Below are 431,380 nucleotides of genomic sequence, written 5' to 3'. Positions count from 1 at the left end.
AAAGCTTACATTCTAAATAAAAATTGGTTGGTCTTAAAGGTGCCACTTGACTCCTGCTTTGTTCAACTGCTTCAGACCAACACGGCTGCCCGCTTGAGTATGGTTATACATCCACAGTATTCCAATGTATTTCTCTTTTAGAATAGTGTATCAGAATAATTTTTGGAATTGACATATGGCAGTCTTTGTAAAAAAAGCCCAGCAGGAACTTATTTGCATATTAGGCCACACCCCCTGGCATCACCATTGTTTCACATAGGGTTTTTTGTAGAAAAAGCTCCGCAGGACCTCATTTGCATATTAGCCCACACCCCCTGACACCAAGGCAGCCGGGACTGCGTTCCCGTGCGTTCCTGCTCAAGAAAAAGCCCAGGACATGCGCAAAATAAGGATATTGGCTGTTTATATTGGCATGTTAAATAGTAAATTAGCTGGACAAGAACATCACTATAAAATGTATTTCTCTTTTAGCTGTATTGACATACTCAAATAGGGATATTGGCTGTTTATCTCATTACGTATACTAAACCCGTCTTCCACTATAATTGAATGTATTTTTCTTCTAATGGCAAACTACATGTATGTTACATGTTAAAAGGTATATAAGTTAGATGGGAAAAACTTCTGAGAAAGAAATGCCCTCATTTTGGCCCAGGCTTATAACAATAGAGTAATTAGCAGACATTCTCACATTTTGACATGTTACTATTTTATTGGTTTCTCATACTCATGCTACCCAGATCAAAGGTTTGCTCAATTTGTTAATTTTACTATTCTGTCATTGGATCTTTAAGCGGCCCCGTGGTGCGGAGTGGTAAAGCAGCAGTACTGCAATACTGTGATCTGAACTCTCTGCTCACAACCTGAGTTCTATCCCAGTGAAAGCTGGTTCAGGTAGCCGGCCCAAGGTTGACTCAGCCTTCCATCCTTCCAAGGTCTGTAAAATGAGTCCCCAGCTTGCTGGGGGGAAAGCGTAGAGGGCTGGGGAAGGCAAGGGCAAACCACCCTGTAAAAAGTCTGCCGTGAAAATGTTGTGAAAGCAATGTCACCCCAGAGCGGGAAACGACTGGTGCTTGCACAGGGGACCTTTCCTTTCCTTTCATTGGATCTTCAATGTGTCCCATTTTGCATTCTAAAACACTGCCTACCAGCTCTATGTAGCTCTGCTCGCTGGACCTGATTCATCGTTGAATGAAGTGTGCTTGGAGCGCACGAAAGCTTACATTCTGAATAAAACTTAAACGTGGTCTTAAAGGTGCACTTGACTCCTACTTTGTTTAAAACCATAGAGTTTGCCAAAATACCAGAGTGTCCCCACATGACATCCCTGACTTGATGACATCATGCACTGTCCCTGTTCAGGGAAGGGGTTTCCCTGCTGGCTGGGTAGCCCGCAGTGGAGAGTAGTCCTCGAAACTGTGGAATCACCAGCTGGGACCAGGAGGCTAGCCACCCTACACGAAAAGCAAACCAGGGAGTTCAGGCCAGAATTGTAAGTGTACTAGGGTTGCCAAGTCCAATTCAAAAAAATATCTGGGGACTTTGGGGGTGGAGCCAGGAGACTTTGGAGGTGGAGCCAGGAGAAAGGTTGCAACAGTCAGGCATAATTGAACTCCAAAGTGAGTTCTGGACATCACATTGAAAGGGACCACACACCTTTTAGATACTTTCCCTCCATTGGAAATAATGAAGGATAGGGGCACATTCTTTTGGGGCTCATAGAATTGGACCCAGTCCAATCTTTTTGAAACTTGGAGGGTATTTTGGGGGGGAGGCACTGGATGCTGTGCTGAAAATGTGGTGCCTCTCTCAAATAACAGCTCCCCCAGAGCCCCAGATACCTGCAAATAAATTCTCCATTATTTCCAATGGGAATTGGTCTCTATCGGGAATAATGGAGTGCCCAGCAGACATTTCCCTCCCCTCCTCTGTTTTCTGATGATCCTGAAGCGGGGGGAGGGCCTCCAAACCGGGGGATCCCCTGCCCCCACCTGGAGATTGGCAACCCTAAAGTGTATGGAGGACTGCAGCTGAAAAAAAAAAAAGCATTTGCAGGGATAAACAATTTCTGTCGGTGCAGCTGTTCTAGCTTTCTGTTCCGCCTAAGCTTTGCATTACATAAACCCCTGGTTGCTATGATGGAATCATCCACACTCACGAAAAATGAGCTCACGGAGGATATCCCCTTACACATTTTGTCTCTCGACAGCTGAATCATTAGTGCTCACAGCAATAATGGAAGAGGCTAGAAGGATCATGAGAACTTCAAAAGAGCCCTGCTGGATCAGACCGGTGAGGGTCAATCTAGTCCAGCCTCCTGTCTCCCACAGTGGCCAACCCGTTCCTCTGTAGGGCCAACAACAGGGCAGAGAGGCCGAGGCCTTCCCCTGAGAAGAACATCAGAAGAGCCCTGCTGGATCAGACAAGTGAGGGTCCATCTAGTCCAGCATCCTGTCTCACACAGAGGCCAACCAGTTCCTCTGGAGGGCCAACAACAGGGCACAAAGGCCGGGGCCTTCTCCTGAGAAGAACCTCAGAAGAGCCCTGCTGGATCAGACCAGGGAGGGTCCATCTAGTCCAGCCTCCTGTCTCACACAGTGACCAACCAGTTCCTCTGGAACTCCAACAATAGGGCAGAGAGGCTGAGGCCTTCCCCTGAGAAGAACATCAGAAGAGCCCTGCTGGATCAGACCAATGAGAGTCCATCTAGTCCAGCCTCCTGTCTCACACAGTGGTCAAGTAGTTTCTGTGGACAGCCAACAACTGGGCAGAGAGATTGAGGCCTTGCCTTCCCCTGATGTTGCCTCCTCCCTCCCTTCCTTCCTCCCTTCCTGGGAGAGCCAGTTTGGTGTAGTGGTTAAATGTGCCAACTCTTATCTGGGAGAACCGGGTTTGATTTCCCACTCCTCCACTTGCATCTTCTGGAATGGCCTTGGGTCAGCCATAGCTCTGGCAGAGGTTGTCCTTGAAAGGGCAGCTGCTGGGAGAGCCCTCTTCAGCCCCACCCACCTCACAGGGTGTCTGTTGTGGGGGAGGAAGGTAAAGGAGATTGTTAACTGCTCGGCTTCTTCTTCCTTCCTTCCTTGCAGCTCTCAAACATTTGATGTTCATGTCTCACGGCTCTTTAACATCTGAATTTTAGTCTGTATGGCTTTTACATTAAAGAAGTTTGGCCACCCCTGCTTCAATGCCTGCCATTGGCTGGAAGCTTTTAGCAGAGGGGAGAATTGATCCCAAAAGACTCTACAAACCCTAAAGAGGGGAGAATTAATTTTGGTGTCATTTTACTTATTCCCGCTAGATGGCAGGAGAGAGCAGCCAGCATCCCGCGGGGACATTTCCTGGTTCCACTAGGCAAAATCTCTTGGGTTTTTTTTTTACCTTGCATACAAGTCAGGTGGCCAATTCTTGGTTAAGAAAATCCTGGCGATTCGGGGGGTGGGCAGCTTGAAGTGGAGGATGCTTGACCTGGTCTACTGAATCCTGGTGGCAAGCAGCAGTTCTCTTCCCTCACCTCTACTCTAAGCCTTGTGTTTAATTGGAAGGGCAGCCTACCTGTGTAGGTGATTTTGAATTCTGTGGGCCACTTCTCCTAGAAAGGGACGGCTGGAGGTAAGGCTGTGTAGGTAGCGTTGCCAATCCTCAGGTGGGGGCAGAGGATCCCCCAGTTTGGAGGCCCTCCCCCCACTTCAGGGTCATCAAAAAGCGGTCAAGGAGAAGGGAAATGTCTGCTAGGCACTCCATTATTCCCTATGGAGACCAATTCCCATAGGGTATAATGGAAAATTGATCCGTGGGTATCGGGGTGTGTGTGTTGTTTTTTGAGGCAAAAGCAGCGTAGTTTCAGCATAGCATCTGGTGACTCCTCCTCAAAATACCCCCCAAGTTTCAAAGAGATTGGGCCAGGGGGTCCAATTCTATGAGCCCCCAAAAAGAAGGTGCCCCTAACCTTCATTATTTCCAATGGAGGGAAGGCATTGAAAAGGTGTGCGGTCCCTTTAAATGTGATGGCCAGAACTCCCTTTGGAGTTCAATTGTGCTTGTCAGAACCTTGCTCCTGGCTCCACCCCCAGTGTCTCCTGGCTCCACCCCCAAAGACTCTTGACTCCACCCCCAAAGTTCCCAGATATTTCTTGAATTGGACTTGACAACCCTATGTGGAGGAGGAGGAAGAGGAGGAAGAAAAGAAGAAGAGGAGGAAGAACTACTGCTGCTGCTGCTGCTGCTGCTATGAACATATGAAGCTGCCTTCTTCTGCATCAGACCTTCTTGGGTCCATCAAAGTCAGTCTTGTCTACTCAGACTGGCAGTGGCTCTCCAGGGTCTCAAGCGTAGGTTTTTCACACCTACTTGCCTGGACCCTTTTTAGTGGAGATGCCGGGGATTGAACCTGGGACCTTCTGCTTCCCAAGCAGATGCTCTACCACTCAGCCACCATCCCTCCCCAAGCTACTACTACTACCACTACCACTACTGCAACTACTAGTACTACTTCTAGTAGTGGTAGTGATGGTAGTAGTAGTAGCGGCCCATGGCCTGACCTTCTGCAGCAACAGAAAACAACTCTGTTCCATCCTCTACCAGTTCTGCTAGAAAACCACCAAGCACTGCACGCTCTTTTGAATTAACAGAGGGCACTGTCTACTGAAAAGAAATGGCAGGCAGAACGGGAATGTTATGTTGGAGTGGGGAGGGGGGAGGGGGGATGGGATTCCAACAGTCAATCTTGTCGTGAAAATAGATGAGCTCCAGCCCCCTTCCCTGTGCTCATTTCTGAAATGTCAGAGGGCAGCAGGAAAGAGCCAAAGTCCTTCTCGCCTGGAAGACTGATGAAATGAGTGGCAGGGAAGGAGTTTTCAAGGGTCACCGGTTCCCTTCTTCCGAGGGCGTGATAATCGTAAGCTAGAAGCCTGACCTTCTATGGCAAAGAAAGAAGGAGTTCCTGGGGTCAGAGGTGCAGCCCGTGAACCCTGAAAAGCCGGCTAAGAAATGCTGACTCTGCTTCCAGCTACAGTATTTGGGCTCCACCAACTGTACAGAATGTCTCTTCCAGAGAATTTAGCTTCATCAATTACCAGTGAGGTTGGAGGCAGTGAAGGGCGTTCTGTTCCACTTAAGAAACGCCGGACATCTCTTGGCAGTTTGTTCTGGCTCCGGCCCTACAGAACCCGATAACAGGGCCAGATCTAGGGGGGGGGGTGCAGAGGGGGTTGCTTGCCCCAGGCGCCAACAGAGGGGGCGCCAAATTGGGTATGGAGCCCATTGTGTTCTATGGGATCATAAGATAGAATGGCCCATAATGGCTGGTGCTGGGGTTAGGCAGAAAGGGAATAAAATGTGGCTGTGGAAGGGTATAAAGAGTCTAAAACTGAGGTGTTTTGAACAGTGTTCCCTCTAAGCTGAGTTAGTGTGAGTTCGCTCACAGTTGTTTTGCCTCCGGCTTACACATCTTTGTCTTCGCTCAGAAAAAAATGGCCCTAGAGCAAACTCATTGATGCAGTAGCTCACAACTGTAATGCCAGTAGCTCACAAAGTAGATTTTTTTTTTTTGCTCATGTGACTCTAGCGTAGAAGGAGCATTGGTTGTAATACAGAGTTGCCAAGCCTCCAGGTGCTGGCTGGAGATTTCCCAGGATTACAAAAGATCTCCGAACAGCAGAGATCAGTTCCCTCGTAGAAAATTGGTACTTTGGAAGGTAGACTGGATGGCATCGATTCCCTCTGAAGCCCAGCCCCTCCCCTCCCCAAACCCCACCCCCTTAGGTTCCACCCACAAAATCTTCACATATTCCCCGACCCAGAGTTGGTGACCATAATTGTATGCAAAAATGCTGCAATAATTCTAACCACAATGGAAGTGGTTGAGCCCCCCAGTGCAAAAAATTAGTGGATTTGTGTGTATAAAACATTTTTGTTTTACAGAACTATAGTTTTAAGAATATAGAGCCATATAGTTTATTTATGTAGACAATTATACCCTTCTTTTCTTCCCAATGGAAAGCCAGTTTGGTGTAGTATTTAAGCGCGCAGACTCTTATCTGGGAGAACCGGGTTTGATTCTCCACTCCTCCACTTGCACCTGCTGGAATGGCTTTGGGTCAGCCATAGCTCTGGCAGAGGTGGTCCTTGAAAGGGCAGCTTCTGGCAGAGCCCTCTCAGTCCCACACACCTCACAGGGTGTCTGTTGTGGGGGAGGAAGGGAAAGGCGATTGTAGGCCGCTCTGAGACTCTGTCCTTGAAAGGGCAGCTTCTGTCAGAGCTCTCTCAGCCCCACCCACCTCACAGGGTGTCTGTTGTGGGGGAGGAAGGGAAAGGAGATTGTAAGCCACTTTGAGACTCTGATTCAGAGAGAAGGGCAGGGTATAAATCTACAGTCTTCTCCTCCTCCTCCTCCTCTTATAAATTCATTCTCCTTTCTTCTGTTTGATCTTCACACCAAAACACCAATACAATATCATGTATGAAGGACAGCAACATTTATATCTAAGGAGGAGGGGAGGGGCAGTAGTGAAATGATAGCTAATTTGGTACACCTGTTGCTTGTGTAGCGTTCACAGAATATGCCGTCTTCTGTGCAAAGTCGGGATTATATCAAATCCCCACATTTGTAAGTGCCCTGAGATTCTTCCCTGCCGGCAGTCGTGCTGGAAACAGTAGTACAGATAGAGCTTAAATCAATAGCAGTATGCAAAGCTGGGTCAAAGTTACTTCTAAGTTACAATTAGAAGCACCATGGTGCAGAGTGGTAAAGCTGCAGTACTGCAGTCCGAGCTCTGGACACGACCCGAATTCGATCTTGGTGGAAGCTGGGTGCAGGTAGCCGGCTCAAGGTTGACTCAGCCTTCCATCCTTCCGAGGTCAGTCAAATGACTCCCCAGCTTGCTGGAGGGAAAGTGTAGATGACTGGGGAAGGCAATGGCAAACTACCTCATAAAAAGTCTGCCGTGAAAACGTAATGTAATGCCACCGCATGCTTGCACAGGGGACTGCCTTTTTCAGGTGTTGTAAGGAAGAGAGCAACTTCCACTCAAAATAGCACCTCTGACAAACCAAAAGAAGATCACTGATTTATAAGTCTTTGCAGGAATGGTTCACGGAGCATTCCGCTAGAGCTGCAGAGTTACCTTAGTTAACAGCTGGACTGGAGGACGGTAGGCGGCCAGGGAGTCCTCTCAAGGTAAAGCCAAATCGAAAAAAGTTTGTTTTAACTGTCTGGCCCGGCTGGAAACCCCCCCGCCCTTGAAGTTTGGATTTGTTTTTAATTGTTATTGTTTGTGGACCATTCCAGATTCCAGATTTTCTTTGCCTGGGCGTTTGAGGTCTCTTTTGGATTTCTCTGCGTTAATAAAGTGCCTTTTGCCTTACCTGTTGGAGTGGAGTGTGGACAGTCGAATGAGTCTCCTTGCGAGTGACCCACACCTGAAGTCATACAGGTGTCCATCCTCTTTTGGGGGCTTTTTTAAAAGTCCTCTTTTGGGCTTGGAAGGTTAGGAACATTCCCTAGTCAGTAGCAATTACCACAGCTTAAATAGGAGGGGACTCGGGGGTATTTAAAATGAGATCTCCCCATATGTAGTTAATCCATACCATAGACCTTTATTGGCATTAATACAAGAATACAGTATACTTTAAAACCAACAGTGACACTATAGAATATAATAAAACCTTTAAAAAACCAGCAAAAGTTAAATGACATAAAATAGCAGTAGGCTATGCATGAGTAAAAGCCTCTCTGATTTGGATCGCAACCTGTAAAAAGCAAGCGACGTGAGTAGTGACAAAGTTGTGTTTCCCGTGGAGTAAAAAACGAACCTTGGCATTGTCAGAAAGGTCTTGATGGTCAGAAAGCAGTGCATCTAGATATCTTGCAGATGGACTGCTATAAAAAGGGGAGTCCATAAGAACATGAGGGACCGTTTCGATGACTCCTTGACTACAAGGGCATTGTCTAAGATTGCGGGGGATTCTGTGGTGTCTTCCAAAAAGGATGGCCGATGGTAATGCATTAAATCTAGCCAGCATGAATGAGATCTGTCATCGTGATCACTTGTTTGAAGTAGTAAGTTGGGAAAGATGTCCTCTTTTTTTTTTTTTTAAGTTAACCCTAACATGGGTCACCTGAAATGTTTCGAAGGTGCTTTCAAAATTTGCATTTAGCAACAAGGTTTGGCAAAGCAGCCTCGTCTTGAAAAGGTGCGCTATTCGTTTTGCATTAAACGCTGTCAGATCAAACCAGGTTCCTCGTCTGGCTCCCACCGACAAGATAGAATGGATCTCTGCTTCTCCTCCTCCCCAGATCTTCAGAGAAACTGCCATCTGGATGAAAGCAAGGCTGCCAATAATAATATGCCGCATTCAAGTTGCAGGAGTAGCTTTTTTGTCTGTCTGTTTCAAGTGTGGCTCCGCCATCCACTGAAGAATCTGATCAAAGCGCTGTGTGCTAAGAATAGCAATAGGGGTATCTCATGCAAAAGCAAGGCATTTTTGTAGGAAAAGCCCAGCAGGAACTAATTTGCCTATTAGGCCACACCACCTGACATCACCACTGTTTCATGCAGGGCTTTTTTGTAGGAAAAGCCCAGCATGAACTCATTTGCTTATTAGGCCACATCCCCTGACATCACCATTGTTTCCCACAGGGCTTTTTTTTTGAGGAAGTGCCCAGTAGGAACTCATTTGCATGTTGGGCCACACCCCCTGATGCCAAGCCAGCCGGAACTGTGCTCCTAGAATCATAGAGTTGGAAGGGACCTCCAGGGTCATCTAGTCCAACCCCCTGCACAATGCAGGAAACTCACAAACCCTGCCCCCTAAATTCACAGGATCCTCATTGCTGGCCACCTAGCCTCTGTTTAACAGCCTCCAAGGAAGGAGAGCCCACCACCTCCCGAGGAAGCCTGTTCCACTGAGGAACCACTCTAAACTCACAAACCCCTCTCCCTAAATTCACAGGATCCTCATCGCTGTCAAATGGCCACCTAACCTCTGTTTAAAAACCTCCAATGAAGGAGAGACCACCACCTCCTGAGGAAGCCTGTTCCACTGAGGAACCACTCTAAACTCACAGACCCCTCCCCCTAAATTCACAGGATCTTCATCGCTGTCAGATGGACATCTAGACTCTGTTTAACAACCTCCAAGGAAGGAGAGCCCACCATCTCCCGAGGAAGCCTGTTCCACTGAGGAACCGGTCTATGGTCAGGAAGTTCTTCCTAATGTTGAGCCAGAAACTCTTTGGATTTAATTTCAACCTATTTCAATCCTGTGCGTTCCTGCTCAACAAAAGCTCTGTGCAAGAGATGTTCACCAATGTCTTTTATGACTGGGATATCTTCTCTTCTCCCCCCACCCCCCAATTCCAATGGAACTTGATTCCTGGTAAAGATAATACAACAGCTCCTGTATTTAGATTCCTCTTGCAAAAGGCAGAGAGAGAAGAGAGAGGGAGAGAAATTTGTCAGGTGTCAGGTTGTGAATGGCTATTTGCTAGGAATAGCATCTTTTTTTGTGGCAGACTGAAGCCAAAGAATCTATTCCAAGTGTGTGAAGTACCGTTCCAAAATACTGCCACAGGAAGTTAATGTGGGCAATATATCTGCTGCTACCAGTGCCTTTTGGAGCCATTGTAGGTTGGAACAGAGAAGAGAAGGTACCTCTTTACAAGCTGGTTTTCTACGACTTGAGTTCTACCCCAGTGAAAGCTGGTTCAGGTAGCCGGCCCAAAGTTGACTTAGCCTTCCATCAGCTAAGGTTGGTAAAATTAGTACCCAGCTTGCTGGGGGGAAAGTGTAAAAGACTGGGGAAGGCAATGGCAAACCACCCCATAAAAAGTCTGCTGTGAAAACATTGCGAAAGCAATGTCACTCCAGAGTCGGAAACGACTGGTGCTTGCACAGGGGACTTTTCCTTTTCCTTTCTTTCCCTTCTCCAGGGAAGTAGAACTACGTAATCCCAATAGATTCCTGTGATCGGGTTTATTACACAGCTGAAAATGAGAGGGGAGCCAATTCATGTGCTCTGCTTCTATATTGTGTTATAATTTTATGCCCATTTTCTAGGGATCGCGTTTGTAAAATCCGTGGGGATTAGCTTCTCACTTTTTTGCAACATCATACTAACATTTCTTCGAAGCCCTCGTCTGTAAACAGAACGGATAAATGAAAACGAATGTTTTCAGGGCGGAAGGTTTACTCTTGGCATTGCATATCCGTTTTTCAGCGCAAATCAGTTTTAGCCTTGTGAGTAGAAAGGCCTTCAAATCCCTGTTAGAAGTTGGTCACGCAACAAATAGCCCGCAGCCAGACGGGAGTCCTAGGGCCAAACGAGATGTGACGGCTTCCTTGTGATTGCCATGAGCAGGGCTTTTTTGGTAACAGGAACCCTTTGCATAAAGGAATGCCAAGTTCCCGGGTGGGGCGGGAGTTCTGCTTTGGAGGTCTTCAATCCACCAGTCCACAGTGGGCTAGTGGAGGGATCCCCATGCAACGTTGCCAGTGCAATGACATCACCCAGACGTGACATCATCACGGCAGCAACTTCGCATGCCGACCACTCTGGGCATTTCTGGGAAAACTCTAAGGTATCATAGAGTTTTTCTCCCAAATTGCTAGAACGTCCGGGAAAACCATAGAACTTTCCTGGAAATGCCCAGAGTGGCCAAAAAAAGTTTCCCGCCAGAGGCTGCAGGGGACTTGGCAATGCTATTTGCAGGGGTCTTTTTGTAGCGGGAATGCCTTTGCATATTAGGCCACACACCCCTGATGTAGCCAATCCTCCTAGAGGGCTGTTAGTACAGGTTTTACTGTAAGTTCCAATAAGATTGGCTACATCACGGGGGCATGGCCTAATATGCAGAAGAGCTCCTGCTAGAAAAAGAGCCCTGCCTATTTGCATATCAGGCCACGCCCCCCTGATTAGCCAATCCTCCTAGAGCTTAGAGGGCTCTTAGTACAGGTTCTACTGTAAGTTCCAATAGGATTGGCTACATCAGGGGGGCATGGCCTAATATGCAGAGGAGCTCCTGCTAGAAAAAGAGCCCTGCCTATTTGCATATCAGGCCACGCCCCCCTGATGTAGCCAATCCTCCTAGAGCTTAGAGGGCTCTTAGTACAGGTTCTACTGTAATTTCCAATAGGATTGGCTACATCAGGGGGGCATGGCCTAATATGCAGAGGAGCTCCTGTTAGAAAAAGAGCCCTGCCTATTTGCATATCAGGCCACGCCCCCCTGATGTAGCCAATCCTCCTAGAGCTTAGAGGGCTCTTAGTACAGGTTCTACTGTAAGTTCCAATAGGATTGGCTACATCAAGGGGGCATGGCCTAATATGCAGAGGAGGTCCTGCTAGAAAAAGAGCCCTGCCTATTTGCATATCAGGCCACGCCCCTCTGATTAGCCAATCCTGCTGGAGCTTACAGGAGGCCCTCTACTAAGAGCCCTGTAAGCTCTTGGAGGATTGGCTACAGCAAGGGCGTGTGGCCTAATATGCAAAGGAGTTCCTACTACAAAGAAAAAGCCCTGGCCATGAGGAGATCACTGCCATTTTTAAGTTATTTAAAAACGTTGCGAGGGGCCAATCCCAATCAGGTTCAGAGCATGATGCCTTTGTTTTGGCACTTGAAAAGTTTTTTTTTTGTGTGTGGGGGGGAGAGGTCTGCCAAGTCCTCGGTCCAGGCAGGGGCTCCCCCACCCAGGAGGTTCCCAACCCACCACCCCACATTCGGCCGCTGGTGGGAACCTCCCCCGACATTGCTGGCGCAATGTCGTCGCCCAGAAGCGACGTCATCACACCAGCAACATTGCATGGCGGCCACTTTAGGCATTTCCGGGAAAACTCTATGGTTTCCTCAGATGCTCTAGCCATTTAGGAGGGAAAACTCTAGGGTTCAGTAGACTTGGCAAAAAGGGGGGGGGAGTAGGAGGTGAGCACCTCTGCCATAAGGCTGTGGGAACCCCAGTGCCCTTATGACGGCCACGAGGATGCCGTCATGTCTAGTCGAGAGCCAGTATGGTGTTGTGGTTAAGAGTGGCAGACTCTAATCTGGAGAACCGGGTTTGATTCCCCACTCCACCTCCCCATGAAGCCAGCTGGGCGACCTTGGTTTTAGTTACAGTCCTCTCAGAGCTCTCTCAGTCTCACCTACCTTACAGGTTGTCCATTGTGGGGAGAGGAAGAGAAGGTGATTGCAAGCCATTCTGTGTAGGGTTATCAGGTCTGTATTGGGAAATACCTGGAGACTTTGGGGGTGGAGCTGGGAGAGGGCGGGGTTTGGGGAGGGGAGAGGCCTCAGCAGGGCACAGTGCCGTTGACTTCACCCTTCAAGGCAGCCTTTTCTCCAGGGGAGCTGATCTCTGCCAGCTGGAGATCAGCTGTAAAAGTGGGAGATTTCCAGATGCCACCTGGAGGCTGGCAACCCTATCTGCAAGACTCCATCAGGTAGTGACGGTTGGGGTATAACATCAACTCCTCTTCCTTCCCCTCCTCTCCTTATTTCTCAGGTATTTGTTGTTCCTCAATCAGGTCAATCAGACAGCCAGTTTGGTGTAGTGCTTAAGTGCGCAGACTCTTATCTGGGAGAACCGGGTTTGATTCCCCACTCCTCCACATGCAGCTGCTGGAATGGCCTTGGGACAGCCATAGATCTCGCAGGAGTTGTCCTTGAAAGGGCAGCTTCTGTGAGAGCCCTCTCAGCCCCACCCACCTCACAGGGTGTCTGTTGTGGGGGAGGAAGGGAAAGAAGATTGTAGGCTGCTCTGAGACTCTGTCCTTGAAAGAGCAGCTTCTGTGAGAGCCCTCTCAGCCCCACCCACCTCACAGGGTGTCTGTTGTGGAGAGAGAAGATATAGGAGATTGTAAGCCACTCTTGAGGCTCTGATTCAGAGAGAAGGGCGGGGTATAAATCTGCAGTCTTCTTCTTCTTCTACTGTCTCATAATTTCAGGATTCCAGGAACTATACAAAAAACATTATTAACGGAAATCAATACCTCACTCAAAACATTGTTTTATCGGACGTCGTCCAGAGGTGACTAAACAAACCAGCGCATGAAAGAAGAGCTCTAATTAATTTCCTTTTTGCCTTTTCGAAGGTACCCTTTTGCAGCCAGGCGCAATTGTGCTTTGTCCTCCAGGAAATCGCTCGATCCAAACATTTTATAGATCAAGAATATTGATCCTGGAGCTGTTTTATTGTGGTCCATATGTAATTGTGTCTTAATTTGTGCTGAGAGTCTGTGTTCTCAACCTGTCTGGTGGGCCCTGCTGTAACACACTATAAAGCAGGGGTGTCAAACTCATTTATTATGAGGGCCGGATCTGACATAGACGAGACCTTGTTGGGCCAGGCCATGTTGGGTTAGTCTAAGACATGCCAGGCTGGGCCATATGTGTACCTATTTAAGATTAGATAGCAGAGATATAAACTACTGTAAGTTCCAATAGGATTGGCTACATCAGGGGGGCATGGCCTAATATGCAGAGGAGGTCCTGCTAGAAAAAGAGCCCTGCCTATTTGCATATCAGGCCACTTTAAAAACTTTAAAGATGCTTAAAACGTTAGCACTCATTGGTCTTAAAGGTGCTTTCTTTGTATCTCTCCCATGGGACCCAGGGAACTGGGCAAAGGAAGCTCTGACTCTTTCCTTCCTTCCCCAGAGGACTGGGGGGAGCCTCAGCCAATAGAAGGAAAAGAGGCCTGGCTCAGTAGCTCTGCTGTGCGATTGAAAGAGCCTGGCAAAGCAAACTCTGCCTCCTTCCCTTCCTCCCCAAGGGAGGAGCCTCAGCCAATGGAGAAAACAGAGGCTTTGCTCTGTAGCTCCTGTGCGATTGAGCAAGTCTTGCAAAGCAAAATGTTATGCAGGAGAAAGCAAGAGAGAGGGAGAAGGGAGCAGATGACAGCCAGTTGCTTGGGGGCCTGATTCGGCCCCTGAATTGCACATTTTACGCCCCTGCTCTAAGCTGCTGAGTGAGCAAAAATTCTACTTCAGAAGCTACTGGCATTAAAGTGGTGAGCTGCTGCATAAACACGTTTGCTCCGGGGCCCTTTTTCCTGAGCTGAGACAAAAGTGTGTGAGCCGGAGGCTAAAAAACTGTGAGCTGGCTCACACTAACTTAGCTTAGAGGGAACGCTAATGATGTCATACCTCATCGAAGCTCTTTCCTCCCAAAAATCTCCCAGAATTTTCCCAACCAATTTTATTGTATGTTGACTAACGGGGGAGGAGGTGATGCACCAGAAAAGTTGCCGCCCCCCCTCTTAATTTAAAGCCAGGGCTTTTTTTTGTAGCAGGAACTCCTTTGCATATTAGGTCACACCCCCATGATGTAGCCAATCCTCCTGGAGCTTACAGTAGGCCCTGTACGAAGAACTGTAAGCTCTTGAAAGATTGGCTACATCGAGGAGGTGTGGCTTAATATGCAAAGGAGTTCCTGCTACAACAACAACAACAAAAAAGCCCTGTTTAAAGCTAATTCCCTTAAGCTTCTCGCAAATGCAACAAAGGGGATCAAACCATCTCCTGCGGTGCTGAAATCCAAATTAAGGTGACTTTACTGTACCTTATGCCAGTTATACGCCACTAATTTAGGCCGCTCATCTCTTTTGCTGCTGCGCTGCGGGCTTTGAAAGGGGATTCATGAGATTTATGGTAACTACGCGTAATCATAGCTGGAACAGAGAACGTTGCAGTCGGGTTATTTAGGGCAGCCTCTTCGCTGAAAACCAATCCGCCGCCAGGTGATGAATTTTGTGTTGTGTTGAGCTGAGCCAGGAGACTGGAAGCCAGGCGAGTAAAATATGCTTTCTTCGTTGGTTGCAGCCTGCTAGGGGGTCGATCCCCGGGAAGGGGCAGGAGATCCCCTGGTTTGGAAGCCCTCTGCCCCACTTCAGGGTCATCAGAATGCAAAGGCGGAGAATGTCTGCTGTACACTCCATTATTCCCTATGGAGACTTATTCCCATAGGGTATAATGGAAAATTGATCCACGGGTATCTAGGACTCTAGGGGGGCTGCATTTTGAGATAGAGGCACCACATTTTCAGCACAGCATCCAATGCCTCTCCTCAAAATGCTCTCCAAGTTTCAAAAGGATCGGACCAGGGGGGTCCTATTCCATGAGCCCCAAAAGAAGGTGCCCCTATCCTTCAACATTTCTAATAGAAGGAAGGCATTTGAAAGGTGTGCGGTCCCTTTAAATGTGATGGCCAGAACTCCCATTGGAGTTCAATTGTGCTTGTCACACCTTTGCTCCTGGCTCCACCCCCAAAGTCTCCTGGCTCTGCCCCCCAAAGTCTCCAGATATTTATTGAATTGGACCTGGCAACCGTACAGTCTGCAGCAAGAGGGTGAGGAAAAGTCAACTATGGGGCAAGGATTGGGGGATGAGCTGTGTACCCTTTAAATGGTTTTAAAGGGCTTTAAGAAAAGCAAAGCCAATTCAGATGAGTGGCTCAAGCAGAAGGTCGCCCCATTCATTCTTCTTTATAGACAGCCCCATAAAAACACTCATTCAAATTAATTTTTAAAAAGTAGATTGAAACCCAGTCAAATCACATCACACTTTCAGTTGGGTCTGGCGAAGAAAGATCTATGCAGCAAAGATGGAAGTGAAACACACATAATATTCTCCTACTGGAGGGCAGTCACCTTTGGGATGGGAAATATCTGGAAATTTTGGAGGTGGAGCCTAGAAAGGGCGGGTCATGGGGAGGGGAGGGGCTTCAGCAGGGTCCAATGCCATGGAGCTCACCCTCCAAAGCAACCATTTCCTCCAGGAGAACTGATCTCTGTAGTCTGGAGATCAGCTGTAAAGGCAGGAGATCTCCAGGACCTCACTCCCTTTTTTCCTCCCTCCCTTCCCCCCTCTTTCCCTCCCTTCTTTCCTCCCTCCCTCCTTTCCTTCCTCCCCTCCCTCTTCCTTCCTCCTTCCCTCCCTTTCTTCCTTCTTCCCTTCCCTTCCTCTTCCTCCCTTCCTTCTTCCCTCCCTTTCTTCCTTCCTCCCCTCCCTTCCTTCCTCCTTCCTTCCCTCCCTCCCTTCTTTCTTTCCTCCCTCCTGCCCTTTCTTCTTCCCTTCCCTCCCTCCCTTTTCCCCTTCCCTCCCTCCCTCCTTCCCTCCCCTCCTTTCCTCTTTCCCTCTCTTCTCCCCTCATTCCCTTCCTTCTCTCCTCCCTCCCTCCCTTTCTTCCTTCCTCCCTTCCCTCTTCCTCCCTCTTTCCCTCCCTTTCTTCCTCCCTCCCTCCCTCCCTTCCTTCCTCCCCTTCCCTCCCTTCCTTCCCTTCTTTTCTTCCTCCCTTCTCCCCTCCCCTCCCTCCTTTCCTCCCTCCCCTCCCTTCTCCCCTTCCCTCCCTCTCTTCTTTCCTTCCTCCCTTCTTCCCTTCCCTCCCTCCCCTCCCCCTCCTCCCCTCCCTCCCTTTCTTCCTTCCTCCTTTCCTTTCCTTCCCTTCCTCCCTGCTTTCCTCCCTCCCCTCCCTTCCTTCCCTCCCTCTCTTCTTCCCTTCCTCCCTTCTCCCCTCTCTCCCTCCTTTCCTCCCTCCCTCCCTTTCCCTTCCTCCTTCCCTCCATCCCCCTCCCTTCCTTCTGTCTTGCAGCTCTCAAACATCTGACATTTATTCTATGTGGCTCTTACATTAAGGAAGTTTAGCCTCCCCTGGTCTACATGTTTTCTCCAGCCAGTCCAGCCTTCCCATCTCTGTATTTTCTTTCTCTTACACAATCTTCATAGGGTAATAGGGGAACAAAAAGCTAAGCAGGAGTATTACATTACATTTTTATAATGAATACCGCTAAGAATTCCACATGCTTCCTTTTGGGAGAAAGTCAACTTTTTGTCCCCCTTCTGGTCTTACGGAGCTTTCCATCACCTGTCATGAATTCCCCTGCACGTGCTCGTCTTAAGCTGAAAAGTAACAGGTGTGTGAGGCCCCACAGTAAAGAATGGTGGAAAACCGTGGATGAGACTAAAACTGCTTATTCAGGCAAGATAGAGCAAGTCTTCCAAATGCAACTAATTAAATGTTTTCTTATCCTCCCCTCTGGAACCTCAATAAATTTTCCTATTGATAATTGATAATCCACAACATTGGAGCACTGGTTAAACTGAAAGGTGGGTCAAGGTCACAACAATTAATAATTGTGGAAGAGTGGGATTCGAACTTGGAACATTGTTTCCATGCTCCTAGCCTAGAGATGTGATTAGGGCTGCTATCCTCTGCGTGGGGAATGGAGATCTCCCAGAATTACAACTGAGCTTCAGGCTACACAGATCGACCAATCATTCATTCATTCATTCATTCATTCATTCATTCATTCATTCATTCAAAACATGAAATGAGAGGATCCCCTGATTTGGAGGCCATCCCCCTGCTTCAGGGTCATCAGAAAGTGGGGGGAGGGGAGGGAAATGTCTGCTGGGGACTCTATTCCCTATGGAGACTTATTCCCATAGAAAATAATGGAGAATTGATCCGCGGGTATCTGGGGCTCGGGGGTGTGTGTGTGTGTTTATTGAGGTAGAGGCACCAAAGTTTCAGCATAGTATCCAATCCCTCTCCTCAAAATACCCTCCAAGTTTCAAAAGGATTGGAGCAGGGGGTCCAATTCTATGAGCCCCCAAAGAAGGTGCCACTATTCTCCATTATTTCCTATGGAAGGAAGGCATTTAAAAGGTGTGCAGTCCCTTTATACATGATGGCCAGAACTCCCTTTGGAGTTCAGTTGTGCTTGTCACACCCTTGCTCCTGGCTACACCCCCAATGTCTCCTGGCTCCACCCTTAAAGTCTTCTGGTCCCACCCCCAAAGTCCCCAGATATTTCTTGAATTGGACTTGGCAACCCTAAGCACCTTAGAACCCAAGTGCTCTGGACTCAAATCCAGCTGTTTCTTATGTGTATTTCTTGCGGTGCAGATTACTCCAGTGGGTAGTGTGGTATATCCCAGCAAAAACATCATAGCGCAGATGTAGCTTTGTTCTTATCTAGATGCTGGCACGTTGGCTTGTTGGGGTAGGGTTGCCAAGTCCAATTCAATAAATATCTGGGGACTTTGGGGGTGGAGCCAGGAGCAAGGGTGGGACAAGCATATTTGAACTTCAAAGGGAGTTCTGGCCATCACATTTAAAGGGACCACACACCGTTTAAATGCCTTCCCTCCTTTGGAAATAATGGATAGGGGCACCTTTGTTTGGCGCCCCCTGGTCCAATCTTTTTGAAACTTGGGAGGGTGTTTTGAGGAGAGACACTGGATGCTATGCTGAATATTTGGTGCCTCTATCTCAAAAAACAGCCCCCCCCCCCAGAGCTCCAGATACCCACAGATCAATTCTCCATTATACCCTATGGAAATTGGTCTCCATAGGGAATAGTGGAGTGCCCAGCAGACATTCCCCCTTCCAATTTCTGATGACCCTGAAGCAGGGGGAGGGTCTCCTAACAGGGGGATCCCCTGCCCCCACCTGGGGATTTACAAAATTCTATATTATATTGTGCAAAAGCAACCGAAATTCATTCCAAAAGTATAAATCACATAGAGAGCATAAAGTCCCAAACAAAAACACAGTTCCCAAGGATGACTCTGGAAAATTCCAAAAAAGTCTATAAGGAGTACTGCTACTCAGAAGTAAATTCCAAACAGAGTCCTTCCACTGATGTCGGCTTCCGAAGGAGAAAGTCTTGCCTTCACGCAATCCCCAGCTTAAATCGTGTTCTGCTGGAGAGCCAGTTTGGTGTAGTGGTGAAGTGTGCGGACTCTTATCTGGGAGAACCGGGTTTGATTCCCCACTCCTCCACTTGCAGCTGCTGGCATGGCCTTGGGTCAGCCATAGCTCTGGCAGAGGTTGTCCTTGAAAGGGCAGCTGCTGTGAAATCCCTCTCAGCCCCACACACCTTGCAGGGTGTCTGCTGTGGGGGAGGAAGGTAAAGGAGATTGTGAGCTGCTCTGAGAGTCTTTGGAGTGGAGGGCAGGACAGAAATCCAATATCATCTTCTTCTTCTTTGCAGCTTCTTCACAAACCAACTGACAAGGTCCTCAGACCAGCTTCTCTCAAACGCCCATATTGTATATTTCAATTGACAGCGTCATTCTTGGGAACTGTGTTTTTGTTTGGGACTTTATGCTCTCTATGTGATTTATACTTTTGGAATGAATTTCGGATGCTTTTGCACAATATAATATAGAATTTTGTAAATTTGTTATAACTGTAACGTATTTTTGACACAGCTGTTTTTTAGATTTCTGTTTGTACTGCGTTGCTATTGTTTACTCTGTTTGTCCTGGGGATTAGCAACCCTATGGTGGGAAAAGGCCTATTTCTAAACTATAACTCAGACTCTTTCAGCTCTCTTATGGAACAGATGGGGGCACCGTATTTGAATGTAGCTGAATCATTGTATTTGGTTCGGGGGGGGGCACATCCAAGGGAAATGGCTTTAAAAGCCTTAATCTGAAAAAGCTTAACTTCTGGGCATCGGCCCTTTTCGCGTGGCGACAGATCCCATGGAAGGGGGTCAGGGAATCGCCCGTCCAGCATAGAAAGATTAATACCCTGCCGTCACTTTCATTAGTGAAAACTATTACACTCCCTCTTCATTTTCGCGGCACTGTTGTTGTTTTTTAATTTGTAGGGGCTATGTTGCGTTACGCTCTTATCCCTGTGCTAGACCTCCAAGCTCGATTTGGGGATAGGGTTGCCAAGTCCAATTCAAGAAATCTCTGGGGACTTTGGGGGTGGAGCCAGGAGACTTTGGGGGTGGTACCAGGAGACATTAAGGGTGGAGCCAAGATCAAGGCTGTGACAAGCATAACTGAACTCCAAAGGGAGTTCTGGCCATCACATTTAAAGGGACGGCACACCTTTTCAATTCCTTCCTTCCATAGGAAATAATGAAGGATAGGGGCATCTTCTTTTGGGGCTCATAGAATTGGACCCTCTGGTCCAAACTTTTTGAAACTTGGAGGGTATTTTGGGGAGAGGCGCTAGATGCTTTACTGAAAATGTGGTGCCTCTACCCCCCAAAACAGCCCCCCCCAGAGCCCCAGATACCCGCGGATCAATTCTCCATGATTTTCTATGGGAATAAATCTCCATAGGGAATAATAGAGTTCCCAGCAGACATTTCCCTCCCCGTCCCCCGCTTTCTGATGACCCTGAAGCGGGGGGAGGGCCTCCAAACCGGGGGATCCCCTGCCCCCACCTGGGGATTGGCAACCCTATTTGGGGATCAGGCATTGTCAGCGCTGGATTAAACCCTGCGGAGGCCGCTAGGCAGTCAAAATCTCAGGGCCACTTTGCAGATTATCTCCGAGTCGGAGCGCCCGCCCTACCGTCCACGCCCCCCGCTGCAGCCTGCAGGCACCTTCTTAAAAGCCCCTTTTACTAAACTGCAGGGGGGGAAATAGAGAGAGGCAAACTTGGTGCCGCTGCCAGCATCAGTTGGACCTAGGATTGCCAGGTCCAATTCAAGAAACATCTGGGAACTTTGGGGGTGGAGCCAGGAGACACTGGAGGTGGAGCCAGGAACAAGGGTGTGACAAGCACCATTGAGCTCCAAAGGGAGTTTTGGCCATCCCATTTAAAGGGACTGCACACCTTTTAAATGCTTCCCCCCCCCATTGGGAATAATGAAGGATAAGGGCACCTTCTTTGGGGACTCATAGAATTAACCCCCCTGGTTCAATCTCTTTGAAACTTTGGGGGGTGTTTTGAGGAGATGCACCAGATGCTATGCGGCAGATTTGGTGCCTCTACCTCAAAGGACAGCCCCACCAGAGCCCCAGATACCCGTGGATAAATTCTCCATTATACCCTAAGGGAATCGGTCTCCTTAGGGAATAACGGAGTGCCCAGTGGACATTTCCTCCCCCCCCCCCGCCCGCTTTCTGATGACCCTGAAGCAGGAGGGAGGGCTGAAAGCAGGGGGGAAGCTAGGAAGGGAGGGAGACTAGCCTGAGGCCCCTAAAGACACGGGGGCCATAGGCCAGTGCCTACTTGGCCTAATTGTTAATCCGGCCCTGGGCATTGTCGTGCCTAATATGACCTCCCTGCGCTCAAATAAATGCTGAGCAGTCTCAGACCTCTCTAGTGTTTGTCGGAGGAAGCAAAGGGCATCTGTTTCTGTCTATCCCCGTTTTTATCCCGCCTTTCTTCCCAAATGCTCTGAGTGGCAGAGGAGATGTGATCCTCCCATCTTACTTTGTATTCTCACAACTGCCGGGTAAGGTAGAAAAGGCCTGGAGTCCCGCAGTGGGTCTCATGGAAGGAGTCTTGCAAGAAGCCCAGGATACAGCAGGGGTGTCAAACACGCAGCCCAGGGGCTGAATGAGACCCTCGGAGGGTTCCTATCAGGCCCCCGAGCAATTGGCTGCCATCTGCTTCCTTCTCCCTCCCTCTTGCTTCCTGCTGCGTTACAGCTGGCTTTGCCAGGCTTGCTCAGTTGCACAGGAGCTACAGAGCTAAGCCTCTATTTTCTCCATTGGCTGAGGCTCCTCCCTTGGGGAGGAAGAGGGGGGAGGGAGAGCTTGCTTTGCCAGGCTCTCTCAATCACACAGCAGAGCTACTGGGCCAAGCCTCTCTTCCTTCTATTGGCTGAGGCTCCTCCCTTAGGGAGGAAGAGGGGGGAGGCTGCTTTGCCAGACTCTCTCAATCACGCGGCAGAGCTACTGGGCCAGCCTTCCTTCTATTGGCTGAGGCTCCTCAGAGAGGAAAGGGGGTGGGGGAGGCTGCTTTGCCAGGCTCTCTCAATCACACAGCAGAGCTACTGAGCCAAGCCTCTCTTCCTTCTATTGGCTGAGGCTCCTCCCCCTCCTGGCCCCCTGGGGAAGGAAGGAAAGAGCCAGAGCTTCCTTTGCCCAGTTCTCTGGATCCCATGGGAGAGATGAAAAGAAAGCACCTTTAAGACCAACGAGTGTTAATATTTTCAGCATGTTTTATTTTAAGGTTTTTTTTTAAAGTCTTTCTGTTTGTCTGTGTCCTTTATAAAGTTTATATCTCTGCTACCTAATCTTAAATAGGTACACATGCGGCCCAGGGCCAACATGTCCCGGCCCAACATGGTCTCACTTATGTCAGATCCGGCCCTCATAACAAATGAGTTCGACACCCCTGGATACAGTATTGGTTCCTGTGGGTAGCTGCCAATGCCCTCTCTAAGCTGCAGTCTTGCGAGCAAAAATTCTACTTTGTGAGCTACTGGCATGAAAGTCGTGAGCTGCTGCATAAATTATTGTGCTCTGGGGCTATTTTTCCAGAGCTAAGACAAAAATATGTGAGCTGGAGGCTAAAAATCTGCGAGCTAGCTCATGCTAACTCAGCTTAGAGGGAACACCGGTTGCTGTGTTGGTCTGAAACAGGGATGGCCAAACTGTGGCTCGTTCACACAAGCTGTGTGGCTCTCGAAGCCCCCCCGCCTCCGTCCCACCGGCTGGTTGGAGAAGGCATTTGTCTCTTTAAATCACTTCTCCAAGCCAAGTCAATTGGTGGCTTGGAGAACACATTTAACATTGAAGTTGCTTTCTTTCCACCTATCTCCCCCCCAAAAAATCTATTTCCTTCCTTCCTACCTACTTTCATGTTTTACAGCTTTCAAAAATCTGATGTTTATTCTACTGCAGGGAAAGGGCTCTTTGGAAATGAGTGATCATTCCGGGTGGGAGCCAGGGGAAGAAAAGGAATCCCCAACTCCCCCCCCCCCCTTCCAGGAAGCTAGCCTCCCCCAGAGCAGGCGGTGCTGGACATGGTGGCTGCTGAGGGTGATGTGGGCCCCTAGAGCTGCCAATCCCCACAGTGAGGACATCTGCAAACAACAAAAAAACAATCTTCGCGATATGAATAAATTACCAAACTTTTAAATACATTTTAAATATGTTTATATACTTTTTTAATTATAAAAATGCTTCATACTTAATATGTTTGACACAAAAGTTCACATTGACAACCATAAAAACTATCAAATCCTTATAAACAGAGCCCATAATGATTAACTGATACAGCTTACCAATAACCTTACAAACAACTCATACAGCTTACAAATAAGTCCCCAGATATTCCTTGAATTGGACTTGGCCAACCTAACAGTCCCTTTAAATGTGATGGCCAGAACTCCCTTTGGAGTTCAATGGTGCTAGCCACACCCTTGCTCCTGGCTCCACCCCCAAAGCCCCCCGGCTCCACCCCCAAAGCCCCCAGCTATTTATTGAATTGGGCTTGGCAGTCCTACTCCTGGCTCCACCCCCAAAGTCTCCTGACTCCACCCCCAAAGCCCCCAGCTATTCCTTGAATTGGACTTGCCAACCCTACTCCTGGCTCCACCCCCAAAGTCTCCTGGCTCCACCTCCAAAGTCCGCAGATATTCCTTGAATTGGACTTGGCAGTCCTACTTGTGGCTCCACCCCCAAAGCCCCCAGCTATTTATTGAATTGGGCTTGGCAGTCCTACTCCTGGCTCCACCCCCAAAGTCTCCTGACTCCACCCCCAAAGCCCTCAGCTATTCCTTGAACGGGACTTGGCAGCCCTACTCCTGGCTCCACCCCCAAAGTCTCCTGGCTCCACCCCAAAGCCCCCAGCTATTCCTTGAATTGGACTTGGCAGTCCTACTCCTGGCTCCACCCCCAAAGTCTCCCGGCTCCACCCCCAAAGCCCCCAGCTGTTCTTTGAACGGGACTTGGCAGCCCTACTCCTGACTCCACCTCCAAAGTCCCCAGATATTCCTTGAATTGGACTTGGCAGCCCTACTCCTGGCTCCACCCCCAATGTCTCCTGACTCCACCCCCAAAGTCCCCAGCTATTCCTTGAACGGGACTTGGCAGCCCTACTCCTGGCTCCACCCCCAATGTCTCCTGACTCCACCCCCAAAGCCCCCAGCTATTCCTTGAACGGGACTTGGCAGCCCTACTCCTGGCTCCACCCCCAATGTCTCCTGACTCCACCCCCAAAGCCCCCAGCTATTCCTTGAACGGGACTTGGCAGCCCTACTCCTGGCTGCACCCCCCAAAGTCTCTCGGCTCCACCCCCAAAGCCCGCAGCTATTCCTTGAAGTGGCAAGCGTGGCCCCCCCTCCCTCCCTCCCCGGTGGGCTGGGCCGGGCCGTGCCGGCCTCTTAATGGGCGCAGGCGGCTCCCGCCCCTCGTTCCCTCCCCGCAGCGGCGCGCCAGGCGGCCAGAGGGAGGCCGAGGAGCCCAGCCGAGGGGCGGCGCCCCTTCTCCTCAGAGGAGCAGGTGAGGAGGGAGGGAGGGGCGGCTGTTCTGCCTCCCCCCTCCGCGGGTGTGGCGGGGCCTGGAGGCGGGGCGGGGCGTGGGCTGAGGGAGGGCGGGGCGAGGAGGGGCACGAGCGAGCGATGCCCGGCGGCGGCTGAGGCGAAGGAGGCGGCGGGGCGGGGGCGCCTGGCCGGAGCATCCCTCTCGCTGCTGCGGGGCTTGAGGCGGCCTCTGCTGCCCCCCAGGGGCGGCGCCGCGTGTGGCGGGAGAGGCGGGGCAGCAGCAGCAGCAGCATCGGGCGCCTCCCTCCGCCTCCTGGGCCGCCGGGGCTGCTGCAGCGCGGGAGGAGCCCGACGAGACCCGGCGCGGGGGGGACGGCGAGGCCTCCCCTCAGGTAGGGCTTTGTGTGGCGCCGCCGCCGCCCTGCCCGGCCGCGGGGCTCTGGCTGCGGCCAGCACGGGAGGCGACGCTGCTATGCGGCATCTCGCGGGGGGAGGGAGGGCCTGAGCGCGGCTGCACGCCCCCCCCCCCCCGACCAGGGCCGGCCCTGGACTTCTGGCACCCCCCTGGGATAACGGCGCCCAGTCACATGCGGATGGCGCCCTAGGCAGTCGCCTAGGTGGACCCCAGAAGGCTGGCGCCCCAGGCAGTCACCTAGCTGCTGCCCCAGAAGGCTGGCGCCCCAGGCAGTCACCTAGGTGGACCCCAGAAGGCTGGCGCCCCAGGCAGTCACCTAGGTGACCCCCCAAAAAGACTGGAGCCCCAGGAAGTCACCTAGGTGCCGCCTCAGAAGGCTGGCGCCCCAGGCAGTCACCTAGGTGGTGCCCCAGAAGGCTGGCGCCCCAGGCAGTCACCTAGGTGGACCCAAGTAGGCTGGCGCCCCAGGCAGTCACCTAGGTGACCCCCCCCAAAAGACTGGAGCCCCAGGAAGTCACCTAGGTGCCGCCCCAGAAGGCTGGCGCCCCAGGCAGTCGCATAGGTGGCCCCCCCAGAAGGCTGGCGCCCCAGGCAGTCGCCTAGGTGACCCTCCCTGAAGGCTGGCACTCTAGGTAGTCGCCTATGTGACCCTCCAGAAGGCTGGCGCCCTAGGCAGTCGCCTAGGCTGCCTAGTGGCAGGGCCAGTCCTGTCCTCCCCACCCCCAAGGATGCCTGCCTTCTCTTCCTAGGTGGGCCTAGCCCACATCGTAGTTCAGCTCCAGGCGACAGAGAGCGGTTTCCTCCAGGGGAAATGAGCGCTTTGTGTGGGGGGAAGGGGCTCTGGTGGCATCGCACCCGGCCTGCAGGGGGCCTTGTTTCTCTCCCCCCACCTCCATCCCCAAACCTCCAGGACTTTCCTAGCCTGCACCTGGTAACCCCCCCCCTCCATCGGTGGCTGGGGGAGGGGCAGCTGGCAATGCTATCAGTTCCCCTGGAGAAAATGGATGCTTTAAAGAGTGGAGACTCTTGTGCCGTTGCACCCCAAGTCTCCAGGATTCTCCCTACCTGGATCTGGCAACCCTATTCCCCTCTAATGGCAGGAGAGGGGTGGTGGTGACCCCTGGAGAAAAGGAAGGGGGCACCCCACTGTCCTTGTTCCCCACTGAGGTCCCTGCTCTCCATTCCCAAATCTCCAGGATTCTCCCTACCTGGATCTGGCAACCCTAACCCCCTACATCCTCTATTGGCAGGTGGCAACCTTCTCAGTTCTCCTGGAGAAAAGGGCTGCTTTGGCGGGGGGGGGGGACTCTGGCCTTGTACCCCTCCTGTCCTCCCCAGGGTCCTCCCCCAGATCTCCAGGTGTTTCCCTACCTGGGTCTGGCAACCCTGCTCTCCCATCTGCTGCTGGGGTCTCTGGGTGGTTCCCCCACCCCTTTACTACCCTGGTTGATGCTCAGATGGTAGAACAGGGATTTGTTTTTCTCCTTCGGAGATGTCTGGCAGGGCCAGCTGCCGCTTGATAAAGGAATACAGCAGCAAACCTGTAAAAGTGGACCTCTGCTTAGGATCACACTGAGAGGGGCTGCTTTTTGTGGAGGGGGAGCGCGATCTGCCAGGCTCATGCCATTTTGGCACATGCCTACTGAACCCAAGGAAGGCTTGGGTTTGTTTGCCAGGGTCCCTGAAGCAGGAAATCAAACTCCAAAGGAATTAGTTGGCAGAGAGGGCAGCAATTTGTCGGTACCTGATGCCCCCCGTTTACCATGCTAGTGGTGGAGAATAGGTTTGCCATACCCATTTTGGGACCCTCTTGGAGCCTGGCAGAGACCTCAATGGGGCACAATGCCCCAGAGTCCCTCCTCCAAAGCATCCCTTTTCTCCAGGGGGACTGATCTCTGTAGCCTGTAATTCCAGGGGATCCCCAGGTCCCACCTGGAGGCTGGCATCCCTGTCATGTTGCATATTGCATGTGTTTTAAGTATTTGAGCATGTTGTCCTGCGTGGCATCTTTCAGGTTTTATTTCTTCCTAGGTCTTCCTTTCTGGGATTGCTTTTGAAATGGCTGATTTCTTGTGTTATAATTTTGGTACTAAAGCTACAGTTTGTGATATAGCTGCTTATGTTTGTGATGTAGCTCCTGATGTCGTCTAGAGACTTGTCTCTATGGTTGACTTTAGTGGTCTGGGGAGAACAGTAGGAACTGGTTAATCAGTGGTCATTATTTATTTATTTTGATGTTGGATGTTTTTGTTGCCTGGTCTGTAGGTTTTTTTTTCTTGCGTAGTGTGAATGATTTCTCAGGTCTTTTCAATGTTGCTTCCAGCCAGAAGGTAATCCAAAAGAGAACCAAAATGTTTGAGGGAGGGATAACGATGTTGTTAACGTATCATTTTAAACACAAAGGCAGAAATTACATAATGGTGTGTATGGGACCACCAATAAGTGTATGGGTTACCTCATTACAAACAAGTAAACTTCGTTATTTGTAGGCAATATATAAGGTTACTATGTTTTTGTAGCACCCTGACATGCGTTCATGTGAAATAGCCAATGCCTGTTAACGTACCGGGAATGAAAAAAAGGGTTTATCTATTTTGGCTTTATTTAAAAACCTATGCCCACATTTTATCTGTGTGGTTTTTCTTCTTCTCATGCTCTGTTAATTGGAGAGATGAATGTTGTTCTGGTTTCACTAGATCTTTCCCATCGTTCTGAAATGCTTCACAAAGAATTGCAAATGGGGGTGGGGATTCTCACAACATGATACATAAATGAAGTATTTTTTCACTTGATGCTAAACTGCATGCAGTGGTTCCTTAAAAAACAACAGCACGTAATCTGGCTCAAATTTTTGAAGCAAAATGTTGATGTAGTTGAACCTGAGGAGAGCTTTCATGTTGACCTCTTAGCTGATTTGCTATTTCATCCAATATCCTTAACAAATTGCTTCTCTCGAAGCTAAGAGAGACCAACCTCTCTAATTTACAGAGGAATTTAAATATTTTATATTCTGGTAAACCTTCCATCCTTCCGAGGTCGGTAAAAGGAGTCCCCAGCTTGCTGGTTGGGGGGGGGGGGGAAGTGTAGATGACTGGGGAAGGCAATGGCAAACCACCCCATACAAAGTCTGCTGTGAAAACGTTGTGAAAGCAATGTCACCCCAGAGTCGGAAATGACTGGTACATGCACAGGGGGACTACCTTTACCTTTTTAAAGCACTGGTAAAAATTGTGATGCAGAAATTACCATTTTGTTTCTGTAGGTGGATTAAATAATATGAGCTCTTTTTCTGTGGACAGATGTTTTTATAGTTAATTTCTATAGTAACTGCTTCGCTTTAATTTATTTTAGGTGCACTTTTCATGTAATTCATCCTTAGCACTTTGCATTGAGCACTGGAATTTTTAAAACAGTAGTTTTCCTTGTACTCATATGCAGTATTTGCTCAGAAGGAAGGTGACACTGAATATAAGATTACTACCCTAAAAATGTTGTGCATCTCCTTGCTTTTTATGGGCACAACTGTAACTCATGAGCAAGCATAAGATGATCCCCTCACTTTTTGACAGCACAGTGTGTTTGTGTGTGGGAACCCCTAGTTTTGCACTGGAGTGAATACTGCAGTTGTGGAGAGTTGTTGTTAGAGGGGGCTACAAGAGGTTGAACTAGATAACCCTGGAGGTCCCTTCCAAGTCTTTGTTTATATGGCATCCCTTACAACACAGTCCTAAGCAGCATAACATCTTCATAAGCTTGTTTACTTCAGTGGATTTAAAAAGGGTACAACGCTGGTAGCATTGTGCTGTGTACATTAGAAATTCCAGTAGATGACTTCCCTCATCTGCAATGGCCATAATAACGAAACTCCAGGTGAATGTGGATTAAATAATTTGCTAGAACTCCATACTTAGTACTCTGTATGAGTCAGTTCCTGCCTGCTCAGTAGTGGAGGGCTGTGGTTTAGTCGTAGAGCGTCCACTTGGCATGCAGAAGGTAGCAGGTTCAATCCTCGGCATCTCCAGTTGAAAGCACCAAGGTAGTAGATGATGTGAAAAATCTCGGCCTAAGTTCCTGGAGAGCCACTGCCAAATCTGAGTAGACAATAATACAGAGTTTGATGGTCTGATTTTGTATGAAACAGCTTTGTGTGTTCATGAACCATCACTCCCACTCAATATATATCAGATCTCATGAAAATTCTGCACCAGTACGCCAAGAATGGCAATTAAATAGGGATCTCTTAAGATGATTGTAATATAGAATGTAATATAGCAAAGAGCCCCGTGGCGCAGAGTGGTAAAGCTGCAGTACTGCAGTCCAAGCTCTGCTCACAACTTAAGTTTGATCCCAACAGAAGCTGGGTTCAGGTAGCCGGCTCAAGGTTGCCTCAGCCTTCCATCCTTCCGAGGTCGGTCAAATGAGTACCCAGCTTGCTGGGGGTAAAGTGTAAATGACTGGGGAAAGCAATGGCAAACCACCCTGAAAAAAGTCTGCCATGAAAACGTGAAAGCAACGTCACCCCAGAGTCGGAAACGACTGGTGCTTGCACAGGGGACTGCCTTTACCTTTACCTTTAATATAGAATGTAACATATATGAGAGCAAATAATACAGTGTAACCATTTCTCCCCTACAGCAATAGTTGAACAGCCAGATAATGCTGATCATTCAATCAATTGAGAAATGAAGTCCTTTATTGTTGTTCAATTGCACAGTTAAGCCTACCTCTTTGTGACCCCATGGGCCACATCACCCACCGTCCTCTTAAGTTCGCTCAAATTCAATAACACTGTCAAACCATCTTTTCCTTTGCCACCCCCTTCTGCTTTTACCTTCAATCTTTCCCAGCATCTGGGTCTTCTCCAGGGAGTGCTCCCTTCTCATTTGGTGGCCAAAGGATTTGAGCTTCGGCTTCAGCATCTGACCTTCCAGGGAACAGTCTGGGTTGACTTCCCTTAGGACTGATTGATTGGATCTTCTTGCAGTCCAAGGGACTCTCAAGAGTCTTCTCCAGCACCACAGCTCAAAAGTATCTATTCTTCTGGGCTTGGCCTTCCTTATGGTTTAGCTCTCACAGCCATACATTACTACTGGGAATACCATCGCTTTGACTATACGGACTTTTGTCCTTTAGTACAATGTTATAGAAAAATTCCAAGATGGGCAGTGATGAATTAAACATACTGCAGACAACAGCTTTACACTTCAGGCTTTAAAACCCACAGTCCCCTCTGTTCCAGATTGTTATTTTTGATAATAAGTGGGGGTGGGGGAAGTGTCTACTACTGCAGTATATATATGGTCAGATTCAGGTAGCTGTAGCAGAGACATTGTTAGACCATTCTTTGTGGTTTGTATAATGTGTCGTTGCTTTGCTGAGCCGTTTCAGTTCCCTTTGAGTTTAAGTTTAATAAATCTCTTAAGAAAAACAACCTATGTGGCCAAAGCGCATCATAACAGACATTTTTCTGAGGAGAGTTTTGAACAACACTTTTCCTTCATAAAACTGTACAGTCAATATTTTCCCCCAGTTTAATCATCTTCCATTGTAATGAAACTGCATTTTTCATAAGTACAATATTCTGGTTTATAATGTCAAACAGCTTGAAAAACAATTCTATAAACTAGCTCAAAGACCCAGACCTGACGTTAACAAAACCTTTTTACTTTTCATAGTGCAGAGGTTTGCACTTTGGTGATGTCATGAACACAGAGAAAGAGCCGGTTTGGTGTAGTGGTTAAGTGCACGGACTCTTATCTGGGAGACCCGGCTTTGATTCCCCACTCCTCTACTTGTAGCTGCTAGAATGGCCTTGGGTCAGCCACAGCTCTCGCAAAGAAAGAGCAGCTTCTGTCAGAGCTCTCTCAGCCCCACCTACCTCATAGGGTGTCTGTTGTGGGGGAGGAAGGGAAAGGAAATTGTAAACCGTTCTGAGACTCCTTTGGCTAGTGAAAGGCGGGATATAAATCCAGTCTCTATCTTCATCATACCCTTGATCTATCAAGGTCACTATTGCCTACTCAGACTGTTATGTTAGCATAACCAGTGACTGGTCTCTGTATTTCTCAGGTTTGGATTTATGTGATTCCTTTTCATTCTTCTTGCATTTTGTGACCCTTTGACCCTGAGGATGGGCAAGAATTGGTGGTAGAGCATCTGCTTGGCATACAGAAGGTCCCAGGTTCAATCCCCAGCATCTCCAGTAAAAGGAGCCTGCAGGAGGTGATGTGAAAGATGTGTGTTGTGATTGAGGTGATGTGTGACAGAAATTTACAAGATTATGCGTAGGATAGAGAAGGTGGAGAAAGAAGTACTTTTCTCCCTTTCTCACAATACAAGAACTCGTGGACACTCAATGAAATTGCCAAGCAGTCAGGTTAGAACGGATTAAAGGAAGTACTTCTTCACCCAAAGGATGATTAACATGTGGAATTCACTGCCACAGGAGGTGGCGGCAGCTAGAAGCATAGATGGCGTCAAGTGGGGATTGGTTAAATGTATGGAGCAGAGGTCCAGCAGTGGCTGTTAGCCACAAGATATGGATGGAACTCTCTGTCTGGGGCAGGGATGCTCTGTATTCTTGGTGCTTGGGGGGCACAGTGGGGGGGCTTCTAGTGTCCTGGCCCCATTGGTGGACCTCTTGATGGTGCCTGGTTTTTTTGGCCACTGTGTGACACTGAGGGCGTTTTTGCACTGACCTTATTCCGGAGCGAAGTCCCTCTTCACCGCGTAGTGTCTGCACGGATTTCGCACACGTTGCTCCGCAGAACCCGGAAGAGCCGCAAAGTCCCGCGGCTTTTGCGTCGCAAATGTAAACCGCCAAAAACCAGTTTACATTTGCGATGCAAAAGCCGCGGGACTTTGCGGCTCTTCCAGGTTCTGTGGAGCAATGTGTGCGAAATCCACGCAGATTCTGCGCGGTGAAGAGGGACGTCGCTCCGGAGTAAGGTCAGTGCGAAAACGCCCAGAGTGTTGGCCTGGATGGGCCATTGGCCTGATCCAATTTGGCTTTTCTTATGTTCTTATATATTAATAACAGCTTAAAACCATTAAAATCTGAATATGTAAAATTGCACTGAAATACTCTTTAAATGACTTAAATATAATAAATTCTGCAGGAAAATGCCCTTGAGTGAAATTTACCAAAACTTGGGCCAAGAATTCCTATGATGGTCTTGTAAAAACTCCCACTTCCAACAATGAAGATTGAATGGATTGCGGGTGGGCAGGGGTTACTGCTTTAAAAATGTCTGCACGCTTACCAACATTTTCCCAAGTGCCAGTATTTTAAACTTACATAAATCATACAAAGGAATTGTATGCCAGAGCAGTATCATTTTGTACTAGTTCCTCTAATTAACATTTATAACAGCACTGAGATTACTTGTACAGAACTTAGAGAGTGACCCTTCCAGAAAAGGTTAAACTTAAAGTTAGAACAAAGTGTGCACACACACGAAATAGCCAGAATGGATCTGAAGATGTGTGCATGCACAATTAATTTTATATCCAGAATAAAGCTTTGTTGGTCTTGAAGGTGCCACTGGACTCAAACTTTGTTCTATTTCTTCAGACCAACATGAATCTGTAAAAATTTTAGGACCTTTTGTGGTATCTTTTGCCTGATGCTCTATTGAGAATCCTCAGAACTAGTTTGCCTTCAGAGTGAGGTGAGGTAGGTAGGATACTTTTAGTGGTGGCACCCCACTTTTGGAACACCTTCCCTCTTGAGGCTTGCCTGGCCTTTACTTTCTTTTAGGCACCAGGCTAGAACACATCATCTTAGCCAGGCTTTTAATTATGGGTTCATCTTAACAGTTTTTTTAATGGACTGCTCTGTGTTCCAGATAGATTTTACGGTGCATGTCTGTGCTTAATGACTTGTGTTTTAGACTGTGGTTTTTTAACTGTATGAAGAGTGGCACAGAGTGGTAAAGCTACAGTTCTGCAGTCGGAGCCCTCTGCTCATGACCTGAGTTAAATCCCAGCGGAAGTTGGTTCAGGTAGCTGGCTCCAGGTTGACTCAGCCTTCCATCCTTCCGAGGTCGGTCAATTGAGGACCCAGCTTACTGGGGGGAAAGTGTAGACGACTGGGGAAGGCAATGGCAAACCACCCCGTAAAAAGTCTGCCGTGAAAATGTTGTGAAAGCAACGTCACCCCAGAGTCGGAAACGACTGGTGCTTGCACAGGGGACTACCTTTACTTTTTTTTTCAACTGTAAGTTGTCTGGGGACTTTGAGAAATATTATAAATGAAATAAATAATAATAATTAAAAGATCTCCAGTATAAAAAGGAAGACTTTTTTCCTGCCTGGAACAAGACTAGCAATCAGAATAGACAGTACTTGACTAATCTTCATTACGCGTCTTCCTAATTCTGTGATGGGTTCCGTCTCCACCTGTATATTGACATGAAAAGGGATAATCTGTATTTTTTTATGATCTAACAATGTCATTTTTGCTCTTGATCTCATCTATGCATGAAATCTCAATTACTGGCTAAAATATTAATCATTATTGTTTACTAGCTGAACTTCAAGCCCGTTAATCCCTCTTTTAAAAATATAGGTTTAATAATTAAAATGCAACAGTAAATCTGTTGGTCCTGGTGCCACTCAACATTATCTGCAGAAACAAACAGACATAAAAAAAACCTTCCACAGACCGGCCTCTACTGCTGACAGTTTAAGGACTAGAGAAAAGCAAGTTTAAACTATTCAGAAATTTATTTAGTGCAAATAATTGTAAAAATAAAAGCGCTATTTTAACAACTGTTTCACTGAAGACTGGTTTAGATTTATTTTTCTCTGGTCCTTTTCAACTCCCCCGCCCCCAGAACTGGATTCAAAGTGGGTTATTATGATGATCCAAACTATACAATTAAAAATACATAAGTAACAGGTGAATCCAGCTATCATCGAAAATGGCTGTGTCATAGAGATGAAAATCTTCTTGAATCTTGCCTTATGCAATTTATGGAATCTCTGTGATATTGAAGACATCTTCACAATGTTAGGAAGTTTATTCCAGTGCGGTATAGTAGCTAGATCAGGGGTGGCCAAATTATGGCTCTTTCACACATATTGTGTAGCTCTTGAAGCTCCCACCACCCCATTGGCTGACTTGGAAAAGCATTTCTCTCTATAAATCACTTCCTCAAGACAAACCAGCCAGCGGCTTGCAGAATGCATTTAGAGTTGCTTTCTTTCTACCTCTCCTTCCTCCCATCTATTTGCTTTCCTTCCTTTGCTTTCAAACATCCGATGTTCATATCTTGTGGTTCTCAAACCAGTTTGGTGTAGTGAGTTAAGTGTGCATAGTGAGTTAAGAGAGCCAGTTTGGTGTAGTGGTTAAGAGAGCCAGTTTGGTGTAGTGGTTAAGTGTGTGGACTCTTATCTGGGAGAACCAAGTTTGATTCCCCACTCCTCCACTTGCACCTGCTGGAATTGCCTTGGGTTAGCCATAGCTCTGGCAGAGGTTGTCCTTGAAAGGACAGCTGCTGTGAGAGCCCTCTCAGCCCCACCCACCTCAAAGGGTGTCTGTTGTGGGGGGAGAAGCTATAGGAGATTGTAAGCCGCTCTGAGTCTCTGATTCAGGGAGAAGGGTGGGATATAAATCTACAATTCTTCTTCTTCTTCAAATGCCTGGTGTTTATTTTATGTGGCTCTTATATTAAGCTAGTTTGACCATCCCTGAGCTAGATTGTCGGAATATGCTCTGGGAAGACTCCAAGTTCAAATCCCCACTCTACTATGGAAGCTTGTTGAGTGACCTTGGGGCAGTCACTAGGGTTGCTAATCTCCAGGTGGCGGCTGGAGATCTCCTGCTATTACATCTGATCTCCAGGCAAGAGAAATCAGTTGTCCTGGAGAAAATGGCTACTTTGAAAGATGGACTCTAGGGCATGGTTCCCCATTGAAGTCCCTCCCAAACCCCACCTTCTTTAGACTCCACCCCATCTCTAAGTATTTCCTGACCTGGCAGCTCTACCAATCACACACTCTCAGTCTAACCTACCACAAAGGGTTGTTGTTAGTATAAAATGGGAGAATTGTCTGCTGTCTTGGGTTGAGGAGCAAGTGGAGCATGAGTGAAAGAAATAAACAAGGAATTCACATGGGAATTTTGGTTCAAATGAGCAGTATCCATCCATCCATCCATCCATCCATCCATCCATCCATCCATCCATCCATCCATCCATCCATCATCTATCTATCTCTTTCTGTATATTTATATTCCGCCCTTTCCCATTGCTGGCTCAGGGCGGATTCCAACATAATAAAACCATTAAAATCAACAATAAAGCATCAGTGCAATTAAACAGTTAAAACAATAGATCAGAGGAAAGCAATAGAACGCCTGCCTGCCTCAACCAGGGGAGGGACGGTGGCTCAGTGGTAGAGCATCTGCTTGGGAAGCAGAAGGTCCCAGGTTCAATCCCTGGCATCTTCAAAAAAGGGTCCAGGCAAATAGGTGTGGAAAAACCTCAGTTTGAGACCCCGGAGAGCCGCTGCCAGTCTGAGAAGACAATACTGACTTTGATGGACTAAAGGTCTGATTCAGTATAAGGCAGCTTCATATGTTCATATGTTCAACCATAGGCTTGGCGGAACAGCTCCATTTTACAGGCCCTCTGGAATGATAACAGATCCGGGAGGTATATGCCGGTTTGGCATTTGCTTGTGATTACTGTTTGTAATCTGGGTTTCTTTAGTTGTTTTTTGGTGACTGGGTAGGTTTGATTTTGTTTGTTTGTACATTTATGTATAATTCTGTGTGTGATTCGGTGTGTATTTCTGTATTTTGAAATAAACTTGTTTGAAATCTTTTTAAAAAGTAAATAAACAAGGAGCAGCCTCTGAAAAAAGCTTTATTCTTGTCGCCCCAGAAGAAGGGATAGCCAAAAGGCATTGATCAGAGAATTGTTAGATTCTCTACACCAGGTGTAATGGTTAAGTGTGTGGACTCTTATCTGGGAGAACCGGGTTTGATTACCACTCCTCCACTTGCACCTGCTAGCATGGCCTTGGGTCAGCCATAGCCGTGGCAGAGGTTGTCCTTGAAAGGGCAGCTGCTGTGAGAGCCCTCTCCAGCCCCACCCACCTCACAGGGTGTCTGTTGTGGGGGAGGAAGGTAAAGGAGATTGTAAGCTCCTCTGAGACTCTTCAGAGTGGAGGGCGGGATATAAATCCAATATCTTCATCTACCTCACAGGGTGTCTGTTGTGGGGGAGGAAGGTAAAGGAGACTGTGAGCCGCTCTGAGACTCTTCGGAGTGGAGGGTGGGATATAAATCTAATATCTTCTTTATGTCGTCCATGGCTCCAGGTACCTGATAGTTGACGGGTGGCGTATAATAATTTGAATCATTAAAAAATTAATGTGTAACCAGGAAAATAATTTGTAGATGAAGTGTGCCTTTTAAGAAGCCTGTTGTCAGATGTTGGAGCTCAAAGTAAACGGACCATCATTTGTTGCAAAAGTAGTAACGTTTATTTGATATCTCAAAGTTCTGGACAGGCAGTCATTGGAACTGATAGCAAGCATTGAAACATACAAGGGTTTTAAGGCCTTACATCAAAGCATTCATAAACAATCCTACATTCTCACACTCTAACGTCAGAAGTAACACTTTCCCTACTCCTTATCGCTTGCGGCTCCCTTTCTCACGGAGGAGCCCTGCTGGCTCTCCTTGAGACTTGCTATCTTCAAAGGGCTATTGCTTTGTTAGTGTTATGCAGAGGAGTTCACAGCATGGGTTAGTAACATTTCTAAGACCGTTTGATACGCAAGGTCTTCTGCTTCACAGTTAGTATTAGGAATTCAAAATGGCGTTAGTCATGTCAAGGAACAAGTTACAGAATACATTTAGCATAATAACACAGTGATACTCTCCAATGTCTGACACCTGTTGACTTTGACCTGTGGCTGTCCGCCAGACTGTAACTACTCCTGTTAATTCTGTTGGAGAAGAACAAATTAAGATAAATTCTGATCGTACTTTTCTTTTTTAAAGTAAACTAGCTTTCTTGCGCAAAGAGCTTTCTTTTGTAGAAGCTGCATGTGAAATAGCTCTAGTTCGGTTTTTAAAAGGTTATTTTATTTACATTCATTTGTGCCCTGTCTGCCATTTTGTTCTCACAACAATCCTTCGAGGTAGGTTACGCTGAGAGAGTGTGGCTGTTCACCCAGTGTGCTTCCATGGCCACTCAGTTAGCTTCCATGGCACAAGTGGAGATTCGAACAAGGTCTCCCAGATACAAGTCTGACACTCACACTACATGTATGACAAAACATGTTTTAAAAAAAATGTAGGACAGCCAGTGTGGTATAGTGGTTAGAGTCAGACTAGAATCTGTGAGATTTGGGTTCAAATCCCCAGTCTGCTATGGAACACTTGTTGAGGTTGCATTGTCCAGTAACACAGTCTCAGCTTAATCTACCTCACAGGTTTGTGGTGAGAATAAACTGGAAGAGCATTGGGGAGAAAAGGGTGCAAACAAAATAAATAGCTAGCAAAATGAGGTACAAAATCTCTTTTCCAAATTATTTTGGGTGTGGGAAATGCTGAATCATGGCTTTTAAAAGTCAGGGTTTGGGGTTTTTTTGAGCAGGAACGCAGTTCTGGCTGACTTGGTGTCAGGGGATGTGGTCTAATAGGCAAATGAGTTCCTGTGCAAAACAACGGTGACATTGGGGTGTGGCCTAATATGCAAATGAGTTTCTGCTGAACTTTTCCCTACCAAACAAGCCCTGATCTTTGGCAATGGAACAGAAATCCGAAAGGTGGTTTTTCCTTAGCAAACTAGATGTTACAGCATGCATGAGTTTGACCAGTGGATGTTGACTCCATTTTAAAGAAGAATTCAGTTGTTTAAAAGTCCCATGGGGGGCTATTCTGGCACTTGAAAAGTTGTACTGAGGGGAACAAGATTGTTTGGTCCTGTTGTAGGCCCTGGCCTCATTTTAAAACGGCTGGATTCTTCTCTAAAATGATGTCACTCTCTATGTGGGTCAGACCCATGGATATGTGGGTCAGACCCATAATTTGGCCCTCAGGCCTTTTGGTCTGTTGAAGTCTCCTCTGACTGGCAACATCTTGTAATCGCTTCAAGTCAAGGTCTTTCATATTATGGATTACCTGATCCTTTTAACAGAAGATATGGTGGATTTGAACCTGGGACCTTCGGCATGAAAAGCAGGTGTTCTACCACTGAAGTCCCTGGCAAAGTCTATAAATGCTTATGCCACAATAAATTTGTTAGCTTTTATGGTTCCCAAACTAATGAATCGTCTTGCTTTATATATCTCATTAAAAATTCCATAGTGTGGCATTTTCAAGTTCAGCTGTTACAGTCTCAGGTTTCATATGCTGTGTGCCATAATATTTACAAGTAAATTTTACTTATATATTAATAGACTCACATTCTAATAGAAAAAGAGGTTAGATAATGTCAGTTCCTGATGAGGGTACACTGCATGGATCAACCAGAACGCAGCTTGTCTTGGCAGTTGTCAAGATACGTTGCTTTTGACAACTTGGAGCATTCTGTGTGGCCAACTTGGATAGAAGAAAGACAGAGAAAAAGAGCGTGATCTGGGGAAAGGAGGGGGGAAAATATTGGTTTATATTGTGCCTGAACAACCTACCATTACTTGGTCAAGTTTTCCATTCACCACGGTTAAGCAGCTCTTGACATTTGAGGGTTGGAAAGCCCAGAGTCTAGTCAGTTTCCTCTGCCAGATCAATATACTTGCCCTGCTCTTAGAACAACATTCATATGATGCGCTATTCCTGAAAAAGGATACCTTACTTTTGTGTCTGTGGGATTTCTTTGGGGACAAGATGCTCTGAGGCCTGCTCTCCCTAGCCTGGGGTGTGGCACACGTGCCAAATCTTCCGTCCTGTCTTTGCGACAGCTTTTCAAGGCAAGGACTGCGTGTCTAGCTGGAGAGAGCAGAGAAGTGATACCAGGTGTGGCCAAATAGAAGGGAGAACTTGGCTCATCAAAGGAGCTTCGTGCCAGTTGGACCTAGAACAGGGATACCCATTGTGATGCCCCTAGGCAGCATGCCAGAAGGACCTAGAACAGGGATACCCATTGTGATGCCCCTAGGCAGCATGCCAGAAGGACCTAGAACAGCGATACCCATTGTGATGCCCCTAGGCAGCGTGCCAGAAGGACCTAGAACAGGGATACCCATTGTGATGCCCCTAGGCAGCGTGCCAGTTGGACCTAGAACAGGGATACCCATTGTGATGCCCCTAGGCAGCGTGCCAGTTGGACGTAGAACAGGGATACCCATTGTGATGCCCCTAGGCAGCGTGCCAGAAGGACCTAGAACAGCGATACCCATTGTGATGCCCCTAGGCAGCGTGCCAGAAGGACCTAGAACAGCGATACCCATTGTGATGCCCCTAGGCAGCGTGCCAGAAGGACCTAGAACAGGGATACCCATTGTGATGCCCCTAGGCAGCGTGCCAGAAGGACCTAGAACAGGGATACCCATTGTGATGCCCCTAGGCAGCGTGCCAGAAGGACCTAGAACAGGGATACCCATTGTGATGCCCCTAGGCAGCGTGCCAGAAGGACCTAGAACAGGGATACCCATTGTGATGCCCCTAGGCAGCGTGCCAGAAGGACCTAGAACAGGGATACCCATTGTGATGCCCCTAGGCAGCGTGCCAGAAGGACCTAGAACAGGGATACCCATTGTGATGCCCCTAAGCAGCGTGCCAGAAGGACCTAGAACAGCGATACCCATTGTGATGCCCCTAGGCAGCGTGCCAGTTGGACCTAGAACAGGGATACCCATTGTGATGCCCCTAGGCAGCGTGCCAGAAGGACCTAGAACAGGGATACCCATTGTGATGCCCCTAGGCAGCGTGCCAGTTGGACCTAGAACAGGGATACCCATTGTGATGCCCCTAGGCAGCGTGCCAGTTGGACCTAGAACAGGGATACCCATTGTGATGCCCCTAGGCAGCGTGCCAGAAGGACCTAGAACAGGGATACCCATTGTGATGCCCCTAGGCAGCGTGCCAGAAGGACCTAGAACAGGGATACCCATTGTGATGCCCCTAGGCAGCGTGCCAGAAGGACCTAGAACAGCGATACCCATTGTGATGCCCCTAGGCAGCGTGCCAGAAGGACCTAGAACAGCGATACCCATTGTGATGCCCCTAGGCAGCGTGCCAGTTGGACCTAGAACAGGGATACCCATTGTGATGCCCCTAGGCAGCGTGCCAGAAGGACCTAGAACAGGGATACCCATTGTGATGCCCCTAGGCAGCATGCCAGAAAGATGTAGAACAGCGATACCCATTGTGATGCCCCTAGGCAGCGTGCCAGAAGGACCTAGAACAGGGATACCCATTGTGATGCCCCTAGGCAGCGTGCCAGAAGGACCTAGAACAGGGATACCCATTGTGATGCCCCTAGGCAGCGTGCCAGAAGGACCTAGAACAGCGATACCCATTGTGATGCCCCTAGGCAGCGTGCCAGTTGGACCTAGAACAGGGATACCCATTGTGATGCCCCTAGGCAGCGTGCCAGAAGGACCTAGAACAGGGATACCCATTGTGATGCCCCTAGGCAGCGTGCCAGTTGGACCTAGAACAGGGATACCCATTGCGATGCCCCTAGGCAGCGTGCCAGAAGGACCTAGAACAGGGATACCCATTGTGATGCCCCTAGGCAGCGTGCCAGAAGGACCTAGAACAGGGATACCCATTGTGATGCCCCTAGGCAGCGTGGCAGAAGGACCTAGAACAGCGATACCCATTGTGATGCCCCTAGGCAGCGTGCCAGTTGGACCTAGAACAGGGATACCCATTGTGATGCCCCTAGGCAGCGTGCCAGAAGGACCTAGAACAGCGATACCCATTGTGATGCCCCTAGGCAGCGTGCCAGAAGGACCTAGAACAGCGATACCCATTGTGATGCCCCTAGGCAGCGTGCCAGTTGGACCTAGAACAGGGATACCCATTGTGATGCCCCTAGGCAGCGTGCCAGAAGGACCTAGAACAGGGATACCCATTGTGATGCCCCTAGGCAGCGTGTCAGTTGGACCTAGAACAGGGATACCCATTGTGATGCCCCTAGGCAGCGTGCCAGAAGGACCTAGAACAGGGATACCCATTGTGATGCCCCTAGGCAGCGTGCCAGAAGGACCTAGAACAGCGATACCCATTGTGATGCCCCGAGGCGGCCTGCCAGAAGGACCTAGAACAGCGATACCCATTGTGATGCCCCTAGGCAGCGTGCCAGTTGGACGTAGAACAGGGATACCCATTGTGATGCCCCTAGGCAGCGTGCCAGAAGGACCTAGAACAGGGATACCCATTGTGATGCCCCTAGGCAGCGTGCCAGTTGGACCTAGAACAGGGATACCCATTGTGATGCCCCTAGGCAGCGTGCCAGAAGGACCTAGAACAGGGATACCCATTGTGATGCCCCTAGACAGCGTGCCAGAAGGACCTAGAACAGGGATACCCATTGTGATGCCCCTAGGCAGTGTGGCAGAAGGATCTAGAACAGGGATACCCATTGTGATGCCCCTAGGCAGCGTGCCAGTTGGACCTAGAACAGGGATACCCATTGTGATGCCCCTAGGCAGCGTGCCAGAAGGACCTAGAACAGGGATACCCATTGTGATGCCCCTAGGCAGCGTGGCAGAAGGACCTAGAACAGCGATACCCATTGTGATGCCCCTAGGCAGCGTGCCAGAAGGACCTAGAACAGCGATACCCATTGTGATGCCCCTAGGCAGCGTGCCAGAAGGACCTAGAACAGGGATACCCATTGTGATGCCCCTAGGCAGCGTGCCAGAAGGACCTAGAACAGCGATACCCATCGTGATGCCCCTAGGCAGCATGCCAGAAAGACGTAGAACAGCGATACCCATTGTGATGCCCCTAGGCAGCGTGCCAGAAGGACCTAGAACAGGGATACCCATTGTGATGCCCCTAGGCAGCGTGCCAGAAGGACCTAGAACAGGGATACCCATTGTGATGCCCCTAGGCAGCGTGCCAGAAGGACCTAGAACAGCGATACCCATTGTGATGCCCCTAGGCAGCGTGCCAGAAGGACCTAGAACAGCGATACCCATTGTGATGCCCCTAGGCAGCGTGCCAGAAGGACCTAGAACAGCGATACCCATTGTGATGCCCCTAGGTAGCGTGCCAGAAGGACCTAGAACAGGGATATCCATTGTGATGCCCCTAGGCAGCGTGCCAGAAGGACCTAGAACAGGGATACCCATTGTGATGCCCCTAGGCAGCGTGCCAGTTGGACCTAGAACAGGGATACCCATTGTGATGCCCCTAGGCAGCGTGCCAGAAGGACCTAGAACAGCGATACCCATTGTGATGCCCCTAGGCAGCGTGTCAGTTGGACCTAGAACAGGGATACCCATTGTGATGCCCCTAGGCAGCGTGCCAGAAGTACCTAGAACATGGATACCCATTGTGATGCCCCTAGGCAGCATGCCAGAAAGACGTAGAACAGCGATACCCATTGTGATGCCCCTAGGCAGCGTGCCAGAAGGACCTAGAACAGGGATACCCATTGTGATGCCCCTAGGCAGCGTGCCAGTTGGACCTAGAACAGGGATACCCATTGTGATGCCCCTAGGCAGCGTGCCAGAAGGACCTAGAACAGGGATACCCATTGTGATGCCCCTAGGCAGCGTGCCAGAAGGACCTAGAACAGGGATACCCATTGTGATGCCCCTAGGCAGCGTGCCAGTTGGACCTAGAACAGGGATACCCATTGTGATGCCCCTAGGCAGCGTGCCAGAAGGACCTAGAACAGGGATACCCATTGTGATGCCCCTAGGCAGCGTGCCAGAAGGACCTAGAACAGGGATACCCATTGTGATGCCCCTAGGCAGCGTGGCAGAAGGACCTAGAACAGCGATACCCATTGTGATGCCCCTAGGCAGCGTGCCAGTTGGACCTAGAACAGGGATACCCATTGTGATGCCCCTAGGCAGCGTGCCAGTTGGACCTAGAACAGGGATACCCATTGTGATGCCCCTAGGCAGCGTGCCAGTTGGACCTAGAACAGGGATACCCATTGTGATGCCCCTAGGCAGCGTGCCAGAAGGACCTATAACAGGGATACCCATTGTGATGCCCCTAGGCAGCGTGGCAGAAGGACCTAGAACAGGGATACCCATTGTGATGCCCCTAGGCAGCGTGCCAGAAGGACCTAGAACAGGGATACCCATTGTGATGCCCCTAGGCAGCGTGCCAGAAGGACCTAGAACAGGGATACCCATTGTGATGCCCCTAGGCAGCGTGCCAGAAGGACCTAGAACAGCGATACCCATTGTGATGCCCCTAGGCAGCGTGCCAGTTGGACCTAGAACAGGGATACCCATTGTGATGCCCCTAGGCAGCGTGCCAGAAGGACCTAGAACAGGGATACCCATTGTGATGCCCCTAGGCTGCGTGCCAGTTGGACCTAGAACAGGGATACCCATTGTGATGCCCCTAGGCAGTGTGCCAGAAGGACCTAGAACAGGGATACCCATTGTGATGCCCCTAGGCAGCATGCCAGAAAGACGTAGAACAGCGATACCCATTGTGATGCCCCTAGGCAGCATGCCAGAAAGACGTAGAACAGCGATACCCATTGTGATGCCCCTAGGCAGCATGCCAGAAAGACGTAGAACAGGGATACCCATTGTGATGCCCCTAGGCAGCGTGCCAGAAGGACCTAGAACAGGGATACCCATTGTGATGCCCCTGGGCAGCGTGCCAGTTGGACCTAGAACAGGGATACCCATTGTGATGCCCCTAGGCAGCGTGCCAGTTGGACCTAGAATAGGGATACCCATTGTGATGCCCCTAGGCAGCGTGCCAGAAGGACGTAGAACAGGGATACCCATTGTGATGCCCCTAGGCAGCGTGCCAGAAGGACCTAGAACAGGGATACCCATTGTGATGCCCCTAGGCAGCGTGCCAGAAGGACCTAGAACAGCGATACCCATTGTGATGCCCCTAGGCAGCGTGCCAGAAGGACCTAGAACAGCGATACCCATTGTGATGCCCCTAGGCAGCGTGCCAGTTGGACCTAGAACAGGGATACCCATTGTGATGCCCCTAGGCAGCGTGCCAGAAAGACCTAGAACAGGGATACCCATTGTGATGCCCCTAGGCAGCGTGCCAGTTGGACCTAGAACAGGGATACCCATTGTGATGCCCCTAGGCAGTGTTCCAGTTGGACCTAGAACAGCGATACCCATTGTGATGCCGCTAGGCAGCGTGCCAGAAGGACCTAGAACAGGGATACCCATTGTGATGCCCCTAGGCAGCGTGCCAGTTGGACCTAGAACAGGGATACCCATTGTGATGCCCCTAGGCAGCGTGCCAGAAGGACCTAGAACAGGGATACCCATTGTGATGCCCCTAGGCAGCGTGCCAGAAGGACCTAGAACAGGGATACCCATTGTGATGCCCCTAGGCAGCGTGCCAGTTGGACCTAGAACAGGGATACCCATTGTGATGCCCCTAGGCAGCGTGCCAGTTGGACCTAGAACAGGGATACCCATTGTGATGCCCCTAGGCAGCGTGCCAGAAGGACCTAGAACAGGGATACCCATTGTGATGCCCCTAGGCAGCGTGCCAGAAGGACCTAGAACAGGGATACCCATTGTGATGCCCCTAGGCAGCGTGCCAGAAGGACCTAGAACAGCGATACCCATTGTGATGCCCCTAGGCAGCGTGCCAGAAGGACCTAGAACAGCGATACCCATTGTGATGCCCCTAGGCAGCGTGCCAGTTGGACCTAGAACAGGGATACCCATTGTGATGCCCCTAGGCAGCATGCCAGAAAGATGTAGAACAGCGATACCCATTGTGATGCCCCTAGGCAGCGTGCCAGAAGGACCTAGAACAGGGATACCCATTGTGATGCCCCTAGGCAGCGTGCCAGAAGGACCTAGAACAGGGATACCCATTGTGATGCCCCTAGGCAGCGTGCCAGAAGGACCTAGAACAGCGATACCCATTGTGATGCCCCTAGGCAGCATGCCAGAAAGACGTAGAACAGCGATACCCATTGTGATGCCCCTAGGCAGCGTGCCAGAAGGACCTAGAACAGGGATACCCATTGTGATGCCCCTAGGCAGCGTGCCAGAAGGACCTAGAACAGGGATACCCATTGTGATGCCCCTAGGCAGCGTGCCAGTTGGACCTAGAACAGGGATACCCATTGTGATGCCCCTAGGCAGCGTGCCAGAAGGACCTAGAACAGGGATACCCATTGTGATGCCCCTAGGCAGCGTGCCAGAAGGACCTAGAACAGGGATACCCATTGTGATGCCCCTAGGCAGCGTGCCAGTTGGATCTAGAACAGGGATACCCATTGCGATGCCCCTAGGCGGCGTGCCAGAAGGACCTAGAACAGGGATACCCATTGTGATGCCCCTAGGCAGCGTGCCAGAAGGACCTAGAACAGGGATACCCATTGTGATGCCCCTAGGCAGCGTGGCAGAAGGACCTAGAACAGCGATACCCATTGTGATGCCCCTAGGCAGCGTGCCAGTTGGACCTAGAACAGGGATACCCATTGTGATGCCCCTAGGCAGCGTGCCAGAAGGACCTAGAACAGCGATACCCATTGTGATGCCCCTAGGCAGCGTGCCAGAAGGACCTAGAACAGCGATACCCATTGTGATGCCCCTAGGCAGCGTGCCAGTTGGACCTAGAACAGGGATACCCATTGTGATGCCCCTAGGCAGCGTGCCAGAAGGACCTAGAACAGGGATACCCATTGTGATGCCCCTAGGCAGCGTGTCAGTTGGACCTAGAACAGGGATACCCATTGTGATGCCCCTAGGCAGCGTGCCAGAAGGACCTAGAACAGGGATACCCATTGTGATGCCCCTAGGCAGCGTGCCAGAAGGACCTAGAACAGCGATACCCATTGTGATGCCCCTAGGCAGCGTGCCAGAAGGACCTAGAACAGCGATACCCATTGTGATGCCCCTAGGCAGCGTGTCAGAAGGACCTAGAACAGCGATACCCATTGTGATGCCCCTAGGCAGCGTGCCAGAAGGACATAGAACAGGGATACCCATTGTGATGCCCCTAGGCAGCGTGCCAGAAGGACCTAGAACAGGGATATCCATTGTGATGCCCCGAGGCGGCGTGCCAGAAGGACCTAGAACAGCGATACCCATTGTGATGCCCCTAGGCAGCGTGCCAGTTGGACGTAGAACAGGGATACCCATTGTGATGCCCCTAGGCAGCGTGCCAGAAGGACCTAGAACAGGGATACCCATTGTGATGCCCCTAGGCAGCGTGCCAGAAGGACCTAGAACAGGGATACCCATTGTGATGCCCCTAGGCAGCGTGTCAGAAGGACCTAGAACAGGGATACCCATTGTGATGCCCCTAGGCAGCGTGGCAGAAGGACCTAGAACAGCGATACCCATTGTGATGCCCCTAGGCAGCGTGCCAGAAGGACCTAGAACAGCGATACCCATTGTGATGCCCCTAGGCAGCGTGCCAGAAGGACCTAGAACAGGGATACCCATTGTGATGCCCCTAGGCAGCGTGCCAGAAGGACCTAGAACAGCGATACCCATCGTGATGCCCCTAGGCAGCATGCCAGAAAGACGTAGAACAGCGATACCCATTGTGATGCCCCTAGGCAGCGTGCCAGAAGGACCTAGAACAGGGATACCCATTGTGATGCCCCTAGGCAGCGTGCCAGAAGGACCTAGAACAGGGATACCCATTGTGATGCCCCTAGGCAGCGTGCCAGAAGGACCTAGAACAGCGATACCCATTGTGATGCCCCTAGGCAGCGTGCCAGAAGGATCTAGAACAGCGATACCCATTGTGATGCCCCTAGGCAGCGTGCCAGAAGGACCTAGAACAGCGATACCCATTGTGATGCCCCTAGGTAGCGTGCCAGAAGGACCTAGAACAGGGATATCCATTGTGATGCCCCTAGGCAGCGTGCCAGAAGGACCTAGAACAGGGATACCCATTGTGATGCCCCTAGGCAGCGTGCCAGTTGGACCTAGAACAGGGATACCCATTGTGATGCCCCTAGGCAGCGTGCCAGAAGGACCTAGAACAGCGATACCCATTGTGATGCCCCTAGGCAGCGTGCCAGTTGGACCTAGAACAGGGATACCCATTGTGATGCCCCTAGGCAGCGTGCCAGAAGGACCTAGAACATGGATACCCATTGTGATGCCCCTAGGCAGCATGCCAGAAAGACGTAGAACAGCGATACCCATTGTGATGCCCCTAGGCAGCGTGCCAGAAGGACCTAGAACAGGGATACCCATTGTGATGCCCCTAGGCAGCGTGCCAGTTGGACCTAGAACAGGGATACCCATTGTGATGCCCCTAGGCAGCGTGCCAGAAGGACCTAGAACAGGGATACCCATTGTGATGCCCCTAGGCAGCGTGCCAGAAGGACCTAGAACAGGGATACCCATTGTGATGCCCCTAGGCAGCGTGCCAGTTGGACCTAGAACAGGGATACCCATTGTGATGCCCCTAGGCAGCGTGCCAGAAGGACCTAGAACAGGGATACCCATTGTGATGCCCCTAGACAGCGTGCCAGAAGGACCTAGAACAGGGATACCCATTGTGATGCCCCTAGGCAGCGTGGCAGAAGGACCTAGAACAGCGATACCCATTGTGATGCCCCTAGGCAGCGTGCCAGTTGGACCTAGAACAGGGATACCCATTGTGATGCCCCTAGGCAGCGTGCCAGTTGGACCTAGAACAGGGATACCCATTGTGATGCCCCTAGGCAGCGTGCCAGTTGGACCTAGAACAGGGATACCCATTGTGATGCCCCTAGGCAGCGTGCCAGAAGGACCTATAACAGGGATACCCATTGTGATGCCCCTAGGCAGCGTGGCAGAAGGACCTAGAACAGCGATACCCATTGTGATGCCCCTAGGCAGCGTGCCAGAAGGACCTAGAACAGGGATACCCATTGTGATGCCCCTAGGCAGCGTGCCAGAAGGACCTAGAACAGGGATACCCATTGTGATGCCCCTAGGCAGCGTGCCAGAAGGACCTAGAACAGGGATACCCATTGTGATGCCCCTAGGCAGCGTGCCAGAAGGACCTAGAACAGCGATACCCATTGTGATGCCCCTAGGCAGCGTGCCAGTTGGACCTAGAACAGGGATACCCATTGTGATGCCCCTAGGCAGCGTGCCAGAAGGACCTAGAACAGGGATACCCATTGTGATGCCCCTAGGCTGCGTGCCAGTTGGACCTAAAACAGGGATACCCATTGTGATGCCCCTAGGCAGTGTGCCAGAAGGACCTAGAACAGGGATACCCATTGTGATGCCCCTAGGCAGCGTGCCAGAAAGACGTAGAACAGCGATACCCATTGTGATGCCCCTAGGCAGCATGCCAGAAAGACGTAGAACAGCGATACCCATTGTGATGCCCCTAGGCAGCATGCCAGAAAGACGTAGAACAGGGATACCCATTGTGATGCCCCTAGGCAGCGTGCCAGAAGGACCTAGAACAGGGATACCCATTGTGATGCCCCTGGGCAGCGTGCCAGTTGGACCTAGAACAGGGATACCCATTGTGATGCCCCTAGGCAGCGTGCCAGTTGGACCTAGAATAGGGATACCCATTGTGATGCCCCTAGGCAGCGTGCCAGAAGGACCTAGAACAGGGATACCCATTGTGATGCCCCTAGGCAGCGTGCCAGAAGGACCTAGAACAGGGATACCCATTGTGATGCCCCTAGGCAGCGTGCCAGAAGGACCTAGAACAGCGATACCCATTGTGATGCCCCTAGGCAGCGTGCCAGAAGGACCTAGAACAGCGATACCCATTGTGATGCCCCTAGGCAGCGTGCCAGTTGGACCTAGAACAGGGATACCCATTGTGATGCCCCTAGGCAGCGTGTCAGTTGGACCTAGAACAGGGATACCCATTGTGATGCCCCTAGGCAGCGTGCCAGTTGGACCTAGAACAGGGATACCCATTGTGATGCCCCTAGGCAGTGTTCCAGTTGGACCTAGAACAGCGATACCCATTGTGATGCCGCTAGGCAGCGTGCCAGAAGGACCTAGAACAGCGATACCCATTGTGATGCCCCTAGGCAGCGTGCCAGTTGGACCTAGAACAGGGATACCCATTGTGATGCCCCTAGGCAGCGTGCCAGAAGGACCTAGAACAGGGATACCCATTGTGATGCCCCTAGGCAGCGTGCCAGAAGGACCTAGAACGCGATACCCATTGTGATGCCCCTAGGCAGCGTGCCAGAAGGACCTAGAACAGGGATACCCATTGTGATGCCCCTAGGCAGCGTGCCAGTTGGACCTAGAACAGGGATACCCATTGTGATGCCCCTAGGCAGCGTGCCAGAAGGACCTAGAACAGGGATACCCATTGTGATGCCCCTAGGCAGCGTGGCAGAAGGACCTAGAACAGCGATACCCATTGTGATGCCCCTAGGCAGCGTGCCAGAAGGACCTAGAACAGCGATACCCATTGTGATGCCCCTAGGCAGCGTGCCAGTTGGACCTAGAACAGGGATACCCATTGTGATGCCCCTAGGCAGCGTGCCAGAAGGACCTAGAACAGGGATACCCATTGTGATGCCCCTAGGCAGCGTGGCAGAAGGACCTAGAACAGCGATACCCATTGTGATGCCCCTAGGCAGCGTGCCAGAAGGACCTAGAACAGGGATACCCATTGTGATGCCCCTAGGCAGCGTGCCAGAAGGACCTAGAACAGCGATACCCATTGTGATGCCCCTAGGCAGCGTGCCAGTTGGACCTAGAACAGGGATACCCATTGTGATGCCCCTAGGCAGCGTGCCAGAAGGACCTAGAACAGCGATACCCATTGTGATGCCCCTAGGCAGCGTGCCAGAAGGACCTAGAACAGGGATACCCATTGTGATGCCCCTAGGCAGCGTGCCAGAAGGACCTAGAACAGCGATACCCATTGTGATGCCCCTAGGCAGCGTGCCAGTTGGACCTAGAACAGGGATACCCATTGTGATGCCCCTAGGCAGCGTGCCAGAAAGACGTAGAACAGCGATACCCATTGTGATGCCCCTAGGCAGCGTGGCAGAAGGACCTAGAACAGGGATACCCATTGTGATGCCCCTAGGCAGCGTGCCAGAAGGACCTAGAACAGGGATACCCATTGTGATGCCCCTAGGCAGCGTGCCAGTTGGACCTAGAACAGGGATACCCATTGTGATGCCCCTAGGCAGCGTGCCAGAAAGACGTAGAACAGGGATACCCATTGTGATGCCCCTAGGCAGCGTGCCAGAAGGACCTAGAACAGGGATACCCATTGTGATGCCCCTAGGCAGCATGCCAGAAAGACGTAGAACAGCGATACCCATTGTGATGCCCCTAGGCAGCGTGCCAGAAGGACCTAGAACAGGGATACCCATTGTGATGCCCCTAGGCAGCGTGGCAGAAGGACCTAGAACAGCGATACCCATTGTGATGCCCCTAGGCAGCGTGCCAGTTGGACCTAGAGCAGCGATACCCATTGTGATGCCCCTAGGCAGCATGGTGCCGAGTGCCTGCCAATAATTTTTAGAAAGTGGGAACTTCCAAGTGGTTCTTGTGCCCAGCACGGCTTCTACTGGAGATTTGATTAACTGCAGTTAGGTTTTTTGTTTTTTTAATATTGCTTCAGCAGCAGCTGCTACCACAGCAGAAAGATTTTCACTATATAAATGAAGTTCAGCTGCAGCAGCCATGGTATGAGTGGCTCTGTCTTCTGTTGTTGTTCAGTCACACAGTCAAGTCCGACTCTTTGCGACCCCATGGGCAAAGTCATGCCAGGCCCTCCTGTCTTCCACCATCCTCCGAAGTCTGCTCAAATTCGCGTTTGTTACATCAGTAACGGTGCCCAGCCGTCTCCTCTTTTGCCATCCCCTTCTTTTGCCTTCTGTCTTCCCCAGCATCAGGGTCTTCTCCAGGGAGTGCTCCCTTCTCATTGGGTGGCCAAAGTATTCTTCTGGGTCAGTGATTTTGCGACTCCAGCCCACCATGGTGTGTCAGGATTCCAAAGGTGCCCACAGGCTTAAAGATGTAGGGAATCGCTGACCTAGAAAAACGGTGCTGGGGATTATTAGGGAATTGAAAACAAATCAGGCAGTATTATAATGCCCGTGTATAAATCAGTGGTTTGGCCTCATTTGGAGTAGTGTGTACAATTCTGGTCACCGCACCTCAAAAAAGATATCTGTCAAGCATGCATATTTCTGTAACACAATGGTTCCTTGGACAAGGAACAGGTCACCCATCCTCTACTGCTCCTGCCTCGTTTTCAACCTTTGGGCAAGTAATAAATCCATCTGACCCAAGGATGTTTATGCTACAGCCTGGTTGGTACCACTTTCATGCCGCCTCTCCCCCAGGTTCACACAGACAATTCTTATCTGAGCTGAGAGAAGTGTGAGAAAGGGAGATGTTTTTAATAGCCTAAATTCCTTAGTAATAAAAGAGATAGTATGTAGTAACCTTTGAACCCGTGACTCAAGCTGCATCTGTATGGTACCCTTTGAAGCTATACTATATAGCAACTGTGTAACACTGTGTACATCCTTACTTCCAAGGCTTGTGTCCTTAGTAAAGCTTCTGAGTTTCTTAAAGCAACTTTCGATTCAACAACAAAAGACTAGTTATTGAGAAATATCGATGCTTGACAATATTGTATTGGAAAAAGTGTAGAAAAGGGCAACTAGGGTTGGAACACTTTCCCTATGAAGAAAAGTTAAAGCACTTGGGGCTCTTTAGCTCGGGGAAATGCAGACTGAGGGGTGACATGATAGAGGTTTACAAGATTATGCATGGGATACAGAAGATAGAGAAGTACTTTTTCCCTTTCTTACAATACAAGAACATGTGGGCACTCAATGAAATTGCTGAGCAGTTGGGTTAGAACAGATAAAAGGAAGTACTTCTTCACCCATAGGGTGATTAGCACATGGAATTCACTGCCACAGGAGGTGGTGGCAGCTACAAGCATAGACAGCTTCAAAAGGGGATTGGATAAACATCTGGAGCAGAGGTCCATCAGTGGCTATTAGCCACAGCGTATTGTTGGAACTCTCTATCTGGGGCAGTGATGCTCTGTATTCTTGGTGCTTGTGGGGGGACAACAGTGGGAGGGCTTCTAGTGTCCCGGCCCCACTGATGGACCTCCTGATGGCACCTGGGTTTTTTTGGCTACTGTGTGACACAGAGTGTTGGACTGGAAGGGCCATTGGCCAGATCCAACATAGCTTCTCTTCTGTTCTTATGTGACACAGAGTGTTGGACTGGATGGGCCATTGGCCAGATCCAACATAGCTTCTCTTCTGTTCTTATGTGACACAGAGTGTTGGACTGGAGGGGCCATTGGCCTGATCCAACATGGCTTCTCTTATGTCTTGTAACAATTTAAGGTTTTGAACTTTTCTCGCACCAGAAAGTTAGGTGGGCATGTAACTGCTAACTTCTTCTATATATATTCAATCATGTGTGGACCGCCTTAATTTCGCCACTGGCCTTGCCAGTGGTACTATCCTGTCTTAAAAAAAACACTAATCCTGATGAAATTGAGAGTTGTTATTATTGAAGATAGTCATAGACCTGATACTCCCCTGCCACAAATTTTATTAGTCTTTCAGGGTGTTACTGGACTCTTGTTCTTCTACTGCTATAGACAAATGTTGCTACCCGTTTTGAAAAAAAAAACTTTGGGCCACCCTTGGGTGGATGAGTCTGGTTGTGGAGGGGGCAAGATACAAATATAAAGTAAATAAAATTTAAAAAACAAATCACCATACTAAACAAATTTGGACTTCTGTGTCACTAGACTGAAAACGTTGGGGACCCGTGCTCTATGGGAAGCAGCAAAAGGCCCAGAAGAGAAAGTGCTGTGAGAATTCTCTGATTTGTAGTGACTAAGCATTTACTTTTATGGTGCTTGGTGTGGATTAGAAGGCTGCTTATTTAAAGGGCTAGGCCTGGAAGAATAGACAAATGTCCAAACTGGAAATTTGTGTTTTGCATTGGACGTGATTGGAAAGTTCTGTCTTTGGTGTTTGCTTACTGTCATAAGAGCACGTGGAATGACTCCTGCTGGGGCTGTTAATTTGTGGAACACATTCCTGAATCTAGTGCAAAAGATCATAGATCCTGAGTGGAATGCCACAGCGTCCTTAAGCGAAATCTAAACATAATGTTGGTTTCCTGTGAGAAAACGGCTTCACAAAAAGAGTAGCTTTTGCTGTGCTGTGAAAAAGACTCTCAACTCTTTATCCCAGTGTTGCCTGCTCTCAGTTGGGGAAATACCTGGAGATTTTGGGAGTGGAGCCCGGAGATGATGGGGTATGGAAGGGAAGGGACCTCAGCATGGTACGAGGTCATAGAATTGCTTTCCAAAGCATCCATTTCTGTTATCTGGAGATGGGTTTGTGAGAGCAGGAAACCTCCAGGCCCCACCTGGAGGTTGGCAAGCCTACTTTATCCTCTAAACAGTCAGTTTCAAGCTGTCTGCTCTATCCTGTTGATGCTGGAGGTTGCCTGAAAAGTGTTAAAGTGCTAAATTGTCAGTGGAGAAAGTGCTCAGCCTCAAAGTATTGAGCATCTGTTGCCATGGAACAATAAAGTTATTTATATGGAGTGACTAACCATCTTTTTCATGTCTTTGGCTGTTGGAAAATGGTTTGGTACTTGCTAAAGCTGAAAGTGTTGAAAGACATATAAGGTGAACTGAGTACAGGATATAAATTCCTTGCAAACTGAGGATATAAAATTTCTTGCCAACTGTCACACTAACGCCAATTGATTTGCAGTAATAAATTAGCAAGAGCAGTAGGCAGAGCTATGTGGCTTTAGACCAGGCCTGAATGTTAGAGCCTGGCAGATTAGTGTGGGGGTCATGATTAGAGCAGGTGCTCGTGGGTGCAATGATGCCCACTGCTGGTCCTTGTGCGAGTGGCGTGATGGTGTCACCTGGCAGTGATGTCACTGATCAGGGGGCACTCTAGCATGTGGGTAAAAAACCTCTTTGGTTCCATAGAGGTTTTTACTCACATGATAGAGCGTCCCTCGCATGACATGCCCGGCATGTTGACATCACTTCAGGGTGATGTCGTTGCACCAGGTGGATCAGGCGCTGATGGAACTCTTTCTGTTTCAGATTGCAGAGGCAAAATGATTCTGTGGAGAGCCAATTTGGTGTAGTGGTGAAGTGTGCGGACTCTTATCTGGGAGAACCGGGTTTGATTTCCCACTCCTCCACTTGCACCTGCTGGAATGGCCTTGGGTCAGCCATAGCTCTGGCAGAGGTTGTCCTTGAAAGGGCAGCTGCTGTGAGAGCCTTCTCCAGCCCCACCCACCTCACAGGGTGTCTGTTGTGGGGGAGGAAGATAAAGGAGATTGTGAGCCGCTCTGAGACTCTTCAGAGTGGAGGGCGGGAGGGAGGTTGTCCTTGAAGGGGCAGCTGCTGTGAGAGCCTTCTCCAGCCCCACCCACCTCACAGGGTGTCTGTTGTGGGGGAGGAAGATAAAGGAGATTGTGAGCCGCTCTGAGACTCTTCAGAGTGGAGGGCGGGATATAAATCCAGTATCTTCTTCTTCTTCTTCTGTATAAACTCCCAGGCTTAGTGTCGGTTTTGGAGAGCTTCCGTTCAATGCAGTGAGCCACCAACATTTCCTAATGAGGCTCTTGGGTTTGGGTTGTTCGGCCTCGATCCTGTGTATATTTCTAAACAGGTTTTCCTGTTGTACAAGAGAGAACAGATTGTCTGGTTTTAGCCTTCAGAAATGGTTAAGGCAAGTGAGGGATTTCTGGTTTCCTGTGCGCTCTTATCAAAATTCTGAGAATTCTACTGGCTCGTAATCTTGTTTGTAAGAGGAGCGCGGCAGATAGTATGATGTTCCTCTCTAATTTCTATACTGCAGCTCTAAGACAGGGGTGGGGAACCTCCGTCCCGAGGACCGTATATGGCCCTCGACGTCACTTGGTGTGGCCCTCGGGGATTGCTGGACCGAACCAGGCCTGTGGCAGCCTCCCTGGGATCTGGCTGGCTAGCGAGGATTGTGGGGCCCAGCTGCGTTGTGCAGCAGCCTCCCCAGGGCCAGGCAGGGATCACAGGACCCAGATGTACTGTGAGGCAGCCTCCCCGGGGCCTGGCTGGCTGGCCAGAATTGCTGCAGGGCCAGGAAAAGTTACTGTCACAGTTCAGTTTGCACTTGATTATCCCAGCCTAATATGCTAATGAGTGTGTGACCTAATATGCTAATATTAGGAAAGGAAAAGGAAAGGTCCCCTGTGCAAGCACCAGTCTTTTCCAACTCTGGGGTGACGTTGCTTTCACAACGTTTTTACAGCAGACTTTTCACGAGGTGGTTTGCCATTGCCTTCCCCAGTCATCTACACTTTCCCCCCAGCTAGCTGAGTACTCATTTTATAATATTTGGGAATGTAGTCTAATATGCTACTGAGTTCCTGCTGTGCTTTTTCTACAAAAAAGCCCTGGACCTATGCATTTGCTTAGGTTGGCGGGCCGTGTGTGTGTGCCAGATTAGGCTCTCCCCACATGACTTCAAATAGAAAAACAATTATTTGCATTAATTTTTCTGGCCTGAATCATTCTCTCTTGGCAGAGCACTGTTTTTTAAGTTGATAATTTTTTATGACCTGCGAATGATGTTATAAATATCCATATAGGCCTTGGCAGAAAAAAAGGTTCCCCACCCCTGCTCTAAGAACTTGTATTTTCCCCATATTGATATTTGTGTGCTCCAGGGTTGGCAACCTCTAAGTGTGACTTGGGGATCTCCTGGAATTAGCAATGATCTCCAGCAGCCTCCAGGCGGGACCTGGGGATCCCCCAGACTTACAGCTCATCTCCAGACTACAGAGATCAGTCCCCCTGGAGAAAATGGCAGTTTTGGAGGCTGGGCTCTGTGGCCTTGGACTCCACTGAGGTTCCTTCCTCCCAAGGCCTCCACTCCAAGTCTCCAGGAGTTTCCCAACCTGGAGCTGGCAAATCTACCCTGAAATAAAGTGAGTTCAGCCAGCTCTGAATCAACCAAGAGCACTTTATTGGAAGAAGAAGCAGTCACAGACAGCACAGGCAGGTCACTCATTATATACACTCTGGCTATGGTTAACCACGCCCCCCTATCAGGCAACAATCTCCTATTGGCTCACTCCAGAATCTTTCATTTGCATCTCTTTGTTACAAGTTGTTACATGCATAGCATCCTGATTGGCCAGTTCTTGCAGGTTTCAGGATCCTGATTTGCAAGGAGTGCCTGTCTGAAGCTCAGGCAATAATAACCCAATGAGATGCAATACATAACACAGCAGATACATAACATACCCCTCAGTCCCCTGCTAGTGGCCAAGGGAGACCTGCCAACCTTGTCTCCAAATGACAAAGATCAACTCCCCCGGAGAAAATGGAAACCTTTGGAGGGTGCACTGTATGCTGTTATAGAACAAAATAGGAGTCGATTGCACCTTTAAGACCAACTTAGTTTTATTCAGAACGTAAGCTTTCGTGTGCTCTTAAGCACACTTCATCAGCTTAAGAGCACACGAAAGCTTACGTTCTGAATAAAACTAAGTTGGTCTTAAAGGTGCAATCGACTCCTATTTTGTTCTACTACTTCAGACCAACACGGCTGCCTACTTGGATGTATGCTGTTACGTATGTGAACTAATATAGATATCAATGGTGTTCCTGCCTGGCTCATTGGAGCCTGAAGGACTGAGCTGGGGGACTTGGAAACAATGGGCAATAGGATCCGAATCCCTGCTGCCCTGCTCCAATCACGGGCCCCCTGCTGGTTGGAATGGTCCAATAACGTGCTTGCGTGGGAACCCCATAGGCCCTGTTCTCCAGTCTTTACTGGGCAGCCATCTACCATGCTGTACCAAATAAAGAGCTGTTATTCATTACCACCTCGCCACTTCATTGAGTAGAACCCACTATATTATATATGCCATCGTGCCCTTCTGAGGTCTCTCCCCTCTCTAAAACCTGCCCTCCCCAGCCTGCACCCTCAAATCTCTGGGAATTTCTAAACCCACAAGTTAACCCTAGCGAGTTTACACATAAAACGTAAATTGCATTAAAGTGGTTTGAATGATAGATTCCGTTGTTGAGGCTTGATTTGCTCATGAGGGTTGCCTTTTTTTTTTTTTTAAGTAAGAAATGAGGGCTGCGCCTTCCTTCCCACACATTTGTATTTTCCGTCCTTTGTCTTTCTTGCGCGCACCCAATAAGGGTTATGGGATTGCCCTTTTGTCTCTTGTGGAGAACAGGAGAGCTTTTTGTGAAATGGCCTGTCTCACTTTGTGTACCAAAAATGGTTAAGTGTGGGCTTATCAGCTACATCTGCTGAGGTAAGGAACTGCATAGTTGAAGGATCTCTTTAAAAAGAAGGTAAACATTTACACACACGCAAAGAAACCATTTAAGATTTGTGTCTAGAATGTCTCTTGTGTCAAATGAAGTAGCATTATACACTTTCTATTTTGTATGGATGTGAAGGACTATTTATTTATTTATATTTACGTATATCCCACCCTCCCAATTACGGGCTCAGGGTGGATAACAACCAATAAAAACAACAAAACGTAAAACACTAAAACAGTAATATACTATAGAATCAGAAGACCCTTTCAAATGGCCTTTGTAATCCATTTTGTTGATATAGCACATCAACCTTTTTTGCTGCTGTATCACACTGATTGCTCATTTTTAGTCCACAGGGTCTTCACTGCTTATAACATTCTTGTATTGTAGTGTCAGAACTTGTAACTTTACTATTGCTAGCTTAATGTAGAACCAGTATAATTGATGGTTGGCAAGTATGCATAGAGTGGACCTGAACGTTGAACCAGACCGACCCCATATTGTAACCTTTCTTAACCTGAAGTGCCTGAGTAGTAGTTAACCCTGCCCCGATGGTATCCAAAGTATTTGGGGGCTGTGGACTGAATAATGTTGTATCTCTGTACTTTCTCACACTGACACCCTTTGAAGCCGAATCGTGTGGCCTTCAGAGTAAGGAGGCAATGTCTTTGCTGATAGCACTGGTGGGAAGACAGATGTGCCTGTAACGGTGTGAATTAAAGCTTTGTGGGTTGTTTGTTTTACTATATAAAACTGGGCCAGTGCTGGCTCTCGCCATCACTGTTATCTTGTACCTTGTATCTAACAGTTCTTAGTTCTCTCTAATAAAATCCTAGCTTGGAAACTAAGTATGGGATCTGCCTGGAGTTCTTAAGTTCTGACATTATAACAGTGATCCTATTGTTTTGGAGCTTATCTGAACTGGAAACCCAGCCCGATGGCTGCAAAGGTTCCAGACAACGGAGAGCCCACCACTCCAACGGAGGACCCGCCGCTCGACCCGAAGGTGACGGGGGTGAGGCGCAAGATTAAGGTGCCCGCACCTTTCTCGGTGGACGCGTTCGCCGCACCCCGATCCTGGAGCCCGCGGAAGTCCACAGCGGCGATCGACGCGGCGGAGCAGCGGTACAGAAGTATGCTGGGCGACGGGGCAAGCGGAGACGGAGACGACGACCAGGGCGAAGGTCCAGAACCGCGAGGCGGGGACGACCCGGTCCGGAGCCTCCGCAACGACCTGTTCGACTATGTACGGGAAATTCACAACGACGTACACGCCTCCCGAGTTATGATGGCCGAGGAGATGCAACAGAACCTTGGCGCGATCTACGACCAGCTCCGCACCTTGCAAACGGCGGTCCTGGGGATCCCCGTGGGAGGGCTGCCGCTGGGGCAACCGCCCGTGGCTCCACCGGCCCCGCTGGCTCCCGCGCCGCCGGTGGTGCCCGCTCCAGCCCCACCGGCCCCACAACCAGTGGCGCCTCCGGCCCCGGGGGCCCCCGCGCCGCCGGTCCCAGCGCCCCCGGCGCCGCCAGTTCCGGCGCCCCCGGCGGTCCCCGTGCCCGCACCGCCGGCGCCGCCGGCCCCAGCTGCACCAGCCCTACCGGCCCTGCCGGCCCCGGTGCCCCAACCCGCGGCACCCCCGGCCGCAGGGGGGGGGAGAGAGCTGAAAATTACATTCGACGGGAGCCCAGAAGACGTAGAGTACTTCACCATACAGTGCGACACGTTCTTTACCCACTGGGGTGCGGACTACCCGACCGAAGCCAGCCGGGTGTACCACATTGCGTCCCGACTGAGAGGTCCAGCCCGCAAATGGTACGTCGGGCTGTTCACCGCGAGGAAGCCCGAGCTAGCAACCGTAGCGGGGTTCCTGCACGCAATGCTCCGTCAGTACGGCGACCCGCTCCGCGAGGAGAAAGCCATCGCAGCCCTCCAGCGCATCGAACAAGGCAACCGATCCATTCGCGAGTATGCCACGGAATTCCTGGGCTACTGCGCGGCAGTGAGAGGGTGGAACGAGATTATGAAGTATACTGCTTTTTGTAACGGGCTGAACCCGAACGTCCTCGACCGCTGCTACAGCCACGGGCGACCCGACACCTTGGTCGGGTGGATCCAGCTAGCCGGAGAGGTCGAGACCAACATCCAGCACGTGGGGCTTCGCCGACAGCAACTGGCGAAGAAGGGGTTGAAATCCACACCCACCAAGGCGGAGGGGCGACGGGTCCCGACAACATCGACCCCCACCACTGCCCGAAAGTGTTACCGGTGCGGCGACCCGGACCACCTCGCCTCCAACTGCCCAGCCAAAGCGGGGTCCACCCCGCCGACAGCCAGGCCAACCGCATCGGGGCCCAAGAAGAAAAAGAGTAATCGGCCGAAAGAGCCCGGACGGGGCTCCGTCGCCACCACCTTGGCGACTGACGAGGATTTTACCGCCGAACCAGAAACCGTGGAGGAATCGACCGGGGAGTCGGACGACACCGAGTCGGCGGGAAACGACAACGACCTGCTTTAATGGGTGCCGCGAAGCAGGTCCAGCAACAGCCGGCACTCCTCACGGTGAGAGCCACTGGGGGTTTATTGTTTATGGCCGTAACCCTTCTCAACCCGAACCTAAAACGGTTCATGCATGCCCGAGCACTAATCGACTCGGGGTGCAACCGGGACTTAATCACCCCCCGCCTAGTAGAGGCGCTAGGATTAGCCACGTCCCCCCTCCCGCTACCCATGCTTTTCCAGCAGATGGACGGGGGGCCCATGAGGGGAGAGCCGTGTAAGCTAGAAACGCAGGCGGTCCCCGTTGGGACCGAAGAGCATTGGGGGATCGAAACTTTTGTAATTGCCCCCTCTTGCTCGTTTGATGTGGTGATGGGCTCGGGTTGGCTCGCCCGCCACCAGCCAGACATAAAGTGGGAGGAGCAGATCGTCCGATTCCCGGACTGGAGGTGCGAACACCACCATTGGCGCCCCGAATGGGGGCCGCATCCGCCTCCCCGGAATGAGCGAGCCTGCCTCACCCTCGAGGAGGTCGCCTCGATCCCCAAGGAATACCGGGACTTAAAACTGGCCTTTAGTGAGAAGGAGGCGGATGAGTTACCACCTCACCGCCCCACGGACTGTGCAATCGAACTGATCCCGGGGCAGCAACTGCCAAAAGCGAAACTGTACTCCATGGGTTGGGCGGAGAAAGCGGAACTCCGCAAATTTTTGGACAAAAACCTGAAGCGTGGGTTCATACGACCGGCAACAGCCCCCCATGCCGCCCCCGTCCTCTTCAGAAAGAAAAAGGATGGGTCGCTTAGACTTTGCACAGATTTTCGCTCGATAAACGGGATTTCGATGTCTAATGCCTACCCGATCCCATTGATTAAGGACCTATTGAACACTGTGGCCACAGGGAAAATATTCACAAAACTCGACCTCCGAGACGCGTACTTCCGAGTCCGCATCAGGGAGGGGGACGAGTGGAAGACCGCGTTCAATACCCCGCTAGGACAATTTGAGTACTTGGTTATGCCTTTCGGGCTACAGGGGGCCCCTGGGGTATTCATGAACTTTATCAACGAGGTTCTGCGAGAGTTCCTGTTTAAGGGGGTGGTGGTGTACCTTGATGACATCATTATCTATTCGCCAGATCTCAAGTCACATGTACCCCTAGTCAGAAAAGTGTTGAGCACCCTGTGCAAGCACAAGTTGTATGCCAAACTATCAAAATGTGAATTTCACAAGACTGAACTTGACTATCTAGGCTTCCGAGTATCGGGGGAAGGGTTGTCAATGGACCCAGCAAAGGTTCAAGCGGTGCTAGACTGGGAGCCCCCACGAACCCGCAAACAGCTCCAAAGTTTTCTCGGGTTCGCAAATTTTTACCGCGACTTCATAAAGGGGTTCGCCACCATCATGTTACCCCTTACGGAGCTCCTTAAAACAAAGGGGAAGGGGGCAGAGGCAAAAAAGCCGGGCGCGCGCCTAACGTGGACGCCCGAGTGTCAAAAAGCCTTTACAGAATTGAAACGCCTCTTCACCTCGGAGCCCGTGTTAGCCCACCCTGACGAGTTAAAACCGTTCGTGGTTCAATGTGATGCTTCCGACGCCGCCGTCGGAGCCATATTAATGCAAAGGGGGGACAACGGGGTTCTGCGCCCCTGCGCCTACATTTCACGAAAGTTCTCGAACGAGCAGAAAAATTGGTCAGTGTGGGACAAGGAGGCTTTTGCAGTCATGTTTGCCTTGAAAACCTGGCGCTCCTGGCTTGAGGGGGCCCGAGTCCCGTTTGAAATCTGGACTGACCACAAAAATCTCGAGGCATTGACCGGGCGCCGCAAAATGACTGCAAAACAAATCCGGTGGGCTGGGTTTTTCGCCAAATTCGACTTTGTACTGAAACACATCCCAGGTACCAAGAATTTCTTGGCGGACGCCCTCTCCCGCCTGCCACAGCACGAGAGCCTCCGCGAGGAGGTGGTGGACTCCCTTATCCCCCCTTCGGCCATCGCGGGGGGGGTCACCACCCGCTCCGGGAAGAGGATCGGCCCCCCGGAGCCGGACCTCTTGTCTCAGTTAGTTGCGGAGACTGCTCGGGAGGCAGACCAACCACCGAACCTCCGTAAAAGCGAGGACGGCCTCCTGTTGCACAACGAAAAGATCTATGTGCCCTCCTCCCTCCGCAAGCAGATTTTAGAGCATTGTCATTCCAGCCGCCTGGCGGGCCATTTCGGCTATGTCAAAACCCTCAACCTCATTACCCGACAGTTTTGGTGGCCTAGGCTCAAAAGAGATGTCTCCGAATTCGTCCTCTCATGTCCCACCTGTCTTATGGCTAAACGAAGAGGGGGTAAGCCTCCCGGCCACCTAGTGCCCCTCCCAACAGCCACCCGGCCTTGGTCGGTAGTGTCTATGGATTTCATTGTGGAGCTCCCGCCGTCGCAGGGCAAAACTGTTGTTTTGGTAGTGGTCGATACGTTCTCCAAACAAGCCCACTTCATCCCCTGCAAGCAGCTCCCCACGGCTAAAAAACTTGCCCAACTTTTCTTTACACACATTGTACGCCTACACTCGTTCCCAGACAAGGTCATTAGCGACCGCGGGACGCAGTTCGTTGCCAACTTCTGGCGGGAGTTTTGCAAGCTTGCGGGTATTGAGCAGGGCCTCAGCTCAGCCTACCACCCCCAGTCGGACGGACAGACGGAGAGGGTTAATAGCCTTCTAGAACAGTACCTCCGCTGTTTCATTAACTTCCAACAGTCCAACTGGGTGGACCTACTCCCATTCGCTGAATACGGCTACAACAACAGCCTTCACAGCTCTACTAAAACCTCTCCTTTCCAAATCATAAATGGCTATGAGGGCAAGCCTTTCCCAACGCTTCCCCTCCCTGCCACCTCCTCAGAACCCACATCGTGCCAACAATGGTGGGAGGGCCTTCGGGAGAGCTGGAAGGGAATTCAGGAGAACCTGGAGGAAGCGAAAAAGGCTTACAAAAAACAATTTGATAAAAAACACTCTCCTGAATGGGAATTGAGAGTGGGAGACACTGTCTTTTTGTCCACAAAAAACCTCCCCCTTCCTCAGCCCTGCCGCAAACTTGCATTGAAGTTTCTTGGGCCTTTTAGGATCAAACGAGTAATCAATAAAGTGACTGCAGAACTCGAGCTGCCCAAGTCTCTAAGCAAAATCCATCCTGTTTTTCATTGCAGCTTACTCCGGAAAGACCCTGGTGCCACGTCCTTCCATCCCAGGGCTCCGCCGCCCCCTCCGACGACAGTGAGGGGTCAGAGTCACCATGAAGTCCACGAAATCCTGGACTCCAAAGTCAAACGGGGGAAGCTGTATTACTTAATCAGGTGGAAGCACTTCCCCCCGAGCTGTGATGAATGGGTCGAATCTCAGAACGTAGCTGCGCCGCAATTGTTAAAAAAGTTTCACCTGCTGTACCCGCACAAGCCCAAGCCGCCACCCCCCGGGGGAGGGCGCTTAGGGGGGGCAGTATGTCAGAACTTGTAACTTTACTATTGCTAGCTTAATGTAGAACCAGTATAATTGATGGTTGGCAAGTATGCATAGAGTGGACCTGAACGTTGAACCAGACCGACCCCATATTGTAACCTTTCTTAACCTGAAGTGCCTGAGTAGTAGTTAACCCTGCCCCGATGGTATCCAAAGTATTTGGGGGCTGTGGACTGAATAATGTTGTATCTCTGTACTTTCTCACACTGACACCCTTTGAAGCCGAATCGTGTGGCCTTCAGAGTAAGGAGGCAATGTCTTTGCTGATAGCACTGGTGGGAAGACAGATGTGCCTGTAACGGTGTGAATTAAAGCTTTGTGGGTTGTTTGTTTTACTATATAAAACTGGGCCAGTGCTGGCTCTCGCCATCACTGTTATCTTGTACCTTGTATCTAACAGTTCTTAGTTCTCTCTAATAAAATCCTAGCTTGGAAACTAAGTATGGGATCTGCCTGGAGTTCTTAAGTTAAGGTCTATGAATGTAGATATGTCATTTATAATATCCCTGATAGAGTCAAATCATCCCTGACAGGCACTGTGCTAGCGGTTCTGCTGCCCCAGGCTGAACCCTGCCCCCCATGGGCTCTATGATTATGTCACCATCACCGAGGTGGCGCCCCAGGCGGCCACCTACCTCGCTGACTGCCATGCGCTGGCCCTGATTTCCTCCTCCTTTTCTCTAACAGGAGAAGCATGTGGAGGATTAGACCTTTCAGAATCACAAACATGACCAAATTCCGAATTTAAGATAAAAGCTTTACAATATATAGACTATGCCTAACCATTGCTCAACTAAACCTTATTAAAACTTGGAAAATAAGATCTGGAGGCTGACAATGTAAATGTTATCCTTTGCTCTATAAAGTAGAGAACTTTGATTTATAGCTGATTTTCTCTGGAAAGGGTGTTATTCATTTAAGTGTCAAGTAAGTGCAGAAGTCCTTTCTGCTAAGATGGTATGCACATTTCAGGTAAAACTTGAGACAGTTTCTTCTGTACATAGAGCTATCTTTCCGAATGTTCCATATGATTCATTTTTCAAACAAACAAATACAAAAAATACATAAAAAAAATCAAATACAAAAAATAAATGATGCATCTAAACTATAAACTGTTTTATCAACATTGGGCTTCTACTGTTTACAGTGCTGCAACAGTTTCCATAAGTTTTGTGTTTCTGCTTCCTTGCACAATAGTCAGCCTTTTGCCTTTTTCCTGGCTTTGCAAAAGGAGTCTGAGGATAGCAATGTGATCTTTGGAGATGCAAGATTTTCTCCATGCTGAGAAAACGTATCCAGCTTCCAAGATCACTCACTGCTGCCTTTATTTTGTGAGAGCCAGTTAGTGGTTAAGTGCGTGGACTCTTTATCTGGAAGAACTGGGTTTGATTTCCCACTCCTCCACTTGCAGTTGCTGGAATGGCCTTGGGTCAGCCATAACTCTTGCAAAGCTGTCCATGAAAGAGCAGTTTCTGAGAGAGCTCTCTCAGCCCCATCCACCTCACAGGGTGTCTGGTGTGGGGGAGGAAGGTAAAGGAGATTGTGAGCCACTCTGAGACCCTGTCCTTGAAACGGCAGCTTCTGGGAGAGCTCTCTCAGGCTCACCTACCTCACAGGGTGTCTTTTGTGGGGGAGAAGTTAAAGAAGATTGTGACTGCTCTGAGACTCTAAGATTCAGAGTATAGGGTGGGATATAAATCCAATATCATCTTCTTGATTCGCTCATGAGGGTTGCTCCTTTCTTCCCACACATTTGTATATTTCATCCTTTGTCTTCCTTGTGCACACCAATAAGGGTTGTTATGGAGTTGCACTTTTGTCTCTTGTTGAGCACAGGAGAGCTTTCATTTTGCGTGCCGAAAATCATTAAGTGTGGGCTTATCAGCTAAATCTGCTGATGTAAGAAACTACATAGTTGAAGGGTCTCTTTAAAAGGAAGACAAACATTTACACACACACATACAGAAAGCGTGTAGCATTTGTGTCTGGAATGTCTCTTGTGTCAAATGAAGGAGCATTATACACTCTGGGGCTCTTTTCGCACTAGACCATTAATCGGGTGGAATTCTAGCAGAAGCCTCTTTGCATATTAGGCCACACACCCCCTGATGTAGCCAATCCTCGGAGGGCTTACAAGGCTCTTTTTTGTAAGATCTCGGAGGATTGGCTACATCACGGGGTGTGTATCCTAATATGCAAAGAGGCTGCTGCTAGAATTCCTCTCCTACCTTTAATCCTGGTCCAGCCCTGTCCCCAAACTGATTTTCTACGCTAGAATAATAGAATCAGAAACTCATAGACAGGGCCGGCTCACCCACTAGGCAAACTAGGCGGTTGCCTAGGGCGCCGAGAGGCAGGGGGTGACAAAATGGGCTCTGGCCCCCCCTGGTGCCGCAGGCAAGCACTTAGCTTGCCATCCTCCCCCCCGCTGCCGCGTCCGCTGCTAGCCCCCTCCTGGCTGCCACCCCCCCCCCCCCGGTGCGGCGTCCTGCCTGGCCATGCCCCCCGGTGCTCCGCTTGCCTGCCCGCCGCCGCTAAAAATGGCAGCGCTCTGCTCGCGCTCGCTCCCTTTCCCCTGCTCGCCGGCTAAAAGTAAACTTTGCTGGCTTTGCAGCTTGCGCCTGTGTGTTTTGTCTCTTTGAGCTGGTTCCGGCATTGCAACTGACACATGAAGAAGGGAAGGAGGGGGCGCGGCGGGGAGGGGAGGGGGCGCGAAGCCACAAGGGGGGGGGGCGCCAGGCAGCAAGTCTGCCTAGGGCACCCCAGGGCGTTGGGTCGGCCCTGCTTATAGAGTTGCGTTTCTGTGATTCCATGCTTCAAGTGTAGAACATCGGTTTGGGACTGAACCAGAATGAAAGGTCTAGTGTGGAATTGACCTGGTGGTATACCCTTCTGAGGCCCCTCCCCTCCCCAAACTCTGCCCTCCCAAGACTCCACCCCCCAAATATCCAGGTATTTCCCAATCCAGAGCTTGCAATCCAAGGTGGACCAAAATAGTTACTTCCCACACTGCTCATGCTCATGTTTGTCCCATTTATGATGATCTTGTATGCCCAAGAATAATGATTGAATACATGTATGTAATATCCATTATGTGTATGTAATATCCATTGTGGGAGGGACTGGGAAACATGGTCATTGCGCCATTTATTTATTTATTTCGATTTGTATCCCGCCCTCTCTGCAAGCGGACTCAGGGCGGCTAACAATCAGCTCAGTTCAAACATCTGTGATTGCAATTGAAGCAATAAAATACAATTTAAAACATTTTAAAACATTTATGTTCAAGAAGCTTTCCATGCAGTTTGGACTAGTGCACCCTGGATTTTACATGCATGCATAGTTTTCAGATTTTTACACTGCAGGTGATAGCACAGATTGCCAGAGGCAATTCTGGTAATTGATGTAAGAATCATAGAATAAGAGTTGGAAGGGAACCCCAGGGTCATCTAATCCAACCCCCTGCACAGTGCAGGGAATGCACAGATACCTCCCCCTACATTCACAGGATCAGCATTGCTGTCAGATGGCCATCTAGCCTCTGTTTGAAGACCTCCAAAGACAGAGAGCTCACCACCTCCCAAGGAAGCCTGTTCCACTGAGGAACTGCTCTAACTGTCAGGAAGTTCCTAATGTTGAATGCTTCCTAGTGTTGGGAAGGCATGATTTTGTGGAGGGGTAGGATCAGGGGGACATACTGGGTTGAATCCTACCAGTTTTTCTACCAGGGAGAAGATGAGATCCCCTTTAGCTGCTAAAAAGGCCGTGATGGAGATAGAATTGCTAGCTCAGGATTGGGAAATTTACCTGGAGATTACCTGGAGGGGTACTTCATTGGAGTATAATGCCATAGTGTCTACCTTCCAGAACAGTCATTTTTCTCCAGGTGGAACCGACCTTTGTCGTCCAGGGATCACTTGTAACCCCAGGAGACCTCCAGCCACCTCCTGGAGGGTGGTAAGTAACTCCAGGTCTCATTCTGGGCAGGAGCTCCATAACCTCTAAATTTTATCCTGCTCTTTCTTTCTTGCCTCCCTCCCAAATATACTTGCTTCCAGTCTCCATTGTTCATCTCCCCTTTGAGAATTTGTCTGAACTCTAAGATTTGACAGACTTTCTAATATTTTCCTCTACAAAAAAGGGGGAAATAACCAAAACATATAAAGCAGACAGATGGAAATCTGCATCATGCCATTGTGGCCGCATAGGAGAAAGTAGTTTTGAAAGTATGATGGAAGAAAGGTTTTATTATGACAGTTATAATTCAAGAAGCAATTTAATGGAGAACCAGTTTGGTGTAGTGGTTAAGTGCACGGACTCTTATCTGGAAGAACCGGGTTTGATTCCCCACTCCTCCACTTGCACCTGCTAGCATGGCCTTGGGTCAGCCATAGCTCTGGCAGAGGTTGTCCTTGAAAGGGCAGCTGCTGTGAGAGTCCTCTCAGCCCCACCCACCTCACAGGGAGGAAGGTAAAGGAGATTGTGAGCCACTCTGAGAATCTTCGGAGTGGAGGGCGAGATATAAATCCAGTATCATCATCATCTTCTTGTTCTAAGGTAAATGCTGAGCTGATATAGTTTAGTACATCTTCTACTTATTAAACAATTTTATTAGTAACATATGGTAGGAAAACTATATCTACAACTTATAAAAACTTAAAGAAAAAGAAAAAACTTTCTTGTTTAGTACATCTTCTGATGATGTTGGTGCGTGTGTGGAATTTGCAAATGAGTTGTGCTAATGAACTCCAGCACCTCTTTTTCTATGAAATGACCCCTGGATAACTCTAGATGGAAATCAGGTGACTTGCATGAACAAAACTCTGTGGGGATGGGGGACTGAAACCAGTAGGAGAACAGGGCAAGCTGGAGTGAGAAAATAGATAGGATCCAACTCATTGATTGAACTGTGTCTACTATGCTTTGGAATCACTGGTACTGTCTTAAAAGTTAATGATTGGTTTCTTATCAAATTTTGCTATACTACTTTTTTTCTAGTAATAGAAGAACTGCAGACCAAGCTCTGCTCATGACCTGATCTTGATCCGGGCAGAACCTGGGTTCAGGTATCCAGCTCAAGGTTGACTCAGCCTTCCATCCTTCTGAGGTCGGTCAAATGAGTACCCAGCTCGCTGGGGGTGAAGTGTAGATGACTGGGGAAGGCAATGGCAAACCACCGTGTAAAAAAGTCTGCTGTAAAAATGTGAAAGCAACATCACCCCAGAGTCGGAAACGACTGGTGCTTGCACAGGGGATTCCCTTTGCCTTTACTAGCCAGTTTGGTGTAGTGGTTAAGTGTGCGACTCTTATCTGGGAGAACTGGGTTTTATTCCCCACTCCTCCACTTGCACCTGCTAGCATGGCCTTGGGTCAGCCATAGCTCTGGCAGAGGTTGTCCTTGAAAGGGCAGCTGCTGTGAGAGTCCTCTCAGCCCCACCCACCTCACAGGGTGACTGTTGTGGGGGAGGAAGGGAAAGGAGATTGTGACCACTCCGAGTCTCTGAGATTCGGAATGGAGGGTGGGATATAAATCCAATATCTTCTATATTTTATTATATATATATTTATATATATTTAAAAGTATTATCTAAATTTATCTGGACATATTTATAAATTTCTGCAGGAGATAAAAAAAAATCAAAATTAAATCATAACGCAGTCTCATTTGTATGTGAAAAGGAAAACTTGCTTTCACCAGTTTGAGTTATCTCTCTGCAGTGGCAAGAAATACAAATGGGTTAACTGTCTAACTTGCTTTGTGAAATCAAACAAACGTGAATGAGATGCCATGCTGCTTTGCCCGTTGGAAACCCCCCCACCGTATAGGTTTCCCATAATTATTGACTCCACGCCATAACTTGGCATGCTGTAGCCCATCTGCTCAAATCTCTTAGGCACAAGTTGATGAGAAAGAAAGAACTGTGGCGTGGTATTTCCCGTGTACTGAAAAAGAAGCCAGACTGAATTGGGAGAAGGGTTTTTTTGAGAGACTTAGGCAATAACTAATTTTGGCTGTCACGCTTTGCTGCCTCAAAGCTGGATAATGTTAAAAGACCACGTTGTCATGTTGAACTTTCCCTTTTAACCTATATCTGTTCTGCTAACCCCGCTTTTCCAAGTTTGCAACAAATATGCCCAGTTTCTTAACTTATTGGTTGTGTGTGTAATGCTTACATTGCCACCTCATCGCTAAAAAAAGCCTGGGTGTATCTCTCTTTAGGCTGTCTCGGTTGAAATGCATATTGTGGTTTTTTAGAGACAGCATGATTCTCTGGTGCCAGATCAAAAACACTCACTCCATATAGTGAGAGTGACTAAGATAAGAACAGTTGGCTCCGTTTTTCTGGTTGACCTTGAAAGCCCTTTGTTTGAGTAGGAAGCGGAAAATTTAACCCTTGGATTTTTTCCAGGAACCGAGTCTTTAAAACTGGGCAGATACTTTGTTTTACTTGTTTATAGTTTGCGCGGCATATAGTCGACAGTAATTTTCCTTGCTCGTTTAATCTAACGTGTCACTTTGCAGTCATGTTTTGCTTTCAGTAACCTTTTGGCTTGATATTTTTAAAATAGCCACTTCTCATAATAGTGCCAAATGTAATGTCTGAAAGACGTTTGAGTCTGGTGGAGCCTTTAAGACCAACAGAGTTTTATTCTGGGTATAACCTTCGTCCTGCCAACAAAAGTCCATATAGTCAAAGCGATGGTATTCCCAGTAGTAATGTATGGCTGTGAGAGCTGGACCATAAGGAAGGCCGAGCGCAGATGAATAGATGCTTTCGAGCTGTGGTGCTGGAGAAGACCCTTGAGAGTCCCTTGGACTGCTAGAAGATCACATCAGTCAGTCCTAAGGGAAGTCAACCCAGACTGTTCCCTGTAAGGTCAGATGCTGAAGCTGAAGCTCAAATCCTTTGACCACCTAATGAGAAGGGAGCACTCAATGGAGAAGATCCTGATGCTGGGAGACAGAAGGCAAAAGAAGAAGGGGATGGCAAAAGAGGAGATGGCTGGGCAGCATTACTGATGTAACAAACACGAATTTGAGCAGACTTCGGAGGATGGTGGAAGTCAGGAGGGCCTGGCGTGTCTTTGTCCAGGGGGTCGCAAAGAGTCGGACTTGACTGTGCGACTGAGCAACAAAAATAACCTTTCATGTGTCTGAAGAAGTATGCATGCACAGAAAAGCTTATACCCTGAGTAAAACTCTGTTGGTCTTAAAGGTGCCACTGAACTCAATCTTTGTTCTCTTGCTTCAGACCAACATGTCTTACCGCCTGAATCGTTCTCTCTCTTTCTCTATGACTGTTTAATTCTGGGTGGATGGGGGGGTGTCTCAAAACATCTTAGCAGTTTAGTAGCACTGAATGTTTTTATAGTCCCCTGACCCTGCTGATCTTCTCTAGATAGATTTAGATATCTGAAGAGATCACTTGGAGTGAAGAGCAGGAGTTTATTCAGGGGCATATTTTGTAGAAAAAGCCTAGCAGGAACTCATTTGCATATTAGTCCACACCCCCTGATGCCAAGCCAGCTGGAACTGCATTCCTGTGTGTTCCTGCTCAACCCCCCCCCCCTGAGTTTATTATATAAAGTGAACTTTTTGAGTCCACCTTCCTTCAAATCAGATATGTACCATGTACATATGTATGTCCTTTCAAGTTTCAATCAGTGTACGGCAACCGCAGCCAGGGCTTTTTTTGTAGCAGGAACTCCTTTGCATATTAGGCCACACCCCCTGATGTAGCCAATCCTCCCCGAGCTTACAGGGCTCTCAATACAGGGCCTACTGTAAACTTCAAGAGGATTGACTACATCAGAGGACGTGTGGCCTAATATGCAAAGGAACTCCTGCTACAAAAAAAGCCCTTACCCCAGCAAAGGGGCTTTCAAGGCAAGTGGTGAAGTGCAGGTGGCTTTTCATTTCCTTCCTCTGCGGAGTCTTCCTTGGTGGTCTCCCATCCAGGTATCCTGCTTAGCTCTCACGATATGACAAGATTGGGCTATACCATAGCACCCTCCCTCTCATGTACCATCTAGACGGAAATAATTCAATGTGCTATAGAGAGAGGAAAACCTCCTCCGTTGTTGCGTACAATTAACTTTTTAAAGGCAGTGTCGGTCATTTTCCAAACGAGGTCCTCTCCAGGTCTTTGCACATTAAATGTAATTAGTAGATATTTAACGTTATAGCCGTTAGGTAGAATATAGTAAAAATTAAAAGCAGTACAGGATGCATCTTTGTGCCAAGGTATAAGCGAGGATGGGTGTGTGGTGAAAATTTCACAGTGCTATATTTTTCCCCACCCCGATATGGAAGTATGGACATTAGGGTTGTTCAGCTATAAATCCATCTTGTTTGGTGAGCCAGATTTGGAATATGAAATACAGACAAACTCCAGTGCATTGTTCATAAGGTTGCCAGGAAATGCCCAACTGGTGAGAGGGTTTGGTGGGGCCACATCCCAGGAGAAAATTTTAAAAAGAGAAACAAGGTTTTGGCTATGTACAGAAAGTTCTTACCGTATAGTTGCTGATGATTTCTAGAGTTCCATGTAAATAGAAAGGTTGGTTCTGGGAAGTCAGTGGAAACTTTATGGTAAAACCGAAAATTCTTACCATAGAGCTCCCAGTAATTCCTTGGGCTACCCTTTTGACTTCTGGGAAGCTCTAGGAATTGCCCAAAACTCTATGGTAAGAACTTCTTGTAAGTAGATGAGGTCTTATTTTAATTTTTCTCCTGCTCCCTTCTCTGATCAGCCTCAAGATCTGTTGGCCGAAATTTGCCACCCACATCTGGAACTTAATGGCTGTATATGTAGATGATTCAGGTGCATTTGTCTTTTTCTGTGAACATTATTTAAACTTTGCAAACATCATTTTGATTATTTTTTAAAAAATCACAATATTTTCCTGGAAAAACCGTATCCTTGTGCTCCACGCACAACAACGTTGTTGTTTTTGGATGGAAGCAGCTTGTTGGAAAGCAAGCACCTATACTTAAGGTTGTGAGGTCCAATTCAAGAAATATCTGGGGACTTTGAGGGTGAAGCCAGAAGCAAGGTTGTGGCAAGCATAACTGAACTCAAAGGGGAGTTCTGGCCATCACATTTAAACGGACCCACCTTTTAAATGCCTTCCCTCCACTGGAAATAATGGCTAGAGGCGCCTTATTTGGGAGCTCATAGAATTGGACCCCTGGTCCAATTCTTTTGAAAGTTGGAGGGTGTTTTGAGGAGAGGCATCAGATGCTATGCTGCAAATCTGGTGCCTCTCCCTCAAAAAACAGCCCCCCCAAGAGCCCCAGATACCCACAGATCAATTCTCCATTTGAATTGGTCTCCATAGGGAGTGCCCAGCAGACATTTCCCTCCCCCCGCTTTCTGATGACCCTGAATCGGGGGGAGGGCCTCCAAACGGGGAGGGGGGAAATCCCCTGCCCCCACCTGGGGATTGGCAACCCTACCTATACTCCAAACCCTTGACAAAAGTATTTGCAAACCATCCGAGGAATGAATACGGTCTCTGAGCCAAGAGATTTGCTCTGCTGTTTCTTTACTGACATTCTGGGAAAGAGTTTGGGGGCTTTCAGAAAGTATGGTTAGGGAAATGGGATACATTTGAGAGTCAGCGTAGAGCAGTGGCCAGGTTTGTCCTTCAAAAGAGGACACAACAGTTCTAAAGGGCGCATGAGGTTTTTAAGGCCGGGCTATTGCCTGCCTTTGTGTAGTGACCCTAGACTCCCTTAATGGTTTTCTATCTGAGTGCTAAACCAGGGGCTGAGCCTGCTGAGTTTCTGAGAATTTATGAGATTGGGTTAGCCTGGGCCAACCGGGTCAGGGTGATGCGTGATCTTAAGTCAAGACATTTCTCTCCGCACGGCAGCCCTCATATGTGGCGTTGTGCTAGCTATGGCTAACCCATTCCAACAGATGCATGTGGAGGAATGGGGAATTAAACTTGGTTCTCCCAGATAAGAGTCTGCATACTTAACCACTACACCACACTGACTCTCTGTGGTCAAGGAATTTTGGAAAAGCAAGGTGTTTTGGACGCTCCTTTTAATCTCGACAGGCGCATCTCCTGCCCCGCCCGGTCACACTGCTGATAATGTCAAGGCAATTTTATTCTCTCAGTATGAAAAGATTTGGGGACCGGTTGTTTAAGGATTAGTGAAAACTCTGACTAATCCTTTAGTTTCTTCCATTTTTTAAAACAGAGAGACATGCTTTTGAAACCAATCGTATATGAATTAGAGTCTTGACGTAGCAGCTTAGTTCTGATTCTTTCCAAATTACACTCTTACAAAATATTGATATTCGGTGTGTGGTGTTTAAACAAGCACACCAGCTCTTAAATATGTGTCCTTATTTTGTGCTGGTAATTCAGACTAAACTATCTCATAAGTAAATAAGGGGCTGGCTGGCTTTACATAGCCTTTTGGAATGGAATGTTTTATTTTGATTACCGTGAATGGAAAAATAAATATTGTAATGATGTAGGATGGCACTTGCTAACTGTGGAGGGGTGGATTTTTGTGACAATTGATCAAATGTCTAATTTACAAGGTTACTGGCAGACTCTTCTTAAGTGTGCCATCTTTTTGAAGGGTGTTCTGTTAAACCTTCTGCACCTTGGAATTGTAATTAATACTAATGAAAATGCATTTGGTGCTTAACAATGAGCAAAGTGGTTCCTCAGTTTGACCTTGTATGCTGCTGGAATGAATAAAATGGTGTAGCTTGAAACCTTGGAACGTATTCATGAAACACTGAAACTGCAATCCTCTGCAAGCTCACTTGGAAATAAATCCCAGCAACCTTTTGGATAAACGTGTATCGTACTGGGCTGTTAGTATAGTAGAAACGTAGGCCTTTGGGGAGAATTATCAGGGCTTTTTATTTTATTTTCACATCATAAACGTAACAAAATAAAATAATATAGTACAGTACTATAGTTATAAATTAATAGACAGTAATAAAAAATATAGCATTTTAACTAAGATATATCTGTTTTAAGCATATACTGGAAATTTTCAATATTTCATTGTTTCAAACACTCCCTCAATAAAGAGAATATAGTCGTAAGGAATTTAAAATCTGGTACGTTTACCAGAAACAGAGTGTATCAAGCAAATCAGGCATATCACCATATTTTGATAAATATTCCATAATGAGGAACCAGATTGCCTCAAAATCGGATGAAAATTTTTGAGAAATAAAAAATGATAAATTGTCAAGAGAGTTTGGCCATAATATACGTGTCCCATAACTCGTTTGCGCCGTAGTGATAAATCTGGGGGAGCTTTGACTTTCCAGCGTGAAGCTATAGTTGATTTTGCTATGAACAAAAGAACTGAGATAGCTTCAGATCTAAATAGGGGGCAAGAATCATCAGGGCTTTTTTTGAGCAGGAATGCGCAGGAACGCAGTTCCAGCTGGCTTGGTGTCGGGGTGTATGGCCTAATATGCAAATGAATTCCTGCTGGGCTTTTTCTACAAAAAAAAATCCCTGAGAGTTATGATTCAGAACTGGAGACCTGATTTGTAGGGTTGCCAGCCTCCAGGGGGGTCTAATGCCTGAGTCCACCTTCGATACGGCAGTTTTCTCCAGAAGAATTAATCCATGCTGTCTGGAGGTCAGTTGTAATTCTAGGCAACCTTCAGGCACCACCAGTTCTGTTTCTTTCTGGTTTGTCTGCAACCTTTCCCCCTCATTCAGTGAACGAGAAGAGGAGGCTAGGAATGATTTTTGTGTGGAATAAAGGTAGCGGTACACTAAGGGTTGCCAGATGGGACCCTGGAGTTCTTTCAGAATTACAACTGATCTCCCAACTACGAAGATTAGTTCCCCTGGAGAAAATGGCTGCAGATATAGTCTTATGCAAAATTGGTCCTGTTGATGCAGAATGGGCTCCAATTACTGGAGTAACTGTGTAAGGTTGCAGGAGGTCAGTCTCCTCCCTAAAACTGTTTCATAATAAGTTTCCTGCTTCTCTTGGATAGAGCTCCTGAAATATGAACAGCCATGGGCAAGTTGCAACCCTGGATGGAGTTTCTTCCCTTGTGGTACCTCCCAGATTGTTCAGTTATGCTCCATTCTCTCAAATGTTTTATGAAATCTATGCTGCTCTAGTTCTCTTCTTAGTCTAAACCTTGGCTCCCAAAGTATCTTGTAAGCATGAAATTACAGTTTTGCATAATAGCAACAGTTTTCTGGATGTGTACCCCAAAGAGGGAATGGCTTGTTCACCACCCCCTCCCTCTGCTGAGGTCTCCCCTTAAAGCCTTCCTTCCTAGCCTCTACCGCTATGTCTTCAGGAATATCCTAACCTGGAACAGGCAACTCTAGGTACAGTAAAGCTTGCAATGTGACCTCATTGAGGTCTAGCAGCTTGAAACCTGGGCCCGCTGAGTAAATTCATCTACCTTGAGCCATAGTGAGAAAGGCAGACTATAATGTAAATAATAAACATTCCTCATGGTAGAATTCAGGACCTGTGCAACCTGTTTCTTTTGACCTCTTTCACTATGGTGGCCAGCCTGGAGAGCCATCCCACTGGTCTCTTGGCTAAATTTATTCCATATTTTATTTTACATATTTTTATTTTCTGGGGACCCAGATTCAAATTGCTGCTTATGCCATGGAAGCCCTCTGGGTGACCTTGGACCAATCCCATTCTCATAAGAACATAACGAGAAGCCATGTTGGATCAGGCCAGTGGCCCATCCAGTCTGACACACAGTGGCCAAAAATCAGGTGCCATCAGAAGGTCCATCACTGGGACCAGGACACTAGAAGCCCTCCCACTGTTGCCCCCCCCCAACACAAAGACTACAGAGCATCAGTGCCCCAGACATAAGAACATACGAGAAGCCATGTTGGATCAGGCCAATGGCCCATCAAGTCCAACACTCTGACACACAGTGGCCAAAACCCAGGTGCCATCAGGAGGTCCACCAGTGTAGCCAGAACTCCAGAAGCCCTCCCACTCTTGCTCCCCAAGTACCAAGGATATGGAGCATCACTGCCCCAGATATAAGAACATAAGAGAAGCCATTTTGGATCAGATTGGTGGTCCGTCCAATGCAACACTCTGTGTCATACAGTGGCCAAAACCCAGGGGCCATTAAGAGGTCCATCAGTGGGGTCAGAACTCCAGATGTCCTACCACTTTTGCCCCCCCCCCAAGCGCCAAGAATACAGATCATCACTGTCCCAGACATAAGTACGTAAGAGAAGCCCTGTAGGATCAGGCCAATGGCCCATCCAGTCCACCACTCTGTGTCACACAGTGACCAAAAAAAACAGGTGCCATGAGGAGGTCCACCAGTGGGGCCAGGAGACCAGACACCCTCCCACTGTTGCCCCCTCAGCCTAACTTACCTCACAGGGTTGTTGTGAGGATAAAATGAAGACGAGGAGGATGGTCTAAACCATTTTGGATCCCCATTGGGGAGAAAGGCAGGGTATAAATTAATTAAGTAATTAATATTTCCAAACCACTAATCTGTAATCTTCTGCAGCGGTATCATGTATCACATTCTGAGCTGCCTTCGTGTGAGAGCCAAAATTTATATGTATGCTCATTAGCTTGAAGAGCCCCGTGGCGCAGAGTGTTAAAGCTGTAGTACTGCAGTCCTAAGCTCTGCTCATGACCTAAGTTCAATCCTCGGTGGAAGCTGTGTTTTCAGGGAGCCGGTTCCAGGTTGACTCAGCCTTCCATCCTTCCGAGGTGGGTCAGATGAGTCCCCAGCTTGCTGGGGGGAAAGTGTAGATGACTGGGGAAGGCAATGGCAAACCACCCCGTAAAAAGTCTGCCGTGAAAACGTTGTGAAAGCAACGTCACCCTAGAGTCTGAAACGACTGGTGCTTGCACAGGGGACCTTTCCTTTCCTTCATTGGCTTAGTTATGTATGTTCTAGTTCCATCATTAATGCAGAAATCATAACCTGGAAGTATAAATGAGGATGTGCTTTCTTGACACAAATTCCGTTTGTTTATCCCAGACAAACCTGAGCTATATGCCTGCCCCTCCCTATTTATACATTATTTAAACAGAAACAATATATATGGCCATGCTAGCGTTCTGCAGAACATTTCATACCTACTGCACAGCGGCCTCTGAACACGCTGTTACCAATAATTTATTTCTTGCTCACTAATGCAGACTTATGAATGATTTACTCTCCTCAGCAGGAGAAAGCTGCATAATTTAAGAATAGTGCCAAGCGAGGATTTCATCCCACAATGGGTGGTAGACACCATCAACACAAAACAACTCCGTTGCTGGGATGACAATTTTACGTGGTCTGGAAATACAACTGAAAATGTAGTAATTTTGACAGCAAACAGAGAGGGATGGATGTTAAAGATCAGGCACACTTACTTATGACCTCAGTATCTTCACCTGCTCACTCCTTCTTCTGTAGGTGAAGATACTGAAGTCCTAAATAAGCTACTGAAGTCAGAAACTGACATGCTTACATGAGACTGAATGAAGTGAGACTTTGGTTGTTATAACTTATGTTTGATTGTTAAAGTTTATTGTGATAATTATGAAATATATATAATATTGGGATATGTATTCTAACTTTGGACCATTTCACTTTTAAGAGAGTTTTGGAATTAGGTTCAATAGTAGTAATTTTTAGTGCATGACACTTCGTTAATTTTCCACAGTATTTTTGGGTTGTCTTAGCACCCAGAGCTTAGCGAATCTGAATAGACTTTTAGGAATAGTACAGCCTGCAGATTTTACTATTGTGGGAATACCTAGTCATCATTTTGGACATCAGTGGAACAACCACTGGTGGAAGTTCATTTGCCGGCACCCCTCCACATGTCCTGTGTTGTAATCAGCACTCCTTGCAAAGGTATTTGTAATGGTGATTATATGCTTTTCTGAAGTCACTCTCTCCAACATTTCACAGAAGAAGACCAGGGACCCTCTTGTGACATAACAACCCACAACCGGGAACATTTCGCAAGCCCTCCCCTGTGATATTACACATTGTCGAAGGCTCTTCAACACCCGCCAGAGGGCCTATTTCCTTTACTGTGTGCAACGGCTTGCCTGGCACTGATTTAAAAGGCGAGAAAACAAGTTAGATATACCAGAAACAGGACCGACTCTTCCACTAGGCAAACTAAGCGGTTGCCTAGGGCGCCGGCCCTGGAGGCGCGCCGAATTAGGTGCCCCCACCTTTTTGTTAAAAAAAATCTCTTCCCCTCCTTCCCTGAATTCCTTCTTCCCCCTCTCTGCCGCTTCTGCCGGCCTCCTTCTCTTCCCACCCCAGGAGAGTGGGGGGGGGGGCAGCGGCACTGCAGGTCCTAGGGCCAGCCCTGACCAGAAAAAATGGAATTGGCTTTTATTGTGCTTTCAGATATTCATAACATACCTGAGCAGCTGTGTTGTATAAAATGGCAGGTGAGAGCTATACATTGTCTTTCTGTTCATGCTCACAGACTGACGTGGATCCCAATCCACCCATTCAGAGACTTCCAGAGGCCTTGTGGTCAGTGCTCCCTCTAAGCTGTGGAGTTTTGTGAGCAAAAATTCTACTTTGTGAGCTGCTGGCATTAAAGTTGTGAACTGCTGCATACATTCGTTTTTCCTGAGCTAAGACAAAAATGCGTGAGCCAGAGACTGAAAAACTGTGACCTAGCTCACACTAACTCAGCTTAGTGGAAACGCTGCTTATGGTAGAAGTGAAACCCTGAAAAATAACCTACAATGGGCAATATTTTAACACAGCATCCTGAAAAGGCAGAAACTTTGAAACAAACTGTGACTACAGGCCGGCTTTTTGCATGGTATGTATGCAGTATTCCACTTGCCTTCGTCGTGTCGGCTTGTACTTGTTTGTACAGTTTTAGTATTCTTGTGCCATCTTATTTTAAATTGTTTTACTTGTTTGATTGCTGGGTTTTACTGATTTTGTTGTGATTTGACCTCGTTGTGAGCTGCCCTGAGCCCAGTTGTGGGATTGGGCGGGATAGAAGTTAAAATAAAATAAATAGTTACAAGGTCTGGCAAGCGGGAACTTGGAGTACATGACACATTGGGAGATAACACTAAGGGAACTGTGCTATTTACTGTGAATCTTGAATACTGCAATTTGCCTCAGATGTCTTGAGGAGATAGTTTCAGAGTATAGCCATGATGTCGGTCTGCAATAGATAGGCTCAGTTTGAATCCAGGAGTGCTTAGAGTATGAATTTTGAATCCTCAGATATGATGAGAGTGTTGACTCTTAAAAGTTCATATCCTGAAAAATCTTCTTAGAGTCTGAGGACTTGAATCTTGCTGTTATGACACAGGAGGTACTGATAACTGTGAAGCAAGTTAAATAGCTACTACAGATGAGGTGGTTTTGTTTGCTGTATAAGTGGAAAGAAGAAGGCAAATAGGAACATGAACCTGTTTTAGAGAGCCAGTTTAGTGTAGTAGTTAAGTGCACGGACTCTAATCTGGGAGAACCGGGTTTAATCCCCCACTCCTCCACATGTAGCTGCTGGGTAACCTTGGATCAGTCTCAGTTCTTGAAAGAGCAGTTCTCTCAAGAGCTCTCTCAGGGTGTCTGTTGTGGGGAGAGGAAGGGAAGGAGATTGTAAGCTGCTCTGAGATTCCAAGTGAAGGGAGGGGTATAAATCCAATATCATCTTCTTTTTATTAGTATCACCGTTTTATGCCAACTTCACTGTGTGGGTCGAGTGCTGCTTCTTGGTTCTTTTTTCTTTCTTTTTGGAATTAATTGTTAGAGCTGACTTTTTATAAAAATAACCTTTTTCCTGGGGGGAAATTTTTAGTCTGAAATTCATACATCTGAGTCACTTGATCTTACTGAAACTGATGTCACTTTGGTTCTGTCATAAAAGTGTTCTAGCGTGGAGCAATGTAGAAAAGGGGAGAAAATGAAAATGGGTAGTTTCAACTACACAATGCCGGAAAGAGATGTTTTAAGGCTAAAAACTGCATCACTTGCTTAGCTCGTTGATAAGGTCAGTTTCCCGGAGCAAATGGCAACTTCAGAGGGTGAACTCTATGGTATACTGCAGATTCTAGGTCAGGGGTGGCCACATGTGGCTCTTTCACACATATTGTGTGGCTCTCAAAGCCCCAACACCCCATCAGCCAGCTTGGAGAAGGCATTTGTCTCTATAAATCACATTTTGATGGATGGGAAAAGTTTTTTGAGGGGGGACAAAATTAAAAAATGACGCCCCCTTATGAGCCCATTCTGTCTTATGAGCCCATAGAATAGGGTGGACCCGATTTGGTACCATACCTGATTTGACATATATATATATATATATATATATATATATATATATATATATATATATATATATATATATATATATATATATATATATATATATATATATATATATATGTGTGTGTGTGTGTGTGTGTGTGTATGTGTGTATGTGTGTGTGTGTGTATATATATACATACACACACACACATATATTGGCCACTGTGTGACACAGAGTGTTGGACTGGATGGGCCATTGGCTTGATCCAACATGGCTTCTCTTATGTTCTTATGTTCAATTGGCAGCTTGGAGAATGCATTTAAAGTTCGTTCCTTCCTTCCTTCCTTCCTTCCTTCCTTCCTTCCTTCCTTCCTTCCTTCCTTCCTTCCTTCCTTCCTTCCTTCCTTCCTTCCTTCCTTCCTTCCTTCCTTCCTTCCTTCCTCTCAAAAACATTTGACATTCATGTCTTGTGGCTCTCAAACATATGGTGTTTATTCTATGAAGCTCTTACATTAAGCAAGTTCGGCCATCCCTGTTCTAGATGAAATCCCTCCCCAAATCCCCACCCACAATAGGCATGACCCCCACATTTCCAGGGATTTCCCAGGCTGGAGTTGGCAACTGTATTCTAAATACACCTAGTGTAAATTCAGGTGGATAGCTGTGTTGATACGAAGCATCATGGCTGAATGGTCAATGTACTTTGCATTGATAAATACACACATTATGTCTACAGAAGAACAATTCTGCCATAACCGTTTTTGAATTCTTGTGGCTGCAGGGAAGAAAAGGCTGACTGGTAGATGTGTGAACACCCCCTGAACTATCATTTGCGAGACTCTTATACTCACGCTTTCTGTGCTTTCAGTGTAGCAATTATCAGGGGGAAGCTAATTATAGCCATTCTTGTTAAGAGATTTTTTTTTTTGATGGATGGGAAAACCTCATTGGTAAATGTGGTCTTAGTGCAGACCAGGAAATCTGTTGGGAAAATTTGTTACCACAAATTAAAAACACAACTACCACCAGATGTTGAACAAAATGGCATTGATCGAAGACCCACTCAGCCCCACCCCCACCCCCACACTTTTCACCTTGTCAGAGCTACGCATATCAGTCCCAACTGCACTTACCAGATCAGCATTTGGGGCAGGAACTCATGGTCCGCCCTCCCCCCACCCCACCCCATACTTGCTTCTGGGCTCCATTATTCAACCCCCCCTGTGAGAATTTTGCTAAACTCTTGAGCAGGGGGTGCTTTGTAGAAAAATAGGTGGTGGAGCTCATCCAGGGATTGTTATGCAGCTGCACCTTCTATTCAGTAGACAAGGTGGGGAGGAGGAAGGGGAACCCTCAGAAAGGTTCAGGAGCGGCGCTCTGGTGAGCTCCTGCTGAATCCGAGGCCTGCTTTTAAGGTTTGACAAACTTTCTAATATTTCAAAAACCCCCCCCCACACACACACACATACAAATGGGAAAATAACCAAAACATAAAAAGCAGGTGGAAATCTTCATCATTCCAAGGAGGCCACATAGGCAGAAGTAATTTAAAAAGTATGATGGAAGTAAGGTTTTATGACGATGGTTATAATTCAAAAAGCATTTTAAAGTAGATGCTGAGCTGATCTAATTATCACGCCTTCCGGTGATGTCAGGGGTGTGTGGCTTATGCAAATGAGTTGTACCAATGAGCTCCGGCACCTCTTTTTCGACAAAATGACCCCTGCTTCAGCCTGTGGGTCAGAGCCCCACCAGCTGGGTCACGATCCTCTGGAGAGCTGCCCTTGTGAACTGCAAGTTCAGTGGTTTATCGGAGAACTGAGGTCTGGACTCGTTCTGCTGTCCCTGCCTGCTGGGGTTTTATCCGCAGTGTGTAAAACGAAGTAAGTCAATCCTTGCATCCTATAGAGAAGTTTAGCTGACAGTAGCAGTGAAGGCCTATACTGAGAATTAAGCTTTGTTGGTCTTACAGGGGCCACTGGGCTCAAACTTTGTTCTTCTACTATTGTTACCACCATGGCTTTTTTTGTAGCAGGAGCTCCTTTGCATATTAGGCCACACACCCCTGTTGTAGCCAATCCTCCTAGTGCTTACAGTAGGCCTTGTAATGAGCCCTCTAAGCTCTTGGAGGATTGGCTACATCAGGGGTGTGTGGCCTAATATGCAAAGGAGTTCCTGATACAAAAAAAGCCCTTACCACAATATGAATACAGAATTACCAGTAAGCATAGACATGATAGTGGATAGGCCTGTGGTGTGTGTGTGTGTAATTTATATGTACATATACCTGGAAGTCACGGCAACCTCTGGCTATCAACCCCTACTGGGGGCGTGGAGAATATTCAGAGCGGTGGCTGAATAAAGCCTTCCCTTGTCCTCCTGACTGCTGGTATTTCAAGGAGGTCTCCCATCCAAGGGCTTGCCAGAGTTGGCCCTGCTTATCTTCCAAGATCTGGCGAGATCAGGCTTGCCTGGGCTGTGCAGGTGAGGGTGGCCTGCAGTATATTTGATGTACTGCAGCGTGAAAGAGATCGCTGGAATAATTGGGGGATCTCTTTTCCCTGCAGTAGTGATTGTAAAGGTAAAGGTAGTCCCCTGTGCAAGCACCAGTCGTTTCCAACTTTGGGGTGACATTGCATCGCGATTCTTTCATGGCAGACTTTTTACAGGGTGAACAAAGCAGGAGTCAAATGGCACCTTTAAGACCAACCAGTTTTTATTTAGAATGTAAGCTTTCGTGTGCTCTTAAGCACACTTCATCAGACATGATAGAGGTTTACAAGATAATGCATGGAATGGAGAAAGTAGAGAAAGAAGTACTTTTCTCCCTTTCTCACAATACAAGGACTCTTGGGCATTCGATGAAATTGCTGAGCAGACAGGTTAAAACGGATAAAAGGAAGTACTTCTTCACCCAAAGGGTGATTAACATGTGGAATTCACTGCCACAGGAGGTGGTGGCGGCCACAAGTATAGCCACCTTCAAGAGGGGTTTAGATAAAAATATGGAGCACAGGTCCATCAGTGGCTATTAGCCACAGTGTGTGTGTATATATAATTTTTTTTTGCCACTGTGTGACACAGAGTGTTGGACTGGATGGGCCGTTGGCCTGATCCAACATGGCTTCTCTTATGTTCTTATGTTCAATTATCTCGGTTTGGCTTCGCGAACGAAGATTTAAGAAGGGTGCAATAGTCCACGTTTGCTGCAGGCTCGCTGGTGGCTGACAAGACCAATGTGGGACAGGCAGGTCCGGCCACAGCGGCTGCAGGGAAAAGTCTGATTTAGGGTTGGTCCTGTAGCAGTGCGATTCTTCCTCAATCTCCTTTTGTCCTCAAGACCAGCTATGCGTGTGTTCTCAAAGGAAGAGACAGCCTGGTGGATGGTGTGCCTCCATGCTTTGCGATCTGAGGCTAGGTCAGACCACTGGTGATGGTTGATGTGACAGGTGCTAAGGGATTTCTTCAAGGAGTCCTTGTACCTCTTCTTTGGTGCCCCTCTATTTCGATGGCCGGTGGAGAGTTCGCCATACAGGGCAATCTTGGGAAGGCGGTGGTTTTCCATCCTAGAAATATGCCCTGCCCAGCGCAGCTGCGTCTTCAACAGCAGTGCCTCGATGCTGGTAACCTCTGCCCGCTTGAGGACTTCAGTGTTGGTCACAAAGTCACTCCAGTGGATGTTGAGGATGGTGCGAAGGCAGCGCTGATGAAAGCGCTCAAGGAGTCGCAGGTGATGACGGTATAAAACCCACGATTCGGAGCCATAGATGAGGGTTGTCATCACAACCGCTTTGTAAACATTGATCTTTGTGCCTTTTTTCAGATGCTTGTTGCTCCACACTCTTTTGTGCAGTCGGCCAAATGCACGGTTTGCCTTTGCCAGCCTGTTGTCAATCTCCTTGTCGATCTTGGCATCTGAGGAGATGATGCACCCCAGGTAGCTGAACTGCTGGACTGTCTTCAGAACTGATTCACCGACAGTGATGCAGGGAGGGTGATAATCTTCTTGGGGTGCAGGCTGGTGGAGAACTTCTGTCTTCTTCAGACTAACTTCTAGGCCGAATAGCTTGGCAGCCTCTGCAAAGCAGGACGTCATATGCTGCAGAGCTGATACCGAGTGGGAGACGAGTGCAGCATCATCAGCAAACAGTAGCTCTCGGATGAGTTTTTCCATTGTCTTGGAGTGTGCCTTTAGTCGCCTCAGGTTGAACAGGCTGCCATCGGTGCGATAGCGGATGTAGACACCATCGTCCTCATCTAGATCTACTGCGGCTCTTTGAAGCATCATGCTAAAGAAGATCGTAAAGAGAGTTGGCGCGAGAACGCAGCCTTGCTTTACACCTGTGCCTATTGGGAAGGGCTCCGAGAGGTCGTTGCAGTGTCTGACTTGGCCTCGCTGGTCTTCGTGTAGCTGGATGATCATGCTGAGGAACCTTGGGGGACATCCTAAACGTTCCAAGATTTGCCACAGGCCTTTCCTGCTAACGGTATCGAAAGCTTTGGTAAGGTCGACAAAAGTCACATACAGACCCTTGTTCTGTTCCCTGCATTTCTCTTGGAGCTGCCTGAGAACAAATACCATGTCGGTGGTGCTCCTGTTAGCTCTGAAGCCGCACTGGCTCTCTGGGAGGAGTTCTTCTGCAATGGTAGGCACCAGTCTGTTCAGGAGTATTCTGGCAAGGATTTTGCCTGCGATGGAGAGCAGGGTTATCCCCCGGTAGTTGGAGCAGTCTGACTTTTCCCCTTTGTTCTTGTTTAGGGTGATGATGATTGCATCGCGAAAGTCCTGTGGTAATTTGCCTTGTTCCCAGCAGGTGACAAGTACTTTGTGAAGTGAGCTATGTAGTACTGTGCCCCCATGCTTCCAGATCTCTGGTGGAATTCCATCAACTCCTGCTGCCTTGCCACTTTTCAGTTGCTTGATGGCTTTAACAGTCTCTTCTAGGGTGGGGATCTCATCCAACTCTGTTTTCACCGGTTGAAGTGGGGTGAGGTGGATTGCTGAATCTTGAACTACGCGGTTGGCACTGAAGAGAACCTGAAAATACTCCGACCACCGGTTCAGTATGGATGCCTTGTCTGTGAGGAGCACTTGGCCGTCTGCACTATGCAAGGGACTCTGAGCCTGATATGATGGACCATATACTGCCTTCAGGGCTTCGTAGAACCCTCTTAAATCACCAGTGTCTGCACACAGCTGGGTTCTCTCTGCAAGCTTGGTCCACCACTCGTTCTGAATGTCTCGAAGCTTGCGCTGGAGGTTGCTACATGCAGCGCGAAAGGTTGCTTTTTTCCCAGGACAGGAGGGCTGAGCAAGATGTGCTTGGTAGGCAGATCTCTTTTTTGCCAGTAATTCTTGGATCTCTTGATTGTTCTCATCAAACCAGTCCTTGTTCTTCCTTGTGGAGAACCCGAGGACTTCTTCAGAGATCTGCAGGACGGTAGTTTTTAGGTGTTCCCAGAGTGCTTCTGGAGAAGGGTCTGTGGGGCAACTGAGGTCCTCAATTCTTGACTGGAGTTTTGCCTGGAAGGCAGCTTTAACTTCGGCTGACTGGAGGCTGCCAACCTGAAACTTCCTCCGAGGGATACCTCCTCTCCTGGGTGTGGGTTTAAAGTGAAGACGGAGATTGCAGCGTACAAGACGATGATCCGTATGACATTTTGCGCTGGGCATTACTCGGGTGTGTAAGACATCTCGAAGGTCTCTCTGGCGCACCAGAATGTAGTCGATAAGGTGCCAATGCTTGGACCGTGGGTGCATCCAGGTTGTCTTCAGACTGTTCTTCTGCTGGAAGATAGTGTTGGTGATGGTGAGCTGGTGCTCCATGCAGAATTCTAGCAGGAGGCGCCCGTTGTCATTGCAGTTGCCAATGCCAACATACAATTAAAAACAGTTTCTAATTTAAAATAATCCAGATGGTGAAAGTAAAGTATCACCACTCCCCAACTTCTGAAGTAGATAAGGGGGCTGGGCAGGGCTTTTTTTTGTAGCAGGAACGCCTTTGCATATTAGACCACACCCCCCCTGATGTAGCCAATCCTCCAAGAGCTTACAGGGCTCTTCTTACGGTGCCTACTGGAAGCTCCAGGAGGATTGGCTACATCAGCCAGATCTCTCTCGGGACAAGGACCACCAGGAGATATTTTTGTACCTGAGCATAACGCTCTGCTGGGGGCATATTGAGAGAGGCAGTTCTGAACCTTGCTCTAACATAGACCAGACTGATTAGAGCAGGGGTTCCCAATCCCCAGGCCATGGACTGGTACCAGTCTGTGGCCTGTTAGCAACTGGGCCATGAGTTGTATAATTATTTCATTATATATTACAATGTAGTAATATTAATAATAAGAAGACGACATTGGATTTATATCCTGGCCTCCACTCTGAATCTCAGAGTCTCAGAGCAGCTCATAATCTCTTTTACCTTCCTTCCCCACAGCAGACACCCTGAGTGGTGGTTGGGGCTGTGAGAGCTCTCCTAGAAGCTGCCCTTTCAAGGACAGCTCTGCAAGAGCTATGGCTGACACCAGGCCATTCCAGCAGCTGCAAGTGGAGGAGCGGGAAATCAAACCTGGTTCTCCCAGATAAGAATCCGTGCACTTAACCACTGCACCAAACTAATATAAATAAAGTGCAGAATTATATCATCCAGAAACCATCCCCCCGGTCCATGGGAAAATCGTCTTCTACAAAACCGGGACCCTGGTGCCAAAAAGGTTGGGGACCGCTGGATTAGAGGAATGTGAGGTAAGATGTCCATTCTGTCTTTTCATTGATGTGGGAATGCTAACGTTCTATAATTTGTTCCCATCATTGGGTGCACACGAGATCCCACCACAAAGGACAGGTTGGGTATTATGAAAACCGGCATGTTTTCTGTTCCGTTGTTTACGGTCTAAGAAACATGGCGTGAGATATTCAGTTGTTTACCTTCTACATGGGGAGCTGTTCTGACACAGCACTGGACTTCCTCCTCATTGAGGCTGAAATGTGCAGACAGACATCAGGACAGATTCGTCTGAGGTATCAAATAAATTTTTCTTGGCTTCCTTCGGAGCATTTCATCTGGAAATGACGTAAAAGAATGCCATCTTTATAGACCTTATACAACCCATGATATTACAGAATCACACAAGCCAGTTATTCAGATTACACAATGCTTTTCTCTGTGAATCTTTAAAATGTGTACCAAGTGCCTTTTGAAGTACCCTCTTTGCGACCCACAGAACACCTGAACAAAGTTTGAGTCCAGTGGCACCTTTAAGACTAACAAAGTTTAATTCTGGGTATGATCTGAAATTATGGTCTAGCCCAGGGGTTCTCCAACGTGGTACCTGGGGGAGCACCGGTGTCCACCAAGTGTTTTTAGAAAGCAGGTTGGACCAGGTGAGGTTTTTGCCAAGCAGGGCTTTTGATGGAGATTCGATTGGCTGTGAGGATTTTTAAAAATCTTAATTTGGCAGCAGCGGCTCCCACTGCACAAGGATGTTTGCTGTATGACTGAAGGTAAGCTGTGGCAGCCATTTTGTGGTTTAGCCCACCACTCTGGGCGTTTTCGCACTCACCTTCAGCCGGAGCAACCCCTCTCTTCACCGCGCAGGATCTGCGCGGATTTCGCACTAAACGCCGCAGAGCAGCCGGAAGAGCCGGAAACTCCCGGCGCTTTTGCGGCGCAAACGCCAAACTGCTTTTTGGCGGTTTCGGTTTGCGCCGCAAAAGCACCGGGAGTTTCCGGCTCTTCTGGCTGCTCCGCGGCGTTTAGTGCGAAATCCGCGCAGATCCTGCGCGGTGAAGAGGGGGGTCGCGCCGGCTGAAGGTGAGTGCGAAAACGCCCTCTGTGTCAGAATTCCAAAGGGACCCACCGCCTCAAAAAGGTTGGGGTCCCCCATTCTAATTTGTCCTCCCTTCCTAGGTAGATTTCCATCCCCATGTGACATTTCAGTCATGTGAACAACCGTTTGCCATCTGAAACGGCAAAGCCCAGCTGTCTTAGTGAGAGCTGGACCAAAGAGACGAAGAATCCGTCTTCCGAAGGGGATTGGTTTATATCTTCGTTGCATATCATTTGTTCGATGACCTAGAATGGCATCTGTAATCCCGAGAGCCACCAGGAGATTAATCTGGAAGTTATTTATTGTGTGTGCTTTGGTGATTCAGACAGATTTTGGGGATCTAAATAACAGGATTGCTGATGAGCACTAACCCTTTACGGTGACAGTTGTAGGGTTGTTGCATGAAAAAATTACTTTGAAACGTCTTCGGCGGTGAGGGTAATGGATGAACAAAGACTGGAAAAATGAAGTGGACCGTTCATTAAATAGAGAATTGTTTATAAATTGTCTGACATAAACTGAGGCCAACAAATTCTTGATGCAGAAATACGAAATTGAGAAATATCAATGTAGGATTAATAACCTCTGCTATATCACTGAACAACTTGCATGTATCAAAGTCTGTAAATGCAGATTGTAAAATACATTTAAAGCTAGTTTCCAAAATGCTATCTATATTTGGATCCATATACATTTCTATAATACCTGTGCGGTTGGATCCTACACAAGGTTACAGCCGAGGCTGTTTCAATCAGTTCTGGGAAATCCTTTCACTTCTCTTCAGGTTAATATTTAATGCATTTTAAAGCTCAGCTGTTATGGAGTTCAGGATATCTGTGTTTAACACCTGTGCTGAATCAGATATACAGAACGGAGAGCTCCTTCATTGCTTCCTGCACTCGAATTCTCTGTTGAATATCATCATTAATACATCTTGGACTGTTTTGGTATTGCCTTTCTGCTTTCTGCGGTTCTTGTCATTGGTGACATGGCTTCTCTCTTGAGGCTAACCAAGGAAAGAGACCAATATTTTTTCTGTCCATACTTGTCCTGTGGCTGTCTGGCAGCATCATTGCTGACAAGGACCCTGGAGGCAGATATCCCAGAGAGACTGCCTTCCCCGCCTAGTGGTCACAGACAGCTGAACTCCCCCCCCCCCATTACATGCACTGATCTGAAACAGCTTGTTTGAGGGGGTAGTTTAGGCTCAAGTATACCCTTAAACTTTTAAACTCTCTACACCAGGGGTGTCAAACATGCAACACAGGGGGCCAGATCAGGCCCCCGGAGGGGTCTTAACAGGCCCACAAGCAAATCAAAAGTAGATTTGCAGCTTACAGATACACACCTGAACAGCATACTCAAGATTGCTACAGCACAGACATTGTCTCCAGTTTTTGATGCAGTAAATCAGAACAAGAGATGTCAGTTAGTGGAGGCTGTTAAATAAACGAAATATTGGAAGAGTGCTAATGTTTTAAGCATGTTTTATTTTAAGTTTTTTTTTTTTTAAAAAAATAAAATCTTTAATTGTGTTTGTCTGTGTCCACTACCTGGCATTGCATTTTATGATGCACTCCGTCCTGCCCAACAAGGTCTCATTTATGTCAGATCCAGCCCTCATAACGAATGAGTTGGACACCCCTGCTCTACACAGTTCTAGAGGCTTTAAAGGAGCCAGATATTGTAATGTAAGGTGGTATAATTAGGCGCTTACTGGCAGTGTGACTTAGGTTGCTCATTGCTAAATGTTGCTTAAAATTCATGGGGCAGGTTGGACGTGTTTTGCAGCTGTCGAATAGCCGAATGTTTTCAGAGGCTGTATTGGGGTTAGGCCGTATTAAGGCATGTCTACGGTGATGTTGTAGCTTGTAGCAGAATGACCACATACAGATGGATTGCCAGTGCACTGCAACCCTGTGAGATCCATTTCATGTTGTGAATGTGAGTATAGAGGATCCGCCGTACAGCTTATTCTGATCTCCTGTTCAGAATGTAAGTTTTCGTATGCATGCACACTTCAACAGACAAATGGGGGTACAGTGAGCAGAGCTACATAGAGCTGGTGGGCAGCGGTTAAGAATGCAAAGTGGTACAAAGTTAGAATCCAATGGCAAAATATTGAAATTAACAAAATGAAGGAACATTTGGTCTGGATAGCATTTGTGTGGGAAACCAATAAAACAGTAAAATGTCAGAATGGGAGAATGATCGTGAGAATGTTATAAGGCAATAAATGCAGTTTGTTAATGGCTCTATTGCTTGCAAGTAACATACATTATAAAATGTAAATTAGGTGGAGAGCAATACTCCCTCTAAGCTGTGGTATCTTGTGAGCAAAAATTCTGCTTTGTGAGCTACGGGCATTAAAGCTGTGAGCTACTGCATAAATTAGTTTGCTCTGGGGCCATTTTTCCTGAGCTAAGACAAAATATGTGAGCTGGAGGCTAAAAAACGGTGTGCTAGCTCACACTAACTCAGCTTAGCGGGAACTCTGGTGGAGAGGAACACCTCTGGGAAAGACATGCTCTCTGTTTAACCCAGAGCAATCCTTGGATTCAACCCTGTGTTAAAATTACTAGATGGAGGCTTTACTAAGAAAGTCCTGTTGCCATTGAGACTGCTTCCTCACTGGAAACAGCAGTGGAACGATTTTGCATTTCCATGCTGTAAATTAATTGGCTTGCCATTTCCTCTGAACAGCGTCTTGCCACTGAGAATGTGTGGTGGACAGAATTAATTGTTCATTAATTTGCCTTCTGACTTGCCCTCCCTCTGTTTTTGTTTGCTGGTATCGACCTCTACTGGATTGGCAGGAGTTTGTGTTGTAAGGGGTTCTGGTTTTCTCGCACAGTTCTTGGCACTGCTGCGGTGTGTGAGCTTTTGCCCTTCTTTCCCCCTTTCGGTATGCAGAGTTTGCATTGCTGTTAATGAGTCAGCAGCAGAGACTTCAGTGGATACAGCATTCGGCTTGCCTTGGGGAGTAATACCTGGTCTCTTGGCGGTACACCTTTGGGTGACCTTGGCTCTGTGTTGTTCTGTCTCAGTTCCTCCTTTGTCAACACAACCTTGTTGCAACATTGTTGGACACAGCATTTGGGATAGGTTGTAAAACTGCTGAAAAGTGGGTAATTTACACTCTGAAATTATCACAAAATCAAAGCATGCTGCCTAGTGTTGATCAAGGGGAGTAAATTAAATTAAATTTGATTGATTGATTCAATCTATAAACCACCCTGCTCCGAAGGGCTCTGGGAACAGTTATGGATTTCCATGCTGTAAATTAATTGGCTTGCCATTTCCTCTGCATAGTACCTTGCCACTTAAATTGTATTGGAAAGGGGTTGCAGCTCTAGAATATATTTACTGCAGGGATTCCTAGCATGATGTCCATGGGTGTGATGGAGCCCACTGGCACCCTTTCTTAGCACTTGCCAAGTGTTTTTAGGAAGTGGGCGGGGCCAAGGCGAGCTTTGACCCAGCAGGGCTTCTGATTGGCCACTGGGTCTTTGCTTGGCTATGCAGGTATTTTGAAATGTTGCTTTGGCTGCAGCTGCCACCACAGCACAAAGGATCTGCACCATGTTATTGAGGATAAGTTCTGACAAACTTTTATGGCTGGCTCCGCCTCCTGTGGTGGCCATTTTGTTGCCGCACTCACCATGCCATGTCAGAATTCAAAATGTGGCTGCAGGCTCAAAAAGACTGGGGACCAGTGTTCCCTCTAAGCTGAGCTAGTGTGAGCAGCTCACAGTGTTTTAGTCTCCAGCTCACACATTTTTGTCTTCGTTCAGGAAGGATGGCCCCAGAGCACACTAATTTATGCAGTAGCTCACAACTTTAATGCCAGTAGCTCACAAATTAGAATTCTTGTTCACAAGACTCTACAGCTTAGAAGGAGTATCGCTGGGGACTCTGATTTACCTTATATTCTTTGCATACAGGTAAATGATGGTTTGTTAAAGTTAGGTCTTTTCTTTTCATAAGCATGAGCCTAGCTAGAACCATATTCATCCAATCTGGAGAGCTGCTTTCCTGATTCTGCCTAAATTGGAATTTGACAGATCCAAGTGGGCAGCCGTGTTGGTCTGAAGCAGTAGAACAAAGTAGGAGTCAGGTGACACCTTTAAGACCAACCAAGTTTTATTCAGAATGGAAGCTTTCGTATGCATGCACACTTCTTCAGGCGAGGGGATAGGGTACGGTGGGCTGAAATACATGCAGTTGGTGGGTTATGAGTGTAAACTGATACAAGGTTAGGATCAAATGGCAAAATATTGTAATAATTTGGAAGACCATTTGGTCTTGAAAGCAATAAAAGGTAATAAAAGTTTCCTGTTAATTGCTGTAGCTGCAAGACTAGGTAAAACAAATTTTTATTTTATTTTATTGAACATATGAAGCTGCCTTACACTGAATCAGACCTTTGGTCCATCAAAGTCAGTCTTGTCTACTCAGACTGGCAGCGGCTCTCCAGGGTCTCAAGCTGAGGTTTTTCATGCCTCCTTGCCTGGACCCTTTTTAGTTGGAGATGCCGGGGATTGAACCTGGGACCTTCTGCTTACCAAGCAGATGCTCTACCACTGAGCCACAGTCCCTTCCCATAATAATAATAATAATAATAATAATAATAAAAAATTATTATTATTTATTTCATTTTATTATTTCATTTATTATTATTTATTATTATTATTTTGTTGTTCTGCTGCTTCAGACCGACACGGCTGCCCACTTGGATCTAGGTAAAACAAAAGGACATGTATTTTTTAGTGAATTTGACAAAAATATCAGCTGTTAGGAGAGAAGATGCATCATTACTGCAAGGCTGCTTAGATGGCCCAGCCTGGAGAGATCTGTAGATGGCTTATGCCTGGAATTGGCGCCATACATTAGCAATCAATGACAGGAAACTGGGAAAAAGTTACTGGGGTAACCACAGTACAGTGCTAAGCTAATTGTAGCTGTTTTATCTTGATCATGTAACAGCTCACTGTAATATTGTGGTAATTTCATGGGTGAAATTTATCACAATATCAAGCAGGGTTAGATGTTAAATAATTTCTTACACCAGGTGGATCACTTAGGAAGCAGTAGAAAAAAGCAGGAGTCCAGTTGCATTTTAAAGACCAACACAATTTGCAACAGGATAGGAACTTTCATATGTCACTGCTCACTTCCGATACAAATTGAATGTGGGTTCTTCTGTCCTTATTATTGGAGAGTTGAGTGATTTCAGATGCCAAATGACAATAGCAGGTGAATGAATGACAGTAGTAGGTATGATTGGTTTAGGTGCGATATTCAGAGGGGAAGTTGATGTGGAGAAATCAGCGTTGGTAATTAGATAGGAAACCTGAGTCTCAATTTGGTCCAGGAGGATGCATTGTCTTGAGTATCATTATTAGTTGCAAACAGCACTCTCTCTCTATAATCTTTGGAACCCATTTAATGTGAATAAGTTTGCATGTATAGCCTATCCAAACTGAGCACAGGTAGTTCCCTCCCTCCATTTCTAATGCCTGTTCTAATAAAACTGTGTGCTTCTTTTTTGCCTTTTGGGGATAACTTTTTCACAGTCTTGCAGGGGTGGAATTCTAGCAGGTGGTCCTTTGCATATTAGGCCACACGCCCCTGATGTAGCCAATCCTCCCAAGAGCTTACAAAAAAGAGCCTTGTAAGCTTTTTTGGAGAATTGGCTACATCAGGAGGGTGTGGCCTAATATGCAAAGGAGCTTCTGCTAAAATTCCACCCCTTGTTAGTATGAAATGATGGGAGTTTCCCCAATGACTCTAGAAGCGAACTCTGTGGAAGGAGTGCATGTGGATTCATCCGTCTCTAGAATCAATTGTTAAAGCAAGTATGTGAACGGGAAGAATATGTGTCATAATTGCATGTTGATTTGCACATTATTTGTTCCATTGTTTGCCGGTTGCTCTACTTCTTCGGAGAATGGGCGTTAGAAGGAGGAAATGGGAGAAAGAATTGTGTTGGGATCTTCAGGTTTACCTCTGGCACTACAAATTCAGGATCAATATGGAAAATCACTGGAGGCCATTGGAGTCTCCCCCCCATCCCCGGGCTTCAATTGGTTAAATTCTAGAAAGCAGGAAATCCATTGCGCAGAAGATAGCACACATTTTTATATCCTCCCCAAAGAGCCATAACAACTCTTATTCACTGTATTCCAACATATTTATTGGTTTTAGCTGCTTGATATATATTCTAAATAACATTGTAAGTTGCTGAGTCCATGAGGAGAAAGGCAGCTATTAAAAATAATAATAAATCTGTGTCTATCTCTTCTTCTTGTTCAGTGTATGTGAGACAGAAACAAAGCTGGAGGTTGCTGCGTCCCTTGTTGGTCAAGTTGTACCTGCAGCTTCCTTCACTGTCTCTAGAGTCATAAAAGGCAAGAATGGTCTTGTTTCTCATTACGTGATTTTAGCCTCAGGCAGGCCTCAGTTTGAGCAAGAGCTCACAGGAGCAGAGCTCCGGAACCTCTAAATTTTATGGTGCTGTTTCTTTCTTACACCCTACTCCCCCCCCTCCCCCCCCCCCAAAAAAAACTTTGCTTCTTGGCTCCATTGTTCAAACCCCCTGTGAGAATTTTGCTGAACTCTAAGATTTGACAAACTTTCTAATATTTCCCCTCACAAAAAACGGGAAATAACCCAAACATATAAAGCAGACAAATGGAAATCTTCATCATGCCACTGTTGAAATTAAATCAAAAGAGTTTCCTGCTCAACATAAAGAAGAACTTCCTGACCGTTAGGGTGGTTCTCCAGTGGAACAGGCTTCCTCGGAAGGTGGTGGGCTCTCCTTCCTTGGAGGTTTTTCAACAGAGGCTGGATGGCCATCTGACAGCAGTATGAGGATCCTGTGAATTTAGGGGAAGGTGTTTGTGAGTTTCCTGCATTGTGCAGGGGGTTGGACTAGATGACCCTGGAGGACCCTTCCAACTCTAGGATTCTAGGATTCTATGAAGCATGTCATATAGAGGATGGGGTGGAATTGTTTTCTGTGGCCTCAGAAGGTCGGGCCAGAACCAATGGGTTGAAATTAAATCAAAGGAGTTTCTGGCTCAACATTAGGAAGAACTTCCTGACCGTTAGAGCGGTTCCTCAGTGGAACAGGCTTCCTCGGGAGGTGGTGGGCTCTCCTTCCTTGGAGGTTTTTAAACAGAGGCCAGATGGCCATCTGACAGAATGAAGATCCTGTGAATTTAGAGGGAGGTGTTTTGAGTTTCCTGCATTGTGCAGGGGGTTAGACTAGATGACCATGGAGCTCCCTTCCAACTCTATGATTCTATGAACTCCACATGTGAAAATTCGGCCAGTAAAGTCACAAAACATGGGCTTGGATCTTGACCTTTCCCTCCCATTTCCGCAGGGTGTCCTCTGTTACGGGGGCAGTGGTTTGTTGTGCCACACTGGTCCTAAGCACTTTCTCTGACCAGAGTTGCACAACTCTGACCAGAAATTTATTTCCTTACTTCATTTATGGTTCACCTTTCTTGCTGAGTCTTGAGGCGGCTTACGCGCTCTTAAAAATACAGTAGATCTAGTAAGATATACGTGGCAAACAATGCAATAAAACCTGCCTAATTCTTTTCCTCAGATGTTAAAACTTCCACCCAGTTTCCATAGTAAAAATTGCCCTTCTGAACAATTCAGTGCAAATTTGCCACCAAGTTACAGCTGATTTAGAGAGCGGCCCCTGCTGGGCCTTTCAGGGCACAACAGGAACAGAAGTGGTTTGCCATTGCCTGCCTCTGCGTTAGTCCATTCAAGCACTAACCAGGGCTGACCTTGCTTAGCTTCGTAGATCGGACAACAGTGGGGCTAGCCTGGCCCATCCAGATCAGGTCAAATGAACAGAAATGTTTTGCCATAGCCTCTCTGGACTTCCCTGGTGGTTTTCATCCAAGTACTGACCAGGGGCAACCCTGCTTAGTTTCCAAAGATCTGGTGGGATTGGACTAACCTGGGCTGTCCAGATTAAGAGAAACCCTGTTGGATCAGGCCAATGGCCCATCCAGTCCAACACTCTGTGTCAGATAAGAACATAAGAGAAGCCATGTTGGATCAGGCCAATGGCCCATCCAGTCCAACACTCTGTGTCATAAGAACATAAGAGAAGCCCTGTTGGATCAGGCCAGTGGCCCATCCAGTCCAACACTCTGTGTCAGATAAGAACATAAGAGAAGCCATGTTGGATCAGGCCAATGGCCCATCCAGTCCAACACTCTGTGTCACATAAGAACATAAGAGAAGCCATGTTGGATCAGCCCAATGGTCCATCCAATCCAACACTCTGTGTCACATAAGAACATAAGAGAAGCCATGTTGGATCAGGCCAATGGCCCATCCAGTCCAACACTCTGTGTCACATAAGAACATAAGAGAAGCCATGTTGGATCAGGCCAATGGCCCATCCAGTCCAACACTCTGTGTCACATAAGAACATAAGAGAAGCCATGTTGGATCAGGCCAATGGCCCATCCAGTCCAACACTCTGTGTCACATAAGAACATAAGAGAAGCCATGTTGGATCAGGCCAGTGGCCCCTCCAGTCCAACACTCTGTGTCACATAAGAACATAAGAGAAGCCATGTTGGATCAGGCCAATGGCCTATCCAGTCCAACACTCTGTGTCACATAAGAACATAAGAGAAGCCATGTTGGATCAGGCCAATGGCCCATCCAGTCCAACACTCTGTGTCACATAAGAACATAAGAGAAGCCATGTTGGATCAGGCCAATGGCCCATCCAGTCCAACACTCTGTGTCACATAAGAACATAAGAGAAGCCATGTTGGATCAGGCCAATGGCCCATCCAGTCCAACACTCTGTGTCACATAAGAACATAAGAGAAGCCATGTTGGATCAGGCCAATGGCCCATCCAGTCCAACACTCTGTGTCATAAGAACATAAGAGAAACCCTGTTGGATCAGGCTAATGGCCCATCCAGTCCAACACTCTGTGTCAGATAAGAACATAAGAGAAGCCATGTTGGATCAGGCCAATGGCCCATCCAGTCCAACACTCTGTGTCACATAAGAACATAAGAGAAGCCCTGTTGGATCAGCCCAATGGTCCATCCAATCCAACACTCTGTGTCACATAAGAACATAAGAGAAGCCATGTTGGATCAGGCCAATGGCCCATCCAGTCCAACACTCTGTGTCACATAAGAACATAAGAGAAGCCATGTTGGATCAGGCCAATGGCCCATCCAGTCCAACACTCTGTGTCACATAAGAACATAAGAGAAGCCATGTTGGATCAGGCCAATGGCCCATCCAGTCCAACACTCTGTGTCACATAAGAACATAAGAGAAACCCTGTTGGATCAGGCCAATGGCCCATCCAGTCCAACACTCTGTGTCATAAGAACATAAGAGAAGCCCTGTTGGATAAGGCCAATGGCCCATCCAGTCCAACACTCTGTGTCACATAAGAACATAAGAGAAGCCCTGTTGGATAAGGCCAATGGCCCATCCAGTCCAACACTCTGTGTCACATAATTTATTTATTTTATTTATTTATTTATTTGGTGACTTCTATCCCGCCCTTCCCGCAAGTGGCTCAGGGCGGCTTACAACAACAATAAAACAGTAAAATCAGAGCAAGTTATTACCTCTAAAATCAGACAATTAAAACTTAAAAACCTTAAAATTAAACAGTAAACTATACAGTATAAACACAAAAATCTGGTAGCTACATTATCTCATCAGGCATAGGCTAACCGGAAGAGGGCTGTCTTACAGGCCCTGCGGAACTGAGCAAGAACATAAGAGAAGCCATGTTGGATCAGGCCAATGGCCCATCCAGTCCAACACTCTGTGTCACATAAGAGAAGCCATGTTGGATCAGGCCAATGGCCCATCCAGTCCAACACTCTGTGTCACATAAGAACAGAAGAGAAGCCATGTTGGATCAGGCCAATGGCCCATCCAGTCCAACACTGTGTCACATAAGAGAAGCCATGTTGGATCAGGCCAATGGCCCATCCAGTCCAACACTCTGTGTCACATAAGAGAAGCCATGTTAGATCAGGCCAATGGCCCATCCAGTCCAACACTCTGTGTCACATAAGAACATAAGAGAAGCCATGTTGGATCAGGCCAATGGCCCATCCAGTCCAACACTCTGTGTCACATAAGAGAAGTCATGTTGGATCAGGCCAATGGCCCATCCAGTCCAACACTGTGTGTCACATAAGAACATAAGAGAAGCCATGTTGGATCAGGCCAGTGGACTTGGACTTCCTGTTTGGCTGGAAGACAGAGCTGCTGCCCTCTAGTAAGGGGGATTTTTTTTTCTCTGTTCAGGGTATGAAAGACCCTTCTTGGGGGGGGGTCTATGCCTATTAATCTTAGTTAAAGATTAATCCAAGATGACATCAATTACCTCAAGTCGTTGATCTCAGTTTTAGAAAGGTGGGTAGCTGCCTTTTTAAAACCTTGAGATCCGAGAGGGAACGTCCAGACAGCATCTACAGAGAACATAAGAACATAAGAGAAGCCATGTTGGATCAGGCCAACGGCCCATCAAGTCCAACACTCTGTGTCACACAGTGGCAAAAAATGTTATATACACACATACACTGTGGCTAATAGCCACTGATGGACCTGTGCTCCATACACTGTGGCTAATAGCCACTGATGGACCTGTGCTCCATACACTGTGGCTAATAGCCACTGATGGACCTGTGCTCCATATTTTTATCTAAACCCCTCTTGAAGGTGGCTATACTTGTGGCCGCCACCACCTCCTGTGGCAGTGAATTCCACATGTTAATCACCCTTTGGGTGAAGAAGTACTTCCTTTTATCCGTCTTAACCTGTCTGCTCAGCAATTTCATCGAATGCCCACGAGTTCTTGTATTGTGAGAAAGGGAGAAAAGTACTTCTTTCTCTACTTTCTCCATTCCATGCATTATCTTGTAAACCTCTATCATGTCACCCCGCAGTCGACGTTTCTCCAAGCTAAAGAGTCCCAAGCGTTTCAACCTTTCTTCATAGGGAAAGTGCTCCAGCCCTTTAATCATTCTAGTTGCCCTTGTCTGCACCTTCTCTAAAGCTATAATATCCTTTTTGAGGTGCGGCGACCAGAACTGCACACAGTACTCCAAATGAGACCGCACCATCGATTTATACAGGGGCATTATGATACTGGCTGATTTGTTTTCAATTCCCTTCCTAATAATTCCCAGCATGGCATTGGCCTTTTTTATTGCAAACGCACACTGTCTTGACACTTTCAGTGAGTTATCTATCATGACCCCAAGATCTCTCTCTTGATCAGTCTCTGCCAGTTCACACCCCATCAACTTGTATTTGTAGCTGGGATTCTTAGCCCCAATGTGCATTACTTTGCACTTGGCCACATTGAACCGCATCTGCCACGTTGACGCCCACTCACCCAGCCTCAACAGATCCCTTTGGAGTTCCTCACAATCCTCTCTGGTTCTCACCACCCTGAACAATTTAGTGTCATCCGCAAACTTGGCCACTTCACTGCTCACTCCGAACTCTAAATCATTTATGAACAAGTTAAAAAGCATGGGACCCAGTACCGAGCCCTGCGGCACCCCACTGCTTACCGTCCTCCACTGCGAAGACTGCCCATTTATACTCACTCTCTGCTTCCTATTACTCAGCCAGTTTTTGATCCACAAGAGGACCTGTCCTTTTACTCCATGATTCTCAAGCTTTCTAAGGAGCCTTTGATGAGGAACTTTATCAAAAGCTTTCTGGAAGTCAAGGTAAACAACATCTATCGGGTCTCCTTTGTCCACATGTTTGTTCACCCCCTCAAAGAAATGCAACAGGTTAGTGAGGCAAGATCTTCCCTTGCAGAACCCATGCTGAGTCTTCCTCAATAACCCGTGTTCATCAATGTGCCTACTCATTCTGTCCTTGATAATGGTTTCTACCAACTTTCCCGGTATTGAAGTCAGACTGACTGGCCTGTAGTTTCCCGGATCTCCTCTGGAACCTTTTTTAAAGATGGGGGTGACATTTGCTACCTTCCAGTCCTCAGGAATGGAGGCAGATTTCAATGAAAGATTACAGATTTTTGTTAGAAGATCCACAAGTTCAAGGATACACACACACACATATATATATGCTGCGGCTAATAGCCACTGATGGACCTCTGCTCCACATTTCTATCCAATCCCCTCTTGAAGCTGTCTATGCTTGCAGCTTGCAGCTTGCAGCTGCCACCACCTCCTGTGTCAGTGAATTCTACATGTTAATCACCCTTTGGGTGAAGAAGGACTTCCTTTTATCCGTTCTAACCTGACTGCTCAGCAATTTCATGGAGTGCCCAGGAGTTCTCGTATTGTGAGAAGGGAGAAAAGTACCTCTTTCTCTACTTTCTCCATCCCATGCATAATCTTGTAAACCTCTATCATGTCACTCCGCAGTCAATGTTTCTCCAAGCTAAAGAGCCCCAAGCGTTTTAACCTTTCTTCATAGGGAACCTTTCTTCATAGATTAGAGCATTCAGTGCCGAGCACTAGAGAAGGGGTGGCTGAACTCTGGCTTGGGAGCCTCATGTGGCTCTTTCACATATATTGTGTTGCTCTCAAGGTGACCACCACCCTGTAGGCTGGCTTGGGGAATGTATTTCTCTCTTTACATCACTTCTCCAAGCCAAGCCAAGTAGTGGCTTGGAGAATGCATTTAAAGTTAAAGTTGCTTCCCCCTCCCTCTCCCCTTCCTTCCTTCCTTCCTTCCTTCCTTCCTTCCTTCCTTCCTTCCTTCCTTCCTTCCTTCCTTCCTTCCTTCCTTCCTTCCTTCCTTCCTTCCTTCCTTCCTTCCTTCCTTCCTTCCTTCCTTCCTTCCTTCCTTCCTTCCTCCCTCCCCCCTTGCAATTCTCAAACATCTGATGTTCATGTCTTGCAGCTCTCAAACATCTGATGTTCAGTCTGTGGCTCTTACGTTAAGCAAGATTGGCCACCCCTGCACTGTAGATACTTGGTCTGCCATATCTACAGTGCAGGACGCAACGCAGAAACAGAAGAGAAACTTAGAATCCAAGCAGTGTATTCTTTTCCCTGAAAAATGCACAGGCAAATCCGTCTTTGATCACTGATGCGCAAGCCCTGTACTTTCTCTCCCCTACCTGCTCTCACAGCGGGTGTGTGCACAGAAACAGGGGAAAAACCGTACATAGCCCCTGCCCTATTTCTGCTGCTGCTGTTGGCATAGCGGCATTGTAACACCATGCACAGTGGTATGAATCCTTTAGTCTTAAATTGAACTTTCATTTAAACCAGGCCAGTTTTATTAAGAGGTTGCTTCTGTTTTCCAGGGCTGCTAAGGGAATAGTCTTCGTATGTTTTTCAGACGTCTGCCCACTTCTGTTGAACTGTGGTCGGGGGTGGGGGAGCAAAGTACAGAGTTTTAAAAAATAAACAGATTCCACATGTTAGCACCCATATCCCATAAAAATGTGGAAAGGTATAATATAGCATGATTTCATCCGATCTTGGAAGCTTAGGAGGGTTGGTACCTGGATGGGACTCTACCAAGGAAGGCTTTGAGAGCCAGTTTGGTGTAGCGGTTAAGTGTGCGGACTCTTATTTGGGAGAACCGGGTTTGATTCCTCACTCTTCCACTTGCACCTGCTGGAATGGCCTTGGGTCAGCCACAGCTCTGGCAGAGGTTGTCCTTGAAAGGGCAGCTGCTGTGAGAGCCCTCTCCAGCCCCACCCACCTCACAGGGTGTCTGTTGTGGGGGAAGAAGGTAAAAGAGATTGTGAGCCGCTCTGTCCTTGAAAGGGCAGCTTCTGGAAGAGCTCTCTCAGCCCCACCCACCTCACAGGGTGTCTGTTGTTGGGGGAGGAAGATAAAGGAGATTGTAAGTCACTCTGAGTCTCTGATTCAGAGGGAAGGGCGGGGTATAAATCTGCAATTCTTCTTCTTTGCAGAGGCAGAAAATGGCAAACCACCTCAGCTCAGTCACTTACTTTGAAAACCCTGTGGGGTTGCCGTAAGTCAGTTGCAACATAATGGCATGTTACACAGATGCATTCTGGATTTCCCTCTGCAAGGGCTGAGACCCTGTATTCTGCTAAAAAGGTAAAGGTAGTCCCCTGTGTAAGACCCAGTCGTTTCTGACTCTGGGGTGATGTCGCATCACAATGTTTTCACGGTAGACTTTTTAATGGGGTGGTTTGCCATTGCCTTCCCCAGTCATCTACAGTGCTAAACAGGGCTTTTTTTGTAGCAGGAACTCCTTTGCATGTTTGGCCACACACCCCTGATGTAGCCAATCCTCCCAAGAGCTTACAGGGCTCTTTTTACAGGGCCTACTGTAAGCTCCAGGAGGATTGGCTACATCAGGGGTGTGTTGCCTAATATGCGAAGGAGTTCCTACTGCAAAAAAAGCCCTGCCGCTAAGTTATTCAGTGTTGCCAACTGGGTTAATAGAAATGGATTTTTCCAATTTATCCAATTTATCGCAGTCGGTTGACCAGCAATAACAATATACAAAATCTTGACTACATAATATACAATCGACTACAATATACAATTTCTGACTACATAAAAGCATTCTCATATTCAAATTTTACCAATGCCGAATCTTAAGAATAGCACTGTTAACCATCTCTGCTTTGTTAAAACCTTCCACTTATTTATTACAAAAACCCAGTATTTTGCTACTGCCTGAGTTACCGACTTTTTAGTATCTTCCAAGCTGGAGCTTACAGTAGGCCTTGTACGAAGAGCCCTGCAAGCTCTTGGAAGATTGGCTACATCAGGGGTGTGTGGCCTAATATGCAAAGGAGTTCCTGCCACAGAAAAAGCCCTGCTTCCAGTAATATTTCAGTAGCACGACGTCTGCAGATTTCAAATAATTATCCAAAGGTTTAGAGAGCAATGGAAATATTAACCGATCTCTCTCTCTGGAATAAAGCTTACAGTGCAAAAGATTGTGAATGATAGTTTCAGCTTCCTTTTCTGAGCGAAATGGATTTTTAAAAAATTGGGTCCCAGGAGGGTGAAGTCATATGGAACTAGAGAAGAACTGGGTAGGTCAGGAGCAGAGCCAAAAAGAATGACCACATCTGAGGTGGGGCCATCAATTAATTTAATATGTTGGGGCGGAACCACTGAGTCTGGGGTGCAGAGCATTGTGGGTGGGATCTGGAGCATTATATGGCTTTTCAGACCATGATTGCATGCTTACAGAACATATGCACAGTCGGCACTGACTCTGCTGCAGTTTCTATCAGGATGTGAAATGGCCCCGTGCTTGCTTGCATATGCATTTCAGCTCTGCCACAATTTGGAGCCCCGTGGCACAGAGTGGTAAAGCTGCAGTACTGCAGTCTGGGCTCTCTGCTCGATCCCAGCTCGATCCCAGCTCGATCTCAGCTCGATCCCAGCAAAAGCTCGTTCAGGTAGCCGGCTCGAGGTTGACTCAGCCTTCCATCCTGGTGAGGTCAGTAAAATGAGTACCCAGCTTGCTGGGGGGGAAGCGTAGATGACTGGGGAAGGCAATGGCAAACCAACCTGTAAAAAGTCTGCCGTGAAAACGTGAAAGCAACGTCACCCCAGAGTCGGAAACAACTGGTGCTTGCACAGGGGACCTTTCCAATATGCTTAGTAGCTTTTTTTAGGAAGAGGAGCATGTCCAAATTGCTTAAGTTATAGCCTTTTGTGTGCTTCTAAGAGTCCCGTGGCGCAGAGTAGTAAAGCTGCAGTACTGCAGTCGGAGCCCTCTGCTCACAACCTGAGTTTGATCCCAGTGAAAGCTGGTTCAGGTAGCCAGCTCCTGGTTGACTCCGCCTTCCATCCTTCTGAGGTGGGTCAAATGAGTCCCTAGCTTGCTGGGGGGAAAGCGTAGATGTCTGGAGAAGGCAATGGCAAACCACCCCGTAAAAAGTCTGCCATGAAAACATTGTGAAAGCAACGTCACCTCAGAGTCGAAAATGACTGGTGCTTGCACAGGGGACTACCTTTACTATTTTACCACACACAGAAGAAAGAATCCCCTTCCTGGAAGACATATGAGCACTGTAAACGTCCCTTTCCCTTCTGTTGCCTCTTTTCTCTTTTTTTCTGTTTCCATTGCTAATAGTTCCTTTCATTCTATTATTTCCCTTGAATCGTGTGTATTTACATGCTGCTCACGACTAAACAAAAGACTTGGAGAGGGACAATGGCTCACTAGTAAGCACCTGCCTGTCTACTTATGGGAAGTCCTGGTCCATTTACAGGAAATTCTTACCATAAGGTTCCTGGCTATTCCTACAGTCACAAAGAAGTGAAAAGGGTGGCTCTAGGAATTGCCAGTAACTCTGTGGTAAGAGTTACCTTTGTCACTTCTGCGTTGGATAAACATATGGAGCTATTTGCCACAAGGTATAGAATGAACACTCTGTGTGGGGCAGTGATGCTCTGTATTCTTGGTGCTTGGGGGGCAACAGTGGGAGGGCTTCTAGTGTCCTGGCCCCACAGGTGGACCTCCTGATGGCATCTGGGTTTTTTTTGGCCACTGAGACACAGAGCGTTGCACTGGATGGGCCACTGGCCTGATCCAACATGGTTTCTTTTAGGTTCTTATGCTCTTATGACCTCCTGATGGCACCTGGGGTTTTTGGCCACTGTGTGACACAGAGTGTTGGACTGAATGGGCCATTGGCCTGATCCAACATGGCTTCTCTTAGGTTCTTATGCTCTTATGACCTCCTGATGGCACTTGGTTTTTTTGGCCACTGTGTGACACAGAGTGTTGGACTGAATGGGCTATTGGCTTGATCCAACAGGGCTTCTCTTATGTTTGTATGTTCTTAAATGATTATTTCCCTCTTTCTTATTCCTCTTCTCCAATCTTCTGTAGCTTCCTGTGAAGGAAGTCCTGAATTCTGGTCCTGCTGGTAGACCACCTGATGGCCCCTGGATTTTGCCACTGTGTGACACAGAATGTTGGACTGGATGGGCCATTGGCCTGATCCAACATGGCTTATCTTTATGTCTGAGACAGTGATGCTCTGTATTCTTAGTGCTTGGGGGGCCACAGTGGGAGAGCTTCTGGAGTTCTGGCCCTGCTGGTGGACCTCCTGATGGCCCTGGGTTTCAGCCACCATGTGACACGGAATGTTAGATTGGATGGGCCACTGGTCTGATCCCACATGGCTTCTCTTAGCTCTAGGAATAACCAGGAGCTCTATGGTAAGACATTCCTGTAAGGAGATGATGCCTTATTTTTCTTTTTAATTTTTCTCCTGGCATGCTGTCCTTGGCTCTCACTCATTGCTCTGTCTCAACCTAACTTACCTCACAGATAAACTGCGGGAAGGGAGAACTATGCACGTTGTCTTACAACATTTACGCCCCGACCTCCTATAAGACTTTCCCCTACCCTTTCCTCAACTACAATTGCAGAAGACTAGAAACACGCTTGTGTCACTCTCTGGGCACCTCTGTTCAGAATCAGAAGGCTGGGGGCTTACCTTCAAAGCTGTCCGGTTCATGCAGAATTTCCCCCACCTTGTGACTACAGGCTCAGCCCGTATCTTAACCGCCCGTTCAGCCATCTATTTTTAGAAATGTCTGTGGGAAGAGCCGGTAGTGTTGGCAACTGACAGCCTTCAGCTCTGAAAAGAGATCTCTGCGTAAACAAGAAAATGATTCAGCGGCCCCAGTGAGAATAAAACAACCAGGGCCGCTTGTGAACTCGTGGTTCTTTGTTCTTTCTTATGAGGCGTTCTTTTTTCTCTTCGTTATAACACTTGTCCTTAAAAGCAAAGTGAAGCAACGTTTCATACACTGGGGGCTTAATAGCGGGAACGCCATAGTTAATACATTTCTTGTCAGCAAAGCCTGCTTTGCTGACAAGGAATGTATTAACTATGGCGTTCCTGTTATTAAAAGAGTCCTGTGGCACCGAGTGTTAAAGCTGCAGTACTGCAGTCCTAAGCTCTGCTCACGACCTGAGTTCGATCCCCGGCGGAAGCTGGGTTTTCAGGTAGCCGGCTCGAGGTTGACTCAGCCTTCCATCCTTCCGAGGTCGGTAAAATGAGTCCCCAGCTTGGTGGGGGGAAAGTGGAGATGACTGGGGAAGGCAATGGCAAACTACCCCGTAAAAAGTCTGCCGTGAAAGTGATGTCACCCCAGAGTCAGAAACATCTGGTGCTTCTACGGGGGACCTTTCCTTTCCTCCTGCTATTAATCGTGAAAAGTAGAAAAAGCTAGGAACTTTGGACTGACATGGCTGATGACTGAATAATTTTTGGCACTACTGGACCTAGAGAATTGCACACAATATACAAGATTGGTCCCAGGTAGAAGGATTTGAAATCCAAAATGGCTTGCAAAGCAGAGCGGTTCTCCGTTGGACCTTTTTTTCAAACATTGCACTGAATGTAATATAGTGGTTTTGAGCCACATAAGGACAGCGGGAGCATTGTGGAACTTATGAGGTTTTAACTTTGTGCATGACTGAGATGCTGTGTACAGTTGATACTCTTTCTGCATTTTGACATTTATGATTCACAACAAGTCAGAATTGTGTTTTTACACGGAGAGCTTTTTCTTTGTTGTGGCTTAGTTTCTCCTCTGTGGTCCCGTCTATACTGTGACAATAATTTCTAGAGCACTTTCAGCATGTAAAATAGCTCATAATCATTTTTTTTAAAAAGGGTCTTTATAACAATCTAATGTGTTAATATCAACTTGCTTGTTGGTGATTTGAGAAACTGGAGGGGAGGTGTGCTTTCCTATGGGAATTCAGTGGGCTCCCTGGCTTTTTGGATTTTGTCAGATTTTGGAAGCTAAGGAGGGCTGGTCCTGCTTAATTCTTGGATGGGAGACCACCATGGACTTCTGGTAAGAGGCAGGCAGTGGTAAAACCACCTCTGAATGTCTTTGTTTTGAAAACCTTGTGGAGTTGCTGTAAGTCAGGGGTGTCAAATTCATTTGTTATGAGGGTCTGATCTGGCTTAAATGAGACCTTGTTGGGCCGGGCCATGTCAGGCCTGCTGTGTGTGTTCCCATTTAAGAGTAGGTCGCAGAGATATAAACTATTTATCAAGGACCCAGACAAAAATGATAAAAGATTTTTTTTTAAAAAACCATTAGCACTCATTGATCTTAAAGGTGCTTTCTTTGTATCTCTCCCATGGGATCCAGGGAACTGGGCAAAGGAAGTTCTAGCTCTTTCCTGCCTTCCCCAGGGGACCAGGAGGGGGAGGCACCTTAGCCAATAGAAGGAAGAGAGGCTTGGCTCAGTAGCTCTGCTGTGCGATTGAGAGAGCCTGACAAAGCAAGCTGTGATGCAGAAGGAAGCAAGAGAGAGGGAGAAGAAAGCAAATGACAGCCAGTTGCTTGGGGGCCTGATAGGAGCCCTCCAGGGGCTTGATTTGGCCCCCAAACTGTGTGTTCAACACTCCTGCTCTAAGTGATGATACTCTCTGCCACCACCATAATACCTCTTCCCTGTGAACTTTCCGCTGTCTATACTGACTCTTCTAAATCTCAGTAAATGTGATAGCGGCAGCAACACAGCCAGTGTACCAAAGTAAAGGTCTTCTGTGAGCCACTGGAGCTTTTCCGCAAGCAGAACAATCTGTCTTCATACCCTCAGTAGTCACGTTGTGATCTGGTGGATGAAATGGATAATCAGAAAGAGGAAATCAGCCAATGGCATGCTGGGAATTATTAGGAAGGGAATTGAAAACAAATCAGCCAGTATCATAATGCCCCTGTATAAATCGATAGTGTGGTTTCATTGGGAATACTTTGTACAATTCTGGTCACTGCACCTCAAAAAGGATATTATAGCATTGGAAAAAGTCCAGAAAAGGGCAACTAGAATGATTAAAGGTTTGGAACACTTTCCCTATGAAGAAAGGTTAAAACGCTTGAGGCTCTTTAGCTTGGAGAAACGTCGACTGCGGGGTGACATGATAGAGGTTTACAAGATTATGCATGGGATGGAGAAAGCAGAGAAAGAAGTACTTTTCTCCCTTTCTCACAATATGAGAACTCATGGGCATTCCATAAAATTGCTGAGCAGTCGGGTTAGAACGGATAAAAGGAAGTACTTCTTCACCCAAAGGGTGATTAACATGTGGGATTCACTGCCACAGGAGGTGGTGGCGACTACAAGCATAGCCAAGAGGGGTTTGGATAAAAATATGGAGCAGAGGTCCATCAGTGGCTATTAGCTGCAGCATATTATTGGAACTGTCTGGGGCAGTGATGCTCTGTATTCTTGGTGCTTGGAGGGGGGCAAAGTGGAAGTGCTTCTAGCCCCATTTGTGAACCTCCTTTTTTTTTTGGCCACTGTGTGACAGAGTGTTGGACTGGATGGGCCATTGGCCTGATCCAACATGGCTTCTCTTATGTTCTTATGTGACACAGAGTGCTGGACTGGAGGGGCCATTGGCCTGATTCAACAGGGCTTCTCTTATGTTCTTATGTGACACAGAGTGTTGGACTGGATGGGCCATTGGCCTGATCCAACATGGCTTCTCTTATGTTCTTATGTGACACAGAGTGTTGGACTGGATGGGCCATTGGCCTGATCCATCATGGCTTCTCTTATGTTCTTTTGTGACACAGAGTGCTGGACTGGATGGGCCATTGGCCTGATCCAACATGGCTTCTCTTATGTTCTTATGTGACACAGAGTGTTGGACTGGATGGGCCATTGGCCTGATCCAACATGGCTTCTCTTATGTTCTTATGTGACACAGAGTGTTGGACTGGATGGGCCATTGGCCTGATCCAACATGGCCTCTCTTATGTTCTTATGTGACACAGAGTGTTGGACTGGATGGGCCATTGGCCTGATCCACCATGGCTTCTCTTATGTTCTTATGTGACACAGAGTGCTGGACTGGAGGGGCCATTGGCCTGATCCAACATGGCTTCTCTTATGTTCTTATGTGACACAGAGTGTTGGACTGGATGGGCCATTGGCCTGATCCAACATGGCCTCTCTTATGTTCTTATGTGACACAGAGTGTTGGACTGGATGGGCCATTGGCCTGATCCAACATGGCTTCTCTTATGTTCTTATGTGACACAGAGTGTTGGACTGGATGGGCCATTGGCCTGATCCAACATGGCTTCTCTTATGTTCTTATGTGACACAGAGTGTTGGACTGGATGGGCCATTGGCCTGATCCACCATGGCTTCTCTTATGTTCTTATGTGACACAGAGTGCTGGACTGGAGGGGCCATTGGCCTGATTCAACAGGGCTTCTCTTATGTTCTTATGTGACACAGAGTGTTGGACTGGATGGGCCATTGGCCTGATCCAACATGGCTTCTCTTATGTTCTTTTGTGACACAGAGTGCTGGACTGGATGGGCCATTGGCCTGATCCAACATGGCTTCTCTTATGTCTTATGTGACACAGAGTGTTGGACTGGATGGGCCATTGGCCTGATCCAACATGGCCTCTCTTATGTTCTTATGTGACACAGAGTGTTGGACTGGATGGGCCATTGGCCTGATCCAACATGGCTTCTCTTATGTTCCTTTAATTGTGTCGGTGACAAGAGGAGGCATGGAGAAATCCCCCAGATCGCTCAAGAATACCGCGAAAAAATTGAGCAGAGAAAGGATCTGAAATCAAACAGTGCAGTCAAGTCACAGCTGAAGTAATGACTCTAGCAAGGAGCTTTGAAGGCAAATGAGAACCAGGGGAGGTACACCATTGTGGTCTTCTGCAGGGGCTGCCCTCCAGATATTAACCCTGCTTAACTTCTGAACTCTGATGAGGTTGGGCTATACCAGGGGTGACCAAACTTGCTTAGCTTAAGAGCGGCATAGAATAAATGTTTGAGAGCCACAAGGAAGGAAGGAAGGAAGGAAGGAGAGAAAATAGATGGGGAAGAGAGAAGTGGAAAGAAAGCAATTTTAACTATAAATGCATTCTCCCAGCCCCCAGCTGGTTTGGCTTGGAGAAGTGATTTAAAGAGAGAAATGCCTATATCCAAGCTGGCCAACGGCAGTGGGGGCTTTGAGAGCTACACAACATGTGTGAAAGAGCCACATGTGGCTCCTGAGCCTCAGTTTGGCCACCGCTGGGCTGTACTTTGCTGCTTTCCCTATAATCTGTTAATACACTCTTGACAATTTTCTATCAATTTTTTAAAATCTGGCTGTGTATTTCAGTGTTACAGATTAAATTGCAGTTACCGTTTTAATCTTTTGGGCTTTCCAGACAGTTTAAAATAGAGCCAGTAAATCTCATCAATAGGTTTTGCTGGGAAATCTAAGATACGTTTCTAATAAATGTACTTTAAAGAGGACAGTTTCAGTTTACACGTAACAATCTTGTATATTAGATTCTCGAATACTGCATAATGTCTTCGGAACTAAATTACTGCTCCTTGTTTTTCTTTTAAAAAGGGTGCCCATGATTTCCAAAAAAGCCCAATTCCGCCAATTTTGCTGCCGTGGCATGTGAAATTTAATTGCTGCACGGTGTTCTCATTATCTAACTATTTGGCCCTGCACTTAGGTTGTGAGGTGCTGCAAGTGGAGGAAGCGAATTCTAACAAGCTGCCTCAGCCATAGAATTATGTTAAAATGGATCCTCAAAACCCCTTTGTTTATCTTGCAGATCGAATTAAAATAACGTTAACTGTAATGTGCACTTGGCTTAATAATAGCACATTGAAAGGCATCAGGAAACAGGAACCGTTTAATCTGTTCTCTGCAGTCTGAACATCGTGTGTTGCGTCTGCTTGGATTCACTGAGCTGGGGAAGGGTACTTATTCGCAGTAATCACACGTGCCCTTTTCACAGTCTTACTGATGCATCTGAGTTGAGGTTGTAGCTTCCTGCCTCTTTTTTCTTTTTTGTAATGCCATCAGCTAATCAAAACCGAAACCCAAATCTTTGGTTGAAAGTTGCGGTCCTCAATGGATTCTCGGAAGAACGTTATGCATGGAAATATGGAGCACTTGCTTCCACATACATTTGTTTAGAACTGAACCTAGGTTCCCTCTAATACCCTGAATGTCTTGTTGGTTTCTGAGATGCTACGGGCTCTCCTAATGCAGATCAGCATGGCTACCCACCTGAAAACAAATGTTTCCTGCTCCTAGACCAGTGACTGTTTAAATCTGGTGAGTCAGACGACCACTGGGCATTTTTGAGAACTGTTTATATCAGCAATTTGTGTGATGTGTTTTCTCACAAAGTACTTAAATTGGTTTGTGCTTAAATCCAGGGCTTTTTTTAATAGCAAGAACTCCTTTGCATATTTGACCTTTTAAACCCTATATGGCTTGGGACCTTTCTACCTTCGGGGCCACCATTTCCCATATGAGCCCCAGAAAGCACTGCGTTCGAGTTCCCAAAATCTCCTTATGATCCCTGGGCCAAAAGAAGCTTGGCTGTCTACCACTAGGAAGGAAAGCTCCCCTGTGCAAGCACCAGTCGTTTCCGACTCTGGGGTGACGTTGCTTTCACAACGTTTTCACGGCAGACTTTTTACAGGGTGGTTTACCATTGCCTTCCCCAGTCATCTACACTTTCCCTCCCAGCAAGCTGGGGACTCATTTGACCGACCTCGGAAGGATGGAAGGCTGAGTCAACCTCGAGCCGGCTACCTGAAAACCCAGCTTCCACTGGGGATCGAACTCAGGTTGAGAGCAGAGCTTAGGACTGCAGTACTGCAGCTTTAATACTCTGCGCCACAGGGCTCTTTTACCACTAGAGCAAGAGCCTTTTTGGTAGCAGCCCCTGCCTTCTGGAATGTCCTCTCTGAAAACATCAGGGCCCTGCGGAACCTGCCACAATTCTGCAGGGCCTGCAAGACTGAACTGTTTAAACTAGCTTTCAACGTCGGACGGGGGGCCACCACCACTCCACAGCAACAACAACTTTAACTGATTCTAATATAAGTGTAGCGCACTACATAACTTCTAGCAATATCAATACCCATCTTGGAGTTTTATGGACTGTAAACCGTATAAAATGACTTTTATTGTATATCTGTTTTTAATTTTTATGTTGTTTCAACTGTTGTTAGTCTCCGTGAACCTGTTCGGGGAGGGCGGGATATAAATATGATAATAAATAAATGAAGGAATTGCTATTAGGCTACACCCCCCTGATGTAGCCAATCCTCCTGGAGCTTACAGGGCTCTTAGTAAAAGAAGAAGACTGCAGATTTATACCCCGCCCTTCTCTCTGAATCAGGGACTCAGAGTGGCTTACAAACTCCTATATCTTCTCCCCCCCCCCCACAACAGACACCCTGTGAGGTGGGTGGGGCAGGACAACCTCCGCAAGAGCCATGGCTGACCCAAGGTCATTCCAGCAGGTGCAAGTGGAGGAGTGGGGAATCAAACCCGGTTCTCCCAGATAAGAGTCCGTGCACTTAACCACTACACCAAACTGGCTCTCTATTAGATCTATGGCTGACCCAAGGCCATTCCAGCAGGTGCAAGTGGAGGAGTGGAGAATCAATCCCGGTTCTCCCAGATAAGAGTCCGCACATTTAATCACTACACCAAACTGGCTACTGTAAGCTCTTGGAGGGTCTACTGTAAGCTCTTGGAGGATTGGCTACATCAGGGGGGTGTAGCCTAATAGGCAAAGGAGTTCCTGCTACAGCTCAAAGCAACCCAAGAGATGGGAAATAAGGTGGAATACGTTCAGATCCTAGCCAAGTTTTTCAAATTACTTTAGCTTGAGATAAAAATATTTTTCCATTTTGTTTAAGAGCTTTTATTCCCCAACATGGTCGCAGAGTTCAGATCCTTACTCATGAACTCAACGGTTGGCCTTGGGAACTCTTCTATAAATAAGCCATCCTCCACATGCATAAAACAGGAGTAATAATAATAGTAATTATTTACATCACGCTGCCAATATTAACGGCTACAAATGACCTTCAGGGTTTCGCTGGGTCCATTTCTTACAAGTTCTGAATGTGTCTGTATTTCAAAATACCAGTTTGTTTCTTATGAGTCATAAATCAAGCCAATTAAAGAGTTTCAAATGCTTTACTCGTTATGAATACTATTTCGATGGTGGAAAGTGTGAATGATCGGTTGCAATGAAATATGTAGATATGGAATACTTTAAAAAAAAACCTTAGGTATAACTCTTAAAGTAAGAGTTAAAATGAAAAGAAATAGGAGAAGTCAGAATAAGCAATGTTAATTTTGTTATTAGTGGACAGTGTTAACCTAATAATACTAATAGGGTTGCCAAGTCGAACTCAGAAAATACCTGGGGACTTTCGGAATGGAGCCAGGAGACTTTGGGTGTGGAGCCCAGGAGACTTTCCCATTCCCTAAAATAAAAAAAATACAACAGTGCAATCCCCGAATAGTTTTCATTTCCTTGTCCCCAGCACCAGTAAATGAAAATGAACCCACACTAACAAAGCAGCCAACATAAGCAGAATTTGCATTCACACACTTTTGTGATCTCACTGGGGCTTTACGCACAGGAGCTGCTGTATTTCCAACCAATTTCTTCAGACTAACACAGGCAAAGGAAAAGAGAGAGAGATGGCGTTTTCCTCCCTCCCATAAACAAGTTGCTATACAAAGACATCTGAAACGAATGCAAAACAAACACAGAGACTGTGCTCTCTCTCTCTCTCTCTTTCTCTGACACACTCACACACGGTTCTGCTGCTGGCCCCTCTCAGTGCAGCTTTCACTTCCTGCTTAAATTTAAAGGTGCACACACACATTTTAAAATGCAAGGTGTTTGCAGGCTTCTAAACCTGCGGAGATCTAAAGGTAGTTGGTGGCTGCAGGGGCAGGGCTTCCCCTGTTGGCCAGCTGGCTGGGGGCAGGGTGGAGCCTGGAAAACCAGGGGATTGGGAAGCCTAAATACTAACAATTTCCTAATAATTCCCAGCATGGCGTTGGCCTTTTTTATTGCAAACGCACACTGTCCTGACATTTTCAGTGAATTATCTACCACGACCCCAAGATCTCTCTCATGGTCAGTCTCTGCCAGTTCACACCCCATCAACTTGTATTTGTAGCTGGGATTCTTGGCCCCAATGTGCATTACTTTGCACTTGGCCACATTGAACCGCATCTGCCACGTTGACGCTCACTCACCCAGCCTCAACAGATCCCTTTGGAGTTCCTCACAATCCTCTCTGGTTCTCACCACCCTGAACAATTTAGTGTCATCCGCAAATTTGGCCACTTCACTGCTCACTCCCAACTCTAAATCATTTATGAACACGTTAAAGAGCATGGGACCCAGTACCGAGCCCTGCGGCACCCCACTGCTTACCGTCCTCCACTGCGAAGACTGCCCATTTATACTCACTCTCTGCTTCCTATTACTCAGCCAGTTTTTGATCCACAAGAGGACCTGTCCTTTTACTCCATGACTCTCAAGCTTTCTAAGGAGCCTTTGATGAGGAACTTTATCAAAAGCTTTCTGGAAGTCAAGGTAAACAACATCTATCGGGTCTCCTTTGTCCACATGTTTGTTCACCCCCTCAAAGAAATGTAACAGGTTAGTGAGGCAAGATCTTCCCCTACAGAACCCATGCTGAGTCTTCCTCAGTAACCTGTGTTCATCAATGTGCCTACTCATTCTGTCCTTGATAATGATTTCTACCAACTTTCCCGGTATTGAAGTCAGACTGACTGGCCTGTAATTTTCTGGATCTCCTCTGAAACCCTTTTTAAAGTTGGGGGTGACATTTGCTACCTTCCAGTCCTCAGGAACGGAGGCAGATTTCAATGAAAGATTACAGATTTTTGTTAGAAGATCCACAAGTTCAACTTTGAGTTCTTTCAAAACTCTCGGATGTATGCCATCCGGACCCGGTGACTTATTAGTTTTTAATTTGTCTATTAGTTGTAGGACCTCCTCTTTTGTCACTTCAATCTGACTCAGGTCTTTCAACACCCCTTCCAATATTAGTGGTTCTGGGGCGAGCAAACACTTCTCATCTTCCACGGTGAAGACAGAGGCAAAAAATGCATTCAGCTTCTCAGCCATTTCCCCATCCTCCTTCAGTAATCCTTTTACCCCATGGTCATCTGGATGCAACCATAGGATTCCCCCACTTGGGTAACAAGCAATGTTAATTTTTGTAGATCCCAGTTTTGGCATTACTGACAAAAATTTTATAACTCTGTTCAGATAGGATGTTAACTTGAGCACTAGCATCCAGTTTAAAGGAGATAATTGTTTCATTTACCAGTATTGACCAAATGCAGTCCCTGCCTCTTGTCTTTCTTGCTTCTACTATATTGATGTCAAACGCCTGGTTTATGCTCTTCATAGTTAAAACAAAGTTCTCCAGATGCCTTGCTCTACTTTGGAATATTTCTTAGTCCACAGTGTTTGCATATTTGCCTCTTTCCCATGTTTTCCTCCTGGCAGTTGCTCGTGAGGAAGGTTTTCCTGTTTTTGAAGATAAACCATTCTGCATTTTCCTCCTATAAGTTAATGGACTAGACAACATCTTCAACTGAGTTAATGTCTTTGGCCTTTGCTCTTAGTGTCTCTGAGGTTCTGCAGATCTGAAAAGCTACTGTATGTCTGAGGGCAAATTTCCCTCACTTAGCAGCTGTTCTCTGAGGACCTTGTCTCTGATGTTGTAAATAACTCCAAGCCTTATCAAAGAGTCTTTCAAGCCACCAAAGTTGCAATTTTTACTGAATTGTCTTCATTCCGTAACATACAGATCCGTGGTTTAATTTGATTTTTATTTGCATGTAAAATACTTGATTCTTTCTAAGGTTAAATACTTTTCTTGCTTTGGCTTGCTGTATACCTCAGATTTGTCCATTACTGGTGAACTTCCATAATCTCTCTTTCTGCAAAGCCAGTATTATCACAATGTCCTCCCTAGCAACAAGCTTGAAAAAATGCAGGGTTTGATTTTTATCTCTTTTCTCTTCTACTTCTCCAGCTGCTAGAGTTCATACCTTCGTCTAAAAATGTTCCAGTTATCTGCAAAATCCCCTGATAATTACAGGCTCAATAGTTGAACTCCTTTGCATATTAGGCCACACATCCCTGATGTAGCTATAGGGTTGTCAATCCCCAGGTGGGGGCAGGAGATTCCCCCGGTTTGGAGGCCCTCCCCCGCTTCAGGGTCATCAGAAAGTGGGGGGGAGAGGGAAATGTCTACTGGGCACTCCATTATTCACTATGGAGACTGGTTCCCTTAGGGGTATAATGGAGAATTGATCCACGGGTATCTGGGGCTCTGGGGGAGGCTGCTTTTTGATGTAGAAGCACCAAAATTTCAGCATGTCATCCAATGCCTTTCCTGAAAACACCCTCTCGCGTTTCAAAAGGATTGAACCAGGGGGTCCAATTCTATGAGCCCCCAAAGAAGGTGCCCCTATCCTTCATTATTTCCAGTGGAGAGAAGGCATTTAAAAGGCGTGTGGTCCCTTTATACATGATGGCCAGAACTCCCTTTGGAGTTCAGTTGTGCTTGTCACACCCTTGCTCCTGGCTCCACCCCCAATGTCTCCTGGCTCCACCCTTAAAGTCTTCTGGTCCCACCCCCAGAGTCCCCAGATATTTATTGAATTGGACTTGGCAACCCTATGTAGCCAATTCTCCTGGAGCTTACAGTGGGCCCTGTACTAAGAGCCCTGTAAGCTCTTGGAGGATTGGCTACATCAGGGGTGTGTGGCCTAATATGCAAAGGAGTTCCTGCTACAAAAAAAGCCCTGACATCCATATTTATTAAGGTCCCATCTATTTAGCAGTACTTACACAAACTTTTGTTTTTTTTTGGGGGGGGGGGTTCCTGCTCTCACAGCTTCCCTGTGCTCTACCGGTGCAGCCTTATCTTCTTCCTGTCTATAGTAGGCTTGCCAGATTGAGACTTCCTAGTAGAGATCTTCTTCTCCTGTCTTCCAGAAGAATTTCCTGCCAACTGTAGTCTGTGACTGTCCAGCTAAAAGCCAAAAGCTGTGAGCTCCTTGGTTCTTGCTTTTCAGCTCTCTGCTGTCTACCCCCAGACCGTAAGTGTCTGCATAGGACAGAGACAAACATGCAACGTGAATGTTAGAAGCTGGCAACCGTTCCCCCACAATTCCCATCTTAAAGGACAATTCCCTGTCCTCTGGTATGCACAAAAGAGCTCCAAGAATTATATAAAGCACAACAGCACACTAACGGAGGAAGCTCATGGGAAGAAGAAGAAGACTGCAGATTTATACCCTGCCCTTTTCTCTGAATCAGAGACTCAGAGCGGCTTACAATCTCCTATATCATCTTCCCCCACAGCAGACACCCTGTGAGGTGGGTGGGGCTGGAGAGGGCTCTCACAGCAGCTGCCCTTTCAAGGACAACCTCTGCCAGAGCTATGGTTAACCCAAGGCCATTCCAGCAGCTCTAAGTGGAGGAGGGGGGAATCAAACCCGGTTCTCCCAGATAAGAGTCCACACACTTCACCACTACACCAAACTGGTGCTTCATATGTTTCATATGTTTCCCTTTGGCAAGGCTGTTTCAGAGATCAAGTGCTGCTACCAAGGAGGCCATCTGTTTTACTGAGACCAGATGCCTCTTGGAAGGTGCCTCTTGAAAGTCTAAAAAGAGGCTGTGGGCAGACTTAAGTTGGTGAGCAGTCCCATGGGAGGTTACAATTTCCCCACAAACTGTTGAGAGCCAGCTTGATGTGGTGGTCATGTGCACGGACTCTTATCTGGGAGAACCGGGTTTGATTCCCCACTCCTCCACTTGCGCCTGCTGGAATGGCCTTGGGTCAGCCATAGCTCTTGCAGAGCTGTCCTTGAAAGGGCAGCTTCTATGGGAGCTCCCTCAGCCCCACCTACCTCACAGGGTGACTGATTTCCCATTAGCTTTATGCTGCTCTCACGCTCCTCTTCTCTGTGGGGCTTCCGTCGGATTTCACACTACCTGCCCCGGGGCTGCAACTAGCTTCACCTTTTTCGCTCGGCAAACAGAAACTAGTTTTTAGAGGATCTTGTTGCTGCGCGAAAGAGGCAGAGCAAGTTGCAGCCTTGAGGCAGCTTGTGCGAAATCTGACGGAAGCCCTGCTGAGAAGAGGAGCGTGAGAGTGGGGTAAGGTTAGTGGGAAGTTGGTCGGTGTCTATTGAGGGGAGGAAGGTAAAGGAGATTGTGAGCCACTCTGAGATTCAGAGTGTAGAGCGGGATATAAATCTTAATTATTTCTTCTCCGTCTTCTCCTTTTCCTTCTTCCTCTTCTTCTTCCTCTTCCTCCTCTTCCTCTTCCTATGTTGTAATATATAATGAAATAATTTTACAATTCATGGCCCGGTTGCTAACAGGCCACGGACTGGTACTGGTCCGTGGACCAGGGCTTAGGGACCCCTGATCTAAGCACTCTTGTAGTGGTACTGTCTGTGTGAGGTGGTGGTATTTCTGCCACTCTTAAATTTATGCTGTGAGGGAGAGGATGGCAGATCTCCTTCTTTGTTGACTCCAGGCTTCTTAATGCCAAAGCACATGACCTCTTCATTCACAAATTGCCTGTTGACCGTTTACTTGCATAGAGAGCTTGCTACGCACAAGTGATTGTTTCCTTTCATCATAAGTATCAGGTCCTGAACTGAGCCGAGTTAGTTTTTTAAACGGCACTGTTGGATAAATGTCCTTTCTGCAAATCTTCTTTCTGAGGTCACTCCTTTTTGTAGTCAACTTAAAATCTTCTCATTTCCACTTTTTAAAAAGGGCTTTGCGATCTTTGGGTTAAACAGACTCTATTCCACTATAAAGATGTTTTTGTTGAACAAAATTGTGCGGTTCTTCATGTAACTATAATGAGTAGAACAACAGGGTAGAACTTGAATCTCAGGGGTGTCAAACTCATTTGTTATGAGGGCCAGATCCGACATAAATGAGACCTTGTTGGGCTGGGTCACGTATGTCATAAAATGTAGGGTCAGGTAGCACACACACATACACAAAGATTATTTTAAAAACTTAAAAAATACTTAAAACATTGTCATTCTTGCAATATTTTGTTTATTTAACAGTCTCTGATAACCGACCCTTCTTGCTCTGAATTACTGCATCAAAAACTGGAGACAATGTCTGTGCTATAGTAATCTTGAGTGTGCTGTTCAGGTGTGTGGGCCTGATAGAACCCCTCTGGGGGCCTGATTCAGCCCCTGGGCCGCATGTTTGACACCCCTGGTAAGGTTAAAAAAAAAAGACTGTGACCGTTTTGCATATTCCAAGACCAGCACAGTTGGAAACCTGGTGATGGCATTTCTGTTCAGCTTAATATCTTGATGTAAAAGGTAGTGTCACAGAGAAACATTGTGGGTCAAACTGGCCCTGGGTCAGATTAGAATCTTAAAATTTGCTAGGTGTTCAGACTGCAGTGCTAGTTAACCTTGACAGCACATCCCCCCCCCCCCCCCCACATACTAATAAAATACTAGCTGGTTGACAGCCCTACTAGAAATGGTATCTCCTTGTTCACTGGTACCATAATCACTCCAGCAAGACATCTGGAATGCCATTTTTGTTGCTACAGTGGTTCATGTGTTGTACATCAGGATCCAGCAGAATTATGTTCCGTGAGGGCAAGTTGACAGATCTGTCGTTTTGTCTGCCAAATATTAGAGCTCTGTATCTGCATCTGAATTTATAAGCCTATTTCCTAGGTGACGCTTGACCTAGATTCCCACTTGAAGCGTCCAATCTGTTTTCCAAGCAGGAAGAGGATTTTTGTAGATTTTAGGATGCCTGGCTTGTGTATTCCTGGCTGCACATTGGTCTCCAAATGCAGTTCTGATCAATGTTCCCTCTAAGCTGCAGAGTCTTGTGAGCAAAAATTCTACTTTGTGAGCTACTGGTATTAAACTTGTGAGCTCCTGGCAATAAAGTTGTGAGCTGCTGCATAAATTATTGTGCTCTCGTCATCCTTCCTGAGCTAAAACAAAAATGTGTGATCTGGAAGCTAAAAGTCTATGAGCTAGCTCACACTAATGTCAAATGAATGTGCCATGAAGAGTTAAATCATTGCTTGCTCTGAAAACTGAAAGTTGAATGTCAGTCTCACACATTCCTCATATTCTTGTCTTTCCTGTGTCCTCCTTTCCCTGTTAGAGTCTCACCCGTTAGATCCCATGGTTCCCACCTGTTGTTTACTAGTATACCCTATAATATTGGAGGAAGTTCTGGGACTCTCCACATCTGACTCGGACAAGATGTCTGTACCTATTCCCCTGGATCTTACAATAAAAGGAACTTTATAAAGAATAAAGACTTTATTTTGGGGAAGCAAAGGGGGGGATTTGACAGCATACTCAGCTTAGAGCAGGGGTGGGAAACCTCTTGTCCCGAGGGCCGTATATGGCGCTTGATGATATGTACCAAGGAGAACATGCCGAAGGGTGATGGTTGACTTATTTGGGGAAGGGCCAGGGCTTTTTTTGTAGTAGGAACTCCTTTGCATATTATGCTACACCCCCCCCCCCCGATGTAGCCAATCCTCCAAGAGCTTACAGGGCTCTTCTTACATGGCCCACTGTAAGCTCTAATAGGATTGGATACACCAGGGGGTGTGGCCTAATATGCAGAGGAGTTCCCGCTCCCCAAAAAGCCCTAGGAAGGGCTCTGGTTCAGTGGAAGAGGCCCTGATTTGCATGCAGAAGGTTATAGTATTGTGGCTGCAGTGGGAGGGTGTCTGGAGTTCTGGTGCTGCTAGTGGTCTTCCAAATAGTTTTGGACACTGTGTGACCCAGAGTGTTGGACTGGAAGGAGAGCTTCTAGCCCAGAGGAAGAATGTGCCAGTGTGTCATGAATGTTACAGAGGCTGTAAGACTCCAGAGATAAGAAGCATTAAATTACATATTTTGAATTTGATGCATAGTTTTGAGATGCATAGTTTTGAGAACCTCAGTGTAAAGGCTTAAGTTGTTTACAGGTTAGGGTTAGGGTTAGGGTTAGTCTCTGTTGGTAAAGATATTTATCAAAATGGGAAGTATCGAAATTCCGCTGAGAACCTACTTTATGCACATTTGGAGAATTTATATTCATACTATTATTCTTTTTTATAACACATTTTATTTAATTTTCTACACTTATTATTTTTTTATGAAACAAGAAATATATATATATATACACACAACATAGTCCAGCTTAGATTTTACACCTAATAACAGTAAAATAATAAACAAATACATATATTCCTATTACTATGTAAGTTGTGAACTGCGGCATAAATTAGTGTGCTCTGAGTTAAGACAAAAATGTGTGAGCTGGACACTAACAATCTGTGAGCTAGCTCACACTAACTCAGTTTAGAGGGAACACTGCTCTTAAGAGTTGAATATTCTTTACATATTCCTTGTGTACTGGAATTGTACTGGAACTTGGTGGTTTGGTTTATTCTGACCATTGTATTTATTGGCAACAGTGTGAGTGTTACAACAGTTTGATGTTTTTGCTGTATGTATCATTAGCGTTTTGTGTATTTTTTCCTGTGTTTGTGTAATTAAGTACATCATTTTCATTGAACAAGGGAGATATCTGGCGTTTTCTGGTTGCTTATTCTTTCTCATCACACTGACCTGGAATGGCACATGGTAGCCCAGTCTTATCAGATCTCGGAAGCTAAGCAGAATGGACAGAAGTTAGTACTTGAATGGGAGACCTCCAAGGAACTCCAGGGTTGCTACGCAGAGACAGGAAATGGCCAGGCACCTTTGTTCATCTGCTGTCTTGAAAACCCTATAGGATCACCGTCACCATGAGCTGGCAATATTCCCTCTAAGCTGTGGAGTCTTGTGAGCAAAAATTCTACTTTGTGAACTACTGGCATTAAAGTTGTGAAAGGAAAGGTCCCCTGTGCAAGCACCAGTCGTTTCCGACTCTGGGGTGACGTTGCTTTCACAACGTTTTCACGGCAGACTTTTTACGGGGTGGTTTGCCATAGCCTTCCGCAGTCATCTACACTTTCCCCCTAGCAAGCTGGGGACTCATTTTACTGTCCTCAGAAGGATGGAAGGCTGAGTCAACCTTGAGCCAGCTCCCTGAACCGTGTTGTGAGCTACTGCCTAAATTAGTTTGCTGTTGGGCCATTTTTCATGAGCTAAAACAAAAAATGTGTGAGCTGGAGGCAAAAAGCCCTGTGAGCTAGCTCACACTAACTCAGCTTAGAGGGAACACTGGCTGCGAATTGATGGTACTTTCTGTCACCTTTTGTTTGTTCCTTAAGAGGAAATCCTCTGGGGTCCTTTGTGAGAAATAATTTTGCTCTCTTAATCAGGCTTCTGTACTTGACACAGGTGGGCTCGTATTTAATGCTTGCGTTCTGTTTGTTACAGATCTCATAACCGAAACCTCTTCTGCGTGGAGACCAAGATGTCCAGTTCGGCCCGGGACCACCTCCTTTTTGTGCGACGGCGCAACCCCCAGCTACGGTACACTCTGAGTCCGGAGAACCTGCAGAGCTTGTCGTCTCAGGGCACCATGCCGGAGAATGTGAACTTGCAGCGTGCCAACAGCGATACTGACCTTGTTACTTCTGACAGCCGTTCTAGCTTGACAGCAAGCATGTACGAATACACTCTAGGACAGCCACAGAACCTCATCATTTTCTGGGATATAAAAGAAGAAGTGGATCCTACAGACTGGATAGGACTGTATCATATCGGTAAGTGAGGGCTTTGGTTCTCTTCTTTGGCACGCTTGGGTTGGGGCCACTCTTCCCCTAGGGCAGGGGTTGCCAAACTTGCTTTAACATAAGAGCAGCGTAGAATAAATGTCAGTAGTTCGGGAGCTGCAAGACAGGACGGAAGGAAATAGTTGGGGAGAGGGAGAAGTGGAAAGAAAGCAACTTTAAATGCACTCTATTTAGTATATTTTATTTAGTATGTTTCTATTTCGCCCATTCCCCGTAGGGCTCAGTGCAGAGTACAACATATAATGAAGAGAGCCAGTTTGGTGTAGTGGTTAAGTGTGTGGATTCTTATCTGGGAGAACCACGTTTGATTCCCCACTCCTCCACTTGCACCTGCTGGAATGGCCTTAGGTTAGCCATAACTGTCGCAGGAGTTGTCCTTGAAAGGGCAGCTGCTGTGAAAGCCCTCTCAGCCCCACCCACCTCACAGGTCTCTGTGGTGGGGGAGGAAGGTAAAAGAGATTGTGAGCCGCTCTGAGACTCTGAGATTCGGAGTGGAGGACAGGATATAAATCCAATGTCGTCGTCGTCTTTAAAGAGACAGACACTTTCTCCAAGCTGGCCGATGGGGTGGTGGGGACTGGGGACTTAGAGACCCACATAATGCATGTGAAGGAGGCATGAGTGGCTCTTGAACCACAGTTTGGCCACCCCTGCTCTAGGGTTTGGACTGCTGCCAATACATAGAAATCTTCAAGCGAAAATGGTATCTGAGAGGATAGTGGTGCGAGATAGTAATTCTCTGCTGGGCATAGTGGCAATAAAGCATGAAAGAAAGTGTTGCTAATTAACACGAGCTGAGTTTTGTTCTGACCTGATGTCAGTAGGATAAGAGTCTTCAGATTCTGTACTCTTACACATTGTTAAATGCTGTAGGGGTTCGGTCGTTCTGTGGGGGTGACTCTTTCATATAATCTGATTCTTCTTTCAGTAAGTGGTGTAGACTATGTGCACTCTGCCTTAGAGAGCCAGTTTGGTGTCGTGTGGACTCTTATCTGGGAGAACCGGGTTTAATTCCCCACTCCTCCTCTTGCAGCCTCTGGAATGGCGTTGGGTTAGCCATAGCTCTCGCAAGAGTTGTCGTTGAAAGAGCCAGTTTGGTGTAGTGGTTAAGTGCACGGACTCTTATCTGGGAGAACCGGGTTTGATTCCTCACTCCTCCACTTGCATCTGCTGGAATGGCCTTGGGTCAGCCATAGCTCTGGCAGGAGTTGTCCTTGAAAGAGCCAGTTTGGTGTAGTGGTTAAGTGCATGGACTCTTATCTGGGAGAACCGGGTTTGATTCCCCACTCCTCCACTTGCATCTGCTGGAATGGCCTTGGGTCAGCCATAGCTCTGGCAGAGGTTGTCCTTGAAAGGGCAGCTGCTGGGAGAGCCCTCTCAGCCCCACTCACCTCACAGGGTGTCTGTTGTGGGGGGAGAAGATCTAGTAGATTGTAAACCGCTCTGAGTCTCTGATTCAGAGAGAAGGGCGGAGTATAAAGCTGCAATTCTTCTTCTTCTTCTTTCTTCTCTGCTTTATGCATACAAAAGTGCAATTGCTTACGACATCATATGGGAGTTCACCAAAATGAAAAACTTATGACTCAAGGACAGGAGCATCTACCATAGGTGAATTTCTTACAGCCCCTGGGGACATATCTCTTCCAGTCTTTTTTTTTTTAAATCTTGCTTCAGGCATCTAGCTTAGTTGATAGGGTTTGATGTTGAGTGTAACATATTTCTGACTCTTCAGTCTCTCGAAGAGAAATGTTCTTGGAGGTGACCAAAATGACAAAAAAGCCAGTATCTTTTCTGTTATAAGAACATAAGAGAAGCCATGTTGGATCAGGCCAATGGCCCATCCAGTCCAACACTCTGTGACAAACAGTGGCTAAAAAACCCAGGTGCCATCAGGAGGTCCATAAATGGAGCCAGGACGCTAGAAGCCCTCCCACTGTGCCCCCACCCAAGCACCAAGAAGACAGAGCATCACTTCCCCAGTCATAAGAACATAAGAGAAGCCATGTTGGATCAGGCCAATGGCCCATCCAGTCCAACACTTTGTGTCACACAGTGGCCAAAAAACCCAGGTGCCATCCAGAGGTCCATCAGTGGGGCCAGGATACTAGAAGCCCTCCCACTGTGCGCCCTCATGCTCCAAGAATACCGAGCATCACTTGCCCCAGACAGAGTTCCAACAATACATTGTGGCTAATAGCCATTGATGGCCCTCTGCTCCATATGCTGATCCAATCCCCTCTTGAAGCTTATATGGAAGTTTTATGGAAGCTTTAACTTTCCAGGGAATAATAGGAAATGCTGAGCAAGTGACAACAGAGAGTGATGAAAATGTGGAATTATCTGCCAGAGAATGTAGTGATAACCACAGAAAAAAACAGCTTTAAAAGGGATTAGATAGATTCATGCAGGGTAAGTCTATCATTAGCTACTGGCCATGGTGGCTGAGGGGAACCTCCACAAGGCACTAAGCCTCTGAATCCCAGAGGCAACATCAGGGGGAAGGCCTCAGCCTCTCTGCCTTGTTGGCCAACCAGAGGAACTGGTTGGCCTTTGTGTGAGACAGGATGCTGAATTAGGTGGGTCTGATCCAACAGGGCTCTTCTTATGTTCTTAAGAAGGCTTTGGCATCTCTGCTCTGTTGTTGGCCCTCCAGAGCAACTGCTTGGCTGCTGTATGAAACAGGATGCTGGACTAGATGGACCACTGGTCTGATCCAGTTTTTAGGAAGGTCTTGGCCTTTCTGCGCTGTTGCTGGCCCTCCAGAGGAACTGGTTGGCCTCTCTGTGAGACAGGATGCTGGAATCGATGGACTACTGGTCTGATCCAGTGGGGCTCTTCTGATGTTCTTAGGAGGGCCTCAGCCTCTCTGCCCTGTTGTCGGCTCTCCAGAGGAACTGGCTGGCCACTGAGTGAGACAGGAGGCTGGACTAGATGGACCACTGGTCTGATCCAGTTTTTAGGAAGGTCTTGGCCTTTCTGCACTGTTGCTGGCCCTCCAGAGGAACTGGTTGGCCTCTCTGTGAGACAGGATGCTGGAATTGATGGACTACTGGTCTGATCCAGCAGAGCTCTTCTTACGTTCTTAAGAAGACCTTAGCCTCTCTGCTCTGTTGCCAGCCCTCCAGAAGAACTGTGTGAGACAGGATGCTGAACTAGATGGACCACTGGTCTGATCCAGTTTTTAGGAAGGTCTTGACCTTTCTGCGCTGTTGCTGGCCCTCCAGAGGAACTGGTTGGCCTCGGTGTGAGACAGGATGCTGGAATCGATGGACTACTGGTCTGATCCAGTGGGGCTCTTCTGATGTTCTTAACTGTGTTGCCTTTCTTAACATTAGCACAGTTATCTGAGATTGGTTTTTCATGTCCAGTTGTGAGATGATTTTTTCCCCCCAGCAGTTGTTGTTCACAGCATGACTAAGTTACAATGCCATTTTGGGAATGTGGCTGAGCTGGTCTTGTTTCCCTTTAATTGGCCATCTGCTTTGAATGAAGACTTTTGTTACGCTTTTATCTTCGAATCAGCTTGTTTAATTAAAAACCACAAGTTACTTAGCTTTGCATGATATTAGTGCAGAAAGTTCAATTTGCACTTGAGTACTGAAAAGTCTTGGTTTGGATCCTGCGCAAACTTCCCCCTAGCAGAAGGGGCGGGTAACGTTTCACTGGCCACTGCGTGAGACAGGATGCTAGGTGGACTATTGGTCTGATCCAGCCGGTCTCTCCTTATGTTCTTAAATTCCAAGTTAAGATCAGAAGAAGCTTAAACAGGAGCATTAGTGAGATAAGCAGGAGGAGCTGTGCGCATCTTTTAAAATTTAATTTTTTTCTGTGCGACTATCTGTTAAAGTAGATGAGAAATCTCATGGGAGTGAGGGTTTGGAACAGGTTAGCAGGAACAATCTTTGCTGTCTTGCGCAAACTGATATTGAGTGGAAGTCATTGAACCCGGCAGATGGGAGCCAGGGTTGCCAACTACCAGGATGGCAGAGAAATCCAAAGCACAAGGCTTTCCGTGAAAACCAGCCTCTGTACAACCAGCAAACTCACCAAACAATTCAACAATTACAAAATCATATATTAATTCATGAAAGACCATACAATTAGTCCTTAGCAAAATAGGGAACGTGTTCACCAAGAATCAATCCAGTCTTTACAGCAATCATTGCTCAGTTCATTCCAAGGAATCCTGGTGAAATAGTTGTGCAATTGATCAGTGTCTCTCAATAGATGCAGCCAGCAATCCAAAAGGTTGAAAAGAACAAGGTCGTACTGGAACCCTTGTTTCGCACAGGCTTCTTCGAGCTGCAAAAATCCTAAGGTGTGACTTAGAAAACATCGGGGGATTTTGGGGGTGCAGCCTGGAGACTTTGAGGGTGGAACCAGGAGGAAGATTGTGACGAGCACAATTGAACTCCGTAGGGAACTCTGGCCATCACGTTTAAAGGGACTGCATTTTTTAAAAATGTCTTCCATTGGGCATAATGGAGGATGGAGGTACTTTCTTTTGGGGCTCATAGAATTGGACCCCCCCCCCCGGTCCAATCTTTTTGAAACTTGGGGAGGTTTTTGAGGTGAGATACCAGATGCTATGCTGAAAATGTGGTACCTTTAACTCAAAAAAACCCCAGCTTCCCCAGAGCCCCAGTTACTCACAGATCGATTCTCCATTATAGCCTATGGAGATTGGTCTTCATAGGGTATAATGGAGTGCCTAGTGGACCCCCCCTCCCCTTTTCTGATAGCCCTAAAGTGGGGGGAGGGCCTCCAAAGCATAGGATCCTGTGCCCCCAACTGAAGATTGGCAGCCCTATTTGACTCTGGCATTATATGCCCCTGAGTCCCATCCCCAGGTTTTACCACAAAATCTCCAGGAATTTTCCAACCTAGAGTTGGTAACCCTATCCAGGGCCTGGCTGGCAGCACTGAGGTATATTACTAAAATTATTTTGAACTTGTCTTGATGTCTGTGTTGCCTACACCGACTCACAAACCAAGCTGTGTGTGTGTGTCCAGTGCCATCCAGTCACTTTCAACTTGTGGTGACTTTGTCGAATTAATAACCTCTCAAATATCTTCTCGTTGACCTTTAAAAGCGTATGGAAGGATCGCTGTCATCATTGAAACGGCTGCTTTTTGATCAGTTGTGGGAGTTTGTCACAGCTATTAGTGCCGGATTAAATCCTGCGGAGGCCCCTAGACAGTCAAAATCTCAGGGCCCCCCCTCGCAAATTGTCTCAGAGTTGGACTGCCCACCTCACTGCCTGAGGCCCTCCACTGCAGCCTGCAGGTACCTTCTAGAAAGCCCCTTTGACGAAGCTGTGGGGGAGAGGCAGAGAGAGGCAAACTTGGCGACACCGCCAGCAGCAGCCACACCAGGCAAGTTCGGCAAAGAGCAGCTCAGTTGCTGGCTGCATGTGCAGTCTGGGAGGGCTTCTAGCGGGGGGAGGGGAAACCGGGGGGGGGGGAGCCAGCCCAGGGTCCCTAAAGGCATGGGGGCCCATAGGCAGTGCCTACTTGGCCTAATTGTTAATCCGGCCCTGACAGCTATACCGCATCAAAGGTGACGAGTGTGACCCAGTGTATTCCTTGAAATAGTTTTAGGGCCGACCCTTGTAGAAAAAACAGGAGTGTGATACCTTGCGCCAGTTGAGATGAGTTGAGACTTTGGGAGCTCTACTGAAGAGAACTGGAAATTCAGGATCAGCTTTTTGCTAATAGGCTAGAAGGTCAATCTCGCAATGAAGAAATTCTGCTTTCATTATGAACCCCCTTTTCATTTTATGTATTCTTTTTTCTAAAGGCGAACTAGAATGATGTTTATAATGTATAGAATGGTGTTCAAAAGTAAATTAGGTGGACAAGAAGTAGGAAATTAGGTGGACAAGGACTAGAAAACTTTGTTTTCTGATTATGTGGGGCTTCCTGCAGTCAGCAGGATGGAGAGCAGCGTTTGAAAAATTGTTCTTTTTAACTATTTGAAGGGCTGTCGGATGAGGGCAGGGAGCTGTTCCTGTTGACAGCAGAGGAGAGGAGTCACTGTGTTGTTGTTGTTGTTGTATTGCCTATCCCTGGGCGATGTGCAATCTCCTTAAAACAGCAAAAAGATAAAACCAGTTAAAACATTAACAGAACCTTTTAACAATCAGGTGGCAAACAATAAATAGTCCCAATTCCAGCTGCCAGCTTCCATTCACAGACAAGAAGACTGTAGCAGAAACAGATCGGTGAAAAATCACTAACACAAAAATTTACTAACGCAATACTCGGTATAGAGTATCCAACACAATGTCTCATCAGTGGAGAAATCGCCGTTGATGAGACATTGCGCAGGATACTCTGTAGAGAAAAATAATTGAAAGCCTGTGGTCTGTTCGACTTACCCCTCCTCGATGAAGATGGGGACTCATTGAAACGTGCAGAAATACGCTGACTTTCCAAGTTTGAGGGTCTCTTGGAACGTCTACTCATATTCTGAACACATTTAAAGAACTTCTCAAATTTTGCACTCACGCTTTGTCATTGTTAAAAACGATGTAAAGCTTTCAGCGAGTTAAAACTTTGCATGCATGAGCTTACTTGACCTTGATGAATTGTTGTGATTGAACTATACGTATGAACGGCGTGGTTAATAGTATTGAAATTTAACAGTATTGAGTACTGACAGATTTAACAGTATTGAGGGGAGGGATGGTGGCTCAGTGGCAGAGCATTTGCTTTGTAAGCAGAAGGTCCCAGGTTCAGCAGAAGGTCCAGGTAAGCAGAAGGTCCCCGGCATCTCCAACTAAAAAGGGTCCAGGCATGTAGGCGTGAAAAACAGCTGGAGAGCCACTGCCAGTCTGAGTAGACAATACTGACTTGGATGGACCCAGGAGGGTCTGATTCTGTAGAAGGCAGCTTTATATGTTCATATATATGAGAATTGAAACCCATTCTAAAGTGGGGCGGTGGCTTAGTGGTAGAGCATCTGCTTGGTAAGCAGAAGGTCCCAGGCTCAATCTCCAGCATCTCCAACTAAAAAGGGTCCAGGCAAGGAGGTGTGAAAAACCTTAGCTTGAGACCCTGGAGAGCCGCTGTCAGTCTGAGCAGACAAGACTGACGTTGATGGACCCAAGGAGGTCTGATGCAGTAGAAGGCAGCTTCATATGTTCATGGGGAGGGATGGTGGCTCAGTGATGGAGCATCTGCCTGGTAAGCAGAAGGTCCCAGGTTCAATCCCCGGCATCTCCAACTAAAAAAGGTCCAGGCAAGTTGGCATGAAAAACCTCAGCTTGAGACATTGGAGAGCCGCTGCCTGTCTGAGTAGACAATACTGACTTTGATGGACCGAGGGTCTGATTCAGTAGAAGGCAGCATCATATATGTTCATATATACTGCGTAGCAATTTTTCACGGATTTGCTTCTGCTATGCTATGAGCTTAGATTCACAGGCGGTGGGGAGGGGAGTGGGTGGGAAGAGGGCAGGTAGATGTAAGTAGCAGAGTGGGAGGGTGCAAGCCAGCCAGTTGGAACCTGCCACCGTCCTCATCCAAAGGCCTGGCAGAACATCTCTGGCTTAAATGAAGGGTGGGAAGGTACCGGCTGGATATTAGGAAAAACTTTTTGACAGTATGAGTTGTTCAACAGTAGAATTGGCTACTTAGGAAGGTGGTGAACAGTGGGACAAACACATGTTGGGGATGCTCTAAGCCAGGGTTATCAAACTCGTTTGTTATGAGGGCTGGAGACCCTGCCGGGCCATGTGTGTTCCTATTTAAGATTAGGTAGCAGAGATATAAACTTTATAAAGAGCACAGACAAATGCAATTATTAGTATTATTTTTTTAAAAAAACTTAAAACATGCTTAAAACATTAGCACTTGTTGGTTTTAAAGGTGCTTTCTTTGTATTTTTCCCATGGATCCAGGAAACTGGGCAAAGGAGGCTCTGGCTCTTTTCTTCCTTCCCCAGGGACTGGTGAGGGAGGAGCCTCAGCCAATAGATGGAAGAGAGGCTTGGCCCAGTAGCTCTGCTGTGTGATTGAGAGAGCCTGGAAAAACAAGCGCTGCCTCCCTCCCTTTCTCCCCAAGAGAGGAGCCTCAGCCAATGGAGAAAACAAAGATTTTGCTCTGTAGCTCCTGTGCAATTGAGCAAGCCTGGCAAAGCAAGCTGTGATGCAGAAGGAAGCAAGGGAGAGGGAGAAGGAAGCAGATGACAGCCAGTTGCTTGGGGGCCTGATAGGAGCCCTCCGGGGGCCTGATTGGGCCCCCAGGCCGCATGTTTGACACCCCTGCCCTAGACTAATGCTACATTGAGCGGGGGGTTGGACTAGATGGCATATCTCTTCCCTTCCAATTCTGGAATTCTGGGATTCTAAGAAGCTTCATTTATCTGAGCACCAGTTGCGTTGATAGGAGAAGATTTCCGAATGCTCTTCTAGATACAGTTGACGTTCTGGCCCTGCCTAGAGCTCATAAAATGAAAAGAGAAAGGGAAGCAATAGGCAATAAATGTGCGTGCTTTTCAGCATCTTGAGGCGTCAACAAAGACAGAATCTGCTGCAGGCTATGTGCATTCCACAGTGACCTAGAACTCCTTTTTACCTTTGAGATTCCAACTAACCCCATAATAGAGAGTAGCACAGAGTCCCTGAAGTGCACTGCCTCTTGGCGGTTTGGGTGGGGGAATTCTACATACTACAGCAAGGTCAAAGGTGAAACTAGATAATCCAGGGGGGCAGGACTTAGTCAGACACTGAATTCTAGCCATAGAAAAGAGTAAAAATCCAGCAGCACCTTAAAGACTAACAAAAAATTGTGGTGGAATAGAAGCTTTCACGAGTCACTGCTCACATCTTCAGTTACCTCAAGAGCAATTAATTGGGCCTTTTTGGGGGGGAAGGGGGGGAGGGCTAGCCTGTGTCATGAACATATGTTTTTATATTTGGTGGTTGTGATATTATTATCTAAGTTCAGTGAACAAGAAGATGATGATATTGGATTTATATCCCACCCTCCACTCTGAAGAGTCTCAGAGCGGCTCACAATCTCCTTTACCTTCCTCCCCCACAACAGACACCCTGTGAGGTGGGTGGGGCTGGAGAGGGCTCTCACAGCAGCTGCCCTTTCAAGGACAACCTCTGCCAGAGCTGTGGCCGACCCAAGGCCATGCTAGCAGCTACAAGTGAAGGAGTGGGGAATCAAACCCGGCTCTCCCAGATAAGAGAGCTATTGCTGACCCAAGGCCATTCCAGCAGTTGCAAGTGGAGGAGTGGGGAACCAAACCCGATTCTCCTAGATAAGAGTCCACGCACTTAACCACTATACCAAACTGTCTCTTTCAAGGACAACTCCTACAAGAGCTATGGCTGACCCAAGGCCATGCTAGCAGGTGCAAGTGGAGGAGTGGGGAATCAAACCCGGTTCTCCCAGATAAGAGTCCGCACACTTAACCACTACACCAAACTGGCTCTCCTATGTCCAGTATTCTCCCCCCGCCCCCCGCAGTGTATTTTATTTTGTAATCTTGGCTAAAGTACTATCTGTGTTAAGGAGTAAAAAAAATATCAAATAGTAATCAAATTCAATTCCGCCCCCCCTTCTGAATGAAAAGCTGCTGCAGATGGAAAGAAAAATAGGTCAGGAGATGGATGAAATGCTGTTTAAGTGCCCTTCGATGCTGTTCGCAGAATATCAAATTCCGTTATGGATCAGTCAGTTCTGTCTGTCTGGATGGAATATAATCAGGAAGGGGAAGTTAGGTTCCGCAGCCAGTGTAACTTATCAGCCGTTGGCCCCAGCTCTCAGAATATAGACCCGGCATTCAGACTTCCGAACCCTGGTAAAAGGACTGTATTAAAAATGTAAAATTCCTGGGAAGCAGCCAAATGTCCTTTACCGGTGGGACCATGTGGCGGGTAGTGAGACGCCTTTCTAAAACAATTTGCTTGTCTTTTGTTAAATCAGTGTTAATTCTGTTTATAATCTGACATTGTTAGGTGTGGAATAGAAACTGGGAAAGTTGGGATTTCACCTGTGGTTGTTGGGTGATAGATGGTGGTGGCAGGCTTCCCAACTCTGAGTTGGGAAATTCAGGACTTTATTTTTGTAGCAGGAACTCCTTTGCATATTAGGCCACACACCCCTGATGTAGCCAACCCTCCAAGAGCTTACAGTAGGCCTGTAAGAGCCCTGTAAGCTCTAGGAGGATTGGCTACATCAGGGGGTGTGGCCTAATATTAGGGCTGCCAAGCCCCCGGTTTGGGCAGGGGTTCCCCCTCCCGGGAGGTTCCCAACCCTTCGGCCCACAGTGGGCTGGCAGGGGGAACCTCCTCCAACGTCGCCAGTGGGTTGATGTGACCTGTGAGTGATGCCATTGCGCAGTGAGCAGCAGGAGGCTAAGGGCAGAAGGTTGTCCCCGAAGTGGATAACCCAGCCGCCCTCATCCACGTGGGTGGTGTCATTGGGCAGCTTTGATTGTGTTCAGGGCATTTTTTGTAGCAGGAACTCCTTTGCATATTAGGCCGCACACCCCTCATGTAGCCAGTCCTCCAGGAGCTTACAGTAGGCCCTGTAAGAAGTAGAAGAATAGCAGATTTATACCCCGCCCTTCTCTCTGAATCAGAGACTCAGAGCGGCTTACAATCTACTTTATCTTCCCCCCCACAACAGACACCCTGTGAGGTGGGTGGGGCTGAGAGGGCTCTCACAGCAGCTGCCCTTTCAAGGACAACCTCTACCAGAGCTATGGCTGACCTGAGGCCATTCCAGCAGCTGCAAGTGGAGGAAGAAGAATAAGACTGTAGATTTATACCTCACCTTTCTCTCTGAATCAGAGTCTCAGAGCAGCTCACAATCTCCTTCAGCTTCTTCCCCCACAACAGACACCCTGTGAGATGGGTGGGGCTGAGAGGGCTCTCACAGCAGCTGCCCTTTCAAGGACAACCTCTGCCAGAGCTATGGCTGACCCAAGGCCATTCCAGCAGCTGCAAGTGGAGGAGTGGGGAATCAAACCCAGTTCTCCCAGATAAAAGTTCGTGCACTTACCCACTGCACTAAACTGGCTCTCTTCTGTAAGAAGACCATGTAAGCTTTTGGAGGATTGGCTACATCAGGGCCTAATATGCAAAGGAGTTCCTGCCTCAAATTGAGCCCTGATTGTGTTTATACTTGAGAAAGAGTACGGTTGTGGTTTTGCACTTGATTGTTTATTTTTCCTGCTTAGAACCTGAATTAAGCAAACGGATTGCGTTTGTACTTCATTTGCACAGTAACGCCACATCATCCTATTAGGGAATCTTTGCTTATTAGCTGCTTTTAGGGGACAGGGATTTCATTTGCTGTTTTGACTGCTTCCTAGAACGGCTTTACATATCACTGTTTTAGCAAGCGGATAGCTGCAGACGTGCTTTGTGTTCAGCCCTGAAACATTTGCAATTTGTACAATGCAGTCATAGTTGAAGTAACACCCTTCTACTTCCTTTGGCTTCATTGGATTTGTAAGGCTGTAATGTAACTCTGTAATGTAACTGTAATGTAAAGAGCTCCGTGGCACAGAGTGGTAAAGCTGCAGTACTGCAGTCCTAAGCTCTGCCCATGGCCTGAGTTCGATCCCGGCGGAAGCTGGGTTCAGGTAGCTGGCTCAAGGTTGACTCAGCCTTCCATCCTTCTGAGGTTGGTGAAAGGAGCACCCAGCTTGCTGGGGGGCAAGTGTAGATGACTGGGGAAGGCAATGGCAAACCACCCCGTAAAAAGCCTGCCGTGAAAACGTTGTGAAAGCAACGTCACCTTGACTGGAAACGACTGGTGCTTGTACAGCGGACAACCTTTACCTTTTTAATGTAACTCTATTTAAAATTGCATTAATAGTTTCTCTGTTCCTCCTCAAAATCCCCATGAAATCATTTGTTAATAGGCAAAGGGACTTTAAAGTCATAATAAAGAAGAATAACAAATTTGCTGTTCTCATTTTTGCAGCTACTGATTTTTCTTTTTGGATTTGTTGTTCCCTCATTTCCTCGCTCAGAATATTTCGCCTTAAATGCATTCAAAAAGACTTTCCTCCCACGCCGTCACACCGTGCTCCCATCTCTGGAAGGAGGTGAAGTGGAGGGAGTATTTTCATCCCCTCTTCTCTGGAATCTCTTCTCCCCTGAAGGCTCACCTGGTTCCTTCTTTTACCATCTTTTAAGCCCCCAGGCTTTTTAAATTAAGGGGGTTTATCTCTATTTTTTAGATGTCTTTATCATCTGCTTCTAGCCTAGGGGCTGTTCTGTGAGGATTTTTTAAACTGCTCAGAAGCTGTTCCATTCCAGTGGCGTCTTTTCAGTAGTCTTTTCATTTATTCATATTGATGGTATTGTTCATACTCCTGAGCGACCTTGAGTTAGGTCTGTAGAGAGAAGGCATATAAATTCTCCAGGTAAAATAAATACTCCCCTGCTGTTGTGTTACAAGTCTAATCAAATTATAAGCTTATGTGTGGTGTACAGTAATTGCAGAACATTTCTGCTTGTTGTTGACTATCATGCTCACATTAGTTGTTGCATTTTTGTATAGATCCGTGCCCGTGGTGTGCAGATACGTAATATAAAGATGCGGGGACTACCCTTGTAAGCTGTGCTGGCTGCAGAAACCACCATTTACCCAACAGAACACAAAGCCATGAGAGACTGTGATTCTGTCTTCCTTTTACTGATTAACTGTATGCGGGCATGGTGCCTGGCCTACTTTTCTCTTGGAGCAATGTGGCGCGATGTGGATTATGACTCAGAAAAGCCCAGTGTCTTTTTCATTCTCTTGGGGAAAAATCTTATTATGATTCAGCACTCAAATGGGCTGGGGACTGTAAGTATAGCAAGAGAGGGGGAGATGAAAGCATCAATATATCCAGAGGTCATTCTGTAGAAAAATAGGTAGTGGAGCTCATTCAGGGATTGTTACGCAGCTGCACATACTATTCAATGGACAAGGTGGGGGGGAGGAGGAGGGGGAACTGTCAGAAAGGTTCAGGAGCTGCGCTCCTGTGAGCTCCTGCTGAATCCGAGGCCTGCTTTAATTCTCAATGTAGCCAGATATCTGGAGGTACTGAAATTTGGGCCATGGGCAGATGAGGCAGATATTCCTACAAACCTGAGAAAAGCCCCAGGTTTGCAGAAAATTCTGGAATTGAAAACAGACAGACATGTGGAGAGATTAACTCCCCAAATGATACAAGGAACAATTGTAGCTTTCAGAAATTAATGCTTTCAATGGCTGTTGCTAAGCAATCACAACAATACCCACCAGCCTTCAAGCCTTGGTTTCTGCGAGTTAAAGGCAAGGGGAGAGGGCAGGGTTCTTTCCAGGGCTGTTTTGGCTTTTGAGGGAGAACCCATAGGCCTTTCAGCAACTAAGAAGAAGATATTGGATTTATATCCCGCCCTCCACTCCGAAGAGTCTCAGAGCGGCTCACAATCTCCTTTACCTTCCTCCCCCACAACAGATACCCTGTGAGGTGGGTGGGGCTGGAGAGGGCTCTCCCGGCAGCTGACCTTTCAAGGACAGCCTCTGCCAGAGTTGTGGCTGACCCAAGGCCATGCTAGCAGGTGCAAGTGGAGGAGTGGGGAATCAAACCCGGTTCTCCCAGATAAGAATCCGCACACTTAACCACTACACCAAACTGACTCTCCACTGACTCACTGTTACAGGACTTGAACACCTGACTCAGGACCCGTTGTTTGCTATTGTTCAATAGCAACTACCCCACAGGGAGCTAGTTTTGCACAGTGGTTAGATCTTCAGACTAGGATCTTGGAGACACAGGTTTGAACCCCCACTTTGCCATGGTGCTCACAAGTGTTCCCTCTAAGCTCAGTTAATTGTTAGCTAGCTCACATTTTTTTAGCCTCCGGCTCACAAAAAAATGGCCCCTGAGCAAACTAATATATGCAGTGGCTCAGGGCTGTAATGCCAGTAGCTCCCAAAGCAGACTTTTTGCTCCCAAGTCTCCACAGCTTAGTGGGAGTATTGGTGCTCACTGAGACCCAATTCGCCACTGGCCCTATGCTGCTCTCGCTGTCCTCTTCTCCGTGGGGCTCCCGTCAGATTTCACACCATCTGCCCGGGTCCGCAACTTGCCCTGCCTCTTTCACGCAGCAAACAAGATCCTCTAAAAACCAGTTTCTGTTTGCCACGTGAAAAAAGGCAAAGCTAGTTGCAGCCCCGGGGCAGACAGTGTGAAATCCAACGGAAGCCCCACAGAGAGGAGGAGCTAATGGGATATTGGGTCTGAGCTGCGCATTCTCGGCCTCGCCTACTTCAGAGTTTTTGTGATGATAAATTGGAGAACAGGAGAATCGACGTAAGCCACGTCGGGTTCCCACTGCAGAGAAAATTGTGGTATAAATGAAGTAAATAAATAATACATACAGTTGAAGATGGGGGCAGATAAAAAGTGGCTTGGCTGGTGTCTGGGAAGCAAAAAAGAAAGCCGGGAAGGGCACGGATGTGAGGTCTGCCAGGAGATGGGAAAGAGAAAGCTTTTCAATACTTTATTATTATAAGGACTATATATGACAATTTAGTTAGGAGGACTGGAGCTTATATTAAAACCTGCTTAAGGTTCGGGAAATACAGAGGCTTTCCATTTCAGGGCAGACGGGATTAAAGAAAGGGGGGAAAAGAGAAACATTTCCACATAAGCTGCCTTTAATGCACTTATGCTTGCTGCACTGATTGAGCAGAGGGGCTGGAAAAATTAGATGCCTTATGCTGTGTTTCAAAGAACGTGCCCAGCTTCTGTAGTGATATTTGAGCAGAAGGAAAGTAAAGGTCCCCTGTGCAAGCACCAGTTGTTTCCGACTCTGAGGTGACGTTGCTTTCATGTTTTCACGGCAGACTTTTGACGGGGTGGTTTGCCATTGCCTTCCCCAGTCATCTACACTTTCCCCCCAGCAAGCTGGGGGCTCCTTGGACCGACCTCGGAAGGATGGAAGGTTGAGTCAACCTCGAGCCGGCTACCTGAAAAACCCAGCTTTTGCCGGGATCGAACTCAGGTCTTGAGCAGAGCTTCGGACTGCACTACTGCAGCTTTAACACTCTGCACCACGGGGCTCTGTTTGAACAGAAAAGTTCCTCATAAATTAGGACTGCCTCTGTGCAGGGCTTTTGCATGTCCCCCCCCCCCCACCCGTCAGTTCTGACCCCATACTGCTTTGGCTTATCCCCTGATTTCTACGTCCATTTTTGTGCTTATAGTGTTTGCTTTCGTCTCCCCCTCTGATCCCCCCCTCCCTGGTTCTTTGGAGACCACTTTTACCTACGGTTGCCAATCCCCAGGTGGGCAACGAACAGAGACTTGCGAAAAAAATGGAGCAGGGAACAAGGTATACGCCTCCGCGAAAAACCATACTAAAAAAATATAACAAACGATACAAATGTTTATAAATATAGCAACCAAACATATAAAGTGAAATTAATCATGAAACAGACAAAGACCACGTTCACACTCAAGTCCCTTTCTAGGTGAATTAACGCCAAGAAGAGGAGAAGAGTAGTCCCAGTCGTGGCAAAGGTAGGTTCTTCTAGGGAGTCCAACGCTCCAGGACGTCTTCACGAATTTTAAAGATGAAATAATTCAGTGCAGCAGGGCACAAGAAACGCAGCAGGGCCGTACTTGATCCCCTGTTTCACTGACAAGCTTCTACGAGCTTTGGAAAACCATTATACATTTTGCAATAGAGCAGAGCTTCAAAGGTTTTTGTTAAGATCTTTGAAGCTCTGCTCTATTGTAAAATGTATGATGGTTTTCCAAAGCTCGTAGAAGCTTGTCAGTGAAACAGGGGATCAAGTATGGCCACATAAAATAAACATCAGATGTTTGAGAGCTGCAAGACATGAAGGAAGGAAAGAGAATAGATGGGGAAGGTGAGAGAGGTGGAAAGACTGTAACTTTAACATTAAATGCATTCTCCAGTGGCTATTAGCCACAGCATATTGATGGAACTCTTTGTCTGGGGCAGTGATGCTCTGTATTCTTGGTGCTTGGGGAGGGGCACAGTGGGAGGACTTCTAGTGTCCTGGCCCCACTGGTGGACCTCTTGATGGCGCCTGCTATTTTTATCCACTGTGTGACACAGAGTGTTGAACTGGATGGGCCGTTGGCCTGATCCAACATGGCTTCTCTTATGTTCTTATGCCTGGGGCAGTGATGCTCTGTATTCTTGGTGCTTGGGGGGGGCACAGTGGGAGGGCTTCTAGTGTCCTGGCCCCACTGATGGACCTCCTGATGGCATCTGGGTTTTTTGGCCACTGTGTGACACAGAGTGTTGGACTAGATGGGCCAGTGGCCTGATCCAACATGGCTTCTCTTATGTACTCCAAGCCACCTTGGAGAAGTTGTTATCTTGGTTTGGAGAAGAGATTTAAAGAGAGAAATGCCTTCTGCAAGGTGGGGCAATGGGAGCTTTGAGAGCCACACAATATGTGTGAAAGAGCCACATGTGGCTCCCAAGCCACAGTTCGGCCACACCTGACTTAGATGGGTCTGATCCAGCAGGGCTCTTCTCACGTTCTTTTCCCCTTTTTTTGGCTATCAAATCAAGCTGACTTCTGGCGACCTCGGTGAGCTTTGAAAGCAAAGGGAGATTCAAAGGTGGCTTGCTATTACCTGCCTCTGTGTCACAACCCTGGTATTCCTTGGAGGTCTCCCATCCAAATACTTGCCAGAGCCAGTAGTGCTTAGCTTCTGAGATCTGACAAGATTGAGCTTGCCTGGGCTACCCAGGACAGCTGTTGTTACATTTGTATATTCATGGAGGGTAGGTCTATCAGTGGCTACCAGTCATAGTGGCAGAGGTGAGGGGAACCTCCATGTTCAGAGGAAGTCACCCTCTGAATCCCAGAGCCAGTAGGCAACATCAGGGGAAAGCCTCAGCCTCTGTGCCCTGATATAGGCCTTCCAGAGAACTGGCTGGCCACTGTGTGAGAAGAAGAAGATGACTACAGATTCATACCTCGCCCTTCTCCCTGAATCAGAGACTCAGAGCGGCTTACAGTCTCCTCTATCTTCTCCCCCACAACAGACACCCTGTGAGGTTGGTGGGGCTGAGTGAGCTCTCCCAGCAGCTGCCCTTTCAAGGTCAACTCCTGCCAGAGCTATGGCTGACTCAAGGCCATTCCAGCTGCTGTAAGCGGAGGAGTGGGGAATCAAACCCAGTTTTCCCAGATAAGAGTCCACACACTTAACCACCACACCAGACTGGCTCTTTCAAGGACGTGCTCGCTTCGGCAGCACATATACGAAAATTGGAACGATACAGAGAAGATTAGCATGGCCCCTGCGCAAGGATGTCAAGGACAACTCCTGTGAAAACTATGGCTGACCCAAGGCCATTCGAGCAGGTGCAAGTGGAGGAGTGGGGAATCAAACCCGGTTCTCCCAGATAAGAGTCCGTGCACTTAACCCCTACATCAAACTGGCTCCCACAATCAAAGGAAGAAAAAGAAAAAGAATTGCAGATTTATACCCCGCCCTTCTCTCTGAATCAGAGACTCAGAGTGGCTTACAATCTCCTTTATCTTCTCCCCCCACAACAGACACCCTGTGAGGCGGGTGGGGCTGAGAGGGCTCCCACAGTAGCTGCCCTTTCAAGGACAACCTCTGTGAGAGCTATGGCTAACCCAAGGCCATTCCAGCAGGCGCAAGTGGAGGAGTGAGGAATCAAACCCGATTCTCCCAGAGAAGAGTCCACGCACTTAACCACTACACCAAACTGGCTCTCAGGACTCTCTAGTTTGTCTAGTGAGTGAGCTGGCCCTGATTGGCCATTGTGTGAGGCAGGAGACTGGACTGGATCGACCACAAGCAGAGGGCAGTTTGTATATCTGTTCGTTAAGAGAAGGCCGAAAAGAACGGTAATGGAAAGAAACAGGCCGTAGTGGAAGAGTTCAGTAGGCTGCCTGGGGTTTGGTCAGAATTCTATTTAAATCTCTGATCAGGCCAATTAATGAATTCTTGAGGCTATTTCCTATGAGAATAAAATATTTTCACAGCCACTGGTCCACCTTGAGGTTTTCTCAACATACCTTTTTACTGCTGAAAAAAGTTAACTTCCAAATGGCAGGAGGCCTTTTCAGGACACACTGGCTAATACTTAAGCCCCACCCCCTCTGGTTTTCTCCCTTAGCTCTGCTTTCCCAAACCTGACAAGGAACCATAGAGTCCCACTTAATTTTGAACGGTTCAGCGTCTCAGGATGTATTTCCACTGCAAAGACACATCAGTTGGATTTATGATCTTTACGACAAAATCCAGCATTCTGTTCCTTCCTGGCTTTGGATGTCAACAGCTGCTTCTCCAGACGGAGAGATCAGGGAAAAGAAATGTTTGTTGAACATAAAGCAGATCGAGAGATGACTGTTAATCCGTAGACCTCTTTTGAAAGAGCATTTTCACTTTATTAGCCTTATGCTGCAATTGAACTGGTTTTTGAGGGTTTTTTTTTTAAATTAAATGAGGCCCTGACCTATATAGCCCAGGCAAACCCTGTCTCATCAAATGTCAAAAGTTAAGCAAGGCTTACCCTGACACGTACTTGGATGAGAGACCTCCCAGGAATACCGCACCTGGGACGCAGAGGTGGGTAATACAAGCCACCTCTCTGAGATTTCCTAGCCCCGCCCCCCCCCAACTAGGGGTCTACAAACAATAGCTTCCGTTGTTCCACAGGTTTCTGTCTCTTAAAGGGCCAACAGTCCTTCTTTAAATTCCAAGCCACAGCTTCCGTAGATAAGAAACACCTTTAAGACCAATAAAGTTTTATTCAGAATGTAAGCTTCCGTGTGCTCTAATTACACTTCAGCAGAGAAGGAATCAGGTACAGATTCCTTGTCTGATGAAGTGTGCTTAGAGCACACGGAAGCTTATGTTCTGAATAAAACTTTGTTGGTCTTAAAGGTGCACCTTGAGTCCTGCTTTGTTCTACTGCTGCAGACCAACACGGCTGCCCATCTGGATAGAGATAAGAAAGTTCGTCTTGTTCTGAGTCATAAAGACTTCAATAACGTTGAAGAGACAGAACACTCACGGCAGGATAAATCCAAAAGAGAAGGAGAGAACGCACCACATTTAGAACTTGCTGGCGGTTTTGAAGCCTTCCTCTACTCTCTCTCTTATAAGTATGCAATATTTCCATGGAGCCCCAGTGTACACATCAGTTGAACTAACAAAATGTATCTTTTCTTCACTACAACAGGCTTCACTGCAACAGTTGCAAAAACAACTGTACGAATTCCAAATAAAACTTCAATTACAAGTAATCAGTCATTTCTATTCATGTCCAAACACAACTACAGAACACGGATTGCTCCAAAAATATACAATACAGTATCCACAAAAACGAGCAAGTTCAAAGTAAAGGGCAGAACCAAGATTCCACAGAAGCCGAAATCCAAATTTTAATGATGGATGGAACTTCAAAGTCCAAATTCCCTTTCAAACATCCAGTGCTTCCATTTCTGTTGGACCTAGTTCTCATCCAAAAAAGGTTGGTTCAGAGATGTAGATGTTCTCTCAACATGTTGCTAGCCAATATTGGCTGCATTTTGCAATAAGTTGCATTTTCACGAGCCAGCAATTCAAAGGCTTGCTATAAATGAAATGCAGTACGCACCTGTCAATAAACAAATTCTCATTTACATTTTAAAACCTTTGTTAGTATAATGCATATTACCTTTGATATCCAAAGACCTCCACAAACTCCCTTAGATCAAGGGTTCCTTGGAAAATACCCTGGTAACTAGCCATGATAACTCTGTACCTCCTGAGGGCGTTTTGACTGACCTCAGGGGTGGAATTCTAGCAGGAGCCCCTTTGCATATTAGGCCACACACCCCAGATGTAGCCAATCCTCTGAGAGCTTTCAAAAAAGAGCCTTGTAAGCTCTTGGAGGATTGGCTACATCAGGGGTGTGTGGCCTAATATGCAAAGGAGCTCCTGCTAGAATTCCACCCATGACTTACCTGCTGAGGAGGTAGTCTTCTAGTGCAGTGCAATAACAAAATTACAAAATTATAATTGACCTGGTAACACCTGTTTAGTCTAGCACATGGGGAAGAGATTAAGAGAAATGGCCCAGAGACATAGACTATATTAAGCGAAGTCATTATAAAAAGAGTTATTGTAAAAGAAAAAAAAGGAATGGGTGGTTGAATTCAAAAAGAGAACTGTTCCATATCTCCATGACAATTCAATAAAAACGGCGACCAGCATTTTTTTGGAACTGAATCAGTATCTTTTCTCCTTTGCCAGATTTGGGAGCAAACTTCTGCACTTATTTCATCGCACCCTTATCAAAAGCAAAGGAACAGGTTAATGTCCTAAACTGGTAAACAGGAAACTAGAAACATGTGTAGGAGATCTCGCTGCCTTGGCCCTGTTTTTGAGATACAAAGCACAGCAATCCCATGTTTTCCCCCCACATTTCTTTTTTGCTCTTGATAACAGGATTCTGTAATTTACAACTTAACTATTTCCTTCCGAATTCTTCTGTTGTACAGAACATTACACACAATGCTTGGCTTTCTTGATTGCTTTGATTTTGTTTTCTTATGAAGAAGTAGCTAAGGATACACACACACACACAAATATTGTACTGGTGATTTTAAAAGGAAGGCTACAAGAGTTTAGCAACTTTAAATTGAATCAGAGAGACGCTCATGTAATCGAAAATTACTTTCAAGGAGTGGGAATCGTCCCTAGGAAGCAATTTTGAGAATTATCTATCTTCTATCAGGGTTTTTTCTTAGCAGGCTCAGGACCTGTGAACGCAGTTGTCTTTACTGCAACTATTTCCTAATTAATTGCACCAGTGTGATATGTAGGGTTGCCAATCCCCTGATAATTACAGGCTCAATAGTTGTAACACAGGGCTTTTTTGTTAGCAGGAACTCCTTTGCATATTAGGCCACACGCCCCTGATGTAGCTATAGGGTTGCCAATCCCCAGGTGGGGGCAGGGGATCCCCTGGTTTGGAGGCCCTCTCCCTGCTTCAGGGCCATCAGAAGTTGTGTGGGGGGGGAGGGAAATGTCTGCTGAGCACTCCATGGCTCCCTATATGAAGATCCATTCCCATGGGGTATAAAGAAGTCCTTTTCTCCCTTTCTCACAATACAAGAACTCGTGGGCATTCGATGAAATTGCTGAGCAGCGGGGTTAGAACAGATAAAAGGAAGTCCTTCTTCACCCAAAGGGTGATTAACATTTGGAATTCACTGCCACAGGAGGTGGCGGCGGCTACAAGCATAGGTTCAAGAGGGGCGTTGAATAAACATCAGAAGCAGAGGCCCATCAGTGGCTATTAGCCCCTGTATTCTTGGTGCTTGGTGGGGGGGGAGGGGAACAGTGGGAGGGCTTCTATTAGTCCTGGCCCCTCTTTTGGATCTCCTGTTGGCACTTGGGATTTTTTTGCCACTGTGTGACACAGAGTGTTGGACTGGATGGGCCATTGGCCTGATCCAACATGGCTTCTCTTATGTTCTTATGTGACACAGAGTGTTGGACTGGATGGGCCACTGGCCTGATCCAACATGGCTTCTCTTATGTTCTTATGTGACACAGAGTGTTGGACTGGATGGGCCATTGGCCTGATCCAACATGGCTTCTCTTATGTTCTTATGTGACACAGAGTGTTGGACTGGATGGGCCACTGGCCTGATCCAACATGGCTTCTCTTATGTTCTTATGTGACACAGAGTGTTGGACTGGATGGGCCACTGGCCTGATCCAACAGGGCTTCTCTTATGTTCTTATGTGACACAGAGTGTTGGACTGGATGGGCCACTGGCCTGATCCAACATGGCTTCTCTTATGTTCTTATGTGACACATAGTATTGGACTGGAGGGGCCACTGGCCTGATCCAACATGGCTTCTCTTATGTTCTTATGTGACACAGAGTGTTGGACTGGAGGGGCCACTGGCCTGATCCAACATGGCTTCTCTTATGTTCTTATGTGACACAGAGTGTTGGACTGGAGGGGCCACTGGCCTGATCCAACAGGGCTTCTCTTAGGTTCTTATTTATTTTATTACACTTATATCCTGCCCTCCCCTGATGGCTCAGGGCAGCTAACAGCAATTAAAACAACATAGAATTAAATCTTAACAATAAAATTACAGTAAAATCCATAAAACATCTCAAATGTATACGGTTTTAATGCCTAGATGGCATTATTATTTCCTGATTAGCACTCTTTACTGTGCTGTTATTACATGTTGTTTAGCACATTGCATTTCTGTTTGGGTTGGGGTAAGGTACCAGTGCTGTGGGGCAGTGAGGTACTAGAGGTAAAGGAAGTCCCCTGTGCAAGCACCAGTCGTTTCCGACTCTGGGGTGATGTTGCTTTCACAACTTTTTCACGGCAGACCTTTTTACGGGGTGGTTTGCCATTGCCTTCCCCAGTCATCTATACTTTCTACCCAGCAAGCTGGGTACTCATTTTACCGACCTTGGAAGGATGGAAGGCTGAGTCAACCTGAGCCGGCTACCTGAAAAACCAGCTTCCACCAGGATTGAACTCAGGTCGTGAGCAGAGAGGTCAGACTGCAGTACTACAGTCGGAGCCCTCTGCTCACAACCTGAGTTCCAGTGGAAGCTGGTTCAGGTAGCCGGCTCAAGCTTGACTCAGCCTTCCATCCTTCTGAGTAAATGAGTGCCCAGCTTGCTGGGGAGAAAGTGGAGATGAGTGGGGAAGCGAATGGCAAACCATCCCGTAAAAAGTCTGCCGTGAAAATGTCGTGAAAGAAACGTCACCCCAGAGTCGGAAACGACTGATGCTTGCACAGGGGACCTTTCCTTTTCCTTTGTCTACCTGAAGGAGCCTCAAAGCGACTTACAGTCGCCTTCCCTTCCTCCCCACAACAGGCACCTTATGAGGCAGGTGGGGCTGAGAGAGTCCTGAGAGAACTGTGATTGGCCCAAGTTCACCCTGGGGGAGGGGCTGTGGCTCAGGGGAAGTGTCTCTGCTTTGCAAGTGGAAGGTCCCAGGTTCAATCCCCAGCATCTCCAGTTGACAAGACCAGGCAGTTGGTGATTTAAAAGAAGAAGAATTGTTGTTGTTTTCAATTCTCAAACAAGTTTATTTCAAAATACAGAGATACACACAGAATCACATACAGAATTATACATAAAAGTATAAAAAAATAACCCTTGAAAAAGCAATAGATGTTTGGTTATTCCTCTTAAGTTTGCTCTTTAGGTTCTGTACGTTTCCTATAGCAGCCCCGTGGTGCAGAATGGTAGAGCTGCAGTACTGCAGTCCGAGCTCTCTGCTCACGACTGAGTTCGATCCCTGGCAGAAGCTGGGTTCAGGTAGCCGGCTCAAGGTTGACTCTGCCTTCCATTCTTGTGAGGTCAGTAAAATGAGTCCCCAGCTTGCTGGGGGGAAAGTGTAGATGACTGGGGAAGGCAAGGGCAAACTACCCCGTAAAAAGTCTGCTGTGAAAATGTCACGATGTGACGTCACCCTGGAGTCCGAAACGACTGACTGGTGCTTGCACAGGGGACTGCCTCTCTCTCTACCTTTAAATTTCCTGTGATTCTCCCCCCACCCCCCAAAAAAATTATTCTGTTATGAGCAATGAAGAAAAGGTACTAGGAGCCAAGAATCTGAAAAGGTTTAAAACTGACAGCTTAGTGAAGCCTGTATACTCCCATTATAAATCAGGGAGTTTAATACAATAACAATCTCTTTCTTTCTTTCTTTCTTTCTTTCTTTCTTTCTTTCTTTCTTTCTTTCTTTCTTTCTTTCTTTCTTTCTTTCTTTCTTTCTTTCTTTCTTTCTTTCTTTCTTTCTTTCTTTCTTTCTTTCTTTCTTTCTTTCTTTCTTTCTTTCTTTCTTTCTTTCTTTCTTTCTTTCTTTCTTTCTTTCTTTCTTTCTTTCTCTGCGTTAAATGTTCATTTCAGGAGCTTCTGTGCGTGAAATAGACCTTGACTGAAAGCATTCACAAGTGCCATAATCTCTCTTAGTCTGTGTTCAGTGTGCGATTTGTTTCTTCATAGACTGCTGCCTTTCTAAGACTCAAAGGATTACCGAACATAACGAATAATGCATTCGAAAGGCACAAAAACATCCAAGGAGCCATAGACTCAAGGCAGAGGATGGTATTCAAGTTGCGTTGAGATCACTGAGAGTTCGTTTGGCTCAGGTTGTGGCCGCTGTTGGAACCTCCCGGTTTAAAAGCTGAATTATATGTGTGTACCATTATCTTTTAATGGTGCTATAAGGCTTAATGCTGGTGAAATCTATGCCACGAAAGACGGGTCTTCTGAGTTAGATGTGCATATCTGAGCTTCAGTGAGAATTATAGATGAAGAAGTGCTTGGGATATCGAACCGTCAAGCAGCTGACCGTCATAATCATTAATGTATAAGACGTTATCAAGTTGTGAAATATTTATGGGGAACTACTTTGTGGAAAGCAGAACAGAAATGGAGAACGAGGAAGGTAACTACTTCAGTGGCGAAGTTCTTGAAACTCTGTGGATTATAAAACTCAGCAGTGCTTTCTTTGTAGCAGGAACTCCTTTACATACCCCTGATGTATCCAATCCTCTTTGAGTTTACAGTAGGCCCTGTACTAAGAGCCCTGTAAGCTCCAGGAGGATTGGCTACATCAGGGGTGTGTGGACTAATATGCAAAGGAGTTCCTGCTACAAAAAAAAGCGCTGGAACTCAGGGTCTCGGGTGCAATCCCCAGGAAGAAAAGCATGCTTAAAAATCTCATTTCAGCACGCATAGAAGTGATTAAAAAACTACTCCAATGTATGGTGAAGAGCCCTTGCGATGAGCCGCCTTCGAGATGCGTTGGAAGACTGCTTTTTTGAAAACACTTCTACCTGTGGGAAGATAGCATATTCAGGGAGGAATCTTCTTCCCTAGACTTCTTCCTGGTGCATCACAATCTACTCAGAGCCATTGATTGTTTGAAGTCCTCTCTGAATTTAAGTGCCGAACAGTCCAAGCCTAAAACTAGGGTTGCCAGCCTCCAAGTGGTGCCTGGAAATCCCCTGCTTTTACAGCTGATCTCCAGCTGGCAGAGATCAGCTCCCCTGGAGAAAATGTTCTGTTTTCACATGCGCCTTTTCACAAGTTCTGTTTTCACATGCGGTTTGCGTGCGCGGCCCGATGACATCACCGAAAGTGACCCTCGTGCTCGGCCCTCTCCCGCTTCAAAGGGAGCTGGAAAGACCTCTTCCCAGCTCCCTCTGAAGCAGAAGCAGGGCTGGATCGGGGGGGCAGAGGGGGGCGCTGACAGAGGGGAGGCACCAAATTGGTTATGGAGGCTCGAAAAGCCTCGGTGAGGTCGAAAAGACAGCGGGAGCGCTCACAGCCGCTGGCTCTGAGCATGCTCGCTGCCACGCCTCTCGACTTCGCCGAGGCGGGGTGGGGGGGTGCGTGGCAGCAAGCGAGCACGCTCACAGCCAGCTCTGAGCACTCCCGCTTTCTTTCTAAGCCTCGGCAAGGTCGGGAGGCGGATGCAATGGGAGAGGGGGCAGCCTAGGCAGCTGCCTACTTGGCCTACTCCCACACGCCGGCCCAGCCTCTGCCGGATCCAGCTCCCAAGTCTCTAGGTGTTTTCCAACACAGATCTGGCAAGCCTAGCGTTGAGAGAGGACATGAGTGGAAACCAGTGTCACGCTCTTCCGCAAACAGGAATGCCATTCTGTTGGAGGAAACGCATGATTGGATCCCAACGGAGATGTGTCGCTCTAAAAGTGGTTTGGCAATAATCAATCCTTTTTGGAATCATTTATGAGACTAATGTGTGGAGGGGCTGGGAGACACAGCGGCATGTTTAACCCTGAAGCCGTATTTTCAGAAGTGGATAAGCAGGAAGGAAGGAAGTACTTCTTCACCCAAAGGGTGATTAACATGTGGAATTTACTGCCACAGGAGGTGGTGGCAGCCACAAGCATAGCCAGCTTTAAGAGGGGATTGAATAAAAATATGAAGCAGAGGTCCATCAGTGGCTATTAGCCACAGTGTGTGTGTATATATAAAATTTTTTTGCCACTGTATGACACAGAGTGTTGGACTGGATGGGCCATTGGCCTGATCTAACATGGCTTCTCTTATGTTCTTATGTATATTCGTTTTTTATTTTTTTTAAAAAAACAGGTCCTGTTTCAGAGGTAAAGCAAGACATCGTTATACAATGTGGACTTGAACCCCAAATATAATTATAGCGGCAAGAACATTTTGCCTCTTTCTTTGACCTTCTGATGAAATCTTAAAATTTATCTTTTCAGGAAGGCCTTCCTGTTCAATTGGGATTCTGGCAAAGTTCAGATCTTGAGGCCTTTTAAATTGAATTGTATGGATTTTATGCTCCTAATTGTTTTATGTTCCATAAACAAATGTAATGAGAGTTGACTGTACCTTGGAAAATATGGTTATGGATCACCAGACCTTCTTCTTTCCTGGAAAATTTCGGCACCCACGTCCTACCTACTTTAGCTTCCAATAATTTTTCTTTGAATTCAATATAACTTCTTTCCAGTTAAGCCTGTTCAGGAAAATATACCCTAAACATGTTTCCTTGGAACCCCTCCTGATTTATTTATTAATACGCTGTCTTTCTCCACAGTGGGCTCCCAAAATAGCTTAGGTTGTTATCCTCTCCTTTTTATCCTCACAACAGTCATGTAAGATAGGCTGAGACTGTGTGATTGGCCCAAGGCCACCCAGCAAGCTTCCAAGGCAGAGTGAAACTGGATTTGAACCTGGGTCTCCTAGTCCAACCCTCCAACCATTACACCACACTGGCTGGCTCAGTAAGTGTGATTACAAAGGATTGCAATCTTCTGTGTACCTAAATGATATTTCCCATAAGAACCTGGGGCATCTAATAGTTATGTGCTGTTCCCAATAATTTCAGAAAGGGGGAAATGTCTTGGTTCTCACAGTACATGGCCAGCTTGTTTAGGGTTGCCAGACCCCCTGAGGGAGGTGGGGGTCCCCCACTGTCAGACCTTGTACCCCAACCACCAATAAGCTGGCCAGCAAGGGCTTACTAGCCGAAAGGCCCAGGCCATGTTGCTGGCATTGCACAGGAAGTGACATCATCACACCAGCAACTTCCAGGTGATGCTCTGCTATTTGATCAAACCAATAATGGTAGAAGCCAGTTTTACTACAGAGTTTTTTGCCCAAATACCTGACTATTTCCTGGAAGTCTCTAGTGTGATGATGTCACTTCCTGTGGGATACCAGCAATGTGGCCTGGGACTTTCTCTTTCTCCTAGTCAGTCCCCTCCCACCTCTTGCTAGTGACTAGGAGGGACCCAGCAACCCTATCCTGTTTCGTAAGGAGGCCATGACAAGGATGCTTCCCAAAGGAAGGAGAAGCTCCTTTCTAACTGCACCCCTAGTCTGTGATGGCAAACCACGATACGTACAGAAGGAAGTCTGAGTCTAATGGCTATTCTGGGTACAAGCTTCCGTGTGCATGCACACTTCTTTGGATATATACAATTACTCCCCAGATGGAAGCAGGGGATCCCCTGGTTTGGAGGCCCTTCCCCCACTTCAGGGTCATCAAAAAGCGGGGGAGGGGAATGTCTGCTGGGCACTCCGTTATTCCCTATGGAGACTGATTCCCATAAGGTATAATGGAGAATTGATCCACGGGTATCTGGGGCTCCGAGGGGCTGTTTTTTGAGGTAGAGGCACCAAATTTGCTGCATAGCATCCAATGCCTCTCCTCAAAATATCCTCCCAAGTTTCTAAAGAATTGGACAAGGGGGTCCAGTTCTATGAGCCCCAAAAGACAGTGCCTTAAACGGAAAGGACTTCTGCTGCTGATCGACACAATAACATAAGAGAAGCCATGTTGGATCAGGCCAGTGGCCCATCCAGTCCAACACTCTTGTGTCACACAGTGGCCAAAACCCAGGTGCCATCAGGAGGTCCATCAGTGGGGCCACGACGCTAGAAGCCCTCCCACTGTGCCCCCCCCAGCACCAAGAATACAGAGCATCACTGCCCCAGACAGAGAGTTCCATCAATACGCTGTGGCTAATAGCCACTGTTGGACCTCTGCTCCAGATGTTTATCCAATCCCCTCTTGAAGCTGTCTATGCTTGCAGCCGCCACCACCTCCTGTGGCAGTGAATTCCATGTGTTAATCACTCTTTGGGTGAAGAAGTACTTCCTTTTATCCGTCCTAACCCGAGTGCTCAGCAATTTCATTGAGTGTTCAGAAGTTCTTGTATTATGAGAAACTCATTTTGTAATTCTTAATGAACTTTCAAGGAATTTCAGCAGCTTGTAAACCATTGCTATAAGCCGGTTTTTTCTTGGCAGGTGTCAAGGAGAATAGTATAGTGTGGCTTTAGTTCTAGCCGGTTTCTTTTTCATCTGAGTTAAGATAACATTAAGGTTTATGCTTGTCCCAGGGATTATTTGTCTGGGGGTTTCCTATTTGTTTAAAACTTTCCGTTCGAATTGTAGAAAACATTCCAGAGGTTTTTAGGAAGTGTAGCTTTCCCACTATGCTGAAACACCTACTGTCTCACTGCATGGTGTGTATAATATAAACATGAGGTTTTGCTTATTTATGTCTGGGCTCAATCCTAGAAAATCCCAGACACCTGCTGATCATGGAATTTCTTGACAGCATTTGAGGCAGTGCTGTAATGTTAAAAAAAGAAAACAGGCGAGAGACAGCAGTTACCACGCATAGTGTCCATCATGGCTTCCATCGTAGTCCCAGCAAACTCTGGTTAGCAAATACTTTTTAAAACCTTAGGATACACCAGGCATTTGGAGGTTCATTCATATAACTGAATAGTTGGTGGGTACCATGGTGCTATATGATTTTAAGAGCACTGGTTGAAAACTAGGTCCCATCTCTAGCTGTGTAGAAGTTGCAAAATTATTCTTTTCTGTTTTAGGCTGAGCTAGGACAGAATTTAAATATCCCTGTACTTCTAGGATGGATTTTGATCTTGCGCACTAGTGCCTTAACTTGGTACAGCTGTCTGGATCTGTCTTGTCTCACAACAGTTTCTTTGGGAGGTCAAATCAGTCTATGGTTTGATTTTAAAAAAACCCAAATGCATAAGCAAAAACCTTTCACTTTTTCCACCTTGCTAGTTAATTGCTGGCTTTTGAGATGATATATCCTTTTGAGATGATATATCCTCTTCATTCCCATTCAGTAGGCACAAGAAATATTGATATTCTTGTCTGCTAACCACGTTTACGTAATACATTTTAAATCTAGAAAAATAGCATTTATTAAAATAGAAACATGAGTTCATGGCTCTTTGTAGTAATCCAACTTAATCTAATGTAAAACAGAATTTAAATATTTCTGATTAAGAATTTAAGAGATTAAACACAGCAGCCTTCTGAAGGAGATCAGATCAGGGTTCTTTTAAGGTTTTAATATAAAGTTAGTAGTAATATTAGCAGCAATAATGGCAGCAGGAACTGGAGCTGGCTCACCCCAGGTTAGAGCTGCTGGTTCCAAATAGATTCTGTTATCGTGCAATACATGTAGACCAGGTATTTATGAAGCCAATGAGAAAACAAGTAATTTTCTTAAGAGTACAATTAAGGGCAGATTTGCATTAGGCGGCTGCTGCAATGATGGAGAGCTGAATGTCGTCATGTAGGCAAATGCCTCTCCGAGGCAGAATTTTCACGCTAGTGGGTTTATGCCTGAGGAAATGTAATTTGGGGTGGGGGTGGGCGGGAAGAGTTTTATGATTTTGTTGTGTTTATGATTTGCTTTTAAGTTTTGCTGGATGTAAGCCTCCATAAATTTCGAGTCTTGAGTGTTTTGTAAGTTTACATAAGGAATTGTTTGCAAGAAACGAATGAGGCAATCCACTGAATGAGACAGAATTTCCATTTTGGTGTTGTGGTTAAGTGTGCGGACTCTTATCTGGGATAAGATCTTATCTAACCCTGATTCGGCCCCTGGGCTGCATGTTTGACACCACTGTCTTAACATAATTTGTGGCAGGGGAGGAGCTTTTGTGAGTCACTGTTCGCTTCTTCAGATGCAGCTCGAATGTGAGTCTGTCTGTCCTATATACTGAAAAGTGGAGTGATTTCAGAGCCGAATATGCAATACCAGCCGAATGACCATAGCCTGCTACCCCTCTGCATATCATACCTAATCCATTCACACCTGCTATTGTCATTCACCTGCTGTTGTCATTCGGCATCTGAAACCACCCCACTTTCTGATACTTGGGACAGGTGGACTCCCATTCAAGCTAAACTAGTTTTATTCAGAACGTAAGCTTTCGGGTGCTCTAAGCACACTGTGCCAGATTCCTCGTCTGATGAAGTGTGCCTAGAATAAAACTAAGTTGGTCTTAAAGGTGCAGTCGACTCCTGTTTTGTTCTGCTACTTCAGACCAACCCGGCTGCCTACTTGCATCTATCCCATTCAAGCTGTCTCTAAACAATTTGAGCAGTGATTCACGAAAGCTCACCTACTGCCACAAATTTTGTTCAGACTTTAAGGTACATCTTGTTCTGAGACGTGCAGTTTTCAAATTAACATGTTGGGAATTGTGGAATTTCTTAGAAATGGTTCAAATATTGTTCTGTTTGTGTGTCTGTGTGCAAGGGGGGGGGTGAAGGGGAGGAAGTAGAGTTGGCAGGGGTTTTTTGTAGCAAGAACTCCTTTGCATATTTGGCCACACACCCCTGATGTAGCCAGTCCTCTTGGAGCTTACAGTAGGCCCTGTACTAAGATTTGACAAACTTTCTAGTATTTTTCCCCACAAAAATGGGAAAATAACCAAAACATGGAAAGCAGACAGATGGAAATCTTCCTTATGCCACTGTGGCCACATAGGAGAAAGTAATTTAAAAAGTATGATGGGAGTAAGGTTTTATTACGACAATTATAATCAAAGAAGCATTTTAAGGTAGATGGCAGAGTGTTAAAGCTGCAGTACTGCAGCCCTAAGCTCTGCTCACGACCTGAGTTCGATCCCTGGCGGAAGCTGGGTTTTCAGGTAGCTGGCTCCAGGTTGACTCAGCCTTCCATCCTTCCAAGGTCGGTCAAATGAGTCCCCAGCTTGCTGAGGGGAAAGCGTAGATGACTGGGGAAGGCAATGACAAACCACCCTGTAAAAAGTCTGCCGTGAAAATGTTGTGAAAGCAACATCACCCCAGAGTCGGAAATGACTGGTGCTTGCACAGGGGACCTTTCCTTTCCTTTCCTGAGCTGATCCAATTTAGTATACCTTCTGGTGACATCAGGGGTGTGTGGCATATGCAAACGAGTTGTGCTAATGAGCTCCGGCACCTCTTTTTCTACAAAATGACCCTTGCATAGAAAGAAATGTCTGCACATGCTTCTTCTGCTCAGAATTTCATCTCCCATTTGGGTTTTCTTGTTAAAAAAAAATATGTTCTGGAACTTCCCAATACATTTTTTTTTTTGCTTTATGTACACAGTGCTGTTAAATATGTGTATAGGCAGGTGAAGTCCAGCCAATCATAAGCACATTATGTCCACTTTAGTTCAATAGGAAAGTTAAACGCATGCATTAGCATCTCGCTTTGAAATCCATGGGCTGAAGAACACTTAGTTTTGGCTGGCTCACACAGAGTGATTAATCAGTTAGCTAGTCTGGCGTTCTTCCATGTTTGCATTTTTTTTTGTTTTGTTACAGTCTATTACACATACTGAAATTTGCTTTTATATTTGACGGCTCCGAGGTTGAAGGCTTGTGACTCACAGAAATATTATAAACAGAACAGGGTTCTAGCAAAGAGTGTCAGCGAAAATTATTAATGCCGTCTGTTTTGAGCATTTAAATAGCAGGAGAATGAAGGTTCCACTTTGTTAAAACGACAATAGAGAATCTACATCTCTTCCCACAGGTCAAATAGCTTAAAACAGGGGCTCTCTGTGGGCACCTTTGTAATTCTGACCCAGCAGGGTAGGTGCTGTCAAGCTATGGCTGTCTCAAAATGGATGCCACAGGAGGCGGAGCCAGCCGCGGAAGGACTTCTGAAGCTTACCTTCAGCCACATGGCAAAGGTGCTTGTGCTGTGTTGACAGCTGTTGGCAAATCAAATGTTTTTTTTAAATCTGTACAGCCAATCAGAAGCCTTGCTGAGGAAAAGCCCCACCTTCCACTTTCTAAGCCAGAAAAGATGTCTGTAGGCATCCATTCTGGTTTAAGATATAACTGAAGGCAGGGAGAACGGTCATGACAGCAAGCATGGAATTCTAGCAGGAATTCCTTTGCATATTAGGCCGCCTCCTGATGTAGCCAATCCTTCAAGAGCTTATGAAAAAGCTTGTAAGCTCTTGGCGGATTGGCTGCATCAGGGGTGTGTGGCCTAATATGCAAAGGAGCTCCTGCTAGAATCCCACCCCTGCATGACGGCATCTTTGAATGTGGACAGTTGTTCGGCTGTGGAGGTTTCATTCCTTTCCCCTCTTATTCTGATTATTACATAGAATGATCAAGGGGACTTTTTGTGTGTGTGTGAAATGAGTTCTTCTTTCGTACTTCTGGTTTTTATACCTTGATTGGCCCAAGGAGCAAAGAAAATAAACAGAAAGGTGAAATTGTAAACCATCATTTAATACCAAATACAGACCTGTCCCTTGTTTTTCATCGGTTCTGAGGATCAGTTATTTCTCTTTCTCATACCTCAAAAAGTGCATTTACCAGCCGTTTCCAGAATGGGTCCAGTCACCCCTTATCACATGATTTTTACTCTGGTTGCCTTCCATATTTCTTTCTCAATTTCAGTCTCACCCTTAGAGGTTTTGTAGGGCTTCAGCCCGTGTTCCCTCTAAGCTGAGTTAGCATGAGCTAGCTCACAGATTTTTAGCCTCCAGCTCACACATTTTTGTCTTAGCTCAGGAAGGATGGCCCCAGAGCACACTAATTGATGTAGGAACTCACAACTTTCATTCCAGTAGCTCACAAAGTGGAATTTTTGTTCACAAAACTCTGCAGCTCAGTGGGAACGTTGGCCCCAACATAAAGTCATTTTTTGGACTTGGCAGTGCCATCTCTAGAGATTCTGTGGAGGAGTCTCTGTATCAGAGATATTCACAATGATTCGACTTGTTTTTTTACTTGCATTAGTCCTCTCTCCTTTGTGTGTAATGTAACACTGAGAAAAAGTTTTTGCTCTAATTTTTCCCCACCAGGTTTCTGAAATTCTGGTACATTTCTTGTTTGATGCCAGCCGCTCTAGTTGCCCTATCCTAGCTCAGAGGTTTGTAAAGCTGCAGTGCTGCAGTCTGAGCTCTCTGCTCATGACCTGAGTTCGATCCTGGCAGAAGCTGGGTTTAGGTAGCTGGCTCAAGGTTGACTCAGCCTTCCATCCTTCTGAGGTCGGTCAAATGAGTACCCAGCTTGCTGGGGGGAAAGTGTAGATGACTGGGGAAGGCAAAGGCAAACCACCCGGTAAAAAGTGTGCTGTTAAAACGTCATGATGCAATGTTACCCCAGAGTCGGAAACAACTGGTGCTTGCACAGGGGACTACCTTTACCTTCTTTCCCCCCCTTTCCCAAAAGCTCTTGCTGTGGACATTTCCCTTGCAGCCCTTAAACAGTGTTAATTTCCAGTCATAATCTTTCACTCTAGCTTGTCTCCATCTAGGCTATCTGGAACTTTTAACCTGCCATCCCTTCAGAATGAGTCACCCTGAACCAGACGTTCTCCTGATGTTCTCTTCAGCTCCCCCAGGAATCAGTTTAAAAGCTGTTGTGCAACTTTTTGTTGTAATATTAGGCACCATCAATCTGGTTCCATTTTGGCCCATTCTTTTGCACAGGGTCAGCTTGTCCCCAAACATTTCCCTTGTGCCTCATAAATTGAAACTGTTCCTTTTAACCGCACTCTTATTCAAGCAACTCTGCCTATTGCTTCCATGTGCGTAGTGTAGCCAGGAGATCCGACAATTGTCTTTCTGCCAGAAGTTCTAGCTCTTTAGCAATATCCAGGGTGCATATTAGGCCACACCCCCTGTCATCACCATTGTTTTGCAGAGGGCTTTTCTTGTAGAGAAAACCCAGCAGGAACTCGTTTGCATATTATGCCATGCCCCTTGACACCAAGCCAGCCGGCACTGTGTTCCTCTGCGTTCCTGCTCAAAAAAGAAGCCCTGCATATAAACCTTTAAATCAGGGGTGTCAAACATGCAGCCCAGGGACCGAATCAGGCCCTTGGAGGGTTCCTATCAGGCCCCCACGCAATTGGCTGTCATCTGCTTCCTTCTTCCTCTCTCTTGCTTCCTTCTGGATCACAGCTTGCTTTGCCAGGCTTGCTCAATCGCACAGGAGATACAGAGCTAAGCCTCTGTTTTCTGCATTGGCTGAGGCTCCTCCCTTAGGGAGGAAGAGGAGGGAGAGGGAGGATGCTTTGCCAGACTCTTTCAATCACACAGCAGAACCTCTCTTCCTTCTATTGGCTGAGGCTCCTCCCTTTCCTGGCCCCCTGGGAAAGGAAGGAAAGAGCCAGAGCTTCCTTTGCCCATTTCTCTGGATCCCATGTGAGAGATATAACGAAAGCACCTTTAAGACCAACGAATGTTAATGTTTTAAGCATGTTTTATTTTAAAGGTTTTTTTTAAATCTTTGTGTTTGTCTATGTCCTTTATAAAGTTTATCTCAAATGATTAAATGGGCAATTAATGTAAATAAAGAAATACAGATGGAAACTTGGGAATACTTGTGGAATACTTATGGAAGAATTCTATGAAGCTCTCGATGTGTCATAGTATTAAAGAGAACTGTTTTAAAATGATGTATAGGAGGTATATGACTCCTAAAAAAATGGCAAAGATGAACAATAAGATGCCAGACAGATGTTGGAAATGTAAAAAACATGAAGGTTCTTTTTATCATATATGGTGAACTTGTGAAAGAGCAAAAAAGTATTGGCAGATGATTCAGCAAGAAATTTCTAAGATCTTGGGATATGAATTCAAGAAAGTTGCAGAGACTTTTCTATTGGGATTACAAATGGAAAAATTTCCAAAAGAACATAAGAACATAAGAGAAGCCATGTTGGATCAGGCCAACAGCCCATCAAGTCCAACACTCTGTGTCACACAGTGGCAAAAAAATTTATATACACACATACACTGTGGCTAATAGCCACTGATGGACCTGTGCTCCATATATTTATCTAAACCCTTCTTGAAGGTGGCTATACTTGTGGCCGCCACCACCTCCTGTGGCAGTGAATTCCACATGTTAATCACCCTTTGGGTGAAGAAGTACTTCCTTTTATCCATTTTAACCTGTCTGCTCAGCAATTTCATCCAGTGCCCACGAGTTCTTGTATTGTGAGAAATGGAGAAAAGTACTTCTTTCTCTACTTTCTCTATCCCATGCATTATCTTGTAAACCTCTATCATGTCACCCCGCAGTCGACGTTTCTCCAAGCTAAAGAGTCCCAAGCGTTTCAACCTTTCTTCATAGGGAAAGTGCTCCAGCCCTTTAATCATTCTAGTTGCCCTTCTCTGGACTTTCTCCAAAGAAGATAGAACTGTAATTTGGTACTTGCTTTCAGCTGCTTGGACGTTATATGCACAGTTGTGGAAGCAAGAAAAAATACCAGAGAAATGGGATTGGATTATAAAAGTTATGACATGGAGTAAAATGGACAAATTAACAAGAATATTAAGAGACTATGATTTAGAAGTTTTTAAGACGGAGTGGAAAAAGTTTAGAAGATATGTAGAAAAAGAGTGGAAAATAAAAGGACATTGGACAATTTTTGATAATAATTAAGTTTTAAAAAGAAGAAGAATATAAATTTTTGTTTAATAGTTAAGGGTACCTTTAAATATTTGCATTTTAAGTAAATAACACCGGCGGGGGTCAAGTAATGGGGGGAGGAGTGGGTAGAAAGTAATATATGGGGTAGATAAAAGAAGTTTTTAAAGATGTAAGAAATAGATTTATTACCATATGTTACCAATAAAATTGTTTTAAGCATAAAGTTTATCTCTCTGCTACCTAATCTTAAATAGGTCCGCATGCGGTCCTGCTCAACATGGCTTGGCCCAACAAGGTCTCATTTATGTCAGATCCGTCCCTCATAACAAATAAGTTTGACACCCCTGCTTTAAATAATTATTTGTTGTTGTTCAGCCGCACAGTCGAGTCCGACTCTTTGTGACTCCATGAGCAAAGTCACGCCAGGCCGTCCTGTCTTCCACCATCCTCCGAAGTCTGCTCAAATTCGTGTTTGTTACATCAGTAACACTGTCCAGCCATCTCATCTTTTGCCGTCCCCTTCTTTTGCTTTCTGTCTTCCGCAGCAACAGGGTCTTCTCCAGGGAGTGCTCTCTTCTCATTGGGTGGTCATAGTATTTGAGCTTCAGGTTCAGCATCTGACCTTCCAGGGAACAGTCTGGGTTGATTTCCCTTAGGACTGACTGGACCTTCTTGCAGTCCAAGAGATTCTCAAGATTCTTCTCCAGCACCACATCTCAAAAGCATCTATTCATCTGCGCTCGGCCTTCCTTATGGTCCAGCTCTCACAGCCATACATTACTACTGGGAATACCATCGCTTTGACTATACGGACTTTTGTTGGCAGGGGGAGCTAACAATTAGTTGAACAGTGGCTATTTCAATTTGTTATGTTTTCAGTTTATGAAGAAAGAAATATGTTGATAATATTTTCCACTAGAGCCGTCTCCGCCGTGTGTCCTTGCCCAGTGTTCCTTGAATGACAGCATTTATCAGTGAATCATGCAAAAGAAAGCAGGAGAAGACAGACGCAGGAGGAAGGAAGGAGGCGAGAGGGGAGTTTTTCTGCCAAGGCTCAGGCCGATAACTGGAAGGAGGCAGGAAGCAGAAGTGGACGCCGAGATCTTGTTCTTGCTAGATAGGCAGCTAGGAATGTTGTGGAATACAAACCCTCGGAGAGCTGAGCAAGCCAGCTCCTTAATTACATGAAGGCATCAGATCGCAGCATTTCGGGGCGTCTGTGTGTGGAAGACGGCCAAGGAATCCTGCTTCCACGAGCACAATTAAAAATGTAGCATACTGCAGAGATAAAATTTGGAGGAACCGGAGAGTTTCAGTCACGCCGACCTGAAGAAGAGGTGGAGTACTGTGTCCTTGAAAAGATCCACCACTTAGCTATTTTTGTGCACTGCTTAAAACTATAAATGAAACAGCAGCTACCTGTTTAGAACACTTACTAGGGAATTCTGTTGAAGGCCAGGAGTGTAAGGGTAACCTCCTACTGATTCCAGCCTCTTTTCAGAGCTATCTGGGGTTGCCAATCCCCAGGTGGGGGCAGGAGATTCCCTGGTTTGGAGGCCCTTCCCCCGCTTCAGGGTCATCAGAAGCGGGCAGGGGGGAGGAGAAGGGAGGGAAATGTCTGCTGGGCACTCCAGTATTCTCTGTGCCAGGGGTAGCCAATGGTAGCTCTTCAGATGTTTTTTTTTGCCTACAGCTCCCATCAGCCCCAGCCAGCATGGCCAACGGCTGGGGCTGATGGGAGTTGTAGGCAAAAAACATCTGGAGACCTACCGTTGGCCACCCCTAGCACAGAGAATACTGGAGTGCCCAGCAGACATTTCCCTCCCTTCTCCTTGTCACTGATTGTAAGCTGCTCTGTGACTCCTTCCGGTAGTGAAGGGCGGGGTATAAATCCAATCTTCTCCTCTTTCTCCTCCTCCTCCTTCTGGGAGAACTGGGTTTGATTCCCCACTCCTCCACTTGCAACAGCTGGAATGGTCTTGGGTCAGCCATAGCTCTGCAGAGTTGTCCTTGAAAGGGCCCTACCTGCCTCACAGGGTGTCTGTTAGGGGAGAAAAAGATAAAGGAGATTGTAAGCTGTTCTGCAACTCTGATTCAGAGAGAAGAGCGGGGTATAAATCTATGATCTCCTCCTCCACCTTCTCCGTCTCCTTCTGGATAAGCCTATGGAGCAGAGGTCCATCAGTGGCTATTAATCACAGCGTATTGTTGGAACTCTCTGTCTGGAGCAGTGATGCTCTGTATTCTTGGTGCTTGGGTGTGGGGGGCACAGTGGGAAGTCTTCTAGCTCCACTGGTGGACCTCCTGATGGCACCTGGGTTTTTTGGTCACTGTGTGACGCAGTATTGGTCTGGATGGGCCATTGGCCTGATCCAACATGGCTTCTCTTATGTTCTTCTTCTTCTTTGTCTTCTTCGTCTTTGTCTTCTTCCACTGGTTTTGAGTCTAAGATCCTAGCATTTCATGTCTGAAAAGAAGAAGATGATATTGGATTTATATCCCACCCTTCACTCTGAAGAGTCTCAGAACGGCTCACAATTTCCTTTCCCTTCCTCCCCCACAACAGGCACCCTGTGAGGCAGATGAAGATATTGGATTTATATCCCGCCCTCCACTCCGAAGAGTCTCAGAGCGGCTCACAATCTCCTTTACCTTCCTCCCCCACAACAGACACTCTGTGAGGTGGGTGGGGCTGGAGAGGGCTCTCACAGCAGCTGTCCTTTCAGGACAACCTCTGCCAGAGCTATGGCTGACCCAACGCCATTCCAGCAGCTGCAAGTGGAGGAGTGGGGAATCAAACTCGGTTCTCCCAGATAAGAGTCCGCACACTTAACCATGACACCAAACTGGCTACACCAAAACAGATAGTTGCCTGAACCGCAGTTCCACTTTGCCATTACTACTGAAGGCTGCTGTAGTCAGGTCATCTCCAGCCATCTGCTCACAATTGGTTCAAAAGCCAAGATTGTTGTTGTTATTGTTCTTTTAATTAAGATATGCTAGACAAATACCGTTTCAGTGGGCAGCTGTGTTTGCCTGCAGTAGTTTCGAGTTCAATAGCACCTTTGAGGCCAAGAAGACTTTTGATCAAAGTTTCCTTTGTTGGGGATGAGTGGAATGGAGCTCTCCAAATCCTTTTATCTTTGTCAGAAGGTGGGAGGGATGTTGAAAAGAATGCTTGTAAAGGATGCAGAGGCACAATAAGCATTGCAATCTGCCTGATTGAGCCGAAGGGAAACGCTCGGGGCCAGAAAATTAGCATCTGTAGTGAGATAAAATTCCTGTGACCCTCTTGAGCCAGGAGGGTGGGTCCATTGTTTTGAAGATGTGAAATAATTCCAGTTCAACCATCTTTTTGTTGTAATCAGGGCTGGCGCGCCTGCTAGGCAAGCTTAGGCAACAGCTTAGGTGCGCCCCACCACATGACTTGGCATGGCCGGCAGCAGCGGCGGAAAAGGGCTGAGCGGGGGTGGTGGGTGTGCTCCGGGTGCTTGGAGCCTGTTCCCCCTTGCTGTGCTGTCTTCTGCTAATCACAAGCTCTGCCCTTCCCAAGAACCAGGGGTGGAATTGTAGCAGGAGCTCCTTTGCATACTAGGCCGCACCCTTCTGATGTAGTCAATCCTCCAAGAGCTCACAAGGCTCTTTTTTGGTCGTGGAGGATTGGCTACATCAAGCTCTTGGAGGATTGGCTACATCAGGGGTGTGTGGCCTAATATGCAAAGGAGCTCCTGCTAGAATTTTACCCTTGCCAAGAACCCATGCATGCTGGCAAGGTGGGCAGGTGCCACCCACGGACTAGCACCGCTGCGAGTGGGCGAGTTGCCATTGAGGCCAGGGACACTTCCTCGCATACAGTTCCAATGAAGATAATTGTGCCCGAAGACAAGCACAGGGATTGGCGGCTCTCCCTCTCTAGGTTGCAGAGGGATGCCACTGGGAGTTGCCCTTCATATCCTACCGGAAAGTTTGGGAACAACAAGTTGTTCTGGGTGCACCCACAGGAGGGAGCTACAAGGGCTGGTAGGTGGGTGCCCAGCTGGCCAGTCATCCCCCACCACCTACCCATCAGGAGCCTTGCCCCGTCCTGGCTGCGGCCCCTCACCTGCTTCCCCAAATGCACACTTTCTGGAGAGCTGCTTAGCTTCACCTATAAACCCAAGACCTGCCCTGTGAAGATGAAGACGGCTGCAGATTTATATCCCGCCCTTCTCTTTGAATCAGACTCAGTGTGGCTTAAATCTCCTATATCTTCTCCCCCGCACAACAGACACCCTGTGAGGTGGTTGGGGCTGAGAGGGCTCTCCCAGAAGCTGCCCTTTCAAGGACAGAGGGGCTTACAATCTTCTATATCTTCTCCTTTCCACAACAGACACCCTGTGAGGTGGGTGGGGCTGAGAGGACTCACACAGAAGCTGCCCTTTCAAGGACAACTCCTACGAGAGCTATGGCTGACCCGAGACCATTTCTGCAGGTGCAAGTGGAGGAGTGGGGAATCAAACCCAGTTCTCCCTGATAAGAGTCCTTGCACTTCACCACTACACCAATTTGGCTCTGGGCTTGGCTTGGCTCAGGGTTCAGTTCCACCAGGACGGAACTGCAGCTGAGACAGGGAAGTTGTGGAGGGGGGAGGCTGGAGGGAATGAGGGAAGGGCCGGAGCAGACCAGGCGACCAAATCAGGGCTAGTGCCAGCTGCCCTGCTCAGGTGCTATTAGGCTAGCGGCGCTCTCTTTTGGATCGTGCTCTCACGAATGCTGTGGTCGAGATTTCCCCATTTTCTTTCCATGTTGTTGTCTTGGAAATAAATCTCACCGTTTTCCATGTAAATGTGCTTAGTTGACTTTAGAGTTTGTCACGTGGGCATTTTGTTTTAAAAAGCGCAGATGGGGGGGGGGGTCGGCAGTGGTGGGGCCCTGGCCTGGCTTTGTCCACGGGTGAGGGGGAGAAAGGGCAGGGGCAACAGGGCAGGAAGCTGGGGGTGGGGGGCCTTGCCTGGGGTGCCAAAAAACCCTGGTGCTGGTCCTGGTTATGATCTCCCCTTGAAATGTCTTTATTTGAGATTTGCCACTCTTAGGTCAGCCATGGAATGACTCGAAAGATTAAAATGTTCTCCCACTGTTTGTTGAATGTTGCAGTTTTTAATGTCAGATTTACATCCAACAATAGTGCCTTAAAGTAGTGACTGAAGTCGTGAGCAGTGACTCACGAAAGTTCGTATGTCACCACAAATTTGGGCGTTTTCCCACAGAGCTTACCGCGGAGCGACGTCCCTCTTCACCGCTCAGCGTCTGCGCAGATTTCCCACCAACTGCTCGGCAGAACCAGGAAGTGCCAGACCTTTTGCGTTGCAGATGTAAACCGCTAAAAACCAGTTTACGTTAGCGACGCAAAAGCCGCGGCTCTTCCTGGTTATGCGGAGCAGTTGGTGGGAAATCCGCGCAGACGCTGCGCGGTGAAGAGGGACGTCGCTCCGCGGTAAGCTCTGTGGGAAAACGCCCTTATTAGTCTTTCAGGTGCTACTGGACTTAACACAGTTTACACAATCAGTATGAAACAGCAAAGCTGAGACCATATCAGAAAATAAACACTAACCCTAACAAAATCCAAATTGTTTTGATAACAATTGTGGAAAAAATTAATTAGAATGGTGCTTTGGGAAATAAAAGATGTGCTGTACTCAGTATTAAGATTCCAGAATTCCTATGCTTCTTGACCTTATTTTTACCTTTGTACCTACGCAACCTGTCTCCCAGCAGGGAGTAATCACATAAACAATCAATGGAATGTGTATGTAGATATATCCCTTTGAAATCAAGACCTCAGACCCTAAAGATAACATTTTACGACTTAGAGCCCCTGCACTAAAATGGAACATAGGGAACACTTTCCCTATGAAGAAAGGTTAAAACGCTTGGGGCTCTTTAGCTTGGAGAAACGTCGGCTGCGGGGTGACACGATAGAGATTTACAAGATTATTCATGGGATGCAGAAAGTAGAGAAAGAAGTCCTTTTCTCCCTTTCTCACAATACAAGAACTCGTGGGCATTCGATGAAATTGCTGAGCAGTAGGGTTAGAACGGATAAAGGAGGTACTTCTTCACCCAAAGAGTGATTAACATGTGGAATTCACTGCCACAGGAGGTGGTGGCGGCTACAAGCATAGCCAGCTTCAAGAGGGGGTTAGATAAAAATATGGAGCACAGGTCCATCAGCGGCTATTAGCCACAGTGTGCATATATGTGTGTGACACAGAGTGTTGGACTGGATGGGCCATTGGCCTGATCCAACATGGCTTCTCTTATGTTCTTATGAACATCTCCTTCGCAAAGAATTTATTGTGAGAGGTGCCAAACGTAATTAAGTCATAGTCAAATGGTGTGACTTGTTTGAGCTTTGCCTATAAAAACCGTACAAAATTTCTGTTAGACGTCCCACTCTGAGCAGCCAGCAGAGAGTTCATTGCTCGCTGACAGCAACTTGTGGCTCCTCAAGAAATTCTTGGTCTTACGTTTGCATGTCTTTGCTCATTTCAGTATTTGTTCCTTTTCTGTGTTATTGGGGAACTTAGATAAAGTATGAAGTGAAGTAATTATAGCACTAGTATATTTTATTAATTTTATTAATTTTAGAATTTTAATCAGATTTTTAATTAAACTGTCAATGTAGTTTTATTTAATATTGTATGACCAATGTATGAAATAATGCTGTTAGCCGCCCTGAGCCTGCTCCGGCGGGGAGGGCCGGATACAAATAAAAATTGTTGTTGTTGTTGTTTTTCTTAGGACCAGTGCCAGTCCTGGCTGTTGGTCCAAAGTGTATTAGCTGATATTATGTAAGGTTGTATTTAGGAGTAAAACTGTTACTGTGTTAAGATAGCCTTAAATAGTTTAAGTTCCGCCAGCACCGTCTTTGAAATAGCCTTTGGTGAGTAGGGCTAAAACTGTATGAACCCTTTATATCAGGGGTCCTCAAACTACGGCCCGCGGGCCAGATGCGGCCCGCTGAGGATGTTTATGTGGGCGGCCGGGTTATGGCAAAATCAGACCGGAAGTGACGTTCGACCTAAACTCGCGTTAGCGACGCACACTTCCGGCACTGGGCTGAGGCGGCGGAGACAGAGTGTGAGGTGATACCGAGGTGAGGTGAGTTCCCAGGCCGGGGTGTGTGGTGTGGGGAAGGGAGAGAGATTCAGAAGACGGAGAACTTGACGGCCCATGGCCTTGTACAGAAACGGCAGTCCGGCCCTCCAACAGTCTGAGGGACAGTGAACTGGTCCCCTATTTAAAAAGTTTGAGCACCCCTGCTTTATATACTACACCATCTCCTTTCCTGGTTGCGAAGCACCTACCAGAGCGATAAAGTTTCGTCCCACAGCTATTACATCCTAATACAATATCATTTTTTTTAAATACAGAAGTGTGTTCGAATTATATCTTTATCCACTCTGTGCTGGATTTTTAATGCCGGGTTTTAATTAATATATTTTAATATTTTGTTTTATCATTTTATTTTGTAAGCTACCTCGGGCAGGTTCTGGGAGAGGTGGCATAAAAATTTTCTAGATAAATAATACCCCCAAAGGTCAAAATAGGGGGGAATTTATTTGTTTGTTTATGTAAGACAGGGATGGCCAAACTTGCTTAACGCAAGAGCTGCATAGGATAAACGTTGGATGTTTGAGAACCACAAGACCTGAATGTTATATGTAGTGTAGTGGTTAAGTATATGTAGTTTGGTGTAGTGGTTAAGTGTGCGGACTCTTATCTGGGAGAACCGGGTTTGATTCCCCACTCCTCCACTTGCACCTGCTGGAATGGCCTTGGGTCAGCCATAGCTCTGGCAGAGGTTGTCCTTGAAAGGGCAGCTGTTGTGAGAGCCCTCTCCAGCCCCACCCACCTCACAGGGTGTCTGTTGTGGGGGAGGAAGGAAAGGAGATTGTGAGCCGCTCTGAGACTCTTCGGAGTGGAGGGCGGGATATAAATCCAATACCTTCTTCTTCTTCTATATGTTTGAGAGCCAGGAAGGGAGGGAGGGAGATGGGAAGGGAGAGTTGGAAAGAAAGCAAATTTAACTTTAAATGCATTCTCCAAGCTGCTGGCTGACTTGGCTTGGGGAAGTGATTAAAAGAGAGAAATGCCTTCTTCAAGCTGGCCAGTGAGGACTTTGAGAGCCACGCAGTGTGTGTGAAAGAGCCGTAGCTTTTATTTATTTATTTACGTTATATTTATATCCCGCCCATTCTACGCAGACTCAAGGCCGCTAACAACATAAGCCACAGTTTGGCCACCCCTGATGTAGGATATTTCTGTGCCACCTCTTCCATGTCCTGCTTGAGGAGACTTACGATTAAAAGAAGCCAGTGGACATAACTAGCCTAAAAACTATCCATAAAACAGAAACAGACCTTTTAAAAAGTTGCTAAGAGAAAACCACTAGGTAAAAAGGTGTGTTTTGACCAGGCATCTAAAGGGAAGGAAAGTAGAAGCCCAACAACCCTCAAAGGGGATGGCTACAAAGAACCAGGACAGTCCTGGAACGAGGGTTATATTCTCATACGTCTTACATGGATTTTTCTGTAATATTTAGCATTATGGGCTCTGCCTTTACAGCTCTGTACACCTGCATTTCAAGGGCATTCTATCCTTCATCAGTTCTTTCTCCAGTATCGAGATAGAAGAGAACACAGTTTGTTATCTGACCCCTAGTATGAAATCTCTCTTACTTCGGAGACTTTAATCTATCGCTCTTGTAAAATATATTACAATCCCCCCAAAATATATATTTAAAATTGAATATTATATTTGCAATAAACATTAGGCTTTTGGAAATATAAAATTAAACAGTAGGCAGAAAGAACCACCATGCCGATGTCATCATGAATAACCAGGGGTGGAATTCTAGCAGGAGCTCCTTTGCATATTAGGCCACACACCCCTGATGTAGCCAATCCTCCAAGAGCTTACAAAAAAGAGTCTTGTAAGCTCTTGGAGGAATGGCTACATCAGGGGTGTGTGGCCTAATATGCAAAGGAGCTCCTGCTAGAATTCCACCCCTGTGAATAATTGCTCACAGAAAATGCTCTCAGACTTGTTCATGGTTGTCTTCCAATCTATTATTTTACAAAATGATTCTGTATGTTATTAAAAGCATCCATTTAATTGTATATATATTCTTTCCAGGGAATCCCTGATTTCCATTTAAGATCTATGCTTCTTGAAGAATAACTTCAATCAATTTTTATCCAACTTTGGCATGTTAACTGTAATTTCCCCAGTTAATATTAAAACAGAATTATGTAAATTATACAGTTATATCCAAAATAGAATTATGAGTGCAGTTTGGTCTTCGATTTTCTTAATTATAACTTTTCAACAGATATTTTTAGGACTTTCCTCCAGAAATTGATGGAAGCAGCACAATTACTGCTACACCCCCAAAATATTTGCATCTGTTATATTACAGTGCAGATTTCAGTATAAGGAGCTTCATATGTGTCTTCCTTTGAGAGCCAGTTTGGTGTAGTGGTTAAGTGTGTGGACTCTTGTCCGAGAGAACTGGGTTTGATTCCCCACTCCTCCACTTGCACCTGCTGGAATGGCCTTGGGTCAGCCATAGCAATCTCAGGAGTTGTCCTTGAAAGGGCAGCTGCTGTGAGAGCCCTCTCAGCCCCACCCACCTCACAGGGTGTCTGTTGTGGGGGGAGAAGATATAGGAGATTGTAAGCCGCTCTGAGTCTCTGATTCAGAGAGAAGGGCGGGGTATAAATCTGCAATTCTTCTTCTTCTTCTTCCTTTGTGGGGAGGGGACATGGCTCAGAGCCTTCTTGGCATGCAGAAGGTCCCAAGTTCCATCTCCAGCATCTCCAGGTAAAAGGCCCAGGCAGTAGGTGATAGGTAAGACCTCTGCCTGGGACCCTGGAGGGCAGCTGCCAGTCTGAGTAGACAATGCCAACCTTGATTGACTCAGGGTCCGATTCAGTATAAGGCAGCTCAGTAAGAACATGAGAGAAGCCATGCTGGATCAGGCCAATGGCCCATCCAGTCCAACACTCTGTGTCACACAGGGGCCAAAAAACCCAGGTGCCATCCAGAGGTCCATCAGTGGGGCCAGGACAATAGAAGCCCTCCCACTGTCCCCCCTCCCCCAAGTACCAAGAATACAGAGCATCCCTGCCCCAGACAGAGTTCCAACAATACCCTGTGGCTAATAGCCACTGATGGACCTCTGCTCCAGATGCTTATCCAATCCCCTCTTGAAGCTGCCTATGCTTGCATGTGTTCCATGTGTTCATTAAGTGTGATAGGGAGATACTGTGTAACTGTAGGGTTCTAACTATGAAATTTTAACATTTTGTTCTCTTAAAGAATATGGCAAACGCAGACAGACAAACAACAGCGATTGCAAATGAGTGTGGATAGGAGAAAATTCATGAGGGGGCAGTTTGTGATCAGACATGCAAAATAGTCCTTTTTTGCATGAGCAAACCTATGTCAACTATCCAGACACAGCTGAATGCTTTGAATGTTCCAGGGCACTGGTTTCATTTGGTGACCAGATGGTGAAGCTGAATCAGCAGGCGATTGGACACTGTATGTAGGGTTATAACCAAGGCATGTGGGTATAGCACTTATTAGACCAGTAATGTATTCAAATAATGAGCAAATTGTTAGAATATTATTTCTATTTTTGGCACGTCATACTTTGATTTAATTTATAAATGCTTCAACTCACAGACTTATATGAAAAAAATTAGATCTTCTTGTATTGGATTTTGATGTCTGATTCATGGTACTTTATTTTACCAGAGGCCTAAAACTTGTTTATTTAAATAGACTGACACACGTAGCTGTCCAGAAACATGTGAAAACGGGACAGTTGTCCACCTTTCTTTCAAAATAGAGGATTCAAAGTAATCTTCTAACACCCCGTGACACACAGTGGGCAAAAAACCCAGGTGCCATCCAGAGGTCCATCAGTTACAGTAGTTACTGTAATTTGCTGGTCATCCAGAAAGCTGAAATTTGGCACACAGTTATTTCTATTCTGGATACACCATTTACTGCAGCAATCTGGAAATTGGACATTTTTGCACCTAATAGTCAAAATGTGTTGGCATGATAATGGCCAGGGGTGGAATTCTAGCAGGAGCTCCTTTGCATATTAGGCTACACACCCCTGATGTAGCCTGATGTTACAATCCTCCTTGTAAGCTCTCGGAGGATTGGCTACATCAAGGGGAGTGGCCAAATATGCAAAGGAGCTCCTGCTAGAATTCCACCCCTGCTAATGGCCACCATTCTAGCACAAAGCAAGCCAAAGCTACAAGTGGGATAAAAGGTTGAGGAGTTGAGATTCTCTTCTGACTTCATGATTTTGGGAGATAATTTCCACGGTGGCCCAAAAGAGAGCTCTCATTCTATCCAGGACTTTCTTTGATCAGGAACTCACAGGAATGCAGTTCCAGCTGGCTTGGAGTCAGGGGGTGTGGCCTAATTTGTAAATGAGTTCCTGCTGGTCCTTTTATACAAAAAAAAAGGTCTTGCTTCTATCTGTATGTAACTGCTTGCAATCAGGGTATTTACCTCAAAGCTGTTTACCAGGAACTCACTGGCTATATTCTGTTGCTGCTGCTAAAAAAAGACGCCTCATTTCCTATTGTTGTTCTCCAGAAATGCACAATGCTTTTCACGTTCGTTTATGAGTCATTAAATGTTGAGTAGGGAAATCTGTTCTCTTCAGCCCTTTTCTTGTGTGCTGGAATCATGGGAACTGTTGTGTCATGTCCCTTTCCTGTGTTATGGTTTCCTGTTTGGTGGTGAAGTGCATGGCTCTTATCTGGGAGGACTGGGTTTAATTCCCCACTCCTCCACTTGCAGCTGCTGGAGTGGCGTGGGTCAGTCATAACTCTGTCAGAGTTGTTCTGTTCAAGAGCAGTTCTCTCAGAGCTCTCTCAGCTCCACCTCCCTCACACGGGGGTCTGATGATGGGAGGGGAGGGGAAAGGAGATTGTAACCCCCCCCCTGAGACTCTTTTGGGTAGTTAAGGGTGGGGTATAAATCCCATCTCCTTCTCCTTTTCTTCTACAGTTGCCTAGCATGTCCTGGTAACCATTGGGTGATGTCAGCAATGGCGTGACATCACTTCTGGGAAATGTCATGCCTTTCTAGGAGTTGTAACAAACTCTGTGATAAACTATAGAGTTCTGGGTGATTCCTCGAAAGGACTGGTGTCACTTCCGGGTATTCCCCAGAAGTGACATCACACTGTTCAACCAACAGCAATTTTTTAAAAGATTCTTTTTCTCCATCCTTTTGAAGCAGTGGTGGTGGGAAACAGGAGCTGGGACAGGGAATCCCCTACTTGTTGAGGGCTTGGCAGCCTTATCTTTATCCAATGGCAACCCTATCCTTAATTTTATCCACATGTACATTGCAGAGCCACAACTGCTGAGTTTTCAGCCTCTGGAGAGCTGCCTTTTTGCTGCGTTTGGAAGCTTCCTTCCTTCCTTCCTTCCTTCCTTCCTCCCTTCCTCCCTTCCTCCCTTCCTCCCTTCCTCCCTTCCTTCCCTTCCTTCCTTCCTTCCTTCCTTCCTTCCTCCCTCCCTCCCCACCAAATACTTGCTTCTGAGCTCCATTGTTCAAACTCCCTGTGAGAATTTTGCCGAACTCTAAGATTTGATGAACTTTCTAACTCCCCCCCCTCAAAAAAAATGGGGAAATAACCAAAACATATAAAGCAGACAGATGGAAATCTTCATCCTACCATTGTGGCCACATAGGAAAAAGTCATCTTAAAAGTATGATGGGAGTAAGGTTTGATTATGACAATCATAATTCAAGAAGCATTTGAAGGTAGATGCTGAGCTGATACAATTTAGTCCACCTTCCGGTGATGTCAGGGGTGTGTGGCAGATGTGAACGAGTTGTGCTAATGAGCTCTTTTTTTTTACAAAATGACCCCTTAGGAGAAGATTCCTCTGTGAATTTGTTCTTTGCTATGGTACACCTCCTGGTGTTCGGCTTGTGTTTTCTGTCCCCCGTTGTCTTGATCCGCCCGTTGACTAGGACTTGACACTTCTGCTTAGTTCTGGCTCCTCCTCTTCCTGTCATATGACTGTTGATGTCAGATGCTTGGCAGTGTTGTCCATTCTGTGCTGCCTCCTAGGGGTTAAAGGTGTGTCCTGCATCTGGAAGGGTAGTAGAGCACTGATCTTAAATGAATTAATTTTGTAATGCCCCAGGGGATAAGAAAGCCAGGTCCAGATGAATTCCTTCAACTTTACCTCTCCAGAGCTGATTTCTGTTTTAACCTACCTCCGTGCTCATATCTGATTTGTTTCCTCTTCACTTTAAATTTAAAAAATGATATTTTCATCTGCACTTAGAAGATAAACAGGGAAATCCCCAGTGACCGAAGCTGCCGGCCTGCTTATGGGTCAGTGAAGCGGTTGGCTGCGCTTCAAATATTGATAACTCATGATTTGATTTAACAGGATGACATCTTTTAAACCAGGAAGAATTTATAAGCTATCCTCAGGATGTGCTATTTAGTGTTTTGTGGAAACCATGAATGTTCTCATGTTCTTATTTCCCCCCCATGGGCCAAATAAGGCATCCCTGGGATCCCTGAAGATCAAGAAAAGAGAATATATGTGTGTGGGAGCTGAATTCCCTTTGCCACATGTGCTATATAGTCATAAGAACATAAGAGAAGCCATGTTGGATCAGGCCAATGGCCCATCCAGTCCAACACTCTGTGTCACATAAGAACAGAAGAGAAGCCATGTTGGATCAGGCCAGTGGCCCATCCAGTCCAACGCTCTGTGTCACATAAGAACATAAGAGAAGCCATGTTGGATCAGGCCAGTGGCCCATCCAGTCCAACACTCTGTGTCACATAAGAACATAAGAGAAGCCATGTTGGATCAGGCCAATGGCCCATCCAGTCCAACACTCTGTGTCACATAAGAACAGAAGAGAAGCCATGTTGGATCAGGCCAACGGCCCATCCAGTCCAACTCTGTGTCACATAAGAACATAAGAGAAGCCTTGTTGGATCAGGCCAGTGGCCCATCCAGTCCAACACTCTGTGTCACATAAGAACATAAGAGAAGCCATGTTGGATCAGGCCAATGGCCCATCCAGTCCAGCACTCTGTGTCACATAAGAACATAAGAGAAGCCATGTTGGATCAGGCCAGTGGCCCATCCAGTCCAACACTCTGTGTCACATAAGAACATAAGAGAAGCCCTGTTGGATCAGGACAATGGCCCATCCAGTCCAACACGCTGTGTCACATAAGAACATAAGAGAAGTCATGTTGGATCAGGCCAGTGGCCCATCCAGTCCAACACTCTGTGTTATAAAAACATCAGAGAAGCCATGTTGGATCAGGCCAACGGCCCATCCAGTCCAACACTCTGTGTCACACAGTGGCCAAAAAATTCCCCAAGTGCCATCAGGTAGTTCACAAGTGGGGCTAGAAGCCCTTCCACTTTGCCCCCTTCAAAGCACCAAGAATACAGAGCATCACTGCCCCCAGACAGTTCCAACAATATGCTGTGGCTAATAGCCATTGATGGATCTCTGCTCCATATTTTCATCCAATCCCCTCTTGAAGCTGGCTATGCTTGTAGCCGCCATCACCTGTCATGATCTGAATTAGACATTGCATGCATGAGAATTGAGAAGAGCCTGATAGTGATTTGAGATTGTTACACATGACTCAGGGTAGGCTGGAGACCTTCAGCTTCATGGGTTCTGTCAGTTGTGAAGGTAGGTGTTATGTATTGCATCTTAATGGGTTCTTGTTACCTGAGCTTGAGACAGGCACTCCTTGCAAACCAGGATCCTGAAGCCTGGAAGAACTGGCCAGCCAGGATGCTCGACATGTAACAACAAGAGATGCAAATGAAGGATTCTGGAGCGAGCCAATAGGAGTAACTGTTGGCGACTAAAAGGGGCGTGTTTAACTCAGCCACAGTGTATATATTGAGTGAGTTGCTTGGGATGCTTGTGACTGTTTCTTCTTGCAATGAAGTGTTCTTGGTTGATTCAGAGCTGGCTGAACTCTCTTTATTTCAGCAGACATAGTTTGGTGTTGCTGAGTTGTCCAGATGTGTTTTCTCTGTTGGTTGGAGTGAAATCCGGAGCCTTGTATTGTGGAAATGCTTGCAAGGCACTGATTTGGAGTTCCTTTCTTTTGGGGCTCTAAACTTTGTCTATGGAAGGGTGAGTTTGGGGGTGTTGATGGCCTTCAGGCACGTGGGAAACAAGATCGACACCTTGCAGTCTCCTCTGGTAGCAGAAGGTTAATTTGGTTTATGATGCTTCCACAAAATTTTGTGGCCATCAGTCAGGTCATGAGATTTTCAGTCGTGACCCCCATGAAAGAGGGTTATTATAAATTAAAACACTAGACTTTGTATAGCTTAAGGCTATCTTAAGCTGGTCTAGTCAAAGGCAACACATTTTTTTTGTTTTTGTATTTAGATCTGTAGGGAAGCTTGATATACAATGGAGACTGGACATCAGGCCTTGAGAGAACATAAGAGAAGCCACGTTGGATGAGGCCAGTGGCCCATCCAGCACAAACCTCTGTGTCATACAGTGGCCAAAACCCAGGTGCCATCCGGAAGTCCTCCAGTGGGGCCAGAACTCCAGAAGCCCTCTCACTGTTGCCCCCCAAGCACCAAGAATACAGAGCATCACTGCCCCAGATATCAGAACATAAGAGAAGCCATGTTGGATCAGGGCAGTGAGCCATGCAGTGCAAAACTCTGTATCACACAGTAGCCAGAACTCAGGTGCCATCAGGAGGTCCAACAGTGGGGCCAGAACTCCAGAAGACCTCTCAGTGTTGCCCCCCCAAGCACCACGAAGACAGAGCATCACTGCTCCAGACCACTACTTCTTCTAAGCTATGGAGCTAGTGAGCAAAAATTCAAGTTGGAAGCTACTGGCATTAAAGTTGGGAGTTACTGTGTAAATGCATTTGCTCTGGAGCCGTCCTTCCTGAGCTAAGACAAAAGTGTGTGAGCTGGAGGCTAAAAAACTGTGAGTTAGCTCACACTCAGCTTAGAGGGAACACTGCTGCAGACATAGGCCTTGTTATAGTACCTCATTTAAAGTAGAGGCAACCGATAAAAGGAGCAGACCATCCTTGTAACTGCTTTTATGACTAATGTGCTTGTCATTTCTGGCTTTTTTACTTTAAAAAAAAGAAAATCTCCCTGTTTATCTCAAATCTGTATGATACTGCCCTGGGCTCTGACCAGTTCTTCAGAATTCTCCCATGGAAAACTGTAAAGGAAGGAAACTGAGGAGGATGAAGAGTTTGCGTCCACTGCCCTTCAAAGGGGAGCGTGGCTACAAATAACTTGGAGACGCTGTCAGGTGATGGTACACGGAGATAAGGCCTTGGAAGATCCTAAGAGTCTGTCAAAGCTCTTTTAAAAATAATCCTGGGTGCACAGAGCACATTCTTAAACCGAGAGGAAGATGAGCGGTAGAGAAGAACCTTTCCAAGTGAATTTGTGATGACGCCGCTGAAAGGGTGGCCCCGTGTCTGGAGACTGCCTTTCCCCAGGAGAATGCTTTACTTAAAATGGGGAGCAGAGTTGTCGTACGGATAGCATAAGCCTTATTTTTGGAAAAAGAGGCCTCTGTTGTAGAGTATCATCAGATTGCTAAACTGATCTGGAATGGACCCCAGCTGCTAGTTTACTATAACCCCTGCGGGACAAAGGAGGTAAGACTGCAAGGCGATGCGACAAAAGCAATCCTAAATGGGTTTGCTCAGAATTCTGCTTAGGAATGTTCGGGCAGGAGAGGCTTACTTCCAGGAAAGGGTTCTTGTTTGAAAGTGTCCTTTCTTTAAAATGACTTAATTCCTTTGGAAAAAGTAACCTCAATCGATTCTCCCCACCACCTGCGTGGACATTTTTCCTTAATAGGTTCTCCTAGCAGTCAACCTGATCCAACCTGGTTTCTCTTATGTCTGGGGCAGTGATGCTCTGTATCCTTGGTGTTTGCGGGGCAACAGTGGGAGGGCTTCTGGAGTTCTGGCTGTGCTGGTGGACCTCCTGATGGCTCCTGGGTATTGGTCACTGTGTGACATAGAATTTAAAGTTAAATTTAAGTTAATTTAGAATTTTAAGTTAAATTTAAAGATAAAGTTAACATTTAAAGTTAAAGCTGTGGACTCGTTATTCTGTTTTGTATAGTGTTGTGTTTGAAAAGAATCCTTTTGTTACTTTGACCTTCTACCATGATATTGAGAAAAAAAAGCGGAGACAGGAAGTTCTGGGTTCTGATAGATCATTTGGATGGCATTTAGGTATTTCAGATTGATCTAAACTCAGAGTGCTCTTGAAGTGTAACCTAAGACTATGCTGAACAGATTTCTAAAACATGTATTTTCTCCTAAAACACATAAAATTCACTGTTCCAAGAAGTGGTGGTTACAAGCATAGACAGCTTCAATTGGGGACTGGATAAACATATGAAACAGAGAGAGGTCCATCAGTGGCTATTAGCAGCAATGTTGCTCTTAATGTTTTAAATGTTTTAAATATTTTAACTGTATTAAATACCTAAACTTAATTTATGTGGGATGTTATGCTGTAAGCCGCCCTGAGCCACTTGGTGGGAAGGGCGGGATATAAATCATAAAACAAACAAACAAACAAACAAATAAATAAATGTATGTCCAAATGGAGCACTGTGTCTGGGGCAGGAATGCTCTGTATCCTTGGTGTTTGCGGGGCGGGGGGGGGGGGCAACTGTGGGAGGACTTCTGGAGTTCTGGCTGTGCTGGTGGACCTCCTGATGGCTCCTGGGTTTTGGTCACTGTGTGACATAGAGTGGCCTGATCCAACCTGGTTTCTCTTATGTCTGGGGCAGTGATGCTCTGTATCCTTGGTGTTTGACGGGAGCAAAATTGGGAGGTCTCCTGGAGTTCTGACCCTCTGGTGGACTCCTGATATCTCATAGGTTCTGGCCATGTGTGACACACTGTTGGGCAAGATGAGCCATTGACTTGATCCAACATGGCTTCTCTTATGTTCTTATGTCTGGGGCAGTGATGCTCTGTATCCTTGGTGCTTTGGGAGAGGCAACAGTGGGAGGGCTTCTAGTGTCCTGGCCCCACTAGTGGACCTCCTGATGACACCTGGGTTTTTTTGGCCACTGTGTGTCAGAGTGTTGGACTGGATGGGCCATTGGCCTGATCCAACATGGCTTCTCTTATGTTCTTATGTCTGGGGTAGTGATGCTCTGTATTCTTTGTGCTTGGGGGGAGGCACAGTGGGAGGGCTTCCGGTGTCCTGGCCCCACTGGTGGACCTCCTGATGGCACCTGGGGTTTTTTTGGCCACTGTGTGACACAGAGTGTTGGACTGGATGGCCCATTGGCCTGATCCAACATGGCTTCTCTTACTTACCTTATGAAATCACCAGGCCTCATTGTGGGCAGGAGCTCACAGGAGTAGAGCTCCAGAACCTCTACATTTTATTGTGCTCTTTCCTTTCTAACCCCCCCCCCCCCCAAAAAAAACCCTTTGCTTCTGGGCTCCATTGTTCAAACCCCCTATGAGAATTTTGCTGAACTCTAAGATTTCATAAACTTTCTAACATTTCCCCCCTTACAAAAAAATGGTAAAATAACCAAAACATATCAAGCAGACAGATGGAAATCTTCATCGTGCCACCGTGGCCACATAGGAGAAAATGATTTTAAAAGTATGGCAGTTTTTTTAATGACAATTTTAATTCAAGAAAAATTTCAAGGTAGATGCTGAGCTGGTATAATTTAGTACACCTTCTGGTGATGTCAGGAGTGTGGCATATATAAATGAATTGTGCTTATGAACTCCGGCACCTCTTTTTCTACAAAATGACCTCTGTGTACATGTAGATAGATGCAGCTGGGCAGCTTTGTTGGTCCGAAGCAATAGAACAAAGTAGGAGTCCAGTAGCACCTTTAAGACCAACAAAGTTTTATTCAGGAAGTAAACTTTCGTATGCATGCATATTTATGTATTATGTATTTCTAAATTCCTTTTTTGAGTTTTGGAACCCAGTTTGGAGATTTGCATGCAAGTTGTAATGTGACTCACATACAGCACTAATATGAAGTCCCCAGGTTGCATAATGAGGCCAAATAAATCCCGAATGGGTACTGCAGAATAAATAGACCGGGGCTGTAAACAATTGCTCTCATCCTCAGTTATTTCCACAGCTCTGGCTGTTTTCAGTTGGGAGACCATATCCAGCCTGCCTTTGGCTATAACTGTCTCATTAAAGACAACCTGAAAGGAAGTTATCAAGCTCTTATTCAGTATAATACTTAAGTGTACATTCTGGTTGGTGTATGTGTGCAAAGTGCCGTCTGGGACAGAGACTTAGGAGACCAAGTCCTATGAAGAAAGGCTGAAGGAGCTGGGTATGTTTAGCATGGAGAGGAGACAACTGAGAGGTGGTATGATCACCATCTTCGAGTTCTTGAAGGGCTGTCCTATAGAGGATGTTGTAGAGTTGCTTCCTGTTTCCCAGAAGGTTGGACCAGAACCAACGGGTTAAAATTAAATCAGAAGAGTGTTCATCTAAATATTAGGAAAAACTTCCTGACAGAGTGGTTTCTCAGTGGAACAGGCTTCCTCGGAAGGTGGTGGGCTCTCCTTCTTTAGATGTTTTCAAACAGAAGGTAGCCTCCTTACACCAATGCAGATTCTGTGAATTTAGGTATATAATGAGAGGGAGGGCAGGAAGTGTTGCATCAGTGCCGAGTTCTCGTGGCCCTTTCTTACATGCCCAGGGATATGGTCAGGAAGCAATTCTATGGAGAGCCAGTTTGGTGTAGTGGTTAAGTGTGCAGATTCTTGTCTGGGAGAACCAGGTTTGATTCCCCACTTGCACCTGCTGGGATGGCCTTGGGTCAACCATAGCTTTGGCAGAGCTTGTCCTTGAAAGAGCCAGTTTGGTGTAGTGGTGAAGTGTGTGGACTCTTATCTGGGAGAACTGGATTTGATTCCCCCCTCCTCCACTTAGAGCTGCTGGAATGGCCTTGGGTTAACCATAGCTCTGGCAGAGGCTGTCCTTGAAAGAACAACTGCTGTGAGAGCCCTCTCCAGCCCCACCCACCTCACAGGGTGTGTTGTGGGGGAGAAAGGTAAAGGAGATTGTGAGCTGCTCTGAGACTCTTTGGAGTGGAGGACGGGGTATAAATCCAATATCTTCTTCTTCATCTTCTTCTCCAGGCCAGTTGGGCTAGGAATCCTGGAGGTTTATGCCATTTTTTGGGATGAAAATGGGATCACTGAGTGTTTGTGGGAGGAGGTGTTTGTGAGTTTCCTGCATTGTGCAGTGGGTTGGATTAAATGACCCTGGAAGTCCCTTCCAACTCAATGATTCTGTCTGATGAAATGGATTATATCATACCACCTCTAAGCCATGTTCCCTCCTAGCTATGGAGTCTTGTGAGCAAAAATTCTACTTTGTGAGCTACTGACATTCAAGTTGTGAGCTGCTGCATAAATTATTTTACTCTGGGGCTGTTTTTCCTGAGGTGAGACAAAAATGTGTGAGCCGGAGGCCAAAAATCTGTGAGCTAGCTCACACTAACTCAGCTTAGAGGGAACGCTGCGTACCACCTTCCCTCTCTGTCCTGCTGAGTAATTTTTGCACAAATATATTGACAGAACCTAAACCCGCGGCGCAGAGTGGTTAAGCTGCAGTACTGCACTTTGAACTCTCTGCTCACGACCCGGCTTTGATCCCAGTGGAAGCTGGATTGAGGTAGCCGGCTCGAGGTTGACTCAGCCTTCCATCCTTCTGAGGTTGGTAAAATGAGTACCCAGCTTGCTGGGGAGGAAAGTGTAGATGACTGGGGAAGGCAGTGGCAAACCACCCCGTAAAAAGTTTGCTGTGAAAAAGTTGTGAAGGCAACGTCACCCCAGAGTCGGAAACGACTGGTGCTTACACAAGGGACTACATTTTTTTAAAAAAAGCATTATCAGTGGTTATTTCTTTGGATATTTCAGGATTATGACATTGGCTGACTCACTCGAGCCTTAGATCTATTATCTGTATACCACTTTGTTCTCTCCACTCCCCCCCCCCTTTCCTGAATGGTGGGAAGTTTCAGTTTTGGGCCCTCCTTCCCAGGATCAGTTTCCTTTGGACTGCAGCCGCAGTGGAGGCTTAAGGGTTTTTTTTTATAGGATAGGAAACTATTTATGGCTGGTAATTAGCAAGGAAACATGTAGGCAGGTAGTGCTGAGCTCAGAGTAGCAGAAGCATGCCTGAATGTTTTTTGGGGTTTTTGCATACCAATTTATGGAAACTTAGCAAAAAATACACTTTTTCTCAGGCCAGATGCAAAATTGCCACCTTTCTAAGATCTCTGTCAAAATTCCACATAGTCAGGCCAAAATTACATTTGACAGCATCAGTGCCCAGTTCCACACGGCAGGACAGCTAAAAATTCCATTTTCTGTTTCTCATAGTCCATTTTTTCCTCATAACAGCCTCTTTTTTTAATTCACAGTTTTATTGAAGAACAGCATACAACTGATTAAATTATTGTGTACAACCAAAAGAAACAGCCTAAATTATATCTATTATAAGCTTCAAATAATATTTAAAGTAAGTTATTAGAACACCTCTAAAAATAATTATATAACTTATTTCTCTTTACTTTTATAAAAAGTACTAAATGTTAATTATTCAGTTCTTCAAAAGTAACATATTATAAATGTCTTATATTTAAACTATGTTTCCTCCCCCTTACTTTTCAAAACGATCATTAATTATGTTTTAAAACAAACAACAATACTTAGTTTCCCAAGTTCTTGAAATCTTCAAGTCTTCTGTCTTCTTCTTTTAATATGTTAATACAGTTTCAGGGCTTTTTTGTAGCAGGAACTCCTTTGCATATTAGGCCACGTCCCTCTGATGTAGCCAATCCTTCTGGAGCTTACAGTAGGCCCCGTACGAAGAGCCCTGTAAGCTCTTGGAGGATTGGCTACATCAGGGGGTGTGGCCTAATATGCAAAGGAGTTCCTGCTATAAAAAAGCCCTGCAGTTGATTAACAGATAAGATATATACATTATAAACTTGGAAACTGTAGGTCTAGGGAAGCCCACAAGTGTGGGCTGGGGAAGAATCTTCTGCCCCACTCATGGAACTACAATATGGGATCACACATACCTGTCTGCAACCCGCCTCACAGCTCTTTAAGCTATACATATTTCCAAACTAATGTATGCAACTTACAATTTACAATAAACCATCTTCAAAAATTACACTACATCTAATTCTATTTCGCCTTCCTCTGCTTCTTCAGAAACATGAAGCTTATTGCTTTTGACTGGAGCCAGTGATGGTTGATTCTTTCTTTTTACAATTCTCGTTTCCACTTACCCTTGAGAAGCAACAGCCTCTGCTAATTGAACATATGAACATATGAAACTGCCTTCTACTGAATCAGACCCTCCTTGGTCCATCATTGTCTACACAGTGGCTCTCCAGGGTCTGAAGCTGAGGTTTTTCACGCTTATTTGCCTGGACTCTTTTTAGTTGGAGATGCCGGGGATTGAACCTGGGACCTCCTGCTTACCAAGCAGATGCTCTACCACTGAGCCACCATCCCTCCCTAAAGTTAGTATTTTCTACTCAGACTGGTAGCGGTTCTCCAGGGTCTCAAGCTGAGGTTTTTCATGCTTATTTGCCTGGACTCTTTTTAGTTGGAGATGCCGGGGATTGAACCTGGGACCTCCTGCTTACCAAGCAGATGCTCTACCACTGAGCCACCATCCCTCCCTAAAGTTAGTATTTTCTACTCAGACTGGTAGCGGTTCTCCAGGGTCTCAAGCTGAGGTTTTTCATGCTTATTTGCCTGGACTCTTTTTAGTTGGAGATGCCGGGGATTGAACCTGGGACCTCCTGCTTACCAAGCAGATGCTCTACCACTGAGCCACCATCCCTCCCTAAAGTTAGTATTTTCTACTCAGACTGGTAGCGGTTCTCCAGGGTCTCAAGCTGAGGTTTTTCACGCTTATTTGCCTGGACTCTTTTTAGTTGGAGATGCCGGGGATTGAACCTGGGACCTCCTGCTTACCAAGCAGATGCTCTACCACTGAGCCACCATCCCTCCCCAAAAAGCTCATCTGTATTTGAAGTGACAGTGTAATGAAGCTGCCTTACTCTGAATTAGACCCTCAGTCCATCAAGGTCAACATTGTCTACTCAGACTGGCAGTGGCTCTAGAAGGTTTCAGGTAGAGGTCTTTTCCATCACCTGTCTGATCCTTTAACGGGAGACGCTGGGGATTGAACCTGGGACCTTCTGCATGCCAAGCAGAGGCTCTTCCACTGAGTTATGGACCCCTCAATTGCTTTATTCCCTGCTTGGGCTTGCTTCCATTGCCAGATACTAGCTGGGAGAAACGGGGTTTCTGGTAATAAAGACTTTGTGGAGAAGATCAGTTGAATTGGAAGATTGGGAATACAAAGCCAGCTGTACCAATTCAATACATTGGTTCATGCTGCTGTAATCTGGAGATAGGGTAGCCAACTTCTAGGTGCTGGCTGGGAATCTCCTGGAATTGATCTCCAGGCAACAGAGATCAGGTCCTCTGATTTCTGTGGCCCCAGAAAGTAGGACCAGAACCAGTGAGTTGAAATTAAATCAAAAGAGTTTCCGGCTCAACATTAGGAAGAACTTCCTGACCATTAGAGCGGTTCCTCAGTGGAACAGGCTTCCTCGGGTGGTGGTGGGCTCTCCTTCCTTGGAGGTTTTGAAACAGAGGCTAGATGGCCATCTGACAGCAATGAAGATCCTGTGAATTTAGGAGGGGGTATTTGTGCATTTCCTGCATTGTGCAGGGGGTTGGACTAGATGACCCTGGAGGTCCCTTCTGACTCTATGATTCTAGGAAACATCAGCTTTGGAGGTTAGACTCTATGGTCTCATATCCCTGGAGGTTCCTTTCCTGCTCAAATTCCACCTTCTTGAGTCTCCACCCCACCCTCCCCCCACAAATTTCCAGGAATTTCCCAACCAAGAGCTAACAACTCTTGTCTGGAGAGCAAACAAAGCTGTGGCTATCAGGCATTTATTATTGACCTTCAGGGCAACAACTGACAGATAAGAGCTCCATTCCTACCTGGCCCTTCAGCATTCTTAAATTGCACCGCACGGCCAGTTTAGATGTGTTTGCGACAAGGTTGTGTTTGGCAACACACAGCTCTGCTTCTTTCCTAGTGACCTGCAGTTCAGTCCTTGTGCTTGGATTGCACGCCCGGTAGTAATACAAGCTGAACATCCAAATAGCACAACTTGGACAGTAATAAAGGACAGCAGTTAATGAGTATTCAGAACTGAGAGTTGCGGTCAGTAATGCTCAAGAGAGGCTTTCAGTAACTGGACCGCAGGGATAATAGGGAACACTTGGAAATAACGAGGGCCTTTTGTTTTTTAGCAGGAGAGCACAGGAACGCGGTTCTGGCTGGCTTGGTGCCAGGGGTGTGTAGCCTGATACGCAAATGAGTTCCTGCTGGGCTTTTTCTACTCAAAAACCCACTGGAAATAACAATAAAGTTCTTGGGATGTATCTGCCGAAGACAACTTGGACTCTTGTCAACCCAGACCCTGAAAGTTGTTTTCAAAATTTTTTTCAAAAAAGTTTATTTCAAAATACAGAGATACACACAGAATCATATACAGAATTGTACGTAAATGTATAGACAGGATCAAACCCACCCAGTCACCAAGGAAGGAAGGAAGGAAGGAAGGAAGGAAGGAAGGAAGGAAGGAAGGAAGGAAGGAAGGAAGGAAGGAAGGAAGGAGACTCAAATCACAAACAGTACTCAGGTAAATAGATCCAGGTGGGCCGCCTTTTTGGTCTGAAGCAATAGAACGAAGTAGGAGTCCAGTTGCACCTTTAAGACCAACAATAAATAATAAAACTTTGTTGGTCTTAAAGGTGCTGCTGGACTCCTACTTTGTTCTAGTAACCAAGTAACACAGACTAATGCCAAACCAGCATACATTGACTCTGCTTAGCTTCTGAAATCTGACAAGACCATTCTAGCCTTGCCTAGCCAGGCCTGGGACCTCTGTATCTTAGGTGATATTAAATACATAATAATTGTGTTATTGGATACAGCTTTTGTGTTTCCTATTTTTAAAGTTTTTTGTTTCCTACCTTTCAGGCAGCGAAAACTAAGATAAAGGTGCCAAGCCAGGGCAGTAGTGCCGTCTCGCTAATAGTCGGCATATTCATTATTTTGTTTCTAAAAAACAAAGGCATTTGTGCTTTTACATTGCATAAGTATGCTAAATAGTTTAATTTTATTTACTAATGGGTTTTATGATGTTAAAGCGGTGCACTGTGGCTACATTTGATAAGAGAGTAATCATTGAGTGTATTCTGATTTCTACCACATTTTACATTTTTATTCACAAAAATCCTGTGAAGAAACCATTGCTTCAAAATGCCTGGAAATTTTACATCTTGATTCCTGACTCGTCACTGACATGGCTGCTAGCCTCTCCTGGTGGAACCTGGAGATCTCCCAGAATTACAACTGATCTCCAGATGACAGAGATCGGTCCCTTTGAGACAATGGCTGCTTTGGGGGCGGGGGGATGGAGTCTGTGGTGTTATATCCTGCTGACTTTCCTCTCCTCCCCTACTCTCCGCCTTCCCTAGGCCCCACCCCCAAAGCTCCGGGAATTTCCCATCCCAGAATTGGCAACCGGCTGTTCCTTCCATCATAGCCTTTCTTCCCCCTTTGCCTTTCAGATGAGAATTCGCCAGCAAACTTCTGGGATTCCAAGAATCGAGGCGTGACTGGGACGCAGAAAGGGCAAATAGTTTGGCGAATTGAACCCGGCCCCTATTTTATGGAACGTAAGTACTGGCGTGGTGGTTATGTCAGCGGCCTCAACCTTTTTGAACCAATGGATAGATTGGGAAATCTGACATAGGGCAGTGCACTACAAAATAACTGACACAGGAGGCGGAACCAACTACAAAATGTCCGGGAATTATGTGTTATGCACCATTTTGAAAGTAGCTCTTCAGCACTTCAAGCACAAACTGTTTAATAGGATGCTTTTTTAAAAAATGGAAACATATAGTTTAAAAATAATTTCTTGCATACACACAAGTATAAATAGACCTAGCTAACAGACAATCATCTGGCAGTATCTTTTAGGTTTCTAACGGCCAACTAGAAGCTCTCTTGGCTCTGCTCGCTTTCTAACAACACTTGAGACAGGTGCCAGGAAAGGTGAAAGCAGCCACCCTGGTGCCCATGGGCACACTTTTAGGGGTATCTGTGTTACACTTCGGATGGTCTTTTTTCTAGGTGGGGGAATGGAGATCTCCCGCTTTCAGGGTCATAGCCAGGATTTTACAAGTTGGGGGGCTTCTTCCATCCACTGTGGGGCTTGCTGCTTCTCAGAAGCTTCCTGGGGTAGGGGCAAAAGGTGGAGGCTCTGAAAGTGGCCAAATTGAGGCAGCCAACCCTAAAACTTTGGCGTGAAGTAGGGTGGCCATAATGTCTGAAGGCCAGCCAGGGACACCTTTGGGGGGCTGTCGCTGGAGGCCCTCCAGAGTCTCTGGAGGGCCTCCAGCGACCAGCACCGGGCCAGCGGAGGCCGCGGAGAGGCCGGCGCTGGTCCCTGGAGGCCCTCCAGAGTCTCTGGAGGGCCTCCAGCGACCAGCGCCGGCCTCTCCACCGCCTCCCCGGCCTCCTCCTGAAGTGTAGGGCCCGCACACGGGGCCCTGCGGCGGCCCTCCAGCGACCAGCGCTGGCCTCTCCGCCCTCCGCCACCGGGCCCCGCGCGCGGGCGGGGAAGGCGGCGAGTAAGGGAGGGAGCATCCCTGCGCGTGCGCAGGGGCCCTGCGCATGCGCAGGGACGCTCCCTCCCTCACTCGCCGCCTTCCCCGCCGGCGCGCGCGGCCCACCGCCTCCGGGGCTGGCTAAACCGGGACCTCTAATGGTCCCGGTATAGCCAGCCCGGGAGGCGGGAATAGGGGGCCAAAACCGGGACATTCCCGGGTGCCCGGGACGGTCTGGCCACCCTAGAAGAAGGGACTGCACTTTCCACCTCCCTCTCTCCCACCCTGGCACTTTGCAACCAGGAGCGCCATCTGTTCCCCCTCTCCCCAGCCCATTCCACAGGGCTTCCTCTGCCTCCCTCCTCTCCACCTGTTGCTTTTGCTGCTCCACTGCCCTGCACTGTGCCCTGCTCAGCTCTCCTGGCTCTGGCTGCCACTAATGACACTTCGCTGGCTCAGCCATAGCAAAAAGAAAATGAAAGAAGAAGACCACATGCCGGAGGCCCCCTGGGAGTCAGGGGGCAGTTCCTCCACAGCCCCCCTGTAGCTACAGGCCTGCCCGCTTTGACAACTGATTTCCAGCTGGCAGAGATCAGCTCCCCTGGAGAAAACGGCTGCTTTGAAGGGTGGAGTCTAGGGCAGGGGAGTCAAACATACGTTTGGGGGCCAAATTAAGCCCCCAGAGGACTCCTATCAGGCCCCCGAGCAACTGGCTGTTGTCTGCTTCCATGTCCCTCTCTTGCTTCCTTCTGCATCACAGCTTGCTTTGCCAGGCTTGCTCAATCGCTCAGGAACTACAGAGCAAAACCTCTGTTTTCTCCATTGGCTGAGGCTCCTCCCTTTGGGAGGAAGGGGGAAGAGGTATAGCTTTCCTTGCCAGGCTCTTTCAGTTATTCAGCAGAGCTACTGAGCCAAGCTTCTCTTCCTTCTATCGGCTGAGGTTTCTCCTCCTTGTACCCTGGGGAAGAAAGGAAAGAGCCAGAGCATTAAAAAAACAAAACACCTTTGGCTTTCTGCAGAAAATGCATCTACCTTGAAAATACACACCTGTTGTGGAAATAAAACTCCTTCATCCCAGAAGCCTCAGTACAGATTGAATACAAAGATGGGAACATGCTACACGCATAAATATATTGTGAAGGACATGGGGGGCATAGTGAAAGAAAGGGTGATGCGTTTGTGACATGTAATGCTCTGATCGCCGTTGTGATGAACTGGCGCCCCCCGCTGTCGCCTGCTAAAATGCAACAGAATTTCTGCTTCAGCATTGATGCCCGTGTAGATCTCGCAGAGCTGTCCTTGAAAGGGCAGCTTCTGGGAGAGCTCTCTCAGCCCCACCCACCTCACAGGGTGTCTGTTGTGGGGGAAGAAGATTGATAGGGGACTTCCACAAACTGCACCGTAGCTGTTGTTTAATGCTGGGTGATCTCTCAACATGTTTTTACCCATAGTCTGCATCAGGGATGGCTAAACTTGCTTAATGTAAGGGCCACATAGAATAAACATCAGATGTTTGAGAGCTATAAGACATCAACATCAGATATATGCATGCTGGGAGGGAGGGAAGAGAAGGAGAAGAAGAAGACGACAACATTGGATTTATATTCCGCCCTCCACCCTGAGTCTCAGAGCGGCTCACAATCTCCGTTATCTTCCATTCCCACAACAGACACCCTGCAAGGTGGGTGTGACTGAGAGGGCTCGTCCAGATGCCCTTTCAAGGACAACCTCTGCCAGAGCTATGGCTGACCCAAGGCCATTCCAGCAGGTGCAAGTGGAGGAGCGGGGAATCAAAACCAGTTTTCCCAGATAAGAGTTCGTACACTTAACCACGACACCAAACTGGCTCTCCAGGAAGGGAGGGAGGGAAGAGAGAGAGAGGAGTGGAAAGAAAGCAACTTTAAATGCCTTCTCCCAGTCAGCTGATGATGGAGGATTCGAGATCCACATAATACATGTGAAAGAGCCACATATGGCTCCCAAGCTGCGGTTTGGCCATCTACCTGTAGAGCTCTACCTGTAGACCCCACATCCAGAAGACTTCAGGTGTTGTGCCGCCTCACTAGCACTTTGGGGGCTCTTCTGACCCATAATTGGCAGGGGGGGCAGGAATGCCACGTTCTCTGCCCTCTGTAGCGATACCCGCTCGTCTCTTTTTCTGTGAGTTGATCCGGCCTGCTCATGCGTGGCTACAGCTCCTGCTAGGGTTGCCAGCCTCCAGGTTGGTTCCCTGGAGAAAACGGCTGCTTCGGAGGGTGGAGTCATTGGCGTTACACCCCATGAGGTCATTTCCTCCCTGCAACTCTGTGCTTCTCACACTCCCCATCTCCCCCCAAATCTCCAGGAATTTTCCTACCCAGAAATGGCAACCTTATGACTCCTACCCTTCTAGCTAATTCCATCAGTACACTGTTGTTGGTCCTCCAGAGGAACTGGTTGGCTTCCGCAGCACATGTGACCCAAACTGGGAGGAGGAGGAGGAGGTGGTGGTATTGGATTTATATCCCACCCTATACTCAGAGTTTCAGAGCGATCACAATCTCTTTTACCGCCTCCCCCCACAGCAGACACCCTGTGAGGTGGGTGGGGCTGGGAGAGCTTTTTACAGCAGCTGCCCTTTCAAGGACAACTCCTGCGATGGTTATGACTGACCCAAGGCCATTCCAGCAGGTGCAAGTGGAGGAGTGGGGAATCAAACCCGGTTCTCCCAGATAAGAGTCCACACACTTAACCACTACACCAAACTGGCTCTTTCAAGGAAAACTCCTGCGAGAGCTATGGCTGACCCAAGGCCATTCCAGCAGGTGCAAGGGGAATCAAACCCGGTTCTCCCAGATGAGAGTCCGCGCACTTCACCACTACACCAAACTGGCTCTCAAGATTAGCAGTGCCCACTGTGTGAGACAGGATAGGATGCTGGACTTGATGGACAGCTGGTCTGATCCAGTAAGGCTCTTCCGATGTTCTGATGTGGCTTCAGTAGCTAGAAAAGCAGCTGTTCCGTTGACTATATTTGTTGAAATGTGAACCTTCCATAACCCCCTGTTTCTCTCCTGCCCCCCCCCCCCCATTCTTCCCAGCTGAAATAAAGATCTGCTTTAAATACTACCATGGGATAAGCGGGGCCCTGCGAGCAACGACTCCGTGCATCACGGTGAAGAACTCGGCTGTGATGGTAAGCATGTTCCATTTGCGGCTGTCCCCAGGCCAGACTGTTTTATGTTAGTGTGCTAAAAAGGACTGTGAGCCAGTAAAGACCGATTCCCCACTAGCCTTATGCCGCTCTCACTCTCCTCTTCTCCGTGGGGCTTCTGTCAGCATGGCCAGTGCGTGGGAGTGGGCCAAGTAGGCAACCACCTAGGGCGCCACCTGGCCTAGGGTGCACCACCAAGCGCACCATCTCCCCACGAGCAACGTGTGTGCTCCTTGGAGTCTGCCTTCTCCAATGGAAAGCAGGCTTCATGGAGCGCAGATGCTGCCCAGCAGGTTTCGTGAAAGTGGACAGCGCCTGCACAGGAGACAAGCAGGGATAAAGGAACCAATTGCAAAAGCTGAAGAAGAGCCGATTACCGTTTCTAAAAATTGGCTCCTGAAGAAGTTGTCTGCTGCCACTCATCCTTTCTATGCTTTAACAGAGCCAGGGGGTGGGAGCCATAGCTCAGGGGTAGAACATCTGGGGCTACGTCTGGCTGAATATGGTTTGGTTTTGGTTTTTAAATCTCTAAAAACTCCATGAAGAAATTGCCAGAAAATGTTCTCCCTCTTTTCAGGTGGGGGCTGAAGGGTCTGCTGGAGGTCAGCACAGCCGGAAACTGGTTAGCTTTACGCTATCAGGTAATTTTTTGTTTAAAAAAAATTCTACTTTTATCTCCATTAGTTGATCTCCTTTAGTTTACTTTAAATCAAGGTAAATAAACTCAACTTTAAGGGTATTTATTGAGAAAGCATTAACACATTTGAATGAGTTTTTAGTACATTTTGCAGCTGAAATTTCCGTTGGATATATTTTGTGTGTGTGTAAGTAATGAATACATGATTGCCTTTCTTGGTTTTGTTTTGGAAGAGGCAAGTCCCAAGTACATGCATAAGAACAGAAGAGAAGCCATGTTGGATCAGGCCAATGGCCCATCCAGTCCAACCCTCTGTGTCACATAAGAGAAGCCCTGTTGGATCAGGCCAATGGCCCATCCAGTCCAACACTCTGTGTCACATAAGAACAGAAGAGAAGCCATGTTGGATCAGGCCAATGGCCCATCCAGTCCAACACTCTGTGTCACATAAGAACATAAGAGAAGCCTTGTTGGATCAGGCCAATGGCCCATCCAGTCCAACACTCTGTGTCACATAAGAACATAAGAGAAGCTATGTTGGATCAGGCTAGTGGCCCATCCAGTCCAACACTCTGTGTCACATAAGAACATAAGAGAAGCCATGTTGGATCAGGCCAGTGGCCCATCCAGTCCAACACTCTGTGTCTCATAAGAACATAAGAGAAGCCATGTTGGATCAGGCCAGTGGCCTATCCAGTCCAACACTCTGTGTCACACAGTGGCCAAAAAAACCCCAAGTGCATCAGGAGGGGGGCTAGAAGGGGAAAGGGGATAGAAGCCTTTCCACTTTGCCCCCCCCCCCCCAAGCACCAAGAATACAGAGCATCACTGCCCCTGACAGTTTCAATAATATGCTATGGCTAATAGCCACTGATGGACCTCTGCTCCATATTTATCCAATCCCCTCTTGAAGCTGGCTATGTGTGTAGCTGCCACCGCCTCCTGTGGCAGTGAAGAAATCCTGAGTACATGCAAGTCCCAAATACATGCAATCCCAAGTCCCAAGTGCATGCAATCCTGCCTCTAACTGGGGTTGTACTGGGAAGAAGGGATTTAATTTTTCCATCCCTGCTCACCCCACCACGTGGTGATATTACCCCTTTAAAGAGAAAATGGTGGGCACTTGTGTTTTTTCCTTTCTTTGTGTTAATAAGGCTAACAATAGTACATGCGTGCGTTAACTTTCTCTCTTTTCCCTACCTAGAGTCCAGCAAGCTGGGTCTATGTCTGGCTGAATATGGTTTTGTTTTGTTTTTTAAATCTCTAAAGACCTCGTGTGGTTTCCCCAGCATCTCACCTGTTTTGACTTTGAGACCAGAAATAATTTCTTCCAAGAATAAAAAGGATGGGAGAAAAGCAGTTGTGGGGAGGGACTTGTCTCCCTTGTGTTTCTTAGTAGGTAAATGAATGAATGAATAAACTTTATTACGGTCATAGACCAATATCAAAGCTATAACACATCATGTGAAAACCCTCCTAAAATACATAAACACAATAAAATACATAAAACTTTCCCCCAGCTATACAGATCCAGGATAACTAAAATACATTTTTACTAATTATAAAATCCAAAGTTGGTTCAAATTTATATAAAATCCTTTAAATCATAATATGTAAAATCATATATAACCTAAAATTCAACAGTTCATACAAGACTGCAATTTTCTTGTTTCTTAGTATGGAACTTCACAAGGTAATGGCAGAATTTAGCTATCTGTCTAGAGATATATGGACTTGCATCCACCAAGAGTTTCTCCAAATACGCCCTGTCCGCGTCTGCCATTGGATTAACTACAAACGGGGAGACAAACCTATCCCTATGTAATTGGTGGAATGGGCATCGAAAAAACATATGAGTCATTGACTCCACCTCTCCCATAGCACAAGGGCAGTGTCGGTCTTCCTACGGGACTTTTCTATATGTCCCTTCTAACACCTTTGAGGGCATGTCTGCGCATTGAGCCAACGTAAAGGCTCTTCTGTGAGCTAATACCTCCAGTAGGTAAATGATCCATCCTAGTTTATTTCAAGCACTAGTTTATTTCAAGCACTTTGAGCAGATACATATTCTGCTTCAGCAGCAGATTGAGCAGCAATACTTGGATCTTCATCGTGGTCTCTGTGCAGTCCCACACATGGGTTATCCGGCAGGATCGATCCCGACCTCGGAGAATTCAAAGCAATCTTGGAGCGTTAATTTTGGCGCGCACTTCCTCTCGTCCCGGGGAGGAGGCATCCACTGTGCATGCCTAGAAGAGAGGGAGACGCTTCACCCACCCAGTTTCTTCTTTACCGCCGCGGGATACACCTACCTCGCTGAGTCTCCTCTATTCACTGTGATCTTCATCTGTTTTCCTGCACTTTCTCCTCACTGTTTGTCTTCGTCGCCTTCTTCAACTTCACCGGTATCGTTATAAAAAAAAATTGTTATTATCTTTCTACCCTCTTTCTACCTTCGTTCCTTTCCTTCCCCCTTCCCCCCTCCCCCAGGTGGATGGAAGGGAAAGACAAAATCACTTTCAAGAAGTGTGTTCGGTGCGCCTCAAAAATCCCATCCACAGACGGACATTCTTTATGCCTTTTTTGTCTGGGCGAGGCCCTTCGTACTGACACTTGCCTGCATTGTAGTCAGTTTGGAAAGCAAGCAAGAAAAAAATGCGCGGCTAGACTCAGAAGTCATTTGTTAGAGTCGTCACTGCGACCCTACTACCTTCGACCCCCTGCTTCGGTGGGGAGGGCGGGATATAAATAAAAAATTATTATTATTATTATTATTATTATTACTATGTCCCATACTTCGGGATCCCAAACCCCGCCATCTTCCCTATCTACTCAAAAGGGAGTGGCTCGACCGGCAGCTTCCATGGCTTCGGTTCCCAGCAACCTTAAGTCCGGGAAGCACTCAAAAAAGTCTGACGATTCTAGAAAGAAACATCGCACAGAATTGACTTCTAAAGATCTTTCGATTTCGACATCACCGAAAACCAAATCTAAGACGGGCCATAGGTCCTCGGATTCGAAGTCTCCCACCATGACTTCTACATCGCACCCGACTGTCGACACCACGGCCTCGATACAGACAGCACCGATTTCATTGGAGGTCTCGGCGCCCATCGATACCGTACCTCTTGAGGTCGTACATATCCATTCTCGGTCGCCATCACTTTATGGGTCTTTGCCAGAAAATATCCTCGACACCGAATCTCCAGATTCACACAGAAGTCAGTGTGCTAACTTTCTCGGCGCACACTCCTTCTGGGAAGTTTCGATACCTAGTGGACAGACGCCTAGCAAACAACAGATAGCGACACCCGCATCTCCACTCATAAGAGAACCCTCGACACCAAGAGAGCCGTGAAGATCCTCGGTACCGTGAGGACTCTCGATTCCGTGAGGTGCTTTATCATCCACATTGGGAGCACATATACCGTGAGGATCGTCTTCGGTACCGTGAGGACGTGTCTTATTGACCTCGTGAGAGTCCCTATCGACGCCCTAAGCATTACACTATGGTATCAAAACCATTGTCTCCAGCTAGATTGACTTCAGTGTGCTCGGTCTCCCCTAAACAACAGACGGAACAGCCTCCCCTGCTGAGCAAACAAATATCGATGCCTACCAAGCCCATTGATACACCCAATGAAACTCAGTAAGAATCTGAAGCGGAACAATCGGATCCCTCCCATTCTACAGCCTCAGCTTCTTCACCAACATCTGACATCATCAAACCTGCTGACCTATCACCCTCAGAGGGTTCTAAATCTTACCTAGATTTGCTGTCCAACATGGCAAATTCACTTAATATTAAACTGACTACTGACGCACCTAGAGTTTCAGATGTAGTCCACGTTTTAGTACACGCAGACCTACCGGCAGGCTCTTTTATCCTGATGCTTCCAGTTCACTTGGAAGCCTTGAAAGAGGCATGGGACAAACCCACTTCAGTGCCACCGACATCTAAACGAGTTGAATCCCTCTACAAAATTCATGCTCCTGAATCAAAATTTCTCTTCAATCATCTGGCACAAATTGAGCAAACCTTTGATCTGAGTAGCTTGAGCATGCGAAAGCAACAAAACAGCAGTATGCAGTAAAATTAACAAATTGAGCAAACCTTTAGCAAAGCTCATGCTACTCAGATCAAAGGTTTGCTCAATTTGTTAATTTGACTACTTTGTCATTGTACCATTTTACATTCTAAACCACTGCCTACCAGCTCTGTATGGCTCTGCTCAGCTCTGTATGGCTTTGCTCACTGTGCTGGATTCCTCGTCGGATGAAGTGTGCTTAAGAGTGCATGAAAGCTGACGTTCGAAATAAAAATGGGTTGGTCTTAAAGGTGCAACTTGTCTCCTGCTTTGTTCAACTGCTTCAGACCAACACGGCTGCCCGCTTGGATCTCTCTACATTGAGTAAGGTGGTCGCTGGACAGCCAATGCCGTGATTTGCCAGCAGTGCAGATGAAGAACCTCTTATGACTGGAAAGGAAGGACCGTAGGAGCACTTGAGCACCCCTTCATGTCTCCAGCCTGAGCATCCTTGAAAGCTTGTTGGGGTGCGACGAGTCCATGAAAATTTCTTTCTCTAGGTATAATATAGTGGGTTCAAGGCAAGGAGGAGATGTGGTTGCAGTGATCATAGCTCTTTATTGAGTTACAGCATGGCTGAACTAAGAAGACTGCTCGATTGAGCCAGTGGGGTCAACTATATACAGTTCAGGGTTCCCGCAATAGGACGCCATTGGATCATTCAAACCAGCAGGGGGGCTGTGATTGGAGCAGGGCAGCAAAGATTTGGATCCTACTGCGCATTGTTCCTGAGTCCCCAATCTCAGTCCTTAAGTCTCAAATGAGCCAGGCAGAAACACTAGTAAACACAACATTAGTCCATGTGCACAACATTAGGACTCTCCCCCCCACCCCGACATGGAGCCTACATGTGTGTGTATCAGTTATCTTCAAGTCCTGGTAAATATTCTCTGGGCTTTAACTGGCAGATGGTTAATTGGACTCCTTATCTCAACTGCCTTTGCGTTTTCTGCAGTTGTTTTCCTTTCAGCAAGGATTAGGTTCTCTGCAGTCAGGAGTTGTGCACTGGGGCTGTTTGATATTACACCTTAAGGTGACAGATGAAACGACTCTATCTGCAGCGGGCTTCTGAAGCCGTTGAACCAGAATGCTCAGCGACGTTGATCACACTTATTTGCAACCTGACAGCTTGTCTGCTTGTTCTCCAAGTACCCTCCCTCCACAATAGCTCAGTTTGCTTTAAATGCAAAAGGCTAAATCATGAGGAAGGGATAGCTCAAGATAGTGGGTTGCAGGGCTTTTTTTTGTATCATAGAATCATAGAGTTGGAAGGGACCTCAAGGGTCATCTAGTCCAACCCCCTGCACAATGCAGGAAACTCACAAACCCCTCCCCCTAAATTCACAGGATCTTCATTGTTGTCCGATGGCCATCTAGCCTCTGCTTAAAAACCTCCAAGGAACGAGCCCACCACCTCCCGAGGAGGAAGCCTGTTCCACTGAGGAACCACTCTAAACTCACAAACACCTCCCCCTAAATTCACAGGATCTTCATTGCTGTCAGATGGCCATCTAGCCTCTGTTTAAAAACCTCCAAGGAAGGAGAACCCACCACCTCCCAATGAGGAAGCCTGTTCCACTGAGGAACCGCTCTTAACAATCATAGAATCACAGAGCTGGAAGGGACCTCCAGGGTCATCTAGTCCAACCCCCTGCACAATGCAGGAAACTCACAAATACCTCCCCTTAATTCACAGGATCTTCATTGCTGTCAGATGGCCATCTAGCCTCTGTTTAAAAACCTCCAAGGAAGGAGAGCCCACCACCTCCCGAGGAAGCCTGTTCCACTGAGGAATCGCTCTTACGGTCAGGAAGTTCTTCTTAATGTTGAGCTGGAAACTCTTTGGATTTAATTTCAACCCATTGTAGCATTTAATTTCAACCCATTGTAGCATTTTGTAGCAGGAACTGCTTTGCCTATTAGACCATACACCCCTGATGTAGCCAATCCTCCTGGAGCTTACAGTAGGCCCTGTAAGAAGAGCTCTGTAAGCTCTTGGAGGATTGGCTACATCATGAGGGTGTGACCTAATATGTAAAGGAGTTCGTGCTACAAAAAAAGCCCTGGCAGGTTGGATCCTTGAAAGCATAAGGGAAATGTGCACAGAGAGATAGACTTTCCTAACAGCCCGCTTCTATCAATAAGCCCCTGAAAAGTGGTTGCTGATGTTTGCGGAATCTGTGTGTAGGGTTTCCGGTCCCGGGTCCCAGCAGGGTTTCTTTTTTTTGTTTTTGACATTTTAAAAGAGATTTTATTGAAACTTTCATAATCAAGTACAATATAAAATTGAATGACGATAAGTAATGGTAAACAAAACAGGAACAATGAGAGGATTTCAATCCTGAGATTAGGCTGTCACGTTACAAGGTTGAATATAGGCCTAAAAAGAACATTGTAATAAACACAATACTACCAAAAATATTACTAATAATAATAATACTGCACTCCACTACCTAAGGTACTTTCCAAATCTAAACTAAATAGATAAATTAATGAGGACCAGTTACAATAAACTCAAATACAACACACACACACACACACACACATAGATACATACATAAGATTCAAGGCTTCATTTATGAAAACAATCAATGCGAGGTTATTAGTGAAAGACATTCATCTTGTGGTAACGTTGAAGTGTGAAGGCAGGAACCAAAATTCCTTTTCAAAAAAGGTTCCCATTTACGCAACATAGAAGGAGAAGACTTAGACCCATAATGGGATTGAAAACTAACTAATTTATCAAAAATAAAATATTCCCAAAGTTTAGAAGCCCAAGTTTGGATAGAGGGCGACTCAGGTTTTTTCCAAGTTAAAGCTATAGCATATTTGGCAGCAGTGAATAATAGGGAAATAAATTCCCTTTGTGACTTAGAAATTAGGAACCCCCCCCCAAATATTTAAAAGGATAACCTTAGGGTCATCAGAGTTTCTCCCCGTTTTCAGGACCTCTGCCGGGCCACCAGCACACTGGCTGGTAGTGGAAACCAGGCCCCTAAACAATCACGTACTTGTGTGACGTCCCTGATACAATGACATCACCTGGAAGTGATGTCATCACATCAGGGATGTCACATGGTGACGCTCTGGTTTGAGGGCAAAACTCTGTGGTTCAAAGATGGTTTTACCTCCAAAACCAGAGTGTTGCCATGCAACATCCCCAACATGATGACTTCACTTCTGGGTGATGTCATTGCACCAAGGATGTCCCGGAACACCCCCCAGGTCCCCCGCTGGCGTAACAAGGGGACTTGGCAACCATAGTGTAGACAGAATGTCACATGAACCAGAAGGTAACGAGAGAGCCAGTTTGGTGTAGTGGTAAAGTGCGCGGACTCTTATTTGGGAGAACAGGGTTTGATTCCCCACTCCTCTACTTGCACCTGCTGGAATGGCCTTGGGTCAGCCAGAGCTCTCTTATCTGGGAGAACCGGGTTTGGTTCCCCACTCCTCCACTTGCAGCTGCTGGAATGATCTTGGGTCAGCCATAGCTATCGCAGAGCTGTCCTTGAAAAGGCAGCTTCTGGGAGAGCTCTCACCCCCACCTACCTCACAGAGTGTCTATTGTGGGGGGGAGGTAGAGGAGATTGTGACTGCTCTGAGATTCAGAGCATAGGGCGGGATATAAATCCAGTATCATCATCATCTTCTAAAATTGTTACCTAGTCTTGTACTCCTTGTTGCCCTTTTTACAAGTATTGAGTCTCCCTCAAAAAGACAGAAAATAAATGAAAATAAATAAAGCATCAGCTCTCAGGAGGTCTTAAAGGGGATCTGCTGGGGAAAGATTCATAACCGTGAGCACTGTTGGACTCGCAGTTTCCAGGATCCTATCCGTAATGCTAGAGATCTTACTGGAGCTTGAAGAGGTCAGTAAAATGAATTCATCCCAAGGACTGATTTTGTGTACAAAGCAGGGCCTTGACTTGCTTAATGTAAGAGCTACATAGAATAAATGTCAGATATTTGAGAGCCACAAGGCATGAATGTCCAGATGTTTGAGATCCGGGAAGAAGGCAAAGGAAAGAGATGGGAAAGAGAGGTGGAAAGAAAGCAATTTTAAATGTATTTTCCAAGTCAGCCGACACTCAGTATGTGTGAAGGAACCACATGCGGCTCCCAAGCCACAGTTTGCCCATCCCTGGACTATAGACTATTTTGAAGCACGTTGAATCTCTTGACTTCTGGAAATTAGCATGCCCTGTAGCCAAACTCTGAAATCTGCCCACATGCTTGATCCTGATACTTATATATTTCAAAGGGCAAGCTGAAACTGTTGTGGGGTTTGATATCAGAACAGCTGTGCTTTCCCGGTTTGTCACAAGATCAAACAGACATGTGTTGTTGCTGCTATTAGAGGATTAGTTGACTGTCGATGCAGGCCAGTTTGTGGAAAGCACAATGGTCTTTGGTTCTGACAGTTTCCTAGAACGTCTTGGTCTTCCACTAAATCTGTATAAATGCCCTCAGAGTGCACCTTTTGCCTCTAGGAATGAATGTTTTCTTTATTATTGGCACGTTATTAACTTTTTAATAGTACATTAATCAGAAATTTGTATGTTAAACCCAGCTGTGTACGCGACATTCTCTTGCCTGAAGCTGAGATTGGATGATGGTGATGCCTTTATTTGGCTAATTCCTTCAATCAGCAGTATGCAAATGTTTTATCGGACATTTCAACACTGTACAAATGAACATTTCCCACCATCTGACCTGCATTGTAGTGCACCAAACTGGACAAGTATTAATAAAAAGAAAATGCAGGGGTAGAATTCTAGCAGGAGCTCCTTTGCATATTAGGCCACACACCCCTGATGTAGCCAATCCTCCAAGGGCTTACAGGGCTCTTATTCCAGGGTCTACTGTAAGCTCCAGGAGGATTGGCTGCATCAGGGGTGTGTGGCCTAATATGCAAAGGAGCTCCTGCTAGAATTTCACCCCTGAGAAAACATACACGTTTAAGAAATGCCATTTTAAAATGAATCATTCAAGTGATTCAAGTAACTATAGATACCCAATGTGAAGGACCCCGCAGCACGGAGTGGTAAGCTGCAGTACTACAGTCCAAGCTCTGCTCATGACCTAAGTTCGATCCCAGCGGAAGCTGAGTTCAGGTAGCCGGCTCATGGTTGACTCAGCCTTCCATCCTAATGAGGTTGGTAAAATGACTGCCCAGCTTGCTGTGGGGAAAGTGTAGATCAGTGGTCCCCAACCTTTTTGGCACCAGGGACCGGTTTTGTGGAAGACCATTTTTCCACGGACCGAGTGGGGTGATGGTTTCAGGATGATACAATTGTGCACTTTATTTCTATTAGTTTGGTGTGTGGTTAAGTGTGTGGACTCTTATCTGGAAGAACTGGGTTTGATTCCCTGCTTCTCCACTTGCAGCTGCTGGAATGGCCTTGGGTCAGCCATGGCTCTCTCAGAGCTGTCCTTGAAAGGGCGGCTTCTGTGAGCGCTCTCTCAGCCCCACCCACCTCACAGGGTGTCTGTTGTGGGAGAGGAAGGTAAAAGAGATTGTGAGCCACTCTGAGACTCTGAAATTCGAAGTGAAGGGCAGGATATAAATCCAATGTTGTCGTCTTATTATTACATTGTAATATATAATGAAATAATCATACAACTCACGGCCTGGTTGCTAACAGGCCGTGGACCGGTACCGGTCCACGGCCCAGGGGTTAGGGATCCCTGGTGTAGATGACTGAAGGCAATGGCAAACCACCCTGTAAGAAAAAGTCTACCAAGTAAGTGTCGTGATGTGATGTCATCCTGTGGATCAGTAACGACTCAGCACTTGCACAGGGGTTCTACATTTACCCTACCTGATATGAATCTGCTACCTTACATTGATGTACATTTCTTTAGTCCTATAACCTTTATCAGTTGTTGGTGTTTATCATATAAAATGAGAGAAGTATTTCGAACTCACAAATAGAGAAGGAAGAAGAAAAACCCCGTTCACAAATATCGTGAATATTCCATGTGACATAGGGCTTCTCTGGATTCTCAGTTTTGTCGCAGGCTTGTCCCATTGTCCCTGATGGGAGGGGCTACAGTGGGAGGGCTTCTAGTGTCCTGGCCCCACTGATGGACCTCCTGATGGCACCTGGGTTTTTTTTGGCACAGAGTGTTGGACTAGATGGGCCATTGGCCCGATCCAACATGGCTTCTCTTATGTTCTTATGTCTGGGGCAGTGAAGCTCTGTATTCTTGGTGCTTGGGGGGCACATTGGAGGGCTTCTAGTGTCCTGGCCCACTGATGGACCTCCTGATGGCACTTGGGGGTTTGGGCTATTGTGTGACACAGTGTTGGACTGGATGGGCCCTTGACCTGATACAACACGGCTTCTCTTCTGTTCTTCTATCTGGGGCAAGTGATGCTCTGTATTTTTGGTTCTTGGGGAGCCACAGTAGGAGGGTTTCTGGTGTCCTGGTCCTGCTGGTGGACCTCTTGAGGGCACCTGGGGTTTTTTTGGCCACTGTGTGACACAGAGTGCTGGACTGGATGGGCTATTGGCCTGATCCAACATGGCTTTTCGTAGGTTCTTTTTTGTTCTTATGTTCTTAAGACCTGTTCTTTTATGTTCTTAAGATCTTAGAGCAGTCGGACTTAAAAAGGGGATGTTCTTCAATCCAGACCCGTACTTAAAGATGTCTATCCATCCCGGGAAAAAGAGCACCTTCCCTACATTTGCCCACCATGGTCAGGAAAGACGCTCCACCATCATCAGTAACACAACAAATCCTATTTGGCACAGAGAGGTAACGGATGGTTTCATTCTTGCTGCCGTAGGGCAACAGTCTTAATATTTTCTTCTATGTGGATATTAATTTCCCCCTTTCCCTGCATTTGTGCGCTGATTTTTATGGCTGGTTATATAAATTGTTCTAAGAAGCCTGTTCGTTGGGTGGAAATATTATGTGTGTCTGATTTTTTTTCTCCCTGTTTTCCATTGACAGAAAGGTTTGGGATCTGTTGCTAATGCCACGGGCTCCTGGAAGCAACACAGACTTTTAATTAGCAGCTATTTTCACAACAGAACAATTCTTAAGAATAAGGCTCTAACCAGACATTACCGAATTTACCTGAAAGGAAGATGACCCTGAATGTGAGACTATCCTGTCTCCCTAAAAAAGGGTTATGCACAGTTTTTAATATTGCTCTACGTAACTCTCATTTGTGTGTGAATTTAGCACAGCTCCCTGATGGTACAGTTGGAGAAAAGCGCTAGTCTTCTGTCAGGTAAATAGGTTATATGCACCAAAAAGTCAGGCTGCCAGCTCTGGGTTGGGAAATACATGGAGATTTTGGGGGTGGAGTCTGGAGGAGGCGCAGTTTAGGGAGGGGAGGGGCCTCAGCAGCCATTTTCTGTAGGACAGCTGATCTCTGTAGTCTGGAGAGCAATCATAATACTGCAGTAATAATCTTCAGACCCCATCTGAAGGTTGACAACCCTACCTAGAAGGCCACTTGCTCCCCCCTGTTTTGTGACAAAGATTTTGTAACAGAGGAGTGGTTGGTGATGAAACAGAAGAGGAGAGAAACCCTTATTCTGCCGAGCTGGGAGGAGGAGGGGGGGATCGGAGAACAGTGTACAAACATCATAGCATTTTCATAGCAAGTAGATTGCATGGGTGATGATTTTCGTATTTTGAAAACTTGCAGTCTGTGTTTTCACAGCTTAAACTTTTTTTTTTTTTTTAATGAATCCAGTGGCTGTTCCCATGGAGGAAGATGTCTCCATTTTCTAAGTGCGGATGTTGTAGAAGCAAGGGTGTCAAACACGCAGCCTGGGGGCCAAATCAGGCTCCCGAGCAACTGGCTGTCATCTTCTTCCTTTTCCCTCTCTCTTGCTTCCTTCTGCATAACAGCTTGCTTTGCAAAGCCTCTATTTTCTCCATTGGCTGAGGCTCCTCCCCCTCCTGGTCCCCTGGGGAAGGAAGGAAAGAGCCAGAGCTTCCTTTGCCCAGTTCCCTGGATCCCACAGGAGAAGTACAAAGAAAGCACCTTTAAGACTAACAAGTGCTAATGTTTTAAGTATGTTTTATTTTAAGGGGGTTTTTTTAACAAAAAATCTTTAGTCGTGTTTGTGTGTATCCTTTAAAAAGTTTATCTCTCTGCTACCTAATCTTAAATAGGAACACACACGGCCCAGCCCGACATGGCCTGACCTGACCCGACAAGGTCTTATTTAGGTCAGATCCAGCCCTCCTAAGAAATGAGTTTGACACCCCTGTGTAGAGGTTTTATTGGAAAGCTGGGACTATCAGAAAGCGGTGGTGAAAAATGCAGTCAAGTGCAGCTGACAATGATGAACCTGTAGGGCAGGGGTGTCAAACATGCGGTTTGGGGCTGAATCAGGCCCCCGGAGGGCTCCTATCAGGCCCCTGAGCAACTGACTCGTCTGCTTCCTTCTCCCTCTCTCTTGCTTTCTTCTGCATAACAGCTTGCTTTGCAAGGCTTGCTCAATCACACAGGAGCTACGGAGCAAAAACTCTATTTTCCCCATTGGCTGAGGCTCCTCCCTTTTTTCCAATTTTTTTAAAAAATTGTTTGTCTGTGTCCTTTATAAAGTTTATATCTCTGCTACCTAATCTTAAAATAGCTACACACATGGCCTGGCCCAACAAGGTCTCATTTATGTCAGATCCGGCCCTCATAACAAATGAGTTTGACCCCCCTGCTGTAGGGTTTCCAAGGCAAGAGATGATCCGGAAGTCAGGAAATAGTTTTTCTCCAGACCAGTTTGGCCAGGAATCCCGGAGGTCTTTTGCCATTTTCCGGGCATGGAACAGGGGTCCCTGGCAACGTTCCCTCTAAGCTGTGGAGTCTTTTGAGCAAAAATTCTGCTTCGTGAGCTACTGGCATGGAAGTCATGAGTGAATGATTCGGCTACTGCATAAATTAGTTTGCTCTGGGGCCATTTTTTTCCTGAGCTAAGACAAAAATATGTGAGCCGGAGGGTAAAAAAACTGTGAGCTAGCACACACAAACTCAGCTTAGAGCGAATACTGGTGTGCAAGGGTGGAATTCTAGCAGGAGCTTTGCACCTTAGGCCACACACCCCTGTTGTAGCCAGTCTCTCTGGAGCTTACAGTAGGCCCTGTACGAAGAGCCCTTTAAGCTCTTGGAGGATTGGCTACATCGGGGTGTGTGGCCTAATATGCAAAGGAGTGCCTGCTAGAATTCCACCCCTGCTGGTGCGTATGTGTTGGGAAGATGTATTTGTGAATTGCCTGCATTGTGCAGGGGGTTGGCTAGATGACCCTGGAGGTCCCTTCTGACTCTCTGATTCTATGGTGAACAGAAGCGATTTTCTACTGCCCGCCTCTGCGCAGCATGAGGACTTCCATGGGGAAAGCCCGACACAGAAGATATTGGGATAGCTTCGGCCATCCATATTGGGGGCTGTCCCTAGAGCAGGGGTGGCCAACGGTAGCTCTCCAGATTTTTTTTGCCTACAACTCCCATCAGCCCCAGCCAGCATGGCCAATGGCTGGGGCTAATGGGAGTTGTAAGCAAAAAACATCTGGAGAGCTACCATTGGCCACCCCTGCTCTAGAATAAGGAGGGCCTACCTTGGGCCATCTGGCTCAGGTTGGTAATAAAGTAGGTAACCCTGGTTAGATACCCAGATACCCTTCAGGATATTGAAGTTACCCGATAAGGTTCAGCAATGGATGTAAGAGTGTTTCTCGTGGCTTCTGCTTTTTTGGCGGGGGGGGGGGGCGGGATGTACCTACCTCAATGTCAGACAGAAGTGGCTCAAGAGAGCCAGTTTGGGGTAGTAGTTAAATGTACTGACTCTTATCTGGGAGACCCGGGTTTGATTCCCCACTCCTCCACTTCCAGCTGCTGGAATGGCCTTGGATCAGCCACAGCTATTGCAGGAGTTGTCCTCGAAAGGGCAGCTTTTGAAAGAGCTCTCTCAGCCCCACCTACCTCACAAGGTGTCTGTTGTGGGGGAAGAAGATAAAGGAGATTGTAAGTCGCTCTGAGATTCTGATTCAGAGAGAAGGGCGGGGTATAAATCTACGGTCTTCTTCTTCTTCAGGACGTGAAGTTATCAGATAAGGTTCAGCAATGGATTCATGAGTGTTTCTTGTGGCTTCTGTTTTGGGGTGGGGGTGGTTCTGTGCATAGTCTGAAGGGATGTACTTCAGTGTGATGCTGAATTATTCCTGTCGTAGCTAAGGATTTCCCTGGAGTCTGCCATTTTCTCACTCCCATCTTCCTTGTCATGCTGTGGTCTGGTTTCAAAAGCAGCTGTGTGTGCCTTCTGTGCACCTAGCATCCTCTTAATCTCTCATGAAGCCTTCCCCCCCGCCCCCCATGGGACCCAAGCGTGGTTCACCAATGCCCTGGCAACGGGGCCCGTCTTCTCCGGCAGCTGCGTCTGCATCCAGCCTCCCGTTTGCTCCCTCGTTGCCTGGGCAACCAGGTTCACTTCCCCCGTTCAGCTCAGCCGTGACACCATCATGGCTTCCACTGCTGGGGGTTCCTTCTTCCACCTCAGCGCCCCAGCCTCCGGATCTGCCACGGTAGACTGCACTCTGCCCACGGAAGGGTAGGTAAGCAATATTCCATGCAGATAGATCAAGATGGGTTGCCCTGTTAGTCTGCCCCGTAGCAGGAGAAAAGAACAAGAGTAACGAAAGACGAACGAAATCTGTAGCCGGGGGTGAGCTCTCACGAGCCGCTGCTGATTTCATGCACATGTTTATGATGCACCTAGAGCTGCCAAGTCCAATTCAAGAAATATCTGGGGACTTTGGGGGTGGAGCCAGGAGCAAGGGTGGGACAAGCACAACTGAGCTCCAAAGGGAGTTCTGGCTGTCACATTTAAAGGGACCGCATGCCTTTTTAAATGCCTTCCTTTCGTAGGATTATTGTCGGATAGGGTCACCTTCTTTGGGGGCTCATAGAACTGGACCCTCTGGTCCAATCATTTTGAAACTTGGGGAGTATTTTGGGGAGAGGCATGGGATGCTATGCTAAAAATTTGGTGCCTCTATCTAAACCCCCCCCCCCAGAGCCCCAGATACCCATGGATCAATTCTCTATTATTTCCTATAGGAATAAGTCTCCAAAGGGAATAACGGAGTGCCCAGCAGATATTTCCCTCCCCTCCCCCTGCTTTCTGATGACCCTGAAGCAGGGGGAGGGCCTCCAAACCGGGGGATCCCCTGCCCCCTCCTGGGGATTGGCAACCTTAGATGCACCTAATTTCAGCTTTGGGCGTCATTAGGGAACACTGAAACCACCAAGAGCCATATCTTATTTGTAGAAGCTGGCTGCGTTTGAGTAATACATCCCCCCTCACACACACACATCAGACAAACTCGGGGGGTGGGTTGTAGCAGGAACTCCTTTGCCTATGAGGCCACACACCCCTGATGTAGCCAATCCACCTGGAGTTTACAGCAGGCCCTGTACTAAGAGCCTTGTAAGCTCTTGGAGGATTGGCTGCATCAGGGGCGTGTGACCTAATATGCAAAGGAATTCCTGCTGCAAAAAAAGCCCTGGACAACCTCAAAGTTTGTAGATGTGCTGTGCAGTTTCGTACAGTCAGGGCCGACCCTGCCACTAGGCAAACTAGACAATCGCCTAGGGTGCTGGCCTCTTGGGGGTGCTGAATTGGGTGCATCCCATGTGACTCGAAGACATTATCAGTGGGGAGGGGCTCTAGATGTTAGCCTTGTCTAGGCTGCCAGATAGTCTAGGCTCAGCCTTGATGACAGTATTCAGAAATGGATGTCTTTAAAAGTATATATATTTTTTTTAAAAAAATCCAGCCCTTGAGAAATGTTATATATTTGCCCACTATTTATTCAGACTTTTACCTTCAGAAGTGAGGATTAGAAACTTAGAGAGGGTAGATCCAAGCGGGCAGCCGTGTTGGTCTGAAGCAGTAGAACAAAGCAGGAGTCAAGTTCACCTTTAAGACCAACAAAGTTTTACTCAGAACGTAAGCTTTCGTGTGCTCCAAGCGCACTTCATCAGACAAGGAATCAGGTCCAGTGAGCAGAGCTACATAGAGCTGGTAGGCAATGGTTCAGAATGCAAGATGGGACAAATTGAAGATCCACGGACAGAATAGTAAAATTAACAAATTGAGCAAACTTTTGATCTGGGTAGCATGAGCATGAGAAAGCAATAAAGCAGTCATACATCAAAATGTAAGAATGTCTGTTAATCACTCTATTGCAGGGGTGGCCAAGGGTAGCTCTCCAGATGTTTTTTGCCTACAGCTCCCATCAGCCCCAACCAGCATGGACAATGGCTGGGGCTGATGGGAGTTATAGGCAAATAACATCTGGAAAGCTACTGTTAGCCACCCCTGCTCTATTGTATAGGAAAGGTCTCCTATGCAAGCACCAGTCGTTTCTGACTTTGGGGTGACGTTGGTTTTGCAACGTTTTCACGGCAGGCTTTTTACGGGGTGGTTTGCCATTGCCTTCCCCAGTCGTCTACACTTTCCCCCCAGCAAGCTGGGGACTCATTTGACCAACCTCGGAAGGATGGAAGGCTGAGTCAACCTTGGGCCAGCTACTGAACCCAGCTGGGATAGAACTCAGGTCATGAGCAGAGAGTTCAGATCACAGTACTGCAGTACTGCTGCTTTACCACTCTGCGCCACGGGGCCGCTTCTGTTGTATAAGCCTGGGCCAAAAAGAGCAAAAAATTACAATGTACCCGAGTAGCACATACAATATTCTTAAAGAAATATCATTTAAAGACACAATGCAACAAAATTACATAAAGAATGCAAAAAGTTCCAGTGTACAAAAATCTCTGATACAGTCCAGATTCCAGTACTTAGAATACTGTTTTTTCATGGAAATAAATCCTCAGAGAAGGAATAATAGGAGACCAGTTTCGGCCACACCTTCCTCAGTCACGAGTCTTCCTGAGTCTTTCTCAGCAGTTTTTCCCATCCAACTAATCTTCGAACTAACCTTAGAGAGAACTAACCTCCAGGATTCCAGCTCACTTCCAGACTACATACCTCAGTTTCCCTGGAGAACGTGGGTGTTTGGGGTGGACTCTTCGGCATTGTACCCCACTGAGGTATCTGCCTTCCCCAGGCTCCATTCCCAAATCACTAGGAGTTTGTCAGCATGGATTTGGCGATCTTATCCCCCTACCCCTCGCCAGTGAATGGGGGGGGGGGAACTTGGCAACCCTAGGGGGGGTCCCGAAGGAATAGAGTTTGAAATTCTACACCTCTAACAAGAGTCTGAGCGAAACTGCTTCAAAGGCCACAGATGCGAACCCTCAGGTATTTCGAGAGATACGGCTTCTGTTTCTCAAACCATGCAGAAAGTAGGGTAATTGGATTATCACTTCCTTGAGTGAAACTCTCTTCTTTCATTGTCCTACATTTCCCCTCCCTCGCGGCTTATTTCTGCAGCGATGATACATTTACTTCGAATGCACGCTATTTTCTCCTCCTCTGGGTATTGTGGCGTTCTGTGCGGCGCTGAGCAAACAAAATGTATTCGTGCGGCTGTTGCCTTTGCCTGAAATTTCTTCCGATTATTCCTTCTGAGACCGTCCTGATGGATTCTTGGAAATTTTAAAATGCGCAGGATAATCTGAGCTTGTACCTTTTGGGGATTGTTGTTGTTAATTAATCGTCCTGGGAGCAGGCCTGATGCAAAAAAGTGACGATCTGCCCTTTCTTCTTCTCCGCGTTGATTGTGATTGCTGAAGTAATTGGACTTTAGAAGAATGTTGGAATTGGAATGTTTAGAAGAATATGGACTTTACCAGCTCTTGAGTTTGGGAAATATCTGGAGATTTTGGGGGTGGGGCCTGAGAGGGGCGGGGTTTGGGGAGGGGAGGGACTTGATGGGTTACAATTACATAGAGTCCGCCCACCGAAGCAGCCATTTTCTACAGGGTTGCTACACAGAGGCAGGCAATGGCAGACCACTTCTGTTCATCTCTTGCCCGTAGAGTCGCCATAAGTTGACTTCAACCTGATGACATTTCCTTCCACCCGCGTGTGCTCTTCGTGGGTGATCATGAGCCATATATGCTTTATGGATGTGATATACAATATACGTTGTTGTTTTTCCTTTCCAGAAATATTCTTTTGTCGCGCTTCTAACGGATGTCTTGGAAATCGAGATCAAAGATAAATTTGCCAAGAGTCGGCCAATCATCAAACGCTTTCTCGGGAAGCTCACGATTCCAGTCCAGAGGCTGCTGGAAAGGAATGCAATTGGGTAAACTTAAGATTCTTTCGTTGATTGTTTTGCATCAGTCAAAAGGAAAAGGAAGGTTGTATTTTCCAAGCAAATCTTAGTTGTACTCCTATGCAACTGCTTTGAAAGGGAGGTCAATTTTTTGGCAGTCTTACAGCTGAGTTTTGAATTTATTTCTTTTCAAAATCTAAATTTCTCTTGAGAACAAAGTTTGAGTCCAGTGGCACCTTTAAGACCAACAAAGTTTAATTCTGGGTATAAGCAGGCATAGAGCCCCATATAGTGCCCCGTGATGCAGAGAGGTAAAGCTGCCGGACTGCAGTCCGAGCTCTCTGCTCACGACTTGAGTTCAATCCCAGCGGAAGCTGGTTCAGGTAGCTGGCTCGAGGTTGACTCAGCCTTCCATCCTTCCGAGGTCGGTAAAATGAGTACCCAGCTTGCTGAGGGGAAAGTGTAGATGACTGGGGAAGGCAATGGCAAACCACCCCGTAAAAAGTCTGCTGCGAAAACATTGTGAAAGCAACGTCACCCCAGAGTCGGAAATGACTGGTGCTTGCACAGGGGACTACCTTTACCTTTTTATAAGCAGGCACACAAGAACCTGTACCCAGAATTAACCTTTGTTGGTCTTAAAGGTGCCAATGGACTCAAACTGTGTTTTGCTGCTTCAGACCAACACGGCTACCCCACCTGAATCTTGATATCTCCCCAACAAAGATGGTGAGTGGTCTGGAGGCCGAGTCCTCTGAGGAAAGACTGAAGGAGCTGATATGTTTAGCCTGGAGAGGAGATGATTAAGAGTTGATATGATAACCATCTTCAAGTATTTGAAGGGCTGTCATATACAGGAGGGAGTGGAGTTGTTTTCTGTGGCCTCAGAAGGTCGAACCAGAACCAATGAACTGACATTCAATCAGAAGCGTTTTTGGTTAAACATTAGGAGGAACTTCCTGACTTTTGCAGTGGTTCCTCAGTGGAAATGGCCTCCAAGGGAGGTGGTGGGCTCTCCTCCTTTGGAGGTTTTCAAACAGAGGCTAGATGGCCGTCTGACACCAATGCTGATCTATGACTCAGTAAGGGCTGCATCAGTGCTTAGTTCTCGTGGCCTTTTCTTACACAACCAGGGAACTGCCAATCACCACTTGGGGGTCAGGAAGGAGTTTTTCTTCAGGTCAGATTAGTCAGGGATCCTTGGAGGTTTTTTACCTTCTTCTGGGTGTAGAGCAGAGGGTCATTGGGGGACTGGGGGGAGGGAAGATAGTTGTGAATCTCCTGTGCTGGCAGAAAGTTGGACCAGATCAGGGGTCCCCAACCACCGAGCCATGGACCAGTACCGGTCCGTGGCCTGCTAGCAACTGGACCATGGAGCAAGGCAGAGGTGTTGCACCGCCCCTGCCCGCCTAGGACATGGGAGGGCGAAAGAGGCAGCGCGGCCTCCCTCCAAAAACCCCAGCACTGCCCCCTGCCCCAGTCCATATAAAAATTGTCTTCCACAAAACTGGTCCCTGGTGCTAAAAAGGTTGGGAGCCACTGGACTAGATAACCCTTGAGATCCCTTCCAGCTCTGAAGAAGAAGAAGACTGTAGATTTATACCCCGCCCTTCTCTCTGAATCAGAGTCTCAGAGCAGCTTACAATCTCCTATATCAGGGGTGGCCAACGGTAGTTCTCCAGATGTTTTTTGCCTACAACTCCCATCAGCCCAAGCCAGCATGGCCAATGGCTGGGGCTGATGGGAATTGTAGGCAAAAAACATCTGGAGAGCTACCGTTGGCCACCCCTGACCCATATCTTCTCCCCCCACAATAGACACCCTGTGAGGTGGGTGGGGCTGAGAGGGCTCTCCCAGAAGCTGCACTTTCAAGAACAACTCCGGTGAGAGCTATGGCTAACCCAAGGCCATTCCAGCAGGTGCAAGTGGAGGAGTGGGGAATCAAACCTGGTTCTCCCAGTTAGGAGTCCGCACACTTAACCAATACACCAAACTGGCTCTCTGGGTTTCTATATTTCTCTCAATATCCCCACATGTCGCCTGTTCACAACTTAATAGGGTGGTTTGTTTTTTTGGGTTTTTTTGTCAGACTGTTGATTTATGAAGCATGAGTTCTCATAGAAGTGTGCAAAATCATCAAAAACATTTTCTGTTTCCACAGCAAATCAATAATAAAGATGGAATTTATTTGGGTGATGGTTAGGACAATACTCCTGCATTCATTAATTTCATGACCATTATATATTTAGGTCCTTTTTTGTCACCTTTAGTCTTTATACTCATTAGTCAACAGTTTAATAATTTTGTCAGGTTGCTTTGTATATGGAATTAATAAATCTGAGCTTAATATCACATTTTTAATTTATAATAAGAAGCTTTTTGACTTAATAGGATCACTGAAAAATGCGAAGATATTGTGTATCAAGGCGAGGATGATTATATCTTGAAATCAGCACGCCAGATATGCACACACACGTCATACAGAAGAACATGGCTATTAGCCTTTGGGGGCTTTTCCGGAACTCTGTTGAAGCTGCAATTAATAACCAGGGCTTGAATAATAAGCATTAAAACATTTATAATTTTCATGCAATTTGCTTTGCTTAGCTGTTCTCCAAAATCTTTTTCCCCCCTCTCCCTTGACCATTTCTGACAAAAAATTTGATGCAAAAAAATTGGAAATAGTTGACAGTTTGCCCTCAGTTGTTGTTCACCAGTCCAGGGTCTCATGTGAAGTTACGGGGGGAGGGGGTTGGGGGGGCTTCTTTTTATGCTTAGCAGAGATTGCTCGTGACGAAGTCTGGGCAGCTATTTCCATCAAAACCAAGAGTGCTTTTTCCAAAAGTTAAGATATTTTGCACCGAATCTTCCAGAAGATGCACCTTAAGAGCTTGTTAAATGGAATATTCAAACACATCCTCCTGACACGGTAACTCGTGGAGGTCATTCATGCGATTAAAGCTATAAATACACTCAGGGCATTTGCAGTCTTCCGATCCCAAAAGGAAATAAAGATGTGAAAATAATATAAATTCTGCCACTGGGGGGCAGAATGTTTCCACGTACGAAGATTCTGAAACCTCGACATATTCTAGATGTTAAGAGATTGTTCTCCCTTATCCATTAATCTGGGCTGCAAAGTTTTAGTGCCGCGTTACATAATATTTTTTTCCCCATGTTGCTTTCACACTTAGTAAGTGCTGGATTTTTGTGGCACAACAGGATTGGGAGGAAAGGCCTGAAATTTCCAGTGACCCCCCCTCACCGCACATAGAAGAGCTAGATTTGAGTTCTTTTGCACCTATGCACATGTCTTCTCGTTCCCGGTCTTTCCCAGCTGCTACTTATTTCTGCAGACCACGTGATCCCATCTGATCAGGGATCACAGCTCTTCCTTTAATGGATCAGAAACAGTGTTGTAAACTGAACCTCCATTCAGATCTATGTTTCAACACTGACCAAATGCCTGAATACACTTCCCATCCCCCTCCAAATTTATATCCCGTTGAAAATGATGCAGTGTGGACTATTAGGGTTTGTAGAATCTTTCGGGATCAAGTGCCGTGTTCTACTGGAGAAAGTTTTCCTTCCAGACGTTTCGTTCTCAGCTGCGGAGAACATCCTCAGTGGCGTTGCAGCCGGAGCAGGCGCTCTGACCTTCTTGGCTGCTGTGCATTGAGTGGAGCCAGGGCTGCTGGAGAGCTGCTATTTCTAGGCTGGAGGGGGTGTGATGAAAGGGCAATTGGTTTGTGGATGTGCCCATTGTTTGGTGGGGCTTCCTGGAAGGGTAGTGATAAGGAAACTCCTGGAAATCGGCGAGGGATGGGGAAGCCCAGCCCATGTTGCAGCGAAGTGTCCACATCTCTTCCACTGTAACCCAGAAATGCTATCATCACCCAACAATGCCAGGGTGACACTCTGCTATTTGGGCAAAAACTCTCTGGTAAATTTGGCTCCTACCATAAAGTTTTTGTCCAAAGACCAGAGTGTCGCCGCTTCTGGGTCACATTGGAAGTGACAATAGACACATCGCTGCAACGTTGACTAGGCCTTGCTGTTTTTCCAGGAAAGCGCCCCCCCCCCCCAGCCAGTTGATTGGCAGCAGGGACCCCTTCCTCCACAAGGGAGGTGGGCCTGGCAACTCCAGTGTGAACAGACAGCATGTAGATGCTGGGGCTTGATCGACATTTGAAGCAAAATTAGATTGCAGGATTTTGAGATGGTTAAAATGGAAGGTAGGACCAGAACCAGTGGGTTGAAATCAAAAGAGTTTCCAGCTCAACATTAGGAAGAGCTTCCTGACCGTTAGAGCGGTTCCTCAGTGGAACAGGCTTCCTCCTTGGGAGGTGGTGGGCTCTCCTTCCTTGGAGGTTTTTCAACAGAGGCTTGATGGCCATCTGACAGCAATGAAGATCCTGTGAATTTAGGGGAAGGCGCTTGTGAGTTTAGAGTGGTTCCTCAGTGGAACAGGCTTCCTCCTCGGGAGGTGGTGGGCTCTCCTTCCTTGGAGGTTTTTAAGCAGAGGCTAGATGGCCATCTGACAGCAATGAAGATCCTGTGAATTTAGGGGGAGGTGTTTGTGAGTTTCCTGCATTGTGCAGGGGGTTGGACTAGATGACCCTGGAGGTCCCTTCCAACTCTATGATTCTAAATGGGCTGCACCATTTCATATTCTGGGGTGGGGGTGGGGAGGAGGAGGATTACATAATTAAAACTGACGGTTCAGGTGGCACTGCAGCAAGACTCTTGGACTAGGAGATGGTTAGACAGGCTGTACTATTTCATACTCTGGAGGGGGGGGCGGGATTAATCAGATTTTATTGCAGTTATAGTTTTATTATTGTCATTGTACTGTTACGCTGTTAGCACGGTTCTCTGGGAGGGGCAGGTTAAAAACATAATAAATTAATAAAATTCCATAATTTAAAACTTGAGAGCCAAGGGAAGTGCAGCGGTAAGAACGTTGGGCCTAACGCCACATCACTAAGTCCTTGTGTCCCCTGGATGTCCACCTCTGTCTGGGATTTCCAAGCAAGCATGGGTCCCATTTGGAGTACATTCTCACTCTCTAGGGAGAGAAGTTTTCTACCACAAACTTCCCAAGGGAGGCCCTGTTCTGTCCCGCTGGGGAAATTTAAGTGTACTGATAGCAACATAGCACAACTCAGTTCTCCTCTCCACCCCCTCCGCCATCATTTGGTCTAGTTTGAAACACAGAGGGCCTGAATATTCTGTTCACCAGTAAATCAAGATGGGTCTCCGTGTCTGTCTGTAACAGCAGAAAATACCAAGAGACTAATGAAATTTCTGGCAGAGGGCGAGCTTTCGGGAGTCACTGCTCGCTTCTTCAGATTCAGCTAGTCATTCTGGCTGAAGAAATTAGCAGTGACTCACAAAAGCTCATACCCTGCCACAAATTTTGTTACTCTTTAAGAGACTGCTCTTCACCAGTGACAGGAAGAAAGGAAGGATTCAAGCTGAGTCGTAGATTTTCTCCCTGCTCTGATAACGGAGTTGAATCACTGGTTCGCAGGGTGGAATTCTAGCAGGAGCTCCTTTGCATATTAGGCCACACACCCCTGATGTAGCCAATCCTCCGAGAGCTTACGAGGCTCTTTTTTGTAAGCTCTCAGAGGATTGGCTACATCAGGTGGGTGTGGCCTAATATGCAAAGGAGCTCCTGCTAGAATTTCACCCCTGCATTCATGCATTACCTCATTGTCGATTTTGTGCAGTCGTGCATGCTTAGATTTATTGGAATCTGCTTTGGGTTGATAAAAAACCCCCTATTTTCTGAGCAGAGAGCCTCTTAAAAATTTCATTGGCTGCAGTTGACTAAAGAATCGTGATACAGGCAGCTGCGCTTCCGCCCGCTGCTATGAAAACACGGGCTGAAATCATTCTTGTGTACAATTTGCTCTGATAACCTAAAATCCTTCTCACTGTCTGCTGTGCTAGGTTGAATGATGTAAGCAGGGATAGAGGTTGAGGTAATTGATTAATTGGGCATTGTTTGTTCTGCTTCTGTGTGGCTCGTGGGCTGTAATAAGGACTGACTGTTCACTTCCCAGGGACCAAATTCTCAGCTATAACCTTGGCAGGAGGCTGCCGGCAGACCACGTCAGCGGCTATCTCCAGTTCAAAGTCGACATCACCTCTTCTGTTCACGAAGGTGAGACTGGGCAGCGAATGTGTGTGTTCTGACTTTTGCGGAGAAGATGCTGCACGTTTGGCCGATGAGCTCTTCGGAGCTCCATCGCTTGTATGTTTATCTGTTTTGCTTTACGGTCCCCCTTGATATCAAAGAATAGATGGACGCAACGTCAGTAGGCCATAAGAGATGTATCAGTTTCTTCATGTCTTTTTTGGTGCTCATAGGTATGGCGTACTGCCACATCTGGGCAAGGGGCGAGGCTCTCCCAAGTTAAAGAGAGCATTGGTGAAAATCATAACACTGATGACCCATGGTCTGATTCAGTGCAAGGCAGTTTCTTGCATTCATAAGTCCCAGGTTGGATTTTGGGGCAGTGATGCTCTGTATTCTTGGTGCTTGAGGGGCAACTTTGGGAGGGCTTCTGGAGTTCTGGCCCCATTGGTGGACCTCCTGACGGCTCCTGGGGTTTTTGGCCACTGTGTGACAGAGTGTTGGACTGGATGAGCTATTGGCCTGATCCAACGTGGCTTCACTTATGTCTGGGGCAGTGACGCTCTGTATTCTTGGTGCTTGGGGGGCAACAGTGGGAGGGCTTCTAGAGTTCTGGCCCCGCTGGTGGACCTCCTGATAGCACCTGGGTTTTCACCACTGTGTGACACAGAGTGTTAGACTGGCTGGGTCGTTAGCCTGATCCAACATGGCTTCTCTTACATTCTTATGTCTGGGGTAGTGATGCTCTGCATTTGTGGTGCTTGGGGGGCAAGACTGGGAGGCCTTCTGGAGTTGTGGCCCCACTGGTGAACCTCCTGATGACACCTCAGTTTTGGGCACTGTGTGACTGGATGGGCCACTAGCCTAATCCAACATGGCTTCTCTTATGTTCTTATGAACTGCGGCTCAGAGGTAGAACATCTGCGTGGTACACAGAAGGTCCCTGGTTCAGTCCCCGGTGTCTCCAGATTAAATGACCAGGCAGTAGGTGAGGCGCTGGATAGCCCCTTCCTCTCAGATTCAATATAAGACAGTTTTGTGTGTTCGTGTGTTTCTTCCCTGCTGCATGCCCACTAACAGCTCGTTGTAGTGTGTCTGCTGTGCTGTTTTCCTCTCCTGGTGGCAGGAGAATTAAATTGTTTTGAAGTGTGAACTGATTTGTGTAAATTAAATTTCATGTTTATTTTTTAAATGTGATCTTCCCCAATCCCCTGGTGTATTTAATAATAATAATAATAATAATAATAATAATAAATTTTATTTATATCCCGCCCTCCCCGCCTAGGCAGGCTCAGGGCGGCTGACAAGAGTTCGATAAAATTATACAATATAAAATATACAATATAAGGTAATTTAAAACAACATTTAAGTTATACATTGATTTAAAACAACAATCTAAAACCAGTTCCAAATGTCTGGATCATTCCATAGTTTAAACGGCGGTGATCTTCCTGATGTTATCTGTACACTTGTATTATGGCAGGGGTCACTAGATAAATAGTTGGTAATTAAACAGCCATCCTATCAAGTTCTACAAACGCCTGCTTGAAAAGGATGGTCTTACAGGCCCTGCGGAATTGGTCCAAATTCCGCAGGGCCCGTACCTCCTCCGGAAGTTGATTCCAAAGGCACGGGGCTATAACAGAGAAGGCCCGTGCCCGTGTACTCTGTAATTTCGCCTCCTTTGGCCCAGGGATAGTCAGCGTGTTCTTCCCTGCCGACCTCAGTGCTCTTTGGGGCTCATATGGGGAGAGACGGTCCCTCAGGTAGGCAGGTCCTCGGCCATATAGGGCTTTAAAGGTAATAACCAGCACTTTGTATCGGACCCGGTATGTAACTGGCAGCCAGTGCAGTTCACGCAGCCCCGGCTGTATATGCTCCCATTTCGGGAGTCCCAATAACAGCCTGGCCGCTGCGTTCTGCACTAGCTGCAGCTTCCGGGTTCGACACAAAGGCAGCCCCATGTAGAGGGCATTGCAGTAGTCTAGTCTTGAGGTGACCGTCGCATGGATCACTGTTGCCAGGTCCCGGCGCTCCAGGAAAGGAGCCAGCTGCCTTGCCCGCTTCAGGTGGAAGAATGCCGACTTGGCAGTGGCCGCTACCTGGGCCTCCATTGATAGTGAAGGCTCCAGTAGGACTCCCAGGCTCTTGACCCGGCCCGCCGCCTTCAACGGCGCACCGTCAAAAACCGGGAGAGGTATTTCCCTTCCCAGAGCGCCGCGCCCCACGCAAAGGACCTCTGTCTTCGTCGGGTTCAGCTTCAACCCACTCAGCCTAAGCCAAGTTGCCACGGCCTGCAGTGCCCGGTCTAAGTTCACTGGAACGCAGTCAGGCCGGCCATCCATTAGCAGATAGAGCTGGGTGTCATCCGCATATTGATGACAGCCCAGTCCAAAACTCCGGGCAATCTGGGCAAGGGGGCGCATGTAGATGTTAAATAACATCGGGGAGAGAACTGCTCCCTGAGGCACCCCACAATCTAGTGTGCGCCTCCGGGAAAGCTCACCCCCGATTGCCACCGTTTGTCCCCGACCTTTGAGGAAGGAGGAGAGCCATTGTAAGGCCAGCCCCCTGACCCCTATGTCGGCGAGGCGGCGGGTCAGTAGCCGGTGGTCGACCGTGTCGAACGCTGCCGACAGGTCTAACAGCATCAGCACCGCCACGCCTCCTCGATCCAGTTGCCGGTGGAGGTCATCTGCCAAGGCGACCAGCACTGTCTCCGTCCCGTGGCCCGGGCGAAAGCCGGACTGGCAAGGGTCTAGGACGGAAGCGTCATCCAGAAAACCCTGTAGTTGCAGCGCCACTGCCCTCTCAATAATTTTACCTAAAAACGGTAAATTAGAAACCGGTCGGTAATTTGCCAATTCGGCCGGATCTGCTGTGCATTTTTTCAAGAGGGGGCGGACCAAAGCCTCTTTCAGAGGTGATGGGAAACGCCCCTCCGAGAGGGATCTATTTATTATGTCCCGTAAAGGACATCTAAGCTCCCTCTGGCAAGCTTTAATCAACCAGGAGGGGCAAGGGTCCAAATCGCAAGTTGTTGGGCGCGCAACAGAGAGAATTCCATCGACTTCCTCCAGGCTGAGCGGGTCAAACCGACCCAACTCCAAACCCGAAGACAGGCGCGGAGCCTCAAGTTCCCGTACTGCATCCAATGTGATAGGCAGGTCTTGGCGGAGCGACGTGATTTTATCTGCAAAATATTTCGCAAAAGCCTCACAGCCAATCTCTAATTCCCTAACATTTGGTTTGCCTTGAGGCAATGTAGTAAGATCTCCAATTATTCTAAATAATTGTGCCGGGCGCGAATCTGCAGATGCAATCTTGGCTGCAAAGTAATCTTTCTTTGCAGCCTTGACTGCCATCTCATAAGACTTCATAAACGTTCTATAAGATGTTCTCGTCGCTTCGTCCCGAGTATGCCGCCACTGCCTCTCTAGTCGTCTGAGCCCCTGTTTCAGCCGGCGTAGCTCCAGGGTATACCATGGGGCCAGCCTCCTGCGAGGGCGCAGAGGACATCGAGGTGCGATCTCGTCGATGGCCCTGGTCAGCCGGCCTTGCCAGGCCTCCACCAGGTCATCGAGGGAATCGCCAGGGGGCCAGGGATCCCCTAGTGCCATTTGGAACCGTTCCGGGTCCATCAGGCTCCGGGGGCGAGCCAAAATAGGCTCTCCGCCCATACAGGGTTGGGGTGGCATCTCCACACGGGCCTTGAGGGCTAGGTGATCCGACCATGGTACCGCTTCTACCGCGATATCGTTCACCGAAATCCCGGACGCAAAGATCAGGTCTAACATGTGCCCGGCCTGGTGCGTGGGTGTCGTAACAAATTGAGAGAGTCCCAGTGTCGCCATGGAAGACACTAGGTCCATCGCCTGAGTGGAGGCCGAGTCGTCGGCATGGACGTTGAAATCACCCAGGACCATAAGCCCTGGGTACTCCAACGCCCAGCCCGCCACAGCCTCCATCAGGGATGGTAAGGCGCTGGCCGGTGCGTTAGGCGGACGGTACACCAGCCAGATCGCCAACCCCTCTCCGACATCCCACGCTAAACCGGCACATTCAATACCCTCAATCTTTGGGCCCGGGAGAGCCCGGAAGGAGTAACCCTCCCGTATGAATAATGCCACCCCTCCCCCCCGCCCGCTATTCCGTGATTGGTGGAAGACCGAGTAACCTGGGGGGGTCATCTGGGAAAGAGCCACTGTCTCCCCATCTCGCACCCAGGTCTCGGGTGCTTTGAATCATTTCTCTTTTCCTGCCACCTTCAACTTTCCCCAACACTACTGTCTTTCTCGTGAGACTTGTCTTCTCATGTTGTGACCAAAGTACGATAGCCTCAGTTTAATAGGGTGCCAAGTCTAACTCAGGTAATACCTGGGGACTTTGGGGGTGGGGCTGGGAGACTTTGGGGTGGAGCCAGCAGACTTTCCCTAAAATTAAATAAATAAAAACTCAGCAGTGCAGTTCCCCTGAATGCAGGCTTCATTTCCTCACCCAAAGCAGCTGCAAATCATCTCTCTCTCAGACACACACACACAAGCAAAAATAAAACAGTTTGCAATCCCACACTCGTGTGGTCTCACTGGGGCAATTTACTCATGAGTTGCTGAACTTCCACTAACACAGGGAAACCCAAGGTTCAAGTTTACCCTTCCTATGCAAATGACCTCTGAAAAGCTTATACAACAAAGGGAGGGTCTGGGCTGCTTTCACAGCTCCTGGGAGCAGCCATGTTGTTCTGCCTGCTCACCCCGCCCCCATTCAGCCTTAAAGACACAGACACACCATCCCAACAGGAAGCCTTTGCAAGCTTTCTCCTAGCGTTCTGAAGGGGAAAGGCACATGGTAGCTGTGGGGGCGGAGCTTCGCCCGCTGGCTAGCTGACTGGGAGCGGGAAGGAGCCTGGTAAAATGGGACAACCCCCGTTGGGACTTGGGGATTGGCAAGCCTACAGTTTAGTCATTTTAATTTCTAGAGAGACCTCAAATTTGATTTGCTCTAGAACCCACCTTACAATTCACAATATTCTTTTCTCTTTTCATATACTTCTCGTACTTTGGTTTTGCATCCCCTTCCACCCATACCAAGTGTTTTCCCCACCACCTGCGAACAGGTATTGTTACATGTAGTGATATATTTTCCCGTCCCCCCTTTTTTGTTTCAGATGCTTCACCGGAAACAGTGGGAACCTTGCTAGGGGTCAACTCTGTCAATGGAGACTTGGGGAGCCCTTCTGACGAGGAGGACACCCCTGCTGGGCATCACGACTTGCCTCCAGTTTGCTTGAACGGCCCCCTGTTTGAGGAATCCTCCAGAGAGGGAACCCCACGGCATTCCCTGAGGACTAGTGCCACTCTGGAAACAGATCAAGAGGATTTGACCTCTACAGCTTCCAGGTCATCGCCCCCTAGAGGCCGCCAGGACTCGCTGAACGACTACCTGGATTCTATCGATCAAAGTAATCATTGTAGGGCTGGGACTTCCGCTTGCAATGAGCGTGTCATTGGGGCCTCCCCGAAATTAAGGAGTAGCTTCCCTACCGATACCAGACTTAATGCCATGCTTCACATAGACTCTGATGAAGAGGAGCACGAATTCCACCAAGGTTTGGGATTCCAGTCGTCACTGGATGATGACGGGGGCTTAGTCATGCTGGACAATGCTAACAGAAATGCTGAAGGAGATTGTCTGAATTGTTCGTCGAGCCAGGTTGAACAAATCCAAGGCCCTGAGGAAGATGGGGGAGCACCGGATGTAGAAACCTCCTTACCTCCTTCTGATAGCCAGCAAGAGCCCCTTCCGGGGCCTCTAGAGTCAGAGGTAGCAATAGAAGAAACGGAATCTCTTCCGGGTCCTCCAGAAGATGGACCAGCAGATCTGGTTGGAGTTGAAGTTTGTGCACCTCAGGAGGTGGAGCAGCCTGCGACTGGCTCGGACACGGGAGCTTCTGAGTCTTCTCCTGGAAGCAGAAGAAGCGTCCGGGAAGCTGAATCTACTGACCAGGGGTCAGAACCGTCTCAGGTTTCATCGGAAACGGAGCCGAGTGACCCTGCTCGCACAGAAAGCGTTAGCGAATCGAGCACTCGGCCGGAAGGAGAGAGTGATGCAGAAGGGGCAGACGGTTCGTGCAACGAAGCCGCCGCTCCCCGACTCTCCTCGGTGGATACTCAGTGCTCTTCCTTCGAAAGTGCCCGGTTTTCAGAGACCCCGGCCTTTTCCTCCCAGGAGGAGGAAGAAGGAGCTTGTGCGGTGGACACTGCCAGCAGTGAACCTGCCGCAGAAGTACAGGATGTAGTGTGCACCCAGGCCTCACTGCCCTCGGTACATATCCCGAGCACTCAAGAGGAAGGGCCGTCAACTGAAATGGGGGGACTGCAAGATATTGACGAGGCTGAAGAAATCTGGCAGAGGAGGAGGAGTCTGCAGGCTGCAGCCGCACGTAGCCAATCACAGGAGGAGGAGGCTGGAGGGGCACAGGCAGCTTGTGAGGGGGCAGCAGCTTCAGATGCTGATGGTGCTAGCGGAGGTAATGGCTGTACAAGGGGGGCTGTATGTCTTGGCATTCATGGTGAAATGAATTGAGATGAATGTGTTTGCATCTCTTTTAAGTCATTTACAAACAGGTTATTTGTCGTGGGCTTTATGTTATTGGGAAGCAGTGCTCTCTCACCCACCTGTTCCCCCACCTCAGTGCATATCTCCTACACCAGTTTGGTGTGGTGGTTAAGTGTGCAGACTCTTATCTGGGAGAACCGGGTTTGATTCCCCACTCCTCCACTTGCAACTGCTGGAATGGCCTTGGGACAGCCATACCTCTCGTAGAAGTTGTCCTTGAAAGAGCTAGTCTGGTGTAGTGGTTAAGTGCATGGACTCTTATCTGGGAGAACCAGGTTTGATTCCCCACTCCTCCACTTGCACCTGCTGGAATGGCCTTGCGTCAGCCATAGCTATCTCAGGTCATTAGCAATGATAAACACAACTGGAACTGATGTACTCAATGGATAATAAAAGGAAATCACCGGAAACAATGTAACTTTCACAAAACAGTGTACAAATATATTCGGTGCAAACTGAATTGAACAACAAGAACAGAACACTGCGTATACAGTATGAACAGTGTCCCCACAAAGTCTTTCCACAGCCTGAAAGTCAGCTTCTTCTGATAGACACACCCCTGTCTTTCAAAAGAAGCTGACTTTCAGGCTGTGGAAAGACTTTGTGAGGACATTGTTCATACTGTATACGCAGTGTTCTGTTCTTGTTGTTCAATTCAGTTTGCACCGAATATATTTGTAACTGTTTTGTGAAAGTTGCATTGTTTCCGGTGATTTCCTTTTATTATCCATAGCTATCGCAGGAGCAGTCCTTGAAAGGGCAGCGGCTGTGAGAGCCCTCTCAGCCCCACCCACCTCACAGGGTGTCTGTTGTGGGGGGAGAAGATATAGGAGAATGTAAACCACTCTGAGTCTTTGATTCAGAGAGAAGGGTGGGGTATAAATCTTTAGTCTTTTTTTTCTTCTTCTTCTTTCAACATCGAGATATGCCTTTCCTCTTATATCCTGACAATGAAAAGGGCTAGAAACTTTTTTAAAAAATGAAAGTTGAGAATTCAGAGAACCTGAACAGATTGTTATAATGTTATATCAGATACTGCTGTTTAATTGCTAATTTTAAGAAGTCTTGAAAAAATCACTAGTTCTCAATAGAAGGGGGAATGACCACTACCAGAGACCGGGGTGGGAGAATCAGGTACGTGGAAGCCCCATTTCTGCTCTTCTGTATCAGCAGAAGCAGAGGGGAAACTGCATAAACCTTTTCCCTGGGTGGAAGCCACCTCCTACTGTAATGGACTGAGATGTCCCTTGAAGAACCAGTCGCTAGCCCTGAGGGCACAGAGCTTGCTTTGGATGCAAAATATTGCACCTGGTGTCATCAGCAAAGCCTTCTGAGGACACACTTAAACCGCAGTGTGCACAAATGCTGTGAACCAACTCCACACAGTTGCATGCCACCCCCACAACCCAGCAAGGTTTTCTGTTTTCCACAAAGAGCCTGGAGCCTGAGTGTAGAACAGTGTGAATGAAATGCCGCCTAACTTCACAGGTGTCGCCTCACACCTGGCCTGAAAAGCAAACATGATTGCTTAAACAGCAGAGGCCAACGACCTGGGAGATAAGCTTAACTAGTTATCTCTTGCTTGGATTGAGCAGAACAAGGAATGCATATATTGGTGAGAGCCAATTATATATATAAAGGTAAAGATACTCCCCTGTTCAAGCACCAGTCATTTCCGACTCTGGGGTGACGTTGCTTTCACGTTTTCACGGCAGACTTTTTACGGCGTGGTTTGCCATTGCCTTCCCCAGTCATCTACGCTTTCCCCCCAGCAAGCTGGGTACTCATTTGACCGACCTCGGAAGGATGGAAGGCTGAGTCAATCTCAAGCCAGATACCTGAAAACCCAGCTTCCACCAGGTCATAAGCTCTGCTCAGGTCATGAGCAGAGCTTAGGACTGCAGCTTTAACACTCTGCGCCACGGGGCTCTTTGAGAAAGAATAAGCAACCAGAAAACAACAGATATCTCCCTTGTGCAATGAAAGGAAAGGAAAGGTCCCCTGTACAAGCACCAGTCGTTTCTGACTCTGGGGTGACGTTGCTTTCACAACATTTTCACAGAAGACTTTTTACGGGGTTATTTGCCATTGCCTTCCCCAGTCATCTACACTTTCCCCCCAGCAAGCTGGGGGCTCATTTGACCGGCCTCAGAAGGATGGAAGGCTAAGTCAACCTGGAGCCGGCTACCTGAAAAACCAGCTTCTGCTGGGGATCGAACTCAGGTCATGAACAGAGCTTAGGACTGCAGCTTTAACAGTACTGCAGCTTTAACACTCTGTGCCACGGGGCTCTTCTCGAGCAGAACAAGGAATGCATATATTAATGAGAGTCAATTATATATATATTTTCCCACTTTCCCACCTTATGAAGCATGAGGCAACTGGCAATATAAATAAAATAACCATTTAAAAAGCCCAGAGTTTAAATCGTTAGCACAATCATTACTCATATGTTGCTAAGTATAGAAGAGCAATTTGTTTTTGATGTACTGACAATAGGCCTCAGATTCAGCAGGCACTCACAGGAGCACAGCTCCTGAACCTTTCTGAGGGTTCCCCCTCCTCTTCCCCACCTACCTTGTCCACTGAATATCAGGCGCAGCTGCATAACAATCACTGGATAAGCTCCACCGCCTATTTTTCTACAAAACGACCCTTGACTGACAATACCATGTGAGCGTATTGTGTAATTTTGAAAGGGCTGCCGCAGGACTGTTCTGTGGTATTCGAGACAAACTAGGGAAAAAAGAAAATTTAATTGCTTGGAAAAAAAGTTTAAATTGCTTTATCAAATGTTGAAGTTTTAGTTTGAACCAGGGCTTTTTTTGTAGCAAGAACTCCTTTGCATATTAGGCCACACACCCCTGATGTAGCCAATTAGGCCACACACCCCTGTTGTAGAAATTGTTTTAAATTATTTTTATGTTTTTATTGTTGTTTTATTGTATCGGTCGCACTAATGCGCTTGTGTCGCCCCTTGGTTTGTGAGCCGCCCTGAGCCTGCCTTTGGTGGGGAGGGCGGGATATAAATTAAATAAATAAATAAATCCTCCTAGAGCTTCCAGTAGGCCCTGTAAGAAGAGCCCTGCAGTCTCCAGGAGAATTGGCTACAGCAGGGGTGTGTGGCCTAATATGCAAAGGAGTTCCTGCTACACAAAAAGCCCTGGTTTGAGCTAGGGGACTCCCTTTGGCAGAGTGATTGTGAGGCAATGCAATGATTTCTACATCATATTTTTGTGACAAACTTATGCTCTTTTTGTTCTTTCTTTTTTTTAAATAATTCTTTTGTTTCTCTAGGCTCTCAAAGCAATGGCCATCAACCTCTGAGATCGCTTCCCTCCGTTCGCCAGGATGTCAGTCGCTATCAGAGAGTGGATGAGGCCTTGCCCCCAAGTGAGAGACATTTTTGTATGAATTCCCAAGTGTCAGAGTACACATCTCTAAAAGCAGCATTGGCGTGGCACAGGTTTCCCATACAGCTTATATCCCTTAGAACAGTGGCCCCCAACCTTTTTGGCACCAGGGTTTTGTGGAAGACAGTTTTTCCATGGACTGGTGGGGGTGCTGAGGTATTTGCTGCCCCAGGCTGCCCACACATCCACACCCCATCCCTGTCACATTCTCAGGGTGCAGGCAGGCGGGAGTCCAAACCCAGTCCAAGGTCAAAGTCCAGGAAGTCAAGCAGAGGCCAAGTCATTAAAGCAAAATCACAAACCAGAATCAGAAATCAGTGTCCAAAAGCCAAAGGGTCAGGGTGCCAAGGAATTCAAGCAGGTCAGGATCTGGAATCAGGAAGGGGCATGGATGCAAGCCAGAGAATAGACTTGTTGCTTCCACGAGGTTAGCAGGTTCTGGGTGGGAGTTATATGGGAGCCTCAATCAGCCTGCTCCCTGGGTGGCAGCGACTCTGCTAGAACTCAGGGCTTCATGTCTTCATTCTGAAAGTTCTTTCTGGACCCTGCTTCGAACTCTTGAGATGGGAAGGGGAGAGCTTGGAGGAGATTGATTGTTAACAACCGGCACTGGTGCCTGGAATGTGGGAAGAGTGATTGAGGGGCCAGCTGCTGGTTGTTCGGCTGAGGAGCTGGTTGGCAACTCTTCCAGGTCTGTTAACCCTTCCAGCTCCCCCTCGTCAGGGCTCATGACAATCTCTGTCCCCCATGGGGGTCTTTAAATGAGGAGTAGGTGAAGGTCTAACAGGCCATGAACCAGTCCCGGTCCGCAGCCTGGGGATTGGGGACCCCTGCCTTAGAAAACCGGAAACCAGCGTGGGCTCACTATACAATCCACATGCTCTTTCCGTGAGCTCCAATAGCGAGTAGCGTGTTTACACCCTCCCCAGTGGAGAACGAATTTGTTCTTCCATAGTTGAAAGTGGAGCTCCTCCACTCCTCATGAAATCTCCAAACGTTGCACTACAACACGTCTGTTTGTCTGCTGCAAAAAAACAAAATTAAGGTTCCTGTGAGCAGGTAGCCCCATTTCTCTGTGACCTTCTAGGTCCAACCAGTGAGAGATTTAGAATTGATCAATGGAAGAGTCTAGAACTGAAGTTCTAGATTGAAGGAAGTGCTTCTTCACCCAAAGAGTAATTAAGACATGGGATTCACTGCCACAGGAAGTGGTGGCAGCAGCAACAAACAAAGACAGTTTCAAGAGATGAATGTATGGAGCAGAGGTCCATGAGTGGGCCCAAGGCATAGATGGAACACCCTGTGGATTCTTGGTGCTTGGGGGGCAAGTGTGGGAGGGCTTCTGGAGTTCTGTCACCACTGGTGGACCTCCTGATGGTCCCAGGGTTTTGGCCACTGCGTGACAAAGACTGGATGGGCCATTGGCCTGATCCAACATGACTCCTCTTATGTTCTTATTTCTGGGGCCATGATGCTCTGTATTCTTGGCACTGGAAAGGGCTTCTGGAGTTCTGGCCCCACTGATGGACCTCCTAACGGCCCCTGGGTTTTGGCCACTGTGTGACGAGTGTTGGCCTGATCCAACATGGCTTCTCTTATGTGACACAGAGTGTTGGACTGGATGGGCCATTGGCCTGATGCAACATGGCTTCTCTTATGTTCTTATGACACAAGTGTTGGACTGGATGGGCCATTGACCTGATCCAACATGGCTTCTCTGATGTTCTTATGGCACAGAGTGTTGGACTGGATGGGCCATTGGCCTGATCCAACATGGCTTCTCTTATGTTCTTATGACACAGAGTGTTGGACTGGATGGGCCATTGGCCTGATCCTACATGGCTTCTCTTACGTTCTTATGACACAGAGCGTTGGACTGGATGGGCCACTGGCCTGATCCAACATGGCTTCTCTTATGTTCTTATGACACAGAGTGTTGGACTGGATGGGCCACTGGTCTTATCCAACATGGCTTCTCTGATATTCTTACGTGACACAGAGTGTTGGACTGGATGGGCCACTGGCCAGATCCAACATGGCTTCTCTGATGTTCTTATGTGACACAGAGTGTTGGACTGGATGGGCCATTGGCTTGATCCAACATGGCTTCTCTGATGTTCTTATGTGACACAGAGTGTTGGACTGGATGGGCCATTGGCCTGATCCAACATGGCTTCTTTTATGCCCTTAAATGTAGGCAATGTGGGTCTTTGTCATGAGACATTTGGAAAACAGTATCCTAAAGGATCATGATCCTTACTGTTTGCAATGTGTCTTGCTCGTTTGTTAAGATTGGGAAGCACGCATTGACAGTCACGGAAGAATATTCTACGTGGACCACGTAAACAGAACCACTACGTGGCAGCGGCCCACGGCACCCCCGGCTCCTCAGATCCTTCAGCGTTCCAACTCTATACAGCAAATGGAGCAGCTGAACCGCCGGTGAGAATTACTCTAAGCGTTACCATGTCTGTAGTGCATAAGAACTGTCATACAATATCCCATCTCTGACTATAACCCTGAATCTTTAATGCAAGTTCTCATGCTGAGCAAACGTAGAAATATTTGCTCCCATGAGACTCTTTTCCATGAGAGCCAGTCTGGTGTAGTGGTTAAGTGCCCGTACTCTTATCTGGGAGAACCGGGTTTGATTCCCCACTCCTCCACTTGCACCTGCTGGAATGGCCTTGGGTCAGCCACAGCTCTAGCAGAGGTTGTCCTTGAAGGGGCAGCTGCTGTGAGAGCTCTCTCAGCCCCACCCACCTCACAGGGTGTCTGTTGTCGGGGAGGAAGGGAAAGGAGATTGTAGACCACTCTGAGACTCTGTCCTTGAAAGGGCAGCTGCTGTGAGAGCCCTCTCAGCCCCACCCACCTCACAGGGTGTCTGTTGTGGGGGGAGAAGATAAAGGAGATTGTAAGCCGCTCTGAGTCTCTGATTCAGAGAGAAGGACCGGGTATAAATCTGCAGCCTTCTTCTTCTTCATAACATCTTGTTCAGATGCATAGATGGACTTAGCCCAGAAATGTGGTATTTATAGAACCTTAGTCCGCTTGCGGAAGGGCAGGATAGAAATTTAAAGTAATAAATAAATAAATAAATAAATTATTTTATGAAAACTAGACAAAAGCAGGGCTTTTTTTGTAGCAGGAACTCCTTTGCCTATTAGGCCACTCAACCCTGATGTAGCCAATCCTCCAAGGGCTTGCAGGGCTCTTCGTACAGGGCCTACTTCAAGCTCCAGAAAGATTGGCTACATCAGGGGCGAGTGGCCTAATTTGCAAAGGAGTTCCTACTACCAAAAAAAAACCTGGACAAAAGTCATCAATTCCTCTGGCCCTGTCTTGTGGCCAAAATGTATAAAATATGTCAATATAAATTTTGGGATGAAGAGGCTCCCATAAGTCATTAAAAAGAGAGGAAGCCTTGAAAGTTGCTTGTTCCTTGGAATTCAGCTTTTCAGAGGTAAGCTGGAAGGAAAACATTGAGGTTGAAATAGAAAAATGATTGACTTCTGATTTAACTTCCTTGTATGCCCACCTGTCAATCTCCGGGAAATCCCCTGATGCGTTTGTTGCACACAGTGCATAACGTCAGTCTTGGAACTTCAGGTATCAGAGTATTCGCCGCACTATGACTAATGAGAGGCCGGAGGAGCACCCGCACGCCATGGACGGAGCTGGAGCTGGAGAGGACCCCGACTTCCATCACCCCAATGCAGGTAAGACGGCCTTCAGCACCCTCTCTCTGCATGCCCTTTCAGAGCCATAAATTGCAACCTTGGTGGTGGAAAGTACCGTCCAGTCAATGCTGACTTGAGGTGACCCCCATCGGCAGGGGTGGAATTCTAGCAGGAGCTCCTTTGCATATTAGGCCACACCCCCTGATGTAGCCAGTCCTCCAAGAGCTTACAAAAAAGAGCCCTGTAAGCTCTTGGAGGATTGGCTACATCCTGCTAGAATTCCACCTCTCCCTGTTGGATTTTTGAGGCAAGAGACGTTCAGAGGTGGTTTGCCATTGCCTGCCTCTGCATAGCGGCCGTGGACTTCCCTGGTGGTTTCCCATCCAAGTATTAACCAGGCTCAGCTTCTGAGATAGGGCTGAATTGAGTCATCCAAGTCAGGGCAAACAGCAGCCTTACCCCCCCTGCTTTGTTGATTTCAAAGATGTACATATTGTGTGGCTCTTGAATCCCTCACCACCCCATTGGCCAACTTGGAGAAGGCATTTGTCTCTTTAAATCCCTTCTCCATCCCTTCTCCAAGCCAAGTCAGCCAACATGGAGAACTTAGAGAATGCATTTAAAGTTAAAGCTGCTTTCTTTCGACCTCTCTTTCCCTCCTGTCTTTCTTTCCCTCCTGTCTCTTTCTTTCTTTCTTTCTTTCTTTCTTTCTTTCTTTCTTTCTTTCTTTCTTTCTTTCTTTCTTTCTTTCTTTCTTTCTTTCTTTCTTTCTTTCTTTCTTTCTTTCTTTCTTTCTCCGCTCCCTTCCCTTCCCTTCCTACTTACCTTTCACCTTTCAACATTGGAAATATTGTGAAATTTGATTAGGGAGGTTTTTTGATTCTGAAGCATGGATTTATTTCCTCTTTGGAAGAGGCTGTCATTCACAAATCTACACATCAGCTGTTAAGGAAGTCTTTTTATGAGGGAGGCTGAAGAAATTGAGAGCTGTCCAGTATAAGGACTATTTATCTATGAATATATTCTATTAGTTTTGCATATAATTGGTAGCCTGTTTATGGATAGTCGTCATTGCAGATATTGTTGATAATGACTTTTTATAATGACACTGTGCTGTGTAATGTGCATGTATGTTTATTATAACTAAATGCATGCATAAGCTTTGATGGCTATTCAAGTGTATTAATTATTGGTGTTTGCGAGAGCCAGTGGCTGTTTTCATATACTAAAAAATCCCTGTCTGGGCACCATTAAAGCAGGCTAGGGCATAACAACAGCACAGAATACAGAGAGAGCAGCCGAAAATGAGATAGTTAAAATGATCCTTGGGCCAGAAGCAAGGATCATTGTAAAGAAACATTGTATAAAACATTGTAAAGAAAGATAAACTCCTGTACTTGAAAACTGAGGTAAAAAGGAATGTTTTCACCTGGTGTCTAAAAGAAAACAAGTACCTATTGTACCATAGAGTTTCCCCTCCCAAATGGCTAGACTGTCTGGGAAAACCATAGTGTTTTCCCCGAAACACTTAGAGCAGCCGCATGGGGACGTCACCGGCGTGATGACCTCACTTCCTGATGATGTCATTGCGCCAGCAATGTAGGGAGAGGTCCCCCCACCGGCCCAATGTGGGGGCTTGGCAGCTCTACCATTGTGGCTCAGGATCTGAGAACTGTAAGCCATTTCTCTAGGGCTCCAGTTTAGTCTGGCAGCATCAGCTTTCTGGGGTGGTTTTGTCTCTTTTGCCTTCTTCCATGTGTATTCCTTCCCTATTTTTTTTATTCCGCTCTTTCATGTAACTGCATACACCTTTCCTTTGTATTCTGCTTTCCCCAAATAAAGTTGGACCTTGTTGTGTTAACAGAGCCTGTGTCCTCTCCAAATGGCTGAGGTGTTAAACGACAAGGTTTTGTGCTGGCCAGCTCCTCAGCGAGCAAGCCTGTGAAGCCATACCTGGCAACACCGGTGGGAGCTTGAAGGTTGGGGACATGGGGGATAAAACCATAGAGTTTCCAGTGAGTCCTAGAGCTACCTGTTTTCATTTCCAGACGTCCTCTGGAAGTAATACCACGTCACACTCAATGGCCACATTTCTTTCTCCCATGGTTGCTTGGAGCTGCTAGATCAGTCCCGTCAGATCTTGGAAGCTAAGCCGGGTAGGCCCTGGCTAATATTTGGATAGGAGACCACCAAGGAATTGCAGGGTTGGTATGCAGAAGCAGGAAATGGCAAACCATCTCTTGCCTTGAAATAGAGTTGCCAGGTCCAGGGGTCATTTTGTAGAAAAATAGGTGGCGAGGCTCATTAACATAACTCATTCACATATGCCTCCTCCAGCCAAAAGCAACCCGATGCAAGAAAGGAGAGCCCCAGGCGAGCAAGGCCTGCTTGGGCTGGCTAGAGATCCAGCCAGCCCCCAGCTGGCCTCGCTCACCTGGGGCTCTCCTGGGCTGCACCCCCCCCCCCCAGTCAAAAGGCCAGCAAGCCACCCACCACCCAAAATCACATATGAAAAGGAGAAAGGGTGGTGAGGCTTCTCCAGGGGTTAATGAGGGCTGCTGGGGGTGTGGCAAAGCCCCTGATGGCTGGCTGGCTGCCCACTCTCCTAATCCAGGGACTGTTATGCAGCTGCACCTCCTATTCAATAGACAAGGAAGGTGGGGAGGAGGAAGGGGAACCCTCAGAAAGGTTCAGGAGCTGCACTCCCGTGAGCTCCTGCTGAATTGGAGGCCTGGCCAGGTCCCTCCTAGCAACTGGTGGGGGATGGGGAGGACTTATCACAAGAAGGAAGAAGGCCCAGGCCACGTTGTCAGGGTCACACAGGAAGTGACATCATCATGCCAGTGACTTCTGGGCAGCACTCTGGAATTTGGGCCAAAGCTCTATAGTAAAATCGGCTTCTGCTGTAGAATTTTGCCCAAATACCGGAGCATCACCCAGAAGTCACTAGCATGTTGCTGTCACTTCCTGTGAAGCACCAACGATGTGGCCTGGGCCTTCCTCTTTCTACTGGTAAGTCCCCCCCACCAGCCAGCTGATCGGCAGCTGGGGGCGGCGGAGGGGGGCGGGACGGTGTCCGACAACCCTACCTCAGAAGCATTCCAGGGTTACCATAAGGGTCATCATTCCAGGGTACCCTCCCTTCCTCCTTGTTTCGTCTGTTCCCGCCTCCTGCCCTGCGCATGGGGTGGTGGCACAGTCCAGTATGGGATAAGATGCATTAGAACACCATCTGGGATTCTAGGTATTTTAATTAAATGGTTTCACTGTATATTTAAAATCATTGCATGATTTTATCTACTGTTTTATCATTGCTGTGTATCGCCCAGAGCCTTTACTGTGATGGAGTGGTTCATAAATTGAATTAATAATAATAGTAATAATGGTAATAGTAATTATAATAATAGTAATAAGTGGGTACTGGGTAGTAATTTGATGGCCCTTTCCACTGCCACCAGATCTGCAATTAGGAAAAAAAAACACCTTAATAACAAATGTAAAACAGAATTATTGTGATTTTTTTTTGAAAAATTACTTTTTAATGCTGTTACACTGAAACCTTTGTGCCGATGATACATGCATGTCCTAGATTGAGAGCCAGTTTGGTGTAGTGGTTAAGTGCGTGGACTCTTATCTGGGAGAACCGGATTTGATTCCCCACTCCTCCACTTGCACCTGCTGGAATGGCCTTGGGTCAGCCACAGCTTTCATAGGAGTTGTCCTTGAAAGGGCAGCTGTAAGAGCTCTCTCAGCCCCACCTACCCCACAGGGTGTCTGTTGTGGGGGGAGAAGATATAGGAGATTGTAAGCTGCTCTGAGTCTCTGATTCAGAAAGAAGGGTGGGGTATAAATCTGCAGTCTTCTTCTGGGAGAACCAGTTTGGTGTAGTGGTTAAGTGTGCGAACTCTTATCTGGGAGAACCGGGTTTGATTCCCCACTCCTCCACTTGCACCTGCTGGAATGACCTTGGGTCAGCCATAGCTCTGGCAAAGGTTGTTCTTGAAAGGGCAGCTTCTGTCCGAGCTCTCTCAGCCCCACCCACCTCACAGGGTGTCTGTTGTGGGGGGAGAAGATAGATTGTGAGCAGCTCTGAGTCTCTGATTCAGAGAGAAGGGCGGGGTATAAATCTGCAGTCGTCGTCGTCTTCTTCTTCTTCTTTTAGATTTCCGAAGGGAGAACGTGCTTCCTCATTCTACCTCTCGCTCCCGGCTTACCCTCCTGCTCCAATCTCCCCCTGTGAAATTCCTGACCAGCCCCGAGTTCTTCACAGTGCTGCATTCTAACCCTGTGAGTACAGAAGCAATTAAATATTAATTTTGCAGAGCTACGCACAAACATTAGAAGAGCATGATAACATTTGCATTTTTTCATGCCTGGCTGGAGCACATAAGGAGAGCCACGGAGTTCACTTGCGTGCCGTTGAGCTAGTTGCGTTCCATCAGCAGAACCTGCCTCACAGAATTGGAGAGGCTAATGGGGAAGGGGACCCCTTTTTTTGCTGCTTTGAGCTCCTTTGAGGAGTGATGCCCTACTGAACACTCACCCAGGAGCACCAACTAGTGGGGCATGCCCAGAACAAAGTAGGAGTCAAGTGTACCTTCAAGACCAACAAAGTTTTATTCAGAATGTCATCTTTCGTATGCATGCACATGTCTTCAGACCAGGGGACGAGGTACACCGGGCTGAAATGCATGCAGTTGGTGGTTTAAGAGTCTGGATAGCAATAAAAGGTAATAAAAATTGCCCGTTAATTGCTATTGCCGCAAGTCTAGGTAAAACAAAAGGACGTGTATTTGGATTTATATCCCACCCTCCATTCTGAAGAGTCTCAGAGCGGCTCACACTATCCTTTATTTTCCTCCCCCACAACAGACATCCTGTGAGGTGGGTGGGGCTGAGAGGACTCTCACAGCAGCTGCCCTTTCAAGGACAACTCCTGCAAGAGCTATGGCTGACCCAAGGCCATTCCAGCAGCTGCAAGTGGAGGAGGGGGGGATCAAACCCGGTTCTCTCAGATAAGAGTCCACGCACTTTAACCACTACACCAAACTGGCTCTCAGTTTGTGGAGAGCCAAACTGTTGTGGAGAGCCTGTGGAGGAGGAATAATCAAACCCAGTTCTCCAGATTAGAGTCAGCCATTCTTAACTACAGCACTACACTAGCAGTCGTCGGAGTACTGTGATAGCGTATCTTCATCTGATAGATCCCCTGGACTAATTGGACTGGGCTCAAGCTGGGAACTTGCCGGTGGAAATGCCTCCCTGGAGTTTGCCTTCATTTCTGTATAAACATGTTCTAAGGAGTTTTGCTCACGGGCTTTAAGCCAGCGTGAAAGTATCCTGAGTTTCCCACCGGTATAATTGCCCTGTAAACTGATAGAGTCTAGTGTTTTTAAAATTAAAACATGTTAAATGAGGCCATTATGGTAATTGTAGAACTCCCCATATTGTTTCAGTCTGGAAGGCATCATAACAAAGTATAATTTGGAGAGGGTATTTGGTGCTTTTATTCGGATGGAGATTCAGGTTATGAATTCATTTGCAAGACAAGTTACGCTTGATTTTTTTTTTAAAAAAGAAAGATAATCTGGGATACAGATTTCCCCAAAGGTCACACCATCCAAATTGCAGCTGTGCATCAAAAAGTTAGCAGCCCCATGGTGCAGAGTGTTAAAGCTGCACTACTGCAGTCCGAGCTCTTTGCTCATGACCTGAGTTTGATTCTGGCGGAAGCTGGATTTAGGTAGCCGGCCCAAGGTTGACTCCGCCTTCCATCCTTCTGAGGTCGGTAAAATGAGTCCCCAGCTTGCTGGGGGGAAAGTGTAGATGACTGGGGAAGGCAATGGCAAACCACCCCGTAAAAAGTCTGCCTTGAAAACATTGCGAAAGCAACGTCACCCCAGAGTCAGAAACAACTAGTGCTTCCGCAGAGGACCTTTCCTTTTCCCTTCTCTTAATTGCAGCTGTGCATCAACGGGTTAGCAGCCCCGTGGCGCAGAGTGGTAAAGCTGCACTACTGCTGTCCGAACTCTCTCTGAGTTTGATCCTGGCGGAATCTGGGTTCAGGGAGCCGATTTAAGGTTGACTCAGCCTTCCATCCTTCTGAGGCAGGTAAAATGAGTCCCCAGCTTGCTGGGGGGAAAGCGTGGATGACTGGGGAAGGCAATGGCAAACCACCCCATAAAGAGTATGCTGTGAGAACATCGTGATGCGATGTCACCTGAGTCGGAACGACTGGTGCTTGCGCAGGGGGCTGTCTTTACATTTTTATCTACAGGTTGGGTTTTCAGGGAAGGTGGAAAAATAGTCTGGATGTGCCACTGCCGCTTTTCACGTGCCTGGGCTGGACTTCAGCTTTGAAAGCGGATTTGAGGGTTATGCCTGTATGGTTCTGGATTCGCATTCAACTTTGAAAGTGTAGATTTCTCCATCCTCATAGGCAAGGGAAAAGCGGACCACAGAAAAGCCAGAAGTGGGTCTACCAAAAGTGTAAGATGCGTGACCGAGGGTATAACGTATATGGCCACATGGAGCTGTTTTATACCGAACCAGATCAAAAGCCCGTCTAGCCGTTCTGTTGGGCAGCAGGCAGTGTTCCCTCTAAGCTGAGTTAGCGTGAGCTAGCTCACAGATTTTTAGCCTCCAGCTCACAGATTTTTGTCTTAGCTCAGGAAGGATGACCCCCCAGAGCACAATAATTTATGCAGCAGCTCACGACTTTCATGCCAGTAGCTCACAACTTCAACACCAGTAGCCCACAACATAGAAATTTTACTCACAAGACTCTGCAACTTAGAGGGAACATTGATGGCAGGTGTAAGGCAGAAAAAGGCCTTTCCCAAAATGTATTCTTTGAACTTTGAGCCATGCCAGGGATGGAGCTTTGGACCTCCTACATACAAACCAAATGTTCTGCCACAGAGCCAAGAAACATCCAAGAACAATTCCTGGTTTTTCTAAGCTGGTGAATAACTTCAGAGCTTCCTTCTGAAATGTCTTCATTCAGTGTAGTGTAGTGTGGTTAAGTGCATGGACTCTTATCTGGGAGAACCAGGTTTGATTCCCCACTCCTTCACTTGCAGCTGCTGGAATTGCCTTCCGTCAGCCATAGCTCTCTTATCTGGGAGAACCGGGTTTGATTCCCCACTCATCCACTTGCACCTGCTGGAATGGCCTTGGGTCAGCCATAGCTCTCTTATCTGGAAGAACCAGGTTGGATTCCCCAATCCTCCACGTGCAGCTGCTGGGATGGCCTTGGGTCACCCATGGCTCTCTTATCTGGGAGAACCAGGTTGGGTTCCCACTCCTCCACTTGCACCTGCTGGAATGGCCTTCGGTCAGCCATAGCTCTAGCAGGAGTTGTCCTTGAAAGAGCCAGTTTGGTGTAGTGGTTAAGTGCGCGGACTCTTATCTGGGAGAACCAGGTTTGATTCCCCACTCCTTCACTTGCAGCTGCTGGAATGGCCTTGGGTCAGCCATAGCTCTCACAGAGCTGTCTTTGAAAGGGTAGCTTCTGTGAGAGCTCTCTCAGCCCCACCCACCACACAGGGTGTCTGTTGCGGGGGAAGGAAGGTAAAGGAGATTGTGACGGCTCTGAGATTCAGAGTCTAGGGCGGGATATAAATCCAATATCATCATGTTCTTATTTAAAAAATTCTGATAATAATGATATTTATCTGTTCTTTCTCTCTGTGCCCAGAGTGCCTACCGCATGTTTACAAACAATACGTGTCTGAAGCACATGATCACCAAAGTCCGACGGGATACTCATCACTTTGAACGCTATCAACACAACCGAGATTTGGTGGGCTTTCTGAACATGTTTGCCAACAAGCAGCTGGAATTGCCAAGAGGCTGGGAAATGAAGCACGATCATCAGGGGAAGGTAACGAAGCTAAACGAATTACCCGAATGACGAATGTGAAATGACCGTCATCTAAAGAGTCATCTAAATAGCATTTGTATTGCCCTGAGCTGGATAGACCAGGCTAGCCTGATCTCATCAGATCTTGGAAGCTAAGCAGGTGGTCTGGGTTAATACGTGGATGGGAGACCACCAAGGAAGTCCGGGGTTGCTACGCAGAGGCAGGCAATGGCCGACCGCCTTTGTTGTGTGTCTCTGCTTGACCTGGGTGGCCCAGGCTAGCCTGATCTCATCAGATCTTGGAAGCTAAGCAGGGTTGGTCCGGGTTAATACGTGGATGGGAGACCACCAAGGAAGTCCGGGGTTGCTACGCAGAGGCAGGCAATGGCCGACCACCTTTGTTGTGTGTCTCTGCCCTGACCTGGGTTGATCAGGCTAGCCCAGTCTCTTCAGATCTTGGAAGCTAAGTAGGGTTGGTCTGGGTTAATACATGGATGGGAAGCCAGTAACAAAGCCCAGGGTTGCTACGCAGAGGCAGGCAATGGCCAACCACCTCGCAGCATTTCTTGCCTTGACCTGGATGGCCCAGGCTAGCCCAGTCTCATTGGATCTTGGAAGCTAAGCCGGGTCGGCCCTGGTTATTACTTGGATGGGAGACTTCCCAGGAATGCTGGGGCTGTGATGCAGAGGTAGACAATGACAAAGCACCGCTGAATGTCTCTTGCCTTGAAAACTTTACGGAATCGCCATAAATTGGCTGTGACTTGACAGCCAGATTTTTAAAAAAAACAACAACAAATTGTGTTGTTGAGACAGCTGCTTTGAAAGGAGCGATGACAACGATCTTGTTAATACTTTCGCTAGTCCGTTCCCTTCTCAGAGAAGGTTGCATCTTGTCCGTTGTCAGAACGGGATTTGCTTCTGTTCACTTTAAAACTCTGAAGAGGAGCTCAGGATTTGGCGGGGCAGAATTTCATGTTTTCCTCAGAGGACAACATTCAGCCACTTAGATGTACAGAACCCTGGAGCAGGATAGAAATTCCTAAAGCCCAGTTCCGTGTGCGTGCTGTAAGTATGAAAATAAGAACAGAAGAGAAGCCATGTTGGATCAGGCTGGTGGCCCATCCAGTCCAACAGTCTGTGTCATGCAGTGGTCAAAACCCAGGGGCCATCAGTAAGTCCACCAGCAGGTCCATAAGTCCAGAAGCCCTCCCACTGTGCCCCCCAAGCACCAAGAATATAGAGCATTCCTGCCCCAGACATAGCAGAAGGCATGTTGGATCAGGTCAGTGGCCCATCCAGTCTAACACTCTGTGTCAGAGCAGCCAAAACCCAGTTGCCATCAGGAGGTCCACCAGTGGAACCAGAACACCAGAAGCTCTCCCACTGTTGCCTCCCAAACACCAAGAAGACAGAGCATCACTGCCTCAGGTAGAGTATACCCTATGACTGATAGCCACTGATGGACCTCTGCTCCATATGTTTATCCAGAGTGTGAAGTAGAATTGAATTTGAAAGGATGCTATAGATATTATCAACCCAACTTTCCAACCCTCCCTGTGTGGGAGTTCTGTCTCTACGGATGTGTACTGAATTGGCTTATACTTTAAAAAAAATGGGTTGGCTTCCACCTTTGAAAAGTTGTCTTCCCATTACAAAATAGCTATTTTGCACCTCCCACTAGAGGGTTGCAGAAGAAAAATGAAATGGCATCTAAAGGTGTCCTGCTGCCCAGAGGTTGCCTACTGGAAGTGTGAGAAGGACTGCTATGCTGTGAAAAGGAAAGGTCCCCTGTGCAAGCACCAGTCGTTTCCGACTCTGGGGTGACATCACATCACGATGCTATCACGGCAGACTTTTTACGGGGTGGTTTGCCCTTACCTTCCCTAGTCATCTACACTTTCCCCCCAGCAAGCGGGGGACTCATTTGACCGACCGCGGAAGGATGGAAGCCTAGTCAACCTCGAGCCGGCTACCTGAATCCAGCTTCCGCTGGAATTGAACTCAGGCCGTGAGCAGAGAGTTCAGACCACAGTACTTTACCACTCTGCGCCACAGAGTAACCTTTTCTACTGCTTGTGCAGCATTGAAAGAGCAACTGTAGCAGGTACTTCCTTACCATTTATGGGAGGGGTTTTTTTTGGGGGGGGGGGACATATGATAATATCTATAACATCCTTTCAAATTTCCTATGACAAGTCAATAGTAGTTTGAAATTCAGCATAGCATTCCACGAGCCTTTCCCAAGGCGGAAAAATTATCAGTTCTCATCTTGCTGTAATTGGGGCAGTTCCTGCCTCCCTCCCTCCCTCCCTCCCTCCCTCCCTCCTTCCCTTCCTGCCTGCCTTGCTCCCCCCCCTCCCTTCCTGGCTCCCTCCCTGCCTCCTTCCCTGCCTGCCTCCCTCCCTTCCTGCCTGCCTACCTTCCTTCCTCCCTCCCTCTCTCCCTCCCTCCCTCCCTGCCTCCCTCCTTTTCTGCCTCCCTCCCTCACTCCTTTCCTGCCTCCCTCCCTCCCTCCCTCCCTCCCTCTCTGCCTGCCTTCCTTCCTTCCTTCCTTCCTTCCTTCCTTCCTTCCTTCCTTCCTTCCTTCCTTCCTTCCTTCCTTCCTTCCTTCCTTCCTTCCTTCCTTCCTTCCTTCCCTCCCTCCCTCCCTCCCTCCCTCCCTCCCTTCCTCCCTCCCTCCCTGCCTACCTCCCTCCCTTCCTACCTACCTCCCTTCCTGCCTCCCTTCCTGCCTCGCTCTCTCCCTTCCTCCCTTCCTGCCTCCCTCCCTCTCTCCCTCCCAGCTCTCAAACATCTGATGTTTATTCTGTGTGGCTCTTACACTAAGCAAATTTGGGACATACCTAAGTTGCAGTTTCAGAGATTAATCAAGATACGCTTTACTGTACACGAATGGTTACCACTGCTAATGCATTGGGCAGTTCAGGCCTCATCCAGGAAAATCGGACGCCTTCACGCAACCCTGGCATAACAGCATGGCCCACTGATGATATCGAGCTCAGATAGTAGTCACCGTGTGCCCATACGAAGCATTCATTTGCCGTTGCAGCAGATTGCACAAGGGAGCCTTTTTGTATGTGAGAGAGATTTGGTTTTGCAACATTTGTGGGCCTCTTTAAGCAAGAAATCCTGTTTGAACAGATACGTTAAACATCTGGAGAAGCTGTAAAGCTTGTCCAAACCAAAATGCCCAGTTATCGTGCCCAGCCCACCTCAAATGGCCTGGCTACACCCTTGCCTAGTTGCCAATGGTGGGAGTTTACGTAAAATGAGGCTTGCTGAATTTGATAAAATTAGCCTCGTTTCAGTTTGGTTTCCAGCCACGGTGCCGCTGTCCAGATTAGCCCAGGGCTTTGAAGCCCCCAGCTAGTTTGGTGTAGCGTAGTGGTTAAGTGCATGGACTCTTATCTGGGAGAACCAGGTTTGATTCCCCACTCCTCCTCTTGCAGCTGCTGGAATGGCCTTGGGTCAGCCAGAGCTATTGCAGAACTGTCCTTCTGGGAGAGCCCTCCCAACCCCACCCACCTCACAGGGTGTCCGTTGTGGGGGAAGAAGGTAAAGGAGATTGTAAGCCTAATATGCAAAAGAGTTTCTGCTACAAAAAAAGCCCTTCTTTTGAGTAAACCTGCAAAAGTAAAGGCAGTCCCCTGCACAAGCATGAGTGGTTTCTGACTCTGGGGTGACGTCGCATCACGATGATTTCGTGGCAGACTTTTTATGGGGTGGTTTGTCATTGCCTTCCCCATTCATCTAACTTTGCTCCCAGCAAGCTGGGGACTCATTTTACCAAACTCGGAAGGATGGAAGGCTGAGTCAACCTGAGCCAGCTACCTGAACCCAGCTTCCGCCGGGATTGAACTCAGTTTGTGAGCAGAGCTTAGGACTGCAGTACTGCAGCTTTACCACTCTGCACCCACAGGGGTGGCGATTCAAAGAGAAGGGCAGGGTATAAATCCACAGTTGTCTTTCTTCTTCTGTTCTGGTTTTTTTTATCCAGTAGACTGCTGCCGGCCGGTCCCTGAGCGTCCGTGCTGAACGAGACGCAATTGCATTCAATTAGTGCAATCCTCGAGCATCTCTCCTGTTTGCTTAAGTTCATTGCATCAATGAGCGCTGTGTGCTTTCCTAAACGGCAGTGTAAGAATCATTTTTTGAAAAGTCCATAGGCAGAAGCACTCGTATGGAAGCGTGTGTTTCCCTGCAGGACGACGTTGCTCTAAATTTATCTTTTCCATTTGTATGCTTGATTAAGGCTCAGCCAATTAAATTTTCAGCCTCCGGGGGGCCGGGGCTCTCTTCCAAGTGCGGCAGGCAATGTTAGATAAAACAGACATTAAGCGGCTGATGCGTGAGCCCAGAGCGTTCGAACTTAATTGGATTACTGGGTTCAAATTAATTGGTTTGGTGACAAAAATGAACGGGGCTCACCGCGTGCCCTTTCTCCCAAAGAAACAGAGCAGAGGTTCCCCAACGTGGCTAAAAGGGATTGTTGCCAACCCCAGGTTGGGATTTTGGGGGGGGGGAGATTTGGGGGTAGGACCTTGGGAGGAGAGGGACATCAGTTTAGTGTAGTGGGTTAAGTGTGCAGACTCGTATCTGGGAGAAGTGGGTTTGATTCCCCACTCCTCCACTTGCAGCTGCTGCAATGACCTTGGGTGTTAGCTCTCATGGAGTTGTCCTTGAAAGGGAGAGTTGTCCTTGTTTAGCCTGGAGAGGAGGCGGCTGAGAGGTGATAGGATCACCATCTTCAAGTGCTTGAAGGGCTGTCATATAGAGGATGGTGTGGAATTGTTTTCTGTGGCCTCGGAAAGTAGGACCAGAACCAATGGGTGGAAATTAAATCAAAAGAGCTTCCAGCTCAACATTAGGAAGAACTTCCTGACCGTTAGAGCAGTTCCTCAGTGGAACAGGCTTCCTTGGGATGTGGTGGGCTCTCCTTCCTTGGAGGTTTTGAAACAGAGGCTAGGTGGCTATTGGACAGCAATGAAGATCCTGTGAATTTAGGGGGAGGTGTTTGTGAGTTTCCTGCATTGTGCAGGGGGTTGGACTAGATGACCCTGGAGGTCACTTCCAACTCTATGATTCTATGATTCTAGGGCAGCTTCTGGGAGAGCTCTCTCAGCCCCACCCACCTCACAGGGTGTCTGTTGTGGGGGAGGAAGGGAAAGGAGATTATAGGCTGCTTTGAGACTCTGTCCTTAAAAGCGCAGCTTCTGGGAGTGCTCTCTCAGCCCCACCCACCTCACAGGGTGTCTGTTGTGGGGGAGGAAGGGAAAGGAGATTATAGGGCGCTCTGAGACTCTGTCCTTGAAAGGGCAGCTTCTGGGAGAGCTCTCTCAGCCCCACCCACCTCACAGGGTGTCTGTTGTGGGGGAGGAAGGGAAAGGAGATTATAGGCCGCTCTGAGACTCTGTCTTTGAAAGGGCAGCTTCTGGGAGAGCTCTCTCAGCCCCACCCACCTCACAGGGTGTCTGTTGTGGGGGAGGAAGGGAAAGGAGATTATAGGCTGCTTTGAGACTCTGTCCTTGAAAGGGCAGCTTCTGGTAGAGCTCTCTCAGCCCCACCCACTTCACAGGGTCTCTGTTGTTGGGGAGGAAGGTAAGGGAGATTGTGAGCCATTCTGAGATTCAGAGTGGAGGGTGGGAGGTAAATCCAGTTTTGTCTCCCCCCCCCCTCCTTTTCTTCTTCCTTCTCCTCCTCCTCCTTTTGTTTTCTTTTTCTATTGCTGTGGAGAATAGAGAGCAGCTGTTGCCTCCAGGTCGATTTACCAGCTCTGGATTGAGAAATACCTTGAAATTTGGGGGTGAAGCCTGAAGATGGTGGACTTTGGAGCACAGAGGGAGCTCAGCAGGGCATAAGGCCAGGCAGCCTGCCTTCCGCAGCAACCGTTCTCCCCAGGGGAACTGATATCTGTTGTCTGCCAACCAGTTGTATTTCTAGGAGACCTCCAGCTACCACCTGGAGGTCACCAATGAAAGTTAAGCAACTGCTATGATAGGTTGACTAACAAAGTTTACTAAAACCATTTAAAAACTTTCATATATTTTAATACTTCATATTGTAACAGAGGTCCAATTCTAACATTCCCATATTACAAGAAAAGTCTATGAGCACCCGGATGTAGGCTCATTTTGTCAACAGAGAGAGCTATAGGCCAGCAAACTCCAGAAGGCTTGTGCATCTGGTTAAATGAATGCACAAGTTCTAGAGCTGCAGGGTGGCTGTGGGGACGGGGCTTCCGCCACCGGCCAGCTGGCTGGGGCAGGGGGGAAGTCTGTAAAACTGGGGGATCCCCCTCTGGGACGTGGGGACTGGGAAGCCTATTCTCTGGGGGGCCAGGAGGAAGAGAGGTTGACAGTAGCTCTGCTGCCTGGCAAAACAAGCTCTCCCTCCCCACTTCCTCCCCAAGGGAGGAGCCTCAGCCAGTGGAGAAATAGAGGCTTTGCTCTGTAGGGACTGTGCAACAGAGCAAGCCTTGCAAAGCAAGCTGTGATGCAGAACGAAGCAAGAGAGAGGGAGAAGAAAGCAAATGACGGCCAGTTGCTCGCGGGCCTGATAGGAGCCCTCCAAGGGCCTGATTCGGCCCCTGGGCTGCACGTTTGACACCCCTGGCTTAGAGTATATCTTTACTTAGAAGTACGGCATGTAGATTTTCTTCTTCCTTTGTTTACTGCCTAACTTGTTCTGTGGTCACCCATTTCCTGAACCGGTAGCTAACCATCAGCTCATTCTCCTGGCTGGCAAAATGTTGCTTTTCGCTTGTAAAGAAAACCAGTTAGTTGCTCATGATTTTTTTAAAAAAAATATTTATTAGCAGTACACATTCTAAAAAAAACAACACTCTAGCTGTAAAATGAAAAGCAGGGCCTGAAGATATTAAGCACTGATTCCGGAGTGTCACGGGCGGCCAGCGGTACAAGCTTTAATTAATAAAAGTGGAAGCAGGAGAAACATTTAATGGACAGAAATCTCAGTAGCTCTTTGACAAAAACCTCTGGAGCGGCTCCTGTGGTTTATTCAGGTGTATAGCTGTGTTGGCCTGAAGCAGGGGTGGCCAAACGTGCTTAATGTAAGAGCCACATAGAATAAATGTCAGATGTTTGAGAGCCTCAAGACACGGACGTCAGATGTTTGAGAGCTGCAAGGAAGGAAGAACGGAAGGCAATTTGATGGGAATAGAAAAGAAAGCAACTTTAATTTAAATGCACTGGCTTGGCTTGGATAAGTGAATTAACGAAACAAATGCCTTCTGCAAGCTGACCGATGGGGCGGTGAAGGCTTCCAGAGCCACACAGCATGTTTGAAAGAGCCACAGTATGGCCACCCCTGGCTTTGGCCACAACATTTGAGTCCAGTGGCACCTTTAAGACTAACAAAGTTTAATTCTGGGCATACGCTTTTGTGTGAAGAAGCATGCATGAAAGCTTATACCCAGAATTGAACTTCGTTGGTCTCAAAGGTGGCACGTTGCTGGAAAAAAGGTCTAAAGACAGGAGGATAAATGAGGAAAATATTGGAAAGCCGTAATTTGTCGGGAACGTCATTTGAGGTCTTCACTGCCGTTTTTTTTATTTTAAATTTTTATTTTATTTTTTTAAATCGTGAGATTAAGCAATAAAAACTGCGAGAATCCTAGTTGATCCTTTTAGCTGGAGGTGCCAGGGACAAGACCTTGTACGTGCGAGAAAGATGCTCTGCCACTGAGCTATGGCTCCCACCCCGTGGCTCTGTGAAAGGAGAGTAGGAAGGAGGAGTGGCAGCAGACAACTGCCAGTTTCCCGAATCTGTAACAAACCTGGGGAATGCGAAACTGGCCGAGCAGTGTCTACGTTCCATGGAGCCTGCTCCCCGTTGGGGAACACACACGCTGTGCGTGAGGAGAGGGGATGCCTGGCGGTGCCCCCAGCCACCTGCTTGGCCTACTCCCACGCACTGGCCATGTGTGGAGACGAAGGGCACTACGCTTCCTAGCTCTGTTCATGGACATGTTGAATTGAGAAGGTGACGAGCCAGTCACACTCTCTCCTCCTAGCCTACCTCACAGGGTCGCTGTGAGGGTGAAGTGAAGGAGAGGAGGCTGATGCTAGCCAACTTGGGTCCCCGTTGAGGAGAATAAAAATAAAAATGCCAGGTTCACCTCTCTAGTGGGTCGGAATTATGTATCAGCCTTTAACGTACGTGGTTGCGTCACGCGATCGGTTTGCTTGAGGACAGGTCTTCCTTTAAAACTTTTAAATAGCTACATAGAACAATGGGAATTTCAGCACCGCAGCTTTCCTCACCCCGTATGACAAGATGCACCAGCTAGACCAGGGGTGTCGAACTTATTTGCTATGAAGGCCAGATCTGACGTAAATGAGACCTTTCCAGGCCAGGCTATGTTGGGCCAGAAAGATTTTTTTTAACTTAAAACATTAGCCCTTGTTGGTTTTAAAGGCGCTTTCTTTGTATTTCTCCCATGAGATCCAGAGAACTGAGCAAAGGAAGCTCTGGCTCTTCCCCTCCCTCCCAAAGGGACAAGGAGGGGGAGGAGCCTCAGCCAATGGAGAAAGTAGAGGCTTTGCAAAGCAAGCTGAGATGCAGAAGGAAGCAAGAGAGAGGGAGAAGGAAGCAGATGACAGCCAGTTGCTCGGGAGGGGGGGCTGATAGGAGCCCTCCAGGGGCCTGATTTGGCCCCTGGGCCACATGTTTGACACCCCTGAGCTGGTCATATATAGGCAAAATTTTAGGATCTTGGCTGCCTGTTCAGCATGGGAACCCTCTTTCTGAACGCATATGTGCTACTTTTCTCTTTCTTCAAATCCATCCTCATCTATGTGATCTTTGCCACATTCTTGTAATCCTCATTCTCCACTGTAATCAGGTTTTAAATATCTATAATTGCACTGGCCATATTCCTTCCTATTCTTGCCTTTCCTTCCACACTTGGTGTAGTGCCAGTTTGAGAGCCAGTTTGGTGTAGTGGTTAAGTGCGTGGACTCTTATCTGGGAGAACTGGGTTTGATTCCCCATTCCTCCACTTGCACCTGCTGGAATGGCCTTGGGTCAGCCATAGTTCTGGCACAGGTTGTCCTTGAAAGGGCAGCTGCTGTGAGAGCCCTCTCAGCCCCACCCACCTCACAGGGTGTCTGTTGTGGGGGGAGAAGATATAGGAGATTGTAAGCCGCTCTGATTCAGGAGAAGGGCAGGGTATAAATCCAATATCTTCATCTACCTCACAGGGTGTCTGTTGTGGGGGAGGAAGGGAAAGGAGATTGTGAGCCACTCTGAGACTCTGTCCTTGAAAGGGCAGCTTCTGGAAGAGCTCTCTCAGCCCCACCCACCTCACAGGGTGTCTGTTGTGGCGGAAGAAGATATAGGAGATCGTAAGCCGCTCTGAGTCTCTGATTCAGAGAGAAGGGCGAGGTATAAATCTGTACTTCTTCTTCTTCTCTTAGCTGCACTCCCCCCCGCCCCCCGGCACCTGTTTTAGACTGTAAGATTCATCGGAAACAGGGGTATGACTATTTCAACTATAGGGCTCTTCTGTAAAGTTACTGGCACCGTTTGTGATAAATACTTGCTTGTAAGCCAGAAAACCGTTTCCATAAATATAAAGCCACATGTTCGTGACATACTTCTATACCTTCTTAAAAGTGCATCTGCTTTAGGAACCTCTATCACATACGTTTAAAGGCTACAGTTCTAGGCATGCCTAACCTGGAAGTGAGTTCCACTAGAATTAAAAACATGGCAAACTCCCAAGCAAACGGGTTTCTGAGATCCGGCCACATCAGAGACAGAGAATCCTTTCCTGACTGAGGTTTTTCTGGCTTAGGTAACTGGGTCACAGCACTGCTCTTCATGAAGCGTTTGCCTTTTGGCAGCGTATCCTTTGACTTCCCTCAATGATCTTCTTCTTCATCATCTTTCGGTCAGCCTACCTAGAATAGCCCTGCTCAAAGAGTACACCCTTGCGTGCTTCAACCCATAATCACATTGTGCCGTGGAATTTTAATCGGACGTTTCACATGTGCGCTCGCCCATCTGTGGTTGTAATTATACAGTAAGCAAGAAACAAACCCTTTGAGTAGGTTTTCATTTTTTAAAATAGCATCCGATCCAGATAGAGATGAAACTGTACAGCCAGAGATCGAGATGGGCAGCCGTGTTAGTCTCTCTGGAGCAGCAGAAAAGAGCCAGAGTCCAGCAGCACCTTGAACACTAACAACATTTGTGGCTGCAGGGGAGGAGCTTTTGTGACCCCCCCCTTCACTCACACAGAGTGCCTACCACCCTCCACACCTCTCTCTTGGGTTCTGGGCTACATGTAGATCAGAACGGAAGAACATAAGAGAAGCCCTGTTGGATCAGGCCAATGGCCCCTCCAGTCCAACACTCTGTGTCACATAAGAACAGAAGAGAAGCCCTGTTGGATCAGGCCAATGGCCCATCCAGTCCAACACTCTGTGTCACATAAGAACATAAGAGAAGCCATGTTTGATCAGGCCAATGGCCCATCCAGTCCAACACTCTGTGTCACATAAGAACATAAGAGAAGCCATGATGGATCAGGCCAGTGGCCCCTCCAGTCCAACACTCTGTGTCACAGAAGAACATAAGAGAAGCCATGTTGGATCAGGTCAGTGGCCCATCCAGTCCAACACTCTGTGTCACAGAAGAACATAAGAGAAGCCATGTTGGATCAGGCCAATGGCCCATCCAGTCCAACACTCTGTGTCACAGAAGAACATAAGCGAAGCCATGTTGGATCAGGCCAATGGCCCATCCAGTCCAACACTCTGTGTCACATAAGAACATAAGAGAAGCCATGATGGATCAGGCCAGTGGCCCCTCCACTCCAGCACTCTGTGTCACAGAAGAACATAAGAGAAGCCATGTTGGATCAGGCCAGTGGCCCATCCAGTCCAACACTCTGTGTCACATAAGAACATCAGAGAAGCCATGATGGATCAGGCCAGTGGCCCCTCCAGTCCAACACTCTGTGTCACAGAAGAACATAAGAGAAGCCATGTTGGATCAGGCCAGTGGCCCATCCAGTCCAACACTCTGTGTCACATAAGAACATCGAAGCCATGATGGATCAGGCCAGTGGCCCCTCCAGTCCAACACTCTGTGTCACATAAGAACATAAGAGAAGCCATGTTGGATCAGGCCAGTGGCCCCTCCAGTCCAACACTCTGTGTCACATAAGAACATATGAGAAGCCATGTTGGATCAGGCCAGTGGCCCATCCAGTCCAACACTCTGTGTCACATGAGAACATAAGAGAAGCCATGTTGGATCAGGCCAATGGCCCATCCAGTCCAACACTCTGTGTCACAGAAGAACATAAGAGAAGCCATGTTTGATCAGGCCAATGGCCCATCCAGTCCAACACTCTGTGTCACAGAAGAACATAAGAGAAGCCATGTTTGATCAGGCCAATGGCTCATCCATTCCAACACTCTGTGTCACAGAAGAACATAAGAGAAGCCATGTTGGATCAGGCCAATGGCCCATCCAGTCCAACACTCTGTGTCACAGAAGAACATAAGAGAAGCCATGTTTGATCAGGCCAATGGCTCATCCATTCCAACACTCTGTGTCACAGAAGAACATAAGAGAAGCCATGTTTGATCAGGCCAATGGCTCATCCATTCCAACCCTCTGTGTCACATAAGAACATAAGAGAAGCCATGTTGGATCAGGCCAATGGCCCATCCAGTCCAACACTTTGTGTCACACAGTGGCCCAAAAACCCAGGTGCCATCAGCAGGTCCACCAATGGGGCCAGGACACTAGAAGCCCTCCCACTGTGCCCCCCCCCCCCAAGCACCAAGAAGACAGAGCATCACTGCCCCAGACATAAGAGAAGCCATGTTAGATCAGGCCAATGGCCCATCCAGTCCAACACTCTGTGTCACACAGTAGCCAAAAAAACCCAGGTGCCATCAGGGTCCACCAGTGGGGCCAGAACACTAGAAGTCCTCCCACTGTTGTCCCTTCCAAGCACCAAGAATACAGAGCATCACTGCGCCAGACAGTTCCAACAATAAGCTGTGGCTAACAGCCACTGATGGACCTCTATTCCAGATGTTTATCCAAACCTCTCTTGAAGCTGGCTATGCTTGTAGTCGCCACCACCTCCTGTGGCAGTGAATTCCACATGTTAATCACCCTTTGGGTGAAGAAGGACTTCCTTTTATCCATTCTAACCCGACTGCTCAGCAATTTCACTGAATGCCCACAAGTTCTTGTATTGCGAGAACCACTCTAAACTCACAAACACCTCCCCCTAAATTCACAGGATCCTCATTGCTGTCAGATGGCCATCTAGCCTCTGTTCAAAAACCTCCAAGGAAGGAGAGCCCACCACCTCCCGAGGAGGAAGTCTGTTCCACTGAGAAACCACTCTAATGGTCAGGAAGTTCTTCCTAATGATGAGCTGGAAACTCTTCTGATTTCATTTCAACCCATTGGTTCTGGTCCTACCTTCCGGGACCATAGAAAACAATTCCACGCCATCCTCTATATGACAGCCCTTCAAGTACTTGAAGTACATGACTTCCTTAGGAGGTGGTGGGCTCTCCTTCCTTGGAGGTTTTTAAACAGAGGCTAGATGGCCATCTGACAGCAATGAGGATCCTGTGAATTTAAAGGAAGGTATTTGTGGATTTCCTCCATTGTGCAGGGCGTTGGACTAAATGACCCTGGAGGTCTCTTCCAGCTCTGTGATTCTATGAAAGTGTAAAACAGCCATGCTCATGAGTCTTGCCTTAATTAATAACTGTGTGCTGTCAAGTCACAACTGAGTCGCTGGGACCCCAGGCATTTTCAAGGCAAGAGATGCTCAGAGGTGGTTTGCCATTGCCTGCCTCTGCTTAGCAACCCTGGCCTTCCTATCCAATTACAAACTGTAGCTGATCTTGCTTAGCTTCCAAACTCTGTGGAATTTGCTGCTAGAGGCTGTAGTGATGGCAGTGGGAACATAGATTCAGATGGGTAGGTGTGTCAGTATGAAGCAGCAGCAGCAGAAGAAGAATTGCAGATTTATACCCCGCCCTTCTCCCTGAATCGGAGACTCAGAGCGGCTCACAATCTCATTTATCTTCCTCCCTTACAATAGACACCCTGTGAGGTGGGTGGGGCTGAGCGGGCTCTCCCAGCAGCCGCCCTTTCAAGGACAACCTCTGCCAGAGCTATGGCTGACCCAAGGCCATTCCAGCAGGTGCAAGTGGAGGAGGGGGGAATCTAACCCGGTTCTCCCAGATAAGAGTCCACGCACTTCACCACTACACCAGACTGGCTCTCAGAACAAAGCCGGAGTCCAGTGGCACTTGTAGTCTGTAGAAGCAGGCATGCACACAAAAGCTTATACCCAGAGTAAAGCTTTGTGGTTCTTAAAGGTGCCACTGGACTCAAACTTTCTTTAGCCACAGGAACAAACAGCTTTAAAAAGAGATCAGATAAATTTGTGGAGGATAAGTCTCTCAATGCCTCCTAGCCACGGAGAGGGGAACCTCCACATTCGGAGGCACTAATCTTCTGAGTGTCAGAGGCAGGAGGCAATATCAGGGGAAGGCCTCAGCCTCTCTGCCCTGTTGTTGGCCCTCCAGAGGAACTGGCTGGCCTCTGTGTGAGACAGGAGGCTGGACTAGATGGACCCTCACTGGTCTGATCCAGCAGGGCTCTTCTGATGTTCTTCTCAGTGGAAGGCCTCGGCCTCTCTGCCCTGTTGTTGGCCCTCCAGAGGAACTGACTGGCCACTGTGTGAGACAGGAGGCTGGGCTAGGTGGACCAACAATCTGATCCAGCAGGGCTCTTCTGATGTTCTTAGGAAGGCCTCAGCTTCTGTGCCCTGTTGTTGGCCCTCCAGAGGAAATGGCTGGCCTCTGTGTGAGACAGAATGTTGGACTAGATGGACCACTGGTCTGATCCAGCAGGGCTCTTCTGATGTTATCATGAAGGCCTCAGCCTCTGTGCCCTGTTGTTGGCCCTCCAGAGGAACTGGTTGGCCACTTTGTGAGACAGGAGGCTGGACTAGATGGACTCTCACTTGTCTGATCCAGCAGGGCTCTTCTTATATTCTTAGAGACAGATTCATGGAGAAGAAGCCTATCAATGGCTCCTAGCCATGATGACTGAGGGGAACTTCCACATTCAGAGGCACTAATCCTCTGAATCCCAGAGCCAGGTGGCAACATCATAGAAGGCCTCAGCCTCTCTGCCCTGTTGTTGGCCCTCCAGAGGAGCTGGCTGGCCCCTGTGTGAGACAGGAGGCTGGACTAGATGGACCCTCTTCCAGTGTTCTTATGAAGGCCTCAGCTCTATGCCCTGTTGTTGGCTGTCCAGAGGAGTTGGTTGGCCACTGTGTGAGACGGGAGGCTGGACTAGATGGACCCTTCGCTGGTCTGATCTAGCAGGGCTCATCTGATGTTTTAATCAGGGGAAGGCCTCAGCCTCTCTGCCCTGTTGTTGGCCCTCCAGAGGAACTGGCTGGCCCCTGTGGGAGACAGGAGGCTGGACTAGATGGACTACTGGTCTGACCCAGAAGGGCTCTTCTGATGTTCTTAGATGAACAAGTTAGAATGGACCAATCTCTCATGTTTCTTTTTCTCCCGCCTTTTCTCCTCGCGTTATGAAGAAGAGGAAAAAAGAAACACGAGAGATTAGAGCTCTGTGTTGGCATTTCACAGTTCAAGGCTTTGACATCATTAGAACTCAGGCTTCCCGGTCCTCCAACCACCTGAGGCCTAGCAGGAAGGACGTGCAAGTTAGCAGTAGCCACAAGCCCCGGTGTGGACTAGCAAATAACGCCGTGCTTTCTTTTCTCTCTCGTCTTCCTTGCTGCACCAGGCTTTCTTCGTCGACCACAATGCCCGCACTACCACCTTCATCGACCCACGGCTTCCTCTACAGAGCAGCAGGCCCACGAGCGCGTTGGTCCACCGGCAGCATTTGACGCGGCAGCGCAGCCACAGTGCCGGCGAGGTAAGCCAGCCCTGGCCGCCTGACATGTATTTCAGCCAGTCAGGCCTGCCAGATCATCCATTTTCCTTCCACAGGAGACGTTATTCTGCTCTTAGTTTAAGTGTTTTTGCTGTTGCGTCTTCAGACTGAAGAACACGCCTGACGCTTTGAAACGCTAATACAGAGCTTGATAAGGCACAAAAAGGGCGTGATACGGGGGGTGTTTCCCTATTGACCGCGTGGAATAACGTATTGCGTTTTTAGTTGAGGGTGAAAGATTGGCTTCTTCATCAGCCACTGAGCGTCGAGAGTGAACAAGGGACTGAATCTAGGCCTCTCCAGCAAAACTCCAATATTCTATCCCGGGGATAGCCAAAGTTGCTTAACCTAAGAGCCACATAGAATAAACGTCTGATGTTAGAGGGAGGGAGGGAGGGAAGGAAGGAAGGAAGGAAGGAAGGAAGGAAGGAAGGAAGGAAGGAAGGAAGGAAGGAAGGAAGGAAGGAAGGAAGGAAGGAAGGAAGGAAGGAAGGAAAATAGATGGGGAGGGAGGGAGAGGTGGAAAGAGAGCAGCTTTAAATGCTTTCTCCAAGCCAGCGGGGGCTTTCAGAGCCACACAATATGTGTGAAAGAGCCATGTGTGGCTCCTGAGCCGCAGTTTGGCCACCCTGACCTATCCACTAGAGAACACCGAGTCTCAAGAAATAGATGATTTGTTTTATTGGTCTTGGGCTCAGAAGGTGGTTTTCCTTGCACAGTTAACCTAGCCCAGGCCGTGGCATCTGAAGTGCTTGTTAGTCTGTGGAACAAAATGTTGTTCATCGGAGTGCCACCTGAAGGGCTTGGGCTACCCTAGAAAGCAGAGGCCTTTGACCTTTCCAGACCCAGGCCCCACCTTTAATGACAGGGTTGCCAACCTCCAGTGCCCTTAAGTCCACCCTCCAAAGCAGCCGTTTTCTCCAGGGGAGCTGATCTCTGCCAGCTGGAGACCAGTGGTAAAGGTGGGACATCTCCAGGCCCCACCTGGAGGCTGGACTGAAGATGGACTGAAGCACCATCGCGTCCAAACCGTTATCATTTCATCAGTTTCAGCAGAATCCAGAACCGGTCAGATGTACACAAGTCCCCTGAACTTGACAAGGGCAATTTCATTTTTTGTCATTTCCTGGCTGCTTCCCACTTTTACCACTGGAGGGCCCTTGGATGCAGGTTTGCTCGCTATGCCCAGATTAGCTCAAACGGCCTGCCTTTCACACCAAGCCTTTTGAGAGGGTTGTTTCCTTCGATCTCAGGCAGCTGATGGGTTTGCATGCCACATAAAAGAGCAAGTGGAGCAGAGAAAGAAAGAGCATCACAAGCAAAATGCTGGCAATATCAGAGCGGGGAGGAATGGTGGCTCAGTGGTAGAGCATCTGCTTGGGAAGCAGAAGGTCCCAGGTTCAATCCCTGGCATCTCCAAAAAAAGGGTCCAGGCAAATAGGTGTGAAAATCCTCAGCTTGAGACCCTGGAGAGCTGCTGCCAGTCTGAGAAGGCAATACTGACTTTGATGGACCAGGGGTCTGATTCAGTATAAGGCAGCTTCATATGTTCTTCATATGTTCATATGTGCACTCCTGCATCCTGATTCTTTTTGGATAGTCTTTTTGGGATAAGTAGCTCTTAAACAGGCATATATTTCTATACCGATTGGTTCTAAACATTTCTGTGGGACCAGAAGCTTCCTGTGCAGTAAACAGATTGGTGTGTGCCCTAAGGCTTTTTTAGGTTTTTGTTTTCCTTAAAAGCTGGAGTCAGTTGCTTAAGAGAGAAAAAAATGCACCGTATTTTAGAGAGGAGTAAAATGCTGACATACAATATCCAATTCAAAACAATGGTTACCTATTAATAACTTAAAACCTACTTGTGAGGCATCGGGTTTTAAGCTGAAAGTCAGTTCTTTTTTAAAAAATTGGACTGGCCCCAGTGTTGTAAACGAGTTTATTTAGTCCCATTGATTTCACCGTGCCTGGATAAAAGCCCAAAGGCCATTTTTTTTTCTTATGGTGGGGAAAGCAAAGCAAGGAAATAACAATATTCGTGGTTCCCTTTCTTTGCATAAATTCCGGAAGAGAGATTCGTTCTTTTTTCCAGTAAAGAGAATTTTCCTGCATTGAAAAATGGGAAAAACCAGGGGTCATTTCATGGAAAAAGAGGTGCTGGAGCTCATTAGCAAAACTCCTTTGCATATGCCAGCACATCACTGGAAGGTGTACTATATCAGCTCAGCATCTGCCTTAAAATGCTTCTTGAATCATAATTGTCATCATAAAACCTTACTCCCATCATACTTTCTAAATTGCTTTCTCCTCTGTGGCCACAGTGGCGCAATGAAGATTTCCATCCGTCTATTTTATATATTTTGGTTATTTCCCCTTTTTTTGTGGGGGAAATATTAGAAAGTTTGTCAAATCTTAAGAGTTCAGCAAAATCCTCACCGGGGGTTTGAACAGTGGAGCCCAGAAGCAAGGACTTTATGGGGGGAGGAGGGTAAGAAAGAGCAGAATAAAATCTGTGAGCTCCTGCCCAAAATGAGGCCAGGGAAAAACTGACTTTGGCTGCCTCTCTGTAGTTGGCTTCCTTTATGGATGTTTGGCAAGTCCCAAAGCAGGTTTGTTTGAAAATACTTGGTTTATCAGAAAGAAGGAAATCTTTGGGAATGTAACCTCTTGGTTTTGGTGGTGGACGGGGTCAGAATAAAACAACCGTAAAACGGTGACATGCAAAAAAAAAACTGAACTTCATGCCTCAGAGACACCGTGGAGCCAGGAAATTGCAGAAGTAAAGTTGCTCTGACAAAACAGAATGTACTTGGTTGTAACAGGGAAATTGATGTCATAAGTGGTGCTTTTTGGTTTCCCAGATTAGTCTTAAGAGTAATAGAAATGAATATTTGTGCTGATTTATGCTTCATTAAGACCTCCAGTGCTGCCACGGCTGTTTGCCTCGGATCATGATTGGTCCAAACCCTGGTAGAACATATGAACATTTGAAGCTGCCTTCTACTGAATCAGACCCTCAGTGCATCAAAGTCAGTCTTGCCTACTCAGACTGGCAGCGGCTCTCCAGGGTCTCCAGCTGAGGTTTTTCATGCCTACTTGCCTGGACCCTTTTTAGTTGGAGATGCCGGGGATTGAACCTGGGACCTTCTGCTTACCACCGTCCCTCCCTAAACTTATATGAACATATGAAGCTGCCTTCTACTGAATCAGACCCTCCTGGGTCCATCAAAGTCAGTATTGTCTATTCAGACTGGCAGCAGCTCTCCAGGGCCTCAAGCTGAGGTTTTTCACACCTACTTGCCTGGACCCCTTTTAGTTGGAGATGCCGGGGACTGAACCTGGAACCTTCTGCTTACCAAGCAGATGCTCTACCACTGAGCCACTGCCCCTCCCTAAAGTCAGTATTTTCTACTCAGACTTGCAGTGGCTCTCCAGGGTCTCCAGCTGAGGTTTTTCACGCCTATTTGCCTGGACCCTTTTTAGTTGGAGATGCCGGGGATTGAACCTGGGACCTTCTGCTTGCCAAGCAGATGCTCTACCACCAAGCCACCGCCCCTCCCTAAAGTCAGTATTTTCTATTCAGACTGGCAGCAGCTCTCCAGGGTCTCCAGCTGAGGTTTTTCATGCCTACTTGCCTGGACCCTTTTTAGTTGGAGATGCCGGGGATTGAACCTGAGACCTTCTGCTTGCCAAACAGATGCTCTACCACCGAGCCACCGCCCCTCCCTAAAGTCAGTATTTTCTATTCAGACTGGCAGCAGCTCTCCAGGGTCTCCAGCTGAGGTTTTTCATGCCTACTTGCCTGGACTCTTTTTAGTTGGAGATGCCGGGGATTGAACCTGAGACCTTCTGCTTGCCAGGCAGATGCTCTACCACCGAGCCACCGTCCCTCCCCAGTGTTGGCTGTTCTCAATATTGACAGAATGTATTCTGTGGAAGCACTTGAGGAGAGGGATAAGGGTTGCCATGCACCCCCTGGCCATCGTTCGGGGATGGAGTGGGGTAGGGGTGACACCTTCTGGTTGGGGAACTCCTGGGGTTTTACAGGTGGGGAGGACAGGGACTGCCGTGGGGTGAGGTGACTCCACCCTCAAAAGCATCCATGTTCTCCAGGGGAGCTGATCTCTGTAGCCTGGAGATTCTAGGGGATCCCCAGGGGAAATGGGTAGGATTAGAAGGCACATTATTGCTGAAACTGGAGAGGTGGTGGCCTGGAGCTAATATATGGTTGCCAATCCCCAGGTGGGGGCTGGGGATCCCCTGGTTTGGAGGCCTTCCTCCTGCTTCAGGGTCATCAAAAAGCGGGGGGAGAGGCAGGGAGGGAAATGTCTGCTCCGTACTTCATCATATCCTATGGAGACCAATTCTTATCGAGTATAATGGAGAATTGATCTGTGGGTATCTGGGGCTCTAAAGGACTGTGTTTTTCACATAGAGGCACCAGATTTTCAGCTTAGCATCTGGTGCATCTCCTCAAAACACCCCCCAAGTTTCAAAGAGCCCCCAAAGAAGGTGCCCTTATCCTTCATTATTCCCAATGGAGGGGAAAGCATTTCAAAGGTGTGCGGTCCTTTTAAATACGATGGCCAGAACGCCCTTTGGAGTGAGATGGTGCTTGTCACACCCTTGCTCCCGGCTCCGCCCCTAAAGTCCCCTGGCCCCACCCCCAAAGTCCCCAGATATTTCTTGAGTCGGACTTGGCTATCTACAGCCTACTGTCTACAGATCACACTAGCTTGGTATTGTCTTCCTGGCTCATTCAGAAAAGCATTTTTGGACGTATCTTCTCTTCCAAAGAATGAATTGATTTGTATCAGGAAGAACTTCTCACCATGTGATGTTTTACTCCTGGGAATCATCCTTGTTTGTGTTTTCAGGTTGGAGAAGACGCTCGTCATTCGGGACCCCCAGTTCTGCCACGGCCATCCAGTACGTTCAATACAGTCAACAGGGCTCAGTACCAGGACATGGTTCCTGTGGGTACGTCTGCTCGCTGGACTCTCCGCAGAGGAGGGCTCGCGCTCTGTTTTGCATGCCGCTACTTGGGCTGTAGTGCTCTTTTAGGCATGGCGGCATTGCTCCGGCAAGTTCTCATCCTGGAAAAACACCGTGTGAAAGCTAAAGGCTTTAAGAAGCTATTGGATTTATACCCTGCCCTGTACTCTGAGTCTTAGAGCGGTCATAATCTCCCTCTACCTTCCCTTCCCCCTACCCCCGCCCAACAGATACCCTGTGAGGTAGGTGGGGCTGAGAGAGCACTCACAGAAGCTGCCCTTTCAAGGACAACTCCTACGAAAGCTATGGCTCACCCAAGGCCATTCTAGCGGGTGCAAGTGGAGGAGTGGGGAATCAAACCCGGTTCTCCCAGATAAGAGTCCATGCACTTAACCACTATACCAAATTGGCTCTTTCAAGGACAACTCCTGCCAGAGCTATGGTTGACCCAAGGCCATCCCAGCAGGTGCAAGTGGAGGAGTGGGGAATCAAACCCGGTTCTCCCAGATAAGAGTCTGTACACTTAACCACTACACCAAACTGGCTCTTTCAAGGACACCTCCTGCCAGAACAATGGCTGACCCAAGGCCATTCCAGCAGGTGCAAGTGGAGGAGTGGGGAATCAAACCTGGCTCTCCCAGATAAGAGTCTGTGCACTTAACCACTACACCAAATTAGCTCTTTCAATGACAACTCCTGCGAGAGCCATGGATGACCCAAGGCCATTCCAGCAGGTGCAAGTGGAGGAGTGGGGAATCACACCTGGTTCTTCCAGATAAGAATCCATGCACTTAACCACTACACCAAACTGGCTCTTTCTAGACAACTCCTGCAAGAGCTATGGTTGACCTAAGGCCATTCCAGCAGGTGCAAGTGGAGGAGTGGGGAATCACACCTGGTTCTCCCTGATAAGAATCCATGCACTTAACCACTACACCAAACTGGCTCTTTAAGACCAACAAAGTTTTATTCAGTTCAAAGTTATGAGCTTTCGGGTGCACAGACACTTCCTCGGATGCGTTCACAGGAATGCTCATTCCTTGAATAAAATTTTGTGAGCCTTCAAAGTGCCACTGGGCTCTAATTTCATTCTGTGGCTATTAACCACAGCTTATCATTGGAACTCTCTGTCTGGGGCAAGTGATGCTCTGTATTCTTGGTGCTTGCAGGGGCGGGGCACAGTGGGAGGGCTTCTATATGTAAATAGTTGTTAATGGTCATTGGCTATTAATAAACCATTCAAATTCACCTGGAGCCTGAAGAAGTCCAGTGATCTCTGTTAGAGCAAACATTATATCCCCTGAACCTCATTCAATGGCATCTGTAGGCCGTTCCTTAGATTTGTGCCTCTGTCACAACTTGGAAATCCCCAGAAAATGGATCTGGCCAACACAGATGTCTAAATGAAGCAAAGCCTTTGAAAACAGCTCTGAAGAGCATCCCCCTTGTCATGCTAGTTGCCGTCTAAGATTATAACTGGTTCATAGAATCATAGAGTTGGAAGGGACCCCCAGGGTCATCTAGTCCAACCCCCTGCAGAATGCAGGAAACTCACAAACCCCTCCCCCTAAATTCACAGGATCTTCATTGCTATCAGATGGCCATCTAGCCTCTGTTTAAAAACCTCCAAGGAAGGAGAGCCCGCCACCTCCCAAGGAGGAAGCCTGTTCCACTGAGGAACTGCTCTAATGGTCAGGAAGTTCTTCTTAATGTTGAGCCAGAAACTTTTGATTTAATTTCAACCCATTGGTTCTGGTCCTACCTTCTGGGGCCACAAAAAACAATTTCACACCATCCTCTAGATGATAGCCCTTCAAGTACTTGAAGATGGTGATCATATCACATCTCAGCTGCCTCCTCTCCATGCTAAACATCCCCAGCTCCTTCAACCTTTCCTCATAGGACTTGGTCTCCAGACCCCTCACCATCTTCGTCGCCCTCCTCTGGACCCGTTCCAGCTTGTCTATATCCTTAAAATATGGTGCCCAAAACTGAACACAAGACTCCAGGTGAGGTCTTACCAGAGCAGAGTAAAGTGATATCATCACTTCACATGATCTGGACACTATACTTCTGTTGATACAGCCCAAAATTGCATTTGCCTTTTTTAGCCACCACATCACACTGTTGTTATTTTTAGTTTCTGATCCTTTTCCATCATGGAAGTTTTCAGCCTGTATGCTACCACCTTGGTTATTTTACCAAGCTTCTTTGTTGCTGGGAAGGGCTTCTATCTTTACAGTGCGGGTCAAATAGAAGTCCATGTTGATGAAAGACAAAAGAAGGATAACAGGATAAAAGCCCCGTGCATCTGATCCTAATCCACAAAAGTTGATGCTATCATAAAAGTTTGTTAGGCTTTCAGGTGCCAGTAGATGTCCATTTGTTTTTGCTGCAACATGAGTGCCCTGTTATTGGTAGCTGGAGAAGAATTAGCCTGCAACTGCTTCCAGAGAATTAATTGCATGTAAAAGCAATTCCCCGTTCCCTGAGAACTGTTAAACCCGGTAACGCAGTAAAATCATGATTGGGATGGAAAGCCTTATATTTATTTGTTTCACTTTGGTGCTCTGAAGCCCCATTTCCTGGCTGCCACACAAGTTCCAAAACAACAGATCTTCTTGCCACAAGCAAACTAGTCCCCGAGGTGAGAATTGGGACTTGGCTAGCATCACCAGGCGGCGGCTGGAGATCTGAGATTACAACTGATTTTCATGTTGGATCAGGTCAGTGGTCGGAACTTCAGAAGCCCTCCCAATCTTGCCCCCCAAGCACCAAGAATATAGACCATCACTGCCCCAGACATAAGAGAAGCCATGTTGGGTCAAGCCAATGGCCCATCCAGTCCAACACTCTGTGTCACACAGTGGCCAAAACCCAGGTGCCACCAGGAGGTCCACCAGTGGGGCCAGGACCAAGAATACAGACCATCACTGCCCCAGACATAAGAGAAGCCATGTTGGATCAGGCCAATGGCCCATTCAGTCCAACACTCTGTGTCCTCAACCCCTGGGCCAGGCACCGGTACTGGGCCTGTCTGAAACAGGCCGCGCAGCCTCACCCCCCTGCCCCCTGTGGCACCTCCTCCAGTTTTCACCATTTTAAGGCCGGGGAACGCACCCCCACCTCCCCCCCCCCTGCCGATGAGCTGATTGGCCAGGGAAACCACCATAGCTGTGGTAGTTTTCTCGGCCAATCTGCTGATTGGAGGGGGGAGGGTCGGCCTGGGAGGTCTTTCACGGCCCCTTCCTCGGCCTTAAAATGGTGAAAACGGGAGGAGGGGGGCAGGGGGGCGAGGCTGCGCGGCCTGTTTCAAACAGGCCCAGTACCGGTGCGTGGCCCAGGGGTTGAGGACCCCCTGCTCTACAAGATCAACCAAGACTTGACAGCCCTTCCTGCCACCACCAGCTTAACAGGTGGAAAGGTCCAGCTGAGTGAAACCCCCCAGCCCTCCCACACCCATCACCATGCAGACATCTGTGATGACAAACAAATGTCAGAAGCGTTCAGTAGCTTTAGAATGAGGTTTTGTGCCCCAGGCGATGCAATAGATCCCAGTATCCCTTTTGCCTTTCCATTGGTTGCCTTGGGAAACCAGCTTGTTCGTTCGCCGCTTCCCGACACGTGAAGAAAGCCATTGGCTCTTACCAGCGGTGATTCACGGCTGCCTAAGAACAGAAGGGAATTCATGGGGCTTCGCAGCTGTCACCCTGTGGGGGGAATGACATCCATGGCTAATTAAGCTGCTGGAGCGGTGGGGTGTTTGCTCAGCTGCACCAGCTCTCTTTGACAGCTGCGGCTGATTTCAGCTTTGCTGATCGTCCCTTTCTCCAAAGCTGAGTCTAACTATACATACTTTAAGGAGAAAGTTGGAGTCCAGGGGCACCAACAAAATTTTATTCAGGATATGCCTGGGACAGAGAAAGAAGTCCTTTTCTCCCTTGCTCACAATACAAGAACTCGTGGGCATTCCATGAAATTGCTGAGCAGTCGGGTTAGAACGGATAAAAGGAAGTCCTTCTTCACCCAAAGGGTGATGAACATGTGGAATTCACTGCCACAGGAGGTGGTGGCGGCAACAAGCATAGCCAGCTTCTAGAGGGGATTGGATAAACATCTGGAGCAGAGGTCCATCAGTGGCTATTAGCCACAGCTTATCATTGGAACTCTCTGGGGCAGTGTCTCGGGCATCACTGTCTGGGGCAACGACGCTCTGTATTCTTGGTGCTTGGGGGGTGGGGCACAGTGGGAGGGCTTCTAGCCCCACTGGTGGACCTTCTGATGGCGCCTGTTTTTTTTGGCCACTGTGTGACACAGAGTGTTGGACTGGTTGAGTCACTGTCCTGATCCAACATGGCTTCTCTTATGTTCTTATATGAGCGTTCATGTGCAAGTACGAGTAACACTTTCTCAGACAGAATGGTACTTTCAGGAGGGCCACTTTGTTTAATATTGGCCCGTGGAATTGGGTACAAAACGTTTTACAGCGCAGTCCTATGCAGGTTTACTCAAAAGGAAGGCTTTTTTTGTAGCAGGAACTCTTTTGCGTATTAAGCTACACCCCCCCCCCCCTGATGTAGCCAATCCTCCAAGAGCTCACAGGGCTCTTCTTACAGGGCTTACTGGAAGACTGGCTATATCAAGGATGTGCGGCCTAATGTGCAAGGGAGTTCCTGCTACAAAAAAAAGCCCTGGCACTTTGTAATAAATAGATGCATCATATGAACATATGAAGCTCCCTTATACTGAATCGGACCCTCGGTCCATCAGAGTCAGTCTTGTCTTCTCAGACTGGCAGCGGCTCTCCAGGGTCTCAAGCTGAGGTTTTTCATGCCTACTTTTTAGTTGGAGATGCCGGGGATTGAACCTGGGACCTTCTGCTTACCAAGCAGATGCTCTAGCACTGAGCATCTTATTATTTCACAATAAGAGCCCCGTGGCACAGCGTGGTAAAGCTGCCATACTGCAGTCGGAGCCCTCTGCTCACGACCTGAGTTCGATCCCCGGCGGAAGCTGGGTTTTCAGGTAGCCGGCTCGAGGTCGACTCAGCCTTCCATCCTTCCGAGGTCGGTCAGATGAGTCCCCAGCTTGCTGGGGGGAAAGCGTAGATGACTGAGGAAGGCAATGGCAAACCACCCTGTAAAAAGTCTGCTGTGAAAATGTGAAAGCAACGTCACCCCAGAGTCGGAAACGACTGGTGCTTGCCCAGGGGACCACCTTGACCTTTATTATTTCACTTAGTTCCTCAGACTTACAGGTTCCTAACTTGCAAACAAGTTCCTGCTAAAAAAAGAGAAATCCCTGTTCTCCAAAGCAAGCGCTCTGCGGAGTTGACTGCCAGGGGAAAAACTGTGAGTGGGATCACTGCCTTGAATTGAGTTGTGATTTGGGGGGAAAGAACTAAATTATGAACCTCCAGCGAATGCTTTTTAAGGTGTGACTTGACTCCTGCTTTGTTCGAATGCTTTTCTTAAAAAAAAATTGTGCCTATGACGACAAAGTGAATTTCGAATAAAATCCTTTGTGCTCTAACTGAGGGAGAAGGTCGATGGTTGCCATCGCCAAACAGTTGGGTTTCCAACCTCCAGATGTTGGCTGGAGATTGCCAGGGCTTACAACTGATCTCCAGGTGGCAGAGATCAGTTCCCCTGGAGAAAATGGCTGCTTTGGAAAGTGGACTCTGTGGCAGGGTACCCCAGCGAAGCCCCTCCCCTCCTTAAATCCCACCCTCTTCAGACTCCACCCTCCATGTATTTCCCAGCCTGGAGCTGGCAATTCTACCAAGCAGTGACATGGAAAGGAAAGGTCCCCTGTGCAAGCACCAGTCGTTTCCGACTCTGGGGTGACGTTGCTTTCACAACGTTTTCACGGCAGACTTTTTAGGGGGTGGTTTGCCATTGCCTTCCCCAGTCATCTACACTTCCCCCCCAGCAAGCTGGGGACTCACTTGACCGACCTCGGAAGGATGGAAGGCTGAGTCAACCTTGAGCCGGTTACCTGAACCAGTTTCCGCTGGGATCGAACTCAGGTCGTGAGCAGAGAGTTCAGGCTGCAGTAGTGCAGCTCTAACACTCTGCGCCACGGGGCTCGTGACATGGACCTGGTGGTAAATTGTGGTCCTTGCCCCCCCAAATACCACTGCTTTTGGTATTTTCTGCTGGGGATATGCAGGCACCTACTGGGTGGTGACCATGATGTTTATTGAAGGCAGATCTCAAACAGTGTTCCCTCTAAGCTTTTTAGCCTTGACCCCGTCCTGGTGGGATCAGCTTCCTGTGGAGATCCAGGCCCTACCTGATTGGATGCCGTTTTGTAGGGCCCGTAAGACGGAGCTGTTCCGCCGGGCCTTTGGTTGAGGCAGCGGACATCCTTATATCCATCTGGTTGGCCTCCTTTCCTGCCATGATGGCATCTTATTTTATCTTAATTTATTATTTCAGGGGTGGCCAACGGTAGCTCTCCGGATGTTTTTTTTTTTGCCTACAACTCCCATCAGCCCCAGCCAGCATGGCCAATGGCTGGGGCTGATGGGAGTTGTAGGCAAAAAAAACCCGGGAGAGCTACCGTTGGCCTCCCCTGTATTATTTCATCTCTGGGCCTACCGCTGTACTCATAGATAGAATGCACCCCATGCTTTGTGGTATTTTATGCTTTTAGCTTGTCGTTTTTAATTGTTTTAACTCTTGTCATGATCTGCCCTGAGCCCACTTGTGGGAAAGCGCGGAATACAAATTAACAAAAATAAATTAAATAAATAAATAAGCTGAGTTAGTGTGAGCTAGCTCACAGTTTTTTTAGCCTCCGGCTCACATATTTTTGTCTCAGCTCAAGAAAAATGGCCCCAGAGCAAACTAATAAGAACATAAGAGAAGCCCTGTTGGATCAGGCCAGTTTCCTATCCAGTCCAACACTCTGTGTCACACAGGGGCCAAAAAACCCAGGTGTCATCAGGAGGTCCACCAGTGGGGCCAGGACACTAGAAGCCCTCCCACTGTTGCCCCTCCCAAAGCACCATGAATACAGAGTGTCACTGCCCCAGTCATAAGAATGTAAGAGAAGCCATGTTGGATCAGGCCAGTGGCCCATCCAGTCCAACACTCTGTGTCACACAGGGGCCAAAAAAACCAGGTGTCATCAGAGGTCCACCAGTGGGGCCAGGACACTAGAAGCCCTCCCACTGTTGCCCCTCCCAAAGCACCACGAATACAGAGTGTCACTGCCCCAGTCATAAGAATGTAAGAGAAGCCATGTTGGATCAGGCCAGTGGCCCATCCAGTCCAACACTCTGTGTCACACAGGGGCCAAAAAACCCAGGTGTCATCAGAGGTCCATCAGTGGGGCCAGGACACTAGAAGCCCTCCCACTGTTGCCCCTCCCAAAGCACCAAGAATACAGAGCATCACTGCCCCCAGACAGTTCCAATAATATGCTGTGGCTAATAGCCACTGATGGACCTCTGCTCCATATTTTTATGCAATCCCCTCTTGAAGCTGGCTATGCTTGTAGCCACCACCACCTCCTGTGGCAGTGAATTCAACCTGTTAATCACCCTTTGGGTGAAGAAGGACTTCCTTTTATCTGTTCTAACCCTACTGCTCAGCAATTTCATTGAATGCCCACGAGTTCTTGTGTTGTGAGAAAGGGAGAAAAGTACATAATTTGTGCAGGTGCTCACAACCTTAATGCCAGCAGCTCACACAGTAGACTTTTTGCTCACAGCTTAGAGTGAGTATTGGTCACGAGCCTTCCCCTGATGACCCCCACCCGTTTGAATCTCCCAGGATTCCAAGTGGATTTTATCCTGATTTTTCACTTCTGCCCGTCTTCCACGTTGGAACACATTAGGCTCACCCTGTCCAGGGTACAAGTGTATACTTTCTGAATTTGGCTTCCATCAGCAGAGCTCAGCAAACTAGCAGTTGTTGTCTTCTTGGGAAATAGGCCTTTTCTGGGAAATGGCATATCTTTGCGGCAAGATGGGACCTGAACATGATTCCTGAAGGTAGCAAAGTCCATATTTCAGAGCTCCTTCTTCAGTAAGATACTCTCTCTTGAATTTTTTTTTCCCCAGCGTACAATGACAAGATTGTTGCATTTCTGCGACAACCCAACATCTTTGAAATTCTACAGGAACGACAGCCAGATCTTACCAGGAATCATTCACTCAGGTGAGCACTGGATCGGTCTGCCATCTCCAACATGGAAGTTGTTTGTTGCTGTCTTTTGGGATCAACAACGCTGATCTCCGTGTAATGCCTGCAGCTGTGTATATGTCAGGATCTAATTCCAGGCCAGGGGGGATACAGTAAAAACAACATCATTCAGATAAACTACTTGTCTCTTTTCAGACACAGTGAATGATGGCGTCTCCTTTGTATGGGCCTTGTTGAACATTATTATAACATTTTAACATTTACCCGTGGAGGGTGCAGGATTGGTGTGAAAACATAAGAACATAAGAGAAGCCATGTTGGATCAGGCCAGTGGCCCATCCAGTCCAACACTCTGTGTCACATAAGAACATAAGAGAAGCCATGTTGGATCAGGCCAGTGGCCCATCCAGTCCAACACTCGGTGTCACATAAGAACATAAGAGAAGCCATGTTGGATCAGGCCAGTGGCCCATCCAGTCCAACACTCGGTGTCACATAAGAACATAAGAGAAGCCATGTTGGATCAGGCCAATGGCCCATCCAGTCCAACACTCGGTGTCACATAAGAACATAAGAGAAGCCATGTTGGATCAGGCCAATGGCCCCTCCAGTCCAACACTCTGTGTCACATAAGAACATAAGAGAAGCCATGTTGGATCAGGCCAATGGCCCCTCCAGTCCAACACTGTGTCACATAAGAACATAAGAGAAGCCATGTTGGATCAGGCCAGTGGCCCATCCAGTCCAACACTCTGTGTCACATAAGAACAGAAGAGAAGCCCTGTTGGATCAGGCTAGTGGCCCATCCAGTCCAACACTCTGTACACACAGTGGCCAAAAAACCCAGGTGCCATCAGGAGGTCCATCAGTGGGGACAGGTGGAAAGGTGCCCCATGGCAAAGGGCAAGGCGAGGACAGGAACTTTTCTTGCAACAAATGTGTACTAGAACACGGGTGTCAAACTCATTTGTTATGAGGGCCAGATCTGACATAAGTGAGACCTTGTCGGGCTAGGCTATGTTGGGCCGGGCTGCATGTGTTCCTGTTTAAGATTAGGTAGCAGAGATACAAACTTTATAAAAGCCACAGACAAACACAAAAATTTAAAAAAACAACAACTTTAAAACATGCTTAAAGCATTACCATTTGTTGGTCCTAAAGGTGCTTTCTTTGTATCTCTCCCATGGGATCCGGGGAACTGGGCAAAGGAAGCTCTGGCTCTTTCCTTCTTCAGGGGATGAGCAGGGGAAGGAGCCTCAGCCAGTAGAAGGAAGAGAGGCTTGGCTCAGTAGCTCTGCTGTGTGATTGAGAGAGCCTGGCAAAGCAAGCTCTCCCTCCCCCTCTTCCTCCCCAAGGGAAGAGCCTCAGCCAATGGCGAAAACAGAAGTTTTGCTCTGTAGCTCCTGTGCGATTGAGCAAGCCTGGCAAAACAAGCTGTGATGCAGAAGGGAGCGAAAAGGAGGGAGAAGGAAGCAGATGACAGCTAGTTGCTTGGGGGCCTGATAGGAGCCCTCCGGGGGCCTGATTCAGCTCCCAGGCCACATGTTTGACACCCCTGTACTAGAAGAATAATCAAGCTCCTGCTGCTCATCCTCTAGAAACACTGTAGCGGTAGGCCCAAGAAAAAGAGCAAGGAAGAGACAGAGACAGGTTGAACGTAATTCTAGATCTCCTTGAATCTCCTGTTGGGTGCGGGGGGAGGGGACTGCCTCAGTACCTTGCAACATGTGTTGATTCATGTTACTGAATACGTTGTCGAAGGCTTTCACGTTACCGAATGTTTCACGTTACCGAATGTTAGTGATTAAACAAGTTTGTACCCATATGACCTTTCACCTTCAAGCTTCAGGGCCCTGGCTTATGAAGTCAAATAAGAGACTTTCATCTCTGTTTAACAAATTGCGTTTCACAACTTTGATTGCGGCTATTTTTGAGGCGTGCCTCTCAGTATATTTCAGGCACATCTCTATGCATATCTGTGTATCCTCTTGGTACACACGGTCACTGTTTTGTGTGAAGACAGCAATGTGGCTCTATGCATATCTGTGTATCCTTTTTGGCACGCCCAGATGTCGTCCCTTGAGAATCCAACTTTGGGGAATTTTTTTTTAATGTGTTTATTTTTTAAAAAAGTGTACTAACCTCTCCACCCAACTCAGAATCTCTGGAGTGGTGAACAGTAAAAATAACTACAGCAAGCTTTTAAAAATATATGTAATTATGAAAACAAATGAAAGGCATCAATTAAAAAAACACACAACCGTATAAACAAATATGCACACAGGTAGCAGGACTGTGGAGAAATTGTTTATTTACTTATTCGGTGGCACTCAGCATCTTGCCCGTTTCACACAACTTTGGAAACACGCATACCGAAAGGATTATTTTCTAATTGTGCCTGAGCTTTGAGTATTGCAGACTGGGCCTAAGTGGTTCCGTGGGCATATAAAATAATGTACATCTTGATGAATTACCCATGTTTTCATCTCAAGAATATCTATCACCACTTACTCCGCAGGTGAACATCTCCGTGTGAGTGGGGTCCACTCTGTATATGTTTCAGGCAGGAGCTTTGATAGTTTGATAGCAGGAGCTCCTTTGCGTATTAGGCCACATGCCCCTGATGTAGCCAATCCTCCAAGAGCTTACAGTAGGCCCTGTAAGAAGAGCCCTGTAAGCTCTTGGAGAATTGGCTAAGAAGAAGAAGAAGAAGACATTGAATTTATATTCCGTCCTCCACTGAAGAGTCTCAGAGCGGCTCACAATCTCCTTTAACTTCCTCCCCCACAACAGACACCCTGTGAGGTGGCTTGGGCTGGAGAGGGCTCTCACAGCAGCTGCCCTTTCAAGGACAGCTCTGCCAGAGCTATGGCTGACCCAAGGCCATTCCAGCAGGTGCTAGTGGAGGAGTGGGGAATCAAACCCAGTTCTCCCAGATAAGAGTCCGCACACTTCACCACAACACCAACCTGGCTCTTATCAGGGAGGTGTGGCCTAATATGCAAAGGAGCTCCTGCTACCAAAAGAGCCCTGGTTTAATGTATATTTTTGTTAAATTTACGGGGTGCTCAGTTTGGATTATACCATTGAGGAAGGCGTGAGGAGATGGGAAAGGACCCCCCAGCTCCTTGAAGGGGTCACTGCCTCTAGGTGCGGGGTCGGGGGATTTAAGAGCAGTTCGCTAGGACTTAAGGAGGATTAGTCGCACCTCGGAAGAGGCGAAGGAAAGGGGAGGGGGCCAAAGGTCAGCGTCTCCGCATGGGTAGCACAAACTGTAAAGCAGGGGTGGCCAAAAACGCTTCATGTGAGAGCCACACAGAATAAATGTCAGATGTTTGAGAGCCTCAAGGAAGGAAGATAAATGGGGGAGGAAGAAGTGGAAAGAAAGCAACTTTAACTTGAAATGCATTCTCCAAGCCGCCAGCTGATTTAAAGAGACAAATGTCTTCTCCAAGCTGGCCAACAGGCCGGTGGGAGCTTTGAGACCCACGTGATACGTGTGAAAGAGCCACAGTTTGGCCACCGGTGCTGTAGAGGGATCGGGAAAAATAAACGTGGCAAGTAAGCTTCAGCTCCAGTCTGCTTCATTAACTGACAGAAGGCTTTTAGCCAGAACACATTTGGTATTGATTCTTGTATATGGATATCATTTGTACCTTGTAACCTGTATTTATATGATTGGACATTTGTCTTTACATTAGGAATAGGTACTTGTATGCAAAAAAAAAAAAGTGTGGTTTTTAAATGATATTTTAGTGCTTTGGAATGTATAATTAGCTTATATACCATATTTTGTACATTGATAGTCTCTGGGAAGCTGTATTTTATTTTGGGGTGATTTTGTGGGGGGGAGGGGTGGGGGGAGGGAAATCTCAACCTAAACTCCTAAATCGGCATGTCAAAAATTCAAAAGGCACGTGGGTGAGAAAGCAGTTGGAATACAAGCTAAAACTGAAGCAGCCGCCGTGGTGTTTGGTAGATTTCGATTTATTGGATTTATATCCCGCCCTCCCCGCCGAAGCTGGTGAAGGGCGGCTCACAGCAATAGAAACAGTAGATTACAGCAAAACATCAAGAGAACAGTTCCAGCAATTAAAACAGTTTAAAACAATAACAACAATTTGGTACTAATATCAGATTAATTTTTGATGGTGTTCCGTGCTCTTAGGTGTCCTTTGTATAGCTACATCGGCAGTTTAATTAAAGGCCAGCCAGAATAGTGTTGTCTCAGAGGGCTTGCGGAACTGGCCAAGGTCCCGCAAGGCTCTGACCTCCTCCGGCAGTTGGTTTCACCAATAGGGGGCAGCGATTGAAAAAGCTCTAGTGGTTTTCAATCTTGCCTCCCTCGGCCCGGGGATCGATAGAAGATTTTGTGTTCCAGATCGACGTACCCTCTGGGGAACGTGTGGGAAGAGACGGTCCCTAAGGTAGACAGGTCCTCGGCCATAGAGGGCTTTAAAAGTAATGAGCAGCACCTTGTGGCAAAACCAGTATGCCACTGGCCTCCAGTGCAGCTCTCACAGCCCCGGCTGTATGTGCTCCTGCACAGAGAGCCCCAATAGCAGTCTGGCCGCTGTTCTAACCAGATGTCCTAACCAGAATGACTTAACACAGGTTTGCAAAGCGTGTGCCCTTCTCTCTTCCGTAAGCTCTGCACCCAGCCTGCTTCCAAACAATGAGCGCGAACCTCCGTAATATTCGTGCTAAAGGGCAGCAGGTGTACATCTTTTGAAACAGCTCTCTTTCCGAATAGCAAACGCCCTCCTGCCGGGCTCGTGCCCCTGTTTGGAATTCAGAGCCACTGCCGGCATTAATCGAGGGATTGATTTTCATTGGCCGGGTACCCGAGGCAGCTTCAGCATCAAAGAGATGGGGGCAACGGGAGACTCGTTCCTCGGCACGCGTTAGTCGTGTTAGTGGAGGCTTTCCAAGGGTAGCGGTAGCGAAACAGGTTGTAAAGGTCTGCCCGGACATGGTTCGTCGGGCAGGAAAATGGTGTCTGAACCGCAGAGGGCTAACTCGGAAGTCTTCTTGATCTACCCGGTGCTTTTCCTGGCTGCTCTGGGATACATCAGTGCCTTATTTGCAAGGGACGTTTTGGAACGCTTTGTCTGTGCCGGCAGGGAGAAGATCCAGTTTATCCGAACGGAGGGAACCCCCGGGCTGGTGCGCTTATCCAGCGACGCAGACCTTGTCATGTTGCTAAGGTGGGTGCGCGGCGCTGCTCCGTAATGAGTGCGTGTAGGACATGACTGCTGCCTGCCAAGCGTATCGACGTGAGCTGATTTAATGACCTCAGCGATTGCCCGCTTCTTTAAAGCAATACCACAGAGGACTCGTATGCTAGAAATATCAGCGTTAAGCTTCCCAGAGAGCTGACTTTAAAATCTGAGAGAATTTTTAAAAGCTTATCAGTTCAGATCACCTCAAATTTGAGCCAGTCTGGTGTAGTGGTTAAGTGCACGGACCCTTATCTAGGAGAGCCGGGTTTGATTCCCCACTCCTCCACTTGCAGCTGCTGGAATGGCCTTGAGTTAGCCATAGCTGTCGCAGAGGTTGTCCTTGAAAGAGCCAGTCTGATGTAGTGGTTAAGTGCACGGACTCTTATCTAGGAGAACTGGGTTTGATTCCCCACTCCTCCACTTGCACCTGCTGGAATGGCCTTGGGTCAGCCATAGCTCTCACAGGAGTTGACCTTGAAAGGCCAGCTGCTGTGAGAGCCCTCTCAGCCCCACCCACCTCACAGGGTGTCTGTTATGGGGGGAGAAGGTATAGGAGATTGTAAGCCGCTCTGAGTCTCTGATTCAGAGAGAAGGGCAGGGTATAAATTTGCAGTCTTCTTCAAATTATATACCTCCTTTGTAGCAGAACTTAAGATATTATTCATGTAGCGCCGCATGTGTTTATTAATGTTGCCATATTAGGGTCTCTTTGTATAGATTTCTTTATCCTATAATTGCTTGTGCAGGGTTTTTGTTGGGGTTTTTTTAAATTACAAAATGCTGTGTGTACACAATTGTTACTTCAGTTGCATCTGAATACAAGAGATTTTTAAAAATCTTTAAAAAAAAAGGATGCTGATATAGTGGAGGAGTGGGAGGTAGGCATGCCAGCAGTGTCTTGCAGGAGGGGAGATGGAAGGCACAGAGCAGGGATGGCCAAACTTGCTTAACGTAAGAGCCACACAGAATAAACAGCAGAAGTTTGAGAGCTGCAGAATGTGAATGTCAGATGTTTGAGAGCTGGAAGGAAGGAAAATGGATGGGAAGGGGGAGAGAGATGTGGAAAGAAAGCAATTTTAACTTTAAATGCCTTCTCCAAGCTAGCTGATGGAACAATAGGGGCTTCAAGAACCATGCAACATGTGTGAAAGAGCCACAGTTTGGCCACCCCTGGTACAGACAGTGCCAAAAAAAAAAACCCTGAAGGGAAAGGAATATATTTGCAGAATAGCACCTATGAAAGTGGGTGCGATTAGAGGCATTTACAAAAAGGGAAAGGAAAGGAAATAAGCCAAATTAAGAAAGAGAAGGAACTGGGGGTAAACCTGGACACATAAGACATTGATCTACAAGGGACAAGAACATAAAGTTATAACTTTATTTTGCACATACCGTGGAGCCTGGGTTTCTCTTCCACTGAACTGAACGGTGAAGTCTTTGCAGCAGGAAGTGCTCTGTGCCTTTGAGTGATCACTGGAACGGGGTGGGGGGGCGGGCTTTGTAGATCAGATCTAGTTGTGGGCATCTATGGAGCACCATGCCCTGACCTAGATGGACCAGGCTAATCCGATCTCAGACACTAAGTCGGGTTCGCCTGGTTAGTACTTGAATGGGGGACCACTAGGGAAAACTGGGGTTGCTTTGCAGGTGATGGGAAACTTCCTCTATTTACCTCTTACCTTGAACTCCACCCCCTCCGGGGTCGCCATAAATCAAGTTGATGGCATTTTCCACCACCGCAGAGCATCGTAGATAGATCCCAGTAGGCAGCCGCGTTGGTCTGAAGCAACAGAACAAAGCAGTAGACAAGTGCACCTTTAAGACCAACTAAGTTTTATTCAGAATGTAAGCTTTCGTATGCTCTTAAGCAGACTTCATCGGACAAAATGGGAATGGCAAGCAGCAATTCTGAATATAAGTGGGCAGTGTGGAATCATGGGAATGTTTTTAGCAGATTAAAAGAATCACAACTAGGGATCTGTGTTTGTTAGTGAAGGACAAAGCAGGGTTGAAAAAACACTGGAGGGTGATAAAAAGCAGACTGCTGTCGTAGGTGCGGGTGTCATAAATCTAGGTAACATTCTGGCTTTGTTAGTTTAAATAGAGGACATGGTTTCTCAAGAGATTATAACATCCATATAGTTTGCCAAAGGATCGGTTGGTATATGCAATAAGACAAACAGCCAATATCCCCCATTTGAGTATGTCAATACGAAAAAGCAGAAACAAAAACCCCAAATATTCTGATACACTGTTCTAAAAGAGAAATAATATAACTTAGCCCTTAGAAAAACAGGGTGCATTAAATTATAGTGAAAGGTGGTTTAGTATATGTAATGAGACAAACATCCCTCATTTGAGCATGTCAACACAAAAATACATTATTATGACACACTGTTCTAAGAGAAATACATTGGAACACTGTGGATGCACAGCTATACTCAGTGAGAGCTGGTTTAGCATATGTAATGAGATAAAAAACCAATATCCCTGTTCAGTCCTAGGGAGGTGTTTGTTCCAAGTTTCATTATAATTTGTAATTCAGCAATTTCTCTCTCCATTCTGTTCTTGAAGTTCCTTTGCAGTAAAACAGCTACTTGAAGCTGGCTATGCTTGTAGCCGCCACCACCTCCTGTGGCAGTGAATTCCACGTGTTAATCACCCTTTGGGTGAAGAAGGACTTCCTTTTATCCATTCTAACCCTACTGCTCAGCAATTTCATTGAATGCCCACAAGTTCTTGTATTGTGAGAAAGGGAGAAAAGTACTTCTCTACTTTCTCCATCCCATGCACAATCTTGTAAACCTCTATCATGTCACCCCGCAGTCAACGTTTCTCCAAGCTAAAGAGCCCCAAGCGTTTTAACCTTTCTTCATAGGGAAAGTGTTCCAAACCTTTAATCATTCTAGTTGCCCTTTTCTGGACTTTTCCCAATGCTATAATATCCTTTTTGAGGGATGGTGACCAGAATTGTACACAGTATTCCAATTGAGACCGCACCATTGATTTATACAGGGGCATTATGATACTGGCTGATTTGTTTTCAATTCCCTTCCTAATAATTCCCAGCATGGCGTTGGCCTTTTTTATTGCAAACGCACACTGTCTCGACATTTTCAGTGAGTTATCTACCACGACCCCAAGATCTCTCTCTTGGTCAGTCTCTGCCAGTTCACACCCCATCAACTTGTATTTGCAGCTGGGATTCTTGGCCCCAATGTGCATTGCTTTGCACTTGGCCACATTGAACCTCACCTGCCACGTTGACGCCCACTCACCCAGGCTCAACAGATCCCTTTGGAGTACCTCACAGTCCTCTCTGGTTCTCATCACCCTGAACAGTTTCATGTCATCTGCAAACTTGGCCACTTCACTGCTCACTCTCAACTCCAAATCATTGATGAAGTGATAGAGAGAGGGGTTTGAATTTTGTTGTGACAAGCTAAACTAAACTAAAACGTAGTATGCCTGAATGCCATCCCAGGAATATTCCTTGTCCTGCATACATGGAAATAATGTCTAGCTATGGGTAGTCAATCAGTTTATGGGAATGCTCTCGCCAGGGCTTTTTTTTGTAGCAGGCCCTGTACTGAGAGCTCCTTTGCATATTAGGCCACACCCCTCTGATGTAGCCAATCCTCCAAGAGCTTACAGCAGGCCCTGTACTGAGAGCCCTGTAAGCTCTTGGAGGATTGGCTACATCAGGGGTGTGTGGCCTAATATGCAAAGGAGCTCCTGCTACAAAAAAAGCCCTCGCGCTCGCATGGACACTAGAGAGTGATGGCTATGAAGATAGGGTTGCCAGGTTTACCCGAAAGTGAAGGAGGGGGGAAGCTGCCAGCTTCAGGTTAGGAAACTCCTGGGGATTTGGGGGTGGAGTCTGTGGAAGGTAGGGACCTCAGTGGGGCACAATGCCACAGAGTCCCCTCTCCAAAGCAGCCATTTTCTCCAGGGGAACTGATCTCTGCAGTCTGGAGATGAGCTGTAATTCCAGGGGATCTCCACGTCCCACCTGGAGGCTGGCATCCCTAGAGACAATATGAAGGGTTTTGCCATTCTGACAGCTGACGCTGAGTGAATATTTCCCCCTCAATGAACGAGCAGCTTGCATGTGACACATATTTTGGAAGAATGTAAAAATGCGGATTCTGCAGAAAAGCGGGGGGGGGGGGGCATGGCTCATTGGTAGAGCATCTGCTTAGAATGTAGAAGGTCCCAGGTTCAATCCCCAACATCTCCAGTTTAGTGGATCTGGTGATTGATTGATAGACAGACAGACATTGGATTTATACCCCGCCCTTCACTCTGAATCTCAGAGTGGTTTATAGTCTTCTTTTTCTTCCTCCCCCCACAACAGACACCCTGGGAGGTCGTGGGGCTGAAAGAGCTCATCGAGAATTGCTCTTGAGAGAGCAGCTCTGTGAGAACTTGTGACTGACCCAAGGTCACAGCAGGTGCAAGTGGAGGAGTGGGGAATCAAACCCGGTTCTCCCAGATGAGTCCGTGCACTTCACCACTACACCAGACTGGCTCTCCGATGGAAGCACAGATCCCAGGAAGTTTGAACAGGTGCAGAGTGGCGGCGCTGGCACTCAGTGCCACACTGCCTGCTGCCACCACACGCTCATCGCCACAGGGGTGGGGGGCAACGGGGGGGCCTAGGTCACCAGAAACCCTGGCGCCAGCCCTGTTTCTGTCAGCTGTCACTTGCTGCAGGTAGCATTGGCGGACATTATGGTAAAAAAAAACTATTGCAGGGGTGTCCAATGGTAGCTCTCCAGATTTTTTCCCCCTACAACTCCCATCAGCCCCAGCCAGCATGGCCAATGGCTGGGGCTGATGGGAGTTGTAGGCAAAAAAAAATCTGAAGAGCTACCATTGGCCACCCCTGCGCTATTGAATTTCAAAGAAACATGCATGTCTCTCTTATCTGGTTCTTTTCTCCCCACTTCTAGTTTATTTGAAGAAGAGATCATGTCGTACGTGCCGCCGCATGCCTTACTCCATCCCAGTTATTGCCAGTCGCCACGAGGATCCCCCGTGTCCTCACCCCAGAACTCTCCAGGTAAGCCTCGCGGCCGTTTTTCTTCTGGGAATTAATTAAGTTATTAATCTAAGGCAGGGGTGTCAAATCAGGTCCCTGCCAGGACTCCTATCAGGCTCTCGAGCGACTGGCTCTACTCTGCTTCCTTCTCCCTCGCTCTTGCCTCCTTCTGCATCACAGCTTGCTTTGCCAGGCTCTCTCAATCGCATAGCAGAGTTACTGAGCCAAGCCTCTCTTCTTTCTGTTGGTTGAGGCTCTTTTCTGTCTCTGCTGCTTAATCTTAAATAGGTACACACATGGCCCAGCCTGACACAGCCGGGCCCAACAAAATTTCATTTATGTTAGATCCAGCCCTCATAACAAAGGAGTTGTGGCACCCCTGATCTAAGGTTTCCTTTACTTCTTGAGGAGAAACTCAGCAGTCATTGTTCTTCCCTAACCTTGTGTCCACCTGTGGAATAGAGCTTACCCCTCTCAAGGCAGAAGGCTTAGGTGGCTGCCAATAGAACGTCTGCACATTTTTCCTCATAGAAGCCCAAATTTCATTTCTTGAATGAATTGCCTTCATGGGCCCTGAAAATGGTTCCAAGCAATGGGATTTTGCACACAGGGAGATAAACCTGTTTTGCTTCACCAAATGGAGCAATGGCTGCAATAGTGACTGTCCCTGATTTAGGAAGATGGTCCCTGTGACGTTTTGCCCCATTGAAGTCTCTCCCCTCTCCCAAATCTCCTGAGTATTTCCCAACCTGTAGATGACAACCCTTCTGATGCTGGAGGAACACAACAGTGGAAGCAGCTGCTGAATTTTGATGTCTCTCAAAAAGGTTGAAAGAGAAGAGTGCAGAAATGGAACTCCATTGTTCTGAGAGCCAGTTTGGTGTAGTGGTTAAGTGTGTGGACTCTTTTCTGGGAGAACCGGGTTTGATTCCCCACTCCCCCAGTTGCACCTGCTGGAATGGCCTTGGTCAGCCATAGCTCTGGTAGAGGTGTCCTTGCAAGGGCAGCTGCTGTGAGAGCCCTCTCAGCTCCACCTACCTAACAGGGTGTCTGTTGTGGGGGGAGAAGATATAGGAGATTGTAAGCCCCTCTGTCCTTGCAAGGGCAGCTGCTGTGAGAGCCCTCTCAGCCCCACCCACCTCACAGGGGATTGTAAGCCACTCTGAGTCTTTGATTCAGAGAGAAGGGTGGGGTATAAATCTGCAATCTTCTTCTTCTTCTTCTTAAAGTCTGAAGGCTCATAAATTTTCAGACTAATACCTTCTTGCATTTGTCCTAAAGATCTGTATGTGTCAAAGTATTTTGCCACAAAGTTCAAAGTCAAGTGGGCTTTATCCTCTGCTAGGGAAGTCCCTTCTGCTAGTGAAGAGTTTCTTGAGGTAGAAGGGAGGCACCTTGGAATGGAAGAAGGTGAGTAGAGAGAGAGGCAGAATATAACCCAGGAGTTTCGAACACTGATCTTTTGGGCAGCTCTCTTTCCCTAATCGTAGAGCCCCATGGCGCAGAGCGTTAAAGCTCTGCTCATGACCTGAGTTCGATCCCCAGCGGAAGCTGGGTTTTCAGGTAGCCGGCTCGAGGTTGACTCAGCCTTCCATCCTTCCGAGGTTGGCAAAATGAGTCCCCAGCTTGCTGGGGGGGAAGTGTAGATGACTGGGGATGGCAATGGCAAACCACCCCGTAAAAAGTCTGCCATGAAAATGTTGTGAGAGCAACATCACCCCAGAGTCCGAAACGACTGGTGCTTGCACAGGGGACCTTTCCTTTCCTTTCCTTTCCTTTCCTTTCCTTTCCTTTCCTTTCCTTTCCTTTCCTTTCCTTTCCTTTCCTTTCCTTTCCTTTCCTTTCCTTTCCTTTCCTTTCCTTTCCTTTCATCAGACTGCTTTATGGTCCCATTTGGAGGGCCTGAATAGTGATTTAAATGCTTTTTTATCTGCCATAAATGCCACTCACAAATCTCAGTCTGGAACACTCCCAGTAACCTTTGCCACTCTGTTGTTGTTCTTAAGTCAGACATAATTGCTGTAATTGCCTGGAAGAATCTTGATTTGCAACACGAACTTGTCGTCTGCCAAGAGGACAATTTAATGTCAGTTTATGTAACGTGTGATAATAGGTTCCAGAAATCAGTTGCCAGGCTACATCTTTAAGTCAGGTCTTGAATAATAACAACAAAGGTGAAAAAAAGAAAATTGGAAGTGTATGTCAGTAATATCCAACCACATGTAAACAGAATGTTAGAGGACGTCTCTTAAACAACAAGCGGCCACATATTCTTGCTATTGTAATAAAGGTTAGTTAAGTGCAAGTACGAGATGTGGGAAAATGCAGTAGCTGCGTGCCTTGTATATCGCTGGGCAAGATCTATGTCAGACAGCCAAGCTTGCTTAACATAAGAGCCACATAGAATAAACATCAGATGTTTGAGAGCCACAAGACATAAATGTCAGATGTTTAAGGAAGAAGACTGCAGATTTATACCCCGCCCTTCTCTCTGAATCAGAGATTCAGAGCGGCTTACAATCTCCTCGATCTTCTCCCCCCACAACAGACACCCTGTGAGGAGGGTGGGGCTGAGAGGGCTCTTACAGCAGCTGCCCTTTCAAGGACAACTTCTACAAGAGCTATGGCTGACCCAAGGCCATTCCAGCAAGTGCAAGTGGAGGAATGGGGAATCAAACCCGGTTCTCACAGATAAGAGTCCGCACAATTAACCACTACACCAGACTGACTCTCCTAAGAGAGCTGGAAGTAAGGAAGGAAGATGGATGGGTGGGTGGGTGGGTGGATGGATGGATGGATGGATGGATGGATGGATGGGTAGGTAGGTAGGTAGGTGATGACAGACAGATGATAGGTAGGTAGGTAGGTAGGTAGGTAGATAGATAGATAGATAGATAGATAGATAGATAGATAGATAGATAGATAGATAGATAGATAGATAGATAGATAGATAGATAGATAGATAGATAGATGAGGAGAGGTGGAATGAAAGCAGCTTTAAATACGTTCCGCAAATGGGCCATAACATAACATAACAATTTTATTTATATCCCGCCCTCCCCGCCGGAGCAGGCCCAGGGCGGCTCACAACAAAATTTTTAAACAACTACATTAACAGTTTAATTAAAATTCTGATTAAAATCTAAAATTAATAACATAGTATAATATAATATGCTAGTGCTATTTTCCGATGGCAGGTCCCCTAGCAGCTTCCCTCTTAGTTAGTGAAGGCCAGTCGGAAGAGGATCGTCTTGCAGGCCCTGCAGAACTGTTCAAGGTCCCGCAGGGCCCGCATTTCCTCAGGGAGTTGGTTCCATAGGCGTGGAGCCATAGTGGAGAAGGCCCGGTCGCGGGTGCTTTGCAGCTTCACCTCTTTCGGCCAGTGGTGGGGGATTTGAGAGCCACACAATATGTGGGAAAGAGCCACCTTTTGGCCACCCCTGATCTACGTCTTTCCGTCTTACTGCTAGATAAATCAGTGGGGGCAGCAGTTGTGAGATCTAGGATGCCCTTTCCCACGTGGCTCCCGCCTGCTGGTGGTGGTGAGACTGTGGCACAGTTCCCGTGGCTTCTTCTACTTAGTGTTCATCAGTGCCGTTGCCCTGTATCTCAGTCGCATAGCCTGAGATCTTCCCAGCATGCCTTGCTGGTTTTCACACACTCTCCCAGTGTTTGAAAGATGGAGACAGTGATCAGTTAAGAGAGTTGAGAGTGGTTTGGAAGAGGGGGTGGCTGCTTGTGGGACATATCCACTCACACCATTATATTTGCCTCAGGCAAACTGGTTTGACAAGGTTTGGCGGCCATTTAGGAACCCGGTTGAGACAGAGGGACAGAAGAAATGGGCATACAACTGAGAGCAGACGTCAGGTCTCTCTTGAGTCTCTTTAAGCACTCTTGACATTAATTTCTAACTTCTGATTTGACTTCAGCCCCCCAGTCAGAGTGGGGTATCCCCCACCTCCTAGTCTTAAGAACATAAGAGAAGCCTTGTTGGATCAGGCCAATGGCCCATCCAGCCCAACACTCTGTGTCACACAGGAGCCAAAAAAGCCAAGTGCCATCAAGAGGTCCACCAGTGGGGCCAGGACACTAGAAGCTCTCCCACTGTGTCCCTCCAAGCACCAAGAACACAGAGCATCACTGCCCCTGTCATAAGAACGTAAGAGAAGCCATGTTGGATCAGGCCAATGGCCCATCCAGTCCAACACTCTGTGTCACACAGTGGCCAAAAAACCCAGGTGCCATCAGGAGGTCCATCAGTGGGGCCAGAACTCCAGAAGCCCTCCCACTGTTGCCCCCCAAGCACCAGGAATGCAGTGCATCAGTTGCCCGGGACAGAGAGTTCCAACAATACGCTGTGGCTCATAGCCACTGATGGACCTCTGCTCCATATGTTTATCCAATCCCCTCTTGAAGCTAGCTATGCTTGTAGCTGCCACCACCTCCTGGGGCAGTGAATTCCACATGTTAATCACCCTTTGGGTAAAGAAGTGCTTCCTTTTATCCGATCTAACCCAACTGCTCAGCAATTTCATGGAGTGTCTACGAGTTCTTGTACTGTGAGAAAGGGAGAAAAGTCCTTCTTCCTCTGCCTTCTCTGTCCCATGCATAATCTTGTAAACCTCTCTCATGTCATCCCTCAATCTTGTTGCCCTCCACCTCTCTGAGCAGCAGGGGGATTGAAAAATGTAGCACTGGCTGCAGCATCATGTAACTTCTGGCGGAGGGAAGTAACCAAGGGGATCTCTAGGAATCACCCCGAACTCTATGGTTTTACTGTAGTTTCTGGCCATTTGCAGAGCAACCTTGGTAACTCTTCTTACAGGAAGGGATGTGCTACCGTAGCCAGCATCATGTCCCTCCCCCACATCTCTCTCCCACAATTCTCCTGTCTCCTATTTCAGCTTTGATCCACCTTCTGCCTTCTCTATGTGTTCTTGCTGTTACGTTCCCATTTGCCTGTGCTCCAGGCCCATAGCCACGGCGGGGGGGCACAGCCCCTCCACCCAACCCCCCTTCCACCTGTGTGGCCCCTTCTTTCCCCACTGCTCTCCCTGCGGCCCGTTTTTGCTGCCATCGCCACTCTCCCCAGACCCTTCCCACCCTGTTCCTGCCTCCCCCCGGCCTCCCCGCAGCCCCGTTTTCGCCACCGCTGCTCTCCCCAGACTCCCAAGCTCTCCCCGCAGCCCTGTTTTTGCCATCACCGCTCTCCCCAGACTCTTCCCTGCCTCCCAAACTCTCCCCACAGCCCCGTTTTCGCCACCGCTGCTCTCCTCAGACTCTCCCCTGCCTCCCAAGCTCTCCCCGCAGCCCCGTTTTTGCCATCATCGCTCTCCCCAGACTCTTCCCTGCCTCCCAAACTCTCCCCACAGCCCCGTTTTTGCCACCGCTGCTCTCCCCAGGCTCTTCCCACCCCCAAGAGTGTGAGAGAGAGCTGCGGCTGGCGGCTGGCTGCTGGAAGAAGCAGCCAAGCTTCCATGAGCCCCCCACCCAAAAATATATGTCCTGGGCCCCCCACCCCAAAATTTCTGGCTACGGGGCTGCTGTGCTTAGACTAGAGTTTTCCTCCCTCCAAGACCTGTTTGGGGTTAGTGTGTCCCTCTTTAACCCAAACGAGAAATAAAGTTCCTTGTGCACATTTGGCTGCTGCCAGATCAGGTTCATGCCCTTGCATGCTTTCCTTTCCTTTCTGCTCCTTTCTCTCCACATCTCTCTCTCTCTCTAAATATTTGTCCTGACATTTGAGCTTTGCACGCACACCGTGTTATTAGCGCCCTTACAAAGGGACTTGTTAAGAGCAGAGGTATCAGTTTGGGATATGTAGCGATTTCAGCTCCTTGGGTTTGATAACCTATTTTGGAAGGGTGAGAAATGCAAGAGGCAGCACAGCGCACGGGCTGTGAAACGCAGGAAACAGGAAGATGGCTTGCAAAGTTAAAGTGTACTCTACATCTGTCTGAGGTTGCAACCCTTGAAGAAAGATAGAATTAAAATAGGAAGTGAGTATACTGTAGCTTCCTCTCAAGAAAGCGTCTGTGGTTCAGATACCTGCTTTGCTTACCCAGTTGCAGTAAGTGGATGCATATGGGGAAATGTGGCTTTTCGGCGGACAGATCTGTGAGACTCTCTGGTTCCAAGCAGTTAACTTTCCGCACCAAGAGTTTGGTTATGTGTCATACGTACAAGAAGCCAAAAGCAGATTGCTCCAGTAGCAATTAAATTCACATTTGGCTAGTACAGATTAAACTAGATGTGAATTTTCAAAACCAAGCATGCTATTTTCTGAGAGTGTCTCCAGACGCCTTGTGTGTTGCCTTCATATGTTTCCAATAACCTGCGCTCAAGGGTTGTAAAAGGTTCAGGTGATTACTTTTTTAAATGCCAAACGAAGCCCTCCCTCCCGCTTTCTGTCATCTGGATGTTTTCTAGCACATGAACGTTTAAAGCCACCCACAGATAATGGAAAGGGTGGACTGAAATCAATTGGGTGGTTCCTTTTAATTTTTCTTTAACCCTGTTCCTCAGTGGAACAGGCTTCCTCAGGAGGTGGTAGGCTCTCCTTCCTTGGAGGTTTTTAAACAGAGGCTAGATGGCCACCTGACAGAAGAAGAAGATGATATTGGATTTATATCCCGCCCTCCACTCCGAAGAGTCTCAGAGCGGCTCACAATCTCCTTTACCTTCTCCCCCCCCCCCAACAACAGGCACCCTGTGAGGTAGATGAAGATATTGGATTTATATCCTGCCCTCCACCCCGAAGAATCTCAGAGCAGATCACAATCTCCTTTCCCTTCCTCCCCCACAACAGACACCCTGTGAGGTGGGTGGGGCTGGAGAGGGCTCTCACAGCAGCTGCCCTTTCAAGGACAACCTCTGCCAGAGCTATGGCTGACCCAAGGCCATGCCAGCAGGTGCAAGTGGAGGAGTGGGGAATCAAACCCGGTTCTCCCAGATAAGAGAGCTATGGCTGACCCAAGGCCATTCCAGCAGGTGCAAGTGGAGGAGTGGGGAATCAAACCCGGCTCTCCCAGATAAGAGAGCAATGGCTGACCCAAGGCCATTCCAGCAGCTGCAAGTGGAGGAGTGGGGAATCAAACCCGGTTCTCCCAGATAAGAGCCCGCACACTTAACCACCACACCAGACTGGCTCTCCAACTGACAGCATGCTGATCCTGTGAATTTAGGGGGAGGAATTTGTGAGTTTCCTGCATTGTGCAGGGGGTTGGACTAGTTGACCCTGGAGGTCCCTTTCAACTCTATGATTCTGCCAATACTTTTCAACATTATAGACAAGAGTGCATATTGAAGAACTCTAAGCATGAAAGAACAGCCAAACAGCTCAGACTAGCTTGATCTCATTACGACTGGGAAGCTAAGCAGTGTTGGCCGTGGTTAGTACTTTGATGCGAGATGGCCAAGGAAGACAAGGGTTGCTGTGCAGAGGCAGGCAATGGCCAACCACCTCTGCACAGGTGTAGCTAATTGTGGTAAATGACCCTGAACGAACGCTTTTGTTTAAGGACTCACCCGGTCAGATAGTCCAGTCTTTGCACGAATCCCAGTAACCTGTTGTGTTTTAATGGCATAAACCAGTCATTTATTGAATGCATTTTAATGGTTTTGTAATGGTTTTGTAAGCTGAAGGCCACCCCTAGCAGTTGGCGTAGGCATTTTCAGTAACAAGGTATATAACCAGCATGCGCCAGGTTGACCTACTGGAAATTGTCCATGGTCCCACCTATCACTGTAGGCACAGTGAGACCCAGACTGGTGTAGTGATTATGTGTGCAGACTCTTACCTGGGAGAACCGGGTTTGATTCCCCACTCTTCCACTTGCACCTGCTGGAATGGCCTTGGGTCAGCCATAGCTCTCTTATCTGGGAGAACCGGGTTTGATTCCCCACTCCTTCACTTGCACCTGCTGGAATGGCCTTGGGTCAGCCATAGCTCTCTTATCTGGGAGAACCGGGTTTGATTCCCCACTCCTTCACTTGCACCTGCTGGAATGGCCTTGGGTCAGCCATAGCTCTCTTATCTGGGAGAACCGGGTTTGATTCCCCACTCCTTCACTTGCACCTGCTGGAATGGCCTTGGGTCAGCCAGAGCTCTCTTATCTGGGAGAACCGGGTTTGATTCCCCACTCCTCCACTTGCACCTGCTGGAATGGCCTTGGGTCAGCCAGAGCTCTCTTATCTGGGAGAACCGGGTTTGATTCACCATTCCTCCACTTGCACCTGCTGGAATGGCCTTGGGTCAGCCATAGCTCTCTTATCTGGGAGAACCGGGTTTGATTCCCCACTCCTCCACTTGCACCTGCTGGAATGGCCTTGGGTCAGCCAGAGCTCTCTTATCTGGGAGAACCGGGTTTGATTCACCATTCCTCCACTTGCACCTGCTGGAATGGCCTTGGGTCAGCCATAGCTCTCTTATCTGGGAGAATCGGGTTTGATTCCCCACTCCTCCACTTGCACCTGCTGGAATGGCCTTGGGTCAGCCAGAGCTCTCTTATCTGGGAGAACCGGGTTTGATTCACCATTCCTCCACTTGCAGCTGCTGGAATGGCCTTGGGTCAGCCATAGCTCTCTTATCTGGGAGAACCGGGTTTGATTCCCCACTCCTCCACTTGCACCTGCTGGAATGGCCTTGGGTCAGCCATAGCTCTCTTATCTGGGAGAACCGGGTTTGATTCCTCACTCCTCCACTTGCACCTGCTGGAATGGCCTTGGGTCAGCCATAGCTCTCATAGGAGTTGTCCTTGAAAGGAGCAGCTTCTATGAGAGCTCTCTCAGCCCCATCTACCTCACAGGGTGTCTATTGTTGGGGGGGAGGAGGTAAAGAGGATTGTGAGCTGCTCTGAAATGCTGAGATGGAGGGCGGGATATAAATCCAATATCATCCAATATTCAAAAGGTGGGGGCTCATCGGTCATTTGTCATAGCTTTCCAATCAGCATTACCGGTTGAGATGTCACAAAGTTTTCAGGTGTACATTTCCTATGTAAAAAAGGAAGGAGTGGAGGTAATAAAAAGTATTAATTCTGTCATAAATCTTTCAAGGGTGAATTCTCTATGCAGTTGGCTAGAACAGAATTAGCAGTTGATTTTTAAAGTCTGCAGGGAGGTGGAGGGGAGTGAAAGCATGTAAGGGGTAAAAAAAAGGTGTACAAAATCAGAAGAAAGTGAAGAAAAAGACAGGAAGAACAGGGCAGTGTTTCTCAATAGTCCTGTAGAACTCTTATCGCGGGGGAAATTATTTTTGACAGAATGGGAGAAAAATACTAAGGAATTTCGGTTCAGAGGTAAGCGAGCAGAAATCCTCTTTTGTTGATACGTGCTAACCCACATGGATCTCATTCACAGGGGATGGTTGTGGTGTTTGCTCTGAAGAGGGAAAGTTGTTGGGAAGGGGACCCACCTGTGGGCACCTCAGGAGTCATAGCACCGTTGCTGGACCCAGCCTCTGTTCACATAGAAAAGAACCCTCCTCCCAGTCTGATCCTGTGTGCTTTATTTTTTTTACTTTATATATAGTCTTTCTTTCTCACTGAGACTTCAAAGTGGATTACACAGCGTTGTGTTTTAACAATTTATTAATAACATATGGTTACAATATTTAATTATCTTTTTCTTATACTAACCCATATGATATTTCACCCCCCTCCCTCCAATATTGACTTCCCCGAAGTTATAAATTTGAATTTAATTCTAAAGGTACCACTAATCTATCAAAATATACTTTTGATTAATACTAAAAAATTGCCCAATGTCTTTTTACGTTCCACTCTTTCTCCATATATTCTTTGAATTTCTTCCACTCCTTAAAGAGGATTACACAGCGTTAAGTCAACAGAATAATTTACACGAGACCTCTAATAACAAGCAATTTTAAAAGACGAGGATTACAGCAATTCGAAACAGAGCAAAAACAATTACACGTGGTGTGTCAAACAGTGCAGAAATTGATATTACAAAGGTACAAAGCAATGCAATAAGAGCAGAATAATACACAGAGGAAACAGATGGTACATAATATACCTTGGTACTGGTCACAGTCCTGTTCATTTTATAAAGCTCCTTCCCGAACCACTCCATTATCCTTTAGCCCTATTACCTTTCTCAAAACCAGGGCCGGCCCTCCCGCTAGGCAAACTAGGCATTTGCCCAGGGAGCCAGGCTGAGGAGTAGGTGCCAAATCGGAATAGCCGCAGGCAAGTGCCCAAGTTTTGCCAGCACACAGTCTCTGTATCGCTCCCTGAGCGTCTTCCGCCTAGAGGATGCTCAGGGAGCGATACAAAGACTGCGCACCGCCAGGAGCCTTTCCCACCCTTCTCTGAGAGAGGGCAGGAGAGGGCTTCTGGCCAGTGCACAGTCTCTGTAGTGCCTAGAGGACAGTCAGGGAGTGCTACATGTGGGGACTGGGGGCAGGGGCTGGAGCACAGCGCCAAAGGTAAATAGAGGGGGAGGAGCGTGGCGCCAGGCAAATAGGGGAGGAGGCAGCCCGGGAGGTGGCGCCTGGGGTGCCGCGCATCCTAGGGCTGCCCCTGATCAAAACGCTCCCTGAACCATTCTGTTTTACGTAGCTGGCAGAAGGACAAAAGGGTGGAAGGTTTCCTGACTTCCTCAGAAAGGCCACTCCACAAACGGGAGCCGCAAGGGAAGAGATGTGCACCTGGGCAGTCACTGATCTTTTTTGCTTGTTGGGTGGCACCGTTAGAAGCCTTAAGTTAGTGATTTACAGTGGGGGGAAAAAGGTTGAATTTACAGTTTGAGGTTTCAGTAACTGGCAGAAGGCTCTCACACTTCTGTAATTGTGCAAACTGTGTAAGACAGTTCCTTGGAGAGGGCATTTTTGTAAAGCCTCTATAGAACAGGGCTGTATAGGGTTGTCAGCAGCTCCCTGTAAGCTGAGTTAGCATGAGCTAGCTCACAGATTTTTAACCTCCAGCTCACACATTTTTGTCTTAGCTCAGGAAAACTGACCCCAGAGCACACTGATTTATGAAGTAGCTCACAACTTAGTAGCTCACAAAGTAGAATTTTTGCTCACAAGACTCTGCAGCTTAGAGGGAATATTGGTTGTCAGGTCCCCCTCATTGCTCCAGCGGGACGGCGGGGGGGCGGGTTGGGGGGCTTTCTGGGACATCCTTGAGGTGACAGCATTACCCAGAAGTGACATCACCATATCAGGGACTGGTTTTGGGGCAAAACTCTATGGTAAAATTGAGTTCAAAACATAGAGTTTTGCCCTCAGACCAGAGTGCCATCTCCGACATGATGTCACATGGCCTAATTGCCTTGGGGAATGTCACAGACATTGCTTTTTGGGGACCATGATCTGTGTCACAGGACACGGTCCATTTTATTGATTCATTGTATGTTCTATCATACAACATTCTTACGTTCTATCATACAGCATTGTTTTCACTTTTTTTGTGATTCCGTTTTCTGCATTGTTTGTCATAACAACTTTGATACAGTTTTGCATTTTTTTAAAAATTTTGTAAGCGTAGTGCTATTGCATTGTTTATTAGACCTCTCATGCTACTTGATTACAATGTTCTGTAACCGTGTAATCAGGGGTGGAATTCTAGCAGCTCATTTGCATATTAGGCCACACCCCTGTGATGTAGCCAATCCTCCAAGAGCTTACAAGGTTCTTTTTTGTAAGCTTTTGGAGGATCGACTACATCAGTGGGGTGTGGCCTAATATGAAAAGGAGCTCCTGCTAGAATTCCACCCCTGCATGCAATCCACCTCGATTCTCAACGTGAAAATTGGTAAATAACTAATAAAGTATAAATAAACAAAGTAAATAAATAACAATGGGTCAGCCACCACTGTACTCATACCTCCCGCACCACCCAAATTTTCTGGCTATGGGCCTACACTGGTGGATCACTGTCTGTCTTCTGATTACCACCCCCCCCCCCCCATACACACACCTCACTGTGGTTTACTGTTTGTGCCCTTGGATCTATTGTGCAGTTTCCATTTTGCTTGGATTTCTGACTTCCTTGCAGGGACTCAGCGTGCCAACGCCCGTGCTCCAGCTCCTTATAAAAGAGATTTTGAAGCCAAGCTGAGGAATTTCTACCGGAAGCTGGAGACGAAAGGATACGGGCAAGGGCCCGGGAAATTAAAGTAAGTAGAAGCAATGAGTATTTCGTACAGATAAAACACAAAACTACAAACAACTTCTTCCCACCTCTGTAACGGAGCATAGAATCTAGGACAGACCGTTAGATTTGAGTCTAGTATCTCCTTAGAGACCAATTAGTTTTTTCAAGGTATGAAGTTTTGAGAGGCAAAACTGCCTTCATCAGATATCTGGCTTTACTCATTGTAAGAGCGGGTGGGAAGGCATTTTCCTTGTGATGATCCTTTCTCTACAAGACCTCATCAGAAGCCAGGGAAAGCACTGTTCGAACTAACGAAGTATTATATAGAGTCATAGAGTTGGAAGAGACCTCCAGGGTCATCTAGTCCAACCCCTTGCACAATGCAAGAAATTCACAAATACCTCCCCCCTAAGTTCACAGGATCAGCATTGCTGTCAGATGGCTGTCTAGCCTCTGTTTAAAAATCTCCAAGGAAGGAGAGCCCACCACCTCCCAAAGAGGAAGCCTGTTCCACTGAGGAACTGCTCTAACTGTCAGGAAGTTCTTCCTAATGTTGAGCCGGAAACGCTTTTGATTTAATTTCAGCCTGTTGGTTCTGGTCCTACCTTCAGGGGCCACAGAAAACAATTCCACACCATCCTCTATATGACACCCTTCTTAGAATCCTAGAATCATAGAGTTGGAAGGGACCTCCAGGGTCATCTAGTCCAACCCCCTGCACAATGTAGGAAACTCACAAACACCTTCCCCTAAATTCACAGGATCTTCGTTGCTGTCAGATGGCCATCTAGCCTCTGTTTAAAAACCTCCAAGGAAGGAGAGCCCACCACCTCCCAAGGAGGAAGCCTGTTCCACTGAGGAACCGCTCTAACAGCCAGGAAGTTCTTCCTAATGCTGAGCCAGAAACTCTTGATTTATTTTCAACCCACTGGTTCTGGTCCTACCTTCTGGAGCCACAGAAAACAATTCTGCAGCATCCTCTGTATGACAGCCCTTCAAGTACTTGAAGATGGTGATCATATCACCTCTCAACATTGTGAAATGGACATATTGCTGATGTCAGATGAAAGAGGAGACAATCTGTGGTCTGTGATAATTATTCCCCCCATGCTGTCTAAATGTTACAGGGAAAAATAAATATTAAGCCACTGATTGTGACTTGTGTGTCAATTTCTCTCCCTGTGCAGATTAGTTATCAGGCGAGACCACTTGCTAGAAGATGCCTTCAACCAGATCATGGGCTACTCCAGAAAGGACCTGCAAAGGAACAAGCTGTATGTCACCTTTGTCGGAGAGGAAGGGTGAGTAGAACAGGGCACGCTTCAATTTCTGCCTTTTGCAGCTGCACTCAGATATTTTAGCATGGCCTTTACGGTCTAGAGCCAAAAGAGGAAGGATTACAGCCAGGAAATGCCTTGTCTAAGCCTAGAACCTACAGCGGTGTGTGTGTGTTTTAACCCCATTCATCTCGCTTCCTGGCTTGTGAACTCTTTTTGCGAAGCGGTCCATGTGCTTGCGACCTGGGTTCCTTCCAGGTTTCTGAATCAGGCGAGGGCAAGCTGGCTTTCTGTGTGCTGCCGAGCACGCCCTGCACTTAGGGCAATTAAAACCCGATTAAACGTTGGGACTAATTTTAGCTGGCATTTGGGAAAGCATGTCGAAAACATCTAGATAGAGCCCAGTCAGCCGTGTTGGCCTGAAGTAATAGAACAAAGCGGTAGACAAGTCTTAAAGGTGCACTTGTCTACTGCTTTGTTTGAAAACATCCAGAGATAAAGTTGCAATAGAGCTGTGGATTGGGGAAAGGCCTGGCGTGTCGTGCCGATCTTGAATATTTGGGAAGCTTGTTGTTGAGATCAGAAATTAAACCAGGCCTAATTTGCCAGATGGAAGGGCAGGGTATAAATCCAACCTCCTCTTCCTTCTGCCATTTTTCCAGGTAAATTAATCTCAATCGCCTGGACATTTTTTGTAATTCCAGGAGATCTCCAGCTACCACCTGGAGGTTGGCAACCCTTTGGGATATCTGGTCTTGTCCTTTAACAGGGGGGAAAGTAGCAACGATATCTGTACCCACCCACCCTTCCTCAGTGCTCAGCCATTTAACCTTTTTGCTCCCTTTTGACCTGTCGCCCCATGTCAGAGGAGTTCATACTGCAGCCCCAGAGTTCATCTTGAGCCAGGCCTGCTTCCTCTCTCACGACATGGAGACAGGCTGTGAAACTCCCGCTAAATAAAGGCAAGAGGCTGCTGCTGGGTCTATAGCAGGGGTGGCCAAACGTCCTTAACGTAAGAGCCATATAGAATAAAAGTCAGATGTTTGGGAGCCACAAGACATGAGTCAGATGTTTGAGAGAAGGAAGGAAGGAAGGAAGGAAGGAAGGAAGGAAGGAAGGAAGGAAGGAAGGAAGGAAGGAAGGAAGGAAGGAAGGAAGGAAGGAAGGAAGGAAGGAAAATAGATGGAGGAGAAAGTGGAAAGAAAACAACTTTAACTTCAAATCCATTCTCCAAGCCACCAGCTGACTTGGAGAAGTGATTTAAACAGAGAAACACCTTCTCCAAGCTGCCTGATGGGGTGGGGGGCTTCAAGAACCACACAATATGTGTGAAAGAGCCACATGCAGCTCTCAAGCCACAGTTTGGCCACCCCTGGTCTATAGCGTTAAGAAAAATCTTGTGAGGAGAGAAATGCTATAGAAATGGCTCATGTGGTGAAATAGCTATATAGATTGGGTTTTTTCCTGCTGTAAATAATTAGAACAACACGAATCTCATTCTACGTTTGATTTTTCCTGTCAGCAGTTGGCCCTATGTAACCAAAGTAGTCTGAAAGCTCTTTCTCACTGTCCGTGTAATCATCTGAGCTTTTATAGATGACAGAATAATGATGCGGTGTCTGAAAACTGAAGCTTAAAAGAACAGTTTCCTTTAAATAGGGTGCTGGGAAACCAGCCGCCCATTGCAGCTCTCTGTGGTGAGAATTACCACAGTGCTGAAATACATTCGAAAAGAGAACAGAGCTGACAGATTTTCCATTGACTAAATCTTTTGAAAACAGTGTGATCTGAAATGTACCAAAAAACTTTTCTCTGCGCTGCACTGGGGCTCGGTAACGGGTGAAAGAAGTTCGTATTTAGAAAATAGTCTAACTGCTCTTGAAGGATAGTGAGCGAAAAGCCACAGTATTTCCATGCTGGAACAGTAAAACATCTGTTCTTGCAGCTGTTATGTGCAAATGCGTCTCTATCTTTAGCCTTTCTTCGGTCGAGTGCCAAAATTTTAGTCATACAAGAAACCCCAGTGGCAGAATGGGTTGACATCAATTTTTGGGTATAGATGGAGCTCTCTGTCTGGGGCAGTGATGCTTTGCATTCTTGGTGCTGGCGGAGGGGGGGGCAACAGTGGGAGGGCTTCTAGTGTCCTGGCCCCACTGATGGACCTCCTGATGGCACCTGGGTTTTTGGCCACTGTGTGACACAGAGCGTTGGACTGGATGGGCCACTGGCCTGATCCAACATGGCTTCTCTTATGTTCTTATGTTTGGGGCAGTGATGCTTCTGTATTCTTGATGTTTGGGGGGCAAGAGTGGGAAGGCTTTTAGTGTCTTGGCCCCACTGATGGACCTCCTGATGGCATCTGGTTTTTTGGCCACTGTGAGACACAGAGTGTTGGACTGGATGGGGCATTGGCCTGATCCAACATGGCTTCTCTTATGTTTGGGGCAGTGATGCTCCTGTATTCTCAGTGCTTGGGGTGCAGCAGTAGGGGTGGTTTCGAGAGTTCTGGCCCCACTGGTGGTCCTCCAAATGCCCCCTGGATTTTGGCCACTGTGTGACACAGAGTGTTGAACAGGATGGGCCATTGGCCTGATCCAACATGGCTTCTCTTGTGTTCTTATTAATGAATGATGCACATTAACTGTTAGTACAGAAAGGACTGGTTACAATGACCAGGAGGGTACAGCCAACAGTAATTAATCTTGACATTTTGTGTATGGCAGGGGAGGAGGAGCTGGTCTGCCTGTAGCCTATTATGACCATCATTAATCCAGATTTGTTTCTGGATCATGGGTTACCAGCAGTAGAATTATTGGAAGGCTTGCCCTGTTATAGAATTGAACTGGGGCCCCAATTTATAAGTAATTGTGCGTATTATTAGAGAAGCCGCAATGCATTGATCTGCGTAAAGGTCTGCGACCGAGGAAGGCGTTGCCGAAACCGGTCTCCCATTTCATTGAATTTGTTCCACTGAATTTGGGGCTACTCGCCTTGGATGACGTCGTGTGGCAACAAACGCTCAAGACTACGCCTTGATCATACTTCTATTTGTTATTACTGAGAGACTCTTCCATTGCTTTTGTCTGTGTTACTGCATCTTTAAGACTATGAAATTATATCGATTGTATTGTCCTACTCAGATTGGAGGGAAATGGCGGCTTTAGAGGGCGGATCCTGTGGCATTAAACCCTGCTGAGGTTCCTCGCCTCCCCAGTTTTCACATTTGTCCCACTTTGCAGCTAGAAGGACTAGACATTTGCTTTTCGGGAAAATAAAAGCAGGCCTTATTGGGATGTTTTTCATTCTTCAATGAATACAAAAAATGTGTGTTATTTGCAGTGCTTAGGGCAGAATTGTAGGATATATTCAGCCGTGAATATGGCCTCTTCAATACCCATTAGTTTATATGAACCTTGAACAGTTCCGCAGGGCCTGCAAGACCATCCTTTTTGGGATGGCCTTTACCGGTTAAATGACAGAGGGACTCGCCTAAGTGATTTTTACCACCATGCTGAAATAGCACCAGAATGTTAATTTTAGGAAATTTTAAATTAGATTGTTTTAAAACTAGTTACTGTTTTTAAATACTTATTGTATAATTTATTGTATTTGATGTTGTTAGCCGCCCTGAGCCTGCTTCGGCGGGGAGGGCGGGATATAAATAAAATGTTGATTGATATACACTCATTTGAAAATGATAATAATAAAGTTCACAGCCAGAGCTGTGAACTGGTGAAAGGAAGCAGACGGATTTATACCCTGCCCTTTACTATCCAAAGGCATCTCAGAGTGGCTTACGATCTCCTTTCATTCCCCTCCCCACAACAGACACTCTGTGAGGTAGGTGGGGCTGAGAGTGCTCTGACAGAAACTGCTCTTGAGGAGAACAGCTCTGTGAGAACTTGTGACTGACTCACATCAGCAGGTGCATGGGGAGGAGTGGGGAATCAAACCCGGTTCTCCCAGATATGAATCTGCGCACTTAACCACTACACCCAACTTGGCTCTCTATGGTAACCATTGTTTGTTTATACATCATACGCTCCGAATGGCTCTCAGAGCAAAAATACCAACCCAGCAGGTCAACAATTCTATAATTAAAATCACCTCAGAGATCCAATTCTGAACCTGGCCTCCCTGTAGATCAGGAAAGTAAAGTCGGGAGCTATTTCTCAGGGAAAATCTCAGCGCGTCCCAAGATTTTGGGCAACGTTTGGAGAAGGGACAAGCTGCCACCCACCATAGTCTGAGCAAAGCAGTGGGGTGGAAGGGTGTGTGGAGTGGAAGCTGTGGGGTGGAGGAGGCATGTCCACTGCTTTGGGTGGACATGCAAAGAGGCCCTGCGAGTAGCCAGTGAGCGGTCAGTTCAGCAATGTGAGAGGGGGTGGAGGGGCGTCACCCCCACAAGCCTCTTTGATTCCCCTTTTGTCATGACCCTAATAAATGTAGAGTAAAGTCTACATTAATACCACTCCAATGAAAGTCCACCAAGGAGCATTTCCTTCTTAAAGATTAAAAATCTTTAAGGGGCTTTGTGTGTGTGTGTGTGCGTGTGCGCATGTGTGCAAGCAAGCCTAGAAGAAGATGATATTGGATTTATATCCTGCCCTCCACTCCGAAGAGTCTCAGAGCGGCTCACCATCTTCTTTCCCTTCCTCCCCCACAACAGACACCCTGCGAGGTGGGTGGGGCTGGAGACGGCTCTCACAGCAGCTGCCCTTTCAAGGACAACCCCTGCCAGAGCCATGGCTGACCCAAGGCCATTCCAGCAGGTGCAAGTGGAGGAGTGGGGAATCAAACCCGGTTTTCCCAGATAAGAGTCCACACACTTCACCACTACACCAGACTGGCTGTTTCAAGGACAACTCCTGTGAGAGCTATGGCTGATCCAAGGCCATTCCAGCAGGTACAAGTGGAGGAGTGGGGAATCAAACCTGGTTCTCCCAGATAAGAGTCCGCACACTTAACTACTACACCAGACTGGCTCTCCAAGTGACTTCTGGTGATCCGTACTGGGGCATGGAGGAGATTCAGAGAAGTGGCTCGATGTAGCCTGCCTCTGCCTCCCACTCCTGGTATTCCTCAGAGGTCTCCCTTCAGTACCTGCCAGAGTCAGTCCTGCTTAGCTTCTGAGATCTGACGAGATCAGGCTTTGCCTGGGCTATCCAGGTCAGGGCGACCACAGAATAATTTTTGACAGAGGAAGCCCCTGGGTGTCGACAATCAAGATTATGCTGCTTCAAACCAACACAGCTACTCCCCAAATCTAAAATGATGGTTAAGTACACACTTTGGTGTAATAGACCCTTCCGCATTCATTGGTTACGGGTTTCTTCTTTGGGTGTTGTTGCTTTAACAGTGCGGGTGGGTGCAGTGTAGACAGTTTTAGAGGAGGATATTATAACTGCCGTCAGAATTGCTACAAGCACTCCTTAACACCAGTTTACGAGGGAACACATATCAATAGAAGGCTTTGGCCTGGCTTGTGGGCTTTCCAGACCCATCCCTTTGGCCACTGAAGATGAGATGCTAGATGCTAGGGAGGGACGGCGGCTCAGTGGTAGAGCATCTGCTTGGTAAGCAGAAGGTCTCAGGTTCAATCCCCGGTATCTCCAACTAAAAAGGGTCCAGGCAAATAGGTATGAAAAACCTCAGCTTGAGACCCTGGAGAGCCACTGCCAGTACTGTCTTTGATGGACCAAGGGTCTGATTCAGTATAAGGCAGCTTCATATGCCCATATGTTCATTACAAGGACCCTGGTCACGGCTGGTCATTGCGTTGTTGAGTTGCAAAGTTAACATCTGAAAAAGGCTTCAGTGGTGTCCATGCTTTTTTGATGCATTCCAGGCCAAGTCACGCACAAGATGTCTTCAGGGTCATTGCCTTTGAACCCAGAAAGAATTACTGTGACATCCGTTGGCGCTGTTTGGTGTAGTGGTGAAGTGTGTGGACTCTTATCTGGGAGAACCGGGTTTGATTCCCCACTCCTCCACTTGCAGCTGCTGGAATGACCTTGGGTCAGCCATAGCTCTGGCAGAGTTGTCCTTGAAAGGGCAGCTGCTGTGAGAGCCCTCTCAGCCACACCCACCTCACAGGGTGTCTGTTGTGGGGGGGGGGAGAAGATATAGGAGTTTGTTAGCCCCTCTGTCCTTGAAAGGGCAGCTGCTGTGAGAGCTCTCTCAGCCCCACTCACGTCACAGGATGTCTGTTGTGGGGGGAGAAGATATAGGAGATTGTGAGCCCCTCTATCCTTGAAAGGGCAGCTTCTGTGAGAGCTCTCTCAGCCCCACTCACGTCACAGGATGTCTGTTGTGGGGGGAGAAGATATAGGAGATTGTGAGCCCCTCTGTCCTTGAAAGGGCAGCTTCTGTGAGAGCTCTCTCAGCCCCACTCACGTCACAGGATGTCTGTTGTGGGGGGAGAAGATATAGGAGATTGTGAGCCGCTTTGAGTGTCTGATTCAGAGAGAAGGGCGGGGTTTAAATCTGCTGTCTTCTTCTTCTTAATGGCATCCTTAAGGATTTGAATATATTTTTTAAAAAAATTTTCACAATGCGAATGCGTGGGCGTCCAAGAGGAATTCATTCCCTTCACAGGAGTTAAGACATGGATTTGTAGTATAAACTGCGTGCACTCCAAACCCAAATTGCAGGGACTGAATCACTGTGAATCAGATCAACTTGTCTGTTCCTGAAGGACAGAAGAGGAAATATTTGGGCTATCTGTTTGTGTTTCAGCCAACGTCACTCAGATTAGTATCTCAAATGTATCTTCATGCAAATTTATGCTGGAAATCATGTTCAGTCATATGTGCTCTCGTAGACATTTGTTTGGCCTTGTAAACCAGAGGTCCCCAGTCCCTAGGCTATGGACCAGTACCGGTCCATGGCCTGTTAGCAACCGGGCCGTGAGTTGTATAGTTATTTTGTTATATATTACAATGTAATAGTAATAATAAGAAGAAGATGACGACATTGGGTTTATATCTTACCCTCCACTCCAAATCTCAGAGTGGTTCACAATCTCCTTTACCTTCCTCCCCCACAACAGACACCCTGTGAGGTGGGTGAAGCTGAGAGAGCTCTCCCAGAAGCTGCCTTTTCAAGGACAGCTCTGCAAGAACTATGGCTGACCCAAGGCCATTCCAGCAGCTGCAAGCGGAGGAGTGGGGAATCAAACCCGGTTCTCCCAGATAAGAAGAGTCCACACACTTCACCACCACACCAAACTAACAGAAATAAAGTGCACAATGGTATCATCCCGAAACCATCACCGCCCCCACCCCCGGTCTGTGGGAAAATTGCCTTCCACAAAACCGGTCCCTGGTGCCAAAAAGGTTGGGAGCCGCTGTGGGATTAAAGCTTGGTTCTCAGTCTTGTGGACATTAGGTTGGTTGTAGTTATTTGATCTCATTATGGAAACAGGCTGTTAGTGACGAACCGAGTTGAGTGTGGTGCCTGTGATAAATATTGGTGGTGGAAGGTGATACATTCATCAGACTGTGAAGGGAAGGATGACAACTTTAAAAGCCTATATTCCTTTTTGTCTTTAAAATAATGAGAACTGAAGAGAAGCCATGTTGGATCAGGCCAGTGGCCCATCCAGTCCAACACTCTGTGTCACATAAGAACATAAGAGAAGCCATGTTGGATCAGGCCAATGGCCCATCCAGTCCAACGCTCTGTGTCACATAAGAACATAAGAGAAGCCATGTTGGATCAGGCCAATGGCCTATCCAGTCCAACACTCTGTGTCACATAAGAACATAAGAGAAGCCCTGTTGGATCAGGCCAATGGCCCCTCCAGTCCAACACTCTGTGTCACATAAGAACATAAGAGAAGCCCTGTTGGATCAGGCCAATGGCCCCTCCAGTCCAACACTCTGTGTCACATAAGAACATAAGAGAAGCCCTGTTGGATCAGGCCAGTGACCCCTCCAGTCCAACACTCTGTGTCACACAGTGGCCAAAACCCAGCAGGGCCTTGAGAGGAGGTCCTACAGCAGGGCCAGAATTCCAGAAACCCTCCCACTCTTGCCCCCCAAGCACCAAGAATACAGAGTGTCACTGCCCCAGACATAAGAACATAAGAGAAGCCATGTTGGGTCAGGCCAGTGGCCCATCCGGTCCAACCCTCCGTGTCACACAGTGGCCAGAACCCAGCAGGGCCATCAGAAGGTCCACCATCAGGACCAGAACTCCAGAAGCCCTCCCACTGTTGCCCACCGCCCCACGAACCAAGGATACACAGCATCACTGCCCCAGACAGTGTTCCACCTATACCTTATGGCTAAGAGCCACTGATGGACCTCTTCTCCATATGTTGATCCAGTCCACTCATGAAGCTGTCTATGTTTATAGCTGTCACCACTTCCTGCAGCAATAAATTCCATATGTTAATTACTCTTTAGGTGAAATAACTTGTAAAGTTGTCATCTGGGCCAGGCCAAAGAATTTTGTTACCCAAAGCACAGTATGGTTGGGGCTGTGGCTTAGTGTCAGAGCCTCTGCTTGGCATGCAGAAGGTCCCCGGTTCAATCCCCAGCATCTCCAGTTGAAAGCACCAGGCAAAAGGGAACAGGAAAGACCTCCACCCGAGACCCTGGAGAGCATGTCAGTCTGAGTAGAGAATGTCGACTGCGATGGACCAGTAGTTTGATTCAGGGGTCATTTTGTAGAAAAATAGGTGGTGGAGCTTATCCAGGGATTGTTATGCAGCTGCACCTACTATTCAATGGACAAGAAGGTGGAACTCTCAGGAGGGGGTGGAACTCTCAGAAAGGTTCAGGAGCTGTGCTCCTGTGAGCTCCCACTGAATCCGAGGCCTGGTTTGATTCAGTATAAGGCAGCTTTACTACCCTACTCCCCATTTAGTTCCCTCTTTTTAGTTCTCTCTTTTTGCAAAGTAGCCACTCTGATTTTGACAGAAATGTATAACCAGGGGTGGAATAATAGCAGGAGCTCCTTTGCATATTAGGCCACACACCCCTGATGTAGCCAATCCTCTAACACCTTACAAGGCTCTTTTTTGTAAGCTCTTGGAGGATTGGCTACATGAGGAGTGTGTGGCCTAATATGCAAAGGAGCTTCTAGAATTCCACCCCTGTGTATAACAAAGTGTAGTGTTGGAATGTGCCGTCAGGTAGGTGCGAACATGGGAAGCCCGTAGAGTTTTCAAGGCAGGAGATGCTCAGAGATGATCTTCCATTGCCTGCCTCTGTGGAGATGGTTTGCCATGGCCTGTCTCTTGGACTTCCTTGGTGGTCTCCCGTCAGAGTCCTAGCTAGGGCTTACTCTGCTTAGCTTTCAGGGTTCGATGAGATCAGGCTAGCCTGGGCTATCCGGGACAGGACATCACAGAATGACCTGCAGGCAAAACATCTGCATCCAAAGAAGACCCAGAAATTCATTCATTCATTTAACTTCATTTGTCCCAACGCCCTTCCCCTCAAAGTGGAGATCCAGAGTAGCTGACATCCAGGGCTGGCAAACTAGGCATTTGCCTAGGAAGCCAGCCTTCTGGGGGCCCCAAACTGGACTTTTCATTTTTTTTCCACGCAATTCATCTGTTTTTGAGCATTGGTTATCAGCAGGGGTGGAATTCTAGCAGGAGCTCCTTTGCATATTAGGCCACACACCCCTGATGTAGCCAATCCTCCAAGAGCTTACAGGGCTCTTTTTTGAAAGCTCTTGGAGGACTGGACACATCAGGGGTGTGTGGCCTAATATGCAAAGGAGCTCCTGCTAGAATTCCACCCCTGGTTATCAGTGCAGGGGTCCCCCGCCAGGTGTTAGCCTTGTCTAGGGTACCAGACAGTGTAGGGCCAACCCTGCTTACAGCAGACTCTCCTCTGTTTTGGAAAGAACGTTGGAATCGGTCAATGTGGAAAGGAATACATCTCTCCCTCAGCGCCACCCTGAAATTTAGGAAGCAGAAGTCCCTATTCCAGACAGATTTATCTGATTCAAGTGAGAGTGCTCATTTCTGCCTCTAACTCCAGCCGTGTAGAAACCAGCCTGTTAGTCACAAACAGGATAATCACACAGTCATCTGATGGTGTTTGGGTAACACTGGAAGCTGCCTTTAAAATACCTCACGGCCTTTTGAGAAGCCTGACAGAATGGACTCCGTATGACTTCACTTCCCGCGGCGCTACATACGCCTCGGACGTGATGAGCGACCCAGGTTAGATTGGTAGCTATCTTGATCTTATCTGAAGAAGCGAGCAGTGACTCATGGGAGCTCACACCCGGCTGCAAATTTTGTTCGTCTTCAGGGCGCGACTGGGCTCTTGCTCTCAGATTGACTGTGGATGTATAAAAGAAAATGGAGAGTAAGCATTTCTCCCTGTGGGATAAATGTGGCCAAGAAATGGTCCATAGTTTGGGGGTGGGCAGGATATGTACGGAAGTACTCTATGACTTTCTGCCTCTTAAGGTATTTTCCCTTGCCCGTAAGCCAACAGTGTCCCCAGCGTTCAGCCACTTTTCTTTCTAATCACAAACTGGTTTAGAACTCACATGGTTGTAATTCAGACAAGACAGGGTTGTGATGTTTTATTAAATGGGAAGATGTTTCTAGAGAGACAAAAAAAAGGTCTGGGTGCAAAAGGACCCTGGAAGTAGGAGGCAAAAGGAGCTCTGAGCCTGCTTCAGTGCGGAGGGCGGGATATAAGCCCAATAAATAAATAAATAATATATTTATATTTGGGGTTCTTCTTTTCCTCCCCTTTGGGAGTTCTTCTTTTCTTTTTTAACTTCAGAGAGCCAGTTGAGTGTAGTGGTGAAGTGCACAGGCTCTTATCTGGGAGAAGCAGGTTTGAATCCCCTCTCCTCTGCTGCTGGAATGGCCTTGGGTCAGCCATAGCTCTTGCAGAGGTTGTCCTTGAAAGGGCAGCTTCTGGGAGAGCTCTGTTGTGGGGGGAGAAAATAAAGGAGATTGTAAGCCACTCTGCGATTCAGAGTATAGGGTGGGATATAAATCCAATATCATCATCTTCTTCAATACCCTTTGAGTTTTCCCCCAGGATAACTGTGCTCCAGAGATACATTTTAAGTGTCCTGGAGGGAGACATACCCTTCCGATAACTGATGCCCCCCATTAATTTGAAAAGCATCTAGGGAGAAGAATATGTTCTTTGCATAGGACAATACCCTAATTGTAAAACATGTTATCTTCTGCCTCCACAGCCATTTTGTTTTTAATCGTGGGACATTTTCTACCTCAGAATGCGCTGGAATTTGGCTTGGGGTAGAACAGGCGTCCCCAACCCTTTTTGAGCCTTCAGGTTCATTTGGAATTCTGACATGCTGTGGTGGGCACAGCAATAAAATGGCTGCTGCTAGAGGTGGGGCCCGCCACAAAATGATTGGCGCAGCTGAATTTCAGTTATACACAGTGCAGATCTTTGTGCTGTGGTGGCAGCTGCTGCCGAATTTTTTTTAAAAAACCTGCACAGCCAATCGGAAGTCTTACTGGGCAAAAGCCCCACTTGGCCCCGCCCACTTCCTGAAAACGTTTGACCGTTGCCAGAAAAGGTGTTGGCGGGGACCCATGAAGTAGAATATACCCCAGAGTACAATTCGTGGAAGTTTTTTTCTGAGTAGCTGTGAATCGACTTAATGACTCATTATCTAGGAAAGAGGAAGAAACGGGTAGAAAACATTCATTTTAAGTGGAAGTACTTGATCCAAGGCTAATCTTGTAAAATATTATCAAAGAAACCTGAATTTATGATTTACTAGGCTGTCCATCACAAGGTTTCCCTTCAGCATAGCTGCAGTTTGGTTCAAGGACAACTCAGAATAGGGAAGAGTACTACGTCGCAATTGATTATCTTATCTCTTCACTGAAACATGTCAGCGATGCGAAGAGCTTGCTTTTTGGTACAACCTGAAATGGTTTTTCTAGAGGACTGAAACATTCGTAGCAGCATAATAAGGTGATTTCCATGCAGCGACAGCTCTCTGAGGTTTTCTCATTACTGTTGCGGCTGCTGATTCAAACGCAGCAGCTGGTGCGGCTTACAGATGGTAGATTTCCTTGCATTTTTCTTGCTGCAGGAATCCTCACTCCCTTTTTAAAAATCAATAAGCCGTCCAGTGGCATGGGGCAGCCACAGTGAGGATGCGGGCTGGACTGGATAGTCCTTTCTGCATGGCAGATATCTGTTTGGGGCTCTGATCAGAAGCTCCTGGTTTGAAGAAACCCCAAGGAAACAATATGCAAAATCCAGGTTTGTTTGCAAGGATTTTTTAACAAACAAAGATCAAGCTTACAGAATATTAATAAAGAATAATTATCATCATCGTTAATAATATATTGTCTGTGTTGAATAGCCTGAAGATCCTGAGATTGTATGGCAGCCGCAAGTTCTAGCTCTTAGAGTTATGCTAGTGGGGAGCTAGACTTATTTTTAGGGACTGAGGGAGCTGTGACTGACCCAAGGTCAGCCAGCTAGCTGCATGTGAAGGAGTGGAGCCTTGAACCCAGATTAGAGTCTGCCGCTCTTAACCACTACACCAAACTGGCTTAGAGCTTACAGAAATAACGGGCTAAGCTTCCATTCGCTGGGACTCAAACATGCAAGCTTTGCTGGTCCTTGAGACAAGATGCCTGGCTAAAACTAAGTATCTTATACCCTAATTCCTGGCTATGAGTAAAAAAAAAATCGTTAATCAAGCTATCCTAAACACTGAGATAAGCCAGGCCATCTCACACTTGGTGTCCACTGGTGAGAGAAAACAAATCAGCCTTCCTAGGTAAGAACTGCTAACAAGCATGAGAGAGAATAGTCTCTTGGGAGTGGCCAACAGCCATCCTTTCACAAAGCTCCAGGTAACTAAAGGTCAATCACCAGCCTGAAACAAAGAGGGAGTTGCAAAGGCTATATGTGGCTTCCTGTTGGCTGCCATCTTTCCCAAAAGATCATGGCAATACAGGCTTAGGAAAGATCACAGAGAAGCTGGAAGAAGAGCTAGAACAGGGGTGTCAAACATGCGGCCTGGGGGCCAAAATCAGGCCCCCGAGCAACTGGCTGTCATCTACTTCCTTCTCCCTTTTTATTGCTTCCTTCTGCATCACAGCTTGCTTTGCCACACTTGCTCAATGGCACAGGAGCTACAGAGCAAAGCGTCTATTTTCTTCATTGGCTGAGGCTCCTCCCTTGGGGAGGAAGAGGAGGAGGAATAGCTTGCTTCGCCAGGCTTTCTCAGTCTCACAGCAGAGCTACTGAACCAGGCCTCTCTTCCTTCTGTTGGCTGAGGCTCCTCCCCATCCTGGTCCCCTGAGGAAGGAAGGAAAGAGCTTCCTTTGCCCAGTTCCCTGGCTTGCACAGGAGAGATACAAAGAGTTAGGGTTAAGACCAGCAAGTGCTAATCTTTTAAGTATATTTTAAGTTTTTAAAAAATCGTCAATTGTGTTTGTCTGTGTCCTTTATAAAGTTTATATCACCACTGCCTGGCATTACATTTTGTGACACACACATGGCCCGGCCCGACAAAGTCTCACTTATGTCAGATTCAGTCCTTATAACAAATGGATTTGATACCCCTAAGCTAGAAGGCACACGAGATACTGCTGATGTTGTATGGGAGGGAAGAATGTGTCCTAATGAGATCTAGCCCCTGGTGTAGAATTGACCTGAGCCACTTTCGCTGTGCCTCCTACACAAACAGGTTTGGGGATTACTTCAGGATTTGTTTTGTACACCTCAGTTGTGTTGCAACCCCGTCTGGGATTTTGGTTTGTTTTCTCCTCTTTCCCCCAAACTTCCCTTTGTGAAGCAGGGTGGGGTGGGAATGGAAACGGCGGAGCCAAATGCAAACCCAGCCCAGATCAGTCACCCCATCAGTCTGCGAGATTTTTTTGTTTAAATCAAACATGGCGGCCGCTTTTCTCTTCAGCAGAACAGTCGAGGACTTCATTCTTCGTGTTGATGTTTAAAGAACAATAGGTCGGAAACTCGCACAGTTGCAATTCAGACCGGGGAGGGGCAATGGAACAATATTCAGTGGGGAAGGTGTGGTTAGAGACCCACCCTACAAAGTGGGAAGCAGCAACTTAACCTGTTTATCACCCAATTAAGAGCAATCGTTTTATTTCTCTCCTCACCTTCAGCCCAGTGACAATTGTGGTTTTGGGAAGGATAAACAAAGTCGTCTGTCGTTCTCTTTGTCATCTGGAAATTAGACTTGGCACAATATTAAATTTTGCAGGACTTCACCAGTCAAGGCTGTATACAAAGAGAAGGATGATTATAAACTCAGGACTCTCCCCGTCAACATGGACCGTGGGCTAAAGATATGCAAGTGTACATCCTGCCAAGAAAGGATTTCTTGCCGTGGTTTTATGTCAGCCAGTTCTCAGCTGGATATTAGGAAAAACTTTTTTACCGTAAGAGTTGTTTCAATAGTGGAATCCGTTACTGGGGGGGGCGGTGAGCTCCCCCTCACGGCAGTCTTTAAGCAGCGGCTGGACTAGCACTCATCAGGGTTGCTCTAGGCTGATCCTGCCTTGAGCAGGGGGTTGGACTAGATGGCCTCTGTGGCCCCTTCCAGCTCTGTGATTCTAGGATTTGCCATTCTTTTCCTAACTCATGAGATGGCCATTTTCCTGAGGTTCTTTTCCTCCTCCTCCTCCTCTTCTATGGTAATAGGAATGGAACTTATTAGGGTGAGCCATTTATTGGAGATGGTTCTTCCAAACAATATTATGGTTCTTCTTTTCCACTTCCTTCCTCAAACTAATCTCTCCCTACTTAGAAGACAACAATGAAAATCCCTCGAGTGCTTTAAACCCCCCCCCCAAACCCTGAATAATGATGTTGTGGGTAACAGCAGGACAAATCAGAGATAGTCCCACAATACATATTCGTCCTCACTCGGTGGTGAGTTGCATGTTTGAGCTGGGAAAGTTCCATCAACCGTCATCACAATTCCAATGGAATGCTTTTGAGGGAACTAATCTTTGCTTCCAATGCTGAGCTATTAAATGTAGAGGTGTTACAGGATGTGTTGTACAGATGTCAGAGAACCCAACACCCAGTGATCCATTAGGCCTTTGGTTCCCCTCATTGTGGAGAAAGACTGTCCTTTCCCTAGGTAGAAGATGCAAGGAGGAGGAGGTGATGGAAAGCTGAAGTCAGAGGGCAGATAACGGGAAGGAGATAGGGTTGCCAACTTCAGGTTAGGAAATTCCTGAAGATTTAAGGGGTAGCGCCTGGAGAGGATGGGGTTTGAGGAGGGGTGGGACCTCAGACAGGTACAATGTCATACACTCCACCCTCCAAACCAGCCATTTCCTCTTGGGGAACCACTGTATTAGGCCAACTCATTGGTGGTTAAATTGCACATCTGTAGTCTCTGGAAGTGTTCTGCTGTGAAGCAGGCTTCTATAAAGAGTTTTTGCAGGAAACAGGCACTGATTTTTTTTTCCCTCAGAGAGACTCTTAAGATGAGAAAACCCTTACTTATGGAACTGTTAAAAAAAAAAGCGCTTTAAGGGATGGAATTACCGACTTTAGTAGTAAAACAGAATGCCTTGCTGACTCACCTTCTGAACTTTCAGATCTAAAATGGTGTAGAGTCGATCCAACGACCAAGACCTTTTCAATTTGGTTGTCTTGTATAATGTTATTCTTTGTGCTTTCTCTCTCTTTTTTAAAGACTGGACTACAGTGGACCTTCAAGGGAGTTTTTTTTCCTGGTATCCAGAGAACTCTTCAACCCGTATTATGGCTTATTCGAATATTCTGCCAATGATACCTACACTGTACAAATAAGCCCCATGTCTGCTTTTGTGGACAATCACCATGAATGGTAAGAATGATTTTTTTTTTTAAACTGTCCTCCCTCCAAAGAGCACAATGAGGAAACTTACACAACCGTCCCCCTCCTCTGTTTTATCCTCACAAAAGAGCCAGCATGGTTAGGTGGTTAAGAGCAGCAGGCTCTAATCTGGAGAGCTGGGTTCAATCAACCGCTCCTCCTTCTCCGCGTGGGGCCTGCTGGGTGACCCTGGGCCAGTCACAGTTCTCTCAGGACTCTCTCAGCCCTGCCCGCCTCATGCGGTGCCTGTTGTGGGGAGAGGACAGGAAGGCAATCGTCAGCCGCTTTGAATCTCCTCGAGGTAGAGAAAAGTGAGATATGAAAAACCTGCCCCTCCTCTTCTTCCTTGTAACAATCTCAATGATCCTGTGAGGTAATTTAGGCCAAACAATGGTGACCAGGGCTTTTTTTGTAGCAGGAACTCCTTTGCATATTAGGCCACACACCCCTGCTGTAGCCAATCCTCCAAGAGCTTAGAGGGCTCTTCGTACAGGGCCTACTGTAAGCTCCAGGAGGGACTGGCTACATCAGGAGGTGTGGCCTAATATGCAAAGGTGTTCCAGCTCCAAAAAAAGCCCTGGTGGTGACTAACCAGTCAGTCATCGAACTTCATCACCAAGTGAAAGGTGTTATTAATCCTCTTATAACCTCTAATGTTGCCTGTTTCCTTCAGCTCGCAGTTCAAACCAGGGAAGCTGTTAACTGATGTATTTTGTTTGTGCCTTGCTTTGTTCTTTCACTGCGTTCTTAAACTTTTAGCTCGTAACGTCTTTGATATGCCAATAAAGGTTGTCTGTCATTACCAAGTGGGAGTTTGTATCCAAGTCTCTCAAGACTTTGCCAGACTCCAGCCACAGCAGTAGACTTCCTTTCCTGATTCCTGTCGTTTATGTGGAGTATCAGATATCGTAGGAGTAAATTGCTCGTGCCACTGTGGCCCATTTTGTTTGCTTCCCTTCTGTCGTGTGTCGAACGCAGCTCTGTGGTGTCTGGATGCCAACTCCTTCAGGCTTCGCATTTGTACGAGAATTCTGGCAGTCACTTCCTTTATCAGCGCTTCAGGCGTGAAATGCGGAATAACATTGAATGTTGTTTGGGAGTCCAGTCAGTCAATGACAGGCGATCTCAGTCCGACCCCATCTCTTTCCATGAATACAGATTAGGGGAAGGAATGGGGAGGGGGCAGTGACCCATTTCCTTCCGAGGAAAAGGTTCTTATTTGGTCTCGGGGCTTTTTGGCAACGAACGTATCACCATTCAGCCAGCATCAGTTTCGAGGATAAGGAAAAGCAAGCGGCAACACAGTAAAGAAACAGCAGGAGAAACAGAAAAACTGGGTTACAATAAATAAATAAATAAACACTCAGACCAATTGCACACTAGACCTTTAATCCTAGTTTAGCCCTGTCCCCAAGCTGACATTCTGCAATAAAATCATAGAGTCACCGAGTTGGTTTCTCTGATTCTAGTGCAGAACGTCAGCTTGGGGACAAGGCTAAACCAGGATTAAAGGCCTAGTGTGAAATTGGTCTCAAAGATACCATGTAAAAGATCTTGGTCTTTTTTATTTTTAATTGAACTTTTATTGGTTCTCCCCCTCCCCCCAGTTGAACTAATGACAGATCAGATGTGACCTCTTGATTTCTTTTTCTCTGGCAGGTTCCGGTTTAGCGGCCGAATCCTTGGCCTCGCCCTGATCCATCAGTATTTGTTAGATGCCTTCTTTACACGCCCGTTCTATAAAGCCCTGCTCAGAATGTGAGTAGACAGTTTTTTCTAATTTCCCCGAAAAGGGGCAGCACTTTGAGTGAATCAACTGTAGATTTCTGGTCCACAAAAGTCAGTCCTTCCGATAGCACCCTTGGCGTTCCCCTGCTTATTGGTGAGGCAATGAAATGAGACCATCAACTGGTGACAGAACAGGTTTCTGCAGCCTCTGTCATGGGCAGTGACAACCGGGCGGGACCCCCACCCAAGTTGGCAGCCAAACTCATAGCTGGCCCCTCTAGCACTTCTGAGGGAGGGGCATGTTTAGCCAGAAGAGGAGGCGGCTGAGAGGTGATAGGATCACTGTGTTCAAGTACTTGAAGGGCTGTCATCTAGAGGAGGGTGTGGAATTGTTTTCTGTGGCCCCGGAAGGTAGGACCAGAACCAATGAGTTGAAACTAAATCAAAAGAGTTTCCGGCTCAACATTAGGAAGAACTTCCTGACCGTCAGAGTGATTCCTCAGTGGAACAGGCTTCCTCCTCGGGAGGTGGTGGGCTCTCCTTACTTGGAGGTTTTTAAGCAGGGGCTAAATGGCCATCTGACAGCAATGAAGATCCTGTGAACTGATGAGGAGGTGTTTGTGGTTTTCCTGCATTGTGCAGGGAGTTGGACTGGATGACCCTGGAGGTCCCTTCCAACTCTATGATTCTGTGAGGTTGCCTGAGCCAGCATTCCCTGCACTTGACCCAGCAGCAGAGGAAGAGGAGGACAGCTACAAGCAGGGAGCCTGCCCAACTCACCCCTGCGGGTAGCTCAATTGAGGGAGCAACTCTGCCAATTAGAGGGATGCATGCCTACGAGGAAGGCAGTTGCTGAGTCCTGAGTCTTCGCAGAAGCTTCCCCACTTGCTAATTGGAATCATAGCATCAAAGAATCCTAGAATCATAGAGTTGGAAGGGAGCTCCAGGGTCATGTAGTCCAACCCCCTGCACAATGCAGGAAACTCACAAACACCTCCCCCTAAATTCACAGGATCCTCATCGCTGTCAGACGGCCATCTAGCCTCTGTTGAAAAACCTCCAAGGAAGGAGAGCCCACCACCTCCTTGTTCCACTGAGGAACTGCTCTAACGGTCTGAAAGTTCTCCTTAATGTGGAGCTGGAAACTCTTTTGATTTAATTTCAACCCATTGGTTCTGGTCCTACCTCCTGGGGCCACAGAAAACAATTCCACACCATCCTTTATTGGACAGCCCTTCAAGGACTTGAAGATGGGGATCCTATCACCTCTCAGCCGCCTCCTCTCCAGGCAAAACATGCCCAAATCCTTCAGCCTTTCTTCACAGGACTTGGTCTCCAGACCCCTCACCACCATTTAGCACCCTGCACAGGGCTGGGCTCTCAGTGGAAAGCAACAAGTCATTTTTGTGACAACTCAAGTCCATCCTGTAAGCTCTTGAGAGTCGGTGCTCTCAAAAACATATAGCCTAGAAATTCTTTTGGTCTGTAAGTTGCTACTGGACTTGAATCTAAGACCGATTTCGCAATAGGCTTGTTCCGGGTGAAGAGCCCTTTTGCTCCCGGCGCTTCTCTCGGTTTTTGCACCAGCTGCCCCGGAGCTGTGAGTTAGCGCGGTGCTTTTCCGCAGCAAGCGAGATCCTCTTCCAAGCAGTTTCTGCTTGCCTCGGAAAAGCGGCAGGCCAACTTGTGGCTCTGGGCAGCTTGTGCAAAAACCGAGAGAAGCACTGGGGCAAAAGGGCTCTCCACCTGGAATAAGCCCTAGAGCGAAATCGGTCTAATTGTTTGCCTGGAGCAAGAGGGCGCAACCCTCTGAAGCTGTCTTCCCTTCAGTGATGTTGGGATAGAATGCGAGCGATGAATCTGTTAAGACTTGGAATCATCCTAATTTACAAAACGATTTTTCTCTTTGAGCAGCTGGTGTTTTAGGAAGCTTCCTTAAAAGAGTAGCTTGAATAAGAGGAGCGATATTTGTGGCCGGCTGGCACACAGAGACTGGCTTTGTTACAATTTCGCAAAAAGAATTATAGGCCTGGGCAAAGGGGCCCACACAAAGATGGCACTGATAACCTTGTGATCGTGGAGGGTGCCAATTCCTGATGGGCCTTTGCAGGGGGAAGGCATGGATTTGCTATCTACATTTTTCATTTAAAATAGCATGGAATGGAGAAGAAAAGATGGGTGATATTTTTTAAAATAAGTCTAGATCACGTGCCCCACAAAGAAAAATGTGTAGATGAATATCTTCTCTTGGTATAAAGATACTCAGAGATTTTGGGGGGGGACTCAGAGATTTGGGGAGGAAATAAAGCAAACCCAAAGGAATGTCTCCGTAACGGCTCTTCAGCTGTTTTCTTTTTTGTTCTCACTAGGTTGCAAGAATGTCCTAAGTCCTCCTCCTTAACCATTGCTGTCTCCTCCATTTCTCTAACCTCTTCTTGTTTGTGTTAGACTGTGCGACCTGAGTGACTTGGAATACCTTGATGAGGAGTTCCACCAGAGTTTGCAGTGGATGAAAGACAACGATATACATGATATCCTCGATCTCACATTCACTGTAAATGAAGAAGTCTTTGGACAGGTGTGCACCCTTTTTCCTTAACCAGAAAAAAAAATTAATAGAGAAAAGACGTCTTGCTTTCTTGTATTGGATAACGGGAGAGTTGTGTTGTTGAGTTGTCTGAGTGCATTTCTCCACCCACCACCCCATCAAGTCACATTGATGTTCTCAAGATGTTGATAAATGTTGTATGTAGAGATATAAAGGGAAATACCTGGTTTGGAGAAGGCATTTGTCTCTTTAAATCACTTCGCCAAGCCAGCCAGTGGCTTGGAGAATGTATTTAAAGTTGCTTTCTTTCTGCCTCCCTCTCCCTCCTCCCTCTCTCCATCTTCCTTCCTTCCTTCCTTCCTTCCTTCCTTCCTTCCTTCCTTCCTTCCTTCCTTCCTTCCTTCCTTCCTTCCTTCCTCCCTTCCTCCCTTCCTCCCTTCCTCCCTTCCTCCCTTCCTTCCTTCCTTCCTTCCTTCCTTCCTTCCTTCCTTCCTTCCTTCCTTCCTTCCTTCCTTCCTTCCTTCCTTCCTTCCTTCCTGTCTTGCAGCTCTCAAACATCTGACATTCATGTCTTGCGACTCTCAAAGATCAGACATTTATTTCATATGGTTCTTACATAAATTAAGTTTGGCCACCCCTGTTATAGTCACTCAGGATGTGAGGTGCTCCATTTAGTAGAGGGTGAAATTATAGGGAACATTGATGGGGGCGGGGGGCATGTGCTACAGACTGGCATGCCTATACCGATGCCAAAAGTATGGATATTGCTCCTTTCAGACAAAATGGAGATAGTGAAATATGCGTTCTCATCATGCATGTGGTGAAACGTAATGACTGAAAAGGGCTTATGTGGTGGCCACTCCCTGAGAGAAGAATTCCCTCACTGAGTGAACGGCAAACAGACTTTTCCCTCGGCTGGGGGAGGGATCACCGCTTCTCTGCACATTGTTGTTCCAGTGCAATGAACCCCCATCCATGTGGCCACAGCTTTGCATCACCGCAGTTGTGCATGCTAGCAGTAATTACACGGGTTGCTACCCATGCTGGAAACGGTGGCACCGAAAGAGACAAGAGTACGGTCGAGGGACGTAAGCACACAATTCAAGTGATCTGCCCAGTGATGTGGAACTCAGCCCGTGTGGGAAGGGTTTTTGACAGCTGCCACTCCACAGCACCAGCAAGGCGAGAAGGGAGGTGTTTTTCACAAAGGCATGTGTTTAAACTGGGGCGGGGTGGGCGGGAGTTGGCTTGCAGGACTGCTGTGCACTAGGAAAAAAGAACAAGCGTCCAGGAGGACCTTAAAGACTAACAAAATCTGTGGCAGGGGAGGAGGCTTCATGGGTGCCTGCTCAGTTCTTCAGTGATCCTGAAAACTCTTCCCCTGCCAGAAATTTTGTCAGTCCTGAAGGTGCCCAGGGCTGGCCCGAGGGTTCGCAGTGCCCCAGGCAGATTTGCCAAGTGCCGCAGCCCCATGCCCCACCACCCCTTCCCTTTTCTTTGCCCTCCCGTGCCATGCCCCCTCCTTCCCTTCCTCTCCCCTCTCTTGTGTTCTTTCCAGCAAAGCAATGTGGCGCCACACTCCAGACCCACCCATCCCCCCCAGCACGCTCAGAGGAATGACGCCAGCCTTCTCCTTACCCGCTTGGATGGTCAGTACCACCTTCTCAAGACAGCGCCCGACAAGGCCTCGGTCCCCCCAGAACTGGGAGGGGGGGTGAAGCCTTGTCGGGCGCTCTCTTATGAGAGAATGCGGTACTGCCCATTCAAGCAGGGAAGGGAAGGCTGCCGTCACTCCTCTGAGCACGCCTTTGGGGGGGTCGCGGAAGGTGGCCTGCCTCCCAGCGCTGCTGCCACCGCTGCCGAGAAAGGCCAGTGAGCTGGCAGACAAGCGGGGGTGGGGGGAGGAGAAAATAGGCATTTGTCTTGGGTACGGGGAGTGGGGGAGAGCCCAATTCAGTGCCCCCCCTCCCAGCACCCGAAGCAAATGCCTAATTTTCCTAGTGGGCAAGCCGGCCCTGAAGGTGCTGCTGGACTCTGGCTCTTTTCTCCTGCTGCAGACAGATTAACACGACTACCCAGGACTGTTTTTTGTAGCAGGAACTCCTTTGCCTATTAGGCCCCACCCCCCTGATGTAGCCAATCCTGGAGCTTACAGGGCTCTTCTTACAGGGCCTACTGTAAGCTCTTAGAGGATTGGCTACACCAGGGGGGTGGGGACTAATACGCAAAGAAGCTCCTGCTACAAAAAAGTCCTGCGACTACTCATTTTGATCTATCTTCTGTGCACTCGGGTTGCCAACTCCAGGTTGGGAAATACCTGGGGATTTGGGGGTGGAGCCTAGGGAGGGGAGAGAAGTCAGCAGGGTATAATGTCACAGAGTCCACCTTTCCAAGCAGCCATTTTCTCCGGGTGAACTGATCTCTCTTGCCTGGATATCAGCTGTGATCAAAAGAGGTCTCCTGCCAATACCTGGAGGTGACAAGGTAGAAGGCAAAACTCCATGAATATAGGTAACTAGTGCACTATAACGAGAATTCGTTCACAGTGCGCAGAAGGGTTGCCGACCCCCAGGTAGCGTATAAAGAGACATTCAAGATATGGAAAATGCAACTAGGCAAAAATCCATGAATATAGGTAACTAATGCACTTTTCTCCAGAAGACTGGTACTTGAGACTTGGATGTCCACTTTGGAATGATGTGGTTTGAGGTCATGCCTTTCTGAGGAAGAATTAGATGGAAATGACCTCACAAATCAACGGTGTTCGTTAGAGGCTTGAATACGCGTCCAATCCACCTATGAATTGTCATTTCTGAGAAAATACAAGGATGAAGCACTTTATACGATTTGAAGCACTGTACTGCAAGCACTTTATTGTGACTTCGTAGGATCAGCACAAGCACTTTTTTACCTACTCATTTGAGAGGTTTCATGGTTGTTTGCCTTCGTTGGATTTGAATAGGATAAGGACTTAACTTACTCGGACAACTTTGCACTTTAACTATATGGACTTTATATTTTCTGTGCCATTGATAAGTTTGTTGTAATACACGTTGTGATGAACAAGCTTTGAAACACTATTCCGCTAGAGATTCTAAGAAGCTTCATTGTAAAGTCTCTTTTTGCAGACCGTGAAGTCCATCTTGCATCTCTCGTTTAACCGCATTTCTTGCTTCACCCTTGAGATCTGCTCGGAGGAGAGCAACGTTCAGATGATCTAGCTTTCCTGTGTTTTCATTGCTTCAGTAGTCAGCGAGCACAACTTCATGAATCTATTGTTAACCGAATATTTCCCCCCTCTTTCTTTGTAACCTCCCGGTTGCTGTTTGCTTTTAAGATAACCGAGCGGGAACTGAAGCCTGGGGGTGCCAACATCCCTGTGACAGAAAAGAACAAAAAGGAGTACATCGAGAGGATGGTGAAATGGAGGATTGAGCGAGGGGTCGTGCAGCAGACGGAGAGTCTCGTACGTGGCTTCTATGAGGTAAAAAATCTTCTGAATTCTGTGTTTAATATATTAAATGCCTCTAGTGTTACACACCCCTGCCCTGGATAGCCCAGGCTAAGCCCGCCTTGTCAGATTTCAGAAGCTAAGCAGGATCAGCCCGGGTTAGTATTTGGATGGGAGACCCCCCCGAGGAATACCGTGTCACATTCTCAGGGCGCAGGCAGGGCAGGAGTCCAAAGTCAAAGTCCAGGAAGCCAAGCAGGAGTCAAGTTACCAAAGCAGAATCGCAAACCGGAATCAGAAGTCAGTGTCCAAAAGCCAAAGAGTCTGGGTGCCAAGGAATTCAAGCAGGTCAGGATCAGGAAGGAGCGGGGATGCAAGCCAGAGAATAGACTTGTTGCTTCCACAAGGTTACCAGGTCCTGGGTGGGAGTTACATGGGAGCCCCAATCAGCCTGCTCCCTGGGTGGCAGCGACTCTGCTAGAACTCAGGGCTGAGAGATCTGAAGCATCGGCGTGCCTCATGTCTTTGCTCTGAAAGTTCTTTCCAGAGCTTGCTTCAAACTCTTGAGATGGGAGGGAGAGAGCTTGGAGGAGATTGATCGTCAACAGCTGACACTGGTGCCTGGAATGTGGAAAGAGTGATTGATGGGCCAGCTGCTGGTTGTTTGGCTGAGGAACTGGCTGGCAACTCTTCCAGGACTCCCCCTCGTCAGGGCTCATGACAACCAGGGCTGGGACACAGAGTCAGGCAAGGGGAAACCACACTGGAACGTCTCCTGCCTGGAAAATCCTGCAGGACCATCATAAATCAGCAATCACTTGACAGGGGGAAAATGTATTACATGGTTGAGTAGAGAGCCAGGATCAACACCTATCCCAAAACTGATTACATCTGTACTAAACGTTGTCTTGTTATTGGTATTCTACCTGCTGTATTCATCGTGAATAGAAAAAAACAATCGAGGAATCACCATATTGCAAATCACAAACAAAACTGTGACCAAATAAAGCAATTAAAACTATTACAAAGTGGAAACCAAGTCTAATGTAGAAAGTTTACAATAATGAAATAAATCACAACAAAAGTACATCCTCACATAAATTCCAAAGATACTGGAAGCACAGTCGTTGCAAGACATATACAGTAGGGAAGTCCTCCCACACACAGCCATGCCCAATTGTAAATGCTATCAATGTTTGTTGTGACTTCTGGAGGCAGTTGTGTGCCCGTTGGTTTTTAGTTCTTCTGATGTTACAAGAATTGGTCAAGGTTAAAGAAGTCAGCTTTTGAAAAAGTTTTATATCGATTGCCGGTCCAGCTGGTGTTGATGATTGAGGAGTCCTCCTTCACTTCCTATGAACTTTTTCAGAGACAATTTCTCCTATGGGCATTGAATTTTAGCTGTGTGCAGGAAAGCTGGGTGTGGGAGGTTGTAGGAAAGAACCTACGCAGACTAATAGCCACTCCGGTGATTTCTGTGGTTGAGGAGGGGGGAAAGTAAATGCGCCCCAGAACAGCAGCTCTGCCCCAAATTGGAGATGGGTGACGATGGGGCTGCTTTTTAATATTAAAGAAAATGTTGGTTTTCCACAAAAACATTGGGATGGATCAAGTTGGGTTCTAACCAATGCTCCCTCTTAAGCTGTAGAGTCTTGTGAGCAAAACTTCTACTTCGTGAGCTGCTGGCATGAAAGTTGTGCGCTACAACACCTCCCCCCCATCTTGCTGCAGCCCTTTGACTCACACAATTATTACTCTGTGCTGGTCCCGTGACCCTGAGAATCGACATTCCCAAGGGTTAGAACTGCTGTGGGGAGCGGAAGGCAGGGAATTTCTGCTCTTCTTGCACGCACAGGTGCTGGTGCCAGTCCACCGCATGTGAGCTGTTAAAACCTGGAGACTACTTATTGGAACATTCCCAGTCTTCATTCCTCGCCCAAAAGGGAGCTTTGTGCAGAGATGGAGAGAGACTGCTGCTACGCTTCTGTACGGATGCATTTTATTTTCTTTCCTAGGTCGTCGACGCCAGGTTGGTTTCTGTGTTTGATGCAAGAGAACTGGAGCTGGTTATTGCTGGCACGGCAGAAATCGACTTAAGCGACTGGCGGAACAACACCGAGTACAGAGGAGGTGAGATCTTCTCCATGTGTGTGTTTGTGTTGCGGTCAGGTTTTCTTTTCAGATCGCTTGGGTGGCGAATCTTGGAATTATCCAAAAAAAGTGACTTCTTTTAAGGAAGAAAAAAAAAGAGAGAGATTTCAATAAACCGTTCTAATTTAATTTTCGAGACTAATCCGTCACAACGTAATTTTAGAAAGCGAGTGTTTGGGTGGGTTTTTTTCCCCCCAACTTCCTTCAGAAGACCTGGTTTTTTTCCACTTAGCTTTTGGATTAGGGGCAGGCGTTTCTTTTGATAAAAAGGGGCAGAATCCAGAATGGCACAGCTGGTAACAGGCAAAAGAGCGCGTAGGTTAATCCAAGGTATAAAGGTATGCTCGGCTGTGATTCATTGCAGATGGGCTTAGAAGAAGTTAGGCCCTCTGGTGAAAGACAAGAAGCCGACATCTCCCAGAGATGTGTCTGTGACCGAGGTGGTTGAATTAGTTCACATCTGGTGTTCATTCCCGGGTAACCGAGAAATATGCTAAGATCAGATGGCTGATAAAAAATTCATCTGAGGCGTCCGAGGGTGCTGTCATGATAACGAACCCAGCATGATAACGAGCCATTTCTAGAAATCAAGAGGAAGCAAAATGGCTAAAATTTTAGATCGGTTCATATTGATACATAAAGCTTAAAAGGGGACCTTCTTTAGGTGCACCCTAAGGGCATGCGTGCTCTCAGTGTGCGTCTTTTGACATTGCTTTGTGAAGCAAACTCCAGTGGCTGTTCCTGTTAACTTCTTTAGAGTGTCAACTCAAGTTTCCAAAGTGGTTTGCCCTGTGTCATCGGTGCGAGGGTGCCGCTCAAGAAGTAGATGAGAAGGCCAACTCACGGAACTGATTGTGTGGGGTTCGGAATCTTCACTTGCATTTGTAATACATTTGGGAAATGGGATTTTCGACTGCAGCTTTGTTGGTCTTAAAGGTGCCACTGGACTCAGTTTTTATTACATTAGGGTATATCAGAGAGCCAGTTTGGTGTAGTGGTTAAGCGCTCAGACTCTAATCCAAGAGAACCAGGTTTGATTCCCCACTTCTCCACTTACAGCTGCTGGGCGACCTTGGGCCAGCCACAATTTTCTCGGAGCTGTTCTTTCAAGAGCAGTTCTCAAAAGAGCTCTCTCGGGGTGTTTGTTGTGGGGAGAGGAGGAGAAGGAGATCGTTAGCTGCTCTGAGACTCCAAGCGAAGGGGAGGGTACAAATCCAGTCTCTTCTTCTTTAATGGGATCCCATTGCAGCTCAGTGGTACAATATTGCCTTTATACACCCAGGGTCCCAGACTCTTTTTTTTAAAGAGTCAAGTTGTTGGTGATGCGAAGGAACTCTTCCTGAGACCCCGGAGAGCGGCTGCCAGTCAAAGTAGACAAGACTGGGCTAGATAGGCCAGTGGCTTGCCTCAATTTAAGAGCCTCTTCCTCCGTTCATGTAAATCTCAGCAGTCCGTCTGTCACAGGAAAGCGGGCCCCACTAACAGGGTGTTCTGTTCGGATCCAACAGGCTACCACGACAATCACATTGTTATCCGATGGTTTTGGGCCGCTGTAGAGAGATTCAACAATGAACAGCGGCTGAGGCTGCTGCAGGTAAGAGATGTGTGAAAAACTAGGCTGATAAAACTCTCAGTGTATGACCTTGAAGCAGACGAATGGCTCGATTGTTCTCAAATCTCCTTCAAGATGCTTACCAGTTATCAGAGGAAACGATAAATTTAAGAGTGCTTCTGTCTCTCTTTGAGCAAGTGTGTCAGGGCTGCCAAGCTCCTGCCAAGGGTAGGGGATCCTGTGGTTTTGGGGGAGGGCCCAACCTGCCAGCACAGAGCAGGCTGCCGGGGGGGATCCTTGCCTTCAAATGGCCCTGTCACAGCGCGATGTGCCCTGCGCGATGACATCACCTGGAAGCAAATCCTAGAGTGTCTGTAGCGCAATGTGCCCAACGCAATGACATTACCTGGAAGTGATATCACGTGGGGCACGTTGCTCTGCAGACTCTCTAGGATTTGCTGTAAAACTCCATGGTACCATAGAGTTTTACTATAAATCCTAGAGCATCCATGGTGTGCCATGTGCAGTGCAATGACATCATTTCTGGGTGATATAATTGCGTCGCCCACAAAAAGTACGCACAAGAGAAGAGTCCATCGCCAGAGTGGCAGAGGGACTTGGCAGCCCTGGGCCTAGAGGGAGTGTGTGTGTGTGTGTGTGTGAACTGTCGTCAGTATGCTTCCCAATTATGACAACCTTATGAATGAATGTCTTCCCAAATCCCCTATTATTAACAGTTTTGCTCAGGTCTTGCAAGCTCAGGACTTTTGTGGCTTTCTTGTTGGCGTCAATCCATCTCACGTTGGGTCCTCCTCTTTCCCTCCTGCCGTTGTCTTTTTCTAGCCTTAATTTTTTTTAATAGTCCCAGTTCTAGTACGAGCCGGTAGTCTTTCCATTATGTTATTTCCTCCCTGTGTTTCCGCCACAGGAGGGGAGGGGCAAGGGGGGAAGTTTCTTTCTCTCTTGCTGCTCCAAGCTGCTTAGAACGGCTGTTTGCTTTGACATCACCCTTCTCTTTGTTCTCACTTATTTCTGTTCTGCAAAACGCAAATAACGAAACTGTGTGTGGGGGGGGGGGGAGGACAGCAAACAAAGCTGCAAACAAAGAATTAACCTCTGTCTGTTAAAAAAAAAGAAAAGGAAAGAGGAAAAGTCACTTATCTGAAATATTGCAAAATTCCATCCTGCATCTTTTTTAGATTACCATAGTTTGATTCCAAAGCAGTCTTTCAGATGAGCAACATTGTCACCAGATGGCTTTGGAATTGAACAAGTCTAATTGTATGGAGCTCATGGGCCCCCAAGATGGATACTTTTACACATTAGTGATGCAGTGTGGAAACGGCGGTGAAGCAGCCTCGGTCCACAAACCGTGCTGCAGAGATAGCGTGTGGGTTGGACTTCTGAACTCCTGTATACTGTATGGTTCTATGCACAGGCCGTCCTTGTACAGGCAAGAGTGAACGAATGAACGAAAGTGCGGATGCTTGAACAAGAAAGGCTGGACTGTCTATCTGTTACTGCATGAAATAAAAGCAGACTAGCAAAATGGTCTTTTCGCCAGCGAGGAACTAAAACAGCAGTCCATAAATGCAGCGTGCAGCCACTATATGTTAAAAGTTAAAATGTTGGCCGAGGATTACCCAAGTTCAGCTTCTGTTCAGCTGTGAAAGCAGCCGGCTGACCTGTCTCAGCTTACCCTGCCTTAGGGAACCATTCCTATCACATGGAACTCCTTGGGAAAAGGAAAGGAAAGGTCCCCTGGGCAAGCAGCAGTTGCTTCCGACTCTGGGGTGACGTTGCTTTCACAACATTTTCACGGCAGACTTTTGACGGGGTGGTTTGCCATTGCCTTCCCCAGTCCTCTACACTTTCCCCCCAGCAAGCTGGGGACTCATTTGACCGACCTCGGAAGGATGGAAGGCTGAGTCGACCTCGGGTTGGCCACCTGAATCCAGCTTCTGCTGGAATCGAACTCAGGTCGTGAGCAGAGAGTTCAGATCACAGTACTGCAGATGTACAGAAACAAATCTACAAATCCCCCAAGGAGATTCCACTGGAGAAATTCAAAGAGCTGATGAGCGGCATGAGTGTGACCAAAAGGGAATTTTGTGTATTTTGAAAATCCCCTCCATTTTGAAAGCGAAGGGGACTTTCATACAGCATCGCTTGGATGCTGGTCGAGAAATGTAAGTACAACGTTTGAAACTATTCATAGATTCTGGCCTCATCCAAAAGCCCCAGGAAGGTGCTTTTTCCATTGGAAAATACCCTCTGTAGGATTCTTCTCACGAAGTCCCACAGAATCACCTTTCTCCAGGAGGGCCTGAACACCCATCTTGTAGCTCCTGTTCATTGAGTGGGCTTGATGTGTCCTTCTAGGTATCATCTTGACTGCTGTCTTGAGTGGAATGGATGGGATATAGATCGGGTGGGCATGCAAGAAAGGGTCTTTTCAGTGGCAAACCTGCAGTTGTGGAACAACTTCCACAGGGAGGGAGGTGCACTTGGCCTCTCACTTTTGATCTTTAGGAGACCACTGAAGACGGTTTTATTTAGGACAGCATTTCATTAAAGCAGTCCTAAGCAGTGATTCTAAATTTTGGTTGTATGCATTTTTATGTATCCTGATTTATGGAATCTGTTTATCTCGCTAGCTACCTTGAGCTCTGCAGAGAAACTCAGTGCTTTAAATAAAGATGGATGCATGAATATAATGTGGGATTTACTCCCTCCCCCCCATTTAAGGAGCCCCGTGGCACAGAATGGTAAAGCTGCAGTGCTGCAGTCCAAGCTCTCTGCTCACAACCTGAGTTCAATCCCGGCAGAAGCTGGGTTCAGGTAACCAGCTCAAGGTTGACACAGCCTTCCATCCTCCCGAGGTGGGTAAAATGAGTACCCAGCTTGCTGGGGGGAAAGTGTAGATGACTGGGGAAGGCAATGGCAAACCACCCCGTAAAAAGTCTGCCGCGAAAATATTGTGATGCAACATCACCCCAGAGTTGGAAACGACTGGTGCTTGCACAGGGGACTACCTTTACCTTTTTACCCAGATTTGACCATGATTTATACATAGGAATTCAACGATGTTTTTAAAGTAGCACACGAGAAGATCTAAGTTCTGTTTTGTGCAATAGTTACTTAATCTGTTCTGCTTTTGCCTCCAGTTTGTTACAGGCACATCTAGTATCCCTTATGAAGGTTTTGCGTCCCTGAGAGGGAGCAACGGACCAAGAAGATTCTGTGTCGAAAAATGGGGGAAAATCACCGCTTTGCCCAGGTAAAATAATATCAGGTGTTTTAAGAAACCTAAATCTATGGGCCGAGTCAGAGCCCTGGTCTCTCTGAAGGAATCATACCATCTTAATTAATAAAACCAAGTTGTTTCTCTTCTGGAAAGCAGGAATTGCAGCGACCTGCATCACACTGTTTCATGAAGGAGACTGTGATAAGGAAACTCCATCCATTCACAGCGGCGGCTAATGCAAATAATTTCGGCACCCCCTTTGATCATACACAGGGCATAGCTGGTCTTTGATTCTGAACAGTGCTGGGGTGGTGTTCGGTCCCAGCCAGAGCATGATTTTGAAGGTGTTTGTGTGCATACGAGAGCGTAACTAAACGAAGTGTGAGATAACAACCCCTCAGGCGCCTACCCGCACGCGCAGCTTGAAGAAACCACTGTGTCTTGATCCGAGTGACCTTCTCGCCCTCCTTTCTGGGCAGAACGAAAGCGATTTGTTTTCATAAGCTCCCTGGGCCCTTTATGGAGAACACCTTCTGCCTCCAGCGGTACCAGCTTCAAAGGCTCTGCTATGCAAACACGGCGCAGAGCTGGCCGGGGTGGGAGGGGGCGAGTTCAGGTTTAAAGTCAAGGAGCATCAGCAGTGAGCGTCTAAAGACCTTTGGAAAATGCCCTGCAAATTAGGTGACTAGACCGGTAGAAACTGATGTGGACTCAACTTCGTAGTTGACAGAGTGCGGAGCTCATGCCAAGTTCATGCCCCGGCTCAGTCGTTAAGTTTTATTAAGTGGCCTTGAGTTAGTTGTGATCTCTCAGACCAGCCGACAGAGGCCAGAATGAGAGGGAGGGGATCCGTATGTCTTGCCCTGAGCTCCTGAGCAGGATAAAAAATGGAACAGATGAGTTAAAGCAGGGGTCCCCGACCACCAGTCCGCAGACCGGTCCCGGAGCATGGACTGCTAGCAACTGGGCCGTGGTGCCACACTACCCCTGTTCACCCGGGTGGATGAAAGAGGCAATGCCGCTTCACTCCAAGGCACCTGGCCACCTAGTGGGGAGGCAGCAGAAACAGCCCCAGTCTCCCCCCCCCAATTTAAAGACCCCCCCATGGGTGGCAGGAATGGGGTGTGGGTGGGAGGCAGCCTGCAGCGGCAAAAACCCCGGAGCTGCCCCCCCCCATGGAAAAATTGTCTTCCACAAAACCAGTCCCTGGTGCCAAAAAGGTTGGGAGCCACTGAGTTAAAGTAGGATCTTAATGTTTGTTGAGTCCACTGTCTGACAGTGGTAAATATCTATGTATCTAGATTGTGTTGGTCTTTCTTATGCAGTAGAACAAAGCCAAAGTCCTGTAGTGCCTTAAAAGACTAACGAAATTTGTGGCAGGCTGAGAGCTTTTGGGAGTCACTGCTGTCTGAAGAGGTGATCGAAGACATGCGTTTTGTTACTCTTTGAGGTGTTACAGGACCAGGGGTGGAATTCTAGGAGCTCCTTTGCATATTAGGCCGTACATCCCTGATGTAGCCAATCCTCCGAGAGCTTACAAGGCTCTTTTTTGTAAGCTCTTGGAGGATTGGCTATATTGGAGGGGTGTGGCCTAATATGCAAAGGAGCTCCAACCCTGTACAGGACTTCTGCTATTATCTATCGATTTGTTGATATCTTAATCCCGCCTCTCTTCCAAAGATCTCGGGGGGGCTGCCTCTGTGCCTCTCCCCTTCTTTTCCAGTAGCGTCACAACCCCCTGTGAGGTAGGTTAGGCTGGTAGATAAAGATTGGCCCAAAGGCAACCTAGTGATTGGTCAGGTGGAGATTCAAACCCAGGTTGTGTTAGGCTGACTGAAAGGTATTGTTCTGTGGAGGCTCACTGAGGATGACATTGATCCTTGCAGGGTTTTATTTCAGGGGAGTGATACAATCGCCAGTGTAAGCTGTTTGCATTTGCATATATGAACTTAGCTGCTGAGCTTTATATGGACTTTGGACCCAGGCTGACTTTAACTGGCACGATATATGAACTTCTGCTGAAAGGCAAAGTTATATGGGCACGAAGTCGCCATGAGCTAAGATAACATTTTACCTTTATCAGCTGCCGCAAGAGTCAAGCGTTTACATACTGTGCCCTAGAAGAGCACACTTAGCTTAAATATATAAATATATGTCAAGAATTCTGTAGAACAAGATTGTTCCATTCCCTAGCATCCTCAGAAAATGAGAGCCGTTGCAGCTATTTTCATGGGCCGTGCTGTGCCTTCTGATCGTGGGAGAAGGAAAACCTGCATCCGGCTGCTTTTCTGTCTGTGGGATGGAAATTCAGTTCCAACAGCAGGACTCTGGGAGCTGGGAGACAACATGCCTACTATCAGGACTGCCCTGTCACCACCCCTTTCCACCTAATGCAGGCAGACTTCTGGGAGAGACTCTCTGCCCAATACAGGCAGACTTCTGGGGGTGCCCCCGCCACCCAATGCAGGCAGATTTCTGGGGGTGCCCCCTCCACCCATTACAGGCAGACTTCTGGGGGAGCCCTCCGCCCAAAACAGGCAGACTTCTGGGGGAGCCCTCCGCCCAAAACAGGCAGACTTCTGGGGGAGCCCTCCGCCCAATACAGGCAGACTTCTGGGGGAGCCCTCTGCCCAATACAGGCAGACTTCTGGGGGAGTCCTCCGCCCAATACAGGCAGACCTCTGGGACAGCCCTCCGCCCAATACAGGCAGACTCCTGGGGCAGCCCTCCGCCCAATACAGGCAAACTTCTGGGGGAGCCTTTCTCCCTTCACTTCTGTGACTCTATGGTACAAAAAAGATCTGCTGATCTTTGCTCCTCTCAACAAAGGCAATAGTGTTATTTTGCTAGCAGCTTTCCTTGTGTTCGTTTTGCTGAGGATGAGCAAATGGCAGCACCTCTTCTCTTTTCCAGAGCGTTGGAGATAAAAAAAAAGAGGGATGTGGGTGCTTGAAAGTGCCCTCCAGCCATCGCTGGTTGTATTCTTTGTGGGCGGAGGGAGATGGCAGAGGCAGGCATGGCTGCAAGCAAAATGAGCCGTGATTCTTTATCAGGAGATTAACATTTGAGCATTCACAGCCTTTGGGATTTTCATCCAGTGGAAAGAATAACAACCGTGTTCACTTTGCTTCTGCCCCATGGCCAGAAGTCATTAGCAGACCTTTGAGAAAGGTCTTTGCTGCTCTAGCAGAAGAGCTTGGAGAAGGCCCTTGTTAAGTCAGGAGAGCTGCTTCTTTGATAGACTTCTATCAGTGATCCAGCTTACAGCTTTTGTAAGAGGCATTTTTCTTTAAGCTTTTTTAAAATAATCCCATCCTTTTGCAAACTAGTTTTGGCAAACTAGTTTTGGAAGATGGCCATGATCCAAGATTTCAGATGGGTCTCTTCAGAGGGACTGTCGCTGTATCCCAGTCCAGTTTGGCGTACTGGTTAAGTGCACGGACTCTTATCTGGGAGAACCTGGTTTGGTTCCCCACTCCTTCACTTGCAGCTGCTGGAATGGCCTTGGATCAGCCATAGCTCTCATATCTGGGAGAACCTGGTTTGATTCCCCACTCCTCCACTTGCAGCTGCTGGAATGGCCTTGGGTCAGCCATTGCTCTGGCAGAGGTTGTCCTTGAAAGGGCAACTTCTGGGAGAGCTCTCTCAGCCCCACCCACCTCACAGGGTGTCTATTGTGGGGGAGGAAGGGAAAGGAGATTGTGAGCCGCTCTGAGATTGTGTGGAGGGCAGGATATAAATCCAATATCTTTTTCTTCTTCTTCTTCCGTTGGAGAAACAACTAGAAACAGAGACAGGGAATGATCACAGATTCCCCCAGCAATTCATTTGGAGTTCTACTTTTTTAACCTGGGCATAAGATCCAAGGGTTTGATGAAGAAACCTCTTAGAAGCATCTGTTTGGGCAGGGCTGTGGCTGAGTGGTAGAGCGTCTGCGTGGCATGCAGAAGGCCTCAGGTTCAATCCCCAATATCTCTAGTTAAAAGATCTGGCAGTGGGTGATGGGAAAGACCTTTCTCTGCCTGAGGCCCTGGAGAGCAGCTGCCAGTCTGAGTAGACAATACTAACCTTGATGGACCAAACAGTCTGATTCAGTAGAAGGCAGTATTATGTGTTCATTTCCCTGATTATTTTCATGACTTGGGTTTTTCCCTCCCACCCAGGGCTCACACTTGTTTCAATCGTCTGGATCTCCCCCCTTACCCATCATTCTCCATGCTGTACGAGAAGTTGCTGACGGCCGTGGAAGAGACGAGCACGTTTGGACTCGAGTGACACAAGGACATTTGGACCAGTGAAACAAGCACATTTGGACTCAAGGGCTCAGCACCTTGGACCTGTTTGGATCCTCCTCAAAGAATATGTGAATGTTTGGATGGCATTTTCCTAGAGGAAAATCTGTTGTTGCATTTTAAGGCACAGTGACTTGACAAACAACCAACGTGTGCTCAGGGAGGGCACAGCAAAAGCCACTAGAGTGCCCTAAAGCCAAGGTATTCGGAGAAAACCAACAATCCAGCAATTGACTTTTTTTTGTTTGTTTTTTCCCGAACTTTTCAACATTTGTGATTGCAAGTGAAACGAAAAAGGAGATGCGGCAGTGTGCGATCAGCAGCATCAGGGCTTCTGCAGAACTTTTACAATCTCAGAAATGGATCCCCATCCCCCAATACACAACAAGTACTTGAAAATGGACGAAGGCGAACGTTTATCAGCCCACCGCTAAACTGTAGGAAGCCGAGTGCAAAAATACTGGCCTTTTTCTATTTCGTTGTTAATCCGGTAGAAGTTATTCCCCGAGGGTACACTACTTTACGTCATATACAATACAAATAGTATCAATATGCTATACATGCTAGACCTAAGCCTATGAGTGCCTGCATGTGGTGCACCATAGAGATCAATGTTCCAGGGCTCATGAAGAATATTGAGGACTGTTGGCAATATGGGGCGGCGACCGGGTGGCAGCTCGTACAAATGCATATGCGGACAATGTGTTCCCCAAGAGATAAACCGCTATAAGAGAATCCAATAACGATGGGTTTTATGCTTTATACTGCATGAAGAGTGTTTTTTAAATGAAACAAACTAGACTTAAAACACAACATATCAGGAAAAAGGAAAAAAAAAAAACCTCTTACATTGACTACTTTTGTTTATTTTTATAGGCTCACGCGAATTTGTTCCTTAGAGTGTAGATACGAGAAATCAGCGAGCAAGATACTCTTTTGTTCTTTTCACTTTGTCCATGCTTAAATAGGTATTGTTCTTGTGTTTTGATTCTTTCAGCACTCTCAAGGGAAATAATAATAATATAATAATAATAATATATATACATATATGCCTTTTATTTTTATAAGGGTAAAAATATTCCTGAAACTATTTTTTTGCACTGATTGTACCAAAGTCAAAGGGGACATTTGCGATCTGACCGGCAGGAAACAGCATCATGCATCCAAATCGACAGGAACGAGCCGTTCTAGGACTGAGCTGTCTTCACAGTGCCATGTCTGTCGATCATATCAGGACAGTGCACACTCAGTAATAATTTTTTAAAAGATCACTGCGCGTAATACTGTGTGATATGCATTTCTTTCGGATGTGTTTTATTCCCCTCTTGCCCCCCCCCAATTGATCAACTAACTTAATGTAACAGAGTTGAATAGAGATGTTTCGTATTTCTCCCCTGCAACATCTTTTTATTTGTACAGCACAATTAAAAGCGCTACAGCGGACCTGGAGAAAGAAGACGGCCAGCGTCGGAACCGTGGCTTAGTACTGACTCTGCTCGCGTTTAGAGGTGAAACCATCTCTGAGACGTACACTGCTTGTAGTGTCCTTTTAAAAGCCTGCATTTTCACGAGTGATTTCTTATCAATGTTTATTAAAATGAACTACTTTTTTACAGTATATTTGAAAAGCATGAATCACCATGTCAAATAAGCTTCCCCCACCCCACACTTTAAATTTTAGAAAGATATATATAAACGTCGTTTGATTCTGTCCCTCCCAAGGATCTCTCACAGTCGAGGGCCTCTTTGACGTGTCGCAACAGGAACGGTTTGTCTTCCTCCACTGTACTGACTTGACAGCAACTTTCTAGGTTCTCTGGCTAATAGTCTTAACACACAGTCCTTCAATTAGAGATTCCAGGGGTTGTGCCCGGGAAGGTTCTGCACTCAAAAGGTTCTGCCGCTGAGTCACAAACCCTCCCTCCACACGGTGCCCAATGTATTGCAAGCCCTGGCACTGAGAGACAGAGCTGAAATGGGGAGTGACCTCAGAGTTTCCATCCACGTGGCCGATGTATGACTCACGCATGCTCTTCATACTAGTCACCGTCGTGAGAAAAGCCTCCTACTCACCTGAAGCTTGCCATAATGGCAATAGCAGTGGCTTAAAGGGAAGACGTGCTTTTTTTGTACCTTTCTTGTCGGCAAGATAGGCCAAAGTTGGGGTGGAGAACAAAGCTGGGAATAGGCCAAGGTCAGCCAGAAGGAACGAGTCCTGCCGAAAACAACCTAATTAATGAATACGGTAGAGTTTCATAAATAGAACCTTGTCCACCTCCCACTGGTCCTTTTCCAAAGCGATGCAAGAAAATAAGCAGTGCTCTGTAACTGCTTGCCCATTGGCCCGGATATTAAAACCTCTGGTAAAATATGTTTTATCAGGAAGCTGGGAAACAAAAGGGACAGCCCACCTTTCATCGGGACATTCAACTGAGGATAATATGAGATAAGAGGACGATGTTGCTTGGATAGGTACTGAGGAAGTTAGTTTTAAAACATTATTTCAGTATATCAGTACTAAAGAAGACCCAAGATGGAGACCCGCGTGAGGAGATGGTAGGCAGGAAGGAAAGTTGTGCGCACGTAGGGGGAGATTTTACTTTCTGTATCTGGTTAACTGAACTCCGTCAGATTTTGTTAAATCTCCTCCTTTAACTTTGGGTATATTAATATATAGGAATTCATCCAATTTAACACCGGTCATTATTTGACATGGGGAGATGTTTTTCTTTTCTGTCGAGGTGTGTTCAAAGTCCGCTTTTGTAAAACTGAAAACTAATAAATGAATTCATCAATTTTTTTTTTTAAATTAAAAAGTAGGTTCTGTTATTTTCTAGTTACTATCACTGGTAGGACATTAGGTGGCTTGTACCAATCAGACCTCTTAGAGATAAAGGAGACATTTCTAGATAAACTTTGAGAGGACATTACAGAGCTGGAAAAAGTACCGAGGAGGGCAATCAAGACAATGAGAGGCTTGGAGCACCTTCCGTAGGAGGAAAGGCTGGAGAGTCTGGGAGTTTTCTGTTTGGAAAAGAGAGGACTACAGAGGGACATGATAGAGGTTTATAGAATTATGCATGGGGTGGAGAGACTTGACAAAGAGAATCCCCCCCCACCCCCGGTCTTCTAAAATACTAGAACTCGAGGGCATCCTAGGAAACCGATGGGCAGTTGGTTCAGGATGAGCTTTATACAGAGAATGATTCAAATGTGGAATTCGCTGCCAGAGGATGTAGTGATGGCCACAGGGAGAAACAGCTTTCAAAGGGGATGAGCTAGATTCATGGAGGAGAAGTCTATCAATGGCTACTCGCCATGGAGACTGAGCGGAATCGCTACATTCAGAAGCACGAAACCTCTGAATCTCAGAGCCAGGAGGAAACATGAGGGAAAGATCTCTGGCTCTGTGCCTTCTTGTTGGCTGTGCAGAGAAAGGATGCTGGATTGGGTGCACATCAAATCCATCAGGGCTCTTCTGATCTTATAAGAGAAGGGGGAAAAAAAGAAGCTCTCCCAAAAATGGTTTGAGAGGCCTGAGTTTGATCCCGGCAGAAGGGATCAGGGTTGACTCAGCCTTCCATCCTTTCAAGATCGGTAAAATGAGTACCCAGCTTGCTGGGGGTTAAGTGTAGATAACAGGGGAAGGCAATGGCAAGCCACCCCCGTCAAAAAGTCTGCTGTGAAAACGTCATGATGCGATCACCCCAGAGTCAGAAACGACTGTGCTCGCACAGGGGACTGCCTTTACCTTTAAGCTTAGAAGAGGGAAAAGGAAGTCCTTCTTCGCTCCGATTAATTAACTTGCGGAATTCATGAACTGGTGGCAGCTACGAGTATAGGCCGCTTCAAGAGGGGGTTGGATAAAAATGGAGCAGAGGTCTATCAGTGGCTATTTGCCACAAGATTTAGCGGGAACACTGTCTGGGGCACTGATGTTCTGTCTGCTTGGGGGGAAACAGTGGGAGGGCTTCTGGAGTTCTGACCCCACTGGTGAACCTCCTGATGGCACCTGAGTTTTGGCTACTGTGTGACATAGAGTGTTGGACTGGATGGGCCATTGGCCTGACCCAACATGGCTTCTCTTATGTACCCTTCCCAAATTTAATAGATCATGTGAATGCTCTTATTGGAATGATGCAGTGGGGAGTGTTCCACCTCATGCAGAAAAAAAAATGAATGGAAAAAAAGTGATGCCTATGTAAGAGAGCATGCCGTTCATTCTCATGAAATACTAAACGAGTACTAGCCAATAGGTGCTTGCAGCATTTGAATTCCAGGGGTGGAATTCTAGCAGGAGCTCCTTTGCATATTAGGCCACACACCCCTGATGTAGCCAATCCTCCAAGAGCTTACAGGGCTCTTTTTATTGTGCTCTTTCTTCTATAAAGAGCCCTGTGGCGCAGAGTGTTAAAGCTGCAGTACTGCAGTCCTAAGCTCTGTTCACGACCTGAGTTCAATCCCTGGTGGAAGCTGGGTTTTCAGGTAGCCGGCTCAAGGTTGACTCAGCCTTCCATCCTTCCGAGGTTCGAGCTTGCTGGGGGGAAAGCGTAGATGACGGGAAGGCAATGGTAAACCACCCTGTGAAAAGTCTGCCGTAAAAACGTTGTGAAAGCAATGTCACCCTAGAGTCGGAAACGACTGGTGCTTGCACAGGGGACCTTTCCTTTCCTTCTTTCTTCTCCTGCCCCCCCCCAAAAAAAACTTGCTTCTGGGCTCCATTGTTCACCCCCCCCCCCCCCGTGAGAATTTTGCTGTACTCTTAAGATTTGACAAACTTTCTAATATTCCCCCCCCCCAAAAAAATGGGGGAAATAACCAAACCATATAAAGCAGGCAGATGGAAATCATCATCATGCCACTGTGGCCATATAGGAGAAAGTCATTGAAAAAGCATGATGGGAGTAAGGTTTTATAATGACCATTATAATTCAAGAATCCTTTTAAGTTAGATGCTGAGCTGATCGAATTTAGTACACCTTCCGGTGATGCCAGGGGGTGTGTGGCATATGCAAATGCGCTGTGCTAATGAGCTCCAGCACCTCTTTTTCTACGAAATGACCCCTGACCTTCTCAAAGTAACCCTTCCTGGCTTTCCTCCACTTTATTGGAACAGGAGGTGCTTCAGAAGAGCCCAGCAGTAGGGTTGGAAGATGCCTGGAGATTTAGGGGTGGAACGTGGGGCAGGCAGATTTTGAGGAGGGGGAAGGACTTCTGTGGAATGTAATGGCATGCAGCCCCGCCCCCTCCAAAACAGCCATTTTTTTAGCAGGGGACTGGAAATCAGCTGTAATCCAGGCCCCACCTTGAGGCTGGCAACCCCAGCAGACATCATCCTGGTGTCTACAGGGAGCACCCATTTAGAAACAGCTGCCTCCATCAAGGCGCTCGGCAATGTTTTGTGATTGGACTGCAAGCCCGTGTGTCAGCCATTTTGTGATCCCCCCCCCCACTTGGCCGCCATTTTGTTGTGGTGCCAGTTCTCAGAATTGGTGCTGGTTCTACCAGTTTTCAGATTTCCGGAAGTGTCCAAACTGGTTCGACAAGATGGAGGGCAGCTAAAATGACTCCATAGCTGACCTCCGCCCCCCACCAATTAGTAGTTTGCATGTAAATTTGTGTGTCTGCGAAGCGGCCCCGTGGCGCAGAGTGGTAAAGCGGCAGTACTGCAGTACTGTGGTCTGAACTCTCTGCTCACGACCAGAGTTTGATTCCGGCGGAAGCTGGATTCAGATAGCCAGCTCAGGTTGACTCAACCTTCCATCCTTCCGAGGTTGGTAAAACGAGTACCCAGCTTGCTGGTGGGAAAGCGTAAAAGACTGGGGAAGGCAATGGCAAACCACCCCGTAAAGTCTGCCGTGAAAACATTATGAAAGCAACGTCACCTCAGAGTCAGAAATGACTGGTGCTTGCACAGGGGACCTTTCCTTTATCTCTGCTCTGCTTTTTATATGCCTTCTGAGTAGGGTTGCCAATCCCCAGGTGGGAGCAGGGTATCCCTTGGTTTGGAGGCCCTCCCACCAGCTTTAGGGTCATCAGAAAGCAAGGGGGGAGGGAAATGTCTGCTGGGCACTTCATTATTCCCTGTGGATTTTTTTTTTTTTAGTTAGAGGCGCCAGATTTTCAGCATAGCATCCAATGCCTCTCCTCAACACACACACACACCAAGTTTCAAAAAGATTGGACCAGGGGGTGCAGTTCTATGAGCTCCCCCAAAAGGTGCCCCTGTCCTTCAAAAAACAAGCCCCAAACTTCACAGTTGTGAACAAATTGTTTCCCTCGCTCATGGGCTGGCCACATAAACCAAGACATCCCATCAATCCTGTTTAGATTAGGAGGACATCTAAGGTGAAATCCAATTCTGACCCACAGGCTGGCTTGCGCATGACATGGGATCCATGGTGAAGTCGTTTGCCCCAGTGCAATGGTGACATGAACCACATATGATCTTCAAAGGGTTCAAAGGAAGCTGGAAACCAAGCCAGGAGCTGTTTTGGCCAAACTTCTGAAGAAAAGCCTCTGGCGGGGTAGAAATTGGCAGAGAATCAGGGGTGGCATTTTTGCACATTTTTTAAGAAAAGCAAAGAAACGTTTTGTGGTTTCTTCAGTATTTCCAGAAATTGAAAAGGGCCTCAGAATTTCACATCAGAAGGAATTGTATCTGCTAGCTTCAGGCGACGGCTCAAGAGTTAACTGCAGCTGCTTGTCAGAACTGTAAACTATCGACTGCAGATGTTTTTCAAATCTGCAGGGTCATGCAGCGGATCTGGACAGTCATTTTTCTCTAAGATGTTCTGGTGTGAGAGAATTGTCATCCGTCACTGCTGAATCTTTGATATCTCTTTTCGCTTGGAGCCTTCCACTGTGCAGTATACAGCAGTATGGCTCTTTTGTTTTAAATCTTGTTTTTATGGCACCCATGAAGTTCTGATCATAACGTGAGTATAACTGTTCTTCCATATCCAAGTAAAAGAGAAGGTTTCTGAACAAAGCATGGGGGTATTTAAATAACAAATGAATGCAGACTTTTAAGAAACAATTGGTGGCATTCTTTAGGAATGGAGAGCCAGTTTGGTGTAGTGGTGAAGTGTGTGGACTCTTATCTGGGAGAACCAGGTTTGATTCCCCACTCCTCCACTTGCAACTGCTGGAATGGCTTTTGGTCAGCCATAGCTCTCGCAGGAGTTGTCCTTGAAAAGGGCAGCTTCTGGGAGAGCCCTCTCAGCCCCACCCACTTCACAGGGTGTCTCTTGTGGGGGGAGAAGATACAGGAGATTGTAAGCTGCTCTTTAGATTTCAAGATATTGCATTGCTGTAAGAAATGAATGAGACACTCAGTGCAAGGAAAGAGCTGGTTATGAACCCTGAGCGTCAGATTAAAACAAGTCTATTGTTTATCTTTATTTGGGATTCATAAAACATAAGAGAAGCCATATTGGATCAGGCCAATGGCCCATCCAGGCCAACACTCTGTGTCACATAAGAACATAAGAGAAGCCATGTTGGATCAGGCCAATGGCCCATCCAGGCCAACACTCTGTGTCACACAGTAGCCAAAGTCCAGGGGCCATCAGGAGGTCTACCAATGAAGCCAGAAGCTCTCCCACTGTTGCCCCCCCAAGCATCAAGAATACACAGTATCAGTGCCCCAGACGTAAGAACAGAAGAGAAGCCATGTTGGATCAGGCCACTGGCCCATCCAGTCCAACACTCTGTGTCACATAAGAACATAAGAGGAGCCATGTTGGATCAGGCCAATGGCCCAGCCAGGCCGACACTCTGTGTCACATAAGAACATAAGAGAAGCCCTGTTGGATCAGGCCAATGGCCCATCCAGTCCAACACTCTGTGTCACATAAGAACATAAGAAGAGCCATGTTGGATCAGGCCACTGGCCCATCCAGTTCAACACTCTGTGTTACGTAATAACATAAGAGAAGCCATGTTGGATCAGGCCAGTGGTCCCTCCAGTCCAACACTCTGTGTCACATAACATAAGAGGAGCCATGTTGGATCAGGCCACTGGCCCATCCAGTCCAACACTCTGTGTCACATAAGAACATAAGAGGAGCCATGTTGGATCAGGCCACTGGCCCATCCAGTCCAACACTCTGTGTCACGTAAGAACATAAGAGGAGCCATGTTGGATCAGGCCACTGGCCCATCCAGTCCAACACTCTGTGTCACATAAGAACATAAGAGAAGCCATGTTGGATCAGGCCAATGGCCCATCCAGTCCAACACTCTGTGTCACATAAGAACATAAGAGAAACCATGTTGGATCTGGCCAATGGCCCATCCAGTCCAACACTGTGTGTCATAAGAACATAAGTGAAGCCCTGTTGGATCAGGCCAATGGCCCATCCAGTCCAACACTCTGTGTCACATAAGAACATAAAAGGAGCCATGTTGGATCAGGCCACTGGCCCATCCAGTCCAACACTCTGTGTCACGTAAGAACATAAGATAAGCCATGTTGGATCAGGCCACTGGCCCATCCAGTCCAACACTCTGTGTCACATAAGAACATAAGAGGAGCCATGTTGGATCAGGCCACTGGCCCATCCAGTCCAACACTCTGTGTCACGTAAGAACATAAGAGAAGCCATGTTGGATCAGGCCAATGGCCCATCCAGTCCAACACTCTGTGTCACATAAGAACATAAGAGGAGCCATGTTGGATCAGGCCAATGGCCCATTCAGTCCAACACTCCGTGTCACGTAAGAACATAAGAGAAGCCATGTTGGATCAGGCCACTGGCCCATCCAGTCCAACACTCCGTGTCACATAAGAACATAAGAGAAGCCCTGTTGGATCAGGCCACTGGCCCATCCAGTCCAACACTCTGTGTCACGTAAGAACATAAGAGAAGCCATGTTGGATCAGGCCACTGGCCCATCCAGTCCAACACTCTGTGTCACATAAGAACATAAGTGAAGCCCTGTTGGATCAGGCCAATGACCCATCCAGTCCAACACTCTGGGCGTTTTCGCACTCACCTTCAAGTGGCGCGACCACCCTCCTCACGCCGGAGGATCTGCAGGGATTTCGCATAAGAAGCGCCGGAGCAGCCAAAAGAGCCGGCGACTTCCGTCGCAAAAGCCACTCAAACGTTTTCCTGCTTCTTGGCGGTTGACGTTTGAGCGGGTTTCGCGACGGAACTTTCCGGCTCTTTTGGCTGCTCCGGCGCTTCTTATGCGAAATCCCTGCAGATCCTCCGGCGTGAGGAGGGTGGTCGCGCCACTTGAAGGTGAGTGCGAAAACGCCCTCTGTGTCACACAGTGGCCAAAACCCAGGAGCCATCAGGAGGTCCATCAGTGGAGCCAGAAGCCCTCCCATTGCTTGGACTGCCGTACTGCAGCTTACCACTCTGCGCCACAGGGCTCTGCTAGTTACATGTAGCAAGAGCCATATTGTCACCTGGGTTTTATAAATGTCCAATTTGCATTACTGAGATCTGCCTTACAAAACAAAATGGAGGAATGTTTAATGGTCCTTCATTGTCATGTGAGCTTTTATTTATTTCCTTATATGTATACCTATGGAGTGCTCACTGGAGAAGACCCTGATGCTGGGAAAGACAGAAGGCAAAAGAAGAAGGGGATGGCAAAAGAGATGGCTGGACAGCGTTACTGATGTAACTCAAATTTGAGCAGACTTTGGAAGATGGTGGAAGACAGGAGGGCCTGGCATGACTTGGTCCATGGGGTCGCAGAGAGTTGGACTTGACTATGTGACTGAACAACAAGAAATGGAGTGCTCTGACATGGATGGCCCAGATGAGCCTGATCTTCTCAGATCTTGGAAGCTAAGCAGAGCTAGCCCTGGTTAGTACTTGGATGGGAGACCACCAAGAGTTGCTACGTGAGGCAGGCAACAGCAAACCATATCTGCTGATCTTATGTCTTGAAAACCCAATGATGGGGTTGTCATAATTCAGCTGTGACTTGACCTTACTCTCCACCACTATCAGCTAAATTGCCTTATTCTGAACCAGACCTTTGGTCCGTCTAGCTCGGAATTAGCTACTATGAGGGGCAGGGAGTCTCGAGGCTCTCAGGCAGAGAAGTTTTTCCTGACATCTGTTGACTGAGATCCTTTTTCGTTGGAGCTCTCCACCAGACAATAGCCCCTCCCCTGCACCTTTAATGACTTGATGGTTATCCATCCAAAGATTCTGAACATAATGCACAGTATTAATTGTACACCCACCCAATGGTCAGCAATTAACGCTGTTTTAAAAGCAATTTTATATAATGTCTCTTCTTTCCCCACCCATTTTTATTTAGTTTGTGACTGTAGTTAATGTGGTGTTTTAATATTAATTACAGTCCTCCGGAGGGTGGCTAGCTGAACAATTTGAGAATGTTGATTCCCTTTCTTCTGTTGAGATGACCCAGTCATGGATTTGGCATCTACAGTCACCATTTTAACCTGCATTTGAAAAGCACCAAGGTTTTTTGGTGTAGAGGTTAAGTGTGTGGACTCTTATCTGGGCGAACCGAGTTTGATTCCCCACTCCTCACTTGCACCTGCTGGAAGGGCCTCGGGTCAGCCAAAGCGCTGGCAGTTGTCCTTGAAAGAGCCAGTTTGGTGTAGTGGTTAAGTGCACGGACTCTTTATCTGGGAGAACCGGGTTTGAGCCCCCACTTGCACCTACTGGAATGGCCTTGGGTCAGCCTTAGCTTTCACAGGAGTTGTCCTTCAAAGAGCCAGTTTGGTGTAGTGGCTAAGTGTGTGGACTCTTATCTGGGAGAACCGGGTTTGATTCCTCCTTCCTCCACTTGCAGCTGCTGGAATGGCCTTGGGTCAGCCATAGCTCTCGCAGGAGTTGTCCTTGAAAGAGCCAGTATGGTGTAGAGGTTAAGTGCCTGGACTCTTATCTGGGAGAACCGGGTTTATTCCCCATTCCTTCACATGCACCTGCTGGAGTCACCTTGAGTCAGCCCCAAGTTCTCTCAAGGCTGTTCTGCTCAAGAGCAGTTCTCAAAAGTGCTCTCTCAGCCCCACCTACCCCACAGGCGGTGTTCCCTCTAAGCTGAGTTAGTGTGTGCTAGCTCACAGTTTTTTAGCTTCTGGCTCACACATTTATGTCTTCGCTCAAGAAAAATGGCTCCAGAGCAAACTAATTGATGCAGGAGCTCCCAACCTAAATGCCAGTAACTCACAAAGCAGAATTTTTGCTCACAAGACTCCACAGCTTAGAGGCCCTATTGCCCACAGGGTGTCTGTTGTGGGGTGAGGAAGGGAAAGGAGATTGGAAGCCACTCTGAGACTCCTTTGGGTAGTGAAGGGTGGGGTATAAATGCAATCTTCTCCTCCTCCTCCCCCTTCAGTTTTGGCCTATCCTGCTTGAGCAAATGACTTGAACAGAATTGTTCTCACTCAGAACTTTTGGACAGTGCGGGTCAGCTGTAGAACACATTTTATTAACGTAGACTTTAACTAGTTTAAGGATCTCTGCAAAAGCACCCCAAGAAGAAGACGACGACAACATTGGATTTATATCCCGCCCTCCACTCCGAAGAGTCTCAGAGCGGCTCACAATCTCCTTCATCTTCCTCCCCTGCAACAGACACCCTGTGAGGTGGGTGGGGCTGAGAGGGCTCTCACAGCAGCTGCCCTTTCAAGGACAACCTCTGCCAGAGCTATGGCTGACCCAAGGCCATTACAGCAGCTGCAAGTGGAGGAGCGGGGAATCAAACCCGGTTCTCCCAGATAAGAGTCCGTGCACTTAACCACGACACCAGACTGGCTCTTTCAAGGACAACTCCTGCCAGAGCTATGGCTGACCCAAGGCCATTCCAGCAGGTGCGAGTGGAGGAGTGGGGAATCAAACCTGGTTCTCCCAGGTAAGAGTCCACTCAGTTAACCACGACACCAGACTGGCTCTTTCAAGGACAACTCCTGCCAGAGCTATGGCTGACCCAAGGCCATTCCAGCAGCTGCGAGTGGAGGAGTGGGGAATCAAACCCGGTTCTCCCAGGTAAGAGTCCACTCAGTTAACCACGACACCAGACTGGCTCTTTCAAGGACAACTCCTGCCAGAGCTATGGCTGACCCAAGGCCATTCCAGCAGGTGCGAGTGGAGGAGTGGGGAATCAAACCCGGTTCTCCCAGGTAAGAGTCCACTCAGTTAACCACGACACCAGACTGGCTCTTTCAAAGACAACTCCTGCCAGAGCTATGGCTGACCCAAGGCCATTCCAGCAACTACAAGTGGAGGAGTGGGGAATCAAACCCGGTTCACCCAGATAAGAGAGCTATGGCTGACCCAAGGCCATTCCAGCAGCTGCAAGTGGAGGAGTGGGGAATCAAACCCAGTTCTCCCAGATAAGAGTCCGTGCACTTAACCACGACACCAGACTGGCTCTTTCAAGGACAACTCCTGCCAGAGCTCTGGCTGACCCAAGGCCATTCCAGCAGGTGCGAGTGAAGGAGTGGGGAATCAAACCCGATTCTCCCAGATAAGAGTCCGCACACTTCACCACTACACCAAACTGGCTCTCCTTAGTGCTTGGATGGCAAAAGTGACCAAGGAAAAGTGATAAACTCAGGCCTAAATTTTTTTTTAAAGCCCTGACCTGGATAGCCCAAGCTAGCCTGATCTCAGATCACTAAAGCTAAGCAGGGTCAGCCGTGGCTAATATTTGGATGGGAGACCCTCCAAGGAAGCCCAGGGTCGCTATGCAGAGGCAGGCAATGGCCAACCACCTCTGGACACCTCTCGCCTTGAAAACCCTACGAGGTTCCCAGAAGTCAGCTGCGAACTGATGGGGAAAACAAACACATTTGTAAAAATGTATCGTATGTCAGAATTACACACATGAAGCATATAATAATATAAAGTAGAAAACCAAGTAGATACAGAGAGACCCAGTTTGGTGTAGTGGTTAAGGGTGCAGACTCTTACCTGGGAGAGCCGGGTTTGATTCCCCACTTCTCCACTTGCACCTGCTGGAATGGCCTTGGGTCAGCCACAGCTCTGGCAGAGATTGTCCTTGAACGGGCAGCTTCTAGGAGAGCTCTCTCAGCCCCACCCACCTCACAGGGTGTCTGTTGTGGGGGGAGAAGATATAGGAGATTGTAAGCCGCTCTGAGACTCTGATTCAGAGAGAAGGGCGGGGTATAAATCTGCAGTCTTCTTCTTCTTCTACAAGTATGCAGACAGATTGCACAATCCCCCTAAATTCTAATATCTTCACTTTCAATCCACTCAATTGCAGCTGGGGAAAGGTCAAAAAGGTCCGCCACATATTCCTGGAAAGTGCGATGCTCACATTCCTGTGACAGATGGAAAATAGTTTGGTGGGCTGCACCACAATCACTTTTGGGCCCTGCTATTTTGCCCCACTTAAACAACAGGTCTGAACATAATTTGGGGCAGACAAGCAACAGAAGAGGAAGACATTAACCAGCCCGTCCCACACTGCTCCTTGCTCACATAAATACATGAAAGTTGCCTTATACTGAATCAGCGCATCGGTTCACTGAGGTCAGTTTTGTCTAATGTCACAGGTGGAGGTTTCTGCGGAATTTCAACTACAGACTTCTCCTTTTAAATGTAGTATGGGTGTGTAGTACGGCAGTCTTAGCATTCAGGGCAAGTGAGAAGCAGAGGTGGTTGGCCATTGCTTTCCTCTGCAGAGTTTCTTGGTGGTCACTCATTCAGCTACCGACCCTGCTTAGCTTCTGAGGTCTGATGAGTAAGAGCTCTTCTGATGTCCTTACGAAGGCCTCAGCCTCTCTGCCCTGTTGTTGGCCCTCCAGAGGAAGTGGGTGGCCACTGCGTGAGACAGGATGCTAGACTAGATAGACCACTGGTCTGATCCAGCAGGGCTCTTCTGATGTCCTTATGAAGGCCTCAGCCTCTCTGCCCTGTTGTTGGCCCTCCAGAGGAAGTGGGTGGCCACTGCGTGAGACAGGATGCTAGACTAGATAGACCACTGGTCTGATCCAGCAGGGCTCTTCTGATGTCCTTATGAAGGCCTCAGCCTCTCTGCCCTGTTGTTGGCCCTCTAGAGGAACTGGTTGGCCACTGTGTGAGACAGGAGGCTGGTCTAGATGGACCCGCATTGTTTGATCTGTGGCAGTGTGGAGCAGAGGTTAGACTAGAATCTCGCTGATCTAGGTTCAAATCCCGACTCCCGTTATGAAGTTCACAGACTAAACTTGGGACAAAATTTAGGGGGAAAAAATCTAGTGGCACCTTGAAGACTTGAAACACTTATTTCTGTATAGGTGTTCCAGGGTCACAGCTACAGTTGCCAACCTCCAAGTGGGACCTGGAGATCTCCCAACTGATCACCAGATGACAGAGATCAGTTCCCCTAGCGATAATGTCTGCTTTGGAGAAGGATTTTATGGTATGACACATCAGTGAGGGTCCTTCCCCAAACCCCACCCTTTGGAGGCTCCACCCCCTAAATCTCTGGGTCTTTCCCAATCCACAGCTGAGAATCTGAGGACTCAGAGCTCATTTCGTCAGGTAGATACATGACGGGAACTCATACTGGGAAATGTTACGAAGCAGGCTGAGGGGGAGAGTAAAGGCTTAGTCTGAATACCATTCTGAGTGTTTGAAGTGTAAATTTCTGTGTAAGTGGAAAAGGGAGGAGCTGATGTCAAAAGGGTAGGGGTGAGTGCCCTCGTAAATCAACAGAATTAGTAGGTAACATGTATTGGGTGGTGAGGGCGGTTCAAACAGATAAGCAAATAATTTAAATGAAAATTAACTGATATTAGTACAAGGTTATAGCCTGATTTACAAAGTGCAAGCCTCTGTTTAAACCAGGATGATATGTGAGGGTTAATTTTTTTATAAGGCTCATTCAGCAATTTAACGTTGTACTTTACCGTGGAAGCTGGTTGGGGGATGGGGGGTGGAGTAGAACAGCAACTTTCAGGTCTGATGATGGGCTGACATGCTTTAAGTCATGTGCTGTAGGCAGGGTCATTTCGTAGAAAAAGAGGTGCCGGAGCTCATTAGCACAACTCATTTGCATATGCCACACACACCCCGACATCTCCAGGAGGTATGCTAAATTATATCAGCTCAGCACCTACCTTAAAATGCTTTTTATTTTATTTATTTTATTACATTTGCATCCCACCCTCCCCTGACAGGCTCAGGGTGGCTAACAACAGTTAAAACAACATAGTGTTGAAAATAGAATTGCAATAAAATCATTAAAATGTTTCATACAGATACATATGGTTCAAAACATTCCATTCAGTTTCAGTGTCATTCCCTAGAATCCAAGATGGTGTGATTAGTTCTTATTGACTTCTTGAATTATAACTGTCATAATAAAGCCTTACTCCCATCACACTTTTTAAATTACTTTTTCCTATGTGGCCACTGTGGCATGATGAAGATTTCCATGTCTGCTTCATACGTTTTGGTAATTTTCCCATTTTTTGAGGGGGAAAATACTAGAAAGTTTGTCAAATCTGAAGAGTTCAGCAAAATTCTCACAGGGGGTTTGAACAATGGAGCCCAGAAGCAAGTATTTGCCCAGAAGCAAGTATTAGAGGTTCCAGAGCTCCACTCCTATGAGCTCCTGCCCAAAACGAGGTCTGGGTGTAATTGTCAACCAGTGGGGTTCTGCAGTTGCCTCCTTTGGGTCTGTCCTATAAGAGGCTGGCTCCGGGTACCACTCTGGCTTTGCTGATCAGCTCCTTTACACAACTGGATGGGTTAGAAGAAGAAGAAGAAGAAGAAGATATTGGATTTATACCCCGCCCTCCACTCCAAAGAGTCTCAGAGCGGCTCACAATCTCCTTTACCTTCCTCCCCCACAACAGACACCCTGTGAGGTGGGTGGGGCTGGAGAGGGCTCTCACAGCAGCTGCCCTTTCAAGGACAACCTCTGCCAGAGCTATGGCTGACCCAAGGCCATTCCAGCAGGTGCAGGTGCAGTGGAGAAGTGGGGAATCAAACCCGGTTCTCCCAGATAAGAGTCCGCACACTTAACCACTACACCAAACTGGCTGGTTTAGTTAATCTAAACGTTGCTTTTTGTAAATCTTCTGGGTTTTGATGAGTCCCTGGAAAAAGACAATAATGCTAGGAAAAGTGGAAGGCCCAACATGAGATGGATTGACTCAATGGAGGAAGCCACAGCCCTCAGGAGAGCCAGTTTGGTGTAGTGGTTAAGCGAGCAGAGTCTTATCTGGGAGAACTGAGTTTGAATCCCCACTCCTCCACCTGCAGCTGCTGGAATGGCCTTGGGTCAGCCATCGCTCTTGCAGTTGTTGTACTTGAAAGGGCTGCCCCGCCCACCTCACAGGATATCTGTTGTGGGGGAAGAAGATAAAGGAGATTGTAGGCCACTCTGATTCAGAGAGAAGAGGGGGGTATAAATCTACAGTCTTCTTTTTCTTCAGTTTGCAAGACCTGAGCAAGGCTGTTAGTGACAGGACGTTTTGGAGCTTGTTAATTCATAGGTCACCCTGAACTGGAAGCAACTTGATGGCACTGACCACAAACACGCTCACGATGGGAGTCCTTGAGGGATCAGAACAAATGCAACTGTAATGTGCTTGACTGTGGGCCTTGGCTTGCTTTATATGTTCCAGATGGTAGTTGGGACGCAGGCCTCAGATTCAGCAGGAGCTCACAGGAGCACAGCTTCTGAACCTTTCTGAGGGTTCCCCCTCTTCCTCCCCACCTACCTTGTCCATTGAATAGTAAGTGCAGCTGCATAACAATCCCTGGATTAGGAGAGCGGCAGCCAGCCAGCCACCAGGGGCTTTGCCACGCCCCCAGCAGCCCTCATTAACCCCTGGAGAAGCCCAGGCCACCTTTTCTCCACTTCTTATGTGTTTTGGGGCGGCAGGTGGCTAGCTGGCCTTTTGACTGGGGGGGTGGGTGGCAAAGGAGAGCCCCAGGTGAACGAGGCCTGCTTGGGCTGGCTGGATCTCTAGCCAGCCCAAGCAGGCCTCGCTTGCCCGGGGCTCCCCTTTCTTGCATTGGGATGCTTTTTGGCTGGGGGAGCAGCATATGCTAATAAGTTATGCTAATGAGCTCAGCCACCTATTTTTCTACAACAGGACCCCTGGTTGGACGCACGCAAGTAAGTTTGACAGTCAGTGGGTTTTTAATATGAGGTGCCCAGGCATCCATTGCATAGTTTCACAGGGGTGTCCAGGAAATGTACTTGCATGATTTGGTCCGTTGTAAGGTTGCTATTGCGGTGAAAACTGTTGAAATTCCTTTCTTGTTTTATTTTTATTTAATCAGAAAGGTTTTTACTATGGCTATGTAAAGAATAAAGTAAATACAAGACATATATAAGAGCAAAATAAATAAAGTGTACAGGAATCTCTCTGTTTGCATTATCTAGTCAGTTTGAATGAGACAGGAAATCAATAACCCGCCCGCCCGCCCACCCTTGACATTATACAGACGCCTCCTCTCCTGGTACCCCACAGATTGTTTCCTGGGATTAGAAGTACGCTTCCCAAGATATCTGCATAAAAAAACCCCTCCCTTCCCAGCTTCCACATTCGGAAAATAGTTGAAATTCCGATGGAATCTCTTGAGAGCTTCTTTCCCATGTCCCAGATCTTGGGACAATCACTGTCTTTTAAGCTAACCTACATCACAGGGTTGTAAACGGGACAAAATAAACTGCAGGGGTGTCAAACATGCGGCCTGAGGGCTGAATCTGAGGGCTTCTATCCATGAGCAACTCACTGTTGTTTGCTTCCTTCTTAGGGTTGCCAAGTCCAATTTAAGAAAGATCTGGGGACTTTTGGGGTGGAGCCAGGAGACATTAGGGGTGGAGCCAAGAGCAAGGCTGTGACAAGCATAATTGAACTCCAAAGGGAGTTCTGGCCGTCACATTTAAAGGGACGGCACACCTTTTCAATGCCTTCCTTCCATAGGAAATAATGAAGGATGGGGCACCTTCTTTTGGGGCTCATAGAATTGGACCCCCTGGTCCAATCTTTATGAAACTTGGGGGGTATTTTGGGGAGAGGCACTAGATGCTATACTGAAAATTTGGTGCCTCTATCTCAAAAAACAGCCCCCCCCAGAGCCCCAGATACCCATGGATCAATTCTCCATTATTTTCTATGGGAATAAATCTCCCTAGGGAATAAGAGTGTTCCCAGCAGACATTTCCCTCCCCTCCCCCCGCTTTCTGACGACCCTGAAGCAGGGAGAGGGCCTCCAAACTGGGGGATCCCCTGCCCCCACCTGCGGATTGGTAACCCTATTCCTTCTCCCTCTCTTGCTTCCTTCTGCATAACTTGCTTTGCCAGGCTTGCTCAATCACATAGGAGCTACAGAGCAAAATTCCTCCCTTGAGGAGGAAGTGGGAGAAGGAGAGCTAGCTTTGCCAGGCTCTCTCAATTGCACAGCAGAGCTACTGAGCCAAGCCTCTTATCCTTCTGTTAGATGAGGCTCAACAAGCCAATGAGATGGATTAGACTGAGTGTGTGTGTTTGTCTGTGTCCTCTATAAAGTTTATATCTCCCCTACCTGGCATTATAAATGTCTGACACACATGGCCTAGCCCGACAAGGTGAAGATCTGGCTGGAATCAGCTCCCTGTGGGCATCTGGGCCCTACCTGAATTACTGACATTTCATAGGGCCTGCAAGACGGAGCTGTTCTGCCGGGCCTATGGTTGAGGCAGTGGGGCTATTATTCCATCATTTGGCCTCCCTTGTGGTGACATGCTTATTACAGTGCGACTGGTTATTGATATGCTGTGCCCTGTCCGCCGGTGATGCATTTGAGTTATTGCTTTTACTGTTAATTTTAAATTGGTGTTTTAACTTTGATATATAGGTTTTTATTTCTATTTTTATATGTTGTGATCCGCCTTGAGCCCGTTTATGGGAAAAGGCAGAATATAAGCCTATTTAAATTTTTAAAAATTTAAAAAACAACAAATAACGAATGAGTGCAACACCCCTGAAATAGAGAAAGGAGAACCATGTATGCCACTTTATATTTCTTGGATAAAAATGAACATAGGAAGATAGATAATTTAAGGCTGGGCTACAGCAACGCACTCAACAAGGGGCTGCCCTAGAAAACAACCCAGAAACGTCTGCAAATGCAGAACATGGCTGCTTATTTGCAGTTTGGAGCTAATAATTGTGCACATATTAAAAAAAAAAATTGTGCACATATTAATCTTCTTACTGTTCCTTCAGCAGGTTAGATCAGCCTCTGCCCATTCATGAACCTTCTTTGTGGTTGCCCCCATTCCTAGAATTCTGTCAGCAAGTTCCTAGAATTCTTAGAATTCCTTCAACAAGTTAAATCAGCCACTGCCCACTCATGAGCCTCCTTTGTGGTTGTTCCCATTCTTTGGAAAGATCTTCCTGGACATGTTATGAAGGTGTCTGCCCTATTACACTTTTGAAAGTTACGGAAAGCTGAATATTTCAGAAGAGCTTTCCCAGTTGGTGGGTCATAATCAGGGTAGGGCTATGACTGTTGTTTTCTGGTTGGAGTTCTGTCTGCAATGATTTATTTTGTTTTTAATTGATTTTGTATTGTGCTATATTTTTAATCACTCATTGTGAACTGCCTTGAATCCGTCCTAGGAGGAAAGAGGATTGAAACATGACATAAATAAGTGTCCCAGGTAACGTCTTATACATTGAGCTATGGATAAATAAATCTAGAGGGAGAACTGAGATGTAGATTGAGTGTAAGAACATAAGAAGAGCCCCACTGGATGAGACCAGTGGTCCATCTAGTCCAGCCTCACACAGTGGCGAACCAGTTCCTCTGGACAACCAACAACAGGGCATAGAAACTGAGGCTTTCCTAAGAACATAAGAGCCCTGCTGGATGAGACGAATGATCAATCTAGTCCAGAATCCCGTCTCCCACAGTGGCCAACCAGTTCCTCTGGAGGGCCAACAACAGGGCATAGAGGCTGAGGCCTTCCCCAGATGTTGCCTTCTGACTCTGGAACTGAGAGGTTTCTTGCCTCTGAATGTGGAGGTTTCCCTTCAGTCACCATGGCTAGTAGCTACTGATAGGCCTATCTTCTATGAATCTAGAAGAACCTAAGAAGAGCCCTGCTGGATCAGACCAGTGGTCAATCTAGCCCAGCGTTCTGGCCAACTGGTTCCTCTGGATGGCCAACAAGAGGGCAGAGAGGCCAAGGCTTTCCCCTGATGCTGCCTCCTGGCTCTGGGATTCAGAGGTTTAGTGCCTCTGAATGTGGAGCATGCAATTCATTCCAAGTAAACAAGACATTCCATTTCTTGAATTCAGCCATTGTTTTCCTCAACTCCAAAGGCAAGTATCACGTCAGTGTTCAACACAGATGAAGGCAATACACCTAGTTCGAGCCCAACCACCACTTCCTTACAGAGGCAGATAAATTCATCCATCCAGTCTTTAAAAGCAGTTCCTTTCCAGCAGGACAAGTTGGGATTATCATACTCCTCCCTCGTCTCCATTTCCGGCTTTGGGAGTTTAATTGCTTGCTGACATTTTGTGAGTCAGCTGTTGTGCTCCTGGAATTTTGCATATCAACCACCGATCTCCATTGTGAGGACTATCCTGTAATCTGCAGCCGCCCATGTTTGGCTGGCACAGTTTGGAAGCCGGCCTTGGATTTAACTGTTCACATAGCCAACTTTTTTGTTTCCCTCACTGGGGAGATGCGGATGGATCTTACCAAAGGATGAGATCCTGAGTAACTTTCAAAGAGCTCCTCAGATCCAGAGCAATCGAAGACGTTGAACAATTAGCATTTTGAGAGGCGGTAGTTGTCTGCAGAGACTAGCAATGAAAAAAAATGCCGTGGGAGTACGGTCTGGGCAGCGTTAACAATAACCCTGAAGCAAAGCAGCCGGATAAAAAACATGATTTAAGAGGGAGGGAGACATGAAGTTGTTTAAACCATATCCTACACAGTCTGCTGTATGCAGTTGCTCAATCAACAGAGGTGCTACGAGCAGTCGTTCAAATGTTTTACTTTAACGACTGATCACTGTGTTGTGTACAGTGTGTATGAGGTCCTGTCCATTTGTTTCCTGCTTATGGCCACCCTATGAATTAACATTCGCCAAAGTATCCTCTCATGGACAGCCTTGCTCAGGTTTTGCAAACCATCCTTCTTAGCTTCCAAGATTTGAGAAGCAGAGGTGGTTTGTCATTGTCTTCCTCTGCAGAGCCTTCCTTGGTGGTCTCCCTTCCAAGTACCCATCCTGCTTAGCTTCTGAGATCTGAGAAGCAGAGGTGGTTGGCCGTTGCCTTCCTCTATAGAGTATTCCTTAGTTGTCCCCCATCAAAGTACCCATCCTGCTTAGCTTCCAAGATAATGGATAATTGTTGATACATTTGTTTACTAGAAGAAAGGTATGTCAGAAGGTATGTCAACTCACTGAGCATTCAAGATCTTGATATGTTTCGAAATATCTGCTGTACTTTTTAATCTATTGTGATCCAGAGAATTTGAACACTGTTCTCACAATCTGAGTACTGTTCTAACGATTATTCATGCATACAAGCTCCACTGGAATTAACATGCAAATGATCAAAAATCAGCTTCAGCCTTGAAGAGACTACCAAGGAAGGGTGAGGCTGCTACACAGAGGAAGGCAATGGCAGACCACTTCTGCTCATCTTTTCCCTGGAAAGCCCTGCGGTTGGGGTCACCATAAATCAGTTGCAAGTCCACGACACGTTCTTCTGCTTAGATTAAACACTGAAGTGCTGAGATTAAGTACTAGATGTGGCAGCTAGGAGCAACATCAGAGGGGACCTCTATGCCCTGTTTGTTGGCCTTCCAGAGCTACTGGTTGACTGGTAAAACTTGGCAAAACTTGGTAAAACTTGTCATGTGACTAAGAGTTGTCACGTCCCTTTGAGCAGCTGGTGGTGGTGGTGGGGGGTGAAGTTGCCAGGAGCTGGGAGTTTCTTCACACAATGTGACCTGGAAGTGATGTAGGCTTATTGAGGATGCTGGGGTGACATCCTGGTTTTGGAGCAAAAACTTTATGGTAGAATTAGCTTCTACCATAGAGTTTTTGCCCCCCCCCCCCAAAAAAAGAAAGAAAACATCACCCTGATGTCCTCAATGAACCTATGTCACTTCTGGGTCATGTTGAAGTCATTTAAGCACATCACTGAAATGTCAGGTGTTCCTGCCTCAGGTGTTCCTCCTCCTCCTTTTCTTGTTCTCCTCTTCCTCCTCCTCTTCGTCTTCTTCCTTTTCTTCTTCTCCTCCTCCTTCTCTCCTCTTCTTCTCCTTCTTCCTCTCCTCCTTCTTTCTCTTCTTCTTCTCCTCCTTCTTCCTCCTCCTCTTCTTCTCCTCCATCTTCCTTTTCTCCTCCTCCTTTTCTTCTTCTTTTTCTCTTTCTTCTCCTCCTCCTCCTCAGCAGGGAAATGGAGCCTGGCAGAAGGGGACCTCTGCCCCCACCAGGGGTCTGGCATCCATAAGGAGGAACTAAGACACAGCTTTTGTCAAATCAAGATTTGATGAGATAAGTCCCGCCTTCCTGGCTCCCCCCTTCCTCCTGGCTCCCCCCTCCCACCCACTAGGAACTGTCAGGGGTGCAGCCATCCCCCTGGGGCCTGGACTTCTAGGTACAAGGAGGAGGCAAAATGGCTACAGTGGGTTTTTAATTAGGTGAAAAATTGTTTGGTGCAAACTTTATTTTTGGGGGGAGCTGTGCATTTGTACAATGGAAATGGAAGTGGGTTTAAACTTGTGCTTTTGCAGCTTGTTTTTGGAAAGTGTACTTTTGTACATTGTGGGAAAAATGTTTGGTGTGCTTTGAAAACTGTATTTGAAAAGAAGAGAGAGCTGAAATCACAAATTCCTGGAAATCTCCAGTTCCCACCTGGAGGATGTTTTGCCAGGAGTTCTCTCTTCCTGCAAACCCCAGTGGTTCCCCCACAAGGAACAGTACCCTTTTTAAACTTAAAGGCACTAGAATGGAGAGGCTGTAATACAAGCAGCTCCTCTCTTTATAAAACATTTCCGCTTTTGCAAGGAACAGACACCATTTATTTTTTAAAACCTGCACAAAAGCTGAGAGAGAGAGAGAGAGGAGAGAACCAGAGGGTATGTGTGAGAGAGAGATCCTTTGCCCCTCCAGCCAGCCATAGAATGCTTCAGATCCATTTTAAAATACACAGTTATACACAGGTTCTTTCAGGATTTTAGCACTTCCCCTCCAGCTTCCTAAAGCGAGAAAGACAGAGAGAAACTGCAGAGATAGCAAAGTTTTAAGACGCCTTTCCCAAACATTCCTCTGAAACTGGAGAGGCTTTAATGCAGTCCCCCCACCTTCCCCCGAAAGAAGGAGAGACCCCAGCCCTTCTCCTTCCTATAGAGCAGGAAGTTTTTAGCATGCAAAGATTTTTAAGCCATAAAGCAAAAGCTAGCTGCAAGGTTACCAAGCAGACCATTTCCCCCACCTTTTTTCCCCCTAAAAGAAAGCAAATTCCTTTTCAGCAATGTGTATTCCCCGCCAGATGCCCTGCTTACTGACTGCTAGAGTTTCAACACAGCACACCAGGCTGAGGAAGAGGGACTAGATAAGCAGGGCTCCAATCAGTGTAGCTTACCAGACAGAATTTACCCCGGCTGAAATGGGAGTTTTAGGCAATCAGAAAGCAGGGAATCACATGAGCCTTTTCAGCCAATGGCAGCTACACCCTTCAGTCAGTATTTCTAATGCGGAAGAGGAACCCCTCCCCCCTCGTTTGCTGCAATCTCTGACTTGTTAAAATAAAACACACACAAACTTTATAAATAATAATAATAATTGGATTTATATTCTACCCACCACAGAGTCTCAGAGCTGCTCACATTAGCTTCCTCCCCCACAACAAACACTCTGTGAGGCAGGGTGTGTGTGAGAGAGAGCTTTTACACCACCAGCCCTTTCAAGGACAAGCTCTGTGATAGCAATGACAGCCCTGACAGGTAGGCTTAGGGGAGAGACATGATTCATGTTGGGCTACTGTGTGATACCTCTAGAAATGCCGCAGGGGGAGGAGAACTTTGTGGTATTGTTTTTAGGGTGCTGGGGGGTACCCCCCCCCAAACCTGAAAACCAACAGTTGTGTGGGGCTTAATGAAAAACAGCAGGTTTTTAAATTTCTGTAGGAAAACCTTTGGGGGCCAGACCCTGCAAGATAGTGCACACAGTCTTCTCAGGGGAAGTTTTTGCAGTTATTAGAAGTTTATAAACTATAAATACAAACTCCAAATGAGTTTTTCCTCAACTCTTTAACATTTTTTCCTCCAGAAATAAGATCTGATACAATCCTTTTGCAGTGTTGCTGCAGGATCAGGCTAGTCGTCGATACTTCTTTCCACACAGAGCACATATTTTCTAACTAGCAACTGTTGTCATTTTTTTATGTAATTGCACAACTACAAACAAGTTCAAACTATTGCTGGAGACATTGTTGTCCATAAAAATATGATATGTAATGTACAATGGGAAGAAATATACAAGGCACCATCAGAGTTCTGGGGACTGTGAAAATAGAAATGAATTGAAGACATACAATTTTACCAAAATGCGCTACTTTGGAATTTTTAACTATGTCATACTTAAAGGAAACCATTTTTAAAAGCAGGCTGCTTCACCTAATGCAAGCAAATTGTGAGTCTGCCAAAATCCTACATATTCCTAAGGAAGTTCACGGTGCAGGCAACTTTACAGACAGGCAAATTGACATCAGGATCATGTAAAACTTTTAAACACTTTACCTCAACTTGTGAATCTTTCAGCAGATGTTGTGTTCTTTGAATTGTTTCATGGCATATCTATCCCTAAGCTGCTTGGTTTGATAAGGTTAACACATTTCACAATGGATGTAAGCTTTGCACTGCAGACAGCATGTTAGTAGTACAACCAGTACAGAGAGAAGAAGATATTGGATTTATATCCCGCCCTCCACTCCGAAGAGTCTCAGAGCGGCTCACAATCTCCTTTATCTTCCTCCCGCACAACAGACACCCTGTGAGGTGGGTGAGGCTGAGAGGACTCTCACAGCAGCTGCCTGTTCAAGGACAACCTCTGCCAGAGCTATGGCTGACCCAAGGCCATGCTAGCAGGTGCAAGTGGAGGAGTGGGGAATCAAACCCGGTTCTCCCAGATAAGAGTCCGCACACTTAACCACTACACCAAACTGGCTCTCCAAGAACAAGAAGACTTCAGTAAAAGCCCCAAGTGACTCCATAACCTAAGTGAAAGAAGAGTATTATTCTTATCACCAATCCAGAAGACCCCAAGGGGGGGGGGGATTCAATAAGGTGCTTCCATACTGCAGGGGGCTGTTCTGCATGACAATGTCATTATTATTCTCAACATTAAGAGTCAAAGATCCCCCTACCTGAATTTTGACAAGAGACACTTTTAACAGCATTTGATGTTGGGCTTCATGCCTACGAGTTGAAAAAACAGCAGCAACTGCTAGGAGGCCTCCGGGATACATCCAGCAGCAAAATAGTTTCCCAAGGTAGTTTCACAGCCTCTCGGCCTTGCAAGAATATCTATACCCCACTGTTCCTACAATAAGAGGCTTGTGCAAAGATAAGATGGTTCAACAATTTTGCCTCCAAGGGAGGCACCCCTTTAAAATGCCTCGGAGATATACAGCTTTTGAATTTGTATGTTTAAAACACAGCTACATCTTGCAAAGAGTCCTGGAATATCTATGTTGAATAATTCCTGGCCTTCAAAATGTCTTACAACTAAAATTATTTTGATGCACAATTGGGACACACAATGTACACTGCTGCGCTTTGCAATTAGCATCAACTCACAACTGTGTGAATATCCAACAGAACCATTCCATGCAATAATTCCTGACACACAGATTATGGACTTCGCCACATTCTTTGTTAAAATTTCTTGTCGCTAGCCCTCTATTAAGGGGCACAGAAGGAAATCTTAACATCACCGTTGCTATACAAGTCTTTTTAGGCATGGGTTATTCACAAACTCTTTTACATATCCACCTGCAGATCATAAACACCACAAATTTGCCTAATCTCCTTTCAAAGTAATCTAAACCCATGGTCACCATCCCTGAGCGTCTGCTCGTTTTTGTCTCATAGAAAAAGCAAACTGGAAATGAAAGGAAGGGAGTCAAGTGCTTTGGGCGCGTTGAATATATTCATTGGCTTCTCTCCTTAACCTAACACTGAATGAGGTTCCCTTTTGTTAAGGGAGATGGTGGAGCAGATATCGGGATGTTTGGGTTTTGCTACAGATGTCAGGGCATGTATTAAAATTGCAGGATGCTGACAGATTTGTATTGTGTTAATCTCTTTGTTTAAAGATTGCACATTTTTATGCAAAAAGAACTCAGAGTTGGTTTGCAGTTCAGCATGTCTTTTCATCACTTTTAATGACTGGATCATACCTTCTTAGGAAATTAACTTATTTGGAAATGAATTCTGCCCCCCCCCCTTCCCAGTTGTCCCTTCTTTTCAGCAACTCATTGTACATTAAATCTGTTTGGGTTATGCTTCGTGAGCTTTGCTCCCCACCTACAGAATCCATGAAATCCCTTGTTCTCTCGCTCACAGTGTAGGATCTACCTCAGTTCCGCAGGGCCTGTAAGACGACCCTCTTCCGGTTAGCCTACGCCTGACTGGATAATGTAGCTTTTTAGATTTCTGTGATACTGTATAGTTTTAATGTTAAAAATTTTAAGGTTTTTGGGTTTTTAAATGTTTGATTTTAAATGTAATAACTTTGTTCCGATTTTATTGTTTTATTGTTTGTTGTAAGCCGCCCTGAGCCACTCGTGGGAAGGGCGGGATATAAATCCCGGAATAAATAAATAAATAAATAAATAAAATGCGAGCCAGCAGGAATCCATGATTCTTAAGCACCAGGGAGCATAACTCTTAGCAAGAGAAACAACATGCAGGATTGGTCTGACAAGATCTGTGGGACTCTGGACAAGTCTTCAACTGTCAGCTTTTTTCTCCATAGAGAATGCACCCATGGCCCCCTGCCCAGTTATATTTCAGAACACTTTAGAAGACCACAGAAAGCCCGGGTGGTGCAGTAACAGTGTTTTTGTAACCATGCTTTTTGGTCGCTTAAGACTTTGGGTGTGTTGACTGCATATGGAATATTTATTATTTATTTATTTATTTATTACTTTGCATTTATATCCCGCCCTCTCTGCAAGCGGACTCAGGGCGGCTTACAGTATCATAAAAACAATCAATTCCATAAAACATATAAAACCATAATACATTTATCAGTTTAAAACTATTACGCTATCTCAATTCAGTCTGGCGGTATTCGGTTCTGACTATGACCACCAGCTTCTGTAGGATGTCCGGTGGCAGCCCATTTTCAGTCAACCAGAAAAGCCTGTCTAAACAGTTCGGTCTTACAGGCCCTGCGGAACGCCGACAAATCCCGCAGGGCCCTTATAGCTTCTGGGAGGGTGTTCCAGAGTTCTGGTGCTGCCACCGAGAAGGCCCTAGATCTTGTTGCGCATAGCCTGGCTTCTTTTGGGCCAGGGGCAGACAGCAGATTTTTTGTCCCTGATCGCAGTGCTCTCTGGGGGATATATGGGGAAAGGCGGTCCCGTAGATAGGCAGGTCCCTGACCATAAAGGGCTTTAAAGGTTAATACCAACACCTTGAAGCGAACTCGGAACACAACAGGCAACCAGTGCAGCTCTCTCAGCACTGGCCGAATGTGCTCCCGTCGTGGTAGCACTCTTGCACTCTTGGTGTAAGGCTGTCAAACTCCCGCCGGGGGCAGGGGATTCCCCAGTTTGGGGGTCCCCAGCCCACTGGCACATAGACTGCCAGGGGGATCCTCACCCCCAAAGAGACCCATCATCATGTGAAGTGCCGTGCATGATGACATCACCTGGAAGTGACATCATCGTGCAGGGCATGTCATGCTGGGTTCTGGCCACTGTGTGAGTCACAGAGTGTTGGACTGGATGGGCCATTGGCCTGATCCAACATGGCTTCTCTTATGTTCTCATGTCTGGGGCAGTGATGCTTTGTATTCTTGGTGCGTGGGGGTCAACAGTGGGAGGGCTTCTAGAGTTCTGGCCCCACTAGTGGACCTCCTGATGGCCCCTGGGTTTTGGTCACTGTGTGACACAGAGTGTTGGACTAGATGGGCCACTGGCCTGATCCAACATGGCTTCGCTTATGTTCTAATGTTCTTAACCATGTTTTAATTTACTTAGAGCTCCTTAGGGAGCTCAAACTATGCAAGCCCCATGAGGAAGAAGAGATATGTGTGCTACATTCATCATTTCTCTCAGAGCATCATGTGCCAACAGTCCAAGTTGCCTCAAGAATTATAAAGGAGCAGGGCAAAAATAGCGGGAATCATCATGGTTGGATACTATAATTTAGATTACTCAGCTGTTGTTCTTGGACTTGGGCAAGATTTGATATAATTGACGGCAACAGGTGATAATTCTGCATGATTTAAAAATTACTGCATTCTCTTTCCCACTGTCTGGTTTGTACGAGAGAGACCTCAAGGCACAAAAGCTGAGACTTAAATTATGCTGGCTGGCTAACCGTCTGGAAGGCTGGGATACAAATCTCTCAAACAAAATGAAGAGGAACAAGAGAAGAATTAAAGCCAAGTAGTTTGTCAGCCATTCAGAGTAATAGCTCAAGAGTGTGAGAAATCGTCCTTTTCCTCTCATAAATTATCTCATGGGTGCAGCAGCTGCCGCCAAAGTTAACATAGGATAATTATGGAAGCAGACTCGGAGATAAATTTGATGCGGTCAATTCCCCATGTTGAATTCAGGTTCTTGGTGGTATTGCTGGAGCAGGGAAGCCCCTTGTTTACCATTAAATTTCCATATTCCCCCTCTAAGTGGGCAAACTCTCGACCGGTGGACCCCAAACAAGTGGGGGGGGGGAATGGAGGAGATGATGACATTGTGTGATGTTGTGAAGTCACTTCCTTCTGGAACTCAGAAGTGACGTCACACTGTTACATGGCACTCTAGGGGAAATCCAACCTGGAACATCACACGGAAGCCAGAACTGACTCTTTTAGAATAGCCAGAAGTCATGTGACGGTATTGGGTAATACCGTTTTCTTAGTCTCTGCCTCTTCAAATTTGGACCTGAGCTGGCAACAACTGATGACAGCATTTGATTCATTCTTCTGCCTATTGGCAGTTCTAAATTATTAATTCTAATTAATGTTTTTATGTATTGCATGGCATTTTATTATTATTACTATTTACCTTGTAACCACTGTTCCCTCTAAGCTGAGTTAGCATGAGCTAGCTGACAGATTTTTAGCTTCCAGCTCACATATTTTTGTCTTAGCTCAGGAAAAATGGCCCTAGAGCACAATAATTTATGCAGTTGCTCACAACTTTACTGCCAATAGCTCATAAAGTAGAATTTTTGCTCACAAGACTCTGCAGCTTAGAAGGAACATTGGGTAACCCACCTTGAGTCTTCTTAGACAGAAAGTAGGCTGATATTTTAAATAAAATAATATAATGTAATAAAGCCTAGTAACCCTGCAACTCATCACATTCATTCTAACCCTCTTGTTATTCTTACGATATTGCACATTTCCTATGGGTATGTACTTTTTCTTTTCCTATGGTAGCCTTTGGTTTTGGCTCGGTATATTTTGTAAGGCTGTAATGACTGCTTTAAAAAAAAGTACTTCGTTATACAGAAAAAACAATAAAAAAGAGATGACCTTTCAAAAAAATGGTTTAAGGATAGCAGAGCTTCCAGGACTTGGTATCATCATGCCTGCAGGAACCACTGGCCCTCACTAAAATGAGGTGGAGGTTGTAGGTCATAAACGGCAGACGAAATCCAATATTTTCACTACCACCTGGCAAAGAATGGCCTCTAATGGTACAGTCCTCGTCCAACACAGTGGTTGTGGTGGTGGAAATTGCCATCACGTTACAGCCACCTTATAACGACCACTTGGCAAGAGACATTCAGAGGTAGTTTGCTAATGCCTGCCTCTGCGTAGCTAACCTGGACTCCCTTGGCGGTCTCCCATCCAAGTACTAATCAGGGCTGACTGTGCTTTGCTTCTGAGATCTGTACCATCCTAGGTTAGGGGTGTCAAACATGAAGCCCGGAGGCTGAATCAAGCTCCCTAGTAAATGTCTGCTTCTTTCTCCCTCTCTTGCTTCTTTCTGCTTTGCCAGCCTTGCTCAATTGCATAGGAGCTACAGAGCAAAGCCTGTTTTCTCCATTGGCTGCGGCTCCTCCCTTGGAGAAGAAGGCGAGAGGATAGCTTGCTTTTCCAGGCTCTCTCAATCGCCCTGCTGATCTACTGAGCCAAGCCTCTCTTATTCTATTGGCTGAGGCTCCGCCCCCTCCTGGTCACCTGAGGGAGGAAGGAAAGAGCCAGAGCTTCCTTTGCCCAGTTCCCTGGGTTGCACAGGAGAGATACAAAGAAAGCACCTTTAAGACTAAAGAGTGCTAATGTCTTAAGCATGTTTTATTTTTAGGGTTTTAAAGAAATCTTTAATTGTGTTTGTGTCCTTTATAAAGTTTATATCTCTGCTGCCTGGCATTAAATTTTATGACACACATGGCCTGCCCCAACAAGGTCTGATTTATGTCTAATTTTGGGGGTTGGACTAGATGGCCCTGGAGATCCCTTTCAATTCTACGTCAGATCCAGCCCTCATAACAAATGAGGTCAATACTCCTAATCTAGGTTATGGCTGCCAAGCATTTACCATACCACAATGTCTTTGGTTGGGCAAATAACCAGCTATGTAGGAGGTTATTATACACATAATATTAAACTAAACTTACATGATGGTCTTCTGTTGTCATAACTCTTGTCTCTCCCTAAAGTTTCCTTCGCCCTCTGACTCCCCGTCTCCATTCTCCGACCATTTAAATCCTGACATCCTTGAAGTCAGTTTTCTATTGGCTTGGACTGCATTTTTCTATCTAAAGTATTATGCAGGGCAGTAATGCTGTATCAATAAACAATAGATATTACACTCGTATTCCTCCAGATCTCTGCTTCTGAAGCATATTTATTTAGATGGCTTTCAGAACCTGGCATTGTGGAGCAGTGCTGGCTCCAAAGAGGATCTGTGAGGAGACATAATAACGCCAAGAGACGCACAACTGTTGTTGTTCGTTTCCTGGCACCCTGGCTGAGAATACCACAAAACACCTTCATAGCAGCCATCTTTTAATTTTCGTCCCGTGGAGCATCTGGTATGCTAGGAATGGTGTTTTCTTTTCATAGCAAGCCGAGTGTGCTCCGAATCCTAATCTGGTGAGTCTCCAACGTGGGTCAAGAGACTCTGCTTTGTTTGGCAGAATGACTTGAAGTTATAAGGAAGCAGGTGCGTAGGCTAAAGTTTTCATAGAAATTTATAACTCTGTAGGAGGATCTCATGAAAGATCCTAGACAGAGATAGGCGGAAAATGTATATCATTTGCCATCATAAAAACTAGGTGGAAGGTTACAGGAGACCGAATCGCTGTATGAAATATAACTGTTATTACTGCAGCAGAAAGGATATTGTGTGTGTGTGAGTTGTGGCTCATTTTTTTTTAAAGGCAGATTGCCATATGCTCATTAGTATGTTTTGCACAACAAAAAGGAGGCACACTTGCTCTGACTTCCTGGGAACGTTTATTCTTCAGGGTTTAGTTTATTTAATGCACACGGAATGCATAGAGCTGTACGCACCACGTCGGGGGGCTCTGAGAGCATCCCTTAGTACAGATTAGTTGAGGTTGAAATTAAAATAATTGTAGCTGAAATGTTGCTGACAAAATTGTTTGTTAAGTTCAGTTTTGAGCACCACATTTTAAGAAGAATATAGACAAGCTGGAATGGGTCAGGGAGGGATGGTGGCTCAGTGGTAGAGCATCTGCTTGGTAAGCAGAAGGTCACAGGTTAAATCCCTGGCATCTCCAACTAAAAAGGGTCCAGGCAAGTAGGCGTGAAAAACCTCAACTTAAGACCCTGGAGAGCCGCTGCCAGTCTGAGTAGACAATATTAACTTTGATGGACCCAGGGTCTGATTTAGTATAAGACATGTTCAGAGGAGGGCAATGAAGATGGTGAGGGTTCTGGAGACCAAATCCTATGAAGAAAGGTTGAAGGAGCTGGGCATTTTTAGCCCGGAGAGGAAGTGGCTGAGAGGTGATATGATCACCATCTCCAAGTACTTGAAGGGCTGTCATACCGAGGATGGTGTGGGACTAATTTCTGTGGCCCCAGAAGGTAGGACCACAACCATTAGGTTGAAATTAAATCAGAAAAGTTTCCGGCTCAACATTAGGAAGAACTTCCTGACCATTAGTGGTTCCTCAGTGGAACAGGCTTCCTCGGGAAGTGGTGGGCTCTCCTTCCTTGGAGGTTTTTATACAAAGGATAGATGACCATCTGACAGCAATGCTGATCCTGTGAATTTAGGGGGTGGTATTTGTGAGTTTCCTGAATTGTGCAGGGGGATGGACTAAATGCCCCTGGAGGTCCCTTCCAACTCTATGATTCTAAACTGAAACTTTCCCCCAAGAAAATGGAGGTGCTACTGAAGAGGGGAAGGTCTGACCCAGGAAATGGACTGTCAGAGGGCCTATCTCCTGTTCCAGATGGGCTTACACTTCCCCTAAAGGAGCAGATTCATAGCCTGGGGGTGTTCTTGGACCGGGCCTCCTGTTGGATAAACAGGTGATAGCAGTAGGCAGTGCTGCACTTCACCAGATTTGACTGGTGATCCAGCTGCAGCCTTTCCTGCGGGGGGAAAGATCTTGCCATTGTTGGTGTACACCTGGTAACATCTAGATTAGATTACTGCAATGTGCTGATTGTTGGGCTACCCTTGAAGACTGTCCAGAAGCTACAATTGGTACAGAATGCTGAGGCCAGTATGTTGCTCGGAGAGTGTTGTTTTAGTCACTGTATCACTCCAGTCTTGTTCCATCTATACTAATTTCCAGTTTGCTTCTAGGCTCAATTCAAGATGCTGGTCTTAACTTTTAAAATCCTGCACGGTCTGGGATGTTTTAATGGGTATTGGCCACCTGGGTTTTGGCTATTGTGTGACACAGAGTGCTGGACTGAATCAGCCATTGGCCTGATCCAACATGACTTCTCTTATGCTCATATGTCTGGGGCAATAATGCATAATGCAGTGTGACAGTGAACAGAACGGGCCTTTGGCTGAACCAACCAATGTACAATAGTGAACAAATGACGGTGCAAATTAAAATGGTTGGAATTGGAATAGTTTGTTATTCTGCCCCCCCCCCCCCAAGAAATCTGCTGCTTGGGGGCAGATGTTCAAGAATGCAGTTCATCCCCATGTTCTCACAGACAACAAAGATCTTTTAACAGATTTTCCTACAATACATTTCAGGACAATCACGTTTAAAAGTTGAAATACCCTGGTGTTATAACAGCAATGGAGGGATATCTTAATTGTGTGGTGTGTGTGTATTAATTATCTTCCTAGGTTGTATCCCTAAGCAAATTTACTTGGGAGAAAGTTCAATTGAGATGAATGGGCTTTATTTCCAAATAGATAGAGTCAGGCTGTATCTTATCAGGTCTTAGTAGAATGTAGCAGACAAGAAAGTGTTTTTTCAGCTCGTCTTATTAGCTGCTTTACTATGGTTGCAAAAAATAAAAATTTATGCCGGGGTGGCCAAACTGTGCCTCGGGAGACACATGTGGCTCTTCCATACGTATTACGTGGCTCTTGAAGCCCCCACCACCCCATTGGCCGACTTGGATAAAGCATTTCTCTCTTTAAATCAGTTATCCAAGTCAAGCTAGCCAGTAGCTTGGAGAATGCATTTAAAGTTGCTTTCTTTCCACCTCTCCCCCTCCACATTCCCTCATCTCTTCTCCTTCCTTCCTGCCTGCCTTGCGGCTCTCAAACATCTGACATTTATTCTATGTGCCTCTTACATTAAGCAAGTTTGGCCACCCTTGATCTATGGCCTCCCTCCCCCCTTATTATTATGCCATCCCAGAAATCTCTTGATCTAACATTTTAGGTACATTACCTCCCATGGCGTGTTTAATTTTAGCTTGTTGGGTTTGGATTTGCCCCGTCAGCTGCCGCCATCTCTGAGTAACTCTTGTGCTGTGCATGGTATACGAATGAGCAGCACCCTTGAGATTTTATGATTATGGGGAATTGCCCTATGGTGCATAAGTCATTTGCTGAGCAAGGCAGGCTGGGTTCAAGCCCATGCCTGTCGGCTTGAGTTGTTGTGTGTTTCTCTCATGTTTCCAGGACATCACACCAGCTTGGGTCTTTGCACCTTACCTGAGGTGGTTTTTAACATGTAGCCGTGATTCCCACCAGAACTGTGGAAGAAATCAGAACTCATTCCAGCCTTTTCTTCTCACATCACACCTTAGACTTTGAAGTGTCCCTTGATTTTTATTTATGTTATTTGCATTTCTGTTTCATTTTGCCACAACAGACCAAGAGGGGTGTTTTTTTTAATATGTGTCCCATGCATTTTTGCTCCACCTTTGTGCTTCTAAAGTGGCTCACTGTAAAACAAGATGGTTCAGAAAGAAGTTTGGGGTAAAGAGTTAGGGACTGTGAAGTAATCATATGTGCACAGACATGCTCCTTACGTAGGAATTCCATCCTCCAGGTGGGACCAGGGAATCCCCTGGAATTACAGCTCATATCCAGACTACAGAGATCAGTTCCCCTGAAGATAGGGCTACCAAGCTCCTGCTGGGGGCGAGGGATCCCTGGGTTTGGGGGGGGGCAACCCACTGGCACAGAACCCTGCACAATGATGTCACTTCTGGGTGTTGTCATTGTGCTGGTCACACCGCGCCATGGATGCGCTAGGATTCCTGGTACAACTCTATGGAATCCTAGAGTGGTAAAACTCTGAATCGCAGAGTGTTGCTCCAGGGACTCTCTAGTCTATGATACCATAGAGTTTTACCGCGAATCCAGTGAAACATAATTTCCTTAACCGTAATTACATTTATGTAAGGGAGGGAGGGTAGTTACCAGGGAAATGCAGAAGTCAGTTTGGCGTTTGCGCGGCTTTTGCGACGGGAGCTTCTGGCTTTTCTGGCTGCTCCGCAGCGTTTAGTGCGAAATCCGCGCAGATCCTGCGCGGTGAAGAGGGGGGTCGCGCCGGCGGAAGGTGAGTGCGAAAACGACCTGAGGGATAACAGAGATTGGATTTAAGCAGCTGGTAAGACCTCTGAATAGCAGCAAATTTGCATACAGATAATAAAATAATAAATTTTTGAGTTCGGCGGGACCTTGAAGACCCACAAAGTTGATTCTGAGCATAAGATTTCATGTGCACGCACACTTCCACAGATACAATAAAACAGAACGTCCTCAACTGTAATTACATATAAGGAAGGGAGGGGGTTTAGTTGCCAGGGAAATGCAGTGATAAGGATAACAGAGATTGGATTTAAGCAGCTGGTAAGACCTCAGAATAGCAGCAAATTTGCATACAGATAATAAAAGAACAAAGTTTGAGTCCAGTCAGGAACCCTGAAAACCCACAAAGTTTGATTCTGGGTATAAGCTTTTGTGAGAATGCACACTTCCTCAGATACAGTGGAACAAAATGTTTCCAAACATTACATATAGATAAAGGGAGGATTAGTTGCCAGGAAAATGCAGAAGTCCCTGGGTGATAAGGATAACTGAGATTGTATTTAAGCTGCTGGTAAGACCCCGTAAAAAGTCTGTCGTGAAAACATTGTGGGGAGGGGCGGTGGCTCAGTGGTAGAGCATCTGCTTGGGAAGCAGAAGGTCCCAGGTTCAATCCCCGGCATCTCCAACTAAAAAGGGCCCAGGCAAGAGGGTGTGAAAAACCTCAGCAGGAGACCCTGGAGCACCATGAATAGGGCTGTGGCTCAGTGTTAGAGCATCTGCTTGGGAAGCAGAAGGTCCCAGGTTCAATCCCCGGCATCTCCAACTCAAAAGGGTCCAGGCAAGAGGGTATGAAAAACCTCAGCAGGAGACCCTGGAGAGCGGCTGCCAGTCTGAGTAGACAACACTGACTTTGATGGACCTAGGAGGGTCTGATTCAGTAGAAGGCAGCTTCAAATGTTCATATGTCACCCCAGAATTGGAAACGACTGGTGGCTGCACAGGGGACTATCTTTACCTTTTTTTAAAGACCTCTGAATAGCAGCAAATTTGCATACAGATAATAAAAGAACGTTTGAGTCCAGTCAGCCCCCTTGAAGACCCACCAAGTTTTAATCTTGATATGTGTTTGTTTTTTTTAAAAAAAATAATATGTTGTTTTACTGTTGTAAGCCGCCCTGAGCCCGCTTGCGGGATAGGGCGGGATATAAATCGAGGGGGAAAAAAATAAATTTTGGTTTTGGATCTAAGGCTTCGTGTGTGCCCTCACGCTTCTTCGCATACACACGAAAGCTTGGACCCAGAACCAAACTCTGCGGGTCTTTAAGGCGGCCCGACTGGACTTCGACTTCGTCCTGCCGCCTCAGAGAGAGAGAAAAAGGCTCTCCTCCCCTCACACGATTTTACCTCAGGCGCTTAAGCCCCGCCCCCTAGCCGCTTCCCTTCTTCTTTTTGACAGCTTCGGCCGCACACGCCTCTTTCCCTCTCCCACCTTTTTTTTCTTCTTACCAACGATTGGTTGAGATTGTGCCACCGCGGCTGACCCCCCCCCTTTCCCCACCCCCTCCGTGCTCGATCCCCACAAACTATTGGCTGAGATTGTTCCGCTACGGTTAGCCCACCCCCCCATCCCCACCCCCCGCTCTCGGTCCCCACAAACGATTGGCTGAAGAGGGTGCCACAAAGTCTAGCCCGCTTTCTCCCCACCCCCCTGTGTTCCATCCCCACAAACGATTGGCTGAAGAGAGTGCCACCAAGCCTAGTCCCACCCTCCCTCTCAACCCACCCATTTGCTCGAGCCCCACAAACGATTGGCTGAAGAGGGTGCCACCAAGCCTAGTCCCATCTCTCCCCACCCTCCTGTGCCCGATCCCCACCAACGATTGGCTTAGAGCCTGTCACTTCTCTCGGAGAAAAAGGAGGCGGGGTGTGTTCCCCCGCTTCAGAGGGAAGCTCGGCGCGGATTGGCTGAAGGACTTCACGGGGGGGAGGAGCCAGGCGGCCGGCGCTGGCGGGGCAGCACCAACCGGCTTCGCGTCTTTTCAAACGGCTGGTGAGGGGGTTGGCGAGCGCGCGGCGCGGCGGTTGGCCCCGCGAGGGAAGGGAAGGGAAGGGACTGGACGGGACGGCGCATGGACTGGGAGGCCGGCCTGAGGGGAAAGACGACGTCCGGGCTTCGGAAAGCCGGCGGAGGGAGCAGCTCGGAGGCCGCGGTGAGTGGCGGGGAGGGAGGGAGGGAGGGCTGGGGCCATCTCCTTCCCCCCACCTGCTGTCAGCAGCCTGTCAGGGGGAGGGGCTCACGGCAGCGCCCCCTGGAGGTTTCGGAAACAGCCTGGCCTTGCCCGCAGCCTCGGGCGGGGAGTGGGGTTGCCAGATCCAGGCCGGGAGACTCCCGGGGACTTGGGGGAGGGCGGGGACCTCGGTGGGGTCCAGTGCCCCAGAGGCTCTTCTCTCCAGGGGGATTGGGAGGGTTGCCCAGTGTCCCCCCCCCTGCTATTAGGGGGGTAGGGTTGCTAGATCCAGGTAGGGAGACTCCTGGGGATTTGGGGGCAGAGAACAGGGATCTCAATGGAGGACGATGCCCCAGAGTCTCCCCCCCCCCCCCACAAGGCAGCCCTTTCCTCCAGGGGAACTGATAGGATTGCCCCTCCTGCCCTCAGAGGGGGATGGAGGGAGATGGGGTTGCCAGATCCAGGCCGGGAGACTACTGGGGATTTGGGGGCAGAGAACAGGGATCTCAATGGAGGACGATGCCCAGAGTCTCTTCCCCCACAAGGCAGCCCTTTCCTCCAGGGGAACTGATAGGATTGCCCCTCCTGCCCTCAGAGGGGGATGGAGGGAGATGGGGTTGCCAGATCCAGGCCGGGAGACTCCTGGGGATTTGGGGGCAGAGAACAGGGATCTCAATGGAGGACGATGCCCAGAGTCTCTTCCCCCACAAGGCTGCCCTTTCCTCCAGGGGAACTGATAGGATTGCCCCTCCTGCCCTCAGAGGGGGATGGAGGGAGATGGGGTTGCCAGATCCAGGCCGGGAGACTACTGGAGGTTTGGGAGACGAGCCTGGGGAGGGACCTCAGAGGGGCACAATGTCAGAGTCTCCCCCCGCCCCAAGAATCCATTTCTTCCAGGGGAATTGAGAGGGTAGCTAGCTCCCCCACCCCTCCTGCCCTCAGAAGGGGATAGGGTTGCCAGATCCAGGTAGGGGAACTCTTGGAGATTTGGGGGCAGAGGGCAGGGACCTCAGTGGGGGACGATGCCCCTGAGCCCACCTCCCAAAACCGCCCTTTTCTCCAGGGGGATGGAGAGGGTAACCAGGTCCCCTCCTCCTGCCCTCAGAGGGGGGTAGGGTTGCCAGATCCAGGTAGGGAGAATCCTGGAGATTTGGGGGCAGAGAACGGGGACCGCAGTGGGGGACGATGCCCCTGAGCCCACCCCCCCAAAGCAGCCCTTTTCTCCAGGGGAACGGATAGGATTGCCAGCCCCCCTCCTACTGCCATGGAGCCTGGGGAGGGCAGGGACCTCAGTTGGGCGCAATGCAATAGAGTCCCCCCTCCAAAGCAGCCATTTGCCCCAGGGGTACCTGATCTCTGTAGCTGTAACTCCAGGGGATCCCCAGGTCCCACCTGGAGGTTGGCATCCCTCCCAGCAACTTTTATCCCAGTACTGGCTTTGGTGAGGGACAGCTAAAGCCCCATGATACAGACGCAGCAGATACTTTCATTAGGGTTGCCAGGTGTCTCTCCCCCTCCCCCCCCCCCACCGCTACTATGAACATATGAAGCTACCTTATACTGAATCAGACCCTTGGTCCATCAAAGTCAGTATTGTCTTCTCAGACTGGCAGCGGCTCTCCAGGGTCTCAAGCTGAGGTTTTTCACACCTATTTGCCTGGACCCTTTTTTGGAGATGCCAGGGATTGAACCTGGGACCTTCTGCTTCCCAAGCAGATGCTCTACCACTGAGCCACCGTCCCTCCTCCTACTGATGGGGGATGGAAGGGTCAGGTTGCCAGATCTGGGTTGGGAAGCTCCTGGAGATGGGGGAGGGCAGGGACTTCAGTGGAGTATGGTGCAGTAGAGCAGGGATGGCCAACGGTAGCTCTCCAGATGTTTTTCCCTACAACTCCCATCAGCCCCAGCCATTGGCCGTGCTGACTGGGGCTGATGGGAGTTGTAGGCAAAAATAATATGGAGAGCTACCGTTGGCCACCCCTGCCGTAGAGTGTGCCCTCCAAAGCATCCATATTTTCTCCAGGGGGGCTGATTTTCATAATCAGTGGCTTAAATGCAATTGATTTACTGGGCCCCACCTGGATGGTGGCAATCGTATGTCAGAAGATCCAAAACTTCTGTACCGATCTATTGTTTAGGTGGCCTGGGCCAGTTGCTTGTCCTGGCCCACCTCACAGGGTGGGTGTTATTGTTGGGGGTGCTGGAGGGGGGAGCCCGGGTTGCTGCCTTGAGATCCCCAGAGGTTGGGCAAGGGAGGAGAGGAAATAAAGAGTGAGAGATGGATCGTTGCCTGCTGTGGTTGGACGTTGTGTGTTTGTGTGCAAAACTACTTTTGTTACTTAAAAGGAGGAGGATCTGCCTCCTGAAAAAGCTAGGTACACAAGAAGTTACTGTGTATAACTGTAATTTGTATGGCAGTGCAAGATAACCCCACCACCACCATGGTCTCCTTTGGGGAAAAACAAGTCTTGCATTTGAGTAAATACATTTGTTGGGTTTTGTGGGTTCCTCAGTAAATCAGTTGCTATCTGTCCGGAGCACACACACACAATACATCCAGGTTTTGTTTTCATGAGTTCTCAAAGTTATCTGAATGTTACCATCTAGAGGGTTTTTACCCTGATGTTCCTCCAAGGCGAGCCCCATGGCGCAGAGTGTTAAAGCTGCAGTACTGCAGTCCTAAGTTCTGCTCATGACCTGAGTTTGATCCCAGTGGAAGCTGGGTTTTCAGGTAGCCGGCTCCAGGTTGACTCAGCCTTCCATCTTTCCGAGGTTGGTAAAATGAGTGCCCAGCTTGCTGGGGGGAAAGTGTAGATGACTGAGGAAGGCAATGGCAAACCACCCTGTAAAAAGTTTGCCATGAAAACGTTGTGAAAGTAACGTCACCCCAGAGTCGGAAATGACTGGTTTTTGCTCAGGGGACCTTTCCTTTTCCTTCCTCCAAGGAACTCAGGAGCAGCCTGGGTGGTTCTCTTTCCATCGTTGTATCCTCACAAGGACCTTGTGAAGTAGGTGAGGCTGAGGGAGAGGCCAACTAGAGGAAACAGCCGGCTTCTGGATTTTGCTCTGGTTTTAAGGAAACCACTTGCTGCACTGCTTCTCTTCCCCCAGCCAAACCCCGTGCAAAAAAAACTCACGTCTGTTAATATTAAACTGAGTTTATATTTTTCATGTTTTAGTGTTTTTAAGTATATTGTGTTATTGAGCATTGGGCTTCATTTTATGGTTATATTGCTTATGATGTACTAAGGCAAACTAAGATTGGCCATAGAGCATCCCGGTGCCTCTTCTCTCAGGTCACCCCCTTCCTTCCTTCTGGTTTGACTGCAAGAGAGTTGCAGTCCTCTTTTGCGTCCCGATCCGTGGCTGCACACGCTCAGCCTTCTGCTTGGGGTTGGGGAGGACTCGAGCCAAAAGAAGTTTTTGCCTGGAGTGTAGGGGATGTCCGTATAAATACATATTAAGTGACTAATAAATGCTGTTGCTCTCTCTTATGTCACACGTCCTGAAATAAATACTTGGCCGTCACGTTTGTGTGTCATGTGTCTGCAAAAAGCTGTTCAACTCAAGGCAAGAGAACAGCCCTCAGAGCATCCTCCCTTCACTTTTTGTATCTGATGGAGGGACTTTTCCATACTGACATCACTCGTAGGCCTATTCAGAATGCGACTGAAGTCTACAGAGTGAGGTTTACTCCCTGGAAAAGTGTTCTTAGCATTGCACTGTGAGTCTCTTCTCTTCTCTTCTCCTTTCTACTCCCTCATGTCTCTTGTATGGCTAGCTGTGTTGGTCTGAAGCAGCAGAACAAAGTTTGAGTCCAGGGGCACCTTTAAGACCAACATTCTGGATGTAGACTTTTGTTGATCTTCTAACATGAAGGTGGATAGCGGTTTAGGTTTTCCATAGTGTTTCATTTCTTTGTGCCCTCTCTCTCCCCCGTACTCTAGTTTTTGTTTCTTTCTTCCCTAGTATCCCATCAGTGCAAGACAGGGGTGGCCAAACTGTGGCTCAGGAGCCACATGTAGCTCTTTTGCACATATTGCGTGGCTCTTGAAGGTGCCCCCCCCCCCATCAGCCAGCTTGGAGAAGGCGTTTCTGTCTTTAAATCACTTCTCCAAGCCAGCCAGCAGCTTGGAAAATGCATTTAAGGTGAGAGTTGCTTTCTTTCCACCTCTCCCCTCCCCCATCTATTTGCTTCCTGCCTGCCGTCTCTCAAACATCTGAGGTTTATTCTGTGTGGCTCTTACATTAAGCAAGTTTGGCCCACCACTGGTTTAGGAGCTTGAGTGACAACAGATACTAATTTGCAAAATTTAATTTTTTAAAATTTGATTATACCTTACACTCACAATTCATATATAACATGTTCTAGTTATGGAATGTATTGCTATGAAATTATTTTAGGGCTAATTCAAGTGTGTGAGAGAGAGCAAGAGATCACACATGCTTTTAACTCAAGGCCTGTACTTATGGAATCTCTGGCATTTCCAGTTAAATGTTTTTTTCAGTGTTGCTTTTCCACAAGAACAAAGTGCCTTACAATGACAAAAAATATCCTGAGAACAATAACAACACAGAACAAGACAGAAAGAACAGGAAAAATTGCAACATCTGCTGACTTCTGCTTCACTCAGTTTATATCACAGCACTTAATCCAATGACTACATGAAATATGTTTTTAAACTTGATTTCTGCTTTATTGATACCCCACCTTTCCCCCCAAAGTGGTTTTCATCAGTCTTCTCTCTTCTATTTTATGCTCACAACAACCCTGTACAGTTGGTAAGGCGGTGTGTGTGTGACTGGCCCAGGTCACCCAGTGAGTTTCCTTGGCAGAGTAGGGATTTGAATCTGAGTGTCCTGGATCATCATCATCCTGTCCTCAGACTACGCAGCACTGAGTTCATTCCTGGAGATCTTCTTAAATGTAGCCTAAGAGATGCATCCCTCTATTATAGGGAGAGCTTATACCACCACCTTGGATATTATGCCACAGCCTGGGTGCCACCTCTGTAAAGGCCCTGCTGCTAACATGCTCTGAAAAGCTCCAGGGTGTGAAAACTTTTAAAGCTTAAAGGGATCCCTAGTAGGCCTGGGAAGACCTGCTTTGCTTGTAAGAATAGAATGGATGAGGGGGACAACAACATACATGAGTCTGAGCTGTGTAAGTCACTTTGGGTTCACAGGATTGTGGGTGTTCAGTGCTGTCAAGTCGCTTCTGACTTGTGACACTGTGAATGAATATCCTCCAAAACGTCCTCTTGTTGGCAGCCATTCTCAGGTCTCACCTGCTTCTGGCAAACAGCTGCTGCTTCTTTTATTGAGTCGCTTTGTCTCGTGTTGGGCCGTCCTCTTTTCCTGCTGCCTTCCACTTTCCCTGGCATTATTGTCTTTCCCAGAGAGTCTTGTCTTCTCATAATGTGACCAAAGTACAACAGGCTCAGTTTAGCCATTTTAGCTTCTAGGGAGAGTGCAGGCTTGATCTGAGCTAGAACCCATTCATGTGTCTTTTCGGCAGTCCATGTGGTATCCTCTCTCTAACACCGCATTTCAACTCTCCTCTAACACCACATTTCAAAGGAATCTTCCTTCTTCTTGTCAGCCGTCTTCATTGTCTGATTTTCACATCCATGCATAGTATTGCTGTGGATAATTGCAGTCTATGTGTTCTGTTTTGACACCAAAATAGCTGGTAAGGTGTGTAGTGCCTGGTAAACTCCGGAGCCGCTAGGGTTGCCAGGTTTCCACACGCACATCCCCGCCAATGGTGGAGGAGGGAAGAGCAGGTTTGCTAGATCCAGGTTGGGAAATTCCTGGAGATTTGGGGGTGAAGCCTGGAGAGGACAGGAACTTCAGTGGGGTGGAATCCCATAAAGTCCGCCCTCGAAAGCATCCATTTTCTTCGTGGGAACTGATCTTTGCAGTATGGAGATGAGCTGAAATTCCAGGGGATTCCTGGAAGCTGGCATCCCAAGGCTAGAATCCAGCTCTAGATGGGCCATTCATTTAACTTGATGTACGTTGTTATCTTGCGGCCCCTAATTATTACATAGGAGCCATCCTGGTTGACCCTGGTTTTTGCTGTTTCCAAAGCAATACATTTTCTGTGTTACTTGCTGGCTATCAAACTAGTTGTCTTTTCCTCTAGAGTCACAAAGTGCTTTTGAGGTGCCAGGGCTTTTTGTGGGCTACAAACTGCAACTATCTCCCAGGGGAAAGGAGATTAGCAGTATATTTTGTTTTCCTTAAATTATTTTTGAAATAATGACTTGTAAGCCACCTTGAGCTATGAGGAAAGGTATGATACAGATATTTTAATAGTCAAATTTAATGTTGCAGTCTTCATTCTAAAATTTTTGCCTAGTTATCTAGTACCTGGGCAGCATCTGTAACCCTGAGTAATTTAAGAAGCTCTGTGTTCCAGTAATTAACAGCGCTCAAGCGATCGGCTTTCACAATCTCACTTTGAAGGTTAAGCCACCGTAGCTTTAATTATATTATTCAAGAGGCAGAATTGCCTTCCCATGCATCTTGTGAGTCAGCTCTTGTCAGCGGATGTAGTTTTAAGCATGATGCTTACCAGCTTGAGTCTGTATGCGGCCGGACCTATTTTAGTCCGTTTTATTTTCCTTTTGTTACTCTTGACCCTCCTCGGTCTTCCCAGGAAGTAGAGTCCTGAACAAGCACTGGGCAGCACAGGAGTTCATAAAATTCTTGGTGCTTTCCAAAATGTGAATAGCTCAGTAGTGGAGAGGGGATTGGATAAACATATGGAGCAGAGGTCCATCAGTGGCTATTAGCCACTGTGTATTGTTGGAACACTCTCTGCCTGGGTCAAGTGATGCTCTGTATTCTTGGTGCTTGGGAGGGGCAGCAGTGTGAGGACTTCTAGTGTCCTGGCCCCATTGATGGACCACCTGACGGTGCCTGGGTTTTTTGGCCACTGTGCGTGACACAGAGTGTTGGACTGGATGGGACACTGGCCTGATCCAACATGACTTCTCTTATTTTTTTATGAGAAGGCTTATTAGCCAGATATCTGAACAGAGTTTGAGTCCAGTGGTATCTTTTCGACCTACAAAGTTTGATTCTGCGTATAAGCTTTTATGTGCAGGTGTATTTATTCAAATCCACACAAAAGCTTATATTCAGAATTGAACTTTGTGGGTCTTCAAGGACTCAAACTTTGTTCTTTAGCTTCAGACCAACACAACTACCCACCTAAATCTAGCTAGATATCTGTCAGGGATTATTATTAGAATTTTTACTCCCCCTCCCCCCCACACTTATTTTGCAACTGTATTGGCTTCAAAAAGAGCATTGGTTTGTATTTCTTTATATTCTGAAGCATCTTTTAAAGCAGTGATGCTTTCACCTGCATTATGGTAAGGAACTGTAGAAAAAGTGGTTTGCAAAGGGATTGCAAGGGGTTTACGATCTCTGGAAGTTTACAAATCTCTAGTTATACTCTAGTTATATATTTAAGAGGGGTGTTGGGTTTGCAAACATGCTTTGGCTTAGTCTATGAAATTGTTCTGTGTTAAGGCCTATTTTGAGCCAAAGCGTAGCCATGAGACGTGGTGTCAGTTTTGTGCTTCAAACTTGAAGTGACAAAGGGAGGTACACCTCTGAGGGGATCCAGAAGTTATCCTTTTCCACCTGTGAATAGTCATGGCAGCTGACTCTCTTTATTTTTTAAAATTTAATTTAATTTTTCAATTTATACCCCGCCCTATCCTTCAAGTGGGCTCTAAGTGGCTTACAACGATAAAACCTTCTAGAAACACTGAACAAACCAAATCCAGACTACACAATATCATAATTACAAAATCTGTAAAATTACAGAATTATCAAAATAACTTAAGCACTGTGCTGATAAGGTGCTGGGGGAAGTGATGACTTCAGGGGACTCCCACTGGATCAATTAAAAGCCTGGCGGAAGAGCTCCATCTTAATATAACATTTTATTATATCCAGCTTTCATCAGCTTCTAACAATTGGATAAATTATTGCAACAAACATGTGTGACCATAACAAACAACCAATAAATAATATACTCACACATATATGTAAGGTAAGATAAGGTAAAATTTTATTTGTATCCCGCCCTCCCCGCCTAGGCAGGCTCACGGCGGCTAACAACATCTTATACATATACAATAATAAGTGTACATAATAAGTGTATGTATACCTATAGGCACACACAAAAAAACCCCTTCACTCAAAAAGAAAAAAATCAATAAAGATAAAACTTATTAATAATATCAGGAATCTCATCTTGAGAGATCAGGTATTCTGATATTGGATACCATACCAGTTCAAAGGTTGTGATTGATCAGATAAGGATTTTATATTTGCAGTAATTTTCTTCATAATGTATAACAGGGGTGGCCAATGGACAACTCACATCAGCCATCAGCCATGCTGGCTGGGGTTGATGGGAGTTGTAGGCAAAAAACATCTGGAGAGCTACCGTTGGCCACCCCTGATATATAAATTCCAAAGTTTTTGTTTTGTTTTGTTTTGTTTTATGCCAGAGGGTTATGTTTGGTTTTCGTTCACTTTTCCGTAAAAGAGCAACTGTCAATCTTGCAGCATATAATAACATTGTAATGGTTTTGTGTGTGATGTGAGCGATTATATCTCTTGTTTGTAAGTTTAATAACAATGATTCTGGAGAGATGTGATTCTCATTTTTTTGAGGTGTGTGTGTGCGGGGTGGGGGGAGTCAGGTGGGCATCCAGAACAAAAGACATGACTTCCAAGCAGTGTCGAGACCCAGTACATTAATAGAATTGCCATCTCTGGGTTGGGAAATACCTAGAGATTTTGGGGGTGGAGCCAGAGGAGGGCAGGGTTTGAGGAAGGGAGGAGCTTCAGCGTGCTGTCATTCCACAGACTCCACCTTCTAAAGCGGCCATTTTCTGCAGGTGAACTGATCCTTGTTCTCTGGAGATCAGTTGTAATAGTGGAAAAACTCCTGTCACTACCTGGATGTTGGCACCCCTATAGCACTGCACTTTCCAAAGGGTTTTTTTAAATTATATGCATTATTTATTTAAAATGACCTCATTTTTAAGGTAAAGGTGTCACACAGATACAAATAGTTTTAAGTATATTTGACTATTTGAAATAGGCTATAGGTTACATTTTGGCCTTAGCTGAGTTCATTTTTTCCCCTTCTGCCTAATCTTTTTCAAAGCCCTGAAACGCGTTATCTTGTGGATAATTTCTTGAGTGGCAGCAGTTCACTTAAAAGCACCTGTGCCTGAGATATCCAGGCCAGTGACATGGCACGCGATTGATAAGAATGTGTCATAAAGTATGAGTCATGGCAGATTCTAACAAGATACAGACTTCAGACGTCAGGGCAAGACTTCTGCTTTTCTCCAGAAGGGTTTGTGGTGAATCTACCATAGTGCTGAAGTTTTATCGTACTACTACTACTACTACTACTACTACTACTACTACTACTACTACTAATAATAATAATAATAAATTTTATTTGTACCCCGCCCTCCCCTGCCGAAGCAGGCTCAGGGCGGCTAACAATACAGTGACCAATCGTGCACCAACAATAAAACAGTTACATTAGAAACATTAAACATTAATTGACCTTAAAAACCTGATTAAAACAATTAACTAAAACATATTATAACGCTATCCTTGACGCTCTTCTAGTTGATGCTGATGGCGGATTTTCTTCGTTATCAGTATAATTCAGTTATTCATAAGCTAATTTAAAAAGGGTGGTCTTGCAGGCCCTGCGGAACTTAACTGGCAACTTCAAAATAAGCATACAACTATTTTATACAGTTTCATAACATTTTTATGTATAGTAAAAGCTTTTGAACCTGTTTTAAATTGGGGAGCCCTGTTTGTCTGTCTGTAGCAGTAGAAAAGAGCAAGAGTCCAGTGGCACCTTAAAGACTAACAAAATTTGTGGCAGGGAGGAGGGAGGAGCTTTTGTGAGACATTGCTCACTACTCTTTCTTTGTCTCTGAAGAAGTGTGCAATGACTCAGGGCAGTTCATACCCTGATACAAATTTTGTTAGTCTTTAAGGTGCTCCTGGACTCTTGCTCTTTTCTACTATTTTAAACTACTGCTTAAAAAAATGTATGCAGAGAAGAAAGACAGAAGGCTGTCTTTATGTGCTCCTTGACAGGAGGGCCTGGCGTGACTTTGTCCATGGGGTCGCAAAGAGTCGGACTCGACTGTGCGACTGAACAACAGCAGACGTCTTCTGTTTAGGATGAGCTTCGGCTTTGGGGCAGTGGTTAAAGGACAGAATGTTAGCAAACTTTATGCCTCTCAAAAGAGGTTCAGTGGGACCAGCATTGCTTACAATATGCATATTCTTTCTGTGTTTCCTGCTTTGGTTGAATAGCATCAGATCCCCAGTGCAGCAGTAGACGACAGCAGTATCTTCTGGTTCAACTGGCCAGTAGTGAACCTTGAACATTATGCAGTTGAGCTGCTTATTCTATATCAGGGGTGGCCAAACTACAGCTCAGGAGCCACACATGGCTCTTTCACACATATTGTGTGGCTCTCGAAGCCCCCACTGCCCTGTTTAGATGGATAGAGCATAGTTTTTTTGTATGTGGCCATTAGCCATTACAATATAAAATTGCAGTATAAAAATTTGCATTCAAAAATGTACTTAAAAAGCAAATCTTCAGGTTAGAACTGTACACTTTCAAAATTTCATAAGTACATTGTTGGTATATTTAAAATCATAGTAGCTATGCTGGACTATAGAGCTCAATGTGGTGCATTACTAGGAGCCCCCTTGGATCTAACTTTTCTAGCTGCAAGTGCAAAAAGTGCTACCTTGCGTGAGATCAAGGGGTTTGTAACCGACAGTAAAAAAAAAAAATCAACTTTTCATTGTCAGATAAGTTGTGTACTTGGCTTAAAATTCCAGATAGGAATATGCTTCTTAGGTCTAAATATAAAGGACATGCCATTATATAGTGAAAGAGATCTTCCATTGCAGTTCCGTATACGCATACACCCATCACCCTGTTGACCAGCCTGCAGAAGGCACTTGTCTCTAAATCACTTCTCTAAGCCAGCTGGCAACTTGGAGAATGCATTTAAAGTTCCTTTCTTTCGGGACTTCTGGGATTGGAAAATGCCGAGCTGAACTGATTCTCAGAAGGGGAGCAGGCTGGAACTTCTGTTCGGGGTAGTGGAAGGCAATCTAATGCCTACTGCCTGCTTTTCTCAGTCATAGATCAGTCCAAGATATGCACCGGAAACTGAGGAGATTTACCTTGGCTAAAAGGGAGTCCCGGGGTGGGGGGTCTCCTTTGAGGCTTTGAGAGATCTCCGGAGACGAGTTGCATTTCATCATCTGCAGAAGTTTCCAGAGTCATTTATTTGACATACGCTTGACAGGATCCTAATCTTCTTTGATACTGCTAAACATCTGAAGCTATACAAGACCGGTGTTGATCTGGATAACTACAGAAAAGGTACAGATGGCTATCTTTCATTCCGGGACTAATTAAAGTTAAAATAAAATCAGAAGGTGGGAAATTGAAATTTAGAAAGCTTGGAAGAAGAAGGGGAGAAGGGGCGAAATTTGGACTTTGTAAATTTAAAGGACAGTGCTAAAAAGTGGAAAGGAATTTATTGTTTTGTCTGCTTGCGGTTTTGGAGAAAAAGCCCCATCGTCATAGACTTGCAGCTCCCACAGCCAACACAGGAAATACGTCAAGCATCAAGAGATCTCTCTACCAGTGAAAACGGGATTTGGTGGCAAGCAAAGCAGGAAGTATCGGATGTAAAAGGGAAATCATTGAAGCAGCCAGCCTACTCTAGGACTATAATATCATAGAAAAACATCGGCGGCCATTGCTAGGAGGCTAAAAATTAAATAAAATTTTTAAAGTGTTCGGGACATTAAAAATTGGTGGAGCCGACAGAGGTGACGATTATAAGGTAAATACTATTGGACATTACTGTTAATAACTATTTTAGAAGCCTCTAGAGGAAAAAGGAAAATTTTTTTAAAGTGAGGCAGAAAGTCCTGACCGCCATTTTGGAGAAAATAAAAACTTTAAAAATTAATATCTGAGCCCAGGAGGCTCTGAGGACAGCGAAATTAGGCTTATTGAAAAGAGCACTCACTCTTTTGAATCTGATAGTTGAAATTTAATTTGGTGAGGTCAAAATTTTCGGTGTTCTTACATGTCAGACCATACGCAAACCCGTGCAAGGACTGCTTCACTGGAGAAAATGCAGGATCAATTAGATGCAATGGAAGCCAGGATAATGAAAGGGATGAGGGAGATGATAACTGCTTCCAAAAAAGAAATTAGAAAAGATATTGAAGAGCTAATGAAAGGGATGAGGGAGATGATAACTGCTTCCAAAAAAGAAATTAGAAAAGATATTGAAGAGCTAAAAAAAGATATAGAGGATCTCAGAAATGAAACTGTAGTGACATCAAAAAAAGTGTAAGAGGTGGAAGGGAGAGTGAATACATGATTCCACCTTGTTAAAAATACAAGAAAAAGTGGCAGTTCATGACTGCAAATTGATGGAGCCCCAGATACGTCTGAAAGGAGTACCTGAGGATGAAGAAACTGATTTGAAAGACTATATAATAAAAATAATTGCAGAATTTTTGGAGGAAGATCCTGAAGGGACTAGAAACATGTATAACTATATGTATAGAGTGAACCCACTATATGCCAAAAAAAAAATCTACCAAGAGATGTGGTTATAAGATATATGACAAAAGAAATTGTGGGAAAAATCATGAATAAAAACTTAGAAAAGACATTGATAGTGGGAGGCAGCCGACTAAGAATTATGAAGGAGTTGCCAAGACAAGTGATAAATGACAGAAGAGCATATAAGAAATTGACAGAAAAATTACGGGACAATGAAATGAGGTATAGATGGATAATACCTGAAGGTCTGAGCTTTGAGCTACAAGGAAAAAGGATTACAGTTACAAGCACACAGGAACTGCGTGGATTTTATGAAGAACATAAATTATTATCTTGGAATGTAAATGGACTAAATTCACCACAAAAAAGAAAGGCAAAGTTTCATTGGATTAAAAAAGCAAAATTGTAATATAGTTTGTTTACAAAAAGTACATATCAAACAAAAGGATTACAAATTTTTATGGAATAAACAATTGGGACTAGAATTTCATTCATTGGCTGAACAGAAAAAAAAGGGAGTGATTTTTTGTATTAAACAAGAATTGGACCTGAAACTAGTGTTTAAAGATAAAGATGGAAGATTTGTAGCAGTAGAAATAATATTAAATGCAAAAAAAGTTGTTATTGGGACTGTATGCACCAAATGGAGCAAAGGATGCTTTTTTAAAAGACATTATACAACAGTTTGATGAAGTGACATATGATCAAGTTTTGATAATGGGGGACTTTAATGGAACAATTATTAACACACTGGATAGGTTTGGGGGGGGAAATAATAAGGAAGGAAAATTGCCAAAGTATTTTTTTTAATTGGTCAAACAAGAAAACTTGGAGGATATATGGAGGAAATTTAATCCTGAAGTGCGGGACTATACCTTTTTTTCAGCAAGACATAAAACTTCTTCCAGAATTGACATGTTGTGGGGCACTAAAGATTTAGGCCTTATAACAAAGAAAACAGAGATTTTACCTAAAATAGGGGCTGATCATAACCCAATAATGTGGATTACAAAATTGTCTAAAAAGTCGAGAAGATGGAGATTGAATGAAGAATAAAGAAATAGTGACATCTCTAGAAAATGAAACTAAAGCTTTCTTCCAAATAAACGATAAAGAAGATATAGAATTTCAGACGGTGTGGGATGCTTATAAAGCAGTAATGAGAGGAATATTGATTACATTGAATAATAAAAACAAGAGGGCAAAAGAAAAACAGATGCTGGACATTCAAAATGAAATAAAGAAAAAAGAAGGAGAACTGAGAAAAAGGCCAGGGAAAAAGAAAATTATGAGGGAAATTACAATATTACAAACACAAATGAAACATTTGTTAAATAAAGAACTGGAATGGAACCTGAAAAGGTTGCAGCAGAAATCTTTCGAGGGAGCAAATAAACCTGGAAAATATTTGGCCTGGCAATTGGAGAAAAAGAGAGAAAGTAAAATTATTAATAAAATTGTGTTGGAGGGAAGAGAGGTGGTAGATCAAGAAGGAACAAAAAGAGAATTCTTTAAGTATTATGCCAAATTATTTAAGGGTGTTAAAATAAAGAAAGAAAAGATGGAAGAGTATTTACAAAACATTAAAATAGCACCCTTAACAGAAAATATGGGAAAAGTCTTGCATAATCCAATTGAAAAAATAGAAATTGAAGCAGCAATTAATGCAATGAAAATGGAAAAGCACCTGGGCCAGATGGATATACAGCTAAATTTTTTAAAACCTTCAAAGAGGAGTTAATTCCGAAACTTCAGAAATTGATGAACATGATAAGAATAAAAGGGAAAATACCAAATACATGGAAGGAAGCTGTTATTTCATTGATTCCAAAGGAAGATAGAGATGTCACGAGTGTAAAAAATTATAGACCAATCTCATTATTAAATAATGACTATAAAATATATACAAGAATCTTGGCTTAAACAACATTTGATAAATTTTATAAAGGAAGATGGAAACTTGGGAATATTTGTGGAAGAATTCTATTAAGCTTTCGACGTGTCATAGTATTAAAGAGAACTGTTTTAAAATGATGTACAGACGGTATATGACTCCTAAAAAGTTGGCAGAGATGAACAATAAGATGCCAGATAGATGTTGGAAATGTAAAAAAACATGAAGGTTCTTTCTACCATATGTGGTGGACTTGTGAAAGAGCAAAAAAAGTATTGACAGATGATTCAACAAGAAATTTCTAGGATCTTGGGATACGAATTTAAGAAAGTTGCAGAGACTTTTCTGTTGGGATTACAAATGGAAAAATTTCCAAAAGAAGATAGAACTATAATCTGGTACTTGCTTTCAGCTGCTAGGACACTGTATGCGCAGTTGTGGAATCAAGAAAAAATACCAGAAAAATGGGATTGGATTGTAAAAGTTATTACATGGAGTAAAATGGACGAATTAACAAGAATTCTAAGAGACTATGACTTAGACGTTTTTAAGATGGAGTGGAAAAAGTTTAGAAGATATGTAGAAAAAGAGTGGAAAATAAATGGACATTGGACAATTTTTGATAATGATTAAGTCTTAGAAGGAAGAAGAATATTAATCTTTGTTGTTATTAGTTAAGGGTACCTTTAAATGTTAGTATTTTAAGTAAATAACACCGGCGGGGGTCAAGTAACGGGGGGAGGGGTGGTTAGAAAGTAATATATGGTATAGATAAGAAGTTATTAACGTTGCAAGAAATAGATATTGTTACCATATGTTACTAAATAAAATTGTTATAAACAAAAAATAAAGTTCCTTTCTTTCCACCTCTCTCTCCTCCCATCTGTTTGCCTGCCTGTCCCTGTCTTGCAGCTGTCAAATATCTGTTGTTCGTGTTTGTGGCTCTCAAACATCTTGACATTTATTCTATGTGGCTCATACATTGACCAAGTTTGGCCACTCCTGTTCTATATCATTATCACATCTATCTTGAAGAAGGCTTTACTGTAGTGTACCTATATTAGACTAGCTGGTCTGTAGCTTCTTAGATGCTCCTCCTTCACCCCCAGTGCTTCTTCTCAGCTGTTAGTATTAGCCAGTGGACTTAATGTATGAAGCGCATGGTTGGTTATATATTTTAGTGAAACAGCTAATGATTTAACATTTAAACTCTTGTTATTCACTTGAGGGTTTTTAAAGTCTTCCACTTAAATGGCATGTTACTTTCCCCCCTATTAAACAGAAGTTTAATGGTGGGGGGGAAAGTAACAGATCATGTAAGCGGTTGATGTGATTCACCTGAGAGTTTTTAAAAGAGCGGAATGTGGAATGGCTTTGTTGCACTCTGTTTCCATTCCCAATCCTCATGACTTCAGTTGAATAAACTGACTTGCTTTTTAAAAGCCCTCTGCATTCAAAAGTGATGAAGTCTGAAAAGAAATATTTTAAATAAGACTTAAATTGCTAAATGTGGCACTGAGGAGGTCAGAAAGGCTCCCACACGTCTGTTATTTTGCAGAATCCGCAAAACAGAAATGTAAAAGAATGGAACAATCCAGGAAGGTGTTTTTATAATGGAACAGGACTGTGGTCTACTGCAACCATGATTCCATGTAGTAGACTGTGGTCTACTGCAACCAAGGTTTCATCTTGCCTTTACTTAGGGTTCCCAGACCACACCCCCCAATGGAGGGGGGTCCCCCCACTGCCAGACCCTCCCCCCAGCCACTGATCAGCTGGCTGGTGGAGAGGGTGGGACTTACCAGGAGAAGGAGTAGGCCTCGTGGCCCATATCACACAGGAAGTGATGCTATCTCACCAGCTGCATCCAGATGACGCTCTGGTGTTTGGGCGAAAACTCTGTAGTAGCAGCTAGTTTTATCATAGAGTTTTTGCCCAAATACCAGAACGTTTCTTGGGCATTGTGGGTGTGATGATGTCACTTCGTGTGCGATGCCAGGGACAAGGCCTAGGCCTTTCTCTTTCTCCTTCGAAGTCCCCTCCATCTCCTACCAGTTGGAACAATCCAGGAAGGTGCCTTTATAGTGGAACAGGACTGTGGTCCACTACAACAGTGATTCTAGATTTCATCTTGCTTTTACTTAGGGTTGCCAGACCCTCCCCACCACACACACACACACACACACACAATGGAGGGGGGGGGGGTCCAGGCTGTGTCAGACATGCGATCTGCAGCTAGAAAAGCCACTTCCTGCCAAAGTCGCTCCTGACAACCATTCTTCTACTGCATTGTCTTCTATTTTTGTGATTCCACTTTGCTTTGCCTAGGCAGTTGTGGTTTGTACGGTCTGCTAATCCTGTAACCCTAGTCCAGTTGTGTTGTTCACTGGATGTTTTATGCAATACGATTGCATTGCTTTCCTGTTACGTAATTCACCTTGAGCCTCAGTGAGAAAGGTGCAATATAAATAAAGGGTTTTTTTTTAAGTGAATCAATTATTCAGCTGAAGCCATAAATGGAATTATTGTATTTGCTTTTACAGGTGAAGACTGGTGACCGGTACCAGAGTTATCCCATGCATTAACCATGTCCAGGAGGAAATCAGAAAGCAAAATCCCTCCGGGCTTGCTGCCTGCGCCTCTTCACACGCACATAAAGACGGACAACTTCCACAATTTCTATGAAGTTGAGCCCAGAGAGTTGGGGAGGTAAGAGCATTCTAGTGATTTCTGTGGGTTTTAGTTAAGTTTATTGATCTCTGTTGTAGGCCCACATCTATAATATGATGTATTTAGTAATGAGATTCATCAAGACCATATTTCAGTGCAGTAGCTGACTTAGGCTGGTCAGCAACAAAAAGACGGGATATAATCCTAAGGACAGCAGGATTCAGAGCAACAGCGCTGGTGTCCATTGTAGCTGTGGATGCCGTTTTGCTGTGCCAGGCATGCAAACTGCAGCCAGAAAAGCCACTTCCTGCCTCTCACCCTTTCCCAGGCCCTTGCTGCTGGCACGATTCTTATTTGGTTAAGAGCAGGCTGGGGGAAGGAGTGTGCCTCCGGGTGCTTCAAGGTTACCACAGATTTTGTTAGTCTTTCAGGCTGCTACTGGACTCTTGCTTTTTTTCTCCTGCTAAAGACAGACTAACACGGCTACCAATCTTGAGCTATGCCTTGGGTTAAAAGTGTGTTACATGCATACAGTTTACTAGGGTGAATGAGACTGTGAGATTCCATTGTTGAAATACAGGGTTCACTTTAATCCTCAACTGTGTCTGACACTGTAATTTATATTGTGTTTACAAAAAGCCTCTAACAACTTGCTGAGCGGATGTGATGCCATAGAGTATACATAAATGTTCCAGCTTGACAAGAAATAAAGCTGTTATAACAATTGGAGTCCAGTTTTTGTGAGGAAAGAGAACATTGTCAGTCTGGCTGGAAACCAAACCTCTCAGACTCCGTGAACAGGTCGAGACGGTAACAAGTTTAAGTGACAGAGCAGAGGTTCTCAGTTTTTTTTAAACAGGACCACTATTTAAGTAACAGTACTTCTCAGGGTGCGTTGTGACTAGTAAAGCAATTCCAAGAGTTTTTGTAATAAGGCAGCATATAACTTCTCTAAATTACGCAGTTCACACACACCATTTTGTTATCCTTACAATGTCCCTGTAAGCCAGCATTATCATTCCCATATTATAGATGATGGACTGAAGCTGGTTTGTCCAAAACCACATAGCGAGTCCAGGGCAGAGACAAAATTCGAACCTGGGACCTCTTTGCCTGTAGCTCCCTCTCTTGGTATGTCTCACCAGCTACCCATAATGCAGAGTAGCAACAAGGTTCGAGAAACAGTAGTCTGGAATGTACAGCGCTGAATTTCAGATTGATTTTAGCAGGCCATCATTTCTTTCCTTCTGCTGAGGATCGCCATCTAATATTCTGAATTAAATACTTCTTTTCAGTTGTAAAGATTTCTTGCATGTTAAATACACGGTGCCTTGTGTTTAGTAACTTTTTTCCTAGCTTCAGGTATATTATATAACACTTGGACTTGTCTCTAGTTTAAAATGTATGCATTGTCATTCCAGTAGCCCAACGCAGCTTAAGTCATATAATATAATACGCAACTTGCCAGATTTCCTTTATATATACTTGAATATTTATTAATTTTTAGAGTTTTATCTGTTTTAATTGTTTATTCCCTCACATGTTTAAATATTGCTTATTGTTATGTGGGATCTATTGTTGGAAGCCGCCCTGAGCCATTCGTGGGAAGGGCGGGATATAAATTCTAAATAAATAAATAAATAAAAATAAAATATTAATCGCCCATAAAAACATATTTTAACACCACAAAAGAAAACTATCTTCAAACAACTCTTGCATTATACTTGATTGTTAAGGAGAGCTGTGCTTTCTCCTGTCTTTCTGCCCGTGGCTTCAATTCCTGCCACTTTTTTATTTAATAAAGAGCTTTCACATGGTTTGCTTCCTACATGGATATTGGTTCCACTGTGTAAGATACTAAAGTTTGAGTTTAGTAGCACCTTTGTCACACACCAGGAAGGGCCTTCTACTGGCTGCCACCACTCTGGTCAGGGTCTGCCTGTGGGGCCCAGAGCACCCACCCAACCCCTGTGTCTTCCTTATTAACAGATACCTTTTAACCATGGCCAAGAAGACACAGGCAGTTTAACAATAACAGCAACAGTGTATTTATAGTGCTCAAACAATAAGTGTGCAGTGAAGCCTTTAGTGTACCGGTGAATAAAGGAACAGTAAAGGTTGGTGCAAATAAGTAAGCAGTCCTAACGCAACTGACTAGATTTTCTCTGCTTCTAAAACTCACCAGCCCCTTTGGATGAGGGATCTCTTCCTCCAGCTATAACCTTCTCTCCAGACTCCAGCCCTTCCAAAGAGAGAACACCCCCTGTCTGTGGCTTGGCCTTTTATGCTTTCCTTCCCAGGTCTCACCCACTCTGGGCTAGTTTTTTCTCAGAACTTTGCCACCCAATCAGAGGGACAGAAGGAATCCTGGCAGATGTAGCCCCCTGTATCTACTCCTATTCAGGCTTCTCCCTGCCCCCCAGGCCTCACTAGGCCTCAGATTGTGATAACCTTTAAGTCCAACAAAGTTTTATTCCTGGTATAAGCTTTCATGTGGATGCACACTTCTTCGGGAACTTTCATGCGTGCCCATGAAAGCTTATATTTGGGATTAAACTTTGTTGGTCTTCAAGGTGCCACTGGACTCAGACGTTGTTCTGCTGCTTCAGGCCAACACGGTTGCCCTCATGAATCCATGTAAAAGATTGTGTGCAATACAATAAATGAGTCAAACATAGCAGGAAGTGTCAACCGGTAAATAGTTCCTGTTATTTTTTTGCGCCTCTGGGTCATCTGAAGATGTAGGGTGGAAGGGAGCAGAAAATATTAATTTGGCAAAGATCAGGATTTTTAAAATGCCAGCTTCTGCGGTAAGTTTACTAATCAAATGGGTGTCAACTGTTGAAGGCATTGGAAGAGGAGTCTCAAAGCAACTTCCAATCACCTTCCCTTCCTCTCCCTACAACAGGCACCTTGGGGGGGCAGGGGGGGCTGCAAAAGTTCTGAGCAAACTGTGACTGGCCCAAGTTCACCCAGCAGCTGCATGTGAAAGAGTGAGGATTCAAATCCGGTTCTCCAGATTAGAGTCTGCTGCTCTTAATTACTATATCATGCTAGCTTTCAAGATATCAACAGTGCACATTTGGCTGTTCTCTGGAAACTGAAATGATTTCTCTTTTGTATAACGAGCAATAATAGATGCTCCTTCAGGAATATGCAAACTCTGTGTTACAAAGTTTGGCTCATTAACTTTTATTAATACAATTTCATTAGCAGGGAAGTCACTTGAAAGTGCCAGTTAAAAATTCTAATAGGTTTCTTAAGGTCAGCTTCTTGCTTTGCTGTTCTTTGCATAATTCATTTGCTGACTTCAGAATGAGGAATCCATCCCCCCCCTTTCATTGCAGTTCAGTGTTTACTTGAAACATTCTTCCCCTAGCTGCTTTACGATGAGATCCAATAGGAATCACATAAAGATACATTTGTCTTTAAGAGGAAGCAAACAAACCCCCTTCCCTTAAAAAAAAAAAGAATTTTCCATCTTGTGTAGAGGTTAATCCAGAGCAGGGGCAGCCAAACTTGCTTAATGTAAGAGCTACATAAAATAAATGCCAGCTGTCTGAGAGTCTCAAGACGCGAGCGTCAGATGTCTGAGAGAAGGAAATGGGGAAGGAGAGGTGGAAAGAAAGCAAATTTAACATCAAATGCATGCTCCAAGCAAGCAGCTGGCTTGACTCGAAGTGATTTAAAGAGACAAATGCATTCTCCAAGCCATCTGATCGGGGGGGGGGGATTTAAGAGCCACACAATATATGCGAAAGAGCCACAGCTTGGCCACCTCAGATCCAGAGGCAGACGGTGGGTAAGTCACCTCTGAATGCTTTTTTTCAAAACAGATTGGAAGTGTCTTAAGAGAAGAGTGTGTGTGGGTGTCTTCTTTTTCCTAGGTTAGTAAAGTTGTTGAGATTCTTTTATGTCTTTGTTTTGCAGAGATTTTCTTGTGAGAATGCCACTGTTTGTACACTTCAAACTGCCTAAAAAGGGTCCTGCTTGATTTTAAAATTGACAGTGGCATTGGAAAACAGTATTCCTGGTCCTAATTGGTTCTCTGCTCTGGAATCCTGGCTTAAAGTGCTGTCCAAAAGTAATGCAGGACTTAAAAAAAATCTCTGGAAGTTTTTGTCAGGATGTACAAAAGGAAAGACTTTTTCACACAGAGGCACATTATGCGCTCACATCTTACTGCAGATTTTCAGACTTTGGATTCTGTGCCTGCCTTATGCACCATTCTTTTCCCTCCAGTGTATTTATTCTGTGTCATTAAAGAGAAAAATGTCTTCAGAGCTTTAGGCTTCCCATCTTTCTCTTTACATCTCACGTCAGTTTTATTCCGCACCCTTCCCCTTATTTTGTTTGTGTGCAGCACTGAAATCCATTTTGTTTTTTTGCACCGGGGAGACTGTCATTTGCCTCCTCCTCCTTTTAAGGCAATATCAGCAGGGAACCAAACCTCACACAGCTCCTATTAAACATCACCCTGTCATTTAAAAATTTTTTGTTCAGCAATCTGAGATTAGCGATGGTCTCATATCGCTAGACTCATGCCGCTTGCAAAAAAACCAAATTAAAACAAGAAGAAATGGACTTTGTACATCAATGTAGTGGGGAAAGATGGCGGAAGGTAGAGAATGGGTGGAACAACCTCAATATGGGCAGGCAGTGAGCTTTGGGGGGCAGCAAAAGGGCAGGCGGGAATCTGAGGGAATCTTTATGCTTTTGAATTACCATCAGTTTGAAAGCAAACCAAAGGAAAAATCAGCATAAAACTTGGGGGAACAGCACCCAAAAAGCAAACTGAGTGTTGAAGGTAAGAAAATCAGTTCAAAATGACAAAAACCTGATGGACGTGCTTGGTGAAAGTAAGGGAAAAACACCTGTGCATGATAGTGATTCAAATGTGGAATTCCCTGCCAGAGGATGTAGTGATGGCCACAGGAATAAGCAGCTTTAAAAGGGGATTTGATAGATTCATGAAGTCTATCATTGGCTACTAGCCATGGAGACTGAGCAGAACCTCCACATTCAGAGGCTCTCAGCCTCTAAATCCCAGAGCCAGGAGGCAACCTCAGGGACGACCTCAGCCTCACTGTCCTATTGTTGGCCATTCAGAGGAATTGGTGGGCCACTGTGTGAGACAGGAGGCTGGACTAGATGGACCTTCACTGGTCTGATCCAGCAGGGCTCTTATGTTCTTATCAAGGGAAGGCCTTGGCCTCTGCCCTGTCGTTGGCCCTCCAGAGGAACTGGTTGGCCACTGTGTGAGAGCAGATGCTGTAGATGGATCCTCACTGGTCTGATCCAGCAGGGCTCTTCCTATGAAGGCCTTATGAAGATCTCAGCCTCTTTGCCTTGTTGCTGGCCCTCTAGAGGAACAGTTTGGCCACTGTGTGAGCCAGGAGGCTGGACTAGATGGACCTTCACTGGTCTGATCCAGCAGGGCTCTTCGGATGTCCTTAGGAAGGCTTCGGCCTCTCTGCCCTGTTGTTGGCCCTCCAGAGGAACTGTTTGGCCACGGTGTGAGATTGGAGGTTGGACTGGAGCGCACCCCTTGTCTGATCCAGCCGGGCTCCTCTTACGTTCTTAATAGCTGGGTGTAAGAGAAATATTTTACTTGTGTAATATTTTACTGCTTATGTAGACCCTATGGGTGACTTGTGAGGCAGGAATTCAAAAGTATTAGAAAGCATAAAAATGCTTTTTAAGCCCACACAGTACAATTTTTCACTTCAGTATCTTCAAGACCCTTAAAGATTCCTCTTAAACTCCTCACTGCTATATTTCTGGACATTCCTGTAAACACCAATACTGAAATCCAAAGCTTGGTTTTAAAGCATTCATTACCTGGCTGAGTGAATACATTTTTCTGTACTTCCTCAAAGGCCGGCTTGGTGTTTAAATAGGATGTGGTTTTCTGTAGCTCGCCAACATACATTTTTGTTTCTGCAACTAAATATCTGGTAAGGAGGCAGCCATGATCTGAATGGCCCAGGCAAGCCTGATTTTGTCAGATCTCAGAAGTGAAGCGAGGTCGGCTCTGGCTAGCATGTGGAGGGGAGACCTCCAAGGGAGCCCAGGGTGTGCCATGCAGAGGTGGCAGGCAATGGCCAACCACCTCTCTCGCCTTGAAAACCTACGGGGGTCACCATGAGGCAGCTGAGACTTGACTGCACTGTATTAACTCATGGTGATTAACACATGGAATCCACTGCCATAGGAGGTGGTGGCAGCTATATGCATAGACAGCTTCAAGAGGGGATTGGATAAACATATGAAGCAGAGGTTCATCAGAGGCTGTTAGCCACATAGTGTAGATGGAGCTCTCTGACTGGGGCAGTGATGCTTTGTGTTCTTGGTGCTTGTGGGGGGGCAACTATGGGAGGGCTTCTAGTGTCCTGACCCCACTGGTGGACCTCTTGATGGCACCTGGGTTTTTTTGGCCACTGTGTGACACAGAGTGTTGGACTGGATGGGCCATTGGCCTGATCCAACATGGCTTCTCTTTCATTCTTACGTACACACACACACACAAGGAAGTAGCGTTGTATGACTTCTTCCGAGTGGCTGAAATCAGGCTTTTAGTGCAGAATTCAGGTTGTGAAGGCCTAAACCCACACTACTTTAATTTGGGTAATTTTTACTTTTGTTGTGCTTCAGTTTATGATGATATTGGATTTCTATCCTGCCCTCCACTCCGAAGAGTCTCAGAGCGGCTCACAATCTCCTTTACATTCCTCCCCCACAACAGACACCCTGTGAGGTGGGTGGGGCTGGAGAGGGCTCTCACAGCAGCTGCCTGTTGTCATCCTGGTAGTCTGCTTGAAATTAAAATTTGTCATTATTCCATTTGCACAGGTCTAGAACTTCTTATTCTAGCCTTCAACATGGGTCCAGCTTTTAACTAGTCTCCCTTTTCTAACTTGATGTTGCTTCTCTAAGCTTGGATCTTTTGGCTGGCAGCTGCTGAACAGATATCTAATGGTAGCCATTTTCAGAGATGGAGGGTGGAAGTTTTTCCTGTGCTTGGAAGAGAGTTAAATTCTATTGAAATGGATGAGTGAACAATCATAACTGTAGCCTAGCATGCCATGCACAGTTCTCTAGATGTGCTAAAATATAGTGCAATCCTATAAAGAATTGCTTTCATTTAAGCCCATTGGTTTCATCTGGTTTAGACTGGAGTAGTTCAGCATAAGTTTGCGCTAACAGTTTTAACAGATTTCAGTCCCTTTTGGGGGGATCCCCCCTTAAACTTAATTGTTTCATTTATACCCTCCCCAGTGGTGACTCAAAGCTGCTTATATCAACATCTTCTTCTGTTTTCCTAATAACCCGATTAGGTAGGCTACGCTGTGAGTGAATGGCTGGCCCAAGGTCGCCAAGCAAGCTTTCATGGCAGAGTGGGCATTCAAACCCGTGTCTCCTAGATCCTTAGTACTACACTGCAACCAGTACTACACTGGAGAAGACAGAGTCAGGATACAGGATGATTTTGACAGGCTGGAAAACTGGGCTAAAACCAATAAAATGAATCTTAACGGGGATAAATGTGCAGTTCTTCATTTAGGTTGGAAAAATCCAATGCATGGTTATAGGATGGGGGAGACTTGTCTTGACAGTAGTATGTGCGAAAAGGATCTAGGGGACTTAGTGGACCATACAGTGAAATGAGTCAGCAGCGTGATGCGGTAGCTAAAAAGGCCAATGCAATTTTGGACTGTACCATCAGAAGCATAGTGTCCAGATCACGCAAAGTGATGGTATCACTTTACTCTGCTCTGGTTAGATCTCACCTGGAGTATTATGTTCAGTTTTGGGCACCACAATTTAAAAAGGCTATAGATGAACTGGAACATGTCCAGAGGAGGGCAGTGAAGATGGTGAGGGGTCTGGAAACCAAGCCCTATAAGGAAAGGTTGAAGGAGCTGAGTATCTTTAGCCTGGAGAGGAGCTGACTGAGAAATGATATGATTGCCATCTTTAAGTACTTGAAGGGCTGTCTTATAGAGGATGATGTGGAGTTGTTTCCTGTTGTCCCAGAAGGTCGGACCAGAACCAGTGCGTTGAAATTAAATCAAGAGTTTAGGAAGAACTTCCTGACAGTTAGAGCAGTTCCTCAGTGGAACAGGTTTCCTTGGGAGTCAGTGGGCTCTCCTTCTATGGAGGTTTTTAAAGAGAGGCTGGGTGGCCATCTGACAGCAATGCGGATCTTGTGAACTCATGAGAGGGAGGGCAAGAAAGGTTGCATTGGTGCTGAATGAGCTGAAGAACATGGCCTGTCTAATCAATACCACTTTCCAGAATTTGGAGCCTAAGAGAAGTGAATGCAAATTGAAAATGCGAGCATGTGCTTCAGCAAAATGCACCTTTTTAAAGTGTTATTTTTGAAGCATATTGTTTCCCCTGGATAAAAATCTCCTCTTGGAGCGCTTCTTGAGAAGAACTTCTTGTCCTCCTTGTGGGGAAGCATTCTCAAGCATAAAGGGCTTACCTGCTCTGCATTAAAGAAAGAGAGAGAAAGGTACTGGCATTCAAACTGTGTCAAAGGCTGGAGTGAAGCTTAATTAAATGGTTTTACAGCATGTGAAGATCCTGGGATAAAAGCCCATGTAAATACAGAGCCATCTTCTGTGTAGCAGGTCTCTTGATTTGCACAGTATTTAAAATGGCAATTGGAAGCATCTTAATCACTAGCATAGCTTTGTGGCCTGTTTAATAAGCATTAAGTCTGAACATTAATTCTTTGCTGTTGACTGCCAAATCTTTTCTACATGAAAGTGTTGAACTGAGACATCCAACAAGTTGCATGATTTCTTTCTAGAGTTCTGACCCTGCTGGTGGACTTCCTGGAGGCCCCTGGGTTTTCACCATTGTGTGACCAAAGCATAGCCAGCTTCAAGAGGGGATTGGATAAACATATGGAGCAGAGGTCCATCAGTGGCTATTAGCCACAGTGTATTGTTGGAACTCTCTGTCTGGGGCAAGTGATGCTCTGTATACTTGGTGCTTGGGAAGGGCAACAAGGTGAGGGCTTTTAGTGTCCTGGCCCCACTGATGGACCTCCTGATGGCACCTGGGTTTTTTGGCCACTGTGTGACAGAGTGTTGGACTGGATGGGCCATTGGCTTGATCCAACATAGCTTCTCTTATGTTCTTATGACACAGAGTGTTGGGCTGGATGGGCCATTGGCCTGATCCAACGTGGCTTCTCTTATGTGACACAGAGTGTTGGGCTGGATGGGCCATTGGCCTGATCCAACATGGCTCCTCTTACGTTTTTATGTAGACTCTGCTTATATTGGGTGTCCAAAGTTACAATCCTGTCTGCAGTTAGGCTGCTCGAATTATATGTATTTCAGTAAGATTTAAGTAGCCTAACTGCATGCTAGATTGTTGCCTTGTGAAGAGTTCTTCCTTCCTTTCCAGATGACATAACCCTTGTTCTGCATTCAGAATAACTGATACATGCAAAGTGAATGTGCAGTGACTGTGTTGCTTGATACTGGAGATCCCCATTGTGGTGGCTGTGGGCGCCACAGGGCCCATCAGCATCTTTCTTGGTGCCTGCCAAGTGGGTGGGGCCAGGTGGGGCTTTTTCATATGACCATATGAAGCTGCCTTATCCTGAATGAGACCCTTGGTCCATCAAAGTCAGCCTTGTCTACTCAGACTGGCATCGGCTCTCCAGGGTCTTAACCTGAGGTTTTTCGTGCCTACTTGCCTGGACCCTTTTTAGTTGGAGATGCCGGGGATTGAACCTGGAACCTTCTGCTTACCAAGCAGATGCTCTGCCACTGAGCCACCGTCCCTCCCTCAAACACACCTTCAAACACGTCTTCTGACTGGCTTTGCAGATTAAAAGGCATCCTGTGAAACGGAGCTTCCGCCTGAAAGGGTGAAGTGTTACTATTAGACTTGTATAGAAACTTGAGCCCTGAGTTGGCTTCACCTCCGGTGGCAGCCCTTTTTTGTGATTGTACCCACTGTTATTTGTCAGAATTACAAAACTGCCTGCTGGCTTGAAAAGGGTTTGGACCCCTGCCTTATACCTTAAGCTGCTTCAGCACAAATACACAGGCTTTCCATGAGAGCAAGGACTTACACCCACAGAGCCCAATCTTTCCACCCCTCTCCCCCCGTCATGGCAGCCAGAATTGCCACCTGAAATCCTGTTCCTGGGAGAGATGGGCCCCCCAGGAGCAGGATAGGGGATGGCTTTTCAGGGTGCTACAGAGGGAGGGGGCGTGGAAAAAGCAGTGTTAAAGCGTATATGCACTGTCATTTTATTCGTTGTTGAGTTCCTGTTTCTTCGGGGGGGGGGTGTTTCCTGTTCTGCTCCCTCTAGTGGTTGATTTGGTGCATAACAGTTTGCGTAAAAGAAGTGTAAAGGTAAAGGTAGTCCTCTGTTCAAGCACCAGTCGTTTCCAACTCTGGGGCGATGTTGCATCACGACGTTTTCACGGCAGACTTTTTACGGGGTTGTTGGCCATTGCCTTCCCCAGTCATCTATACTTTACCCCCAGCGAGCTGGGTACTCACCACGGGGCTCTTACGAAAGAAGTGTGCATGCACACAAAAGCTTATACCCAGAATTAACCTTTGCTGGTCTTAAAATGTCCGTTCCTCCTTGCAGTGAGCCACAGCTATTGCATTAACATTCAAGTGCTTAGGTTTCTGTATCTGTTTCCAATTAGAATGTGACCTTAAATAACTAACGTGATACTTCATAAATGCTCCTTCTGTCCATTGCAGAGGAAAATTTGCTGTGGTTAGAAAATGCGTTGCAAAATCTACTGGCCAGGAATTTGCAGCAAAGTTCCTGAAGAAGAGGAGGAGAGGCCAAGACTGCAAAGCAGAAATCCTTCATGAAATCGCCGTGCTTGAACTTATGAAGGCCAGCGCTCGTGTCATCAACCTCCATGAAGTCTATGAAACGACACATGAAGTCATCTTAGTGTTGGAATAGTAAGTATGTGATGTGTCACCTTCCGTAGAGTAACTGCTAATGTATTTAGGGTTGTTTTGCATAATAGCCAGAAGGGTTACGCTAAGTAATCTATATGCTCTACCTCCTTGGCTTTGGATTTCATTCTTTACCACGAGTTATCAGCAAGGCTAATGTCGCTGATCTGCATGTTCTTGCTTTACTGTCAACCTGAGAAATGAGTAGATGTTTATAAAAAGGTAAGGGTAGTCCCCTGTGCAAGCACCAGTCGTTTCCGACTCTGGGGTGATGTTACATCATGACATTTTCATGGCAGACTTTTTATGGGGTGGTTTGCCATTGCCTTCCCCAGTCATCTACACTTTACCCCCCACAAGCTGAGTACTCATTTTACTGACCTCAGAGCCAGCTACCTGAACCAGCTTCCGCTGGTATCAAACTCAGGTCGTGAATGGTCATTCACCTGTCTTCTATACAGTTGTCCATCAGAGCTGAGTGGGACTAGAGGTGTCAGATGGCTCATGTAGCTATTATAAATAGCTACATGATAAAACCAACAATCTCAATTGCAGGAATAAAACGATAAAATGTAAACAATTTACAATTTAAGACAAGATATTGGTGCTATGAGAGCCCCGTGGTGGAGTGGTAAAGCTGCAGTACTGCAGTCGGAGCCCTCTGCTCACGACCTGAGTTCGATCCCAGCGAAAGCTGGTTCAGGTCACCGGCTCCAGGTTGACTCAACCTTCCATCCTTCCGAGGTCGGTAAAATGAGTCCCCAGCTTGCTGGGGGGAAAGTGTAGACGACTGGGGAAGGCAATGGCAAACCACCCCGTAAAAAGCCTGCCGTGAAAATGTTGTGAAAGCAACGTCACCCCAGAGTCGGAAACGACTGGTGCTTGCACAGGGGACTACCTTGACCTTTTTTTTTAATTGGTGCTATACAGAATCTTAAAGCAGAGGCGGATCAGGTTGTATTAGATCTTCTCTTTATCTGTTGGTGGTCCTTCTGGTGGAATTGCCCCGCAGCATAGATGCAGCAGCCTTCTCCCACTAGTTACTATAGACCTGTTTTAAAAGTTCAGTTTTACAAGCCCTGTGGAATTGGGAGAGATCCCGCAGGGCTCCTATGGCCTCAGGGAGAGCATTCCACAGCATTGGTGCTGCCACTGAGAAGGCCCTGGCCCATGTAGGGCCTAGCCTGGCCTCCCTTAGTCTGGGGATGGACAACAGATTTTGAGTTCTCAGACGTAGTGCTCCCTGAGGAACACATGGGGGAAGGCAGTCCCTTAGACAGACAGGTCCTCAGCCATATAGGGCTTTGTGAGCTACTGGCATTAAAGTTGTGATCTACTGCGTCAATTAGTGTGCTCTGGGGCCATTTTTCCTGAACTAAGACAAAAAAAAGGTGTGAGCTGCAGTCTAAAAAACTGTGAGCTAGCTCACACTAACTCAGCTTAGAGGAAGCACTGATCCTTAGGGATATCTTAGGCACAAGTGTGGGGAGAGGGAGGGAAGGTGATTGTAAGCTGCTCTGAGTGAAGGGCAGGGTACAAATTCAAGTCTTCTCTTCTCAAAGGTGCCACTGGACTCAGACTTTGTTTTCTGATGCAAACTGTTGTCTGGAATAAAGAATGGTCTACCTAGTTATTTTCTTCAGAAGTCACTGTTCACACCTTCTTAAAACAAATGTCAGGTTGACCAGTTCTGTGACATGCTACATTCTTGGTATTCAATGTGGGCTGCTGCTGAGAACTTCCGCTTTGCCACTCTTAATATTGCTGACAATAAATGTGTTGGCCCTTTGTCTTTTTATTGGGCTGAATCTTATAGCCACAGTCATCCGGAAGGGTGTCCTTCGGGGCGTGTGTGAATGGAGGCAGCCCAGTGCCGTACGGTGGAGCTTTTCCCTTTTTATGTCCTTTGCGTGCAAAGACAACTCCCAGTAAAAACACCAAGGCTCTCTTTATCACCTCCTGCACTTAACCACAAAGAATTTCGATGTGGAGCTGTGATCTGGTGACATTTTTGTACATCTGGGTTCGTGGTTGCGTTAAGTGTCCCGGTGTTGACTGTTGCAAACTCAGTTTAAGCTCTCCACGCAAATCACAGAAGGAGAGCAATGGGGTTGCCAGCCTCCAGGTGGTGGCTGGAGATCTCTGGTGACAGCGATTGGTTCGCCTGGAGAAAATGTTCACTTGGGAAAAGAAGGGCTTTAGTATCAATACAAAAGTCAGAGAGGCCACATAGTCAATGGTAGCTCTCCAGATGTTTTTTGCCTATAGCTCCCATCTGCCCCAGTCAGCATGGCCAATGGCTGGGGCTGATGGGAGTTGTAGGCAAAAACATCTGGAGATCTACCGTTGGCTACCCCTGCTGTACAGGAATGCTCTGGTACATAGAGGCTGCCGCACACCCTGTATCTTCTGAAAGGGCCCAGAGCTCCTTCCATGGACCACCCCCCCCCCAACATACTTGCATGAGCGTCTGAAATAAAATTGGCTGCTTCTCTGGTGGTCCTGGTAGTGGGTTAATCCTTATTGGGAATGTAGCTGCTCCTCTTCCTATATAGCAGGGGTGGTCAACGGTAGCTCTCCAGAAGTTTTTTGCCTACAACTCCCATCAGCCCCAGTCAGCATGGCCAGTGGCCGGTTTGGTGTAGTGGTTAACTGTGTGGACTCTTATCTGGGAGAACCGGGTTTGATTCCCCACTCCTCCACTTGCACCTGCTGGAATGGCCTTGGGTCAGCCATAGCTCTGGCAGAGGTTGTCCTTGAAAGGGCAGCTGCTGTGAGAGCCCTCTCCAGCCCCACCCACCTCACAGGGTGTCTGTTGTGGGGGAGGAAGGGAAAGGAGATTGTGAGCCGCTCTGAGACTCTTCGGAGTGGAGGGCGGGATATAAATCCAATATCTTCTTCTTCTTCTTATCTGGAGAGCTACCGTTGGCCACCCCTGCAATATAGGGCTGGTTTGAACTTGATCTGGGAGGGGAGGGGCTTATCCCCTGGTTTCCCAGTCTTTCTGGCCCTGCCCTTGAAGCAGGACGTCAGCTTGAACTCCGCTGAGCTCGAAGAAGCTGAGGGAACCAGACAGGGAAGGGTACCTGGGCACCCAAGCCTCTCTGGTATCCCGTTCTTTGCTGTGGCGGCCGGCTGCATGGTTCCTTTGATGCTGAGACCGCAGTCTGGCTCCTCAGTGGTCTTGGAGCTTCACTGTCTCTTTAGGCTTGCCAGCTCAGGGTAGCTACATACCTGGCGGTTTTGGGGGTGGAGCCTAAGGAGCGGGGTTGAGGAGGGAAGGGAGTAGTGAGCTTTCGTCTGCACTCCTCCTCCTTCCACCGTTCCACAGGGCTTAATGTGGTGCCTTCCACGAAGACAGATTCAGGCGGGCAGCCATGTTGGTCTGAAGCAACGGAAAAAAAGTTTTGAGTCTAGGGGCACCTTGAAAACCAGGCAAATTTAATTCTGGGTGTAAGCTTTTGCGTGCATGCACGTTTCTTCAAATCCTTCTCCCTGCTTCATTGTATCTGTAGAAGCCATGCATGCATGCAAAAGCTTACACCCAGAATTAAACTTGCCTGGTCTTAATGGTGCCCCTGGACACAAACTGTAATCTGTATCGTAATTAGCTACGTGCAGAACACTGCAGCACGGCTGTTAATGGGCCTCCTTCAACGGGGGCACATTCAACCAGTGCTGAAAGAGCTGCACTGGCCGCTTATTGTGTTCCGAGTTCGCTTCAAGATGCTGATATTGACCTTTAAAGCCCTATATGGCTGAGGGCCTGCTTATCTACGGGACCGCCTTTCTCCATATGTTCCCCAGAGAGCACTGTGTGCAGGAACACAAAACCTACTATCTATCCCCGGACCAAGGGAGGCCCGATTATGCTGTACACGGGCTAGGGCAGGGGTGTTAAAACTCATTTGTTTTGAGGGTTGGCTCTGACATAAATTAGACCTTTTGGGGCTGTGCCATGTGTGTATATCTGTTTAAGATTAGGTAGGAAAGAGTTAAACTTTATAAAGGATACAGATAAACACAATTATAAATAAATATATATATATATATATTTATAAACATAAACGTAAAACATGCTTAAAATGTCAGCACTTGTTAGTCTTAAAGGTCCTTTCTTTGTATTTCGCCCATGGCATCCAGGGAACTGGGCAAAGAAAGTTCTGGCTCTTTCCTTCCCCAGGGAACTAGGGGGAGGAAGGAGTCTCAGCCAATAGAGAAAATAGAGGTTATGCTCAGTACCTCTTCTGCAATTGAACAAGCCTTGCAAAGCAAGCAGTTATGCCGAAGGAAGCAAGAGAGAAGGAGAAGGAAGCAGATGACAGCCGGTTGCTCGGGGGTCTGATAGGAGCCCTCCAGGGGCCTGATTCGGCCCCCGGATTACATGTTTGACACCCTTGGGCTTGGGCCTTCCCTGTGGTGGTACCAGCAATATGGAACGCCCTCCCAGAGGCCATAAGGGCCCTATAGGATCTCTCCCAATTCTGCAGGGCCTGTAAAACCGAATTATTTTGACAGGCCTTTGACACCTAAATGGGAGAGGACTGCCACTCTACACTGCTGAGTGTTATCACTAATAAGGAATTACAATCTCTGTAGGATCGATGTCAGAAAGAAAGTTATGATCCCACCTACTGAAGTTGTGAACAGCACCATGAAATGTATTTTATGTATTTGTTGTTTCATTGTTTTAAGCTGTATTCTTGAATTGTTTTAAACTGACTATTAGCCGCCCTGAGTCTGCTTGCGGAGAGGGCAGGATAGGAAATTAATAATAATAATAATACGTAAGGTATAGAGGGGGCATTCCAAAATATATTGTTGCCCAGAAATACTCTGTGGGAACATTACGCCTGGCTCTCCATCTTTATAGCCAGACCAAAGAGAATGAGCAGTGGTATAATCACACTGAATACCTATGTGCAGGAACTGTAAGTTAACTGTAAATTTCTAATGCACTGTAATATTAAAGACCGGCCCCATGGTGCAGAGTGCTAAGCTGCAGTATTGCAGCAAGCGCTGCTCACAACCTGAGTTCGATCCCAGTGGAAGCTGGGTTCAGGTAGCTGGCTCAAGGATGACTCAGCCTTCCATCCTTCCAAGATCAGTAAAAGAAGTCCCTAACTTAGTGGGGAAAAAGTGTAGATGACCGGGGAAGGCAATGGCAAACCACCCTGTAAAAAGTCTGCCATGAAAATGTCGTGATGTGACGTCACCCCAGAGTCAGAAATGACCAGTGCTTGCACAGGGGGCTACCTTTACTTTTATAATATTATATATTTTGTTTAATCTTTTTTTAAAAATGTACTTGAGACCTCAGCTTTGTGGGTATCCAAAAGCAGTAGTAAATCAGCCAGACAGGTGGCCTTGATTTTGTTGCATTGTGTGGGATCCAGCTTGCCTGAGGCTGAGCTTGATCCTGGAATTAAAGAGATCTTTCCTTTGGCAAAGGGCATGTGGTCCCCCATCTCCTGCAGACACAAGCAGCTGCAGTTGGAAAAAGCAACTGCAGGAACAGTCTATCTCTGTGTGTAAGTGCTTGGGTATGTGTGTGGGAATCCTTGGATGCGACGGAAGAAAGCAAACGTTGCAGCAATAGATTGTACCAGTGTCACAGCTGTGGTTGTGGCACCATCTTCATTTTGTTTCCAAAAGTATGTGTTAAAATATAACAAGTATGTCTGCTTCAGGGAAGGTATGTAACTGGAGAGCCAAAATCAAAACGTATTCCAGAAAGCACAAGGGCTGCATTTTGATCGTTCCCTGAAAAGTTGTGGTAGACGAATAGTTCGTAACAGTTGAAAGACCTTGTTTTAAGGTGCAGAGGTGGAAGAGGGCTCAGGGCAAAACGTCTTGAGACATTTGTAGAGAACGAGATGAGCCGTTCCAAGAAAGCTTTGCCTTCTGGGGAATATCTCAATGTGGCACAGAATGAACTGTTGGCTAGAGCATTGCTTATTATCGTAGTTGGTTTCAGAGATTGTGGTCAACTTCGGAAAGAAAATATCCATTTCCTTTACAGCATCAGTAACATGCTGTGCTGAGATATCATTTTCCATTAAACATTATTTCTTTGTTTTCTGATTATCTCTTGGAGTTCTGGAAATACTACTTGACACAGAAAATAATACTTTACACAGAGTAGTAAATCAGCTGGATTAAAATGTGATTAAATTGCTGCCAGAGGATGTTGAGATAGCCACAAGAACAAACAGCTTTCAAAGGGGATGAAGAAGGGTGCATGCGCACAAGCGTTGATAGCCAGAATCAAACATTGTTATTTTTAATTTAAACAATTTATTAGGATTATAAGATAGCAGAAAAAGGAGAGGTTAAAGAAAGGTTAAAACGCTTGGGGCTCTTTAGCTTGGAGAAACATCGACTGCGAGGTGACATGATCGAGGCTGACAAGATTATGCATGGGATGGAGAAAGTAGAGAAAGAAGTCGTTTTCTCCCTTTCTCGCAATACAAGTACTCGTGGGCATTCAATGAAATTGCTGAGCAGTTGGGTTAGAACGGATAAAAGGACGTACTTCTTCACCCAAAGGGTGATTAACATGTGGAATTCACTGCCACAGGAGGTGGTAGCAGCTACAAGCATAGCCAGCTTCAAGAGGGGGTTAGATAAAAATATGGAGCAGAGGTCCATCAGTGGCTATTAGCTACAGTGTGTATATGTGTGTGTGTATATATATATATATATACATAATTTTTTTTTGCCACTGTGTGACACAGAGTGTTGGACTGGATGGGCCATTGGCCTGATCCAACATGGCTTTTCTTATGTTCTTATGTTCTTATGAGAGGGGGGGAGGGGAAAAACTATACGTACAAATTATAAACAAAACTTTACATATTTCTCCATTTGTTAACTTATAAACCTTTCCATTTTCTTGATTCTAAAAAACCAAACCCTGAATCCCTGTTCAGTTCATCTTATATCAAATACAGCAACATTATTTGTATCAAGCCATAAATACAGAGGTGACCATATCTCTTTTCAGATTTTTTTCCCCCTGTTCTCGGTCAATGTCCGTAAGAACATCTATCTCTGCTATCTCCAGGAATTTCACAATTAATTCTGCTTTTGTTGGTACATCCGTTTTCTTCCAAACTTTCGCATATAGAATTCTGGGTGCGGTTACTAAAAGTATATACACATGATTCAAACCATTATCAAGCTAAGAGATATTGGTCAATGGTGCATGAAATTATGCAGAAAATATCCAATGCTGTAATCCCATTTAACCCTAAATTCTTTCTGTTGAATGTCTGATGTAATCAAACATTGGTTTTAAAGGTGCCACTGGACTCAAGATGTTATTCTGTTTACTTCCCCGTCAGGATTAACCTCTGAAACTAGTTTTGAAAGTTAATATGCTTAAAATCTTTTTCTTTCATGTTTCAGTGCGGCTGGAGGAGAGATTTTTAACTTATGTCTCCCTGACTTAGAAGAAACCATTGATGAAACCGATATTATTAGGCTTGTGCAACAAATCCTGGAAGGCGTGAATCACCTGCACCAGAACAATATTGTGCATCTTGATTTAAAGGTAATATTGTGTGTGAAAGTTGTCTGAACTTGTGTGTGAACGATGTCTGGACTCGTATACATTAAAAGGAAGGGTTTGACACAGTTGATGGAAATCTTGGTGTAGGTGAAACTAGTACCATCATTTTTGTGACACTTGTAATAGTTCTATTTACATATGTAAGATCAAATTGGATTTCATTCTGTATCCAGTTATGTCAGTGAACGAAGCACTTTGATCAGACTATAACTTGATAAGGGAACCATAATCCCGGACTTGCATATTTACCATCTACCCCCCTCCCCATACCTGTCACTTAAGGACATAAGAGAAGCCGTGTTGGATCAGGCCATCACTCTGTGTCTCACAGTAGTCAAAACCCATGGGCCATCAGGAGGTCCACCCGTGGGGCCAGAACTCCAGAAGCCTCCCCCCACCCCCAGCATCAAGCATACAGAGCATCACTGCCCCAGACAGAGAATTCCATCTAGACCAGGGGTGGCCAACGGTAGCTCTCCAGATGTTTTTTTGCCTACAACTCCCATCAGCTCCAGCCAGCATGGCCAATGGCTGGGGCTGATGGGAGTTGTAGGCAAAAAAACATCTGGAGAGCTACCGTTGGCCACCCCTGATCTGGACCTTGTGACTAAGAGCCACTGATGGACCTCTCCTTCAGATGTTTATCCTGTCCCCTCTTGAGGCTCTCTGTGCTTGTAGCTGCCGCCACTTCCTGCAGCAGTGAATTCCACGTATTAATCACACTTTGGGTGAAGAAGGACTTCCTTTTCTCTGTTCTAAACCAGCGGCTCATAAATTTCATTGAATGCCCACGAGTTCTTCTCTCATTTTTATGCTTAGGGTCTCTTCCCGACATGACTCTCATTTTACAAATAGGATGAAAGATCTTTCATTCTGTCTTTTTCTTTCTATACTTCCTTTATGCCCCACTTTTCTCTTTAGTGGGGACTGAAAGCAGCGTACATCGTTCTTCTCTCCATTTTATCCTCACAACAACCCTGTGAGGTAGGTTGGGTGGAGTGGGCAAGGGTCACCCAGTGAGCTTCCATGGCAGAGTGGATTTGAAGCCGGGTTTCCCAGATCCTAGTTGGACACTCTAATCCAGAGGTGGCCAAACTGGCTCAGGAGCCACATGTGGCTCTTTCACACGTACTGTGTGGCTCTCAAAGCTCTCATCACTAGCCGGCTTAAAGAAGGCATTTCTCTCTTACAAAATCATTTTGCCAAGCCAGCTGGCGGCTTGGAGAATGCATTTAAAGTTAAAATTGCTTTCTACCTTCCATGTACTTGAGTTGGGTCAAGGGTCTGAGTCACAACCTTAAGTGTTGTCAGTGACCTGAAGCTGTGCGATGTGGTGTTAACTAGCTGAAGTCGTACCAACTGCTGAACTGTGGCCTCTGGCTGTATTATTGTTGGAGTTAGGACCCTCTATTTATGTATTATGTTTATGAGATATTTTAAATTTGTTGTGTTTAATTGGATATGTTTTATTTATTGTTATTGCAATGTTTTAATGTTGTAAGCCGCCCTGAGCCTGCCTTGCGGGATAGGGCAGGGTATAAATAGCAAATTAAATTAAAAATTAAACATCTGACACTCATTCCTTGCGACTCTCAAACACCCAACGTTTCTTCTGTGTGGCTCTTATATTAAGCAAGTTTGGCCACTTCTGCTCTAACCACTGCTCTAACCATACCACATACAACAAAAGACCCACATTGGCTCGCTACACCACCTACTACGAAAGACTATAGGGTGAATTGCGGTCCAGCTTCCAGCCTCCCAGGATGGGTACAAAAAGTTAAGTCTAGCATATGTCCTTTTTCTTGAGGTGGCCCCATCATAGTTTCCCTGGCCAAGGAGACCATGGAATGAGCTGGCCCAAACAAGGAATTCTTGGTATGAATGTTGAAGTCACTGATGGTTTGATTATGCGTGGCTTTTTATAATATACTTCAGTACATTGCTAGTTATTTACGAGTTGAAGACTCCATAAAGAATCCTGCAGAGCAACTGGCTGGAACATCTCTCCCACCACCCAGCCACAGCAAGATAATCCAAGACTGAGCCTGGGGCTAGATTAGCCTCTTCCTGCTCACCTGATCTGGAACTTCTGAAGTCTAGCACTAATGCCCTCTGGTGCAGCAGGGAACTGTACCTGCTAGACCTGAGCCTGAATGATATAGAACGGAAGGGAGTACCTCTTTAAGCTTCTGTCATATGGAGTACCTCTTTAAGCTTCTCTTATTATGGAGCAGAAGTCCATCAGTGGCTATGAACCACAGCGTATTGTTGGAACTCTCTGCCTGTGGCAAGTGATGCTCTGTATTCTTGGGGTTTGGGAGGAGCAACAGTGGGAGGACTTCTAGTGTCCTGGCCCCATTGATGGACCTTCTGATGGCACCTGTTGGGGTTTTTTGGCCACTGTGTGACACAGAGTGTTGGACTGGATGGGCCATTGGCCTGTTCCAAGATGGCTTCTCTTATGTTCTTAATTTCACGTCTACAATTCCTAATTTAATCCCAGCTCCATGGCGCTGCAAGTTCTGGAGCACTTTGTCCATTTACATCTTAAAGAATTCAGGCATCGTAAATTGGTGTAGTAATGTATGGCTGTGAGAGCTGGGCCATAAGGAAGGCCAAACGCAGAAGAATAGATGCTTTTGAGATGTGGTGCCGGAGAAGAATCTTGAGAGTCCCTTGGACTGCAAGAAGATCAAATCAGTCATTCCTAAGGGAAATCAACCCTGATTGTTTCCTGGAAGGTCAGATGCTGAAGCTCAAATACTTTGGCCACCCAATGAGAAGGGAGCACTCCCTGGAGAAGATCCTGATGCTAGGAAAGACAGAAGGCAAAAGAAGAAGGGGACGGCAAAAGATGAGATGGCTGGACAGCATTACTGATGTAACAAACACGAATTTGAGCAGACTTCAGGGGATGGTGGAAGACAGGAGGGCCTGGCGTGACTTGGTCCATGGAGTCACAGTCGTACTCGACTGTGCGACTGAACAACAATCATTGGTGTTTGGTTAGGATAGAATTCCACAGTCTGTTTCTTTCGATCCTAATTAATTTATTCAGCAGAGTGGGATTATGATTAGTAGATCGTTAAAAAGAACTGAATTCTGAGAAATACCTTGATATTTACATGCAAATTACTTTGTTATTAAAGAACAAGTTCACTGATCATCTACAGCGGTAGTGATGCTGCTGTTTGAATCAGATTTTGCTGGTGTAAGCGGTCTACACATATCTCTGAAGAATAACCGTAGTTTATATCACTCGTAGAGGGTTCTGGCGGGGTATAAATCTCATAGAAGACGAATATATTGGATTTATATCTCGCCCTATACTCTGAATCTCGGAGTCTCAGAGTGATCACAATCTCCTTGCTCCCCAACAACAGACACCCCATAGGGTGAGTGGGGCTGAGAGAGCTCTCTCAGAAGCTGCCCTTTCAAGGACAACTCCTGCGAGAGCTATGGCTGACCCAAGGCCATTCCAGCAGCTGCAAGTGGAGGAGTGGGGAATCAAATCCAGTTCTGCCAGATAAGAGTCCGGACACTTCACCACTACACCAAATTGACTAGAGGGATATGGCAGGGTATAAATCTTGCGGGATAGGATGTGGTATAAATCGAAATTAAATTAAATGTTACTGTGTCCTAATCTAGGTGACTATACCATTTTTGTTTCTTCCTTATAGCCTCAGAATATTTTGTTGAGTAGTATACGTCCGCTTGGCGATATAAAAATAGTTGATTTTGGCATTTCTCGGAAGATTGGCAATTGCGCTGAACTCTGCGAAATCATTGGAACCCCCGAATATCAAGGTATGTCTCTGTCTGTACCCTTCTCTTTGTATTTTCAAATGTGGGTCCTTTATTCCTGGTACAGCAGCAGTTAGGCTGCCTCAGGGGAGAAATCCCTTTGTTACTTTGTGTAAAAGGCTCGTTACCTTGTATACCCAAGGCTAACCCAATCTTAAGAGCCCCGTGGCTCAGAGTGGTAAAGCTGCAGTACTGCAGCCCTAAGCTCTGCTCACGACATGAGTTCAATACCAGCAGAAGCTGGGTTCAGTAGCTGGTCCAAGGTTGACTCAGCCTTCCATCCTTCTGAGGTCAGTCAAAGGAGTCCCCAGCTTGCTGGGGGGAAAGTGTAGGTGACTGGGGAAGGCAATGGCATACCACCCTGTAAAAAGCCTGCCGTGAAAACATTGTGAAAGCAACGTCACCCAAGAGTCAGGAACGACTGGTGCTTGCACAAGGAAGTACCTTTACCTTTAACCTAATATTGCCTGATCTCAGAAGCTAAGTAGGGTCAGCCCTGGTTAGCATTTACCTGACCTAGATAGCCCAGGCTAGGCTGATCTCGGAAGCTAAGCAGAGCTGGCCCTGGCTAGCATTTGGATGCAAGACCTCTGAGGAATACCCAGGTTGTGATGTGGAGCCAGGCAATGGCAAACCACCTCTGAACGTCTCTTGCCTTGGGAATCCCACGGGGTCACCCTAAGTCAGCTGTGACTTGACAGTTTTCAGCACTGGCCAGGAAACAGGGATCCCCTCATTTAGAACTGAACTACTTTAAAGTGCTTAAACATATACTGGCTTCCAGAATGTAAACCCACAAAGTTTTATTCAAGGCCTGAGCTCATTATTGGCTCTTAAGGTAGACTGCAGATTGGTATGTCTGTATGTCTGTTACATTAAACGAACATTACCCGTCCGTTGGTATGCACCAAGTAGTTAGCAAAACAGAACAAAGCGACGGCATCAGGAGGACACACTACTCGCCCTGACAGCATTCCGATGAGAGAAGACAGAGGATTGATCTTTCTCTCTTGCCGCCTCAGTCTGCTACTGTCTTGTGGCTACAGGAGGGATGATGCAGGGGGCTGGCTTTGAGCCTTCTGTCTGCCGAGAGGTGCTCTTGCTAATGCACCCTGCCTTTCTCACAAGCCGATGATGAGCTCAGACCTTGAATAAAACTTGGTTGACTTCAAAGGTGCCGCCGAGCTCTAACTTTGTTCTGCTGCCTCAGACCAACGCGGCTGCCCGCCTGGATCTAGCGACATTCAGGAGCTAGTGGTTATTAGCACTCGAGCTCCTCGTTCAGAAAGGAGCATTCCCAGTCATGAAAGCAGAGCCTGTGCGCATCCAGTGTATGTGTACCCTGGTGCTGTGCTCATCAGGCGGCCGTGTCTCATGGGCAGAGAGGTGGGACCAGAACACCCATGCCCCACTCCCCCTTTATTCACCTTGATTTTAGTGCATGGAATGTCTGCAGAGGTCTGCCAGCAGATGTGCGGAGGAGCAGCTCAACGGGCCGTTCATGTGTATAGACTGAATGCACAAAGCTGCATTATACTAAATGAGACCATCTATCCACTTATTTATTTATTTATTTATTTATTTTTGTGACTTTATAGTCCGCCTTTTCCCAAGATGGGCTCAGGGCGGTTTACAACACAATGTCAGTGCTGTCTACTCTGACTGGTTTTCCAGGGACTTAGGCAGAACTCTTTCCCATCACCTTCTGCCTGATCCTTTTAACTGCAAATGCCGGGGATTGAACCTGGGACCTTCTGGTTGCCAAGCAGAGCCTCTTCTACTGAGCCACGGCCTCCCTCAGTGGGCTCAACTATACCTAACCCTGAGAGTTCATGAACAGAGCTCCAGACATGGTTCTTTCTTATTATATGCGTGGGGCTCCACTTCTGTCCCAGACTGTAACGGTGGTGGGGTATGCCTTGCTCCTTCCCCCAATGTTTCCTGATCTGAATGGGCTCCAAGCGATACTACCTCTAAGCTGTAGAGTCTTGTGAGCAGAAATTCTACTTTGCGAGTAACTGGTGTCAAAGTGTTAGCTAGTGCATAAGAGACCGGACCATTTTTCCTGGGCTAAGACAAAAATGTGTAAGCCAGAGGCTAAAAAACTGTGAGCTAGCTCACGCTGACTCAGCTGAGAGGGAACACTGGCCCCAAGGGAACTGCTGTGTGCCTGGTTGGGGCAAATGTACAAGTGCCTGCCTCAGTGGCCCAGGGAGTGGTTGCAACTGCAGAAATGGCATGTGGGGGTTCATGCCCCTCCCCTTGTGCCGCTATCCTGACCTCAACTGAGCCTCCACACATGGGGGCTTTAAAGAGGTGGTGGGAAGGAACCCTGGAAAATCTGTTCAGGGGACGCCAATCCATCATACGTATTTGAGCCCTGTGATCTGCCATGGCAGAACAGTTCGCTCCTGTGCTGTTTTTAAATGTTGATTAGGAAGTTTCCCATTGTGAGTCCTATACCCTTATAAACTGGTATCAATGGTCCGTTAAAATAACTGCCTGATGTACGGAACGACGTTTGAGTTCAGTGGTACCTTGAAGACCAACAAAGTTTTATTCTGGGTATAAGCTTCAGATACATGTATCTGAAGAGGCGTGCACACATAAAAGCTGATTACCAGGATTTAAACTTTGTTGATCTTGAAGGTGCCGCTGGACTCAAACTTTGCTCTGTTGCTTCAGGCCAACGTGGCTGCTGCCCACCTGAATCTGTTGTCCGGAGATGGCCTGTGTTGTATTGACAACTATATTTCTCTTGCCATAAATAGTGCTTTCTCTGTAACCCTTGCTACGCGCCCCGCTTTGCTTTCTCCTGTCTCAGGCCTTGCTTATCTGTGAAACTGTTACTCAAGCCGCTTCCACCGGCCCAAGGCCAGACGTTAAAATAGAAAGTGATTAGACACCTGCATTCCCAGGACTGTGGCTGGGAGGGGGCGAGCCCAAGGGATTTCTCGCCTTTGCATTCCTGCGTTAAAATTGAAATTATGGTTGCAATAGATATAAAAGGAGGAACCGGGATTATGACGCCAGTCTTAGCAAAACAGTGGCCCCGTGGCGCAGAATGGTAAAGCAGCAGTACTGTGGTCTGAACTTTCTGCTCACGACCTGAGTTCGATTCCGGCAGAAGCTGGATTCAGGTAGCAGGCCCAAGGTTGACTCAGCCTTCCATCCTTCCGAGGTCAGTGAAATGAGTACCCAGCTTGCTGGGGGGAAAGTGTAAAAGACTGGGGAAGGCAATGGCAAACCACCCCATAAAAAAGTTTGCCGTGAAAACGTTGTGAAAGCAACATCACCCCAGAGTCAGAAACGACTGGTGCTTGCACAGGGGACCTTTCCTTTCCTTAGCAAAACTGTGTTTTGCCTCTACGATGTCTATGGAATAAACCTGCTTAATTGAATGGACTGTGTGATTCCTTGAACTTCTGGGGGGACCTGACATCTCAGGTTTATATTTAGGCAAGTTTGCTCATCAATCATGTGAGAAAATACTTTAATTCTGTACTTAATTCTCTCCTTCCTTCCCTCCCCCAGCACCAGAAATCTTAAGTTATGAACCTATTACTACAGCGACTGATCTATGGTAAGCTAACGTCTTCTATACAAATGGAAAGAGTTTGGCCATAATTCTATACAAATTGAAAGAATTTAGACTAAAGGGTAACATTTAACACTCCCTCATTCACTTACTTTCTGCGGCCAAGGTGGAAATACTGTTACCATGCTGAGCAAGAGAGATGTACATTCTCTCAGTTGAGGTAGAGGGAAAGAGTGTGCGTGTGCAGGGGATTAATAGAAGATCTAGGGAGACGAATGATTCCTCTTGTCTTTCTCTTGATGGATAGGGGTTTAGGGCAGCAGTCTACTGATCTCGGGTATTGCTAGGTCAGTTGTGTGTTCAGGTACCTTCATCCTGAGTTATCTTTGTGTTACTTAGAACTGGATGAGACTTCCAAGACAGTTTGGGCCCCTGTGGGCAGCATCAGGCAGTAACTGGAAGGGGAAGAAGGCATAGTGGTTGTAGATCTTTGCTTCTGCTGTTACCACAAAGACTCCTTCACCCCTGGAAGAGTACCTTTGGATTCAACCAATCATGTCTATCTTGTCTGATCTATAATGTGTGCTCCTTGAGTTGAGGGCTCTATGCTTTTGGGGAGGAATTTGTCATAGGGCACTTGGAACAACAAGACCCCCTAACAGTGCTTGCTCAGCTCGTCTGAGTCTGCAACAACTGGAATTTAATGTTCTAGATGACTTCCATATGACAAAGCACCGCCCATACAAATACATAGCAAGATGCATTCTGGATTTGACTAGTTCCTCTGGTCTGTTGGGGTTAAAACCTTTGCCACAGCTGGCGCTGAGTTCAGAGGGCAAAAACCACGGCCATTCCATGTTTCTCTTGGTAACGGACTTCAGATCAGCAACATTTTATAAAGAGTGCTTAATACTCAGCTATTGAGCCTGGATTGCTAACAGTGTTTTGACATAAACTGAAGGCACTAATTTTACAAGTATCTTTTTTTAATAAAATCTTGTGTCAGCAAGCTTTTATTTAATCACATTCCAGCATTTGTCAGAAATGGGATGCCGTCTCTGCCATATAAACTTCCATTTTCAGAGCCTCGTGCTTAACCTTTGTGCCTGATTTTCTTAACTAAATAGACTGCTAATCTGTCAATCTGTTCAATGTTGGTAGAGTCTGAACCAGCTAATGTGGGCATCAGGAGGACTCAATGAGTATAGGTGGCCAGATCAGTTTTAATTTCACATGCCTGTCCCAGACTTTATACCTTTGTTTGTGAGGCTTTGTTTGTACAGTCCAGCGGCCTGTACCTGCCTGGTACTTGCAGTCTGACCTCTCCCAGTAATTGTCGCTTGTGATTCGTGCCTACCCAGCCTTTAAGTGACACAAGTATCTACCTCTTGAGGAGTGCCTGTGAACTTCGAACGTTTGCATTAGTGTCAGATCCCCATACCTTTGATTCCACGCAGAAATGTTTTCCCTCACCTGGGTATTTCTATCCTTCTGACTTTGGGTTCTGCTTCTGACCAAGACCTGACTTTCTTTCCTTCCCCTCCCTGAGATGTAGAACTGGCTTTGAGCTCCTCAGATGCTAGGAGGGCCCTGCCATTTTTGCCTGGATAGGACTGCCCCCTTTCGACAACTCGCAGGCTTTTTCCTATGTCACTCGGGCTTGAAGAAGAGATGATGAACCCGTGAAGGTTCAGTTGCTGAATCTTGCAGACTGCCGAATTGTCCGCTTCTGTGGACAGTTTGAGCTCACCCTGTCAGGGCGGTTGTATCCTCTTTGTCGGAGAAACCCCTCTTCCTGAGCTCTGCAGAGCAGCAACACGTGGGCAGTGTGCTCAGCGCCAGTCCAAGTGGACTCATTCTGCAGTTGAGCATAGTGTTCATTCAACTCTTTCCCCCTGAAGTACCTCCTTGTATGTCAGCTTGGTAGTTTGTGCCTGTTGATGTGATGTTCATCGCTCCCGAAGAAGTAAAGACAGTTGCATTCCAGAGCCAGTTTGGTGTAGTGGTTAAGTGCACGGACTCTTACCTGGGAGAACCAGGTTTGATTCCCCACTCCTCCACTTGCAGCTGCTGGAATGGCCTTGGGTCAGCCATAACTATCGCAGAGTTGTCCTTGAAAGCGCAGCTTCTGTCAGAGCTCTCTCAGCCCCACCCACCTCACAGGCAGTGTTCCCCCTAAGCTGAGTTAGCGTGAGCCTCCAGCTCACATATTTTTGTCTTAGCTCAGGAAGGATGACTCCGGAGCACAATAATTTATGCAGTAGCTCACAACTTTAATACCAGTAGCTCAAAAAGGAGATTTTTTACTCACAAGACTGCAGCTTAGAGGGAACATTGCTCACAGGGTGTCTGTTATGGGGGCGGGGAGGTAAAGGAGATTGCGACCACTCTGAGATCAGAGTATAGGGCGGGATATAAATCCAGTATCATCATCACCTTCAAGCAATGATCTGTGCATTCCCATGACACTTCCCCTTCCCTATAACAGGTGCTTTTGACTTGCATTTTGGGAGGAGTCGAGTGGGAATGCTCCTTTGACAGGTGTGGTCAAAAGCTGCACTTTCAGGGAGGGGATTCTCATGTCTAAATGCCAGCTCTAGAAGTTTCTGAGCTGGTGCTGAGCGTGGTTCCCATCGAGAGCGAATGTGCAGATGACCACTTGGGAAGACTGCAGTTATGGGCAAGACTTTTTTCTTTTGTAGCAGGGGCTCCTTTGCATATTAGGCCACGCCCCCCTGATGTAGCCAATCCTCCAAGAGCTTATAGGGCTCTTCGTACAGGCTTACTGTAAGCTCCAGGAGGATTGGCTACATCAGGGGTGTGTGGCCTAATATGCAAAGGAGTTCCTGCTACAAAAAAGCCCTGGTTATGGGTAAGTCAGGTGTTTATGCTTTTGGAGGAAAACATCTTTAAGCGCATCACGTAAGCAATCTGACTGTCTGAAAACTCTTGGCGTACATGAAATGACTTCCTACTAGATCCATATCAAGACCAGTAAAAAACCCACACATTCCTTTTTACTGTGTAATATGGGCAAATGTTTTTATCTTTAATACAAGAGGAGAGAAAACCCACATTTTTTTTTCTTGTTTCAGGAACGTAGGCGTAATCGCATACATGCTGCTCACGCACGAGTCACCTTTTGTGGGAGCGGACATCCAAGAAACGTACCTCAATATTTCTCAAGTGAATGTGGATTATTCCGAAGACACTTTTGCCTCCGTTTCCCTGCTGGCCAAAGACTTCGTTCAGAAGCTGCTAGTGAAAAATCCCGAGTGAGTAGGTGGCCTTCATGGAAGGCTTGAATGAAGCCTTTGTGTGTTGCCGTCATGTAAATGCACAGAATATTAAGCAGGAGGCTTAAACTGTATGGAAAAAAACTATTTTTGTTTGCCTCTGGATCACTAGCTGCGTTTTGATGTTGTTTTGAATTGCCACAATTCTCTTGAGATTTTGTGAGCGCTGCATCGGATGAACTGCTTGGTAACCCATGCAACCAGATCCTGTCAAGTCATAAAAATACCCCCTTCTCCTAAATGCATGAGGACTCTCCAAAATTTGTTGGAGTGTGCGTTACAGCATACCTGGACATTGGAAAACTCTATTATCACTCTATAGTGTGTGTCATGCAAATGAGGAGACCGAGGTCTCTTGTTGCTGCTACACCATTTATTTTTCTTCCTGTCTTCCGTATCATTCCCCCCCCCCCAATGACCACCACCCCATTTCTTTTTATCCCCTTCTTCCCCGCACCTGTCCGCTCACGCAGCTGTCCTCCCTAACCCTGCGGCTCCTGGCCTCTTAAAGGGGCCACCACTCTCCAGTCCCTGTCACACAGTGTCTAGGTGTTATCTCTTTGAATGAGATGCCTCTCTTTGTCTTAACCTGGGAACTGGCCTCTGACTGCCTTCCCTCTCTTTGTCCTCTCACACATCTACATGGCTTTCCATGGAGATGCATGTCTCTGCCAGTCTCTCCTGTAGAGATGATGCCCTCATACTCCCACACACAGGATGCCAGACAAGCTTAGCCATGCCATCTGAGATGAGGAAAGTAGTTTTTAGATTAGGCTTTTTTCTCTTCTTTTTACTGCTTGTGAACTGGATCTACTTGAATAAATGTAAGTTTTTATCTTTTGCGAGTTTTGGGAGTTTCGTTTACTGCAGTCGGGATCACGCTTCTGCAAAAAGGGAAGACTGCGATACAAACTGCACAGCTCTGCTATACTAACCAAATATCCCCAAAAAAGTCATGGGGAAGAGGATTTCTCCCTTATACATCCCACCCTAACTTTCTTTGGGTTTTTGCCTGCTACTTTCCATCCAAACAACATCCTTTTCTTTGCGACAAAGTCTTGTGTGTTCTATTTTCAATCTTTATTTTCATCTGCTCATCACATGGAAAGAACTAACATGCATGTGACAAGATAGCATTGGTTGCAGCAAGATCTTTCTTTTGAGAGCTCAGTATATTTGTAATTTTGCTCGTTGAGAACAGAGAAGGTTTGATATGCTGCTTTGGCTTCCATTATAACATTTATGTTGAAGCAGTAAAAAAAAAAATGAGGCTTTATAAGAAAGCACTGCTTGTTTCTGTTATTCAAAAGAAGCGGGGGAAAGGAATTTCCTCACTATTGCAATGCCCCTGTATAGATCTGTGGTGTGGTCTCATTTGGAATACTTTTTACATTTCTGGTCACTCTGTTTCAGAAGGGACACTGCAGAGCTGGGGAAAGTCCAGAGGAGGGTTGGGGCGGTGGTGGTTTGAACAGCTCTGCAGTGCGATTGGGAGAGTCTAGCAAAGCAAGCTCTGCCTCTCCCCCTTCCTCCCTGAGGGAGGAGCCTCAGCCAATGGAGAAAATAGAGGCTTTACTCTGTAGCTCCTGTACAATTGAGCAAGCTTGGCAATGTAAGCTGCAATGCAGAAGGGAGAGGGAGAAGGAAGCAGACGACAGCCAGTTGCTCAGGGGGCTGATAGGAGCCCTCCGGGGGCCTGATTTGGCCCCTGGGCCACATGTCTGACCCCCCTGCCGTAGACATTTGGGTACTGGAGGCTGGGGAGGACAGGGACCTTTACTGGGTCAAATGCCCTAGAGTCCCGCCTCCAAAGCATCCCTTTTCTCCAGGGGAACTGATCTCTGTAGCCAGGAGCTGAGCTGTAATTCCCAGGAGATCCCCAGGCTCCACCTGGAGGCTGGCAGCCCTACATTCAACGCAAAGTATCAGCAGTCCCATAACATGCGCATAGCCACACGTCTCAAAAGGAGACTGCACTCCAGTCAACAACCAGATTTGGTTAAGACTCCCCCCAGAATATCTTACGTTCCGCAGTTTCTTTTCCTTTGGAGCCTATTGCGTTCCTCTTCCCTTGCCAGAAGTCAGGGGTGGGCTGTGTCTGCGTGGTAAGGCAGCAGTTTGTTCTCGTGTCTATAATTTTACTTTCTTCCTCTCCCACCCCTTACCAGAAAGAGATGGCAGGAGGAAAGACTGTGGGGTCGCCAGGGGTATGTGAACTGAGCCAAGCCTGGCTAAGGCTCCCCCTCCTGGTCCCCTGGGGAAAGAAGGAAAGAGCCGGAGCTTCCTGTGCCCAGTTCCCTGGCTCCTGTGGGAGAAATCTAAAAAAAGCACTTCTAAGACCAACAAGTGCTACTGTTTTAAGCTTGTTTTATTTCAGGGGTGGCCGAACTGTGGCTTGGGAGCTGCATGTGGCTCTTTCATACATATTGTGTGGCTCTTGAAGCTCCCCACTTCCTGGCTTGGAGAAGGCATCTTTCTCTTTAAATTACTTTTCCAAGCCAAGCCAGTTGGCAGCTTTTAAAGGGGAATGCATTGAAAGTTGCTTTCTTTCTGCCTCCCCATCTATTTTCCTGCCTGCCTGCCTTTCTTCCTTCCCTCCTTCCTTTTTGTGGCTCTCAAACATCTGACGTTTATTCTATGTGGCTCTTATGTTAAGCAAGTTTGGCCACCCCTGCTTTATTTTAAGGTTGCTTTTTTTTTTTTTTTTGCAGATCTTTAATTACGTTTGTCTGTGTCCTTTATAAAGTTTGTATTTCTGCTACCTAATCTTAAATAGGAACACACATGGCCCGGCCCGACAAGGTCTCATTTATGTTAGATCCGGCCCTCATAACAAATGAGTTGGACACCCCTGCTCTAGGAGTTTCCCCGTGTGGATCAGGCAACCCTCCCCCTCACGGTGACCAGGGAGGACCCGGAAACCTTAGATCAGTGCCTCAGCTGTGACTTCAAAGTTAGGCAGCATTTTAAATGTGTGCCTCTTGAATTCTTTTGTTTTAAAGGGAGCGACTCACGGCGGAGGCCTCTCTCTCTCACTCGTGGCTCCAGCAAGGAAACTTCCTACTGTACAGCCCCGAAGAAGCCCCCAACTCTCCGACGCCCGACCCGATGAGCAAGTGCACCGAGGAGAGGAACAACAACAGGCCGCCAGGCAGTGCGTCGTGCAGCGGGCGAAAAGAGAAGGAGGACCTCCCGGAAGACAGCAGCACGCTCTCCAAACGATTCCGCTTTGACGATTCTTTGCATTACCCCCAGGAATTCACAACGGATTTTGTATGTTAACCCTTGCACTCCCGCCAAGCGGTTCGGACCGAATTTAGGGTTCTGGTCTCCTCCAGCGCGACAGGGCCACAGTCTGCCACGCCTGCGTCGTGTTTTGTACTGGAAATGCACTTTCCGTTGCTTGGTTGTGTTCACTTTTCTCCTGGGCTGCCATTGCTGGCAGTGGGTTTGGCTCTGGGAAGCCGGCGTCTTGGCGCCTGGAGCGGCTCGTCTGCGGAGTCCCAACAGGTAACAGTATATTTGCACTTCTTACGTTTTTGGTCCCCCAACGTGGCTTTTTTGGTGTGTTTCTAAATAAAGTTGGCAATCTGAGAAAAGTACTGTTTCGAATGTTAACAAAGAAAGCCTAGCTAAGGACATCGTGACCATGTTTTAAGCCAAAGAAATGTCCTAACAATGCATATACATATTGTACCTAAAGCTAAAAAGTTGGCAGAGGAAAAGCTCCTCCGTTGAAGAATACAGAGACTTATGACACACAGCTCCATTTTAAGCAGAATCACGCGTTTCTGAGCCCGCTGACTTTAATGGGCTTTGCAGAGCACAGACCGGTTTAGGATGGCGCTGTCGTATTACCACTGTGTTCTAATGAAGTACTCTGATCCTGTATTTCCGCTCACTGGTGCTCGAGTGACTTGGACGGGTGTCTCGAACTCTAGCCGAGTCCTCTGTGTATTTAAATCAGTAGGGAGCTCCCTGCGGTTCCGTGGGACTGACTCCCGGCAAAGTGCACTTAGCAGGGCAGCCTTAGACCACTTCCGCAAGGGAAGGGCTATACCAGTTCCTGCATCCAAATGCAAACGTCGAGTGCACGTGACTTGATGCGTTTGCTTTCTGTCCTGCGTCTGTAACATTCACACTCCACCCGGATGGCGTGCTGAAAGGCTCCCCCAGTTTGAAAGCTGTTGCCTGACGAGCTGGCTGGGTATGTACTGTGAGCCTTAAGGAGGGTTGCCAAAGGTATCAGATTTCTTGTCTCCAGACAGCTGACCATAAAACTACCCATAGTTCATCTTTGCGGCTTCTGTGCAGGTCCACATGAGACTGCGCACGTGCAAGGCCAGCCACGGAGATGGAAACTCTCCCAAGATTTCTAGCGCATTCCAAGGTGCACGGAGCACTCTCCTCTCCCACTGGAGCCTGCAGCTTGTGTTGGAGGTGGTGGCTCCTCTGTTACGTCCTTGTCTAAAGAAAGAGGACTGTCCATCTGCCTCGCTGACTGAGAAAGTATGCAAGGTGCTGATACCTCTTCAGAGATTGCCTCTCGGAAATGACCTTTGCCCAGGGCTCTTTTTCTAGCAGGAGCTCCTCTGCATATTAGGCCTCGGCCCCCCTGATGTAGCCAATCCTCCACGAGCTTACAGGGCTCTTAGTACAGGGCCTACTGTAAGCTCCAAGAGGATTGGCTACATCAGGGGTGTGTGGTCTAATATGAAGTGAAGCTTCTTCTAGCCCTGGTTTTGCCAGAGATGCTTGACACCTGGAGGGGTCCGCAGATCTGTGTTCGGATTGGACCTTGGTCTTAGCGAGTCCTCTGATGGGGGCCTTGGGACCGAGGCTGGTGTGTGCAGATTTGAAGGTGTCAGATCCAACGATGGAATTCAGGGCGTTGAAACCGCTAACTGGCTACATGCCCTTTTTTTCGGCTGCGTCGAGTGATTTGGGGGCTGATTCTCAGGAGCCCAGAGGACTGCCTTTAATCTAGAAGCCTTCCCGTGTCAGCCTTCGGGCATAAATTGGGGCCGTGGGCCTCGTCCTTGTGGCCCTCGCCTGGCCCAGTGAGGTACAGTTGGCGTACATCTCCCTGAGCCATTTCTGGTCTCGCATTCAGAGCATTTTTTGAACAGAGCCGTGATTGTATTTTTTCATCGACCGAGAAGGAACAAATTCCCCTGAGGAGAATCAAAGGTTGGAAAGGACTAAGGTCAGTTCTGCCCCCACAATGGCACAGGAAGGACTGAGAAGGGAGCCGCTCCCCTTCTCCGTAGTCGCAGGTCGGGCAGGAAGACACCAGCTCGCAACGTGGGAAGGAGGCACTTCGCATGTCTTGGAAAGCGCTAGCAATCTTTGCAGTCTCCATCCCTGCGGCTGGCTTGTGCATGCGCGGTCCCGTGCAAGCCCGCACTGAACAGTTGCAAGTAAGCGCAAGACTGTTTTCTCTTGCCGAGTGAGCCTGTTCACCTTTACGGAGAAAGACGGTTGTGGTTTCTGTGGCTCTGTCTTCAGCTGCACAAGGGAGGTGAGTAGAAAGATGTAGAAGAGCCCAAATGAATGTTACAATATAGCGAAAGGCCAGCCTTGAAATGTGCTGCAGCCATGCTTGGCGGAGGGTATGCCATCTGCTCACCCCCCCGCTTCCATGAGCCAGAGGTGTGGCCGTGTCAGTCTTCTGCAGCCCAAATATGCAGCCGTCTCTCAGGCACCTGGCTTATTCCAGCACAAGCGTCCACGGACTGGAACTTCTTCATTAGATGCGTGCAGGGGGTTATCACAGGCGCATAAATGTGCGATCGTAAAAAATATAATCAAGAGCAAGGTGAAAGGGCCGTGGAATGTACTGCTATAAATATGAAACCTAATCGAAGGAAAGCACAACGCCTGTCCCAAATCAAAACAGTTGGCCCTTCCTCTAGTTTTCTTAAGCTAGTTAACACCTGTAATGGGTGAGGAATCTCGGGTGTTATGAAGATACAAGAGGTGATAACGGAGTCCTTGTGCAGTTCTTGGAGGGCGATAAGGATTGCGCCAAGTTTTTGTTGTTGTTGTTGGACTCTTAAGTCAGCAGTTCCACCCGGGAGTGACTTTTAGGTCAGTGTCAAGAGCTTCCTTCCCGCCTCAAATGCTGAACGGGGCCTGGGACTTTGCAATCGCTAGGCGTGAGCTTTCCTAGCACAAGCTGGGTCAGTGGCTGCTTTTGAGAAAATTCTCCGTGCTTTTCTTGATTCTGTTTGCATTACAGGTCCTTTGAGGATGATCGTTACAATCGACTTTTTTTGTAGCAGGAACTCCTTTGCATATTAGGCCACATACCCCTGATGTAGCCAATCCTTCTGGAGCTTACAGTAGACCCTGTACTAAGAGCCCCGTAAGCTCTTGGAGGATTGGCTACAGCAGGGGTGTGTGGCCTAATATGCAAAGGAGTCCCTGCTACAAAAAAAGCCCTGGTTTACAATATTGTTTCTTAACTTCCTAGCAAAGAACTACACGGATCTGACAAAAGGGCTCTAGTCTGTGAAAGCTGGTGCTGGAATAAAGTGGTGTTAGTCCTGAAGGGGCCACGACTCCTGCTTATTTGTATAGAAACCATGATGTTAAGGGAGCAGGTGCAAAGATGTACAAGCCCACAACCAGAAATTCACTGCAGGGAATCAGTAGGGATGGTCATATTTTCTTCTGTCGGTCAAAATAAGGGAAACGAGGCCCATAAATTAGAACATCCTAATCTGATTTTGAAAAAGGTTTAGTTTTATACAGTTTAATGAGATGATCATATTGTATAAACACATTAACCTGGAGAAAAATGTTTAAAATAATGCAGTCGCTATACCAGCACTTTATTGCACAGAATATGGTAGAAGGCATTTGTATCCATCAAGGTATTTTTAAAAAAAAATGTTTACATTTCTTATTCCTTGCTACTTGAGTCTTAAAACTTTGGTAAATTTTGGAAAAGTTAAAACTGTGCCTTTTGTCAATGCAACTTTTCAGAGTTTGTGAACAATTGTATATGTATATAAAATTCAGGACGTAACTTGAATCTGACAGTTCTAAAGTTTAAAAGGGTTTGAATACCTATAATTTTGTAAGGTTTTTATTGTTTATGCCATGTTTGTATATAATTTTATTGCAATTATAATTGTTACCTTACTTTCCCTGGGTTGTATTTAATATTAAATAGAATTGGAAATGGTTTATATCCCTTCATAGATTGGTCTTATAGTTTTAGGTCATCAGACTTCCCAGTTGCGGGATCCTTTTTTTTTTTTTTTTTTTTACCCTAAGATGATAGCATAGAGCTCACTGAGCTACACACATGTGACAGGAAGGGGTCAGTCACATGACTGGGGGGACTTACGATCTAATCAGTGTCAAGACCAGGGCATCAGACTAAAAGACCAGGGGGAGCAGAAGTCAGCAAACACACTCAAAATACTGACATTACCCTCTTGTAGCTTGACATTGCCATCTTGGGGAGGGGCTGTGGTTCAGTGCTAAAGCATCTGCTTGTCATGCAGAAGGTCTCAAGTTCAATCCCTGGCATCTCCAGTTTAAAAGACCAAGCAGTAGTCGATGGGAAAGACCTCTCTGTCTGAACATAAGAACACAAGAGAAGCCAGTGGCCCATCCAGTCCAATACTCTGTGTCACACAGTGGCCAAAAACCCCAGGTGCCATCAGGAGGTCATAAGAGCATAAGCACATAAGAGAAGCCATGTTGGATCAGGCCATTGGCCCATCCAGCCAACACTCTGTGTCACGCAGTGGCCAAAAAACCCCCAAAACCCAAGTGCCATCAGAAGGTTCACAATTGGGGCTAGAAGCCCCTCCCACTGTGCCTCCACTCCCAAGCACCAAGAATACAGAGCATCACTGCCCCAGACAGTTCCAACAATATGCTGTGGCTAATAGCCACTGATGGACCTCTGCTCCATATTTTTATCCAATCCCCTCTTGAAGCTGGCTATGCTCGTAGCCGTCACCACCTCCTGTGGCAGTGAATTCCACATGTTAAACACCCTTTGGGTGAAGAAGTACTTCCTGTTCTAACCCGATTGCTCAGCAATTTCATTGAATGCCCACGAGTTCTTGCATTGTGAGAAAGGGAGAAAAGGACTTATTTCTCTACTTTCTCCATCCCATGCAAAATCTTGTAAACCTCTATCATGTCACCCCACAGTCGACGTTTCTCCAAGCTAAAGAGCCCCAAGCGTTTTAACCTTTCTTCATAGGGAAAGTGTTCCAAACCTTTAATCATTCTAGTTGCCCTTTTCTGGACTTTTTCCAATGCTATAATATCCTTTTTGAGGTGCAGTGACCAAAATTGTACACAGTATTCCAAATAAGACCGCACCATCGATTTATGCAGGGGCATTATGATCCTGGCTGATTTGTTTTCAATTCCCTTCCTAATAATTCCCAGTATGGCGTTGGCCTTTTTTATTGCAGTCGCACACTGTCTTACAACCCCAAGATCTTTCTCTCTGGTTAGTCTCTGCCAGTTCACACCCCATCAACTTGTATTTGTAGCTGGGATTCTTGGCCCCAATGTGCATTGCTTTGCACATGGCCACACTGAACACTAACCTTGCTCTGCGGCAGGGTTCCCTTTTTCTCTGGAGCAAGCTAGCGATTTCGCACAAGCTGCTCCGTACCACCATTTTTCATTGCGGCACCCCCCCTCCTCCCCGTTTGATGCGTAGCAATGTAAACCTGTTTTTTTTCAGGTTGATGTTGCTGCGCATCAAATAAGGGGGTTGCCGCAACAAACAAATGGTGGTGTAGAGCAGCTTGTGCAAAAGCTTGCTCCGGAGAAAAAGGGAACCCTGCTCCGGAGCAAGGTTAATATAAAATCAGTCCCATATTCAAATCCTGGCTCAGCCAAGAACCTTACTAGATGGGTTTGGATCAGCAACTCTCAAGCTACTTTATTTGGAGAGTAAAATGAAGGAGGAGATAAGAAGACCGTAGATTTATACCCTGCCCTTCTCTCTGAATCAGTGTCTCAGAGTGGCTTACAATCTCCTGTATCTTCTTCCCTCACAACAGACACCCTGTGAGGTGGGTGGGACTGAGAGAGCTCTCTTAGAAGCTGCCCTTTCAAGGACAACTCCTACGAGAGCTATGAGCTATGGCTGACCCAAGGCCATTCCAGCAGCTGCAAGTGGAGGAGTGGGAAATTGAACCTGGGTCTCCCAGATAAGCCACACATTTAACCACTACCCCAGTCTAGCTACCTGGTGCTACTGTGAACTGCTTAGACGAAGGGCAAGTTAAAAAAAAAATAGAGCCTACACAAGCCTGTTCCTTGGGGATTTCCTCCCTCAGTTATAGGGCAAGCAGAAGCAATTCTGAAGTCGAGGATCTTTTCTCTGTGCCTGGAGACAAAAAGAAGGGAGCGAGTTTTGGACTGAGACGTGACATAAAAGAAGAAACAGTTCTGAGATGGCTGGAACAAGCTAATGGCCAACAGGTAAGGCATTTGGGTAGCAACAGGTGTGACAAGGTCTTTGATTCTGGTTCGGTCCCCTCTAGGTGTGGGTATTGGCCAAGGTGCCACCTCTCGCACCCTCCAGCTCTCTCCAGGTGTTGCTTTTCTCCTTCCATTCATTGCCCCCTCCCACCCCATCCTTTGCAGGCCGGAGGTTCCTTGAAGCCTCTTGACACAGATCAGTGTATAACGTTTGTGTGTGTGTACCTGAGATGGACACTGGTGGGATTCTAATTCAAGAAGGGTGGTGCTCACCTGGAGCTGAGGTCCCTGCTCTTCTTCGCCTCTAATCCAGATTTGTGGGTTGTGCTGTGAGCACAGCACAAGGGCTCGAACAGGGGTGGCCCAGTTTGCTAACTTTAAGAGCCACATAGAATAAACAGCCGATGAGAGCCACAAAACATGAACATCAGATGTTTGACAGCCACAGGACAGGAAGGAGGAGGAGGGAGGGAGAGAAATAGATGGGGGAGGGAGGGAGAGGTGGAAAGAAAGCAACTTTAATTTTAAATTCATTCTCCAAGCTGCCACTGGCAGAGGCGACCCATACTATTATAAGCTGAAATTTATATGTTGTTAGCCGCCCTGAGCCTGCTTTGGCAGGGAGGGCGGGATATAAATAAAAAAAATGTATTACCTAGAGGGGAACGAATCAGAATCAAAGGGCTTGTCGCACATATTGTGTGGCTCTTAGTGGAGGCTTCAAGAGCCGCACAATATGTGTGAAAGAGGTACGTATGGCTCCCGAGCCACAGTTTGGCTATTCCGGGGCTAGAAATATTTTTTAAAAGTGCAGCACGCCTTTGTAGCTCTTAAAAGAAGTGTGAATTTAACTTCCTAAATATTTATTTATGTGTTACTTTTTAAAAATGCACACAATGTAACAATTAGAACAACAAACTCAATTCACAGGAAGGTCAAAACAAAAGTCTTTACCCGCTGGCCGAAGGCAACGATAGAAAACAATCACTATGAACTGAAACACAAACAGTACCCCCAGGCCATTGGTGAGAGGTTGGGGGCAGGGGGCAGATAAGATTGCCAGATCCAAGTTGGGAAACTCCCCGAGATTTGGAGCCCGGGGAGGGCAGGGAGCTCGGGGGGAGGGGGGATTACAGTTCCATAGAGCCCCCCCTGTACAAAGTATCTATTGTTTTCCAGGGGGACTGATCTCTGTACTCTGGAGAGGAGCTGTAATTCTGGGGGATCCCCAGGCCCCACCTGGAGAGTGGCATCCCTAAGACTCCCAGATTAAAAGCTAGGTAGGCTGGTCTACAAGGCCAAATACAGTTTTAGGTTAACCTGGGAGCTGCCCTCTGACCCCTTCCTCTCCTCTCTCTCTACATGGCCTTCCATGGAGACACACGATTCTGCAGGCCTCTCCTGTGGAGACAATGCCTTCATACTCCCATAATCATGATGTCAGACAACCTGGCCATTTGTGACAGGGAAAGTTCTCTTTAGGTTAGAAGATGATGATGATGATGATGATGATGATATTGGATTTATATCCCGCCCTATACTCTGAATCTCAAGAGTCTCAGAGCGGTCACAACAATCTCCTTTACCTTCCTCCCCCACAACAGACCCCCCTTTGAGGTGCGTGGGGCTGGAGAGGGCTCTCCCAGCAGCTGCCCTTTCTAGGACAACTCCTGCAAGACCTATAGCTGACCCAAGGCCATGCCAGCAGCTGCAAGTGTAGGAGTGGGGAATCAAACCCGGTTCTCCCAGATAAGAGTCCACACACTTAACCACTACACCAAACTGGCCCTTTCAAGGACAACTCCTGCAAGAGCTATGGCTGACCCAAGGCCATTCCAGTAGGTGCAAGTGGAGGAGTGGGGAATCAAACCTGGTTCTCCCAGATAAGAGCCCACACACTTAACTACTACACCAAAGTGGCTCTCAAAATTGGGCCTCTCTCTCCTTTCGACTGCAACCTGGATGTGAACTGGAACTGCTTGAATAAATGTAAGTCTCTCTCTCTCTTCCCCCCTCTTCTCTTTCGCTCTCTTTCCATCTCCAATATACCTCTTGGGATATTTATTTACTATGCTCAGCCTTAGGTTTCTATGACTGGGCAAAACTCTGCTATGCTAACCAAATCTTCTGATAATAAGATAAGCAAACAAAGGTATTTGCTTCCAAGTCTTGTTAAAACTGCCTGAAAAAAAGAGAGGTTATACTCATTTGTCCTTTAAACCATTTGCAGTGTTACTAAAAATGTTTCTGCTGAGAAAGGAAATATGAGCTGCAAAGCGAATAACAGCCCCTTTTTCCTGTGCTGTTTTAAAATCCTCGCTGGCTAATATTCAGCATTCCAGAGAGCGGACCAGTGGCTAACAGCAGATACCGAGCAGTCTTAGCCTTTAAACACCACCTCCTTGAAGAGGGGTCAGACTACAAGTAAATGTGCCAAACAAGTGGAGCCATATAATAGAACCTTAAAAGGGCCAGTGCTGTTCTGTTACAGAAAAAAAAAGTGATATTTGTTTATTCGGCTTATTTACAGCATGTCTTTTTCACAGAGACGCAAGGCGCACTACAAAGAGAACAAACGTTCTACAATATCAGATGTCCAATGAACAGTGCTGCTGGAGTAGGACTACAAAATTCAAAGACAAACGTGAGCGATAAGGAGAGTAGCAAATAATGGTTAAATATGAATAGGAAACTGGAATGATTGAAGGGTTGGAACCTTTTCCCTACGAAGAAAGGCTCAAGCGTTTGGGGCTCTTTAGCTCGGAGAAATGTCAACTGAAGGGTGAGATGAGAGAGGTTTACAAGATTATGCATGGGATAGAGAAGGTAGAGAAAGAAGTCCTTTTCTCCCTTTCTCACAATACGAGAACTCGTGGGCACTCAATGAAATTGCTGAGCAGTCGGGTTAGAACTGATAAAAGGAAGTATTTCTTCACCCAAAGGGTGATTAACGCATGGCCACAGGAGGTGGCGGCAGCTACAAGCATAGACAGCTTCAAGAGGGGATTGGATAGGCATATGGAGCAGAGGTCCATCAGTGGCTATTAAAGGTAAAGGTAGTCCCCTGTACAAGCACCAGTTGTTTTTGACTCTGGGGTGACGTTGCTTTCACAACGTTTTCACTGCAGACTTTACGGGGTGGTTTGCCATTGCATTCCTCAGTCATCCACACTTCCCCCCCAGCAAACTGGGTACTCATTTGAACCACCTCGGAAGGATGGAAGGCTGAGTCAACCTGGAGCCGGCTACCTGAACCAGCTTCTGCTGGGATCGAACTCAGGTTGTGAGCAGAGGGCTCAAACTGCAGTATTGCAGCTGTACCACTCTGCACCCATGGGGCTCTTTCAGTGGCTATTAGCCACAGCGTATTGTTGGAACTCTGTCTGGGGCAGTGATGCTCTGTATTCTTGGTGCTTGGGAGAGGCCACAGTGGGAGGGCTTCTAGTGTCTTGGCCCCACCGGTTGACCTCTTGATGGCACCTGGTTTTTATGGCCACTGCGTGACACAGAGTGTTGGACTGGATGGCCACTGGCCTGATCCAACATGGCTTCTTTTGTCTGGGACAGTGACGCTCTGTATTTTTGGTGTGTGGGAGGGGCAATAGTGGGAGGGCTTCTAGTGTCTTGGCCCCACCGGTTGACCTCTTGATGGCACCTGGTTTTTGATGGCCACTTTGTGACACAGAGTGTTGGACTGGGTGGGCCACTGGCCTGATTCAACATGGCTTCTCTTAAACTGTCTAGGGTGAAGGGCCAACGTTGGAGTCCAGTGGCTCTTCAAGACCCACAGAGTTTAATTCTGGGTATAAGCTTTCACGTGCAGGCACACTTTCTTATAATGATGGGAAGAAAGAGCAGCAAGGGAGTCCTCTGCAATGTCTGAGTTGAAATTAATTGTTACAGACGGGAGCCTGCGTACCCACTGGCAACAGTGAGCATTTGACCTGCTTTTTAAAAATGCCCAACTACACTCTGGTGCTTTTGGGAGAAGGAGCAATGTCCCCATGCATTGGTTTCAGCCTCACAACAGCCTTCAGTTTTCCTGGAAGCGTTTTGAATGGCTTATATTTACTGCATGTAAAGCTCTTCCAGAAAACACATGGCATGCATACGAGAAGAAGAAGTTAAGGAACCCTTTTTTTCATTCCTGTTGCAACATTATAAAGTACAGGTGCCTCGGCCCCGGAATCATAGCCATCTAGTTTTATTGCAGGTGGTTCTTGGAAAATGTAGTCACAGTTCAGCTTCAGTTCACTATTTATCTCTCATGACGAGTGCAAGCCTCCGAAACAGCAGCCTGGGCGTAGGAAGAAATGGAAAAGAGTTCGCTGAAAGTCTGCAAACGATTGAAATCAAATAGTTGGCAACTTCTGCGCTGGACGGCTGAGATTGCCAGAGACTCTGCAGGGCAGATTCCCTGAAGCTGCAGGACAAATTCCTGCTCTTTTACATGAACTTTCCTATATGTCAATTAAATTGCCTCTTAGACGCTGTTTTCATGTAGAAGGGGGTGGGTCTTCATTGTCTTAGCTCCTGGTATTAGATCCCAGGTTGACACCGTAGCCACTATACAACACTGGCTTTTGTGGGGTGGCTGCTGTTGAATAGTAGCAAGCATCCGGACTTGGGAGAGCCATGCAAGCCACATAGTAGCAAGTCTCATAGCGGTTGCTGCTGGGCCTGGCCCCTGAGGAGTCCTCCCGCAAAGGCTAAAATAGCCCTGGAAAGGGCTGTGCTCCCCCCTCCTCCTGCCTTTTCTGACAGAAACCGAGTCTTGAAGGCTGATAATATTGCTGTGGTTGCCTAGCAATGGCCATCATGGCCACAGAGAGAGGATTTGTTTCTTAAAGCCACAGGTGCTACTTCTATTACTGGAGGGGGGGGGGGGGAGGATTTCACCCTATATAAACAAAAAAAAAAAGATTTTTTTTCTCCTTGCAAATTTTGGGCTATAGCTTCATAGAATGATCTGTCTTTTCTGTTCGTGGCTCGTCTCTGGGTTGAAGTATCCACTGATCAGGCAATGTTTAGGTATATTGATGGATGCTTGAAATGTGATCTTTTATCCCTTTCTTTATAATCCATAAATCTTCAAACTGTAGAACTGGCTACCATAGGAAGGCGGGGTGGGGTGAAGAATGGTGTAGAGCTTGAAAACAATCTGTAAATTCGAGGGAACCCTCTTTAGATGGAGCTTTCTGGCCAGCTGAGGGGTTTCCTCAGTTAAGACACAGTCATTATTAATAAATTTGCATTAAGCATCTAAGGAACAGCTAAGAACTGTGCTTTGAGCCAGTTTGGCTTAGTGGTTAAGTGTGCGAACTCTTATCTGGGAGAACTGGGTTTGATTCCTCACTCATCCACATGCACCTGCTGGAATGGCCTTGGGTCACTACAGTTCTCTCAGAGCTGTTCTGCTCAAGAGCAGTTTCTGTCAGAGCTCTCTCAGCCCCACCTACCTCACAGGGCGTCTGTCGTGGGGGCAGAAGGTAAAGGAGATTGTGTCTGCTCTGAGACTTTGAGATTCAGAATATAGGGCGGGATATAAATCTAATAATATCATCATAATCTTTGTATACCCCGAAAGTGACACTGGGTGGGGAGAAGAAGCTTGAACTCTCGAGCAAATGCTGTTAAGCTTAATCGTGTTAAAGAACGCTAATTTGCTTTTCTCCCCTCCCCATGCACTAACGTGGATGGAGCACATGAGCTTCCTGTAAAAGAACCCAAGATTCCGTTGCGTACCCTGAGTACAAAGTTTAATTAGGATAAGAAGATAAGAGCCCTGCTGGACCAGACCAGTGGCCCAGATAATCCAGAGTTCTGTTTCACACAGCAGCCAACCAGTTGCCCTGGAGAGCCAACAAACAGCTCGTAGAAGCAATCGTAAAACGCGGAATAAGTACAGCTGCGTTGCGTTTCCTTTTTGGTGCCTTGCTGCACAGAAGAGATCATTAGGGGCGTTGGTCTCTGTGGGAAACTCTACCTATGGAATTACTGCCTGCACCCACCTTCTGAAGAATTTTGATATTAATTGCCTTTGAAGTGACTCTGGGCGAGAAGTTGACGTTCCTTATGCATTTTCCCTATGAAATGACAGGGTTCGATATGGAATGTTGTTTAGTAAACTCAAGTTTGTATAATTTTTGAGGCTGCTTTATGCAGTGGTTTGTTAACCTGCTTGTCCTGCCCCACCTGGGGATTGGCATCCTTAGGCTGGTGGTGGGGAAAATACTCCACAAGGGGAATTTTTAATTTATTTATAAGGGTCATAGACCAGCAAACAATTCATAAAAGTCCAAATCATAACCAATAAAAGGTGATATAAATATACAATAATTATTATACACTAAAATATGATACCACCTAAAATATACATAAAATATGAATACAGACTTTAAGACACTGACACTGAAGGTGTAAAATTAGCGTTAAAACTAAGGATGAACTAAAAACCCCGCCTAGACCTCTTTGTTTCTTCCCTTAATAAATAAATAAATTATTTATTCGCTGCCTAAGCCAGTATTTAAAGCAGTAAGATCATACAAAACTAAAACTGATTGTCCATAAAATCATACATTAAAGGCATAAAATACTGTTATAAAACTACAAATATAACAAAACATGGCAGTTACAGCCAGCAGATTGGCAAAGGTGTTTAGCCATTTCCTGACTGAATCATTAGAGTTTCCCTTATTCTTGGCGCAAGCCAGCCAAATTTTGCTAATTTGCATGTAACCTCAGGGTTCCTATCGCTAGGAAGATTCTTAAGGAGTTGCAGTTTTTGGCTACTGGTAAAAGGTCTGGCCGTGGAAAATGGAAGTACTTCTTGATGATCGTTATAAGCCTCACAGTCAAATATGACATGGACTAGAGATGTGGCACCCCTACATGTGCAGCTTAATGGTTGTGGGGAGGCACAGTGGCTGTGATTGTGAGCATGGGTGGTGAGCAGTGTTCCCTCTAAGATGAGGTAGCGTGAGCTGGCTCACAGATTTTTAGCCTCCAGCTCATACATTTTTGTGGAGAGCCAGTTTGGTGTAGTGGTTAAGTGAGCAGACTCTTATCTGGGAGAACCGGGTTTGATTCCCCACTCCTCCACTTGCACCTGCTAGCATGGCCTTGGGTCAGCCATAGCTCTCGCAGAGGTTGTCCTTGAAAGGGCAGTTGCTGTGAGAGCCCTCTCCAGCCCCACTCACCTCACAGGGTGTCTGTTGTGGGGGAGGAAGGGAAAGGAGATTGTGGGCCGCTCTGAAACTCTTCGGAGTGGAGGGCGGGATATAAATCCAATATCTTCATCTACCTCACAGGGTGTCTGTTGTGGGGGAGGAAGGTAAAGGAGATTGTGGGCCGCTATGAGACTCTTCGGAGTGAAGGGCGGGATATAAATCCAATATCTTCATCTACCTCACAGGGTGTCTGTTGTGGGGGAGGAAGGTAAAGGAGATTGTGAGCCGCTCTGAGACTCTTCGGAGTGAAGGGCGGGATATAAATCCAATATCTTCTTCTTCTTCTTTTGTAACTAGAGGGAACAGTGGTGGTGAGAGATCTTGCAAGCAGATTGGGGAAAGAGGCGCCAGGAGAGCTGGGAGGGAAATAAGGGGCTTTCCCGCACAAGCAACCAAATGCAGTTTCGATCAGCTTCAGTGGCCGTTTGCGAAGGTGTGAGCGGGGCTTGCCGACGGGTAGGGCGTTTCAGACTCTATCTGGGCCTCTGTCTCAAGGGATGCCCTTCAGAAGGCTACCACCTCCATCTTTATACTGTGTAAAGTGGCACATATAATAATACATCGTAAAAATGTTCCAGCAAACCTCGGCCTCCTGCCAGTTCTCTTTCCCTGGTTGTTTTACGGCCATGGGAACTCTTTGAGACAGAGTTTATGTGCCCTGTGAACTTTGGCTGGCACGGGAAAAATTGTATCCCCCTCCCCTTTTAGATGCATGTCTCTGTTTATGGGTTTTTGGTTAAGCTTGGTTAAGGCTTGCCAGGTCCAATTCAAGAAATATCTGGAGACTTTGGGGGTGGAAACAGGAGATATTGGGGATGGGGCCAGGAGACATTGAGGATGGAGCCAGGGGCAATGGTGTGACAAGCATGATTGAACTCCAAAGGGAGTTCTGGCCATCACATTTAAAGGGACTGCACACCTTTGAAATGCCTTGCTTCCATTTGGAAATATTGAAGGATAGGGGCACCATTTTTGGGGGTTTACAGAATTAGACCCCCCTGGTCCAATCTTTTTTAAACTTGGAGGGTGTTTTGAGGAGAGACACTGGATGCTACACTGAAAATTTGGTGCCTCTATCTCAAAAAGCAGCCCCACCCGAGCCCCAAAAACCTGCAGATCAATTCTCCATTATAACCAATGAGAATCGGTCTCCATAGGAATTAATGGAGTGCCCCGCAGACACTTCTTTCCCTCCCCCCTTTCTGATGACCCTGAAGCAGGAGGAGGGCCTCCAAACTGGGGGGTCCCCTGCCCCCACCTGGGGATTGGCACCCCTAAACTATTAGGATGTAGTTAGCAAGGTAAAATACATTTTTATATTTTCTTTCATCCCAAATACTCTTCCCTAATGTTTTCCCAGTAAACTGTATTTCTTTTAAAGCCTGTGTCTTGTCTCCATTCTGTCTGCACATCACTTCTGAATATAAAAATATCCCAACAGGGGGCTAGCCCAGTTTTGGTGGACATCAGTGGAAATGTCACCACTGAACATGCCTATCTTCCTCGCAGAAGTTGCAGACACACTGTGGACAGAAGGCTGATCTTCCCTACTTAAGCTGATTTCTTCACTTGCCCTTTGTGTAGGGTTGCCAAGTCCAAGGGTTGCCAAGTCCAATTGTTGGAAGCCGCCCTGAGCCATTTGTGGGAAGGGCGGGATATAAATCCCGAATAAATAAAATTCAAGAAATATCTGGGGACTTGGGGGTGCAGCCAGGAGACTTTGGGGGTGGAGCCAGGAGACAGGTTGTGACAAGCATAATTGAACTCCGAAGGGAGTTCTGGCCATCACATTTAAAGGGACAGCACACCTTTTAAATGTCTTCCTTCCATTGAAAACAATGAAAGATAGGGACACCTTCTTTTGTGGCTCATAGAATTGGACGCCCTGGTCCAATCATTTTGAAACTTGGAGGATGTTTTGAGTAGAGGCATTGGATGCTATGCTGAAAATTTGGTGCCTCTACCTCAAAAAACAGCTGCCTCAGAGCCCCAGATACCCACAGATCAATTTTCCATTATACCCTGTGGGAGTTGGTCTCCATAGGGAATAATGAAGTGCCCAGCAGAGATTTTTAATAATAATAATAATAAACTTTTATTTATATCCCGCCCTCCCTGCAGGCTCAGGGCGGCTCACAAGACATGGTGTATACCATGATTACAATAAAATACAATTAATACAATAAAATACAGTTAGATAAATAGATTAAAACCAATATAAATTGAAGGTGCTATAGTACAATACATATATATCAAGATGGCTGGATGTCATTTTCAGGGTTCCACTTTGAAAGCCAGTTGAAAGAGGACAGCTTTACAAGCCCTGTGGAACTGATTGAAGTCCCGCAGGGCTCGCACCTCCTCTGGTAGCTGATTCCACCAATGGGGAGCCATTATTGAGAAGGCCTGCTCCCTCGTTGTTTTCAGTTTGGCCTCCTTTGGTCCAGGGATTTTTAGAAGATTTTGAGAACTAGATCTCAGTGCTCTCTGGGGAACATATGGGGAAAGGCGGTCCCTAAGGTAGGCAGGTCCTCAGCCATATAGGGCTTTAAAGGTAATAACCAGCACCTTGTAACGAACTCGGAACACAATTGGCAGCCAGTGCAGTTCCTACAGCCTAGGCTGCACATGTTCCCACCGAGGTAGTCCCACTAACAGCCTGGCTGCCGCATTCTGCACTAGCTGCAGTTTCCGAGTTCGGTACAGGGGCAGCCCCATGTAGAGGGCATTACAGTAGTCCAACCTCGAGGTGACCGTTGCATGGATCACTGTTGCCAGGTCGCTACATTCCAGGAAGGGGGCCAACTGCCTCACCCTCCTAAGATGGAAAAAGGCGGATTTAGCAGAGGCTGCTATCTGTGCCTCCATTGTCAAGGAAGGCTCCAGTAGCACTCCCAGGCTCCTGACCCTGCGCACTGGTATCAGTGACGCACTGTCAAAGGCTGGTAGGGAGATCTCCTCTCCCAGCCCACTGCGACCTACGCAAAGGACCTCTGTCTTCGCTGGATTCAACTTCAGCCCACTCAGCTTAAGCCAACCTGCCACGGCTTTTCTCCCCTCCCCCTGCTTTCTGATGACCCTGAAGTGGGGGGAGAGCCTCCAGACTGCCCCTGCCTGGAGATTCTGCAACACAACAGAGAAACGGGGATATATGGAGGGGGGTAAAGGTATATGGAACAAGGTAAAGATACAAAAACCTTTGCAAGAATCAGCCTCGACAATAAAGAAATTTAAGTGTAATTTACAAAAATTCTTATAACCCAAATCTCTCTCGGCTTGACTTTGCGAACGAAGATTTAAGAAGGGTGAAACCCAAATAAACATATCAAAAGTGAAATTAATCACATTTTAAAGTGACAGAACACTGACCACGCCCGTGCCCACAGTAGAGGTTTTTGTACCTTTTCCCTCCCCCACCTGGAGATTGGCAACTCTACCTTTGCAGTGGTTTTGCTGGCAATCTCTCTTCAACGTATTGCTTTACGGAAGCGGCAGCAAAGTTTTTCCGGTTGTCCCTGGCAATGATATATAAACACAATTCTGCAGGCGTGAGATCACTGATGAATAAAATAAGATAAGGGGTTTCATTGGCCTGCATACAAAAGTATGTATATGGAGTATGAACTTAGTTCCAAAAGCCACTTGCTGACCTGGTGAAAGCTGTTGCGGACTGTCACGTGATTGGAATAATTGTACGTGGGGCAAGGATAGCTGTATGGGGAACTGAGAAATGGATCAAGGTCTTTTGCTAGAGCGCTTACCTGGTAAATACTGTCACATGATTAGAATAATTGTGCGTGAGGTTAGGACAGCTGACCGTGGAATCAAGGTCTTTTGCTGGCGGGCTTGAACAACAACTCTGCTATTAAAAAGATAGCAATATTTTCTCCCTTTCTCACAATACAAGAACTCGTGGGCATTCAATGAAATTGCTGAGCAGTCAGGTTAAAACGGATAGAAGGAAGTACTTCTTCGCCCAAAGGGTGATTCAAATGTGGACTTCACTGCCACAGGAGGTGGCGGCGGCTACAAGCATAGCCAGCTTCAAGAGGGGATTGGATAAAAATATGGAGCAGAGGTCCATCAGTGGCTATTAGCCACAGTGTGTGTGTGTGTGTGTGTGTGTGTGTGTGTGTGTGTATATATATTTGGCCACTGTGACACAGAGTGTTGGACTGGATGGGCCATTGGCCTGATCCAACATGGCTTCTCTTATGTTCTTATGACACAGAGTGTTGGACTGGATGGGTAATTGACATCATCCAACATGGCTTCTCTTATGTTCTTAATGAACTAGAATCTCTGCAAAGTTAAGAGCCACTCCTTATCCCTAATAATCATGAGAAATGCAGAACTGCCATAATTTACTGCCCCTCCTCCACCCATATCGTAGGCTGGACAGCGTCGTAAAAAGGAGGATATTAAATGATCCACAGCTGACCGGGGCATTATTTATTCTCATTTGCATTTTTAATCTCTCTCACCTCTTTAGTTCCTCCTCTCTGCAGCTCTGCCAGCCGGCAAATCGGAATACATTCGTAGCTGTTAATACACTGACACTTGGCCTTTTTCCCCGATAGGGAGCCAATGTGGTTCACATTGCTCTTATTCTCCATCTTATCTTCACAATAACCCTGGGAGGTAGGTTAGGCTGAGTTTGTGACCGGCCCAAAGTCACCCAGTGAGCTTCCACGGCTGTCAAGGGATTCGAACCTGGGTCTCCCCGATCCTAGACTGATGCTCTCATCACTGCACCACACTGGGTCCCTTGGAAGAAGAAGAAGATGACTGCAGATTTATTCTTTGCTCTTCTCTCTGAATCCGAGACTCAGAGGTGCCTACAATCTCCTTTCCCTTCCTCCCCCACAACAGACACCCTGTGAGGTGGGTGGGGCTGAGAGAGCACTCCCAGAAGCTGCCCGTTCAAGGACAGAGTCTCAGAGGTGCCTACAATCTCCTTTCCCTTCCTCCCCCACAACAGACACCCTGTGAGGTGGGTGGGGCTGAGAGAGCACTCCCAGAAGCTGCCCGTTCAATGACAACTCTGAGAGAGCTATGGCTGACCCAAGGCCATTCCAGCAGGTGCAAGTGGAGGAGTGGGAAATCAAACCCAGTTCTCCCAGATAAGAGTCAGCGCACTTAACCACTACACCAAACTGGCTCTCACACTTGCAACCCTTGGAGGGTTCTTTTTTTGCAGCTGGTCTGCACATCTGCAGTCCCAATGTGGGACTCATGGCCGATGTGTGGGAGTAGGCCAAGTAGGTGGCCACCTAGGGTGCCACCGGGTCTAGGCGGTGTCCCCTTTCCCCATGTGCAGCATGTGTGCTCCTCAATGGAAAGCAGGCTCCGTGGAACACAGATGCTGCCAGGCCAGTTTTGCAGTTCCCGGGTCTGTTACAGAACCCACTATATTAAAAAATATATATTAGATTTATACCCCACCCTTCACTCAGAGTCTCAGAGTGGCTTACAATCTCCTTTGCCTTCCTTTCCCCGCAATTGACACCCTGTGCGGGAGGTGGGGCTGAGAGAGCTCCGAGACAACTGCTCTTGAGCAGAACAGCTGTGAAAAGTTGTGACTGACCCAAGCAGGGCTGGATTAACAATTAGGACAAGTAGGCCCCCATGCCTTTAGGGGTCCTGGACCGGCTTCCCCCCTGCTTGCAGCCCTCCCAGCCTGCACGCACAGCCAGCAACTGAGCCGCTCTTTGCTCGACTTGCTTGGGGTGGCTGAGACCAAGTTTGCCTCTCTCTGCCTCTCCCCCGCAGCTTTGTCAAAGGGGCTTTTGAGAAGGAGCCTGCAGGCTGCAGCAGGGGCTACAGCAGCGGGATGGCCACTCCAATTCTGAGATAATTTGTGAGCGGGCCCCTGAGATTTCGACTGCCTAGGGCAGGGGTGGCCAATGCTAGCTCTCCAGATGTTTTCTGCCTACAACTCCCATCAGCCCCAGCCATTGGCCATGCTGGCTGGGGCTGATGGGAGTTGTAGGCAAAAAACATCTGGAGAGCTAGCGTTGGCCACCCCTGGCCTAGGGGCCTCCATAGGGTTTAATCCAGCCCTGGACCCAAGGTCACCCACCTGGCTGCACTTGGGAGAGCAGAGAATCTCCTGGATTAGAGTCCATGCACTTAACCACTACACCAAGTTTGCTCTCAAAGGGAAGCTGGAATGTTGTCTTGTTTCTGTTTCCCTCTTTATATGTCTGAAGTATGGGGCTGTTTTGTAGCAGGAACTTCTTTGCATATTAGGCCACACCCTCCTGATGTAGCAAATCCTCCTGGATCTTCCAGTAGGCCCTGTACTGAGAGCCCTGTAAGCTCTTAGAGGATTGGCTACAGAGGATGTGGCTTAATATGCAAAGGAGTTTCTGCTACAAGAAAAGCCCTGCTGAAGTATAATTATTATATTGCAGGCTTTTCAACTTTCAGGTGGTACCCAGAGATCCCGCATTATTACAGTTAGTCTCCAGACAGCCACGATCAGTTCTCCAAGAGAAAATGGCTATTTTGGAAGGAGGACTATGGCATTAGTCCTACTGAATTACCTCCTCTCCCCAAACTCTGACGATCCCCTTCCCCAAGGTTCCATCCTCAAAATTTCCAGTTACTTCCCAGACCAGAACTGGCAACCCTATTATGAAGGTATATTCCAAAACCAAAAGTAGTGTAAAAGTAGTGGCATCAATCAAAGTATTTCAAAATGCCATGCAAGCTTTTGAGTGCCCAGGGTTTTTAATCATACTGGATATACCAGGGGTGGCCAAACTGACTTAACGTGAGAGCCACATAGAATAAATGTCAGATGTTTGAGAGCCCAATTCTGCTCAATATGGCAAATTGCTCAGAGTTTCCAAAGGTATGCCGTCTTCTGAATGATTTGTCATCTGAAAAGGTTGCTTTATTCTTGAGTCTGGTAATCAAGGATCGATTGTCCAATGTATAGCTATATATGACTGGTTTATTTTGTTATTTCTGTATCTCTTTTTTGCCTTATTTATAAGCTGATATATGCCAAGGAAGGCTTGTGTTCCTGTGTTAAGAAACAATTATATATTTAATATAATATTATTAGGCAACTGAGATAAAGATAGAAACTCTTTACTTTTTTTAAAAAATGGCCACTGTTATAAATCAGAGCAGACCAGCATCTCGATCCTGTTTTCACCGAACGGTAGCATTTAGTTTAACTTCATTTATATCAAAGTAGCCACTACAAAGTACACCCAGAGATTGCGGATTTTGGTATGAACAGACACACACGCCCCTTAGTGGTTGAAGAAAATTATTACCGATAGTAATGTGAACTGAGTTACTCAAATAAGGGATATTGGCTATTCATCTCATTACATTAACCCATTTTCATTTTATGTATTCTTGTTTTCTAATGGCAGACTAGAATGGTGTTTATAAGGTACAGATTGATGCTGATAAGTAAATTAGGTAGCCCACAACTAGGAAATACATGTCCTTCTGTGGTTTGCAATAACACCAATTGGAGGGAACTTTATTACCTTTTATGGCTATCCGGACCAAATGGCCAAGCCACACTGTTGTATCATGTGACCACAGCCAGATTTCCCTCTTAAACAACAAAGTGCGTGTATTTCAGCCCACAATAGCTGATCCCCTCGTCTGATGAAGTGTGCTTAGAGCACACGAAAGCTTATGTTCTCAATAAAACTTGGTTGGTCTTCAAGGTGCCACTCGATTTGGAAATGAAATCAGGAAAAACATGCAAGATTTTTGTCAGCGCTTTATTGAACTTTCATAGGACAAGCACACAGTACTTTACGTCAGCACTTTGTGTCCTTGTTTTTAGGAAGAGTTGCAGAGATGCAGAGAAGTAACAAGCCTCATTTGGAATTTTCTTAAAACTGTATGGACTGTTGTTTCCGTACCGTATAGACTGTGTTTTTGGATTGTAAATGTTTATAGTTTATTCTTCTTGAGATATTGATATTTTTGAATATATGCTGAATTTATTATAATTGTACTCTATTCATTTGTCCATGCTTATATTTCATTTTTACACCACCTAGAAGGTCAAACTTGCTTAGCGTGAGAGCTACAAAAACATAAGATGTTTTTAGAGAGCAGGCAGGCAGGAGGCAAATAGATGGGGGAGGGAGGTGGAAAGAAAGCAACTTTAACTTTAAATGCATTCTCCAAGCCACTGGCTGGCTTGACTTGGAGAAGTGATTTAAAGAAAGAAATGCCTTCTCCAAGCTAGCTAATGAGCCACATGTAGCTCCTGTGTTGCAGTTTGGCCACCCCTGACCTAGAGGTTGGCAACTCTAGAGCCTTTGTCTCTTTCAGCAGCCATTTTGAGGTTGGAGCTATCATTTTGTCAGAATTCAGTTGCCATTCCAGGAGAACTCCAGTCACCACCTGGCGGGTCAGAAATGATCGTGACCACGGAGGTACAGAAACTTAGAAAGAAACACACTCTCTCCATTTACAAAATAGTAAATGTGTAATACAAACTGCATTCAGCAAAACACCTTGAATAAGCAATACAGTTTATTGCAATAGGAAAGGAAAGGAAAGGAAAGGTCCCCTGGGCAAGCACCAGTCATTTCCGACTCTGGGGTGATGTTGCTTTCACAACGTTTTCACGGCAGACTTTTTATGGGGTGGTTTGCCATTGCCTTCCCCAGTCATCTGGGAAGGATGGAAGGCTGAGTCAACCTGGAGCCGGCTACCTGAAAACCCAGCTTCCGCCGGGGATTGAACTCAGGTCGTGAGCAGAGCTTAGGACTGCAGTACTGCAGCTTTTACACTCTGCGCCACGGGGCTCTTTTTAAAATTGCAATATTGCAGTTACAAAACCATCCCGTGCACAACGTAGCCACTGTCCAGAATTCATAATAGTTATGATGAGTACAACGAAAAACAGAACCGGTCCAATTTCATTTTGGATGTACTATCCTTCCTCAAGGGACTGTCTTGTCATACACACACACACAGTGTTGGACTGGATGGGCCATCGGCCTGATCCAAGATGGCTTCTCTTATGTTCTTATGTGACACAGAGTGTAGGACTGGAGGGGTCATTGGCCTGATCCAGCATGGCTTCTCTTATGTTCTTATGTGACTCAGAGTGTTGGACTGGATGGGCCATTGGCCTGATCCAGCATGGCTACTCTT

The 431,380-nt window shown here is 46.9% G+C and overlaps 2 protein-coding genes and 1 non-coding gene across 3 annotated transcripts; all 3 read left to right on the top strand.

Annotated features, from left to right (window-relative positions):
* The first annotated feature begins 24,117 nt into the window (after positions 1 to 24,117).
* HECW2 (HECT, C2 and WW domain containing E3 ubiquitin protein ligase 2) lies at positions 24,118 to 324,591 on the top strand. The gene is made up of 29 exons (XM_060256888.1): positions 24,118 to 24,200; positions 122,378 to 122,706; positions 184,285 to 184,392; positions 188,409 to 188,503; positions 189,099 to 189,162; positions 199,839 to 200,008; positions 207,339 to 207,481; positions 213,523 to 213,623; positions 218,764 to 220,125; positions 223,512 to 223,607; positions 225,919 to 226,069; positions 227,237 to 227,346; positions 231,470 to 231,594; positions 235,007 to 235,192; positions 250,013 to 250,147; positions 255,043 to 255,145; positions 263,232 to 263,328; positions 268,437 to 268,520; positions 273,491 to 273,600; positions 285,603 to 285,723; positions 286,889 to 287,002; positions 302,645 to 302,797; positions 304,466 to 304,564; positions 306,983 to 307,112; positions 310,420 to 310,566; positions 312,549 to 312,663; positions 314,193 to 314,278; positions 317,404 to 317,516; positions 321,647 to 324,591. The coding sequence occupies exons 2-29, from the start codon at positions 122,415 to 122,417 to the stop codon at positions 321,756 to 321,758; spliced, it is 4,722 nt and encodes a 1,573-aa protein (XP_060112871.1). The 5' UTR covers positions 24,118 to 24,200; positions 122,378 to 122,414; the 3' UTR covers positions 321,759 to 324,591.
* On the top strand, positions 139,969 to 140,076 carry LOC132585531 (U6 spliceosomal RNA). The gene has a single exon (XR_009556318.1). It is a non-coding gene; the product is annotated as a U6 spliceosomal RNA (small nuclear RNA).
* A 34,356-nt stretch (positions 324,592 to 358,947) lies between the features above and the next one.
* Positions 358,948 to 409,129, top strand: STK17B (serine/threonine kinase 17b). The gene is made up of 8 exons (XM_060257008.1): positions 358,948 to 359,084; positions 376,228 to 376,393; positions 387,104 to 387,316; positions 394,724 to 394,868; positions 398,573 to 398,699; positions 402,231 to 402,279; positions 405,330 to 405,509; positions 408,533 to 409,129. Exons 2-8 carry the CDS (start codon positions 376,272 to 376,274, stop codon positions 408,810 to 408,812), a joined length of 1,116 nt encoding a protein of 371 aa, XP_060112991.1. The 5' UTR covers positions 358,948 to 359,084; positions 376,228 to 376,271; the 3' UTR covers positions 408,813 to 409,129.
* Positions 409,130 to 431,380: the final 22,251 nt, after the last annotated feature.

This window comes from Heteronotia binoei, chromosome 16 (assembly GCF_032191835.1).
Source record: "Heteronotia binoei isolate CCM8104 ecotype False Entrance Well chromosome 16, APGP_CSIRO_Hbin_v1, whole genome shotgun sequence".
Classification (NCBI taxonomy): Eukaryota; Metazoa; Chordata; class Lepidosauria; order Squamata; family Gekkonidae; genus Heteronotia; species Heteronotia binoei.
Note: the sequence above shows the minus strand (reverse complement) of the source record. Positions and strands in the feature narration are given on the sequence as shown.

Excerpts from the sequence above, each read along its gene's own strand:
- HECW2 (XM_060256888.1), top strand. The coding sequence starts at position 122,415 with ATGTCCAGTTCGGCCCGGGACCACCTCCTTTTTGTGCGACGGCGCAAC. Across the intron at positions 200,009-207,338 it reads ATCCTATTTGGCACAGAGAG|AAATATTCTTTTGTCGCGCT; the intron begins GTAACGGATGGT and ends TTTCCTTTCCAG. Across the intron at positions 226,070-227,236 it reads ATGGAGCAGCTGAACCGCCG|GTATCAGAGTATTCGCCGCA; the intron begins GTGAGAATTACT and ends TTGGAACTTCAG.
- STK17B (XM_060257008.1), top strand. The coding sequence starts at position 376,272 with ATGTCCAGGAGGAAATCAGAAAGCAAAATCCCTCCGGGCTTGCTGCCT. Across the intron at positions 398,700-402,230 it reads TGGAACCCCCGAATATCAAG|CACCAGAAATCTTAAGTTAT; the intron begins GTATGTCTCTGT and ends TCCCTCCCCCAG. Across the intron at positions 405,510-408,532 it reads CTGCTAGTGAAAAATCCCGA|GGAGCGACTCACGGCGGAGG; the intron begins GTGAGTAGGTGG and ends TTTGTTTTAAAG.